General features: G+C 41.4%; 1 protein-coding gene across 2 annotated transcripts; it reads right to left on the reverse strand.

The window, feature by feature from the left end:
* Positions 1-58802: 58802 nt before the first annotated feature.
* PRKD1 (protein kinase D1) lies at positions 58803-337494 on the reverse strand. Of its 2 annotated transcripts, XM_074955788.1 has the most exons (20): positions 337268-337494; positions 336372-336569; positions 184076-184214; positions 139812-139943; positions 135330-135490; positions 128587-128610; positions 99042-99252; positions 97129-97206; positions 92983-93187; positions 92202-92325; positions 91220-91297; positions 89647-89926; positions 88260-88312; positions 86322-86394; positions 84434-84540; positions 83002-83163; positions 81809-81907; positions 79453-79720; positions 62420-62505; positions 58803-59751 (listed from the first exon to the last, which is right to left on the reverse strand). In XM_074955788.1, the coding sequence occupies exons 1-20, from the start codon at positions 337283-337285 to the stop codon at positions 59533-59535; spliced, it is 2715 nt and encodes a 904-aa protein (XP_074811889.1). In that variant the 5' UTR covers positions 337286-337494; the 3' UTR covers positions 58803-59532. The 2 variants fall into 2 exon arrangements, with proteins under 2 accessions (XP_074811889.1, XP_074811890.1); XM_074955789.1 differs by lacking the exon at positions 128587-128610.
* Positions 337495-576716: the final 239222 nt, after the last annotated feature.

Below are 576716 nucleotides of genomic sequence, written 5' to 3' on the forward strand. Positions count from 1 at the left end.
AAGTAATATTCAATTTCTAATGGGAAGAGATGCTGTTTTATAATTACAGCATACAAATGTCGTTATTCCAGACAACATGCCTCCTCCTTTATAGCGTTTTAAGAACTGTACAAGCCACTTTTAAGTTACCAAACCTGGGACCTCTTGTACAAAACTGTGCCATCACATCAGCATGTAAGTGCACTCTGCATAAAAAGGTTGGAGATTGATTTAGGCCACACTGCGGAGTCAACCCCAGGCTGAGAGTAGCTTTATTCTCTGCTTGTTTTCTCAGATTTTTATTCATTTGCAACGAAGGAGTGTGGTGCTTTTTTGAAAATGATTCTCTTGATGAGGTCCCTGATTGTAAAGTACTTTCAAACTGGGAACCTTACAACCTTTGTTGCTGAGGGAATAACTTTTACATAAAAAAAAAAAAATTGTCAGCCTGCCTTCCACCACAAAAAACCTCCTCATTATTCTTCATGTGCATCAAAAGTTATTTTCCACACCATACCGTTCACAGGAATCTGGCACAAAAGTAGATCAATCCCAGTGTAACCACAGGATGGCAGCCATAATACTACCTTGCACTAGCAACAGTTTTTATAAACAGAGGTTAAGCTTTAATCTCAGACATCCCAGTCTCTGCATGCACCTATTGGCTTTTCTGTCCCATTTGCCTCTCCTCCCATGCTCAAAATGCACACAGGTGCACACACACTAGATCCATAACAGTGAAAGTCATATGATAAATTGCAGAGTCACATGATAAATTAATATATTTTCCACCTTTGACTCAAGACCTTGCTAAACTATACTTTGTATTAAGAGCCTCTCCATAAGATGTTTCTCTTCAAAAGTTCTTCTCCAAAGTATCCTTGAGTATAGTCTGTGTTTGTGCTTAACTAACCATATGACTTCAACCCTCTTGATTGGCTACTGTCCAACATTAGCCCACTTGACTTGTTTTCACATTCTCTCTCAGGGTGAGAGCAATTTCCTGCTGTCATGAAAATTGGAATTTTTTTCTCATCACAATTTGGAATTGGCCTCTCCTGTACCCTACTTACTCTTCCTTATATATGGTGACCTTGACAGCCAGATCTCCAAATCAAAGGCAAATTACTAGTAAAAAAAAAAAAAAAAAGAGAGAGAGAGAGAGAGAGAGAGAAATGCTTAACATTTTTGCATGAGTTTTGGCAATATTTAGCACCTGAGTGTTAGAGGAAGTGAGAATTCAAATTGTCAGCACTTAGCACTTTCATTCATATTCACTAATCTCAGGAAATTATGTCTTGAGAAACCAGCACATATTTAAAACTAAAGCAGCCAATTTGAAAAACAATCTGCATTACATCATTTTTTCAGTATTCAAATTAGAGATTGATTATTTTTCTTGTTTGCATTAGGCTGGGGATCATATCTCTCCAGTGCCCAGAGCAGATTGTCTAATAGCTTATTGCTGCTTCGGTTGCAGTATCCCAGGACAGAATCTCTCACAGCTTATTTGCAAAAGACATTACCAGGATCTGTCAAATCTGGATGTGAGATTATGTTGTACATTGTAAATTACAACAGCAGATGTTCTTGTAAAAAGTTGTGGTTTCTTTAAGTGATCATAGTTGATGCAACTCTGAGTCACTGTGGTCAGAGCCAAAGTTGATGACAGGCTGATTTAATGGTGCACTTTTTAACCAACAACTTGAAGAGATTAGGAGGTTGTGAGAAAGATATCAAGGGAGGTTAAGGGATTAATTTCAAAGGTCGTTTTAAATTAACAACTAATGGGTGGCTTTCTTTGATAATTCTTTTATAGCTGGGTGCAGCTGGATGGAAAAAATCAACCACAAAGGGAACTTTATTCTTTAGTGTTAAATTTGGCCTTTTTTGAGCAGAGGATTTCTGAGTACCCAAGGAGCCTGCTAATTTGTCTCTGTAAAGTGTGAAGTGGACATTTCTTGATTAACAAATTGATTAGTTAAGTTCTTTCAACTTTTTCTTCATCCTTACAAAATACATTGAAAGCTCAGACCAGTAGCTAGCAAGACCAGCGTGCATGTTTGGGATGACAAGACTGACAATGTAAATACAAGTGCATATCCATCATTTCAGCAGTTGTATTGAAGACAGTAAGAAGTATATTGGAGCAGCTTCCTAGCAAAGCTGTAACATAAAATACGTAACAAATATGTAACAAAAAATTGTTATATGTGCAAGAAAAGTTCAGTGAAAAAATATTGCTGGATGTAAGCCATGAAAAGAAAGACATTGTGTGACTGAAGCAGTCTCTGCATCATTGTTGTATTATTCGCAAAAAGAAAAGGAGGACTTGTGGCACCTTAGAGACTAACCAATTTATTTGAGCATAAGCTTTCGTGAGCTACAGCTTTGAGCTCACGAAAGCTTATGCTCAAATAAATTGGTTAGTCGCTAAGGTGCCACAAGTCCTCCTTTTCTTTTTGCGAATACAGACTAACACGGCTGTTACTCTGAAACCTGTTGTATTATTGATTCCAATAATGTCTGTGTACCATTTTCAATGGAAATGTTGGCATTGAAGGTCATTGGTTGGACCTAGGTTGTTTACACCAGTTCCGTTCAGACCAGTAAGGAGTCAAATGGAATTGCTACCTGCAAGATTGTAATTGTACATCAGCGTGCCAACCTATTGTTATGAACTTTAATTTTGGAAGAGAGGTTCACCTTGGTTTCAGGGATGTGTCTTTTGCTGTCCCCATGAAAATTTGCCCAAATTTGGCCAAGTTTATAAGTCTTTGAAAAATCTCAGTTTGCACATGTTCAGGAGAGACTTATTAAAGTTTAGCAGCTAAATTCTCTGAAGATTCCATGTATACTGAGAGCATGCTGCACCCTGGGGATGCAGAGGCTGTGCTGGACTATCTCTGAAATTGTTCCTCCTAACTGCTGTGGCACCAGGCACTGGAACAGAGAGCAGGGAGCTTGTGTCACCTGTGCTCTCAATGCTTCTCTTTCTAGCCACCAGGAGGCATGGAGGAGGAGGAAGAGGACATGGCTTAAATCAAATGCAGCGGGGTGAGGAATGGGAGTAGAGGAAGATGGGTTTGCAGGAGCCAGAGGATGGGGAGGAACAGAGTGGGAAGGGGATAGAAAACAATGGTGTGAGGTGGACAAGAGCAGAGGGAAAATGAGGAAACCGTTTTGATGGAAAATGCATTTTCTGCAAAAAAAAAAAATTGAGTTTCCATCATGGTACATTATGGAGATATAGTGCGAGCAGTTAGGCCAATGCAGACACTTTTGATGTCCCACTTGTATTGGTTGCTCCTCCTCTCTTTAGAAACTACCATTGCAGGAGAGCTAATGTAAAAAAACTATATTTTAGGCTGAATTCCTCTTGTCATATCTCCATCCCCCATCATGTGCCCGTCCCCCATTCACACTGTCCTTATTGACACTACAGGCCAAATCTGAAACATGGACAGGTATGTCTACAAGCTTGAGGATGTGGGCAGATGTCAGATAAATGTAGTGTTTTACTAGCAATAAACTGTATAGCAAGGAAGCAGAACCATAAAAAGAACAGCTTTATTTGATTTACTAAGGATTTGTCTTAACTGCAAAGTTAACTTAAGTCAGAACTCACGTGTTGGGCTCCTGACTTGAGTCCTGTCCATGCACCAAAAACCCTTATCTCAAGTGTGGTGGTGCTTTTTAACATGAATTGGCTAGCTCATCAGGTGGTGGAGGCTACAGGTCGAGTTAGCATAACTCTAGACCAAATGGAGCCCCAGGTGAGGAGCATCTTTGGTGCCCCCCCCTCCATTTGTTAAACTTTGTAATACCTTATTTTTTATTGAATTTGTAGCCCATTTCATGACTTTGATGCACAATTTGCGTACATGATATATCCCTGTCATATAAGATGACAAATTTACACGCTAGAATATGTAAATCTGTATTTATTCATGATAACAACAAAAACAGCACCCCGAGCCCGTGCTTGAGTCACTTGCCCCTAAATCCTCCCGAGTGGGGACACAGGATAGCTCCAAGTGAGTGCCGCTAGTCATCCAATGCCTTCCCTCATTTCTCCCCATCTGCCTTGGAAGGACAAAGAAGTTCTCCCACAATGCACTGGGAAAGAATTTATAAAGCATCTCAGCTTAGTGCAGGGCTAAGAACCATGGAATGTGCTCCCAGAATTCCTAATGACGACTGTGAGTGAGTTCAGTGCCAGTGTGGACACAACAGCTCAATTGTTTCCTGGAACAGTCACTCTTACTTGAGCTAGGTTAACTTGAGAGGAGTAACTCATGTTAACTTTGCAGTGAAGAAACACCCTGAGAGTACACTCTGACTCTGCTGTTCGTCTCCATGTCACTTGCAAGAGCAACAATCTGAGCCTACATTCCTGAACTTTTAGCCTCTAGTCTCAGAATAGTAGAGTGCACCTTCCCTAGGGAAAAAAAGATATGTTCTTGGCTCATGTTAGCTAACACGTGGTAAAATCCTTGTGGAAACAATACAGTTTATCGTTTTCCCAGGAGCTACACAGGCTGCGATAAAGGCAGTGTGGGAACACTAGGGTTTACTTCAACCTGCTAACTCTTGTTAAAATAACAAACTGCCTTGTCATCACAGGATTTTACCTCCTGTTAGTTACCATGTATTAGCTAACACAAGTATTTCTCCTAGTGAAGACAAGACCCATGTGTCCTTCGTGAACCTGATCCTCTTCATCCAGTTCCACTCATCTTATTTCAATGCTGTTGGCAAATCTCAGAGATATTATCATGAGTCTCACAATATTTGGTGTTTTTCTTGAAGCCACAGCTCTTGTAGTCTCTGCTTTCATTTTTAAAAAAGCATTCATGGTTCTGGAGAAAAGCTTGAGATTGTGAACCCTAAATGCTCAAAAACCATAAAGAGAACCCAAATTTTATTATTTTTCAAAATCTATAAAATCATAACATTTTAAGCCAGTCTCAAGAGTTTTAGCTTCCTGATGTATAGTGTTTGAACATTCTAGCAATACTGTTAAACAGATGAACAGTTATCCAGTTCAAGCCTCACAAATGCTCCTTTTCACTTGTAAATACGGGGTTTGATGTACTCAAGAAATGCATAGGTTTTTGAAGGTGCTTCCATTTTGTCTTCATGTTAAAAACTTGGCCTGGTGTGTGTCTAATCCCAGCTCCTTACCCAAACAGACATCACTGTCCAATAACTAGGGACCCCTTCCTCATCTGCAGAGTGGTGTCTAAGAAGTCCAAAGCACAGAACTGTCAGACCATCTTGAGAAAAGCTGTATTTGTTCAAGCTGTGGTTTTGTGGGCTCCTCTTTTCTATTGTCTCATTACAGAACATTACATTTCTGGTGTACTTGCACAGAGTGAGAACATCCATTAGAGAGGACAGATTTCTTTTTTACATGGTATAAACCCTCATGCTTCAGACTATAACCCAACCATTTACTGACAAGAGTTATGAAGAAACTTCCCATTTGGAAACTAATCCATACTTTGTTACAGGATTTCTTGTAACTTCCACTGAAGCATCTGATATTGGCCACGGTCAGACAAATACTGCACAAGACGAATTAGTGGTCTGAACCACTATGGCAACTGCTACCTTCACTTCTAATGATTCTTATTGCCTCATACCATATAGTCCCCCACTGTGAACATTGTCCCATAATTAACACATAAAATAACAAGAGTGTAAGATAGCAACTGGTAATGGGTTTTCCTAATCATAGATTTTTTACAAAGAAGATGCTAACAGATCATATAGAAGATTTAGAGTCCTATAGGACAAGAAATGAGCAATCGGTCAGATAGAATATAAATTTTAGCTCAGTCCTAGCAATCAGCTTCAGATATTCAATACTGCTTTGAGGAATGTACTAGCACCTTGGTCAGTCTCTAGTAACATGTGATGCTACAGCATATGTTTTGTTTAGAAACAGTAACTCTACTTTGATTTGGATTTAAAGCTCTGCCTAGTCCTGACATAATCCTAGCTTTAGGCTTTGTTGAACCAGCCAGTGTTTATTATGAAACTGTCATCTCAATTCCAGTAATCTAATTGTTCATTGCTGGTCATTACCTCTCCACTAATACACTGACCAGTATAAGGGGTGGGTGGGGGAAAACATTAACTACTAAGTTTCTTAATTAATTTGTTTTCTTTACATCATGCCATTTTGTGGGAATGATTGTAAAGGTTGTATTTGTGTTTCTGTTTTCAACCTCTCTCATCAGTTGTTTGCAACTATGCTAGAAAGATTCTCTCGTGGCTGGAGCCCAGCAGATTGGTGTTCAGCCTGAGAGGAAGAGTATTTTTTTAAAACTTTGAAAATATTTATCGATTCATGTTTTAATTAGCAGAAAAAACAACATTTTGTTTATTTTCAGAGCATTTTCCCCTCACATTTAAAGGGCAAATTCTACCCGCTCTGTGTTCCACTTGCATAAAGGTGACATTTTCATGGATGTTTGCTTGGCAAAAGGCAGAAGAATGTACTTGGTATCCTGCCCTTGCTTTTTGGAAGATCTAGAATTGGCAGCTCTGGCTGTGCGTGGGGGGGGTCTCTCTCTACATTTTGCTACCCACATCAAATATGCTAATTTTTAACCCATATTTTGTGCTCTTTTGCATCTCTGCTTTATAGGTGTTTTTCCTATGATGTGCTTTGTTCAGACTTTTAAATACAGAACAAGCCTATTTGTTATTTCATTGCCTGCAGTACCATTGACAATTTTATTAATTTTGTACAGTGTTATCCAATGAACAGTCAACATTATGTTACAACTTCAGGGTCCAAAAACCTAGATCTACTGAGCATAAAACTTGGGGAATCTAGGGAAAATGTTTGGAATAAATAAACGTTTAAATGAGATTGCACCCCGGTCATATGGTGTTGATCCAACATTATTCAACTTGTTTCTAGAAAAGACTCTCCTACCAATGGCACTAGTAATAGAGATGCATACATTTGATATCAAATACTGGTAGAACTTACAAAATTATTACCATTGCAGTCTGAAGGTGCTGGAGGTATTTGTTGTCTGTCATTAGTGCTTCAAGCATCTAACACTAGCTGCACTAACTTGCAGGAGAACTGAGGAAAACGATCATAAAAGGTTTTGTTTTCGACAAAAATTGCCTGTTTTCCAATTTGTGAAACTTCTGTTAATTTAGACATTTCAGAGTGATTTGTAAAAATTTTATTTTTTGTGATCTGGATCTTTGCAGAAACTTGGGGGAAAACGTACCATCACGCCAAGATTTCCACTTGGGGTTTTGTTTCAAACTTCAGGACAAGCTAAATGGGCTAGCGGACCTAAGAGGCTGAGAATTCTGTTACCACCTCTGCCACTGGCTGCCATAATAATACTTCATACCTGTATATAGAACCGTACAAATGTTATTCCAGTGATACGTAGCATTATCCACATTCTACCAGTGGGGGAACTGAGGCACACAGAACATATAGGATATGCTCAATGTAACACAACCATGTGACTCTCTGTTCAGAGACTGTAAGCCAGAACAATAAGCCACTGTGTTACCTCTCTGCCTCAGTGAGGGAGGGCTTTGCTGGAACTTAAGACTGTGTGTCAGCTCCCTGCCACACCGATCCGTCCGCCTCACCAGCAAACTCCAGGAGACGCTGCCAGTCTAGCTAGACCTTGCCTTGCAAATAATATTCAGTCAACCCCAGTTCCTGAGTTCCCCAGAGCTGTCTCTCAGCAGCGTTCAGTCCCTCTTAGTGGACACTCACAGAAACTATTAAGTTTGCTGCCTCCGTAGAGACAGTACACACACCAGCCTGCAAGGTGTGCTGAGGACTCACTCTTTAGTTCAATATAATAGCACTGAGATGGTTTATAGTAAAATTAAGAATAAGTTGATTAATACCGAATAGAGATTTAAGTGATGGTAAGAAGAGAAAGAGAGACAGGTATGATTACAAACAAAATAAAACATGCTTTCTATGTCTAAAGCTTAATTTTAGCAAGTTATAATCGTTGCCTAAGCAGTTTTCTCACTTATATCAAGTTATCAGAATTTCTAGCCCTCCAGACCAGAGGAACCAACATTCACAGAATCGGGGGTGCCGACTCCTTTGTTCCCTAAATGATGGATAATTAAGCATGTCTTTTTCCTCCCCTTATATTTTCCAAAGTCCATTATCTTTGCCTCAAGAGTCAGGAAGACTTCCTGGGCATGCAGACTCTGTCCCCCAGTGTGCTCACTAAGCTGTTTCCACCCTTGCTTGTTAGCTTGATTGCCTTGTTTACCATAAATGTACTTTATTTGTCCTCTGCCTGTAAACAAGCTGGTCAGACAGGTAAAGTCACATTCCTTTATGTAGGACAGGCTTGATTTATGCACTGCCTCCCAAACACATTTTAAGAACATATTTCCAGCACACATACTTAACTCTTTACATACAACCTGTGCATACATCACACAATGACATTCCTGACCAACGCATTATCAGTTTACACGTGAAACCTTACAAGATACCTTTGGATACATATTATGAGGCAGTGCTAGCCCACTGGTAGCCCTAAGCAGAAATATTTTGGGGGGCCCTCCCACACACCACATTATAAAAAGTGAATAGGGAGCCCCCTTGAGCTGCTCGGGGCTCTAAGCAATTGTTTAGTCTGCTTATGCCTAACACCAGCTCTGATTATGACAACTGCATGTTGGGGGTAGTGAGTGTGTCAAGCCTGATGAGCAGCAGTATAGTGGGCCATCAGTGGGCACGGAGGATCTCTTAGGGTCACAAGCCAGTCAGTAACAGAATCAAAGTTAGGGTCCTAGGTGCCTAAAGTTAGGCTCCAAAATGCCATATTTATGCTTGTAAATAAAGGGCCAAATTGTCAACACTGCTGAGTACCCAAACAGCACCGACTGACTTCCATGGTTGCTACATGGTGCTCAGCACTTTTGAAAATAAGGCCATTTATTTACAAGCCAAAATATGGACTTTTTGGAGCCTGATTTTTTAAAATTAGGCAACTAATTTTGGCTCTAATGTACGAAATTACAGTGCGCCGCAGATGAGACACGCAATCTCACTGTGTCTCTATTTCTCCATCTGTAAAATGGGCTAGTGAGCTCTACTATTGACAAAATCTTAAAATATACGTAATTTACACTGCCCACAGCCACAATTACATAACTATCATTAGCTGTATTTAAAGTATTGGTGTTAAACCACAGTGTTATAATGGCCTTTATTTTATAACACAGCAGTAGAAATTAAACTCTAAACTTCCTAAAATATTGATTTTAGCACAAACTTCTACTGATCCAAAAAGACATTAAGATTTACATCCACTCTGTTTTTCAATTTGTCCTTACCGTGTTTCTCTTCAGTCATTGTTGGTCTTTATATCTTGTCTGGGGGGGTGACTAATTTGAAGTCTCCAGGTCCCCTCATGCCTTAAGAGTATTCTTGGCTCCTTGGTACACAGCTACTCCAACAGTTGAGTAGCTATGGATGATGGATCATCAAACAGGAGATCCATTCATTTCAGAGGCACTTAAACAGTTTCTTGGGGTTCCTGCAAAACCCATGAGATTCCTGTTTTCTTGTCTCCTGGGATGTGCAGACCCTTCTCGTCACAATAAATTAATAATGTTGAAATTTAAATTGTCCTGCAGAGGCAGTCTTCAGAGTTGGCAGCCCACTGAGATGAATGAGAGGAGAGGCTCTCTGACAGGCTCTCTGTCTTCAGCACTCTCAGCACAGCCTTGGGATGTACTCCGTTCACATTTGGAAAGTTCTCTTTTCAACCACTGTGTCTAGAAATGTATTAATTATTTTGGGTTTGTTCAGTATTTTGGCCCCAAACCTTAGATTCTGCAGATGTTTATGAACTTCATGCCAGGTGGGTAGGATGCGCTCCTTTGACCCTCTGCATTCAACACTTCTTACAAATGAATTTACATGATAGACTCCAGGTGGAAAGGGAGCTGTACCATGGCATAGCTATGTTGCATATATATATATGTGGACTAATATATGAAGGGGGACACGCATTCAAGGAATTATATTAACTTCTAAATCCAATATGTAAAACAAACTAATAATATAATATATTTATGTACGTAGAATGTTTTCCCATCCCCTTTGGGAGCATAACTGCTACAGAAGAGCATATAATCTATACTAATAACAGCCTTTTTAACACAAAGCATTCTATAACATATTTCGATGAAAACTCAGAATGGCTTTGAAGGGCTTGTCAATATCTGATTCACAGGGATGTATCATCATTGATGTGAGATTTTCCCACTCATCAGGAGAAGAGCATCATATGTACTTTCCAACATAAATAGCTATGACTGGAGAACCCAAAGTGTTCAGAGAGTCACAGTTTAGTTTATAACCTCTCAGATTCTGACCTTTCAATACAACCAATACCACCCACACACACCCTGAACTTCTTACTAAGGGCTTCCCTATAGGGAAACATAATGTGTGGCAAGCAAGGGTGTAAATCTACAGTACATTATTGCTATGCACTAAGAGGCCATACGGATCCTTGGATCTCTTTCAAAGCACACTACAGAACTGTTAATGCACTGCAGCAAAGACCACATGGCCACTTAGTGAAGGGCGGGCTAGAGTCCTGTAGATTTACACTCAGGCCTGCCCTGCACTAAGTGGCCATATAGACAAGTCCTCAGTCTTCAGCTCCTACATCTTCCTTCCCCTTGATTCTCCAGTAAGCCCCTCCTTCCTTCCCCTATTAAATTGTTGGGGGAAAAGAATTCAAGGTCTCAGGGAAGGAAGGACAACAGTGAGGCTCTACCTCTGGGGCAACCTGACACACTGCACTACTCACAAAGTGGGGAAATCAAATCAGAGTAAGATGCATTTATTTTAATCTCATTTCTCTGCATTACCAACTCTCATCATTTTATCAGAGGTCTTGTGCTTTTCTGTGTATTTCTTAAAGTTCTCTCTCCTGGACACGTTTGATTAAATAAGAATCTCAGCTTTCTGTTTCAAAAATGTACATTTCTAGCCCTTGTAGTTGTGGGGTAACACTCGATGTAAACCTGAGTGCACTCTACAGGTTCAAAAACTAGAACAAAAATAAAATAACCTCAAATTACATTTTTTTTTAAAATCTCCTGATTTTTAAGCCAATCTGATGATTTTGGGGGGCTATAAATACTTTCAGTTGGCAATACTGTTTCTTTGTGCCATAGCTACGCCATGGTACACCTCCCTTTCCACAGGTGAAAAGGGCTGAATGGTGGAGCAACGGGGGCAGAAGGCTGTTATGTTTAGTGGGTGCTGCTGGGAACACAAGACAGACAGAAGCAGCTGAGCACAGATCACAGAATACCTCCTCCCAAACTCTCTAGCTGCCCAAGGGACGGGACAGGACAGGCAAGAGTCACTCCTGCTCCACTGACAGATTTATGGCCCAACATCTCATGACTCCTGAGGGCTACACATTTGGATTTGGGAGATTTCCAGTTTTCCAGTGGGATACACAGACCTTGCCTCTATAACCTTGGATGGTCCTGAAATGTCAGCCTTCAGAACTGAGATATCTTAAGCTATTTTTGTCATTTTTAGAGGCTTAGAGTCTTAAAAATATTAGTTCATCATTATTTTCTTCTGCCCCTCACTTGAACATGTGGAATTTGAACAGCCTGGATTTACCAGTGAAAATTACAAACAAACAAAAAAATCCGCCAAATTAAACACCAAATATGCCCTAAAACACTTTTGAAAATACTTATTCTGCAGCAACTGACAGAATACATGCTCATATGGTGGGGCACAGTGCTAAAAGCATGAGTTTGGGATGACCTGTATAGCTCTCTCATTTTGTCAAGAAGCATGGCCATGGGAATAAAGCCTTTTAACCAAGCCATCACGTGTTCTCTCTACATAAGTTATATAAAATACTAGTATTAAAATCCATTCATCAATCTCTAATAAGAATATCTGAAATACAGATCCAAATGATGACATCTTAGAGGATCAGACTGAGCACAGACTTGCATGTAGACTTCACAGAGGGAATTATCTATACCTGGGTTCTCAACTGTAGTTCACAGAGGTCTTCTAGGGGGGTCAACTTATCTAGATCAGTGTTTCTCAAGCTGCGGGTTGCAACCCCCTGGGGGGTTGTGGGACAGGTTGGGGGGGGTCACAAGTGGAGGGCTGGCATTAGGGGGAGGCAAGCAGGGCAATTACCTGGGGCCCCATGCCACAGGGGGCCCCACAAAAAAGTTAAGTTACATGCTTCAGCCCTGGGCGGCAGGGCTTGGGCTTCAGGGGTACAGTAGTCTGGAAGGGTTGAAAACCACTGATCTATACAACCAATTCCTTTAATCTTGGAAAGAAAATTTTAGTTTTAACACGGAATGATATCTGTTGTTTATAATTCAGCTTCAGAGCAAATGTTTGATTTCATATAGTAGGTCCAAAGTGGAAAATAATATGGTGTGCGTTGTTCTCTACCAGTGGTGCAATTGCACTTTCATTGAATTGGATTAACAGGTGCAATATAGCTGTTTCCTTTGTGTATGCTATTCATGGTTCTGGGCTGAACTACAAAGCTGTGGATAGTCTGGTATGTAGCTACTTTGCAGAAAGACTCTCCCCATGTATCTGAGACCACCTGAACCTTCAGGATTAAATGGGAGGAGCAGGGCATTCTCAATGAAGAGTCCTCAGTTCTGGAACTTATTCCACACAGCACTCTGCAAGAAGCTGATTCTGCTGAATTTCAGGACATACTGCATATATTTATTCAGGTTTTGTCCAAGAAGATATATGGAATAGAGGCTGATATCTGAGATATTGGAAGGGGATTGTGTCCTTTAATTGGCATTGTATCACTTTATGAATTTGTGATGCAGTTGATGTGTTTGTTTTTTTATTGTTCTTCTGCTTTGAGTTTCTGATCAGCACTGTATATAAATGAAAAATCATTCATTCAACGGAACTAGATCTTCACATGCTTGAAGTAATGTCTACATCAGTCCACAAGATATGCAAGAGCAGATTTGAAGGTTTACTGTTCACTGTTCCACACTCACTGGCAATGGACTCCTGAAGAGTGACTGTGCATTAAACAAAACCACAAAACACTTGGGTTGTGTGGGCAAGATTTTGAACTATATCAATAGGGTTGGTTATTGTAAGCATTGGATTATAAATGAAAATGATCATTTGTTTTTGCAATAGCCAAAATATAAGTTTTTCAAAAGAAAAGAAAAAGAAAATTCATCTTATCCTGATACCAAGGAAAAGCATGTTTTGATTGGCAGTTTGCATTATATATATCCAGCAAAAAAGAGTTCACCCTTAAATGTTTTATTACCAAAGTCAATTTCTGCTTTTTTTTTTTCCAGATAAAAGCAGTTACATGTATGATAAAGCTGCACAATGGGCAATATTAAAATGAGCACCCATATTTGCTAAAATAATATTCTTGGCCCCAATCCTGCAATCTGTTCTGTATGGGCATACCCCACTTCTGGCACAAAGTCCTATTAACTTCAATTGGGCTCTACCTATGTGGAACAGCAGGCAGAACCAGGGCCCCTACTTCACCTAATATTTAGATTTTTTTCACTCAGCTGCACAGATGTTGCTTTTTTCCTACTTTTCCGTTTTTGCCTATTGCTTTATTTTAAAAATACTGCAATAATTTAGCATTTACTGCTCTAATTATCCAGTTTAGAATCATGTCACTATGGTAGATTTCAGCAATATGCTTTAGAAGAGTTTTTAGTTCACTTTCCCAGGTATCATCCTGTTGAAATATTTGCAATCCATGCTGCTGAACACTTTTCTGTATTGTGCACCAATGTTCTGTATACCTTCCCTCAAAAGAAATTTCACCTGATGTGCAAGACATTTCTAACAATGCTGCTGGATTCTTACCCCATTGGGAACTCAAACAACTTTGATCAGAGTCTTTTAACTGTTATATAAATATATTTTTATGGACTTAGCCCTACTATTTTGCATCATGTTAGCTTGCACTACCTGATTGCTAATAATTTCTCCAAACTTTTTGTTATTTTATTAGACCATTTATGATTATATTCCTTGAGAGGCTGATATTTAAGAATATTAATTAGCTTGTCTATCGGCACAGAAGTTGAAATCATTTTTTTTAATTTGTTTTATTTTAACTGCAACAGTCCTAAAAAAAATTATGAGCTTTTCTCCCTTCAAATTTTAGATAAATTAATGCTGACAGAGTATGGATACAAATGTTTATTTTCTCTAAATTTGTTTTCTCTTTTCATTACCTTCTTTTCAATGTTTTGTGACAAAGTAAGTTTGAAATACCTACAATGTACAATAGAAAGAAAATAATCATTTCAGAATAGCCAGTATAACCATTGGTCAGCATCTCTATTTTGAAATGTAGCATTAATTTAAGTCAAAACATGCTTGTGTGTCCCCTTCTCTCCTCCTTTTCTTTTTTGTAAAGCAGCATTTTAAATTTTCATATCAATATAATGCAATTTGGGATGTTTCTCAGTGTTTCTACAGAAAGTATAGAAAGAAGTCTAGAGTTAGTCCATAAATGCCCTCTCGTGACGGTCTGCAGAAATGCAAGTCTTTTTACCTTTGATTTTACACTTGCTCCATACCGAGCACAGCAGTTCAGCCAAAGGATGCCGAAATCCTCAAAGAAAATAAATAAATGGTAACTTTAAGGATCAAAGATTTATTTTAGTTGGGCTCCCTCTGAGTACTTTTTTTTGGGGAGGTAGAGGGCCTGAGATTTTAGGGTAAGCATCCAACTCTTGGCATTAGCCAACACTTACTAGCTCTCATGGCCCTAAAAAGCCTACTATGAGACATATATGTTAGGTACCTTTTTCAAAGAAAAACTTTACACCAGTATAGTACATTACAGTATATCTGGGTGCTGTCCAAAAGATAGAAAACAATTAAAATAAAGATGGGGCCAATAGTTCAAAGGGCTGTTTTCTGTATTGATGATATAGAAAACTAAAAAGTTGGCCAAAAAACAAACAAGCCAAACCTCCCAGACCATATGAAATATAAAAATGGTTAGAACAAAGGCCAAAATAGACCATTTGGACTGCAATTAACCTTGCACTGCAACTTTAAAAAAGCTACAACGATTGCGATGGAATAGGGCCTATTTTAACATCTTCTGCGTAAACGGGAAAATGAATATGCATTTGAAAAAAGTAGTTAGTTCTTTGAGTTGTAACAGAATTTCATTTCATTATCGTCACAGAGTATAGAATTGTCTAATTATATTCTATTTGTTGGGCGGTTCTCTTACCTGATCTGTTAGGTTTTATTAACTGGTGAAATTATCTCGCTATGACACATACCTCACCCATTCTTGGATTTGCTCCCTGGTTCCTGGAATTTTGAAATTGAAATTTGTGGATAATAAAACCATTTTCCCTGCCTCTGATTATAAGAGGAGTTGAAAAATCTCCACCTCAGATACACTCTTTTCTGCTCCCTAGATTTGTTTGTGTAGTTAGGGATTTTCCTTAGAATAGTCCCTCTGGTGGACATATTCGGGGATGAATTTCCCTAGAGGAGGGTCCTTAAGCAAGAACACCCTACTCCAGCCTGATCTAGTGAAGCCTCAGAACAGAGAGCAAGAACAATACAGCCTACCTTGTGGAGTGAGACATTAGCTCTACAGTACACGGGGTCTAGAAAATTAAGAGCTTTACGTAACAAATTCTTTGGAATCATAGAATATTAGGGTTGGAAGAGACCTCAGGAGGTCATCTAGTCCAATCCCCTGCTCAAAGCATGGAATTGAATCTGATGGTTTACTGACAACCAGTGTAGGCTCCTGGCTAAATTCCCACTAAAGTCAATGGGAAACTTCAGTGGGAGCTGGATCAGGCCTTAGGATCACGGAGGCATTACTAATTTTCCTCAATTTTATACTGAGGAGCAAATGTAAAGCTGCATTTTGCATCATCCAGCTCCATTTCAACCCAAGCAAATTTGCAATATTTTACTCTTAACATAGAATACCATCATCTAATATGTCATGAATATCACTCTAATATATAGAAAAAGGAAACCTGGAGTTCCCCTCCTTCCACCTGACTATTTCTTTATGAGTATATTGAACATGTATTCCAAGGCACTAAAACAACACCAACTGTATACAGGATTAAAGTAAGGCAGTCTAAAGGTGTCCAAAACCATTTCAGACAGTCCAGTGACTGGTAATTTAGGAATTATATAGGTCCACTTATTCTGCATTCAGCAATAAACACACACAGCATTTGTGATGGACTTCACTGAACTAACCAACACAAAACACTATGAATATTTTCTATTTATTTACACACCTCCCCTCTTGCAATTCTTTTTGGACACTTGGCCAAAAGGGGAATAGTGTACTCATCTTTTTCTATGAGCTTAACAAGAAATTCCCATCTTATATAGCACTCCAGTAATTTACGTTTCTCTGTCTAGAAAGAAATAGCACCCTACAGATGCATCAGTCACTGATTTAATTCACTACATTATTGCAAGTATATCATTAAACAAAGAAAAGATGCATATTATGCTGTTTATCTACTGGAACATTATGTCTGGGTAAAGATCTTAACAACAAAGCTACGTCAACAATATTTATCGTATTAAAAAACCCAGTTTGCTTTGCACTGCTATGTGCTAATATGCCATATCCTTAAGTTACAAGAGGATTTTCTGTATTGTTCAGGTGATGGTCATTATACCACCTATAGAAAAGCAGCCCTTTTCCCCATCCTAATTTGAACACTGAGTGCAAAGGAGACTAGTGAAACACCAGTGCTCCATTAACACACACAGTAAAAGTAGCTATCACGTCTGAGTACAAATGAGCCCATAGATCGTTTGGGTCCTATCTCACCAGTTTAGAGGATGGCAGAATTACCCCAAAAGACTCAATCTGACTTTACACTGACAGTAAAAAAAAAAAAAAGAAAATATTACCATGGTAAGCATGCCCCCAACTTTCTTATACTGAGAAGTGTGAAGATGTCTGTTCTCAGCGTTGACAAAATATTATGTTCTCTTCAGGAGTTTCCACACCATCTAGTGTTGTTTACTGATATTTATTTATATATATTTTTAAATGACTCAATCTGCTAATTATGCACATAGCTGGCCTGTGTAGCCACGAGTTCCTAGAGCTGTCAACCCTTTTCTTCCCTCCCTCAGTTTGCTACATCCACTTGTTGCATCTTATCTTGAATTAGATTATACATTTTTTCCAGCAGGGGCAGTTTCTTCCTATGTCTCCTATTTCCCTGCAATTGCAGGGGCCTCTAGCACTGGTGCATCTCAGTCCCTCCTATTCTTTTCCTGTGGCACATAATAGTCTAGTCCAGTATTTCCCAAACTTGGGATGCTGCTTGTTCAGGGAAAGCCCCTGGCGGGCCGGGCCAGTTTGTTTACCTGCCGCGTCCTCAAGTTCGGCCAATCGTGGCTCCCACAGGCCATGGTTCGCCACTGCAGGCCAATGGGGGCTGCAGGAAGCGGCAGCCAGTATGTCCCTCAGCCTGAGCCGCTTCCCGCAGCCCCCATTGGTCTACAGCGGCGAACCGCGGGACACAGCGGGAGCCGCGATTGGCCGAACCTGGGGACACAGCAGATAAACAAATTGGCCCAGCCCACCAGGGCTTTCCCTGGTGTCCCAAGTTTGGGAAACACTGGTGTAGTCTCCTGTGAGCTGTGATACTGTGGTCTAATTCCAGTTGTTGTGTTTAGTATGCGGGCACTGAGTGGTGTTGATGGCCTGTGACACACAGGAGGTCAGACTAGATGATCTAGGGATTTCTTCTGGCCTTAAATTCTAGGACTCTATACAGTGCCTACCTTGCTGGGCCCTGATCCTGACTGAGGCCTCTGGGTGCAATATATTATAACAGTTTTGTCATAAGGGATCAAAATGTTGCATCCAAATTAGGCTTGTGCCTTTGGAAATGCTCAGTAGCTATATTTTCATTCAGAATGTACCCTCAGTGTTGCTGCTGGCATTGTTAGAGACACAGGGACCCTGCTTAGCATGACCACCATACTTTTGTAAAGACAAAAGTACAATGCTTCCTAGGTTATACAACTGCCTGTTCCATCTAATTTCCATATCAAAAGATACAGCTCACGGGGGGGATAGGAGAATGTATTACAAGTTGTTAGGCTATGCTTTCTACCACTGCAGAAGATTCATCCCAACTACCACTTAAATCGAAATAAACTTCTGGATATGGTTGTCACATCAGCATAAAATGCTGTGTTCCAGATAGGACTAGCTCTACTGTGCTACATGCCATTGTGGATATATCTGCAAGACATGTCACAAGGCAGATGTTTTACCCTGACATAGGCTGGAGAACAACATCCATTAAAAAATTCTGCATCAGACTTAAGCAGCTTTAGCCTTTCCAATGCGTCCTCTTTTATTTCTAGTTGTCAGCCATCATCCCACAGGGGGGAGGGATATCTCAGTGGTTTGAGCATTGGCCTGCTAACCCCAGTGTTGTGAGTTCAATCCTTTAGGGGGCCATTTAGGGATCTGGGGCAAAAATTGGGGAATGGTCCTGCTTTGAGCAGGGGGTTGGACTAGATGACCTCCTGAGGTCCCTTCCAACCCTGATAGTCTATGATCGCCTATCATTCAATGACAGAGATTCAGACTGAAAACCACCCAATACTAGTTGTAACTCAAGGCAGACATTTTTTCAAGTACCAAAAATGGATCATGCACTTTTCAAGGTTTGAAACTATCTTTAGGTTAGTCCCTCCATACTAGTGCTTCCATCTAGCCTAACCTGCAGAAGCAAGTAAGTCAATGAGATACAATTATATATGCTCCTGTCATGATGCATGTGCGAGATGGAGGTATGCTAGCTGGGGCCCAGACTGGAGCAAAGCACCTTGAATTATAAGTTGTACATACACACTTTCCCAGGAATAGAGAGCTTAGCTATTATGTGATACATCCCTATTTTTCAACTACTAGGAGGGTTGAGTTGTCCATTTACATTTCACCACCTGCTTGGTACCCACAGAAAAAAAGGTCAAATATTTCAATCTTTGTTCCTCTCTAAATTTCCCCAAGCATTTTATAAGAAGGTTCTCTCTTTTTTCCACTGTCTCTGTGCAGATGTGGTGAAAAATCAGTACAGTTTATTTTATACTCATGCTAGTAAATATTAACTATGAATATATAGCACTCAGGTGTTAGCAGAAGCATATAATATGGTGTCCAACTCTGAAATGTTTGACAAGCTGTTAATACAGAACCATTAAAAGTGTGTATTCTTACTGAACTGTAGAGGCACTGAACAGTTAATGTACTTATAAACCAGTCTGCAAAGTTCTAGGCCCACTCACTGCATTCTGAACTCGTTTGAAAGTCACATTGATACCAGTAGGTTTCAGAGTAATTCGCAAAAAGAAAAGGAGGACTTGTGGCACCTTAGAGACTAACCAATTTATTTGAGCATAAGCTTTCGTGAGCTACAGCTCACTTCATCGGATGCATACTGTGGAAAATACAGAAGATGTTTTTATACACACCAAACTGAATTAGGCATTTAACCTAATGAGACCCACGGGCCTAGATTTCCAAAGTGACTAATGATATTTGGTACCTATTTTGGTTACCCATCTTAAGGTGGGTTTCTGAAAATCATGTCCCTTTAAAGGTGTATCAAGTTAGGCACCTAAAAATTGAAGTACCCAAAATCAATAGTCACTTTTGAAAAAAATATTGATTTTGAGCTTTCAGTTTTGTAGCTTTTCCTTGTAAACATATAGTGCAACATAGTTATAAGGAGTGAAAAAAACCTCCAAGTTTATGGTTTCTCTTGAAACAATGGCCAAGAAGTTATCATGATATCATTAATAAAGGCTGCATTCATACTATTTAGGATTTCACTTATCTACACACAATGGAATTCTCTTTCTATTAATGAGCTGCTTATTATATTACCTGGTTTGCAATTCACATTTAAGCCTAAAAGTATAAAATGTTTATTCTTACTAAGAAAATGATGGACAAAATACTTGAATTCAATTAAAAAAAAAAAAGCTTTCTGATAGCTGAATCATCTTGATTTCACAAGCCCACCATCTACTTACTCCATAAGTGTCTTGAAATTGAATTTTGAGTGCTAAATATACATGGGGAGGGGTAAGATCATTTTGATTTGAAATCATATTTTGCCCCCATGGGACCTGATTATATCTATTTTTGTTAACTTATGCAATCCATAAGAATGGCGACACAGGGTCAAACCAATGGTTCATCTAACCGACTATCCTGTCTTCTGACAGTGACTAGTGTCAGATGCATCAGAGGGAATGAACAGAATATGGCAATTTCAAGCGATCCAGCCCGTTGTCTAGTCCCAGCTTCTGACAGTTGGAGGTTTAGGGACACCCAGAGCATGGATTTGCATCCCTGACCATTGACGGACTTACCTAATTTTCTTTTGAACCCAGTAATGTTTTTGGCCTTCATGACATCCTATGGCAATGAGTTCCACAGGCAGACTGTTTGTTCTGTGACAAAGTACTTCTTTTTGTTTGTTTTAAACCTGCTGCCTATTAATTTCATCAGGTGAGCCCTAGTTCTTGTGTTACATGTAGGGATAAATTACAATTCCTTATTCACTTTTCTCCATACAATTCATGATTTCATAGACCTTTATCATATCCCCCTTTAGTCATCTCTTTCATAAGATGAACAGTGCCAGTCTTTTTACTCTCTCCTCCTATGAAAGCTGTTCCATACTCCTAACCATTTTGTTGCCCTTCGCTGTACCTTTTCCAATTCTAATATATCTTTTTTAAGCTGGGGTGACCAGCACTGCACACAGTACTTAACATGTGGACATACAATGGATTTATATAGTGGCGTTATGATATTTTCTGTTTTTATTATCTATCCTTTTCGTAATAGTTCCTAACATTGTTTGCTTTTTTGACTGATGCTGCATAACGAGCAGAAGTTTTCAGAGAATTATCCATGATGACGCCATGATCTCTTTCTTTAGCCAATTTAGACTCCCATCATTTTGTATGTATAGTTGGGATTATTTTTTCCAATTGAATTATTTTGCATTTATCAACAATGAATTTCATCTGCCATTTTGTTGCCCAATCATCCTGTTTCGTGAGATCCCTTTGTAACTCTTCGCAGTCAGCTTTAGACTTAACAATCTTGTTTAATTTTGTATTGCCCACAAAAAAAGATAATACAGAACTATGCGAGGAAAGCTACTGAAACATCTCAAGATATTAATGACATCAGAAAAAAACTGATTGTTGATTACATGGTCAGCAAAGGATATTACCAGAACTCCTTGATCAGACTATAAATCGATATTTCTTTGCTTACTCAAATTCTCTCGTTCACATTTACACATATCTTCACGTTATGGGCTTGATTCTCCTTTCAATTACACTGATTTTATACTATGTAAACCCATTTACTTCAGTGGAGTTACTTTTCATTTACACTAGTAAAAGAGGAAAATCAGGCCTTATACATAATGTATGGGTCAAATGTAGATGAAAATGCACCATAATGTTATATATCCCTAAATTCTACAAGCTTTTTTCTTTCTTAGTTTTCCTTCTTACATTAAAAATGGTCTTTTAAAAGCAAGTGTTCCACATAAATATGTGATCTTTCCCAGTGTGACATAGGCTTCTAACATGTGATTTTATTTAACAAGCTAACTTAAAGACCTCAATTTCAATAGCTAAAATATGTTTTAAATTTTAGTTTGGGGTTTTTTTAAATCAAACTTTAGAAATTAGCAAAAATGTGTGAGCGGCAGGGGGGATTTAAGGCCTTTCAGAAGAATATGTACTTCCCATACAGAAACATACCTGCATTACTACATCTTACAAGAATTGCCCCCCCTTTTGTCATAATAAGGAAGATAATTTAATTGATTGCCTATAGTATGCAAGACCCACCCACTGTTATTTACTGTATTCATTCATCTTTGATTTACATACAGATACAGCTAAGGATATTAGAGTACCTAAGTGGAGAAATCTGAACTCCATTTTATAATGACAAAGTAATTTTTCATTATTGGAATGCCTGCAATTGAAAGAGGTCTTTTCCCCAAGGTTTACAGCTTTATTTTTACTCATCAGTAAATGCTCCCTGGAGCAGCAATGGCTCACATATATTAAGGATGGTCTCAATTGATATTTTAAAAAGGTCTTTTTATGTTGCATTTTTCAGAAGGTAATCTGGCTTGTTATACTGTATGACCAAGTCATGATGTATTGCACCTTTTGTAGAATGCCTTCAGTTGTCCAAGCATCCATAAACATCTTTGACAAACCATAAAATAAAGGGTGGGGTAGAGGGTGTGCATGCAAGACCAGTTATAAGAGTAAATGTGTATTTCATGATAGAGATACCTGAAATACTATGTTCTTTATTTTGGTATGGTTGGTGTGCATCACACATGTAAAATGTTTGTTGCTAAGAATGTGTGTCTACAGGAGTGGAACGCCCTGAGGATGAGTAGAGCTGATATCCTTTCCTGCAGGTGCAGACTCCAAAGGCAAGTTCCTAACCCTAACCCCCCGCCCCCTAACTCCCTTTTCCTTATCGTGCCTTTGGATGGTCTCAATTCACAGTAAGTATCACTTGTGCATATAGTGGACTATATTTATTTAGCTAGACACGTAACTAGTTCTTTTCAGTGAATAAAACCAAAATACACTCATTTGAGGGAATGGAGTGGTTTAATTAAATATTTTAGGAGTGTTAGAATACTAAGAAACATTTGGAAGAACAGATAAAACTAGATAAATGTTTAGCCTTGTTATGAGTAACACACTAGCATACGATTAGGTTTACAATGGTTGTAATTTAACAAAACTGTTGTATGAAATATTTTGCTTAATGTTCATTAAAAACTGCTAATGCACTTATGTTTTTCATGGACTAAATTTTTTTTACACGTTATTAGTAGAATACAAATATGCAAAAAAGCAAACAGTTTGGAGTTAAAATGGGGAAAGAAATTTTACACCAATCTTGTCTTTAACTTGTATGGGGAAATTTTTTTTTTAACCACAAATTCTGTATTTTAATGATATTATCCCAACACTATTTTTTAAACTCATTTTGTCACTGTTTTGTAACAGAAACACTGTAAATATTATAGATGTGGTAAACTATTATACTTGTTTTCTTATAAATGAAATGATCTGTGCCAACACTGACAAAATGAATTAATGTGTTACTAAGGCAACAGTCACATTATATGCTTTCTCTTTCACAGTATGCGGTAGAGCATATGGTTTACTCTTAATGGAACACTAGCTTCTCATTAACATACCAGTACCAATGTCAGAACTTACAAACCAGCATAACAGGAAAATGGGAAAAACTTATAAATTAGACCCTTTCAGTACTATTGAGAAGGAAATGACTGATGTTCTAAGGTACAATATTTAGCTAAAGCAGTGCCCTTTTCTGCACCTTCCTTTTCCAAAAAAAAAAAACAAACAACTTTTTTCTCGTTACAAATACAAATATAAATATTGAAGTGCAAGTAATTTTTTTTACCTTGCTTAAAAATAATTGGCACTCTCGATAACTCTTTTTTTAAAATGGCATTTCTGTGCCTCCCCCCCCCCGTAGGTTTTAAATAGCTGTTTTTTTCCCTATAACTTCTCAATACTAAGCAAAATTCTGAATATAAAAGCCAAAAATTGCTTCTCCCACACGCAAAGGCAAATGATGTAGAGCCACCAAGTGGTTGTGTCATCATTTGCGGGAAAGGACTAAAGATAGTATTTGTTGAATATCCAGACCTGCCTGACGGTTACTGCTATATTACAACCAAGTTATTATACCTGAAATAAATATGATTTAGTTGGGGATTGGTCCTGCTTGGAGCAGGGGGTTGACTAGATGACCTCCTGAGGTCCCTTCCAACCCTGATATACTATGATTCTGAATTTGCCTAATTAAGCATTGTCTTATTTATTTATTTATTTAAATGTATGCTTTACTAACAGTTTGGCTGGATCTGTGACAGAAGAGCAGACCAGTAACATGTTTTAAGAATTGCCATATTGGGTCAGACCTATGTCCATCTAGCCTGGCATTCTGTCTTCCAACAGTGGAAGGTGCCAGATGCTTCAGCAGGAATGAACACAACAGGGCAATTTATCAAATGATCCATCCCCTGTTATCCACTCCCAGCTTCTGGCATTTGGAGGTTTAGGGCCATCCAGATCATAGGGTTGCATTCCTGACCATCTTGGTTAATAGCCATTGATGGGGCTATCCTCCCTTTCAGAAGGAATTGTTGAAAATGTATTTATTCTCTGCTTGACTAAGGGAATAGAGTTCATCTTCTGAGAGTGAGTGAATATGACAACATTTCAAAAACACAAGAAACTGAAATTCTATTATCTTTTTCCAATCTCAGTGCCCATATTAACTGTATTTTCCTATAAATGATAGAGCACAACATAGTGGAAAATTACTGAAATAAATGCAAATATTCTCAGCACTGCTGGGCTTGCAACAATTTCACCTTCATGCCACCACCACTAGCTTTAGGCCCCATCAACGCTGCAACAGTGATACAGACAGGGGATCTGGTCAAAATATGGTTATCCACTGATCCAATTACAACATGGTTAAAATTGTTAAAGCCTTGGACACTCCAGGTTTTTAACCCAGTTACAGGGGCACAGTTACTAAAGTACTAAATTTAACTGTATTGGGATTGGATTAATGCGCAAGTGTGCTCTAAACTGGTCCCAGATAGTTATAGTTGTAGTGTGGATGCGGGTTTCTTGTCACAGTGGACACACCAAGGTAGATTTGACTCTTATTTGATTTCAAAACAGGTCAGAGACCATAACCTGCTTATATGATCAAGTGCATTTTATTTATTTGTTTTTGCATGGTATCTGAAAAAGACAACTAAATAATGTGAGCACACAAACAATTTCATCTCCAAAGACTTCCAGATATAGTCCAAAAAACAAACACACACACACACACACACACACACACACACCTTATTTCTCTCAAGTGGAGAGAAGATGGTACATATTAATGTGTTGAGATTGTTATCATGGGCCAGACTGTAATATCTTTACTCACAGTCAGTAGCGTCTTATTCCAGAAGTTGTGCTATCGCACCACTGAAATTAGGTTGCAAGGCACTATTCTACATGACTAAGGTTACCGCAATCTTGACCTATGTGAGGTCTGAGCAATTCTGTAAGTTTGCTAAGTTTATAAATTTATGTTCAATATTATTGTTTTTTAAATTTTGACATGTTTAGAACTTGAGATAGCTGCTGATCAAAAGAATATATTGTTAAAGGTCAATACATTTACAGTTCAGACACTTACCAACCTATAAATCAAACTAACATGCAATATATAATTAGCATAGAAACAGAGTTTGTATTTCCAGTTCAGCTTCAATAATTAGCCTACAGAGGATTACATTTTTCCCTGTTCACTCTCCGCTGATTAAATTGAAAGGTTTACCCTTGGTCTCCCACTATTCTTCTGATTCTTGTTTATTCTGCATCCGATTCTTAGTCTGTTTCCAACAAATTGTGAGAGATTTCTGCAACCGGGAGTTAAAGAATTTGCAATCCAACTTTAAGAAGTCAATCTGTGCCCCTGCATATTTTTAGCACAGATTGACAGTACCCTACCCTAAAGTAGCTTGAAAGACAGAATGCAAACATTGGAAGTGCTTACAATGAAGATCACCAAAGTCAAAAAAGACAAGAGCTGTTCACACCCAGGTGTGTGCACGTATATACAAGAATAAATAAACACAGTAAGGCATGCTTCATTTGTGGAAACCTATTCTTTCAATTAAAGGAAACCACCATGAAAATGAGTAATCATCAGACTGGTCGATCTTTTCTCTTTTCCCAAGCTTATCACAAAGCTGCAATTTACAATTTTCCTCACCCCAACCAACATACCTAGGCTATCTAAACAGCTATGTTCCATAAGTGGCAATTCAACTGTAATAATGCAAACTGTTAATGCAATCAGTTCTACACCGTAACTCAACAATGAATTCAATCCCAGGTCGTGTGCAGTTTTTCTAAGTGGAGTCAATAAACTTTCAGTAGTTTACAGGATATATTTATTCAGATTCTCACCTCCACTGCAGAGCCTGAAAAAAATGGCATGTTATATCACTGGTCTTTCCAGATCAGCCTTTCTGCAATAAAAGCACAAATCTCTACTCTTCACCTCTTGCACCTACATACTATTGAAAACACATTCAGCTGAAGCCAACTCTTGCCTTTCAATAAAAGTAAAAACACAGAATGATGTCTATTATATAGATGCAGACGATGTCCTTGTAAAATGTCATTTGATCTGGTCACTACCTCACTGAACTGCACTAGATGTCTGCAGGCAGAGATCAGAATTTGTAAAGAAAGCCAATTACATTACAATACAGTAGAAGGTAATAAACTTCTAATGATGTTACTGACTCAAAAGAGATAATTAAAATGTGAATCTATCCGATCCCAGCTTCTGTCAGCTTTATGTAGCCAGCATACTGACAATATCCTTGTTTTGTTTAGGGCAAGGAACTCTGTTGTGTAACAATAAAATGAGAGCAATTTTTTAAAAGTAGATGTTTGGCTTAAAACTATGAGCAAGTCGAAACACTGTTGCAACCATGTTGGAGCTCATACTACCCAGGACCCTGCAACAATGGTTGTTTTCCCTTGGGGGCATTATTTGTGTGTGTTTCTATTCGTGTCCAGGATTAAACCTTTTCATGGGTTTCATGCGATTCTAAGACACTCCTTTCAACACAGAGAGAAAAATTAATTAGAAAGCAAAGGAAGAGAGCTTGCTTATCATTTGATCAGGTCATTGACATAAGTGCTCCACGCTTAAAAAAAAAAAAAACACCAAAAGCTCCCTGGTACACCTGCTCTTCAGGTCTCATCAATTTTATCTGAGTAAAGTCAGTGCTTTTAAGCTTGTCCACTAAAGAGGTCGCAATTGCAATTGGGAGGGGGGAGAGAAAGAAGTGTTGCGAGCTCTTTATCTTGATCTGACTGTTTGTTTTTGCAGTGATGTATGTAATGAAACAAAGAGGGTTTAATCGTGTCAAACAAAAGCCTTTTGATACCCAGAGGGATCTCATTTACTCTGCTCCAGTTCTTTCTTGTTTCAGGTTGCAACCTCTTCCTCTTCGCCGATCCACCAGGCTGAGTTTCTTACCTGGGGCTTAAAATTGCGAGGTGTGAAGCTCTTCTTTTGTTTTGACAGGTGCTCTTTGCTAAACATCAGCCTAGCATTGGTGGTGCTAATACACAGAAGAAAAAACTTCTACATATGCTAATGGCAGTAGTTACCAAACTTCTGACTTTAATGAGTTTTATTAGCTTACTTCACTTTTAGTTCTTAGGATAAAGTGGTGAAAACAAATTGTGCTGATAGGAAGGGAGTGTGAACGTTTGTTGCTTGTCAGGCGTGTGCAGGAATAGCTCCCAATTCTATATATATATATATAAAGCCGTGCTCTTTGTGGAATAAAGGCGCGTGCACAGCAAACACTTCAGCTCCTTTTATAACGCTGCCGGACGCCTTGTCTGCAATGGTAAAGAGAATGCCTGGAACATTTCAAGTGTTCCGCCACTTCGCTTGCAAAGTCCTTGGGGCAGAGATGATCTTTTCGTTATACGACGGTGCCTCGCACACTGGGGCCTTGCTCCTTAATTGGTGGCCTCTAGGGGCCACCGCAACACGAATAATGAATAGCAGCACTCGGCATTTTTTGCAAGCGAGCAAATCAGGCAATGCGTCGTTTAGCTGGAAGTCCATAGGGTAGCAAATACATTTTTTTTCCCCTTTGTAATTTGTGGACACACAAGAAGGTAGAAGCTGCTCTGAGATACCCAGCCTGTTCTGGGAAGCAGCGATAATGGGCAAATGAGAGTTTGAAATTTGCTACTCTGAAATTTACCACTGCTCTACCTTCTAAATTTGATAGGCACACGCCACAAGTTGCTTTGCGGGCTATCTAGGTAAGATTAGGAAAGGGTCCAGGTATACTTTAATTCAGCCCCTCAAGTCTTTATTTCCTCTTCCACGCTTACACAGTCTTTTCCTCTCCTTCCTTCCTTCTTCATTCATTCACGCTGGGATCGATTCCCTACCTCACCTGGGAGTCTTAATTAGCACCTCCTTTACTGCACAGCTGATCTGTCCCATTGACCTGCCTACAACACAGGACATTATTTCTCATAGCAAAATAAATAAATACCCCCCCCCCCCCAGCTAGTTGGCCACCACTACTTCAGATTTGTTTCCTCCTTTTTAACTAACACCTTTTCACTAATGAGGACTTTCCTCCTAAGACACCGATAAATATACAGTTTGACAAGTAAATCAGAAAGATCTTTTCCTTTTTTGACAGTTAAATAATGTGGAGCTGACGCAGATTTTGATCTCTTGTCGTTTTGCAGGAAAGTTAAAGCGCTCCAACTGCAATTACAAGGCTTAAAGAGAGAGAGAGAAGTTAGAGGGAGGGGGTAAGAAAAGGAACACATCGACTGCAGCAGTGAGCAAATGTCTTTCACACACTCACACCCATACACACAATGTCTTTTGGCAAAGTGCAGTTACAATTTATTTCCCTATTCTGGGGAAATAAATCCAGCATCTGAAGGACAATTCTCTAATGGTTTGATTTCCGTTTTTAATGCTTTGCTCTACATTTCCACAGGAGAGAAAAAGCAGAGCTGTGGGACCCTGCAACACAGGTGGACCTGACCTTTGTTTGGTTTTGTTTAAAGATATCCAGATTTTGAAATCTCTGGAGTCTGTGATTTCCACACTGGCAGGGAGATGAGATGGAATGGAATGGATAATTTAAAAGGTTTATTCTGTCTCTAGACTGACTCTATTCTAGGAGCAAGCTTTAGAGTCAACAAGCACCTCATTTGCCCCACCTGTGAAATGTTGGCTACAAAAGGTGCATCCTACCAGCCCATTCTTCTCTTTCTGCTACGAGAGAGCATTTCCTCCTCAAGCCACATATTTCTCATTTGTGAAGACCTACCTAACCTCATGGCTTCGCTCCTGAGTAATCCAGTCATCCCAAGAAAACCTTTATACCTCAGTCAAAAACCATCGCAGACAAGAGGATCCCAAAGCACTTTACAGTACAGCTGTAATTTCAACTTTTCAAAATTTCAACTCTTTGTCAAAAAACAAACCCAAAATGTTTTGGTCAAAAGCCAAAATGTGTTAGTTTTAGAGTTTTTGGTTTTTTGATAAAAAGTCAAAGTCTTCCAGGACAGCAGCCACTGTCGATAAACATTTTCATTTAGTTGAAGAAAAAAACAAACAAAGTTTTGACAGAAAATTTTTGACCAGCCCTACTTCACAGCACTCTGCAGGTGGCACTATTGAAATGCAGCTCTCCACAGGATAAGGACAACAACCAACGACATTGTGAAATTGGGAGAGGAGAAGCTTTACCCCTTTACACCTTACCTCTTGCTTGAAGCGCAGTGGGATCTTTAATGAAGAGTTGACAGGAGCTTGGCTCATCCTAAAGATCCACAGCTGGTAACCATCATACTACTTGACTTACATACTTTGGAAGACTGAAGGGCCAAGTCATTCCTGCTGAGATTTTACCTCTCTGGTTCCAGAGAGCCTAGAATCTACAGCTTTCTAACACTAAACAGCTTGTCACAGTGGAGAGAGAGGGAAGGAGCATGACAAGTCTTCCACAGCTGGCATTAATTCTATTATTTATAGGTTATTATATATGATCGCCATAGGTGTTCATGCGAGAGACAAGGTGGGTGAGGTAATATCTTCTAATGGACCAATTTCTGTTAGTGGATGAGACAAGCTCTCAAGCTATACAGAGTTCTTCATCTGGTCATGACACTTCACAGATGGAAGAAAGGCCCCTGGATCTAGGAGTTTGCAGTCTTGATTAGAGGTTACATGAAACACACACCAGGAGAGGGATGTCATGTATATTGATTTACCTGGAGGAAGACAGAAGAAACTTACCTGGACTTACTGCATGACTTTACTGCATGACTTTTCAATAAGTGTCTAGAGTACAGTGAGACCTGCACTAAGGACTGCTTCCATTAAACATTTCCTGTCTTAAGTGTTCTGGTTTGTTCCATCTCTATGCATCTGGCCTTTAGCATGGTCACTACATCAAGTTTCTGTCAGGTGCTGAAGTGACATATTAAATCAGATAGGCAAGTCACAGGAGTAAGGGATTACAGAAAAACCATCGAATACTAAACATAACAGACATCACTAGATTCCTCTGAGTTTACATTGTTGGACTCGTGCCCTGACAAACTGGCCAATTCCAACAGGCTGCAGCACATGTGGGTGCAAGGACCCCAGGCTAGGGGTTCCCAGAGGGAAGTAAAGAGTTAGAGCCTGGTCGTCTTCTCTGCCTAGAGTTTTGAAGCCACCCAATGCCAAGACAACCCAGTCTCCCACCAACCAGCGGTGAGACGAAGGTATGAGCAGTGCAGTAGTGTCAGAGGTAAGGGGATGTTTGAAGTTTGTGGGATGGGCAGGGGGAGGTATCAGTGTATTTTGGAGGACTAGATGATCATAATAGTCCCTTCTGATCTTAAAAATCTATGAATTTATGACCCCCTACTCACTGCTCCCTTTCCACTCCCCAACTCCTATTGTCTCTGAATGGAGATTTATTCTGCGTTCTCTTTAGCTCCAGTTCTATTGCTTCCCCCAGCTGGGGAATTCCTCTGTGCTGCATCCCTGACAAGCTGCTGCCCTAACTAGCCAGCCCTTGTCCCTTCAAACTTCTTCTTTTCTCTATCCTAAACTCAGTCTCAACCCCCCAACCAATGTACCCCTATTCCTCTCCAGCCAACCTGCCTGCAACACCCCATCTAGCTAATCTTTAATTATAGAAGTTGCCATTGTTTTGTACAATTTTAGTTGTAAGCAAGTGGTTGAAAGGGAGGCAAATAAACTGGGTCCACAACAAGCCTATTTGCATTTGAACTTGCTCTGCCAAGGGAAGCTAATCCCAAAGGCCCTGGCCTTCACCTAACAATGTCCTGCCACCCATCTCGGTCTGTTCAACTGAGGCAAGTAACAGTAGGAACCTCTCTGCCAATCTTCACAGTTGAGAAGAGGTACAGTGTATGACACAATCTGTCAAATGAGTAGGTCTAAGACCATCCAGGGCTGTAAATGTAATCATCAGGACATTGAATTGCCCACAGAAATGAATGAAAAGCCTGTGTAGAGGCTCTGCGCTCAGAGGTCACCACCCTGGAGGCAGGCCGCTGTATTCTGCGCTAGCCACGGCTGTTGACAAATGGAGCCCCAAGTAGAGAAAATTACAGCACTCAAACCAGGGCAGGTGAGGCTGCTAGTTGCAAGGACTATGTCAGGTTAGAAAGGCTGGGACATCATCTGTCTTTTTCAGAACAAGTGTAATATGGACCATGCAATGGTCAGCCTCACCTTTGTCACCTTCTGGCTTGACTGCAGTAACACACGCACACACATTCTGTGTCCTCTGAGCCCATCACAAAGTCAGAATGTCAGACTACTTTTTCTTCCTTTTACTCAGCCATCTAAAAGCTCAGTATGAACCTAATGGGCAAGAGGAATCCTGGGCCTGGATATTTTAAGCATGTTTGCCAGAGTTTGACTACCTTGTGAACAGCTTACTGAAGTTCTTGTAAAAACCTATTTTTTAACTGATATCTGGTTGCACTTGCAGAAGATGAAAGATTTATCTGTAGGGCTGCGACAGGTGAGAAACGTGAATTTAACAACAGATCACTAACGCAGGTTGGGTTGTTCATTTGTTTTTTCGGTAGGAAGGGATAGAGGAGAGAGAGATAAAGCTGTTAACACTAAATCTATATAATGAGTCCTCTAAACCAAAATACCTGACATTTAGCTTCATGGAGGGTGGTAAAGCAAAATATATGAGACCATCTACCATGAATCACAAGGAAGTATCTTACAGTCCAAGTATATTCCCAGCCTCAACGGCTGTTTTGATTCATGATAGGCACTATGGCCCGGTTTATTTAAAAATACCAAGCAGGGATGGAGTATTCAAACATTAGTTACTTCACCATAAGGATTCAAAACTGAATGGCTCTTGAACTGAAATGAAACACATGGCAAATATTTCACTTCCTCTCACACCTGGGGCCCAATCCTGCATATGCTTTGTACACAGAACTCCTGCTGACTCAAAGTCAATGCGTGAAATCCTGACCTTATTTACAGTCAGCAGAAGTTTTGATCTTAACTTGCTGATTTCACCCACTGGGTGTTCTGCTCACAGGGGTTCAGTACTTACAGTCACAGGACCATTATGTTTCAATTCTTGGTCATTTCATCTGAAAAAAGATCCTTCTAAATAAAACTAGAATGTTTTTAATAACATTTATTGAGGTTGATTCCAGTGTCTCCAAATAATGCAGTTTTTCCAAGCTCCTCTTCTAAACTGAATCCCTGCATTTTATTCTTACACCTTTAATTGCAGTTAGTCTATTTCACATAATCAATTCTTGAGGATTTAGAAACACTTATTCTGGCAATACAGGGTCAGCCTATCCAGGTTAACATGGAACAAAAGGATAAGGAAATTAGGAAATGCATTTTCAGTCAAGTTTTGCAAATTAGAATTTGCTAATCTGAAATGAAAAGACCATTGAGTGATTTTGTTGATTCTTTTTCAGCATTTTACATGCTGATGCAGGGCTTGAACTGAAAACCCAAACATAGCACAAGTGGTCCTTTTGACATCACTGGGACCACTCACCTGTAAGGACTGCTCAGATGAATGATTTGCCATTTCAGGCCCACACCGAACACCTGGGATTGCCAATGCATTCAGACATACAGATGGCTGCAAAGAGCTTATGTGTGGCTCTCAAATTATTTTGTTAATGGTGCCATCTCCTGGTGGCAATTTGCTTAACTCATTTTGCCCCCTGAAACCTTGTTAAATGTTTACACATTTATTTTAGAACTACAACAACATAGAAGGGAGATAAATTAAAAAAAACTAATTGACATTGGTAAGGCATTTGTAAACAGAAAGGCAGTTTATTAAATAATACCTTATTTAATAAAGTTTTAGAAAATAATTTATAAGATGTATGTTTATTTGGTTCTTTTTGGAAAAGTAATTTTTTTCCATTGCAGATTTTTCCAGAAATTCTTCACTGATTACTTTTATATTTAATAAATATTGGACATAAATGTAACTGCTGTTCATAGACAGAGATGGCTCCAGCTATAATCCCAGATTCCAAATCCCCAAATTTTGAGGAAATTAACATTTGGACCCAAATTTTGCAGCTTGGGCTCATATCTAATCACAAGCCAGAGGCAATGCTCGACACATGAACACAGGAACTGCATACTGGAACAGCTCAATGGTTCATCTAATCCAGTGGTTTTCAACCTTTTCTCATTTGCAGACCCCTAAAATATTTTGAATGGAGGAGCAGACCCCTTTAATATCATAGGCATTGTCTATGGCTCTCCAGGGGTCTGCGGGCCACAGGTTGGAAACAACTAATCTAATCCAAAGGGTATCTTGGCCCAAAATTTTAAAAGGGACCAGTGATTTTCCATACCTCAAATTTTTGGGTGCCCAATCTGAGAACTTTATAGGGGCCTGATATTCAGAAGTGCTGAGCACCAGCCCTATAAAATCAGGCCCTTAAGATGTCTCAAGTTAGGCCCCTTTAGTTGAGGCACACACTTTTGAAAATCCCTGACTCTAACAGTAGGCAATGTCACACACCTGAAAGGAAGGAAATGTCTACGTAGTACACCTCATTCAGCAGTATTAGACTATGTGAGGGAATGACTTCCTGAAAGTAACTGGTGACCTTACCCCCAATGCATAAAGGTTAGTAGCATTGACTTGTTAGTAGCCTGGTCTTGTGGTTAAGGCATTGCAACATGGACTATGGAGATCTATGTTCTGATTCTACCTTAAACTTCTGTTGAAACCTTGGGCAAGTCACTTAATCTGTCTGTGACTCAGTTCCTTGTACCATCCCTAGTAAAATGGGGAAAATAACATTTTCTCCCTCTTGAGGGAGTTGTGAGGATAAACATTTGCAAGGTTTTCAGGTACTACAAAACTCAGAAAGCCACTAAATAACATTTTAACTAGAGCTGGTTGGGATTTTTCTGACAATTTTATTTTAGATGCAGAATCGTCAAAACTGAAACCTTTCACAAGGTTTCTGTCTTCAACAAAACTTTCATCAGGAAGGTTTCTCAGGTCTATGATAGAATCACTAGTCAAAAGCAGAAAAAAACTACCCCTTTAGCCTGGTGCTTAGAACCTTCACTGAGGATGTGAAACACCCAGATTGAAGTCCCCTTTTTGAAATCAGTCTGAGCAGGGATTTGAACTGGGTCCCATATATATATATATATATATATATATATATATATATATATATATATATATATATAATGTGTGTCCTCATCACAGTCTATTGGCTATCACAGGGGCAGCTAATCTAATTTTTTTTCCTAAAATTTTTTTTTCAAATGGTCTTGATGTCATCCCACTTCAGAATGAGAAAAATTCCAAAAATCACAACATTTTTCACAGGATGGGAAAAACATTTCCTTCCCATCTCTATTTCTAACTCGTGTAAATGGGATGCTATTCCTTCATATATACTGTACGGGCTGGATTCTGCCCTTGGTTTCACAGATGAAATTCCCACTGAAGCCAGAGCTGGACCTATATGTCTAATTCTTGACGTATTTTTACTAAGCTAATTACCACACTTCTTTCCTGTAGCAGTCCATTCCACAGGCTAATTACACACTAATTCATTATTTTTCTGTGATTCTCTATAGTGGATTTTTCCATTTGTAAAAATGATAGAGACTAATAGCACAACCTGGAGTCATGTCTAGGGTAGACCAGCTTCTCAATAAAAACTGTACTATGGAGCCAAAGTCCTTTTGGACTTGCCATTGCAAGCTGGGATAATAATACTGTAATGGGCTACGACAAGTGTGTGGTTTGAGAGAGACATTGGGTGGAGGGGGATAGATATGGAAACAAAATGTTCTTTTGATAGGTGGATTTGCCTATCTCCAGCTCTAGGGAAGACTGGTACTACTATATAAGGGCTCTGGCTGCATTCAAGTTTGTCAGACTTTTTTTGACACCGTAATAATGCCTAAATAGCCCTGATGTTACACTCTCTTACCATAGACAGGACCTTTCATATTAAGGGTTCTCAAAGTGCTGTACAAATTTTACCGGCTGATATATAAACTATACACTGATCTACACATGAACTGTACGTTGATTGCTTCATCCACTACTGAATTGCAGCTACCCATGATGTGAGGTGTGCCAATTTAACAGTACTCTGCTTTACTACACAACCTATGCACCACTTTCAAATGAAGAACATAATTAATCCTTCACCTCTGAATCATTTGTGGGTAAAAACCAGTTCCCCCAAAAAACACTTACTTAATTGTGAGCTAAGGCAGACTGATGTATCCCCTCCCCCCGTCCCCCGCCCCAGAAATTGAATGTATACTTCATATTAACTGTTTCACTGCCAGTCATCCACTGTGGCATCTGGGTTGCAGGGGTGCTGGACCTATGGGTGCTGGAGGTGCGGCAACACCCCCTTGGTTTGAAGTCGTTTTCATCATATACACGGTTTACCGTTTTGTTCAACAGCTTTCAGCACCCCCACTATAAAAATTGCTCCAACACCACTGCTGGGTTGTGGTAGCACCCCTTCTTTCATTGTAGTCACAATGGTACATTAGGTAAACCCAACACAATGGGCAACATTGAAGGTGCATTTTCCCCATCCCAATATCATTGGTACTTTAAGCAATATGAAAGGAATGTAGCTCCATAGGGGAGCCCCTTGGGTATTATTACATTATAGCTTTTGTTTTTAGCAACACATTTTCAGGTATCCTCCTGAGGGGAAATACATTGACTTTAAGTATGTTGTTTTTGCTAACAGTAAAAGGGATTTTTTTATTTTGGGGAGTTAATTTTTTATTTGTTTAAAAATATAAAAGAGGAGCAGTTACTACAAAACATTGTAACTTGACTTCATCCAAACCATTCCAGGAATTATATTTATCTGATTAAACACCCAACCTGTTATTAGGAATCTCACTATTATCCCCTTTTTAGTGGGGGTTTTCTTTGCCATTATAAAGCAAAGGAAATTAATAAATATTGCTTACTACAACAATTCTTAGCAATTGTATAGAGGTATTTCACCCATAGTTATTTTCCAAACTGAAGTAGAGATTAAGGCCCAGATCCACGAAGAGATTTAGGTGTTCTGATGCTGAGTGTCGCAAGGCCTAACTTTAGGTGCCTAGAACAATCACAGAAACAACACTACCAAAATGCCTGAGTTAGGTGCCAGGCTCCTATACAATCAAAGGGGATAGATAGGTGCCTTAGAATGCAATCCACAAAGCCAGCACACTGGGGAAGCTACCTAAGCTAGCCAATGGGAGATGCCAGTGACTACTCCCAAGGATAGGCACCTAAATCCAGGTTGCAGGGAGGTGCCTATCTCTGCTAACAAAGCACCAACTAGGGGAAGATAGCATTTCTCCGCCTAATGCAGGGCCAATCCAGTAGGAATGCTCAGAGGCCATTTAACTCCACACAAATTAGGCCGGGGGAGGGTGCTCTTGTAACATTTAGCCCAGAGGTTAAGGTACTCACCTGGGATGTGGAGCTCAAGTCCCCCCTCTGCCTGATGAAGAGAAGGGATTTGAACAGAGAGCTGCCACCTCTCAAGTGGGCATGCTAATCACTGGTCTATAGAGTCATTCTGACTCTCTCTGACCCAGTTAATATTCAATTATGTACTTAAAGTGAAACAACTTCAATAGGAGAGGTTGAGGGAGACTCATATCAGAAAATCCCACAGTCCAGTGGTAGGGCTCTCTCGGGGAATGGCAGATCCCTGTTCATAATTCCTTCTCCTTATCAGGCAGTGGGGGAGACTTGAGCTGGTGGTCTCTTCCCACATCCTACGTGAGTACCCTAACCACTAAAGTGGTTAAAGTTAATAAGGTTAAAGTTTATAAGGAAGCATTTCCTCCTCCACTGTTTTGTGGGGAGTTAGGTGACCTCTGAGCACACCTACCAGATTGGGCCCCCACAGCAGTTAGGCAAAGATGTGCCTGTCTTCTGGGTCTTAGGTGGGAGATAGGCATCTGGCTGCCCAAGGTGAAAGAACAGGGAATATGCCCAGGAACAGAAACATAGGTGCCTAGGGAACTTTTCCCACACAAACTTAGATGCTAAGCGAGTTCAGGCACCGACAGGGTTTGGCAGCAGCCAAGTGGGAGTTTTGTGAATCACAGTGGTAACTAGCTACCGGGGTTAGGCACTTAAATACCTTTGTGGTTGGAGGCCTAAGGGAGTCTCAGGCTCACAAAAATCAAGGCAATGATAGAGCCTGGATTAGAGGTTTTTTGTCTCACAATCCAGTGTGTTGCCCACTCCATCACACTGCCTCACACTTCAACAGTAAGATAATGGCACAGGCAAGTAAGTTGATAGCCTCTTTTTCTAGTTTACATCACTCTGTCCTTTAGGGACTTTGCAGGGATCTGAGATAAGTATGAAACATTTTTATATCCCATAAACTGCAATAATTAACCATAAGAATTCCAAGCACACCACATATAGCATAAATGCATACTCCACAGCACCTCTCTACATGTATTGGAGGACATAGCCAGAGCCTCCACACTGGTCAAACTTCTCATGTAGGAAGAAACAATGGACTGCGTACACTACTCCTCTTCACCTCAGTTCCTGCAGTACTGGCTGCATGTTGGGCCTGAAGAATCCACCCTTTCGTCCTATGGGTTTTGAATCGGTTTCCTGAGTGCACAAGCATGTTTATTTGGGCTTTGCATTTCCCCCCCAGTATTTGGTCCTAAGTCACAAATCCTGCTCCACAAGCAAAGCACAGATACCTGCATGAAGTAAACTGAACATATAAAAACATAATTTCCCCCTGCTCTTTTCAGTTATAGTAACCCTCATTGCTGCTTGTAACTAGAGTAAGAATGAAATCTTCAGGCAAAAATGTGATTTCAATTTGACTATGCAACTTCTAGCAGGTGTAAGATTTGGGTCCAGGACCTGCCCTGGACCTGCAAATAACTCCATGCAGATGGACATCTTTGCCCCACACTGAAATTATGGGTCTCTGTATGTCAATCTGTAGTTTATTACAGGATCTGGGCTCTAGTCACTGAAATAGCATATTAAAGGGTCTATTTTCAATGTACAGTTACAAATGTCTTCAAAACTAATAAAATTGTATTTAAACTTCTTCCTAAATTTCCTTACCACAAAAACACCTCATTCTAATTTAAGAATGTGATCTGAACTATGAGATCAGACCACTGTGCATGAATTCCAGTACCCTGTCTCCAGGACTGGCCATAACTTTACACACCAGAGTGAAAAGGATATACAATTTGATGTCAGCATACTTAGTCTGAGCCAGAACAAAAATCAGACAAGTAGACTGTTCACAGATAAAACATGCATCTCAAGACTTGATATTTTAGTTTCTGTTGTGGCCTGTTAAATTTCAGAAGAGTCGCCCGACATAGAACCAAATTGTACCATGAGGTAGAAACATGCATTCTGCAACAGCAAGATTTCCAGAATGAGCATCGGACACAAGAGGGATGATCTGCCACACGCTACTCTCAGTTTAGCTCAGACACTGGAATTGTCATGAGTGATGGCTGGAAAAGTAGCAAATGAGTCGAAAACCCAGTGGATTATCTGCTTGCGTTCATAGACTTTAAGGCCAGAAGGGATTATTCAGTCATCTAAACTGACTTCCTGTATCTCACAAGCCATTAAAATTCACCCAGTTACCCCTATATTGAGTCCAATAACTTGTTTTTGACTAAAGCTTCTGTATTACATTGTAGCAGGTACATTAAAGACAGTGTCAATAGGAAATGTGCAGAAGGATGAACACAACACAAGACAGACATTTGGGAAGATTAGGAGATTCTCAGAATACAGCACAGTTAGTCTGAGCATCTCCATAACGTGCCACAAAAGGTACAGGTACAGTTGTCACCATTAAAAAGTCAACATTTTCAACACTTAATCACACAGTATTGTCTGAGATTACCACAGTTTCCACCCTTCACTTAGGGTTGGAAATAACGAATAGTTGACAAATATTTATCTTTAATGGCACCTGCTGCATGAAGGAAACCATCTCAGCTGTGGACAGGACACCATCTTGGAGGAACTAAATTAGCTGGCATTTGAGAAGCATGCACAGCTCCTGAATGTAGATTGATCCCACTCACAAACAAGGATAGGCATGAATTCCACCTGCTGAAAGCTTTGCTGCGGTGAATTCCACCTCACATGCTGTACATGGTAAGCTGTTTATTCTTCTGTGAAGTACAGAAATTAATGCTGAGTAGATTCCTCTCTGCATTTGTGCAGAAGCAATGCCTTATAGGTTGATGGGTAGTGGCTCACCCCACTTTTATCCTTCTCCCAGCATGTCTCTTTTTAACATTGCATCTGTGTCACAGGCTAATGACTGAAGCAAATCAATCCTGCATTGTCATTTGCCTCCTTTGTCCATGTGTTTGTTTCCATGCTTCCCTACTTCTGTTTAAAATATAGCTACACAGCACCTTCACATTCACAACTGTAAGAATTTGCCATCACCACAGAAACAAAGGGGAAACATAACAAGAACTTGAGAATACTTACCAGCTAGAGCGAGAGAAAGGTGCAGCAAACATCCAGTCTCAAAATGACCACTTTAGGGTTGCAGCTTCTTGGCTCTGCCAAATTTAAAGGGCCAGCACCAGAAAGACATTCTGGAAACTGTTCTTGTAAAAGAGCACACCTAAACTGACAAGGGTTAGTAGGAACCAATCAATCACACAGGAAGATAGTCCTAGCGATCTTTCTGTGTCCCATGTAGTTCTGATTTATTGAGATACTGGTTGAGATGGTTGTGAGAAAATCAACCACAAAGGGCAGATGCTGGTCATGGTGTTTGAGGCATTACTGGAAAGTGCTCTGATGAAGTTGCTACAAGAACCTACAAAGAAATTTATTTAAGTGATGGAGAAAGTTTTATGAAAGGGAATATTGCACCATAAAATCTGAAAGCAACAGAGTATCTACAGCATAGTACTAGTACCATGCAGTCTTTAAAAAAAGTACTTTATCTGGATCAGTGGTTCTCAACCTGCGACCCACTCAGCAGAGAACTGTGACCCATGTGACATCCTCAGGGAGTATTTAATGCGACCCACATAACACATTATGGGGTGCATATGCAGCCCACAATGGTAAATAGGTTGAGAATCACTGATCTAGATATAAAAAAAGTAACTTAACAAAGCTTTTCAACAAACCGAAGGCTAATAACACTTAACATTTTACATATGTGTGAACTTCAAAAACAACGTGGTCCTCTGTGGGGAATGTGAGTACTATCCCCCATCTACAAACAGAGAAACTGAGACAGAGAGGTCAAATAACTTTGCCAAGTTTACACAGTGAGCCAGTGGCATCACCAGGATTAGAATACAGCACAGGCTTCATTATAACTGATACTACGGTTTTTTTCTTTGAACACCTGTTTAGAAAAGCTATCAAGGTGTTGCTGATATTTAAACTCTTTAAAGACCTTTATACAAATGAAGTTTTTCATAAGTGCTTGGCACGGCATGTTAATTAAGCAATTACATGGTTTATCTCACAGTGTATGCATGTGAGCTATCCTGGATTTTGTGTGCTGCTATGTTTTTATTGGCAAGAAGTGTTTGTGGACAATAAAAGCATTGTTGTAAATAATGTTCTAATCTGCAACTATTTTTAAATTGCTCTGCAGCCATCTGTCTGAAGACAGAGGTTTGCAGTAGAGCAACTTGAGCTCTGCTACCTAGAAGGCTGCTGGTAAGAGTCATGTATGGATCCCGTTTCTATATTTCAATATGTTAGGCCTTTGTTAAGGAAATCCAAGTGGGTGCCTTAAATATACAGCAATTATCAGTATAGCATAATATAAATAGCAGTGATAGCTGAGAAAGACACATTCTTTCCAAAATTAGTCAGTGAGAAAAGTCAGCCATAGCTCTTTTTTCACATTACTACACTTATTAAAATCAAAACATGGGCACAATATCTATAGTTGTGTGTGTGTGAGGTGATAACTGTAACATGCAGAGGCATTTCTGGTTAGTTCATCTGAAGACTCCTCAATTCAAGACCTAGCACACACTGTATGTCTCGGTTAACACCTTCATGCAAATATCCAAAACAGCCACAAGGTGGCAAGGTACACAAATACACCAAAGAAACGTATTTCTCCTGTAAGCAAAAAAGGACAACTTGTATTATTTGTTAGCAATAGTGATTATAAGACCAGATGCACCATCTTCAATTTCCCAGAAGAAAGGTACTTTGTCGAATATAATAGTTAATACGAAAAGTGTGCTTAGGGTTGGAATGCAATGATTACTAATGATTCTTACTGGTCGTTCCCTGTGCTCAAGTAAAAGCTTATTCATCCTCCATCCCCATTCATACTATTTGGGCCCATTGCTCAGCTAACATGAATCTGACAGTATCACCTCTAGGGACTGGATGGTTCAGGGGATTGGAAATGAGCTGTAGAGCTTTTTGCCTTTGATCACTGATTTTGAATCCAGTTCAGGGTGGTAGCTGTCAATTGTTTGGCCCAGATGAGATGGACTTGGTGATTTCAGCCCGGTGAACAATTGTGCACATTGTGGAATGATGACAGCTACTTGGCAAAGCAGTCTGCAGTCAAAGAAAAGAGGCTAAGGCCTTTTCTGGATGCAAGTTGTACTGCTTTAGCTATACCCAGTGAAGTTAAAGCAATAGGAACCCCTGGATCAACACGGCTATACTGGAATAAAAGTGCTTATGCCTAGCTATTCCTGCCTGAGAAGGGGACTAAGCTATACTGGTGTAAGACATGTTTATACTGGTATAACTGTGTCCACAGTATCACCATAATTATATCAATAAAAATTCGCGCACACACCAGCCAACATGGTTATACTGGCACAAAAACTGTGTGTAAAATGGATACAGAATGAAATGGGCATGGAGATTATCTAGGGGTAGTCCTTTTGCTTGAAGACTGAAACAGTTTGGTGCGGAATCTTATGTGACTGCTGCCTGGTTTGTGCCTTCTCTGTGGATTTCAATCTTCAGAGCTTGTGAATCTGGCACCTTTTACCAGCACAAATCAAGAGATTTTGTGAACCCTGTGGCACTTTTGCTGGCAAGTCTTGGAAACAAACAATCCCTGCAACTTCTCTTAAAAGTTTGTCAAATTCAAAGAAAACATCCAGCTTCTGATTATTCCCTACTTCACCCTCACAACCAATCCTGGCACTTTCCCATAAAAGAGTTCTTCACAGGGTCTTTGTGCTTTGTGTGTGATTGGCCTGCAAGGAGTAGAGAAGTTCTCCAACATTTTAACCTTTTCTTGATTCCAAGTCTGTGCTTAATCCACTAGACCACAGTGCGCCCAATCAAACCACTTAATCTCTGTGTCTCTTTCCCATATCTATAAATGGGGATAAAATATATAAATATAATGGGAATTTGGCTGTGAGTACTGTAAATCCTGCATAGTTTTGGATTTTGCCTATGGTAAGTACAATTAGTTACACATTAGTATAAAAAGTTAGACATTTTTAAGTAAGCAGGTCCAGAAAAATTTGCATTCAAGAGTTTTAAAAGAGCTGGCTGATGAGTTTGCTGGACTATTAATATTGCTTTTCAATAAGTCTCGGAGCACTGGGGAAGTTCCAGAAGACTGGAAGAAAGCTAATGTTGTGCTAATTTTTTTAAAAGGGTAAATTGGATGACATGGGTAATTGTAGGTCTGTCAGTCTGACATCGATCCCAGGAAAGATAATGGAATGGCTGATAAGAATTAAAGGAGAGTAACAGAGTTAATGCAAATCAACATGGGTTTATGGAAAATAGACTCTGTCAAAATAACTTGATATCTTTTTTTGATGAGATTACAAGTTGCTTGATAATGGTATTAGTGTAGACTTCTCTAAGGTGTTAAACATGGTACTACATTGTTATCAAGCAGGTGTGTTTTCAATGGAGTACCACAGGGATCAGTTCTTGGCTCTGTGCTATTTAACATTTTTATCAATGACATGGAGGAAAATAAAAAAATCATCACTGATAATGTTCGCAGCTAACCCAAAACTTGGGGGAGCGGTAAATAATGAAAAGGACAGATCACTGATTCAGAAGCAATCTGGATCACTTGGTAAACTGGGTACAAGCAAACAATATATGATTTAATATGGCTAAATGTAAATGTGTACATCTAGGAACAAAGACCATAGGCCATAATTACGGGACTCCATTCTGGGAAGCAGTGACTCGGAAAAGTTTTGGGGGTCTTGATGGATACTTAGATGAACATGTGTGACACTGTGGCTAAAACAGCTAATGTGATCCAGGGGTGCATAAACAGGGGAATCTCAAGTAGACATAGAGAGGTTATTTTACCTCTTTATTTGGCACTATTAGACCCACTGCTGGAATACTGCATCCAGTCCTGGTGTCCACAATTCAACAAAGATGATGATAAATTGGAAAATAAAGTATTAGAAAATATGGCTTAGAGTGATAGAAGGAAGTTTCTGAATCAATTTAGTTTAACAAAGAGAAGGTTAAGGGATGTCTTGATTACAGTCTGTAATTATCTACATGGGGACAGTGAATTAGAGCGACTGCCCCGGGCCCTGCACTTTGGGGTGCCCCGCAGGTCGGTCCGATTGACTAGCGTTGCATGGGCGGAAGGTGAACTGCTGGCTGAGAGAGGCTACCCCCAGCCACCCCCTTCCACCCGAAGAAGAGCGCGCTGGAAGGGCGAGCACGCGGTGGTGCCACTACACCCGCCCCAGCCCCGGAGCGCCAGGAGGGAGAACGCATGGCACCGCCGCAGCCTCCCCAGCCCTGGGAAGGCGGGCAGCATGGCCCCAGCCCCCTGGAGCCCAGCAGCACCACCGAAGTGGGGCCCTGGGGGTGCAGAGTGTGGGCGGGGCCATGCCTGGCTGTTTGCGTAGGCACCGCCTCCCCATCCTCCCCTACCTGCCCCCAGCACGGGTCGGTCCTGGAAGTAACATCACTTCTGCCCCAGGCTCCGCACCCTCCTCGGGACGGCCCTGTACATGGGGACCAAATATTTGATAATGGGCTCTTCAATCTAGCAGAGAAAACTATAACAGGATCCAATGGCTGGAAGTTGAAGCTAGATAAATTCTGACTGGAAACAAGGCGTATATTTTTTGACAGTGAAGGCAATTAACCATTGAAACTGTTTACCGATGGTCGTGGTAGATTCTCCATCATGAACAATTTTTAAATCAAGATTGGATGTCTTTCTGAAAGATCTGCTCTAGGAATTATTTTGGGGAAGTTCTATGGCCTGCGTTATACAGGATGTCATACTAGATGATCACAATGGTCCCTTTTGGCCCTGGAATCTATACCTCCACTTTACAGATGGGAAAACTGAGCTACAGAAAGGTTAAGGCTCAGATCCTCAGAAGGTATTTAGATGAGTAACTCCCATTAAAATCAATGGTGCATAAATACCTTTGAGGCTGTGAGCCTAAGTGACTTGCGGGGGGAGTACTAAAATGGGAGGCAGAACACCTGTGTGCCAATACAATTTCTGAAGCTGATTTGCTATGTGTCCTTGAGCAAGTAGTTTAACGTCTTTCATCCTCATGTTACCCCACGTGTAAAGGGGAATAGTGATATGTGCCTAATCAATGAGACCTGACTAATATTTGTAAATTGCTGTATAAGTACATAGTTTTATAAAGGCCTGTAAGTGGCAGAGATGGGTATAGAATTCAGGAGGTCTGGTCTTCCAGCCCTGGGTTCATTCCATGTAAGTTTGGAGACCTCCTTCCATAACCATATCTCTTCTTGAAAGGAAGTTTTTCTTTGATTTCATTGAAGTGTTGTAAATTGAAATTCAGCAACAGACGTCAAAACAATTTTTCCCCAATGAATATTTCCCCCAGATTTTAGCATTGAATTAAAGACTTTAAGTTCAATGGTCTTAATATTTTGGGTCTAGTTGATAATATGTTTTGAATGTTTAGTGAGAACTTTCTTTCTATCATCTAACTATATACATTTTGAAGTGGGAGAAAGGCTCTTTTCAGGCCTCTGTGAATGAGGACACTGACAGGACTCAGCATAGTCACTTTTGAACCCATCTCGTTCCCTGGACCTTTTATTTACAAGACTGTCCTTCAGGATTCAGTTAAAGCTTTGCTAAATCCAGGAATGTAAGGCAAGGGCTGAATGACCAGTCCATCATTCCCCTACAGAAGGGTTCAGTTATCATAGTTCTATCAGTTTGCCTCATTTTGCTCATTACTATTTTTTTTCAGACATGCAAATACATAATGTGAAACAAAGATTCACGCTAACCTTTTCACCCCCATCGTCCATTTTCAGAGGGAATTTAGGCACCTAAGTCTCATGTAAAGTAAATGAGATTTAAGCTCCTAAATCCCAGATCCTCAACCATATTTAGGCTCGTAATTCCCATTGAAATCAATGAGAATTAGGCACCTAAATACCTTAAGCCCAGCTCCACAAAGATACTGAGGTGCCTAGCCCCCAAATTTCGGCTCCTAGTCCCAAATTTAGGTTCCACTGCAATCCACAAACCTCCCACTCAATTGCCACCTACCCCTGTAGATGCCTAAACTCACTTGGTGCCTAAATCTTTGCAGTAAAAATTCCCTTTGTGCATAAGTTTCTGTCCCAGGCATGCACACTGCTGCCTCACTCTAGGCACCCAGATGACTATCTCCCTTCGAAGCCCATGTCTATCTCAGTAGGTGTGCTTAGAGGCCTCCCACTGGATCACGTCCTATTCAAATTCTGGCCAGAAAAGCAGGTACTGACTATCTTTATAATGTTTAGCGCAGTGGTTAGAGCACTTACCTGGGATGTGGGTAGACCTGAGTTTAATTCCACCTTCTGCCAGTGGGGAAAGAAAACAGGGGTCTTCTACTTTTCAGAGTCATGTGCTTACCCCTGAGCTATAGGCTATGATGGTGTGGGGCTTCCTCAGTCTGTCCTTTTGAAATTGTTCCATGGTGTTTAAATACTTACAGTCACTGGGCAAGAGAGAGATGGCACAAGTGCAAACGATTATGCAGGCTGGTGGTTAAGGCACCCATCTGGCAGGGGGAGACCCAGCATCCAGTCCCCCTGCTCAACAATTATTTAATGCAAAGTGGAACAGCTACAACATGGGAGACTGAGGAAGCTCAGCGCAGAATAGCTGATAGCTCACTAGTTAGACTGTGCTTCTGAAAGGCAGGAAACTCCTGTTCAAATCTTTTCTCCCCATCTCCACTGCTTGGGAAGGGGGTGGAATTGAACCTGTTTCTCCCACACTGAAGGTGAACTCATACATCCCTCACTGTTGAGGCGCAGCACTCCAGCCCATGTCCCGCATCCACTCTGGGGGCCTATATCCCCTCTCCCCTCCTTGCTGACCATGTGGGCCCATCCCCACCCACTACACAGGCCCATTACCCATCCATCCCATGGGCCCATCCCTCCCATATGTCACTTGATGGCCCATTCCATGCCCCCCCCTTCTAAACCCAGACACATCCCCCCTCCCACCCTGCATCCCCATCAGAAGCCACTCCACACTCCTTGCAGGGTCAGTGTTGGCCCCCTCTGCTGGGAGGAGGGAAAGAAAGGGGTCCAGGAGGCTGACGAGCACAAGTGAGGGTACAAGTCTCAGCCAGATGGTATGTGGCCCTGGGCCTGGCCTACTCCTTTGAGCAGGCTCCCTGCAAGGAAGATCTGGCTGCTATGATCCTGCCTTCATGCATCACCTCCGCCCTGCAGGTAAAGCCCAGAGAGGGTCCCTCAGTGGGACAGAGCTGTTTGCATAACAGCTAAGCAGGAGTCCTTCCGCACACCCATGACTGAGCCCAGTGGGGGCCTGTGGGGCTGGCTGGGTTACTGTGGAGTTTGCAAGACAGGGCTGGGACACTTGTCCAGGGTGCCCTACCATGGTGCCAGGCTGGTGTGGGGGAGGGATGAGAATGTGGAATGGTTATATAACTGGGGATGGGGTCAGCATTAGGGGAGGTTCATGTTAAGGTGGGCAGGGGATGGAGTGAGCGTATGGGACAGTAGTGTAGCAGAGGGGTGTGGTGGGGGGGGCAGGGCAGTGTCACAGGTTGGCTGGCCTCTGCTGGCAGTCAGGCTCTCAGCCTACCTCTGTTGCTCTGCTGAAGAGACTAAGCCAGCCCAGACCCAGTTGGGGATAATGGATTGCCTAAGTAGCTGGCAATACTTAATTAGTTACGGTGCACGTGGGCCTTATGAAGGGTTATATGGGCTCAGGTAGTAGAAAACACTGGGAGGAAGTATCTGGAGGTAAGAACACCTCAGGGGAGCTGGCTAGGAAGAAGCTACTCCTGGGGTACTCCAGAGGTTTCTGGGGAGAGGAATAGTCCCCAGAACACAGAGATTGAAAGCTTTTAAGGAGAGGGTTTCTCATGGGGAGCCTGGTGAGGGAGCTCACCATGAAAGGAAACCAAGGAAGGGTGTTCCTAGATGGGAGAGTCTCTGTGAGGGAAGAACTAGGAACGCAAAGTCTCAGCAAAACCTAGTCCTAATGGAAGGACTTCACCAAGTAGCAACAGGCATCCCAGATCAAAGGAACTAAATGCTGTTAAGTGAAAGGGTTGTCATGGTTTGCCCTTTGTGGTGATCTTGACCCAAAAGGAGAGACCCTTTTCCAACTGATGACAAGAGATCCTGACTCCAGAAGAGAGTTCTGGGTCAAGTAGACCTCAATGGTAAGGGACCTGGCCATAATTGGCACAGATGGACTAAAATTAACTCACCACCTTCTTGCTCCAGTTAAAACACTGGAGTGAAGGCCGATTTGTGTAATGCTGCACCGTAGGGATAAATAAACTCTTCCCCTGAAGGGGCACTGTTCAATATACATATGTCTCATGGGACTTATTGAAAGCCCACTAGGGGACACTAAGTTGGAGATATAGTTGTGGTGCTGTACCGGGGTGCCAGGGGTGAGGTCTCCCATTACAGTTGTCCACGGGGAAAGGCTGGCATCACAGATGGAGTGGGGTGAGTGTGGTGGCGTTGCATACTCAAAGGAGGGCCTTGTGGGGGCGCTATACTATTGTTGCTATGCTGTGCCTGCTGTTTCAGGATGGTGCTGGGGAGGGGCATAAGGCCAGGAACTGCCTTTCCAGCTTCCATGTTGCCCACTTTCTTGGGATGGGTGTGGGCCCCAACATGGGGATGGGAGCCAACAGCCAGGTCAGGCCTACCCTGCATATGATGCCTGGCCTGGCATTTACAGGCTGAGCAGCCCTGCTGCCTATAAGGGGAGCGTTCTCCCCCAGGCCTTGTCTGTGCTGGCTGTTGTTTATTCATTCTCATAACACAAGAACTAGGAGTCACCAAATGAAATTAATAGGCAGCAGGGTTTAACACAAACAAAAGGAAGTATTTCTTCATACAATGCAGTCAGTCTGTGGAATTCTTTGCCAGAGGATGTTGTGAACGTGAAAACTATAACAGGGTTCAAAGACGAATTAGATAAATTCATGGAGGATAGGTCCATCAGTGGCTGTTAGCCAGGATGGGCAGGGATGGTGTCCCTAGCCTCTGTTTGCCAGAAGCTGGGAATGGGTGACAGGGGATGGATCACTTGATGATTACCTGTTCTGTTCATTCCCTCTGGGGCACCTGGTATTGGCCACTGTTGGCAGACAGGAAATTGGGCTAGATGGACCTTTGGTCTGACCCAGTAGCCTAAATCTCGTTTTTAAAAAATACTTAGGACATTTATAGGACATGCCCCTCCCCCCCCTTTTTAAAGTGAAACTTAGGCTTCTAGGCACTTTTGGAAATGGGATTCACGCATTTGGAAAACTGACTCATACTAAATTACACTCTGTAAGTGTAGCTGTGTTATTCCTCTGACAAAATAGGTTTTAGGCTTAAATTATATCATTAGGACTCAGATTTAGGTTACAGGGCTACAGCTGGAAGGAGGTTTTGACTGCTATACAGGGTCACTGGTTTCAGTTCCATATCACCAATATTGTACTGACTGCAGGGCAGACAAAGTAAAGTGGTGTCTCCATTGAAGGTGACCTCAGCTCAGATAGCACAGTGACTTTCACCCTCTCACCAAACCAGAATAATTAGACTGTTTTACATGTGGAATGAAGGAAACCATTTGGCCAAGGTCTTAGGGATATTGGGTCCATGTAACTTCAGATTCTGTGACATGTAGCTTGGTCTGCACCAGTGCTACAGAAGGCTGGAATGGAGTTTCCTGCCATGGAATGTGGAGGGATATAGATCTCTGCTCTACAGCTGCTACATGGCAATCATCTCCCCACAAACCTCACTGTAGGCCAGACCCGGTGGATGTTTCATTTAAAAAGATTGAAGCTGAATTCAGGTTAAGTTGAACAAGCAGATCTCTGTTAAATCCCATGCCACTACTCTGTTCATGTGGCTCAGTTGCTTCCAATCTAACTACCCATATTCTCTGTTTGATTGGTGACCCCTCACTACAGCCTCTCCAGAGTACCTGGGTCCCTCTGTCTCTAGTTCCATTAATCGTGATACAATACAGATGGTTTGTGCTAGTGTAATGCTGATAGACCCTGGTTCTTGGTGGGTGGGGTTGAATCTGGGACCTCTGAAGGTTAGTATATGAGCCTCTACTCCATGAGCTAAAAGCCACCTGGCTTTTAACCAAGGTTATAGCAGACTCATCAATCTTTAGATCAGGGGTCTCAAAGTCCCGGCCCACGGGCCATCTGCAGCCCGAGAACCTCCCCACTGCGGCCTGCAGAGAAGGGATGCATGCAGACACGCTGCCAGCAATGTCTGCTGCAGGCACCACCCCCCGCAGCTCCCATTGGCTGGGGGAGAGGAACAGAGATACCATCACTAGTCGCCGGGCAGAGTCAGCCATGGAGGCAGCGTCACTTTTTTCCACGATGAATATAAACAAGTCAAAATACTGAACACAACTATCTGATGCACCCCTTGCTGCAATCCTGAAGGTTTCAATTGCTCAGTCACTGAGGCCAAACATCAACAAACTGACAGCACTGAAGCGTTGCCAGATGTCTGGCCAACACTAAAAGCTCTCTGGCAGGCGAAGAATTGTATAAAGTTGTATGACAGTTTTATTACTTCTAAGAAATTTGAAATAAAACATACAATAGAAACGTTTTCTTTTCTGAACACCATCTTCAGTGACATTATTGGCCCGCTGGGAGGATTTGAGGACTGGCACTGGCCCTAAGGTAAATTGAGTTTGAAACCCCTGCTCTAATGGTCTAGGTGCCAGTAGAGGGGGAGCAGAGCACCATACCAAGCAGGCATGGGCTACACCAGTCCTCCACCACTGGTTGAATTTCTACTCTAATACTTACAACAGTCTGCACTATGCTGTGTAAACAGTAGGCTTGCATGTAACTGTAGCTGAAAACCCTCAGTGAACAATAGATTCCCCCCAGTACTTGTTTGTTCTGCCACTGTCGGTTTCATATACAAAATCCAATATTTTTTCCTGTATAGACGTTAGTGGTCACTCTAATATACATTATTTAAGTCTACACAGCATGTCACTTGTTTGTTTGTTGTTAGCACTAAATTTGCTCCTGCATTCATCTGTGAGTATATCTTAAAAACTCCCCTATGAATTAGCATAAATCCAGCAGCTGATGTTTTTGAACAAAGCAAGGCTGAAATATAGAGACATTTGTACTTCCTGAATACCTGCAACAGCTTTGCAAATTGGTTCAGCTATGAGAGTGCTGGTGGAAAAGTAAGGGGAAGGAACAGGAGAGTTAAAGGAAGCTCAGGAGTTTGGGTGACCCATGGTGCTCCTGATAATCTGTAGGAAGATGGAAGTGAAGTGGAAATAGCCAAGGGAGAAAAAAGGATCAGGAATAGCTGTGGGCAGAAAACAATATAAGAAAGAAGAGACCAAAGGAAGAGAGGCTGCACCTAGGCAAGAGACAAAGGCCTTGACCCTGAGGTGCACTTTGGATTGCTCCATAATGGAATCTCACTTACAGAGGCTTAGGTAGCATGGAGGGGCTCTGTATGGAAAAGGTAATACCACCAATGGATTCCCCACAAGGGTTGATATTCACACATAGCATTAGCCATCCTCTTAGATGCATGGCAGCCCTCTCCTCACTGCACAAACAGGAAGCCCTGGCCCCATGGAGGACCTGCCTCAGGACTAAGGACATTGTGCTAGGAAACTGCCTTCTATTTCCCTTCCCTGCAATTAGGGGTAGATGGGTGGTCGGAGAATCTGTGGAGGATGATGACACAGCCCAAATTTGCTTCAGCACATTTTGATGCTGGTGTTTTTAAAGGAGCAAGGTTTAGTTCCATGTAGACTGTCAGGCTTTGGGGGTGAGGAATATGTGAATTAAGCTGTCTGGCTGAATTGCAAACAGCTCACATTTCACAGGGTAACATTTTTGAGCAGCAACAGGGAAAATTTCAGTATATTATGTTGGCTAATGGCAGATTCTCTTATGAAAAGCAATAAATATTTGAACAAGAAGTTTCTTAAAATATTTGGCAAGCACCAGAGCTCATATAAAGAGGCATGGGAAAAAAAGCATCATTTGCTCCTAGTAATAAAACAATTCCCTTGTCATATCCTCAGGTTTGGTAGCAAGTCTGAAAGACAATCTCTTATGAAAATGATATATTTATACTCCTGGTTCAGCTGTATTTTCAAACACTTCATCATCCATTGTACATGAGAGGAAAATACAAAGGTCCTGTAGTTAGCAAGCTCTTAATTTATGCTATACTGTTTTGGCAAGAGTCACCAGATGGCACTGTTACTCATCGTCTTACAAGTTCCCTGTCTTAGTGCATGAGCACTGTTCAGTCTTTGAAGAAGTGCTCTGTTGTTGTTTTCTGATGTTTCTTTTTAGGAAGCTTTTGCAAGCTGCAAGGCAGTTTTCTCTCTGCCTTAATCTCTCTAAATGAGAGTCAATTCTGGGGGCAGAGTTGCACCTTGGGAATTGGCTATTGGTGCTGAAGTTGAGATTTATGAAAGCGGGGTTTACCTTTGTGCTGTTTGTGACCATCTTTGTTCAAGGACTGGTGTACATGGTGTAAATAAACAAGTTGCACTACAAAAATTCCCTTCCTCTCACTGATTTCTCTTTCAAGAAGAACCTGGCCTCCACAGTCTCAATGTCTGTTATGCATCAGAGGCGAGACATACAATGAAGTAACTTGGGCTAGATCATCACTCACTATGAACCTTTATGATTCCAGTCTGAACAATGTCTATAGGACACTGATTAAGGGAAACTGAGAACAATTATCTCAAACTAATTTAATGGGCCTGACTCCCAGCTTTACTAAACAATACTGTAGATTTCTTAATGATAAATCCACTGCCACTGTGCTGTTAAGTGGATTTGCTTTTAAATATATATTATTTTACCTATGTCAAAGGCTTGAGGTTCACAGTGTCCTTCGGTTATATAAGTTGCCAGCATTGCTAGGCAGAAATCTCTTTTCCATAATGAACAGGAACAACTTCTCAAAAGAATTCCCACTTCATAATTCATTTTATGAAACCTATTTACCACAGAAAAATTTAGGTTCAACTTCTCTTAAAAAATCAGTCTTTTTAATCCAACCCAGATTTATAGCTTTACCCACTTGCCAATCGCTGCTGCTCTTCAACTACTTCACAGCACACATTCCAGACAGGTTGGGGAGAGAACAGAGATAAAAAGGAAGATAGGAGAACATACTCTTTCCTTGTGAAAACTAGAGGAGGTGAGGATACTTAGCAGATGGGAAAGATGCTGCAGCAAGTGGCAACATTGGTCATCAAAATAGTCTTTTTATTTGTCTGGCAAAAATTAAAGGGCCAGTCCCCAAAAAGATATGCTGAGGGACAACAGTTCTTGTGAGAAGATAACTCCACCATGGGAAGTGTTAGTAGACACCAGGCATCTACTTAAAAAGTTGCTACAGGTCCCTACAATACACAAAGGGCAAGAAAAAAATACACAGGGGGAATAAAATCAAATGTACAAATATAAAATAAGGAATAACTGGCTAGGCACTAGTATTGCTGACAAGGATCTGGGGATATAGTGGATCACAAAATTGTGATGCAGCTGTCAAAAAGGCTAATATGTTGGTGTATATTAACAGGAACATTGTATGTAAGACAGGGGAGGTAACTGTCCTGCTGTACTCAGAAGGGGTGAGGTCTCAAATGGAGTACTGTGTCCAGTTTTGGACACCATATTTTAAGAAAGATGTGGATAAACTGAAGAGAATCCAGAGGAGAGAAGCAAAAATGGTAAAAGGTTTAGAAAAGCATTACCTATGAGGAAAGGTTAAAAAAATAGGGCATGTTTAGTTCTGAGAACAGAAGACTGAGGAGGGATATATAATATGTTGTCAAGTATGTTAAGGGCTGATGTAAAGAGGACTGTGAGCAATTGTTCTCCATGTCCACTAAAGGTAGGACAAAAAGCAATGGGCTTAATCTGCAACAAAGGTGATTTAGGTTAGTTCAAAAGTTTTTCCTGATTTCTGTAAGAATAATTAAGATCTGGAATAGACTTCCAAGGGAGCCTGTGAGAACAGGTTAAAGAAACACTTATCAGGGATGGCCTAGGCACATTTAGTCCTACTTCAGTATAGAGGGCTGGACTAGATGACCTTAAAGTCCCTTCCAGCCCTACATGTCTATACTCAGCTCATGTGATTTACAAGATGAAGACAGCGACATGGTCTTTCATAAAGTTCTTCACTTGAACATTAAAGTTTACAGCTGAGATAAGGTTTAGCGTGGGAATGAATGAGGAGCAATAGCCCAAGATGCAAAATGTTTCAGCCCCAGAGTCTTTTAGACTGGTTTAAATTAAATTTGTCACAAAGATTGTCTTGCAAACTGTTTGTCATTTGGTGTGATAGAACCCTTATTTATGTTTCCTCTCAACTATAGCTTTTCATGGGAGTGGGGGAGGTTTACAAATAGGGATTTCTTCCATAAATGGTCACAGGACAAACTCCAGGATAGTACTTCATAGTTGAAGTTTCAGATATACAGACACAAGATTTAATTTAGTGGATTATCTGGTGATTCGGTGACTAAAAGGGAGAACCTGAGCATTTCTATTTTATTTCAGAATAGTTGAGCTGATCCTGTAAGTATTGTGGAACTCCAACTGGAGTAAATGGCAGCTGTACCTGTAAATAACTTTCAGAATCAAACATACCATTCAAAATACTACTTTTGGCACCACTCTTGCAATATGATGCATGCAGTCCCCTTGAAGTCAATGGAGATCTGCAGGGATGCACCCACATAGGTTAGATTGCAAGAGTTTTGTGCATGAAACAACGTGAAGTGGATAAAAATGTCTTAGGGCTGGTCTACACTGAAATGTTACCTCAGTGTAGTTATGTCTCTCAGGGTGTGAAAAATTCAAACTCCTTAAAAACTGAGGGCTTGTCTCCATTTACTGGGGGATCGACGCACGGCAATCAATTCACTGGGGGTCAATTTAGTGGGTCTAGTGAAGACCTGCTAAACTGACCACCAATCACTCTCCTGTCGACTCCGGTACTCCACTGGAACAAGAAGCACAAGGTAAGTCAACGGGAGAGTTTCTCCCGTCGACCCAGCCCTGTGTAGACACCGCAATAAGTCGACCTAAGGTACGTCAACTCCAGTTACCTGTATAACGTAGCTGGAGTTGCGTAACTTAGGTCGATTTAGCTCCATAGTGTAGACCGCCCCTGAGTTAGCCAACCTAATCCCTGGTGTAGACAGTGGTGGGTTGATGGAAGAATTTCTTCCATTGACCTAGCTACTGCCTATCAGGGAGGTGGAGTGCCTATAGTGACGGGAGAACCCTTCCCCTTGCTGTAGTGTCTACACTGAAGCACTATAGTGGCTTCACTCCATCTGTACGGCTAAAAAATGTCCTTGAAAGTGATTTTTATAACAGGAATAAAATAACCTCATCGCTCCTGTTTTATTCTCTTGACCATCCTTTTTCTTCAATTACCTCACTAAAACTTTAACATTCAGTGTGCTTATTTTAATCTAATTTTGGCCTTCTCCTGGCAGCAGTTAGCGAACTCCTTTTACTTTGCTCCTTCCTTCTCCACCCACACTTAAGGAAAGTGGTCTGCAAAGATTCCCCCTGTCTACCAGAGTGCATATTAAGCCATGCACCAGCTACCCCATTTCTGCTGAGGTTTGGGTGTGGCCCATCAGATGTGCAATATGTTTGGTAGCATTGTCACATTCCTCCAATTCTAGTGGCAACTCCTCCCTACAACAGGATTGCAAGCCCTAAACATTCAAAATCACAAGTCAATTTCTCCAAAAATGGGATTGGCTTAAAAATCATGAAACAAACTAGTAAATGCTGCGTTCTTTTTATTACCCCACTGGCTTGAATGTTATAGGGGGTCACATTTTTAAATTTCAAGTATGGGGGCTAGAAACTTATGGGTGTTTTAAAAATGAAAGCTGAGATGATTCCCACCAAATAACCTGATTCCTGGAGCTGAGGCTTTAAGAGAAACACACCAGATCTCATGCAAGCTGGCCAAACCAGAAATTTCCCCAGTTGATTAAAATGAATGGCCCATAGTTGGAATGATTATGGCTTGCAAACTGCTAATCTTTCCCTGAGGGAGCCTGCCTCTAGGTTTCTTTTCACTTGTTCTTCTGTCGGGAGATGTGGGAAGGGCAAGCAAGTAGGCATATGTGAAGGGGAACTAGGGGAAGGAGTCAGTGGTGCCGCTGGGTCCAGGAGGCAGGGAGCTGCTGACAAACTGGAGCTCTCCACCTTTCTCCCCTCCAGGTTGTAGAGAAAAGCTACAAGGCCAGAGATGCTAGTTGTTATATGGAAGGAAACAAGGAAAAGAGAAGGAGGAGAATACACACCAGTCTCAGAAGATTGGAACCTCAGCTCCTGGGCCTGTCTCAGCCACACTATGCCCAGCTGCAAGCATGCTATATGGGTGTGGCTTTAATTTGATTATATTATGCCTCTCTAAGTGCACTTACACAAACGTAATATTGCACAGAAAAGAGAAATATCAAATTTCAATAGCGCCACTAGCAACTCTTGTGACATACAGAAAAAATCCTGCACGAAAATCCTGAATGAATAGACAGACTGTGTAATGTGTTCTGAAAGTCAACAAATCTGGCACAATAGAGTCCAAATTTCTTGACTTTCAGGCAAAGCCTTTTTATTTACTGAAAGTTTTCTTGAGGGGGATAGATGAAACTGGGAGGGTACTTTGAGTTTTAGGGGGATCGGTTTTTCCTTTTGGGGGCAGTAGAGGTTTTTGGGGTTTTAAGGTTAATTTTCATAAATTTTCTTTTATATCACAAAGAGAACTGAAAATAATTTGCTCCTTTTGACAATACTCTGACCCCATTTTTCCCCTCACCCAGCCAACAGGTTACAAATGTCCAATGCAGGCCTCACACATGAAATATTCCAATATCTGAAAATCCAAACATCTCTTGCAAATTGGTGTATTGTGATTTTAATATTCATTTTTAACTTCCATCAATAAACAAGAGATATAGATAAACTTTGCACTTTTACTGCGACTAACTAACAGGACAAATTAAATTAAATTATAATTACACAAAATATACTGAACAAAACCTACTTTTTAAAATAACATTTTCGTAGCTTAAGAGTTTCTAAGTTCCTTATGTTTTAAAAACTGGATTATCCTGAAGAGCATTATAGTAAAAGGTGCTTGGATTGTCATCCGTTCATTGAAGAATTTGAGATCAAAACAAGTAAAAGTAAGTTAATAAGCAGCAAATAATGTCTGTGGGAGAAAGTGTTTCTTTTTGCTTTGTGCTTTGTTGAAGATTTCTGTTAACTGGTCCAATCACCCTATGTAAAAAGCTATGGATGGGGCTCTTGGCATGGACAACTTTGCAAAGAATCCCTTGTGGAGATTGCTTGTTTGAGTAGAGACCCTATTCCTCCACATTGGCTCTGTCTCCTAGTGGCCTTTCCCTGGCAATACCACTGCCCATTGTGGCTAGGGATGCCAACTTTCTAATCACACAAAACTGAACACCCCTCTCCTGCCTCTTCTCAGAGGCCCCGCCCATGTCCTGCCCCTTCTGATGCCCCCCCCTTTGCTCCCTCCCTCCTTTGTTCACTCTTCCCCACCCTCACTCACTTTCACTGGGCTGGGGCAGGGGTTTGGGGTACAGGAATCATAGAATATCAGGGTTGGAAGGGACCTCAGGAGGTCATCTAGTCCAACCCCCTGCTCAAAGCAGGACCAATCCCCAATTAAATCATCCCAGCCAGGGCTTTGTCAAGCCTGACCTTAAAAAAAGAGGAGGAGGTATGGTTTCTGGGCTGGGGGTGCAGGATCTGGAGTGGGGCTGGGAATGAGAGGTTTGGGGTGAAGGAGGGGGCTCCAGGCTGGGGCAGTGGGTTGGGGCGGGCTCCCACTGGGGGTGGGGCCGGGGATGAGGGGTTTGGGATACAGGAGGGGGTGGGGTTCCAGCAATGCTTATTGGGGCTCTGAGGAAGTGGCCGCCAGGTCCCTGCAGCTTCTAGGCGCATGGGTGGCGGGCGGCTCTGCGCGCTGCCTTCGCACCCACAGGTACCCGCTCTCCGCAACTCCCATTGGTTGCAGTTCCTGGCCAATGGGAGCTGGAGAGCCGGTACTTGGGGTGAGGGCAGTGTGCAGAGCTTCCCTGCCACCCCAGTGCCTAGGGGCTGCAGAGACCTGGCATCAGCTTCCGGGAGCCCTGCAGAGCTAGGGAAGGCAGGGAGCCTTCCTTAGTCCCAGGCTCTTGCTGCAACGCCCATGGGAATTTTAATGGCCCGGTCAGCAGTGCCGACTGGAGCTGCCAGGTTCCCTTTTTGACTGGGAGTTCTGATTGAAAACTGGATGCCTAGCAACCTTAACAGTGGCCTATAAGGCAACTGAATTGAAAGGAAGTGCGGCCGTATTACTTTTCTGGATAATTTCCAACAGCCATAGGGGAGAGGATATGAATCCTGAAGCTCACATATGTTAACTACCCTGTGAGCGCTAATCGAAGGAGTCAAACTCAAAAGGAAAACAAACATCTCCATGTAACTAAGAGTGTTTCTTCCTCAATCTACTGATGCTGAGAAAGACCCCATTCCTGTGCTCACTGAAGTCAAAGCTCCCACTAACTTAACTGGTGCAAAAATCAGGCTCCAAAAAGCATGTTCCAAATCAGACTGCACTCAGTATATTAAATCATCCAAGTGTTCATAGAGATAGCCAGGTCTTAAGGGGAAAGTAATTTTTAACTATACAACTCATCCTTGCTCTGCAGATGGCACATTCCTGCTCCCTTATGGAAGGGCTCCTTCAGTGGTTCCATATCACTCACTTCCACAGGCTGAAAGAATAATCTGAAAGATGCTCTAGTCCCAACCAAGCCAGGAAAAGCAACTCAGGATAACTTAAAAAGAATCACCATCAAACAGATCTATTTCAACAAGACTTTTTATTGAAAACATACACAAAGGCAACGTGTTTTTCAGCTTCTGAATGTACATGTTAGAGCAGAATGTTTTAAGAAAAGGGGAAATAGAACTGACGTGTACTGCAGTTTACATTACTAAGGCATTTAGGCTTTAGAGCAGGTTGCACCGCATGTGTGTGTGCTTGTGTCTATATAAATACACATACACAGATGGCGCATCTGACTTGAAACTGTACAGTATATGAAATTTGTTATATTCATGCTTTTTTTTGTATCTTTATCTTAATATATTTTTTCCATAGCAAATAAACACTTTATCGAAATGGTAGAAGTTGTTCACAGAACAGCAGTAATAATCTACTCTTCAAGAGTTTGCTTACACTTCAATACTAATGGTGCACACACAACAGAGATTGGTATGGAAAGGTTCTCTCTTACCAATATGAGGCTCAAGTAAGAAAGACACTAGTTTGCAAAGGCACAGCGGAGACAGGTTTTAATGCATTTAATACACGAATTATTCACAATAACAAGTTTAGTGTGTCTGGGAACTTTTGTTAATACAACACAGTTGGTCACACAAAATAAAAATGCGTCTGTTGATTTGTCTTGGCAACTCGGATGCATCAACAGTGATAACAGTATAACAGCTTTGTTCCCATCTGACAGAAAATAATGGCAGTTCTGCAAGGCAAATGTTAAACCTGACAGTATGTATTTATTAATTCCACAGTGTTTTGACAGATGATAGGGGATGCACCTTAAAGGACGCTGACACGCTCACTAAGGGCTTTCATCTCTGCTTCCTCTGGCTCAGTATTTTCATTGTGGTTAGCACTTGGATTGATAAGATGTGCTGGATACTGCAAATCATGCTCTCCTGCATACTGTTCCCATCGTGAGTCATCGCTTTCATGGGTGATGTAGCGTTCTCCAATTTTACATTCAAGCTCCCTTAAATCTAACCAGGTTTGATAGTCCTGCATGAAAAACCAAAAAGAGTAGTATTAGTTTGAGTATTTGTAAAAATAAGTAATCTCTCTCCCAGTAGTGTGAGATGTACCATTCAGTTTTGCTGTCTAAATGCTTTCTTCTTACATTGTTCCTTCTGACCAGAATAACTACTCTAGCATGAAATTAGCCTGCATTGATGGTTATCAATTTTTTTCCATATGATTGTTTAGTAAATTCACTTGATTAGACTGTGTGATAATACACTGTATTACTGGAGTAGTACAAAGATGTCCCAGAAGGCTCTATTATGCCTTACATGGGCTGTAAGGGGCTCTTATATCATTTGAATAAAACTGCAATGGGGAAAAAAAAGCACAGATAGCAAATCAGATTGATGCCCCTTCCCACCAGGTATATAATGCAGGGGGACTAAACCAAGATCTTTCCTTGCCCCACCCAGTTTATATTCTCACATATCACATCAAATGTATGACAGACAAGGCAGTTTCATAATCTCAACGTATTGGTGACAAAATCAGGGGTCAGCTTGGACAGGAGGCTCTGATTTTTCAAATCCTACGCAAGCATCAATTTGTTCGGGTAAAAATACACGCTTGCCTAGGATTCCAAAGTAGCCTTGAAGTTATTTGCACAGTCCATTTTACAGGTAAAAAGGGGGTATAGGGCATTAAACTTGGATCCGAGCCCTTGCTTCAATTCCAAACTCAGCCACAGATTTCTTGTGACTTGGGGAAATTTAATTAATCTACCTTGTGCCAGGGCTGTCCCTAGGGGTGTGTGGGGCCCAGGGCAGAAGTGACGAATCCGTCACTTCCGGGACTGACCGCACCGGCCAATTGTTTGGGCCCACAGGGCCAGCCAAAGCGTGGGGCCCAGAGCAGTTGCTCTGATTAGCCGTACCCTCAGGACAGTTCTGCTTCTGCCTCCATTCCCCATCTGTAAAATGGGAATCTCTATGTCAATAGGGGTAGTATAAAGGAGAAAAATCCATTAATTATTGGGAGGTGATCAAATAATATGGTAAGGAGGGAAATGTAAGTACCTAGTTTAACAGACATTGGGAATTTTATTAAATTTGTTAAAACAGGAAATGTAGTCAGTCTGCTCTGCAGCCTAGAGAGAAATGGCAACAAATGCTAGTGGGCTGGGGCAAACATCCCAAAATATAATATTTAATTCAGAAACTGAGTTTTATAGCTGCTTCCTAATGGAGATGTTGATATTTGAGAGAGAGATGCACAAGGGTGGAAGAGGCTCTATTACCAATGTGAATATCTTTTCATAAGAGAGCAAAAAGAGTAATTCATGACCAATTAAAAGGAAAATGTGGTGTGGAAAAATTACATAGCCTGTAAAACAACTGAACAATATGAAAGATTCAGTAATCATTAATAGCAGTGCCTTAAAGGCTTGCTACAAACCAAGGCCTCCACATTCATTGTTGTGATTTATTTTGGTTTCTCACTCAAACAGGAGCTAAAATAGTTCATAAATACCTAGTCCCTGGCAATAGGAGAAGATAGACAGAAATATTCCTGTCAGTACACTTCGTATCTGTGGGAGGTGATTAAATATCACAATCGTGGGGGCTGTAGAAGAAGCTACTTATCTCTGAGCCTTTTACAGAATGAGGGAGAAAAGTACATATCTCCAAATAGTTAGGGGCAAATGCTTCTATGACCCCAGGATTCTCACTGCCTCATGACTACAAATGATAACTTTGAAACTAAAGCCTACATACCAGTACAATCTAGGAGCTCCTAATATACATGCCAGTACTTCAGGGTCATGAGCAACACAATTAGCTCCCTCACACCCCACTCTTACAGCTTGTTCCTGTGAGGTGATGAACATTCTCAACTTCTTTTGCAGGCACCTCTCTGAATGCCTGTTGACTTCAGTGGAAGATTAAGGACTTTCTATACCTTGCGGAATCAGGCCCTGAATGGTAAACCTGTCTGATAGGGGACCCAACGCACACCCACTGCCTGCATCCATTCAGTTTTCTGTACTTTACCCTGCAACAGATTTTGGCTGCTTCCAACTTAAGTCTCAACTGCCTGGAAGACAGTTCCACTGGATAGTAAAGCCTAAGACTCAGTGTGAGAAACTGGTACTGTTGGACATAAAGTTTAGGAATAGCTTTAACACTTGCAAAATTTCCTTTCATTAAATATGATAATAATGCTGTATTCTCCTTGAAGACACAGTAGAACCTTGCTAATTCACACTGATGCATGGGAGACCTGCTGCCAGTTAATTAGCTGTGTAAATAAGCAAATTAGGACCTGATCCAAAGGACGCTGAAGTGAATGTCTTTCTATCAACTATAATGGGTTTAAGATCAGGATTTTTTAAAAAAAAAAAAAGATTCTACAGCACAAAATGTATGTTGTTCAGTTAGTTTGACAAGCTTAGTTTTTTATGGCATTTCATAGTACACAAGTGTATTGTAAAGTAGCATATTTTGTAAAAGTAATGAAGTCTTAGTAATATGAAACTTTGCTATCTTAAAAATAAATAATATCCTGTGCACAGGGAAAAGTCTGCTTGGAACTGAGGAAAATTATCAGGGTTTATAGCTTCTACTCTGTTTAAAGACCAAAATATGTTCATGTTTAGAATCTAAATATGGATACAGAAAGGGGGAAAAAGCATGAAGTGCAGCTTTACCTGTAACCATGGATGGCTTAGAGTCTTGTCCACACTGTAGCGCTTCCTCATTTTCACTTGCAGCAAATTATTTATGAGATCAATAGCTGAAAAAAATAATTTCAGAACATATCACACTGAAATATAAAAATGTATGGCAGGAAGGGGTTCACAGGTCTCGGATAATGAGTTTCGGCCGGTCTGACCAATTCAATGTGGTTATAATCTGTATCCAAAAGGTGTCATGTAATATGTCATTGGAAAACTAATAACTCATGATCATTAATATTCTTGTGGGATGTGTGTATTAAGAGTTATGGATCTATTCTGGAATGATGACTAAAATGTGTTTAAGCCAGGCATATCAAAAAGGAGTTGGTAATCAGGTCTGCCCTAGACAAAGGAATTTACTGTGTATTTACTTCTATGACCTGCCTGGTTATCAAAGACAATGAAGATCCATTTACATATAAAGTAAACAATGCTAAAAAGCATGGAGCAAGGGGCAGATGTGGGGGGGGACGGGACAGATTCCAGTAGGGAAGAGAAACTATATCTAGGCTGTAAAGACGGGGGGTCTGAACGTCTAGTAATAAGCAACTGAATCGACTGATTGTATACAATATTACTGTATTATAAATGTTTGTCAAATGAGGTGTTTATGAAAGCTTATAATACACTAGTGATTAACAGCATTGTAAAATATATATATTAACACTATATAAGGAATTTTGGATACTCATTGATATAAGGCTGTACTGTCTGTCTCCAAACCAAACGGGAAACAGGTCTCTGCCAGAAAGGAGTGAACATGATAGCTATTTACCTATCTTCCATGTACATTTTAGCATGGTGTAATCGAACACTGGAAGCCCAATTTACATACGGGGGGGGGGGAAGCCCACAGGAAGGGAAAAACAGCATGAGGTCACTCTGCCTCTTGAAACAAGGTAATTGAACTTTGGAAGATACAAGCAAGGGCAGAAGCCATCTTTGATATCCATCGCTATACAGACACAAAGGAACAAGGCTCTTGCAAGCTTAGAAAGGTGGGTCCTTCAAGCAAGGGTTGGGGAGTTGAAGTCTCTGGGAACTGAGTATAGGTGAGAAATGTGCTTAGGAAAAGATTTTTCACCTAGGAAGACACCATCTTGTACTTCTCAGAAAGGCCCTGACTACGGGAAAGTCAGCCATGACTTGAAAGAAGGAAGATTTGGTGAGCAAAACCACATAGAACAAAGCCTGTATCTTGCTAGATTAAGTTTTACACTCTTGGATTCATGTCCTCACTTTTATTTGCTTGTAATCCTTTCTAACTTTATTCCTTTCAGTTGGATCACTTAACCTATGTCCTATTGTTAATTGTTTGCCCCTTCCTGCCATACATTTGTTACTACAAACCAACTCAGAGATGTGTTTGAAGGGAAGAATGTATTTCCCCCAGTTAAGTTAATAAGCTGCAATGTGCTTTTGTCTCTTTAAAGAAGTAACAAACCTTTTTATTTCCCTGAGTTGTCCAGGAGAGGGCTGGACACTTCAGGACACATGGTTTTGTGGAAATTTGGTACTAGGAGTGTGTCGAGGTCACCTTGCTGGTTGTAACCAAACCTGGTGAAAGCCAGCATGGGGCTGTAGACAGGCTGCTGGGGTCAGAGCTGCTGAACCAGGAGTTGTTTAGCACACAGACACTAAGGGTTTGACCTGAATACTTGTGGGCTGGCTGTGAGTGTCCTAGGCTGAAAGCTACAGCAGCAAAGCACTGAAAGGCACCCAGGGTTGTAGGGCAAGTGGTGACACCTTCCCCCCCGCCCACTGGTCTGAATTGAACCTCGAAGCATGGCACCATGTTGGCTATTACTTATTACCTTATTATTTTCTAGGCGCTTACAAACTGATTTAATGGTCTATAATTTCCTGGGTCCTCTTTGTTCCCCTTTTTAAAGATAGGTGCTATGTTTGCCCTTCTGCCCTTGTATGGGACCTCACCTAGGAGTTCTCAAAGATGATAATGCATTTTTTTCAACCTCAGTATGAGTTTTTTAAAAAGGGCAATTCAAACAACGGAAAGAATTCTGAAAACAGACCTAATATCTGTGTTGATTGAATTGCATTATTAAAGTATTGGAGATTCACAAAGTCACACTTTGGCTATCCCTCGGTGTGAGGATGATGTCTGCCAAAGGGGTTCATTAGTGGATTTTTAAGTGGCTGAGGAGCCCAATTCATGCCCTACAGATTTTCCCACAGGAGTGACAGGTGGAATCTTGGAGGAGACATAGTTGTTGGCTGGACTGTTGTGCCCTTTCTTTCCTCCTTTGTTGCTTCTCTGTCTCATGAATATGTCTGTTCTCCTCAAAGTGAGCTGTGGCTTGGTGGATGGTGTGGTACCACTGTGTTGTGTTGTTCACCGAGTCCTCCCAGTTTGTTGGGTTGATGCCTCCTTTTTTAAGATGTACTTTCAGTATGTCTTTGTAACGCTTCCGCTGCCCTCCGTGAGCCCTTCTTCCTTGACTTAACTGAGAGAAGAGTACTTGCTTTGGGAGGCAAGTGCCAGGCATACACGTACACAGTGGCAAGCCCAGCAGAGTTGGTGTTTCTTGACTTGAACTTTTATACTACTGATGTTGGCTGCAGAGAGAATGAATCATAGAATCATAGAATATCAGGGTTGGAAGGGACCTCAGGAGGTCATCTAGTCCAACCCCCTGCTCAAAGCAGGACCAATCCCCAACTAAATCATGCTGATGTTAGTGCGTTGGTCTTCTCAGCTGAGAATCCTCCTGAGTCCTGACGCAGTGCTGTTGGAACCACTCCAGCTGCTTGAGATGTTGTCTCTAGGCTACCCAGGTCTCAGACCCACAGAAGGGTGGGGATGAAAACTGCTTTGTAAACCAAGATCTTGGTGCCTGTTTGCAGATCCCTATAATTGAAGACTCATTTAAGCAGTTTTCCAAAGGATGTGCTGGCACAGTGGATCCTATATTCAATTTCTGTGTCAAGCCTGGCTGTGTGGGAGAGGTGGCTGCCAAGGTATGGAAAATGATCCACATTTTCCAGGGGTTCTCCGCTCATGGTGATTTGTGGAGTACGAAGAGTATTTGTGCAGGTGAGGGCTGGATAGAGTACCTTGTTTTTCCCAATGTTGAGAGAGACACCCAGGCTGTGATAGGCATCTGCAAAAATATTTAGGGTACTTTACAGGTCGGCGTGTGTGAGAATGACGCAGTCACCTGCATAATGAAGGTCAGTGATGCCAATTCTTGTGATCTGAGATTTTGTTTGGCGATGTCAGAGATTGAGTATCATATGGATGGCCAAATCCTCAATCCCAATTCCATCAGGAAGGTGGTCTCGGAGGAGAATCAGGATCACAGCAAGGTAAATGAGAAAAGTGTTGGAGCAATGACACAGCCCTGCTTGACACCAGTGCTAATGATGAATGGTTTGGTCTCTGAAACATTGCATGGAATGGTGGCAGTCTTTCCATCATAGAGTAGTCTGATGATGGAAATGAATTTCTGTGGACAGTCAAACCTACATAGCACCTTCCATAGGGCATCACGATTAATGGAGTCAAAGACCTTGGTTATATCGATGAATGCCATGAATAGTTCCTGGTGTTGCTCTCTGCACTTCTCCTGAATCTGTCGTGCTATGGAGATCATGTCAGTTGTGCCTTGGGATGGCCTGAAGCCACACTGTGATTTGAGGAGGAGTTTTTGGCAAGGGGGAGAAGGCAGTTTAGTAGGATCCGGGCAAGGATCTTCCCTGCGATGGAGAGGAGAGCAATACCTCTGTAGTTCCCACACAAAGATATGTCCCCTTTCTTGAATATTGTAACAATGCTGGCATTCTTAAAGTCAGGTGGAATTTCTTCACAGGTCCAGATTTTGTCGAGGAGTTGTTTAAGTTTGTGCTGGAGCATTGTTCCACCAGCTTTAAAAACCTCAGCTGGGATGCCGCATGAGCCTGGTGTCTTGTGATTTTTTTCTGTCTGGGTGATGGCACGCCAGACTTCCTCAAAAGATGGGGGATCAAGAAGGTGTTCCTTTGCCAAGTGTTGTGAAATAGACTTGGTGTCTTCAGAGACTGTGGATCTGCGATTTAGTAGGCTCTCAAAATGTTCCTTCCAGTGTTATTTAATTGCTGCATTGTCCTTGAGGAGGGTAGAGCCATCCTGGGAACGTAAAGGGGTTGGGCCTTAGGAGCTTGGCCCATTTATAGCTTTTGTTGCTTGAAAGAAGCTTCTAATGTCATCCTGGTCTACGAAACCCTGGATCTCAGAGGCCTTCTCTTGCTACCACTTATTTTTGATGTCACGTAGCCACCTTCGGACTTCGTCTTTGAGCAGGTGACAAGCCTCATGTTTTCATGGTTAGAGGAATAATTTTGCCAGTTACAGAATGCAGTTCTTTTCTGTTGAATTAATGCTAGGATTTCCTGGTTGTTTTAGTCAAACCAGTCTTGGTGCCCATGAGTGGAATATCCTATTGTTTCAGCACATGCACCGTCAATGGTATTTTTAAGTTGATTCCAGTGCTCTTGAGTGTCAGTGATGTTATCAGACAAGTTAGAGAGTTTCTCAGACAGATGGTGCTGGAACATCTTGCAGCTGGCTTGGTCCGGAAGTGCTTTGCTGTTGTACTGCTTTCGCTTAGTCTTGGGGTGTTTGCAGTGTGGTGGAACTGCAGGTACAGGATTGATCTTACTAACCAATGGTCTGTCCACCAGTGATCTGTACCTCTCATGGCTCATGTTATATGGACATCAGTGTAATCTCAAGTTCTGATTATCACATAGTCAAGGAGGTGCCAGTGTTTGGAGTGAGGATGTTTCCAGGTGGTCTTAAATTTGTTACTCTGCCTACATTTGTTACTCTAGTATTTGTGATGAGCAGGTCATTCTCCACACATTTGCTGAGGAGGAGAATACCATTGGGGTTTACATTTCCCACCCCTTCTTTGCCTGTTGTGCCGCTCCAGAGTTCGGAGTCCCATCCAGCTCTGGCACTGAAATCTCCCAGAAGGATGAGTTTGTCTGCCTTAGGTGTGGCTGTGAGGACTGCATCAAGAGCACTATACAACTGCTTCTTGTTGTCTTCCTCATCAAGTGCTGGGGCATATGCATCAATGACTGTGGCATATTGGTTGTTGCTGAGCTTGAGCTGAAGTATCATGAGACAATCATTGAGCCCAATGGGAAGCTCCAAAAGCTGACTGGTGATTGTATTTTTGATGGCAAAGCCAATCCTATTAATGTGTCGCTCTTCAGGTGGCTTTCCTTTCCAAAAGAAGCTGTAGCCACTTCCATTCTTTCAATTGGCCCTCATCGGTTCAGCAGGTCTCACTAAGAGTTGCAATGTCAATTTTGAGTCTTGCCAGTTCTCTGGCAATTATGGCAGTTGTTCTTTCTAGGCATTCACTGTGCAGAGAGTCCATAAGGGTGCAGACATTCCAGGTGGCAAAATTCATTGTCTTATCTCTTGTTTCAGCCACGGAGTTCAGTGATCCCACTGGACGGGGCCATCCAGTTGGAAGAGTGTGAGACAGCCTCTGTTTGGGGCAACTTTTCTATCCCCCTCCTATTTGGAGTGCGCAGAGGGGATCCTAAAAAAACCTGCTCAGTCACAGCTGCTGCTGCCGAAATGCACTTCTGTCTCATCCAAGCAAAAGACGACTGTCACACGGCTGCCCCCTGCATGCAAATTTATGACTAAAGACTCCCAGAGATCACTGCTCCTGTCTTCACTGCCACTCGTCCGTCGCTGCAGGGCTTTGTGCGAGCCCTTTAACGTGGGGAAACTGGTGCGCAGGCATTGACCACACGAGACTTGACAGGAGGAAAACCCTGACCCAGGGGCAAGGAGAACCAAGACAGCCAGGGGCCTCCTTCCTGCTGCAGCCCTTATTTGCCTTCACAGCCACAGAGTACTAAAGGTCCTCTAGATGCGCCTCATCCATTGTTGGGGTTTTGTGAAGTTCGGACCGCGGTTAGTCAGGAGCCTCACCTCAGACCTGCTTGCCAAGGGGGACCCTACAAGGAATATGAACGCTCCGCATGATGTAGCTCTGAGGGTCTTTTGCCCACACAAACCTCTACATCACAACAAGGTCGCGGTCCATCAGAGAGGATACACTTGGAGACTGATTGGTTTTTTTAAACCAGTTTCTAAAAACATCAGACATCAGACTCAAACACTATGGATTGCAAACATTTTAATAGCTCTAGAAAGCCTGGTTAAATTACTTTTACAATATTATACAAAAATGATTAAAAATAGAAGGTTAAGACTAACAATGGCTGTAAGTCTTCTACTACTGGACTGCTGGCCAGGAGAGGCTTCCTTATAGCAGGCTAGGTGAAAGTGCTATGATGATTACATTGCTGCTTCTCCAAACTTCCTTACAGCACAGCACATTACTACCTGCTGCAGGTTATTCCCTTCTACTAAGTGCAGTATAAGGGCTTGTCCACACTTGAAATGCTACAGTGGCACACCTGCAGCACTTCAATGTGACACAAAATGAAGTTACTTACCCATAACTGGAGGTTCTTCGAGATGTGTGGTCCCTATCTGTATTCCACTGAGGGTTATGCAGATATACCATGTGCTTGGAGCCAGAGCTTTTGAAAATAGTACTGTTTGGTGGTCTGCACATGTTCCCTGTGAGAAAGGGGGAAGAGGGTCACCAGTGTCTCCAATTCCTTCTCTACCACAGATCTGTTGGATCCGCAGCAGAGGGGATAGAGGGGGTGGTGGTGTTGGAACACAGATAGGGACCACACATCTCAAATAACCTCCAGTTATAGGTAAGCAACTTCGTTTTCTTCTTCGAGTGATGGTCCCTATTGTATTCCACTAAGGGTGAGTAACAAGAATTACCTATGTGGGCAGGATGGTGCGAGGAGACTGTGGAACTGAAGATTGCTGCTCCAAATGAAGTATCCGTCACAGAATCATGCACTCGAGCGCAGTGTGTGGAAAGGTAGGTACCGAACTTGCATATGTCTGCAAGGGGCATGTTGTGGAGTGCAGCTATAGTTGATGCTTGCACTCTCATAGAATGGGCCCGAATCCCTTCAGGTGGAGCTTGCCCCAATAACTGGGAGCAGCATGTAATGCACCCTAAAATCCACTTGGAGATTCTCTGGGTGGAAATGGCTTACCCTTTGACCCTCTCCACAATGGCTACAAAAAGCTGAAGAGATTTCCTAAATGACTTTGTCCACTCTCAGAGGTCAGTGGTATCCATTCCACTGGAGGAGCCAGTACCAGGAACTGCATCTGTCTAGAGACCAACAGCTCCTGAGACGCTGGCAGAACTGGAGTAGGCAGAGTCGCAGGATCCGTGATTGGTGCCGGCGGATCTGGTGACCAGTGCGGCCGTTTCTTGGTCTTATGAGACTTGGAACATGTAGCTCCTTTGTGGCCAGAACTCATGGATAGTGCTGAATCCTTCTTAGACTTGGAAGATGACTCACTGCCATGCTTATGCACATGCTTCCTTGGTTCATGGCTAGGCCCCAACATGGGGTCCTTAGCACTGGTATCGGAGGAGCCTGATGGAGGTCCCGCAGTAGGGGGAGCGCTCTTTGCCTGTGCAGGCTGATGTACGGGGGCGGGGGGCGGTTCCCTGGTCAGGCTTCAAGACCAGTCCCATGGCAGTCTCCATAAGGCGGTTCCTGAGGTGTAGAGTCCGGTTCTCTTGAGCACAGATAGGAAAGGACAGTCAGATACTGCACCTGGATGCGAAGTGGGCTGCCCCCAAGCAGTACAAACAGCAATGGTGCTCGTTGCTGATGGAAATTGGGCGAGGGCAGGAAACACAGGTTTTGAACCCCAGCATCTTTGGCATAATCTAGTATCCAGGTCCAGATACTAGAGGGGGAAAGTTTGGTGGAAACACTGCCAAAGCAGCATCACCAGTGCTAAATCTAGTATGAAAGGAAATTTCAAACAAACAAAAAAACCAGAACAAAATAATAAATCTAAACTGCAAACAGTACTAAGGATATTTTTGTAAAATTTTGGAAAGTGTATCACAAGGACAATAGGAGAGTAAAAGCTCTGACTCGCTCCATCCAGCAGGAGGAAGGAACTGGAGACGCCAGCAGCCCACTTCCCCCTTTATTGCCTCAGGCAAAACCACAGGTGGCACAAGGTACATGCACAGACCATCAAACAGTACAGCTTTCAAAAGCTCTGGCTCTGGGTCCATGGCACACAGCCCTTGGTGGAATACAATAGGGACCATCACTCCAATAAGAATTTACACAGATGGGAGGGCTCTCCTTTTGGTGTAGGTAATCCACCTCCCTGAGAGGCAGTAGCTAGGTTGGCCGAAGAATTCTTTTGTCAACCTAACACTGTCTATGTGAGGGGTTACTTTGGCTTAAGTACACTACTTAGGGGGGTTGGATTTTTCACACACCTGAGCAATGTAGCTGAGTCAAACTAACTTTTTGTGTAGACCAGGACTAAGTGCTAGCCAGCTATGGCGCTTAATGGGTCCCATTACCTACAGACCTTGCCTCAGGCTTGGTCCACACTTCAACGTAGCTATGTCAACCTAACTTTTGCCAGGGAGTGAAAAATCCACCAACATAGCTAACCCCCAGCGTGGACTCAGTTTTGTCGATGGAAGAAAGCTCCCACTGACATATCCAATTTAATTTGGAAAGGTGGTGTTCCTGCCTCTATTGACAGAAAACACCCTTCTTGTGGTGTAGACTACATCTACACTATGGGGTTATGTTGGTGTAACTTCCCTTTACTTCCCTTCACTTTCAAGGACCTCCACAGCATATACTCACCCTACCTTTCATCTTTCATGGGCTATGAAGATGCCTGCCTTAACTTTGCCAATTTTGCCAGTCTTGATTGCCCTTTTCCTTTCCCTTTTCCAAACACTTGCTTGGTTTCTACCATGCTACCCCTCCAATGCATGGAAGGAGCCCTCTGTAAATATCCACAAAGCCACCTTATTGCCTCCTTCAAATCCTTACTTAAAACTCTCCTTTGCTATCATGCCTACAAAAACTCAACAATGATTAGGCAGGTAGTGTGCTCTAACCTCTGCTTATCATGCTAACCAGCATCATCACGCTGTTTACTTGTGCTTCCTGTCTGTTGAATCCACCTTATCGTACACTTAGGGCTTGTCTACCCTACCGCTTAAGTCAATGTAACTGATGTCACTCAGGGGTGTGAAAAAGCCGACATTGCTTCCGCCTCTTGTTGAAGTGGAGTAATTATGCCAATGGGAGCACTCTCTGTGGTCAGGAATAATCTTTAGGTTAAGTGTTTTTGTACAATGTGTAACACAATGGGGGGTTGATCCTTGACTGAAATCTCTAGTCGCCACCACAATACAAGTAATAAAAGATAGTCATAAGGGGGGAAAACAGCAAGAAATGTAAAGACACTGAAGCAGCAAGTGTGACCTTTTTTACTTCTCTGATTTTCCTCTGGTTGTGGTCTAATACCCCATCTGTTTTACTTTGAATTTGACAATCTAAACACAAACAACAGTCCGAACAATAAGTAGTGTTTAGTAAATCACATGTCCATTCTAGTCATTGTTCCTTGGAACAAACAAGCCTGTTATCAGCATTTTTGCAGTCTGCTCTTTTGGCTTGCTTTCTGGCCCTGGTGACTAGATCAGTAACCACAACAGCATTCTGAAATGTAACCGAAGGGTTACACTTTTCCATTCATTCTGCACAGAGTGATGTCAAATATTGTGTGTGTGTAGTCCATCTATGAAATGGGGACAATGATATTTCTATATTCCTCTGTAAGGCACTCTGAAATCAAGGGTCACAAATGCTATGAAACAGAAAGGTGATATTATTATATAATGCTGGTTTATGTATTGAGATTTTCAAAATCAGAAATGCCCCCTTGAAAGCTCTAGTCACTTTTTCATATATCAGTTAAAAGTTTAAAACAACTTAAAACAAGAAAAGCAAGTACTGACACTTTCTAAAGCCAAAAAGAAGAAAAGGAAAGTCCCAACAAAGCCACACAATACTCTCCAGCACACTATATTATTATTACTGCCATGTTTGTGTCTGGTTCTGCCCACCTTAACATATTACTCAATAAAATGTAAACTGACATTTTGGAAAACAAATAGCCTTCAGAATTATATTTACAGCATCCTTTTGAAAATGTACACATTACAAAATTTCCTAAGAACGCACACAGTACAATATTGACCAAAAAATCCAATCTACAAGTTTTATTGCTTTGTATCATTAGCTGTTTTATAAACCTGCTGTAATTGTAACTCAAGTTATGTCTTTAGGAATATAAAATTGTTAACTAAACATAGTAACATAAGGTGGGGTGGGCAAGAAGCTGGTAGATTATATGAAAGAACTGTTACGTTCTAACGGGCTTCCAAAACTGAACAATTCTCTCCAGAAACTTGGTAAACAATTCTAACGTAAGGTGCTTTACCACCAAGCGGCTGCATTTTCTCCACCTCTGATTTTGTGTATTGTAATAATAACCTGTCTTCATGAAAAGTATCTTTCAAAAAGCTAAGTATATATATTAGTCTTAGGGTTTGCCTACTCTTGAAATTTGTTGTGGGTGAACTCAAATTATTTCATGTTAAAGTGCCCTGTGTCCACAAACAAAGGTGGTGGTTTGGTTCATTATTTATTTATGTAGGCAAATCACACATTAACTTCACTTTGGAAGATGGCTGCTGTTCAATGCCTTTAAATTCTGGCGTATAACGGAAGTAATCTGGGGTACTGTGGTGATGTAATTTCTTTGGTAATCTTGTACAAAAACAGATTTAATAATGCCATTCAACATCTCATCTTGCTATCTACTGGCAACCTTTTGTTTATATCTTCTGTCTTCAATTACTGGCAAGCCAGACTCAGATGATCTCTGAATTGCTCCAGGTTTCATTCGACAAGGTGCAGGTTTAATTCAGGTTTATCTTGGGAATTTTACTAGCTACAGAATGCACTTGGTTATACCACAGAATTCTCTTCTAGCTATGGATCTCCATTGGACCTGGAAGCCATTTTCAATGATCTCCTTACTTAGTTCCAACTTGAACCTCTCAGACCCTAAATTAATATGACCTAAAAAGGCTTCTCACCTGACCATAGACTACAAGAACTAACTTCTTTGGGTCAATTAAGGGTATGTCTACAATGTAAACAAACAACAATAAACAAACCCTGCAACAGTAAGTCTCAGGCTTGTGCACAAATGTTCTCCGGTGCTAAAAATAGGTGTGTAGGCATTTCTGCTCAGGCTAGAGCTTAGGCTCTGAAACCGACCTCCTCTGCCAGGCTTCAGAGCCAGAACTCTAGTCCAAGCAGGAACACCTACCAGGTTAGTTTTAGCACTGCAGTGCGAGCATGAGTCTGTAGACTTGGGCCCTGAAACGCACAGCTGCAACCTTTTTTTGGGAGGAGAGGGGGCCACTGTAGACATACCCTAAGAAAGTAAATATACCCTCAGGTCTCTCCCCCTTTGTCCAAGAAAACATTTTATCCAGCATGTTTTCATTGTCTCTGCAGTGTTTGTTCAGGTGCACAGGCATATACTGTACCATGTCAGAAGGCAGTGCATGCTTCATTAGGCTATATGATTTTCTTACATCATGCACTTATCCTAGTCCCAAGATTTCTAATCTAAACTCCATCAGGTACCTTCAGAGCTGCTGAAATTTGTATTTTTTAAAAAATGTTCTTTAATAATTTCTTCACAAAAAGTTCCTTTTTTATGTGTTGAAAGTAATTAACTTTTTCAATGTCACAACCATTTTCATAACATTTTAATAAAAATAAAATATATTAATGATGATAATAATGAAAATTTTTAAAAAATTAAAAATGAGTCTGAATATTTCAAAATAACAGAAACCCCTCAGACAGGTTTTTATTTTTTGTCCAGCTATAGTATGTTTCACCTATCACTGTAGTATCGAGAATATAATCAAGACAAGAATTGCCCCCAAAATGGATAGCATGCATTGTTTTTTGAACATACTGAAGTTAATGGGTAGTGTTTAGATTTGAGAGTTTTGTTTAGTCCATTTTAGAGATAAAATTCAGCTTGCAAAATTTGGAGTTGCATTCAGATTCCAATTCCCTGCCTGAATTCCAACAAATTCAGGTTGTTATGACTGGGGATTTTGGTTCAGTTCATCTCCAGAACAGGCTAACTGATCAAACAATTAAGTAACTGTAAATATATAAAACAACCACAATGTGTAAGCAATTTTTAAAATAAATGATCTTTAGAATTAATTGTTAAAATGTATGGTAGTTTCCTGCCCCCCCTTTTATATATGACAAGCTCAGACTCTCCATTCTGCAGCATTATATCTGATGACTCTCCTAACTAAAGCTTCAGAGTAGCAGCCGTGTTAGTCTGTATTCGCAAAAAGAAAAGGAGTACTTATGGCACCTTAGAGACTAACAAATTTATTTGAGCATAAGCTCACTTCATCAGATGCATTCAGTGGAAAATACAGTGGGGAGATTTATATACACAGAGAACATGAAACAAAGGTTGTTACCATACACACTGTAACGAGAGTGATCACTTAAGGTGAGCTATTACCAGCAGGAGAGCGGGGGCGGGGCGGGGGAACATTTTGTCGTCATAATCAAGGTGGGCCATTTCCAGCAGTTGACAAGAACATCTGAGGAACGGTGGGGAGGGGGGAATAAACATGGGGAAATAGTTTTACTTTGTCTAACGACCCATCCACTGCCAGTCTCTATGCAAGCCTAAGTTAATTGTATCCAGTTTGCAAATTAATTCCAGTTCAGCAGTCTTTCATTGGAGTCTGTTTTTGAAGTTTTTTATTGAAGAATTGCCACTTTTAGGTCTGTAATCGAGTGACCAAAGAGACTGTCGTCCTTCAGGATAGGTTGCAGATCCTAGCCATCACCTTCAGCTCCCAACTAAAACCTCTCCAATGCATCATCAAGGATCTACAACCTATCCTGAAGGACGACGCATCACTCTCACAGATCTTGGGAGACAGGCCAGTCCTTGCTTACAGACAGCCCCCCAACCTGAAGCAAATACTCACCAGCAACCACACACCATGCAACAGAACCACTAACCCAGGAACCTATCCTTGCAACAAAGTCCATTGCCAACTGTGTCCACATATCTATTCACCATCATAGGGCCTAATCACATCAGCCACATTATCAGAGACTCGTTCACCTGCACATATACCAATGTGCTATATGCCATCATGTGTGAGCAATGCCCCTCTGCCATGTACATTGGCCAAACTGGACAGTCTCTACGTAAAAGAATAAATGGACACAAATCAGACGTCAAGAATTATAACATTCAAAAACCAGTCGGAGAACACTTCAATCTCTCTGGTCACTCGATTAGAGACCTGAAAGTGACAATTCTTCAACAAAGAAACTTCAAAAACAGACTCCAACGAGAGACTGCTGAATTGGAATTAATTTGCAAACTGGATACAATTAACTTAGGCTTGAATAGAGACGGGGAGTGGATGTGTCATTACACAAAGTAAAACTATTTCCCCATGTTTATTCCCTCCCCTCCACCCCCCCGTTCCTCTGACGTTCTTATCAACTTCTGGAAATGGCCCACCTTGATTATCACTACAAAAGGTTCCTCCCCCACCCAGCTCTCCTGCTGGTAATAGCTCACTTTAAGAAGGCCAATGGCATTTTGGGATGTATAAGTAGGGGCATTGCCAGCAGATCGAGGGACGTGATCGTTCCCCTCTATTCGACATTGGTGAGGCCTCATCTGGAGTACTGTGTCCACTTTTGGGCCCCACACTACAAGAAGGATGTGGAAAAATTGGAAAGAGTCCAGCGGAGGGCAACAAAAATGATTAGGGGACTGGAACACATGACTTACGAGGAGAGGCTGAGGGAACTGGGATTGTTTAGTCTACGGAAGAGAAGAATGAGGGGGGATTTGATAGCTACTTTCAACTACCTGAAAGGGGGTTCCAAAGAGGATGGATCTAGACTGTTCTCAGTGGTAGCTGATAACAGAACAAGGAGTAATGGTCTCACGTTGCAGTGGGGGAGGTTTAGGTTGGATATTAGGAAAAACTTTTTCACTAGGAGGGTGGTGAAACACTGGAGTGTGTTACCTAGGGAGGTGGTGGAATCTCCTTCCTTAGATATTTTTAAGGTCAGGCTTGACAAAGCCCTGGCTGGGATGATTTAGTTGGGGATTGGTCCTGCTTTGAGCAGGGGGTTGGACTAGATGACCTCCTGAGGTCCCTTCCAACCCTGATATTCTATGATTCTATGATCACTCTCGTTACAGTGTGTATGGTAACACCCTTTGTTTCATGTTCTCTATGTATATAAATCTCCCCACTGTATTTTCCACTGAATGCATCCGATGAAGTGAGCTGTAGCTCACGAAAGCTTATGTTCAAATAAATTTGTTCGTCTCTAGGGTGCCACAAGTACTCCTTTTCTTCTAACTAAAGCTGTGACTCTGGAAATGGTAGAGATAACAGCATAGCAGGTGGGTTTTCCATAGATGCTTCTACAGAATCTTCAGCTGTGAATGTAGAGATTGATCTTCTGTCTGTTGTAGTAGGGACTTGTAGGAGACAATTTCCTGCTGCCTCTTCTGTGTTGATTGCCGTCTGCTTACCTCTCTAATGCCAGGTAAAGCATCCTGCACAACACTCAGATTCAATCAGAATGCATAATATAAAAAGTTGTGGAGGTTTTTGGTGGTTTTCTGTGTGTACTTTTCTAGAATTACAGCATTTTTAACTCTTTTTTCAGTTGATCTTATCAAACTTTATTCTGCCACTGTAAATACAATATCAGACATAACTCATTCATTTACCTAGCACCTTTCATCCAAGAGTCTCAAAGCACTCGATAAACAATTAATTAGGCCTAAAAGCACTTCTATGAGGGAGGTATTATTATATATGTTTTAAATGTGTCAGTGGTGGCACAGAGAAGTTAGTTAATTTGCCCAAAGTCACATAATGAATCAGAGACAGCAATAAAAGCTAGAACTCCTGATTCCAAGTCTCTGTTTAACAACTAGAGGAACACTCCCCAGGATATTTTAAATTCTACTCCTTTAACTCTCCCTTGTATATATTGTCATATATAGTTAAATTAGGATTCTATTATTTCTATTGATTTTTTTTTGTTTTGCTTAAACATTCATCAAAGAAGTTTAGAAAAAGAAATATTTTTGGATGTGGGGGTTGAGAGAGAAATAAGATAGAACAACTAATGTTTAAAAATGGAAACTCAACTTGGCTGAGGAAATCCATTACACACAAACACTCTGTGGTGAAGTCATGCAGCCATCACCTGAAGGCAGCTAGTTTCAGTCAGCCCTGTTTGGTTAGGCCTGGTTCAGAGACTTCACTAGTCTTGGTTGATGATCTCCCTAGAGACATCCAAGGTCAGTTATCCATATTGATTCTTTTATATTTAACAGCAGTCTTTGATACCATTTACTAGTGCTTTAGTTCCCAGTGCCACACTTCTACTTGCTAAGCTTTTCCCTCCACAGTCTCTCCTGTGGTGCTGTTTTCATGTTCTGCTTCTGAAAACCAATCTGTTTGTGACTCCCTCTGCTCTGTAATTGTTTAATTCCCCCTTTACCTCACTTACAGAGGGGGTGGCATGATACATAAGCAATCTGTAGATGAGAAGTGGGTTGTAAAGATAGGTGGGGATGGAAGAGGAGGATGTGCAGAGGCAGGTAGGTGCAGCATCAGGGAGACAGAGCAACCTCAAATCAGGGAAAGTGACCATTTCACACAAACAGCCGAGAGCAGTCTCCAGTTGCATTTATGGTTCGGCAGCAGTGGCATGTGGCCCCCAGAAGCTGATTCTAGCTAGGGGAGTAAGCAGTATTTAGCCTACAGAGGCATGATACCTGGAGGTATGGTCACGACCTATCCAGCTTTTCCCAGGATCATCCTTTTTTTGAGGCGATTGTCCCAGGAAATCTGTAAGTCTTCCTGGGACAATAAAAATTCCAGTTTTTGTCAGTTGCGTAATATACCATTCACCACAAATTTGATCAAAGCTGAAGCCATGGAAGGGAGGGTTAAGGAGCTCAATCCGAAAGGGGAAGGGTCACTTTGTGCCTAGCCCTGACAGCCCATGCTTCCAACAGAAATGCAAATACGGTTGCCTCCCCTTGCCCCAATGCCTTAGCCTGGCTGCACAATCCTGCTCCCCCTATCCAGGTGGCAGCTGCTGGCTATCTCGACTCTGACCATTCCCACAGCATAACCACAACACCTCCAACTTAAGAACTGGGCTTGGCCAGGCCAATAGAGGGAGAAGGAGCCTGACTTATTGAGAAAGCAGAGACCACACAGGAAAGGCTCCATGATGGATGTTCTGGTTTTTTGTACTTCAGAGGTGGCAACCCTACTTGGAGGAACTATGAGCAGTGAGAGCAACAGATAAGGCAAGAAAAGAATGCACTCCAACTTGCTGCTCACACACCCAGCAGCTCTAAAACGTCCTTCCTGCCTGAACTTAGGTTGTCCAAGGGTCAGAAGTCGCTCCAGTTTCTCCAATACAACATGTAGCTCAGCATGCTCTTTTAATCCTTATAGTGCCTGAAGAATTAAGGAACATGCACATAACTGTGCCCCTAACTCAAGGCCCTCTTGCCCAGCCTTTGTCTAACACTGCACCACCCCCACCCCTCGTCCCCCCCACCACCACACTATTTCACCACAGGGCAGACAGTGCAGGAGGTACAGAAAATTGAATCCTGTGGAGACTCAAGAAAAATTCTCATTGCATCACACTATTATTTCCATAACAAAAAGCTCTGCACTGAGAACACAAAAGTTCATTGTAATTTAACAATGTTCCTCACAGCAGAAGGCCTAACAGGAGTGATGTTCTAAAAAGTCTGAATGATACTTGATTTGTTTTGTAATTTTAATCTCTTTTTGTCACTTGTCAAATGGAGATAAACCCAATATAAGGCACTATAGTTATACTGTATAGGCATGCAGATTCTAGAATCAAAAACGGGATGTTACCTTCATGAGAGATTTCCTTCCAGGGATTTGGTGGGTACATGAAAGCAGCATTCTGGATTTGGTCATGAATGTCTTCATCTTCATTGAATGGAAATGTACCACTAAGGCTCACATAAATAATGACACCCACAGACCACATATCCAAAGACCTATTATAGCCTTTGTTTCTCAGCACTTCTGGAGCAAGGTAGGCTGGTGTGCCCACTACTGAGCGCCTGAATGACTTCTCTCCAATGATTCGGGCAAAGCCAAAGTCACAAAGTTTTACCTGTTTGAACAAAGTGTTATAGTAAAATCAACAGAAATAACATTTTAATTTTGTTTTACTCTCTGCCTACTTCAGATTCTTTTGTAATTCATTGCTGGAGCTCAGGGGTGAGCTGTCTTTGTCCTGTCTCTCCATAGGCACCTCTTTCAAGTAGCAGGCCTATTCATGCACTTCTCTCAGAGAGGAATCACACAATTCAACCCACTGTTAGCCTTGATCAACAGTTTCTCATCTGTGCTTTCCTCAGCAGGCTCAAGGAACTGTGACCAGTTGGTACATGCAGTGACACCAGATAGGTTGTTCAAAAAAAACCCAAAAAAGTATTTATTTATCCATAAGAACATAACAAGGAGAGAGAAAAGGATTAAAACAACAAAAGCCTAAATACATAAATGCTAAGCCTAACATTTCCTTCAGTTAGATAGGCCAGATATAGTCTTGGTATTTCCCTGCTCTCCTGAGGACCAAGCTACAGTCTGCTCTTCTGCAGACCCATGTCTCCCTGTCTCTTCAGAGGCTCAGCTTTTAATCACTCTCAAGCTCCTTGTTTAAGAGTTCCCATCTGAAAGTCCCTGGGTGTTTCAAAATGGGATCACACCCCAGGGGCCCAGTCAGATTCCCAATTCCACATTACTGTAAGCAAACTTCAAAGGAATTATAACCTCCACTATCCATTTCAGTACCAGCAACTGGGGATATCTACAGCCATTTACTTTGTTTCCTGCCAACTAAAGCTAACTAAGACTGATTTGACCCTTAGATACCCTTTATCCTGAATTGCTATGACCACCAGACCCACAGATGTCTCTCTCTATATAAAAAGTTCATGAAATTAATACAGATATTTCCCACGTTCTTCACAATCATGGACCTAATTTTCAGACAGATAGGTGTGTGATTATTGTGGCTATGTGTGCAAATGACCAATTAGCATGGCCAAAACTATCCATTTGCATGTGTAAAACACCTGAATTGCATTCTAATATTGTACAATTAGATATCTAGTTGTTTGCAAGTTTCTGCACACAAAGTGACATGGCTGATTTTTTTGAAAATCAGGTCAAATATTATTGCAAAAAAACAAAACAAAACAAACCCTAAAGCCCAAGATTTTCATAAGTAACTTGTGATTTTGGATGTATCTAGTTGGGTACCCATCAACAGATGCACCCAAAATCACCGGTCACTTTTGAAAATCCTGGTCCATACAAATAACCATAGCTAAAGCAACAATTTAGTAATGGGTATTTTTAGTAAAAGTCATGGACAGGTCAAGGGCAATACATAAAAATTCATGGGTTATGACCTGTCCATGACTTTTACTAAAAACACCCATTACCAAATCTTAAGGGGCTTGCTGCTGGGGGGCACCGGGGCTGCTGCTGGGGGAGGGGGGAAGAGGGACATCTGGAGGAGCCGCTTCTGGGGGAAAAGACAGGGGGTTGTTGCTGGGGAGGGTGGGGGTGTCTGGCGAGCTGGTGCTGGGGGACAGTCGCCCTGGGGGGATGGGTGTATTTGGGGGGGCAGGGCCAGCCATGGCACCAGCTGCCAGGGGCTGTTGGCAGCTGCTGCACCGGCCACCCAGGCACTCCTGCCAGGGGCCACTGGCAGCGGCTGCACTGGCCGTCCGGGAACCGCTGCCGGGGGCTGCTTGCAGAGGCTACACTGGTCACCTGGGGACTGCGGCTCAGGCAGTCCCTGGGGCCAGCCACACCAGCTGCTGCTCAGGTGGTCCCCAGAGCTAGCTGCCTGGGTATGCCTGAGCAGCGGTCAGCGCGGCTGGGACTGGGGCCACTCCAGCAGCGGACGGTGCAGGTGGCTGTGCGGCCGTCGGAGCAGCTGGCTGCAGAGCCGCTCCAACAGTGGCTGTCCCTGGGGCCACCTGAGCAGCTGGCACCAGAGCCAGCTGCTTGGGTGGCTCTAGGGTCAGCCACACTGGCTCCCGCAGAAGTCACGGAAAGTCATGGAATCAGTGACTTCTGCGACCTCCATGACAAACATGGAGCCCTAACGATAGCTAATATGATCTAACGTTGGGGCTTCTTAATATACATTGATGTTTATATAGAGAGAGTATGTTCTACTTGCCTGTGGGAAAGGATCGGCTGATGCTAGCAGTACATTTTCTGGCTTGAGATCACAATGAACAATATTTTTAAAGTGAAGATGCCTCAAGGCAACAAGGATCTATGAAGAAATACATAATCATTAACATTCAGTTTAGAATTTCATTCTCTCTATTTATTTTTAATTTCAATAGGATTCTGACAGCAATTACAATAAACAGAGGATCATTGGTTACACTTCAGTGTTTCTTAGAGAAATACACAATCAAATAGAAATATAAATTTTACTAAACTTTCAAAAAATGGAATTGCTAAAAAATTCTATTATCATCACTGGCTATTATTTATAGAGTGCCTGAAAGTGTTCTAAATGCTTTACGACATGAAATAAGATAGCTTCTTGTCCCAAACAGTTTACATTCTAAATGAACACACAATTCACAAATTTTCACAAAATTCCTTTCCTTCAGTTCTGGAGTCCTACTTTCCCCCCTGTGAAATTTTGGGACTCCAAAAATGGTTCATGGTTTTGCTTGCAAAGCTCTGCTGTTCAAGCTCTACATTTTATACTTTTCAAAATGTGCATTCAAAGTTTTCACAGCATAGGAGCCTTTTGGGGGGGGGGGGGGAAGGAGAATTATAGCTTGTGGAAAGAAGATAGGGAGGCACACCTGGATCCACAGAGGGACTTAGGCATTACAGTGGTAAGCATGCCTTTAGCCCAGTGGTTAGGGTGCTCAACTGGTACATGGGAGACACTAGTTCAATTCCCCTCTCTGTCTGTTGAGTACAAGGGATTTGAACAGGTGAGTGCCCTAATAACTGCAGTAAAGAGAGTCCTTCTCATTCTGTCTCTGACTCAATTAATATTTAATTACAGCGGAACAGCTTCAACAAGAGAGGCAGAGAGCCCTGTATCACAATATACCGTAGTCCAGTGGTTAGAATGTTCACCTGAGTGGCAGGGAACCTCTATTCAAATCTCCCCCCACCCTAACTGCCTTGTGTGGATATTAGGCATATTGAGAGCATGCCTACTGGATCGGGCCCTGTGGGGATGATAGGCAGGGCATATGAAGGTATCAGCACAGGCCTTAATAATATAATACCAGGTTTAAAAAAATTACTGGTGTAAATTATGACAACAGAAAATGTAGCAAATAATTATAACACTTGATGTTAAATACCTTTCTGGCTCTATAATTAGGTTCTTACCTGGGTAATTAAAAACTTTGTTATTCGTTCTGGCAATCTGCCTTTTTCACTTGACAAGATCATCTCCAACATGTCTCCATGGAGCTTTTCCATAACAACGAACACTCTTTCCGGTGTCTCAAACATACACTCCAGATTTACTACTCCAGGATGATGAAGGTTCTGTTAAAGATAAATACAGCAATTGAATCAAATGAGTTTTTCCCAGTACTGTAGTGAGCTCTATTTCTATATAGCTGTTCAGACTTCAGGTCCCATATACCCTGGCCACCAGTCCAGGCTCAAATGGTTTAAACAGTTTTGTCTGGTAAGTATGGGCCAAGCATAAAAGTTGTAGACACTGTTTTCTTGGTTTTAGTAGCAACATCAGCAAGGGCAAATTTAAAACCAGTTCAGCAAACATGGTATTTTTCCCAGTGTGCATGAGGCTTCAAAATTACAAATTTTTTTTCCTAATATTTAGTATCATAAGGGTTACAAGTAAAATATCTTTGAGTTCCATACAGATTGCACCATTTTATTAAAAATAGAGAGTTGAACATTTTAGGCATAATTTCAAGATCTACAATTTTTTCTCACACATATGTGCAAACTTTCAACTCACATTTTATGACCATAAAATGGTAATTAGGTTTTAATTAATGCCCCATCACGCACATATTAGTTTCTATGGTAGCCTATCAGAACATATGGTCTATAAGCCCATTTCATATTATTTTAAAACCAACTGTGGTATAATTTTAAAACCCATTGCTCTACGTAGTGAACCAACAGATAAGACAGTATTTCTGTGAAAAAGTTTTTAAGATTTTGAATGGTAATTTAGAAGGGCCTGTTTAAAAGAAAACGTATAGCATCTTCTAGGGCATGCAATGTGCAGAAGACCAATGCTGCAACAGCTCAATCTGTCCTATGGGGAGGAGACCTCCAGTGCAGAAGGGTAAAACTAAAAACAAAACCAAATAATCAAAAAGCTAGCTCTGTGCCTGGGAGTTGTGAAGCTTTTACTGATGGTGTTCTGTGAGCCAGAAAAAACAAATGACTTTACGATTCCAAGTGCAGACATTTATCTATTGGGATCAGATGACAGAGGTACAGTTACTACTCATCAATAAAAAGCACATTGACTGGCCAGCTCACAATAATAAACATCTGCAGCATTTAATTATATCCCAGTAAATTTTTTCTGTGCTCTTTATATGGATGCTGATTAGCCAAGCCAATAATATTTTGGGAAGAAGAATTATTTAAAGCAGTTGTTTTCAAATCTTTCTCAAAAAGAAGCATCACTTAACACATTTAAAATCTTTATCCAGGACTTCACTACACCATTCAAATGAAATTAGCTATCACCCAGATTGGATCATGAATTTTACATCACGATAAGTGAAGTTAAAACAGTAAATAAATGGTAATAAAATAAAAAAAATACCTGTAAAATTGCAACCTCATTACGAAGTTGGCTTTCTTGTTTAGTTGGAAATCTTAGTTTGTCAATGATTTTAATTGCAACATCTCTTCCTGTTTTGCGATGTTTTCCTGCACGTTATTAAAAAATACACCAATTAGCATGATAAGAGATGATAAGCATTTGATTTTTTAGATCTCATCTTCACAGTATTTTATAAGGGCAAAAATCAAGCATTTTCAAGAGAAGGCTTGCAATGAGTAGACTTGTATAAGGCATTAGAGGTTTTCTTTTGTTTTTTTTTTTTTAAGCAAATGAGCATTTCTTATGTTAAATAAATCATCATTTGACAAAGCTGTTCAAACACGATATTAATTTGGGCTATACTCAAGAAAAAAGAAAAGAACCTTAATAATTCAACCATATGATTTTCAGACTACGGGCTCAAAGCTGCAAGATTCTGAACACTATGACCCCAACCCAGCAAAGCATTTGAGTAGTCGCATTGAAACTACTCACATGCTTAAATGCTTTAATGGATCATCACCTTGCAGGATTAACTTCTGAGTATTTTACATGTGATTCACAAATAGAATCTTATTATCTCAAAAATATGAACACACTTCATTGAAAATCATTCCAAATTAGCTAATGTGCACATTGTTTATTTCTCACAGTGCTAAATCCAAATGAGGTAATTTTTTGATAAAGTCTGAAAGATAAAGAGGAAATACAATTTTAAGAAATTGATCCAGCTCCATTCCTAAGCATGAACCTATATCACCGCATTTACGATTAAGTTGCCCTATACTAAAAACTCCCTTTTCTTTCTCTCCGTCGACATGACATTCAGGCCATTACTAGAACCAACTTTCTGATTATGTCTTAATGTCTGTTTTCCAGAGGAAAAGTCATACTGTAATATGTTTGTGACACAGTGTTTCTATTTTCTTCTTGCTTGACAAAAACAATTATTTCCCCACCCTTCTCATATTAGTTTAAATGAAAATAATTTCCCATACTATGCAGTTGCAGTAGCAGCTCCTTATTTAATTGTTATAGTCTAATGAAAGGATTTTGTAAAAATAGCAATGACACAGTATGAAGCATTCACATTTTACAAGCAAAAAGGTTATTTTCCCCCTCTGACAGCCCTGTGAACTCAAGTCAGAATCTTAAAGTCAAGCTATGTTCTTTCTGGCTTATACACTATTGCCAGAAAAAGATTCTGCAATTCAAATTCAGTGAACAAATTCTATTCATGATTTGCAAGCCAGAAAAGAATCCTATTTACTCTCCTCTAGCTACATTCGCTCAGCAGTGCTGACAAAAGTAAAACACAATAAAAACTTACATTTGTCATTAAGGTCAGCAGATATGACTGAATAAAAACAGGGAATTTGAGTAAACACATTCTGATTTTACATAAAAAACAGTACTTTCCATCTAAAATTCGGCATGTTTTGTCTCTTGCCAGAGGATTTTTTCCCCAAAAGTTGAAGTGGATCAGAAGAATCATTCATGAGATATGTGACTTTTAAAAAAATAGTATTTCTCTTTCGAAAAAGGCATGATTTTTTTTTGTGTTCCATCTCATTCAAGAGACTTGTGTCTATGAACTTCAGGTTTACTGTGTTCACTAAGCCTTATGGAGAATTTGTGTGTAATATCTGTCCTGGGTAAAGAAATGAAGCTGCCAATTACAAGCAGAATCAAAATAAAGTAACATTGTCAAATAAAGCTAAATAAAATATGTTTAGTTTCTTAGTATGAAACATGTTAAACAGACAGCTACTTTCCTGAATGTTACAGATTCATTTAAAAATCCAAATATCCTGAATGTTTAGGAAATGTTACCTGGCATCAAGACTTGTTTTTTTATATTAAAAACATATTAAACAATTGGTCCTACCTCCATAAACAATTCCAAATTGTCCCGATCCCAGCACTTCATCTGGGAAGATTTGGTATACTGTACTAATATCCTGTTGGTATGAATATAATGCATATTAAGCACTGAGATATGAAAATAAAGTCTTCTTTTGAAATATTTTTCAAATGGGAACTACCATATTTTTAGAATATCACATTTTAATGACACGTTAGAATAATGGAGAGTCTTGGGGCATCCAGATGGATTTTCTAAAGCAAACAACTAACTGTGATGGCAGCGGGGAGTGCAGTAACCGTAAACTAGACAATATTGGCCCCTCAGTTTTTATGAGTGGGTACAGGTGCAGAATTTAGAGGCTCCTTTTTTACTTTTTCCAAGCCCACAGCCAGAGAGATTCGTGTCAACAAGTTGTGAGTCTGAGAAAACCTAATAACTTTGGGCTTCAAATTCTTTAAACTTCCCCAGCTGAAAGATGTGCAAAAAGAAAAGAGCTTCCCTCAATATTAGGGTATTCAGTGAACTCCCTCTATCAATTCCTGGTGCCTAATTGCAGGGTAGAGTAAGAGGCTTGTTAAGACAGTTGGCAGATTCACCACCTGGGGCAGACCAAATAAAGTGCAAATGCTCAAGTTTAGTTCCACATCCCTATCTTCAGGACCGTTATTTAATAAACAGAAGATGAAGAAAGGTTCAAAATGATATAAAACTCTTTTAACAGAGCGCGTTTATGTTTTCTGCAGCTGGACAGAGGGAGGTAGCCCTTTCCCGGCTAAAATGGAGAGATCTACAGTAGGGCCTCCATGATCTTGGGTCTCTCTGGTCTGTGACCCCTGCCTAAACATATGTCTACACTGCAGTCATGAAGTATAGACATACCTGAGCTAGCTTTAATCTGGTAACTTGGGTACCAGAGCAGTGAAGCCACAGTACTACAGACTTCAGTGTGGCTACTCCCCAAGTAAATACCCAGAGTTCCAGGCAAGCTTGTTTTGCCTGCGCTGCTGCAACTTTACTAAATCTAGCTCGAGTATGTCTACATTATACCCTTAGAGTCAGGAAGCCTGCAGGTCACATAGTTGTTCCTTGTCATGTGCCCTGTTGACTACAGTTCCCAGTTTTAAAGGGATCAATGGCTGTAACCGGTGCACTGAGATGTGCACCCATGAGCCACAGATCCAGACCCTGGTACAGCTCCATTCTTGGGAAGATGTGCAGTGCAGGATGCCTACTCTTTCTTTGGCAACAGGAAAATGTATATTTACTAAATATAATAGGGTGCTGGTCAGAAGGCCCTGAGCCAGGCCTCTGTTAACCCAGCTCCAATTAAGAAGGATTAATTGGGGCTGGCTGAGTATGCCACACCTAATTGGTGAAAGAGGAGCAACTGCAGGCCTTATTAGCCAGGGGGCTATATAAAAGCTGGCAGGAGGGAAGTCAAAGGAAAGGGAGGAGCCACAGGCTGTGTATCTCTGCTGGCTGGAGAAGCTAGCTGTCCCCCAGGTTGCTGGTTTACAACTGTCTGTAATAGAAGGTGGTGGGAGCTGACACTTAATAAAAGAAGCACTGGTGATTGCATGTGGAGGAGGTCTTTGACTGATTTGTGCGAGGGCAAGCGAAGGCCTTGTTACACTAAGATTTGAGACTATGCTCTTAGGTGTATATTTTGCAGTGCTTCTACAAACACCACCTATGCAGGCCAATTTTACCTGGTTTGCCTTTAATAATCAGCATACTGCAACAAGAGTTAACTAAGCTACCAAAATGTAATTCTTCTGTCTGAAGGAAAGAGTACTGCACGGGAGATTTCCTTAAGACCTAATTGTATTTCTGCAAAATATCACCAAGTGAAAAATAGCTGATGAGCAATTCTCTCAAATACTCTTCTTACCAAAACAGATCAGTTTCTTCAGAAGCGTTATCATAGGGGTCTAGCACAAGCACTCAGAGAACACTCACCACATTTTCTTGAATCTGGCAGTTTGATACCGAAATACTGATGGAGATATCCCCTGGGGAAAAAAGGGAAATAAATACTCTAGATAGTTGTACTTTTAGTTTTAACATCTACTAGACGTCTCTTCTTATTACATTACATTATATTAATACCTGCTGACAATCCACAAAGACTGTATATAGTCCACATTTACACGATTTGAGCAATTTGGCTTCCACTTCCTTTTGGATGTGATTCCAGAGTCTGAGAAAATTTCATTATTTAAATCTTTCTTTGAACAATTTCGTGCTACTACTACTGCTTATCACCTCTTCATCACTTTAAACAATTCCATTCTATCCTTGGAATTTACACCCTTCAAATATAATATTTCAGTATGTAAATGTCATTGCATGTGGGGCAAATTATTACTATTTATTATTGGTTTATGGTGTTACCCTTATTACCCATGGTGCTTTCGAGACCTTCAAGAGAGGACAGTCAGACAAAGCCTATATATTGTCTTAAGTGGCTTGAGGTTGAGTTTTCCGTTTCTAAAGGTTAGAGCCCAACCACCTGAAGACAAAGAACCCTATTTTATTCTATATTGGTTCTTATAACACACTTACCACAACAGTATCTGAGCACCTCCCAATAGTCTATTAAGCAACATGACTAATCTCGGTCATATGTGGCTCATTCTCTCTCTCAGCCTCTGCAGTGTGCAGTGGAATGCTTTAGTTTTGTGGTGTTTTATTTTTGTGAGACAGGGTTCAAAACGTACATTGTGCTCTGTGTTTACATTCGAGAGGGCAGGTCAAAGAACCTCACACCTTGAGTGGAAGGTGGTGTGGACTGTGACAGTCTTTAGTTGTTGTAGGAGTTCATTCCACAGTCTTGGACCAGCCCTTGAGAAAGCAATGTCTCCTGAGCAGTTGAGCTTTATTTACCCTTATGATAGAAAGTTCCATTATGCCTAAGGAGTGGAGTTGTGAGCAACATCTTCATCCCAGACTTTAGGCAATCTTTTAGCTATGCTGAGCCCAGGCCATTGAACACCTTGAAAACAAGGACTGAGACCTTGAACTTAACCCTAAAATGTATGGGAAGCCAGTGAAGACAGACACTACTTTAGGACAAGCTCTAAAGTTTCTTGTACATTATTCGCTTGCTAATAAATTTGTATATTGAATATTCATAGACTCATGCAAAACTTCGCCCAAAATGTTCCAGTGAGAAACTACCAACAGCTTAAAATATATGCATGGCCAGTTCCTCCGCAGGAGTACATGGGAGGAGCCTTGTTGACTTCAGTGGAACTATCCTTATTTACACCAATGGAAGATCTAATCCATATATATTTTAATCCACTGCCTTTATGTAAAGATGGAACTGGGTAAATCAACTTACTGTGCAGGCTGGGACCTGATCCAACCGATGCCCCTTTGGGAATGACAGGCATCAGAGCATGCTGAATTGCCATCTCCCACATTCTCGCAACATCCAGACCAATGCCACTGGTGAGAACACTATTATTCAGTGGTACACTTGAGAGGTTTTCTAGGTTTTCTCCAACATAATAAACAATATTTGCTGTGGTTATTTCAAAGCAATGGGGATTGGCTTCTTGCGACAGTAAAGAAAAGTTTTTTGCAGGTTCCAGGGACAAAATTTCAGATAATGGAATTTCCTGAGGAGAAAAGATATTTACTTTTTTCATTCAGATCTATCAACATGCTGTCAAATAAGACTAAAACATAGACCACATTTAATTTCATTGTGGTATTAGCTGTGATATTTAACCAGGTGTAACTAAAAGCAATGTGTTTTTATGAACTAATGTAGAGGCTAACCTTGTAACTTGGACTTTACAATGCACAATTCTGTTTGGGAGGCCACTGCAAGTGGTCCTTTGCAAGACTAAGTAGTGCTTTTAAATTATAATTATGAATTTATCACAGAGATTAAGTGGGCAATGTCAGGCAGGGATGAGTAGGGCTGCTCCATACATAAGCAGACCTCCATTAGAAAAATAATTGCTACCTTTCTTATAGGTGCTGGAACTAGGGATGTGCAGGATGTTACAGCACCCCCTGGCTTGAAGTGGTTTCCATCATATACAAGGTTTACAAATTGGTTCAATGACTCTTAACACCCCCATTATAGCCATATAACACCCATTATACATAACACCCATTATACAAATTGTTCCAGAACCCCTGACCTTTCTTGCCACAAGTAAGGTATACATGAAGGAGAATTCAGCTGTTTTGAAGTGAGAGAGAAGACACAAATTAAGGCCCCATTCACAACACATAAGCCTGTGTTTAATGACCTTTAACTTCAATGGAACCCATTTAAAGTTAAGCACATGCTTAAGTGCTTTCTTGAATCAGGGCCCAAAAGGTCAAAGATGACAGCAAAAACTTTAAAATGTTCTTTATTATTTAATATTTATATTGCCATAATGCCCAAAGGCTTCAACTACCTTTGTAACAAGGGATACCTGAGAACAAAAGCCATACCTATTGAAGTCTAAATCAGAACACTAATTGCCCAATGGACAAAATTAAAACATCTCCCTCCATATACATAGTAATTTAGATGGGTTTTATATTATGAATGATGGGAGCATTAGAAAATGAACCCTCTGTTCACAGATATGTCCTAAATGGGTTTTTCCAACAAAGTCTGAATCTCTCACCAACAGTAAAAATATTATCACTTTGACAGCATGAGTATTATGCTGGCCATTGTAACATTAAATTCTACTGTTTTTTGGTTGTGACAGGCAAGGTAAAGGTAAATGTATTCAGGTTCAACAATTAAAACAAATATTGAACAGTGTAGTTCAAAGAATTACCACTAGTGTAGTACAAATAATTATTAACTAACTCAGCTATGCACTCCAATTCTTGATGATTATATGTCAGTATGCGAAAAGATTGAAAAGCCCTGCATAAATAACAGAAGCCATCTTTACCTTGTAATATTTGCTTCCAGTATCATTTTGAAAGAGTGTAATGCATTTGCTGTCTAGCCTCCAATAGTGTCGTTTCCGCTATAATAAAAATAATAATTTCTTTACAGCTTTTTTAAAGTAAATGAACAAGATATAGTTATTAAAATTCACTTTTGCAAAAGTTTTATTTAACTCTACAGTGGTTAGGTGAAGGGATACACTCTGACTGATAAAAAAAATAATTTGTATTAAATGATTTGCAGGAGGACTCTGTATTTGTCTGGGGAGTAGTCTTGGATTCAGAGAGGTGCCTTTTTCTGTCCCCTTGAAAATCTGTTCAGATCCATTCAATCTGCATAATGCTCAATAGAGTTTGCCACAGGTTTGCTGCTAAAATTACTCAACATTCCATCTGCACTGAGCATGATCCCTAGTGTTTCACTTCAGCATGCCAACAAAACCCAACTTCTTATCCTTGATTCAACAGTTTTGAAGGAAAATAACCTTTTCCCCCCTCCAAGTTTTCCATGTCCCTCTTAGTAGCCATGGATGTTCTTGTATCAGATAGTATAACTTTTAGTTTTACAAAAGCCCTGACTCTCCTCTATGTCTAGCTAAGAAATGACAGTCACAAGTTAAAGCTATTTTTCAGAACATCTCAGATAATAGAGATATATTGATTTTGTTTTCTTAGATTTTTTTTTCAAATTTCTTCATATTCTGCTTGCTACAGTAAATCTGACACCTTTAGATTTGTTTTGTGCTCTAATTAATTCTCTCCTGGAGGAGTGAATATTTGTTACATGTGCTTCAGGCTTTGAGTAGTAGACCTGAGCTATAAAATAGTTACAACTTTAGGCCCCGATCCTGCAAACGCTGAGTAGCTTTGAAGTCAATGGTACTATTTTTGTGAACAAAGTGTGTAAGTTATTTGCAGGATCAGGTCCTTCAGTATTATAAATTATATGCAGTAAGAGAGGTCTTTGTTAACATTCTTTCTTACCAGTGTGTCCTTGCTGGTATAGTGAACCATCCATCCCTCCTTCATTACTGTGCTACTTTTCCTTTTTGTGTGCTTGACAGATTGCACCACTCTCATTAGTGGAATATTGTTGCTTGTTGAAGGGCTTAAAAATCAATAACAGCTTCTTACAAATTAGACAATTTTAGACAAAACAGAAGAAAATCCTTTCAAAGCATGACATAGTATGTCATGGGTCCACATTTACTGTTACTAGCTGATTTGCCAGTGTGTGTGTTGGGGGGTATACCATCTCCCATTTTCAGTGACTACCCAAGAGGAGGAATCTGATGAGTCCATTACTGGTCCAGATTTTGAGAAACAAGCACACAACTAAATGCGCTACATCATTTTTCATCCCCATTGGAGAGGTGTGTACTTACATCTCAAGAGGGGGTGGGAGAACCATTCAGCTGAAACCACAAATATTCTAATACTACTTTTAGAAAATAGCAGGAAAAAAGTAAAAATCAAAGTCTATTGCATGCTAAAAAAAGAATATTCTTGTTTTATTTCATAACCAAACAGACCTAGGATGCTTGTTTTCTTTTCAATTTGCTGCTGCTTTATCTACAAGACAGTTATATATAGTCCTCTTTCAAACCCCTTATAAAACTATCCAGTGAAGCAGCTGCAAGAGTTATTTGAGACTCCATTCTGTTTAGGAATCAAAATATCTGCAGATTTTTCAAGCTTTTGACTTAGTTATAGACATAGTAGGTGCAGTAAGATATGGTGGTAAAGGTTGTGCTACCCGGCTCACCTGATCATTCTGTTAGAATCATCATGGTCTGGGTCGGGATCTTGCATTTCCCCATTGTCACTGTGGCATCCTGTCATTGCCATCTCAGAATCATGAGCCATAGACTCGTCCATGTCATCCATAAGACCACTATTTCTTTCACTGTCATTGTCATCACTTCCCTCTTCCATGACCACATCTGACTCAGCACCAGGACTAAGCAAATCTGGAATATGGTTTTCAGAATTATATAAAAATAGCAGGGATAAGTCAAATCAAAATCATGGACTTAGGGAAAGTTCAGGTCCACATCTGATCACTACAGCCTCTAGGCCCATCTCTGCCACAAAAGTAAGCTTATTACACTGACCAAGTATGAAGTTTAACTAGTTATTGGTAATCACTATCCAGAACCAAAAACCTGTCAAAATGCAATACTTTCAGAAAGAAAATGTGAAACATGATCTTCTATTAAAACTGCCAAAGTCAAAGCAGGCATTTTTAATCTATCCGCCTTTGTTCAAACTCTCTATACTCATGGGCATTCAGCCTCTATAATTCTTGGCAGATTTTCTATGCAGCTTGAATGATTTGCACCATGCCTAATAGTTGTTGGCAGTCCACAGGTGCAGACTGATGTGTGGTTAGGTTGGAGAGCAGGAATTTCAAACCTAGCAATTTCCTGTTATGTGACCATAAGCTATTAAAATAAACTCCCGAGGTAATTATTTACCATAGCACTATATATATAAATAAAAGGAAAATACCACCCCCTTTTCACCACTTTTCCCCCCTTTGCATAGAAGTTACAAAGAATGGCATGTTAATGCATAATATTGAACAGAAGGTGCCCATGTTTAACATGAAAATAGTAGATTGATCTCAACAGTTCCATTATAAAACAGCATTGCAAAATGGATGCATCTCAGGATGGATGTGGAGTTGCTAGAGGTGAAACAAAGACAGGGATAGGTGAAACCAGGGCCAAATTCACCAGTGATTAGGTTCCCCCTCCTTTCAAGTATTAAGATGAGGCACAGACTGCATCTCCTTAGTGGCTGCTAAAACTAGACTCAATCTCTAGCTGGAGCCAGTTTGATTCTGTAACGGTATGTGGTCCTTCAGCAGTAATTTAAATTTCATATTGTGTTTATATTTGTTTCTCCTAACATGGTGTTGAACTTTCTTCTTCACTTCAAGGTATGAGTTGCCTAAGTGAGATTAGAAGAAAAAATAACATGTACTATATACAATATACCTATATATCTTTAGTTCAAGCAAATTATTTTGGCCTATTTTAACCCTGATGCTACACAGGCTATGATTCAACCACCCAAAACCTTTAGTGCTGACAGGTAGGAAAGACAGCATTAGATTTTCTGGGGTATTCCCTTTCAGTTGTTAGCACTGTAGTTGTTCCCACTCAGCTAGCCATGTATAGAAATCTGAGACAGGGAAATACCATCTGGAAGACTCTGAGCATTCTCCATGACCCACTCATTCTATCTATGGGGAAGGTTCTTCTCAAATGTCAGGTAATAAAAATAAAGTCAGTCTGACAGTAAAGGATGCCCAATGAAGAAAGAGAACATGAAAGCTTTTGCTGTCAATCAACTTCACACAGATGGCAAGAGGTTGGCGGGGAAGAGAGAGGAGGAAAGGTCCCTCTGGCAGACGATTAGGTACGTTAACCACTCAACTCAGAGGCAATAGTTTAATACAGTTTGGATTCTAATCATTTATATGTGGCGGTGCAAGGAACATATTATACGCCATCTTTGGCAGATGTAATCATATGGCCATGGATGATACATTAGGGTCTGGGGCTCTATTTTTTCCCCAACACTTAAACATTTTTAATCTTTATGTATAATAAACCCAAAAGTGGTTAAAAATAATCTCTTACATTTAGTGTTCAATTTGTTTATTAATTAAATCATACTTTGAATTTCATAGCTCCAGACTTCAATTGCTGTTCTGGGGGAGAAGCATCACAGAGCAGATGGGCAGAATTACATTTTTTTATTTTATTTATGTATTTAGATTTAAAGTATTAGAAAGACACCTATCCAAGGCTCTGGTTAAACAAATACAATGCAATACTAGGATGAAACTTCCTGTTGTAGTGGGGCCCTACATTCCTGCATCTAGGATGCAGCACACAGAGTCCCAGTGCTGGGTGTGGACAGGTGATGGAGAACTTACTAGGTACTGGGGGAAAGGAACATTAAGCAGATATAGAGGGACAGGAGCTGCAGATGGCTGAGCCCTGCTTCTGAAGAGCTGTACGTGGGGAAGGAAGAACTGGCTTCCTGTCAGCACCTTCTAAACACTGTCTGCCTCCTTCCCCAGCAGCAGCTTCAGACAAGCTTGCCTCGCTCTATCGTTTCCACAGAGATAGCACCACGTGCCTGTCATCGGCTTGGCACCAGACACACATGTAGGAGGGAAGTCAGTGAAAGCAGCATGGTACTTTTCCAAAGGGAAAGGCTGGAGTGACTGGGAAATGGACTGCAGCTGTCAGCAAGGGAAGCAGGTGGTTTCAGGCAGTGATTAAGGAGCAACTAAGGGAGTGCCTTGGTTATTCATCCCAGCTCTTGAACAACAGCACCTGTTTCACTGTCTGCCTGTGGCTCAACTCCTTCACACCCACACTTCTTCTTAGCACTGCCCTATGTACCCCCAGCCAGACAGCAATGCGACTCAAGGACTCTCTCTGACCCCACGTAGCTCTGTGCTCATAGGTATTTGCACCGTCAAAATAGAAGTTGGGTTGGAAAAGCTGCATAGATTAATTTTTTAAAACCAGCTGGAAGTTCTCTATAGAGAAGAATCAATAACACCATCAATAAAATGAACATATGAACAATTTACAGCATATTTTTGACCCTTGGATTTGAAAATTATGCTGTGTTCTTCCTTACTTGGGCATCATCTCCAGTTATCCTGACTGAACAGAGGTATACTACAGGAGTGGTTATGGTGAACTGAGGTATACATCTTGTCCAAGATTTTTAAAAATGACCAGAAATTTTGGATGCCCACTTAATAGGGGTCTGACTATAGAAATTGTTGAGCATTGACTTCCTGAAAAATCAAGCCCCTAATAAGTTGTCTCAAGTTGGGCACTCAAAATCACTAGCCATTTTTGAAAACCTTCACCTTCATTTTCACCCTTTCCGACTGGCAATGAACACTGAAAATTCTCATTTTTATAGTCAGTTTTCCTTAGTTTAACAACACTTTATTCAACATTTATTTAAAAATAAAAAATCTTTATTTTACTCTCAATATCTGTTTAATGAAGCACAGAATTAAAAAAAGGTTTAACAGAGGAAATTGTTTAATAAAAACCTTGTGCGTACTTTATTTAAGTTATGAAGAGTTCAAGCTGACAACTTAAAATACTGCAACATGCATTAGGAAATGTAACACTTGACCACATTTTTTCTTCCCTTATCTCATGGAAAGTGACATTTTCAAAGTAATCAGCAACTAATCTAAAACCACCCTCTTTTCCTCCAGTGCCGTCTGTCAAGCCTACCCCTACATTCCTGCGCTTGACACAAAACTGACACCACATGCAGGGGAAAGTGGGCAGATTTTCAAGCTTTCATTTCTGGCAGGCAGTTAATGTAATGAATATCATGCTAACAGGAAGGGGTAGAATTTTTTCTTGGAGGGCCTTCCCAGTTCTTTCAGATATACATTTCTGCTCAGGAAGATTATCCTATAGTAAACACATGTTCCTTCCCAGACTAAAATACAATTTAGTTTTTGTCTCCGATAGGTAAGTGCTCTCTTTTATTGCCTAGGGGTTTGGAAGTTTTTTGGCAGCCACTGACTCCCCACAAAATGTACACTACTGACAGCCCACACTCAGTGAAACATTTTATGGTCATAGCCTGCTGTCTGTTCTGCCAATATGGTACAGCTGTGCCTACCTACAGGTGCTAAATATCTTGGAGAACCCCTTTTGATGAAGATGAAATATGAACCACCAGTGGGTTTCCTCCCACACTTCATCTTCAATACATAAACAGAAATATTATAAAGCAAAAGCTATGCTAAGGCAATGGGAAAAAACTCCTCCTGAAAACTGCTTTACAAAACTCCTCCTTCCTTTAATTGTTAGTTTAAACATAAACAGTCATTAAGACAACATACCTCCATTAATGGCTACTTCACCAAGGCAGTTATTTGGCACTTTAGGTGAACAGCGCTTGTGACAATTGAACCTACAATCTGATTATTAAAAAAAAAAAATTATTTTGTTGATTTCCTTTTTCACTGATACAATTACAGTTCTACACATAAAAGTTACCATCTCTGTCATTTGATTAATGTGAAGTTAACCTGAGGTGGCCAGAGAATGCTATGCTGGCCACATGCCAGCTGCCAATGCAACTCACAGGATACACACTCGAAGTTTTCCTGGGGTGTTTGGGCGAAGTGTTAGTTATGGCAATCTGGGTGGGGGCATGTTCAGAATGGAGGTGAAGTCCTAGCCTTATCCACGCAAAGACCCCAGGGCTTGGTTTAAAGACCTTTATTTGTCCTTCCAGGGAGCAAACTGCAGATCAGGCTGCAGTCTGATTAGTTGGTGCTACAGAATGGGGCACTATCTCCAATTCTGAAGACTGATATTGAGAATAAGGGAAATCTACCTAGGGTTTTAGAGAACAATATGACTATTCTTTACAATGGTACATCATTGTGTATGGTATTTCTAGGACATATTTAAGTGTTTGGTTGTTTCAGTAATTTTTCTCTTTGTTGTGATACTTTTAAACTTGGCTCCATTTGTCTTGTCTATTTTTTGCACATTTGTATATACAGTAGAACCTCAGAGTTATGAACTGACCGGTCAACCAACCATACACCTCATTTTGAACCAGAGATACATAATCAGGCAGCAGCAGCAGAGAGAAAAAAAAAGTAAATACAGTACAGTACTGTGTTAAATGTTTTTACACTGATTTAAGTCAGTTTACACCCACATCTTTAGTTAAACTGGTATAACTTTGACTTTAGACAAGGCCCTAGTCTAAGGCTTTGTCTATGCTGGCACTTTCATCATTAAAACTTTTGTCGCTGTGGGGTATGAAAAAAAACAGCCCTGAATGATAAGTTTTAATGACAAAAAGGGCCAGTGTGGACAGCGCTTCGTCGATGGGAGCCGTGCTCCTGGCAATGAAGCTACAGTCCCTCGTTGGGGGGTGGTTTTATTTTGTTGCCGGGAGAGCTCTCTCTCGGCAACAAAGAACAGCAACACTGCTTACCTTACAACAGCATGGCTGCAGCAGCATAGCTGTGCCATTGTAAGGTGCAGTGTAGACACAGCCTTAAACAGTTGCTTTCTAAGTATACTACTCAACACTACAAGAGGGACTTAACTGTGTATAATTTAAACACAAAAAGGTTGTCTTCACTAAGATAAAAGTGAAATGTTTGTTTTTCTAGCAGAGACAAGACCACTATATTAATATGTGCCAGCTCATCAAGTTGAACTACTAGCCTAGGCTTCAATTTGACCAGCTAACACGTACTAACATGCTACTTTCCTTGTCTACATTAGAATTTTAAAACACATTAGTCAAAATATGTTAGCTAACGTCTTATAAAATCCACATCCTTTTATCATAATCAAGACAAATCCTTAGGCCCTTAACTTTAAGCATGAATCTTTGCAACACTGAGGCCTTAAAGACACTTCAGATAGCTGTTGCTGTCACTAATCAATAAGGGATTATGATCATCACAACCAAAATATAAGCATGACTGTAACACTACATGGTAAATATTTTGAACTGTTATTATTGATGTTTCACATATTCAATTCTTATGCACCTGAATGGGTTCTTCCGCTTGATTCTTGTAAATTGTTAACACACAAAACTATTAAAATAATTCAGTGAATCAAGTAAAGGATAGCCATATTGATGTTTTATACAAATTATAAATTACTGTACACACAATTATTAATACATTAGATTACAGCCTGAAAAGAATAGTATTATTAAAATTTCTGTGGTCTTCACTTGTAATCTTGCAATTAGCACATTGTTGATCACGCTTACCTTTACACTGCAAGCCCTGTCTAAAAAGCCCTTTGAGAAGCTTCTTACAGTACTGGCAAACTGTTGGGCGTGTGTAGGAGTGGATGACGAAAGTGTGAGGCACTTTAACCTTGGAAAGTAAAATCTTGTCTAGTTGAATAGGTCGTCCAATGTAGGACTGTGAATTTGACCTCTTCTCTCGCCCAGTGAATGATTCAGATGGTGTCTTTTGCTGTAAATACAGACAGAAGAAGCATTTTATACATATCTAGGTTAGTCACTGATTTTTAAAGACTGTAAGGTTCAGCCCACTTGCTCCAAAATTAAAAAGTCTTTAATCTTAAAATGTAATTATATATAGCTAAGGAAAAATCAAATATTACCCTAAAATTCATACCTAAAGAAATCCATGACTTTGGGAAAACATCTGGATTTAAAGTAAATTATGCTAAATCTTAAATGCCAGCTACAATTTTGCCAGACTCTGAGAAGTTGTTCCTACAGAAAACATTTAGGTACAAACAGGAAATGAATTGTATACGATACCTGGGAATTCAGATCTCAAACACCCTAGAAGAGCTCAATGATTTCAATGTCAAATCACTACAGCAAATGAAAAAAGATCTGGAGTGCTAAGGGAAGTATGCAATTTTGTGGCTGGGAAGAACAGCCACAGTCAAAATGAACATTTTGCCAAGGATTTCTCTCTTGTTTCAAAATCTTCCTGTAATCACCCCAGATAAAATTCCAGCAGGAATATAGAGGATGATGTTAGAATGTATATGGAATAAGAAAAGACCAAGAGTGAGTGCAGCTATTTGCAGAGGCACATTAAACAGGGTGAGCTAGCTGTTCCAAATATTCTGTGATACTACGAAGCCAGCCAGCTCAAAGCAGTAAGAGTGTGTGTGCATGTGTAACTGCAGCAGTGTAAATTTCATTATGCTACCGTGGATTAATAACGAAAATCACACCCTCCAGAAATATATACACATCCTTTAAAAAAGGCTACTCTGTGGGTTTGGGATAGAACTAGAAATAAAAGAAGTTATTTTCTTTCACCAATGACACCCATTGCACACAATCCAGATCTTAACTCTTATCACAACTCAGAAAGTTTTGAAGACCAGGAAAGGCATGGAACACATATTGCTGTCCAGCTATTCAGCAAAGAAACTTTAAAAATTTATTTAGAGAACAAAAACTTTAACTAGTCCACTCTCCCTTGGTACCAGTACTTTCAAGTTAGGCATTATGGGTCTCAAATTTCTAGAAAAGCTGTTTTCTACAGAAAAATAAACTCTAATAGAAGCAATGGTGTCTGACCAATTAGGAAAACATCAAAATAACACCTAATTTTTTTCAATCTTTGCCAACAACTTTCCTAGCAGTCTGGGGAAAAGACATGATTAGACAAATTACCCCAGAGAACAAGGGTTTGATTTGGAAATGAGGAACAGCAACCTCAGTGTGTAGCACAATAAAAGACAATTTCTTTAAGATACTGTTTCAATGGTATCTCCCACCAGTCATGTTTTCATATATATAAGAGAATATATGCATATATGGTGGACATACTCAGTCATTAAAGAGTACTGGGGTGTAATCTGTAACCAAACATCACAAATTATTGGCTATTTATTACTAGGGCTGTCAATTAATTGCAGTTAAGTCATGCGACTAACTCAAAAAAATTAATTGCGATTAATCAATCACACTGTTTAACAATAGAATCCAGATTGAAATTTATTAAATATTTTTCAACGTTTTTCTACATTTTCAAATATATTGACTTCAATTACAACACAGAATACAAAGTGTACAGTGCTCACTTTATATTATTTTTATTACAAATATTTGTACTGTAAAAATAAAAAATACTATTTCTTTTGTTTATCAATTCACCTCACACAAGTACTGTAGCGCACTCTCTATTGTGAAAGTGCAACGTACAAATGTAGATTTTTTTTGTTACATAACTGCACTCAAAAACAAAATTTCAAACCTCAGAGCCTACAAGTCCATTCAGTCCTACTTCTTGGTCAGCCAACTGCTAAGACAAACAAGTTTGTTTACATTTACTGGAGATTATATTGCCTGCTTCTTATTTACAATGTCACCTGAAAGTGAGAACAAGTGTTCATTGGCATGGCACTTTTGTAGCCAGCCTTGCAAGTTATTTACGTGCCAGATATGCTAAACATTCATATACCCCTTCATGCTTCGGCCACCATTCCAAAGGACACGCTTCCATGCTGATGTCACTCGTTAAAAAAATAATGCATTAATTAAATTTTTGACTGAACTCCTTGGAGGAGAATTGTATGCCTCCTGCTCTGTTTTACTTGCATTCTGCCATATATTTCATGTTATAATAATCTTGGATGATGACCCAGCACATGTTGTTCATTTTAAGAACAATTTCACTGTAGATTTGACAAAACACAAAGAAGGTACCAATGTGAGGTTTCTAAGAATATATACAGCACTTGACCCAAGGTTTAAGAATCTGAAGTGCCTTCCAAAATCTGAGAGGGATGACATGTGGAGCATGCATTAACATGTCTTAAAAGAGCAACGCTCCGATGTGGAAACTACAGAACCCGAACCACCAAAAAACAAACAAACAAACAAACAAAAAAACACCCCACAATCTTCTGCTGGTGGCATTGGACTCAAATAATGAAAATGAACACGCATTGGTCTGCACTGTTTTGAATCATTATCGAGCAGAACCCATCATCAGCATAGATGCACATCCTCTGGAATGGTGGTTGAAACATGAAGGGACATATGAATCTTTAGCACATCTGCCACGTAAATATCTTGCAACACTGGCTACGACAGTGCCATGCGAATGCCTGTTCTCACTTTCAGGTGACACTGTAAACAAGAAATGGGCAGCCTTATCTCCTGCAAATGTAAACAAACTTGTTTGTCTGAGCGATTGGCTGAACAAGAAGTAGGACTGAGTGGACTTGTAGGTGCTAAAGTTTTACACTGTTTTATTTTTGAATGCAGTTTTTTTTGCGTAATTCTACATTTGTAAGTTCAACTTTCATGATAAAGAGGTTGTAATGGGGGACTTGAAATATACCATTTCTTTTGTTTTTTTACAGTGCAAGTATTTGTAATAAAAATAAATATAAAGTGAGCACTACACATTTTCTATTCTGTGTTGTAATTTAAATCAATATATTTGAAAATGTAGAAAACATCTAAAAATATTTAATAAATTTCAGTTGGGATTCTATTGTTAAAATAAAAATGTGGCTTTAAAATAAAATAAATAAAATAGGTTAGTAAAATGTATAGTAATCATGCTGCCCTACCCATATCTGAGCCCACTTTCCAAAAATTAGAATGGTATTGAACACTATCTTTCCCAAAGCTTGAAGCATATATTTCATGATAAGAGCTGGTTAAAAATTTGGTCAAAGCCCTATTTTTCAATTACAACTGGCTTTTTGGCCAAAATGAAACCAGTTTATGGAAAATGTACATTAAATGTTTCCGCAAAAACATTTTGGCTCTTTAGCAAGAAATCATAATCCAAAAAAAAATTCAGTAACATTTTCAGAGTTCAGTAATTTTTTTTTGAAACCTAAAACTGCTTTGAAAACCTGTTTTAGTGAAAAACTGCTAAGAAAAAAAAATGCAGAAAGCGAAAAAGAAAAAACAAGATTTTAAATCTATTTTTTTAGAATTTTTCCATCAAAAACTAATTGCCATTTTTCAATTAGCTCTATTTATCAACCTTCATATTATCAAACCAGTCACTCTCAAATGATTCCTGAGGGGCTAGAATGGCAGCCCATAGAAAAATCTGAACAAAAAGATGTAGCCTATATTCTCACTAAATGTATTTAAATGTTTATATGGTAGGATCACATTTCACAGCAAAAGGTCTGACATGGAGAATTGCCCCAACCACTGCTTACATTAACTTCTTCCTATGACAGGACAGACAGCTGAAGCATATCTACAGTTACCAGTTAGAGCAGAGCAGTAGAAGTTGGGTCTAACTAATTAGGGCTAGGGTCATTTAAGGCTTAGCAGATAGTAACAAGCACTTTGATGACACCTGGAAATGAATGGCAGGTAATAGAGTACAGACCAAAGGTGCCATGCCCTAGCAAGCTGCCCTACCTAAAAGACAGGCAGTTGTACACTGTACTAACTAAAGCCTCAAAATGGCCTTGAAAGTTACCTTCAGATTTAGGTTGTTGTAATTGTCTATCCTCAAAATAACAATAATAATACAGTCTGCTATAGCAATGTCTGTATCTGAGAGGACTATATGCAATCTCCTGGCCAGCAAAAGATGAAAGTACTTTCTGCATCTTGCTATCTGAGAATCCAGGTGCACAGAGGAGTCTGCAACACCTTGAGCTAGAAAGCTCCAATAGGAGAGGGGCAGCTGAGCAGTTGTCTGTTTTGCCAATGTTTTCCCTACTGTGTGTCTTCAATACAGATCTCCCTGCCAAAAAGCATCACATCCCTCCAAAAGCTAGCTAGCTTCCTGTAGGAAGGCGGTGTGGTTCCCCGGTGCCCTGGAGGGGGACGAGCTCCACTGGACACCACAGTGGGCAGAGCCAGAGCACTCCAAGCCCGCCCCTAAGAGGGTCAGAGGCTGGACAGGAAGTATAGGAGCCCAACCTCAGTGCTCACTCAGGAGGCAGCTGCCGGAGAGGCCAGATGCCTCTGGCCCAGCTCCCCCTGGGGAGACTACAACAACCAGTGGCGGACCTAGAGACTGGCCCGATCGGCCAGTACTCAACACAGGTCAGTGTGTGGGAGAGTTGCGGAGCCTACCCCGTGCCAGCTACCCAGAAGAGTCGCCGAGCCTACCCTGTGCCAGCCCCCGTGAGGATCCCTAGCAGCCAAAGGCCCGCTGCTGTGTCAGTGGGGATCATGGCCGCAACACACTGACATGGGTTCCGGCTGTGCTGCAGCCAGACTTGGGTCAGCTGCCCCCGGGCTACTTCCCAACTCCCCCTCTGGAGGTACCTGAGTCAAGGTGAAGTCTGGGTGAGCTATTTACCTGTGTTTGTTCAGCCCCTGCCTGAGGACCTGAGCTGTGACTCTTTGCTGCCCCGCCCTGACCCAGGGTCTGGGCTTATTAATTGCTAATTGTTCCCTGTGTTTGCTCAGCCCCCTGCTGGATGGCTTGAGCCAGGACTCCTATGGCCCAACCAATTCCCCAAGGGGCCGTGCAAGGACTAAAGGAGGCGGTGTGGTTCCCAGCTGTTCTGGAAAGGGATGAAGCCCGACAAACCCTCTCTACACTTCCATGCTGTGAGCAGCATTCATTTCTCTTTGCACTGTTGAGAAATCTGCTTGTTTCCCAGTTTAGAGCTGCTGATTGCTAGATCCATCCCTTTAGCAGGCCATGATCCCCAAATTCATCTGGAACCTCAACTGTACCTTGTTCGTGCAATGCACCCTTTTCAGATCAGGGAAATGTATACAATATATGCACTGTTCCCCTTCTTTCCTAATTTATGACTCAGCTACACATGACCACCATACACTTGCTCCAATTCATGGAGTATAGCAGAGAGAGACATTTGATCCTTCCAGTACAGACAGAAATCATTAAGTTCTATCCTATGGGACTGCAAAGTTTTACAGTGCAGTTACAGTACACGCTCTGCTATTAACCCTTCCCTTCCTTACCTTTAGGAATGCACATAAGGAAGCAGCTCTACATATAAAAAACAGGTGACAGTTTAGAGTTATATTTATTTATACTTTTCAGTCAATAGTGTGACTCACTTAACATTTCCCAGAAAGTTTCAAGTTACAAAAAAATATGGAGAGAACATACAAGCTGTAATTTTAGAGACCAGAGGTCAGAACTGTAACACTGGCAGACCAGGTGCCAGCTCCAGCAAAGGCCCTTAGGTCCCAACTGAACACTGATAAATACATAGCTGGAAATTCCCTGACTGGCTCACCTGTGTGTTAGTATTGTTAAAATAGGTACTAGAGTTCTAAAAATATGTTTAGTGTTTAGACTTCATGAAGTGCTTGTAAATTGCTGCATGCATTAATCTCACTTATAGTATTTGTACCCTATGTTACAAGGTACTATTGAAGTGTTTGTTCTGTAATTGTAAATCAGACAGAGAAACATTAACAAGTGTGAAATACTAGTCTCTAATAGGAGGTGTTATCTCCTGCCCAACAAAGGCACATCAGTAGAGCCCTGCACTGATACAAAAATGTGGATCTGCATCCAATCGGCATCTGCCAGTATTAATCCACGAGCTGTCTTTTACCTGTATCCGCACCAGCAAGCTGTCTCACAAGGGCTAGCAATTGGGGCGGGGAGAAGGGAGCGAGTGGTGGGGTGGGGTCTTGCAGGGAAGATGCAGCGCAAGGGTATGAACTGGGGGTGAGGGGCAGCACAGGGGCAGGGTCTCAAGGAGATGGCACGGAGGGGGGGACTGGGAGGAAGGGGCATCATGTGCTACTCCTGGGGACTTGTGAGCGACAGCATGCAGCAGTAGTGCATGTTGCATCACGGTGGTGTGAAGGGGTGGAACGCTGGGGCCCCGCCCGCTTCAATCCCCATCACCGGGGGTGGGCCCTGCTGCCTAGGAGCTGGCAGGCTAGGCCTGGGAGTGGGAGCACAGGCAGTGTTGCCAGGCCATGGTGGGGATGCTGGTGCTGCCAGGGGGCCTGAGCTGCTGGACAGGAAGTGGAACGGCGAGCGGGTGCGGGACAATCCCAATTCTGACCTGCCTCCCAATCCCAGTCACTGGCTGCTGGCTGGCAGCCCTGAGCACGCTGTGCTCCCCGGGCTGCCAAAGCTGGATGCCCACCGGCCAGGCGCCGCTGGTCAGTAGAGCCCTGCGCAGTTGTATCTGCATCCAATCCACTATCCGCAAAAATGGTCTGTGGATATCTGCATCCCATGTGCAGATCTGAAGCAGATATACATGGATTTGCAGGGCTCTATCCATCAACATTCGACTTTGCTGATTGCTCTTCCTCCACAACGAAGAGATGTGCAAGTGAATTCCTCCCATTAGCTGATCTGGCTGCTCAGAGAATAAGATTAAAAAACCCCCAAAAGAAACAACTGTCTCTCTATGCTGCTTGGACATTCAAGGGTAAGGTTTTCCACGCATAAGCAAAAGATTCCCAGTGTTAGCCTGGGTTGCCTTAAGGGACATATAGAGCAAGGGTGGCCAAACTGTGGCTTGTGAGCCACATGTGGCTCTTTTCCAGTTAAAGTGTGGCTCTGGAGCTCCCCCCGCATACATCTCCTCCCATTCTCCTCCTATCAGACTGGCAGTGGTGGAGAGAGCTCAGGAACTCTGCCTTGCAGCAGGGTTGTGGGGTAAGGGCTTATGCCCAGAAGGGTGTGCCTGCCAGGGCTTGGGGCTTCAGAAAGAGTGGGGCTGAAGCCCCAAGCCCTGCAGGTGCCTCCTCTGGGGCAGAAGCCCTGAACCCCAGCAGGTGTGCACTGGCTCTCAAACTTCTAAAGATTGTTATATGCAACTCAGAGGGTCATAAATTTGGACACCCCGATGTCAAGCTTATTCCCAGTGTTAGCCTGGGTTGCCTTAAGGGACATATAGAGCAAGGGTGGCCAAACTGTGGTTTGTGAGCTTGCTTATTATAAAAGCTTCTATTACCTTTTGAAACTTAAGACTAACTCATTTTTGTACGTATGTTTACCTGCTTTAACCTTGTAAAGTAACTCTTATTTTCTTTTCCTAATTGTCTTTGCTATGAAATCTAAAGTGCAATTGACCTGGGGTAAGTGACTGGTCCTTTAGGACTGGAAGTAACCTGAATATTGTTGTGATTTTCGGTGTGAGAAACCATCAACCCAAGGAGACAGTCAGTGACTCCATGGTTAGGCTGTTATAGTGTTTGAGGAGTTTATATTTGGTACTTGGTCGGTGAAATCCAAGTATAGATATCAGTCAATTTGGGGTTTGTGCCGAGGCTGGTACTCACCATCTTGAGCCACTGTAGGACAGCTTGACAAGAACATTAAAAGCCAACTGGATAAAAATCAAATATTTTTGGTTTCTTCAAGGCTGGCCTTACCATGAGGTGAACTGAGGCAACCGCCTCAGGTGCTAGACTGGGCGGGGGTGCCACTAGGACCCAGAGTGTAGAAAATTGTGTCTGCTGCATATGTATTCTCTCTGCTCTAGATGCACAGAGATGGTGGAGTGCTGTGCTGGAGGAAGGAGGGCACAAGAGACATAACAGGCAGGTAGGCGAAAAGGTGAGAGGGAATAACAGAAAGCAGCAGGAGCTGCCGGGAGAGAGGAGGAGGAGCCTCTTATGTACCTCTCTAGCACCCTCAGGAGCCTGGACTGATTAACACCAGCTTCTCAGGGAGCTTCCTGTTTCCTGCTGCTTCCCTGAACCCACTTGAGGAGAACAGGCAGTCAACTTAACTAGTAAGAGTCAGTTAGACCCTTAAGACGCTGATATCTTCCCTCACTCAGGCCTTGCTACCAGACTGCTTATTTGTCCCCTTCAATTGAGTAAGAGCCACTATAGCTGGCGCAGAACAGCAATCATGAGTGAAAGAAGAAAACACCCCTCTGGGGCAGCATTCAGAAAAAAAGCAAAGGAAGATTTTCTATCTAAGCAGGAAGGAGCTCTCCTGAGATACATAGACAAAAATGTTCATGGTGAGCCTTCCGGCCCCAGTGAGGATGTGAGTGGTGAGGAGGTGCCTGATCTTCCAGTTAGTCAGAGTTCAGGTGACCTGGCAGCTACTGCAGCATCCATATCGCCATCTCAAATGCATGTAACCATGCACATTCTTGAAGAAAAGTGTAGATCAGAGAAGAGTGTGGTGGAGGTGCAAGAAACAGCTGCTGCTGAGTTTAGTTCCTTAAGTCTAGATGATCCAGGACTGTGGACCCACTTGAGCAGCAGCCTGAGAGACTTCCTTGTACTGCATGGGCCACAGCAAGTGAAAAACTTCACGTTCCCCAAAGACAATGAAAATAGAAGTTTCCATCCAACACATTACTGGCGTGAACTCCCCAATGGTGACAAAGTGGAGAGGCCATGGCTCATGTACTCAAACCCAGAATGCTGCATACTGTTTTTGTTGCAAACTCTTCCAGTCTAATGTTCCAGCCACATTGGGTTCTATAGGAACAAAGGACTGGAAAAATCTGGCTAGAAATCTGGCATGTCATGAGAAGGCAGCAAATCACCAGAGAGCATTCCATAGGTGGAAAGAGCTTGAGATGAGACTAAGGTTAAAGGCCACCATAGATGATCAGCATCAAGAGAAGATTGCATCAGAGTCTCTTTACTGGCAAAATGTTCTGGAAAGGCTGATAAGCATTCTGACAATGGCAGCTACCCAAAACCTAGCACTGTGTGGCACTTCAGATCAGCTGTGTTGTGCCAAACAATGGAAACTTTCTTAACATTGTGGAGCTGATGCCTGAGTTTGATGCTCTAGGAGCATCTAAGAAGAGTCACCACCCAAGAAATGTACACACACCACTACCTTGGAAAAACCCTTCAAAATGAAATCATAGTTACTGCCAAAAAAAGTCAAAGAGAGGGTTGTGGCAGATCTGAAGTCAGCAAGATATTACTCTGTTGTTCTGGACTGCACACCTGACATCAGCCATATGGAACAAATGACTTTAATGGTACGTTTTGTAACAACAACAGAACCTAGTGAAAATGTCCCTGCAATAGTGACTGTCAGATAGCATTTTCTAGAATTTATTGACATTGATGATACTACAGGAGCTGGTATGACAAATGTGCTTCTTAAAAAACTGGAAGATACGGGAATTGCGATAGCCAACGTGAGAAGTCAGGGCTACGGTAATGATGCCAAGATGAGAGGAAAGAGCAGAGGAGTGCAGACAAGGATCTGAGAGTTAAACCCTCGAGCTTTTTTTGTCCCATGCAGTTCTCATTCATTGAACTTGGTGGTCAGTGATGCAGCATCAGCTTCTAGTGAGGCTGCTGAATTTTTTAATGTAATTCAAAGCATCTGTGTATTTTTCTCTGCATCAAGTGAATGGCAAATTTTGAAGCAACATCTGGGAACATCCTCTGACACTGAAACCACTGAGTGCCACATGATGGGAAAGTCGAGTGGAGGTGATAAAGCTTAACACACACCAAATTGGGAAGATACATGATGCCATAGTTGCCATTATGGAGGACAATGCTATGACAGGAACTGTTCATGGGAGAACAGTGGCAGAGGGAAATGGAATCACCAGAAACATACATAATTTCAAATTTCTGTGTGGCTTAGTGTTGTGGCATGATAGACTGTTTGAAATAAATATAAGCAAGAGACTTCAAGGTGTTTACCTTGATATATCTGGAGCAATGGAATGACTGGACAAAGCAAAGCCAGACCTACAGTCTTACCGGTCAGATGAGGGATTTCAAAACATTCTGAAGAGTGCACGGAAGTTGGTAGAGGAACATCACACTGAAGCTATTTTCCCACCCATTCAAGAATACAAGAGTCCCCGAAGAAGACATTTTCATTACGAGGCATGGGATAATCCCGTAAGAGACCCCAAACAACAATTCAAAGCTGAATTCTTTAACCAGGTGCTAGATTGTGCAATACAGCCAGTTGAACATTTCATGCAGTTCAAGGAACACAGCAGTATATTTCGGATGTTGTATGATATTCCAAAACCCCTCATTATACCTGAAGAAGACCTACGTCGGCAATGCAGGGCACTAGAGACACTGACACATGACATGCGCAATATTGATGCGAGTGATTTAGGTGATGAACTGAAAGCCCTTTCAAGATGCATTTCAGCAGGATCAACTCCAAAGGCTGTTCTGGAATATATGTGCACAAATAAGATGACCACCCTCTTTTCAGATGCTTTTGTTGCTCTGTGCATACTTCTAATACTTTCTGTAATAGTTGCCAGTGGAGAACACAGCTTCTCCAAGCTGAAATTAATAAAAACACATCTACGCTCCACAATGACACAGAGGCTGGTCAGCCTTGCAACCATCTCAATAGAGCATGAGCTGGCCCAGACTGTGGACCTTCAGGAAGCAGTTCAAATCTTTGCAACCAGGAACGCCACGGAAAGCACCACTTTGATTATTCAAACAGATAAAAATGCCAGTGTTTACTATGCAGACAAGAAAAGTTACATTTTGCTGTTCAGATGTTTGAAAATTAAGTGTTACTTAAAATTTTTGAACAAGGCATTTTAAGTTGTTAATTCTCCTTTATTGGGGTAGGTAGCAGAGCAGTACCATGAGAAGAGGAGAATATGAAGAAGGCAGAATTGAGACCTTTCAAAGTTTTGACCCAAGCGAGGGGGCATGGAGGCACCATTTGAGCTCCCCGCCTCAGGTGCCAAAATGTTGTGGGCCAGCCCTGGGTTTCTTTACCAGAGCTGACATTTCCAGTGCAAAAGAAACAATTTATTCTGTCAGATACTTCAATAAAAAAAGGCCATACATTTTAAAATTTAAGAGCCTTTTTAAAATTTGTACATTTAAAAAAAGTGCTTTTTTCAACCAGTCTCTTAAGCTGTATTTCTGCAAGGACATTTAGTAATTTGTGGACTGTATGTGAAACTTCCTGTGACTGAAACAAAGTGAAAACCTTTCTTCAGCCAACACCTCCCATTTTGGTTTATAGATCCATTTTCCAAGGAATTTTGTAGGTTTCTCTTAAAGTACTTGCACTTAATGGGTCTGTAAAAACCACCGGGCTAAGCAACAGCTTAAAGCTAGAACAGAGTAAATAGGATTGTGTCAACCTAAGTGAAGTCATGATGAACTATCACTTTTTTACAAGCCCAGTTATGAAATGCTGGCCCTCCACAGCCACAGCAAGTCCTTTGGCAGGGGAATCCGTCTGGTTCTGCAGCACAAGGAAATGTGGGAGCACAGTGTGTGCACATGCTGTGAATGGCAGAGAGCCCCGCTCCACACAAGTTCTCTACGTGGCACAATTCAGGAGGAATGGGCAAGTCAGAGGATGGGTTAGAGATTTTGCTGCTACATGGATCCCCTGGCCCTCACCTCTCCCTTGGGGTATAAAGGGCAAGCCGAGGATACTTTAGCCATTATGCCTCAATAACATCCTCCCAAGCATCTGCCCATTCCCAGGCCCAGATACTGAGCTCTGGATTTGCCCTTTTGCTCACACAGGACACAATCAATGATACACGTGCCACACTGCGTTTTAATCTGAGCACTTTCTACTTTTGAAGAAACTAATCCTTGAAAGGGTTGCCTTATTTTTTAACCTATTGTCTGCAGAGCATTTTTCACAATGCCCTACTGTCTGACTTGGTCTTGAAAAGTGGACATTTTGGATCCTTTCACATGCAGTGACATGGTTGGTTTTTTTTATTATTATTATTATATTTAAATTGGAAGGGACAAATGGAAAGGTTTAAGTATGGTGGAAAGGGAATAGCAACATTCAGAAACATTCAGTTTGCTTTCATTTATTATATTATAGGCACAAACTAGAGTTCCAATTTACAAGTCTTGTCACTAGAACTACATACTGAAAGCCTTATTCTGTTCTTTTGAATTTGTCTTGCATATGCTCATCTATTGTCACCTAGCTTTGTTATGTCCCTCTGGAGTCCCTCATAACCCAGTCTTGTCTTGATTAAGATAAATAAACTTTATCATCTGTAAATTTTGCCACCTCAATCTTCATCTCCCTTTTTCAAAACAATGTATATAATAAACAACACAGATGCCTTGAGACACCCAAATATTAACTATCTAAAAAACAACCATTTATTCCTAATTCTGGTTCTCTCTACTAGAAACTTTAGAACTTCTAATCTGACACACAATTTTATCTTTTGCCCTGTGATTCAGTTTCTTGAACAGCCTCTTGTGAGGGACTATGGCAAAGGTGTTTTGAAAGTCCAAATATGTTACATCTAGTTACCTTTTTACCCAGTTTTTTTCAAAACTTGCTCAAAAATTCTAGCAGACTGTGCTTGCACAGTATTCCTTTAATGTGAGTCGGCATGGCTTCCATTAAAGGGGTGAAACTCCAAGAAACAGTTGAATTTTGTTGGAACTAAATTGCATAATTTTAATGAGAACAAAGAGGAAGAAATTCTACCACCATTTACATTTCTAAAAACAAAGAACTGGGTCCAATGGATCTTTCAAACAATTAAGATCCATCAACTGTGTTTTCCTCCATTTTTTTGGTCATCTCAAATTTCTCTCTCAGCTTTGAGGTAGGGAAGCAGCTTTCCTCAGTATATTCCTCTAGCTGTCTAAGGGGCTGGGAGTTGAGGGTGAGTCAGCACTTATGGGGATCTGACCACTCTGAAGAGTTGCTGGCAGGTGAGAGGGAGCATCAAGGTCACTTTGGGGTTTTTGAAGTGGGCCCAGGAGATATGCTGGGCTAGAAGGAAGGGTCCCTTCTTGGGGGATGCGGCTACCAGTGATGCTACAAAAATACTCATTGTCTCCTCCTTTCTATCAGGGATTTTAAATGTTCCTTCAGAAGAGCCTGTTTCTACAGTTGGAGCTGATTGCTTTTCTCTGACACAATTTCAGGTCTCCTGAAGGAAAGGAAGGGGAACTATTTTTGATAGTGGTAACATCTTATGTCTTCTCAAAATCATTGCCAAAGCTAGAATCCTATCCAGTGAGCATCTACTTCTTTAGTTGATATGTTTAGTTTGGTAGAGATACAAATTATTTTTTCCTGGTAGTCAGCCAGATTACTGACTCAGCAAGTCTGGAAGCTTCCCAGGAAATGATTGCTTAACTAGATTACATTATGGAAACTAGAACAGCCAGCACTGCTCCAAACACTGAACAGTCTAGTATAACAATTTCCCAGCAAGGTATGATACTTTTAACAGGTCAAAATATTGTATTTCAAATGTCTTTTGTAAACACAAAGAAGTATATGCAGTTATTTAACTACATGGATGTTAAACTGAGCCAGTGAAATTGATCCAACAAAGAGACTTGAAAACTCACGAGCCAGATCATGACTTAAATCAGGAGATTTAAAACAAACCAACCAACACAACATGGCTTGTTTACACTTTTGAAAATTCAACTCCCTAATGGTGTGAGAGGAAGTGCTACTCTTTCTGTGCTGAATGTAAAGAGGGACACTCCACAGATAACTTGTTTCTACCCTCTGCCCCTGGCATTCTGTCCCCTCACTACTCTTCCTACATCTTGAAAAGAGGTTGTTCTTGCTTAGTTGCCTCCAGTCTGTGCAATTTGCGGGCTTCACTAAAGTGGCTGAAATGCATCTGTTAGTTTATACAGACACAGGATGCAGCCACTATACTAAAAAATGCCGGTTTGTGCAGGAAGGAGACAGCTGGGCCTGTAAGAAGCTGCTAACCCAAGGGAAGAAGATCCATGAGAGGAGGGAGATACAGTTGCCAACTTTCTAATCACACAAACCCAAACACCTTTGCCCTGAGCGCTTCCCCTGGTCCCGCCCCTTCTCTGAAGTCCTGTCCCCGCTCACTCCATCCCCCCTCCCTCCATCGCTTGCTCTCCCCCACCCTCACTCATTTCCCCCCGGCTGGGGCAGGGGGATTGGAGTGCAGGAGGGGGTGTAGGCTCTGGGAGGGAGTTTAGGGCTGGAACAGGGGGTTTTATTGCGGGCGGGGGGCAAGGGGTGCAGGCTCCGCCAGGTGACACTTACCTTGAGCTGCTTCTGGAAGCGACCAGCATGTCCGGCTCCTAGACTCAGGGGCGGCCAGGCAGCTCTGCGCGCTGCCCAGGGCTGCAGGCACTGTCCCGAGCCAATAGGAGCTGCAGAGTCCGTGCTTGGGGTGGGGGAAGCGCTCAGAGACCCCCTTGGATGCCCCTGTGCCTAGGAGCCAGAGAGAGATGACTGTCCCTTCTGGGAGCCGAGTGGAGACAGGGCAGTTTGGGAACCTGCCTTAGCCCCGCTGTGCCGCCAGACTTTTAGTGGCCTATTAAAATCGCCCAGATTTGTTTCAGAAGCTTCGGGAAGTTCGAGGCCGATTCCGGGAGACTTACGGCCAATCTGGGAGGGTTGGCAACCCTAGAGGGAGATGGTATTACTCCCAACATTCCTTTTTTGCCTGCTCTCTTCCCTGATAGTCTTGTCCTGTCTGAAACCCCTTCACTGCGACATAAAACAAGCAAAGAGGAGTTGATACCCTACCAATGGACTGACTCAGTTGCTCTCTCTGCCTGGGTGAGAATGACCTCTATCCCACACTCCCCAGACCCTTAAAGGAATGGAACTTTAGGAAGGGACAGAGAAGACAACTTTGGAGCAGAATAAGCTGGCTCAATAGGTGGAAAACTGGCCTCTTGGGGCCAAACACAGAAACTACACCCTAAAACCAACAGATCAGACTAGCCTAAAATTTACAAAAAGCCATTCGCTGCTTGAGTAATTGTAAGAGGCTTTAAAAAAAATTCCTACAAATATACCCTGGAATTCTTGATAAATGTCACATGAGTTGACAATCTTCTATTAGAAGAAATAGTTTGATTTCAATATCTTTGTTTGTGCCATGTTAATAAATTAAACAAAGGACCAAACTCTCCTCTTATTTACATGTATACAAGCAGGGTCAAGTCAACTTTCACCAGAAATAATTTCATGCTACACATTTACACTCTTCCATTAATAACTTTTTCAAAACCAACCACAGAGACTCCATTGCTTTGGGGTTTTTTACTACTTTTGCAGGACAAAATTTAAGCAAATGTGTGAAATATAAAATGTACATGAAATTATTCCTGCGCACTAAAGCACTCTGTTGGCAAAGAGCATGCTGGGGACTGCAGATACTGAGGGGCTCATACAGAAACATGTTTGTTTCCACTCACTGCAGTCCCTGAATATTGTTGCAGGAATTTCTGGCTTGGTTTGTGTTTGCACTTCTATATTGTGCTTTGTAACTAATAAGGCTGCATTTAAAAAAAAAAAGAAAGAAAAAAGGTGTGGCAGGTCAGTTGTGCACACTGTACTAAGATTATAAATGAACATAAAAATCATACACCTTCTCCAAGCAGTATTAAAGGCTGACAAAGGGAAGTGATTAGCATATTGTCATATATAGGGGCTTCACTAAAAAGCAGTTGTAGAGATACGACAGGTTTCGGAAGTAGTCCCCGTTTTTAAAACAGGGAACACAAGAAGTGATAATACCTCTATCTAGGGCTAAGTGTACCCCCCAACACCTGTTTTTCTTCAAACAATTCAAACAAACCTGCCAGATACAAGAGCAATAGGTACCATGTTTTATAAGGCAGGATTGAGCCATAATGTATTCAACAGTTTTGCAAATTTAGTATGTACTTTAAAAAAAACACACATATGCATGAACGCACGCACGCACGTGCACGTTGGTGTGTGAGAAAAACCCAGATCTGTAAGTAATATTCTGTTTGTGAACCTATAAAGGATTAGCGATTACAACAGGAAACTGACAGCCAGGACTCCATGGGTTCTTTTTCTGGTTCTGCCACCGATGCACTGTACAGCCTTGGGTAAGTCACTTAATTCCTCTGTGCCTCAGTAGCCCTATGTGATGAGGGCATTATGACACTTATTGCTAATAAAGTTCTTTAAGATCCTTAAATGAAAGTGTTCATAAAATATGCTATGAGGGACAATCTTGCATTAGATGACTAAATAAATTTTTTCTATCACTAACTGCTGATGATTCTTTAATTTGCAAAGTGTTATAATTAAATATTGGCTTGAAATCCTGGTCCCATTGAGGTCAATGGGAAAAACTCGTATTGACTTCAATGGGGCCAGGATTTCACCCTTGGTCTCCAAGTAAGAGACTGTGAAGATGTGAGTTATCATGTTCCATGCATCTACTTCAACCTTTTCTGTAAAAAGTGCCAAGTTAGATTCCCACTAAAGTCAAAGGGAATCTTTCCATCCACTTGAGTGGGAGTTGGATCAGACTTAAATCCAAACTGCAGAGGCAGGTCCTGTGGTACAGAAGACAAATGTCTCAACAGTAGATTTAGTATTAGGATTGGACATAAGCAGACTAAATGGAGATTTAAAAAAAAATACCCAATATTTAAAGAAAGAAGATAAACAATAGTTCATTCTTGAGATATATGGAGGAGGCAACATTTCTGTGCTAACAAAGCTAAACCAAATACGTGGTATGCCATCACTCTGTTCTCTTAAATCTATTTGGAAAGTTGGATACTAATTTTTTTTCTGTTTAATGCTGATCTGCTTTTACTTCTTTCAGAATAGGGCAGGTTCTCAACTTTTTTCACACTGTGAACCCAATTTACAACAGGAAAGAGAAATTCAGGACAATTTCTCATCTCGCCATAAAGAGAGAGACAGTAGTTGCAAATCCACTGGACTTGTTCACAACCTTAGACACAATCCATTTTCATCACCATTGCAGATGCAACCCTATCTTGAAGCAATGCATGCAGTAGCGAAGGAAAAGACATGGAGTAAGGTTTCAGTTCTACAAGCTGGAAAGAAAGAAGTCTTAGCCAACAATTCTTTGTGACAGTTGTGGTGATGGGGAATATAAGAACCTATACAGATAGAATTAACCAAGGGAGGATCAACCCCAGGCAATAGTCTATATTCTCCAGAAGATACCCTTTCAGGTTATGATTCAATTACATAACACACTTGAATTACTGACTAAAATCCCTTATAGAGAATTAGAATTTTTTTTAACCCAGCTTTTTGTGATCCTCTGGAAAAGTTTTTACTTCGCACATGGCTTCTATTATCATATTTCAGCAAGTGTGGAACTTAACTTTGATACAATTTTCTCTTTTCTCTCCTATTTACTCAGGCTTTTAGCAAAGGTTGACTATGGAATCAATTTAATACAGTAACTCCTCTTTTAACACTGTAGTTATGTTCCTGAAAAATGCTACTTTAAGTGAAATGATGTTAAGTAAATCCAATTTCCCCATAAGAATTAATGTAAATGGGGGGTGGGGAGGGTTAGGTTCAAGGGAAATTTTTTTTATGTGTGTGTGTGTGTGTATACACACACACACACACACACACAGTATAAGTTTTAAAGAAAAAAATTTAATACTGTATACAATGATGATTGTGAAGCTTGGTTGAGGTGCTGAAGTCAGAGGGTGGAAGAGGGTTAGATATTTCCCAGGGAATGCCTTAATGCTAAATGATGAACTAGCACTCAGCTGAGCCCTCAAGGGTTAACACATTGTTAATATAGCCTCACACTCTACAAGGCAGCACGAATTGAGGGAAGGGAGACAGCATGGCAGAGAGAGACACACAGTGGGTGTTTGAGAGAAAGAGAGATGCGCATTACCCCTTTAAGTACGCTGACTCTAAGTACATTGCCTTTTAAAGTAGATCAGCAAGTTGAGACAGCAGCTGCTGCCAGCAAGCTCCCTCCGTCCTATCGTGTCCCCCCCGCCCTGTGGAGATGGGGGAGCACCCCCTACTACCCCCGCACAGCAAGCAGGAGGCTCCCAGGAGCAGTTCCAAGGCAGAGGGCAGGAGCAGCACGGGGAGTGGGGGGAGGGACAGCTGAACTGCCCCCCAGTTGATAGCCTGCTGGGTGGCTACTGCACAGGGAACATAGGGGAGCTGATGGGGGGGCTGCCAGTCCACCCTGGTACCAAGCCCCCACCAGCTAGCTCCAACAGGCTGCTCTTTCTGCAAGCAGTGGACACAGCAGGCAGCTGCCCAACAACATTATCAGGGAGCATTGTGCAACTTTAAATGAGCATGTTCTCTAACTGATCAGCAGTGTAACAACGAAACAACATTAACCAGAAGACATTAAGTGAGGAGTTATTGTACCTGATAGGTTTCAGAGTAGCAGCCGTGTTAGTCTGTATTTGCAAAAAGAAAAGGAGTACTTGTGGCACCTTAGAGACTAACAAATTTATTTGAGCATAAGCTTTCGTGAGCTACAGCTCACTTCATCGGATGCATTCAGTGGAAAATACAGTGGGGAGATTTATATACACAGAGAACATGAAACAATGGGTGTTATAATACACACTGTAATGAGAGTGATCACTTAAGATGAGCTAATACCAGCAGGAGAGTGGGGGGAGAAAATCTTTTGTAGTGATTTTCTTTTTTTGTACCTGATACATACCATAATATGTACCCTACACCTTAAAGGGGATGGACTTTATCATATAGGTCTTCTCTAACTCTACCTATGATGACCCTTTAATATAGGTAACAAAAATAGTCATATGAAGACATAAAATTTTAGCTTAAAAACTTTTTTGATTTAAAGTTATTGATGACACCTTAAATGTTTTACAATTATTTAGTTTATATTTTGTGTTAGAGAATTTGTCTCATGTAGCAAATGTGACAGATTTAAATAAAAATTTACCCTCTAATTCAGTTTGAATCACCATGTTCATTAAATAAATTATTTAGCATTAAGGATTGTCATTCATTAATGGGTGCACTGCTTTTCATATTTATTCAAGAGCAATAAAAATACATTCCTTTCTAAGCTAAAATGTACCATACTGTAATTCATATCACTAATGCGCATATAAAGCAGTCTTGTATTCTGGTACTGTAGCAAAGCGAGACTCATCAGTGCAGCACCTCCTGCTGGTTGTCTTGGGAATTAGCTCTTTTCCAGCACATGGAGCACCCTCTGCAGGCCGGTGTCTTGCCTGCCACTGGCCCCATGTCCCTCCCAGACTCCAATGCCCTTTACCTCAGGGTTCTGCCCCAGCAGTACCCCCACACTCTGGGTCTCTCCTCCCAGGGCAACCCCCAACCTTCTAAACTCACTTTGCCTCAGTAGCTACTGCCAGTCATCATCTAGCCCCCACTCACTGGGGCAGTCTGTAATGGCCACTCATCATTGGCAAGGGGTTAGGACCTGCTGCCTTTGCCTAACCCCGGGCTGTACCCCTGCAGACCCAATACCTCTGTAGGCCTTCAACAAGGCCTGCAGCATGGGGTTTTACCAGGCTGGAGCTGCTGAGCTCCCTTGCCCTATTTCCTAGCACTGCTCCAGTTCAGGTACCTTCCTCTCAGGCAACTAGCCCTTCTCCCTTCAGGGCTGGAGAGAGACTCCTCTGTCTCCTGGCCCCACAGCCTTTTTATCAGGGCCAGCTGGGCCCTGACTGGCATGGCCCCAGCTGTGGCTGCTTCCCCAATCAGCCTGGCTTGGCTGCTTTTCACCCCTGTTCTCCAGGAATGGGGCAGCCGCCCCACTACAGGTACCTTATGGCATTTTGGCTTTTATGAATTAAAAGTAATTAAATGAGTCATTTTATAGGAAAGCAGACAGTAAAAGATTAGATTTTTTATTTTAAAACCACAAAGCTTGTTTTAATTAAAAAATGACTCAGTACAAATAAGGGAAATAACAGAACATTGTAGCATTATATTCTCACAGAGCTTGTGCCAAAACAATTTGTAGAGTAACTAAATGTTAGCTTCATACTGTGTCTCAATCTATTTTAACAACGTAAATGGTCATGAAACCTGAAAAAGTTCCCATATTTACCCTAAGATGTACTATATTTTTCTGTATTATCCCACCTACATGTCAACATTTTGTTACATCTTTAAACAGAACAAGAATAGCCAGAGTAGTAAAACTAAATCCAGGCAGGTTTAGCTGGAACGGCATCGAGTTATGCATAGAGTCTTTAATGCCAAATCTCCCCAAAGTTTTCTCAGCTGGAGTTGAACATTTTAATTGAGACAATATGCAAAACAAGAAAACTGCTATGTGCAATTTCTTTGCTTTCCTGTATCACGTTGCTATATTATTTTACAGTCATGTCAACTGGCTGATTCTCATTTATACATAACCACTATGGAAGCGTAAAGTATCGCCCTTACTTTGGCTATGTCTGTACTGCAATTATGGGGTTTGACTGTAGCTTGGGTAGACCTAGCAGAGCTAGCTTTAATCTAGCTGGATCCCAGAGCAGTGATGCTTTAGCAGCACACACATCAGCATGGGTTGTACAAGCCCGCTCAAAACCTTGGGTAATTACTTGTGGGGCTAGCCTTCACTGAAGCGCATGCTGCCAGAACTTCACTGCTAGTATGTAGAGCTTCACTGCTAGATTAAAGCTAGCCTGGTTATGTCTACTCAAGGCTATATCACACCTGATGATTATGTCTACATGGTTATGTCTACATCACATCCCATGATTGCAGTACAGAGATATCACATGAGGCTCCTTTGCACTACCAGAGCACAGTAAAATGGCCTTAGGGAAGGAGGAAGATCTCAATATTAATGCAAAAGTGATACTAATAAAATTATTATAACTTATTTTATTAGGTTGTTACTTGTTTTGCCTCTGTGTTGAATATTAAGACATAGCTACAAGTATGTTATCTATAAGATGCTTGAAAATATAACAATACATATTATATTTAGCTAGTTATGTTACAAAATGTTAACGCTAATCAAAGAAATTCCAGAAGGTTTCTGCTTCTATCTCCTAAGAACAAGCAAATGTCAGGAAGATAAACCCTCCCTAATCCTTTATGGCCCTTAAAAGTGACTCAGAAAAGTTGCATTTTAAACTTTACCATGCTTTAACTTTATATTATTTTCTTTGTGATATGTTTAAAAGATTAATTGGTTATTAAAATTTGAGCTTTGTGCAAAATATTTAATAGACATTTAATTGCTATAACAAACAAATTGTAACTCTAAGAAGCTTGCGTTAAAAAGACAAACCAAGTAAAACACTCATGTCTTAGGAAAAGACCTAATTGTAAAAAGAAAGGTAGAATGTGTTGTCAGAACAATAAATCTAGGAGTAAAGTGAGCCCTGCCAAACCCACTTTTAAACCTTTTAAAACGTCAGGAAAAGTATAAGTAGTTGGAAATGTTGCAAAACTTTTATGTACTTCTTAAATGTGTAAATGGCACACACTTTTGTGAAATGCTTACTCAAGAGGAAGCCAACCCCAGGAAAACCTCCTCAGACTTCAACATGGATTGGTGAGACAGTTAACTAACAGTTAATTAAGACATGGCACAAAGGGATTAGATTTAAACTCTTGTAATGATTTTACTGGGATATGAAATTGCTGCTGCAACTTAAAAAACTAACAGTTTATTAATCACCAAATAGTTAAACCAGGTATTCCTGGAGAGAAGACGGGGCAAACATTGGTAAATAGAGAAATAATTGGATTTAATTGTATTTAAGCTTCTTAATATTTATAATTGGCCTGTCTCAATACACCACATTGTATGGCTTATTCTAAGTAACTGATTTAAATATTTTCTTCAATTTCATACTTGTAGTTAAGATTACTGACTTTGCCCAACAGTAAACTAGTTATAAAAAACCAACAGGATCTTCCTGCCCTTAAACAAATTCTTTTGCCCAACAATAAACAGTTTTAAGTTTCTAATAAGATACTAAGAATGGATTCACAATAATTTGGGAGAAATAATAGACCTTGGTCTCAAATTACCCAGAGACAAGTGCCTCACCAAAGGCAGGTTCACTCTCAAGGAAGTAATCTGTGTTAAAAGCTCTCCACAGAGAGACATACAAAACAGATTGTAATGGAAGTAAGAAATTTATCATTTGTGTTCTGTCATTTGTGTGGTTTGTTTAATGTTTTTTTTCTTTCTTTAATAATAAATTAGCTATGGTTAATGATTGTAATTATTTTCCTTAGTCTCAATTATGGCATCCCCTGAGGTGTGTAAATGACCCCTTTGACTAAATAGTGGGAGTCACACCCCTGAGATGGCAGTAAGAGAAACAATTTGTAAGAGTTGGCCTACCACTTCTTTCTATAAACAAAATATTTTTAGTAATTTTTAAAATAAAATTACTTGACTTCCAACAATTTAAATATACCCCTTTCAACCCAAAGAGAATCAAATCCTACTATAGGTAATGTATGGCATCTACACAGTGCACTACCATTATTGTCTGACGCTTACTTTGAAATGTGCTTTCTATATCTTAACGTATTTCAATTTCTTTTAAGTGCAACCTTAACTCTGAATTTCCTGGGTTTGTCATGCCTGTTTGGGCAACAATTAGAGTGTTTGTTTATTTATTACTCTCAAGTTACTGATATAAACTCTCAACCCTAGCTTCCAGTTTAACTCTTTTATGTCTGGGAACTATTTGAAAAATATTCAAAAATGTATATATAAATACTAAACAAGAGACCCAAAGAGACTGCTACCATTTGATATCTATAATGAGTTGAAGAGATGTAGACTCAACCTTAAATCATATTTTTATGTTTAACAATTACAGCCAGATTCACTTTGAGCTTTGCACTGCTCTACAACAGCACAAAGTAGCCAAAGAGTACAGAAAGTACTGATGAATTTGGCTCTTACTTTGCAACTGACTTCTTGGTTTAGTTGTTTTGGGATATATATTTTACATTTTAATTTTTTTAAAAAATGTCTAGGCAAACTTACCAAGTAAACTTTTAGGATAAGAAACTCTGGAATTTGACTGTCATAGTTGTAAAGATATAGATTTTTTTTTTTTAATTTATTTTGTGAATTTCTATCAAAGCCAAAAGGCAGACAGGGCAGGAGCGGCACAGAGGGGGAAGGAATGTAGGGGGAATGTGGAAGGATGACAGGGAGAAGGGGCAGAGAACTGGAATATGAAGCCAACTGAAATCTCCATCCTCCAAGGGAGGGGTTCACTTTATCCATTAGGAGTCCCATTCTAATTAACCTGATCCTGTCCACTGGAGCAGGATTTTCCAATAATGAAAAACACAGGAGCTAGCATGTAGACACCAAACCCTTAAAAGCAGTGACAGATGGAGCCTAGTATTCTACCAATGAGCCCTTGATACATATGTACAATCCTCCTCATTCAGCTTATGAATTTCAACCAAGAGAACTGCAACACACAAATTAGCTAGAAAGAAAGGAATGATTGGTTGAGTTACCGCTAATATCACAATAGTGACCTGATCTATTTATCTGACCCATCTAGGGTCTAGATAATAATAATAATTAATAATAATAATAATAATTAGATAAAATAATCATTAGCTTAGTTGCAACTTAAAGTTTTTCAAATGTAGCAAAACCACAACATTTGAAGGCATTTTAACTAATAATTCAGAATGGTCTGTTATATTCAGTTAAGATCATTCATGCCAAAACAAGTGAGATAACAATACTAAATTTCTTAAATGCCCAACTTTCATGTTATAGCAGTCTCAGATGATAACCCAGCACATGTTGTTCATTTTAAGAACACTTTCACTGCAGATTTGACAAAACACAAAGAAGGTACCCATGTGAGATTTCTAAAGATAGCTACAGCACTCGAACCAAGGTTTAAGAATCTGAAGTGCCTTCCAAAATCTGAGAGGGACGAGGTGTGGAGCATGCTTTCAGATGTCTGAAAAGAGCAACACTCCAATGCGGAAACTATAGAATCCAAACCACCAAAAAAGAAACTCAGCCTTCTGCTGGTGACTCTGACTCAGATAATGAAAATGAACATGTTGGTCTGCACTGCTTTGGATTGTTATCGAGCAGAACCCGTCATCAGCATAGATGCATATCCCCTGGAATGGTGGTTGAAGCATGAAGGGACATATGAATCTTTAGCGCATCTGGCATGTAAAAATCTTGTGACACGGGCTACAAAAGTGCTATGCAAATGCCTGTTCTCACTTTCAGGTGACATTTTAAACAAGAAGTGGGCAGCATTATCTCCTGCAAATGTAAACTAACTTGTTTGTCTGAGTGATTGGCTGAACAAGAAGTAGGACTGAGTGGACTTGCAGGGTCTAAAATTTTACATTGTTTTATTTTTGAATGCAGTTTTTTTTACATAATTCTATATTTGTAAGTTCAACTTTCTTACTTGTGTTAGGTGAATTGAAAAATACTATTTCTTTTGTTTTTTTACAGTGCAAAACCTTGTAATCAAAAATAAATATAAAGTAAGCACTGTACACTTTGTATTGTGTTGTAATTGAAATCAATTTATTTGAAAATGTAGAAAAATCCAAAAATATTTAAATAAATGGTATTCTATCATTGTTTAGCAGTGCGATTAATCGCAATTAATTTTTTTAATCGCTTGACAGCCCTTATTTTAACTCAAACTAAGTAACAGATTAATCAGTTAATTGCCAGTTAGTTAATTCTATACTCCAAGAGCATGTGTTGTAAAACTGGGATGTATACACTATATTAATCTATAAAGAGGATGAATGAGAGAGAGCTTTCTTTGACAGGGTAACAAGTCTTGTAGATGGGGGGGAAGCAGTAGATGTGGTATATCTTGACTTTAGTAAGGCTTTTGATACGGTCTCACAAAACCTTCTCATAAACAAAATAGGGAAATAAAACCTAGATAGAGCTACTATACGGTGGATGTATACTGGTTGGAAACCATTCCCAGAGAATAGTTATCAGTGGTTCACAGTCATGCTGGAAGGGCATAATGAGTAGGGTCCCACAGGGATCAGTTCTGGGTCTGGTTCTGTTCAATATCTTCATCAATGATTTAGATAAAAGCACAGAGAGGACACTTATAAAGTTTGGAGATGATAACAAGCTGGGGATGGATGGATTTGTAAGTCCTTTGGAGGATAGGATTACAATTCAAAATGATCTGGAAAAACTGGAGAAATGGTCTGAAGAAAATAGGATGAAATTCAAAAAGGACAAATGCAAAGTACCCTGCTTAGGAAGGAACGATCAAATCTGCACACATACGAAACTGGAAATGACTGCCTAGGATGGAGTACTGCGGAAAGGTATCTGGGGGTCATAGTGGATCACAAGCTAAATATGAGTCAACAGTGTACACTGTTTCAAAAAAAGCAAACATAATTCTGGGATGTATTAGCAAGAGTGTTGTAAGCAAGACACGAGAAGTAATTCTTCTGCTCTACTCCATGCTGATTAGGCCTCAACTAGAGTATTGTGTCCAGTTCTGGGAGCCACATTTCAGGAAAGAAGTGGACAAACTGGAGAAAGTCCAGAGAAGAGCAACAAAAATGATTAAAAGTCTAGAAAACATGACATATGAGGGAAGATTGAAAAAGGTTTGTTTAGTCTGGAGAAGAGAAGACTGAGAGGGGACATAATTTTCAAATACATAAAAGGTTGTTACAAGGAGGAGAGAAGTAAATTGTTCCCCTTAACCTCTGAGGATAGGACAAGAAGCAATGGGCTTAAATGGCAGAATGGGCGGTTTAAGTTAGAAAGTTTTTCCTAATGTCCAAACCATCAGGGATGGTCTAGATAATACTTAGTCTGGTCATGAGTGCAGGGGACTGGACTAGATGACCTCTCAAGGACTCTTCCAGTCCTACAATTCTATTAACCCCCACTTAAAGTAAAAAAACCCTGAATTCAGCCTTATCTATGGAATCACAACAAATGCCTCCATAATTAATCTGTTTTAACAACTGTACCTGCCTCTTATGAAGCAACGGACAAAACTTATCAGCATTTTAGAAACATATCCAAAACCAACATTCTAATATGTACACTATTATCCTCTATTTTATATAACAATATATTTGAATGTGCAAATTCAAATATAACAATATATTTGAATGTGCAAATTCAAAAATACTGTTTTTACCAAGGAAATGGTTAGCTTAGTTTGTCTTCCCAAAAGTGAAATCTATTTCTCATCTTGTTTCAAAAGCATTTTAAAATGCTAAACATGCAGTATAATTATGGCCTGTGTGTAAATCATGAAGGGCACAGGAATCGTGAAAATGCCCCCAAACCGTGAACTTTTAAATATTATTTTTAAAAGGAAAATGTCTACAATGCAGTCTTTAATACAAAAAATTACCTTAGCTAGTCAATTTCGAGTCAGAATGAATTTTACAAGTAACTTTAGTCAATTTTGTGACAGATATGGCAATTTCCTGTAATTCCTTGGACCAAACTTACTGAATTAAGTTAAACCTTCCTGAATTAAGTTTAAGTATCTTAGGAGTTCACTGTGTTAAAAATGCAAATGTTTATGTATTATTGTGGGATTGTATATAACATCTCGTGGGGTGAAGGAAAGAGACATGAGTAATGTAAACCCTGGGAAGTGTTATAAGCTTCAGAGGACTATTTGAAACAATGTGTCAGACAAGAATGAACTTTTAAAGTTAAGTGGGTTTCCCAGGAAATCTCTAGGGCAAGGTGTGTGCAAATGTACCTCCTCCAGTTATGCAAGAAATCAGCTTTTTGAAGCTCTGCCTTGAGATGGGTCCTTGTCTGCTTATCACCTGGTTCATGAAAACAAGATCAGAGGCCAAACCATATAAAGGAGTGACTGACAGATTCACAAGTGTTCTTGTGCTGAGCAAAAGCTGTTATGAACTTGTAACCACAGGAAAACCCCTGTGTGGGGCTTGAAGGACTGACTCCTACCAGAGACTTTGCTGAAGTTGGGGGGTGATCTCTGGTAAGCTTATTAGCATGAGTGTAGGTTCTTTTATTGTTTTAATGTTTTCTCTGTAATGCTTTCATCTTAAGAATAAATGCTCGGAAAGAGCAGTGTGGTAAGTTATAAGTGTGTGCAATTATGCTGTTTATAGCCTCTGAAGAGAAAGCAAAGCAGTCTGCTTAGGCAGTTTGACTTGCTGGGGAACTCACAGTGTAGGCAGGGAATTGTCTAGCCTAGAAAAAACTCCAGTCAGGAAGGAGAGAGATGCGGGTCTCCACCTAAGAGAGGCGACAACTGAGGAGCCGGAAGTCTGAGAGCAGGTGCCTTGGGTGGCCCTCACAGGGGGAATACTGGTGCAGTTGCCCTGCAAAGTGACAAACTTCAAGGACTAAATGTTACTTGTAAAATTCATTCTGTCCTTGAAATTGACTAAATTTACTTGTAAAATTCACTCCATGTGAACTCTGTGAAATTTAATACTTTGCCATTTACACAGTCATGAATTTTCTAAACAAATAAATCGTGATTTACATAGACTACCAAGTATAATCCCTAATTGCTTGCATTTCAACTATTGCACACATCTATAATAAAGATGATGCTATGCATTACAAAAACATTTCCCTATGTATCCATTTGCATCATACTACTCTGTGGGTGAATACTTTTGGGGTTAATTGGTTGTAGTACATGCTATAGAATTAAAAAAAACAGATTTTTTTTTTTTTCAGACAGAGACATGGTTTCTAATAGACTGGCCTACCAGTCTTGATATAATCTTCAGCTGAGCATTTTAATACACTCTGTATGCCTCTTAATCAATAATTCTTTCTTTCCTACCAACAATGAGGAAGTTTTCAAAGCCTGCTCTTCCTCCATGGGTGCATCTCAGACAGAGGTTACAAAGGGAAAGATGCCAAATTTTCACCATTTCAAATACTTTGGCAGTGTACAACATTAAACAAACTTCTCTGGGTTTCAACATGGATTTTTCCAGAGATGGTATGTTTGACATGCAGTCTCCATTACAAAAATAGAAATATGTTCTCCTTATGAAAATTACGATTTATATACTCTTCTATTATATTACATAGGGCTTTAGTGTTTATTGTTACTGAGTTTTTTCCAGATGAAGTCTGTGCACTGCAGAAGTAAAACCATTTTTTAAAACACTGCCAGCCCTGAAAATTCCCAGATATCTGAAAGTGAAGCTGGGTTTTCCTTACCATACATCATCACTGGTAATAAAGATTCTACAGTCCAAATCATGTGTTCATTTATGCTTGAATGACCTCATAAACAATAAAGGTGCCAATTTTACATCACCTCTTTTCATAGCAGAACCAAATTTAAGAGTTAAAGGCTGTTTAGTTGTATGTTTAATTAGTTGTATTTGTTTACTATAAATATAACAAAGAACAAGCAGTAAGCTTTGAACTTCCTAACTCTGGTGGATGTACATTTTGTAATATGAATGTACTTTTTAATTGTGTGGCTGGTCATTCTCTCTCTCAAGGACAAATCAAAACTTTGGAACTAAACACCTCTGAATTTTGAAGAACATGACATACAAATCTGAATTAATCCATGTGTCTTAATACTAACATCAGGGATATAAAATAAAAGATGCTGAACTTCTAACACATCTGCTCTTAAAAAGAAAAGGAGTACTTGTGGCACCTTAGAGACAAACAAATTTATTTGAGCATAAGCTTTCGTGAGCTACAGCTCACTTCATCGAATGCATGCAGTGGAAAATACAGTGGGGAGATTTAATATACACAGAGAACATGAAACAATGGGTGTTACCGTAGACACTGTAACAAGAGTGATCAGGTAAGGTGAGCTGAGTTACCAGCAGGAGAGAAAAAAACCCTTTTGTAGTGATAATCAAGGTGGGCCATTTCCAGCAGTTGACAAGAACTCTTGTTGCAGTGTGTATGGTAACACCCATTGTTTCATGTTCTCTACATACATAAAATCTCCCCACTGTATTTTCCACTGCATGCATCCGATGAAGTGAGCTGTAGCTCACGAAAGCTTATGCTCAAATCAATTTGTTAGTCTCTAAGATGCCACAAGTACTCCTTTTCTTTTTGCAGATACAGACTAACACGGCTGCTACTCTGACATCTGTTCTTGATATTATGAGAGACAATGTAGTAAATTTAGTACATACCTCATAGCCAGGGCTGAAAGGAGACTGAGACAGCAAGTTGGAAAGAGGAAAAAGCAGAACAAAGTAGAAAAAAAAAGAAAAGAAAACAATGTTACTTTTGAAGGAAGTATGAATATTTTATCATTTTACATTGAGGGGCTACTATGCAGTAGAACATAAAAATTGATTAGGTATTCAGATAGAGCTACTAGATTATGTAACCTACTCTTTGATCTTCAGATTATTAAAATTTCTGTTGAATAAGCAGCATACTATTACGAAGTTGAGAATGAAAAAAAAATCACTGTCAAAACTTTAGAATTATGGATGGAGCTAGATTTTTTTAAAAACATCCTTTAAATGTAGACCCATAATCAATTATGAGCTCAAATGAAATAATTTAGATGCTTTACTGGATGATTTATGTATGCAGATGATATTTATGCTCATAAAGTGGAAAGTTAAAGTTTTCTCAGAGATCCATAAACAAATATACATTTACAGCACTATAAACAAGTTTCAAGTGTGGTGGTACAAGGAAAATTAAAACATCATTCTGGCATTTCATGATTATTGTCTCTCAAAGACTTCCTTGTCAATTACGCATGTTGAAAGTAAAGAGATTTTTTTTGCCCAACTGCCTGCCCTCCAAACCAATGGCTTGTCTACACTGCCTTGTAGTTTGAACTACAAGGGCATGAATAGCAGTGCACACCAAAGTGCTGAATTGTAACTGCCCTGTGTGGACGCTGAGGGCACAAACTAAAAGGTTCATAGTTTGCGTTAATGTGGTCCTCTTCAAACAGGACGATATTAATGCAAACTAGGAACCTTTTAATACATGCATGCAGTGTCCATACAGGGGAGTTACAGAGCAGCACTTTGGTGCGCATTGTTATTCTTGCCCCTGTAGTCTGAACAGAGGGCAGGGTAGACATAGTGTAATCTTAAGTGTCTCAAACTAAAGCTGGGTTCTTTCTGGTTCATACAAAAGTCTGACTTCATAACTTTGTGAACAATTCTGGCTTTGGTACATTTCCAGGAACAGACTCTAACTTACTCACTGTCAGCTGTGTTGGGTCTGCAGGGTAAACCAGAGTAAAAAGTAGTTAACATTTCTTTTAGTCACTAAAGCAAGCAGAATTGACTCTGAACACACCCAAAAAATCAGCTCAGTAAGAAAGCTGTCACACTCTTTTATAGAGACTAACAAGAGGAGGAAGAGCTGGAGGGAAGGCTTATGAGAAATGTATTAGATTCAGTGTGTCTGCACACCCACAGTGGATAGAGAGAGCAGAATTAGAGGCAAGGTTGAATGTTCTGTGAAAACATGGCTTCTTAATACAGCATCTTCACATTTTCTTTAAAACTGCAGTCATCATTTTGCACATACAAGTTTTATGCATGCATTTTTAATGCTTAAATCCGGGCACACAAAAATGAGACTTTTTATATCTCTATTAGATATCTAGCTACCTGATTTTTTTTGTGTTCAAATGATTCAACTTATTATTTTTAGTGCCCATAAATGTTCTATGCCCATAGAACAGAGCAAACAGAGAGAAAAAAAAAACCATGGTGCCTGTCTTGTAGCATCTTACAATGACATCTAAGATGCAACAAAACAAGAATAGTGAAGAAACAAATGAGGGGGACAGACTGGAAGGAGAAAGGTTACATAGAAGTTACAGCACGAGGTTAGTCGTTCGACTGAATATGGTGATGATGATGATGAATTTTAAGTTCCCTGGGACAGGGACGATGTCTTCCTTTTGTATGTACAGCACCTAATGCAATTGGACCCTGTCCAAATTAAGACTAGATCCTTGCAACCTGTCTCAAAACCAATGGATCTGGGTCAGGCTGGATCTGAAAACCACCTAACTCCTCTCAGGCTTGGGTCAGGTGAGGTCATCTCTGATCACTTCCTCCTGTCCACGGAATTGATGTAGCGGTGGCTGTGTGTGTCCGGCACCACCTTAAAGAGATCTGTGTGCACTGTGGAGTGAGTGTGCTGACAAGTTGTAGTGTCTCTCACTTGGCAGCATGCACGGTGCAGCGAGGCAATGGCAGCCCGCAGGAGCAGGTCACACAGCCACTGCTGCACGAACCCCATGGACACGAGGCAGCCAGAGATGAATCATGGGCCTAAGTTTGCAGGAAACCCTCACCAAGCTGAGTGCTAAGGACGAGATGGCAATGCTGACACAAGTTTGTGGGGAAGTGTCAGGTTTGGGACAGGCTTGGACTGAAAGTGACTAGAATGCTCAGGTTGGGTTCAGGTTGGCTAAGTTTGGTCTGACTCTGGATTGACCAAAGCAGATCTTTAGTTGGGGCATTTAACTGCTATCACAATATAAATTACAACAAAAAATTGGCTTTAAGTGACCACTGCAGAAAGAGAGTCCGAAGGAGGGATTAGAATGAAGAGAGCTACATAAGAACATAAGAATGGCACCTACTGGGTCAGACAAAAAGTCCATCTAGCCCAGTATACTGTCTTCCGACAGTGGCCAGTGCCAGGTGCCCCACAGGGAATGAACAGAACAGGTAATCATCAAGTGATCCCTCTCCTGTCGTTCATTCCCAGCTTCTGGCAAACAGAGGCTAGGGACACCATTCCTGTCCATCCTGGCTAGTAGCCATTGATGGACCTGTCCTCCATGAATTTATCTAGTCTTTTTTGAACCCTGTTATGGTTTTGGCCTTCAAAACATCCTCTGGCAAAGAGTTCCACAGGTTAACTGTGCATTGGGTGAAGAAATACTTCCTTTTGTTTGTTTTAAACCTGCTGCCTATTAATTTCATTTGGTGACCCCTAGTTCTTGTGTTATGAGAAGTAGTAAACAACACTTCCTTATCTACTTTCTCTACACCAGTCATGATTTTATAGACCTCAAGCATATCTCCCCATCGTGTCTCTTTTCCAAGCTGAAAAGTCCCAGTCTTATTAATCTCTCCTCAAACTGAAGCCATTCCATACCCCTAATCGTTTTGTTGCCCTTTTCTGAACCTTGTCCAATTCCAATATATCTTTTTTGAGATGGGGCGATCACATCTGCACACAGTATTCAAGATGTGGGCGTACCATGGATTTATATAAAGGCAACACAATATTTTCTGTCCTATTTTCTGTCCTATTCTTAATTATTCCCAGACTTCTGTTGGGTTTTTTGACTGCCGCTGCACATTGAATGGATGTTTTCAGAGAACTATCCACAATGACTCTAAGATCTCTTTCTTGAGTGGTAACAGCTAATTTAGACCCCATCATTTTATATGTATAGTTGAAATTATGCTTTCCAATGTGCATTTATCAACACTGAATTTCATCTGCCATTGTATTGCCCAGTCATCCAGTTTTGAGAGATCCTTTTGTAGCTCTTCTCAGTCTGCCTGGGTCTTAACTGTCATTAGTAATTTTGTATCATCTGCAAATTTTGCCACCTTACTGTTTACTCCTTTTTCCAGATCATTTGTGAATATGTTGAATAGGACTGGTCCCAGAACAGACCCCTAGGGGACACCACTATTTATTGGCGAGGGACCTTGTCAAAGGCTTTCTGAAAATCTAAGTACACTATATCCACTGGATCCCCTTGGTCCACATGCTTGTTGACCCTCTCAAAGAATTCTAGTAGATTGGTGAGGCATGATTTCCCCTTACTAAAACCATGGTGATACTTCCTCAATAAATTATGTTCATCTATATGTCTGACAATATTGTTCTTTATTATAGTTTCAACCAGTTTGCCTGGTACTGAAGTCAGGCATACAGGCCCGTAATTGCCAGGATCACCTCTGGAGCCCTTTTTAAAAATTGGCGTCACATTAGCTATCCTCCAGTCATCTGGTACAGAAGCTGATTTAAATGATAGGTTACAGACTACAGTTAGTAGTTCTGCAATTTCTCATTTGAGTTCCTTCAGAACTCTTGGATGAAACCAAATATGTATACAAAACAAGCATGAGAAAAAACTATTCTTGCAAAAACAATGGGTACAATTTTAGAGGTCACTTTTGAGAATTTGGCCCTAAATGAGGAGCATTTTCTTCATGCAAATTTTTACCTCTGGAAGAAAAGAAAAATCAGAAAGTTACCTATTTAATTTTTCAAGGTTTAAGCATTTGACCTGCTACTTGTTAAAGGTTTTTATTTTATCCATCTATATGTAATTGTAAACCATAATTTGGTAGGAAAATGATAGCATGGTACAAATTAATGATCTGTAAAGAAAAGAAATGTTACTAATATATACGCATTGCCACTCATTATGAATCCTACTATATTTCTTCATATTAAAATTCAGTGTAACAATCTGGATTTTTTTAAAGTAAGATTTTTTTAAAAAATGACATTTAATAAAGGTGTTTAAATAATTCAAGGAACATGTGTCCAACAACAGACAGGCAGGCCTTTAGTCACAGTATTAGAAGTCTAACAAACTTAAGTTTTCAAATTGAGCTGTACAGCTAACAGAGCATGTATATAGAGAGGCCTGAACCAAAGCCCCCGAACACCCCTAAACTTTACAAAGTGTATCAATAGGATTGTTCAGCATTCTACAGCACAGATTATCTATTTAATGTTCCAGAAAGGTGATTTAATGACAGTTCTGAAAGCCGAAGTCCAGTATGCTCAGAACGCATACCATAACGGCAGCCTTGAGACCCTCAACTAAGACACCCAATTACTATATGTAGGTCACCAACCAGACATTAGATGATCATCTGAATCATTACTTAACTGGGCTGGATACAGACAAATGGCCTAAATGACAAAGGCTCCATATTCTGTCACCAATCCTCTGACCCATCCTCCTCCCAAAATTATTTGTAATGATTATTTTTTAGGAACAGCAAATTCTCAAGATGTAATCATGCATCAAAGGAAGTAAAAAAAAAATGTCTTACACTTTCCATAAATGTTATTCAAAATTCAGCCTAGGGTTACATAATAATCAAATATTAATATTTATATATTGTTCCTGAGAAGCATCTTATCCTTTTTAATCCAATGTGTCTTTTTTGGCAGTACTCAGTCCTGCAGCAATTTTAAGCTGTTTAAAATTTACATAAAGTGGCAGCCCCCCTTTTTAACCACAGTTCTGGAAACAATCTAAAATAGTGTCACATTGCCTCTTAATTCCATTTTTATCAATATTTTAATGACATTAGTAAGTGTGCATTTCTAAAATAAACCTTGAAAAGCACAATGTGCAACTTTTTGTTGTTCTACTAAATATTTTAAGTAGGTTTTTATTTTAAAAATGTATGTATTCATAATGTGCACCTGAATTTCTAAGTAGGTTTATTATAATTAGTGGCATCTGTAGATAATTGGGGTTCATGGATGGTGTTGCATGTAACACTAGGCCTATGTTGTTTGAATAACACTCTTGTCGTATATCAAGTTCAATAAGTGTAACATTTTAATTAGAAACAAAACAAGACAATGATTATTCTCATATGCTTATAAATTCTTTCCTCTTTTTTGAATTAAAATGTTTTTAAACTTTCATTTACTATTAGATTCATTTCTGTGTGCACACTGCAGCTTTTTTAGCTATTAAAATATATTAATTATGGCAGTGTGTATCCCTCTCCATGACAAAAAATATATAGTAACCTAACTTGTTCTAGGTTTCAGAGTAGCCCAACTGTTCCTCACACGTTCTTGTCAACTGCTGGAAATGGCCCACCTTGATTATCACTACAAAAGGTTTCCCCTCCTCCCACCCTGCTCTCCTGCTGGTAATAGCTCACCCTACCTGATCACTCTAGTTACAGTGTGTATGGTTAACACCCATTGTTTCATGTTCTCCATGTATATAAAATCTCCCCACTGTATTTTCCACTGCATGCATCCGATGAAGTGAGCTGTAGCTCACGAAAGCTTATCCTCAAATAAATTCGTTAGTCTCTAAGGTGCCACAAGTCCTTCTTTTTGCAGATACAGACTAACACAGCTGGTACTCTGAAACCCGTGATTAGTAAAGCGCTCTAATTGTCCCATGTAGACCCTGCTGGCACATTAATGTCAATGTGCATGAGAGTGTGCCAGAAGGAGCTATATGGGACAGTTAGAGTGCAGCATATTAGAGTCCTTGATAAATCACACCCCAGTACTTTGCTTTTCTAAAACAAGATGCACATGTAATCATCACCAAATACAAAAGGATGATTTGCAGAGCAAACTATTCCGAGTACTAGTCAAAGTGCTGTTTGTTCTGTAGGAATCATTGTGGTTCATGCACTACACAGATGAAAAATGTCTGAACACACACATACACACACACACACACACAAAACCAAGAGCAGAAGTTATTCAGATATTTAATGAGCCCCAATTTCAAGTGTTCTCCTAAGGCCATTTTTCGCTGTACCACAAATCAATACATATGCAGCTTTGACATGAAAGATTTTTTTTCAATTATGCAGTAAACATATTTGTCATATCAATTCTAATTTATATGGGCCAATTCTACAACCAGACCCTCAAATACCATAATCCTTCAAAATGGATTATTATTTACTGTGTTAGGGTTATGATGGAAGCAGAGTTTGACAAATATGCATTCATATGCTGAGACAGGGTCCTTCCTGTTGTGTTAAGGTGCTCTTTTTTACAACAAGGTAAAATTTGTGTGGTAAATTTACATACCCTTCTCTCACTGTGTCTAGTAGGAAGAACAAATCCCAAAACGTTAAAGTTCATTTGTTTTGGCAACTCTTATTATTTTAGTAATTAGATAATTGCATACCAGAAGGGCCTCATCTGGGGTGGTAGGTGAGAGTTCTGCAGATACTGTCCGAATAGTGCTGAGTCCCGTTAAGGAAACATTTGAGAGTCGTCTTTTACGTACACCGCTGCAGTTGTTAGGGATTTTAAATGCACACCTCTTATGGTAGTTTAGACCACATCCTGAAAAGGAAAACATGAAGCCTTCCTATTAAAGATTATTTCAAAATAAAGTAGAAATGTATTTTTATATTGAACAAAAATGCCACCCTAATTTTCTCTGAAGCTATTGGTATTCAGCATTACTATTTTGCTTTAAGTTTTGCTAGTTTAAAAAGGTGTTAAGGCAAATCTTAATGGCCTATAGATAATTCAATAAACTTCCAAAACTTACCACCATGACCAAACCTCAGTCTTAGTCCCTCATTTGCCAAGAATCTATGAGCAGAAGGCACTACTGTGGCTGTACACTTAGTACATGGGAGGTACGGAAAAAAGATTTAATTTCATGTCAGTCATTGGCAACATTCCAACAGGAGCTGAGCACAGATGCTCTGGGTAAAATGAGAATGATCACAGCAAATATCTATACTCTGATCTCTTACCAGTATTGCTCAAGAGCAACTTTAGTGAAGTCAAAAGAATTACACTGGTATAACATCAGAGAAAAGAATTAGGCACAGGGTGTGAGAAATTTACAGGACAGAAAAGCCTTTCCTCAGATGAAGATTAGGCATGGACAACCCGTCCGTGACGCCTCCTGGGGGTACAGAGTGAGGCTTCCACCTGTCTTTAGGGTGAGGAAGCCTTGCCTGTACCTTTCGTGGGTCAGCTTCCTGACTCCACCGGCACAGACAACACAAGCCCTCCCCGCTTAACATACGGAGGCTCTGCCCAGCCACTACTCCACTGGACGCTCTTAGCATTCAAAGATTCACTGCTCCCAAAGGAACAGTACACCCCAGCTTACCACATACACCTCAGATCACAGCTCCACTTAACACAGGGCCCTTAGATAAGTTTATAGAACAAATGATTAAACTTTTATTTAACAAAGTATAGAGATTCGAGAGATAATAAGTAGAAATATTGGAAACAAATGGTTACATACAAAATAAAATCATAACACTCATTCTATAGCCTAGACTTAACTAACAAGTTACTGTCATGTCTTATAGGGCAGAGCTCACCCAAAATCCATCCCACGTATTACAGCCAGGCTTGGCTGGGATCTTCCATTCGAGAGACAAGCTAAATTGTCAGCTTTCCTCCACAGTGTAAAAGATTCAGGGTGTCTCCCTGTACCCTCAATTATACTCCCATAACCATTATCTTTACTCATAAGCAGGACCCTCTCTGATGGTTGTTGTTTTCCTGTGTGCCTTTTTCTTGTCAATTTTACAATCTCTTGATTAGCATATGGCTCAGACTGTAGCTAGGCCTCCATTGTGAAGCGGACAACACTCAATACACACATTACCAGCCAGAGAGTCATAAAAGTGTCTCTTCCTTCCTACCTGACAGGAGCTGATCTGCCCTAACTAACATACCTTAAGAACATAATTTTCAGTACAGATACATAATTCCTTAAACATTATCCGTACATATATTTCGCAATGATTACGATGACCAGTGGACTCTTGGCTCTTGGTAGAGAGCTCATATGCCACCTTTTGGTAAACTTAATATGCATACATCTGACCTTGGGGATGCCTGTAAAACTCTATGCACCCTTTGCCACCAAAAGGTTCCTGGGTCACACCCTCCTCTGGGCCTAAATTCTGGATTTATAGTATGATAAGACCTCATGATGAAGAGAGCCTAGGCTGGCACTTGGTGGTGTGAGGGGAGGAAAATTTGAAATTGGAGACAGCAGTACCAGATTATGGCTAAATAAAGACAGGAGAAAGTGAAAGCTGACAAAAAAGTTTCATGTTCTTTGTTGATTTCTATCCAGTTCAATCCCAATGAACCCAGTGGCATTCTAGAGGATGCCAGTCAATATAAGATTTTGGACCCATGAGATTTTAAAAAGTTATTATTATTATTAACAAACAACTAATATCAAACACTAAGGCTATGTCTACACTACAAATTACTTTGGTATAAATTATGTTGTTCAAGGGTGTGAATAATCCATACCCCTGAGCAATGTAAGTTATACCAACCTAAGTGCCATTGTAGACAGCGCTATGTCAGTGAGAGAGCTTCTCCTGCCAACATAGCTACTGCCCCTCATGGAGGCAGGAGTTATGAAGCCGACAGGAGAGCTCTCTCCCATCAGCTTAGAGCATTTTCACCAAACGTGCTGCAGCTGGGCCTCTGTAAATTATGTAGTGTAAACACAGCCTGTAACTAAACACATAAAAGTGATCAATAGTAGTAAATCTAGTTATCTTTGCACTTCAACAGTACAATATTTTGCAGCCAACAGTATTACTATTTGTCTGTGAATGACATGGGATATACATTTTTTTCCCCTTTAAAAGAAGCCTGGATATCTTGAAGAGTAAGGACTGCAAATGTACTCATAAAATAGCTGGACTTTCCAAAGCAGCAGACATTCAGAAAGTTTACTGTGTTGTCCCAAGAAAGGTTCCCTAGATTCAGAGGCATTCAGCTACCATTTGTTCATTTATTCTAGGCCAGGAGGAGAAAGATCATCATCACTATACTTGTTACTTTAGTCATACTAAGCATCTTGTTTTGAATTCCCACAATATTTTTATTCCATTATTAGCTTTACTCCAGAAATTGCTATATTTATTTTCTTGATGTCCTTTTTCTGTCATCTCAATTCATCAATGAGTTAGATCAGAAAACCATACAAAATTACTCTTTATTTAAACACAATATCTTTTTTAAAAGGGAAGAGAGTAGATCCCATTTCCCCAGCAGAATAATGGCTTACGCCTTTTGAACTCCTCCTCCTAAATAATCTACTCTGGTAATTATAAACATTTAAATGTGCAAATTCAGAGGGGAGTGAGATTAATCAGAAAAGGACTCTGTTCAACAATGAATATACTTCTAGGCAAATTCACATGTCTTTCTGACTTTCTGCCAGCATATCCATCCCAACCACACCCAGAGTACAAATCATAAGACTCCACTAAGCCTGATGGCTTTGCATTACTTAATGTTAGGGAAGATAATGGAGATGCCACAAACAATTTTTAAAAAAGATTCAGGGCCTAAAACTGGATAAGACAATGAGAAAAACAAATTTATTTTTCATTTTTAAAAAATTCTCCTTAATGGCTGGAGTATAGAATCATAGAATATCTGGGTTGGAAGAGACCTCAGGAGGTCATCTAGTCCAACCCCCTGCTCAAAGCAGGACCGATCCCCAATTAAACCATCCCAGCCAGGGCTTTGTCAAGCCTGACCTTAAAAACTTCTAAGGAAGGAGATTCCACCACCTCCCTAGGTAACGCATTCCAGTGTTTCACCCCCCTGCTGGTGGTGGAGTAACCCTGATCAGTGTAGCCCCTGCTGAAAACAATGAGTCATGCCTCTCAACCTGCCTACGTTCAAATATGCAGTGTTTGCCAAATACCCAAAATGAAGAAAACAAACAAAAATAAATTCATGGAGGAAAATTAACATGTGGGATTCATTTTTTAGTGCAAAAAATTCTGACTATAATCTTAGTTACATATTCTTAATTTTAATGTAAATAATATTTAATAGCAAAAAGGGAATGAACACCAAATTAATGTGGAACATAGGAAACTTTGGGTCTACATTGTGCAATTGTCTCTTGAAATGAAAGCCATCCAATAGGTATGCAATGAATTTTGTGCTCTTTTTCATACACACACAACTCCTAGTAATTTTAACTGAGGGTGCATTTACATATTGACTAGTGAAATGGTAGTGGATTTACTTGACATAGGAGCATAGGAGATAGCATAGGAGATAGCACAAACCATGAAAATATTTACTTTCAAATCTTTATACGAATTCCATCATTAATATCTTTGCCTTTATTTGCTGGGAATATTTAAATAAGGAAGCATTCTCTGTCACATGGCAGAATTTCTATTTGCTCATCAAAAGCCTTGTCTATATAAAAAAGTTGCATTGTTACTGCTTATACCACCATAATTAAACCAATTTAACTAAACCAACTGTGTGTTCACACTCTTGTGCTTGCACCAGTACAGCCATATTGAATTAGAAAGCATGCGTGAAATCCTGGATCCATGGAAATCAAACTCCCATTGATTTCAGTGAAGCCAGGATTTTACTCCATATATTCACACAGCACTGTGCTGCACTGATTGTACTGCTTTGCTGTCTCAGTAAGTACTCTGAAGTACCTTGGATTAGCTCCAGCCTCACTATATTTTGACCAGTTTCCACAATGCATTATGGGATGTCCCTTGGAGACCAGAAGTATAGTTCTGGTGCCCATACTATTTTGAAATTCTGTCAAGCACAGAAGTGGCATGCTTGACTCCAGTCTCTGACTCAGATTGGAAAGCCAATGCTAACTTACCTTCACATTTAAGTCCCTGACGCACAAGACCCCACAGCATTTCTCCACAGTGGTCACAGAAAGCTGGTGCTCGGTATGAATGAACAAACAGAGCATGGGGACGGATCTGAAAGTCTTCAAATGTGGCAGAAGCTGTAAAAACAAAAACATATAAAAGATAAAGCTAATTAATACCATAACAAATCTGTATCATTACATGATATTTTATTGTAATAGGTAATTTGATATTTCTTTTTTTTCAGATATTATTGAAATATAATCATTGTTATCTTGAGTTTCTCTCTTGTGGTCATTATTGTAAATGGAATTATTCTTTATTCGTGCAAAATTTAATTTATAGAAAGAGAAGTATGAATTCGCAATTGCTTGTAAATATAATATCCTATTCCAAGGATAAAATGCTAGTAACTATCAGCCATACCAAAATGAATGTTAGAAAAATGTAAAAGTGTGCTTCCAAGTTTTTTTGCCACTACTTCAGATGTAAACTAAAGTTGCAGCAAACTTTTATACTTTCCTTTCTAACTTTTGTACTGCTTAGAATAATACTGATCTCTTACCAGAGCTATCATATACACAACTATTAAAATGTGTGTATTTATGAAATCTTTGTTCATAATATCTATTGTACTCATGTCCAAGCCTGTCATTTACATTACTTTATAATCCTTCATTTTTATAGTATATTCTAATGTACTGACCAAGGATTTTTTTAAGTTTATTTTTAAATTGTTTTAAATGTTGTCATCAGAATTTAAAGGTGTGATTATTTGTCACTTTTTCATAATGGTTGTATGAGGTAGTTGCTACATTCGTCCAGATTTATTAAGACTCTCTTTGAGGCAATGTGATAAATAACATATTGGTAATCTAGAATGAGTATTATCTGTTTTCTAGCAAAGGCATAAAGAATGATTACTGCATTAAACCTCTGCCATAAATTAGCAAAGGATTCAACCAAATTTCAAGACATTTTTCTAAGCACTATTTTATAAGATTGCATCATTATGTGAAAATAGACAGAAGCTAAGATACATTGCATGGGAGCATGTAGCTGCAAGTCTTTATCAAACACGGAAAATGAAAGTGGATCAAGAAGGGCCACTGATGCAGACCATTTCTTAACAGGAAGCATGTTACCATTTGCCTAATCAAATGTTAAAAAAACAAAAGCAGTTACTAACCTTTCCATAACTGTTGTTCTTCAAGATGTGTTGCACGTGTCCATTCCAATGTAGGTGTGTGTGCGCCTTGCCCAGTGCTGATACATCTGTGACAAGGGACAGCGACGGATGGGGCCATGAGAACGGAACGCCCATGCAAACCACCAGCGGGTCCAGCCACCAACCAAGGGAGATGAGAACCGGGGTGAGGAACCCTGAGGATTGTGTTCATATGGTGGTGTTTCGTTGAGTACACCAAAGCCAGCCATGCCTGGAGACGTCTAAGTCAAAGTCTCGCGTACTGAACTATGTAAGTACATGAGGTCATTTGACCCAAGAGCCTCAGGCAACTCCGTGCTGTTATAATCAGGCATTCCTTGAGGTGCTCTATAAGCATCATGATTGCCTGAATCTGCCCTTCTGGGAGAAAGGCTCTGGCTTGGTCAGAGTTGAGCACCACTTCAATGGACTCTATCCTTTGTACTGGGGAAAGGGTAGATTTCTACATATTCATTAGTAGGCCTAGGTCCCAGAAGGTTGACTGGATGAGATGTATGCTGGACTCCATCTGAGCCCTAGTCCAGCCTCTGACCAGCCAGTCGCCAAGGTAAGGGTAAACCTGAACCCCTTGCCTCCTTAGGGAGACTGCTACGACCACCATGTGCTTTGTAAACACTCATGGTGCTGCCGATAGGCAGAACAGGAGAACTGTGAAGTGGCAGTGCATGTGATTCACAACAAACCTGAGGAACCTTCTGTCCCCCTGAAATATCAAAATGTGAAAATAAGCATCTCTCAAATCAAGGCTGATGTACCAGTCCCCTCTATCTAGGAAAGGGATGATGGAAGACAATGAGACCATGTGGAACATTACCTTCTTGAGGTAACTGTTGGGCTGCCACAGGTCCAGGATAGGTCTGAAACTTCCCTTGGCTTTCAGGATTAGAAAATAATGGGAGTAGAACCCTCAATCACTTAAATTCTATAGAACTTCTTCCAAGGCTCCCACCTGTAAGAGCAACTGCACTTCTTGGGCTAGAAGTGGCTCATGAGAAGTGTCCCTGAAGAGGGATGGGAAGGGGGATGGGAAGGGCAGAAGAAAATTGAATTGGAGGGTATATCCCACTTCTATTGTGCTTAGTACCCAAGGGTCTGTAATAATACGGGACCATGCCTGAAGGAAGTGGAACAAGTGGTCCGCAAAGAAAGTGCAGGTTGGATCCAAAGTCTCTGTGGCTGGTACACTGTCCCCATGAGTCCCATCAAAAGGCCTGCTTAGAGTGCCTGGAATGTCTTGGGGAAGCAGGCATTGATGACGAGAACGACTGGGGTGGAGGTCTCTGCTTGAAGTCTCTGCTCCTCTTCCTCTGTGACTCCTTCTTGGCCGGTGGAAGGAAGAACCAGAAGGAAGGCTGGGGCATAAAATCCTTTCTCATAGATGCTGGGGTGTATAAGATCAGGAACTCCAGAGCAGCCCTGGAATCCTTGAGGCCATGGAGCTTAAAGTCTGTCTGCTCTGAAAAGAGCAAAGTGCCCTCAAAGAGAAGATCCTGGAGGGTCTGTTGGACTTCATGTGGGAAGCCTGAGGATTGGAGCCAGGAACTTCTATGCGTAACCACTGTGGAGGCCATGAACCTGGCTGCTGAAACTGCAGCTTCCAGGGTCCCTTGCAGGGAAGCCCTTGCTAAAGACTTCCCCTCCTCCACCAAAGAGGAGAACTTGTGTCTGGCCTCTTGGCCCATCAAGTCCTTAAACTTTAACAAGGAGTCCCAAATGTTAAAGTCATAACCTGCTTGTTAGTTCGTGATCCTGAGCTGCAAACCCCCAGTTGAGTAGGCCTTCCTCCCAAACAGGTCTAGCTTCTTAGAGTCTTTTGACTTAGGGGCCACTCATGGTAAACCCTGTTGCTCTCATTAATTGGAAGCTGAGACCACCAAGGATTCTGGGAGGGGATAAGTAAGTAAAAATTCATATCCCTTAGCCAGGACAAAGTTCTTCTTTTTGGCCTTTTGGCTGTGAGAGGTAGGGATGCTGGGGTTTGCCTTTTACTGGGTCCCTGATGGCCTTGTTGAGGGAAAGGGCCACTCTTGTCAGGCCTGCTGCATCCAAGATGTTCAACAAAGAGGGGAGGATTCCTTAACCTCCTCCATCTGGATGCCCAGGTTTTGGGCCACTCTCTTAAGAACATCCTTATAGTTGTCATGGGAAGGTGCTATGTCAGCTCCTGCCACAGGCCTCGTCAGGAGAAGAGGAGGAGGAATCCTGCACCAGCCAGCAGCACTGGTCTTTGCGTTTGGCACCGGGCAGGTCATGTGGTTTTAGCTCCTGGTAGTGAGTACTGGTCTGGTACTGGAGCCTGGATCAGGCTCTGCTCGAAGAGGCGGCGGTACTCTTCCCTCAGAGGCCATCGAGTAGGAGCATCTCGATCGAGAACCCTGTGTAAGGGGAAATGCCCATGGGTTCCAGAAGGGCCACTGTATCGGCACCTGCCACTATCCAGGAGGCCAAGCAACTGACAGAATGCCTGGCCCAGGTCCACCACAGGGTAGTACCAACTTGCATGCCAGGGCCGGTTGCTGTGGGAGATATATGACTCCGATGATGAGGAATCGCTGTCTGGAGAACAGGGAGGAGCAGTTCCCACTAGTTCCAGTGACCAGTACCAAGGCAGGGAAGACCAGGACTGAGACATCATGACCAGCTCCCCTTTAGATGATACCGAGGGCCTTGGTACCGAGCTATAGCCAGTAGCTTTTCTGCCTGCTGACACCGACACCATTGGCTCTTGTACCACTGGCGACACCAGCACCGACAGCAGGAGCAGGTCTCTAGCTGCAGCCAAAGTCTCTAGCGTGTATGGTACCACCGAAGTGCTGGTACTGTGCTGCCCCTCCAGTGCTGACGGATTGATCAGTGCCAGGCTCAATGGCACCTGCAATGTGGCTGGAGTGAATGGCACTGCCTGAGTTGCTGGAGATGCAGAATGGCCCTGCAGAGATCGCACTCCGCTGTGGTCTCCATGTCTGGCTAGGAGTCGGGGAACATCTTCTTCTGTTTCTTCCTCAGCACGAGAGATGGTGAACGGTGCCAAGGTTCTCAGATGGCAACAGGAGCGCCATGCCTCGGCACTGGTAGCAAAGGAAACTCTGCTAAAACAGAGAAACTAAGTCTAACAACTACAAAAGAAAAGTTAGCTAACTATGAATAAAACTATGTACAACAAAGTAGGAAACAAAGTCCGCTGAGGAAGATTTGTAAGAACAAGGACAGAGAAGTTCCAGCGACTGTCCTGGGTGGCAAGAAGGAACTAAGGGAGCATGGAAACACCAATGCCCTATATACCGTTGCTATGGACGTGTGGCACCAGCAGGCACAGAGCTGACCCGGTGGATATCTCTGAGGGAAAAATTTACGGTGGCTGTACTCGGAACACACACACACCTATATTGGAATGGAGATGTGCAATCACTCAAGAATAGGAAGTTTCACAGAAAGGTCATAAATTGGCCTGCACTCGTTGAAGTAAATTTCAAATCCTCTTGGGACAGGTGCAACAATTCCAACTGTTGGAACAGCTACGATAGTTAGAATAATCATTTTAGGATTGGCTTAAACTGAAGAATAGGCAGCTACAGTATATAAAGACATTTTGGTTCCAAATCATCAGTGTTCAAATGTTTGATTTGAATCAAAGATTTATTTGGCCTCATTACAAGAGTGGGAGTGAAACTGACAATCTGAAGGATCGGGAACAGGCTTTAAAGCGTACTACAGGGAGATAAGCCAGGGCCTTAGCAAAGACGATATATCCCTGGAGGTGTGAACAAAGTGGTGTATTTATATTTTAATCATGCAGCTGAAGTTACAAAAATGTCTTTTAAAGCTGTGTTTGAGTTTGTGCCACAGTACTAATCTGTGAATAATTTTATTGATCAGATATTGCATTCATGGCCATTACATAAAACAGATAGACAAGATATGACAATCCTTAAAGCCTCAGTTTAAGACAGGATTTAAACATATGATTAAATCAGCCCTGGTTCAGAACAGAATTTAAGCATGTGCTTAAATCCCATGGATGTGAACAGGCTTGAGCACATGCTTAGATGCTGTCCTGAATAGGAATACTTTCAGGAACTGGGGCCTAAGTAATACATCACACGATATCATGCTAATTTTTTATGGTTCAATCCAAATAAACTCTTGAGACCCAACCACTGTTGGGCCCATTCCCAGTCCTTTCACATTACTGGAGAGAGAACTGAAATACCAATCAAGGGGAGGTTTTGCAGTAGTTATAGAGCTGATTATAATAAAGGCCAGCTGTAAAGTCAGTTCTGTCTCTGTATGAGGTTGCACCACTTAGGAAAGACATTTCTAAGAATTTCTACAGAGAAATAGTGTTAGCTCTGTCTAATCACACCAGCTTTTAGACTTGGGAATTTGTATCACAGATCTTCATCACATCAAATCAAAAATGGGATCAAATGACTCACTACTATGGAATTAAACAAATCCTTTTCCACTTTACGCAACCCAAATCACCTAAAAATTCACTCCAGTCAAAAAGCCTTTATGAATAGGTCGTCATTTGTTTTGTATGGAGTTTCCTAATAGACTATGTAAAAATGATTTAATATTCCAGGCGTAATAATTGCATCCTTCCTATAGACAGTCCAATAGATTACGACATCCTGATTCAGAATTAAAATAGTTTTGAATTATTTAACATGGGCTGCAGACAAACAATATACATATATTCAGATGCATTTCAGTCAACCAAGGTTTAGATCACCTAAGAAAAACAACTGCGGGGAGTTATTGCTCTAGGGTTTTTCAGAATAAAGCGGTCAACTCCATTGTTAAGTCAATGCTGGCCTTGGGGTATCCATAAACAAAAATAATCAAAATAGATTTTACATTATTTAGCAGACTCCTTCAAGAGTTTACTTTGGCTTGGACTGAACATGAATTGGCATCTACACATCCAAAGTAAGGAACTGATCCTGAGATGTGTTCCATGCTGGCAACTCCCATTGACATCAGTGTGAGTTATTCTCAGGGCTTGATCCCACAGTGCATATTTTAGGTTCTAAATTCAACTATTTTAGGGAAACAAGCTCTGTGTTCATAGGAATAATCTTTAAATGTTTGTGTTGCCTGAAACTTTCAGTGAAATCTATGCCTGGTTTGATGGCCAGTGAGATATTACACTGGTCAAAGTAAATTTGCCTTCTGTGTCATCAGCCAGAACACATAAGTAAATCAAAACTAATGTATATTGTCTATTGGGTTTGGACCTGAAACTGTTACATAATCTAGTTGCCATATTCCAGTGGTTATTTCTGTAGATGTAATATAGGCAGTTGAAAATGCAACAGCATTTTTGTTAACATATTAGTAATCAAATTACTTATTAAATGGAGAATTATGATTAACAAAAATGACTTAGGCTCCAGTTCAGCAAAACATTTAAGAATGTGCTAAGGTCCATCCCTATTCATTAAAATACATAAGCGCATGCTTAATTTAAAGCACCTCCTTAAGTCCAACTGAAGTCAATGGGAATTGAACATGTATCTAAAGTTAAACACATGCTTAAGTGCTTTGCTGAGCAGGGATGGACTGCTAAATTGCAGGGCTTAGTGAGAAATTTTTGTCTAGGCTCATTTGTGAATGATATATTAGATAGCAGATGCAATGCAGAAAAGGCACAGCATAGACTTTGAACAATGCAATAACTTTTATTTATCACAGAATCATAGAATATTAGGGTTGGAAGAGACCTCAAGAGGTCATCTAGTCCAATCCCCTGCTCAAAGCAGGAAAAACACCAACTAAATCATCCCAGCCAGGGCTTTGTCAAGCCGGGCCTTAAAAACCTCTAAGGATGGAAATTCCACCACCTCCCTAGGTAACCCATTCCAGTGCTTCACCACCCTCCTAGTGAAAAAGTGTTTCCTAATATCCAACCTAGACCTCCCCACTGCAACTTGAAACCATTGCTCCTTGTTCTGTCATCTGCCATCACTGAGAACAGCCTAGCTCCATCCCCTTTGGAACCCCCCTTCAGGTAGCTGAAAGCAGCTATCAAATCCCCCCTCACTCTTCTCTTCTGAGGACTAAATAACCCCAGTTCCCTCAGCCTCTCCTCATAACTCATGTGCCACAGCCTCCTAATCATTTTCGTTGCCCTCCGCTGGACTCTCTCCAATTTGTCCAAATCCCTTCTGTAGTGGGGGGACCAAAACTGGACACAATACTCCAGGTGTGGCCTCACCAGTGCCGAATAGAGGGGAATAATCACTTCCCTCCAAGGCCGGCCCACAACATTTTGGCACCTGAGGCAGGGAGCTCAAATGATGCCCTCATGCCCTCTCACTTGGGCCAAAACTTTGAAAGGTTTCAATTCTGCCTTCTTCCTGTTCTACTCCTCTCATGGTACTGCTCTGCTAGGTAGCAGAGAGAATACATATGCACCAGCAGAAGACACAATTTTCTACACTTTGGGTCCCAGTGTCACCTCCCCACAGTCTGGCACCTGAGGCGGCCCCCTCAGTTCGCCTCATGGTAAGGCCAGCCCTGCTTCCCTCAATCTGCTGGCAATGCTCCTACTAATACAACCCAATATGCCATTGGCCTTCTAAGTTTGATAAGTTAACGGAAGAAAAATTCATTTTTAGTTATACCCAAAATTAGCTATTGATTTAAAAGAATTGAAGATTGTGACTGAAGTGAATCTGAAATTTAATTTTTCCATAAGTAGTTTTGCTACTGCTGCATTCAGTCCCACCTGCAATGGATAAACTGATGACAAGTTTTGGTTGCTCAGTGCATCCTCTCATTTTGTTTTTGTTTGTCAGTATTATCCTCGCTTTCTCCCAGGCTGACTCAAGTGGTAAAGAAAGAATTGACATCCCTTCTACTAAAGCTGTAATTGATCCAGCTGGGGTCCCTGCAGATTAATTGACAGGTCATCATGGCTCATGCACTCAGCATAAAAATTGAGCTTTCTACCATTTACATAGTGATGGCCTACTCTATTTGTTGTTTAATTCAGACTGCAAGCAGAATATTAAACAGAACAATTTTATCTATAATAAAGTTAAATGCAAAACATTATGTTAATGCAGCATTAAGTGTTCAGAATTCAAATAAAAATAGTCAGGAAAAACAAAAATGTAAGCAGCAGTGAACTTGGTCTTGCTGCATGCCTGCAGTATTTTCTATTCACCCAGTTCTCTAGTGAAGACACATTTATCATTCTGCAAGCTAGTTTCAGTAAGGTTTAGTCATGATCCAAGATCATGTTTTATGATGACCTCATTTTCCAGTGAAGAAAAGCCCAAAAGGAGCAGGATTTTATTAGGTCTTCCTTAAATTATAATAACTGTTCAAAAATGATTTTTCACTTGCTTGTAACTTTTTAAATTATTATATATACACTTGCAGACACACACACACGTAGTAAAGGCTTAACATGGACTATTTACGTTCTAAGTTTCAACTTTCAGATTCCTCACTGTGTGCCTGTATGTAAAAATAAAAGCTGGCTGGCAGTCAGAACAGAAAAAAAATATTTAGGCTGAGTGCCTCAATACCTAAATACCTTTAAAAATATGAGTCATTAACTCATAGTTAAGGATACGATTTAGTCACAGAGGTAATGGATTCTGTGACTTTACAGGACATCCGTGACTTCTTTGGCTTCAGCTGTTAGTGGCTGGAGCCAGGGCTGTGTGCTCCCCACCACCTCGTTGGGCTGGCCCCACCTACCTCCTCCCCCCACATGGCTGTGCCGGGGCTGGGCTCCCTCCAATGGTCGTGGCTGCCAGTCCCCACTCCATAGAGCTCCAGCTATCATTCCTCCCCGCCCCACTTATTTTTTAGTAAAAGTCACAGAGAGGCAACGGGCTTCCGTGAATTTCTGTTTATTGCCCACATCTTGTCCGTGACTTTTACTAAAAGTAACCATGACAAAATCTTAAGCTTGTTCATAGTAGTAAATGCTATGCTTGGTAATGTTGCGGGATTCAGTTCATAATGGGCTATTATTTAACTCAGAACTCATTTGTTGCCATCTATTCAAACATCCCTAAGAAATTCTAAGTCATACTAAACCATGGACATTATAACAAAAAGAACTTTGGGAAGGATTCATTCATCCAGTCATAATGATTAATGAATTTACGCTTTTCTTTCATTATAGAAAAGCAGAGGGAGACATTTTGTTCTTCATTGATATGACCTTTTGGCAACCAGTGCAAGGCAAGTCCTTAGTTTGTATAAATTGTCAGAGCTCTGTTTACACTAGCTGAGGATCTGATCCTGGATTTCTGAACTGGAATGGGGCTTATACTAAGCTTAACTTTTATGTTTGGGGCCCAATCATCTCATTCAATGGAAATTGTGACTTCCCTGGAAATTAAATGTACACAGCTGATAGATTGACTGGGCCACTGTTTTGTTCTCTGAATGGAAAAGGAGAATTGATTTATACCCATTTTGTTTCTTTAAAGTTAATTTGTCCTGGTTCCTATCTAAAATAATTTATTAGCAATATGTACCATTTTAATACAAATAAATCTATACTGAGATAAGGAAACTCAGATGGGGAAAACCTTTGTCTACTATGTATTCTTGACATTTATGTAAACACCTGTGAACTGTGTAAAATTTAGTTACAAGGAAATTCCACAATGAAATTAATATCCTTATTTATCCACCACAGCTTTCTGCTACTGAGGCATAAGCAATAAAATCTAGATGGTTAAATAATTCAAAAATATTTGCTCAATATATACATACATTCTTAATTTGAGAGGAAAAATATTAATATTCATGAGTAGCCAATATATATGACTCATCTTTAACTTCTGTATTTCTAAAGTTCAATTTTAATAGTCTTCTGTTAATTTTAGAATGATTAGACAGTTTTAAAAATACAACCAATAAAGCAGAACAGACTTTGCATTCATTTGAAATCCAAACACACATCCTTTCATTATGAATTTACCTGTTTTATACCCAAGGGGAAAATCAGCCTTAGCTTAGTTTATATATTCAGTCTCTGCTAATCATAAAATTGCACATAATCATTTAGCACAGGAAAACAAAGTGAGTACTGTAATTAAAGTTCATTGAAGATATGGATCCAAAATGGACATTGACTAGTCATATTAAAGAATTCAAATGACTGACAGTAAAGCAATAGCTTATAATATCTTACTCTGTTATAATCAGTCTGATTTGGATTAAAATCATATGGTGGACAAATTCACTAAACACAATGCCTCCATTACATTTATACTTGTTTCTCTCTGATTTACTATATTTACAGTCCATTGGAGAATATTGAAACAGTTGTGCCCAGGCCAAAAATTAGGCCTGAATAAAGACTGGGAATGGCTGGGTCAATACAAAAAATAATTTTCCCTCTGTTGATACTCACCCCGTCTTGTCAACTATTGGGAATGGGCCACATCCACCCTAACTGAATTGGCCTCATTAGCACTGACCCCCCCCACCCCACTCGGTAAGGCAACTCCCATTTGTTCATGTGCTGTGTATTTATACCTGCCTACTGTATTTTCCACTCCATGCATCTGATGAAGTGGGTTCTAGCCCACGAAAGCTTATGCCCAAGTAAGTTTGTTAGTCTCTAAGGTGCCACAAGGACTCCTCATTGTTTTCACATAGGGACTACCACTTGAAGAAAAACTATGCTGTCTATGGTTTGAGAGGGGTAGCCGTGTTAGTCTGTATCAGCAAAAACAATGAGGAGTCCCTGTGGCACCTTAGACACTAACAAATTTATTTGGGCATAAGCTTTTGTGGGCTAGCTTATGCCCAAACATATTTGTTAGTCTCTAAGGTGCGACAAGGACTCCTCGTTGTTTATGCTGTCTATGAACTCATGAATTATCTGGATATTTATTGTTTTTACTCATGGATGTGTAGATTACACATCAACATCAGTCTTAGACTCTAAAGCCTCAGTTCAGGAAAACACTTAAGCATGTGATTAAGTCACACTGAAGTCAATGGGACGTAATCATTTCTTCCAGTACTCTCCTGAATAGAGATGCTCTCCTGTATCACGGTGCCAGGCCAGGACACATTAAGGCACAGGCAACCTTGGCACATGCCCAAGGCCCAATTAGTGGGGGGGGACCCAATCTGACTGGCACTGCAACCCTGTGCAGCAGATTGCAATTCTACTCGCTGAGATTTGCACCCCCCTTTCTCCCTGTCACGATGGAGGGGCGAGCAGTGGTGGGGCAGCCAGAGTGGCTTCTCCTCTCTGCTGCCTTGGGGCCAGCTACTGCTCCAGTATCTGAACCAGACCAACCAGAGCTTCACCACCATCATCCAGGAGATGGAAAGGAATGGTGGTGAGTGTCGACACACAGGGTAGATGACAGGGGCGGTGGGAAGCCCTGTGGGGGTAGACATGAGGGAGTTAATAGGGCAGTGTCTGTGCAGTAGGAGCCAGTCACTGACTGAGCTGGATAGGAGTGGGCTAGCTAAGCAATATCCTTATATGTTTACTAAGGGCCCAGTGATGGGTTAATCGAGCCCTGGTCCCAGGCCTCAAATTCTTTGCACAGGACTATGAGACCCAGAGAGAAACAAACATGACAGTATACCACTGTGCTCTCCCAATTCCTGACTCAGCTGGGACCCAGCATAATCATTTAGGTTAGATAAGACTGAGGAAATTCAGAGGGACCTACCAATGCTAAGTGAATGGGCAACATGATAGCAAATGAAATGCAGCTGACTAAAAGAAAATAATGTAAATTTGAACTAGTCATACTTATTTGAAAGATATTGCTAGGCTCCAAATTAACTGTAATAATTCAGGAAAAAATAAAACCTGGGAATCATTGTGTACAGCTTAATGTAAAATCTGTGCTCAATGAGTAGTGCTGGTCAAGAAAACAAAATGCTGAGGGTGAAATCCTGACTCCACTGAAGTCCATGGGAGTTTTGCCATTGGCTTCAATGGGACCAGGATTTCATGCAGGATATATAAACAGATAAGATTGAAAAAATACTGAAAACATGATAATGCCATTATATAAATCAGTAGTGTGTCCTCACTTGTAATACTGTGTTTAGTTCTGGGCACTCTACCTGAAAAGAAGATACAATAGAAAAAGAAGAAATTCAGAGATGGGAAATAAATTCCTGGAGGCATGGAAGAGACTTCAATATGAGGAGAGGTTGAAAAGATTGGGATGGTTTAGTTTAGGGAGGAAATGAGTAAGAGGGAACACAATAAATGTGCGCAAAATAAAGTGCAGTACAGAGACATTAGAGCAAGTGCTCCTATTTACCTTCTCTCATAACACAAGTACAGTACAAGAGGAAAGACAGTGAAATTAAAATGCAATGAGCTTAATACTGATAAAAGGAAATACTTTTTAAAAATACAATTTATGAGTAATCTGTGGAACACACTGCAACAAAATATCTCTGAGGTTAAGAGCTTGGTAGAATTCAAATATGGATACAAATGTTGTAAAAATAATGGTAATAGCTACAGTTTTTTTGTTAGTTTTTGTTTTGGCATATGTGCTCATACTTCAGGGTGCAGGAAAGGTTATTCTTTATTTGCCTGTCATGAGGCATTTTTTGCCTTTCTCTGAATCATCCAATATGGATGGATATATCCTGTGCAATACAAGGAAATATCCTGTTAAAGACAGCATACTAGGGCATAAGACAGAATCTACCACAACTGTTTGGTCTAATCCACTTCATCAAGTAATAGAAGGGATATGAAGGTGGGTCCAACAGAGTGCTGTGTCCAGGAGCGGCCCTAGTCATTTTGCTGGATAGGGCAGAAAAGATTTTCAGAGACCACCCACCACATCCCACCCTGCCTGCTGCCTCCACAAGAAGCCAAGCAAATAAAAGGCCAGCCAATCAACTGGCCAATCAGAGAGTGGAGAGAAAGCGAAAGCTGAGCCACACAGTGGAATGGCACCTCCTGGAATTTGGTGTCCAGGGCGACCGCCCTGCTTGCCTACCCCTAGAACCACGCCTGGCTGGGGTCAGTTGCAGCTGCTGGAGGTGAAAGGAAAGGTCACTAATGGGATGCAAGGCAACAAAGGGTTCTGCAGGAGTCTGGTGAGACAAAGGCGAATCCTATGCATGCTGCACAATCTGTGATTTCATAACCAAGGAAGCACTAGACTATTTCAGCTGCAGTCACAACCAAAAAATCAGGAGGAAAAAGAGAAGATTTAACTAAATTTCTCTGAGCCTCAAAAAAAGAAATTATGTTGGATTCATTTTTAGGGATGACCAAATGTTTTGGCAGGTTTCTGATTTTAACTAAACCAATTAGCCCATCCATAAAAATAACCGTGCTATTGCTAATACCTTGTCATTATATATAATGCATTTCATCAGAGGCCCTCAAAGTACTGTACAAAGACAGAAGCCACATACGATGCAGTATATCCACATCCATGTTTTATATAAAGCTGGGGGCGGGAGGGGGCGAAGGCTAAATATCTCATTTGAAATTCTAATAGAGGGACACAAAATGTATTTATAATTTCACAAAAATGTGTTTGTATTCATATGGACCTTTGTTTTCTGTGATTAATTCTTTTTGCATTATAAAATAAGCACTTGATGTGGATCCAACATGCTAATCTGACAATAGTGCCATAGTTAAAGGGCAAATATGTAATGAAATATCCCTTTAAAAAAAATAGAGGACAGCATGTATCATGAGTTCTGAGTTTGGCTCAGGACTTCAAAGCCTTCCCTTCTAATGAGATAGGGTCATTTAAAGAGTAGGCTGCTGAATTACAGTACTTGAATAATCTATTGGGCTATTATTTCTGAAAGAGATTTCTTATAGTAGATCAAAATGATCATACACAAAACACTTCAAAACAGAGAGACTGATGTATATCATACTAGACAGAAGTCAAAAAGAAAAAAGAAAAAATGAAAGATGGTGTGCTTGAGCCTGGCAAAAAATAAGATGTGGATTAAGCAAACCTTGGGTGCAGCAGACAGTTTGTCTACTGCATAATCAGAAATAAAAATATGGAGCTAATTACAGCTACTTTGGAAATAGAGAGACATTACATTAAACACTAATTGAAATGGAACTCACTCTTCAACCCGACCATCCTTTTCCGAACCTACTGTAAAATATATTGCCAAAATCATATCATATATATAAATACTCGTTCTTCCTCTGTCCATATAGAAATCAAAGTTCAAAGTTATCAGTGTTAACTGATGTAACTTTAAAAATGTCTACTTTGCTGAAACTTTAATCTTAAAAATATTAATTGAATAATTTTATTATTGAGTACCCCATTAACCCCAGACCACTCAGGCGCTGCTTGATACACTTTCAAACAGAGTACAGCTAAAAAATCCAGCAACATAAAAACAGACAAAATATTTTAAAAGTCTATGACTTCATTCCTAAAACATAAAAAAAGATAGCCTTCCATCTTCTTCTATCTACAAAGTGATCTGTAAGTGGTTATAATTGAAAAGTAGTGTTTCAAGGTTTTGTGTTTTGTTTTTTTTAAATGCGTGGAAATGAGCTAAAGGAGAATGAAATCTACAATATAAGGCAGTTCCAGCATCTGTCAGCTTGAAGTGCAACAACGAACCCCCCCAAAAGTGAGTAGTGCTGACACCTACCAGAATGAGGCTCAATATTTTTCAAACAAATCTACATTAATAAGGCAAATAAAAGCATGGTATGCATATTTGCAAAATATCAAAACATTAACCTCCCACCAACGGGAATATTTTACTCTCTAAGCAACCACACCATCTTCTGGTTGACTCCTCTATTCTAGAGATAGCTGCGGCAATCACTATGGGGTGGGATCTAGACTCATCTACAACTTCCTTTAGTAATGGAAGGAACAGCTCATACTGTTTTGTATCAAAATCTTAAGGTCTGGTACTACCAAGGAAGCCAGATGGCTAAATTATTAACCCATTGCATACCCCAGAGTACCATGTTTTACCAATTCCAAAGGAAGGACAAATCAATGACTTCCACCTATCCAGGATGCAACTGGTGTCAAGGAACACTGAAGCTGCAAAAACAACTACCTTCTTAACTACTTGCACTAAAAATGGAAGACTAGTGACAGGGAAATAACTGGGAAGCACACAGAAAAGTTTGGGGTTTTTCTGAAGTGAGGAGGGAGTGATCCTCTACATATGTGAAGATGGTCTGCACCCTTCCTTAACAAAATGAGTCACCAATAAGCCTGTTAGCAATGGCCCCACAACCACCTCACTGATTTAAAGAAGTTAGGATGGACAGGAGACAGAAATGCAGTTAAGTTTCAGTAAACCCAGGAAACCACTGACATTTCTGTACCCAGTCAGAAACAGACAGTCTGTCAGGATCCCAAGGTTCATACACATTCACAAAACAGAGGAAAACTTGCCTGGAGGCATTCTATCTTTCCCACAGATAACACAGCAAACTTCTTGTGATGATCAACTGAAAGGACTACTAATGGGGAGAAGCAGTCTGGTTAATCGGACTACACTAGCCAAAAGAGTTTAGGTGGGTAGTTCTTGACACAGTCGTGGGTGAGGACAAATAAAGTATCTATCTCCAACACAGCTTCTCTGTTCACCCACATGAAATCCTTGTATAAAAGAATGGAAACCAGCAATCTCCCCAACAGTACTTCAATCTACAACTAACATGCTCCAATTCCTGTGTATGACCGCTAAACAACAACAAGGCACAGAAGACAACCAGTACACAGCAAAGGACCAAGGACTCCCCTCAATGACCAATAGCTGTTGATATGGCTACCTAGCTGATGGGGTAGTCCAAATACAGTATAGGTAAGCCCCTTAATTTTCAGTTTAAACCAATTTTTACCAAAATATTCCTGGGTTTTATAAAAAGTATTATTCCATTTTTTCTGATTTTCACCCTATTTTTGTATCATTCAAATGTATAAAAAATAACTTGTTTTGTTAGGAAAATACAATATATTGCATGAGATCTATGTATTATGATAATATATTAGTCTGTGAGTCTATGTAAAGCTGCCTGTTGAAGTAAGGCTATGTATTAGTCCAGAAGATCCAAACAATAAACAAACAAACACGTAAGCAAGCTCTGAAGTGCATGAATATCTGAACGTACTGATGAATCTCACACCCACCATGTACACATTTCAAGCTGTTAGCAGATAACGGTTTAAAGATCTGACACACTAAAATGGGAAGAAAACGAAAATCTGTATCAGAATATGTTTCAGAACACAGCGAAGTATTCAAAAGTTTTAAAAAAAGAAAAAAAACAGGAGAAAAGGATGAAGCTGAGTGTATGTGCACTGCAAATGGTGTGGCCCAATTATTAAATGTAAATATTTACTGGTTAATAGCTCTACATCTACAACAGTAATCTGTTTATTCATATGAAAAGTTTTATTTGGGGATTAGAGATATATTGTTTTCTTAAACTCAGAGGTGGCATTGTGTTTTGAGTTCTATTTTAGTTCTGTAGCAAACCACACTAATGAACCAAATTCAAAGCATTAATCTACTGAATACTTTTCCCCTCTGTCTTTCTGTCCACCAAAATAAATCCCGATATTTACCTAGAAAATTATTAATAGTTTTTTACACTGATTTTCACCTGGTTTTTTTTTGGTGGTGATAAATACTGATAAATTCCCAGGAAAAATTAAATAAAATAAAAACTGAAAACAAATGGCCCCAAGTATAGGTCAGGACACTGCCGAGAGCCATAGAATTCATTCAGAGAATTCTCCATGGGCAGCCATGGTGGCTAATTTGCAAGAGTAGTATAGGCTGTATGAAGAAATACAGTAGGATGTCATAACATGCAATAGGGTGGATTCTGAGCACTCTAAATAATCAGCATACCTAAAGACAAGGTAAGCCATGTGGCAAGTCCTGAGGGAATTTTCCTCCATGTTCCAAGTCGCCCTTGCTTCCAGAAAGACATAGTGAATCAGCAGTACATTATAATTTAAACATATTTTCAGGACAAAGATAAAATGCAGTATTGCAAAGCCCAGGTGACTTATCAATGAGCATTGCAAATTAGGATTTTCATGTTGCAATAATCTTACAATAGTATGTAGCTCAATGTATTTTAGAGTGTAATAATGAAAAGAAAGGTATAATATAATGTGCAATATATATTTGTTTACATAAGATGATATATGTGCATTATTGACAAACAGTCTGTATTTATTTTGGGATAGAACAAGAAACTCTTCCAGTAACATTAAAGAAAAATATCCTCAAAGTAAGTTATCAACAAATTTTACAAGTAAACTCTTACAGTTGCTGTAGGACTTAGATGCAATAAAGTGACAGTATGAGTGGGACAAGTGCTAATATAAAGCAGTGTAAAATTTATAACAAGAGAGAATTTTGAAAATCTGTGCTTAATTAGACAGCTATCCTGGAAAAAATATTTTCTGACCAATTACATTTTCTTTTATGACTTTTTCATTTTTATTTTTATTTTTTTGGTTGAAATTGAACTATGACTCAGTTACTTCTCTCCCCTGTTTATCCTTGAATATAATTTGGAACATTGATTCCCCAGTTTGTCTACTATAAACTGAATCTTTTCATTATTTTAAGTGTTCATATAAATGCCCATCTTGCATTTACAAAGTTGGCGCAAACAACTGCTTTACAAAGTAACTTAGTGCAGAGTAACTTAGCAATGCAGCTGCTTTACCACTACCTTGAATTATTTTGTCAAAGTTACTGAATAATTATTTGATTACTTCTTATCCAATTTGTTTTCAGACCTCAGAACATTTCACTAACATAGTAAATATGTGAAATTTTACATAGAGGTGAATTAAGGCAACAAGAACTTTAATGACTAAGTCTTTGCATTGAACCAGGTTTCCAAGTCCCAGTCTTTTGGTCAACATAGAACATTGTAATCCACACATTCATGATATCTAAGCTTGATAACTGCAGCTCAGATTTAGGAATCAAACCACATACACTAAGAAATATCAAATTAGTACGAATCAAAGTAGCCCTTCTGCTTAGCACACAGGACACTAATACATCCTCTCTCTGTACTGGCTCCCCAATTAATAAAGTTCACAATATCTATACCTCTTTATCAGTGATCATGAACTTCCATCAATATCTATATTCCCTTAGAACTGTGGAAGAGCTGACCCAAATGAGAAGGACTGGGAATGCAGGAGACATAGGACACTGGACTAGACTATGGAACTCATTTCTGCAAGTGATAAGACCTCACCACTATCAAAACTAAGTATCTAATTCCATACTCCAATTTAGCATTCCTCCAATAAGTGTTTTCTACATCTAGGCATATCTCATCAGATCAGTTCTCAACTGCTGCAGGGGCCTCGGGCATTGGTATACCTCGGTCTCTCATATTCTCTGCCTCTGGCACATAATAGTTTAGTCTCCAGAAAGCTGTAATACTTTGGTCTAATCCAGGTTATTAGGCTCATTACAGGGGTAACTGGGTGGGGTTTAGTGGCCTATGTTGTGCAGGAGGTCAGACTAGATATACTGGGGTCCCTTCTGGCCTTAAACTCTATGGCCATGTCTACACCACAGGTGACACAGTGGCACAGCTACTGTGCTGGAGTTATGGCACTGTAGCGTTGTAGCGCAGATGTTTCCTACAGAGACAGACGGTGTTTTTTGTCTCTGTAAGGACTCCAACTCCCCAAGCGACAGAACCTAGTTCAACAGAAGCATTCCTCTGTCAACCAAGCTACGTCTTCTTTGGGGGTGGGGGGCAAGGAGGTTAGGTCAGCAGAGCTACTGTGCTCAGGGATCTTTTGCATCCCTGAGTGCCGTAGCTATCTCAATCTAACTTTTAAGTGGAGACCAGACCTATGACCTATTTAAGTTATTAACAAGAGACACACAAAACACCCACAAACCAAACCCTAATGAACTAATCAAGTTAATTCTCCTAAGGCATGCAAAGGAAAAGGCAAGATATTGTTATTTATATTTTAAATATTTAGAAAACATGATGGAGGATCTGACAGACAGATAGAAACACATAAAGACCAAAATAACAAACCCTGATTTCACCAATATCTTGTGGGAGGAAGGGAGATGAGATTGGAGATGAGGGATTTTTGCAAAATTTCAAATATTGTAAATATTTGATGCAGCTTTTACTCATGAAATAGCAATGAAATAAAAATGGTAGCACCTTATCTTTTCCAGAATTAGAATGCAAGAAAAAATGTTTTTTTAAAAGGTTACATATTTGGAGTTCCCCTCATGAAAATTCCCCATCATACAACAACTTCCCCTACAAATAAAAGTCCCATTTTTTCCAAAATGTAGTGCAAAGTTTCAGAATGCAAACTGACATTACTTATAATTACCTACTCTTTTAGCTTTAAACTGACTCATAAGAGCTTGACATGAGTAAGAAATGATTAGAGTTCAAACAGGCTTGTTTAAAAACGTCAGGAGAATTCTGCTCCTCGTAAAGAAAGATTCCACTTTCCCTCTTACAAGCTACATATGCACATTTTTGTGCTTATTTTCACACTTCTCTGTTGCTGAAATAATCATTAAGAACCAAACAATACACAAAATCATCTACTCAAGAATAACTGGCACTGCCTATATTTTTGCAATAGTAGTTCAAGCAAAGTTGACATGTTAAGTGATTCCCTATTGACATCAGGCATCATTTTCCAGTGTATAATGATGATGCCAGCTAAACTTGCAGTCTTGGGGTTATGACTAGAATGAGGCTGATGGTGCTGGTGGAATGCCTTCTAACCTTCCTTCCTTTCCTCCTCCCACTCCCCTCCAACAACTCTTCCTGCCGTGGAAAAAGAAACACTGCTAGAAGCAGAACAAAGCAGAAGGGGTGCAGAGGAAAAAAGACATCTGCATCCACAAGGTAGCAACAATGGCAGCTCATAGTAGTCATGGAAGAGACATTAAACATAACCAACAAAGTGAGCTGTAGCTCACGAAAGCTTATGCTCAAATAAATTGGTTAGTCTCTAAGGTGCCACAAGTACTCCTTTTCTTTTAACAACACTGTTGAGTCCCTGATGCTCCAGACATACAGGCATCTACTTTATAAAACACAAATCTTGTGAAAGACCAATTATACATTTCACCTAGTGAGGGGTGAGGGGAACACATAGTGACAAAGGAGTAAAGAACAAATCAACGTCACTTCCTGCTTCAATGCCTTCTATGTGCTGAAAATGCTTTGGAGTGGTTTTAAGGACAAGAAGTGCAACTTATGCATCTTACTCACAGTAATGGTCAGATATTCAATTTTATGAACTCTTTGATTTGATGAACTTCTCCATCCACACAATAAGGGCTCTTGGGACACAACACTGTAATACTCTATTTGGAAAGGGGGGCCAGAATTAACATTCGTAGCAGTTTTCAGAGTAGCAGCCGTGTTAGTCTGTATCTGCAAAAAGAACAGGAGCACTTGTGGCACCTTAGAGACTAACCAATTTATTAGAGCATAAGCTTTCGTGGGCTACAGCCCACTTCATTGGCAGCAGTGTACCACTCCATCAAGTATTAAAATATGACATTTATGGTAACTTCACAGATTTTATACAGGTTTCAGAGTAGCAGCCGTGTTAGTCTGTATTCGCAAAAAGAAAAGGAGTACTTGTGGCACCTAAGAGACTAACAGATTTATTTGAGCATAAGCTTTCGTGAGCTACAGCTCACTTCATCAGATAGATTTTATACAGTTTGATATATTTTCCTATATCAGAGAAAAGTCACATATAAAATATATTTTGAGCTTCGTTTGTCTTGCACTCCAATAGGATGTCACAAATTTAGGGATTACATGATGGATCTTCTATGTAAAGTTGACAATGAAATAAAAACAATTTCTGAACAAAAGTAATGGACCAAATCCTTGCTTTTCCCTCAGCAAGGGAAAGCAGAGATGCTACCATGAGATTCTCCTGCTCTAGGAAGTCTGTCAGTCCAGGCATGATTCCTTACAACAGACTGGCAGAGTGCACTCTGTAGATCCTGACTAGGTGGTATGATCCAGATTCTGCTTTCCAAGGAGTGTAAAAAGTGCATGATTGGAGCTTTTGATAAGCAGACACATTACAATTGAACACTTGCTGCAAATCATCTTTTCTGTTCTATATATGCTTTTCTGTGAACAAAGTATAGAAACTTACAATATGTATGTGGTTTTGTGGCTTAAAAACAGTTTTAATAAAATCCGTATTTTTCATCCTTTAAATAATATAGTTCCAACTACAGATGTCGGCAGAGCCATCATATTCCACCTGGCTAGACAAAATTCTTACCAATTCTTACACCTTATTCATCTCCTATGCCAGCAAGAACAAAAGTCAGAAGGATTCAAAAGCAACGCCCTCTCAGCGAGTCTGGGCAGAATCAGGGTTCAGACTGAACCGGTAACATGGCAGTATGGAATGCCACCACTTCTCTAAGTGGGAATCTTGTTATACTGAATCTCAGCTTTTATTTAAAATTAAGTAACTCTAGCTGTTATGGTTGTGCAGAAAACCTAAGAAATGTGATCCAAATGTAACTGATGCAGAGATGTGTATGTGAGTCTGCAGAGAGCCTTGAGCAATAGGTCTGAGAGTTGTGTTCTGTTCCATTCATCTCAGTGATAGGTTAAATTAGGTGCCCAGTGATCATGATTTAAGTGTCAAAATTGCTTACTATTTCATTCCTCAGGTAAGAAATGAGAGGGAGAATCACAGATCTGCACAATTTACTGTGAGTGATGTTACAAATAGGAGGCATTTAGGAGAAATCACTTTTTAAAGTTCATTCAAGTCAGAGTACAGCCCATGGGCATATCAAGACCCACACCAAGGGGAGCCAAGTTCAAGGACCCCAGTGGATCTCAGACAGCATGTACAATTTTATTTTTAACATCTGCACAACATATTGTGAGAAATCTTATTTTGACAACTCACAACTGTAGAGCTTATGTTGTGGGTGGAGCTTGGAAGAGAACCACCACCTTTTATTCCCCCGTTAGAGCAGATATTTCTGAATCATATCAGAAGCTGTCAGGACTCCTCCTATTTTGAGAGCACATTCTGTAAGACTATTTCCACATCTTCAGCAGAGAGGAAGCAGAGTTATGAGGAGATCTTCATTGATTCCGCTCAAGTGTTGGAGGCCCGTGTTCTGGGGCTAAAGCCTCGGTCTTTAATTTATTATCCATGCTGGGGGCAGAAGGGATATCACATATGTGCAGTTATGGGTTCACCTCCACACTTAAGGTATTTTAAATCATAACCACTGTCAGCCCTCATATGTAAAATCTAGAACTAAATGAAATTTTTAGTTCAAAAATACATTTGCCAAAACATGCTATTTTGGGGCAACTGAAACTATTCACTTATTAGAGTTAAATTCAGTGAATAGTTTTGGCTGATTAAAAATAAAGAAAAAAATTCCAAAAAGTCAAAACAGTTTGTTTTTCAACATTTTTAAATAAACCATTTTGACATTTTGTTTTGAAACGATTTTGAAACACTGTTTTAAAACAAGGTTTGAAACAGTTTGTTCAACCTGAATGAAACTGTTTCAGTGATAAAAACAAATAAAAAAAATTCAGTTTGGTTTTAAATGAACTGAATTTATATGTATGTTTGTTCACTGAACTGAAAAATCAAGTATTTGCTCAGTTCTAGTAAAATCCTTTTCTTTTTCCCTGCTCCATGCACTACTTTTTCTTTTCCATTTTCCCAAGCTTTTAGTATTGTGGTAGTTTCATCGTGTGCCTTTGTAATGTATTTCAGATTACTGTACAGTGCTCTGAGCACATTTGTGTGGGAGGGATGAGAGAATTTCCGAAAGATACTGTTTATTTTTCTTATTGAATGATAACCTACGTTGCTGATGCAGCACACTAAACATCAGTCCACCTCATTGCCCAGTTAACATCAATACTGCCACCATAACAGAATTATCCTGTTTGCAATGTTGCTCTTTCCTTTAGCTACGCATTTCCTACATCCTATTTCTTTAAAATGACAGAAAATATTAGAAAATAGAAGAATAAAAGTCTTGTGTTGTGGTGCATGCAGAAGCAAGGAGCTACGAGAGGTACATGGTGCTACAAAAGACTTAAGAGCAAAATTAAGTCAACTTAAGTTACATTGACATACAGCCACCACAGTAACTGAATCGGTTTGACACATTCACATTAGCTCCTTCTATTGGCAGTGCGCGTCCTCATCAGGTGCGCTTGCACTGATTTAACTGTTAGTGTGGGGCATTGTGGAGCACTGATAGCCAGGGCCCCGCCATCCAGCTTCAGCTCTCAGCCTCGGGCGGCAGGGCTCCAGCTATCAGGGTCTCACAGCCGGAACAGTCTGATGTAGCAACTGACACTACACTAACACTGCGTCAACCTAACTACATGGACCTAAGTGCTACAGCTCTCGCAGGGGTGGAGTTATTAAGTCAGGGTGGTGGGCGACTTCCATTGGTGGGAGCAACATTGTAGTGTAGATGCTTACAGAGTTAGGTCAACATAAGCTGCTCTACATCAACCTAACTCTGTAGTGCAGACCAGGCCTCAGTAGTGACCTGGATCTGCTCCAGAAGTCACCTCTAATGAGCTCACTGAGCCTGACTGTATATCATTAACTCTAAAAGTGCTACCACCATGGCACAGGATTTAAGCAAAATATATTTGGATTCAAAAAGTTTAAACCAATCTGAAAATCTGTTTGTTTGAACTCTCATTCTATTGCTCTGGTATGAACGTCTGGGAATTAGTAAGCAGTCCAAACCCAGAAGTGAGGGAGATAGAGACAATATGAAACGAGGGAAATCAAAGGAGAACCTGCAGATCGCAAGACCCGTGAACCAAATTCAATTGTAGAAGAGGATGCGACATTCACCTGAAATAGTGTAAGCTAAAGAAATGCAGAGAAGACCAGGATGCAGTTCTACAAATCCAAAATGGATTCTACTAATTCAGAATAAGGCACTTTTATTCCAGAATAAGCATCCCCACATGGAGTTAATCAGGAAAAGTTAATCAGCAACAGCTATTCTGGAATAATTCTGTATGTAGACAAGCCTAACTCTATTAGCTGGTAGCAGCAGTTGTTGTTTGTGGACCAGCCACTAGAAAGGGACATGACACATTTAGCCAGTGTGTTACACATACACAACCTTTATATTCTGTCAAAATCCTTTTATGCAACATAGCAAAACAGACAAACACAGGGGTCTGAAATATACTAATAATGACCATTACTACTTGTTAAACTCTGCATATTATACAGCGGATGATGTGGCTCATTACATTTCTGATCATATTAAATTTTCCGTATTGTACTGTACATCTTAGATCTAGAACAAACTTGTTAAAATTATAGTATTTGAATACTTCCAATACATTTTTCCTAAAATGGAATTACATGTTTAAGAAATGATAAATAGCTTATTCTAAACCATAAATTTTCCTAGGTGACTTACTAGAGTTTTTAAAATTATGTAATGTAAACCCCAGAGAACAAAAAAAGAAAGACTCATATATTTCTATTGCCTTAAATTGTACGGCACATAAATACAATAGTAAGCACAGGGGGAAAACATGTTTAATTATTGGTTATCAAGTCCTTAAAAAGACCTTGCAATGGAGCAAACTGCTACATACGTGGGATGATACACAGTGCTGGGATTTGACAACTAATTGCACTTGCAAGTCCACTTTTTCTGCACTGACTAATATTGATGTGTATGATGATAATTAAGTGCAAAGGATTAGGATAGCTTCGGACATAAGATATCAAGGCCTCAGGGGGAGGTTAACAATAGGTCACACTGCTGGCACACAACGAAACAATAGTGCTATGCACTATGTCTGCTCAAAAATATTTGTCATGTTTTATTTTGAACCTATTGTTCTTTGGAATGCATACTTTTGTTAATATTTGTAATGTAAGTTAGAAACAACTAACATTTACTTAGGAAAAACCTATTAATAGGTTATACAAACAAGCAGCATGGTTCTTTGGCTTTTACCAGTTGTCGAACTCTAAAGATATATCTTTTGTTGTCACTAAAAGCTGATAGTCAACATGGAGAAGATTACATGTTAAAAAAAATGCATTTGAGACATAAATATGTATTTTCAGGATATATTCAAAACATTATTAGCTGTAGATGGAGCAAAGTATACTTATGACCCTGTGTATTATCCAACCCAGTGATCCTAAGTTCTGCAACAATGCCTACACTTCGTGATGCACCAGTGATGAATTTTGGAGTGAACTGAAACTATGTCAACCATATATATGTTAGATAATTACAGCTATTGTTTTATTCATTATTCTTTATTCTAAGATCAACCCATAGTGTTTGAATACTTTTCTGATCATTTTATATTGCTGCAAAAACTCTCAACGATCCTGTGTGGGCTTCTTCCCCACCCAGGACAGTTCCTCACCATGATACCTGATTATTACTCTGTGATAGCCCCCTCTGCTGGAGCTAGGAGCATGCCATTGATCAGCACTTTTGTACCCAAGAGAACACAGATCCCAGAAGTCTTTCTCCCTCGATCAGACTGAACCCAGAGTACAGAGCAAATGAACCCAGTGACATACTTCTCATTGTGGTCCTCCCGTCTACTTCATGGTTAAGCTATTAAACAGTATGGCTGCTTCCTGCAGTAACTTCCATCTATGGTCTACCAGTGTTGTCAACTGCCCTATTGCTTTCTTGGAGACAGAGAATGTGGACGTACATTTGCTCAAGTATATTTCCACTTGGCTGACAAGTTTGGTTTATCACAGAAGGGATCAAACAGTGAGCTGTTGTTGGCATGCTATGATGCCCCATCCCAGACTTAAGCTTGTAGTCACTTTCAGGAAGATGTGTGGGGGAGTGGATTCACTTCTGAAATTCAGATCAAATCTGAGAATCTCAATGAATAGTTGCACCAGTTGAGAAAATCATATGAGGGTGTTGTGCACGATAGCCCAATTCTTTTCTGGAAATGGGTAATTTTACAGTAGATTCAACTGGTCTGTGTCTTCTATCAGGGTCCAATTGTTAGAGTCTTGGAGTTATTTGCTCCCATAGTGGGACTTAGGGGTCTTAACAGCTTAGAGCTATTGATCAGGGTTCATAAGTGGCATCTTTCCAAATATATTAAGGTATGCAGCAGTTATGGGTAGAAACTAAATTTAAAATAGCTGATACCAGTGCCTTATGGAAAACTGAAGTTAAAATTAAAAATTAACACATTAAATTAAAATTTAATAAAAAAATAACTTAAACACACTTTTTGTACCAATAGAGATATTGGTTCAGAAATTTGTGCAATTGCCCTTCCCCCCAAGTTATGCTGGCAAAAGGAATGTATATCAGTATAGCTTACTGAAATAAGCTACACAAATACAAGCACCTTTATACAAGTATAACGGCACCCACACTAAAGGGTTGTAATGATTTAACTATATCTGTTCTTAAACTGGCTTAGTTAAATCAATACAGAAACCAGCCCTAACATCATGAATTAGAGATTACTGACATGTAAGCGCCTTAGCTCAGAATAAATGCAATACATGAAAATTCCTTAGCATAGTTTAAGATCCTACACATCCCCCACAGGAATGTAACCATGTTCTTGAGAAAAAGAGACTTCTAGTATAGTTCTTAAGTAGGGAATGAGTTGGCAACATTCTCCAATGCTTGGGAACTCTGTAAGGCATGTTCTTTTGTCTTTAGAAAGGAGAAATAGCTAAGCAATCAGCCAGCATGTGCACATTAAAAGAGAGAATGCACAATAGTTTCTGGTTTCAAGCAAGTGATTTTCTGATTTCAGTAGGATCATTGGTTAAGGAATTATTACTACAATATTTTTAGAGGCACCCTTTAGGACTATATATATATGTACACACACACCGAGTATACGTTTTAAACAAACAATTTAATACTGTACACAGCAATGATGATTGTGAAGCTTGGTTGAGGTGGTGAAGTCAGAGGGTGGGATATTTTCCAGGGAATGCCTAACTGCTAAATGATGAACTAGCAATTGGCTGAGCCCTCAGGGGTTAACTCATTGTTAATGTAGCCTCAAACTCTACAAGGCAGCAGGAATGGAGGGAGGGGAGACAGCATGGCAGACAGAGACACACACACACTCTGTGTGTGTGTGTGTGTGTGAGTGAGAGAGAGAGAGATGCGCATTTCCCCTTTAAGTACGCTGACCCACTCAAGTACACTGCCTTGTTAAGTTAATCAGCAAGCTGAGACCACAGCTGCTGCCAGGAAGCTCCCTCCATCCTGAGCCCTGTCGTGTGTCCCCCTGTTCTATGGAGATGGGGTAAGTGGGGTGCAGGAGCAAGAGGGAGGGGGACACCCTGACATTAGCCCTCCTCTTCTCCCCCACACACCCCACAGCAAGCAGGAGGCTCGGAGAGCAGCTCCAAGGCAGAGGGCAGGAGCAGCGCACGGCAGTGAGGGGAGGGACAGCTGAACTGCCAGCAGTTGATAGCCTGCTGGGTGGCTGCTGCACAGGGAACTTAGGGGAGTGGGGAGCTGATAGGGGGGCTGCCGGTCCACCCTAGTTCCAAGCCCCCACCAGCTCGCTGCAACGGGCTGCTCTTCCTGCAAGCAGTGGACAAAGCAGGCAGCTGCCAAACGACGTTATAAGGGAGCACTGCGCAACTTTAAATGACCATGTTCCCTAATTGATCAGCAATGTAACAACGAAACAACGTTAACCGGGACGACTTTAAGTGAGGAGTTACTGTACTCCAGTTGAGGCTTCACCAGTGCTGAGTAGTGTGGAACAATTACCTCCCAAGTCTTACTCCTATTAATACTCACAGAGTGATATTTGCCTTTTTCACAACAGCACCACATTGTTAACTCATTCAATTTGTGATCCAATATAACTTCCAAATCCTCTTCTGCAGTACTGCTGCCTAACCAGCTATTCCCCATTTTGTATGTATGCATCTGATTTTTCCTTCATAAGTGACGTAGTACTTTGCACTTGTCTTTAATGAATTTTATCTTACTGATTTCATACCAATCCTCCAATTTATCCAAATGCTTGCTATCCCTCCCTTGGTGTCATCCATAATTTTTTGTATGCATACTCTCTACTCCATCATCCCAATTGTTAATGAAAATATTGAACTGTACTGCAGCCAGGACACACTCTTGAGGGACACCATTTGATATGTCTTCACAGTTTGATAACTGAATTCTACTCCTTCACCGCTCATCTACTTGCTCAGTGACCCTGTCAAAAAAGAAAAATTAGATTGCAATATATAATCTCTTCTTTGTGTATTATGTGTGTGGCTGGTAGCACCACCCATTATTAAGGATACCCAACACTTCCCATTATAAAACCCTGTAGTCAGTTGCTTTTAAATTTGCCAAACTTTAACCATTTGGACTAATTTTTTACCTGACAAGTATCTGCCTCAAGCTGATTTTGGGGGTGTGGGGAAGAGAACTTTCAGGGGAAATGGTTTAGCCATTTCAAAGAATGAGGCTAGTTACAAATACATTGTTTTGCTGTGTTAAAAAATTCTGACACCATTTTCTATGAAAAGCTCTAGCACCATTCTGCCTGGAAGCAAAGACTTAAATTTTATTAGGGGGGTGGCCTTTGTTTCAGGGATGACCCTTTTGCTATTCCCATGAAAATCTGCCCAAATTTGGCCACATTATTAGCCTCTGGGGAAAAAACTGCATTTTTGCAGATGCTCAGTAAAGCCTCAGATTCCCCCACCCCGCCCCCAAAATTCTGTCTCCACTGATTATGCTCCTGCCGGGAGTTGAGCAGGACTGTCCATGTGATCACAGCTCTGGGCGGTTGCAAGGTGTGCTGAGCCTGGGCAGCTGAACTGATAGCAGCAAGACTGTCTTTCCTGTGCTCTTAAACTTCCTGCAGGGACCAGGTAGTGTGGAGGGGGAAGCTGTGTGATTCAAATGCAGAGGGGACAAGAACTGGACCTCTATAGGGATAGGAGGAATAGATTGGGAGAAGGGGCTGGGGGGTGCGGGGACTGGGTCTGATAGCTAGGGAGGAAACTGACTGACTGGGTTAGGAAACTGGGACTAGGAGGTGGGGATACTAAAACTGGACATGGAAACCTAGAAGGAAGATTGGGACTGGGATCCACTGGGGAGAGAGAACTGGGGGAGGGAAGAAAAGGAAGACATATCAGAGGAAAAGCCAAGAGTGAAGGGAACTGGGATTGGCAGGGCAAGGAGATGGGGACTGGGATGAAAAGCCAGGAGTGAGAACGAGACAGAACAAGGAAAAGGACAGGTTAGAGGAAATAAGGCAGAAGAGGGAGAGGGGTCACACTTGGGGGAAATGAGCAGAGGAGTCTGTGCCCACCAGAGAACACTCCTCTCTACAGCCTGGAATGGAAACCAAGATTCCCGGGTCCTGCCATTCATCTGTTGTCAGCAAATATCTATGAAACCCATTGGCAAAGCATCCCATCCACATCTTGTGCTGCTCCACATAGAGGATGACAACCAACTCCTGCTATCAGTTATTCCATTAGCTCAAGTGACAGAGGTCTGTATGGTAGCTCTAAAGGTTCTAACCCTACAGATGACCTATATGGGTATCAATATGATGCCATATGATGGAATTTCGGTTCACTTTTTAATAAACACACAAAAATGTTAAGAGAATATTAATAATGTTGCAAAGTCAAGAACTCAGAACTTAGGAAATGCCAGAAATAAGATTGCCTTTGCAACCTTAATTCAGTCCCCTTGTCCATATGCACAGCTGTTGTTTAATTAAATGATTGCATAGTACTTTTTCCCTAGGATCACTGCATCATTCAGTGCAAACAATGGACCACTCTGAGGATGAATCAGGGTTGTGTAGTGAAGGAGGCTGTTGTATTTATGACCCCTGCCTCATTTGTTGCAGAAGTTGGAAGGTGTGCAGTGAATGAGGCAGGGGATTGCAGGAAGAAAAGGGATGATTTCACTCCTGGTTATGGCAGCTGGATTCAGCCCTGGAGAACTGGATTCTATCCCTGCCTCTGCCACAGAGCTCCTGTGGATGTTGGGTAAGTAACTTAAACAAAACTTTTCACAAATGGTCATTAATTGTGTATTCCTCATTTTCTGGGTGTTCAAGCTGGGGTCTAATTTGCAGAACTGCTGAGCACTCAGAGCTGCAACTGAAAACAATGGGAACTGCGCTTTGAACATATAAAGTACTATATAACTTTAAGTACGCTGAAAAATCAGGTCATAGGCATCTGAATTTGGGCACCCAAAATCAGTGGATACTTTTGACCTAAATCTCTCTGAACCTCAGCACCCCCTCTGTAAAATATGGATAATAGAATCATAGAATATCAGGGGTGGAAGGGACCTCCGGAGGTCATCTAGTCCAACCCCCTGCTCAAATAAGACCAATCCCCAACTAAATCATCCCAGCCAGGGCTTTGTCAAGCCTGACCTTAAAAACGTCTAAGGAAGGAGATTCCACCACCTCCCTAGGTAACGCATTCCAGTGCTTCAGCACCCTCCTAGTGAAAAAGTTTTTCCTAATATCCAACCTAAATCTCCCCCACTGCAACTTGAGACCATTACTCCTTGTCTTGACATCTGCTATCCCTGAGAATAGTCTAGATCCATCCTCTTTGGATCCACCTTTCAGGTAGTTGAAAGCAGCTATCAAATCCCCCCTCATTCTTCTCTTCTGTAGACTAAACAATCCCGGTTCCCTCAGCCTCTCCTCGTAGATAATGCTCCCATTGTAGAGTTCATCTCCATTCCAATTACCCTGGACCTCTTTCAGCACCAAGCAGACGCTGACATCCCGAGCTGTCTTGCTATACTCCTCACAGTATCCCCTGCTCAGATTAGCTCTCCGGCAGACCATTAAATGGTGCATTGTCCAAAGAGAGGCTTTTATTTACTTAGCAGCTGAAGGCTGAAGCGCTTAAGGCACAATATGAGTGCTGGTGGGAGTTGTCCAGCGTACCCTTCCCATGGCTCTATTAAAGGAGTGTTTACCCTGTTGGCTCTTGGTGAGTAAATGGATCTAGGTGCTCAATCCAGTACGCCCTGCAATTTATATAAATGAGAGTTTGAAAGCAGAAACAGAAAATAAAAGCCTGTTGTGTCCTTTGCTACATATGGGCCCGAATCCGTACTCCTTACTCAGGCAAAACTACCTGTTGGTTGCAAGATGAGTGTCTTAGCTTGTCTATCAATCTATCCTCATTGCTGTAGCATCTGAGCTCCCTGCTGTCATGAATACATCTCTCTTGACAAGAGCCCTGCGATGTATTAGTTCCATGTTACAGATGGGGGACTGAGGCACAGAGAATCATAGAATCATAGAATATCAGGGTTGGAAGGGACCTCAGGAGGTCATCCAGTCCAACCCCCTGCTCAAAGCAGGACCGATCCCCAATTAAATCATCCCAGCCAGGGCTTTGTCAAGCCTGACCTTAAAAACTTCTAAGGAAGGAGATTCTACCACCTCCCTAGGTAACGCATTCCAGTGTTTCACCACCCTCCTAGTGAAAAAGTTTTTCCTAATATCCAACCTAAACCTCCCCCACTGCAACTTGAGACCATTACTCCTTGTCCTGTCACCTTCTACCACTGAGAATAGTCTAGAACCATGCTCTTTGGAACCACCTCTCAAGGTAGTTGAAAGCAGCTATCAAATCCCCCCTCATTCTTCTCTTCTGCAGACTAAACAATCCCAGTTCCCTCAGCCTCTCCTCATAAGTCATGTGTTCCAGATCCCTAATCATTTAATACTATCCCCTTACCTCACAGAGGTGTTATGAAGATAAATTAATTTAATGTTTGTGAAGGACTTAGCTATTATGGTGATGAGCATCATAGAAAAGCCCTTGAGAAAATTAATAATTCTGTCTGCAGCACACAGTTTCAATAGTGTGCAGTAAATAAGCCCTGGGACCACGTATTAAACAATCAGGAGAAAACAAAATATTGAATAGCTGCCCATTAAGTGAGCACCATCCACTCGGTGCACTGAATGAGGCAGGGAAAACACAGTATGTAATCGTGTAATTAAAGACTGTATCATAATGCATACACACACAGGGGCTGAATTAAGACTGCACAAGCAACCTTAATCCTGGCATTTCCTAACTTTTGAGTGTTTAACTTTGCAGCCTTAATAATGTTTTTGTTTTTAACTTAGTTTGTGTAACAGACTTAAACCATAGACTTTAATGCCAGAAGGGACCACCATGAACTTCTAATCTGACCTCCTGCACATTGCAGGCCACAGAACCTTACCTACCCACTCCTGCAACAGGCCCATAACTTCTGGTTGAGTTACTGTAGTCCTCAAATCTTAAATTAAAGGCTTCAAATTAGAGAATCCACCATTTACTTTAGTTCAAACCAGAAAGTGACCTGGGCCCCATGCTAAAATGCAAATGGTGGCATTTTCTGGCCAGTTCAGTGTGGACTATGAATTTTCACATCATATCACATTAGCTCAGATAACTAGAAGGCATGGTGTCCACAGATGTGCAGCATGATATTTGTCACTACTATACTGTCATTAATATTGTAAGCATACTGAATATGCATTTTTTCCTTGTTCAGGTTCTTCCTCTATAAATCATACTGGCACATTAAGTGCATATGGCTGAGTATCACTTAATGTTTCTAACTACTGTGAAGGAGCCTGTTAGGCAGTGTTCTTTCATATGACCTAATATGACAATCAGACATAAAAATGGTACTGAAAGAAAACTCAATTACATTTGCCAGCACTAAAGACAAATTCTCTTGAAGCTTTGCAAAGAATACCTGATAGACTATGAGTCATTTCCCTTCCAAATTGGGGGAGAGGGATAAGGATTTCTTTTTTAAAATGTCTCACATTTTACTCTCATTATATTAAGAATCCAATATGCAATGGTAGCTGTATTTCTCCAAAGGCAGAATTGAGACAATCAAATTTTTTATGGTGTATCAGCACTGACGTAAGATTTTATATTTTAGGTAAATCACACTTTAATACTTTTTTCCATTTCTTTTGATGTGATTATTCTTACAATTTGCCCAGCAGATATATTTTTAACTTTTTAAAAAGATTAAGTTTTAATGTATTCCCTGTTTGACATAACAAAATTTTAAAACTCCTACAGCTTTCTACTTTTTTTGATATTATCTAAGAACCCTGTAATTTTACATGCCAGAAAAGACAGAACACCTAAGAATAAATGCCTATTCAAATTTATAGAACAGCATTCAAAGATGCATTATGTTTCTCTAGAGGAACTAAAGGTCAGAATGTATGAGAAGACAAAAATGTTTTTCAAATAAACCCACTGAAATGTTTTTCTGATTACCCATCCTACTGCAAAATTGTCTTAAAACTGTTATCAGTATTCATACGGGACATGTCAAAGTGTAGATATTTCAAACAGAAAACTATCTGATAGATTTGAGTATTTGAAAATATAAAATGAGTCTAGGCAATAAAAAAGTGATATTTTAAATAAATACATTTTTTGTCTCCTGATTATTTGGATTCCTTTCATCTGTGCTCGGCATTTAGGATATTTAAGCGGTGTGTGCAAGTTCACTGAGATGTCATTTTTACATGAAGAAAGAAAAGTACAGATCAGTTAGAGAAGTTCTGTATAGCAAAATTCTGAAATTCCCTGAAGGAGCGCTGACGAGTGTGTCAGGCATAAAATGAAGGATAAAGACCATTTCTCGATAAGAGCTAGCTTATAACACAACTCCATTTGTCAAAAATTCCCATTGCTTTTTATTAAGAGTGGAATTCATGGATCATCAGGACCCTTTGGCCACCAATGGTTTAAAGATATCTTTTTGGTGGTTTGTTCTGGTACCTATGTAGACCAAGCATATGATAGAGAAGCTGGGGCTTGGGAAACATGGTAGTTTATGTGAAGATCCTTCTTACAAAGTGGTCTACAGAATTAAAAAGTTGGAGAACTATTATCCTAGGAAGTTCATCTTCCTTCCCATCTTAGAGCTCTTGGGAGAGTTGAGGGAAGGAGGAGAGTTAGACTGCCAGAATCCCAAATGTGTGTCAACGAGTGTTTTGAGTTGAAGGAAGTTTCTGGTTTTACACAGTCTGTCTTAGTCCACCACATCAGAACAGTCTAAGAGAGCCCAAAGGCTATTGCATCACATCTGCCTAAGAAACATAATAAAATGAGAGAAAAGGGTGATAAGAATGCTAAGAAATATGAGAACAGACGTGAGGAGAGATTTTTTAAGTTTGATAAATTTATGCCTCACTTAACAGGCCCACCTAGAGCTTGTGAATCATGTGTTTTTGCCCTCAACTCAATCCCACCTCACACACTCTTGTGCTACAATAATTGCCAGAAGACCAAGAGATAACACATGTTGCTCCTTACTAGAGGTACATGTTGCTCCTTACTAGAGCAGCAAAAGTTGGCCCAGCTACACATACTCAGGCCTGTTCTGTGGGCCTGGCCAGCAGGATTCACACAGAAGAGGATGCATGTGCCATCAAACCTGCTCACTTTTATTTATCTGTCCATCAACAGCAGAATTTAAAAATAGCAAATAAAACTGAAAATATTTTCAGCCTCTGAAAAACTAAAGCATTAAACATGTAAATGAAAAATAGCCTCCTTTTTAGTATCAATAGTGCCTCACAACCTGTCATGGCCCACAACCTTGTAAACTGGAGGGAAGGGAAAGGAAGGGAGAGAAAGTATAAACAGTCCATCATCCCATGGAGAAGCCTATGATAGACTCCCCTCCTTCCTGATCCGTCCAAAAACACTCAGAACTGCTGAAAGCATTCTAAAGCATGTTTTCTTTACTAGTTGCATTTATCTAATAAGGTAACTTTTCACATCCATTGTATGAAATAGTTATTCACATGTTTTCAAGCCAAGTCCTAATTTAAATTGTAATTATTAAGGTTTGTGGAAAATACTAAACTGCCACAGAGATAAAAGCTACAAAACAAAAAGCCTGAAGCAAATTTTAATTACTAATAACCAATATACGGTATGTATAGCCATTGGGTGAAGCCATTTATTGATTTTCAAATTTTGTTGCCATTTAAACTGTTCCTGATAAATCTTTAAAAGACTGGCCTATATTCAGATTCAGGAGCCAGTTAATGGTTGGCACCATTTGCATGTTACAATAGTTTTCTCCATCAAGTGGAAAATTAGAACCCAACCAGTTGCCACTGAGGTCATTTTGCCATTGTTTTCAAGAGAGCAGAAACAGGTACCCTATGCTGACCGTCAGACATGAATGCTGAAAATAGGTATGAACTATATATTGGAGGCATTATTTTCAAAAGTGTTAAGCATTTGCCTAACTCTGGTTTCTCTAAAGTGAGGCCAGCATTGAGAGCTGTTAAAAATACCTCCTTGGAAGCCTTGCTAACATTACAGCCATAAAAAATGTAAAAAAGTATATACTATACTACATATACATGTGTATTTACACACAGAGACAGGAAAATTAACACTAATTTTAAGGTTTCATAAACCAGAGGCTCCCAAACTACAGACTTCAGAGCACTTGCTGGTAGTCATTGGATTGCTGGCTGGTGAGTATGGTGCTGGCAACATCTTCCTGGCTTCCAGAAGACCTCTAAAAGCAGCTGAAAGAAAGGGAGGCACTACTGCTACATAGGACAAGAAAATGAAACAGGATCCATTGTCACAGACCAGAACTGCCAAGAACTGGAGATGAATGAAGTTTGATTCACATAAATAAATGCATTATATGTGAAACACACACAACATGTAAAATGGGCCCTAGCTCACATCCTTAAACATCCTTAGTTTAAACTTCAGTGGGAGTTTTCTAGCTAAGGAATAAGTAGGTTGAGCCCTATTTACAAGTAAAACTGAGAAATGATGGAAGAAAATAGTAACACAATGAAAGCAAGCAAAATGAAGAAATAATTGAGAAAACTGATCTTCTCTTCAGAGTACTAAATCTTTCATAAAATATTCACACTTTTTTCTTGGAGCACAGAGTCCCCCAGGTTCAAGTCATGGATCTCTCTCTATGATTAAGCCTGAGGAGAATACATATAATCCTCCAGGCACTACAACAACATAAATGTTTAATAATAATAGAGACCTCAAACAGATTGGGGCCTCAGAATGCAAGGCACTGTACAACAATATAGAAATGCAGGTGTAGTAGGAAGAGAGCCTGAGACATAAGCCCTTGTATCAAAGGCCTGGTATGAGGCCTGAACTAAAGTAGTGGTCAAGCCTTGCTAATATAAAGCAAAAGTTAGCAAGAGACAGGCTGTGAGCTCACAGAACCTGCAAGAACAGGGCTGATATTGCAAAAACACACACAGTCCTAAGAAAGGCTAGGCAAAAGATACTCACACAAACACATTCCAGAAAGATGGTACCAGAACACCTCCCACCCTCAAAGATAACAAGAACACACTGACCACTCCTAAAGATAAGGTCAGGGTGACAGTGTGATGGATAGAGATGTTTTGATCAAACCAACACGTACAAGGTAATGGGTGGTAACAACCCACGTCAGGGGGGAAATACGTAACTTGTTTGTATTGGGGTACAAAATGAAGTCTCAGAGGGAGTGTCTTTGGCTGGCCCAGGGTATAATGGAACGTCCCGCCATTAACTAAGCCAGTCCATTCCAACAGACATACATGTGTTAGTGTACCTGTAACCATTGAGCTAGGACATTAGGACCGCGCTTCATTGACAATAAACCTGACCAAGTTCCTTTGGGGGAAAAAAAGAGAGAGAGAGAGAAGCGATTTATATTTTCACAGGTTATGATGCCAACCTGGATATGGAGACTGGGTGTAGTGGTCATGATCCAAAAGGCAAAAGGATTGTCAGATACCAAGAATATAAATCAGTCACATCCCATGGCCAGAAACCTATTGATGCAGATTCCAAGTAACTCTGCTGCGCTGGCTGCTGCAGGCCAAACCTGTCCGGCCGGAATGGTTTTAAAATTGGTGTGTGAAACAGAAGGGAAACGAGAAGAGGAACACATCCTTAGAGAATCACCTGTGGCTATACAGATTGTCTGGGCGTGAGTATGGGAGTCATAATCCAGGCACAGCATATTCCCACAAAACAATTTAGTAAAACCAAATGATGAATTGAAAAAGAACTGACTTTAACCAAAGAGACACAGAGACAGTATAATGGTTGTTGGAAGGTGGATGAGGAGGTTAACTGTGAACAATTTATTACCCTTGCTGTATCCCCTAATACCGGTTCTAGTAATATACTTGAGAGGCATCCACTGACCATGAATCCACACAGATTAAGGAACAAAAAACAGAAACACCAGAAAAGACACGAGTCTTATTAACCACACAACAAATAATGGACTACCACTTGGTGGGCCTGGTAGGGGATAACCTAGCTTTTCCATACAACATTCAATCATACAAAAGGAAAGAGCAGAGGTATTGATTTATTGGTTCAGAGCAGGTGACACAGTAATTGGTTATATCAAAGGAATTGTTAAAACGTATGGGTTATGGTCAAATAGAATCACCTTTGTTAACCTGGAGGATAGGTGGAGTGCCTCCATTTATATAAAGAACATTTAGCTAGAAGATAAGGGTATATACACAGGAACTTGGACAATGGCCTCAGAAATTAGGAAATGCATTTATCATGTACAGGTATGTGAAGGAGCCTGTCCAGCTCAGACTCCCACCCTACCCCCAACCACTCACGTCACTACTGACACTATCTCATCAATGGAATGTCCAAACCTACAACCTTGGCCCGCATCAGGACTCTTCCTGAACCCTACCACAGAGTATGTGGTAGAGAATATGGGATGGATATATATGCCAATAAAACTAAATTTTGCTAGTATGACCATGCCAATACAATGTCCACAACAATACAAAATTGGTTCAATTCCAAAATAGAAATTGAATTTCAATTTCTGAAGGGTTTTCAAAATCCCTTACTAAAACAGCAAAGGAGAAAGAAGAGAGGTCTTGTGGGCACTGTATTGGGAGGTTCAGGTCTTGGCATGTCCATATGGAATTCAGCAGATATCGAAAATCGCAATCTAAAAATAAACAGCATTGTTAATGGGATAGGTAAGGCAGTCAAAACAGGAGGAGGCATTAGCAGTCTATTGCTGGATCAACGTGCAATTACCATTGACAACATACATTCAATTGCTCAAGGGTTCAGCCACCTGAATTCTACTATTTTGTCAATTATTAACAGCATGGAAAAGAATGATGTTTCACTGGCAGTTGTCTGTGTGGCCTCTGTGACAGAGTAATTGAAATGATCAAACAAAGTTTATTACAATTACAAAACTGGCCACAAGTACTAGACCGCACAGCCATTTTAAAACAAATACAGGAGCAAGGAGTAAATAATATTGCTCCTGTGTTTCTGCAATTTGCTAAATTTGATAAGGTTTCAAGTTTAGATCATGATGACAGCAAAAGTCTTCACATCATGATGGCCATCCCAAGGTGGATGCAAGATCCAGTCAAGGCGTTCTGGGCCAACAGTGTGGGAACTTTGGTAAATAATACTTATGTACAGCATTATCCCACTGTGCTCCTAGTAACTAAAACTGGCTTGAAAATTAATCAGGCTTGTTGCACAAAATATAATGGATGGTGGCTATGTGAACAATTGATACCAATAACACAAAAAGAGGCTGGGCTCAATTGGTACAAAAAGAATTAGCCAATCAGATGGTACAAATACAAGATGTGGTATATGCTTTGGGATATTCCAATTTTTCCATACATGGAACAATTTGTCCTGGAATCAATACAGGATTTTGTGTGGAAGTCACTAGCACAATTCAGATTGGAACCTATGCCTTTTGGCCAACAAGTAGCGTCAGCACTGCCACTGAAATTACTACTCCTCCTGGAAACCTACAAGATTTATTAATTGAATTGTTTCCCCCAGTGGAGCAATTACAATTGGATATACATGATTTGGTGGTAAGAACCAAGGAAGACTTAATATCCATAGCTCATCTTTCCAACAACAAACAGAAGAAGTAGAAAGTGTGCAAAGAGAGGTGGAAACTCCTTGATGGGAAATTCCAAAGGATGTTAGTCTATATCCAATAATCAGGACACTTACAGTAATATTGATGGAAATACAAGCCATAACATTAATTGCTCTGATTGCTACATGCAACGTCAACTATCCATATTATTCATATATTATCATTTATCAGAAGTTATATAGGAAATATATCTGGTATTTATCTATTCAAGGATCATGTATATATATATGCTCATATATACACCTATACTGCTCTATAAGGTATAAGCACAATACACTTATAATCCTGACCAAAGCTCTTCTCATCCACCAAAGCCCTTCTCATTGATCACCAATTAAATAAATATAAAGGCCTCCTCATGCCACCCAAAAGTTATCAAAGAACAACTCTAGACCCCACAGATTAGTTATGGTCCCGGGCCTAACATTCCTAGGTCCACCATAAGGGACTGAAAATAATTGGAAAATGAAATCTGTCCATCAGTCGTACGAGCGAATGTGCAGACTACGGGACAGATGGGGCATGAAGTATGGATGGTAAAGTAAGGTGACCACATAACAGTGTTTATCCTACTGGATCATCTTCAGTCAATGCATTATGCTTTTCCGGGACGATGGGTAAACATCCTCCCCATAAAAAAGACAAAAAGTGGGGGGAATGTAGTAGGAAGAGAGCCTGAGACATAAGCCCTTGTATCAAAGGCCTGGTATGATCGTGTGATGGAGAGAGATGTTTTGATCAAATCACCACGTATAAGGTAATGGACGGTAACAACCCACAACAGGGGGCAATATATAACTTATTTGTATCGGGGTATAAAATGAAGTTTCAGAGGAAGTGTCTTTGGCTAACCTAGGGGATAACGGAAAGTCCCACCATTAACTAAGCCAGTCCATTCCAACGGGCATACATGTGTTAGTTTAACTGTAACCATTGAACTAGGACATTGGGACCGTGCTTCGTTGACAATAAACCTGACCAAGTGCCTTCGCTATGAACCGAGTTTGGGGTTATTGAGCAATTCGATCAAGGTCCACTGTGCCAATTATCTGCACAGAGCTGGGACAGCACACAAAGAACACACACAAGCAGCCAACATCTAACAACAGCCAGGTATATTAATTTACATAAATTATGTATTTAAAAAACAAAGATCTTATCGCTCACTTCTCATGCAATATCACATTGCAGATGCCAGAGTGGCTGTGGGTTTTGCATATTCATTTGAGATCTAGCAGTTTTCACAGTTCAGTCTCTCAGAGCATAAGAATGCCAAACTTCTTCACTGGCCTACTAAGAGATTCTAAACATTCTCAATTTTCTATTTTAATTTTGTTTCCAATCAGGATACACTGTGCAGTTACACTGTTCAATGCATTCCCTGCACTTGTAAAGGGGAAACATTCAATTGTTTAAATTACCTAGAATTCATATGTGACTAACAAATGTAATTAACTGAGATCAATCTTAGTGCTAACGCTGGTCATAAGCAAAACTAGATAAAACCATAAACCTGATCAATATTGTCAGGAACTGTAGAGCAGAGTTCTTGTGGGGGGTATATAATAGGGCACTACAGGGGTTTTGCTTAACTGAAATTTTTGTTTAGTTGGACACAGAAGAGGACATCTCTATATGACATCAGCTGTCAGTCTCAAAATCCCAGGCCTTGGGCCAGCAGAATCTCAGTAAATGAGGGGTGGGAGGTGTGTGGCAAACTGGGAAAGAAAAAAAGAGTGTCTGACCAAGCCTAGGGGCTGTTTACTTTCATACAACAAGCCTGCTGCTGATTTAACTCATATAACTGGCATAAATATCGTGGAGTTATTTATATTTGCACACACTCATGCACAGACATTAGGTTCCACCAGTGATGTAAGGGCATGAATGCCTTAATACTTTCATTTTTCCCCCAGTAGTACAGTTCTCCTTTACTGCCTTAAAGCTCTATATCAGGTGTTACTTTTGAAGATTTAAACAGCTGCTTTTCTAATTTTGGCAAACTGAAAAGCATTTTATGTGGTCTGCATTTCAAAAGAGAATAAGTTACACACCAAATAAAAGACTAAGTGCTGGTTGACTGTAGCATTATTACTGATTTACTGAACTGTAGCGATTACGTACTGTAGCAAATATGGCACAGAAAACAGGGATAGCTGGCATCTTTTCAAAATGAGTAATCTGCTTCCTGATATGGAAAATATGAATGCCCTCTTGCTGACTTACAGGAATGCTTTGGATCTTGACTTCTTTACTGTATAGCAGGGGTCGGCAACCTTTTAGAAGTGGTGTGCCGAGTCTTCATTTATTCACTTTAATTTAAGGTTTCGCGTGCCAATAATACATTTTAACGTTTTTTAGAAGGTCTCACTCTACAAGTCTATATATTATATAACTAAACTATTGTCATATGTAAACAAGGTTTTCAAAATGTTTAAGAAGCTTCATTTAAAATTAAATTAAAATGCTGATCTTACACCGCCGGCCCACTCAGCCCGTTGCCGGCCTGGGGTTCCGTTCACCTAGGCCGGCAGCGGGCTGAGCGGGGCCTGCGGCTGAGACCCCGGCTGGCAAGGGGCCAGGAGCCAGAACCCCAGACCGGCAATGGGCTGAGAGGGGCCGGTGGCCGGGACCCCAGACCGGCAGTGGGCTGAGCGACTCAGCTGCTGCCACTCAGTCTGCTGCCGGTCTGGGGTTCCATCCGCCGGCTCCTGCCAGCCAGGGTCCCGGCTGCCGGCCCCGCTCAGCCCGCTGCCGGTCTGGGGTCCCGGCCCTGTCCACACAGAGTAGGTACCTACCTTCTCCCTGGTTCTAGCCATTCTCTTCCTCTCTCTCTGCACTGAGATGAGGGTGGGAGTGTGCTGAGACCAGGGCTGGGGGTGAAGGAGCAGGTTGAGGTGCAGGGTCTGGCCAGGAACTAGAATGAGGGAGGGGGCTCAGGGTTGGGGCAGGAGGTTTGGGTGTGGAGCGCTTACCTGGGCAGCTCCCACTTGGTGTGAGGGGTGCAGGTGGGAATGTGGGGTGTGTGTGTGTGCAGGAGCTCCCATTTGGTGCTCAGGGCAGGGGGCTGAGGGTGTGTGAGAAGGGTGCAGGAGTCAGGGCAGGGGGCTGGGTATGTGTGGGGGATGCCGGAGTCCGGGCTGGGGTGTGTGGGGGGCACAGGGGTGAGGGCAGAGGGCTGGGGTGTGAGGAGGGTTCAGGGGTCAGGGCAGAGGGCTGGTGATTTGTGAGGGGGTGCAGGGGTCAGGGCAGGGGGCTGGGGTATGTGTAAGGGGGTGCAGGGGTCAGGGCAGAGGGCTGGGGAGTGGGGAGGGTTCAGGGGTCAGGGCTGGGGGGGGTGTGAGGGGGTGCAGGAGTCAGGGCAGAGGGCTGGGGGTGTGGGCTGGGGTAGTGGAGGTGCTCCCAGCCCCCTGCTCTGAGCGGCTCACGACAGGGGGCTGGAGGGGATATGCCCTGATTCCACCCCCCTCCCCAAGGTCCCCGGAGCAGAGAGCGTGCTGCGGTTCCGCTTTTCCCTTTCCCCCTCTGTAGCAAGGGCCGTCAGCTGATTGGCTGCAGGGAGGGAGAGGAGGAGGGGCAGGAACCCAGCACGCTGGGGGAAAAGAGGCAGGGGAGGGGGAAGCTTGCCTGCCCTGCAAGGAGAGAGCGGTGGGCAGGGGACAGAAAAGAGCGCGCCGGGCCGGGCAGGAATTTTAATGGCACACTGCTGTCTGCCAGGGTCCGGCAGACAGCAGCGTGCCATTAAAAATTGGCTCACATGCCGTCTTTGGCACGCGTACCATAGGTTGCCGACCCCTGCTGTATAGCCTTCATCTTTGCCTTCTTGAGCAAAGGGTATAGTAAATGGACCTTCTCTCATGCAATAGCCTTATGGGAATGCTATGGTAAAGAGAACAAAATATTCTCTGTCCACCAGCAAAGAAATGCCATCGGACTGGTTTTCTAAGTCTCATAACCTCAGGCTAAGTGAGTGTGCAACACCCATTCTATATGTTTTGAAGCATAACCTGAAAATAAAGAGGACTAGGAATCGGGGCTTGCAGGAACAATTTCTGTATAGCAAACAGGAGTGAGAATCCAAGAAAGTGAGTACAAATGTTGAGACAATTAGGAGATGGAACAAAGAAAGGTGCATATTTATTTATTTAAATTTATAATATCTGTCAGCATGCATGCTTGCTTTTTCTTAATAATTTAAGAATATCAGAATTTATCAAATTCACTAGCTGTACAACATGCTCTCTCATTTTTCGTGATGGTTTTAAACCTCAGCCTTCTTTTCCCTACCATTTTGTTTGCTAGTTATCTTCTTTTTCTGTCCCTGCCTAATTTACATTTCAAGTTCTTCGAGGCTGGGTCTATACTGTTTTAAAATCCATACAATGCCAAACAAAAGTATAGTCCTACATAAATCTGTATTACTGATAAGTAATAATAATAATGGTTTGTGCCATTGGTGTATATTTGATCCACTAAAACATTAAACAATTGCTACAAATGTTATATATCTCATTTTAAGCTAATTTTAATGTAAATGCATGCTAAATTTCATGTATTTTTTTATTTGCTATGTTTTGGTTTTACCCTATTCCACAGAAGACTTTTATCCTCCCACATCAGCTTTTTTCCTTATTGTATACTGCATGTTATTACTATTCACCTATGTTAGAGATAATTTCATCCTTTATTTTTAACATTATGTTGCTGCTTTATCAGAAATTATGGCAAAATCAGGCTGTTAGAGAACATGCAGTGTGATGGGGGAGGGGGAAAAGGCATACCACAAAAACATTCATTGAGGGCTAATTTCTGTCCTCAGTTATGTACACAACTTCAAATTGTTGTACACATATATTTGAGGGCAGATTTTAGCTAAGCATTTAATCCATGAAACAAACTAAGATACCTAGCCAACACCAAAATATTGTAGGTGTTCACAATTACAAAACATGATAACAAGCCTCAAGAAAACATACACTTTACCTGACAAGACAACCTCAATTAGGTCTCCTTCTTGGATATCAGTAGCTGATTTCACCAGCTGGAGAATGTTTTCAGAGGTAGGATCATGGCGAAAAAGTAGAATTTTATCATACATTCCATAGAAACCACATTCAGGAAACTGCAAATACACAACCATGAATATTTATTATAATATAAAATACAGATGTGTAAAATATAATTAACACAACTAACACTTATTTTTGATAATGACCTGTCCCCAGATTTACATATGACAAAGCTACACATTTACATAGATGGTTTTTTTAGCTGATGGACCATTTCTTATCCAACAGCTACCCAAGTATGAGGCTTATTACCCATACCAATACTATGATGTGCGTGTTACAAATACTTCAGTAGTTAGATCACCTTCAGGCTCTGGAGCTGTCTCCCCCTACCCCCTATGTAGGCTCTTTTATACTTCCTTCCCTTGCAACAACTGCTACAGAACTTTCTTACAGATTTCCAGCCTACCCTTAATGCTATTGCTAATACCAGTATTTAGATCAAGTAGAAAAAGATGCCCCTGGAGTTCAACTCAAGTCACCTTCATGATATTTCTCATCTCCATGTAAATGGGAATCCTGAAATATTCTAAAAGCAGAGCCCTTTGCATATCCGTGCCATGAGTTGCAGCAGTACAGAGCCATACCTTTCTCACTCCATATATTGTTTCCTTCAGAAACCTCAAATTAATATCACCCAGTCCTGAGGCTGTCCCACAGCAAAGCCCTGGGGAGGAAGACAGATGGGGGCAAACTCCATACTGTTTACCATGTGGCATTTTCTTGGAACCATCCCTTCTGCTTGGAGGGGTATGAGGGTTGCATTCCATTCTGTCATCCCACTACTTCTATTCCATTCTAGGCATGAGAGTAGGTACTCTTCCCTCCTTTCAATTCAGGATGGGGCTTCATTCAAATCTCATTGGAAGAAGCTACTGGGAGAGAGGCTGATTCAGCCTATCTCCAAGCCAGCCTCATCCACTTTGTTCAAAAATAAGAGCTCAATTTTTCTGGCAGCAAAAGATGGCTACTGTCTTCCTGGAGAGTGAGAGTTTGCAGTGCTGTGCTGTACCTCTAAGAGTTTCTGCCACTGGAGGTCTCGAGAGATTATGGCCCTTTACATTCTTCTTAGTATAGCCTCCTGTTACTGCAATCCATAGAGGAGTGTCAAGGTGAGTAAATCCAAGTCACACCTGGTACCTCATTCCTTTTTTAATACATATTTTATCTTTGGTCCATGCATATCTGTGTCTACACCCTAGATCAAAGTCTGCTCCTCAGTTGCACCTGAGAAAGCATATTACCTTCAAAAGGCTCAAATGAACCCAAAATTCAACTTTGTGGGTTAAATTCAACACTTGGCTATGCCAGTGTAGATCTGGAGTCACTTCACTGAAGTATTTGGAATGACTCAGGATCAACACAAGCATAAATAAGAGCTGAATTTGACCCCATTCTTCATCTGCTGCTTTTGACTTGCTCTGTTTCCAATGGCCTGAATAAAATAATAAAAAGGCAGGTTTTTGAGGCTCACAAATAGACCAATATAAAAGCATCACCTACAATTTTATTTTCAGGGCAGGGAGAGTGACAGGTTCTGTCTACCTAGATATCCGAATCACCATTTCCAGATCTTAATTTTAATTTTTTAAAATAAAAACAACCTACCTGCCCAACTCTAACTCCCACTTGATTCTGGGATCCAAAGCTGCCTCCTATTACCTCATAGGAAATGCCATCTTCTGTTGGAGTAATGTCAGTGTTTCAAACACTTTAGATAATTTAAGTTACTCATTACTTGAAGTTCTCCTAAGAAAATACTAGGCACTTGGTGTCTGATCCTACATCTTAATATGTGAATGGCAAAGTTCACAATGAGTTCAATAGTGCAGCATCATATCTTATGTACAAAGATAAGGACAGCAAGGAACTTTTCCTGAAAAGTACTTAACAGATCATATACGTAACTAAGGACTTGTAGTGCAGTAGTGAATACACTGGCGCTGCTGCATCAATGCAGCTGTGCCGATGTAGCCTGTCTGGTGAAGATGCACTATGTCAACGGGAGAGCAATCTCCCATCGACGTAATTACTCTCTCAATGAGAGGGGGAAGCTATGTCGGCAGGAAAGCGTCTCCCGCCGACATAGCACATTGTAGACACTGCTTTAAGTCAATGTAAGTTACGTTGTTCAGTAGGGCTCAAACCCCTAAGCAACGTAACTTACATCGATTTAGGTGGTAGTGTAGAGAAACCCGAAGCCATTTTTGATTTTTCCCCTAATCCTATAAAATTAAATACTCCGAATTCATAAACCTCTAATTTCAACATATGAATACCTGGGTCAAAAAATTTGAAAATAACTGCAGATTTTGGGTGCCTCCATTTTTGGCTGTCCAATGTATGAATTTTCTGATGGTGGGTACTCAGCACATTCTGAAAATCAGGCCTGTACCTGAGCTTCTCAGGCAGAGTCTCGGTTCAGGCTCTATGAAGGTCTTGTTATATAAAGCCAGTTGCTTACCGAATAAAGCAGAGTTTGTGCAAGCACCCTAAGCACCGAGTGACCACTGAACATCACATGGCCCCTTTAAGGCCTTTCAGGTTGGCACCCAAGAACAGAGAAACACAAAATCACCAGGTCACTATTGAAAATCTTGGCCTGGATGTTTAAATTTAGAAACGTAACACACTAGAAACCAAACGGCATTGTTATGCATTCATCTCAGCTATTAAAAAGCTCTTCTTAATTTGACTCATCTTCAAACATATCTTTTTAACATTTTTTTAAATAGTTTAAATCTAGTACCAACAGTGTGAAAAAGTACAACGTGGGTAAAAAAGCCATACAGTACTACTTCATTAGGCCAATGTTTCTGATTTTTTTTCTTCCTCCCAGACCTAACTGCATGATACATCTGGTCTAAAAACTACTGAATATAATGAGATCAATAACATACTGGTTACATAAGGTGAAAACGTCTACAACTCAGTTAATTTCTTATTTTCCACAGATGATTCAAACTTGTTCACAAATACATTACAACCAGCAGGAATAACAACATGCTCTTCAGGGCACAACCATCTTTTTGTTCTATGGACAGCACCTAACAACGAGGTCCTGCTCCTTCACTAGGCTCTCAGGTGATGGAGTACTACAATCACTACTATGAATAATAAAATCATGCAATTATTTTCATATAATTAATTGAAGAGCAGGGCTACTGATTCAACTTTTAAATAAGAATGTGCATCTAACTTAAGAATAGCAACTAATCACAAGGACAATATGTAGCTGCTTGTATCCTTAATATTCCATCCAATTGTTTTTCAGACAAAGCCCTTCTTGATTCACCAACAAGAACTCCTATTGCATTTGCTGGGCCCTTTAGAAAAGGCGTCAGTGTGATGCAGTGGAGGACATGGAGGTCACCATGACAGCAGAGTTTCAGACACTGTTTAGTTGTCATGGCAGCAGAACCCAAGGCTTTTTTTCAGATTAAATACTTATTTATGGGACAAAACAAATGTATGCACATCAGCTTTTGATTTAACAGGAAAAAAAACAGGCTGATGATCTTTCAACTATCACACCTTTAGAACAGAAACCCTGCATATGAGATTTTCAAAAACTGTTTTAAATAATATTTCAAAGGCAAAATGATCTACTGCACTGCAGGACTTGTAATAACTGAAAGAACACACTGAAAAAAATAAACATGGGAAACAATGTTCCCTAATTTGGTAATAATCATCCATTTTATGTAAAGGTGTTTGAATTTTGAAATCTGACAACCCCCATTAAGCTAAACAGGCTTTCAGAAAAGCTCAAAGCCTGTAAACTCAGCTTGAGTTTATTACAAGATCAGTGATGTTTTTTCAGAGTCTTTGTTGTTGTCAGCACAAACATCTCAGAGAAGTGATTTCAAATCTCTCCCAGTTTTAAGGAGCCAAACTTGTAATTTTGAAAATATAGCCACCCATGTCTGAATTTAATATCAAAGTTTCAATTCTACATCAGCAAATGAACTCAAGGTTATGAGGGATTGACAATACTGTTGAATTTCATGGTAAATACAAGGATATCCAGTCAGTGGTGCTGGAACAATTTTTATAGTAGGGGTGCTGACGGCAGAAACGATGTATTTGGGTTGTTGTTACTACTTCAAGCCGGGGGTGCAGCAGCACTCCAACACTCTGAGTTCCAGCACCTATGTACCCGGCACTGATCTTTACAGTAGGTTGTGGACTAGTATCTTTTAATAGTTTAATTTAATAGTGAATTTAAAGTTCAGCATTACTCACATGTACTACAAGAAACAAAGGACTAAATCAATAGAGAAGGTCTAACTAAAATGACTATGAACTATGGCTGAATTTTAGCTGAAGGTTTTCTTTTTTTATGTATGTAATTTGAGTAGATCTACAATTTCCATACCATTAATTTATGGCACATAACAAACTGTAACTGACATGAGAGAGACTCCTAGATATTAAGGTCAGAAGGGACCATTATGATCATCTAGTCTTACCTCCTGCACAATACAGGCCACAGAATCTCACCCACCCACTCCTGCAATAAACCTCTCACCTATGCCTGAGCTATTGAAGTCCTCAAATCATGGTTTAAAGACTTCAAGATGCAGAGAATCCTCCAGCAAGTGATCCATGCCCCATGCTACAGAGGAAGGTGAAAAAGCACCAGGGCCTCTTCCAATCTGCCCTGCAGGAAAATTCCTTCCCGACCCCAAATATGGCAATCAGCTGAACCCTGAGCATGTGGGCAAGATTCACCAGTCAGATACCCAGGAAAGAATTCTCTGTAGTAACTCAGATTCCACCCCATCTAACATCCCCATCACAAGCCATTGGGCCTATTTACCATGAATAGTTAAAGATCAAACATTGGCATGTGTGTGAACAGACCTGTGCCTTTGCTCAGCAACCAGTGGTAAGAACTGGGCAACTGGGGGGGGGGGGGGGGGAGAGAATTGGCACAGAATTCTACCACCAGTACTTTCTATCTCAATCTTATTGGGCTTAAGCAATGGGAATAAAATCATCCCGTCTCCAGTAAACACAAGCTAACCAAGCTACGTGAATGAATGAGCAACAGGATGGACAACAAAACTCAATTTTGACAAATGCAATGTAATGCACACAGGAAGAAATAATTTAATTTAGAACCCATCTAAGTGTGTATTTAACTGTAAACACTCATGAAAAAAGACTTGGGCATCAATATAAACAACTTAACACAGTTGTCAAAAAAGCAAACCAATTGTAAGGATGTGTAGAGAATGGGATGGAAAATAATACAGAAAATGATTACAAATGCCATTATATAAATCAACAGTATGCAATCTCCTGGAATATTGTGTTCGGTACTGATCACCCTCTCTCAATTAAAAAGCAGGAGAAATGAGAGTGAATAGAAATGCATCCAAAAAAGATCAGAGACATGAAAATACTGTCATTTGAAGAGATATTTAATAGATTAGGACTGTTTCATTTAGAGAGGCGATTAATAAAAGGGGACATGATTCAGGTCTAAAACCTAAGTCAGATGCTCTTTTTGACCCCCTCTCATACAAAAATTAGGGGAATGTCCATGAAATGGAAAGGCAGCAACTTAAAACTGATAAAAGGAAATACCTTTCTGGAGGAAACCCCCCACTCAGTGCCTACTTAACTTGTGGAACTCACTGCCACAAGATATTATTTGAGGACAAAACCTTAGTAGGAATCAAACACTAGATGTTTACATGGGAAAAAACATCCACCATTATGGTAGGTAAGATAAATTGATAAAGTGACACAAGCCCTCATACTTCAAGAATAGATAAACTACTAACTGCCTACAGTTGGGAAGAAGCTTCCATAGTGAGCTGTAGCTCACGAAAGCTTATGCTCAAATTTGTTAGTCTCTAAGGTGCCACAAGTACTCCTTTTCTTTTTGCAGACTAACACTGCTGCTACTCTGAAACCAGTTTATTCCATAGTTGTCTCTCATGGGAAATTTTGCACATTCAGTTATTCACCCTAGCTCTAAAAATAGTTATATAATACCACTATAACTGAAGTATCCCAATGTATAAGTATCCTCTGCTGGCTTGACATTCTCTGGGGAAAAGAGCATTTTCCCTGGAAAAAGGTAAGGAACTACTCTCAGAGAAACACTGACATCACTGATGCCTACATGCCAAAAACACTGTTAAGTTTAGCTCCATTTGAAAAAGGAAATAATATTAACAAAAGAAATGTTAATTTCATGTTACTTAAAAGATAAACAATGTAGGCAGGTGGAAAACATACTCGAATAACTAACAAAATGTTTCCATTAAGCAGAAGTATTTCATTAATCTATACTTCCCTGTGGCTTACTATTACTGTGTACTTTGGATTCAATATTAGTGTAAGGAAAGAAATTCCCTCCTCTTCATAATTAGAGTAGAGGGAGGGAAGAGAGTTTTAAGTTTCAAAAGTATTGAAAATCAACTTCTAAATATACTGTAACTACAGTAACTGTCACCAAGACTTTCAATGTGGGCAACATCTAAGTAAGCATCCAAGATTCCTAGGAGCTCTATTTTTACACAGGGTTGTTTATAATCTTCATCAGTCAGGGAAAGAAGAATCTTGGAGGCTTTTTTATTTTATTTTATTTTATTTTTTTTTGCATGACCCCAAAGATAAATAAAAATACTTTAGGTATCTAAATGTTAAGGCACATTTAAAATATTAAGGACCAAAAATCACACCTAGGATAAGCAAAAGCAAGCTTAAAGAAGTGGTACCTGCTTATTTCTTAAGGTCTGATTTTGTCCCCAAATTTCTTGAAGGTGACAAATTATTCAAGCTACCTCTGAGAACTTTTTCTCGTTCAGCACTGACGTATCTCAGGCCTTGAAAGAAATGGTTACTTTATCTTTTTAGCAAATCTGATCTACATCACGCTGATGTAGGAAAGAATCACTTTTCTAGAATAGAAGTCGGTCTGAAATGGAACTGCAAGTGGAAAGTTTAAGAGACTGGTCTTGAAATCTGCCATACTCCCCACAGTGTATTAGTTAGCTCCGGGTATTCACTTTTGGTAAACCCCAGCAACTGTACAATGATCTAACTAGCCCTCTGGAAATTCCCAGACTCTGTTGATAATGGGTCCCTGTCACGGGATAGGTACACCCCATCATGAGGTGTCCGATCAAAAGAAAGGGAAAGGCTGTACTGCAGCCGGGTTAGGTCCTATGCTGGTGGTATAAAACGTGGTAGTATGGCCTAGTGACCAGAGTCAAAAGGTCAGCCCTTCCACACAGCTGTGTGGCCCAATGGTGGGAGTCAATAGAGCAGCCCTTCCTCACAGGGCTGCATGGACCAATGACAGGAGTCAGAGTGGCCCTTCTTCATAGGGCTGCATGGCCCAATGGCAGGAGTCAGAGTGGCCCTTCTTCATAGGGCTGCATGGCCCAATGGCAGGAGTCAGAGTGGCCCTTTTTCATAGGGCTGCATGGCCCAATGGCAGGAGTCAGAGTGGCCCTTTTTCATAGGGCTGCATGGCCCAATGGCAGGAGTCAATAGAGCAGCCCTTCCACACTGGGCTGCATGGCCCAATGGCTGGAGTCAATAAAGCTGCCCACCTCCATGGGGCTGTGTTGGCCTATTGTCTCGCTGGGGAAGTGGGGCGCCACGTAGGGGTGTGTGGCACCTGGGATACGGGACTTGGGCCCTCCCTGCTCCTCTGAGTCCCAGCCTAGGGCCTAGGCAGTGGTCAGGGTGCTGAGTCAGCGGCAATCCTCCTGAAACATGGTGACCTGTTCCCTGGTTCTCCAACCAGAGCAATGTCTAAATCCCCTGCGCTGCTTCCTACCCTGTCTTCCTTGGTGGTGGTACACGGTTCCCCGGTCTCTGGAGGCCTCAGCCGGTGCAGCTCCCGATGGTTTGGTCCCTTCTCTGGGTTCCACAGGCAGCCTGGAATCTGTCTGGGGCTCAGCGCGCCTTGGCTCTGTGGTCAGGGCCTGCAGCCAGAAGAGAGCCTGCAGTCTGCATTCTTCCCCTTCAGCAGCCTGCCAGACTGAGCTGGGCTGTTTCCTTTTATACCTTGCCTCCAGGCTAGGCATGCCTACCAGAGGCAGAGAGGTATAGCCTCCTCAGCCTGCAATGCACAGTTAATACTTTCTGGGCCAGTGCGGAGTAGGTACACTCTGTCACAGTCCCATGTGGAGCCTGGGAGGAGTATTGTGAAAACTCCTTAGGCTCGCTGTCCGACCTCTCACTTGACAGAGGGGTGTAGCATGATTGCAAGTCTATGCTCCGTGCCTGGCAAAGGCTCAGTGCCGTAACCTCAGTACCAAGGGGCAGAGAGTCAGGTGCCTACATCATGCCCAGGTTACCACCCTGATGGAATTCCACTGGTACCAGTTGCTCCAGTGTTGATGTCAGGGGAGATGGAGACCTCGTCTATACCAGTCTCTCTGATACCGAGAGGGCTAATATTGCTGGCGGTAGCAATGTCAACTTGCATACCGGGAGCATTTTCCTAGGGCGTTTGCTCTTCTCTCTTGGTACCGAAGATTCAGAGACCGTGCCCAAAGGGTCTGTGGGCCTGTCAGAAGTACCGGACACCAATGGGCACCATGAGGCATGGGTGCCAAATTGGGGTCTTGGTGCCAGCGATGCCAAGGATACCGAGATTGCTTTTGGCTCTCCCTGGGCTCGCTGAGGGGACTTCCTGCTCTCTTTTTTGACATGTAAGAAGGGTCCCCAGTCTGTTTCTTCAACCCACTATCCTTCAAAGTTTAAGGTTGAGGGGAAGACTTATACCCGCCAGAAAGCTGGGGTCGGAGAGCTGCCTCCACTAAGATTTTTTTTTTTTTTTTTTTTTTTTTGGCGAAGCTCTCCTTGCAGGATCTCAGCCAGAGCTGTTGGCACCCAGAACACTTCAGCTTGGTGTGGCCTTTGCCAAAGCAGTGGATGAACTGTGAGTGCGGCACTACTTGAAGCCCGGAAAGCCAGGCATACCCTTGTCCAGGAGCATCCCCCCACACTGGGAGTTGACAAAAGAATGTAGTCCCTTTTTTTTTTTTTTTTAAGGCAAATAGTAGAATGAAAAAAGAAACAAAAGAGGTCTTCAAAGGAAGCTAAAAGTTAGCAAATGTAAGAGAGTTAACAATCCATGAACAGACAGCTAAAGATCCGTCTCTAGCTGGGGCAATCGAGAAGGAACTGAGGATGGTTAGCCCACACGCACTGACTAGCCTCATGGCGCAGCACAAGGAGAGAAAGCGCATGTGAGGGCCTAGTGGACACTGCTACCAAAGTTCTCCAATCAGCAGCACAGAGACACAGACACACCTACAGTGGAGCACCAACAGGGGACACTACTTGACGAAGAATGTAATATTCCCCTTCATACCATGAAATTTGAATAATCCAGTGTTTCATTAATAGATGAAAGGAGCAACTATTTAATGAGAAATTAATGCGCATATAATTCTTATTAGAGACATTTAAAAGGGTTTCTTACATAGGAAATCTAATCTTTAAAATGTTCACACAAATCAATTATAGGTGGCAATAATTAATGGGAAGCCCTCTACTTGTTGTGTAAAAACATATTATCCTGTATTATATCCTGACAGATTATTGCTTAGTGAAAGCTATTAGTAAATCTCAGAAGGCATGCTCAAATTATTCACACAAGAATAATTAGGTGTGTGGATTTACAACTGAAAACACACTTCACACTATCTGTCTCACACCATGAACAAAACTGTCAGTATAGCAAAGAGAAGTTTTTGCTTCATAATAAATCTGTGGGTTTTATTCATTACCTTAATGAACTAGAGGCAAGGGACACAAGGAAAATTTCTGACAGAAATTAGTAAACAACAAACTAAAGTCTTCTGTACACACAAGTTGCACTGCTTTCATTATACTGCTAGAGTTAAAATGGCACAACCCTAATAGCGAGGATACAGCTACACCAATATGTTTTATTTCTGTATGAGAAGGTACAGTGGAAACTGAGAGTTACGAACACCAGAGTTAAAAACTCACCAGTTAACCAACCACCTGCCTCATTTGGAACCGGAAGCACTCAATCAGGCAGCAGAGACCAAAAAAAAAAAAAAAAAAAAAAGCAAATACTGTACAGTACTGTGTTTAAACAAACTACTAAAAAAAAGGGAAAGTTTTTAAAAAAAAATGGGAAAGTAAGGAAACTGTTTCTGTGCTTGTTTCATTTAAATTAAGTTAGCTAAAAGCAGTATTTTTCTTCTGCATAGTAAAGGCTCAAAGCTGTATTAAGTCAATATTCAGTTGTAAACTTCTGAAAGAACAACCATAACTTTTTGTTCAGAGTTATGAAAATTTCAGAGTAATGAACAACCTTGATTCCCAAGGTGTTCATAACTGTAGCACCTTTATATCAGCTTAACTGCACCCACCTGAGGGTTGTACTGGTATAACAATTTTGGCAAAAAAATCACAACCCTAACCAACATAGTTATATTGATATAACAGCTATGCATAGATCAGCCAAAGGCTCTGATCCTGAAATTTACAGTGCATTCGAGGGATTTCCTGAAGCCCCATTGACTTCACTATCCAGTAGTCCCACTGAAGTCAATGGGACCATTTAGGTGAGGCACATACGTAAGGGTCAGCAGGATCAGGGCCTACAGTCCTCTGCCTGCAGTGGGATTTATTCAGGTGAATACTTTTATACTGGAGCAGATGCAAATGACTGCACACAACTAAGGTAGGGCAGGGTTTGTCTGGCCTTACCCAGGAAGGGCAGCTCTGCTTTGTGGTGTGGGGAGGGGAGGAAGGAAGTCAGAGACTGCTGTAAAAAAGGTGCTCGGTGGTCAGCTTTGCAGCAATGACTCGCTGCTCTATGCACATTCCTGGGGCGGGGGGGGGGGCGGGGAGGTAAAGGGACGAAACCTGGGTGGGGGGAAGTCTTTGTTCCACACAGCAAGGAAGCGAGCACCTATCCTTCCTCCCCTAGTGGAGGCCAATGGCAGGCTGAGTTAGGACCTGCTGTGGGCATTGCGCTAGTTGCCCTTTTTAAAGGAGAGCTGGGAAGGAATTTTTCCCGCACCACCAGAATTGGCTTTGGTGGAGTGTGGTTTTTTCGCCTTCCCCACAGCGGGTGTGAGTCAGGACCTTTTCTGGTGAGAAGAAAAGGTGGTAGGCCATATGTCGCAACTTATTTTGTAAGGTTGGGCAGATGTTCAGTGCAGGTACTCCATAGGGAAGGCAGCCAGTGACCAGATAAATGGCCTGGTAAAGGACTTAAAGGAGGTACTGACTAAAGGAACAGAAGGGGGCTGGGGACTCCTCTGATTGGTACAGCAGGGAGCCAACCCCCTCCCCATTCTCATAGCCCTCCTTAACCCTCTTACAAGGGTGGTGGATGGTAAGGTCCAAGCCATGGGTCGGCTGGGGGACCTGGATGGACATTGTATCCTTGGAAATGCTAAACAGCCCCTCAGAGAGAACATGACTTGTTGGGTAAAGTCCTGCACATCTGTGGATATCCACAAAAATGGTCTGCAGATTGCAGAGTGGATTCGGATACAAATTTTGTATCTGCGCAGGGCTCTATGGATGGGACTTCAAGGAATGATATGCTATTCACTAGTCTGCAAAATCTGGAAAGATGCTACCTTATGTTACCACCACTCAAGGGTCTCCTTAGCATAGAACAGAGGGATAGGTGATGTTGCGTGCCAGCTCCATCTCAGCAGTATTTGTAGAAACCAAAGTGACAGGGATCAGTTGAAAATTTTCCCAATACCTCTAACACACTTAAAGAAATTCACCTGAAGACTTCCCTCATTGGCTGGAAGACAGGCAACTATGCAAATTCTGGGTTCTGTGCCAGAGTCAGTCAAAATAACATCAAATTGTATATGGATCATTTCGTGAAAGGATTTTCATTGGATCTTTAATGACCCAAAATATTTACCTGTTGGTTCATGAAGCACCTTTATGAGGATAATCACTGAACTCAGTACAATTCCTACTGAGATAAGTACAAGTGAAATTATGCCAAGCTGAGCTAACAAACTAAGGGTGAAATCCTGGCCCCACTGAAGTCAGTGGCTAAACAACTATTGACTTCAATGGTGACAGGGTTTTACCCCCCAAAATGCATCTCACATGCTGACCCTCTGAGGTATTCCAGGTGGAAACACACTGGTGAGGCAATGCAAGAAATCTTATACTGCTGCTGGCCATGCTATACCTATTCTGCAGATAAACACTTGCAGGACTGTCCAGCAAATAATGGAGAAGTAGGAATCTAACTCTGAAGCATCAGTTATAGCCCTGTCCTGGATATTTGGATCAACCTACTTGACAGACCAATGATCTAATTGGGTATGGCAATTCATGTTTTCCTACATAGAAGGCTTTAGTTTCCATTGCTGTGAGCCAGGTGAATTTGAGGAGCACCGCATTTCACTTGATATTTAAAACAAAAACAAACAAAACAAAACTTCACACCCAAGCTATCTAAAATTGTACATGGTATCCTTTTAATAGTTTCTTGCAGCTCAAGGACTCAAAGACAAACTATTGGGGAAAAATGGTTGATAACTATTAATACTTTGGGATTCCAACATTATTCCAATCAGTCAGTTGGTGTATTTTATTACTGTACACACAGAACTTTTAAATTTTGGTATACCTAGTAATTACCACTGTTGTATGATTATACCTATTTCCAACATGAATTGGAAACTTCTTTCAATGGCTTGTATTCATCACATCTGAAATGATATGGATGAGTAAGAATATTCAATTTTCCCTTTCCGCTTTATTAAAATTTTCATAGAGCTTAATCAAAAGGAAAAGGAAAGATGGAATTTTTTTAATGTAAGCAGTAAGTACACCTTTTCTTTACCAGGCGGTTTTAAAATAATTAGTTGAGTGTTGTAAAAGACTTGTATTTCTCAATGAAGAACTGTTGGAGGGAAAATAATTTTCTATCACATAAAGTAATTTCCCTGACAGATCTAGAAAAGCAGCTCCTTAAGTTTTGATGTTTCTGAGGGATTATTTTCCCCCTACTACTTCTACTTTAAATATGACAATTTATTTAATCAATTAAGATTTTAAACCAATAATATGGCAATATTTGTTAGGTTCTTGATCTTTTAAAATTATTGTATTGATGCTGCAACTAACCATCCATTTGTGGTATTATAGCATTTACTATAATGCTCAAGTTGTTATGAAAAGAGTAAGAATAAATGTCACCTGAGTGCCCAAAGTGCAAAACAGTATCAAGAAATATGAAGGGGTATTTTCAGAAGCAAAAAAGGAACATTAGAACTACCGCTGTTTCTTTCCTTTTTATCCTCAAATCTTTTTTGTTCTTTCCCCCACATTCATCTCACCTTATATTTTATTCTATTTAGCACTATATTTATTTCTCTCTTCTCTTCTAGCTGTTCAATTCTATCTGTTATGGTCTACCTTTTTTGTTGCAAGAAAACACAATAGAAAACTCAAATGCTGAAACACTTGAGCTTTGTCCAAAGACTATAACACAACCAATATAAAGACTTCCATTGACCTTGATGTGCACCACATTGTCCTTTATCTGCAGAGTCAGCTGCAGAACTAAATGGATGGAGACTGTATCTAGTCAAAAAGAAAAGGAGTACTTGTGGCACCTTAGGCATCCGATGAAGTGAGCTGTAGCTCACGAAAGCTTATGCTCAAATAAATTTGTTAGTCTCTAAGGTGCCACAAGTACTCCTTTTTGTGAATACAGACTAACACGGCTGCTACTCTGAAACCTGTGTCTAGTCAGTTTCCCACTGTAGGTGTAGTTAACGTGTGAACTGTTCCTATAATCTGAGTCCTGGGTCGAATATTGGCTTGTTCCTTTACCCTTGTAAGGAATAGTGGACAAGCCCATGATTGTTGCTGCTGGTATAGACTGTCCCTGAACACACAGGCTTGTCTACACAGTTTTTTAACACCAATTTTACTAAACTGTTTTTTATTTTCCTACTGATTTAAATTGGTGCAAAATATGTGTGTAGACAAGGCCTTAGCATGGATCACATAAGCAGGAGACACCCTAGCAGGAACTTTTTTGGAATCCTTTCTTAGGCATGACAGAAGACTAACAATCCAACAGGACTTCAGGGTAAACATTGTCTTATAGCATCTGGATAAGGCAAATCACACTGAAAGTTTGCTGATATTTAAAAAACTTTTAAAAAACCAACAACATAAAACACATCTCACTGAACCAACAATTAACTTAAGGTGATTAAAACTTCTGAATCAACTATATTTACCAAAACACCATGTTCTCCTTAAGCTTTCTTAAAATACAAATGGTCTTTATTTTTAGAACTCAGGATTTCCTTTCCCTACAGAGATTATAACACAGAAAATTTATGACACTAAAAAGTGGATAGCAGATTTGGCAAGGAGCCCTATTAACAAGTCTTTAGTTCTCGCTTGTATACAACAGCCACCGTTAATGTACTACCTCACAAACATTAAAAAGTGATATACTGAAAAGACTTATCTACAGAACCCAAGGCATAATGAAAATATTTATCCTTCCTTTGTAATAATGAAAATGTTGAAAAACTTCACAGCTTTGTTATATCATGTAAATATCTGAACCAGTATATTATTACAAAAAATTGTTTCGAATACAGCAATATGCTACTGCAGAATGATGCATTCCAGCAGTTTAGATAGCCTGGCCTAGGGATGAGGCCACTGGACTAGCTGGTAATAGGAGGAGACAGCCTCAGGGCAGGCAGTGGCACCTACAGTATGTGCATTTAGAAAGTCCCATCTGGTTCTAGAATATTACAGGCGTAGCAATAACACTTCAATTTAAGAATAGGGAATCACTCTGAAACGTATTATCTCTACACCCAAAAGGAATTTTTAAGTGCACCCACTATATTTGCCTGACCTCAGCAGCCAAGTGGCAGAGGGAGTAGCTGCCTCTTCCTCCTCCTTCCCTGCCAGTCATCTCTCACCTCAACAGGAAAGAAAAGTCAGTATTTAGAAGCCTGAAGCAGCACATGCTGTCCTGCCCAGCTATGATGATATTCAGGCTTGCCTAGTGCACATTGTATTAATCTCCAAGGCAGTTTTAGGCCAAGCCCATCTAGCAGAGGAACAGACAAAGACTGCAAGACGAGGAAAGAACACAGGGTATTTGGAGAAGAGATGGGAAGGAGAAGCAGTAGCAGAGGAGATCTAATGAGAATGCAAGGAAGCAGAACAGACAAAAAGGGGGAAGAGGCATAGAAGGGAAGAGGAGGCCCACAAAATATGACTAGAAAAGAGGCAAAGTAGAGAGAGCTACATGAATGAGAGAAGGAAAGGAGACTTAAAAGGGTCAGAAGAGAGTATGACAAGGGTGAGAAGGATCTGAGTTGGAGGAACGAGATCATGAAGGATCTCATGATAGGGAAGGGGGATCAATTTATTGATCTGGGCTAGGGGGCTAGATAGGGGAGTCCTGGTGGCTGAGTGAAGAAAAAGATGCTAAGCATGGGAGAAGTGACAATTCTCACATACTCTCACAACTTGTAAGATTGGCCTTATGTTAAGATCTGGGTGATAGTTCAAGACACTTTGTAATGTAGATACACAGGGCAATACCAGCACTGATCCCACTTTTACTGAAGCAAATTCTTCCAGTGAAAAGACAGTGGAAGTTTGATATGTAATGTAATGAGTAAGTCAAACAGAGAAGACCCATGATCATTTGGAGCCCTCCAAACATGAACTAAGCTACCGTACTAAATACTGTGATAGGTGACAGCATTACATGCTTTTTCCTTTTATCATTAGGACGTCTTCTATATTTCCAAATACAGGCAGCTTACATATTTATTATAAAACCCATTGCTCTTTTCCTCAGTCTTTTACCGAACATCTTTATTCTACTCCCTCCCACATCTCTACTCAACCAAAATTATATATCTATACCAATAACACATAGCTGACCATAAAGCAGGGAGACTTTAACAGTCAGTATGTTTTCTCAAGTGAGCTCTCAAAAGGGGAGGAAAAGAACATTGTTACACAGCCCAAGTGATATTCATTTAAGTCAAAAAATACAAAGGAAATATTTTACACTACTTGCCCAAGTATTGTTTTAGTACTTAATAAATCTGATTTCTTCATGTAACATCCAATCTGAAGATGAACAAGTGAGTAGTTCACCCCTGCACACTGACCTTACCTGGCTGCAAACTACTTCCTTTTTTTTCAGTTGCCATCTATGGGATAACCAACAACTACAGAGAAGTACAGCTGAGCTCCTGAACAGAAAAGTCTATTTGTGTCCATTCGTTATTGTGTCTCTTTGACAGCCTGACCTCCTTGTGACCTTCTCGTGTGCCTCACTCAAGCTCTAAGAGAACACAAGCAGTTCCTTTTGACCAACCCTAAGCTAGACAGAGTCACTTCCTCTTAACAAACTTGGTCCTTTTGTTACTATACATGGAACAGATGTGTATCTGTTTCCCTTTTAACACAATAATCACGATGCTTGCTGCCTAACATAGTGGGTGTCCATTTTCAAAAAAGGAGACAGAGCCAACTGTGGCAACTATCGAGGCATTGCCCTCCTCTCCAACACTTGGAAGATTCTTGCTAGAATCCTACTGAATTGCCTGCTCCCTCTTGCAGAGGAATTACTTCCGGAGTCCCAGTGCAGCTTCTGACCATCACGAGGCACCACCAACATGATTTTTGTAGCCAGACAGATCTAGGAAAAATGTCCACAACAACACCAGGAGCTGTATATGGCCTTTATCCATCTGACCAAAGTCTTCAGCCCTATCAACCATGAGTCTCTGTGGAAAATCATGTCAAAGTTTGGCTGCCCAAGCAAATTTATCACCATTGTAAGACTCCTCCATGACCAGATGACTGCCTCCATCCTGTGCAGTGGCTCTACCTCTGAGCCCTTTGTCATCCGAACTGGTGTGAACAAGGTTGTGTACTGGCACCACCCTTTTCTCCATTTTCTTACCACTATGAAAACATTAACCCAAGACCATCTACCACAGGGCATTGGCATCCAATATCAGACTGACGGCAACCTCTTCAACCTTTCTCGTCTCCATGCCAGAACTAAAGTAATATCAGCAACAGTAACCGAACTCCAGTAGGCAGATGATTGTGCTGTTGTTGCACACTCAAAGGAGGATCTACAAACAGCCCTTAATTGCTTCTCTGAAGCTTACAAAAGCCTGGTCAATCATCAGACCTAGCAAGGAAGATCTACACTGACAAAAAAGAACTGGAAAATGTAGAATACTCTGCCTATCTTGGCAGCCGTCTCTCACAGAGGGAAGACATATAGTTGTCGAGATTCAGCACAGAATCCACTGTGCCAGCCTTGCCTTTGGCAGACTGTCTCACCAGACGTTCAGCAACCATAACATCAGAACACACATTAGACTTTTAGTCTATAAGGCGGTGATAATCCCAACACGCCTCTACGGCTGTGAGAGTTGGGTGACCTAGAGAAAACATCTGAAAAACCTGCAACACCAGCATGAGCACTTTCTTTGAAAGATCCTCAACATAAAGTGGGAGGATCATCGCACTAATGTCCGTGTCCTTACAGAGGGCAACATCTTCAGTTGAGCCCCTGGTTATCCAGCACCAGCAGAGGTGGAGCGGGCACTGTGTGTGCATGCCTGATGTATATTTACAAGAACAACTGCTGTATGCCCAACTCACAAAAGGGAAAAGGAAACGCGGAGGCCAAAAGAAACGCTTTAAAGATATCCTCAAGATTAACATCAAGAGATGTGGCATCGACACCACACACTGGGAGAGAGTTGCCCCGGAAAGGGATAACTGGCAAAGACTTGTCAGAGAGTGAATGTCCAGTTTTGAAGAAAATCGCCTTGCCATGGTTGCAGAAAAACACCAGAAGAGACAGGAAAGACAATTGTCACACAGCAATCGTGGCACAACCCTGACTTCCAACACCACCTGCAACATCTGCCAACAAGCCTGTGGGTCAAGCATCGGACTCCTCAGGCACCAAAGGACCCATAAAAAAAATAAAACCTGTGAAAGAGATCATCCTCTATCTCGAGGGATTACCAATGATGAGTGGATGTGCACTCCCTTCACTCAAGGCTCAAGTATGCAGCCTCTTTAACACTCCCTGCTCCTGCAAGGGAAAGAAAGCAAGAGACTGGGGCTGTTGACTAAAATGGGTTCTCCTGAATGGCATGACAGAGCACTATTTCTAAGAATGACTCTTTTTAACTGATGGGAATTGGGTAGTATGGATGACAAATCTGCCACACATCAAACAATGTGATTCCAAATGCTCTCTCAAAATCACTAATTTGGCAGACAGTAGAAACTGAAGTAGGATAAGAACACTGATTTTGTGGCTCCTAACAACATATTAAGATAAACTGTGCTGGTTGATTTGAAGAAGTCTGAAGGGAATTAAACCCAAATAAATTTGTAGTCTTGCCCTATTTCATGCAAATTATAAAGAAAAAGAGAGATTGCTTTCCTCCTCAACAAGGACACACTGAACAAAATTAATGTCTCTTTCTGAGCCACTACATATCTCTCAATATTTTAGGTGGCTAAAGTGCGACAGGTCCTGCTCCTGGTGCGGGGAAGGCCCGGGGGGAGATGTTACAGAGCAGGCCTGCCTCTCCACTCACCCCACAGTGGTGCCCCCTGCAGCTCTCGTCCTGTGGGGTTGGCTGGGCTTGTTCACCACCCCCACCCCTGCACAAAGGGTTGCAGCACTATTCAGGTTTGGGCTGGCCCCCTGAGCAGCACTGTGACCATGTCCACTAGAGGCCAAACTGCAACACGCAGAGTGGGGAGCCAACTCCAGCCAGTCCTGCGGGACTGGAGCCACTTCAACCGGGCCAGGAAATTTAGGGGGTCAAAGCGGGCAGTTACACAAAACCCGGGACTCTTGGGAAGTATGCCACTATCTGAAACCAGCACTCAATGTATGAAGTTCTGACTACAGTAGAACCCCAGAGTTATGAACACCTCAGGAATAGAGGTTTATTGTAACGCTAAAATGTTCATAACTCTGAACAAAATATTATGGTTGTTCTTTCAAAAGTTTACAGCTGAACATTGACTTAATACAACTTTGAAGTTTTACTATGCAGAAGAAACATACTGCTTTAAACCATATTAGTTTAAATGAAACAAGCACAGAAACATTTTCCTTACCCTGTCACACCTTTTTTTTTTTAAAACTTTCCCCTTCGTTTTTTTAGTAGTTTACCTTTAACATAGTACTGTACAGTATTTTCTTTTTTCGGGGGTGACTCTGCTGCTGCCTGATTGTGTACTTCCTGTTCCAAATGAGGTCTGTGGTTGACTGGTCAGTTCATAAGTCTGGTGTTCATAATGCTGAGGTTCTACTGTACTTAAACTAAAAGTTGGGGGGCTGGGGAGGATTGTAGGCTTGTTTCTAAATTGTAAGCCATTCTTTTGTTATGGAGTATCAATAAATTGCACCAACTGAATAAAAAACAACAGATGAGTGCATTTGTGATTAAGGAAACAAACAAACCAAAAAATACCCCAATAAATTCCTGAAAATACAAATTTACAAGTGTCTACATGAAATGAGACAACTGATACCTCCTAGAAATCTTTGGAAAACATTCAGTTTTGTAAGCATTATTCCAGTTGCACCAAAAAGTATCTTTAATGATTATGCCTTTATTTGCACCAGCTATTTGTTCCCTATCAGACATCCTAACTAAGACCCAATCCTGCAATCTTATCTGTGTGGACAAACCCCATCTACTCTGACTTCAATGGGACTCCATTTGGATCAGACTGCTGAATTAGTGCCTAGGTTCATACGTGAAACCAGAGTGGAGCTTCAATCTTTTTTCCTCCTGCTTTAGAATGAAGCTCAGGCAGGACACAAAAACAACTGCTGGCTCTCTTGTTCATTGTAGTTCTATTACCCAGCTTTCTAAAATGCCAGTGAAGTGGAAGATAAGCAGCACGATTCCACTCTGATTTCACTCTTCTCCTCGAATGATTATTTCACCTTGCCCTGCCTAATGTACATAGTCAAAGCTGGAACTGAGTTCAAAAATGGAGGAGGAAAATTCCTGTATGTCAAACTTTAAAAGGATCTTGGTAACTCGCTGCTCCCATCAGCTTCTGCCAGAGCAGGGGGCACAGAAGATCAGAGCGAAAGGAATGGCCCAGCATTCCAAGGCAGTCACACCCCATTAGTAGGATTGTTGGGGGTGGGTTGGAAGGTGAAAACAGCTCTGATCAGAGGGTGGTAAGAAAGGATGATAGGCAGTCACCGTAATCTTTAATGAATAATATTTTACTCTTCTATAGGACCTTCAATTGAAAATTTATAAAATAAGCATCGTAACACCCCTATAAACTGAAAAAATTAAAATGCCTAGAAAGTTATTTTTTCTCAACTCCTTCCTTTCCCTTTCTTCTTCTCTTTCACAGCCCCCTTTTAATTTTAAATGTGCTGCAGTATCAGACACATCAGGATTTAAGCAACCTTCTAATTTTTCCACCAGGAAACTCAACATTAAGTATTGAATTTCAGGTTGATTTGACTCCAATCGGAATATTTGTTCTTTGAAACTAACCCCAAAGGTTTAGTTTTGAATCAGTGAAAAAGCATTAAATTGTGTTTCCCTAAAGGCAAGGCACTAATGGGAGCAATGTTCCACCTCCCATTCTCTCCTATGAGCTGCAGTCCCTGAAGGACTACATTTCCCATAAATCAGTGCACTCATTTTTGTGTGAGAAAGCTGCAGGGTGCACAATGTAAGCTACATGACTGGCTATGTGATGGAGCTGTAGTCCAGCCATGGAGCTGTCCCATATGAGAGACTGGGGGCCTGAACTACAACTGCCTCAGGCAATGTGACATAGGGAAATACAGTTTTTGAAATTGCTCCAAAGGAAGTAAAAAGAAAAGGAGGACTTGTGGCACCTTAGAGACTAACAAATTTATTTGAGCATAAGCTCACTTCATCGGACGCATTCAGTGGAAAATACAATGGGGAGATTTATATACACAGAGAACATGAAACAATGGGTGTTACCATACACATTGTAAGGAGAGTGATCAGGTAAGGTGAGCTATTACCTGCAGGAGAGCCGGGGGCTGGGGGGGGGGGGGAAGAGAACCTTTTGTCGTGATAATCAAGGTGGGCCATTTCCAGCAGTTGACAAGAACGTCTGAGGAACAGTGCGGGGGGGGGCCACAAACATGGGGAAATAGTTTTACTTTGTGTAATGACCCATCCACTCCCAGTCTTTATCCAAGCCTAAGTTAATTGTATCCAGTTTGCAAATTAATTCCAATTCAGCAGTCTCTCGTTGGAGTCTGTTTTTGAAGTTTTCTTGTTGAAGAATTGCCACTTTTAGGTGTGTAATCGAGTGACCAAAGAGATTGAAGTGTTCTCCGACTGATTTTTGAATGTTATAATTCTTGACGTCTGATTTGTGTCCATTTACTCTTTTACGTAGAGACTGTCCAGTTTGGCCAATGTACATGGCAGAGGGGCATTGCTGGCACATGATGGCATATATCACATTGGTAGATGTGCAGGTGAAGGAGCCTCTGATAGTGTGGCTGATGTGAATAGGCCCTATGATGGTGTCCCCTGAATAGATATGTGGACACAGTTGGCAACAGGCTTTGTTGCAAGGCTAGGTTCCTGGGTTAGTGGTTCTGTTGTGTGGTATGTGGTTGCTGCTGAGTATTTGCTTCAGTATTCACCATCATAGGGCCTAATCACATCAGAGGAAAAAGTACGATGATATGAATATATCATATGATGAAACGCTTTCCATTCCAACAATGAGTCAGGAGTATGTTAAACAGAAGCTACTAAAGTTAGACATTTTAAGATGAGTACGGCCAAATAACTAGCATTCTAGAGTTTTAAAATTTCTGGCATAGGAACTTGATGGACTGGGATGTTCCAGAAAACTGAAAGAAAGCTAATGTTATCCTAATATTTAAAAAGAGTTATAGGCCTGTCAGCCTGAAATCGATCCAGTCAAAATAATAGAACAGCTGATATGGGATTCAATTAAAAAATAATTAAAGGGAGGTAATATAATTAATGCCAATCAATGTGGTTTTATGGAAAATAGATCCTGCCAAACTAATGATATCTTCTTTTGATGAGATTACAAATTGGTTGATAAAGGTATAGCATTCATATAATATACATAGACTTCTGTAAGGTGTTTGATTTAGTATTGCAAGACATTTTGATTAAAAAATTAGACCAGTATAAAATTAACTTAGTTGCATGCAGTGTTGTAGCCGTGTTGGTCCCAGAATATTAGAGAGACAAGATGAGAGAGGTAATATCTTTTATTGGACCAACTTCTGTTGGTGAGAGACACATGCTTTCAAGCTACAAAAAGCTCTTCTTCAGGTCTATATTGTCTCCATAAAATTAACATGGCACACATTAAATGGATTAAAAGCTGATAGGTCTCAAAATGTAACTGTAAAGAGGGAATCCTCATCTAATCAGTGGGTTTTTAGTGGGACCCACAGCAATTGGTGCTCGGCCCTATGCTATTTAACATTTTTATCAACGACGTAGAGGAAAACATAAAATCATCATTGATAAAGTTTGAAGAGGTTACAAAGACTGGAGGAGTGATAATTAATGAAAAGGACAGGTTATTAAAACAGAAAGATTTGGATCACTTGGCAAACTGGGCACAAACAAACAATATGCAACTCAATACAGCCAAATGTAAGGTCATAAACCTAGGATCAAAGTATGCAGGCCATACTTACATAATGGGGGGACTTGATCCTGGGAATCTGTGGCTCCAGAAAAGACTTGGAGATCGTTGTAGACAATCAGCTGAACATAAGTTTCCAGGGCGATGCTGTGGCTAAAAGGGCTAATGTGATTTGTGGATGTATAAACAGGGGAATATCAAGTATGAATAGAGATGTTATAGCATCTCTGTATTTGGCATAGGCAAAACTACTACTGGAAAACTGTGTGCAGTTCTGGCGGCCACAATTAAAATACAATGTTGATAAATGGGATGGGGTTCAGAGAAGAACCTCGAGAATGATTAAAGAATTTGAAGACATGACCTACAGTGAAAGAATTGCGGAGCATAATATATTTAACTTCTCAAGAAGATTAAGGGGTCACGTGATCACAGTTTGCAAGTACCTACATTGCAAACAGAAATTTGATAATAGAGGGCTCTTGAATCTAGCAGACAATGGTATAACAAGATCTAATGGCTGAAAACTGAACCTAGACAAAATCAGACACAAAACAAAGCAAAAACATTTTCAGTGAGAACAATTTATCAAGGGTTGTGGTGGATTCTCATTATTGACAATTTATAAATCCAATCTTGGAAAAAAAAATTTCTAAAAGATGTGCTCTAGTTCAAACAGGAATTAATTAAGGAAGTTCTATGGCCTGTGTTATGCATAAAGTCTGACTAGATGATCGCTACAGTTCCTTCTGACCTTAAAATATGTGAGTCTACAAAGATATACACCACAATTTGTGGTGATAGTAGTTTTGGAGACAAGGGGGCAAGGCAGGGGAATCCGCTTGGGCTCAGTGAAAACTGCAGAGAATCTGCTTCTCCTCAAAGACACAAGAGAAAACTATTCTTATTATTCTGGTGATGTATTCTGTTGATGCTGAAATTGTGACTTGGCATTTTACAAGAAAGCAAAGTCAATGGCTTTCCATTGATTAAACCGGGCTTATTGTCAGTTGTTTACATTCAATTCTTTGTTTTCAAAGTATTATAAGCAACAGCTCTACAGTAAGCCTTCTGGAATGTACAGACATACCTACATATCTGTGTTCAATAGAAGCCATTATATTCAGTTAGAGGTCAAGAACAATAGGACAGTGCATGTGTAAAGCATGTTTCTTCAATTCAATGTTCCCTTTAAAAGATCACATTCATACTACATTTTTTCAGACGACCTAAAATTCCCCCTCTAGGTTCAACTAGATAAGTTTTCCCCCTTTTTCTATTCTGAATTATTGTATAGAAATGCTCTACATTATTAAATAGTTGCTACATTTCACGAGAGAGATTTCTGCATCTTAGTGGTGGGTGAATACATGCCCACCCCCAATCACTCAGCACTGACAGATTATTTGACAATTTAATTTCAGTCAGGCCTATCTGCCTCAAGAATATTTTTAAACAGTTTAAAAGTCAAGATAGAAGCTGTCTTAGGTTTTAACCCATCTGTGAGGTGGTTCTCAGAAATGATTTCTTCCAGAGGTGAAAGGAACCATACCATCACCCTTGAACCCTTGCACTGACTTCCTGTCTCATTTGTCTTCAACTGAATTACTCTCACTTTCCAAGCTTTGCAAAACTGTTTCCAACTATATCTCATCTGCCCTCATTGTTAGGCAAACTTGCAGTTGGACCGGGCTGCTCACTCAACTGTACTGATTCGTCCCTCAAGCAGAATTTGTAGTGACTCATCCCTCAGGCATGCTGCAGCAGCCTAACCCTGGGCAGGGTTTGGGTCAGATGACCCCCAGGCACAGATATTTCACTGTTACCATCAGAGCCACAAATTAATCTGTGCAACAGCACCACTTGTCTAGGTATCCTCCTGCTGCCTTGCAGTGTTACAGATTCCCTATGCTTGCATCCTGCCCTTGATCCTATCTCTTTTCCTGCCCCAGACTTGCCCAAGCCTTGTTCCAGCCTGCTTCAGCCTTTTCCATGCCATATTCTGAACCTGCTCCAAAGCTGTTCTTGACCCGTTCCAGCGCTGCACCCACCTTCTTTTCCCCAGACCCTTACTGACTCCAACCCGGCGTTGACAGTCGGACTGCTTCTGGTCTCAGACTACGATCCTGATTTGGCTTGTCTATGGACTCTGACCCCAATTCTGACCCATGGCCTGTTCCCAGACCCTGGTTTCAGCACTACCCTCAGCTCAGTCCCAACACTACATCCAGTTTCAACCCTTAGTACAGTTCTCAACCACCGCTCCAACCACCAGGCCTGACCACCTAGATCCCAGAGGCTGAACATGTGCTCTGCCAGTTTCGTGTCCTTTTGTCACCCTCTTGCTCTCAAATCCTACAAGTGACTGCATCTTCTCTCATGCCACCGTCTAGGGCTAGAATAATCCTCCCTAATCCTGTCCCTGATTCAATAAAGCACTTAAGTATGCGCTTCAGCCCCAATTATTTTCAATGGGATTTTAGCAAATGGTTAAAGTTAAGCAAATGTTTAAGTGCTTTGGTGAATAGGGATGGCTTCATTCAGTTCCTAAGTGCTTTGATCCAGGGCTGACTCCTGTTCTCTTGTCAGACATGGCTCCCTCAAATAATATATGAAAAAAAATTCTGATCATTTTTAACCCACTTTATACAAGTATAAATGACAACACCACATACAAAGCAATGAAAATTTAAACCTGACATTTCTAAAAATCATATACACAACTTAAAAAGAAATTATTCTAAAAATGTGCACACAACATAACAAAGGCCCCGCTATTCTGTTATTCTAGAACTTTAGAATTTGTCATAAAATTAATCTTACTGCAAATTTATGATCCATAATTTAAGCTTGCATTTAAAAAAAAAAGTCTGTCATTGTAAAGGTAACCTTGAAACCAAGAATAGAGTGTAAACCAATGCAGCAATTCCCCCCTAATTTGCATGAAGCTTGAACAACAACTCTGAGAAATATGTACTGCCACGCTGGCTATTCATCTCCATGGTGGATAACAAAATCTTTGACAATATCAATATCAACAGTTATTATCAATGTTGGTAATTTTATCAGAAATATCAACCTAATTTTCATGTTCCAGAATTCCTAAGTAAACAATGCACACACCATTGTACCAACTGCATTATTCATTTCTATCTTTAATTCAATAGAAAACATCCATTTTTAATTAATTTTTTAATTTATCGGAAGTTGCTTCAGTATTTTCAAAATTTCCACCAGAGTACTGTGCAATTTATGTCCAGCTTCCCAATATCAATATCTCTCATGATTTTTACTGTTGTAACTCTTGTCTACCCCTTACATTCCCCTCCTCTATACTCTTTGTTCATCATCCATGCTATGCTGTATCTAACCGCTCTAAGCCCCTCAAAACAAGGATTGTTCTTTATTTGTATCTAAAGTGCCATGAACTTCTAGAGACTGATAGAAGAAGAAAAAGAAAAAAGAAAGAAACAGTACCTATAAAATAAATATATATATGTCACACACACATATATACAGTGGTCATTTGGTATGAAGAAGAAACATTTCACTTTACAAAAATCAAAAGATCAAGGAAGGGGTGCATTTTTGAAAATGCTGCATTTCTCCCTCCACCCCTTTACTTTAATCTACTTATACATGGTTTAGAGTTATACAAACAAACTAGAAAGCAAATCAAGGCAGCAAGGCATATATTTAGTTGTTATGTTTTTCATCCACTGGGTCCGATCCGGTGAGTTGCTGAGTGATTGCTGTGGGAGTTGAGGTCAATCATCTACTAAAAGAGAAAACAGACAGTTTGCTGGAACATTAATCACCAGCACTATTTTCTCCAGCTGTCAACTTACTAAGATCACTAATAGTATCCTTTGGCAATGACTGATCTGAATGAGACTCCTGTTGAGATGAGTGTGCTTCGTTCAAATATAGACCTAGATCCTGTGAGATCCTATATGCTATTTGATGCTGATGAGCACCTCTTGTGAGATACTACTTACTTCCCAAGTGTCCTCATTAACTTCATTTATTACTCTCTTATGTAATAATAATGAGTGATTTATAATATTAAAGAATTCCATAAAAGAATATCTGATGTCTACATAACAGTAAGCCAAAGGGTGGCATGTGAAGTCTTTACAAAAGCGTGTTTGGGCTTACTTCTTTGTTAGAAAAAAGATTCAAGTAATTATTTGTAGGGGCTGTTATCCTAAAAGGAGTGAAAGGGATGCCTTTATTGACATGAATTTGAATCTCAAAAATTTATAGTAGAGACTAGTCTGTTTCCCTGTTGTTCTGAAACATGTAGTTTCTTTACATCAATCACAACTCTGTATTTTTAGGTGATCAAAGAGGTGCTGTCTATTTATAGAATGCTTTGCTGGGGGGGGAGGAGTGTCTTGGAAATAATGTCAATATCACAAGCTGTCAGACACATATTTCTTTAGAAGCAAGAAGAATGCCATCACAAGCAGTATGTTCAAGGAGAAGAATGAGCTTTTTGAGCTGTATCTTCTTAGGTACTCTTATCCAGAATAGGAAAGCTGTGTTTGTGACAGGCATCACTGCAGCTCACAGATCTACTACTGCAGATACTTTTTTCCAAGTTCTGCTCAATGCATAAGTCTACTGGATCTTTGAGACGCGAACAGACCCCGGTTGTCGGCGGGCGGCATCAAACCGGGGATTTCTGGAATTAGTGCATGAGCCTCTACTGCAAGAGCTGAAAGCCAACCTAGCTGTTAACTAAGGCCGTAGAGCAGACTCATTCTATCTCTCTAAGTAGTCTTGGTGTCACTAGATGGGACAAACACCACACCCAGGAGGTGTGTGGGTTACACCAGCACCATCCCCTTACTTGTCTCTACTAAGATATGACATGGATGCATCTGCCATAGGGGCTGAAGTAAATGTATCCACTTTATTGTTTCAGATTCCAGTGGTGTTTATGATAAATTCAACTAAATAGTTTCTCACCTTTGGATTGGTGAGTGGGGTATGACAGCATGATTTTCAATGGTAAAAAAATAAATAACTTGAGTGCAATGTTCCAGTATACTGCCTAGAAGTGCCAGAATATCCATGTGTATAATACCAAATGCCTCATTCATATTCTAAATAACAATAACCAAGAAAAATACAGTTGGTTGTGTTACCTTGGATTCAATTTAAGCAAATGTACTTTCACAAGCATGTGTTGATTGTTAATTGCTATGCTTCCTCAACAAGGTAAACAAGCACTTGAGAGTGCTCTAGATTGGATTTAGCGCACCCACAGACCAAGTCAACATGCCAGCATTCTCTGCAGGGTAAAAGGAGCAAGGCCATGAGTTTCAGAAGCAGTCTGGTGAGTGTTCTTATGCAAGTTGTTAAAGCTATGAACCCCACCCCCTACCCCCCCACACAAAATCACCTCCAAAAAACAGACTTGGCTGGCTCAGGTTAGTCTGTGACTATGCTAGCTTTATGTAATATACCAGCCAGCACAAATTGCTATGAACTAAAACAGCATTTCTCAAACTGAGAGTACTCCAGGGTGTCCATGGGCCCCCTGATCAACTCCTCCCCAACCCTTCCTCAACTCCTCTCCCTCCCTCCCAGCACCTCCTGCACGCTGGGGAACAGCTCAGGGAATGGGGTGGAATCACATCTGGGCTGATCAACTACTCCCCCTCCCACCCAGTGCCTCCTGCATGCCAAGAAACAGCTGTTCAGTGGTGTTCAGGAGGTTCTGGGAGATGAGGGATGGGGCATGATCGGGGGAGGGCACAGAAAGAGGTGGGGAAGAGGAGGGGAAGGGGTGGAGTGGGGATGGGAAGAGATGGGGCAGGGTGGGGCCTTGGGGGAAGGCATGGAGTGGGGGCGGGGCTTGGGGCTGAGCAGGGGGTCTGGGGGTCCATGAAAAATTTAAAATCAAAATGGGGGTCCTTGAGTTGCTAAAGTTTGAGAACCACTGCACAAAAAGCTTTTAAAAATTCAAAGGCAAGAATCAAAGACTTTGACTATTGATTAACAAGGTACGTGCAAACAAAAACTATTCTTTATAATCAGATTCCTTTTCCTGCCTAAATTTATTTATGGACATCAGAATCACATCCCCTGCCATTTATGCACAGAGGAGAAAGCTTTTATTTATTCACAAATTACCTGAGAAGCTGACATAATGAGAAAGAAAATAAGTAAGTAAAGGACATTTTGAAGTTAAATAAAATATTACAGTTTGCAGTTTCAGTGGGACTCTAATCTATGCATGCACAAAATTGGTGTGGATTTTGTCTCTACCAGCAGGTGCACACACAAATTTTGTATGAGCTTGCAATGATGCCTGTTGGTTTCATATAATTTTGCCCTCTCTGGCCACAGGTACTTCTTCGGCACATCACTTCATGACTAGAGATTATCGCTTAACTGAACCATGACACATACAGTATGTTACACTCAACTCTGAATTACCAGCCTCTCTGTAGAGAGCATAGATAATCTTCTCCTTCAAAAAGCTATTATCTTACTCAATATGACAGTCAGAACATGCTAAGATTAGAGGGACAAAAGTGTGTCACTATTCCTGATACCGCAGAGAATACAAAATTAAAAAAAAAGAAAAAAGAAAAAGGGATTTTAAACGTTGGCCACTTGAAAGTATTCGTCAGGCTGTTTTAGAAAGTTTCTCTGTAACTGTTCTGTATAGTTTAAAAGAAAAGAAGTACTTGTGGCACCTTAGAGACTAACCAATTTATTTGCGCATAAGCTTTCGTGAGCTACAGCTCACTTCATCGGATGCATACTGTGGAAAATACAGAAGATGTTTGTTTTTATACACACAAATCATGAAAAAATGGGTGTTTATCACTACAAAAGGTTTTCTAGTTTAAGTTACACAAGAAAGATAAGAAAAAGTACATTGATACTTTAGAGCTCCCAGAATCTATGTGCTGTTCCTTCTGCCTTTGTCAGAGCCACTTCAGCAGCAGACTTGCCTGTCTTTTGTTAAATCAATCCTCCAAAATATAGGCAAACTCTTTTTTGGTCTTAGGTTGTTACAGCCAAAAAAGGGTGGGAGAGTAACCACACTGTAGTAGCTGCTCCAGAAAAAGTTATGGCTGCGGAGACACTGAGCTGTATTCCCACGGCCTTTCCAAATGTTGCAAAGACCAAAGATTCCATGCTAACCCCAACCCAAAACTATCACTCAGTGCCTTGCACGAAGGCAGACAAAGGCTTGGTGAGGAGAGGAGTTAATTTCACCTCTAATGTCCACAGAATTAAAAAGCAATCTGATTTTGAACAAAACCTGATCAAACTATATTTATGAAAAAGCTGCAAGAAAAAAGAATTAAGCTATGCAGAGAGAGTTTCAAATAGTAGCAGAAGTCATCACATTGGTATTAAAAAAAAAAAATCTGCAAATTATTGCTCCTGCCAAAACTGGAAAAAGTTCCTTTTGGCTAAACTAAAATATGCATAAATATACAGGAGTAGCAAAAGACCATTTTTCCTTGTAAGAGCACTATAATTTTATCTAAATGGTAGCTGTTCCTTCTGAACAGAATGGTACTTGTAAGAGACATCCAACCCTATGCTTTAAATACAGCAGTCATCTCTAGAATGCTGGCTTTAAGAAATCTTCAAAATAATAAAAAGCAAATTAGCTGAAAAATCACAAACTACATTTTGTACAAAACACACACTCATCAGGAAAATAATTCACCGTTAAAAAAACCCCAAAACTTCAGATCTTCTCAAAAAATAATAGAAGTCACTATTCCATACAGTGCCAAATATTCTAGCTTAAGGGACTAAATAACTCACCATCTGAGGTTATATTTCAGTCACTACATAAAAATGCCATTCCTAGAAGTCTGGGGAATAAATAAATAAAAATAAATATATCACAGTGATTATTCAAATGAAATCAGTGAGATGTTTAGGATTGTATTTTACCGCTACAACTTCTGGTGATCAATAATTCATGTAAACTGAAAATGCTGATCCTTTTATTTGCATTTGCATTTTATGGAGATATGGCACTGAGTCCATATGTATTAAACTGTGAAAGTACTCACCCCACTGGCCAGCGTATGGCTTTGGTGGGGCTCCGAGCAGTGAAGACATCCTCCAGGAGGAAATTCTTGGCCAGGAGCCACTGACACAGGTAATCCACACACCGACTCCTTTATTCCCATCTTCACCTCCACTGGGCAGGAGCACCTGCTTCACCCTTCTCCTCTCCCTTCTTTGTAGTGAATTGTTGTGGGAAGAGGGCGGGAGGGAGACGGAAGGGAGTCACCTGCTGTATCTGGCCCTGGGGCGTGTCCCACCCACCAGTGCTGCCATCGGGCAGTGGGGATGGTGCAGGGCTGATGGTGATGGTGGGAGAGGGTGTTGATACAGTTTGTTTCCTGGGTAGGGTAGCCACCTGGGGTAGCTCTGTTTCAGCCCTGCCTTTAACTAATAGATTCTGTATTTCCCATGCCCAAAGGGCTAGACTGATTGCCAGGTTTGGAGTCTGGAACACTGACAACATTGGCAAACTGCTCTTTGGATTTTTCTACCTTCCCCTCAGCATTCAAGAAGTCTGGTTTAGGGGGATTTAAATTACAATTATTTCAACTTTGGCAGGTTCCAGTCCAGTTGGTGCATGTGGAAGGGTCCAATTCAGGGCCCTAAAATCCTAAGCCATTGGTGCTGGACTCATATGGCATGGTGAGGAGGTATGCCTCTATGTCTGGACAGCTCATGGTTCCCATCATTCATCTCTCCTACTTCCAACGAGGAGGAGTCAGAGTCAGGACTCTGCGTTTCAGTCAGGTTTCCTTGGCAGACCTAATGGTGTAGAGGGTTCCTGGCCTTCACAACCACCTGCAAGTTTATAGTACATCCGGAGCCTGTGGCACCAGTTGAGATTCACAGTGGAGCCACTTTGCCACGTAGTTGGAGTGGTTTATCTCAGCTGGCCATTAGATGCTAGTAAAGATGCTGTCTATGCATTTAATCATATTACAGTGCCAGTGGCACAATGTTTCCAAATCCACATCAGTTACTTCTTTTACTCCTAAGAACCTGGAAAAACGTATGGGCTGTTTCCCCTCAATTTTTGGAGACAAAACTAAAATTTCTAACTATGCTTTTACCATGACTTGGTATAAGCAAGAATTAGCTAGGACAAGGACCCCTGTATACTGTCCTCAATGGCTACAAAGAACTGCAAACTCTAAAAAAATGAATGATCTAGAGAAACAGAAAAGTGGAAGACATTTCAGTGGTCTCATGGTGTGGGTCAACAAAAAACTAGAAAAATACCATAAATCTATAAAAAAGGCCAAACATCCATACGGGTCGAAGTACCACAAGACCTCCAGCACATGCTCTCCTATATCTGCCTCTGTGTACTATATAAACCACCTACAAACTGCCCCCCCCCCGCTATGACCAAGATTATATTTTATTAAATTATTAGATTGTTGTGGTTAAAAACACATTGGAAAGCTACAAGAGTTTGAAAGTCAAGAAAATAAGTTCCACAGTAACCTTAATTCTGAACTGTTATCAACATGCTTTTCTCATCAACAACAGTGACCTTACTGCCATCCACCATACCTCATCCATATTTCCAATACAGAACAAAGACTGTAATTTCCCATGTGGTAAATACAGATCTATAAAATACCAATTATAACCACATATGGACTAGAAACTCAAAAAAGAAACACCAACACATCATCTCTTTTATTCTCCATATTCAGCACCAGAAACAACAGTCTTCTACTCGCAATTACATTATGAATTAAATGGGTCAGTTGGCTACTCTCACCCACCAAACAGGGTTGTGGCTGAATACTTCCCATACAACAAAACACCCTCATTTTCCAACTGATCAGATAGTTCAGATGCCACACCACTGCACAGTTACACACTGAGATTCTTTCACGTTCAACAGCAGATGACAGTCTGGTTCACAGTATATAGCCAAGGAAAGATGTCAAATGTGGGCTCACGGCAGATCTTAACTTTGGTCTCATGACTTTCGAACTTTTTTCCCAGAACTACAATATTCTTAACTGAGTCTGTCTGTAATTCTATAATTTATGGATGGACAATTTTAAATGGCCCTTTTTTTTTCTTTTGCAATCATGGGCAATCGTTTTATTCAGGTGATATATTTAACAATTTTGCTGTAACATTATATATAGAGAGAGAGAGTAAAATCTCACTTTCTGTGAAGATCATACATAACTAGTATGCTATTTAAGCTATGGAATTAGTATTCGGAATCACTCCACTCACACAAAGCCTGAACATTTGAGTTCTATTATGTCAGGGAGGCAACACACACACACTCCTCCCTGACCTTTGAGTTAAAATAGTAGCCAAAGTCCTTCTCCACCATAAATACACTCCTATAGCAACTCCATTGTCCACCCCACTGTGTCCCTGCCCTCCATATTGAGGGGACTTGAATGGAGATCTTTCCTACACTTCACAGAGGCTGTGTAGGAGGCAGTCTTGTGCAATTGCTCAATTGGCTCTTTCGGGGAGGAGAGTGGAGGGTCTTGTGCAGACCCTGCACTCCAAGGATGAATTTAAACTTCAGTGATTAATGTACTTTATTGTATACAGTGCAACAATATATGAAAAAGCTGCACCTTTTATCAGTCACTAAGGTGAACAACCCCAGCAAATAACAGGGACAAAACATCCATTAAGAATTACATCAAAATAATTTTATTCTCCCTTAAGCTTCCTACTAAATAACAGAATCACTTTTTAAATTGACAGATATTTAGCTTTATGTATAAATCCTAGCATTCTATACATAATGCACTAACATTACCGTGTGTGCACTCTAAAATTGGACCATATGCAAAACTGAAAAGAAATTTAGTGGATAATCACTAATCTTACTAAAACAGTAATTCATTACTAATTTGTTAATCAGGGTTATCCTCTTACACATAGGTACATTAGACTACAACAGTACTGGAAAAATCTTTTGAACCAAATCAGTATGAAAGCTGAAATCAACTACCCCTTTAGGATCAATTTTCATCCATTCTATCCTACTGCTAATGTAAAGGAAGTATCACAGTGAAGCAAACCTTAATTGCTAATTTAATTGTAAATATTTTAAACAAATACGTTAAGTATTCTAGAAATGTCCAAAGATTTTTTTCCCCAACAGCTAGTATGTGTTGATAAAAAAAAATGACACCAGGTTCTCATCAATAATGACAGCACAACAAATCAAAGAAGAAAAGCTGAGAGTTCGAAAATAATTATTAGGTGATTATGTTTAATAGTTGTACCAGTGTAGGACTCTTTCATATCTATATTGGTGTTTTCTCTAGCACCTGTCCTCATAATGCCTAAATGCTGACATAATATCCATTTCAGCAGAGCTTAATATTAGTTTTAATAGTTTAAGAGAAATAACAATTTTTAACTCCAGATCTACAAGTGGACATTTAGAATCAAGAAGGATCTCATTATCAAGCCTGCTTTGAACAGATCTCCCACAATGATGCATAATCCAGAGATCTACAAATAAAAAGCTTGGTCTTAAGGTAGGGCTCTGAGAAAAAAGAACATTCAAGAGATCTTCAATGATCTGAAACTCAAAAAAGAGTCCTACAAAAAGTGGAAACTGTGTCACATTACAGAGGATGAAAATATGCAAATAACACAAGCATGCAGGGACAAAATTCAAACGGCCAAGGCACAAAACGAGATCAGACTAGCTAGCGACATAAAGGGTAACAAGAAAACAATCTACAAATACATTAGAAGCAAGAGGAAGACCAAGGACAGGGTAGGACAGAAGATGTGGAAATGGCAGAAGTATTAAATGACTTTTTTGTTTTAATTTTCACCAGAAAGATTAGTAGCGATCTAACATAGTGAATGTCAGTGAAAATGAGGTAGGATCAGAGACTAAAATAGGGAAAGAACAAGTGTCAAGGTTCCTCCCCCACTCTGAACTCTAGGGTACAGATGTGGGGGACCCTGCATGAAAACCTCCTAAGCTTACTTTCACCAGCTTAGGTTAAAACTTCCCCAAGGTACAAATTAATTTTATCCTTTGTCCCTGGATCTCCACTGCCACCACCAAACTCTAACTGGGTTTACTGGGAAACGTAGTTTGGACACGTCTTTCTCCCCAAAATCCTCCCAACCTTTGCACCCCACTTCCTGGGAAAGGTTTGGTAAAAATCCTCACCAATTTGCATAGGTGACCACAGACCCAAACCCTTGGATCTGAGAACAATGAAAAAGCATTCAGTTTTCTTACAAGAAGACTTTTAATAGAAGTAAAGAAATCCCCTCTGTAAAATCAGGATGGTAGATACCTTACAGGGTAATTAGATTCAAAACATAGAGAATCCCTCTAGGCAAAACCTTAAGTTACAAAAAAGACACACAGACAGGAATAGTCATTCTATTCAGCACAGTTCCTTTCTCAGCAATTTAAAGAAATCATAATCTAACACATACCTAGATAGATTACTTACTAAAAGTTCTAAGACTCCATTCCTGTTCTATCCCCAGCAAAAGCAGCATACAGACAGACACAGACCCTTTGTTTCTCTCCCTCCTCCCAGCTTTTGAAAGTATCTTGTCTCCTCATTGGTCATTTTGGTCAGGTGCCAACGAGGTTACCTTTAGCTTCTTAACCCTTTACAGGTGAGAGGATTTTTCCTCTGGCCAGGAGGGATTTTAAAGGGGTTTACCCTTCCCTTTATATTTATGACAACAAGTTAAAAATTACTCAGACAAGTTAGATGTCTTCAGGGCCTGATGAAATACATCCTAGAATACTCAAGGAGCTTACTGAGGAGGTATCTGAGCCATTAGCGTTCATCTTCAAAAAATCATGGAAGATGGGGGAGATTCCAGAGGACTGAAAAAATATAGTGCCCATCTATAAAAAGGGGAATAACGACAACCCTGAGAATTACAGACCAGTCAGTACCCATAAAGATAATGGAGCAAATAATCAAGTAATTTGCAAACACCTAAAAGATAATAAGGTGATAAGTAATAGTCAGCATGGATTCGTCAAGAACAAAACATGTCAAACCAACCTAATAGCTTTCTTGGACAGGGTAATAAGCCTCGTGGCTGGGGGGGAGTGATAGATGTGATATATCTTGACCTTACTAAGGCTTTTGATACTATCTCGCATAACCTTCCCATAAACAAACTACAAAAATACAACCTAGATGGAGCTACCATAAGGTGGATGCATAACTGGTTGGAAAAAAATTCCCAAAGAGTAGTTATCAATGGTTCACAGTCATACTGGAAGGGCACGGAGTGGAGTCCCACAGGGATTGGTTCTGGGTCTGGTTCTGTTCAATATCTTCATCAATGATTTAGATAATGGCATAGAAAGTACACTTAAAAGCTTGCAGACAATATCAAGCTGAGAGGGGTTGCAACTGTTTTGGAGGATAGGATTAAAATTCAAAATGATCTGGACAAACCGGAGAAATGGTGTGAAGTAAATAAGAAGAAATACAATAAGGACAAATGCAAAGTACTTCACTTAGGAAAGAACAATCAGTTGCACAAAATGGGAAATGACTGCCTAGGAAGGATTACTGCAGAAAGGGTCTGGGGATCATAGTAGATCACAAGTTAAATATGAGTCAACACTGTAAAACACTTGCAAAAAAAGTGAACATCATTCTGGGATGTATTAGCAGAACTAATTTGTTGTAATTTGACGTGTTGTAAGCAAGACACGAGAAATAATTATTTTGCTCTACTCTGCGCTGATTAGGCCTCAACTGGAGTACCAGGCACCATATTTAAGGAAAGATGTGGACAAATTGGAGAAAGTCCAAAGAAGAGCAACAAAAATGATTTAAGGTTTTGAGACCTATGCCTTGCTCTGTCTGTGTCCCCCCCCCCCATATTGCATGCCACCTCTCCTGGCCTTGTGGGCATGGCATTGTGATGAAGGCAGCCTATGCCCCCTCCGTTTCCACGGCTGGCTGCTCTGGCACGTGAGCCAGCTGCCCTCCCTTCTGGAGCCACATCAGCCCCTGGTGAGTGAAAGGTGTAACTGCAGCTTCCCTTCGCTTCCCCGTCAGAATAAATTCTTCTGCAGGGGGTGGGAGATATGCAGGGACACTCGTTCTTCATTTGCACAGTAGCACAGTATTCCCCCAGGCATATTACCTGTTTTGTCTTCTTTATTCTCTCTATTGTGGTAAGGAACAGCATGAAGCTGTTCGAGAAGACATTCAGGAAAATTTTATTAATACTGCACCATAAGTGAAGAACAATTGCCATCCCTTCTTCATATTGAACTACAGCCCAGAAATGGTGGAACTTAAATACTATTCATTTTGCATTTATTTTTACTGCTGTTCTAAAGACATTTGGCATCACCAGGAAAACAACAAACCTTGAAAGTGCTGTTTTACAGAATCCTCCCTATTCTTACCTCCTCTTAGAAAATTCATCCTCATTCTCAGACCAAGTTACCACAGCAACAAGTGAACTTCCACAAAGCAATGAATATAATCAATGTGCGGAAAAGATAGTCTATTGGGACAAACGTCTAACAACTTAGAATATCAGCAGGTACCAAAAGAGTATTTTGGAAAGGCAAGAATGATTTGACAGGAACTTTAGCTCAATGAGAAGATATTTTTTTCAAAGCACTAAAGTTCCCAGTGGGTATACTATACACTGTTAATCATGACATTAGTCAATATCAGTTACTCCCAGCAGAACACCAGCAATAGGTTTTAATAGGAATCTCTTCCAGAAAAAAATATACTTACAGTAACAATCAATATATGAAGTGATGATTTTATACACTGCAGTAATATGAATCCCTATATATTTGTAAACACACTCCAGGACAAGCAAAATACATTTAAATGTAGGACTATTGACAACATAACCTATTTTTCATTGGGGAAATTTATCACACTAGATAAAATGTAAATTCCATCTGGGATAAATTATGATTGCAATGTAAGAAAGAAACGAGATTTGCTATCCCCATTTACAACAGGAGTTACCTGTTTCATTTCCTCAAAATGCACTGACACGCTGACTTTATTAATAGTCTGTCATCATTGTAGGATCAACTAACTGGCCAGGTAAACACAGTTTATTCAGAGACAGAGGTCATTTTAGGAGCCTGCTAAATATGAAGTTATTACAATGTATCCTATTGATTTACTGGTAGACACTAATATACTGTTTTAAATATTTTTCTTTATCTTGTTTCATTGACAGTAGCAGGAACATGGAACTATAAAGAATATATACTTATGTATCACTTTACTTCAGGGGTTATGTCAGATTTAACTACTGCCAAACAGATGCTCATTTTTCTTAAAGAAAAAAAAGAGGGAAATTATAAACATTCATGGAAATTTTCCACAATGGACTTGTATAAGAAGGGTAGAATCAGGAAGGGGGGGAACATTTTATCATTTCACTCCCTAACCATCTTAATGAACATTTTCCCATTGTTTTGTTGAGTACTGAGGCATAAGAAGATCATAGGAACAGCGAAGACTTTGACACAGACATAGCTCTGGTGGGCAGTAACTGTGGCTCGATATTACAAAAGATATGCATTACTAAAATTAGCTTAAACCTTAGTATTAACAGTATCATTAACATAGAATTCTCCATCTGTAGATATGAAAGATCTAATCAAAGACAGGTAAACATCATTATCCAGTTTTACAGATGAGAAAACAGACCCAAAAGGAGGAAGTTAATGGTACAACCAGAAAGAGTACTCAGGTCTTCATTCACTGACTAGACCATACTGACTCCTTATCAGTAAACTCTAGTCATCATTTACTCCTTGGTCTGGGCCAGAGGCAGGGCAGCAACATGCTGCCCCTTAGTGAAGATTGAAAAGGCACAGTCTAGGCCTTGTTTTGTAAATACAGTTTGTGAATACAAAAAAGTGTACAAATATTTTGTTTCTATATATTGTGTTTCTATATACATTCCTACAAATTTTCTTGCCTGTCTCAATAAAATTCATCTAAGAGGCCTCAGATGAAATAGAGAAGCAGCTTAGTATCACAAAGCAATACAAAACAGCTTAAAGAGGAAGTTGCTTCTCTCAATATTGGAACACGGGTTTTTTAAGATGGTGACACAGGCTACAACACAATGTAAATAGATACTTCAAAATAGAAGAGAGTTATTTATTTTGCTGGTTTCCTTCACTTTCATTAGTTCACTTTCATGCAATTGTAAACATTAGCCAAGATACAAAATGTATTTTCTCTTTGTGTTTGTTTAATCCAACAAGAATATGTACTGAAACTATTTTTAATCACTTACCTTAATGAAAAAATGCAAGGGGAAATGATATTTCATTCAAGTACAGATGTGTTCTGTAGTTTAAAAATGTTAATGAAACCATCAGAATGATTCAGATTCTAAAGTGAAAGTAATAAAGTAGTAAAAAGAAAAAACATCCCACTCCAGTAGTGGTCTTGAATTATCTATTCTTTCTCAATATACACTATGCTGTTTGGCACATGGCTTGCACTAATTTTCAGATTATTTATGAGACATAATAATGGTCCCTTGCTAGAGATAATTACATACTGTCAGAAAGATCCTGCACCTGAGATCCAGGTTATTAAGCAATTAGCAATGGTCCCTTTGAACATTTCAATATGAATATCAAAAACTCTACACTTAAAAGAACGTAAACTCAGAACCCCTATCAACAAAGTACATTTTCAATCAATTCTCCTCAAAGTCAAAGAGACTGTACATTAAGAAATTACATACTGTAGAAGGGACAAAAGAGAGAACTTTTCTTGGCTAAAATACAGTAATGAAAAAATATTGTGCAAAATGTTAAGTCATTATAAATAGTTTTAATACATATTCATGTAGGCCTCTCCTCTTTAACAAACACAATGAGAAAATACATAAATATTCTTTGCATAAAACAATCATTAATTGAAGAGGTACTTAATTAGAGAGTCTGGAACAAATTTACATGAATTCTCATTATGAGTTAGATCACATTTATTTCAGCCCTCTTAACCACATATTCACTTTTATTTAGAGTTTGATCCTGCCCTCTGCTACGCTACAGCATGGAGATGAAGGAAAAGGTCACACAAGCAGAATACCACCTTAGAGCACCAGACATTGTCAGCTGGAATAGTGGTTTTTCCAATCACGAAAAAGCAAGTGCTAGCTGTCAGCACCACACAGAGAGAAGCAGAAAAATGCTTCCCAAGTTTTGTGTCTATGTAGGGTTTGATTCAACTTCTCTTCAGAATGTTCTTCAGCTACCATCTCTACTCCTGGTATTTAAAATAAGGAATCTAAGGGTACAAATTCTGATGGGTATACCTCCATTTTCACAAATTGCTTCCTCATCCAGCTTCTTTTCCCGGATTCATGCCGCAACAATTTTCTATTATCTCTCAGAATTTACTACTCCCTATTAAAAGGTTGTCATTAGAAATAGAGATTTACATCTACATAATAAAATCCCACTAATTCAGTCCACTAGGCAGAAGACATTGCAAATGAATGAATGTAACAGACAGATAAGTGCATGTGCCACTTTCCAGTTGTTGCATCACATACTTCCCCTCCCTGCAGCATAGAACCTCGTTAGTTAGCTCTTTTGGAAACTGCACACACAGCCCCATAAGTATTGTGCATTTTTGGCTTTGTAGTTATACAAAATGTAAATGAATAGGGGAAAGTTTCCTCTTTTCCACTGGTGTGTGTGGCCTTTTTTTTTTTTTTCCCCCCAAGCCCTACTCCACAGGAAAGACAGTTTATTTCAAATCTCAAAATGGAAACTTTGCAAGATATTTGCACCTACAACGGATGAAAGTTCACATCTCAATTCAGGTTTAAGAGGTAGGTTGTGACTAATGACCATATGAGCCATCTACAGCCAGAGTTACCTAAATGTGTTATCTCCCCACAAGAAAGATTCTTGTCCTTTCTCTGAGGCACCACCACATTCAGGTGACAATGACTAATTTTTCAGCATGGTGTTTGTCATGGCATTCACTTTATCAGAACTGTATGTTCCTCTCCAGTGGCTATTAATACAATTCAGTAGGGACAATGGATTGAACATAATACAGTATTGACACAAGGCTATTGCCATGACAATTCAACCTGCAGAAAGGAAAACAATGTCCTTGCACATCTAGGCCTACCTTGCTAACTAGGCAAAGGGAAAACAACATCCATTCAATTCTATACCTATAGTACTACGCATGATTAAAACATCTCTGAGTTTCCATCCTTATGCCTTCCACATACACACATATTAACCTGAATACAAACACGCTCCCAATTTATATTCTTAAACATAATAAGAAACTCAATTTGCAGTTAGATGGATGTATTCATATTCTTATTAGACACTTATATGGCAACTACAGTTGGGCCTACCCAACAAAAAAAGGTTTATTTTTTAACAGGTATTAATGAATGCTTGTTAACTAGTGTGTTAAATCCTAGCATGGACAAGGCAAGCTTTAAGTTTAACATGTGTTAGCTGGCCAAGGTAAACATTAGGCTTAACACTATTCAATCTACAACTGCTCTGTCTACACCAGGATTTTAATATGTTAGCTAACATGTTAAAATACACCTTTTTTTCCTAGTGAAGAGAAGGCTTTTATAAATGTATATAATTAACCCAGAAATTCCTTAACAATATATTTTTATTGATTGCATGAGTGGACTTTGGAAGGCCTAATATCTAGAATCTCTTAAAGCATTTACACTCAACATTATTTTACATTTCATTTCAAGTAACACACTGCCTGCACATGTTTATGTGAATTAGTTATAAAAATGGGTAGAGTCTGCAAATTTGTACTGCTTATCATTGCATAGTAAGTATTATCCCTTTGTTAAAAACTATTTATTCACTAAACTATACCAAGAACTCATCAGGACATAATTGTTTAATCTAGTATTGATCTCACTGTCATTACCCAAAGACATGGTATATGGCTGTGCACATAAGAATGCAAGTCATAAATTCTTTCTCTGGAGCATCCTAAATATCTTGCAGTGGGTGCAAGAGAAAAGGATAAAAAAATAAGAAGTAAATAGTGTATTATGATTCAGCTATCATACATACTCGCATGAAATGCACATAATTTGCTTCAAATAAAAAATTCTTAGTTTTTTGAGTATCCTACTGCTTTAAAATGTTCAGCATTAGTTAGTTTCAACAGTTGTGTCAGAATGTAATTACAACAGTGCTTGTGAACAGGCAGCAATCTCTGAAATGATTTTGTTAGGAACAAGAAAGGTTCTAAGAAATTAGCCTGATTTGTTTTTAATTGATCTCATTTGAGAATGATGACATGTCAAACTATTTCTAGGATGAGAAACTGTTCCTCCTGTTAGTGAAAATACCATTATCTTCTGATTCAAATGACTGCAAACAAAACAAAACATAACTGTTATTCAAAACACTACTATGAATAATGGATGTTAGTCTCCAAGGGATGATATTAAGAGACCTACAGGAGACAGGCATTAGAGTGTAGAGCTCTATGCAACTTCAAGTTATGTGGGAGGTTTTTTTGTTTGTTTTACTTAAGACACCAAAAGAAAACAGTGAGTATTTAATGCTTTTGTGTGTGTATGTACATGTACATACCCATACCCATACATACCTAAATACACACACACAGCCTACTTTTACGGCCTGTGACTAAAATATCTGACATTTATTGCACTGGAGTACTGACCTAGGTTCCTCAAATTCCCCACCATTGTCCAGTGGGGATAGCAAGCAAAAACATGGCAGTCATTTGGAACTGAGGAAGGAATACATTGAAGACAAGCAGGTGTGTGGTATATTTATCCCCACCACATATCTACTGACAGCCCCCACCATTCCATATAAATGGGGGTTGGGGGAGAGGGACTCCGCTAGTTTATCCAATATGTAAAATAAATACTTTGATCACAATTAAGGGGACAGGGTTGTGGGCATGCTTTCATCACTACATAAATCCCCTGCACTGATAGTTGGAGATTTGAGTGTTTTGCAGCATGATCTTGGGATCTGAGTAAGGGAACATCTTCACTGGCAATGTTAGAGCTCTCCCAGGGCTCTAAAAAACCACCTCCGTGAGGGGAATAGCTACCAGCACTGGGAGCACAACTCGGAAACTTGCAACGCTCAGGGGGGTGCTTTTTCACACCCCTGAGCGAGAAAGTTGCAACACTGTAAAGTACCAGTGTAGACAAGCCCTAAATCATTTAACCATTCTTTTCTTCAGCACTTGTTAACAGCAGATAGCTAGTCACCTGGTGCCAGCTCCTCCCTCATTGTTTTCAACTACAAAAATGTCATTAAAAGAAGTTAAATACACATAATTTCCCTAATAGTTCTCCTTTCCATGTACACAATTGCTGTAATTGCCCCCAGGACAATCAGCTGCAAGGCCATCCGCTTTCTGCTCCGCTCCCCCTCCAGGTGCAGACACTTCCAGGCAATATGGCTCCACTGCAGCCAACAGCTGCCCTCAGGAAACCTCTTCAAATAAGGAGAGAAAGGATTAACCACCATGAGGTGGCAGGTGGCAACATATAATAATAGCCAGAGCTACATACAGATATGGCTATTAATAAATATTATAATGAAAACACCCTCCCAGGCAAATAGTTATACTGGCTCTTACCCAGCACTTCTCATCTGTAAAACTCAAAGTGCCTTAAAAAGAAGGTCAGTATCATTATCCCTATTTTACAGATGAGGAACTTGAGGCTCAGGGAGGGGAAGTGACTTGCCCAAGATCACCCAGCAGGCCTGCAACAGATCCAGAAACTGAACCTAGGTCTCCTGAATCTCAACCCAGTGCAACTATCAGGTCCCCTAAGGACAGCGGTGGTGCTGATGGTTCTGGAGGCAGAAGCAGGAAACCAATTATTAAGGTCACTCTAGTTTTTACAACATTGTGGGGTCGGGTCGGGGGGGGGGGCGGGGGAGGATAGAGGCGAAAAAAGAATAAAGTTGCACTTAGTTTTACTACTAGTCTTTTCCCACAAAGAATTATATGAAAGAACTCAGTGCTTTATATAATGGGCTGGGCCCTAGTTACCTCACAGGCCTCTCTGTGTAATTAATTATACAGCTGCTGTGCCAAAATGAATTACCCAAACTAACACAAACCCTTAGTTGTAGTGGAGCCAGGTGTTAGGATGTTTTCAGTAAGGGGATTCTTAATGGTGGAATTAGTTTCCCCAGCCAGTTCACTAACTCACCGATTTGTGAACTTGAAATAACTGAGTCTTACTTTTTGAGTTGCAGGATTTGGGAGTGTCGGTGTCAGATTAGGTCCAAGAGCACTAAAATAGTCTGATTTATAAACAGAAATAAATAATTACTCTGAATCATACTATGTGAATTCTATACATTCTGAGCTGTACTATGCTAACCATATTATGTACTGTAAGTAAGGCCATACTTGAACTGCAGGATAAGTGTAAAATAATTGTGGCTGAGTTGCAGACAAGATCATGAAAAATCATGGAAAAGTATTAATTGTGGTAATTTGGAAAAGCCAGAGAAGACCTATTTGTATAAGAAAAAATTGCTGGAACTATAAACACTCAAGTATTATGTTATGCCTGATAATTATTTTGAGAACCAGATATTTTGCTATAACTATATTACAGTCATTAATGTGAGGGGCTGACATTGGGAGCCCCTGCTGCTCAGGGCTGACAGCCTGAGCCCCAGCCTCTATCAGCTCAGATAAATGGGGTTCTACAGTACTAATGGGGGGAAAGGATGTGTTGCAAACCTCAAACTGTGTGCTAAATTATGGACTGTGAAAAGTAAGCTAATTAAAATCAATATTGCGGTGGAAGCCTAATATTGTGGGATCTTCAATTTCTGCAATATCTCAAATTAAGTAGGGCTTTAACTGTAAGGAGATTAACTTTACTATGAAATAAACACATTGAATATGGCCACCCATAAACAGGATATTTATTATTGATTCTAAACTAACACTCTGAGTTGATTTTTTCTTTGAAATCTTTTCCTAGCACAATAAAATACTCAGAGAACAGATTCACATTACCTTATGGGGTAGGGAAAGTCAATCAAGGATTGTTGCAACCTTTAATCATATTCATATTTTCATATGCATAATGTAAAAATATTACAGAAGGACAAGAAAATAATGAGTCATGCTAGTACAGCGTTACAACTTATATGGTTGAAAAAGGAAAGTCTACATTCTGGTATTACATAAAATACTCTCTGTCTCTTCATCTGCTTATTGTTTTGTGATTTAGCATTTCTGACATAAGCAATTACACTTTATATATTTTCCAGCCCCATAATTCCAAATAAACAAGATTCACAATGCTGAAACCCTGTGCAGTTAATGAAAATATACCCCCAAATTCTTATTTGGTGTAACACAAATATACAGTCTTGTTGTTACTGTCCTATGAACACTACATTCACACACTAATTTACCAGAGGCAATGATTTTAAAAACATAAACTAAATTATTAATTCTACTTTCTAAAGCACATTTGTACTCTAACATCTCATCTATAGCAATATTGAATATTCAGACTCAAAGATATTATAGCCTATTACTTTAACTCCTAAACCACCAAAAGTGGCCCAAATTTCCACTCAATTCAAATGCTCTTATTATTTTTTTGTCTTGAATCACAATGCATTTTCTGTTTGCTTGTTTGGCTGGGGTTGGGTTGGGTTGGGTTTTGTGGTGGGGCGTCTGCCCCACGCTGGCAGAAGAGGGGTTAAGGCAGCCCGGGGAGGCTGTGTAGGAGGCAGCCAATTAGGAAAGAGCTTGTACAGACCTCCAATCGGGAGAAGGTTTAGAGAGACAGCCAATTAGGGCCAGGTTGGGCCATATAAGGAGGACTGATGAACAAAGTAGCTTCAGTCACTCCCTGGAGTTTGAGGAGGGAGGATTGGCTGTCTGCCCTGAAGGAGGTAAAAGAGCTATCACCATGGTCTAAGCAGTGCTGGGCATAGTCAGGGGAGCATGAGTGAGCTCCTGGTTGACTGCTGCCAGACTGAGGTCCTTATATAAGGGTGGAGAAGATGCCTGGGCTATGGGGAAGTGGCCCAGGGAAACAGATGGTGGGGGTTGGAGGTATGCAGCTTGGGACTACCCATCTCTCTCCCCTCACCCCCTTTATCCCCAGTTGCCACTGTTGCAGGTGGCTAGACCCTAGACTGTATCCTGCCAGTGAGGCAAGTGGCTGGACAGAGAACTGCTGCACACACACATACAGAGACACCTAGTAGGGCATAGCTGGAGGACTGTGTCCAGAAGAGGACACCACAGTCCTGAGAGCAACACGGGTCCTGATGGCAGAAGCAACGGTGGCGAGATGCCACTAAATGAAGGTGCACTGACAAACCAGAATTACTTCCGAGGATGGCCAGCAGCAGGAGGTGCCACAGTGGTGAGTCAAACCCCGTTACAGGTTTACTTATTTTGTTTGTGTTTTACAAAATCTTAAAAACATGAAATTACTGCCACCACTCTTGTACTATCTATCGCAGGGGTGGCCAACCTGAGCCTGAGAAGGAGCCAGAATTTAACAATATACGTTGCCAAAGAGCCACAGTAATATGTCAGCAGCCTCCCATCAGCTCCCGTGCCCACTCCCAGCACCCCCCACCCACCGGCAGCCCTGCCAATCGGTGCCTCCCCTTCCCTCCCCTTCCCTTCCCTCCCTCCCAATCAGCTGTTTCGTGGTCTGCCAGGGGCTCTGGTGGGGAGGGGCAGGAGCAAGGGCAAGGCAGGCTCAGAAGAGGGGGTGGGAAGGGGTGGAGTGGGGGCAGGGCCTGTGGCAGAGCCAGGGGTTGAGCAGAGAGCACCCCCCGGCACATTGGAAAGTTGGTGCCTGTAGCTCCATCCCCGGAGTTGGTGCCTATACAAGGAGCCGCATATTAACTTCTGAAGAGCCCCATGTGGTTCTGGAGCCACAGGTTGGCCACCCCTGATCTATCCTAACTTTGGTTTAGAAAACTTGGAACCATAGTTATTTACATGAAATGTTTGCTCAATTACTGATGTCCACAATCATCTCTATCACATGCTATTCCTGTCTGTAACGTCATTTATTAACAATCTCAATCTCAAAGCATATATACTGGTTTGTACGTCATCATTAGTAAACCTAGCTAATAAAATACTACAAAAACACCAGAAGCACAATATTTAAATTGCATGAAAGCGCTTAATAACAACTTGCTTAATTTTACCCTTTGTCTAGTCTTCAATCAAATTTCCTACCACGCCGCTACCTGGGGAAAATTGAAGTATGGGTGGGGAGCACTGTGAAAACACATTTGGGAGAGCAAGTTTTGGACTCTAATTTACATTAATTTACTTCAAGTTTTGCTTTAAAAAAGCATCAGTAGCTCGCATACTGTTTACACTTTTATCCTGCAATAAACTGATGAATTGCCATATACATTTCCCATTTCTAAACTGAACTCAAGGACATCATAGAATTTGATAAACTGCCTTGCCAGATTTTGTGTACACAAATCCATCTTCAGCTGATCCTTCAATAAACTACAGTGACTACAGGTTTCTGTTGACTTTTCCTTTCATCTTCTATACAGCTATGCCAATTCTACTATTGCTGCAGCTCTCATGACACTTTAACATTTTGGCAAATTGTAAATGCTGTCAACTAAGACAGTGCCTTCAATAAATTACACTAAATGACTCCATACAGACAATGGAATACCCACATTAACAATTGATGCTAAAGATCTTGGCAGTCCAAAAGTTTATACTTAAGGTTTAGCTGTTGCTGCTGAGGATGTAAAAACTCTAAGGCTACATACAAAATAGAGACTTGCTTGCATTTTCTTTTATTCCACATTTTTGTTATAGACAGCCTCCAGTGTTCCTTTCCCAGTATGTACAAGAAAGCCGGATTCAGTCTAAGAGAGCAGGGGCAGAAGATGGGGTGAGGGTATCACACAGAGCCAGAAGATCCTTTTCAGCTTGTTTTGGAGTTGGCTTGTTTTTAATATAAACCCAAAATGCACAGTTTACTTTTCAAGTTCATCATTCATTAGCAATTTAGTGATATTTTAGATTATGCTTGAAACCAGGTAAACTTTGCACCATTTCCAATTGCTGTGAAGGTTGGCTGTGACCAGCCTCCCTTGCTCTAACAGACATTTTTAACAAGAGGCACTGTAGCTTTTAATGCCTTCTATGCTCTAGGCAGCCCCATGTTAGTTCTTCAGTGAGTAAAACATATTAGGCCAGCTCCTTTCTTCCACCAAAAAGCTTCAGGCATGCACCTTCTGGAGGTAGATGGCGTGCCTGGCCCAACCACACTACCTGGATTTACCATTGCTATGCCCCTCTTCTAATACTGATGCTGAAAAATGCCCTAGAGTTCACTGGGATTAAGATTTCAACCTGCCTAATTTGCATGTACAAACATCATTTGTGCAGACTTAGTCTGATTCTGCTCTCACTTACATGGGTGTAAATTAGTAGTAACAACTGAAGCCACTGGTTTTAAGTTTAAAACTAGTGTAAGCAAGAGCAGAATCAGGCCCAAGTTCTGGCTACCACATATTAGGATTTGCAGTATTGTAGTCATGTTGGTCCCAGGATATTAAAGAAATAAGTTGGGCGAGGTAATATTGGTCCAATAAGAGAGATTATTTCACCCATCCTGTCTCACATATTAGGATTTACAGGCGAAAAACTGTATGACATGTTTGTCTGCCTCAAGAATGGCTTCCACCTGAACAATTTGACTTGCATATCTCAATGTTGTATAACTCGTGCGCTGAATACTGCTCGTTGCAAATGTAATAGCTAAATATGGTTGAAATGTGACTAAATTCCTTTATAGACGAAATACTTCATTGAAATGGTAGGACAGAGTTTATAAAAACCCAACAACAACAAGCCTTGTGATGGGGCATGAGGAGAGAGAGCGCGGATATGTGGGCCTCACAGACACTGCTACCAAAGTTCTCTGATCAGCAGCGTAGGGACATACGCACACCGACAGTGGAGCACCCATAGGGACGCTATGCGAAGAAGTCTAATATGGTGTAACTTACATACTGAGGGAATCAAGTTGGTGTAAATTACACCAGTTGAGACACAACTCTGAATTTGAGCAATGCCCTTTTCCTAAAGCTGAATGCCTAACAAAGGCCAGCCCCAATTTCTATGAAAAGGAGAATTTTCTGAGAGCACCTGATCTTCCATTTCTGTGACCATCTACAGCCGCAGTTATCATAAATATTATCTTCACTCCTCCTTATGCTCATCCCTCAAATGTCTGCTTGAACACAGATCCAGGGGGTGGGGGTGGGGGTGGGGGGGGGAATGAATAAAGTTGAACAAGCAGTTTCATTTCATAATGTAAAATGGTCAGAGTTAAATAGCAGTCAAATAAACCCATGAGTTTAGAAGGGTTAAAAGTAAGCCAGGGAAGAAAAAAGGGTAATTTTCTATTAAAGGTATGTTTAAAAACAAATGTATATTTGTTAGGGTTAGTAAAAGTTTTACTAAATTGTTACTCAATTATTACGCAGTCCAACAGGATGCTTATAACCATAAATCACACCTTCTACTGATGTCTACAATCATCAGTAACACGCTACTCCAGTCTGTAACATCATTTATTAACAAACTAAACTGTTTATAAATGGAACCTTAATATGAAGTGTAACCTAAAAGAGATGGTTTGCGTCAAACTAGTGGTTTTTTATCTCTCTCTCTATCTAGAGGTTAGAAAGGAGAGAGCACAAGCAAGTACATCAAAACTATGTTAAAAGAACATTAAAGCTGAGAAGTTGTGGATGCTAAAAAGTTAGGCAACTTTAATTCTGTCATTTTCTATGCTCAGCTATGTGTCTGTAACCACTGCTCTAACCACTGATCCACATTCCCCTCCCTGAACCAGGAACAAACAGACACTGGAAGTCCTAACAATCCCACCTGATCTTACGCCTTGATCACATACCCCTCCCAAAGCTGAGAACAGCACCCAGGACTCTTGCTGTCTCGCAAATAGTTCTGTAACCTATGGATAACAGTTATGTTGCCTCCCCGTCTAGTGGCTGACCCACACAGAAGATAACTCCTCTAACTGAAGTAGTGAAAGCTCTAAAGTAGAGATCTGAAGTTCTAGGAGGTCCAAAAACTGATTATGACAGAGCTGTCCTTATGCTATGCATAATTCCTGTTTTCCCGGGTTTTTTATTTTACATTTTAACTGATTTAAATAAATCAGTGAGGAAATATCCTTAAAAATCGATATTAGAGTGAAAAAAATATATAATCTGTCCATTATGGCATGATATCCAGCAAGACATGTTCCACATTTGGGTCATTTTTCACACATTTTGATCACTTATGGCACATTCTGGCAGGTTGGAAGATAGAGAGGCAGGGGCGGCTCTACCAATTTTGCCACCCCAAGCAGTCGCCGCCAAATTGCCGCTGTGGTGGGAAGAGCAGCAGAGCTGCTGCCGAATTGCCACCGCGGACACGAACTGCCACCCCATTCTAAATGCTGCCCCAAGCACCTGCTTGGAAAGCTGATTCCTGGAGCCGGCCCTGTAGAGAGGTATGATAGCAAAGGCTTTAGTGAAATCAGAGCCATCTTTCTTGAGAGCACTCTGTTGTTTCAGGCCCACTGGACATACTAGGAGATGGTGGTTGGTGGAGTTTACGAGGGGCACCCAACCAGCAGTGAATTTGTGACCATTTTTACTGAGAGTATGGGTAGCTTCAAACATAGTTAAGGAAAACAGAAGCATTATGGCTGACTTAGAACAATGCTTCCTCAGCTCTCGTCCCCTAATGCCCCTACTCTACTTGCGCTACATCGATGACGACATCTTCATCATCTGGACCCATAGAAAAGAAGCTCTTGAGGAATTCCACCATGATTTCAACAATTTTCATCCCACCATCAACCTCAGCCTGGACCAGTCCACACAAGAGATCCACTTCCTGGACACTACAGTGCTAATAAGCAATGGTCACATAATCACCACCCTATACCGGAAACCTGCTGACCGCTATACTTACCTACATGCCTCCAGCGTTCATCCAGATCACACCACACGATCCATTGTCTACAGCCAAACTCTAAGATACAACCACATTTGCTCCAACCCCTCAGACAGAGACAAACACCTACAAGATCTCTATCAAGCGTTCTTACAACTACAATACCCACCTGCTGAAGTGAAGAAACAGATTGACAGAGCCAGAAGAGTACCCAGAAGTTACCTACTACAGGACAGGCCCAACAAAGAAAATAACAGAACGCCACTAGCCATCACCTTCAGCCCCCAACTAAAACCTCTCCAGCGCATCATCAAGGATCTACAACCTATCCTGAAGGACAACCCATCACACTCTCAGATCTTGGGAGAAAGGCCAGTCCTTGCTTACAGACAGTCCCCCAATCTGAAGCAAATACTCACCAGCAACCACACACCACACAACAAAAACACTAATCCAGGAACCTATCCTTGCAACAAAGGCCGTTGCCAACTGTGTCCACATATCTATTCAGGAGACACCATCATAGGGCCTAATTACATCAGCCACACTATCAGAGGCTCGTTCACCTGCACATCTACCAATGTGATATATGCCATCATGTGCCAGCAATGCCCCTCCACCATGTACATTGGCCAAACCAGACAGTTTTGAATAAACTGTAAAAAATAAACAGACACAAATCAGACGTCAAGAATTATAACATTCAAAAACCAGTCGGAGAACACTTCAATCTCTTTGGTCACTCGATTACAGACCTAAAAGTGGCAATTCAACAAAAAAATCTTCAGAAACAGACTCCAACAAGAGACTGCTGAATTGGAATTAATTAGCAAACTGGATACAATTAACATAAGCTTGAATAAAGACTGGGAGTGGATGTGTCATTACACAAAGTAAAACTATTTTCTCCCCCCCCACCCCCCAGTACTGTTCCTCAGATGTTCTTGTCAACTGCTGGAAATGGCCCACCTTGATTATCACTACAAAAGGTTTTTTTTTCTCTCCTGCTGGTAATATTTCACCTTACCTGATCACTCTCCTTACAGTATGTACGGTAACACCCATTGTTTCATGTTCTCTGTGTATATAAAAATCTCCCTACTGTATTTTCCACTGCATGCATCCAACAGAGTGAGCTGTAGCTCACGAAAGCTTATGCTCAAATAAATGTTAGTCTCTAAGGTGCCACAAGTCCTCCTTTTATTTTAGCAGCCATTTTGAATAAGGAAAAAACTGGGAGTGATTATTTTTTACTATCATTAATAACTTTGCTTACGTACAACCTAGTCTCATTAAATTTACGTTCAGAGATAGCTAGCAATGAGTTCCAGCTATATGGAAAGCCAGCCATTTGCTCGCAAAAGGGTTATGAAGAAATGTTTTAGTATTGGAACATTTTTTTAAAAGTCCACTTCTTAATATATTTAACTGAAAATTCAATAATTACCCAGAGATTATGGGCTACAAATCGGGGGAAGACAGAGGAAGTGTAGTCCAGCAGCTAAATTCCCTATAAGCTGCACAGCAGCCTATTTAGCGCCACGCAGGCACTCAGGGAACCCGCCCAGGGACCTGCCACAGCTGGGGAGGGATGCCCCTTCCCCAGCCTCCAACCTGCCACAGCTGGGGTGCCCCTCCTTCACCCCCAACTCAGCCTGCGGCCTGGACCTGCCGGGGCGCCGCAGCTGGATCGGGCCCAGCTGTGGCCTAACCCCAGGTGTGGCCAGGGTGGCGCGCTGGCCCAGACCCATGCACAGATAGGGCAGCCCTCCCCCAACCTGGATCTGGTGGGGCTGGGGGAGAGACGTCTGTCCTGCAGCCCCAGAGCTTCCGCAGTGGGGAGAGGTGCCTCTCCCCGCCAGCCCAGGTGCTGCTGTGGGGAGAGAGGGCTGGGGGGAATCCTCTCCCCCCAACACAGCCCTGGAGCACCCTCCTGCACCCCAAGTCCCTCATCCCTGGCCCCATCCCAAAGCCTGAAACCCCAGCCGGAGCCCCCAACCCCTGTACTAAACCCTCTGCCCCAGCCCTGAGCACCTCATTCCTGGCCCCACCCCAGAGCCCGCACCCCCAGCCAGAGCCTTCACACCCCTGCACCCCAATCCCTGCCCCCGCCCTGAGGCCCTCATTCCCAGTCCCACCCCAGAGCCCGCACCCCAGCTGGAGCCCTCGCACCCCAGTCCCTTCCCACACACCAAACCCCTTGACCCCACCCCCACCACATGAATTTTGTTACATCACCTTCATATTGGTGCATGTATCTCACATCACCTCCATATTGGTGCACATAACAAAATACAGGGAACACTGTCCAGCAGTCAGGGCACCAGTCTAGGATTTGGGAAACCCTGGTTCAATTTCCTGCTGACTTCCTAAGTGCCTTGGGCAAGTCACTTAGTCTCTCTGTACTTCAGCTCCCCATCTGTAAAAAAAACAGTGATAACAATACTTCCATATCTCAGACAGCTGGTGCACGATAAATATTTTAAAAAGCATTTGAGAAGCATTTTGACGTTTAATGATTAAAAATGCTATATAAGGCCATATCTACACTACAAATTTTTGCCAACACAGGTTATTGTCAGCACAAAACCACCACAGTTGGTATATCACTTGTGCACTTGCATAATTGGCTTCTTGCATCACTCACCAGGAGGGCTTGTCGATTCACAGTGCAGTACAACATGGGCAGGTTTTCCAGTATGCAAGTCACCAGTGTCCAGCGCGCTGTCTTTTGGGAACTTTTGGCAATGCGTAGTGGGGCAGAAAGGAGTCAGACAGTGTGACTGGGCGCAAGAGGTCAACTTCCAAGCATTCATCTTTCTCCATCCCATAATGTCATTTATATCCCATAATTTTCATGGTTTTTCAAAGTCCCAGAAACCCATGTGGTCCTCCTTGCTCTCTGCCATTTCTGACAGAAGTATGAAGCCTGCACAACTCCGCGCTATTGTGACAAGCATTGCAACCACAGGACACGTGATACTTGGGAATTTGCAGAGCCACAAGAAAAAATGAATCAGCAGGGAACATGACAATTTTGTGGAGGATTGCTGTGGGACATAGCGAAAACCAGTGCAAGGTTCTTGGTGGCGTTCACAGAGCAGCTTCAGATGGTGGAGCACACTTCTGGAGCCAAGAAATGAGCACGGACTGGTGAGATCACATTGTAATTCAGGTTTGGGATGAGAAGCAGTGGCTGCAAAACTTTTGGATGTACAAGGCCACATTCCTAGATCTGTGTGCTGAGCTTGCCCCTAGCGCTCCAGGACAGGGACACCAGAATGAGAGCTGCACTGACAATGGAGAAGTGAGTGGTGATTGCAACTGTGGAAACTTGCAACATCAGATTGCTACCAGTCCGTGGGCAATTATTTTGGAGTTGGAAAATCCACTGTGGGGCCACTGTCATGTAAATATGGAGGGCCATTAATCATCTCCTGCTACACAGGACTTCCAGCAATGTGCAGTACGTAGTGGATGGATTTGCAGCAGTGGGGTTCCCGAACTGCGGCGGAGAGATACAAGGAACACACATCCCTATTTTGGCACCAGACAACCTTGCCACAGAAAGGGCTACTTTTCTATGGTTATACAAGAGTTGGTTGAACACCAGGGACACTTCACTGACATCAGTGCTGGCTGGTCAAGGAAGGTGAATGACGCTTGCATCTTTAAAAACACAGGACTGTTCAGAGAGCTACAAGCAAGGACTTTCTTTCCTGACCAGTGGATTAAAATGAGCGACGTTGAAATGCCAATACGCATCCTGCAAGGACGTCGCCTACCCTTTGCTCCTTGATGTCATGAAGCCAAACACCAGCCACCCCGACAGCACCAAGGAAAGATTCAACTACTGGCTCAGCAGATGCAGAATGACAATTGAATGTGCTCGTGGTAGATTGAAGGGATGCTGGCATTGCTTACTCACAAGATTGGATCTCAGTGGAAAAAACATACCAATGATAGCTGCCTGCTGTGTCATGCATAATATCTGTGAAGCAAAGGCAGAGAAGTTGTAGGCTGAATTTGAACAGCCAGACACAAGGGCTATTAAGAGCTCAACACAGAGCTATACATCTCCAGGAGACCTTGAAAGAGCACTTTAACAATGAGCCACAATAATGCATTGTAGTGTACTCTGCTCTACCTGGCCCAGCTGTTTCGGGGCCTGTTAGGAATTGTGTGATGCTTGATGTACATCTATGAACACAACACTGTCAATACACCTATTAATTTTGTAGTGCTTACTGTAGTGCTTACTGTACACTTATGATTATTACACTGTCACTGATCCTTATGAGTTGTCACACTGTACAGTAATAAGTGGGTGCTTTGAGCACTGCGAGGCGTTGTGCACCACATGTTGGAAACTAATAAAGAAGAATTATTTTCCAAACAGAACTTTATTGAGTAATGAAAACACTGCAAAAAAATTCTGTGCAAGTTAGAAGCAAATACATTCAACAGTTAATTTATGGAACAGAATTTAAGATGGGAAAAAAACATTTTAGCACCATTTTAGCAACTGAGACTCTCACAGGTCAGTGTATGTGAAGCTACCGTCCATGCATTTCCTGGGTGTGGAGTGGTAGGGATAGGGATGTGGCCTCCAATGCCACATGGAATGTTGAGGGGTCTGATGAACTGGGCTTGCAGGATCTCACTGAACATGTCATCCCACGTCCTCTTCTTTCTCTTCCTCATCTGGCTCAGGCATTCTGCACATGTTGAGGGGAAACCCCCCCAATGCCACAACAGCAGCAGCTATACATAAAAGACACAAGTGCAGTATAGTCACAACAGAAAGCAAAACTTAAGATTCAGAACCACCTTCCCTTACTCCCCTGAAGTTTTAAACAAGACAGGCTTATTGACACTTCTGCTTTGGAGTGCTTGTGCATGGCACCACTCACAACACCAGTCCTGTTGAATATGGCCTGCCAGGGAACGGGGAAATGACAAGGGATTGCTTGGTTACAAGAAACTATAAGTCTAAGGCAATGGCGTTGAATACTGACACCTTTTTCCACAGACGGTGATGATTTTAGTTGATATCTCACTCACGAGGGTGACAAAGGTACAGAGAGCACAGCTGCTGCTGGCATCTCAAAGCTGTCCAGGCCCGTATTCCCCCAGCCTGTTTGTGGCAATGATGTCTACCGAAATTAGAGCCAACTGACATGGGAAAGTGTTCTACCATGGATGAAGACATAAGGCTGCCATTCCTAGATACCTTCAGGAGAGGATTGCAGAGTTACTCCATGAAAGTTACATCAAGATCTCTCAGGAGGATTCATGGGACATCCTCATGTACATAAACGGCTCTGGATGTCCCCCTGTCCCTGACCTAACTCTACAGGGGACTGAAAAGCAGATGACACCTCTACCTCTCTTTGTTGCACTACTACCTCTTCCAGTCTGAGTAAATTAATGAAAAGTTCATAGCTATGTGCTGTTAAGTTGGGAGCACCATCAGTACATCACTGTAATGGCAAATACATTTGCACAGTTACCCGAGGTTCCTTTCCCAGCAACAGACTCTCTGTGCTCAACTGCTGGGACTGACTGGACTATGGTGAAGCTTCAGACAGGTCCTGGCTCACAGCATAGCTGGAGCCCCTGGTTCCATGTCCCCCATCTTCCCCCTCCTTCTCCTCATCCTTGCTGTTCACAGCAGGGGCCTGTGACTTGGGCTCCTTGAAGTGATCCACAGTGGTCTGCGGGGTAGTGGTGGTGGTTCTGACAAATATGGCATGCAGCTCTTGGTAAAAGCAGCAGGTCTGCAGCTCAGCACTGGATCCATTCTTGGCCTCCCTGACCTTTCAATATGCCTCCCGCAGTTCCTTTGCTTTCACAGAGCACTACTGCCAATCCCTATCATACCCCTTCTCCTGAATCCCCCAAACAATGTGCTCATAGATGTCGACATTTCTAAAGCTGGTCTGCAGCTGTGCCTGTACAGCCTCTTCTCCCCACAGGCGTGGGAGATCCAATATTTTCTGTCTGCTCCAAGCCAGAGCATGTCTCGAGCATGTACCCAGCATGGTCAGCTGGGCAGTTGCTCACAACAATGGAGAGCTGCTGGGTGTGCTTGTCAAGCTGGACAATTAGGAAAAAGAATTTCAAAAATTCACAGTTTTTAAAGGGGGAAGGGGCTTCCAGTCTCCATGACCTCCGTGGGACAGCTGATGAAGGACAGTTAGGATCTACACAGCTAAAGCGGTGTTTACGCTCACACTATGTTGACCAAGTACATCAGCCATGGCTCAGTGACATTCAGGGAGGTGGTGTTACTGCATCGGTATAACAGGGCACTTATATTGGTGGGAGACCAACTTAAATGTAGACACATGCACAACTAGGTCAAAGCAAGGTGGCTTACATCAACCTAACTTGTAGTGTAGACCAGGCGTAAGAGACAGGTATTTATTATTTATACAAAACAAAAAGGCTTGAATCCCAATGTTCAGGGAGAGACTCATCTCAGCTTTAAATAATGACAATAATAATAATGGCATTACTACATTTTTATAGTGTGTATACATTTTAAAACAAGGAATCTAGCAAGCAGGTTTAATTTAAAAAGAAGACGGGACCAAAAGCCAACTATTTCATATACAAAATCCCCCGCTTAAAATACAGTATCTGAAACACAAATGTACCCAGCTAAAACACAAAATACTAGTTTAAACAGACCACATCCAGGAAATTATTAATTGAAATTGAATCCCTCCACCCAGCAACAAAAAATGAAGACAAACAAGGCGTTTAAACCTTAAACATTTAGATTTCCCAACCCACAGCTACCAGCAATTTAATGCTATCAATTTAATGCTATCATTTAACCTCTTTACAGAAATGATACCTGTAATCAGTAACAGAGAATAGCAACAAGTTCTTAAAACCAACTCTGTGAACCTAATTCTTTCCATATTGTAAATTCTTTTTATATCATGATTAACTCGCTGTCTGGATCATCAGTGTTATCTGCTTCCCCAGTCACTATTGAAAGCGATCTGTTTTTCTGGCTGAATCATTTGAATAAATAATATCCAGTCATCTGACTGAAAGTATTCATTACACTCAAGCTGCAGAACATAATCAGCAGCAGCAGATCAAATTTAGTAGCTTCAGCAACAAAGATGATGGTATTATTCTCATCCTTTTTCTCTGAAATTGCAAGAATTTGATCTGGCATTGTTCATTGATGTCAACCTCATAACACGTTTACGTCACTCATTTAAAATATATCCACCTTAAAAAAAAAAGGGTTCAATCAACAATGGTATTTTACTATGATTTCAGCATCTTAACTACTTTTAGAAAATACTCTAGTGCTTCTGTTCAGACAATTGATGAGCTGGAGATAATCATCCAGTAAAACAAATAGGACCATATTTGCAAATAAGAACCCCATAATATGGAAAATACTTAGGTAAAAGCTTACTTTCTAGGAAGAAAGTCATGCAGGGATGTCAGAAAACTGAGAAAGATTTAGAAGCACATGTCAGTTGCTAGATAAGAGCAGGAGACTGTCCCTTCTTATCCTGGTTCAGTAGCCTCTGATATAATGCATTTGAAAAATCAACCATTTCCATTGTTAACTATACAATAATGTCTGTTTGTTGTTTTATCACAGTAGTCCATTCCTAACCGGAAACCACAAGTGTGTTTTCTCCATTGACTGTTTTAGTTCTTATAGACTAGTGGTGAGTAGTATGATGCCATCGTTTAAAATCTCTGTTCCCCACAAAGTGACATCCCAGCCTACTCTGCAAGCTTTCTGTTTAATCAGAACATGCACAGTTGGAAGTCAGTGCTCAAGGCACTTCAGTACTTGAATCATTCTATGTGCATTTTAAGTGAGTTATTTGCAGCAAGCAAACTCCCAGATGGTGGTCAAGTCCCAGATTTAACGGGTTTCTAACATTATCCTAAGCACACAATACAAAACAAAAATGTTTTTTCAATATTAGAGAAACAAGTGATTTAGAAAAAATAACAAAATTAACACTTCTAAAAATAGTATTCATATATGTGTTGAGGTCTATTGTAGTGGTCTTCTCTGGGTTTTCTGTCCAGCTGGCTGGTGCATTTACAATGGATGTGCATTGTCAGCCAAAAGAACCTCCCCTACGGTTGCCAGGCTTCCAGTTTTTGACCGGAGCACCCAGTTGAGACTGGGCCGGTAAAAGTCTGGTTGGCCACAGTGGCCAGCTCTGTGCAGCTCCCAGAAGTGGCTGGCATGTCCCTCTGGATCACAGGCGCAGGGGCACCCAGGGGGGTTCCAAGTGTGCTTCCCCTGCCTGCAGCGTAGGTGCCGCCCCAAGCGCTGGCTCTGCAGCTTCCATTGGCTGGGAACTGCAGGCAATGGGAGTTGCAGGGGCAGCACCTGTAGACAGGGGCAGCACACAGAGCCTCCTGGCTACCCCTGTGCCTAGCAGCCGGAGGAACATGCCAACAGCTTCCTGGAGCCACCTGAGATAAACACCACCTGGAGCCCACACCACATCCCAGAGCCTACACCCCCAGCTAGAGCCCTCATGCCCTACCACATCCCAACCCCAGCCTGGAGTCCTCACACATCCTGAACTCCTCATTTCTGGCCTGACCCTGGAGCCTGTACTCCCAGCCTAGAGCCCATACCCCTGTCCCAGTCCGGAGCCCCCTCCCACACTCCAAACCCCTCACCCCACCCCTCAGTCCAGAACACCCTCCTACACCCCAACCCCCTCATACCCAAACCCCTGCCCCGGCCCGGTGAAAATGAGCAAGGATGAGGGAGAGTAAGTGACAGAGGGAGGGGGATGGAGCGGAGGGCAGGGGTGGGGAAGGGGTGTTCGGTTTTCTGCAATCAGAAAGCTGGCAACCCTAATCTTCCCTCAAGAAAGTAAAGCTTGACTATTATGTAGTGAGCACAAATCTTGCATTATCTGTATGGCCAGCATCACTGTGCACTGCTGAGAGAATGCTAGATGGCTCAAGGAATAGTGAGCCTTCACTTCTAGGCCACCGGTTTGAAGTAACCCTGGTTGGAAGTGGTGGAAAATGTTCCCATATATGTTAAATTTTATCACTGATGTCTAGGATAACAGTTTCTTCCAAGCAGCAGACAAAAACAGAATACTAGCATTTTCAGTGATCTATGTAGGGGTCTAGCCTTCTCTTATCCTTCTGCTCAATATTTAGAAAGCAGTACCAAACAAAAAATAGATTAACATTATTATTCAGGAACTATTAATTCTGAACAGCTCAGTGACATTGTCTCACTGCTGTGAATGCCAAACCAGATACCCATACCCTACAGGACAGAAGTCTGGACAGGACCCTTCTCTCTTCCATACTAAAGCAGTTAAACATTTTACTGTAAGTGGGAGCATCATCTGACCACTGCTTGTAATGCATTTTTGAACAGGCAGCATCCGTGATGCCCGTGAGTTTGATCTATAATGTTTGGCAAAGATGTGAACAGAGCTCAGGCAGCAACCTTGCAAATCTTTACTAAAAAATGCATCTCCTCTTTCTATCCATGAACATTCCACTTAACGGGTAGAGTAAACTTGAAAGGATTCTGGTGCTTCCTTTCCCATTCCACGTAAATGTCTCTGATTGCCATCTCTAGTTGAATTTAAGGAACTAAATTTGGAGGCTTCTTGTGTTCTGTGTTTTGGGTTTGGCTAAACTTTGTTGTGGGTCAGGCATGGCTGCTGCATTCCATTCAGAATAAATGTAAAGAAGCCATTGTAATCAAGTGGCTGAAACAATTGCAGTAGCACCCAAAAACACATGCCCTTGGAGACACTTAATAGAAGCTGACTCATTTAAGACAAGGAGTTTAAAGTGCTGTGGCTAGGGCTTTGATTGGTGGAACTGGTGTGCATGTCTGTGTCCGAGGGAGAGAGACAGGACAAACAGGAAAAAGGTAGACTGGGGCTGCCTGAACAAGTGTACAGTCAACAACAAGCAGCACAGTGTATCACAGAAGCTAGAGATAGTGCTTCTGGGTCTGGTGCTGGCTAAAGGAATTTGGGACTATAGGCAAAAAAGCTAACCTCCTGTTTTTGATTCCTCCTGTGTTTGGAGAAGCAGGATTTTGTACATTCCTTGTAAATAAACAAATTGCATTAAAAAAAAAAGCAGACTCCGTTGTCAATTTCTACTCCAAACTGAAACACCCTTGGAGCCCTGAACTTTGACTAGCCAGGCAGATTGAAAAGGGGTAAAATCTCTTTAAATTCTGGTGAATGATGAAAGATTTAGACTGATATCCATTCTATGCATGTCTGTAGGGAACTAAGGACAACAAAGTAGCCTTCTCTAGGATTCTCAGATTTGGTGCAGAAAGTCCATAATGTCTTAAATTCAAGTGACAGGCTGATGATACCTTGGACCTAAATTCTGGAACAGTTGTCAAAAAGATCTTATCCTAATAGGGGAAATAAAAAAAAATCATATGGCCACTTGCAGCAAAGGCCTTGTAATTCCCTTACTCTTCTGACCAAAAGCACCTCTACTAGGACTCAAAGAATAAAAGTTCCAGGGAGGAGACATGAGAACATTCAGCACCAGTTTCAAGTTCTATGCAGGAACCAGGGGGAAAAGGGCCAGTCTTTGTTCATTAAGTGCTTTCAGGAATCTAGAAGCATCAAGGTTGAAGTCCACCCTCCATATCCACCTCCCACTCCTATCCCCACCTTCAACTTCATCCCTCTTGTGCTACCATTCCCAACTTCACACCCATCCCCATCCTTCCTCCATCCCCCTTCTCTTGCAGTCTCTGAAACACCCACTTCTTCTCTAAAAAGATGTCAGTCAGCCACAACCTCTTCATATCTGACTCCCTCCCCCAAAGATGTGAATCTCTTCCTCTGACACTGCCTCTCTAGGATGCCTCTCTTCTCCCATACTACGCGCTGGATCAGACTACAGTGAACATGCTGCGCTTCTCCTCTGCTCCCGCAACTTCCAACCCCTCTTTCTCCTCCCTTCCCACTCTTTCTCCTCTTTTGAACACCAGTGCATCTGACTCTTCTCTCCTCTCTCCCTCCATGTTTGCGGTCATATATCATCCATCCCATCAGCTTTCCTTTCTGATTTTTTTCACTCCCGGATCTCTCTTGTTCTCCTCACAATCTCCCACACCCATCCTCTGTGATTTCAACTTCTGCATGGATGACACATCTTACCCCTTAGCTGCAAATTTCCTTGCTCTCATCGTCACCTTTAAATTTGAGCTGCAGTCTCGGTTCAACTCTCCTATTCCCCTAAAGAGCCATTTATTTGACTTGATCTTCACCAAGCACTGCACTCTCTGCTCTCCTCCTCTAACTGCTCCACTTGCCCATAAAAACACATCCCATCCTGATCGACTAGCGCGTCTCCTTAACATCTCACTCATCTCTGGCTCTTTCCCTCAAAATACAAGTGCGGTTTAGTCTTTCCCATCCTAGAAAAAAACCCATTCTTGACCCCCACTTGAGTCTCCAACTACCTCCCCCATCTTCCTTTCATCTCTAAGCTTAACACAATGAACACATTGTTAATTGCTATCTGGAGTTCCTTCTCCAATTCCACTGTCGATCCTTTCCAGTGCAGCTTCCATTTCTTGCACTCCACTGAAACTACTCTTGCCAAAATCTCTAATGATGTTATCCTAGCTAAAGCTCAGAACTGATGATCCACTCTCCTCCTCAACCAGTCAGCCACCTTTGACACAGTCACCATGCTCTTGTACTTCCCTTGGCTTGACTCTGTCCTCTCCTGGGTCTCTTCAAGTGTGTCCTTTGGAGGACCCTTTCTCATACCTGCCCTTCAACTTTCTGTGAGGGTTCCACAGGTTTCTGTTCTTGGTCCCCTTCTCTTCTGTCCCTACACCTTATCTCTGAGCAATCTCATCTGCAAACACAAATTCAACTACCATCTTCATACTGTCGACTCATAGACGTGCCTCCTTCTGTCCAAACTAAAATCTCAGCCTGTCTTTCTGACATCTCCTCATGGATGTCTAGCCATCACCTGAAGCTCAACACGGAGCTTCATAAAACAGAGTTCATCTTTTCCCCCATCGCCAAACCCTCTCCACTACCTCTGTTCTCCATCACTGGGCAACACCACCATACTGCCTGTCACACAAGCCTGCTACCTGGGTGGGTGCCATCTAAAACTGAAACCTCTCTCTACATCCTCTCATTCAGGCTACATCTAAGTCTTGATGATTCTTTCTGCATAAGATCTTAAGATACAGCCTTTCCCATCCATCCACACAGAAAAACCTCTTGTCCAGGCTCTTATCACCTCACACCTCAATTACTGCAAATACCCTTCTCTCTGGCCTTTAAAATACAATCTTTCCCCATTCATACCCATTCAGAATGCTGCTGCAAAGATCATTTTGCTAGGACATTACTTCAACCAATTCGCCTCTCAGTGATGGGAAAGCTTATTGGTGGTGTCACCTAATAGTTAGGTCATTGTGTGTTTCTATTCACCCTGCATCTGACGTGTCCCGTTGGCAACGATCACCCCTGTGGCATCCAGCTTTTGGTGGGTGTCAACTCGGACGTCAGGTCACCAATTTATTGTGCCCCCTCTCCGGTCTAACAGAGTCCCAAGGACTATATAGGGTCCCATGCCCTTACAATAGAAAGGGACTTCCTTCTGTCTGTCTAGTGACCCCAGTGGATGGCCCATGCCTGACACTGAGTTTTCAGAGTCTCTACCCTCTCCTTATTTCTGAGGGAGGCAAGGGTGACGTAGGTGAAGATATTCGTCCTCTCTGTAACAAGGGTGGATGGTGGGAAAATCAGGGCCCTTCCACTCCACTGGGCCTGGCCTAAGGCCCTGTAAGAGGCACCAATGTCAAGTACCCAGAAGTACTTTGATGCTACCTCTGGGCCACTTCCTACCATCCACCTCCCTCACAAAAAGACTTAAAGTGGCTCACAACTGAGAATACCAAATTCAGGACAACCTGCTGGGGGAAAAGAGCAGACACACCCCAAAATTGGTGGTTATTCTTCTGAGATATACCAAACCAACAACAAAAGTAAACTTCTGTCTCACAACACTGGCTAACAAGAAGTCAGGAATGCTGCCTCCATGCTATTCCAGTCATGGATTCAACACCCAGACACTAGACTTAATGATAAGTGGTTATTTAAAACCAATTTCCTCAAACAAAAGGGTTCTTCTGATCCCAAAGGACCAGCCACACACCCAAGTCAATATTCAACTCCAATCTTACCCAGTAATCATGCTGTTGCCAATCCTTTATTATCTAAAGGTTTATTTCTAAAAAGAAATAAAGGTGAGTTAAAATTGGTTAAAGGAATCAAATACATACAATAATTGCAAAGTTCTTGGATCAGGCTTGTAGCAGTGATGGAATAAACTGCTGGCTTGTTAAGTCTCTGGTTGCTTTCAAATCATCATTGGGGTCTGGGAGGGAGCTTGGGGGTTGGGGTGCAAGGTGCAGGCTCCGGCTGGGAGGCGCTTACCACATGCGGCTCCCACTTGGCAATGCAGCAGAGCTCAGGGAAGCTGCCTGTCTGCCGTGACCCCACGCCGCTCCCAGAAGTGGCTGGCTGCTGGCACGTCTCTGCATGTGGCCCCTGGGGGGGAGTGCGGCAGTGGGTCTCCGTGCACTGTCCACACTGGCCCCGCAGCTCCCATTGGCCATGAACTGCCCCCAGGGGCCGCAGAGACCATCCAGCAGCTTCCGGGAGCAGCGTGTGGCCACCGCAGGCAGGAAGCCTGCCTGAGCCCATGCACCACAGGCTTTTAGCGGCCCAGAGATCACGATCAACTGGTCGAGGCTCCAGGATCAACCAATCGATCATGATCAATGAGTTGGTGACCACTTCTCTAGTTAGAATGTCCTCAGGAAAGTCCATTAAGTGTAGATAGGTATCTTCCATGGTCCAGTGTGAGTTAAGTGTTCTTTGATGGGCCATTCAACTTGAATAGTTCTTTAACAATGTGCTGGCTAAATACCTAGTGGATGTTACCCAGAAGCAAACTCATTTGAAATACAGGTATAGAGCCAATACTCATAACTTCAAATACAAAAATGATGTGTGCATACAAATAGGATAATCATATTCAGCAAATCATCTTTTTCAGAGATCCCTTACTTGACATACTTTGTATAAGATTTGTTGCGATTACATAATAGTGGTAAAAAGAAAAGGAGGACTTGTGGCACCTTAGAGACTAACCAATTTATTTGAGCATGAGCTTTCGTGAGCTACAGCTCACTTCATCGGATGCATACTGTGGAAATTGCAGAAGACATTATATACACAGACACCATGAAACAATACCTCCTCCCACCCCACTCTCCTGCTGGTAATAGCTTATCTAAATTGTTTCCATGGGTCCAGATGATGAAGATGTCATCAATATAGCGCAAGTAGAGTAGGGGCGTTAGGGGACGAGAGCTGAGGAGAGTGGGGTGGGAGGAGGTATTGTTTCATGGTGTCTGTGTATATAATGTCTTCTGCAATTTCCACAGTATGCATCCGATGAAGTGAGCTGTAGCTCACGAAAGCTCATGCTCAAATAAATTGGTTAGTCTCTAAGGTGCCACAAGTCCTCCTTTTCTTTTTGCAAATACAGACTAACACGGCTGTTACTCTGAAACCTATAATAGTGGTAGCAACAATGATCTACCTGGTCATGTTTTAATCCATATAATGTCACACAGCCCCATAAGGCTTTTCAGGCAGTCTCTTCCTCCCAGTGAAAAGCTCCTGTAATGCCCTTCTTCATGAGCTCTCAGGGTAGGTCTCCCTCCCTCCCCTGTCTGTCCTCTTCTGAGCCATCTGGCTCCCTTTCCAGCTCCACCTTCAGCTGGAGCAGGCTATGCAGCTGCGAAGGGGCAAAAGTTGCCTGGGCCCAGAGCTGCTCCTTAACCCCTTCAGTTCTAGTCTGGGGTCGATATACTCCATCACACCCTCCCACCTGGGAGATGCTCCCTGTAAACATATGCAAAGCTACCTTCTTATGAACCTCAAAACTCTTACTGTTATGTCTACCAAAAACATGTCAATAGTTAGTCAGCTGCTAGGCTGTGGTCTCAGCACATCAAGTTGACCAATTCTGTCTCACTGTTTCCTTATACTCCCCCATCTGTCTGTACCCAAGAACTGTCTCTTATCTTATCCTTAGATTGTAAGCCCTGTTGGGTAGGAACTGTCTCTTTTTTTTCCCCCTTTCCCCCCCAGTGTTTGTACAGCACCTAGCACAATGGGCTCTTGATCTGAGGTGCTATGGTAACAACAGTCACATGGACTCAATACACTTTAAACAAATTTAAGAAAAAATGCCATCTCAAGCCACAGAATGACTTTTTCAGCTTATTTAGTATTTTACTGGCTATGCTCTAAAGCAGTGCTTCTCAAGCTATCTGATGTGGGGGACTGGCAATTTTTTTTTTCCAGTGTGCGAGCAGACTGGCAGCTGATGGCTCGCGGACCGGCACCGGTCTGCAGACCACCACTTTGAGTAGCACTGCTCTAAAGTATGACTTTCAAATGTGAACAGAGGAAAGCCATTTTCATTGAATACACCGGACCCTTGCTAGAACATGGGATTTGGGATCCATGCGGGGACCGCATTAAAATTAATTGCAATTAGAGGAATTAAATTTGGGATCCATGGCTGCGACCACATTATATGTGAATTCGTGCTATATAGACACGCGTTCTAGCGAGGGTCTGGTGTACTGTCTAAGGCGGCAGCACAAGCCTTACTTCGGGCTGAACATTTTTATTACATGCTGAGTAAAATGGGACACCTTGCACCAGCTTGGAATGAACAGCCACTGTTTGGCTCCATGGTGCCACATAGGAACACACTCAATACCGTCTACTTTTATGCAGCTATCTTATAATAACCTAACAGCAGATGCATAACACATTTTACAATGTGTTCATTTGTAAGTACAGGTAGCCCCTATAACAAAGGCAAGGTCAGTATCTCCTTGGCTTGTGAGGCAGCCAATGCCAGCCATAAAAACTGCTTTCAGTCAGCTTTTACCTGTTTACTGAAGCTGTTAAAATTAGTTCTGGGTTTCTCACTAAAGAATCAGTGCAACTTACTCATTTGGCTAGAGGCAAATATGACTTACCTGAGAGTGGATAGAGCATTTAAGAAATACAGATACTACTTCAATCTGAAGAAACTTGATGAAGGAGTAATGTATGCATACATATAGCTATGAACTTAGTTTTCTTTAAACTGATTAAAGCAGCCAACCCAAGAGGATCTAGATCCTAGTTAATACTTGAAGTAGAAAAGGAGTTTAAATAACAGTTTGAAATTAGAAATAAAAATAAGTATTTTCAATAACAACTGTACATTGCTGACAGTGCAATACAGGGAATAGCCAGTACTGTATCTGCATTGTAATGACACACAATTCTTAAATTAAAGCAAAATAAGATCAGTGTTCTACCTGCCAGTCGGATAATCTGTCAGCTAAAACTCTCAAATCATGGACATCTAAAAACCAGAGAAGTTCTTCTTAAAACTTGACTAAGTTCATTTTTCTTCAAGATGTTCTAATCAGTTGTTGGAGATAAAAAATTGTTTCCATCCCAATGAAAATAAACACACATACAAGACAGGTAACCGATCTATATCTTCTCTGACAGAATTCACAAAAAGCTTTTTTGTTACAACAGTTTCGCGTAGACATTTGCTCTGTCTACTTCACTTTTAAATACATTTTAAATGAGCTAATTGAGACTACATAAATTTGCAAGTGCTGTTTCTTTTCCTCCAGCATTTATTCACAATTCAACTCTTAAAATAACGAATCTACTGCATTCTGGGGCGAGTGTGTGAATACAGTATTTAAAGCACATTGTTTGAGCATCTGGAAAGCTAAAAATCTCCTAACAGCCCATCCTCCTAAACATATTATTAGAGAATAAGTATTTTTTTATAGCTATCTTAATTTTACTAAATCTGTCAAACTGACCTGGAAAAGAATTTGCATCAATAAATTAAATCTAATGAAATTGTCCAATGTTTTAATCAATAATCACAAATTTCCTAAATAATTTATTAGATTGCCTCCAAGAGACTGAATTATGGCAAATGTTCTTTGTGGTTTTTGTATTAGATGCTGTTTTCCAAGTGTTTGAAATAACTCATTCCTAGTTATTAGCCCCATACCAAACATCAACCAGTTTGTGGCACTACAGTTTCCATAACAAGACATTATGGAAAAAAATTCATGGAAAAGTTTTTTATAATTGAATGCTTTATTCATTTTTAACACAAAAAATGGGCATTTAATATAGAAAGCTAGGATAGCCCACTGAAATACAGCTGAACAGGAAAACATTTTCTGGGAGTGCACAGAGACAAGACGACGATAGTTAAGTTTATTTAAATTTCCGCTAACTGGGATAGCCTCTTGAGATACACAACTCATTTTCATGAGGACATCAGGACCACAACAATCATCAAACGTAACTCCAACAGGAGTTATGCCCTAAATTGTATGAGTTTCCAGAATTTTAATGTTCTAACATATACTCTACAGAATAAGGAAGTGAGGTGAGAGAACAAAGCATCATATGTAAAATTGATTAGTGTGGTTGAAAAGGCATCCAGCCAGTTCGACAAATTATATTCGCGGAAATCAGTGCCCAGTGTACCAAAAACTGCTGTGTGACCTAACAGCTAGGGGGAAATGACCCTCTAAATATTTGAAGAGCTCATAATCATTCTACTTCCCACTTCCTCAAAACCCCAGGAACAAATTACCACAGAACCTTTCAAGAACATTCCTTTTTAAACACTACTTCATAACTAAATTGTACACTTCTTAGATAAGTATAAGGAAAGATTTATAGTAGTGAGAAAAGAAATATTAAAAATCTCTTCTGTAGATTTCAGTCACAATACTGTTTAAGGATAAAATCCAAGGTGTAATTTATTCTGTGTGAAGATTTAAGTCTTCAGTACCCCATTTGCTCACATGAAAATATACTTCTAGGACTTCAGTTCTTAATCTCTTAGAGTTCTCTAGTAATTACAAAAATGCAAGACAACAGTAACATGTTATGATTAAGTGTAAATACTTCAGGCAAAAGCTCCTTTTACATAGCTCAATGCTTGGTGAATTATATTTTCTAAAGAATATTAATGTAACTTTCTTCTCGGTACCCTAAAGCTATTCAAGCTACGAACACAAAACATTGCTTAAGTGATTATTACAGTATCTGTGGAAGGATTTGGGGAAGGGAAAAAAAAGGCGTTTTCTCACATTAGTTTGAAAACCTATTATTGGATGGTTCCTTATCCTTAGGATAGTGGACCGGGGAGGGCAGGGAAGGGCTTGACTAGAGCTGGGTGAAGTTTTTTAAACAAAACTTCTTTTTTCCACTGAAAGTCTACCAAATCATGTTACAAAGTGTTTTGGTCAAAAAAAAAATTAAACATTTCATTTTGACATTTTCAAAACAAAAGATTTTGACTTTAAATTAAATTGAAATTAAATTTGCATTGAAAAGTTTTTAAAACAAACAAAAAAATCCTCAAAACCACCCCCCACCCTTTTATTTATTTATTGGTGAACCAAAACAAATGAAACATTTTATGTTTCAGGATGACCCAAAACAACGGAAAAAAAAATTTTGGTTCAGCCGTCAAACTGAAAAATCAGTTCGTTGAACTGCTCTAAGCTTGACTCTTAATTTTTTTTTCTTCTCAGTCTTCCATTGAGAAATGAATACTGTGCGTGTGTGTATATATATATTATACAGTAAACCAGGGGTAGGCAACCTGCGGCACGCGAGCTGATGTCTGGAGGGCTCTGCATTTTAATTTAATTTTAAATGAAGCTTCTTAAACATTTTAAAAACCTTATTTACTTTATATACAACAATAGTTTAGTTATATATTAAAGACTTATAGAAAGAGACCTTCTAAAAACGTTAAAATGGATTACTGGCACGCGAAACCTTAAATTACAGTGAATAAATGAAGACTCGGCACACCACTTCTGAAAGGTTGCCAACCCCTGCAGTAAACTATTTCTTTTAAATGTCACAATATAAAACTTAAGAAACAAGCAAAATTGTCCATACTGAAATATGCAGAACAACTTGGGTTAAGGTTTAACTTACATTTAACAAATACATTACCCATCTATGCTTATTTTGGACCTGATCCAACAATCGTTGACTTCAATGGCAGATCCCTTAAACCTTGGCTTGTTTCTCAACAACTACACTTCTATTATAGAGAGGAAAAGACTGCTAGTAGTGCTAAGATACACTAGTGCATACTACAATAATTAAATTGAAATATTTGTTTCAGCCTAAATACATGACCCTAGTCACTTTCACTGAGCTCTTTCCAGAACTGCTGGGAATGTGCTACTGCACATGAACAAAAGCATGATCCAACTCTTTAGATTCTCTTTCTTACATTACTTCAGAAATACAGTCAGGATAAAGAAAAATAGGTTTTCTGCAATCCAACCTTCTATTTAAAGCCTTAAGACTATGTACTGAAGTATTTAAGCAAAATGAGAATACGTATTTGATCTGAGACAGCCATAGGGACTCAATTCCCTAGCTCTTCTGCATTAGCCCCGATACATTAAGACTTATTTTGGCAGATTTTAGAGTACAATTTCTATTGCATTAGGGTAGGAAAGGTGTTAATGGCAATATAACTTACATGCACATGAATTCATGATATCTTAACATTTTATAATGTGATCCTTCAGGATGTAAAATGACTTAACATAGTTTCATTTTCTCTTTATACAATCTCCAGGAACCCACAGTTAAAGTCTTAAAATTTCTGTGAAAACCTTAGCACAAATTAAAATAAACAGAAAAAAATATTACCTAAATTAAGTGTCACATTTCAAACCTTTTTCCTCAAACATAAAAGGCTTGACTTCAGAATACAAACTAAGGTCCCATTCCTGCAATCAGACCTATGCAATAAGACCCCTGGGACCTGCATGTATGCAAGCTTCAGGGTCTAATGATAAATTATATTTTTCTGGGTTCTCTGTTTTTATGCTCTCCAACAGAAGTTCACAACCTTTTACATATTGTAAGCCTATGCTGCAAGAGGAAAAATTTCAGACCATACTCCCATATAGCCATAAAGAAAGCTAGGTGGCTATGATTGCGAATCCCCTCATGCTCCAGAATTAAAACTGAAATATATATATATATGTATAAACCACCTTTTAAATAAAAGGAAAAAAGAAATATGTAGCTGGCTTGAGAACTTGTACAGTATCTCAAAGTCAATGATATTTACAAGGAGATAGGGAAGGCCAACCTATCTTCCAACCATGACCTTTACATCTTTCAACTCTGATTTAAATTGTACTCTAACCCAACTATAGCCGATTGATTCTCATTGGGGATCATGTACCTGAGCCATCTCCCACTGAAAGTAATGGAAAGTCTTTCACTTAATTCAATGAGCATTTTGTCAGAAGCTATGAAAGCAAATCTACACACACACTGCAGCCTATTAAAAATCCCATTATGTCAACACACTGGTGTGATTATACCTAATTTACATATATAACCTTGTCTCACATTGGACTAAATGTATGCAGTGTTGTAGCCATGTTGGTCCCAGGATATTAGAGAGACAAGTTGGGTGAAGTAATATCTTTTATTGGGCCAACTTTCTGTTGGTGAGAGACACAAGTTTTCGAGCTTACACAGAGCTCATCTTCAGGTGTGGGAGTACTTTTCCTAGACATGAAGAAGAGCTCTGTGTAAGCTCAAAAGCTTGTCTCTCTCACCAACAGAAGTTGGTCCAATAAAAGATACTACCTCATTGGACTAAATTGGCTGTTTCTAGAAAGCCGCAGTGCACATCAGGCCCTGGTTTTCATCTGATCCCTATACACAGGTCAACATGAAATAAGCTGGTCTCAGAATAGTGAGCTGGTAAAAGTGTCAATCACAAAAGCACCATGAAAACCGGAACAAGTTGTTACTCTTGTAAGCAGTGTCAGCAGAGGCTGAATCTGCCTTAAGGGTAAGAGTAGCGCAGTCCTAAGTACTTACCATTTCGCATTACTGTAGTATCTGAAAGTCTCCAAAATATTTATGGACTTATTCTCCCAACATATCTAAGAGAGAGAGAAGTATCATCCCTATTTTACACAATAAAATACTTCTGAGCGATTTAGTGACTTGCCCAAAGTCATCACAAAAGTCCATGGAAGAGATGAAAACTGAACCTGCATTTATGAGACCTAGTCTAATGCCTTAGTCAACAGGTGGTTCCTAGAGAATAGTTTAGACACACATTGGTGAGACAGTATTAGGAAGCTTGCACTACCCATGCTGTACCTGTTCCATATAGGGTCCACTCTCCAGAGCTGTCAGCACCTATCCTGACCACTAAAATCACTTAAAAATAAAAGTCAAGTGCACCAAGGCAAATATGTGTTTTACTAGTGATTGACAAAGACTTTACAAATATACTTAAGTATGCAAACTTTGGAGTAAAGTAATGTACTATGCATTGATGCTAGACAAAAAGCACAAATATTTCTGACATAACTTAATGAAAAGATCATTTGAAGTGGTCATTAACAACAGAATGAACAGGACATACTGTACAATTTTGATTATACTGAGTTGCTGATTCTGCAACACAATAAATGGATAGTATCATGCAAACAGAGAAAAATCCAAGTTGCTAATGATTCTGGTAAGGACAATAATTTACACACTGCCAAGGAAGCCGAATGGTTTTATGTATACTTTATTTTCTGGTTGGCCTGAAGTATAATTATATGAAACAGTGCTGCATCATTTACCTCATTTTTATTAAAACATACAAATGTCCTCATGATTAAGGAATCTGTTAAGAAGCTGTGAAATTAACATATTTACTTTCCACTGAGAACATTAATATGCAAATTAATGAATATCAAAAAAAAATAATGGATTTCACCTTTCTGTAATCAAACATTCTGGGAAAGACATTTTCCTTTAAAAGGAATACCACGCATGGATAAGGTTACCAACACCTTAGCAATGTAAGTGAAATAAATAAAACAACAAAGGAACAAAAATATGGCATTAAATACAAGGTTTTACCTAAACTCAACCCCTCTTTGGTTATGAGTTGTTTGCAAGTGACAATGTAAATAAACAGAATTTGGATTTTCTAAAGTGCCTTTAATTCTTAAGGTAACTCCCAAAGCACTTGATAAAATAATTTTAGATTTAGAACTAGAAGTCTGATGACTTTATAGGGAAACATTAGCATTTTTGCAAAAAGAAAAGGAGGACTTGTGGCACCTTAGAGACTAACAAATTTATTTGAGCATAAGCTTTCGTGAGCTACAGCTCACTTCATCGGATGCATTCAGTGGAAAATACAGTGGGGAGATTTATATACACAGAGAACATGAAACAATGGGTGTTACCATACACATTGTAATGAGAGTGATCAGGTAAGGTGAGCTATTACCAGCAGGAGAGCGGGGGGGCTGCTTTTCCACAATTTCAGCCCATGCATGTCGGCAGAAGCACTCTATGTAGAAGTCCAGTCTGTAGTTTCAGAAGGAGTCCACCCAGAATCCTTCTTTTTGTAGTCTTGGTAGAAAGGTCTCTGTGGGTTAGTATATTGTTCAGAGGTGTGTTGGAAATATTCCTTGAGTCGGAGACGTCGAAAATAGGATTCTAGGTCACCACCATCTCAGGGCCTCTCCTTCTGCCCCACCACAGTATCGAGTTCGTGGGGTTGGTGGGGCAGAAGGAGAGGCCCTGAGATAGGACAGATTCTTCTGCTGGGCTAAGAGTATAGTTGGACAGATTAACAATATTGCTGGGTGGGTTAAGGGAACCACTGTTGTGGCCCCTTGTGTCATGTAGTAGTTTAGATAGTTTAGTGTCCTTTTTCTTTTGTAGAGAAGCAAAGTGTGTGTTGTAAATGGCTTGTCTAGTTTTTGTAAAGTCTAGCCACGAGGAATTTGTGTGGAAGGTTGGTTTTTTATGAGAGTATCCAGTTTTGAGAGCTCATTCCTAATCCTTCCCTGTTTGCTGTAGAGGATGTTGATCAGGTGGTTCTGCAGTTTCTTTGAGAGCGTGTGGCACAAGCTGTCAGCATAGTCTGTGTGGTATGTAGATTGTAATGGATTTTTTACCTTCAGTCCTTTTGGTATGATGTCCATCTGTTTGCATTTGGAAAGGAAGATGATGTCTGTCTGTATCTGTATGAGTTTTTTCATGAAGTTGATAGATTTCAAATCAGCGGCACTGCTATGGGTACCTGCATGGCCCCACAGTATGCCAACATTTTTATGGCTGACTTAGAACAAAGCTTCCTCAGCTCTCGTCCCCTAATGCCCCTACTCTACTTGCGCTACATTGATGACGACATCTTCATCATCTGGACCCATGGAAAAGAAGCCCTTGAGGAATTCCACCATGATTTCAACAATTTCCATCCCACCATCAACCTCAGCCTGGACCAGTCCACACAAGAGATCCACTTCCTGGACACTACAGTGCTAATAAGCAATGGTCACATAATCACCATCCTATACTGGAAACCTGCTGACCGCTATGCCTACCTACATGCCTCCAGCTTTCATCCAGACCACACCACACGATCCATTGTCTACAGCCAAACTCTAAGATACAACCACATTTGCTCCAACCCCTCAGACAGAGACAAACACCTACAAGATATCTATCAAGCGTTCTTACAACTACAATACCCACCTGCTGAAGTGAAGAAACAGATTGACAGAGCCAGAAGAGTACCCAGAAGTTACCTACTACAGGACAGGCCCCAAAAAGAAAATAACAGAACGCTACTAGCCATCACCTTCAGCCCCCAACTAAAACCTCTCCAACGCATCATCAAGGATCTACAAACTATCCTGAAGGACGACCCATCACTCTCACAGATCTTGAGAGACAGGCCAGTCCTTGCTTACAGACAGTCCCCCAACCTGAAGCAAATACTCACCAGCAACCACACAACAGAACCACTAACCCAGGAACCTATCCTTGCAACAAAGCCCGTTGCCAACTGTGTCCACATATCTATTCAGGGGACATCATCATAGGGCCTAATCACATCAGACACACTATCAGAGGCTTGTTCACCTGCACATCTACCAATGTGATATATGCCATCATGTGCCAGCAACGCCCCTCTGCCATGTACATTGGCCAAACTGGACAGTCTCTACGTAAAAGAATAAATGGACACAAATCAGACATCAAGAATTATAACATTCAAAAACCAGTCGGAGAACACGTCAATCTCTTTGGTCACGTGATTACAGACCTAAAAGTGGCAATTCTTCAACAAAAAAACTTCAGAAACAAACTCCAACGAGAGACTGCTGAATGGAATTAATTAGCAAACTGGATACAATTAACTTAGGCTTGAATAAAGACTGGGAGTGGATGGGTCATTACACAAGTAATACTATTTCCCCATGTTTGTCCCCCCCCCAAAAAAAACTGTTCCTCAAACGTTCTTGTCAACTGCTGGAAATGGCCCACTTAGATTATCACTACAAAAGGTTTTTTCGCCCCCGCTCTCCTGCTGGTAATAGCTCACCTTACCTGATCACTCTCCTTACAGAGTGTATGGTAACACCCATTGTTTCATGTTCTCTGTGTATATAAATCTCCCCACTGTATTTTCCACTGAATGCATCCGATGAAGTGAGCTGTAGCTCACAAAAGCTTATGCTCAAATACATCTGTTAGTCTCTAAGGTGCCACAAGTGTGGGAAGAATTAGTAGGGGAAGCAAAAGTGGATGGGAATCTAGGAGGCAGTGACCATGAGTTGGTCGAGTTCAGGATCCTGACACAGGGAAGAAAGGTAAGCAGCAGAATACGGACCCTGGACTTCAGGAAAGCAGACTTCGACTCCCTCAGGGAACTGATGGGTAGGATCCCCTGGGGGAATAACATGACGGGGAAAGGAGTCCAGGAGAGCTGGCTGTATTTCAAAGAATCCCTATTGAGGTTACAGGGACAAACCATCCCGATGTGTCGAAAGAATAGTAAATATGGCAGGCGACCAGCTTGGCTTAACAGTGACATCCTTGCGGATCTTAACCATAGAAAAGAAGCTTACAAGAAGTGGAAGATTGGACAAATGACCAGGGAAGAGTATAAAATTGTTGCTCGGGCATGTAGGAATGAAATCAGGAGGGCCAAATCGCACCTGGAGCTGCAGCTAGCAAGAGATGTTAAGAGTAACAAGAAGGGTTTCTTCAGGTATGTTGGCAACAGGAAGAAAGCCAAGGAAAGTGTAGGCCCCTTACTGAATGAGGGAGGCAACCTAGTGACAGAGGATGTGGAAAAAGCTAATGTACTCAATGCTTTTTTTGCCTCTGTCTTCACTAACAAGGTCAGCTCCCAGACTGCTGCTCTGGGCAGCACAGCATGGGGAGGAGGTGACCAGCCCTCTGTGGAGAAAGAAGTGGTTAGGGACTATTTAGAAAACCTGGACATGCAGAAGTCCATGGGACCGGATGCGTTGCATCCGAGAGTGCTAACGGAGTTGGCGGCTGTGATTGCAGAGCCATTGGCCATTATCTTTGAAAACTCATGGCGATCAGGGGAAGTCCCGGACGACTGGAAAAAGGCTAATGTAGTGCCCATCTTTAAAAAAGGGAAGAAGGAGGATCCTGGGAACTACAGGCCAGTCAGCCTCACCTCAGTCCCCGGAAAAATCATGGAGCAGGTCCTCAAGGAATCAATCCTGAAGCACTTACACGAGACGAAAGTGATCAGGAACAGTCAGTATGGATTCACCAAGGGAAGGTCATGCCTGACTAATCTAATCGCCTTCTATGATGAGATTACTGGTTCTGTGGATGAAGGGAAAGCAGTGGATGTATTGTTTCTTGACTTTAGCAAAGCTTTTGACACGGTCTCCCACAGTATTCTTGTCAGCAAGTTAAAGAAGTATGGGCTGGATGAATGCACTATAAGGTGGGTAGAAAGTTGGCTAGATTGTCGGGCTCAACGGGTAGTGGTCAATGGCTCCATGTCTAGATGGCAGCCGGTATCAAGTGGAGTGCCCCAAGGGTCGGTCCTGGGGCCGGTTTTGTTCAATATCCTCATAAATGATCTGGAGGATGGTGTGGATTGCACTCTCAGCAAATTTGCGGATGATACTAAACTAGGAGGAGTGGTAGATACGGTGGCAGGTAGGGATAGGATACAGAGGGACCTAGACAAATTGGAGGATTGGGCCAAAAGAAATCTGATGAGGTTCAACAAGGATAAGTGCAGGGTCCTGCACTTAGGACGGAAGAATCCAATGCACTGCTACAGACTAGGGACCGAATGGCTAGGCAGCAGTTCTGCGGAAAAGGACCTGGGGTGACAGTGGACGAGAAGCTGGATATGAGTCAAGAGTATCCCCTTGTTGCCAAGAAGGCCAATGGCATTTTGGGATGTATAAGTAGGGGCATAGCCAGCAGATCAAGGGACGTGATTGTTCCCCTCTATTCGACATTGGTGAGGCCTCATCTGGAGTACTGTGTCCAGTTTTGCACCCCACACTACAAGAAGGATGTGGAAAAATTGGAGAGAGTCCAGCGAAGGGCAACAAAAATGATTAGGGGTCTGGAACACATGACTTATGAGGAGAGGCTGAGGGAACTGGGATTGTTTAGTCTGCGGAAGAGAAGAATGAGGGGGGATTTGATAGCTGCTTTCAACTACCTGAGAGGTGGTTCCAAAGAGGATGGTTCTAGACTATTCTCAGTGGTAGAAGATGACAGGACAAGGAGTAATGGTCTCAAGTTGCAGTGAGGGAGGTTTAGGTTGGATATTAGGAAAAACTTTTTCACTAGGAGCGTGGTGAAACACTGGAATGCGTTACCTAGGGAGGTGGTAGAATCTCCTTCCTTAGAAGTTTTTAAGGTCAGGCTTGACAAAGCCCTGGCTGGGATGATTTAATTTGGGGATTGGTCCTGCTTTGAGCAGGGGGTTGGACTAGATGACCTCCTGAGGTCCCTTCCAACCCTGATATTCTATGATTCTAAGTACTCCTTTTCTTTTTGCGGATACAGACTAACAGGGCTGCTACTCTGAAATTAGCATTTATGCATTCACCCGTTCTGTTTTTACTGGCAATAGGAATGCTGGCTCAGACTCAGGAGTTATCCCCATTCCATCTGAGATCTTTAACTTCCACCTCAACAGCTACCAGACAAAGAAGAGCAGAAGAATGCTGGGGGACAGCGTCTATATCAGATCAATGCACATACTCCCCAGCACAACTTTGAATTCCTAGGGGGTCAATAACGAGTATGAGACGAAGTCCTTTCCCGGGTACAGGAGATGAATCTGCTTCTAATAACCATACTGACACTGGAACTCTTTGGGAGCTATTGAAAATCCCTGGTAAGAGGGGGAGGAACACTTGACTGTACAAGTAAATACTCAAGCACAATTAACATCCAATGCAGGGGTGGACAAATTACGGCTCGCAGGCCGCATCTGGTCTGCAAGCCGTTTTAAGCCAGCCCCTGAGCTCCAGCTGGGGCACTGGATCAGGAACCGCATCGCTTGGCTCGGCTCGGCTCTAGCGCTCCAGCCGGGGCACCGGGTCGGAGGTCACACCATGTGGCTCCCGGAAGCAGCCACATGGCCCCGCTAAAGTGCTCTACCAGGGTCGGGGGCCACTCCACTGTCCGGAGAAGAGACATGACACTGCTTCAGGAAGCCGCTTGAGGTAAGTGCCGCTCGGAGCCTGAGCCTCTCCCCATGCCCCAACCCCTTGCCCCAGCCCTGATCCCCCTCCCACTCTCCAAACCCCTCGATACCAGCATGGAGCACCCTCCTGCACCTCAAACCTCTTATCCCCAGCCCCACCCCAGAGCCCGCACCCCCAGCCAGAACCTGACCCCTCCCCCGCCCTCCGAACCCCTCGGTCCCAGCCCAGAGCACCCTCCTACACCCCAAACTCCTCATCCCGAGCCCACACCCCCAACCAGAGCTCTCACCCCTCCCGCACCCCAACCCCAATTTTGTGAGCATTCATGGCCCACCATAGAATATCTATTTCCCGATGTGGCCCTCAGTCCAAAAAGTTTGCCCATCCCTGATCTAATGAGTGGCAACAGTGTTTGAAGAATAAAAATCAAAAGTTTAAAAAGGTGAATCGTAGGACTGGAAAGGACCTCGAGAGGTCCCAGTCCCCTGCAGTAGCTCTCAACCAGAGGTACAGGGCCTCCTGAGGGACCATGAGCAGGTTTCAGGGGCTCCACCAAGTAGGGCCAGCATCAGACTTGCTGGGGCCCAGGGCAGAAAGCTTAAGCCTCACCACATGGGGCTGAAGACCGGGGCTGAGCCCTACCACCCAGAACTAAAGCTGAAGCCTGGGCAATGTAGCTGTGGGGGCCCCAGACTATTGCCCTGCTTGCTACACCCTACACCAGGCCTGGTTTTTATATGCAGAAAACTAGTTATTGTGGCACAGGTGGGCCGTGGAGTTTTTATAGCATGTCGGGGCCTTCAAAAGAAAAAGGTTGAGAACCCGTTATAGACTATCCCTGACAGGTGAAGTTCTCATCCCGCTTTGAAGAGCGTCTACACACATCATACACACTCCAAATTTACCCCCTTCCTGAGGTTTGGCATTGTTGGTAACTCAGACAACAAATACACCTCTGCCTATACTTTCTATCTAAACCTGGCAACTACAAAGGTTTCTCCCCAGGGCTTCCTCTTCCCATTACCTAGTTATATCTGCCTCAGTTCAGCCACTCTCATATCCTTATTGAAGCTAGCAAGATCGACATGGAGGAGCTTGAATAATTATCCTGCATATGTGTGCAAGTTTCTAGAACCTGAGGCTAGGGAACCTCAGAAGAGTCTTTCATTAATAGAAGAACTGTGTGACACTCTGACCTCCAAGCAGCACTCTGGGCTGGAACCCCCCATACTACCCACTGTGATATTGTGTTTTGTACAAAGAATGCCTTGCAAGGGATCATTTTGTAAATTTTGATCTGTTGAACATTAATATCCTGTTGGATTGTATGTGTTATCATTATATGTGAAGTTATGAAGTATTTCTATGTGTGTCATAAGAACATAAGAATGGCCATACTGGATCAGACCAAAGGCCCATCTATCCCATTTTCCTGTCTTCTGACAGTGGCAAATGCCAGGTGCCCAGAGGGAATGAACTGAACAGATAATCAACTGATCCATCCCCTATTGCCCATTCCCATTCTGGCAAACAGAGGCTAGCCACTAGGGACCTATTGAGGGCTACTCCTTTGTTGTAACTGAAAGGTTTGTTGTGAGCAGGGCCGGCTCCAGGCACCAGCTTTCCAAGCAGGTGCTTGGGGCGGCATTCAGAATGGGGCGGCAGTCCGTGTCCCGCGGCGGCAATACGGCGGCAGCTCCGCTGCTCTTCCCGCCGCAGCGTCTTTTGGGCAGCAGCTCTGCCGCTCTTCCAGGCGTGGCAGCAACGCAGCGGCAGCAATTCGGTGGCGGCTGCTTGAGGTGGCAAAATTGGTAGAGCCGCCCCCCGTTGTGCGGGACTCCATCCCTGCCTATCCTAGCTAATATCCACTGATGGACCTATCCTCCATGAATTTATCTAATTCTTTTTTGAACCCTGTTATAGTCTTGGCCTTCACAACATCCTCTGGCAAAGAGTTCCACTAGTTGACTGTGCATTGTGTGAAGAAATACTTCCTTTCATTTGTTTTAAACCTGCTGTCTATTTCATTTGGTGACCCTTAGTTCTTGTGTTATGAGACAGAGTAAATAACACTTCCTTATTTACTTTCTCCACACCAGTCATGTTTTTATAGACCACTATCATAGCCTTCCCTCAGTCGTCTCTTTTACAAGCTGAAAGATTAATAAGATTGGGACTTCTCCTCATACGGAGGCCGTTCCATACCCTTAATCATTTTTTTTGCCCTTTTCTGAAACTTTTCCAATTCTAATATATCATCTTTTTTTGAGATGGGGCAACCATATCTGCACGCACTATTCAAGATGTGCTCGTATCACGGATTTATATAGAGGCAATATGATATTTTCTGTCTTATTATCTATCCCTTTCTTAATGATTCGCAACACTGTTAGCTTTTTTGACTGCCGCTGCACATTGAGTGGATGTTTTCAGAGAACTATCCACACTAACTCCAAGATCTTTTTCTTGAGTCGTAACAGCTAATTAAGCTGTCATTTTATATGTATTATAGTTGGGATTATGCTTTCCAATGTGCATTACTTTGACTGTATCAACATTTAATGTCATCTGCCTTTTTGCTGCCCAATCACCCAGTTTTGAGAGATCCTTTTGTAGCTCTTCACAGTCTGCCTGGCACTTAACTATCTTGAGTAGTTTTGTATCATTTGCAAATTTTGCCACCTCATTGTTTACCCCTTTTTCCAGATCATTTATGAATGTCACTGAAATATGTTGTGAGGTTAGGAACCCCCACAACAAACCTTTCAGTTACAACAAAGGAGTAGCCATCAGTAGCCAGAGAGCTTTTAATGGCACATCAACACCCATCAAGAAAAGAATCCACTACCCCAGGAACTCCTTAGAGAAGGCACATATGCAATGGAGACTGCTTGAACCAACGGGAACTGCCTGATCCCAATGTCACAGTAAGGATCTTTCCTTACTTGAAGAAAGTATAAAAGACAAGAAGTTACATCATCACTCCCCTTCACCCCCCAATCTCAATACCTGGAAGAAAAAGACTTTTAACTGGGGAGGAGTGGTCCCAGACTGGAAAGGGAGTCCAGTCTGTGTAATGAGGAACTGTAACCCGCTTGTACTGTCTATCAGGGTGAGAAAAGCTGTTTGATTCAACTCTTGCTTAGACTAAAATTTTAGAATTTAGAAAGCGTGTTTACTTTTTATTTTCTTAAGGTAACTATCTCTGACCTATATGGCTACCATTTATTATTAAGGCTAAGATTTAGTCATGGGTATTTTTAGTAAAAAGTCATGGACTGGTTGCAAGCAATAAACAAAAATTCATGGTCCGTGACCTGTCCATGACTTTTACTATAAATGCCCATGGTGACTAAATTTCTGTTCCTGGGGCCCCGCTGCTCTGGGGACCCCTGCTCCAGTGGCGGGGGCTGATGCCCTCAGTGGCCTGCTGCTCCAAGGCCCTTGGGGACCGCTCTTCCGACGGCCTCCGAGGCCACCCCTGGGACTGCCCCAGGAATCACTGCTCGGGCAGTTCCTGGGGCCACTCTCGGGACTGCTGCTCAGGAGCTCCCCGGGGCAGCCCAAGCAGCGGCCGGTGCAACTAGACCCAGGGCTGCTCCAGCGGCAGCCAGTGTGGCTAGCCACGGCAGCAGGCCCCGGGGTCAGCCACACCAGCTGCTGCAGCTGTGGAAGTCACAGAGGTTGCGGAAAGTCACAGAATCCATGACTTCTGTGACCTCCATGACAGAATCACAGTCTTACTTATAATTAAGGCTGGAGTTTGTCATGGAAGTCACAGTTTCCATGACCTCCATGACTTCTGCAGCAGCCGGTGCGCCTGGCTCAGGGGCAACTCAGGCAGTCATGCTGGGACAGTCTTGGGCCACCACACCCCCCACCCCAGTAACAGCAGAGATTGGGTTTGAGTGTGGGAGGGGGCTGGGGCATAGGATGGGGTGAGTCAGACTCTGGGTGGTGCTTACCTGGGGAGCTCCCCAGAAGCAGTGACATACCTCTCACTCAGCTGCTAGGTGGAGGTGTGGCCAGGCAGCTTTGCACACTGCCTCCGCCCAGAGTGCTGGCTTCACAGCTCCCACTGGCCATTTGCCCCCATCAGCCCCCTCCTTCCTCTGCACCAGCGGGGTCCCAGGTCATGCGCCTGTGCCCCCACCCCAAGTTTTAGTCGGGGTATATAGCAAAAGTCATGGACAGGTCACAGGCCATGAATTTTTGTTTACCGCCCGTGACCTGTCTGTGACTTTTACTAAAAATACCCATGACTAAAATGTAGCCTTAATTACAATCACTTAAAATCTATCTTTCTACAGTTAATAAAACTTATTTTAATGTTTTATCCTTACCCGTGAGTTTGTCTAAAGGGCTTGGGAAATCTCAGCTCAGGTTCCAAAGGCTAGTGAATGTCCACTTTCCTATGAAGAAATGGCAAACTAAGAACTGAACTTACACTGGTCAGTCTTCTGATCAGTGAACGATGGTACAGTCCTAGGGAGCAAGACTGGGGAGCAGTGGCAGATTAGCCACTGGGCCAACAGGGCCTGTGCCCAGGGGCCCTGGCCAATTGGAGGCTCCTGGAAAAATGGATGCCCCTGCGCCCTGACCCACTCCACCCAACCAGCATTCCTACCGGGGAGCGGGGTTAGGGCACAGGGGGCTTGCCCCACTCCCCGGCAGGAATGCAGGGCAGGCCGGGAAAGCCTCTGCATCCTGACACTGCTCCCTGGCAGGTGCACCCAGCAGGAGGGCGGGGCAAGTTCCTGCTCCCTGACCCTATTTCCCCAGCAGGAGCACGGTGGGGGAGGGTCGCAGGGGGTACTGCAGGCAAAAGGGGTGCAGAAGGCCCTCTACTTGCTCTGGCCCAGGGCCCCACAAAAGCTTAATCTGCCTCTGCTGGGGAACTGGGGGAAATTGGCTGGAGCCTCTCTATTATGGTTCATAAGTGGCAGGGAGATCATTCATGTAACAGAGTTGGGTGTGTCCCTGTATGTGATTGTCTGTGTAAGTGAGGTGCCGGTGAGAAGGTTGTAGCTTTACCTCAGCATCATACTGTGAGAGGCAACCCAGATTGATGGGTTTGGCGGTCCCATGGTCCAGGTTACACGTGGGGACCCCGTCACAACCTGACTCCTGTGATTTAGATTCACTACAAAAGACTAGGACCTGTCAATTATAAAAATGGAAGAGAGACTGCTTTCCAGAATAGGACTCTAATTTTGTAAAAATATTTATTATAGATTATTAAATGTGCTTGATTTTAACACAGTTATCCAATTATTGTACCTGCCTGCAGTGAGTATTTCATGAGTGAGATGCATGAATTGTGCCAGTGGTGCTCAAACTTCTCCAGTTACGCCCCCCTCCCGCTTACCAGTAACAATCTGTCCATGTTCCCCCCGCCCCCACCCGTTACTGCACAGTCAAGACTTCCTCAGAAGTGGAGCTTGGGGTGGAACTGGGGATGGGGGAGGAGCTGGGGCTAGAGGCAGAGCTGGTTGTGGGGAGAGAGCAGGGGCAGAGTGGGTCTGCGGCTGCAATCAGAGCTAGTCTGGAAGTGGAGAGGAAGCAAAGGCAGAGCTGAGCATGGAGTCACAGACGGACTGGGGGTGGAGAGGGAGTGGGGGCTGAACAGGGTTGGAGGTGGAGCTGGTCTGGAGGCAGAGCAGGGCTAGCAGCGTAGTGCTCCCTCTGGTCCTGGCCCTGCCACATGCCCGCCCCACACACACACTTTGAGAACCACTGCATTATACTATGATCCGGAAGCAAAAGAAGCCAACACAGGCTAGGATCAATGTGTGAAGAAAGCTTAGGAAGTTGCATATATGTGCAAAATCTAAGGGAGTCACAGGAAACTCTCTCTCCATTTTTTATTTTGTACTTCAACATTTAGCTACCAAAATCATAAGGATACCTATCAAAAATACCTAAAGACAGACATTCAACATCCAATTCACCATTGCCCGATATTTTGTGCAGTCATTTACATCAATGCACGAGTATAAAGTGTTACTAAATCAGAATGGAAGTGTTTTACACCCACTTTTCAACAGTGAATGTGGCCCTGTAGATGAACAAAAATACGAAGAGAAACAACAGTTTTGTGTGCAATGAACAAGCAAATAGTATTTCTGGGCACTCATATCACATATGTATTTATTTCAACACCAAGCCTATATATTTAAGTGATAAACCTAAGAACATCATCCCAAGTCCCTAACACACATACCATTTCCCCACTCTCCACTCATTTTTGACAAGCTAAAACTACTATTTCTCCTTGGATGGATTACTGAAAAAGACAGACACTGAACCCTCAAACACCAGCATCACTAGTTTTTGAAGATAAAATAAAAAGCAAATACTGTCTTTCAAACACTTGTTGCTTAACAATATGCTGCACATAGATAACAGGAATGGTGACATCAGCATAGATACAATTCATATACATATTGCAAATGCATTGATGAAAGAAGTGGGAACATAAAGATTCAGGTATAGAAGCTGGAGAAACAACAGACGAGGTCCACAGACATGCTTTCACGTTATAAACCCAGAAAAGAAAATTCATCCCATCTTCTTAGGAGGAAAAATGTTTAGAGATGTTACTATTCCTTGCTCTTTGAGACTCTTATAAATGACCATCTGGGGTCTGGTTCAAACTAAATGGGGGGAGGGAGGGAGAAATTCCATGGAAATACACAGTTCTTTTTTTCTATAAAAATCCTCCTCTAAATTCTATTTTAGCCAGTTTCACATATAAGAATAATATGGTAGCTAAAACAGATTTATTGTCTCTTTAAGGCCTACATTTATCTTTGATCTCCTATGGGGTCTCCAGCAGTAGTGTATTACTTTATTAGTCACCTATAAAGAACTTTGGCTGAACCAAAGATATATAATAAACATTTAAATGATCTAAAGGTATATCTAAACTCATAATAATAAAAATAATACCTAGCTCTTACATACGGATTTTCACTCAAATCTCAAAAGCAAATTAAAACAAAAGGTAAGGATCGTTATCCTTATCATATAGGTCAGAAATCAAAGCCAGAATGCTGTAGTGATTTGCCCACTTGCAGGTAAGTGGCAGAGCTGGGAATAAACTCAAAGACTCCTGACTCTCAGTCCAGCGTCCAATGGTGTCTCCTGTATAACAATTTAGTGTAAACATCATCAAAGGCCCTACGTTCATCATAAACTATGTTTTCCAAATGAAAACTGAGCACACCCTATAAAGTTTGGATGTCGTCAACACCACATCTCAGAGCCCTATTTATTGTCCCAGAAATTCTCTCAAAGTTACTACAGTATTATTTGGAGGTCTTCCACACTCATTCTTTATTAAACTTGCTGCTTGCTTCCTGGTTATACGCCCCCCCCCCCCCCCCAATCACACACACACACACAATTTACTACCTACCTATGTTAATTTGTTCTTTTCACTGTTACTATTATTGTATTATATGCTGCATCCTCGCCTATTGGCCACCGGAAGCCTACACTAGCTTGTATTTTTTTTTAAATGATGGGTTTTGCCTCGCATTTGTACCTTAACTGTGGCTAGTTATACAGTCTATAAAAATAAAGCATGCATTTTAAATATTCTGGTGTCCACTGGGGAAAGTGAACCTAGAAATATAAAATTCTAAAATATCTAATATCTTGCAATACAATTAACAACACAAAAAAGTTGTCAAGATGAAAGCAGCAGCAATGCCACTATAAAGTAAGAACAGGGATAAAGTTACGTTCTAAGATCACAGGATAGCAACATTCACAGTAGAGAGGAAAATGGCAAAAGTAATGGTATAATACTCTCCTCTGAATCCACTATCATCTGATCCATCAAGAAACACCTACAACAGCTGTGCAGTCACTCCCAGGAAGAGTGATTTGTTAAAGAGAGCATAGATCAAAGAACATAGAGGAGGAGTGGATATTTTTTTTTAAAGGTTATCACAGGCTATCAGCACCAATATTTCTTTAAAAAATTCTCCCAAACTCATAAAAATACACTTTGTTCTTTAGAAAACAGTGGGGAAAGAAAAATAAAGAACATACAATACATGACTTACCATATAAGCACAACTGTTTCTAAGTTGTGTTTTAACTTCGTTGTTTTTACTCACAGTATTATTGCAGCTGTGTTGGCCCCAGGACAAGGTGGGTGAGGTAATATATTTTACTGGACCAACTTCTGTTGGTGAAAGAGACAAGCTTTCAACCTTCACAAAGCTCTTCTTCTAGTCTGGAAAAGGTATTCACAGTGTCACAGCTACATACAAGGTGGGACTGATTGCTAACCATAAGGAGTTAACTTGTTGCAAGAAACCACTTAAAATGAGGTAGGCAATTAATACCTCTGTAGTCATAGGAAAAAGGAGAGTTAGCAGGTTACAGATTGTTGTTGTGAGCCATAAAACCAGTGCTTCTATTGAAACCGTGATTTTTAGTGTCTACCAGAGTTACAAATTTAAGCTCCCAGGCTCATCTTTCAACAGTGATGTGCAGGTTTCCTTTGAGGATAAGGACTGATAGATCAGATGTGAAGTGATCACTTTGCGAAAAGTGTCCATCCGCAGGTGATAGGTGTTTCTGTGTTTTTATCATTTTTCTGTGTGTGTTCATTTGTGAGCATAGTGAATGTCTGGTTTCACCCACATAGTTGTTGCTGGGACATTTGTTGACTGGATGAGATACACCACATGTTGTGATAGGCATGTGTAGGACCCATGGATCTTGAAAAGTGTGCTGTGAAAAGTATTGATCATCATAGCAGTGGAGATATGCCTGCAGGCTTTGCATATGTTGTTCTGGCAGGGTTTGGTACTACTTTGAGTTGGTGTATCCTGCTCTGTGGGAAGCTTGTTTCCGATGATGAGCATGGTGAGGTTGGGGGGTTGTTTGAAGGCCAGAAGAGGAGTTTCAGGAAAGATTTTTTTTCAGGATGTGATCCCCATCAAGTATTGGTTGTTACTGTTTGATGATACCCTAGACGGGTTCCAGTGTGGAGTGGTAGGTGACAACTAGGCGTGTGTGGACAGTGGGGATTCATTTTTTGTATTGAAGCAAGTTTTCTTGGGGTATTTGGGTGGCCCATTCCATGATGCAATCTACTTCTGATGGAGCGTCTTTGTTTGGGTGAAGGCAGTTGTAAGTGTTTTAAGGTATGTATCCCAGATTTTCTCCTTGGAGCATATTCTGTGGTAGCTGAGTGCTTGGCTGTAGATAACAGATTTTTTGGTGTGCCTGGAGTGGCTGCTGGATATGTGGAAGTATGTGTGGTGATCAGTGGATTTCTTGAATACAGTTGTCTTTAGGTTTCCCTTGCTGAAGCTGAAGAAGAGTTCTGAGAAGATAGGAAGCTTGTCTCTTGAACCAACAGACATTTGTTTCTTTGTTTAACAATAGGTAGTGATAATGCTTGGTCGAAATGACACTACATGCAATGTATTATTACTCACAGTTTTGTGTTCATTTTTCAGTGGAACACTACTTGTAGCCTTTTTTCCTCCCTTGTCTCCCCCATGCCCAAAGTCCTTTGCACTTATCTTTCTTTGAATAATATATTCATTTGTTGAGCATTGATAATATGCCTGGCATTCTATTCAACAAAGTAGAAACACAACCCTACTCCCAAGATTCTTAAAATCTAAGGAGGCCCTGATCCTTTAAGCTGCTCAAATTAGGTGTGCCACTGTACCCACACATAGTTCCACTGACTTTGATAAAAAGTTCACCAACACAGACCAGATTGCAGGATCAGGCCATTAGAATGCCAAGTGGCTGCTTCCGTAAGACATCTGTTTACTTGGTACACAGTTTGTTTTAAAAGCAGGTCTTTTTTGTATTCTCTGGTTCATCCTCCATATTAGCAACCTTAAACCTAATCAATATATTTGTTTGTTTCATTTATTTTCATGGTTTGTACAGTTTATGTAATTGCAGATCTAAAATATATATAATGGATTTTTTTCAAAGTTATTTTAGATCTCCAAATCATGCCCTCTAACCCAGCTTCTAGGACATCATGTGTAAAATTTATAATCTTTGTCTGAAGGCAGCAAAAAAAAAAATCAGACATACAATTATGAATTTAAAATGTGGGATTATATAAACATGCTTTGATTTAATTATTGAAGGCAGTTGAAAGAAATTCAAAACAATTTAGGTACTTGAAATTATAATACCCTCTTGCCAATCAGCCAAACTTTCTCCTCACAAAGAATTCCTCAACAGGCAAACATTGAGTCTAATTTCAAAGGTCACTTTAAAACATTGATGAGATATTTAATATATTTTCTAAGGGAGCATGTAAATGTACACAGTGGAAAAACTAATACCATTCCATTTCCAAATCTGAAGCAATTTCTTAATCATTTTCTGAAGTCCAGGCAGTGTTTTCAAAATGGTTTGTGTAATGTGACTATCATGTTTATAGTCTCTCTTTCTCTCCTCCACCTATTATTGCTCACACACACATTTATTAAATAGCTAACAACCAAAACAACCGGCAGCCTGTCTTTTTCAATCTGAGCATAGCTCTGTTGTGGTTTGGTCAGTGCTTGGAAAGCCCATGCCACTGGACTGACCCCAATCCAACCTTTTTATTTTTAGTTCCCAGATGTTTATTCCCATTTCCATTCTGTACTGTGCTCAAGCTTCACATTGAAAGGGGGCACTAAACTGTGACAAATGCTCCCCATCACATCCCCCAAAGCCTCAGCAGTGGGAGAGTTTTTGTCTGAGCCAGCAAGGGAAACACACCTTGGAGCCCCTTTTAAAGGATTCTCATCTCACCCCTTTTTGAGTGTGCAACATCCTCATGGGCTTGAGAGGGCAGCAACCTCGCAGTAACTGTGTGCCTGCTAGTATGGTGGTTGATTTATTGGATTAAAGGGTGTGGTGGAAGCTCATCGGCTCCTGGACAGCTGAGAGGAAGGTTTATACTCCCCTTCCCAGGCTGCACCCAGGAGTAATGAATCATGCCTGGCCCCAACACCATCAGCCCACTCCCTTGGGATTAGAGTAGGGCCAAGTTTCTTGGTCTTACTACAGACAAAATGCCAGTTACTTTCTGGGGCTGGCAGGGAATTTTTTCTTCACCATCAGACTGGGCTGGGTTGGAGAGTTTCCCCCCTTCCTCTCAGCAGCCCAGAGATTTGATGGGTAGGTTAGGACTGTAAACATTTTCATATTGTCAGAACTAGGCAGAGGTACGTGCTTAATAAATGTCCCGATTCCTGGACGAACAGGAAGCAAGATTAAGGGAAGGCCCCCCGCATAAAGAAGGTGGGGAAGGGATGGGATTCTAATGTCTGATATAGTAAGGAACCACCCCTTTTCCCCATTCCCTCTACCTTCATATGAGAAAAGGGCTGTTGGGAAGCCAACAACAGTGCTGGGCAATGTTAAGGGGTTGGAAATGTGCAGGGAGGACTGAAGGCATCCCTCCCCACATGGTAGGGATTGTGGAAGGATGATCTGCACATGAGTTATTGTCAGATAGCTTCCCAGGTGCATTAGTAAAGCTGCATCTTAGTTAAACCACATTCCCAGTCTCATGTCTTTCTTTCTGTGGTGCTGGGACAATTAGGAATGACTGTGTTGAGCCATGCCTGTCTGCTAAGAAATACTTCCAAAAGATGCAGTGGGTCTTGGGGAGCTTCTTGTCGCTGTGACTCCTGGACACTGTAGTTCAAAATTGTGACTGGAGCAGTCACTGTAGTGGGGACAGGGGCACTGCTCTACTGTTGCTGGAGGACTGTTTTAACAGACACAGGTAATGCATTGTCCACACTGGCATTGTGCCAGTGGAAGTATGTCAACTGAGGACTTGTGTCCTTTGTGGAAGAGTGTTATTCGGACAACAGAAAGGCTGGGTTTTGTCGGCTTACATCAAATTTAGATGTGGACATGTGCAAACCTATGGTGACAAAAGACAACTTCTGTTGCCAAAACTCTGTAGCATAGACCAGGTCTTAGGTATGTAAACATGCACATAATCTCTGCCGAGACCCTTGTTTGGGGCAGATGTGATCTTTCTATTTGTACAATTGCCTTCATTTTTCTTGGGTCCAGTTAACACAAAGTATGTATCCTACATAGCGAAACCCATTCAGCTAGATATAGCATGTGCCGTGTTCTCTTGAAGAGGCTTTTTTGTCTTTAGCAAATGTTATAGAACATTTCACTCTCTCATTGCATTTTTCTTCATTTTGTTCCCCCCAACTCAACAGAACACCAGAATTGCAAGCAACAATTACAAAGAGCTGGTTATAAGATTACAATATGGAGAGATGCAGCAACAACTTGTAGCCCACCCAGATTCTCCAAGATCCAGGACATGGTGCTTTGGTACATCTCAGGTGCTGAGGTAATCTTTAAAAGAAGTCGCCTTTATGCCTTGGCATAAAGAGAAGACGCTTTATGCCAACAGGAGAGCACTCTCCCATCAGCATAATAAAACCACCTCTGCAAGAAGCAGTAGCTATTTTGGCAGGAGAAGCTCTCCCACCGATATAGTGCTGTCCACACCGGTGCTTAAGTCGGTATAACATATGTCATTCCAGGGGGTGGCTTATTCACACCCCTGAGTGACATAAATTGTACCTAAGTAAGTGGTAGTGTAGACCTGGGCTTAAACATATATCTGCCAAAAGAAAACTGGGAGGCGCTAAGTTTCTTTACCAAGTTTGTCCTGCCAAGACCCTTGGCTTGCATCCAAAACTAAAAATACAGTGGTCCTCAAACTTTCCTTAAGCATTAAAAGCATGCCAAGCAAGTTACACACAGCACTGGAGGTTGAACACCAAGCCAATGACAGAGCAGGGCACAACATATAAATGCAGGTGGAGCCCCATGTCAAAGGCGCACAGTCATGCTAATAACTACTGTATGCAGAGCATGCAACACAGGCACATAGTAGGGAGTGTGCTGTCCCAGACACAAATTGTGCTGGCTGAGTAACTGGAGCAAGCTATACACAGAGAGGCACAGCTGTCAGCTGGCCCCAGATAACTGTTGCTGATAACCCAGCTGAGAGCCATAAATAAGCAGTGCTCTCCTGGTTGAACACGTGAAGAGCAAGACACACAAAGGCTCCAACAGAAGGCAGCAGTGTGAATAGGGCTTGACAAGTCATGATGCCAAATGTGGCTGTGTTACTCTCTTCAGTGAGTTCCAGAAACCCCACCCTCTCCTTACACATACAGCACTATTGCCGATTCCTGACGTGGGCAGGGGCATCTGCATCTGCAAGAGCAGCTCTCCCATCGATATAGTGCTGTCCACACCAGTGCTTAAGTCGGTATAACTTATGTCATTCCAGGGGGTGGCTTTCTAACCATAAGGGCATTTAAGTTCTTGAATAGGCTTCCAAGAGAAGTTGTGGAATCCCCATCACTGAAGGTTGTTAAGAACAGGTGAAAAACACCTGTCAGGGATGGTCTAGGTTTACTTGGTCCTGCCTCAGTGAAGTGGACTGGACAGGATAATCTCTTGAGGTCCCTTCCAGTCCTGCAATGCTATGATTGTATAATGAGACTAACATGCCCATGTTCTTACTGATTAAGCAGCTTATTTTAGGCAATAACAGGGCTATGTTTTTTCCTTCTCAGTTTTGACCCTTTCTTCTTGGTGAGAGGGATTCTGACAAGCTTGATTCCACTGTATTCAGCTAGTTAGGGCACAGCATGGAGTGCTCTCCTCCCATAAGCTATAGAACAGTGGTCAAGCCATGTTAGATATACATGGAAGCATCACTACAATAGATGCTCCAGGATACCGCAGCCATGTATTTGAAGGCAAGTGTAACCTTTAATTTAGATACAAAATTTAAAAATAAATATTCCAAAAACACTGAAAACTTCCCCTACAACTCTTGCTAAAACAAAAACACATGTACTACATGACCCAAGCTTACGCCTTGAGTCACTTCTATTAATACCTCTTATTCAGTCATGCTAACAAACTTAACCTTAGTTAATATGAAGCCTAAACTTTAGGTCTAAAGGACTGCTCCTTACTTTCATTTCAAAACATTTTTAATTAACGTAAGCAAACATAACCCTCATGGTCTACACAATGCAGAAAGGTTTTCAGAAAGCAGGGTTTTAGTCCTTGAGTTTTATGATTAAACTTATATTGCTTCCTTTTCTCTCAGATGTCTACCAGTACTTCCACATCTGGATGCCTCTCCTGAAGATTTGTTTACTGGTTTATAAATTTGCTGTGTTATGAATACAGAAATGTCTTTCACCCAGATTTGGGCCTTTAAGGTTGAGAGGTAACGTATGTCAAGGGATCAAGCAATCAAGATTTAGGGTTATTGTGAGTGTGTGTGTGGTTGGAGGTGGGGGTTAAAAAGCAAAACAAAAAACAATGCTTTTTTATAAAATTATAAAAGCAAACCAATTAATTGTACTGTATTAATGCCACTTGTGCCCTCCCTACTTTACCCCACCTCCCAAAAAAACAGTGATGGTGAGGAACAGGTACAGCATTTATTTTAATTTTTAAAAGAAAGATCATCATAATCCTTTGGTGATGTAGTTTTTTTTTTTTAAATCAAGTTGAAGAATGTCAGGAATGTCACACAGATTTTATGTGCCCCATGAGGCATGTGCTTTTTCAAACTACCTGCCCTTTACAGAAAGTACTTGCCTCAGGGGGATCTAAATAATAGGAACTTCAAGCCCTGCACATATATGCAAGAGTGACAGCACATTTAGTTGTCTACAGAAAGTAAAGTTAATTGTGCCATTAAATTCCAACTCACTGGATTGGAATGGTGACAAATGAACCTTATTTGAGATTATGGGGTTGATTTCAATTTGCTGTGCATTTCATTATCATTAGTTTAACAAGTTACCATATATAAAATGCATTTGGTTAAAATATTAGTACTTTCAAATTTGAATTATACAATATTTTTAAAGCAGAGATTTGGAGCAAATTAGAACCATTTCAGAAAATGAATCCGATTAATGCACAAAGAGTACAACTCACAAATGCCAATATGACTTAATAGCTGCAAGTCTTTTGATCTGGCAGCAATTTTCTTCTGGTATACTTTAAAAAAAATGAACAGGAAACATGGGAACAAAATTCCATCATGAAAGCAACTACAGTCATCTTAACTACTTGTTCAAATGCAGTTTGGTAGGCATGCTCTCAGAGACAGAGATTAAATTTAGATTTCAGAGTAGCAGCCGTGTTAGTCTGTATTCGTAAAAAGAAAAGGAGGACTTGTGGCACCTTAGAGTCTAACAAATTGGCACCTTAGAGACTAACAAATTTGTTAGTCTCTAGGGTGCCACAAGTACACTTTCTTTTTAGATTAAATTTAATGTTTCAAAACCTGGAGTAGCAACTGTATATAAACTTATTTTAGTATCTGTAACTAATGATAGGGGAAGTTGCAGGATGAAAGTAGAAAACTGTCAGTAAAATATATTGAGGGCAATTTTAGGTCAGTGCTCTACCATGTGTGTAATCTGGAAGCAGGCCCTTGCTGAACTCCCTGGGCAGATACCACACACCACTCAGTATGATGTGGTTACTGCAGCCGAGTGCCCAGCATCACTTCCTAGTGGCCACCCCTTGCCAGCTCCAGAGCTGGATTCCAGATGGAGCAATGTCCAATATTTTCCATCTAGAAAGCCTGGTCAGCCTGTCATGAGTTTTTGACGATAAATGGAATGCAGAAAATCCACATAACTTCTTAATATACAGTATATCCTGCACTCAATTATGTAGGCACAAACCACTCCAGGGCAGTTTTAGCCATACTCAAACCTCATGGCTTAAGGGGAGGTCTTCTGAGCCAGCAATTCCCTGCTCTGCAGGGAGAGTGCATTTCCAGCCGAATAGTTTGTTCATGATTTAAATCACTAGTCAGGAAGACTCGATTTAATCCTGGTTTTCTACATAAAAGTGCCTTCTTGTTGGTTGTTATAACCTTAATACATATTCTTCACAACTCGGAGATAGGTTTTAGAAGATACACACTACACATTTTTAAACAGTGATTTATTTTGAAAACTTTTCAGATTAGTTTTACAGCTATATCAGAAAATGAATAATTGTTTGGTTATTCCATTTACCAAAGGTAATTGAAGCAGATATTTATGAAGTCATTGGGAGGTGAACTATCTCCAATTCAACAGGTTAATCATTAATATTTGGAGGATTTTCTTGCCATGCTGTATAAGGAGGAGAATATCACCAGACAGAGGATTAAATCGTTTTATTTAACTAAAACAACAATGTTAAGTATTCTGGATTTTTTTCTTCAACAGCAAACACATAATATTTTAACAAAAAAGCATATGTCCCTCCCTTCTCACATTTATCTCCAGACTTCTTCTCCTTCTCCTATTCCGCCCCCAACAATCTTCTATTCATTTAACTTTTTGAAACTTTGCACTTTTAGAGAGAGGTAAGGGATTGACTCTGTGTACACAAATTTGCAGAGGAACAATAGAGTTGAGGTCTGTTATTTCTCACCTCTCTATATTTTTTATTTATTTAAAACATTTTTGCTGTTAACAAGCGTGTTATCTCTGGAGACACAAATCCACAGTTTAAGAACTGCAAAACTAAGCATCTCTGATGGTATCTTCTAGACTGAGCACTGAGTCCCACTGGGTAGATAGAATAAATAATAAAGGATAGATAGGTAAATAATCTATACAGAAGCCTGTGGAACCCCATAAGATTGGGTCCCTAATCCATGAACTATTGGAACTCATTTACAAAACTTTTCTTAAACATTACATGAATATATTGTCTCATACTATAGAATTAGAATTTATAATCCCTATTCCATGATGAGATATCTGAGCTATAATGTATCTTAATTAAAACTATCTTTAGATAGGTTTTTCCTCAAAAAGCATTTTATAAAAAAAAATCTGATTTAAATTTTAAAAATCTGATTAAAATAAATCATTGATTTTTATTCACCCTGGGTAAGACGGATGTGATGTTTTCTGGAGGGACCCAGGATTGTGAGGTACCTCGCTACCACCTGCCCTTAACGTGAAGAAGCCTTATCTGTGTCCGCTGTGGGTCAGCTCCCAAATACCACCAGCCTCTGGCAACACAAGCGCTATGTTCCAGGCCTCCGGCAGGCCCCACTTTCTCGTCACAAGTTAACAATAGACACGATGTAGCCCCGTGTTCTCAGAGTACCTCTCTGCAGTACCCAGCCCCTGCTTCACTGGACATTTACAGAATTCCCAGATCCTCTGTTCCCAAAGGAAGAGCACACCACAGCTTACCAGTTACACCACAGAACACAGCTTCGCTTCTCACACAGCACTCAGATTTGTTTATAGAGAAAGCAAGTTTAAGTTTATTTCACAATTAACAGAGATCCAAATGACAGCAAGAAGAAATGTTGGAAACAAAGGGTTGTATGTAAAGTAAAATCATAACACACAAACTAAAGCCTAAACTTAACAAACAAGACATGGTCACGTCACACAAAGCAGAAGCTCACCCCAAATCCTTCCAATATAACCATCTGGACTGAAAAATTTCCCTGCTAGATGTATGCCCCAAGCTGTATGTTTTGAACAAAAATTCAGCCAACCCTGTTCAGCCGTTCCTGAGAATGAGACTAGGAAAAAATGTTTGTTAGCCCATATTAAAACATTCAGGTAACCTTTTCTTTGAGAAGCTCTAGAGCCCCATGCTTTGGAGCAGGGTCTTGAAATTTGGCAGGGAGGGAGCGTTTGTGGCAGAGATGTGTTGTCAAGGCCGAATCCCCACTCTGTCGCTTCAAGTGCAGAAAGCGGGGGCCCGCAAGGATTCTAAAAATTAATACTGGCCACTCCAGGCTGGTATTAAACTCCCCAGGTTACAGCTTTTTTCTGACCTTGGTTTGGTAAATGCTGCCACCACCCAAATGCAACCCAGGAAGGAGCACTTGGGAATTCCTCCCTGTGGGGTACCCTCAAGCCCTTTCACACACACCCTCCTCCCCCAGGGAAGATCTGAGAAAGAAAACAAAGGAAATTAGCTGTTGCCACCAGCTAATCAAACAGCATATGCACAAACATCTTAGGACACCAAAAATCCAATCCTGTTCTTAAAAAAGGTAAATTTTATTAAAAACAAAAAGGAACAAAATACATCTAGAATTTAGGCTTTTGCTAGATTTTAAAAGAGCAATTCCAAAAAATTAAGCACCCAAAATAGCTTTCTTGGGGGTTCAACTTAAAGGTTACAAGCAAACAAAAGCATCTGGGGTTAGCACAGAGGAGATCCACAAGCCAAAATAAAGAAATAAACCTGATCGTGTCTATTTACACATTCTGTCCAATTATTTCTTCTAGGTATGGAAGATGAATTTTCATACCTGGTTCAAGCCTTACATAGCATTCCTGCTTATAGCATTGCTGCTCCATGTCTCCTTCTCCAGAGAACAACAGCCAAAGGGAAAGTTTGTTTTCCATTTTAAAAAGTTCTAGCCTCCCATTGGCTCTTTTGGTCAGGTGCCCACTCCTTTTCCTTTACCTGAGGAACTTTGTTAACCCTTTACAGGTAAAGCAAGCAGAGAACAGCTACAAAGAGGGATTTTACTGCTAACTGGGTGTCCATCAAAGGGAGCTACCACACACACACACACACACACACACACACACACACTTTATTTATCATATGTGCTTTGTGCTGTCCCAAATTGGCCAAATCAGTGTTCTTCCCTATTTTTGAAGTGGGGGCCACTTTGGCAAAAAACCTTCAGTGTGAGAGCCACATCAACTACTAAATTAACACATTGCTTATTACTCCTTAATGATGTAATGTTACAGAGCCACTTATGTAACTAAAATGATACTCCTTTTATAAAATAATAACCAGGAAAATATATGGAATTAAACAGGCACCTATGCGAGTAAGCTTTTAGAGAGCAGAATAATGCAAAATTTACTTTAAAAACTGGATGAGCGAAAGTGTGCCTGTTCCTCCTTGACTTTGTTCATGCAGTATTTGTAATCTGTCATTGCAATCCTAGTAAGGTAGTCCAAATGTTCATTGGTCAATTTGTTCCTCTGTTTTCTTTTCACAACATTCACTGCTGAAAATGTGGATCTGCAGGTATATGTACTGACAAAAAATGACAGCATTTTTTGCACGTTTCAGAGATGGGTATTGTGTATCAGGGACCGTGTTCCAGAAATGATAAACACCTGTCTTAAGTTCAGACTTCATGATGTCATTTGTCTGAAGTTCCACAATTTCACTCTCCAGTTTAGCACGGTCAAAACAAATGTCTGTGATAACTGGTAAGAGAGATGTCACTGATACATGGAAGGGTTCTCAATTAAATTTAAAAACTCCTTGTATTCCATTACGTCTTTGAATTGAGACTCAAATTCCACCCTCAATTCTCCCAACACTTGTACAAATGAATTGTAATTGAAGTGTTTAGGATTGCATTTTTGTTATTGGAATCAGCACACAGGATTTCCGCAGAAGCCAGAAAACACTCTTTAACAATCTCTGCGTCAGTAAATGCCTTTTTATGTCTTGCTAAAATCCACGCGATTTCAAAAGATGCCTCTGTCAAACATTCTGCAACAGACCTCGATCTCTGTATTATTTTTTGCTGGCCTTTTAGTGAAGCAGCAAGTTCTTCAATTTTACTTTTTCTTAGGTTACTTCCAGGTGGGTAATTTTCACTGAAATTTGCATGTGCTGTTGTGTAATGGCATTCTAAATTGCTGCGCTTAAAAGCGGAACATGTCTGCTGACAAATTAAAGAAACAGGCTTCATGCATGTTTCATTAAGCACAAAGAAAAACTCATCAGTCCACTTTTTCTTGAAACTTTTGGTTTTCATCTTCCAAAGCACATACCTTTCTCTTTTCTTTGGCTGGCTCTGGGAGGAGCCTCAGGGCTAGGGCAGAGGCTTGGGGTGCAGGAGAGGGTATGGGGGGCTGGCCCCAGGAGGCTGCAGGTTGCGTGGTGGAAGAGAAATGCTGGTCCAGCATAGCTGGGCCTGCTGTACTCATGCTACTCCTGGACTTAATGCTGCAGAGCTATTCAGAGCCTGCCCATTCAAGGGGTGGCACTTACTTTGGGCAGCCACGGCCCCACGCCACTCCTGGAAGGGACCAACATGTCCCTGAAGCCCCTGGGGGTGCACGTGGCTGTGCGCGCTACCCTCTCTGCAGGCACTGCCCCCACAACTGCCTTTGGCCACAGTTCCCTGTTTCCGGCCAACAGGAGCTGTGGGGGCAATGCTTGCAGGCAGGAGCAGCGCACGGAGACCTCTGCTCCCCACACCTCACGGGGCTGCAGAGGCATGCTGGCTGCTTCCCCAGCAGCGTGGGGCCGGGGCAGTCAGGAAGCCTGCCTTAGTGGCAGCCCCTGCTGCACCATCAGAGATTGCAGTTGACAGGGAGCTGCACTTAGGGTCGATGGGATCCACCACTGCTCGTGGGCCTTACAATGAAGAACACTGCTATAAATTGCCACACGTATAAGGTGCCACACACAGTTCTTCCTAGGCAAGTACATGTATTCTTAAGGTGAAGGCATTACAGAGAAAACATATTAAAAACAATAACAGCCTATGCATACTAATAGGCTTACCAGATATCACCTCAACCCCAGCAAGGGCTCTGGTAGGAATCAGTCCTTCAAATTCCCACACAGGGGTTTTAAATTCCTAACACCTTTTTTTTGCTCAGAACAAGAATGCCCATGAATCTGAGAGTCATTCCTTTATGCAGTTTGAGCCTTTGAGCTTGGGACCCTGGGAATAGGAAATTAGCAGACAATGGGTTTCTCCTGAGGGTGTAGCTTCAAAAGGTTGGGTGCAGAGATGGGTATATGTATTCCTCTCCTCCCAAGTATTTCCTATGAAACCCACTCAACTAAAAGTTTATTCTTGTCTGGCACATTGTTTAAAAGAGTACTCTGAAGCTCAGAACACTTCAGAGGGCTTATATTAGTCATGTTTCTCCCCCCCCCTCCAGAGAAATTACATAAAATCCCATAATAATACGTAATTATTTGCATTATTAACACACTGAACTGCTAATAAACTTAATGCAATAAGGTCTGTTCAATATACTGCAGAAAATTGCCATACCTGTCACATTGTCATTCCTCTGCTGTCATTAAATATCTGTGAAACCCACTGGCAAAGTGTCCCTCACCCACTAGTGCTGTTCCACATAGAGGACATCAACCTCCTACTGCTATCAGTTATTCTGTGATCTCAAGCAGCAGAAATCTATGCAGTCTAAAGGTTCCATATCTGACAATGGCTCATGGGGGTGTCAATATTATGAATTTCTGTTTTTTCAGTTTCCTTTTTTTAAAACCTAGGAAATTATATGCAGAAAGTTACATTTAAAAAAACATTATTAACTTTACAAAGTCAAGCACGCACTAGGTAAGTAATGTCAGAATTAAAGCTTTTTGTGTAAACTTAATTTGGCCCCCTTCTGTGTATGCATTATGATATAGTCTTTACTTACATGATCACATCCTATTTTTCCCAAGGGACGCCTGTCTCATTCAGTGCACAGAATGGGTGGTGCTCACTTAATTAGCAGCTGTTTAATATTTTGTTTTCTCCTCGTTGTTCAAGGAGGGGCCCAAGGCCATATGTATTGCACACACTTCAAACCCTGCAATGAAGGCAGAATTATTAAATTTCCTCAAGGCCCCTATGACTACCACTATCATATCCAAGTGCTTAAGAAATAAATTAATTTATTTTCACAAGGCTTCTCTAAAATGAAGGGATATTATTCCTATTTTACAGATGGAGAACTGAGGCACAGAGAAATTAAGGCCAAAGTATCCACTAATTTTGGGTGTCCAATTTGAGACACCCAAAACCTGATCTTTCAGAGTCTATTATATAATACTTCCTATGTTTTAAAGCACAGCTCTAATTGATTGCAGGTGCAGCTGTGAATGCTCGGCACTTCTGCAAATCAGACTCCAGGGTCTCAAGTCAGGCACCCAGAAAATGAAGAATGCACAAGTATAGACCACGTATGAAAAGTATGGCTTCAATGTTTTGCTTAGCATCACAAAGGAATACTATGGCAAAGCAGGGATAGAATCCAATTCCCCAGGACAGTATCCAGCTACATAACCATGAGATCATCCTGCAGTCCCCTGCCTCATTCACTATGTACCTTCCAACTTTTGCCACAAATAAAGCAGGGGTCCTACAAACAAGTCTCCTTCACTATACAATCCTGATTCATCCCCCAGAGTAAGTCTACCTTGTCTACTGAATGAGATGGTGGGGGGAGTACAAAATCATGTAATTAAAGACTGTATCGTAATTAATATGGACAAGGGGGATAAATAAAAATTACACGGGCAACCTGAATTCTGACTTTTCCTAACTTTTGAGTGCTTGACTTTGCAACCGTAATAAAGTTCTTTTAACATAATTTTGTGTGTAATTATTTATATATCTCAAAATCTCAGCACTATTATCCTTGGGTACCTCCTTTCTATTCCTTTGTTTGGCTAGGCCTACATTTAAAAGTTTTACCAGTATAACTATTTGGTTTGGATTTTTTTAAACCATAATAGTTATACTGGTTATAAATTTGTATAAATTATTCCTCTTTCCATACAGGAATATGCAATATTGGTTTAACTGCTATCACACTAGGACTGTATTGTTTTAACTATGCCAGCATAGTTAAAGCATTAAAACTTTCTAGTGTAGACAAGGCAATAATTTTAAAAATGTTTAAGCGGACAAATTATCTTTACCGGTAGGGCTACACACAAAAAAGGAAAATTGAACTGTTTACACCTTACTAGCCTACTTAACCCATGCATCTTAGGTTGACTATATTCTAGAAAATTTACTACAACCATGTTGACAACAATAACTATATTGACAAGCAGCAAAATTAGTTTTTCTTTTTGTACAACCCATCCCCATGAACTACATCTCCTTCCACCAACGATATCAAGACTATCAAAGCCCCAGTAGAAAACAAGACTATATAGAACAAATAAAAAATTATGATTATCCTGAAATTTACAAGACAAGGAACAATATTAGGACTAAGTAGAGACAGAACTGTTGCTTTTATAAATGAGCCATTTTTTCCAGTAACAATACAACCATAAAAATGTATCAAATTAGGGAAAGGTGGTTTTTTTTCCCTCCTGTTCTCCATCTAAGAAGGGCAAAACCAGTTTAAACAAAGTTTTGGTACAGGATTAATAGTGTTGTGGTTCTGAGGTACATGATTCACCATTAGGTATTATTGTTCCCTAGCAAGCTTTTTTGTTCATCTGGCTGTGTTAAGGAACCAGAAATGAGTGATGCTTTAGGTGTCACTTGTGCAGTTGCCCAGTTGACATGTGTCTATTGCTACCTAATCTATGAAATGCACCAAATAAAGATAGTTGTAGTATAAACAAAGGCAGAGCAATGTAGGTAGCCAATAAAGGCACAAACCCTTTGGACCTTTTCTATTGAAAAAGAACAAAACTTGAAACAAATCAGTGGAGTAAGGCCAAGTACCAGTAACCTGTCAGTGGTGAAAAATTGGATTACTGGGTTCTTTACAGGAAGTTTGGGAGTTGATTCCAGCACTGAGCCTTCTGAAGAACCTGCAGATGGAATGCATCCTCACAGCTGATTAATTTCTGCTACGAGCAGCTTCTACTCCTAGAGAGAACAGCAGTACTGGGCTCCTTGAAGAGGATCCTAAAGGTAAAAGGAGGGAAAGCACTAAATTCTCCATGAAGCAGATTTTTTTTGGTGGGGGGACAATCTGAAATACTTCCTAGAAATACTTAAAGAAGCACATATGCACAAATACATCATATGCTTTCATGGAAAAATTAGTGGAAAATAGTATAATGTTGGAAATCTGTTGTGGATTAAAAAATTCCCAGACTGGTCTTCTATGATCTGGAAGGTCAGATTTAAGTTCAATAAAGGACAGCTTTCTGTTCATTGGCAGTGTTTTATTCATCATCTGTTTTTCAGGACATCCTGGAGACTGCCCATGTCTTGAAAGAAATGTAGTAGACCTACTCTGATTACAAAAAGAGTTAAGAATTCTAACTGATTTATAATCAATGAAGGAATTGATTATGTTTAATGTAATTCTGGCTGGATGCTATTGTAGAGACTTAAAGGACCAAACCACAAAAAGGATAACAATTTTTATAATTTCAACTGCCAACTAAAAACAAAAATGTAGCACTTGCTAAATCAGCATGATCTGATTTCATTCTGTTAGGAAGAATGCCAATAACAATCAAAACACAACCTATATTGTAAGAAGAGGCTGGGCTGAAACTATGGGCAGCGATTTCTTGAACATATTTTAAGCATATTACTTCTGAGTTTAACTGTGTTTTTGTACATTTAATGAAACTGCATATTTAGGATAATCTAAGGGGAACAGAAAATTTCCATTACAAAAATGTGAAAAATGAGATTTTTTTGCTACTCAGAATTGCATTCTTGAGTCCTCCTGCTAAAACTGATTAAATTATTTGCTTTGGCTTTAATAATTTTTTACTTTGGTACAGAATGTTTTTCAAGGTTGGTTTTTGTTTTTTTTTTTTTAATAAGAATAAGACATGTTCATCCCCCAAATCTGGTTTTGAATTAGCCCTGGATGTTTCCCCAATAGAGAAACTGATCCTGTTCTCAATTGCAATAAGAAAAATTCCCATTTTACACATCTCCCTAGTGTTTTCTACTATGTTAACTATTCTTGTGGCATTAGCCATTGCTTACATGACTGAGACACACTTCAACCAGCCTCTTCTCTGCTTTCTTGATAACACACCTCCTTACTTCACTATTACCCAAAAAAATTCATGGTAATTTGTCATTTTATTTTTTTCCCCCCAACAGGGGAAAAGGAGAGAAAATGGGTGCAATCAAAACTGATTAGAACCCTAGTTCAGATTTCCTCTGCATTTCATGCAATCCATGAAACGAATAAGGCCCAAATTAGTTTCAACGCATGATGAGCAAAAACACTCCTCTTCAGCTACAGTTCTTTTTCACATGCATTCATGAATACCTAATATTTTAAAGTGCAATGCTAGAGTTGGAGACGATTACAACACGTTAGAGTTTTGTTAATAAGTGGTCACTAATATCAAAGCAAACGGCATGACAAGCAGTGCAAAATTTACATCCTACAACAACAACAACTGCGGGTGTCCAAAATATTGAGATGTATGGCTCGGTTTGCCTTGATAAAACATGGCACATTTGTATAGACATGCTAATCAATTTATCTCAAAACAGACTGAAAACCCATAACAAATTACTGCCACAATCCAACAATATTTGCCAATCTTAGACCATAGCAGCAGTGCAAACACTGAAAGCTCACATTCATAGCTCGAGATTAAAATATGTATAGTAGAACCTCACAAATACGAACACCTCGGAAATGGAGGTTATTCATAATTCTGCAATGTTTTTAATTCTGAACAAAATATTATGGTTGTTCTCTTAAAAGTTTACAACTGAACACTGACTTAATACAGCTTTGAAACTTTACTATGCAGAAGAAAAATGTTGTTTTTAACCATCTTAATTTAAATGAAACAAGCACAAAAACAGTTCCTTACCTTGTCACATCTTTTTTTTAAAACTTTCCATTTTTTTTTTAAATTTACTTTTAATACTCTACTATATTTCCTTTCCCCCCCTCCCCCACCCCCCATCTCTGCTGTGTGTAGTTGACCAGTCAGCTTGTAACTCTGGTGTCCAGAACTCTGGTGTTCTACTGCATCTCCTTTTCCACTGCTTTAACAACAAACTTCAGCCTACAAACCTTACTTAACTTTACTTAGCAATCCCTACATGGAATATTATTGATGGGTTAGAAGATGACACTTGAGCTCTTCCTGTGGCTAGGAAATTAACAGACTACAAAAACTGATTTAGTCTCCTGAATTATTATTTGTCTTTTCATCTACTATTCAGTTTAAGTATTTGGGGGTTTTTAAAGGTTTGGTAAATCCAACAATGCGTCTATAAAAATAAAAGAGCTATAAAAATTAATAAAATAAATAAAAAGACTGTAGCAAAACCCAAAAAACATGCAAAACTGACATGCTGCCAGGTTTAGTTACACACTGGAAACTCAGCCAAGTTTACTGAAAATCTGCTTAAGGTTTACAAAACCTTCCAGGAAACCTGAACCAATTTATGGCTTCCACACAAAACCAGGTGAGACAATCAACTATTTCAGGTGGGCCTGTCTTCTCATTCAAACCAAAAGCGAGCGAGCAGGTGAAAACTCATGTGACTCAATACAAAATAAAACATTCACATAATCTTTTGCAATATTAAATGGTTGCTTTTCATATAGCTTTTTAAAAGAGAACTTTCTCTGTAATCACTTAATTCCCCATGTTTCTCTTCAAATCAATACACTGTACCCAAGTACCAAATATTCCATTCAGTTTAAGGACTCTCTATTCCTGATCATCTGGAACTAAAAATATTTGTACTCATTGCAACGAAATCACATAATGCAGTACTGCTAGTTGTCTTCAGAAAAAGGTTTAATGAAACTAGGGTGAATGTAAACAGTAAAGCTCACTTTATATTTTTAAGTAGTAAGAGCAACTAACAACTTGATATATACTTAGATCAACTGCTACATTTGTTTTCTACTAAGAGTGTTCTGGAAGGTAAGTGAGCAGACTATACATCCAATTTTCATGTCTTTAAATGGGACCCTAACACAGTGAGAAGAAAAGAAAGTTCACAATGTAAGGCCTCCATTCTGCAAACAGAAATAAGTTTAACTTCCAGCTCCTGAACAGGCACAAGGTTAAAGAAATAAATGCTCATAGAACAGAGCCCTAAGATGCCTTCATGTTTTTTAAGTTTATTTTGTAGTAAACTGATTTACTCTATTTTCATAAAGGCATATCAAAAATTAAAATAAAATCCAGACTAGAGAATGAGCTGTGGGAGAAAGGAGGGGAAGTCACTTTTTAAAAAGTATGGCACTGTGTGCATTTCTGAACATTATACTGGCTTAAATCCTCTCCATTTACATGTTTGAATATTCTTCTCTTTAGATAAACAGATTACATGAAGATTTCTGTCTCCTTCCCCAGAAAAACTGTGATTAAGTTTCTTAAAGGAGCCCTTGGGCATTAATTCTGTAATTGACAGAGGCAAAGGTAGCTGAGGCACATTATTTTCCATCCACTGCATTCTGAAGCTACATTAAATAGGTTCTGGAGCTCTGCGCCATAAGTGATGCTGCAGGTCGGGAAGCAGAAACTGGAAAATAAATACAGGTCAAGAGTAGGAAAGCTATATTTACTTTTGCTTTTTTCACTGGCAGTGTGGGGAGGCACACACATCTGAAAAGGCAAATAATCCTTTACAAATGATGTTCCTGTTTTTGCAGCTTCTTGTTAAAGTTACCTCTTATAGCAATAATAGTGCAAGTCGGCACAAAGTTGACAAGACAGAGTACATCATAGTACATAAAGAGCAAATGTTTTTTTTTCCTAACAAAAAATCCAATCTACCAAAGCTGTTAAGGGGCTAACTACATTATACAACTTGTTTTAAATGTTTACATCAGAGAACTCACGGATGGCCCCTGGCTATTCTCGTACTTAACCAACATTAGTTGACCCAGGTTTAAAAACATAATTCAGATGCAAGTTATCATGATGGGCTCATTTTTTTGACATTTAGCCAGTTAGGGTAGTCTCAAAAAACAATGTACATTTTTTAGTGTGTGTTAGATTAATAGTGGGAAAAATGGCAGAAACAGGAATTTAACAACTCAAAGTTTCAACGTTTCAAGTTTCATTCTCAGTATATTTACTGAGAATACAAAGGCATCATGAATTCTTAAGGAATGCCAGCTGAGGTACAGAACAGTGAGAACTTTTGTGCTTTGAGAATACAGCCACATAAGAAGTCTCTGTGGATATTATTTAATATAGAAACAATTTACGCTATTTAATTTAACTTTAAAACAGCAGGTTTCTTTACACTTTGACAATAATAAAAATATTGTTCCTGAATAAAATTCAGAATTATATACAAAACAGAATCCTGAATCCAAACATCTCTTAACTTTGATATAGAGTTAAAACCTCAGGTAAACATTTTGAGGTTTAAATGTAAACTAAAATTACCTAGAATTTACTGTATGCGTGTTAGTGGTTTTGTGTCTCTCTCAGATTTTTCCTGTACATATAGATCTTAAATAAATTATGAAAAATTGTTAAAACAAACACTAGTATCACCCAAAGCACAATAAGCGGTTTTTCAACAGCAGTGCTTTCTACCTGTGTACTATAAACATGTACTGTGTTTACACTGTTTCCCACAAATCAAGCAGCAGCACTGAGCCTGGATTGCCAATTTCCAGTTCTGTAAATGAAATAATTGTTAATAAGAGCTGCCGTGTTTGAAGCTCCATGTGAAACTAATGATCTTATATATTGCTTTTTTTTTTTTTCCTGTTTGGCATATTCCCAGTTACCCAACCTGCCAGGGAACAAGTGTTTATAATATCTGAAATTGTTTCTGAAAGCATAAAACAAATAACCAAAAGCAATTTTCAGTCAGAAAATAGTAGTTTTCTGCTGTTCCAATTATTGGCACTCGAAGCAGTTTACAGGAGTACAACCACAGGTGGGGGTGGGGGTGGGACCTTCTTGCCACATCAGAGGTTTCACATTCAGTTAAATGTTTATCAAAGTCAACTGTAAGTCAAGATTACATGCTAAGTATTCAAGAGCTGCAAAAATTTCACTCTTATGTTTGCACACAAGTTCTATATTCTCTTTCTCTAATGAACATATCACTAAAAAAGCTAGGCTCTGGGGATAAGAAAGTCTGCAGCTGTAGATGCAGTCCCTTTACTGGATAGTGGGGCCTACCATCCTTATTTGGACACTTGGCCCTTAAAAACCTTTTCCAAATAGTGGAGAGACAAAGTGGGTGAGAGAATATCTTTTATTGAATCAACTTTTGTTGCTGAAAGAGAGAAGCTTTTGAGCTTACACAGAGTTCTTCTTCAGGTGTCAAATTTGCAAAGACCCCAGCACAAACAGTTGGGCGGGTGCCAAGCTGAATACCCCTGAGTTGATTACATTTTAAATAAATGAGTCAGCTAAATTTGGAGATACTCCCACAATCACACATTAACTCTGAAATCTCAGAAGCAACTCTGTGCATAGAGGTGCAATCATATTGGATAAGAGCTAGGCCCTGGGGATAAGAAAGTCTGCAGCTGTAGATGCAGTCCCTCCAGTTACATTTGGAAGTTGGGGTTCAAAAACTGTCATGCCTGCGTATCAAAAATGTTAAGGTCAGATCTAGAATCACAAATTAGAATTAGTCCCTGGCAATGTTCCCTCTAATTTTTGATAGGCCGTGTGCGCAAAAAATTTCTTCTGTGCAAATAGTTGTGCTTCTGTGCAAATTTTTGTGTGCATGGTGTTTTGCCGTGTGTGCAGGGTTTAGCATCTGTGTGCGCACACACACGCACACAGCTTAGAGGGAACAGTGGTCCCTGGGAAAGTAAGATATGTGCTGTCACTAGGGTTGCCAGGCATCCGGTTTCAACTGGAACGCTCGGTCAAAGAGGGACCCTGGTGGCGCCGGTCAGCACTGCTGACGGGCTGTTAGAAGTCCAATTCATGGCAAAGCAGGGCTACAGCAGGCTCCCTGCTGTCCTGGCTCTACACTGCTCCCAGAAGCGGCGAGCGTGTCCGGCCCCTAGGCGCAGCAGGGATGAACAGGCAAGCTCTGTGTGTTGTCCCGGCCCCAGCACCAGCTCCGCAGCTCCCACTGGCCGGGAACTGTGGCTAATGGGAGCTGCGAGGGCGGCGCCTGTGGGCAAAGGCACTTGCAACTTGCAGAGCCACCTGGCCATGCCTCCGCCTCGGAGCCGGACATGCCAACCGCTTCTGGGAGCAGCCCGGAGCCAGGGCAGGCAGGGAGCCTGTCTTAGCTGCACTGTGCCACCGACCAGAAGCTGCCTGAGGTAAATGCTGCCCAGTCAGAGCCCGCACCCCAAACCCCCTACCCTGGTCAGAACCCCCGCCCGCACCCTAACTCCTTCCCAGACCCTGCACCCCCACCTGTACCTCAACCCCCTGCCCCAGGTCAGAACTCCTTCCCAGACCCCGCACCCCAACCCCCTGCCCATCCCTGAGCTCCCTCCTGCACCCTAACTCCCCCCCAGACCTCACACCACCACCGTGCACCCTACCCTCTGCCCCAGTTCAGAACCCCCTCCCGCACCCTAACTCCCTCCCCACAACCTGCACTCCCACGTGCACCCCAACTCTCTGCCCCAGGTCAAAACCCCCTCCTGCACCCAAACTCTGTCCCGGAGCCTGCACCCTGCACCCTCTCCTGCACCCCAACCCCCTGCCCCAGTCCGGAGCCTGTTCCTGCACTCCAAACCCCTTCGCCTGAGCCCGGAGCCCCCCCTGCACACCAAACCCCTCATCCGCAGCCCCACCAGAGCCCACACCCCCAGCTGGAGCCCTCATCACCTCCCGTACCCCAACCCCCTGCCTCAGCCCAGTGAAGGATGGGGATAGTGAGCAATGGAAGGAGGGGGGCTGAAAGAAGGGGGTGGAGCCTCAGAGAATGGTCGGGGCAGGGCAGGGGTGGGACCTCCGGGAAGGGGTGTTCAGTTTTGTGCAGTTAGAAAGTTGGCAACCCTAGTCACGTTAGTCATGCTACTGCAGGTGAAATAATCTTGGTATGAAACTTCACAAATACATATTTAACAAAACAGAATATGTCTTGAAAGCAGCAGGGGTAACAGTGGGAAGACGGGTACTGCTTCTCTGAGAACCACTTTCTAATGTTTGGATCCATCCCCTAGACGGCTACAAAAGAAATTGATGGAAGTTCAAGTCTGGAAAGCAACTGTAATTTATTCAAGAACCGTAACAGCTTCGGTCTGTTTACAAAGGTCTTTTGGTCCTGTGCTTACTGAATTTAATGGCAAAATTCCCATTGCCTTCAAGGGTGTAGGATCAGGCCTAAACATAGATAAAAAGCAGTTCTCTTAAGTCTGCATATCTGTCACTCAGCAGGAATTTTTAATCTATTACGTTTCCTTCAACAAAACTCAGATTGGAGAGGATCAAAATAACGTATGACAATCAACTCTACCTGAACTTCAGCCTTTCCTTCACTGAGTCACCTGCAAAGAACTAGAATTTTTTGTCCCTTGGAACTACAGATCAAATTAATTGTGAAGCTATTTGATTTGTTCAGCATATGGCCAATTACCAAATGCTTATTTCTTCAACATTTGTTGGCAAGTTAAAAAGGGGCGGGGGGAGAAATATTCTACTCATCTATCCATGAAAAAGCTTGTAGCTGCAATCAAAGGAATTTGCATCTTTGGCAGTTGCAAGAAAAAGTCTCAACTTCTATATAAGCTGCAAACAAAGATTCCTGCTACCATGCAATTTTTTATATTTTTAAGAATCTGAAAATAACACTGTGTCATCTGTTAAGAGTCAAGAAGTGGCCTCAGACTTGCAAAGAGTAGTATAGTCACGGAGTCTTTCAGACAACGAAGCTTGCATTGATGAGCTACTTGGAGAATAAGACTGCCAAAATCTTCCTAGTCTGAGTGCTGCTGAAATTCCTGGATCTTTGTGGATGCAAGTTAAACAAATATAAGCCATTTGTAAACTGAAATAAAGTGTGTCCACACAGGCATTTGCACCAGTTTAACTAAAATATGTATTATAAAAAATTTAAGTTAAACTGAATCAGCTACTGTATATGTTTACAGGACATAGTCTGGGTATTACTGTATTCGTTTTAAATAGCCAAATAGCATGTTAATGTTTTGGTCCTATTGAGCTGACTTTGCCACCAAGAAAAATAAAAGCGAATAAACATAATTCAGAAATGTTGACTTGGACTTTCGTATCTAACACTTGAAATCAACCATCGGAAAAAGAAAAAAGAGTGGGTGATGCTGCTTATGCATAGTTTCTTTCATGATTAAAGGTGTGAGCTTTTTCATGAAAGGAAGGCATCATTTTCTCCATGAAAAAAGAAAATTTCCACCTCCATACTGTACTGTACATGTCTTCCTTTTCTTTCTATCTTTTCTTTGGAAGAACATTTCTATTTGACAGTTGCTATGGAGTAAATCAGTGTATACCAAGCAGTCAAAACAAAAGCATATTCATGTGGAAACTCATGCTGTTGAGATTTACGGATATTTTTGTGAGTTCATGTCTAGCCTGTTGCAAATCAAACTCCTCTCTACCCCACATATGCATTTAGTTAACAAGTGCCAACATATTATGGAGAAATCACTTCAGGAAGCAAATTAGGTCTTTTTTTTTTAAGCCAATTATACAGGCTCCAAACTCAGAGTTAGTTTTTAAGTAAATGTGGCAGTGTGTACGAACATGTTCAGCCCTTAGTAATTCTAAACTTGGGAAAAGACTTTTTGTCTTTCTGCTTATGATCAATTATATCATAAGTGGTGTTCTAGCCCAAGGGATGGCCAGATATTATCTCTTTGGTAAGTACCTTCTACAAGCACGTCCAACAGCCCACTTTCTCACAAAATTAATCATTCCATAAGTTGTATTCTCTCCAAGAGGATTTTCAAGAATTAAAAATGAAATGACATGAAAAGAAATAAAATAAAATGGTCTTTTATATAGGAAAGAAGATACAACTGTACAAGCACTAAAGAAACTACAGCATGAAGACACTTCAGTGACCCCTCAAAGTTGTTTTTCAGTTTTAATAACTGGGCTAAAACTGACCTACATTCATAAGTGCTAATGGACTCTGATGTAAGCATACAGTTGTCACTGTCAGGACACAAAGCTGCCCTGAGCAATGAAAACATGAACAACATGGAAATATGATCATGCCTATTTTTCTCCATCAAATAAAGTTTCTAGAAAGAAGATACAAATAATTCTGCTTTAGCTATAAAAATTTGGCTCTGTGAGCTCTTCTACACCATTGCAGATTTTAGAGGGAGCGTGCCAATAATTCAGCAGATGAAGACATAGACTGAAATCAACCAGAAACAGCTGGATTGTTCCTGCTTTCTCATTAGAACATTCACTGGCAGAGTAAAAGCAGAGTGTTCCATTAGCACTAATGGAAGGTCCTACATTTGAACTTTTGCTACTAATCACGGGGCAATAATGAGACTTTCCTGCAATGTCCTCTCTTCTTAGAGCTGTGCAACAAAAGCTACTATTTTAATATGTTACCATGTTAAGAAATACCTTGACTTCCACACAACCAGCAAATACAGAGTTGCTAGAGATTACATTATGATGAAGGGAAGGTAAACCATTCTCTTTGAGTAAACTGTACAATAATACCTAGCTCTCATATAACACTTTTAATCAGTAGATCTCAAAATACTTTATAAAGGAGCTCAGTAGAATTATCCCCATTTTACAGATGGGGGCTACAAGGCACAGGGATAGGTAGTGACTTCCCCAAGGTCACCCAGTAGACTAGCTGTAGAGTCAGGAATAAAACTTAGGTCTCCTGAATGCCAGTCCAGTGCTCTATCCGCTTGTGTCTTGGGAGGTTAAGATTCTGAAGACTACTTTAGTCAGAAAGTTGTAAAAAGAAGGCCCTGTTCATTCTATGGTTAAATAAAAGAAATTTCTAGAAGTCATCACATCTTAATTAGAAAAACAGGTCAGCCAGCAGCAAACAGAGAATACAAAGTATAAAGACAGGTCATCTGATGTGATGATTTTTAAAAGCACTAAAATTCCTGTAAATATCAGGAAACTAAGAATATGGCAGGATAGACAGACAAGATGGGTGAATTAGTATATTTTATTGGCCCAACTTCTATTGGTGAAAGAGACATGCTTTCGAACTTACACTGAGCTTTCTCTCTTTCATAGCAGAATTTGGTCCAATAAAAAATTATTACCTCATCCACTTTATCTCTCTAATATCATGCGACCAACAACGACACTGTAAATAAGGCAATATATCTATTTCCCCAGTATCTAGAGATTATAGACTTGTTATGTATGTCACTGCAATCTCTTGAAGGAACCTCCACGTGTGCTACCTTGAGGGATATAGGGAACTGCATTGCTGTTTGTATTGTTATTGACTAATGAGAATCCCCTCATTTAATTTTAGATATTTGCCATAGGAAAAACCATGTTTTCAAGACATCTGTTACATTAGGAAACTGGTTTTAAAACCTCTGAAAATGTTCACCAATAGCTTTGTATATGCTATGAAACTTGCTGTTGACAACTGAAACTAGCATGGATAGATCAAAATCATTTTCAGAACTGTTACAAAAGTTTTCTTGAATCCTAGCTCCACCCACAATAGTGCTCAAAGTTGTTTCTGTTCAAGTCAGGTTATTATGCCAGATCTATTACTGTGAAGCCTGCATGCCCTATTTATCCTGTTTAAATCATTTCAGCATCACTTCACGGGAGCTCACAGCTCACAACTTTTGCCTCCAATTGATCAATTTCCTAGTGTACACAGGCCTTACATAAATAATATCCAAACCCATACTTTGAGAGAAATTGAAAAAAATATGCTGAATTAAGAAGATCCTGCCTTCTAATTTAGTGCTAGGCAGCCATTCACGCACAGAATGTGTAAGAGATTGAAAGAGGAAAAAGCCACTACCACTGTTCCCTCTAAGCTGTGTGCGTGTGTGCACGCACACAGATCCTAAACCCCACACACACGGCAAAACACTGCGTGCACAAAAACTTGCACAGAAGCACAATAATTTGCACGGAAGAAATTTTTTGCACACATGGCCTGTCAAAAATTAGAGGGACCATTGGCCACTACATTTTTTGACTTGCTGTACTGAATGGCTAAACTCACAAAATTTTTGGAACTGAAGCAGGCACAGGAAGATTACTGAATCCTGAAGGAAAGGCAGAGCTACTGGTGTTTAAAATGGCAAATTAAGGAGAAAGTTCCCCAAAGCAGATGCAGCAAGCCACCACTGTATCTACATTCTGTGCAACAACTGCTGACATAGTTCTACTCATACAACATGAGCTTCATCAGCCAAGAAATCTAAGGTGGTATGAAGTAATATTCTTAGCTCCGTCCTCTGACTTCTTAAAGAGGATTATCTAACTATTTGCATATACTAGAACAACTTATGAAGGCAAAAAAATGACAAAGGATTATAAGAAATTCAAATTCACCATGTTTTACCTGCCACATGTTTGGAAGTATTACCGTAGGGTCTGCATTAATGTAGAAGAACAGGAGAATGTACCTGTTCTTACTTATTAACATCAATGAACTGACACTTTATAAGAAATGATTGGCATTAGGCATCAAGCATTTTTCTGGAAAGAAGCTTGCACACCTCCCAATGGCACATTTGGTAGCTGCAGATGGCACTTGAGAGCATAATTTTCCAGTAAGTGATGTGTCAAAATTGGAGCCCACAAATAACTTAAGTCTGATGTCAACTGTTTGCTGCATGCCAGTTCCATTATGCCATCTTCTTGAGATGGCTCACGTGTACTGTCCCCTGAAATACTGCAACTTAACTACCTGCAAGTGAAAGTACATTTGTGAAACAGCAACTACATGAAAATAAATGCAGGATTTTGCTGTGTGCAAAGCCTATTAGAGATGTTCAACTAGGCTGATAGGAGGATAGATCATGTAAGGATGATCTACTGGTTAGGGAGTTAGCCTGGGACTCTAAGACCCAGGTGCAAATCCTAGATGCGCCACAAACTACCTGCATGACCTCAGGGTACATCTACATAGTGGGTGATAAAACACCCACAGCCCTGAGTTTCAGAGCCTGGGTCAGCTAACTTAAGCTCACAGGGCTTGGACTGCGGGGCTAAAAATTGCAGTGTAGACATTCAAGCTCCAGCCCAAGCCTGAACATCTACACTGCAATTTTACAGCCTCACAGCCTGAGCCCTGAGGGCCTGAGTCTGCTGATCTGATCTTTTACTGCAGTATACACATACACTTACTCTCTTTGTCTTAATTCCCTTCTGTAAAATGGGGACAATAGAACTTCCTCACACAGGTGTTGCGAGGATAAATACTTTAAAGACTGTGAAGCACACAGATATTACAGTTGGGGGGGGGGGTGGTCTATAAATACCCATGATAGTCATGTTGCCTACATACATATTTGGATAGCTTGATATCAGGCCTCTGAATATGGTACTCTGTGACCCTTCTTCACATTAAGTAATGTTACACGCCCGTCCCAAAAAGGATGTAGATGAAAAAAAGCCCAAAGAAGGGGAATAAAAATGATTAAGGCATGTATATGAGGAGAGATTGAACAGATGAGGGCTTTTTAGTTTAGAGAAGTGACAAGTAAGAGATAAGATGACATGAGATAACAGGAGTAAACAAACAAGGAAAATGTATAGTAAAGATAAATTGGGCATTCCTACTTACTCTCCCTCATAATAGAAGATCAAGAGGAGACAGGACCTTGAAAGGGTATTAAGACTAGAGAGCTATGGGCACTGTGGGTTAAAACTTATCCACTGTGGGGGTAAATCCACAAGAAGGCAGTTGCTACATGGTTTTAATATGAACAAATATATATGAAAATATTTATTACAAACAGGTCTAAGAGAAATTCAAAACCAACAGGAAAGAGTATTTAGAACAAAACTGTTTAAAAAAAATCAGCTAATAAGGTACAGTACCCATAATGGCAATTATCTTTGTCAGGGCCCCGCTGATGTGTGGAATTGGAGGGAACACGTACATCAGGCTCTCTGACCACAACAGGAGGAAGGCATCGGAAAGGGAGTCCTTGCTCAGACCCTGTCGAGAACAAAACTGGTGGCATTTCCTGTTCTGTCTCGTAGTGAACAAGTCCACTTGGGGAATTCTCCACCTTTGGAAGATCATGCAGGCTACCTCCGTATGGAGCGACCACTCGTGGTGAGAGGAGAAGTCCCTGCTGAGCTGGTCTGCCAGGGAAGGTGTCAAGCTTCCAGGTGGATTTTGTGGCTGATGCAGAAGTTCCACAGATGGAGCGCCTCCTGACAGAGTGCACTCCCCCACCCCCGTTGTTTGCTGATGTAAACATAGAGACTGTGTTGTCCGTCAGGACTCGTACCACCATGCCCGGCAGGTGGGGAAAGAAGATTCTGCGTGCCAGCTGGACTGCTCGGAGCTCTTTGACGTTTATGTGTAACCGCGCCTCGTCCAGGGACCACAACTCGTGTCTGAAGGTTGCTGAGATGTGCCCCCCAGCCGAGGTCCGAGGCGTCTGACACCAACTCGATGGAGTAAGGAAGGTTGTTGAACGGAACCCCTTCCAGGACTGTCCTGCGGTCGGTCCACCATCTCAGTGAGGTAAGTATCGCCTGGGGAATGGTAACGATCTTCTCCAGGGGTCTCTGGACTGGGAATAGACTGTCACCAGCCACTGTTGCAGGGGCCGCATCCGGAGCCTGGCATGGTGGACCACGTAAGTGCATGCTGCCATGTGGCCCAGCAGGCACAGACAGACCCTGGCTATAGTCAGAGGGAACGCGGAGACTTCCGCTATGAGGTTCACCAATGTGTAGAACCTTTCCAGCGGCAGGAATGCCCTGGCGCAGGTAGAGTCAAGGACCGCTCCGATGAACTCTCTCCTCTGCACTGGCACTAACGTAGACTTTTTGTCGTTCACCAGTAAGGCCCAGAGAGTGGCACGTGGCTGGAAGCACTGCAACATCCCTTCAGACTTGAGACCTGGAGCCACCCTTGATGAGCCAGTCGTCAAGGTTCGGGTAAATCTGGATACCCTAGTGCCTGAGGTAAGCTACCACCATCAACATGCACTTGGTAAACACCCCCAGTGCTGTCGCCAGGCTGAACGGGAGGACTGTAAACTGTTAGTGGTGGGGCCCCACCGTAAACCAGAGGAAGCATCTGTGTCCTTGAAAGAAAACTATGTGGAAGTACGCATCCTTCAAGTCGAGGACAGCATATCAGTCTCCCGGATCCATGGAGGGGATAATAGAAGCCAGAGAGACCTTGCGGAACTTTAGCTTCTGTAGGTACTTGTTTGAGGTCTTGCAGAACCAGGATGGGCCGCAGACCGCCCTTGGCCTTTGGGATTAAAAAGTACCAGAAATAGAACTCCTAGTTCCTGTACTCAAGAGGAACTTCTTCCACCGCACCCCACTGTAGTAACCCCTTTACCTCCTGCATGAGGAGACTCTCGTGACAGGGGTCCCTGAAAAGGGACGGGGAAAGCGGGTCTGAAGCGGGGGGTAGAAAAGAATTGGAGGGTATAACCCAGTTTCACTGTGCTGAATACTCAGTGGTCTGAAGTTATAGCAGTCCAAGCTGGGAGGAAAGGGGAAAGGCAGTCGGAGAACACTGGGAAAGATGGATCTGGGCAATAGTCTGGTAGGTCGCCCTCGGGCACACCCTCAAAACAACCATTTGGCTCCCTGATTATTACGGGTCAAGCCTTACTGGGCAGAGGGTGGAGGTGGGTGGCTCGGGTGGCGCTTGTAACCCTTTGCTCATTTTGGGGCTGGTCCTGCCGAGGCTGGCTCCCCTGGCCCTGAGACTGCTGCGGTTTGAACTGCTTATGCGCCGGGGCTGGGATGTAGAGACCCTGGGTTTTCAGGGTGGTGCGGAAGTCCTTGAGGCCATGCAACTTGTTGTCTGTTTGCCCCACAGATAGGGCCCCACCATCGAAGGGCAGGTCCTGCGATGACTGCTGGACCTCGGTGGACAACCCAGAGAAGAGCAGCCAAGAGATTTGTCGCATAGAGATAGCGGAAGCCATGGTGCTGGCTGCAGTTGTGCCCTCATCGAGATCACTCAGAACTCCTTCTTGGAAGCCTTGGGGAGCGACCCTTCGAACTTGGCCATAGCTTGCCACATATTGAAGTCATATCGGCCAAGGAGGGCTTGGTGGTTGGCTACTTTCAGCTGAACGTATAGACGAATATATACAAAGGAAGACGAATAACCTTTACATCTGAAAAGATCCAGCCTCCTCGAGTGTTTATTATTGGGGGTGGCCCTGGGTTGTCCCTGTCTCTCCTTGTGGTTAACCGCCTTGACCACAAGGGAGTTGGGGGCTGGATGGGAGTGTAGGTACTCGTTCCATCTGGTTGGCACGAAGTACTTATGTTAGGTCCTTTTAGAGATAGGGGCCAGGGAAAAGGGGGTCTGCCACAGGGCATTAGTGATTTTGGAGACCCCTTCATGAAGGGGTAGGGTCACCCTGGCAGGAACCGACTACCAGAGGACATCAAACAGAGAGTCTGAGGGCTCTTCCAATTCCTCTCCTTGAAGCCCCAGGTTAAAAGCAACCCACTTCAAAAGTTCCTGGTGTGCCTTGGTGTCATCCTGAGGAACTGGGTGAGGGAGCCCCATGACAGCCTCGTCTGGCGACAACAAGGATGATGCTGGTGCCATGGGAACCTCCACGTCTATTGGTGGTCTGGCAGCTTGCTCTCCAGGTCCTCCTGGACCTCCAAGGCTCCCAACACCATTCAGGCAGCCCGGGAAGGTTGGGTGAACCCCCAGGCCACTGCACTTGGGACCATGGAGCAGGTTTCAGTGCTGATAATGTAGTCAGTGCCAACAGTACTGGGGCTTGTCCTTGTACCAGGTCTTGTCCCGTCATCAGGAGCCGGAGCTACCAGCGGAGCGGTCAGTACCAGGCGACCAGGATTGGCCTGAGAGGTGGCTCTTGTCCAACCGGTGCCAGTCGCTGCGTCCCGAAGCCAACCTTTCCAAGAGAGATTGTCTTGGTCAGGCTCTCAGGGACCGACGGCATTCAGTGGATCTGCGTTGGATACCCGGTGATCCACACCTCATGCTACTCAACTGGTACCGGGATGTCGAACGGGACCAGGAGCTACTCTGGGCCGGTTGCCAGGAGGATCGTCCTGAGTAGGGCTATTTCCTTCTTGAAAACGGGCAATGACGGCCCTGCGATCGGCAGTCTCTGATGTCCAATCGGTCCCAGGATCAGTCCCAGGCCCTTGGAGATGGTCGGGGCCGGTCCCAGAGTTCTTGCCAGGTGCTGTGTGCCCGAGAGGGTCTGTGCCAATCCACCAGCAAGGTACGCCTCGATTCCCTCAATCGGTGCACCCAGTGTGGGGACCAAAGACGTCTCAGCTGAGCCTGCCTCTCTAGTCCTGAGGCGTGACGGCTTCGGGCAGGCAAGGGATGGTGGGAGGTCCCTCTTGGTGATGCCACTGAGGCGGGGAAACACGTATAGGTCCCAATGAGGGTTTTCCCAGAGACCAGGGTACCGCTGGAGCCAGTGTGGGTGGCACCAGGAGGGTCAGGATCTCCTGACCGCTTGAAGGGCTCCAGGTGACAATGGCACCTGAAGCTGGCCTGGGTCCACGCCGCTATTCGGGATCACAGGTGACGTATGGGATGGGCTGCACCGCTCGACATGAGCTGAGGCACAATTTCCCAATGGGGGCATTGAGCTGCCCTGCACGGGTCATGGCTCACCCCCAGCCGTCTCCTTTCCTTTACGGGAGGTAGGAGATCTTCCCCTCACAGTCTTTTTCAGCTTCTTCACTGGAGCTGTGAAGGCGGACCGGTGCCAGCTCGTGTACAGCGCTGGCAGAGCACTGTACACGGAGGCTGCGGTGCTCAGTGCAGAGTCGGACCACTGCTCCGGTGCTGGAGTGAGTGCCAACTCCATCAGGAGTGCATTCAGACCGATATCGCGCTCCTTCTTCTTACTAGGTTTGAAGGACTTGCAGATACGGCATTGGTCACTTATGTGCCCTTTGCCTAAGCATGTTAGGCAGCTGGTACGTGGATCACTGACGGGCACAGGCCATTTGCAGCAATCACAGGGCTTCAAGCCTGGGGACCAGGGCATGACCCGTCCCTTGGCTGAGTCCCATTCAGGACTAACGAAGAGTTAAGAACTACTACTAAGGGTAACTAAGAACTATTAACTATATACAACTATATTACAGGTTTTCAAAGGTTGCAAGAACTGAGAACGAAACAACGTTAGCCGAAGCAGCAGAAGTTCCAACAGTCACTGGAGGCAAGAAGGAACTGAGCGTGGGGGGAACCGGTAGTGCCCCTTATACCGCACCATGCGGGTGGCACTCCAGAGTGCCCCAGAGCATGTTCCCTATGGATACTGATAAGGGGAAAACTTCTAGCAGCGGTGCATGTGGCGAGCACACACACCTAATATGGAATGGACATGAGCAAGCACTCGAAAAAGAACTAGTTATTTTTATTGACTACTCAAAAAATTCATCCACAATAAGTCACTAACTTTTTTAAAAAATAAGTGACTGTTAGAAGCCCATATTTTGCAAATTGTCCCTAGCTTTACTCTGTGTATAAAATATCTGTGACAGGTTGGATCACAGAAATCCCCTTGGGGTTGCCAATTGGTGTGCCAAGACTACTTCTGCCCTTGCTTTCCCTGCCAGCTTGGGACTCCAGAGCCCTGCCTGGCTGTGCCAGACACGCCTGCTGGCTACAAACACAGACCCAGGTCTGAACCACATCCCACAAACTACAGGTTAACTGAAAGCAGCTTAAAAATTGTTCCTGTCTCTAACACTCAGATGCCCAACTCCCAATGGGGTCCAAACCGCAAATAAATCTGTTTTACCCTGTATAAAGCTTATACAGGGTAAACTCATAAATTGTTTGCCCTCTATAACATTGATAGAGAGATATGCACAGCTGGTTCCCCCCCCCCCCAATACTCTGGTTTAAATAAGTAAAAAGTGATTTTATTAAATTCAAAAAGTAGGATTTAAGTGGTTCCAAGTAATAGCAGACAGAACGAAGTGAATTACCAAGCAAAATAAAATAGAACACGCAAGTCTATGCCTAATACAGTAAGAAAACTGAATACAGATAAAACCTCACCCTCAGAGGTGTTCCAGTAAGCTTCCTTTTACAGACTAGTCTCCTTCTAGTCTGGATCCAGCAATCACTCACACCCCCTGTAGTTACTGTCCTTTGTTCCAGTTTCTTTCAGGTATCCTTTGGGGTGAAGAGGCTATCTCTTGAGCCAGCTGAAGAAAAAATGGAGGGATCTCCCAGGGGTTTAAATAGACTTTCTCTTGTGGGTGGACACCCTTCCCTCCCCCTGTGTAGAATCCAGCTACAAAATGGAGTTTTGAAGTCACATGGGCAAGTCACATGTCCATGCATGACTGAGTTCCTTACCAGCCAAGCCACATTCCTGGGAAAGCTCAGATGCAGATTGGCATCTCCAAGTTCATTGTTGGCTCCAGGGCTTCTTGATTGGGCACTTACTGAGAATAGTCTTTTCTCAGGAAGCTGACCAACGGCCTCACTGAGGCTATTTAAAATTAAACAAGTATACAGCCAATATTCATAACTTTGAGTACAAAAATGACACATGCATACAAATAGGATGAATATATTCAGTAGATCATAACCTTTGCAAACATATGTTACATGGCATCTGTAGCATAAAACGTATTCCATTTATGTCATATATACATTCATAAGCATATTTCCATAAAGCCTTATGGAGCACAACGTCACAATATCTACTTTACATATCAGTGACAAAAGCATTTGGGGACAAGAGGAAAGCAATCCAGCACTTCAGAAAATATACTTTGTATGTATGATTTTTGTTATTACGAGTACACGGAACATAGCTCCATGCACATGGATAACTTCTTTGGCCCATTTCCATTAACTGTCCCACACCTATTTCCCCCATCCCCCCACACATAAAACATACTATCCTCAGAACTCAATTTTTTAGTATATTTCACTGCAGAAACCCAATTACTTGATGACTGAAGTACTCATCTACTCATATTATTTTACAAAACACTGGTGCTGTAACAATATCTTGGCATGAAAGGATAGGAAGCAAAACTGGACCTTTAAGACTGAATATCCACTCACTGTCAGGAACTTTCCATAAAATTTGGGATGTTCTGTTTACTGTGTTGCAGTAAAAAATCTGCCAACATTTCCACTATAAAAATCCCATTTTCCAGGAAATTATTGTCAGGAAATTATTGTGAAAATACATTTTGGAAGGAAAGCCAGTATAAAATGTCTTAATTAAAAAAATGATTTTATTCCCAAATTTTAAAAACAGTTCTGCTAAGCTTTATGACTGAATTCAGAAATGTCCATCAACATATTGCTCACATGCCTGACACTTTTTCTCTGAATTTTAATATGTACAACAGACATAATACTAGGGCTGACAAGCAATTAAAAAATTAATCACAATTAATTGCGCAGTTAAAAAAATTAATCACGATTGTGTGATTTATTCGCACTGTTAAATAATAATAGAATACTTTTATTTAAAATTTTTTGGATATTTTCTACATTTTCAAATGTATTGATATCAATTATAACACAGAATACAAACTGTACAGTGATCACTTTACATTTATTTTTATTACAAGTATTTGCACTGTAAAAACACAAAAGAATTAGTATTTTTCAATTCAACTTATACAAGTATTGTACTGCAATCTCTTTATCATGAAAGTGCAAATTACAAATGTAGAATTATGTACAAAAAAACCTGCATTCAAAAATAAAACAATGTAAAATTTTAGCGCCTGCAAGTCCACTCAGTCCTACTTCTTGTTCAGCCAGTCGCTCAGACAAACAACTTTGTTTACATTTGCAGGAGATAATGCTTCCCGCTTCTTGTTTACCTGAAAGTGAGAACAGGTGTTCTCATGGCACTGTTGTAGCCAGCATCGCAAGATATTTATGTGCCAGATGTGCTAAAGATTCATACGTCCCTTCACGTTTCAACCACCGTTTCAGGGGACATGCGTCCAATGATGATGATGGGTTCTGCTCGATAACAATCCAAAGCAGTGCGGACTGATGCATGTTCACTTTCATTAATTGAGTCAGACGCCACCAGCAGAAGATCCATTTTTTTTTTTTTGGTGGTTCGGGTTCTGTACTTTCCGCATTGGAGTGTTCCTCTTCTAAAACTTCTGAAAGCATGCGCCACACCTCATCCCTCTCAGATTTTAGAAGGCACTTCAGATTCTCAAACCTTGGGTTGAGTGCTGTAGCTATCTTTACAAATCTCACATTGTAACCTTCCTTGCATTTTGTCAAATCTGCAGTGAAGGTATTCTTAAAATGAACAACATGTTCTGGGTCATCACCTGAGACTGCTATAACATGAGATATATGGCAGAATGCGGGTAAAACAGCAGGGGACATACAGTTCTCCCCCAAGAGTTCAGTCACAAATTTAATCAAACGCATTTTTTTTTTAACAAGCGTTATCTGCATGGAAGCCTGTCTTCTGGAATGGTGGCTGAAGCATGAAGGGGCATATGAATGTTTAGCATATCTGGCATGTAAATACCTTGCAATGCCAGCAACAAAGGTGCCATGTGAACGTCTATTCTCACTTTCAGGTGACATTGTAAATAAGAAGCGGGCAGCATTATCTCCTGTAAATGTAAACAAACTTGTTTGTCTTGGCGATTGGCTGAACAAGAAGTAGGACTGAGGGTCTTGTAGGCTCTGAAGTTTTACGTTGTTTTGTTTTTGAGTGCAGTTATGTAACAAAAAAAATCTACATTTCAGAGTTGCACCTTCACGACAAAGAGATTGCATTACAGTACTTGTATGAGGTGAATTGAAAAATACTACTTCTTTTGTTTATCATTTTTACAGTGCAAATCTTTGTAATAAAAACAACAAGCACTTTGATTTCATTACAACACAGAATACAATTCCTAATATACATCACAGAATATATGAAAATGTAGAAAAATATCCAAAATATTTAATAAATTTCAATTGGTATTCTATTGTTTACCAGAGCGATTAAAACTGCAATTAATTGCAATTAATTTTTTTAATCGCGATTAATTTTTTGAGTTAATCGCGTGAGTTAACTGCAATTAATCAACAGTCCTATATAATATCCATATGCAGTTGTTTTGGGGTACTGAATAGAAATAACAATTCACAAAATACATACATGGTTAATAAATGAGACACTTTAATAGATACATTACATATGTAATCTAAAAATGTTATAAGTATATTTGTATGAGAGATAGATATGCTCTCAGTCTTGTGGAATAAAACTTACTTTAGTATTCAGTTATTTTAAAACACAACTTTATTTTTAAATTTTACATCTTATCAAAAAAGTGTGGTGATCAGCAACTATAGGAGAGGACACAAATATATTGTAATACAGTTATAATTCCATTTAAGCAAAAAATTTCCCAGCAAACTATTAGCAATTAGTATGCATGAATGTGTACACACATGCAGAGAGGATGTCTTCTCAGAAAAAGAAAACAAGTTTTATAAGAAAGCAAATCTGCTAAAACAGTGTCACATTCACTTTCATGTAGTTCTGCAAAAATCTGCTATTTACACATAATGAGAATACATATTAAGGTTTCACATTTAAACGATACAAAATTACTCAAGATAGTTATATCCAAAGCAGACTGAGAAGTTTCAATGGGATCTCACAAAAGTCGGTGACTGGGCAACAAAATGGCAGATGAAATTCAATGCTGATAAATTCAAAGTAATGCACATTGGAAATCATAATCCCAACTATACATAAAAAATGATGGGGTCTAAATTAACCACTATCACTCAAGAAAGATCTTGGAATCGTTGCGGATAGTTCTCTGAAAACATCCACTCAACGTGCAGTGGCAGTCAAAAAAGCTGACAATGTTAGGAACCATTAGGAAAAGGACAGATAATAAGACAGAGAATATCATAATGCCACTATATAAATCCATGGGACGGCCACACCTTGAATACTGCATGCAGTGCTGGTCGCCCCATGTCAAAAAAAGAAATACTGGAGTTGAAAAAGGTACAGAGAAGGGCAACAAAAATGATTAAGGGTATGGGAACAGCTTCCATATCAAAACAGATTAAAAAACTGGGACTTTTCAGCTTGGAAAAGAGACAACGAAGAGGAGATTTGACAGAGGTCTATAAAATCTTGGGTGGAGAAAGTGAGTAAGGAAGTGTTATTTACCCCTTCACATAACAAAAGAACCAGGGATCACCCCATAAAATTAACAGGCAGCAGGTTCAAAACAAACGAAAGGAAGTACTTCTTCACACAACACACTGTCAGCATGTGGAACTCATTGTCAGGGGATGCTGTGATGGCCAAAACTATAAAGGGGTTCAAAAAAGAACACAATAAGTTCATGGAGCATAGGTCCATCAATGGCTATTAGCCAAGATGGTCACGGATGCAACCCCATGTTCTGAGTTTCCTTAAACTCTGGTTACCAGAAGCTGGGAGTGGACGACTGGGGATAAATCACTTGATGATTGCCTGTTCTTTTCATTCCCTCTGAAGCACCTGGCATTCACCACTGTCGGAACACAGAATTCTGGTCTAGATGGACCACTGGACTGACCCAGTATAGCCATTCTTATGTTTTTAGATACTGAACACATAAATCCATAATCAATTATATCCAACAAGTCATCCAGCATTAACCCCTCATCTTCAAAAATTCATCATTTAGTTATCCATGTTATTATAAAGGCTAAATTCAAGGAGATAGCACAAATCCATGTTAGCATGGGGCAGATGAAGACTCAATGACTTTGATGACAAAGAATGCATATGACTTTATCTCCCTCTAATAATAATTGTCAACCGAGCCATACAAAAAACAAATATAAAGTATTCCCTTGTAGCATTATCAGCCACCAGCAAGGAACTAAGGCCCCACTCCTGTAAACACTCTCAGACATAAATTTAAGCGAGTAGTACCACTGATTACTGGCACCCTGCTATGTTGGTATGTTTTGATTTCAATAGAGCTACTCACATACTTAAAATTTAATATTTAACCTTAAGTGTTTGGGCTTAAGAGAAAATTTAGTATAATGATCTAATAAGTCTTGCTTATTATGATGTTCATCTATGACTATATATAGTCTTATCTTCATTAAATTTTCTATTATGCTTCCTAAGGAGACATTACAAGGTTTTCTACACAGATAGCCTCCCCAAGAAAGGGAGCCAGAACGAACAACCAAAGCGATGTCTCAAGAACTGAATACCGGATGCAATATGTCAAGGTCCCAATATAGCAGGATGCCATGGAGAAGAACAAGAAAGATGAACTTCTTTATGTAAGACAGTCTTTGTCTAGAGATACTAGAAGAAACAGCTCATTAGTAGGGGAAATGGAATAGATATGTGAATGCCATGCCATGCTTCCTTAAATTACCTGTAACTACAAGCTATGACCATTATGGAGAGACTAACGCCAAGACCTTAATTTAGGATTTCTGGAGACAGCTTTGTTACAAAAAGACAGAGGATGCCAAATGAAGTGCAACCACTCAGCCTGGTTTAAAAAACAAAAAACAAAAAACAAAAAACCACAAACCCATGGGAACTCATTTTTTTATCCAGGATACAGAGAAAACCTTCAGCTGAGTCAAGTGACAATTTTTAATGAGCTGTTTTGAACAATATGACCCAAAAGTTAGAAAACAAGTAAATAAACTTACGCTTCACCCCAAGGGTTAGTATCTTGATAAATGACTCAATAACTAAAGAAATACCCAGGACAGGGGAAATGTAACAAGGATGTTGATTGTTACTACTTTTATTCGCTCTAGCAATAAAGTCACTTAGCTGTACAAATCTGAGTTCATATGAATATTACATGACCCAAAGGTGAAATCACAGAACACAAATAATAATCATAATAATAATAATCTTTCCACATCCGTAATTGTGTCTTATGCAACCCTTACTTCAACACCTGCAGTTTTTTAGGAGGTAGCTAGTTTTAGGCACATCTTGCATCATGAAGTAAATATTAAAAAAAAAGGATCGGGTTATTGCCCATTCAGAAGAGACAGACTATACAGAAGTTCAAAATTTCATGTAATTTTTTCTGAGCCCCCACAAAAAAGTAAAACACTCATATATAACGCAGACAAATAAAGCAGGCTTCTCTTCTCTTCTGTAAAAATCCCAATAAAAAGCCAGATCATGGAATAAGTTCTCTGTAAGGATCTGATCTAGCAAATTACATGCTTAACTCAAATGTGAATGATTTCAATAGGCAACACTGAACTCCCAACCTTTAAGTAATATTTTGGAAATCTATTTTAAAGATTTGCAATTTGGAATAATGAAAAACAGGATTCTCTTTGATTCATATGGGAAAGAGACTGTCCAGTTTAAATATTTCCATGGTCTGAGTGTAAGAGATATGTACATTTAAACTCTGACTTACAGAACTTGAAGTTTTTTCTTCAGAAGGTTTAAATATTGGTAAAACAACTTACTAGAAAGTGGCATAGAACATTATAATACCTTGGGGAATTAAAAAATGTCTTGCATTAAATAATATAAAAATAAGAAAGGGCTTTATAATTCTTCCCTATACTTACTTTTGCAGTTATGTAACATTGTCACAGAATAAAAATAACAGAAGACAAATTACTCAGTTAGAGACCATTTTAGTCCAAGCTTCTCAATGGAGAAGGATTAGAGGTACAATATATTTAAAAAAATCTTAGATACCTTGAATAATATTAACAAAAATATTAACAAAAATAGTTATAAAGTCCCTGGCCGCTGTAAAGGCCTCTTGGATGGATGGCACCGTGATCCCACTGGTGCCACAATGTCTCCCTGGAGTCAGTGGATGGTCCTGCACTGGACTCAGTGGAACATGAGAGCAGGGCGGAGTCGATGGTGCAGCTTGCGGAGCAGGGCTGGAGGAGTGGCACGATGCAGGTCGCACTCCACTGCGCTCCCCTTGCTTGTCCCTCCTCTGTACCAGGGAGCATCCCCTCTCAGAATGTTGTTTTTTGTGTTTCTTTCTCAGTACCAGTGAAGGGAAACGCTGCCAAGAAACCCTTGCAGTCAAAGGAGCACTTCACATCGAAGCCGAGATACTTGCTGCCGAGTCCAACCGGCTTGGCTACAACACCAGTCTGAGTGCAGCTTCCATCAGATAATCAAATAAATTGGTTAGTCTCTAAGGTGCCACAAGTCCTCCTTTTCTTTTTGCGAATACAGACTAACACGGCTGTTACTCTGAAAGCTTCCATCAGTATGACCCTTAGTCTAGCCTCCCTTTCCTTTTTCATATGAGGCTTGAACTCGCGGCAGATCTGGCAATGCTCTTGCACGTGAGCTTCCCCCAGACACTTCAGACAGTTGGAGTGCGGGTTGCTCACCAGCATGGGCTTGCTGCAGGAGGCACAGGTTTTGAAGTCAGGACACCCGGGCATGCCCAGCCCCAGTGGCAGAGGCTACCCCTTTAAGCTAAATGAGGGGATCTAACGATATACACTACTACTATATACACACTACTACTAGAGAATAACCTGAAGTAACTAAACTTGCGAAAGAAAAGAGGAAAAAACAGAACCAGTGATTGAACACCTTGCTGAAGCAAGAGACGTTGTTCCAGCAACAGTCACGGGTGGTAAGAAGGAACTGAGAGGGTGCAGGGCTGGCTGGGCCCTTTATATCTGCACATGAATGCACAGCACCAGGGTGCGCTAGAACCAGCCCAAGAGACACCACTGAGGGGAAAATCTCTGGTGACTGTGCCAACAGCACACACACTAACGTGGAATGGACATGAGCAAGAGGAAGAAACTTTGTTACAACCTTTTTTTTTTAATTGATATAGTTAGTAATAACTATGTACATTTTGTGATATTATTAACAGTACATATTATTCTTTACATTGCAAAAATTTATCTTATGAGATGACACTTCCAAATAACTATGTGACTAGACTGTCACTAGTATAATATTTTAATTGTCAAAACTGCAGCCACCATGAATTTGAGAATGGTTGTAGACTATGTCTCTGTGCCAGCCTCTAGTGGACGTATCTAATCCATTTCATGCCCCTTCCCCATTCACTGCAGGTATGAAGTCTTACACAGACCACATTCTGCACACTGCTGCTTGACCTTCTGTCAGGCACTTTCCTAGAACAACGCCACCTCAGCGCCATGTCTCTCATCTTAGCACATCCTCACCACCAAACCAAAATGGCCAAGTACAAAAAATGCCAACCACATATGAAAGAATGGCTTGAGCAACATGCAGCAGGCTCTGAACCCATGGCACTCCCCACTACGCATACAAACAGCAATCATCTGGAAGCAGGAGAAGTGCAAAGTTGTTCTCCTACTCCAGAGCTGCAATACGGCACAGATGGTCAGTCTTTGGAAAATGAGGAACTCATCCCCCACAAGCATCTGAAGACAATCTGGGACAGAAGAAGGTACTCCAGAGTTTAGAATAACCCCAGCTCATTAACAAATGCAGGAACCCAATGGACCCAGCCTTGAAATCAGACTTTTGCCTTATGGATGATGGGACTTCTTAGAGCCACCACTATTTTCCAAAAAAGCTGCTGTATTCTGTGCACAGTTGGCCAGTCTTGGTTCCCCCTCTTACAGCTGCCTTCTCCACCCCGATGTAATTTCAGTAGGTGCAGCAACCCACAGCTCTACACATCCATCTGCAACATAGCAGACTCAGAGAGGTGTGAACTGGCCCATTCATGTCAGTAAGATGCTCTCAGTTCAGTGACAACACCTCAAGGAAATTATTACAGCCTGAAGCAAACAGCATTCATGTCAGTGGGTGTTCCCATCCCCCTCAGGACAAAAGGCCATGTGATATGCAACAAGTTGTTCATTCTCAACTCCTCTCCCAGTGTAAGCAGTGCATGTCCCCAGTATATGTGTTCTTTGCTTTACATACAGTGAGACTGGGGGAGGGGGCGGAGGGAGTATACAGAGATAGGCTCAGATACCACAGAAGAGCAGGAGCAAGAGCAAGTCCACCAAATCCCAGCTCACATAAAGGGGGGGAATGGGAACAAATCCATTAGGGAGGGGAATGTGGGGCTGACAGGAACTCCTGACCCTATTTTCCCCAAGTCCCCCTTCTCTGTGCCCCACCCCTCTTCCACTCCTTATCATCTGACCCCCAATCCCTCTCCTACACCCCATCCTCCTCCCCCCATTCCTCCTTGCTATACCGAAACCCACCTCTATCTAGTTCCATGTTCTCTTTCACCCCAATAACTCTCCCCTCTTGTTTTGTTGTTAAAAAAAAAATAGTTCCTACGCCTTCTCAATGTGCTCATATTACAATTTCCCCAAATAAAAAAACCTTTTGATAGAGGCAGATTGGAGCAATAGGTTTTGTGCCCTGAGATGGGTTCAAACTGATAGTGTCTAGTATGATGCTTGGATTCAACGTTTCTTCAGAGCCACATAGGTCCTGTGATGTAAAGGTAGTTTTCCAGGTAGTTAGCCTCTTTCACTGCACATCCACAGTGTAATTCATTAGGCACGTTAATAAGCGTGAGGCTTAAACAGCTTGCAACACACAGAATTGGAGCAGCAAAATCTTGTTCAAATAAAGTTTTAACTTGATTTCCCGCAAAGGGCTGGTGGGTGCCATGCATTCTGTTCGGATAGCCCTTGAATGTCTGAGATTCTGGTGCAATGATCTGAGGCCTGGTTTTATCTGTATCTGTGCACAAAAATTGATTGCTTGAATTTGCCAGCTGTAAGAAAAGCTGTTTTTCCCCAATGTTGTATCTCAGGAACCCCTTGGTCAAATAGCCCCAAGTTTATATCAGTAACAGAACCCCGCACTCTTGTGAGGCACACCAAAGTTCAAGGCAATCCGAGTAGTTGTGTAGATTTTAGAGCACTTAAGAGTCGAGCTTTAAACAGAAAGCAGATCTTAACCTTAACTATAGCAGAGCTGTTGCTCTGATATAATATCCAAGTGTTGGGACAGAAGTGTGAGTAGTTCAAAAAATATTACTGGAATGACAATTATTAATTTCTCCCCCCAGGAGATAGTCTTAGGAACAGGCAGCGCCAAAATAGCAAATTCAAATAGATTATTATGAATAGAACCCATATTGGAATGACTGGTTATGCAGTATACAACATCAGATGGAAGTAAACCGTTGGACAATTTTCAAACCAAATTGAAGAAGAACTTTAAATGCTGTACATATCAATATGATCTACCTTCTAATGGCTGGGGATTTTTGAATGCATTTTCCTGGTCTGTTTTTGAAATGTTGGCAATTTATTAGTGTCACATTATAGATCATCACTTACTCTCTTCTTCTTCCATCCTGACCGCTCAGAGGAAGCAGCAGTTCTCTGGCTGCTGGGTTGTAGTAAGGGCAGGGAAAACTAACACTGTAAAGTCTTTGTACCACTGAACAAAAACAATCTCTGTAGAACAGGAGTTCTCAACCTTTTTCTTTCTGAGCCCTCCGCAACCTGCTATTAAAAACTCCACAGACCACCTGTGCCACAACAACTGTCTTTCTACATATATAAAAGCCAGGGCCAGCGTTAGGGAGTAGCAAGCAGAGCAATTGCCTGGGGCCCCTGCACAGGGGGCACTGCAAAGCTAAGTTGCTCAGACTTTGGCTTCAGGCCTGGGTGGTGGGGCTCAGTGCCCCGGGCTGCAGTTCCATGTGACGGGGCTTTGGCTTTCTGCCCTGGGCTCTAGCAAGTCTAATGGTGGTCATCCTTGGCGGACCCCCTGAAACCTGCTCGTGGCCTCCCAGGGAGCCCTGAACCCCTGGTTGAGAACCATTGCTGTAGGATGCAGCCTTAAATGGCACATTCCCTGCAGTCTGCTTCTGAAACACACCATTTTGCACAAAATGTTCCAAAGGGACAAAGAGTGAGTCATGAGGTGGGGGGGAGAATACGCATAATGACCACCTAGGCTCCCTATGTTTCCTCACTTCCAAAATTCCACTGACATCCTGCTCTAGTAACATGGGGCCCATTTAATACGCCCTTAAAATCAGCAAACCACAGAGATCTCCAGTGACCCCCCACCAACTGGTAAGGACTTTGAAACAAAAATCTCTTCAGAGTATAGAAAGAAGCCTGAAGAATTAAACAATGGTTTATTATACACATGAAAATTAACTTAAGAAGAAGAGATTTTTATTTCTAAAAAGAGAGGACATTTGGATTTTTTTTCAACATTTTGGTTAAAAAATACTTTCAGAACCTTCCTGGGGAAAACTGGCTTACTTGAGTCAAAGCATGATTTTTCCTACAGCATTTAAATTTGCATATTAATGTAATTACATGCTTAGACACAGACTCAGTGCACTACTCAGACATAAGAAAAAAAGAAAAAAACACCATCACAAAATTCCAATAATTCTGTACCCAAGCCTGCATGTCGAAGATCCTCTTCGTAAATACCTGTCATCTAAAGCAGTACATGGGAAGAAACACATCATCCTTTCATTTTTTAAAGAGATAAGAAAGATTTACTTATGTTGGCATATGGCTGTCATCATTTCAGCCAAAATTATCTATATGCTTAGGATCATGAGGCAAGCAAGAAAAGCATATGCCTCTGCTAAATATCTCCTACACAGCAACACACATGACAAATTATCAATACTAATCAAATTACATACCACAGAAACGTAACAGTTTATTGTCATCAGGGTTATTGTGTACTAAAAGAAAATTGTTATAACATAACAGAGAAGGACCCAATTTTAAGACTTACTGTGCAAGATAATTTTTGAACCAAGGATGCATTCAGGGAAAGCTACCTAGACCTTCAAGGCCAGAAATATATTCCCTTCATTATAAAAATATTTCACATACTGCACCATTTGCTCAAACAGCTGAGTAAACTTAAACAACAGTACTGTGTAGTAGGTGTTTGTTAAAAGACACAAACATAGTCCTCTGAAATTATGAAGGAGCTCTGTATATTGATAATAGAAAATCAATAAGCACCTTTCATACACAACACGCAAGTGCTTTTTCAAAAAGTTTTAAGCAGACAAGATCTGAATGTTAATTTTTTGAAAAATCTTAGTTAGCATTTTACTTACATTGTCAAGATTTACCCCAGAAATACTCATCTGAAGTACTAACTGTATAATATAAGACATGTATTAAATTAATAAATAAATAGCATCTTTATAAACACTACATATAAAATTAACAAAAATTTAAGAATCTGTGCATACAAATCCTACTGTTCTAGCTCTAAAAGTTAATTCTTAATTTTATTTAAATGATCAGGGTTAACAACTCACTATTAAAAATATGTAGTTTTTAAAGAGTGCTTTTCATCGGTAGATCTCATAGCCCTTTATAAAGGAGATCAGTAGTATTATCCCCATTTTACAGACGGAGAAACTGAGGCACAGGGTGGCAAAGTGACTTACCCAAGGCCACCAAGGATGTGAATTGCAGAAGCCCAGAAACCCAGTCTCCTGAGCCACAGTTCAGTGCCCTGTGCACTCGGTCAGGGGTTCTCAACCTTTGTCTTTCTGAGGCCCCCCACAACATGCTATAAAAACTCCATGGCCCACTTGTATCACAACAACTGTTTTTCTGCATATAAAAGCTAGGACTAGTGTTGGGGGTACAAGCAGGGCAACTGCCTGTGGCCCAATGCCACAGGGGGCCCCATGAAGCCAAGTTGCTCAATCTTCAGCTTCAGCTGGGTTGGCAGGGCTCAGGGCCCCAGGCTTCAGCCCCATGAGGTAGGGCTTTGGCTTTCTGCCCTGGGCCCCAGCAAGTCTAATGCCAGCCCTGCTTGGCGGACCTCCTTACACCTGCTCATGGCCCCCAGAGGACCCCAGACTCCTGGTTCAGAACCACTGCACTAGGTCACACTACCTCCCCTAAATTACAATATCCAGAAAGCCAGTAGGACAATATATTTCAATAGATTTTAGGATGAAATATTAATAAAATGTAAGCATTAATTATCCAATGCAGAGGATTATTCACTCAAACAAAACAGAAAAAATATTGTACATATACAGAAAAATTTAATTGTTTTCATGACACTGAGTTTACATACAGTAAACAAAGCTGCTGCAAGAAGGAAGTATAAAGATACAATTTGCTCTAACAAACTTTTACTTATTTTCAAATTCTTCCAAAACCACCAAGATTAACTCATTTACAAAGAGGAGTATAAGAGTTCTGAACACAAAGCTTGGGAACAAATAATAGGATTTATCCCTGGATTAGAAGAGATTCAGTAGGTCTTAATCTTTTCAGACATAGTTGTAATTCTCATCTACTGTAATGAATCTCATTCCTACACACTGACATGTAACTACAGAGTGACTGGTGCACTGCCATTAGTTATGGCTGCTAATCATTAATGTTTACGGTTAGCACAACCCTCAAACTACTTTGTAATGCAAGTTTGGCATAAAATTCAGCAGGGAGATTGCTATTTCTTTTCTAAATCTCCTAGTTCTGGTATTTGGTTATTACGTGAGTAAACTTAAGTCTGACTTCAACATTTTTTAAATCTCCTGTTTTATTCTGTATATACATTCACCATCTAGATGAAGGTGATATGCATGTGATAAACTATGCTCAGCATGCATCTTTGATCCCCTCAACTGCACTCTGCTCATTAACTCACCTCCCCAAAGACTACACCCAGTGTTCCAGATCACTCAGCAGCTTCATACAGGCATCGTTTAAAAACATATCAGCCTACCACAAAACTATTTTTCTTTCTTTCCCCATAAATTAGAATATTCATCCAAAATTTACAATGGGACATGATGGGAAACATTTAGATATAAGAGCATTCTTTTAAAAAATAATTTTTACCAATTATTTTCCATCTTGCTTTTTGCAATTATATCCAACTATCAAGCAAGCCACTTATCTTTTTTTCTGTACTTTCTCTTTCAATATTTTAAGTTGCCTTGTACACAGTATTATAGTAACTACTATAACAGAAGAATTATAGTAACTACTATAATAGAAGAGCTGCTTGACTGCATCATACTTAAGAATACAGCCTCTCTGGATATTGCCTCTTGGAGGAATGTTACTAAAAGGCAACATATACACTGCATGTAAATCCAACTATATCCTAACCAGAGCAGCCAGAGAGTACGACTGGAATGCAAATTCACAACACACAGCAAAACCCTTGGATCACCAAAGCCAAGAAACTATACACTCTACATGTGAGTTGTGCCTTGAGGATCCCAGAGAGATTCCAGCTTTGTCAGGTGGAGGGTGTTACTGCATTACTTTAAACAGAACAAAGTTTTGTAAATCATTATGCCAAAATCCACAAACTCAGGAGAAATACACAAAGCCACTGAAGGGTGGAATAGAAATCAGATCAACTAAACTATTTTAACACAAAATTGGAATATAATCCCAATAACCCTTGGTTCTGATTTGAGACACAACAGCTCTGTTACCAACCTTAGCCAGGTTATTCCCCAGCAAAAATCAAGTATTTTTGCCAGAGGAGGGAGGAGGGGATATTAGTAAGAGTATGATTGGAACTACAGCACTTGACTATGACATTAAAGTAAAAGCAGTAACTTTGTTTTCTGAATTCTGAAGTTTTCCATATCGGAGTACTCCTCTTCTTGGAAGTCATCTTGGGATAGCATGAAGATTAATGCATAACTCACCTAGCTAAAATACAGAAGAGGAATGGCAACGTGTTTTCAACAGAATAGTGCAAGTGTTCTTTTTTCCCCAGAACTGCTCATTTTGATAATCTTTTCTGCATTGTTGTTTCTCCAGTCATTACATACTATGTGTCATCCTCTATTATTTGCACAATTATGCTTTTAACTGCTGCAGCTAAGTTTGGACAAGGTTTGACAGTCGAAACACCGATAAATGAGAATTTCCCAATGTGCCTTTCATAACATTTCAACCAAAAATCTGGTAGGTAGGTTTAAGACAACGCTTTCTGCTAGAGTGATTTACCAATTTTGCTAAGACACAGGGGCATGCAGAGATTTCTAAAGAAATCAGAGCTGATGTTCTGTTAGATAAGAGAAATATCAGTTGCATTATGAAAAAATACATATGCCAGTGTTTTCAATCAAGAGATTTTGCCCCTTTTTTCCTTCAGACTGTTCTAAGTTTCACTACAGAGAATCTTCTTCCTCAGAAGTTGCTCTGTTCAGAACGGCAACCTCCCTAGTGGAAAAGGACATTGAGAAGACTGTACTAGTGACAGCCACACTCACATCATGCAAATGGCCACTGTGCACCTGTGCGTGTGATCATCCTGCTTGACACACTGGGGACTGACCGGCAACCTCCAGAGTTAAAAGAATGAGTTGTTACGGCTTGAGTTAAAGAGCTAAGGTGTAGGCAGGGGCCATAACAACTCAGATTCTCTGTGAGTCAGCACTCCGTGGGTCAGTAACACTCACTCACCAGTTGATTACCTAAACACGAAGAGAGACAATCCTGTATGTTTAATATTTTAGCATTACTTAACCAAGCAGTCTGAGTTTGTATGTGTGAAGATTTCTTTAGGGTGTGAGGATGTTGAGTTTCCTAAGATCTGGTGCACAATTTGAACATTCAGGAGACACTATTTTTAATGTCTTTAGGACTGGACCAAGTGGCCATCCCAGTCACAGCTGCATCTTCCCTGTAATTTGGAAATTGATGTGATTATTGTGGAAACTGTTCCTAAAGATGCAAATAGTTTCATTTTTAAGACAAAACCTATTTAAAATCTTAAAAAGAGGAAAAACGGAACATATTTTAAAACTACATGCACATATTAAAGAGGGAATGTGCACTTTAAAAAGGAACAAGAGTGACGTGAATACAGGAATGGGATTTGGGAATGCTAAAATTACTGTCCCAATTTACAAACGGCAGTATATTGTATGTCATGTATTTAAAATTACACTTGCACAAGCTATAGAGAGTCAGCCACTAACAGAAAGGCCTCTAAATGCAGGCACACACAAAGGAGGGGCTCACGTCCAAGTAAGTGGCAGAACATTCATGTTACTTACTTTTGTTAAGTACTATAGTTTAATACACTCAGCAGTGAACTGTCCTTAGTGACCTTTCACAACTCCTGGGCTTCAGTGACGGCAGCACATGCACAGTCAGCAGCCCACAACCATTAACCGTGTAACAGACCAGCGGCATGTTGTCAGAAGATGATGCATTTTGCTTGGTGCAAGTGGTGCAAGTTTTCCTCTCATCCAAAAGTGAGGAAGCACACAAAATTGCAAGGAACCAAACAGATGGTGCAGAGATTCAGGGAAACAGCAAACGCAGATGAGAAATGAAAGTAAAACAACAAAGAAAAAAGAAGTACTACTGTATAAATTAAAATTCATACTTAAGTGAAGTATACATATGGAACTGTGCAAACTTTCAACACGATTCGTGGCAGATAGCAATTTGAAACAGAACTAGAGGTCATGGAAGTAATGCTTCCTAATCTTTAGGAAAGCTTCTCCAGCAGAAAAAAAAAACTAGAAGAGGATTTAAACCACATGAGGATTTACCACATGAGGACCTGCATTAGTCAACTGTGCATATACATCATACAAAAAACCTGTTCTCACAAAGTGGTAAAGCACAACAAACATGTCCTGTTCATGGCCACATGTGACAATGAAACTGGGTTCACGCTGCACACATGAGCAGAGCAACAAAGCCACCTCAAAGGAAAGGGTACAAATCTCTGGCTGAAACAGACAGTTTGCACTCCTTGGAGAGACAGAATCATGGAATGACAATACTCATGCAGCTACCCCACCAGAAGCTTGATATTCAACTATCTATACAAGGAATATACGTATAAAATTTAAGCTTGATGCTGAGACTGGAGCAAATATTTTATCAGAACATACCTTAAGGCAGATTCTGGGTTCAGTCAAAACAAGAAGGCTCTTATTCAAAGAGCCTATACAGATGCTCCAGAATAGAACCTGTAGCACAAGTCATTCTCACAGCAGCAACAGCCAAGGGAAAAAAAATCAGATTCTGACTCTTCATTATTACACTACTACTAGACAAAGAAGTTTTCACTGAGCTCAGCCGAGTATGAAGAATGGGAACAAAACACACTAAGGCCCCATTTTCAAAGAAGCATTAGTTGTACAATACCCAAATGTCTTTCAGGGACTATTACAGTTGCCTGGAACACAACATACATTAGAAACTCAGAGTTACGAACACCAGAGTTACAAACTGACCAGTCAACTGCACACCTCATTTGGAAAAGAAGTACACAATCAGGCAGCAGCAGAGACCAAAACAAGCAACTACAGTACATTACTGTATTAAACGTAAACTACTTAAAAAAATAAAGGGAAAGCAGCATTTTTCTTCTGCATAGTAAAGTTTCAAAGCTGTATAAAGTCAATGTTCAGCTGTAGACTTTTGAAAGAACCACCATAATGTTTTGTTCAGAGTTACGAACATTTCAGAGAGTTAAGAACAACCTCCATTCCTGAGGTGTTTGTAACTCTGCAGTTCTACTGTATACACTAAACCATCAGTTACCCTGCAATACAAAGATGCAAAAATATAACATCTTCTGAGTCTGATAGACTCAAAGTTATACTAAGATTTTGGAAATGGTGGGTGTAATAGCTAAAGTAAACACACCTACACTTTGGGTCAAACAACTGGGGTCGGGAGGGAAATTAATTTAAAATATACAAGCAATCTCTGAACAGTTAAAAATTATGTTCAAGAACTTAGAGGACGGATGAGTCCCAGCTGACTGAAGAAGGGCAAACAGAGTACCCATCTTTAAAAAAGGGAACAAAGAGGCCCTGGAGAACGATAGACCACTCAGCCTAACTGGAAAGATACTGGAATAAATTAAACAATCAGTTTGGAGAGACACAAGGTGGGTAAGGTGATCTCTTTTATTGAACTAACTTCTGTTGGTGAAAGAGACAAGCTTTCAAGCTACACAAAGCACTTCTTCAGGTTTCTCTAATTACCTTGGAACCAACACAGCTACAACAACATTGCAATCCGTTTGTAAGCACCTAGAGGACAAGAGGATATAAGTAATAGCCAACCTGGATTTGTCAAGAACAAATCATGACAAACCAACCTAATTTTCTTCTTTGACCGGGTCATTGGCCTAGTGGATAGGGGGAAGTTGTAGACATGACACTGATTATAGTAAGGCTTTTGACGCAGTCCCACATAACATTCTCATAGCAAACTAGGGAGATGTGGTCTAGATGAAATTAATACAAGGTGGTGCAAAAGTGTTGAAAGACCATATTCGAAGAGTAATCAGTGGTTCAATGTCAACCTGGGAAGACATATCTCGTAGGATTCCACAAGAATCAGTCCAACATCTGGTACTATCCAATGTTTTCACTAATGGCTTGGGTAAAGGACTGGGGAGTATGCTTATAAAATTTGTGGATGACACCAAGTTGGGAGGGGTGGGAAGCACTTTGGAGGACAGGATTAGAATTCAAAATGCCCTTGACACACTGAAGAATTGATCTGAATTCAAAAAGATGAAATTCAAAAAAGACAAGTGCAAAGTAGTACACTTAGGAAGGAAAATAGTGCATCATAAATTGAATATGCGCCAACAATGTGACGCAGTTGCAGAAAAGGCTAATATCATTCTGGGATGTATTAACAGGAGTGTCGGATGTATGACATAGGAGGTTATTATCCCACTCTAGTCAACTCTGATGAGGCCTCAACTGGAGTATTATGTTCATTTATGGGCACTACACTTTAAGAAAGATGTGTGACAGTCTGTACGCTTATGTTCACCCCTTTTACAAAACTATGATAAATTTTGTACAAAGATGCCTTGTGAGGTATCATTTGAAACTCATAATTTGCTGATCATTATTATCCTGGCAAAATATGTGTGGCAACACTGTATGTAAAGTTATAAGATTCTACTATATAACATTACTGAGATATGTTTCAAGTTTGGAAAAGCAGACACAAACCAGTTCCTCAAAGACAAAAGGCAAACTGATGCTTCACCCAGGTGTCAACAAAATCAAATGGACTATCACCTGGTTAAGTGCCCATGCTTCGGCAGGAAAAAAGGAGTGAGAGAAATCTACACTTTGGCAAAGAAACAGCTTGAGATTCCGGTGCCCCAGGTCTTCTGTCTCCTGAACCTCAGCTGGAGAGGATTCTCAAAGTATGAAAATGTGGAACAGATACCCCAAGTTACTCTTCCCTTTCTCTCTACTCACAGCAATACCAACACCTGAAAGGCAAGGAAATTAATACTGAACTGGGGGAGGAGTCCCGGCTGAAAGGATTCCAGCTAGTAAGACTGCTAGAGCACGTGGTGAGAGAAGCCTTTGCTTCAAATTTATTTAGCTTGTTAAATTAGATATTAAGATATTAACTTTATCTTTTATTTTCTTGTAACTAATTCTGATTTTTATGTCTCATTACTTGTAATCACTTCAAATCTATCTTTCTGTAGTTAATAAACTTTGTTTTATTGTTTTATCTAAACCAGTGTGTGTTTGGATTGAAGTGTTTGGAAAACTTCATTTGGGATAACAAGAATTGTGCATATAATTTTCTATTAATGAAATGATGGACTTTATATAAGCTTGGATTGCCCAGGAGGGTGCTGAGCAGTGTAAGATGCACATTTCTGTGGGAAAGTCTAGGACTGGGAGTTTGTTGTGTTGCCCTCCAGTGTAATTCATGACTACAGCACTCCTACAATATAGCTGGCAGAGCTTTACATGCTGGAAGCTGTGTGTGAGCTGACCAGGAGTGGTTACTCTCAGAGCAAAGCAGTGTAAAAGGCACCCCAGTTTGCAGAATTGAGGGGACACAGCTGTCCATCAGTCCAGATTGTACCCTGGGGAATGTCATAATGTGGAAGAACTTGAAAGCATCCAAAGGAGAACTACAGCAATGATAAAAGGTTTAGAAAACATGACCCTATGAGGAAAAGTTAAAAAATAGGTATGTTTAGTCTTGAAAAAAAGAAAACTGAAAGGGACCTGATAACAGTCTTCAAACCCTTAGGCTGTTATAAAGAGATCAGTTATCAATTGTTCTCCACTGAAGGTAGGACAAGTAGTAATCAGTTGAACCTGCAGCAAAGAAGATTTAGTTTAGATATTAGGAAAAACTTTCTAACTTTAAGGATAATTAAGCATTGGAACAGGGTTCCAAAGGAGGTTGTGGAATGCCTTTCATTTGAGGTTTAAGAAACAAGTTAGACAAACATCTGTCAGGGATGGTCTAGGTGTATTTGATCCTTCCCCAGAATGTGGGGCAGAAATAGATGACTTCTTGAGATTCCTTCCAGCCCTATATTTGTGTGATTCTATACCCGGATCCTCCAGATCTTAATAAGGCCAATATATGTCCAGTGTTTAAACTAGGTGGCAAAAAAATGACATTAGAGGTTGCTCACAATATGTGACAACAAGTAACTTAACATTCTGTGATGAACATTCCTTCCATCTTTACTGCATTTTTGCTAAGATTTTTCAGAATTATTGATTTTTCAAAGTAACACAGAAACATATTAGAAGTCATGCAAGAAAACATATCCAGTATCATTCACAATTTAGAGGACATGAGGTCAAATGATCATACTCTCATAAAAACCAGGAAGGATCACATAGCCTAATATTCCAGTCTTTCACTCTTAAGCTTAACTTCATCTTTCTCCTCTCCCTCCCCCCACACTTACCCATTAATTTTTTTCCTTCTCCAAAAATAAATCTAGAAGTCACTTGCTCATCTATTAAGTGAGTACAAAGTCACCTCAGCTGCCGCTTTTCCAGCAAGTGCAAGCACAACACCCTTAATCTTCTTTTTTAAATTAGGCTCTTCAAACATTTTTATTGTTCTACAATGCACTGCCTTCAAGGAAATAACTTCCCTCATATGGTTCAATGACCACTATTGCATACAGTTCCACAGATGGGAGTCTAACCAATGTCTCATATAGTGAGAGTTTTACAATCCATCACACCACCAATAAAATCTTGTATACTGTTTGTCTTTATAGTGATTGCCCCTTAGTTCCATTATTTTCCACAATAACCCCCAGATCTTTTTCTATCTGCTGGATGATAGGTTCCTTATCCCCAGTATATAACAATTATCATAAACCTTTCTACATTTAATTGCATTTAGCATCAAATGAGCAAGTCTCCTAAGTAATGCCAGTCTTTTTTAATCTGGTTGCATTGCCCCTCATTATATACTCTAGCTCCAACTTCATCATCATATGGAAACTGTAGGCAAAATTCTCTGTGAAGTTCTCCTCCATAGTCTGGATCCCTTTAATATTAAGAATGTGGAATTCCCAGCAAGGTCAATGGGATTTCAGTAAAGGAAACAGCCATAGAACAAGCAAAAGAAGTCTGCATTGAGATTTGAAATTTTGTTCTCAAATTAACTCACACTGAAATAATTATTATTAGGGCTGTCGATCAATCAGTTAACTCACACAATTAACTAAAAAAAAAAGATTAAAAAAATTAATTGTCATTAATCACTGTTTTAATTGCATTATTAAACAACAGAATACCAATTGAAATTTATTAAATATTTTTGGAAGTTTTTCTACATTTTCAAATATATTGATTTCAATTACAACACAGAATACAAAGTCTACACTGCTCACTTTATATTGTTTTTATTACAAATATCTGCACTGTAAAAATGATAAACAAAAGAAACAGTATTTTTCAATTCACCTCATACAAGTACTGTAGTGCAATCTGTATCGTGAAAGTGCAACCTACAAATATAGATTATTTATGTTACATAACTGCACTCAAAAACGAAACAATGGAAAACTTTACAGCCTACAAGTCCACTCAGTCCTAATTCTCGTTCAGCCACTCGCTAAGACAAACACGTTTGTTTACATTTACAGGAGATAATAGGGCCAACTTCTTATTTACAATGTCACCAGAAAGCGAAAACAGGCATTTGCATGGGACTTTTGTAGCCTGCATTGCGAAGTATTTACGTGCCAGATATGCTAAACATTCGTATGCCCCTTCATATTTCGGCCACCATTCCAGACAACATGCTTCCTGCTGATGATGCTTGTTAAAAAAATAATGCATTAATTAAATTTGTGACTGAACTCCTTGGGGGAGAATTGTATGTTTCCAGCTCTATTTTACCCACATTCTGCCATATATTTCATGTTATAGTAGTCTCGGATGATGACTCAGCACATGTTCATTTTAAGAACACTTTCGCTGCAAATTTGACAAAACGCAAAGAAGGTACAATGTGAGATTTCTAAAGATAGCTACAGCATTCAACCCAAAATCTGAAAGGGACAAGGTGTAGAGCATGCTTTCAGAAGTCTTAGAAGAGCAACACTCCAATGCGGAAATTACAAAACCCAAACCACCAAAAAAAGAAAATCAACCTTATGATAGTGGCATCTGACTCAGAGGATAAAAATGAACATATGCCACTCTGCACTGCTTTGCATTGTTATCATGCAGAACCTGTCATCAGCATGGATGCCTGTCCTCTGGAATGGTGGTTGAAGCATGACGGGACATATTTATTGCAACACTGGCTACAACAGTTCCATGATAACACCTGTTCTCACTTTCAGGTGACACTGTGAACAAGAAGTGGGCAACCTTATCTCCTCCAAATGCAAACAAACTTGTTTGTCTGAGCAATTGGCTGAACAAGAAATAAAACTGAGTGGACTTGTAGGCTCTAAAGTTTTACATTGTTTTATTTTTGAATGCAGGTATTTTTTGTACATAATTCTACATTTGTAAGTTCAACTTTCATGATAAAGAGATTGCACTACAGTACTTGTATTAGGTGAATTGAAAAATACTATTTCTTTTGTTTTATACAGTGCAAATATTTGTAATCAAAAATAAATATAAAGCAGGCAATGTACACTTTGTATTCTGTGTTATAATTTAAATCAATATATTTGAAAATGTAGAAAACATCCAAAAATATTTAAATTAAAAGGTATTCTGTTATTGTTTAACAGTGTGATTAATCGTGATTAATTTTTTTAATCGCTTGACAGCCCTAATTATTATATATAAATGTACAGAGTTACTAAAACAACCACTTGGAATATTCCATTTGTAACCCCTTTCAAGCCTGCAACAGTTTCAATGGTTCTGCTGATAAACCTACTCAATCTATTACCTCATTCTACCTCTCATTCCATGACTCTCCTTTTTGTAGCCTTTAATCTCTAATATGGAACCATGTCAAATGCTTTCAGAAGATATAACTATGCTATACCCACCAAATTTCCATTGCGTATCATGGCACGGATACAACTACCCCACCACAAAAGTTACTTACCCCACTATTTCCTTTGCCTAATCCAAACTGACTCCTGTTAATCTAACTGGTTTTTTCCAGTTGTTCCCTCACCACATTCCTTAAAATAATTTCCTCAAAAAGCTACTGTTACATATATTGGCTTATAGTTTCTGGGTTTGCCTTTGGATCTTTTTTTTTTACTAGATCTTAACACTTTCAAATCTTTAGAAATCTCTCAAAGCTACTAAAAAAACTTTTAAAGACCAATTAAAAAAGGATCATATTTATCTGCTTAATTCAAAACTTATCTGGATCTTGTTCTTTGTATACTTCAAATCTATCCAATCATTTTATAATCAACTCTGTTATTTGTAAACTACTTGTAATGTTATTTACCTGCAATAATATCGTTATACTATATACTGAAGCTCTACCTATGTTGCTCTTGGAAAAATGATCCATGACTCAGATACATCTCCACTTTCTTCTTCTGTATCAGATAAGTACACTGTTGATTTGTCTCTAAAAAGAATATTTCCTATTTGAAATTATATATGTAGTTAAGTTTTAATTAGGTATCTATTTTGTATGAGAAAAAAAGGTCCTATATGTGATGGAGTACTTCATGAAGCAGGGGGAAAAAAAGGCTACCTAGGTTTTTTATTCAGGAGGTACACAGAAGGGAGAGAGAGATTCTGAATGAAAGGCTCAAGTTAGATCAGAAAGTTCATTGAGAGTGTCACAATTTCAGGATAACTGTACCTGTAGTCTCCTCCATGGTCGCGTGAAGGCACCCACTTAAAGGTTTCCAGCTCCTAGTTATCACCTCGGGTGGGTGGAGACCTACATCTCCTTCTTTTCTGACCAGGGGTTTTAAGGCTGCAGAGCTCTCTGCCCTACACTGCAATATCCCCAGCAAACCAGTCTGCCTAAAAGGCAGCATGGGCTTTGTTTTCTCTCTGGGCTATGATCAGTGTATTACTAGGGTTGCCAACTTTCTAATTGCACAAAACTGAACACCCTTGCCCCGCCACTAGCCCCCACCCCACCCCTTCTGCAAGGCCCCGCCCCCTGCTCACTCCATCCCCCCTCTCTCCATTGCTCGCCTTCCCCCACCCGCACTCACTTTCACCAGGCTGGGGCATGAGGTTGGGGTGTGGGAGGGTGTGAGGACTCTGGCTGGGGGCACAGGCTCTGGAGTGGGTCTGGGGATGAGGGGGTTTGGGGTGCGGGAGGGGGCTCAGGGCTGGGGCAGGGAGTTGGGGTGCGGGCTCCAGCTGGGTGGCACTTACCTCAGGCAGCTCCCGGAAGTGTCCTGGATGTCCGGCTCGTAGGCAGAGAGGCCAAAGGCTCTGAATGCTGCCAGCACCTATAGGCGCCTCCCCCACAGCTCCCATTGGCCACGGTACCCGACCAATGGAAGCTGCAAAGCTGGCGCTCAGGGTGGGGGCAGCATGCAGAGCCCCCATGGCCACCCCTGCGCCTAGGAGCCGGACATGCCGGCCACTTCTGGGAGCCTCACGGAGCCGGGCAGGCAAGGAGCCTGCCTTAGCCCTACTGGGCCACTGACCGGACTTTTAGCAGCCTGGTCAGCACTGCTGACTGGAGCCGCCAAGGTCCCTTTTCGATTGTTCCAGTCGAAAACCAGACACCTGGCAACCCTATGTATTGCCAGCAGTTAAATTATCACACAGCTACTTCCAATCTAGCACCTTTATTCTTAAAATAAAAACATTACAGAGAAAGCATATAAAAACAATAAATGAACCTATATGCATGCTAAAAAGCTTACCAAAGACCACCTCAAACTCCAACAAAAGACTCTGATAGATGTCAGTCTTTTACACCCCAAAATTGTGTTTTCCCCGTGATTAAAAGTTCAAATTAAATCCTTAGATCAGGAACCAGAATGAAGTTTGGGCAGATCATCCATATCTTTATACAGCCCGGGTCTTTGATCTTGCCTTCCATAATAGGCAATGAGCAGGCAGTTGGCCTCTCCTCAAGGCATAGCTTCAAAAGGCTCGGTTTTTGCATAATCAGAGATGTGGAATTTGCATTAGCTATTCCCCTGGAATTCCCCAGGAAATCCACTTACTATCCTAGAAAGTTCATACTTATCTGGCACAATTCAATATAGTCTCTAGAACTCTTTTACATGTTCCAGGTCTCACGTCTGTCACATCTTGCCCCTAGGGAAATTACATACAATCCCAGCCCACCTTAATACAATAAGGCCTTCCAAGGATATTGCAGGAAATTGTCATACCTGTCACACTGGGGATTCAATGCTTTGTTACCTGTCTGCCTCTGTTTAAAGGTCCCAGAGAATATGGATGTGTAGGTGAGTGGAATATCCATTCCTTCTTCTATAGGACAAGATAAGAGGTGTAGGTACATCCTAATGCAGAGGTTCCCAAAGCGTGGGGCGTGCCCCCCTAGGGGGGCATGGAGGACCCTCTGAGGGGAGCAGGGGGCCTAGGCCAGCTCCCCCAGGGTTGGGGAAGGAGCACTACCCAGCCCTTCCCCGCCCCCAGCTGTGCTCCGGTCCACCCTCCAGCCATGTCCCCAGCCTCAGCAACTGGCCGTGACTCTGAGGCTGGTGGCAAGGCTGGGAGTGGAGCCGTACCTGTCCATGGGCCCGGCTGCCAGCCTCCACCACAGCCTGGCTGTGGCTCTGCTCCGGCCCTTGCCCCCAGCAGGCCCCAGACTCACCCACAGTTGTGGCCCTAGCCTCAGCCCCCTTACCCAGTCCACGTTCCCCCAACCCACCCTCCGCCCCTAGCCATGGCCCCGCTCCCAGCTTGGGGGGTTGGGGGGTTGCAGACAGGGGTAAGGGGCGGCATGACCCTCAGAAGTTGGGGACCACTGCCCTAATGTGTAGCAAACATAGGCATCCCTCACGCTTGCATGCTTAGTGGAAGGCTATGAGTTTTGTTCACAGAGGGGAAAATCCTCTTGATTCTGAGTATATATCCTTCACTGCAATTAAAAGAGAAGGCAAAGAAGCAATTCTCTGTCTGTCTCTCTACTAACCTCACTTCCTTAACTCCCACCCCTAGGAAGGGATTTATTTGACTACTATCAAACTCTTCTTTACTTTAGGATGGTTTATGCACAGTGGAACAAAAAAACCCTGTGTGTTTTCTGGGGCTGTTTGAAAACCCTTGTAGACAAGGGAAAGCACTTTTTAATATTAAATTTTTCCTTAGATAAAAGCACCTTTTCCCCATTCGGGTCATTGATTAGAGAATGGTGGCAAACAATGTTAAGGACATATTAGGTGTTCCTGACCAAAGACAGCCAGGAAGACCGTAAGCAGGTAACTTTCTGCAGCTAATTATGTTTATCATATGTCCATGAGAGGTGGGGTACCTGGGTGCAGGAACTCTTGAGAAGTGTCCAGGTCCAGTCTGTTACTACTCCGATGCCTGTTGCTAACAGCAAATGTCTACATCAAAGTGTATATGGGTGCATTATTCTGGCTGCAATACATCTCTACCTTTGTTTTATTTTGTTTCTATTTTTCTGTTACTAAATGGTCTGTTTGTAAAATTACAACATTCTTTATTGTGGAAATTCAGTAATACTGCAAAGTTGTAACTGATTATATTTATAAGGCTCTGTGAATAAAGTTGTATGCCATACAAAGGCCAAAATCTGTCTCGCCTCACTTTTTAACAACAGACACAAATTAACCCTTCTGTAGCATTAGCTGTACCCATATTCTGGCCAGTTGAGGGCTCACATATATCACTGACACAGATTACTCACTCATCCCAGAAGCGATCCAATATGAGACAGTGCAGTAAACACACAAGGCACACATCATGACTGCTGAGCTCTCTGGAATGTTCATCCACAGCCCAACACATGAGCTTGAGGAATGTCAACTCTGTGGGCCTGGGAAGAAACAAGACTGGGTCCCAATAGTTGCGCCCATCAGTCTACTGCTGCCTATAGCATCCACAGGGAAAAATGATGAGCCAGCCAGTGTTTGATGCTAAAATATTAATGGTTATCTCTCATAAAAATCCACATCTTCATGTCAGAGAACTAAATAATGTATTCACTTGAGGACTGAAAGCTTGCAAAATGACACAATAACTTCTATGACTACCCCACCAATAAGCTGCATTTTTATTTGCAATAATATATGAATTGTCTCAATCAAAGAAGCTCAGTACAACAGCACACTACCACAAGACATTAGATACTAACAGAAACAAATAATTTCAGATAATTAGAAAACTTGTATAAAATTTAGCTTTTTCCCCCCCATTGTATTTATCAGAATGTGGCACAAAATAAGAGATTCTTACTTTCTTAATGACTGCCAAAACATTAAGAAAAAATGTAGAAGAAAATTGTGAAGATATTTCCTGACTGGGTAGATTAGAACAACTAAGAAGTATAGTCTTGCTGCATTTTGCTACATGCTTTCCCGTAAACCTCAGCCTGAAGAAGCATTCTGTTGTGTTCAGCTAAACCCCAAAAGGACAATAATTCAAGTTCTGTGTCTACAGACAACAAAACTTTAATTTTCCAATATTTTCTCAGTCTTATGGAGGAGATATTCTAAAAGTCAAGTAGTGACATTTTCTGGTAATTCTCACTCCTCTTCAACTGTATCACCACTTTGACAATTTTACTCCACCTCAGATGAAGAACAAATAACCCAACGTGAACAATCCTGAAGAATTTTGTTTTAGCAGTTCTAGCTATGAACCACATACATTCAAGGGGATTCAATTTAGTCAGCTTCAGAGCAGTTCTTAACAGATTCAGAGATGTCTGAGTTCATGCTGCCAACTGACATGTAACATTGCACCCTGCTGAGATAGTGTTGCTAAAAGGTCAACATGTTCCCCCCTCCATATAACTATCTCAGGATGATACTCATGCAATAGCGCTTTTTGTGGCCAACACAGAACAATACACTTTTGACAACAATCTTTTTCCTTCCCTTCACTACCCATGCCATTCACATTATTAGTTGCTAATGCAACCATATTCTCTTACAAAGTCAAAACACCTTAATCTTTATATTTCAGATACTATCATTACTCACATATACATGAACACAATCCCATGTTCATGTATATGTGGGCCTGATCCTACATGCATGTGCTTAATTTCATGCACTGTGAGAGGTTTCATTTACTTTAATAGTGCTACTTACATTGCATAAAGTTAAACGCATCAATCTTTACAGGATCGGGGCAAAGGCACCAGTGTTGCAGTGAGACCCAACACAAGTGAACCTCTGCATTCATGCAATGCTCAGTGAGATTCTGTACAGGCACAGGGGTCTGTCTGCATAGACTTTCCTGCAGGATTGTGGCCTAATCTAGGGGAGACATATGTGAGCAACCCTATAGCTAGAGTGAGTTTATGATCACCATAAAAGAGGGAGAGCAGAGTTTCACAGTCTAATATGGCAACCAAAAATGAATAATTAAATTAATTTAAATTTTATCTCCTGGATCCCAGTCTAATGCCTCATGGTACAAATTTGGAACAGATTACATAAATCATAGTACTTGCCTGGTAGGTAGTAGGTACCTACTTTACAGGCACAAAAGTACTTGAGAACAGTGTGATGTTTCAGTACAACAGTCACTTCCATGAATTTCCCTTCTTAACCTTGACAAGCAAGTTACAATTTCCTGTAATATGAAAAGTAAGGAAATGCTTAAAATTTAAACAAGTTACAGTTCTAGGCTGTTCCAAAAATAACAAGCATGTGGTAAGGTAACAGGAAAACATACTCTTAATAAAAAACAAACCTTCTTTCAAGCTCTTGAGCATAAAATAGTTCAGAATAAAAATATACAGAAAATAAGGAGTTGAGGGGACACTTACTCCATAAAAGGTTGAATTGTTCTTTGTTAGTTTTTCATTTCTTTTTTAATTGAAAGAATCTCAGAATTCTTGTATAATCAACTGCAAGATGTTGACACTGTAGTAACTGCTGCTAGTGTTCTTTCAACAGGTATACAGCCATCAGCTTCATATATTTGTACACTAACTTTATGATAACAGAAGACATTTAATTTAGACATACATAATGAAATAATCTACCCAATAGCTCGAGATGCTTGTGCAATCTTTTAAAAGACAAAAACTAAGGCCTCAATCCTACATATACTTACAACAAAGAATAACTTTGCTCATACAAATAATATTGTGTATAATGAGACTACTCATGCGAATAAATTTGTGCCATGTAGGTGTTTGTAGGGTGGGAAAATTCCCACAGTACAAAGAATTTATAAATTACTCTTTACCAGAAAGATGTAAGCCACTAGCAACAATACTACCTTTCTTCAACAATTCCCCTTCCTCAGGCTATTCTCTCCCCACAAAGCCTGGAAAAACAGATGACCTTTGCAGCATCTCCTGAAGAACAACAAACTGGGGCTCTGACAGATCTTGGGAATGAGAGAGATCCACATTTGAGGACACTACAAAGAAAAATTCCTCAATGTCTATTTCTTTTTCAAATGAAGTTATAAGTTACGGTGACAAAATATAACTGTTTAAGATTTTTATGCCAGTTCTTACTAAAAACTGTATATCAGACATGAGAACCAATTTATTTAAATTAGTAGTCTTTCTTTAGGCAACATAATACTGTTGTGAAATAATGTTGCAGACACAAAATACCACACATTGGGATAATTCAAAGAGATTAAATAAATATGCTAGTCTGGAAACAAAACTATGAACAATGGATGCAATGAGCTAGGTATGTTTCCATTATTTCCCGTACAATAAGTTATGAATGGTCGAATGGATAAAAGCACTTTCAAAGCTGGATAGAAGCAGATTGCTTTGAAAATAAACACTGTAATATTAAACTAAAGGGTATGTTTTCCATATTGAATTTAATTAAATAAGTGTGCATATCAAAACAAATAACCTCTCCTTAAAATGCGTTTTTGAAGTAGTTATTTAAAAATCTAAGCTGACATGTTCAAACTATTTTGAAACCATGGTTATTAAATACACTGTAATAAACAAAATGGAAAAGTTCACCATATTTAAGGAAACTTTGTAAGATTTACACCAAGACTTAAAGTGAGACCATCAACTTAAAAATACACACACAGCCCTGCCTGAAATTATTTTACCTATTATACCTGAGATCATTATAATGAAAAAATTAGAGAGAAATGGTTTCCTTACTCTTTCAGTTTATTCTGGGTATCTGACAACACCATGTCTCATAATTTTCACTGTTTTTCCCTCTATAGTCAGAGTCACCTGTTTGTGTGGGTCTTTCACACTCCAACAGAAGAGAGAGAAAAATATTATTTTGAAAATGTGTGATTGCCAATTTAGGTGGGTTTACCAATGAGGGAGGTGGAGGGAGCTAAGGCAAATGTAACACCTGAAACTAGTTTTAAGTCATTTTGTGAAGTTTACTAGATTTCAAGTTGAATAATAATTATACCAGAATTCCAGATGAAAAGCAAACCAAGGAAATCTGTGTCCGCTTTACAAAGTTTGTCACTTTTCATAACTTCCTGGGACAAAGATTTCTGCTCAGCATTCTAACAGGAATTCAGCTAGTCACTGGTTCTACAACTACAAAGCTCAGAAGGGCTGTTGACAGGGAGTGATTCAATTAGCCTCATTTTACACAGAGGTCACCTGCCAATTCCCAAGGCTGAAATTCAGCACCAGCTCACTCCAGCGACCCCCCTCTCCCACACATACCTTTTATTGCACAGACTGGCGCCTGCCACTTATCACTTCCGTTTTCACCCAGCTCAATTTGTCCCCAAAATGCTTTTTAAAAGCCAAGTGTTTCATAAGGCAAAAGAGCTTGTTTAGCCTGTTGGCAGCGTTTGATGGGGAAGTAGGGCAATAGATCTGAGGTTTACCCTCCCTATCATGTTACCGCCCAGCTGCAGAAAAATCGCCCCCTGTCCTCTAGAGACGCCAGCTGTCCCACATTAAAGTGTCACACAATACATAACAAGTGTGTCAGCTCGCAAGGTTAAACCCTGCATCAAATGGCACAGAGCGCAAGGGGACAGAGGGCGCCTGCATTGCTGGACATGGCCTGCCTGGGAAGGAGAGCAAGTGAAACGCTGCCCGCTGACTTGGTTCCCGGTTTGTAAAGTGGAAAGTTTCCTCCGCCACCGAGGCTGCTGGAGGGAGTTATGGTGCCAGCCCCTAGGAGCCCCCACCAGCTTCCTCCCCACCCCATCCCTCCAAAGCGCACTGATGGAGGGGAGGCTTGTAAACCGGGCCCTGCCCGCATGGCAACTGAGCCATAAGAACAGCAAGCCAGCCGGCCCGGCCGGCGTCCCGAGCGAGACTTGCACAACGAGTGCACTGGGCCAGCCGGGGAGAACAGGGCCAGCGGAAGTCTCGCGCCGCGATCGCTGTCTTCACCCCGGAGCCGAGTCCCCCGGGCGGCGGGGGACCAGCTGGGCAGCAGGGAATTTCCGAAGGCGCCGGAGGGCGCGAGCTGGGAGCGGTGCAGAGTTTGGGGCGGGAGCTCTGCCTCTGGGTCCCCTCTTACCTTTTGGTCCACGATGGAGCAAGCCATTTCCCGGACGTGCGCCAGGCTGAAATCCCCCGAGGAGTCCTGCAGCAGCAGCACGGGCTCCCGGCTCAGCCCGATCTGGAGGTGAAAGGAGATGCCGCCGCCGGGAGCAGCCCCCGCCGCCGGCTGCAAAGGGCTGGGCGGCCGGATCACCGGAGGGGCGCTCATGGAAAACTTCCCGCAGGAGCAGGAGCAGCAGCAGGGGTGGCGAGAGAGGGGCGGGGAGGAGAGAGGCAGAGAGACACAGCAGCGTGAAAAGTTGGTGGGAGCCCCAGGCGCGGTGCAGATGCCCCCGCCGAGTGCCAGGGAAGCCCCGGCGCCGCTCCCGGGTGAAAATGGCGGGGGGCGGGGGAGGAATCGGATGCAGACAGGAAAAGGCGGCGAGACGCCCACAGCGAGGGGGGAGCCCAGCCCAGCCGAGGTGCCGCCGCCGCCGCTGCTGGCTCTGGCTGCGGACTGAAGGCGGCGGTCAGCGCGCCGCACGCTGCGAGCCCGGGGGGAGGGAGGAGGCGGCGCAGCCATGAGCCACCACACGGCGGCCGCCGGAGCAGCAGCCGGCCCGGCTCCCAAGTGTCCGGAGAGGGGTGAGGTGCCCGCCTCCCTCTAGCCGCCAGCCAGGGATCTCACCCCCGCCCTTGGACCGTTTCGTTTCTCCCTTCAAGACAGCTAAGCCCCAACCCCACCGCACGGCGCCAAGTTCTTCGCTTCCCGCTTCTCTCCCGGGACACCTGGGGTCCGCACCTCCCGCCTCACCCTAGGCTTTCTTCTCCCCGCCCTCAGCCTCCTCCCGGCGCTCCCCGCCCCGAGCCGACTCCCTCCAGGCGGGAGAGCGCCTGTCTGGTCCACGAGCATCCCTGGACCGGGCGCAGTACCTTCAAAGCCGCCTTCATCCTGGCCGCTGCCCTGCTCCCGCTGCTGCCCGGAGGGCAGAGGCTACGACACCTGGAAGCAGAGCGCGAAGAAAGTCCGGGAAGCTTGGGGATTGCTCTGTGGCAGCGGAGCGAGCTCTCCCGGGCTGGGGGGACCGCAAGCGTTGGCTTGCGAGGGCGGGGAGATTTGCATGAAAGTAGGAGCTCAACCCTGTCACCAGCTCCTACCGACTGTCGCACGCGTTCCCTTCCAGCGGAGCCATTCCCCCCAGGAGCCAGTCACATACTGGCGGGGGAGGGAGGTGGTGAATGGCACCGCGGGAGGGGAGCTGGCTGTTCCCTGCTATTTGCTCAGGGTGCTCCTCCACGGTGATTTATTTGTAGGGGAGAGGGGGAATCCATCCCATCCTCTTCCCGAAAATAACTTCCGCTCTAGGGAACGTACAGTCTGCGTTTTCAGTTGCTAAGTGGGAACTCTCTGACACAAAGATCAGGCAGCCTTTCTAACTTTAAAGCACAATGCACGTGGCATCTGTTTGCATATGCCTCCATACAGTAAGGCCAATGGCAGGTGACACTTAACCTAAGCTATTAGCACTGAACTCCCCTTGGAAATGAACTTTGGGAGTGAACTTTGAATAGCCTGAATACCAAATCAGTGTCTCTTAATTATTCGTATGGCATCTAGGCATGACGGTGATGAGTGTAATAACATGCGTTTAATAAGCAGAGCTCGTCAAACATTTTCAAAACTTTTTTTTCTAAACAAATTCTCAACATTTACGTTCCGTTTTTAATTGGATGTGTTGTTAGGGCACTGTTTACCTGGGTCTGCAGTTTAAAGAACTGGGTTTTATTTCCACCTAGGAATTTTTCACATACACACAGAACACTGCTGCTTGTTGCTTGTAAATTCTTCTGAATCATTATAATCCTTGCCAGATTTTCTTCAAATTATTTCCATTTTTATTTCTGTCTTCTACATAATACCATGCATGGCTATCTTATCATGTTTATCAGTCACTTTACAGGTCACAAATATTTCTTCTTGCATTTAAAGGCTAAGATTTGTATTTTAGTTTTAAATTAGCATTTCCAAACATATTCTTCTATTTTGGCTTTACTGCTGCAAATACACATAGTGCTTCTGCTATGTCTACAATGTTTCCTTTTATTAGATATGTTACATACATATGAGTTGCTCTTCCATCTTTGTACACCAATTATCCTGGTTACATCATTATGAGAAATAGTGTTAATGTTTTATAACAGTTCCTGCTGTCTTATTTTATTGTCCTCCTATCCAGTATGTGACCACTTTTGAAAAAGACAGTTTATTTGCAGTCTCTTTATAGCCACCCAAAACTAGCATTGAGTACAGGAAAACTATAGCCAAAAGTCCTTTCATTTTGGAAAGTCGCTATATCAGTTGCCTAGAAACTGTCCATCCTTGAATCTTTTTGATCCATCAAGTTCTAGTGATATCACAAATCCTTGATACTTGTTTTACAGTAGCGCCTAGAGGCCTCAATATCATATCTGGGTTAGCTGCTTCAAACACTATCCAGCGATTCCACTTTTAAAATCATATGTGATAGCAAACCCAACACCTTCCCAAGCAGTTTCCTGGTCCCTACTAATTCTTCCTGCTTCAGAGCTGCACTTTCATAGAAGCCAGGCATTTCTGGTGCTAACCCTTTTAATTTGGCAGAGCAAAGCACCTGTAGTCCTTGTGTGGCTATTTGGCAAATGACAGCTGCCCAGTATATCTTGCTCTCTTCTAGCTGGCAGGAACCTGTTTCTGCAGAGGTTTTAAAAACAAAAAAATCCTACTTCTGCCCCTGTGCCAAGGAGTAACAGATGGCCGGGGCCTTGCAGGACAGCTTCCCAGTGGAGGAGAATTCAGTAAGGCAAAGTGAGGTTATTTTATTTAGATGTATTTAGACATATACACCAGTCCTAGAACAGAGATGGTCACAAACAGCAAGCAGGTAATACTTTCAGAAATATCATCTTAATACCTCAGTCCCAAGGATCATCTCATCCTCAAGAATTTACTCCAGTCACAGATCAAGACAGAGAATGAACTGCTGCTCAAACAGTCCTTGACCCAAAACTTAGCATAACAAAATTAACACCACCATACAGCATATCTTCCCAAAACTGAATATTTTGCTCACACTCTAACGGTGCATCTGCCTTTATGGCAGAGTGCAGAGTACATACACTGCACACCTCACTAGCACAGGTATAAATAGCAGCGTAGACAATGAGGCATAGCTTTGGTGACTAGGGTGCCCTACACACCAGAACCCCTTGCGTTTGCACTGTACACAGCTCCCTACATGTCCAAGGAGTGCCTTCCATGTCTACACTGCTATATAGCAGGGTAGTGTCCTCCTGTCTCCCCACTGCCAGAGACTTTTCCCCACCACAATGAAATGCTGTGGCAGAAGGGAGCTGCCAGAGACTTTCCCTGCCATGTGTAGATATGCATCACAGTGAAAAGCATGGACACAGCATGTAGCTACACGTGTAGTGTCTTTATTCTTCTACACCCCTAAGTGTAAACAGCCTTAGAAAAAGAATTTGGACAATTATGTATAACATTGCCACCTGGTGACACCAGACATATATTGTTGAAGAAATGACACATTTTCATAGGACTGTTTTGCTAAACAGCAGTGGAACACTCTTATCTGTTCAACATGTGTATCCAATTATGCAAGGGCTCTTTTCTCGTCCCCAGAGCAATGTATAGTGCATCAACTGTGTTGAGGAAAATTCAATGGCAAGAGCATCTCATTTCCCATTGCTTAAGCCAGGGGCAGATTGTTTCTTTACTTTGTTCTTCCCCCAGGGTTTTTAATAGGATGAGATGGAAGGCTGCTAGATCATGTTTTTCTTCCACCCCACATATATGTGATCAGGGAAATAGGGATTTCCTCTCCCTTCTTTCCCTGAGTGGGATGGATCTCTTATATGCATTGACTGGCTGGGAGGGAAATGATTTAACATAATTCCTTTGCTATTCTTCCTGTCAATTCAATTTTTGCCTCTGCTGAGCTGTAAAGATTGTTCTGTACAGAACAGTAGCCCAGTGTGGAGAAGGAAACTGACAAGACAAAGCTGGAGACAACAGCAGCAGCTTATCCTTGAACATTAACCTCCTCCACCTACAACAGAACAAAAGTTGGGAGTGACAAAAATGCTGTAATCACATCCACTAAAATGACTTCCATGCTTGCATTACTACTACTGGCTTTGTTCTGTTTTTCAAGCCTCCACTCTTCTCAGTCTAGCTATTTAAAGTGTATAGCTCATGAAAAAGAAACATCTAAAATCCCTAACATCTTTGTCTATCATGACAAGATGATGTACTTTCATTGCCACTTTTCTTTGGATGATAACATAGTTCCATGCCCAAATGAGCTTAAATTACAAGGCCCTGATCCTTCTGTACTGAAATCAAAAGTAGTTTAACCACGGATTTCAATGGAATGGAATAGAGTTGATAATGTCTAGCTTGGGACACTGCAAACTAGGCCCCCTTTATTCTTTTTTACCCTATTGCTCTGTGCTCCCTGCTATGCACATCTTCATGCAATGTCCTGCCTGAGTGACCAAGCAACAGGTTCAACTGCCACCTTGCAATGTTGAGGATCCCTTGTGGGCTAGTTTCTGCTTTACCCTGGTTCTGTGGCCTGCTGGCAATATCGGTTGGTGGCTTCTCCATGGAGCTGTGAGCACAGGTGCTTGGGTGTTAGGGTTCACTGAAATCATTGACACCTGCACCTTTTCTGGCAAGAGGGAGAACCTGGTTCTTAACTATGTGCAATGTGCCAGCTTGCACCCCCTCTTCCACCTGCTCCAGCACTTTTTATTGAGGTTCAGACTGCATCTTTTCCTTGCACTTGTTCCTCTACTCACTTCCCATCTGTGGCCCCACAAAATACAAAGACTTCCTCAGCAACCTCCTCCTAGTATTAAACCAGTGGCTATCCATCAGCCCAGGAGAAAGAAGCTGGATAGGGTGGGGAGTTCTCTGCAACACTGGGTCCTTTTTCTGGTCCTTTCTCAGTTCACACCTATGGGCAGGAGGGAGGATCTACTGCTTTCTTGTACTCCTCAGACAATGGGCATTGTTTGCGGTTCTCTGCTCAGTGTCTCCCACTGGATCCATGTTTTGACCCTATGACCTAAAACCTCATCCATGGTTTTTCTTTTTTTGTTCCCCCATAATTTGTTCATTTCTTGGTTCTGCAGCCCTTCCCTCACCTGAGGGCTGGTTCTTTTGCTGCTTTAGTAGGCAGAGCATTCCACCATCATTACAGCATAATCAGCTGGCTAGGGGTATGAGCAAACTGTCAATACAATAAAACTCCATACAGTTTCAAAGATGTCTGACATGAACAACAGAAATTTGTTATAGAAGATTAGGTTCCATGGAGAAGTGAAGAATACAAGATGTGAAATTCCTTTGAATATGTTCCTAGTATCACACTTTCCAATTAAACTGTAATGTGGGGGGGGGGGGTATTTAAATATCTGAATCTTGCATGAGGACAGAACAAAAACTTTGGAACAATTTGAAAATCAATTATGGCATAAATATTCAAAATGGATGTATAATTTTTTGCAACTGCTGTGATTCTGAAAATGTGCTATGCCTAGCTACAGGCACCTAAATTGCTTCTGTTTCCAGGATTATTTATTTCCAGAATCATTGCAGCCACTGAAAATTTTACTGCTTCTAACTTGTCAAAAGCCCCCATTTTAATTGGAAGCAGTCATGTCTTATGTAATAATCTTAACCATGCAGTGTATTGTGGATTTTAACTTACAGCTTTCACAGAGATGTCTGGAAATCTTCACTACTCTGTTTTTATTTGATACTTGCCAGTAATGATAAACACTATATTTCAGATAGACTGACAACACCTCCTACTTCCCATTACAAGGTCCTGTTTTCAGTTGCTTATACCTTTACCAAACTTTAATTGCACTACAGTTTTTCATGCCAGGTGTCTGCCTCAGGCTGAATTTAAAAAAAAAATTGGGTACCCAGGCAGCATGGAGGAGGCAGCTACCTGATTCAAATGCAGAGGGGACAAAAGTTAGACGGGGGGTGCGAGAAGTAAATTGGGACAAGGACTGAAACTGGAACTACTGGAGGAGAGACTGGCACTGGTTATGAAAGAAGACTGGTAACTGGAGGAGGAAGGAGAAGGCATGACTAGTTAGACAGGGACTGGGATCCAGTGGGAAAAAATGGGGCAGCCAGTTGTCTGGAAGAGGGGAAACACTGAGATTGGACATGGAGCTAGGAGGAGGAGAGACTGAGGGTATGTCTACACTACAAAATTAGGTCAAATTTATAGAAGTTGATTTTTTAGAAAGCGATTTTATACAGTCAATCGTGTGTGTCCTCACTAAGCCCCACTAAGCGCATTAAATCAGCGGAGTGCGTCCACAGTACTGAGACTAGCGTCGACTTTCGGAGTGTTGCATATGGGTAGCTATCCTACAGTTCCTGTAGTCTCTGCTGCCCATTGGAATTCTGGGTTAAGCTCCCAATGACTGATGGGGCAATAACATTGTTGTGGGTGGTTTTGGGTACATGTCGTCAGTCACCCCTCCCTCCGTGAAAGCAACGGCAGACAATCGTTTCGTGCCTTTTTTCCGTGCGGGCGCCATACTGCTTTCAGCAGATGGTGCAGTAGGACTGCTAACCATCGTCATCCACCGCTTCCACTGCAACTCTGCTCTCCTGCTCTCCTGGTGCTATGAATCCACCTCGCAGGTCCTCTACATGACCGTCGTCATCCACCGCTTCCGCCGCAACTCTGCTCGGCTGCTCTTGTCTCGCCATACCACAACAAGCATGCAGCCCCCTCAGCAGTTGTGTCATCGGCAGCAGATGGTGCAGTAGGTCTGCAAAACTGTTCATCCAACCACCGCTTCCCCTGCAACTCTGCTCTCCTGCAGACACCATACCACGACAAGCATGGAGCCCACTCAGATCACCGCGGCAGTTATGAGCATTGTAAACACCTCGCACATTATCATGCAGTATATGCAGAACCAGAACCTAAAAAACCAGGGCAGGAGGCGACAGCAGCACAGTGACAAGAGTGATGAGGACATGGACACAGACTTCTCTCAAAGCACGGGCACTGGCAATTTGGCCATCCTGGTGGCAATGGGGCAGGCTTATGCCATGGAACGCTGATTCTGGGCCCGGGAAACAAGCACAGACTGATGGGACTGCATAGTGTTGCAGGTCTGGGATGATTCCCAGTGGCTGCAAAACTTTCGCATGCGTAAGGGCACTTTCATGGAACTTTGTGACTTGCTTTCCCCTGCCCTGAAGCGCAAGAATACCAAGATGAGAGCAGCCCCCACAGTTGAGAAGCAAGTGGCAATAGCCCTGTGGAAGCTTGCAACGCCAGACAGCTACCGGTCAGTCAGGAATCAGTTTGGAGTGGACAAATCTACTGTGGGGGCTGCTGTGATGCAAGTAGCCAACGCAATCAAAGATCTGCTGATATCAAGGGTAGTGACCCTGGGAAACATGCAGGTCATAGTGGATGGCTTGCTGCAATGGGATTCCCTAACTGTGGTGGGGCCATAGACGGAACCCATATCCCTATCTTGGGACCAGAGCACCAAGGCAGCCAGTACATAAACCGCAAGGGGTACTTTTCAATGGTGCTGCAAGCACTGGTGGATCACAAGGGGCATTTCACCAACATCAACGTGGGATGGCCGGGAAAGGTACATGATGCTTGCATCTTCAGGAACTCTGGTCTGTCTGAACAGCTGCAGCAAGGGACTTACTTTCCAGACCAGAAAATAACCATTGGGGATGTTGAAATGCCTATAGTTATCCTTGGGGACCCAGCCTACCCCTTAATGCCATGGCTCATGAAGCCGTACACAGGCAGCCTGGACAGTAGTCAGGAGCTGTTCAACTATAGGCTGAGCAAGTGCAGAATGGTGGTAGAATGTGTCTTTGGACGTTTAAAAGCGCGCTTGACAGTTTACTGACTCGCTTAGACCTCAGTGAAACCAATATTCCCATTGTTATTACTGCTTGCTGTGTGCTCCACAATCTCTGTGAGAGTAAGGGGGAGACATTTATGGCGGGGTGGGAGGTTGAGGCAAATCACCTGACCGCTGGTTACATGCAGCCAGACACCAGGGCGGTTAGAAGAGCACAGCAGGGTGCACTGCGCATCAGAGAAGCTTTGAAAACCAGTTTCATGACTGACGAGGCTACGGTATGACAGTTCTTTTTGTTTCCCCTTGATGAAAACCACCCCCTTGGTTCACTTTACTTTCCTGTAAGCCAACGTCCCTCCCCTCCCCCCTTCAATCACCGTTTGGAGAGGCAATAAAGTCATTGTTGTTTCAAATTCATGCATTCTTTAGTAATTCATCACACAAATAGGGGGATAACTGCCAAGGGGTGGGGAAGGAGGAAAGCACTGGGTGGGATGGGGGAGGAGGGAAGGACAAGGCCACACTGCACTTCACTTCAAAACTTGTTGAATGCCAGCCTTCTGTTGCTTGGGCAGTCCTCTGGGGTGCAGTGGTTGGGTGCCTGGAGGCCCCCCGCCCACGTTCTTGGGTGTCTGGGTGAGGAGGCTATGGAACTTGGGGAGGAGGGCGGTTGGTTACACAGGGGCTGCAGTGGAGGTCTGTGCCTTTCCTGCACCTCAACCATATGCCAGAGCATATCAGTTTGATCCTCCAGTAGCCTCAGCATTGTATCCTGCCTCCTCTCATCACGCTGCCGCCACCTCTCCTGTTGCTCCAGCCATCTATCCTCTCGCGCGTCCCTCCTGTCCTCGCGTTCATTTTGTGCTTTCCTGGACTCTGACATTGTCTGCCTCCACACATTCTGCTGGTCTCTGTCAGTGTGGGAAGACAGCATGAGGTCAGAGAACATTTCATCACGAGTGCGTTTTTTCACCTTCTTATCTTCACTAGCCTCTGGCACGGAGATGCTAGTGGCAGCGTTGAAACATTTGCAGCTGTGGGAGGAAAAAAAGGGAGAGTAAAACTGAAAAAGACACATTGGCCATTTAAAAGGAGGGGTTGATGTTTTTGCTTTAACGTGCAGCACAAACCCAACTAAACCTCCCCCCACACGCCCAGTTCTCTGGGATGATCGCTTCATCCCTCCCCACACCACATGGCTAATAGTGGGAATGATTTCTTTTCAGCCACAGGCAAACAGCCCAGCAGGAACAGCCACCTCTGAATGTCCCCTTAATAAAATTCCCCTATTTCAACCAGGTGACCATGAATGATATCACTCTCCTGAGGATAACACAGAGAGAAAAAGAACGGATGTTGCTTGAATGCCAGCAAACACCAGGACCACATGCTGCTATGCTTTCTTATGCAATGATTCCAGACTACGTGCTACTGGTCTGCCGTGGTAAAGTGTCCTACCATGGAGGACGCAATAAGGCTGCCCTCCCCAGAAACCTTTTGTAAAGGCTTTGGGAGTACCTCCAGGAAAGCTTCATTGACATATCCCTGGAGGATTTCTCCTCCATCCCCAGACATGTTAACAGACTTTTCCAGTAGCTGTACTGGCCACGAATGCATTCCAAGTCATCAGGGCAAATTAATCATTAAACATACTTGCTTATAAACCATGTATTATATTTACAAAGGTACACTCACCAGAGGTACCTTCTCTATCTTCAAGGTCCGGGAGCCTGGGTTGGGAGGGTATTGGATCCAGGGTGATAAACAGTTCCTGGCTGTCAGGGAGAACAGTTTCTCCACTTCCTGGTGTGTGCTATCTTCAACCTCCCCCTCCTCATCACCTTCCTCATCCCCAAAATTCTCATCCCTGTTGCGTGAGACTCCCTTGCAGGAGTCCACATATAGATGTGGGATAGTTGTAGGGGCACCCCCTAGAATTGCATGCAGCTCATCATAGAAGCGGCATGTCTGGGGCTCTGACCCCGATCAGGTGTTTGCCTCTTTGGTTTTTTGGTACGCTTGCCTGAGCTCCTTAAGTTTCACATGGCACTGCTGCGGGTCCCTGTTATAGCCTCTGTCCTTCATGCTCTTGGAGATTTTTTCAAATATTTTGGCATTTCGTCTTTTGGAATGGAGTTCTGATAGCACGGATTCGTCTCCCCATACAGCGATCAGATCCAGTACCTCCCGTTCAGTCCATGCTGGAGCTCTTTTGCGATTCTGGGACTCCATGGTCACCTCTGCTGATCAGCTTGCCGTGCTGGCCAAACAGGAAATGAAATTCAAAAGTTCGCGGGGCTTTTCCTGTCTACCTGGTCAGTGCATATGAGTTGAGAGTGCTGTCCAGAGCGGTCACAATGGAGCACTCTGGGATAGCTCCCGGAGGCCAATACCGTCAAATTGCATCCACGCTACCCCAAATTCGACCCAGCGATGTCGATTTCAGTGCTAATCCCCTCGTCGTGGAGGAGTACAGAAATCGATTTTAAGAGCCCATTAAGTCGACATTATGGCTTTGTTGTGTGGATGGGTGCGGGGTTAAATTCATGTAACACTGCTAAATTTGACCTAAACTCGTAGTGTAGACCAGGGCTGAGACTGCCTGCACAGGGAGACTGAGTGGAGTACGCAGTGGAGAGGAAGGGGGCAGGAGGAGAAGAGACAGATCTGAAAAGGAGCTGAAGTAGAGGTTGAAGGAACAGCCCAGGAAGGGAGACTGGGCCTGGTAGCTAGTGGGATTGGGACTTGGACAGTGAGCCTGGAGAGGGAGTGGCTGGGAAAGGAGATTGTGACTGGGATCAGAAGCCTGAGAAGTGGAGACTAGGACTAGGTAGACTAGGAGAATGGGACTGTGACAAAGATTCAGGAGTTGGGTAGAGACAGGAGTGGGACTGGGACAGGCTGGAGGGAATGAGGGAGAAGAGGGCAAGCTTAGGGGTGTTATGGTGCAGGTTGGGGGTCTCCTAGCAAGCATGTCTTTGATCAATGGATTATTACAAACTTTGTTGAAGCTGATGGCATGCCAGCTGACTTCCATTCAGGCTCACAGGCAGCTATGACCTTTGCTCTGTGAAAGACTTTTGGGGTGCTGCATTCCTGGCTACAACAATTCAGAAAGCGCAACAGCCAGTATTGGTGATTGGGCCAAACTGAGAGATCAATTCATTGTGGAAGTTATCTAGACCAGGAGACTAAGACCACGTCTTCCCTAGCATTTATCTCAGAAAAACTTTTGTTGCTCGGGGTGTGAAAAAGCACCCCCTTGAGCGACATAAGTTTTGCTGGCGTAAGTGCTTGTGTACACAGTGCTATGTCAGCAGGAGATGCTCTCCTACCGACTTAGCTACTACTGCTTGTTGAGCTGGTTTTATTATGTCAAGTTGGTTTTATAATGTGTTTAATCCTGCATCTTGGCAAGGAGTTAGACTAGATGACCCTTGTGGTCCCTTCTAACCCTATGTTTCTATGATTCTATGAATTTGTTTACTGTTGCTTTAGTAGGACTTTTGCACCCTGTCACAAATATTTTTTTATTTTATATCATCTTTGGTGTGGTAATTTGACACATTCCTCAGGACAGACAAAACACCTTCCTCCTCCTCTTGTATTTGGACATCATTCCTACTAGGGTCTCCTGCTTTCCATGCTCAAATAACTGGAAAAGCAGGCCTTGTGTGATGTTCAGAAACTACAGTAATAGGGGACATTTTAGTAACCTAAATAGAAGTGTTGTCTCAGATGGGGACAAAGGACCTTTGTGAATGAACTCACTCCTATTTAGAAGGGGGAAACAGAGGTTATCTGTGGACAACTTGAGCCAGGGGCTTCAGGGGAGACCAACTTTAAACTAGACAGGAAGGACTGGTATTTAATATTTGTGTTAAACTGAATGAACTTTAAAACTCCCTTCTGACAAAATTCTGAGAGCTGTACCACCTGTGCAGTGCTTCTTGCCTTTGAAGAAAAGTTTGACAAATTCCCTATTTTCTCAGAAGTCATCCCTTCACTCATTCTGTAGCTGGGCCATGAGCCTGAGAGTTTAGTAGATCCAACATCACTTTCTTTCATTTTAGGAGTAATGATTTATAAATGAGAAACAGATTAATCCAAGAGTAAGATTTGTGATGGAGGGAGTGCGATGGGGTATGGCAACCAGGGGTTAAGAAGATGTTCTGGGGTCAGCCAGCCATGCCACACTACACCTGTAAGAGATGCACAAACTGGAGGAGTTGTTAAAAGGGAGCAGAACAGCTCACTTATGGGAAGACTAGGGAAGAGAAAAGATTGCTACCTTGCAGCTCCTGAGAAAAGAGCTGAGAGAAGACAGACTCTCTTTCCCTCAACAACAGGGCCGGCCCACAACATTTTGGCACCTGAGGCAGGGAGCTCAAATGATGCCCCCATGCCCCCTCGCTTGGCCCAAATCTTTGAAAAGTCTCCATTCTGCCGTCTTCCTGTTCTACTCCTCTCATGGTACTGCTCTGCTACCTACCCCAGTAAAGGAGAATTAACAACTTAAAATGACATGTTCAAAAATTTTAAGTAACACTTAATCTTCAAACGTCTGAACAGCAAATGTAACTTTTCTTGTCTGCATAGTAAACACTGGCATATTCATCTGTTTGAATAATCAAAGTAGTGCTTTCTGTGCCTTCTTGTTTGCAAAGATTTGAACTGCTTCCTGAAGGTCCACAGTCTGGGCCAGCTCATGCTCTTTTGAGATGGTTGCAAGGCTGACCAGCCTCTCCTGTGTCATTGTGGAGAGTAGATGTATTTTTATTAATTTCAGCATGGAGAAGCTGTGTTCTCCACTGGCAACTGTTACAGGAAGTGTCAGAAGTATGCGCAGAGCAATAAAAGCATTTGGAAAGAGGGTGGTTATCTTATTTGTGCACATATATTCCAGAACAGCTTTTGGAGTTGATCCTGCTGAAATGCATCTTGAAAGGGCTTTTAGTTCATCACCTAAATCAAACGCATCAATATCGCACATGTCATCATGTGTCAACACTGACTCTAATGCCCTGCATTGCTGGCATCGGTCTTCTTCAGGTATAGTGAGGAGTTTTGGAATATCATACAACATCCGAAATATACTGCAGTGTTCCATAAGCTGCATGAAACGTTCTTCAACTGACTGTATTGAACAATCTAGCACCTGGTTGAAGAATTCAACTTTGAATTGTTGTTTGGGGTCTCTTACGGGATTATCCCGTGCCTTGTAATGAAAATGTCTTCTTCGGGGACTCTTGTATTCTTGAATGGGTGGGAAAATAGCTTCAGTGTGACGTTCCTCTGCCAACTTCTGTGCACTCTTCAGAATGTTTTGAAATCCCTCATCTGACTGGTAAGACTGTAGGTATGACTTTGCTTTGTCCAGTTGTTCCATTGCTCCAGATATATCAAGGTCAACACCTAGGAGTCTCTTGCTTACAACATTTATTTCAAACAGTATGTCATGCCACAACACTAAGCCACACAGAAATTTGAAGTTATGTATATTTCTGGTGATTCCATTTCCCTCTGCCACTGTTCTCCCATGAACAGTTCCTGTCATAGCATTGTCCTCCATAATGGCAACTATGGCATCATCTATCTTCCCAGTTTGGTGTTTGATAGGCTTTATTGCCTCTACTTGACTTTCTCATCATGTGGCACTCAGTGTCAGAGAGGATGTTCCCAGATGTTGCTTCAAAATTTGCCATTGATGAGTTGATGCAGAGAAAAATACATAGATGATTTGAATTACATTAAAAAATTCAGCAGCCTCACTAGAAGCTGATGCTGCAACACTGACCACCAAGTTCAATGAATGAGAACTGCATGGGACAAAAAAAGCTCGAGGGTTTAACTCTCAGATCCGTGTCTGCACTCCTCTGTTCTTTCCTCTCATGTTGGCACCATTATCATAGCCCTGACCTCTCATGTCAGCTATCGCAGTTCCCGTATCTTCCAGCTTTTTAAGAAGCACATTTGTCATACCAGCTCCTGTAGTATCATCAATGTCAATAAATTCTAGAAAATGCTATCTGACAGTCACTATTGCAGGGACATTTTCACTAGGTTCTGTTGTTGTTACAAAACGCACCATTAAAGTCATTTGTTCTGTATGGCTGCTGTCAGGTGTGCAGTCCAGAACAACAGAGTAATATCTTGCTGACTTCAGATCTGCCACAACCTTCTCTTTGACTTTTTTTGCCAGTAAATGTATGATCTCATTTTGAATTGTTTTTCCAAGGTAGTGGTGTGTGTACATTTCTTGGGTGGTGACTCTTCTTAGATGCTCCTAGAGTACAACATCAAACTCAGGCATCAGCTCCACAATGTTAAGGAAGTTTCCATTGTTTGGCACATACCGCTGATCTGAAGTGCCACGCTGTGCTAGGTTGATGAATCTTCATCGGATGAATGCATCTGATGAAGTGAGCTGTAGCTCACGAAAGCTTATGCTCAAATAAATTGGTTAGTCTCTAAGGTGTCACAAGTACTCCTTTTCTTTTTGCGAATACAGACTAACACAGATGTTACTCTGAAACCTGTGCTAGGTTTTGGGTAGCAAGCATTCTGACAATGGCAATGAACTTTTTCAGAACATTTTGCCAGTAAAGAGACTCTGATGCAATCTTCTCTTGATGCTGATCATCTATGGTGGCCTTTAACCTTAGTCTCATCTCAAGCTCTTTCCACCTATGGAATGCTCTCTGGTGATTTGCTGCCTTCTCATGGCATGCCACAGTGTCTAGCCAGATTTTTCCAATCCTTTGTTCCTGTAGAACCCAATGTGGCTGGAACATTAGACTGGAAGAGTTTGCAACAAAAACAGTATGCAGCATTCTGGGTTTTTGAGTATATAAGCCATGGCCTCTCCACTTTGTCACTATTGGGGAGTTCACGCCAGTAATGTGTTGGATGGAAACTTCTATTTTCATTGTCTTTGGGGAACATGAAGTTTTTCACTTGCTGTGGCCCATGCAGTACAAGGAAGTCCCTCAGGCTACTGCTCAAGTGGGTCCACAGTCCTGGATCATCTAGACTTAAGGAATTAAACTCAGCAGCAGCTGTTTCTTGCGCCTCCACCACACTCTTCTCTGATCTACACTTTTCTTCAGGAATGTGCATGGTTACATCCATTTGAGGTGGAGATATGGATGCTGCAGTAGCTGCCAGGTCACCTGCACTCTGACTAACTGGGAGATCAGGCACCTCCTCACCACTCACATCCTCACTGGGGCCGGAAGGCTCACCGTGAACATTTGTGTCTGTAAAAAGAAAAGGAGTACTTGTGGCACCTTAGAGACTAACAAATTTATTTGAGCATAAGCTTTCGTGAGCTACAGCTCACTTCATCGGATGCATTCAGGAGAGCTCCTTCCTGCTTAGATAGAAGAGCTTCCTTTGCTTTCTTTCTTTTTCTGAATGCTGCCCCAGAGGGGTGTTTTCTTCTTTCACTCATGACTGCTGTTCTGTGCCAGCTATAGTGGCTCTCAATACTCAATTGAAGGGGAAAAATAAGCAGGCTGGTAACAGGGCATGAGTCAGGGAAGATATCAGCGTCTTAAGGGCTTAACTGGCTTCTACTACTTCAGTTGACTGCCTGTTCTCCTCAAGTGGGTTCAGGGAAGCCGCAGGAAACAGGAACCTCCCTGAGAAGCTGGTGTTAATCAGCCCAGGCTCCTGGGGGTGCTAGAGCGGTACATAAGAGACTCCTCCTCCTCTCTCCCTGCAGCTTCTGCTGCTTTCTGTTATTCCCTCTCAGCTTTTCTCCTGCCTGCCTGTTATGTCTCTTGTGCCCTCCTTCCTCCAGCACAGCACTCCACCATCTCTGTGCATCTAGAGCAGAGAGAATACGTATGCACCAGCAGCAGACACAATTTTCTACACTCTGGGTCCTAGTGCCCCCCCCATGTGAGCGAGACGGCAAAAGACGAGGGCACATGGGTGAACTAAGCTAATTACCAGGACAGCCAGCAGGAGGCGCCACAGCGGTGAGTCGAACCCCATCACACACATCCTTGGAACATCTTTCTCTCTGGGAAACTACTATATTTGTAATACATTTGTTATAATATATAACTTTGTAATATATTTATTTTATTGCTTGTATAGACTTTAGTATATAGGGGCCAATGAAGATTAATATAAAATATCTTGCAGAGTAAGGTTAAAATATTGAAATAAATTTGGACTCATTAATCTGCTTTTTATAAAGATAAATCACGAGAACTGTGATGTGTTCATATTTGTTTGCAAATATGTATCCTCCATGTGACCCATCCTATTGAAAACACTTGGTTTGCTTATGAGCAGCTTTCTTAAAATCTACACATTATACAGATTTGCATAAACTACTTAATGAGTTTTTATTAATGTATACATTTGGGGGGGAAGTATGTGTTCATGGGCAATTCATGAACAGAAAGAGGAAAAAATTAATTAGTAAATTACTAATTTTAAAGTTTAATACATCCCCTGCTTTGCATGAGATAAAGATCATTGCTTCATGTGGTGCAGTGCTTCTTTAAAATAGACCAGTTATCTACTTCTGTCAAAGTAACTTTTGGGTGATATTAGATATCGGCTGAAATGAGGATAGTTGATTTGATGCACTCAAATATTAGAGGTGCCCTGACATTGTTGGGTGTATGTCATTCTCACTGGTTATATGTCACTGATGGTGTAGCACTAAACAGTCAGTGTTGCCTAAAAGTGTGCTATTTCAGGCTGATACCTGCCGTACTGAAGGCTATGGCTTCTTTCCTATGGCTAGTGCAGAGCATCAACTACAATTTCACATGAAAGAGGTCGAGCCAACCGGCTACATCACAAATAGCAGAATGTATTAGTCATGCCTCCTTCATATTTATAAATTGGGCACTAGATGCTGATATGTATGATGGTATGTCATGGGGAGCCCTACCCATTGGATGTATGGTTAAGGATACTAGACGTAGGGCTCCCTGACTTAGGGTTAGGGTTCCTACAGGAAGGGTTCCCCACCCTAGGGTTAGGGATCCTACAGGTAGGCCACTTGGAGTACGGGTTAGGGTTCCTATGTGTAGGGATGCCCCCCTAGGGTTAGGGTTCCTTTGGGTCAGCCACTTAGAATTAGCGTTAGGGTTCCTATGGGTACGCCACTTGGATTTAGGGTTAGGGTTCCTATTGGTAGGTCTCCCTGCCTTAGAGTTAGGGTTCCTATGGGTATGCCACTTGGAGTTCGGGTTAGAGTTCATATGGGGAGGACTCCCTGCCCTAGTGTTATGGTTCCATTGGGCAGGGCTCCCGGCCCTACAGTTAGGGTTCTGACGGGTAGGCCTCCCCAACATAGGCTTAGGGTTCTTATGGGTAAGCAACTTGGATTTAGGGTTAGGGTTCCTATTGGTAGGTCTCCCTGCCTTAGAGTTAGGGTTCCTATGGGTATGTCACTTGGAGTTCGGGTTAGAGTTCATATGGGGAGGACTCCCTGCCCTAGTGTTATGGTTCCATTGGGCAGGGCTCCCGGCCCTACAGTTAGGGTTCTGACGGGTAGGCCTCCCCAACATAGGCTTAGGGTTCTTATGGGTAAGCAACTTGGATTTAGGGTTACAGTGCCTCTGGGTAGTGCTCCCCGACCTAGGATCAGTGTTTCTATGGATAGGCCACTTGGATTTAGGATTAGGGTTCCTAAGTTAGGGCTCTCCACCCTATAGCGTTCCTATGGATAGGCCTCCCAGCCCTAGAGTTAGGATTCCTATGGGTAGGCCACTTGGAGTTAGCGTTAGGGTTCCTATGGGAAGGGCTGCCTGCCCTAGGTTTCATGTTCCTATGGGCAGGCCACTTGGCATTAGGGGTCCTATGGGAAGGTCTCTTCGCCATTCCACTACAGTTCCTATGGGAAGGCCATTTGGAGTTAGGGTTAGGGTTCCTATGAATAGGCCACTTGGAATTAGTGTTAGGGTTCTTATAGGTAGGACACTTGCAGTTAGGGTTAGGGTTCCTATGGGTATGGCTCCTCGCCCTATGCTTATGGTTCCTGTCGGTAGGCCACTTGGTGTTAGGATTAGAGTTCATATGGGCAGGGCTCCCAACCCTATTGTTAGGGTTCTGATGGTTAGGTATCCCCTCCCTAGGGCTGGGTTCCTATGGATAGGCCTCCCCAACCTAGGGTTAGGGTTTCTATGAGTAGGCCACTTAGATTTAGGGTTAGGGCTCCTATGGGAAGGACTTCCCACCCTAGGATTTGGGCTCCTGTGGGTAGGCCACTTGAATTTAGGGTTAGGGTTCCTATGGATAGGGTTCCACGCTATAGAGTTAGGATTCTTATGAGTAGGTAACTTGGCATGAATGTTAGAGTTCCTATGTGTCGGCTCCCCACTCTAGTGTTAGGGTTCCTATCAGTAGGTGATTTGGAGTTAGGAATGGGTACCACTGCGTGGGGTTCACTGGGTGTGGCTCCCGTTGCTTTAGGGTTGCTATGGGGAAGCCACTTTGATTTAGGGTCAGGGTTCATATGGATAGGGCTTCACACCCGACTGTTAGGGTTCCTATGGGTAGGGCTCCCCACCATATGATCAGGGTTCCTATGGGTAGGACACTTGGATTTAGGGTTAGGATTCTTATGGGTGGGCCACTTGCAGTTAGGGTTTGTATGGGTAGCCCACTTTTAGGGTTAGGGTTCCTGTGGGAAGGGCTCCCCGCCCTAGTGTTATGGTTCCTATGGGTAAGCCATTTGGAATTAGCATCAAGGTTCCTATGGGTAGGCCACTTGGAATTAGCGTTAGGGTTTCTATGGTTAGGGCTTGCTGCCATTCGGTTAGGGTTCATATGGGTAGGCCACATGGAGTTAGAGTTTGGATTCCTCTGGATAGGGCTCCCTGCCCTAGTGTTAGGGTTCCTTTGGGTAGGGCTACCTGTGCAAGGGTTAGGGTTCCTATAGGTAGGACATTTGAAGTTAGAGTTAGGATTCTTATGTGAGGCCTCTTGGAGTTAGGGTTAGGGTTTCTATGGCTAGGGTTCCACGCCCTAGGGTTAGGGTCCTGTATTTAGGGCTACACGCCCTACGATTAGGGTTTGTATGGGTAGGCCACTTCTGTTTAGGTTTAGGGTACCCATGGTTTGGTCTCCCTAACCTAGGTTGAGGGTTGCTATGTGTAGGGCTCCCTGCCCGCTTAATAGGGTTCTTCTGAGTAGGCCACTTAGGGTGAGTGTTAAGGTTTCTATGAGTAGGCTCCCCACCTTAGGGTTATGGTTCCTATTGGTAGGGAACTTTCAGTTGGAGTTCGGGTTCCTATGGATAGGGCTATGGTTAGGGTTTCTATGGGTAGGGCTCCCTAAGCTAGGGTTAGATTTCCTCCAAGTGGCCTACCCATAGGAATTGTAACCCTAGCTATGGGAGCCCTACCCGTAGGAACCCTAACCCTAGGGCAGGGAGCCCTTCTCATGGGAACCCTAACTCTATCCTAAAGTGGCCTAGCCATAGTAATCCTAACCCCAGGGTGGGGAGCCCCACGCATAGGAACCATAACCTTTGGCAGGGAGCCCTACCCCTAGGTACCCTAACCCTCACACAGGAAGCCATATCCACAGGGACCCTAACCCTACAGCGTGGTCTGCTACCCATAGAATCTTCACCCTAGAGTGGGGAACTGTACATGTAGGAAACCTAACCCTAACTCCAAGTGTTCTAGCCATAGAAATATTAACCCTAGGGCAGGGAGCCCTACCCACAACAATGTAAAACATAACTCCAAATGGCCTACCCATATGAATCCTTACATTTGGGAGGGGATCTCTACCCAAAGGAATCCTAAACGTAACTTCATGTGGCCTACCCACAGGAACCCTAAATCTAACTCCAGGGGGCCCATCCATACCAACCCTAATCTTAACTTCAAGTGGACTACACATAGGAACACTAACTCCAGTTGACCTACCCATAGAAACCCTAAACCTAGGGTAGGGTCCCTTACCCACAGGAACCCAAACTCTACGGTGGGGAGCCCTAACCACAGGAACTCTAACCCTACCTCCAAATGGCCTACCCATAGGAACCCTAACCCTATCTTGGGGAACCCTACCCATAGGAATCCTAACCTATGGCGGGGAGCCCTAACCATAAGAATCTAACCCTAGGGCAGGGAGCCCTACCCATAATCATCACTATCCCTAACTCCAAGTGGCTTACCCATAGGAACTGTAACCCTAGGACATGGAGTCCTACCCAAAAGAACCCTAACCCTAACTCCAATGGCTTTCCCATAGCAATCCTAACTCTAACCGTGGGGCACGGAATGCCACCCATGGGAGCTCTCACCCATATTCCAAATTGCCTTCCCATAGAAACCTTAGCCTTAGGGCAGGAAGACCTACACATAGGAACCCTAACCCTAGCGCAGGACGCCCTACCCATAGGAACCCTAACCCTGACTCCAAGTGGCTCACCTATACCAACCCTAATCCTAACTCCAAGTGGCCTACTCATACAAACTCTAACCCTAATTTTAATTGGCCTACCCATAGGAATTCTAATCCTTGGTCGGGGAGCCCTATGCATAGGAACCCTGAACCTAACTCTACGTAGCCTTCCCATAGCAACCCTAACCCTGGGGCATGGAGTGCTACCCAAAGGAACTGTAACCCTAACTCCAAGAGGCCTACTCTTTGAAATCTGAACCCTTCAGATGGGAACCCTACCCATATGAACCCAAAACCTAACTTCAAATGGACTACCCATAGGAACCCTAACCCTACCACAGGAAGCCCTATGCATAGGGATCCTAACCATACTGCGGGGACCCCTACCCATAGGAATCCTAACCCTAGAGTAGAGAGCTGTGCATATAGGAACCCTAACCCTAACTCCAAGAGTCCTACCCATAGGAACCCTAACCCTAACTCCAGGTGGCCCACCCATACCAACCTTAATCCTAACTCCAAGTGGCCTACGCATATGAACCCTAACCCTAATTCTAATTGCCAAATCCATAGCATCCCTAATCCTAGGTCTGGGAGCCCTACATATAGAAACCATAACCCTAGGGCAGGGGAGCCTTATGCATAAGAACCCTAATCCTAAACCTGGAAGCACTACCCTTTGTAACCCTAACCCTAACTCCAAGAGGCCTACCCATAGGAACTCTAGGGCGGGAAGCAATACCCATAGGAACTCTGACCCTGACACTAAGTGGCGTACCCACAAGAATCTTAACCCTAGGGCAGGGAGGCCTATGCATAGAAAGCCTAATCCAACTGGCCTACCCATAGGAACCCTAATCTTAAATTGAAGTGGCCTACCCAGAGGAACCCTAAACCTAGGCCGTGGAGTCCTACCCATAGGAACCCAAACCCTAACTCCAAATGGCCTACCCATAGGGATCCTAATCCTAACTCCAACTGGCTTAACCATAGGAACCCTAACCATAGCACAGGGAAACATACCCATGGGTACCCTAACTGTAGGGCAGGGAGCCTTACCCTTTGGTACTCTATCCCTAACTCCACATGGCCTACCCATGGCTTACCCTCCACATGGCCTACCCTATGCCTAAGTCAGGGAGCCCTACCCATAAGAAACCTAACCCTAACTCCAAGTGGCCTTGGTAATCATGGAAGATGAGAATGTTGTGGAGTTTCACTCCAAGGTATGTTGGGGTTTAATCAAATTGGAAGTGGGAGTGGAAGATGGCAGCCTTCACACGTCCCACTCTTTTAAGTGAGAATTCTCAATGAATGCCATGAACTCGGTGACAGAACGTCGCTGAGTGATTCCCAGTCATCAGAGCAACTACTCCTCCTACTGAAGGCACTGAAAATGAAGCACCCATTTTACTTTGGAGTAAAGAACCATATGATTTGTCCAGAACTTTCTGAACACCATTCTCAGACCATTTCTAAATAGCCTATTCAATATCATGTACCCATGCTGACAAATTCCCTACTTCTTATATTGTACCATATCACAATACAGACTCGTGAATGTCACTGTAATCCTGTCCTAGAGAATGGTGGGCTAAAGTGACCTGCAGTTTCTAAGTATTACAGGCAGACTTAATAATAGTAGTTGTTTCTTCCTCAAAAATGATTATGGGATTCTAACAATTCAGCTGCAGTATATTCTCAGCAAGCAGTTAGTATATACAGTACATTTTCAGATTTTTCTTTTTAATATGGTACATAGTGATTCAGTTAGTGTATATATATTTTACTGAAAACAATTAGATTGTACCATATTTTAGTTGAAAGCAGATTGGAACATAACAGATCTTGAAAACATTATAAAGCATATTTGTATATATTTATTTATTAATACATATAAACACAGCCTATGTGCAAACTTTGTTCATCTACACTCTATGGTACTCATTCAGACTCCCCTTTCGCTCCTTTTAAGGCTACAAATCTGATTTGCATGTAGTTAAAAAGGTTTACAACTGTATTTAGAGTTATAACTTGATACTGGGATGATTATATAATTATTTGAATCAATTGTTTGGGGCATATGTTGAGAATGACTGAAAGAATCCCTCTGAACACTACTCACAGAGGGAAAACTTACGGGACTTAATACTGTACAGGCTATGCAAAGAGTGGCCCACAATAGATAGCAATGGTGGAGCTGTGTTTGTGCCGTAAGTGACATTTATGGTGTGTGAAAGATTCAGATTTATAGATGTAAGGAAGTGATCTAAGGAAACAGTCACTGCCCTGTAATTCTATCACTTTGTACAAATATCTCTGGTTAGTGCCAATGAGCTCCTGCCTATTCCACATAAAATGATGTAAAGATTCAATAAAGGACCAGAGTCCTGGTGCCGGGGATTAGAACATTGCAAGTACAATGCAAGTTCAGTTCCTGGCTGAGGTAGAGTTAATTTATGCATGTTTTTGACATTTGGGAGCTGGTGGAATGTATTGTTCTACTATCCCTATGCTCCCACACAGTCTGGGGGAAGAGGTGTCAGCTGCTAACAACCCATCAGCAATAGTCAGCTATTATTCTTAGGCTACCACTTATGTCAGTATAACTTATGTTGCTCAGGGGTGCGAATAAACCATCCCACCCCCAACCGACATAAGTTACACCAACATAAGCGCTGGTGTGGAGAACATTATGGCAGCAGGAGAGCTTCTCCCACCGACATAGCTACCGCCGCTTGTTAGAGGTAGATTAATTGTTGACAGGAGAGCTCTCTCCTATCAGCTTAGAGAAGCTACACTAAAGAGCTTGCAGTGGTATCGGTGAAGTTGTGCTGCTGTAAGCTCTCTAGTGTAGACATAGCCTAACCTTACTAGTTTTAAGCACTGAGAAACAAACTGATAATGAGCCAGATGTCTCTGGAATGGCCATTAACCTTCTATGGTACCACACATATCAGATCATAGAAGAGTGGCAGGCTTTATGACACTGCACAAGGATGCAGGGTTCCCCTATTGACCTGCTGTTATCAGGTGAACAAATTCTGCTGACCCAATGGCTATCTATTGACAAGGAAAATGAAGTGTGTTTACCAAATGAATTTTTTAGTTGGACCAACTTCTGTAGGTGAGAGATTAATTTTCAATCTTACACAGAGCTCTTCAGGTCTCGGAAAACTCCAGACCTAAAGAACAGCTCCCTGTAAGACTGAAAGCTTGTCTCTCTCTCTCCAACAGAAGTTGGTCCAAAAATAAAATATTACTTCACCCACAGTGTCTCTATTGTCCTGCGACCATCATGGTTACAACATTACAATTACTAACTATGTTAGCTAAAGTACTTAATATGTTTTTGAACATCCTTAGCACCTTAGACAAAGGCAGGGGTGTTTAAAAAGGTGTTAGTTGGTTGTGATCAATCCTTAGTTTCAGGTAAGTGTGCAGGAATCATTTTAATTAACACATTTTTTCAACACCATTTGCACCTAGTGTAGGCCAACATGTGTTGGTAAACAAACAAACAAAAAAAACTTCTCAGCTGGTCCTGCTCAGCCCTTGGTGTTCAGCTAGGGCTGTAGGATTGACCACAATCCAGCTCATCAACATTTGCTTATGGCTGCAATAGCTCCTATGCCTTCTTGTTCCCAGCTCTGTTCCTGCCCTGTATCACTCCAGGCAACCTGGTCATGACCCTTGGCTTCAATTCATGACATCTGACTTTGGCTTTTATCCTGGGCTCTGGCATCTGGGCTCTGACTCAGGTTCTTATGCTTAGCTCTTGTGTGTGCCCTCTGATTTCAGCCATGATCCTTGGCTCCAATTTCTGACTCCTGCTCTAACTATTAGACAGGACAGCCCGCATCCTGGTGGATGTTCCTAGACCTTCAGGTAAAATCATGATACTTGGAATACTCACACCAAATGTTAACTAGAATCCTGGTGTGCTCTTCCAGCTAGCTAGCACCATATTAGGCTGCTGTTTGGAAAAACGGGACTGACACAGCTGTGCAGAAACTGAAGCAGGCTGTGTGAGAAATGAACATTTAAATAGATTCAGACTAAGGTCAGAAGGGACTATCATAATCATCTAATCTGACCTCCCACATCTTGTAGGCCACAGAATCTCACCCACCCATTCCTGTAATAGACCCATAATCTCTGGTTGAGTTCCTGAAGTCCTCAAATCATGGTTTAAAGACTTCCACTTACAGTGACTCCCTCATTTACACTAGTTTAAACCTGCAAATGACCCATGACCCATGATGTAGCAAAAGGTGAAAAACCCTCAGGGTCTCTGCCAATCTGAATGTAGGGAAATTCCTTCCTGAATCCACATATGGCGATTGGTTGGACCCTGAGCATGTCAGCAAGACCCACCAGCCAGACACCTGGGAAAAACTTCTCTGTAATAATTCAGAGCCCTCCTCATCCAGTGTCCCATCACAGCCTGCTGGAGATATTTGCTGCTAGCCATCACAGACTGGCTACATGTCATTATAGGCAGTCCCATCATACAATCTCCACCATAAAACAAAACAAAAACAAACAAAAAACACACCAAGCTCAGTCTTGAAACCAGTTAGGTTTTTTTTGCCTTTATTACTCCCCTTGGAAGACTGTTACAGAACTTCACTTCTCTGCCAGATAGCTTCCAGAAATACAAGGTGGGTGAGGTAATATCTTCTACTGGACCAAATAAATACAAGGTGGGACAGATTGTAAACTGCTTATGCTTAAAATGTTGCAAGAAACCACCTACAATGAAGTGGGAAATTAACATCTCTGTAGTTATAGGACAAAAGAGGGTTAGTAGGTTACAAATTGTAGTTATGAGTCATAAAACTAGTGTATCTGCTGAGACCATGATTTTTAGTGTCTAGCAGAGTTAGGAATTTAAGCTCCCAGGCTTGTCTTTTGAAGGTATTTTGCAGGGTTTTTTTTCAGAGGACAAGAAAGCTTCCACTACACAGAGGGCAAGTAGGAAGTGCATAGGAAGAAGGGAAGGAAGATACAAGTTCAGGGAACTGTGGGACTCGCAGTGGAACCCAGGTACCTGCACATTTGCAACTCTGCAAAGTAGGTGGGGGTGGGGAGGTCAGGTCACAGCTCAATACCCGCTCTGCTCCATACCCCCTGATGAGCACACCAGCTCCGGTACTGTACATGCCTAGGAAAGCTGGAGGGCGTTGAGTGTGGATTAAAGGGATCTGAGCAGAGGTGAATGGCACAGCACGCAGGAAGCCTGCAACATAGACATACACTATGAGTTGTTCCATATACTCCATGCAAATAAGTAAAGTATTCATTCTTACAGATTGAATCATGTTTATTTAGGATCGCCTCACTGGCTAAACACACACTAGAATCAAAGCTCTCATTCCTGTACGGAGCAAATACAACAGCAATACAAAATAATTTGTTACTGAATACTGCTCACGGAAATAAAAACAAAGTGAATGAACCTTGAATAATGTTTTCATTTAATTCACACTTCAAATTTAAGAGCAGAAAATGAGGTGGTATTTTCCTTATTCAAATATGGGTAAGCCCTCTGCCAGATGCCAATAGGAGTGTCAAGGTTCCTCCCCCACTCTGAACTCTAGGGTACAGATGTGGGGACCTGCATGAAAAACCTCCTAAGCTTATCTTTACCAGCTTAGGTCAAAACTTCCCCAAGGTACAAAATATTCCACCCTTTTGTCCTTGGATTGGCCGCTACCACCACCAAACAAATACTGGTTACTGGGGAAGAGCTGTTTGGACACGTCTTTCCCCCCAAAATACTTCCCAAAAACCTTGCACCCTACTTCCTGGACAAGGTTTGGTAAAAAGCCTCACCAATTTGCCTAGGTGACTACAGACCCAGACCCTTGGATCTTAAGAACAATGAACAATCCTCCCAACACTTGCACCCTCCCTTTCCTGGGAAATGTTGGATAAAAAGCCTCACCAATTTGCATAGGTGACCACAGACCCAAACCCCTGGATCTGAGAACAATGAAAAAGCATTCAGTTTTCTTACAAGAAGACTTTTAATAAAAATAGAAGTAATTAGAAATAAGAAATCCCCCCTGTAAAATCAGGATGGTAAATACCTTACAGGGTAATTAGATTCAAAACATAGAGAACCCCTCTAGGCAAAAACCTTAAGTTACAAAAAAAGATACACAGACAGAAATAGTTATTCTATTCAGCACAATTCTTTTCTCAGCCATTTAAAGAAATCATAATCTAACACATACCTAGCTAGATTACTTACTAAAAGTTCTAAGGCTTCATTCCTGGTCTATCTCCGGCAAAGACAAAATGTAGACAGACACACAAACCCTTTGTTTCTCTCCCTCCTACCAGCTTTTGAAAGTATCTTGTCTCCTCATTGGTCATTTTGGTCAGGTGCCAGCGAGGTTACCTTTAGCTTCTTAACCCTTTACAGGTGAGAGGAGATTTCCTCTGGCCAGGAGGGATTTTAAAGGGGTTTACCCTTCCCTTTCTATTTATGACAAGGAGCAACAAGATTCATAGATTCCAAGACCATTGTGATCATCTAGTCTGACTTCTGTATAACTCAGGCCACAAAGCACTGCCCCAAAATAATTCCTACAACATTTTTTAAAATCAATATTGGATATTTTTTCTTATTGTCAGTGATGGAGAATCCGTCATGACCCTTAACAAAATTGTTCCAATAACTCATTGTTAAAAATTTACACTGTTTACTGTCTGAACTTTTCTAGCTTCATCTTCCAGTCATTAGATCATGACTAGATTGCAGAGCCCATTATTAAATATTTGTTCCCCATGTAGGTACTTAGACCCAGTAATCAAGTCACCCCTTAACCTCCTCTTTGTTAGGCTGAAAGACTTCAATCTACTTAGCTTATCACCATAAGACATGTTTAATCATTGTTGTGGCTCTTCTCTGAACCATCTCCAATTTACCAATATTCTTCTTGAATTGTGGGCACCAGAACTGGATTCAGTACTCCAGCAGTAGTCACACCAGTGCCAAATATAGAGGTATAATAATCTCTCTACTCCTACTCAAGATTCCCCTGTTTATGCATCTCAGGATCACATTAGCTCTTTTGGCCACAGCATCACACTGGGCGCTCGTGTTCAGCTGATTATCCACTACAACCCCCAAACCTTTTTCAGAGTCACCCCACTTCCCAGGACAGTGTCCTCCAGACTGTAAGCACGGCCTATGTTCCTCAGTGTATATATTTAGCCACCTTAAAGCACATATTGTTTGCTTGCACCCACTTTATTAAGTGACTGGTTTCAGAGTGGTAGCCGTATTAGTCTGTATCAGCAAAAAAACCGAGGAGTACTTGTGGCACCTTAGAGACTAACAAATTTATTTGGGCATAAGCTTTCATGGGTTAAAACCCACTTCATCGGATGCATGCAGTGGAAAATACAGTAGGAAGATATATATACACAGAGAACATGAAAAAATGGGTGTTGCCATACCAACTGTAACGAGACCAATTAATTAAGGTGGGCTATTATCAGCAGGATCAAAAAACAACCCTTTGTAGTGATAATCAGGATGGCCCATTTCAAACAGTTAACAAGAAGGTGTGAGTAACAGTAGGGGGGAAAATTAGCATGGGGAAATAGTTTTTACTTTGTGTAATGACCATCGACTCCCAGTCTTTATTCAAAGCTAATTTAATGGTGTCCAGTTTGCAAATTAATTCCAATTCTGCAGTTTCTCATTGAAGTCTGTTTTTGAAGTTTTTTTGTTGGAGAATTGTGACTTTTAGATCTGAAATTGAGTGATCAGAGAGGTAGAAGTGTTCTCCGACTGGTTTTTGAATGTTATAATTCTTGATGTCTGATTTGTGTCCATTTATTCTTTTGCGTAGAGATTGTCCGATTTGTCCAATGTACATGGCAGAGGGGCATTGCTGGCACATGATGGCATATATCACATTGGTAGATGTGCACTGGAGAGGTTTAAGTTGGGGGCTGAAGGTGATGGCTAGTGATGTTCTGTTACTTTCTTTGTTGGGCCTGTCCTGGAGTAGGTGACTTCTGGGTATTCTTCAGGCTCTGTCAATCTGTTTCTTCACTTCAGCAGGTGCATACTGTAGTTTTAAGAACGCTTGATCTTAAACACCTACAAGATCTCTATCAAGCGTTCTTAAAACTACAATACCCCCCTGTTAATTATGGTGCATATGTCACAATTTCAGGGTTAGCTGCACCTTTAATGCCATACCCCCAGCCTCATTCAATGCTTCCACTTCATTTTGATTTCCCCACAAGTTCTGACTAGAGTCCAGCACTTCTGGGTCATCTTTCTCCAGAGGCTACAGCAGCATATACCAGTTACCAACCAACTTTCACAATGCAAACTACAATTATTCTTAGGGTAAAAGTGTCACAGAGAAAACATTAAAAAAATAATAAATGGTCTTAGAGGCATACTAAAAGCTTACCTGTGGTCACCCTCCCACTCCATACTCTAACAGGATTCTGATAGGTATCAGTTTTTCAAACCCCCGAGTTGACCTCGTAACCAGGAGAGCAGACTAAGGCTAGTTGCTGAACTGCAATCAAAGATGACTCAGGGAAAGGAAATGATTACCTCATTCTCCTTTTTGGTGGTTTTATCAACTTCATCCTGTCTCCAAGAACAGAGTCTTGACTCCTGATCTCCCCTGTGAAGATTAAGTTTCCTGGGAATTAAAGGGTTGGACAAATGCATTTAAGACAAATACTTTTGTGAAGCTGAACCTACTTTGGAAAGGAACTGTTACTAAGAAATAAAGGAAAAGGTGCTGAGGTTGTAATGCACCAAGGAAGTTTTGACTTTACTTGCTGACAAGCTGCTCAGATACTTATGAGCACAAAACATCCTCTACTGCCCTGTCCCAAATGCAGTAATTTTGCACCAGTTTAAAGTATGTGTACAGCTCTACTAATTTAGAATGGTAGCAATAATTACACAGGCTATAAGCTATAATACAAGAGATTATCTTTGAATGTAAGGAAAACATGGAAGACTATAGATTTTCCTTGAGAAGCTCTAACATTAAGGTCTTCACTACAGAGAATGAGAACAGATGTAAGGGAAGGAGAGGAAGCATATTTCCCTAGGTTCTCCACTATATTTGCCCCTACACAGATAGCTCTTTTTTATATGGTGGTTTTGAGTTATTGCTATGAATCTTAATTCGTTTGTTTTCTGAAAGGGGAGAAAAATGCATTTAAAAAGATACCCCTGGAATTGGGGTACCACTGATACCCCTGGAATTGATACCCCTGGAATTGGGGTACCACTGAGCCCTCTGACTCACCAGTCTGGGCTCCCTTTCACACTGATGCTGTGACAAGCTGCAGACCTGCTCCCGGTTCTTCTCTTCCACCAGCATACACACAGGTAGGGACACACCCAGCTGCAGTTACATGCAGGCTGACTAGCCACTGCATGAACCAACAATAGAGATGCTACAGCCAAAATAACCACCAGCTTCCCAGCCTAGGACCCCAGAGCTGTATCATCCTGCCCTGGTCAAAACCCTGACCAGTGTGAATTTATTATCCAGTTCACCTCTCGCTGAATGTAGAGAGGAAATGCAACAGCCCCTGCCCCTTGAGCTTAGATTCCCAAACACTTCACTCCAAACTTACTGATTTTAAATTATTATAAGTGATAGCAAACAGATCAAAGCAGATTATTTAGGGTATGTCTACACTACGAAATTAGGTCGAATTTATAGAATTTGGTTTTTTAGAAATTGTTTTTCTATAGTCGATTGTGTGTGTCCCCACACAAAATGCTCTAAGTACATTAAGTGCATTAACTCGGCGAAGTGCTTCCACAGTACCAAGGATAGCATCGACTTCTGGAGTGTTGCACTGTGGGTAGCTATCCCACAGTTCCTGCAGTCTCCACCGCCCATTGGAATTCTGGGTTGAGATCCCAATGCCTGATGGGGCAAAAACATTGTCGCGGGTGGTTCTGGGTACATGTCCTCAGGCCCTACCTTCCTCCCTCCCTCCGTGAAAGCAACGGCAGACAATTGTTTCGCGCCTTTTTTCCTAAGTTACCAAGTTACCAGACGCCATACCACAGCAAGCATGGAGCCCTCTCAGCTCACTGTCACCCTACATCTCCTGGGTGCTGGCAGACATGATTCTGCATTGCTACACAGCAGCTCATTGCCTTGTGGCAGCAGACGGTGCAATAGGCCTGATAACCATCGTCATCATGTCCAAGGTGCTCCTGGCCACCTTGGTAAGGTCGGTCAGGAGCGCCTGGGCAGACATGGGCGCAGGGACTGAAATAGGAGTGACTCGACCAGGTCATTCTCTTTAGTTCTGCCGGCAGTCCTATTGCACCATCTTCTGGCGAGCAGCTGTGAGATGAGGATGGCTAGTAGTCCTAATGCACCATCTTCTGCCGAGCAGGCAGGAGATGAGGATGGCTAGCAGTCCTACTGCACCGTATGCTGCCAGCCAAAGATGTAAAAGACAGATGGAGTGGATCAAAACAAGAAATAGACCAGATTTGTTTTGTATTCATTTGCTCCCCCCTCCCTCTGTGAAATCAATGGCCAACAATCGTTTCAGTGAGGTCTGTCATGGGCACCTTGAAAAGTTTAATGGAGATTCAGTCCTGCCTGAAGTACCAGGGGGAGGGATAGCTCAGTGGGTTGAGCATTCGCCTGCTAAACCCAGGATTTTGAGCTCAATCCTGGAGGGGGCCATTCTGTGTGACAGTTGTTTTTTTTTCTCTTTGATGTAAAGCCACCCCCTTTGTTGATTTTAATTCCCCATAAGCCAACCCTGTAACCCATGTTGTCAGTCGCCCCTCCCTTCATTAGAGCAACGGCAGACAATCGTTCCACGCCTTTTTTCTGTGCAGACGCCATACCACAGCAAGGATGGAGCCTGCTCAGATCACTTTGGCAATTAGGAGCACATTGAACACCACGCGCATAATTCAGCAGTATATGCAGCACCAGAACCTGGCAAAGTGAAACTGGTTGAGTAGGCGACATCAGCGCGGTGACAAGAGTGATGAGGACATGGACACAGACTTCTCTCAAAGCACAGGCCCTGGCAATGTGGGCATCATAGTGGCAATGGGACAGGTTCCTGTGGTGGAAAGCCGATTCTTGGCCCAGGAAAAAAGCACAGACTGGTGGGACTGCACAGTGTTGCAGGTTTGGGATGATTCCCAGTGGCTGCGAAACTTTCGCATGCATAAGGGCACTTTCATGGAACTTTGTGACTTGCTTTCCCCTGCCTTGAAGCGCATGAATACCAAGATGAGAGCAGCCCTCACAGTTGAGAAGCAAGTGGCAATAGCCCTGTGGAAGCTTGTAACACCAGACAGCTACCCGTCAGTCAGGAATCAATTTGGAGTGGGCAAATCTACTGTGGGGGGCTGCTGTGATGCAGTTAGCCAACGCAACCAAAGATCTGCTGATATCAAGGGTAGTGACCCTGGGAAATGTGCAGGTCATAGTGGATGGCTTGCTGCAATGGGATTCCCTAACTGTGGTGGGGCCATAGACGGAACGCATATCCCTATCTTGGGACCAGAGCACCAAGGCAGCCAATACATAAATCGAAAGGGGTACTTTTCAATGGTGCTGCAAGCACTGGTGGATCACAAGGGGCGTTTCACCAACGTCAACGTGGGATGGCCGGGAAAGGTACATGATGCTTGCATCTTCAGGAACTCTGGTCTGTCTGAACAGCTGCAGCAAGGGACTTACTTTCCAGACCAGAAAATAACCATTGGGGATGTTGAAATGCCTATAGTTATCCTTGGGGACCCAGCCTACCCCTTAATGCTATGGCTTATGAAGCCATACACAGGCACCCTGGATAGTAGTCAGGAGCTGTTCAACTATAGGCTGAGCAAGTGCAGAATGGTGGTAGAATATGTCTTTGGACGTTTAAAAGCACGCTGGCGCAGTTTACTGACTCGCTTAGACCTCAGCGAAACCAATATTCCCATTGTTATTACTGCTTGCTGTGTGCTCCACAATCTCTGTGAGAGTAAGGGGGAGACATTTATGTCGGGGTGGGAGGTTGAGGCAAATCACCTGGCCACTGGTTACATGCAGCCAGACACCAGGGCGGTTAGAAGAGCACAGCAGGGTGCATGCGCATCAGAGAAGCTTTGAAAACCAGTTTCATGACTGCCCAGGCTACGGTGTGACAGTTCTTTTTGTTTCACCTTGATGAAAACCACCCCCTTGGTTCACTTTACTTCCCTGTAAGCCAACGTCCCTCCCCTCCCCCCTTCAATCACCGTTTGCAGAGGCAATAAAGTCATTGTTGTTTCAAATTCATGCATTCTTTAGTAATTCATCACACAAATAGGGGGATAACTGCCAAGGGGTGGGGAAGGAAGGAAGCACCGGGTGGGATGGGGGAGGAGGGAAGGACAAGGCCACACTGCACTTCACTTCAAAACTTATTGAATGCCAGCCTTCTGTTGCTTGGGCAGTCCTCTGGGGTGCAGTGGTTGGGTGCCCGGAGGGCCCCCCCCACGTTCTTGGGTGTCTGGGTGAGGAGGCTATGGAACTTGGGGAGGAGGGAAGTTGGTTACACAGGGGCTGTAGCAGCGGTCTGTGCTCCAGCTGCCTTTCCTGCAGCTCAACCATACGCTGGAGCATATTAGTTTGATCCTCCAGCAGCCTCAGCATTGAATCCTGCCTCCTCTCATCACACTGCCACCACCTCTCAGCTTCAGCCCTCTCTTCAGCCCACCACCTCTCCTCCCGGTCATTTTGTGGTTTCCTGCACTCTGACATTGTCTGCCTCCATGCATTCGTCTGTGCTCTGTCAGTGTGGGAAGACAGCATGAGGTCAGAGAACATTTCATCGCGAGTGCATTTTTTTCCACCTTCTAATGTTCACTAGCCTCTGGGAAGGAGAAGATCCTGTGATCCTTGAAACACATGCATCTGGTGGAGGGGAAAAAAAGGGACCGTGGTATTTAAAAAGACACGTTTTATAGAACAAAGGGTACACTCTTTCACGGTAAACCTTGCTGTTAACATTACATACATAGCACATGTGCTTCCGTTACAAGGTCGCATTTTGCCTCCCCACACCACATGGCTAACCCCTCCTCCCTTCCCCCTCCCCGTGGCTAACAGAGGGGAACATTTCTGTTCAGCCACAGGCAAACAGCCCAGCAGGAACAGGCACCTCTGAGTGTCCCCTTAAGAAAAGCACCCTATTTCAATTAGGTGACCATGAATTATATCACTCTCCTGAGGATAACACAGAGATATAAAGAATGGATGTTGTTTGAATGCCAGCAAACATACGCTGCAATACTTTCTTATGCAATGATTCCCGACTACGTGCTACTGGTCTGGTGTGGTAAATTGTCCTACCATGGTGGATGGAATAAGGCTGCCCTCCCCAGAAACCTTTTGCAAAGGCTTTGGGAGTTCATCCAGGAGAGCTTTGTGCAGATGTCCCTGGAGGATTTCCGTTCCATCCCCAGACACATTAACAGACTTTTCCAGTAGCTGTACTGGCCACGAATGCCAGGGCAAATTAATCATTAAACACGCTTGCTTTTAAACCATGTATACTATTTAAAAAGGTACACTCACCAGAGGTCCCTTCTCCGCCTTCAGGGTCCGGGAGCCTGCCATGGGTGGGTTCAGGGGGTACTGGGTCCAGGTCCAGGGTGAGAAACAGTTCCTGGCTGTCAGGAAAACCAGCTTCTCTGCGTGCTTGCTGTGAGCTATCTACAATCATCATCATCTTCCTCATTCCCCTAACCTGCTTCCGTGTTGCCTCCCTCTCCATTGAAGGAGTCAAAGCACATGGTTGGGGTAGTGGTGGCTGAACCCCCTAAAATGGCATGCAGCTCATCATAGAAGCGACATGTTTGGGGCTCTGACCCGGAGCGGCCGTTTGCCTCTCTGGTTTTCTGGTAGCCTTGCCTCAGTTCCTTAAGTTTCACGCGGCACTGCTTCGGGTCCCTGTTATGGCCTCTGTCCTTCATGCCCTCAGAGATTTTGACAAATGTTTTGGCATTTCAAAAACTGGAACGGAGTTCTGATAGCACAGATTTGTCTCCCCATACAGCGATCAGATCCCGTACCTCCCATTCGGTCCATGCTGGAGCTCTTTTGTGATTCTGGGACTCCATCATGGTCACCTCTGCTGATGAGCTCTGCACTCATCTGCAGCTTGCCACACTGGCCAAACAGGAAATAAGATTCAAAAGTTCATGGGCCTTTTCCTGTCTACCTTGCCAGTGCATCTGAGTTGAGAGTGCTGTCCAGAACGGTCACCATGGAGCACTCCGGGATAGCTCCCGGAGGCCAATACTGTCTAATTGCGTCCACAGTACCCCAAATTCGACCTGGTAAGGCTGATTTCAGCGCTAATCCCCTTGTCGGGGGTGGAGTAAAGAAATCGATTTTAAGAGCCCTTTAAGTCGAAAAAAAGGGCTTCGTCATGTGAACGGGTGCAGGGTTAAATCAATTTAACGCTGCTAAATTCGACCTCAACTCCTAGTGTAGACCAGGGCTGTGTAAACAAAACCACAAACTAAGCCTAAGATACTAGAAAGATAGGGTATGAATTAGCAAATTCTCACCCTGGCTGATGATAGAAGCAGGCTTGCAGATTCTTAAGGGACAAGCTGCACTCGCTTTGCAGCATGGGATCCCCTCCCCCATTCCAAGTTTTTTCTTTCGGATCTTCTCTCAGGTGTGGAGATGTGAGGGAGTGAAGAACAACCAATACTATCACTCCTGGCCTTATATAGCTTTAGCATATTGAGGGAATCCTTTGTTCCAAACTCAGTTCCCAGACCACTTGTGGAAAAACACAGGCACTGCAAAATGGAGACCAGAGTCATGTGGCCTGGTCACATGCCCTTGCAGAGTCAAAGCAGCCATTATTTACAGGCTGGTCCAAACGTCCACAGGAAAGTTAAGCTATTCCACAACCCATTGTCTTTGTTGATGAGCCATTAACACTGTCTGTCTTCTTCTTTGTTGTACCGGAAAGGCTGGCTGTGGGTCTTTTCCAGAATAATCCCATTTGAAATACAGATCCATAGTCAATATTTTAACTTCACATACAAAAATGATACATGCATACAAATAGGATAATCATATTCACCAAATCATAACTTTTTCAATGACACCTTACATGACCTATCTTGTACAAACTGTATCATAATTATGCTATAATAATATCATAATATCACTATGAATAATATGAGGTGCAGTGTCACATTGGGTTTCAAAGAAATGCCACTATATTGAAAAGGGGTTAGTCTGTCCTGGAACAAGTAAAGATAATTTTTATTATAATTATTATGACCACACAGTGCTCTATGACTTCATGTGATGTAACTACATAACACATCCTTGTGAATAGCTTCAGACTTCCTGCTACCAACATTTTTCTTTGTCCTTTTGCTACTGCATTATTTCTGAGCTGTACCTATGGTCGAGCAATAGTCTAAGTCTCAATTTTCAGATACTTCTAAAAGCAGGAGAAATGTCCACTGACCTGATATTTTTCACAATTATTTCAAACTCCAATCTTTGCCAGGGATGAAATTTTATTTGGCCACTCTTGAGGTATTAGAGCATCTTTCTATGTTGGGTAGTTGTAGGGCCCCCTTTACCATGGTATCTGGGCACCTCACAATCTTGAATGTATTTACCCTCAGAACATCCCTGTGAGGTAGGGAAGTTCTATTATACCCGTGTTAACAGAGGAGGAAGTGAGTCACCAAGGGTTATATAGGCACTTAACTCCCATTTGTTTCAATGACAGTTAGGCACATGTGTACCTTTGTGAATCCCACCCCAAGATACTAAGGCCCAGATCCACAAAGGGGCTTAGACATTGTGATACTAAACATTGCAACTCCTAACTTTTAGGTTCCTTGAAAATCAGTGGTGTCACACTGTCTGGAGTTGTTCATGACTATGAATGCCAACCTCAGGGCACGCTGTAAAAAAGCAGACACCGCAAACTAGTAGTATGTTCTATAATTAGATTTCACCAGTAAATGTGAACTCCTGGATCACTGTAACAGTCTTACCATGGAGTCACAGACAGTCCCCTTAAGCTTTCCAGTCTATCTTGTCACTCAGGCAAGCTGGACTTAGGCCTGGTCTACACTGGGGGTGGGGATCGATCTAAGATACGCAACTTCAGCTACTAGAATAGCGTAGCTGAAGTCGATGTATCTTAGATCGACTTAGAATCACTTACTTCGCATCCTCGCGGCGCGGGATCGACGGCCACTGCTCCCCCGTTGACTCCACTTCCGCCTCTTGCAGTGGTGGAGTTCCAGAGTGATCGGGGATCGATTTATCGCATCTACACTAGACGAGATAAATCGATCCACAATAGATCGATCACTACCCGCCAATCCGGCGGGTAGTGTAGATGTGACCGTGACAAATGGTCATTTACACCAAAGATCAGAAAATATTCAGGTTGTTCCCAGCCCCAAGAGACCAGTCACTTAGTACAGAGCAATTTGTATCTTAGATCTCACACCAAAACCAACACTGGTAGCCAGTCCTATGGTAAATTAGTTACAAATTTATTAGCTAGGAAAAATAAATGAGAGAGTTATTTACAGTTAAAACAGGCAATACATATGCACAAATGAGTTCAGTCTAAGGTTCCACAAGGTGATAGAGATGTCGTAATCTGTCAGCATTGATTGTCTTTTCAGGCCTTACCTCAGATCTACCCTGGGGATCTCTGCTTTTTGTTTCTTAATTCAAGCTCCTATAAGAGTCCAAACAGCAAAGAGATGAAAAATCTTCATGTCAACTATTTTTATTTCCCTCTTCCAGCATTCTAACCAATGGGACGAGGCCTTGGTACTTCTCCGTGGGTGGACAGAGCAATTGACAAAGCTTTTGTTCTACAATGACCCACTTAATTTTGATAGCCTTTCATAGACTCTCTCTAAACACATCTTTACAAGTCTAACACCTACCTTGAACAATATTAACACATAGGTGAGCTGGACTGGTTTCCAGCTATGAATTTGTCAGTGCTCAGCTGATGGCTACAGACTTGGCAAGAGCTGGCACTTGGTTTACCAGTGTCACAAGTAGAATCAACAAAGCATGTGTTAAGTACAATCCATGGGAAGAGAAGGACAATCCACAAAAGCCAGCATGCTAGGTGGGAGCCATCTAAACTAGCCAAAAGGAGATGCTGACCAGACAGGTGTGCCCTAAGCTCTGTTCCTCTCACAGTGTTTGACACCTAAGTCCAGGCTTCTTGGAGGCACCTATCTCTGCTTGGGATCCACAACTAGAAACCCCTCTTTTGGAGTCATGTGGCCTAGATGCCTACACTGTTTCTTATGAGATCAGCTTAGTTGCCTGTTTAACTCTACACAAAATAGTCAAGGGGAGGAGGAAGGAAACTCCCTTCTAACCACTAGGCTAAAGGTTATGATACTCATGTGGGATGTGGGAGAGCCTGGTTTATTCCCTCCTTCTGCTGAGGAGGAGAAGTGAGAGACACCTGCTCAAATCCTCTCTCAGGTGAATGCCTTAACCACTGGGCTACACATTCCTTCTCTTTGCTTTAATTAATTAATACAAAGTGGATCTGCTTCAATAGCAGAGACAGACAGAGACACACCCATAGTCCAGCGATAAAGGCACTCAGAAGAAAGGTGGGGAATCCCTATTCAAATTCCTTCTGCTTATCATGCAAAGGGGGAAATTGAACTGGGATCTCCCATATCCAGGTGAGTACCCTACCCTAATCGGTAGGCTAAAGGTTATAAGAAAGGCCTCCTCCTTTCTCCCTCTAGCTAGTGTGTAGCATGCTAAGCACACACATCCCAGAGTGAGCCCTAGAGGCAAGATGGGGGTAGGGAGAGTATGACAGGTTCGGTCACAGAGATCCCTTGAGACTGTCACCTGATGTGCTGAAATTACCTCTGAGCCTGTTTTCCCTGCCAGCCTGGGACTTCCAGAACCCTGCCTTGTTGAGCCAGACACACTAGCCTGCTGCAACACAGACCCAGGATCTGAGCCACACCCGCAAAGCTGCAGGCTTTAAGTGAAAACAGCTCTGCAGGTTACCTGACTCCAGCAGCCAGACACCCAGCTCCCAATGGGATCCAAACCCCAAATAAGTCCATTTTACTCTGTATAAAGCTTATACAGGGTAAACTCATAAATTGCCCACCCTCTATAACACTGATAGAGAGAGATGCACAGCTGTTTGCTCCCCCAGGTATTAATCACTTACTCTGGGCTCATTAATAAACAAAAGTGTTTTTATTTAGTATAAAAAGTAGGATTTAAGTGGTTCCAAGTAATAACAGACAGAACAAAGTAAGCTACCAAGCAAAATAAAACAAAAACACGCAAGTCTAAGCCTAATACTTTAAGAAACTGATTACAGGTAATATCTCACCCCCAGAGATGTTCCAATAAGCTTCTTTCACAGACTAGACTCCTTCCTAGTCTGGGCCCAATCCTTTCCCCTGGTACAGTCCTTGTTAGTTCCAGCAGACATCTTAGGTGTTAACAAGGGGTTTTCTCATGACTGGTCTCCTTTGTTCTGCTCCACCCCCTTTTATAGCTTTGGCACAAGATGGGAATCTTTTGTCTCTCTGGGTCCCTACCCCTCCTTCTAAATGGAAAAGTACCAGATTTAAGATGGATTTCAGCATACGGTGACATGGTCACCTGTCCCTGTGAGACCTCATTCTTCATTACCCACAGGTTGGCCCACACATACACAGGAAGGCTTGCAGGTAAATAAACCATTTACAAAAAATTGTCCTAGTCAATGGGAGCCATCAAGATTCTAAACCACCATTAATGGCCCACATTTTACATAATTACAAAAGGACCTCAGAGTTATACTTCATATTTCTAGCTTCAGATACAAGGATGATACACACATACAAATCGGATGAACACACTCAGTCAATTATAAGCTTTGTAATGATACCTTACACGAGACCTTTTGCATAAAGCATATTCTAGTTACATTATATTCACATTCATAAGCATATTTTCATAAAGCGCATGGAGTGCTACATCACAGGGAGGTATGTCTATCTTCTTCACCTGGTTTGAGGATTATGCTCAGGTTTAGGCATGAGATGTATGCTTGAGGCAGTGCTGCATATACTCAAAGGAAGAAACTTTGGTACCTAGAGAAAGTTTACAGCAGAAATGTAGGTGCTAGGTGAGTTTCGGCATACAGCATGAGCAGGGGTTTTGTGGTTCACCATAGTACATCTGTGATTTAAGTGCCTAAATCCCTTTGTAGATCTAGGCCTAACTGACTTGCTCAATCTCACACAGGGAATTGAACCCAGAGTGGTACAGTCCCCGACTAACAGCCTAACTGCTGCACCATACTTCCTATGTGGAGAAAAGTGTGTACTTACCATTTAAGGAATTTTTTTGTTTTGTTTTGTATGTGTGCGTGGATGGATAATCCCAACTGCTTCTTCAAATTTAGACTCAAGAGTGCTCATATCAATGTGGTGAGGCCATTACAAATACTTAGACAGCCATGTTCTCAATCTTCAATAAATCTGCCAAATTTGAAGAAATTTTATCTATGAATAAATTTCTAAGTATTAGAAAAGCCAGACCACGCATGTGACTTTTTTCCTCCCCTTTCTTCATGCACTGAGATGTGCACATCCCAATAGATGTAGCACAGAGCAGGCTTTTATCTGAAAATCTTCATATTAAAATCAGGGATGGTACAGTTAGGCATTTCCTGCTAGGTCCATATTAATTGGACTCAGAGGATCATGAGAAAATTGGCCTTTATAACTCTGACCTAACTTAGGTGATTGAGTCTAGGCCAGTGGTTCTCAAACTTTTGTACTGGTGACCCCTTTCACACAGAAAGCCTCTGAATGCAACCCCCCTTATAAATTAAAAAACACTTTTTTATATATTTAACACCATTATAAATGCTCGAGGGAAAGCGGGGTTTGGGATGGAGGCTGAGAGCTCACGACTCCCCGTGTAATAACCTCGCGACCCCCTGAGGGGTCCCGACCCTCAGTTTGAGAACCCCTGGTCTAGGCAATAAAGTTCATTTCTCCTGTGAGAACTCCTGTGTCACAACTTTTCCATTATGAAATAGTTTCATCTATGCATCCTTGCTAGCTGTTCCTCAGCATAAACTTCTTGTTCAATGTCAATTGGAATAGGCAAACACATTCAGTTTAAGTTTCATGGACACAGAGCCCCATAGTCCAGGAACATGCTACACCTGCAGAGTGAGCGAAGATAAACTTGATTGGTCTAGAACTGGACTGAGAGATACTTTGGGGTTACGTGGAGGTAAGAATGGAGGCAAGTGGTCAGGCAGCTTTTCTGCTATTTTCTTTCTACATACAGCCTTCAGATTTAAATTTGATAAGCATGCCACACTTTGGGGAATTTCAATCTGGGATTCGTAAGCAACGCCTATTAGCATATTTAAATAAATACTTCAGTTCATTCAACTGAATCTGTGGTTGCTAGATCACATACACGCTTTCAAATGCAAAAGCATCTGTTTTGTTTTTTTTAACCCAAAAGCAATACAGTGCAAAATGCTGTGTTACATTTAGTGCAAATATTTACTTTAATGCAAGATGACGGTTGAACTGTATGCAGAAGTCAGGAAATTTAAATGTATGTTTCCCACAGCAACTGTCATTCAGCTCCATTGCACAGACAGAAGTTCTACAGTGTTATACAGTAACAAGATATTACATCTGTGCAAAGGGTCTCAGTGCCTGTTGCTGTGAGAACCATAATTGTGAAGTTCTTGACTCTTGTGTATTTAAATCTTCAGATTTTACATTGGATTAACTTAAATCTTTATCTTTACTATAATGGAACAGATATGAACTATAAATCCTGCAGTCAACACTCAAAGTGCCTCATGAGAAACTTAGATTACCATTCATTATGATAGATGGTCAACACTTCTGCCAGAACTCTTTGTCAAGAAGTTTATTCTGTTGGAGACAGAGTTCTGCTGTTGTACATACAGTGTTTCATAAGGGAAAAAAGCTGTGACTGCTTTTCTTATTCATTTGAAGAATAGCACCCTGCATGTTTGGCAGAAAAGGAATCCCATGATATCAGTCAAGACTCCCCTACATATTTGTCTTAAAATAATGGAGAGCAGTTCTATTAATATTTTGCAAATTATTTTTTTGAAGTGTTAACTGGATATACCCTATTGCTCCTGCTTTTGACTTGACAATAGTCCTTTCACTGGTTTTAAGGGCTTTTTTGTTTGTTTGTTTGGTTTTTTTTTTTTTTTCATTTTATTAAGACTTGGCATTTGTTCAAAGCACTAAATTAATGTTAATTAATATAAGTTGGCAAGCAGTGCCAAGAATATTTCATAAATTTTATTTTTTGTAGTGACTTCCCCCATACCCATGCCGATTATGTTTCCTTTTCACAAACATTCAAGTGATCTGGTTTTAGTGACACAAATATACGCTGAAAATGAATTTCAAGGTCAAATTTGACATTTACATGCCAAAATATTTGTGCCGGAAATGATGATGCATTCATACAATTAGGGAATAAAAACAACATCATGTGGGTTATCTGACCAATCACAATTAAACAGGAAGCTTAAATTGCAAGTACAAAGAGCTATTTGTGATCAATAGTTTAAAAACAATTAGCTAAAATTCACTCAGAAATTTGCAGTAAGAAATACATATAAGGAAATTGTGATCTGCTTATAGATATTCCGTGGTCACATGGAGGCTTCCTATAAAAAGTAGAGTTTTTGCCTCAACTTGTGCTTCTCAACAAGTAAGTACTGATGGCTGTGATATATTGCAATCATTCTTTATTTGAAAATAGGAGTTTTCATTTAAGTAAATATCTAAAATCTTCATCAGTGACTGTACAGTATGGCTGAAACTTAGCATCTGTTTGTACAGTTTTAATTTGGGTAAAAATTAACTCTCAGAAGCCTACTTTGTCCCTGTGAGCAGCTGGACCTTGTCTACTTTAATGTATACATTGCAAAGACAATGCGGTAGGCTGCTCAGGGATGCATTAATGCGATTGTTTGTTCTACTTTAAATGTAATTGCTTTCAGGAAACAGTTAATTTACAGAGAACTAACCACTAGAAGATATACAGAGTGAGTTAACTACAAAATCTGCTGGGTGCCCTGATTAACAGTTGCCTGTTTGGCCTGCTTTGTCCCTAAATCCTTATTGTAATAGGATAGTTTTACTTTATGGGAGGTGATGGCTAGGAATTAAGGCCTGGTCTACACAAGGAAAATAAGTTGGTTTAATTACATGGCTCATGGGTGTGAAAAATCCAACCCCCTGAGTAACACCGTTGAACTGAACTAACCTAATGCCCGGTGTAGACAGCACTAGGTCAATGGTTGAATTCTCCTGTCAACCTAGCTACCGCCTCTCGGAGAGACCCTCTCCCGTTGGTGTAGGTCACGTCTTCACTGAAGTGCTGCAGTGGCGCACCTGCACTGTTGCAGCATTTTAAGCATAGACAAGCCCTCAGAGAAATAAAATAAAGGAAAGCCAGTTGCAGATCCTTATCAATGGTATGTGCCTGCTCTCAGCCACAGGAAGAATTTGGGCCATAAACTATGTCTTTATTCTAACTCTCTTTATCATGCTCTTGCCCGCTCTTCTTTCCTGGGAAAAAAATCTCTTTAAACTCATACTTGTTTCCTTTCAATTACACAAATATCATAAGATTTAAACATTACCCGTACCTGTGGTTATTTAATAATTCTCTTTTTAGTCTAATTTCCTTTAACCAATAATCAAAATAATTGGTACTGGAATTATTTCCCATGGCATTAACACATTCTAAATGCATATGAAGTTCCCAATCCAAATTCAAATGTTAACATTTAATGCCTAGTAACACTTACAAATACACTGCTGTGGGGGAGTGGATGGGTGTGTGTGTGTGCGTGAAGTCATAAGAACTTTCAATTTTTCTTCTAAACCTTTGTGGCGTATTTATGTAGCAGTCATTACTCTAGCAAAACTCCTTTTAACCTCGGGGCCTTGTTTCTGTATTTCCCCAGCCACAGCATTCAGCCTAATTGCGAAATTATCCTCTAGAATTTCAGCTTTCATTGGGGGGAGGGGGAACATCTAGCCCTCATGGTGGCAAAAGTAGACTTGACAATATGACCTGAATGTCAGCTGGCAAAGTGATATCTCCCTGACTACACTCAGCTTGAAACAATAGGTCTGAAGTGTGAACTGCCCCATCACAATGGGTTATTAACACTGAAATGTAAAGGTAACATCAACAGTTTTTACTATTTGCTGATTATTTTATCAGAAACATCCAGTTGGACACATTCCCAAACTATCTCCCTCCTTAGGACCCTACTGCGTGCACAGGTCTGTGCTAGCAGACCTTATTACAGGATCAGGCCAGGGCCTCGGTTAAGATCCGACACAGCCACTGGATGTAGCAGAAGGTGGAGAGATTGGAGAGTGGAGGTGAGGGCCACCCTAAGGGAAACTCAAGTTTACATAGATTAGCTATATTCAAAGTTTGCAGGTTGGAATTTATTTGTTTCTCTTTTAGTCAGAGCATGCCAGTGGAGATAGGATCTACATTTCTAATGTAAACACATTTTTTTAAAAATGCTCCCTTAAGGTAATAATATGTTACAGAAGCAAGAATTCAAGATGTCTTTTTTGTTAATTCCCCCTTTCTCCCCCAGGAGAAAAAGAATCAGACTCTGCTGTTCCCAGACCCTTCCTATCAGGAGCATCTACTTCGTGGGGGTGGTTTTTCCTTACATGGGATGGGGTAGTCAAGCCAATGCATGTTCCACAAAAGGGTCAGCTACATTCCATCTCCCCATGAATGTTTTTCTAGGCTGCTTCTATGGTGATGGATTCATCCTCATGTAGTGATTGAGTCAAATGTCCTTTCCATTACATAGTTATCTAAAAATGCACATATTCCTCTCTTCATCCTAATATCAAAAACCGCTTCCCTCTGCCTCAAAAACTAGAGAATCTTTTCCATGTGATTAACATTGGTTCTCAATTCCCTAAGTTTCAATTTTTGTCATCCATTGCTCTCTTTCATTACCATCACTTCTTTAACCTTAAGGAAATACCCTGCACTTACAATCTCAGGTCACTAGAATGTGAGGAAAATTATTCTCACACTTTTTCTTGTCTCTTAAGAGTCTGGAGTTAATTACATGTCACCCTTTTGACTAATGATGTTAGTGCCAGATTGGTTAATTAGATTCCAGGGAACTAAGCCTATTGCATATCCAGCAGGTTTTTCTCTTTCTCAGGGTTTTTCTCTAGGCTCCATAAACTGAATTATCTTTTTAGTGCAGTCTTAAAATTTGTCAGACTCTATACCACAAGAGTTTGTTTCTTGTTTCTCATGCATCTCATAGTCAGTGCTTTGGTTCCTCATGCCCTTAATAGTCAATTAATCATTTTACTAATTTGTGTTGGCTTGGTGAGAAATGTCTTCAGTGATTCATGGAGATTCCTGAAGCTTTGAAAGTCTTCGCAGTTTTTGCAAACTGTCATGCTTGTTAAAATTCCTTGTCAAATCCCACAAGTGTTTTATTTTAGCCATGTGTCTTGCCACAATGCTTCAGTAAGTCCACTTCTTTGTAGAGTGCCTTATTCTTGTCCTTCCCATTTCCAATCCAATTGTGATGCAAGTGCACTGATGAATGTGTGTGGCAAGTCCTTCTCTATGCCAATCTGCAGAATCATAGAATCATAGGACTGGAAGGGACCTTGAGAGGTCATCTAGTCCAGTCCCCTGCACTCATGGCAGGACTAGGTATTATCTAGACCATTCCTGACAGGTGTTTGTCTAACCTGCTCTTAAAAATCTCCAGTGATGGAGATTCCACAACCTCCTTAGGCAATTGATTCCAGTGCTTAACTACCCCAACAGTTAGGAAGTTTTTCCTAATGTCCAACTTAAACCTCCCTTGCTGCAATTTAAGCACATTGCTTCTTGTCCTAGCCTCAGAAATTATCGAGAACAATTTTTCTCCCTCCTCCTTGTAACAACCTTTTATATACTTGAAAACTGTTATCATATCCCCTCTGTCTTCTCTGCTCTAGACTAAACAAACCCAGTTTTTTCAATCTTCCCTCATAGGTCATGTTTTGTAGACCTTTAATTATTTTTGTTGCTCTTCTCTGGACTTTCTCCAATTTCTCCACATCTTTTCTGAATTGTGGCACCCAGAACTAGACACAATATCCAATTGTGGCCTAGTCAGCGTGGAGTAGAGTGGAAGAACTATTTCTTGTGTCTTACTTACAACACTCCTGCTAATACATCCCAGAATGATGTTTGCTTTTTTTGCAACAGTGTTACACTGTTGACTCACATTTAGCTTATGGTCCACTATGCTCCCCAGATCCCTTTCCGCGGTACTCATTCCTAGGCAGTCATTTCACATTTTGTGTTTGTGCAATTGATTGTTCCTTCCTAAATGGAGTACTTTGCATTTGTCCATATTGAATTGCATCCTATTTACTTCAGACCATTTCTCCAGTTTATCCAGATCATTTTTAATTTTAATCATATCCTCCAAAGCACTTGCAACCCCTCCCAGCTTGGTATAATTTGCAAACTTTATAAGTGTACTCTCTATACCATTATCTAAATCATTGATATGATTAGAAGATATGATTTGTTACAGCCAGCAGGTATGGAAACTTGACTTGTTAGTGCAAGCTAGAGGAGCTCATGCTTTTAGCTCCCTGGTTCAGTCCTTGGAGTGTTGGTCAAGAGGAGACTGTCACACAAGCATAACTGTAAAACCTGTTTCACTTCTTGCTCTCAACTTTGGTGCTTCACATATTTCCTTCTCTTCTCTCAAACCTCAGTTTTCTATCCCATTTACTTGAGTGAAGAATACAACACATGATTCTAAAAGTTAGCTTAAGGACTTAAAACTTACCTGATCTGGTTAGGTTTTCTTCCCTACAGAACACTTTTGTATTGGAAAATGTTTAGTTAAAAACAAAACATTTCACCGGGATGTGTCAATTTCAACAACTTACTAAAGAGCAAATTTCAAAATGATTAAAACTGAAATGAAGCATTTTGTTTCAACTTTCTCATTTCCTTTTCTTTTGATTTTTCTTGATTCATTTCATTCCAACTCTATCATTTTGTTTCTACTTTTAATTTAAAGTTTTAAACTTAAAATCTAACCTATTTATATACATTATAATTATGATATCTAATATTTATATACACTTTAACGTAAGATTTTGACATTATTTAAATATTTCATTAAGATCTTTTTGATGTTTTCAAAACAAAATATTTCAGATACACAGTAAATTTTTATTTTTTCATCATGATTTGGGGCAAAAGGAAATTCTGAAATATTGGAATTTCCCAAGGGATGGAAATTCAGCTTTCTGACCAACTCTCATGCTTACTCCTTTGTTTCACAGTCCTGATGTCTTTCTCTCTCATTCTATAGATTCACAACAAATTTGGCTTCCAGAGGCCCTTCTCTTTTGGTTTCAGCTCAACTAAGGAAGTTATGACCCTTTATTCCCACTATTCTGCCATGGTTACAGGGTGAGCAGTGCATTATTCCGCGCCCCCCCCCCTCCCTCCGCAGTCCCTCAGGTGGTTGGTTCTTCTTATCTCTGGATGGAACCCTTAAGTTCTACCTCTCTCAGATTGGCTCCTGAGGTTGCAGTCCCCTGTTTCTAACACATCAGGCCCATCTGCTCTTGGTTCCTGCAAGACATTTCTTTGCAGGTGCCTGTGACCAGCAGCTAATTAAAGTGACTCCAAACAGCTCCTTCCAAGCAGCTGATTGTCCATTCATCCAAAAATAGACAGCAAGCAGGAGTAAAAATCAGCAAAGCTCATCACCTCTCTGAAAACTAAGGTGAACTGAGATGCCATAAATGCATTCAGCAGAGCCCCCGTCTTAGTTTCATAGCCCTGCTCTAGGCTCTGCCTATTTCTAGGCCAGGATAGGCAGACTCTACCTCTGCAGTTTCCCTTTGGCAGCATCTCTCTGAGCAGCAGCTCCCTGCTCACCACTCGCCTTGTTCCTCTGATCTTAAGCTCCGGCCTTGTAAAAGTGGGCCTGTTAACCTGGCTGGCAACAGGCAGGTAGGTATTTCCCAGTGACTGGCTCACCTACTGTTCTCTTAAGGACCTTTGGTATTTTCCCTGGACATCCCTTATCTCAATCATTGTTTCCTTTCCTGAAAGTTCCTCCTCTTACAGCCTTTTTTGATTTAACGCCATGCAGTTAGCCAGAAGAATATCAAGCAGATAAACTGAGGCATATGTAACCCCTCTTTCCTTCCCAGGTGACATAGGAGCAGCAACACTCACCTGTGTGGCAAGACATCTGATGTAGTCAACAGTAAAGGAGATTCTGAATATCCCAGTGGTGATGCTGGATAGGTATGAATCCTCTATTCACCGTTCTGCTGCAGTCCTTTTACTTGTAAAGTAAATTAATCTCGGCTGTGCCTCCAACTTGGTGGGCCCTGAGGTAATCTATGCAATAGGTTTAACCTCAAAGTATCAATTGTAAACTCCATACAAACAATATACTCTTATATAAGACATAATAAATCTTTACTTAAGAATTTAGAAAAACAGGATATAACAGATTGAGGTTAATGAAAATGTTACTGCCATTTTAAGTCTGTAGGGGGCCCTTCAATAAATCAATTAATAATTAATCAATTAATACATACAGTTTATAGTAGTAAATGAAACTTACCCAACTTACTTTTACACAACCACCAGTTATCCCACCCCGAGTGTGGACTCTGCTTAATATCAGAGTTCTAGGAAGGATTCGGACCCACTCAGTAGTCCACCTGGATCTCTTGGTGTAGGCAGGGAACACTGCTACACATAATTCCCCTCCTCCAAGTAGTAATCCTGTGCGAAATGCAGAGTCTAATGGAGTTGTCAATGCCGCCTGCCAAAAAGAAGAGATTGTGCAGTTCTTAAGAAGTTTCCTACAAGAGACCAGACCCCTTTTGAAGCTAACATATGCAGCTGGAGTAACCAATGAGGTATCCATACTTACTGCACATTGTGGTGTGACTGTGTCACATGGGTCTAAAAACCTGGAGAGCCTCTAAAGATAGGGACAAGTGTTTTTCATGGTGGTGCTCACTTCAGGCTTCTTCTAGTGAGTCTATACCTGTGGTGGACAACCTGCAGCCCATCAGGGTAATCCGCTGGCAGGCCACCAGACAGTTTGTTTACATTTGCCTGAGGCCCGTGCTGCTTCCTGCAACTTCCATTGGCCGGGAACGGTGAACCGTGGCCACTGGGAGCTGCGGGAGGCCATACAAATGTAAACAAACTGGTGGCCTGCAAGCGGATTACCCTGGTGGGCTCCAGGTTGCCCACCACTGGCCGATACTTTATCCTGCATTGAATGTTACCACAGATAGCAATAAGAAGTAAGAGTTTATAGAATATGTTGTTAACTAATAGTTGTTTTTTTTCCTTTCTTGTTCTGGTTCCTTAATGGGGACACTCTTTCTGGTGTGGCGAGAGTGTAGGCACCCTTTATTAGAGAGGGTCTCTGAACTTAACTGGGAGTGTTCTGGTCAGCAAATTCCTGAATGCTGCAATCCAGCCTTGGAGACTACAACTCCCATGATACACTGAGGAAGAGAGACAGGGGACAGGAGAGAGAGACTTCCACTTTCAGGGCTGAGGAGAGTCTCATTGTGGATGCAGAGGCAGTATATGGTGGGCTCTATTTTTTGTGGGGAGCTAAGATCCTGGTCAGGGGACAGGAAATCACCTTGGGGAACTCTGTCCAAGGCAGAGCTGCTGCTAAGCTGCTATTAGAAAGCCAGAAGCTGCTGCTGAGAAACTGCTGGGGCTTTGACCAAGCAAGGAGCCAAACATGCGACTGCTGGGCTACATTGAGCCAGGTGTAAGCATGGGAATGGTCCTACTATCGTGGGGAATCTCCCTGGCTTGTATACTACCCTGGTGGAATCAGATGGCAAAAATACTCAAGTCCCTGCCCCAATTCCCTGTAGCTGGCTGCCTGCCTGCCTAATCTTGAGGACTCCTCTTTCTCTCTCCTGTGCAGTGGAGTCCTCACAATCTTATAAGACTGGGCCCAGGATTGTGGTGTGGCTGTGTCACATGGGTCTAAAAACCTGGAAAGCCTCTAAAGATGGGGACAAGTGTTTTTCATGGTGGTGCTCATCTCAGGCTTCTTCTAGTGGGCCTATAGTTTACCCTGCATTTAATGTTACCATAGATAGCAATAAGAAGTAATGGTTTATGTATTATGTTGTTTTGTTTTTCTTTCTTGTTCTGGTTCCTTAATGAGGACATTAAGGATTTTGTCACAGCTCATGCAGAACAGAGGCTAGGGTGTCCCTACTCTGGTGCATTCTCTCCTCACCAGCCACTACCCTGACCCCGATCACTAGACTGAGTTTAAACCACATACAATTTATTAAACAGCAACTGTAAAAAAATATGGGAAAAATCAAAACGGTTAAAGGACCAAGGAACCCTGTACTGGGAGCACAGGGAACAATATAAACAATAGTCTCTGGAACTAAAGAAAATTCACAGGCTATTCCTTACACATCCCAGGCCTCCTTCCCAGGACCTGGAATGTGTACTGCAGTGATACCACAGGTCAGACACCTGCTCTGGTGGTGTCTACATATCCTAGGGCTCTATGTAGCAGGACCCTTCTCCTCAGTATTTGGCCCTCCCATGAGGTTTGCATCCCCCCTCTCCAGGTCCAGCCTTCAAGGCCCTCTTGTCTAGCGCTGTCTCCCTCCATTGGGTCCTCTCTGCCCAGGATCCCCACCTCGCTTTCTAGTTGCTCATCACACTCGACTCCAGCTTATTTGCAGCATGGCAGACCTGGCTCTGGTCCCATGGTTCCCCACTGGAGCTCGGCCCTGGCTTGCTGTTGGCATGGCTGGTCTCTGCTGCTCCATCTCCCCTGGTTCTGGGCTGCTGCTCTGGCTCTGGGCTCCTGCACTTTTCCTGGCTCTTCCCTGGCTGCCCCAGCTTACATGGAGGAAGGGCCATGAGCTCTTGATTCTCTTATCACCCTTCCTGGCCTGTCAATCTGTCTGGCTTGGAGTGCTGGCATCTCCCCATTGGTCCTAGGGACCTGTCAGTCTCAGGATACTGACTTCTCTTCGGCCCTTCCCTTTTCTTCTGGTATTGGGAGAAGGCCAATCAAAAAAAAAAACTCCAATAAGTTTCAGTAGGGGGCCAACAGGGCAAAGGCTGTTGTGATCAGAACTGATTGAGGTTGGCATGCAATGAAGGCAGTGTGAGTAACCACTACTTTTGTTGTTTGGGAAAGTGCTTTCCAGGGAAGGGGGATAGGGAAGAGACTTTAAGAGGTTTTCCTGAGTCTGAGAAGAGATCTTATTGTCTAATCAGGATCTAGGGGTACTGACCTCTGGCTCTAACTTCCCCCATCTTCAGTGGGGTTGTGCAGCTTGGAATGATCCCAACTCAGAATCACTCTGCCCCTTGTTGCCTTGAACTACTTTACTAGATCAACAGAGTGAGCTGTCCCTGCCTACAAGATGTTCAAGCATGCCAATGCAAGTGTCTGGAAACATCTTTCACAAGTAAAAGAGGGGAGCCTCAGGCTTTAAAGGTTTTTTTAGCTGAACTTTCAAGTTGGTGTGGTTCAAGTGACAATATAACAGACTCAGGAGGCATATCTGAGGGTCCAGAGTCCAAACATATATATGTGACACTATGCCTCATATTCTTCATAGAAATATTGTTATGATTATAGCGTTATAGCATATATCTAAAATGTATTTTATGCAAGATGGGTCACGTGAGATCATTGGAAAGGTTATGATTTACTGAATATGATTATCGTATTTATATGCATGTATCATTTCTGTATCTGAAGTTAGGAATATTGACTAATTACAAGTGGGGAACACCCACTAGACAGAATGCAATCAGTCTGGATGGGCCATTAGGAAGAACAATAGATTCTAATCTCCCACCTTTCTGAGCTTTCCTGGGATGCCACAAACAACCTCTGACTCATGGCTGCTTTGACACTGCAGGGTCATGTGATCACATCACCTGGTACTGGACTCCATGATAGAATACCAGTATTTTTCCATTGGGGTGGGGAGAAACACACTGAAAAAACAAAGGGTTCCCGCCATATGTAAAACCTATTTAAGATCAGGGAGTGACTTAATCAGGGGTCAGTCTTCACTGAATCCCAGCCCAGGATGACTGTTAGAAATACCTAAGAAATAAAGACAAATGACGGGAGAAGAACTGAGCCCAGGCTGGGAAGGTGTCTGGCCTGTGAAAGAAATACCTTGAGTTTTAAGCTGCAGGCAAGATAAGTTTGTCTTCAAGAACCTCTGCAATCTGCAATAAAGCAACATTTAGGGTAAGAAATTGCTACTTGTAAGCAGTTCCTTAAGTGTATTAAGCTTAGTTTGGGTATTTGTTTCATTTGCTAGGTAATCTGCTTTGATTTGTTTGCTAACCCTTGTAATCACTGAAAATCTGTGTTTTGTAGCTAATAAACTTGTTTTTCTTTTCTCTAAAACCAGTTTGTGGAATTCATAACTGGGGGAGGGAAAGCTGTTCATATGTTATGCAAACGTTATGAGCTTGCGCTGTACCGTTCTCTGTGCAGCATAAGCCAATACAATTTTGGATTTACACTCCAGAGGGGGTGTGCACTTGAGTGCTGGGCAGTTCCTTAGCTGAGGTTTCCCATGCAGAGCTGATCTTAGCAGCTGTGTTTTTCTGCAGCTGGGTGTGTCCCTACCTGTGTGTGTGCTGGAGGAGGCTTGAGGGCCTGGCTCAGTAGGACAGTGTAAGGGAGCCCAGGCTGGTGGAACAGGCAGGCTCAGTGATACCCTGGTGGGGAGGGGGGTGGCAACCTGTCGCAATATAGTCAGGGTAAACCTCCTCAGAATAAGTCTCTGATGGAGAATCAAGTATATCCATCAGAGTAATAGGGCCAGGAACAGGATTAGTGCCATCTACATCAGAAGAGAAACTCTCAGGAATCAGGACTGTCCTCTGGCAAGATGATTTGGCAACAGGGTAGGCTCAATAACCAATGGAGCATCCATTATGACATATTGTCCTAGAGGAAGTAAATGGTTTTGGTGTAAGGTCTTTAATAAGCTGCCATTCTTTTCAGGCTTTAGTTGGTAGATAGGTTGCCAGGTATTTGAATTTTCATAACATAGGGCTGTGAAACCCAGCTGTTTGCAAATTTATGTTTTCTGGGGAGCCAAAGATTCCTGATAAGAACATGATCACCCATGTACAGATCACAGTATTGTACATTCTGGTTGTAACAGTCTTTATTACCCCATTTCATTTTATCAGCTGCAGACTGAGCAAGTTGATAAGCAGCATGCACATCTTTTTAAAATTAATTACATACTGGATGTAAGACTGGTGGGAAGACCCTTCCACAATTCCCAACACCTGATAATAGCATCCTCAGTGTATATGGGCACCTTACCCTGCCAGTGAAGTGTCCATATCTACCATGCATCATGGTGTGGCTGTGTTACATGGCTCTAAAACACCTGCAAAGTCTGATTGGGGAGGATGAAATTTCATATACCTGACATTTTTGGGAAATTTTTAGCCACCATGATTCAGCCATTTCTGAACAAGACTAGGGAAAAATATGTTTTGCCCATGTTAAAACAATTCTTGAGACCTTTTCTTTGAAATGGTTTAGTGCCCCCATGCTTTGGAGCAGGGAGTGTATCTTGGCAGAAGGGTGGCCTTAGTGGCAGGGATGTACTTTTTGCTGTTCCTGTGTAATTTACCCAAATTTGGTCAAGTGATAAGTCTTTGAAAAAAATCACAGTTTGCACAGGCTCATTAGAAACTTGTTTAAATTTTAGCAGCTAAATCTCTAAGATTCCCTCTTCACTGATCACGCTCAAGCCCCTCAGTGCTCACCAGACTGTGCATGCACCATCCCCACAGAACAAATAAGCATGCTCCTTCCCCTGTAATGGTTGCTCCTAGCAGCTCCAGACCCACCAGAGTGGGACTGGGCACCAGAAATGAGACCAGGGAGCCTGTTTCTCGTGCATGCTTAATGACCACCTACTGCTGGCACGCAGGTGATGTGGAGGAGGAAGTTGTCTGATTCAAATACAGAGGGGACAAAAGCCTGAACAGAAGAGAAGGAAAAGAGTAAACTGGGACAAGGAATGTGGTGAAATTGGGACTTGAGGTGGGAGATAAAGTGTGACTGACAGTTGTAGAAGTGAAGACTGGGACTATTTGGGAAAGGAGACTGGGAGCTGTGAGGAGACTGGGAGTGGCTGGCAATGAGCTTGGAACCCAAGGGAGAGGGCAGGCTGGAACCGGTTGAGTTGGGAAGGGAATGGGAGCCTGGTCAGGGAGGGGAGATTGGAACTGGCTGGCAAGGAGTCTGGGGGCCAGCAGGAAGGAAGTTTGGGACAGGTTGGGTGGGGAGGCTGGGATTTGGAGCTGGTGGGGAATAGAGGGTGGGAGTGAGAGTCAGCTGGCTGGGAAAGAATACTGAGATCAGTTAAGGAGTTGGTGGAACTGGAGAGACTGGGAAGACTGACAGTGAACCACGGTAGGGGAAGAGCTTTGACAAGGAAATAGGGTGTAGGTGAATTACTGGGACTGGCTGGAGAAAGAGACTGGGCCAAGGAGCCAGAGAGGAGGTGGGGGTGGGAGATTGAGTCTGGATGAACAACTTCAATGAATTGAAGTGAGCAGTATGCATCTTCTATTTATAGTTACCTGGCTTGGAACCTGAAGCGGGGTGCTGGAACATGGGGGGCCATGGTGCCATGGCCCCCCCCACTTTTTACCAGCCATAAAGGTGAGTGGGGAGCAGGGGGGCAGAGAAGAGAGAGTGGGGAAGGGGTAGCATGAGGGGGTTTGGGCACCAGTGGCCCCCATTTTTAGGAAACTTCTGCCACCCCTGAGTCCTAAAGTAGTGGCTGCGCCTGGGTTCCCCAACCAGTGAAGTGGTGTAAACCCTGAGGAGGGGACAAGGCTTGTTCAGAAGCCTCAGTGAAAGGCTGAATATAAAGGGCCCAGAGCTGAGGCTGAAGACTTCGGTGAGGGCAGATAGACAGTTCTGTTGGACTGTTGCTGGACAGGGTTCATTTTGACTGTGTGACCCAACTGGAGGACTGAGCCCCTGATGACTAGCCAAGTGAGGCTGATAATCTACTGGGGGTAGTGGAGTGGGAAAAGGACTACAGAACAGCATGCAGCAGCTCGATGTGCTCAAGAGGTGAGTGCGCCTCTTAGAACCACAAACTGTTTTTTTCACAGCCTCCCTGCCTCACTCAGTGCACCGGATGGGCCTACTCTAGGGATGAATCAATGTTGTATGGTGAAGGAGGGCTGTAGTCTGTAGAACACCAGTTTCATTTGTTGCAGACATACGGAGGTATGTAGGGAATAAGGCAGGGGGTTACTGAAAGAGAAAGGATTGTCTCATGGTTAAAGACCCTGAGTGCAGCCCTGTCTTAAAAAGTTGGGGGCAATGGCCCTTTGCCCTCTCCCCACCCATCTTGGGTGCCCATGGCCATGTCCCCCTAGAAAGTCCCCCCCCCCCTTTTGAGAACCTATACCTTAAGTAAATCACTTAAACCAACTTTTCAGCGATGGTCACTAACTGCATACCCAGATAACGAGAAACTCAATTTGAGACCCTGGGGCCTGACTTGCAGATATGCTGAATGTGCACAGCTTCAACTGAAGTGAATGGGAGCTGTGCTTTAAACATATAAAGTGCTATAAAAGAGCAAGGTATTATTATATAATGCTAACTACTCTGAAAAGTTAGGTCCTAGGTGTGTCAGGTTGGGCACTGAAAGCTTGCCTTTACTCTCTGTCTCAGTTCTCCTTCTGTAATATGGGGATAATACCACCACACCTCCCCTGTGAGGTAAGGAGATACACTAATGCTTGTGAAGCATGCAGACACTGTAGTGATGAGAACCACAGGAAAAACCTGTGAGGAAATGAATAATACTATTTTCAGAGCAGGATTTGAGTAGTGTGCAGTCAACAAGGTATGGAGCCACACACTTAACAATGAAGATAAAATAAAATAGCTGCAGATTAACTGAGCACCTTCCATCCACTGAATGATGCAGGAAAAAATAGTGGGGGAAAAAATAGTACGTGATTATGTAATCAAAGGCTGTATCATAATGCATATGCACAAGGGAATTACATTAATGGTGTACAAACAGTCTTAGTTCTGGCATTCCTCACTCTTGACTGATCAACTCTTCAAACCTTAATATTTTAATGTAATTTTTGTAAATATGTGTAAATATATAATGTGGTATTTGTGTATACACAAACAAACCTGGTGCTAAAAGTTTGGGCCTTTATATGTTAGTCTGTGTTGGAGTTAGATTAGTCAGTCTTCACAGCTCCTTTCCCCATGCCCCAGTGCAATTATATATAAATGGCAGATTATTAAACAAAAATTGTTGCAAACTGATATTCAAAAATTCTCATCCTAAACTTATCTTTTAAAATCAGATGTGCCTTTATTCAAAATGGGATTGACCTAAAGCCCAGCTCCATTGATGGGAGTCTTTCTAATGACTTCAATAAGCTTTCTATTAAGCCCTCAGCATTTTTAACAACTTCATCACTTCTGTTTTTCAATTTTTAATAATTACACCTCAAACTTTCTCTGGTAAAGATATAATTCTTTTGCTACAGCTGTCTGTATAGCATATTAAATGTAAAGCGACACCTTTTTAGAGATGGCAGAGTTATAAACAAGACTTATTCTTAGATTAAAGCATACGGTATTTACAAAATATAAGTAAATTAAGAATTTTGTTAGGTTTAAAAGTTTGAAGTACTGTACCTGCCATCTACTGGAAATATAAAGAACGTGCATTTAATCAGCATTGTCAGTCTTTCAACCACTAGTCTGATATGGCTGGGGTAATATCACTGCAGCTTGACGAATTTTTTTTCTTTATGAAAACTGTTTTGAGTTAGCTTAATTTTGAGCCATGTGACTTCTTTCATTACTCTGCCAAAGAACAATCCTACAATGTAACTCCTAATTTCTTTCTTACCACTTCGTAACAAATTAAACCTGTTTTATTAACAAAACTTTCCTAGCTTTTTCAGTGCAACCCTTTGTACAATCAGAAAGTCATAATTACCAAATATAGGATAATATGTTAAAAAAAGCCCTCTTACATAATCATGGGTCTCCCACCTTTACTTACAAAAGATGCCACTCATAGAGGGAGAATGAGCCATTAATAGGCAGATCAGATGTGGTCTGCAGAATGTAATTCATTTTCAGTCACTAGTTTGTTCCCATCTGGGGAAAAATACCATGTATTTTACCAAAATGCACACTGTAGCTAAGCCAGTTGATTTTACAGTATGTACATGACCTCTCCACCTCTCCTTGACCTCTCCAGTTCTGGTAACATAGACCATAGTAATTCATTTACAGCCTGGCCAGGAAGGCTGATAGAAAGCCTGACAAAGAGTAGGTCACAACAAACTGACCCAGTCCATCAATTTTAGGCAGCACCTGAATTTTGGGCAGTATGTCTTGGAGGATTTGATTTAGTTTATTAAACAAGACTTGGCTGCAGAGAAATGCAATTTTCTGATTTTGTTAGCAATATAATGGGAGCTCCTTATGTTCCATACAATCCAATTAAAAACAATTATTTTGAGGTCTGTAAATCCAAAATGGGCAAATTTTAGCTACCTATTATGTGTATGTTTTGTGTGTGGAAGAAAGTGTCCTGGGCAACGGAAGATGAAACTTTTGCCTTCTATTTGAATCATATCTATATTAATGTAGTGGTGGAAATCTACAGGTATATCCAGATTCTGGAATGCTCAGTTTAAGACAGCAGTTCACTGACTTTATTAGAAGTCTTGTTTTAGAATTTACCATCACTTTAGAAAATTCATTATTTTAAATAAAGTAGTGTGCACATTGTTGCATTCTACTTACTGGATACTTTTTCCCCATCCCTCCTAAAAACTTCTGTAATGTTGTCGTTGGAGTACAATAGTTATTCCGTTTCAGTCTCAAATGATGCGTGTGTAATGGTTTACAAACTATTTACAAACAGAGCATCACTGCAATACAGCTGTCTTGTGCTGGAGGGAGGCAGACTGCTAGTCCATAGCACAAGAGGAAACTTTGGCCAAGGAGGAAGCAATGTACCTGTTCCTAAGTGCCATGAGAAGCTTAATGTCCATGCAGAATAGACATGTGCTCAGTCTTTGTCCTCCTCTGAAAGACTCTATTACCTTTCATACCCCTGAGTGATGTAGTTATACTGACATAGCTCTGTAATGTAGACCTGGCCTAAGAAATGGCCCATTGAGGATACAAACTTTAATTAGCTTCTTTTCAAAGGTTTAACTAACCATCTCAGATAGTGCATTGCAGATACAAGTCTGCCCAGCCAATAAATACAGTGGTTTCTGATCGGTTATACACCTTGTTTGTTGATGAAAGTAGTTTCACCTGGTCAGGTAGAACAATTTTTTTTTAAGCTGAATTGTACCTCCTTGCCCCATTTTGGCCAGTCTGTCACAGATCACTGATAGCAGTTCTTGAATACACTTTACATTTACATGTATACACTTTTTTTACAATTAACATACACTCATACATCTTTATTATCCCAGGCATACACACATACTCACTACTACTATACTACATTACGCTATACTCTTCTATAATTAAAGCTGGAAGGCTTACTCTGTACGTTGATTCTGCTGAGCTGTTTGCTGTTGCTGCTTGTTGTTTTCTCCACCACTGTCCGCTTTGCTCATCTACAGATCCTTGTGGCCAGGTCAGCTATCTGCCCGCTCTTTCTTCTCTCTCTTTTTCTCTGCTTCTGACTCCTGGCTTCTTTCTCAACCCTCTTAATCACCTGCCTTTTATACTGTGCTTGTGATCAGTTCTTTTCTACTATCTATTTTTAGTCTCAGGATTTCATTGGGTATCTGCTCATCCTATTTTTATCCTTCTACCATTGTCCATCACTTCCGTGACCATTATCTGTCCATCATTGTTTACTATTTTCACACCAATTAGCCTACAGTTCACTTGTTTACACTCTATTATGTGACATTTGGCCTACTTTTGCACTGCACATGCTCAGTACCAAACATTCCTAAATGTATGCCAACATTATCTCAGTTTTTGAATGCATGCCAACATTACAAACATTTCACATGTGCTCACTGCCATTGTTTACCTCAGTTATGATTACCTCATCTGACCGTTCACCTACCATCAGTGGTGAAATACCATGTGACCTGCAGCTTTCAATGGTGGAGTGATTATTGCTTCTTCAAAATGGAAGCTAGGGAAACAAAATGGAGTCTGGGAAATTTCTCTGGTACGAGTCCAATAAAAGAGACTACTTCACCCACCTTATCTTTCTATTAACAGTCATGTTCATTCTATCAACCAATCCCTCAAATAAATTCAGTAACATTAAGTTTTAATTTGCTTTAGAAAGATGAAGGACTGAATCAACCTCATGAGGAGTGGAATATTCCAGAAAATCTCTGCATTACAGACATAAACTTAGACCACTAAGCCATCTCCTACCCCACACTGCCCTTTTGGCTACCGTGCAATAGTTATCAGGGAAATGCTTTCCTGTTGGAAGTAAAATATTTGCATAATTCATTAGGCTCCAGGAGAGGGTAGCTAGGACTCTTTGCACATAATTATTGACTATCTGTGGTGTGAGCCATTTCTTTAACTCTACTGGAGGAAGCCTGGCAGTGGAACTAGGTCTTAGGCAAAAACACTACAATGAAGAGTGCATTGAGAGAGCTTCACTTCACTGGTGTACTGTTTTCCTTAAGTTTCTTCGGTGTTAGAAGAAAGTGATTATTTCTATGCTTCATCATCATGACGGGTAGGTTAATAGTTATGAAAACTACTTCTAATTAAATAGTAAAACTTGTTGTCTGAAGCAAACAAAAGGAAATCATGTGAGGTATCACAAATATAGCAAACCAAGGTGGGATTTAGCTGTTTGAAGTCTAGATAATCTTTGTTCCTAGTAGCTGGTGTGCAATTAGAATTCAGCAGCCTCTTGAAAGTCTGATCAAGTAAAGCTGATAAACTAGGTTTTCTGAATAGTCCTGAGTAACTTTCCCCCAGAAACGACAATAAACAGTCCATAAAACAATATGGGTTTCTTCTGAGTGAAAGGGTCTCTTCATAAATGAGTTTCTTTCTGGAGTTCCTTTTCTTATGCAGCATGTCTAAAAGCACTTTATACTTAATGAATTAAATGGTGTTAATACATGGTGTAACCATCAAGTAGCTCATGCACTGCCTTGGACGCTAGAATTTTATTGCTGAAAAAGGGAATTTTGGCCAGATTACCAGAGTGTTCTCCTGCTCACTTAAATAAACAGAAAACAGTACCCTTTTCTGTACACATCTGAAGTCTCTGCAAAATAAAAAAGGAGGGCCTTTATTCCAGTAGTTCCTTTAAACACAGGAAATAAAAACCTGAAATCTGACCTTTCCAATGATGTTACAATTTGTCTACTTGGAAGCAGTATACATTTTCTGGGGAATATGGTAACACCATTTCAGGTTTTCTGGAATGTTTGGAAAGCCTCAGATCAAACTGCTCTGAGCCTGGCCTATGAGTTCAGCAGTGCATGACTCCTTTTCTGCTTTTGAGGTGTTGAGGCATAAAAATAAGGCAGCTTGATGTCAAACAAAAGGAAAAATAAATATGGAAATACCCAAGGCCTATAAAATGCAGTGATTGAAATGGTCTTCTCTCTAAATTGGTAAGGCACTCAGCTATCACAGTGAGTGACAGATTTAAAGAATTTGCTGTTGTGTACTAAAGGCAGATTTTTGGCTGTACTGCCATGGCCTATGGGTAAGGCCCTTTGTTTTCAGGCTTTATCTTTAAAAATCCCCAGGAATTTACCAGTTTATTACCAAAAAAAAAAAAAAACACCTGTTGAAAATCAGTGCAAAAGTTAATTTAGTTTTTTGGGTAAATATCACTTTATTGAAAGGTTTAAAAAAAACCCTTAAGTTCTGAAGCATAGCTGGATACAGAAGAGGTGGAGGAGACAGTGTACTATCCTACCTGTCATGATGATGAAGCATAGAAATTGTCACTCTCTTCTATGAAGAAGAAACATAAGGGAAACAGTACAGCCATGAAGCTCCTCTCTCTCATTGCATGCTTCATTTTCAGAAGAGGTTGAGGAGGCAGTGTGAGGAGATGTGCATTCTAGGGGTGCCAACTTTCTAATTGCACAAAACCAAGTGCCCCTGCCCCACCCCTTCTCTGAGGCCCCGCCCCCACTCGCTCCATTACTCGCTCTCCCCCACCTTCACTCACCTGCTGGGGCAGGAGGTTGGAGTGTGGCAGAGGGGTGAGGACTCCGGCTGGGGGTGTGGGCTGTGGGGTGGGGCCAGGGATTAGGGGTTTGGGATGCAGGAGACGGGTCCGGGCTGGGGCAGGAGGTTGGGGTGTGGGTAGGGGCATGGGGTATGGTCTGGGGGTGTGGGCTCTGGGGTGGGGCCAGAAATGAGGGGTTCAGGGTGCAGGAGAAGGCTCCCAGCTGGGGCAGGGGGTTGGGGTGTGCAGCGCTGTGTGTGGGCTCCGGCTGGGGATGTGGAATCTGGGATGGGGCTGGGGTTTAGGGTGCAGGAGGGGGCTCCGGGCTGTGGCAATGGGACCTGCAGGGTTGGCAAGGGAGGCTCCACGCACTCTCCCTGCACCAGAACAGTGGATCTCAACCTTTCCAGACTACCTTTCAGGAGTCTGATTTGTCTTGCATGCCCCTCAAGTTTCACCTCACTTAAAAAACTACTTGTTTACAAAATCAAAATTAAAAATACAAAAGTGTCACAGGACACTATTACTGAAAAATTACTTACTTTACCATATAATTATAAAATAAATCAACTGGAATATAAATATTATCCTTACATTTCAGCATATAGTATAGAGAGCAGTATAAACAAGTCATTGTCTGTATGAAATTTTAGTTTGTACTGATTTTGCAAGTGTTTTTTATGTAGCCTCTTTTAAAACTAGGCAAATATCTAGATGAGTTGACGTACCCCCGGAAGACCTCTGTGTACCCCCAGGGATACGCATATCTGTTTGCAAACCAGAACACATTGGTTTCTAAGAGCCCTGTAGACTGGAGGTTGGAGCCAGTAGCTGTGATACCACAATGCTTTATTAAGCTACCTTTAGTGGCAGGCTACAAGGCATTTTGACCCCTCACTATCCATGAAAGTTGAACCATTATTAAAACACATCTGACATAGCAAAAGAAAACAGGAAAATACCAGCCAGATACTCTTGTTTTGAATGCATGATTTGTTTGGCTGTGGGAGATTATTCAGTCCATAAATTAGTAAAAAGAAGTTCAATTTAATTTCAATTAATAATTCATTTAAGTTACCTAATAATGTAGATCACTTGCTACTTTAAGCAAATATTACAAAAAACCCCATAATTTTCTCTCAAAGTTGCATCTGGATTACTAGAATACAATTGTCTCCTTAGAACTGCTCTCAGACAAAGATGCAAGTTTTTCAGCTTCATTTCGTCTAAAATAGGTGACACTCCACCTCTACAATTTATTATATGTCTGGAGGTAATGTAGACGGTCAGCATCTGTGCTACACACGATCTCTTAGAGAGAATCTCCCAAACAGAATGAAAAGATCATTAATAGCCCAGATTTCAATCTTCTCTACACAGCTCAGGTAACAGTAAATGAGTAATTTGCTGTTCTAGCTTTACGAAGCTCACATCTAATGGCTGCTAGGGACAGGATAATGGTATCTTAGTGATTACACCAGGCTTTTCTAACCACTTTCAAGGCCTTTGCTTTCAGTTCTACCATAATGAAAAGACAGCCCTGAAAATGGGTCAGCTCTTTATTAAAAGTGCAGTGTACATCTAGGCAAAATGAACTTGCTGCTCAGATTTATCTTTCAGCAGATTAATATGCTGTTTGTAGTACAGTAGATATGATTCAATGACTTTGGCTTTGGTTAATTCCATGAGTGTCCAGAAACTTTGATTTAAAACTTCTTTTGATAAAATAATGATTCATAAATACTTTTAGTGGTGGTGAAAGGTGGTGGTTTAGTTTCACTAAACAGTAGTCCTGCTGACCTGCTATGCTTCATTCTTATGGCTAGAGAGACCAACTTGACGGGGTAAAAGGATATGTTACTCGCCACATCCATCCAAAACTTGGCCTCTCTGCCATGTCTAATAAGTATTGCCAATGAGATGTGTGCGCTAAACCGCACCCTTCTCTTTGAGTTTGGGGCCTGTCTCTCTAATGATCCATAAACTGGGGAAAGATAGGCATTGTGCTGCCTAACTGCAGGACCTGATCTGAGGCTGACTAACTCCCCACCCAACTTGGGGCACGGGGGAGGAGGAGGAAGACAATGATCTCCCTTATAACATTTAGCCCAGTGGTTAGGATACTCGCCTGGGGTTGAGACTCCCAAATTCAGGTCCCCCCCACGGCTTGATGAGAAAGATTTGAACAAGGATTTGCCACCTCTTAGGTGAGTGGCCTAACCATTAGGCTATAGTCATTTTAACTTTCTCTGGCCCAATTAAATATTATTCAGTTAAAGTGGAACTTTAATAGGAGAGTTTGAGGGAGACCCACATCAGAATATCCCATAATCCAGTGTTAGGGCACTCTCCTGAGAGGTGAGTAGTCCTAAATAGCTATCAAAATATGTAACCTAGTATACAATACTCCTAGGGGAATTGTGTGTCACTACGCATGGACAGAATACATGTCCCCCATAGAATCTATTTTTCCTCTGCAGAAAATACATTCTTCTGGAGAGTATCAGAAGGATAGCTGTGTTAGTCTGGATTTGTAAAAGTGGCAAAGAGTCCTGTGGCACCTTATAGACTAACAGACATATTGGAGCATAAGCTTTCCTGGGTGAATATCCACTTCATCGGATATGCTCCAGTACATCTGTTAGTCTATAAGGTGCCACAGGACTCTTTGCCAATTTTTCTGGAGAGGTGCTGAAGTGACAACTTTTTTCCACTAGGGGCTGCTGTGGCACCAGAACAGAGGGCAGCTGCTCCTGAGATCAGGAGCAGCCAGCCAGGGAGAGGGAAGAGAAGAGGCTGCATTCCTTACAGTGCCTTGCTGTGTGTGTGTGTGGGGGGGGGGGAATAGACAGCATGGGGGCACATGGGGCTGCTGAGGGCTCACAGACTGGAATTCAGAAGGGCTAGTACGGAGACAGACTGGGGTGGGTGCTGAATGGAAGTGGGGGTACAGGAACACATGGGGACAGGAAGGAGGGGTGCAGGGCCACATGGAGATGAGGGTAGATGTTCCTGACTGAATGAGAGAGGTTAGGGGTCAGCCAGGGTCTGCATGGGGGAGGATCGCCAACTCTAACAATCCCCCCCCCACAAAAAAACCCTGTTCCATACTTCTCCCACCCACACCCAACTACCCTCCAGGTTCACTCCCAGGCGTCTGCCCCGCAATTAGTTCTCTCTCTCTCTCAGCTCCTCCATTACCCCTCCCCCAAGCCTTTCCACTGCTTCTGTGGGGTGAGTGCAATACATTTGAACTACACATTCTGTATTAATATGCCTAGTAAGGAATCTATTTGTCGAAAAACATTTCATGAACATTTTTTGTTGTCTGTATCGTTAGACATACTTGTTGACAGATATTTTGAAATAAATTACCAAAATAATTGAAACTGGTGTGATTATATTGTATTATTTTCACAAAATATGCAGAATTTTAAAATATTGTGCACAGAATTTTTAATGCTTTGGCACAGAATTCCCCTAAGAGTAATATAATGCTGTACCTTCAATCTACAGCATTTTATTTATGATCACATTCATAGTGCACTCTATTAAAATATTATTGACAAAAGGTTACCAGCCTTGGGGCTCCCAACCATATGGTTAAACCCTAAGACTACTGTGCTTATCATATGTGCTTAAATACCATGGTGTTAGAGCATGCAGCATACTTTAAACTGAAGAGCTGTTACAGCTCTATGTATGCGATACAGACTTTAGAAAATAGCATTTATTTTTTGTTTGTAAATAATTGTGTACAATACCCTGATGCAGATTGTGAAGAATTCTAGCCAAAGCAGATGCCACATGGTTGAAGAACCACAACGAGTACAATTGCCTAGAATGCTGCAAAATGAAATTTCTTGAGACAGGAAGAAATCACATCCTGAAGAAACAAGAAATGCCCTTAGATATTGTTCCCCTGACATCGTTATCTGAAGGGTCACTACTTTATGATTATTCTGTAAATACTGCAAATGAAAACCTTTATTTTTGTAGCACTAAGCACAGTGTTAATGCTTAAAAACAACATGGTATTTTTCATTGTGGCATATCCAGCTATTTTATGTGATTTCTTAATCTGAGTTTGGATGAATACGTCTATCCCCTTCTTACTATTTTCATTTTCCCATTGTGCTGAGGCAATATACCAACTCCTTCTGTTAAGCTGCATTGTTACAGTACATTTTTGATTATTATTTATTACTCTCCAAATGTTTACAAATAACAGTGTAAGTCCTGAACACATTCCATACCCAATCTTTTTCTATAATAGAAATAGTTGCAGCTTCTCTTAGGAAAAGTATACATGGAAAAGCTTTTGGTGTAAGACAATTTAGCACTTTAAATAACACTCTGGCAGAACTAGACAATAGAATGCCACTAAGGCAAAATAAACATCTCCATAATATGTTTACCCTATGACATTTGTGGAAGCAGTACTATCCTTTAATGTACAATAGTAAAACAAACCTCACTCATCCCCACATATCTATAAATGGAAACAACTCCAGATGGCTTAAGCATGGAAGACGATGACTTTTTTATATTGGCTAACTGGTAAACACAATTTTTATACCAGGAATGTATGTACTGAAGGAACTGCAACATTGATCTTAGGTTAACTTTAGGACTGGTATAAATGTTCAGCTTCATACAATAATATGTTTGGAAAGAAAACACTGACATTTTTCAGTAATGTTCAAAAGTAATGTTACAACCCTAACACAGGTTGGTGTTCTGGACCTCCCTCTGTGCTCTCCCACAAGTGTTTCTATTTTCAGACCACCCACTGTGCCTGGAATGACTCTCCTATTCTACTCTGCCAAGCCACAACCCTTGTTTTCGTTCAGTGCCAGGTCACCCACTGCCATGGAAATAGCTGTGGTACATAGCCTGGTGGGCAAAAACTACAAGGATCTGCAGGAAGCTCAGAGCCTTCAATGCAAATGTCTCAGCTTTCTCTAGGGAACTGGGTATCACTCTTCCACCACCTTCTCCAGACACACAGTCCCTTACAAGGGCTTTTTCTGGCTATGGTTGTCCCTAGAGCCTCTCTTAAATGAGGATCCCCAAACTTGAAGAGGCTCAGTAGAAAAGGGTAATATAGCCTATATTGTAATAATTTTCATAGTAAGGTATGAATAACAGGATGGGGGAAACTGGTGAGTTTCTATAGAGGTGCTTCCTTAACCTAGCATACAGAGGTACTAGAGGATGCTCAAAGTATGGGCTGGAGAAGCTGAAGGGATGTAATGCCAAGGAAGCAGAGTAAAACCAGTGGCTGACCAAAGGCATCTGCATCATTGTAAATCACAGCACCATGTTTAGTGATGTCAACATGCAGAAGGTGAAATCAGATGGGGATCTGGACACAAACAGCTGCTAAACCTGGTGTATGTATTATGAATGTAAAGAATAAATACAGTTACACAAGTAATTGCTCTATGACACACTGAATATCAAGCTATTTTATTGTGACCCTACGTTCTACGTATAAATTTGCAACAACAAAAAAGATGTGAAAAGGTGCTTCCCAGAGACTAGGAGCTACATAAAATAATGCTTAGTTTGCCATTCATATTCTGGAGTGCCGGCGATTACAATGGAAAGTTACAGTGTGAATACATTGTATAAAGCACCTAGAAAATTGGTCTTTTTGCTTGTTTTTTTTTCTCCATCTGACATTTCATGGTAAGAAAAAAATACATAAAAGCAAGAGTTTACATGACATTTTACGTTTCTCTTAATTCAATTTTAAACCTCGTAGGAACTGTTTCACTTTTAATTATGGTTAGCACGTCTCCACACTGTCTTTTTTTTCCTTCCCACATGACTTTTCAACTCTTGAGGCACCATAGGTAGATATGCATCTACTTTAAAGAGAAATCTCTCTAGTGTTAGAGTATAGACTGTAAGTGACAACAACAAACCTACTGAACATAGCACTACCTTCAAAATTGCATTTGTAGCGTTAAAGAAAATAACCACAGATTCAGTCAGCGTGAGAATTTCAGTTGTTAATACATTACATTTAGGCCATCAAAGTATGAAAATCAAATATAAACCAAATGTCCTCAACTTTGCACACTGCTTCCACTTAATATGAAATCTACTCTGGCAAATAAGGATTCTTTATAGGATCACTTATTAAGGAATCACCTAGCTCCTTTCAGAGTTCTGAACAGAAACATACAGACTTTCTCTTCACTAGAGAAACAGGCGGTGGTCTTAATGCATATTAACACAACGTTGCTAATGTAATGCTAGTGAAGACAAGGCAGTTATAGTTTTTTTTCATAAATTCTAAGGCCAGAAGGGACCATTATGTTAATCGAGTCTGAACCCCTCTAATACATGCTGTAGAACTTCCTCAAAATAATTCCTGGAGCATATTTTTTTTTTAGAAAAACATCCAATCTTGATTTAAAAATTGTCAGTGATGGAGAATCCACCACAACCCTTGGTAAATTGTTCCCATAGTTAATTTTAAAATTATGCCTGATTTCTATTCTGAATTTGTATAGCTTGAACTTCCAGCCATTAGATCACGCCATACCTTTCTCTGCTAGACTGAAAAGCCCATTATTAAATACTTGTTCCCCATATAGTTACTTAGGCCATGTGAGCTTACAGCAGTACAGTGGGAGAGCTCTCCAGGTGACATAATTAAACCATCCCCAACGAGCAGAGGTAGCTATGTCAGCAGGAGAGTGTCTCTAACTGACATAGCGCTGTCCACACTGGTGCTTCTGTTGATGTAACTTGTGTTGCTCCAGAGGGTGTTTTTTCACACCCTTTAGCCACATAAGTTATACTGACAAAAGTGCTAGTGTATACATAACCTTAGCCTGTACTCAAGTCACCCCTTAACCTTCTCTTTAGTTAGTTAAATAGATAGTGATTGAGCTCCTGGAGTCTAAGACATATTTTCTAATTCTTTAATCATTCCTATGGCTCTTCTCTGAACCCCCTCCAATTTATCAACATCCTTCTTGAGTTGTGGGCACCAGAACTGGACACAGTATTCCAGCAGCGGTCACACCAGTGCCAAATAAAGAGGTGCAATAGCCTTTCTACTCCTACTCAAAATTGGAGAGCTGGCTGTATTTTAAAGAAGCCATATTGAGGATGCAGGAATAAACCATCCTGATGTGCAGAAAGAATGGCACATATGGCAGGCAACCAGTGTGGCTTAACAGAGAAATCTTCAGTGAGTTTATACACAGAAAGGAAGCTTACAAGAAGTGGAAACTTGTACAGATGACTAGGGAGGAGTATAAAAATATTGCTCGAGCATGCAGGGGTATAATCAGGAAAGCCACAGCACAACTGGAGTTGCAGCTAGGGTAACAAGAAGGGTTTCTACAGATATGTTAGCAACAAGAAGAAGGTCAGGGAAAGTGTGGGACCCTTACTGAATGGGGGAGGAAACCTAGGGACAAATGATGTGGAAAAAGCTGAAGTATTCAATGCTTTTTTTGCCTCAGTCTTCACAGACAAGGTCAGCTCCCAGACTGCTGCACTGGGCAGCACAGTATGGGAAGGAGCTGAGCAGCGCTTGCAGGTAAAAGAACAGATTAAGTACTATTTAGCAAAGCTGGACATGCACAAGTCCATGGGTCCAGATCTAATGCATCCAAGGATGCTGAGGGAGTTGGCTGATGTGACTGCAGAGCCATTGGCCATTATCTTTGAAAACTTGTGGTGATCAGGGGAGGTCCCGGACGATTGGAAGAAGGCAAATATAGTGCCCATCTTTAAAAAAGGGAAGAAGGAAAACCCGGGGAACTACAGACTGGTCAGCCTCACCTCAATCCCTGGAAAAATCATGGAGCAGGTCCTCAAGGAAACCATTTTGAAGCACTTGGAAGAGAGGAAGGTGGTCAGGAACAGTCAACGTGGATTCACCAAGGGCAAGCATGCCTGACCAACCTAATTGCCTTCTATGATGAGATAACTGGCTTTGTGGATATGAGCAAAGCAGTGGACGTGATATATCTTGACTTTAGCAAAGCCCTTGATATGGTCTTCTACAGTATTCTCACCAGCAAGTTAAAGAAGTATGGATTGGCTGAATGGACTATAAGATGGATGGAAAGCTGGCTAGATCGTCGGGCTCATCGGAGAGTGATCAATGGCTCCATGTCTAGCTGGCAGACAGTATCAAGCGGAGTGCCCCAGGGGTCTGTCCTGAGGCTGGTTTTGTTCAACATCTTCATTAATGATCTGGATGATGGGATGGATTGCACCATCAGCAAGTTCGCGGATGACACTAAGCTGGGGGGAGAGATAGATATGCTGGAGGGTAGGGATAGGATACAGAGGGACCTAGACAAATTGGAGGATTAGGCCAAAAGAAATCTGATGAGGTCCGATGAGGACAAGTGCAGAGTTCTGCACTGAGGACAAAAGAATCCCATGCACTGCTACAGGTTGGGGACTGACTGGCCAAGCAGCAGTTCTGCAGAAAAACGCCTAGGGATTACAGTGGATGAGAAGCTGGATATGAGTCAACAGTGTGCCCTTGTTGCCAAGAAGGCTAATGGTATATTGGGCTGCATTAATAGGAACATTGCCAGAAGATCAAGGGAAGTGATTATTCCCCTCTATTCGGCACTGGTGAGGCCACACCTGGAGTATTGCATCCAGTTTTGGGGCCCCCACTACAGAAAGGATCTGGACAAATTGGAGAGAGTCGAGCAGAGGGCAACAAAAATGATTAGGGGGCTGGGGCACATGACTTATGAGGAGAAGCTGAGGGAACTGGACTTATTTAGTCTGCAGAAGAGAAGAGTGAGGGGGGATTTGATAGCTGCTTTCAACTACCTGAAGGAGGGGTTCCAAAGAGGATGGAGCTCGGCTGTTCTCAGTGGTGGCAGATGACAGAACAAGGAGCAATGGTCTCAAGTTGCAGTGGGGGAGGTCTAGGTTGGATATTAGGAAAAACTATTTCACTAGGAGGGTGGTGAAGTGCTGAAATGGGTTACCTAGGGAGGTGGTAGAATCTCCATCCTTAGAAGTTTTTAAGGCACAGCTTGACAAAGCCCTGGCTGGGATGATTTAGTTGGTGTTGGTCCTGCTTTGAGCATGGGGTTGGACTAGATGACCTCCTGATGTCTCTGTCAGCCCTAATATTCTATGATTCTATGCCCTGTTTAAGCATCCCAGGGTTGCATTAACTCTTTTGGCTACAAGAAAAAAGAAAAGGAGTACTTGTGGCACCTTAGAGACTAACCAGTTTATTTGAGCATGAGCTTTCGTGAGCTACAGCTCACTTCATCAGATGCATAGCATATTGTGGAAACTGCAGAAGACATTATATACACACAGAGACCATGAAACAAAACTTCCTCCCACCCCACTGTCCTGCTCGTAACAGCTTATCTAAAGTGATCATCAAGGAGGGCCATTTCCAGCACAAATCCAGGTTTTCTCACCCTTCCCCCCCCCGCCCCCCACAGACACACATACAAACTCACTCTCCTGCTGGTAATAGCCCATCCCTCTTTGAAACCTCTCTTTATAATGCGCATGATAATCAAGGTGGGTCATTTCCAGCACTAATCCAGGTTTTCTCACCACCCCCCCCCACACCCCTCCAAAAACCACACACACAAACTCACTCTCCTGCTGGCAATAGCTCATCTTACAATGTGCACAGCAATAATCCAAGTTTAACCAGAACGTCTTGGGGGGGGGGGGGTTGTAGGAAAAAAACAAGGGGAGATAGGCTACCTTGCATAATGACTTAGCCACTCCCAGTCTCTATTCAAGCCCAAGTTAATAGTATCCAATTTGCAAATGAATTCCAATTCAGCAGTTTCTCGCTGGAGTCTGGATTTGAAGTTTTTTTGCTTTAAGATAGCGACCCTCATGTCTGTGATTGCGTGACCAGAGAGATTGAAGTGTTCTCCGACTGGTTTATGAATGTTATAATTCTTAACATCTGATTTGTGTCCATTTATTCTTTTACGTAGAGACTGTCCAGTTTGACCAATGTACATGGCAGAGGGGCATTGCTGGCACATGATGGCATATATCACATTGGTGGATGTGCAGGTATAAAGAGAGGTTTCAAAGAGGGATGGGCTATTACCAGCAGGAGAGTGAGTTTGTATGTGTGTCTGTGGGGGGGGGGGGTGAGAAAACCTGGATTTGTGCTGGAAATGGCCCTCCTTGATGATCACTTTAGATAAGCTGTTACGAGCAGGACAGTGGGGTGGGAGGAAGTTTTGTTTCATGGTCTCTGTGTGTATATAATGTCTTCTGCAGTTTCCACAATATGCTATGCATCCGATGAAGTGAGCTGTAGCTCACGAAAGCTCATGCTCAAATAAACTGGTTAGTCTCTAAGGTGCCACAAGTACTCCTTTTCTTTTTTCTTTTTACGAATACAGACTAACACGGCTGTTACTCTGAAACCTGTCTTTTGGCTACGTCGTCACACAGGAAACTCATGTTCAGCTGACTATCTTGGGAAGCAGTGTCCCTGGAAAAAAATGTAGGGGTCATGGTGGATAGAGTCCCCTAGCCTGTAAGTATGGCTTAGATTCTTTGTTCCCTTAATCTGAGTTACTAGCTCCCCTCTAGTATTTACCTGGACCTGCTTTCACACATTTAAAAACTACAAACGGCCTTGAAATCACTAAAATGATACCCAGTGTTAACTAACATGTAATAAGAGCTTCAGCCTAGGGGTCTAGTTTGAGGGGTTTTTGTGTGTCTGTGTTGTGGTTTAAAAAAGAAAAAAAGAAAAAAAAAAGCCTTGTACCCATCATAACCGATTCTGCTAGTTCTATCTCAGTAATAATCACTTGAGTGTCTTAGTGAAACTTGTTAATTCAGACTCTTAACAGCACAGGATTTCCTAATCTCATCTCCTTTTCTCTTACTGAGTCATCTCATGCTGTCATTACTTTCCTTTAAAAGCCCCACTGCTTTACGTTCTCATTTTTCATATTATGGAATGAAGAACTTCAGGCAGTAGACCTCATTAACACTCACACCAACACTACAATTTGTTTTTCTTCCACTTTTTCCATAGAGTCTTTGTATTTTACTAGTTATGTAATAGCATTGTTAAACCCCAGGGTACATTGCTGTGTCTTAGCCAAAATGCTTTATTCAACTTCATGCAATAGACAAGCGTTCAACAGTGGTGTATCCTTCAATCGTCCTACAAAAATCAATACATCCCTCTGATCACCAAAACTGATTCTTTACAAGCAAAGTAGAATTTCTTGTTAGAGTTCTTGGGGCTTTTTGGTTCAAGTAATGTCAATCAGTTTTAAATATAAAGAAAAGGAGTACTTGTGGCACCTTAGAGACTAACCAATTTATTTGAGCATAAGCTTTCGTGAGCTACAGCTCACTTCATCGGATGCATACTGTGGAAACTGCAGAACACATTATGACATTATTAATTAATTATTTATTAATTAATTATTATTAGTTAATGTCTTCTGCAGTTTCCACAGTATGCATCCGATGAAGTGAGCTGTAGCTCACGAAAGCTCATGCTCAAATAAATTGGTTAGTCTCTAAGGTGCCACAAGTACTCCTTTTCTTTTTGCGAATACAGACTAACACGGCTGTTACTCTGAAACCAGTTTTAAATATGCAAGCAATCTAGGAGCAAAGCTTTGTTATTCTGAAGTAAGGAGATATATTTCCCATCAGTGTAGCCTTTTATAATGAATGGCAAGTTTCTTTTTATGAATTAACCAAGGTAAAGACTATGATAGCAGCCCAGGAATGAATTTACAAATCTCTTGTGTATCGGTTAGCAAGGGCTTTTTAATTTTACACTATATCCAGGCTGAAGAGCAATGGACTAAGGACTTGGGGAAAACAAAACCCTAAGCCACCAGTCAAATGTACAGAAATACAATGTCCCAACTTGGTGGAGCATAGAATCACAATGTGTCAAGTAATATGTTAATGTGAGATCTTTGAAGTACAACTAGATACAGAGACTGCAGAGAGACAATCTTAGTATTGGACTAACTTCTGCTGGTGAAAGGTATAAGCTTTGAAGCTACACCGAGCTCATCTTTAGGTCTGGGGAAGGAGAGAGAGAGACCTGGGACGATCACTGCTACAACAACACTGCAGACTTAAACTGCAAATAGATTACATATGCATAAGCCCAAAAATGAGACATATAATTCAATCATTTGCTTAACAAATGGAATGAGTGAAAGAGGAGCAAATAAATAAACCAGTTTAATTTTACAGAATCGTTATTCTGTTTTTTTGTACTGATGACAACGTTTAATAAAAGCAACTAATGATTCTTAACACAACTAAGCAAAATTAATCAAGCTAAGTTGCTGAAAGCATCTAGTCTTATAAGACCTTTTAGTAAATGTATAATCATATGGAAGTTCAGTTATAAATCATAGTCTGCAAACACTCATGAATACATTTTATCATACTTTCTCCCCCTGAAGTTATATGCTCTTTGTGAAGTAGTGCAAGTTGTAAATTCTTATGGCTCATCATATAATATGGCTAACACATCAGGAATTACAAAGTGAATTCAGGCTGGTTTACAAGAGAATTTCCTGAGATAATCTTTTATATGTGGTGAACTAGGTCACAACCCCTGGGTCAAATGTCATTGTGAATTATAATAATTGCAATTTATGATAAAGACTTGAATAAGTCTTGAAACCTGTCAGTACATATCATGAAGTGGAAATAAATTACAGCTTGTCATAAACAACAGATTTCAGTTAGGAGCTTCCTTTTCACTCTGACTGCATCAGACCTTCATCCACCCAGCAATTAACTTTATTCACATTAATATTCAGCAGTGTTGACAAGACTGACACAGTAAATCTGGGTTTGTATAAAAGTAAAGACAGATTGATGTAGAGTCATTATATTGTCTGGTGATTCATCATTGAGCAGTAGATCTTGATAAATGGAGAACAAAGCTATTGACTCTGCTGTTGACTTATTGTGCCAAAAAGGGACTCTAAGTTTCTATTTTTCCTCTATACACAAATTTTTGTTTGGAAATAAACAGTAATTTTTGTTTAAAGGCTTACTAGAAGTGACACCAGTACAGTGATATAGTTCTGTTCTATTATTTTAGCACAAAAGTTCCCTGTGGCTATCTCTTGAAAGACTGAATAATTATTGTACAATGTAATCTTAAATAAAGTCAATCACTGCATTTGAAATGCTGTATTTACTGCCTTGTGAGGAAAAGTGTGTTTGCCACTATATACACTAGCTCTTGATTATGTAATGGCCACACAAAGAAAAGGAAAACAATTTCCATAATAAATGAAAGGGGGGCAAAAGTATTAAAAATCAACATTTGGTCTGTTCCTTCTTTGCAATATCACCTAAGGTGGAGCAAAGTTAGCCACAAGAGAATACAGGTTTCCCAAAGTTTAAAAGATGCATCACAGATGTTTCTGGAGATGTAACAATTATTCCTTTTTATGTTTATAATGGTTACTAAAACAAGCTACCACACACTTCTGCTTTTACAATCTTGTGGATTCATTACTGCATGTATAAAGGATTGAGTTACTTTAAATAAGTGCAGCCATGCCCTTTCCCTTAATAACGTTCTGCTTTTCTGTGCAGCTCAAAGAGTGCTTAATTTAATTAAAATGTATGGCAAAAGGCATTAAGCAAAAAGTGCCTACCTCTGAAGTAGAGAAAGGAGATGTACAGGGATCTCTCTACCAATTACTGTAATGCACTAACTTCTGTGTGATGTGGCAATTAGGTAGTGTTGCCACGGGCTCTCCCAACAGTTTAAAACGGGGTGGGGGGGGGGGAGAAACAAATCCTATCTAATTGCAACTGTAGATGAAAATCAGGCAGACAGAGCCTGAATTTCTGTTGCATAATGTCGTCTTTACATCACTTCAACAGAATGGGTGGATCTGGCCACTGGAGAATTCACCCAATGCAAGGGGAATTGCTCACTGGTGTGGAGCAGTTACACTGGATCTACAACATGCCCTCCCAGTCCCTAGAGTAGTGGGCACATTCAGGGGAGGGGATCATGGCTGGAGCATTATTGTGCTCTAGTCGTTTCCCTGATGTCAAAATGATTCCTTGGAGCCAGAGGTAGCTGAGTGCAAGTTAGAGCAGCCTCAAAGCTGCTGTAACTGATGCCTGCAGCTGGCTAGCCAGCGAATAGGGCAATGATTAAGGTTCCTAAAAGCCATGTTTATCACCACTCCCTTCTGTTCCTGTGGGAACAGGAGAGGGAATCAAGTTCAGGGTGTAATTATTTGAGAGAGAATTTTGACTAACACCTCTACATTTGAGAAAAGTGCCATGAGATCTTTAATAATCACAAGAAGCCCCACAAAATCCTGGCTTTGTCTCTTAAAGACCTGCATGCATAGAACTAAGAGGATGGCAGGACATTAGCCATGAAAAAACAAAATGTTTCAGTACCACAAGGTTATAGCTGTATACTTTGAATTTGCTGTAACTCTCCAAAATGTGTATTTCTCTTGCTATGTTAGTCAGCTGACATTTATTCAGCTATTAAAATCTCCTCTTTCTCAGCTCCAAAGAGGATTGTCTAGGATTTAGACAATATGCAATAAGGCATAAGTGCCTACAAAGGAATCTGGTTTGGAAGACTTCATCACTAACAAAGAGATCTGAAAAATCACCAACCACCAAGTAGCTTTCAGAATCAGAATGAAACACTGGAATATATTTGGGGCATGTACTCTGGATGCCAACACAGATTCCTATATGAAACTGTCAAGTGGAAATCAACTGGTGTGAGGAAATAAGGGTTCTCTTGGGTGCCCTCAAGAAGAACCCTTAGCAGGAAGGGCAGAATAGTCAGTCTCAACATCATAGAGCAAAGGGAAGCAGCAGCAAATGACAGAGGAATGGAAGAAATTTAATTCCATCCTGTGCACCAACATTGGAGCAGGAAGGATGTAAATGTATGTAATAAGGGCATAAACAGGGGTGGAGGGAAGACAAATTAACAGAGGAGAATTGTTTCAGTAGTCACAGGTAGTTGTCAAAAAGAAAAGGAGTACTTGTGGCACCTTAGAGACTAACAAATTTATTTGAGCATAAGCTTTCGTGAGCTACAGCTCACTTCATCGGATGCATTCAGTGGAAAATACAGTGAGGAGATTTATATACACAGAGAAAATGAAACAATGGGTGTTACCATACACACTGTAAGGAGAGTGATCACTTAAGATGAGCTAATACCAGCAGGAGAGCGGGGGTGGGGGGGAGGAGGGAGAAAACCTTTTGTAGTGATAATCAAGGTGGACCATTTCCACAGTTTACAAGAACGTCTGAGGAACAGTGTGTGGGAGGGGGGGAATAAACATGGGGGAATAGTTTTACTTTGTGTAATGACCCATCCACTCCCCGTCTCTATTCAAGCCTAAGTTAATTGTATCCAGTTTGCAAATTAATTCCAATTCAGCAGTCTCTCGTTGGAGTCTGTTTTTGAAGTTTTTTGGTTGAAGAATTGTCACTTTCAGGTCTCTAATCGAGTGACCACAGAGATTGAAGTGTTCTCCGACTGGTTTTTGAATGTTATAATTCTTGACGTCTGATTTGTGTCCATTTATTCTTTTACATAGAGACAGTCTAGTTTGACCAATGTACATGGCAGAGGGGCATTGCTGGCACATGATGGCATATATCACATTGGTGGATGTGCAGGTGAACGAGCCTCTGATAGCGTGGCTGATGTGATTAGGCCCTACGATGGTGTCCCCTGAATAGATATGTGGACACAGTTGGCAACGGCCTTTGTTGCAAGGATAGGTTCCTGGGTTAGTGTTTTTGTTGTGTGGTGTGTGGTTGCTGGTGAGTATTTGCTTCAGGTTGGGGGGCTGTCTGTAAGTAAGGACTGGCCTGTCTCCCAAGATCTGTGAGAGTGATGGATCGTCCTTCAGGATAGGTTGTAGATCCTTGATGATGCATTGGAGAGGTTTTAGTTGGGGGCTGAAGGTGATGGCTAGTGGCGTTCTGTTATTTTCTTTGTTGGGCCTGTCCTGTAGTAGGTGACTTCTGGGTACTCTTCTGGCTCTGTCAATCTGTTTCTTCACTTCAGCAGGTGGGTATTGTAGTTGTAAGAATGCTTGATAGAGCTCTTGTAAGTGTTTTGTCTCTGTCTGAGGGGTTGAAGCAAATGTGGTTGTATCGTAGAGCTTGGCTGTAGACAATGGATCGTGTGGTGTGATCTGGGTGAAAGCTGGAGGCATGTAGGTAGGAATAGTGGTCTGTAGGTTTCCGGTATAGGGTGGTCAGCCAAACCAGTGCCAGATGGTAGTGAGTGGTGTGTATCAAGGCAGAGAGAGAGAGAGAGAGAGAGAGAGAGAGAGAGTGGTGATTTTCCGAAGTTTAACAGGGAGCCCTTATCATGGATGGGGTAGCATGTGAGAAAGGTGGTGCTGGACAAGAGGAGACATAGGTGAAGCTGGACATCTTTGGTGAAGTGAACACAGGGTTGAAAACACCAAGAATTTAGATTTGAAAAGTAGGACAGACTATATGCGGGAAGGGGAGAGCCTTAAAGATGGAGAGAAACTTGTGCATCATGCAGTGGATAAGGAAAAAAAGATATCCAAATAGGGGTATGTGGCAGTCAGAATAACAGGCCCAGAAGAGGAGTCTAGCAGCAGAAGCAGTTTTGAATAGACATGAAAGGTGCAAGGTTGGAGGCATCAATGCCAGAGCGGAGGAGATAAGGTCCTAGACAAGAATTATGGTAGTCTGTAGAGATACAAATAGACCTTTGAGATGTTATAGAGGTAGAAATGGTAAGACTTAGGCATGGCTTGGATGTGTAAGTCAAATCAAAGATGACACCCTAAATATAGGCCTGTGTGGCCAGAATGCTTGTGGACTATGGTGAAAGAGAAGAATCCGTTAAATATTTAGGAAATTTTGCAGGAGTAATGACAGGTTTCAGAGTAGCAGCCGTGTTAGTCTGTATTCGCAAAAAGAAAAGGAGGACTTGTGGCACCTTAGAGACTAACAAATTTATTTGAGCATAAGCTTTCATGAGCTACAGCTCACTTCATTGGATGCATCAGCTGTAGCTCAAGAAAGCTTATGCTCAAATAAATTTGTTAGTCTCTAAGGTGCCACAAGTCCTCCTTTTCTTGTTTCATTTTACTGTTTCTGTTCAGTTCCTATCTGTCCTTTATCAACTTCTATCTTCTCCTCTTTACTGCGATATAGAGTATTCCCTTTAATAAGTCCTCCCCTAAGGGATGGGTCTCTCCAAACTGTAAGCTCTTCATCTGCACCTGTTGACTTTGCCTCCATCCCTTAGCTTAAACTCCTCTATGACCTTTTAAATTTTACATGCCAGCAATCTGGTTCTGGTTCTGATTATGTTTAGTTAGAGCCCATCCTTCCTGAATAGGCTCCTCCTTTCCCAAAAGGTTTCCCAATATCTACTAAACCTAAATCTCTCCTCTGAGTACCATTGCCTCATGTGTGCAGTGAAACCCTGCTATTCCGCCTGTCTAGCTGGCCCTGCATGTATAACTGAAGCATTTCAGAGAATGCTATTATGGAGGTCCTGGACTTTAATCTATCTTACCTAGTAGCCTAAATTTGGCTTCCAGTACCTTTCTCCTACTTTTTCCTTTGTCATTGGTACCTCCATATACTATGACCACCAGCTCCTCCACATCACATAAGATATTTTGAGAGGTTTGTGACCTTTGTACCTGGCAGGCAATTCACCATGTGACTGACCCAGTCATCACAAAACAAACTATCTATGTTTCTAATAATCAAATCCCCCATTACTGTTTTCTGTGTCTTCCTAATGAGAGTGGTCCCCGCCCATGGAGGGGTATCCTCAGTGTGAGAGGATACCATGACATCATCTGGAAGAAGTGTCCCCACTATGGGATCACTTTTCCTCCTGTAAAGCTTGATGTTCTCCTTCCCGAGACTTTCATCCTCAACAGCACAGAGGCTGTCAGGGTGTGTGTGGGGGCGGAGGAGCAGGCCCACAGTATTAAGTCCCAGAAAGTCTAGTCTATGTACCTCTCCGTATCCCTGAGCTCCTCCAGTTCAGTCACTCTGGTCTCAAGAGCCCACACTCAGTCTTTGTGCGTTGCTTGCACCAAATGCATGCATACGCCACCTGCTCACAAGGCAGGTAATCATACACGCTTCATTCAGTGCAATACACTGGACAACCCACACTCTTCTGCTGGACTTGATCTCTACTGTATTATAATAAACTAAGTTCATCGCAATCAACTATAGACAATATAAAGACCTTTACCTGAACCAGATCTAACGGTTGTTTAAGCTGAATATTACTAAGCCGTGTGAGTTTATGCATATACCTGTTTTGTTTTTCAATCTTTCTAATTGGAATATGGCTGAATTTAGTTATTGCATAAAAGAAAATGTATCATTGCATGCTACTTTGTTAATTGATATATCATCTTATCAAGAAGGTGCACAGGACCTAATAGCTGGACAAGATGACATTGCTAAACGCTTTAACCAAACAGAAATAAAAATTAATTAAATAATGAGTTGATCAAAGAAAACAGTGAAAAGACAAAGGAAAATCATGAAGGTAGAGAAACTATGAACTACGAATGGGAGTTGTGTGTTAACTACTGTAACCAGTTCATTAGGGAATATTGAAAAGAGGAAATTGCTTATCACTAATAAAATCAGGCAATTGGCTAATAAAATCTGGCAATTAGCTAAATGGTATTGTCCTCCATGTATAACTAGCTGTTGTAAATTGGCAACGTCCTAAATCATGTAGGCAAATTCAATTTAGCACAATTTGTAATTTAGGGTCAGTGACACTGCATCCTAATCAAGGTACATGTTGTTCAAAACAATTCATGCTCACTGTCGGGTTCCATGCATATTTCTTGTACACAGCAATATGTAATAAGGTGGCTACTATCCACTCAGTAGGTTACCTAAAAAACAGCATTTACAAGGAACATCTGGATCTGTCTTGGCTACTGATGGCTACTCAGCAGTGAAAACTTGGAGGGCCTTGTTCTGTTAAGGGCTCTCAGTAGTGGTTTTGTAGCAGATGTAGTGGTTTTTGACATTGTGACTCCATGATGGCCTGGAGTAGTACTATGAGGCAGATGGTAGTGGTTCCAGTCTTTTGCACTACAGAGTTTATCATGTTGCAGTGACCAGGGTGACACAAATTTTTACAATTAGTTACTAAACAATACTGTCCATTCATATTATATTAATGTATGGGAACCTTGTTTGTAATGCCGCTGCTCCAAATGTCTATTTTACTCATGTATGTAACATCATGGGTCACACTATACAAATGCCTATTCCAGTTGAAGGAGTTATAGTGGTAATTGTATTAATTATGTATTGCCACTTAGGCAGTTTATTAAAATAGTCTAAATCTCACAGAAATGATCTTTTACCTCTGCTTTATATATCAATATGGCAAAGGTGCCACCCTGATTTAATAATAATTGTGGTGCCAAGTGGGGGATTGTTAGCCAATGTATATGTTATATGTATTTCTTATACCACAACAATATGTGTTAAGTGTGTGGTATGAATATTTTATGTATGAATGTTGGGCAAGTTATACCAAATGAATTCTATTGTTTTTCCCCCACAGTGCTGTTAACTCCCGTTCACTGGTATATCCTACAATCCCTTGGAACAATACAATTCAATATTTGGCATAAGTGGATAGGAAAACGGTCAAAGGCAAAATATGCTAATATTTTTACCCAGTACAAGCTGGGGTGGTACCTTCACGGACCAGTACCTGGAATGCTAGTATCCAAAACAAAGATAAGAAAGGTACAGAATGACAAGTTATGGAACTGATACAAACTGGTAGGTTAGATCTTAGAAAGCATTTTATATGTCACCTAACTCGTTAGCAACCATCCTATAAATACAAATGGTTTAAGGGGTGGATCTTTGAAGCACAGCTACAGTATAAGATTAGCTTGCTGTGAGATAAGAATTGCTTCCCATAAGGAGGGGTATGTATGTCTCCCTTTCATATTGTACTACTTTGTCTTCGACAATAAATTGGCTCAGTTTGGTTATTTGGTTTCTTGAACATTTTCATCATGAACCACAGGTGTAGTCAAACAACTGGCTATACAATTTATTCAGTACTACACTGTGGGGACTATAGTGGCATAGCTATGGCAATGTACTTGTGCAGGCATAACCCTGTAGTGTAAAAAGCCTTCAGTGATTGAAGGGGGTTTTCCCTCACCAAAGGAACACTACCTTTCCAAGTGATAGTAGCTAGGTCAACAAAAGCATTCTTCCATCTACCTCGCTGTATCTACACTGGGGCTAAGATCAGTGTAGCTTCAGTGCTGTGAAGGGTGGACATCTCAGACCCCTGAGTGCCATAGTGATGTTGTCAATCTAAGGCCATGTCTACACTACGAAAGTACTCCAATTTTACAGAAGTCGATTTTTGGGAACAGATTGTATAAAGTCAAGTGCATGCGTCCACACTAAGCACATTAATTCGGCAGTGTGCATCCACAGTACCGTGGCAAGTGTCGACATTCCGAGCGGTGCACTGTGGGTAGCTATCCCACAGTTCCCGCAGTCCCCACTGCCAATTGGAATTCTGGACTGAGCGCCCAATGCCTGATGGGATCAAAAATTTCTTGCAGGTGGTTATGGGTAAATGTCGTCAGTCAACCCTCCCTCCCTCCATAAAAGCAACGGCAGACAATCATTTCGAGCCCTTTTCCCTGGATTGCCCTAGCAGACGCCATAGCCTGGCAAGCATGGAGCCCGTTCAGCTCACCGCAGCAGTTATGACCATTGTAAATACCTCACGCATTATCATGCAGTTTATGCAGAACCAGCACCTGAAAAACCAGGCAAGGAGGCGACGTCAGCGCAGTGATGAGGACATGAACACAGATTTCTCTAAAACTGCGGTCCCCGGCAATTTGGAGATCATGGTGTTACTGCGGCAGGCTCATGCCGTGGAACGCCAATTCTGGGCTCAGGAAACAAGCACAGAGTGATGGGACCTCACAGTGTTGCAGGTTTGGGATGATTCCCAGTGGTCCCGAAACATTCACATGCATAAGGGCACTTTCATGGAACTTTGTGACTTGCTTTCCCCTGCCCTGAAGCGCAAGAATACCAAAATGAGAGCAGCCCTCACAGTTCACAAGCGAGTGGCAATAGCCCTGTGGAAGCTTGCAACACCAGACAGCTACCAGTCAGTCAGGAATCAATTTGGAGTGGGCAAATCTACTCTGGGGGTTGCTGTGATGCAAGTAGCCAACGCAATCATTGAGCTGCTGCTATCAAAGGTAGTGACTCTGGGAAATGTGCAGGTCATACTAGATGGCTTTGCTGTAATGGGATTCCCTAACTGTGGTGGAGCTATAGACGGAACCCATATCCCTATCTTGGGACCGAACCACCAGGGCAGGCAGTACATAAACCGCAAGGGGTACTTTTCAATGCTGCTGCAAGCACTGGTGGATCACAAGGGGCGTTTCACCGACATCAGCGTGGGATGGCCAGGAAAGGTACATGATACTCGCGTCTTCAGGAACTCTGGTCTGTCTGAACAGTTGCAGGAAGGGACTTACTTTCCAGACCAGAAAATAACCATTGGGGATGTTGAAATGCCTATAATTATCCTTGGGGACCCAGCCTACCTCTTAATGCCATGGCTCATGAAGCCATACACAGGCACCCTGGACAGTAGTCAGGAGCTGTTCAACTTCAAAACTTGTTGAAAGCCAGTCTTCTGTTGCTTGGGCTGTCCACTGGGGTGAAGTGGTTGGGTTGCCCGGAGCCTCTCTTCCCCACTCCCTGCATTCTTGGACGTCTGGGTGAGGAGGCTATGGAACTTGGGGAGGAGGGAGGGCGGTTAAACAGGGGCTGCAGTGGCAGTCTGTGATCCTGCTGCCGTTCATGTACCTCCACCAGATGCCAGAGCATGTCCATTTGATCCCGCAGTAGCCCCAGCATTGCCTCATGCCTCCTCTGATCTTCCTGCCACCACCTCTCCTCATGTTCATTGGCCACTTTCCTGTACTCTGCTGTTGTGTCCCTCCACACATTCTGCTGAGCTCTGTCAGTGCCGGACGACTGCATGAGCTCAGAGAACATTTCATCGCGCGTGCGTTTTTTTCGCCGCCTTATCTGAGATAGCCTTTGGGATGGAGGAGGGAGGCTTGAAACATTTGCAGCTGCTGGAGGGAAAAAAAGGGAGTGAAGTATTTAAAAAGATACAATTTACAGAACAATGGCTATACGCTTTCATGGTGAACAACACTATTCACATTACGTAGCACACTTGATTTTGGTACAAGTTCGCATTTTGCATCTTATATTGAGTGCCTGCAGCTTTGGTGTTAGAGATCACACACACACAGTGCCAGGCAAGAGAATTCGGCTTGCAGGCGGCCATGGTAAGCCATAGTCTTTCGGCTTCTGCAACATTCATAACAGCAGCGCCTTACTCTCCCATACCAAGCAAAGCACGTTGAGTTGGCCATTTAGTGCTGCGGTTTTCCTGCAGCAGCAGAAACCAAACTAACCCCCCCCACCCCATCCAATTCTCTGGGATGATTGCTTTACCCCTCACCCCATCGCGTGGCTGGTATCAGGGAAGATCCCTGCTAGCCAAACGCGAACAGCTCAGTGCCAATGCCCCCCGCTCCCACTGCATGGCTAACTGCGGGGAGGATTTCTTTTCAGCCACAGGCAAACAGCCCAGTAGGAATGGCCACCTCTGAATTTCCCCTTAATTAAATTCCCCTATTTCAACCAGGTTACCATGAATGATATCACTCTCCTGAGGATAACACAGAGAGATAAAGAACAGATGTTGCTTGAATGCCAGCAAACACCGGGACCATACACTGCCAGGCTTTGTCATGCAATGATACCAGATTACTTGCTACTAGCATGGCGTGGTAAAGTGTCCTACCGTGGAGGACGGAATAAGGCTGCTCTCCCCAGAAACCTTCCACAAAGGCTTTTAGAGTACCTCCAGGAGAGCTTCATGGAGATGTCCCTGGAGGATTTCCATTCCATCCCCAGACACGATAGCAGACTTTTCTAGTAGCTCTACTGGCCACAAATGCATCCCAAGTCCTCAGGGATACTTAATCATTAAAAAACGCTTGCTTTTATAACATGTATTATATTTAAAAAGGTACACTCACCAGAGGTCCCTTCTCCGGCTTGGTTGGGTTGGGAGGGTATTTCAGTCAGGGTGATAAAAAGATCCTGGCTGTCTGGGAGAATGGTGTGCTGTGTGCTCTCCTCAGGCTCGTCCTCCTCCTCCTCATCTTCCCCATCCACAAAATCCTCAGGCATGGCAGAGAGTACCCCATCATCGGAGTCCATGGACAGGGCTGGGGTAGTTGTGGTGGCCCCCCCCCAGAATTGCATGTAGCTCAGCGTAGAAGCAGCATGTCTGGGGCTCTGTCCCGGAGTGTCCGTTTGATTCTTTGGTTTTTCTGGTATGCTTGTCTAAGCTCCTTAAGTTTCATGCAGCACTGTGTTGCATCCCTGCTGTAGCCTGTGTCCCTCATGTCCTCGGAGATTTTTTGAAATGTTTTGGCATTTTGTCTTTTGGAACGTAGTTCTGATAGCACGGATTCCTCTCCCCACACAGCGATCAGATCCAGTACTTCCCGTTTGGTCCATGCTAGAGCTCTTTTTCGATTCTGGGACTGCATGGTCACCTGAGCTGATGAGCTCGCCTGGCCAAACAGGAAATGAGATTCAAAAGTTCCCAGGGCTTTTCCTGTACACCTGGCCAGTGCATCCGAGTTCAGAGTGCTGTCCAGTGCTGCTAAATCTGACATAAACTCGTAGTGTAGACCAGGCCTTAAGTGCCTTAACATGTGCCTGCAACAGACCTGAAGCAGTGATGGAGAACAACTATCAAAAACTTGGCAGATCTAGAACAGCATGTTTAAACTATATAAAATGCAGGTATAGTGTCTCCTGTGTGCACAGAGCTTCTGTTTGTTCCACACAGACTCTTTTTGAGTGCTTAATGTAAAGGAGCACTTCTTGTTGAGCTTATTTCCCTTCCATGCCAAAGCACCACGTCTCAGAACATTGACTTACACCTTTTCTATAATTTATAAGCTTTACACGAGAGAATTCTGCTGTAAGGAGCAAATTTTCAAACTGTACTCTGAACCTGGGCCTGCATACTTGCTTGTTTATCCTTTTTTGGGCAAACAAATCATGGTGGTACTTGTAAATAGGAATTACTCTCACAAATCAGGTAAATATATAACAGCTATGACTTCCATGAGTAATCGTGAATTACGTACAGTACTGCTGGGGGAATTCTTTACTAAAAACTTAAAAATTATGTGTACAATATTTTGAAATTCTGCATATTTTGTCAAAATAACACACTATAATCACACCAGTTTCAATTATTTTGGTAATTTATTTCAAAATACCTGTCAGCAAGTATGTCTGTAACAATACAGACAACAAAAAAGATTCCTTATTCGATATATTAATACAGAACTTTGAGTAATAATAAATTTAATTACAATACAGAGTCAATTTCCAGCATCCCTCAGAAGCAGTGTACAGGCTTGGGAGTCAGGCATAATGGCGGAGTGGAGGAAGAGGGACGTAATTGCTGGGAAAGAGCCTGGAAGTGGACTGGAGGGAGTTGGGTGTGAGTGGAAGAAGTATGGAACTGATTTTTTTTGTGGGGGAGGAATTGTTAGGGAGATGGGGAGTCTCCCCCATGCAGAGCCTGGCTGACCCTTAGCCTCTCTCATTCAATTAGACATATCTATCCCTGTCTCCGTGTGTCCCTGAACTCCCACTTCCCATTCAGCCAGGCACAGCTTCCCCTGTCCCCATGTGACCCTGCATCCCTACTCCCATTCAGTTCCTGGCTCAGTGTTGTCACCCCACTAGCTCCTGTGCCCCTGACCCAGCCTGTCTTCCCCCACCAGCCCTTCTGAATTCCAATCTGTGTGACCCCTCCGCAGCAGCCCCATGTGTCCCATTCTGTGTCCCCATATCCTGTGCCTCCTCACCTGCCCTGTGGCAAGGTGCTGTGAGGAAAGCAGATTCTGCCCTCTCCTTCTCCGCAGTTGGCTGCTCCAGCCTATGAGCCAGCTATCCTCTCTTCTGGTATCATATCAGACCCTGGGTGGTGAAAGATGTAACTGCAGCTTCCCTGTGCCTCTCCATCAGAATCAGTTATTCTGCAAAAGGGGAAAAAATCTGTGGGGGACATTAATTCTGTGCTTGCACTGTGGTGCAGAATTCCCCCAGGAGTAGTACAGGCTCAACTCAGTAGCCAAAATGTAGTGGCCATTCTGGAAAATCTGGCACAGCAGACATTTAATCCTCCTTTTAAAGGGAAGTTAGAGGTAAGGCAGAGCGCTATCAAAATGCCACTTATTTAATCAGTTTAGATCATGCCATCCATTAATTGTGGGTGGAACTATAAAAATTAAACCAATCGTGCTTGCTAATACTTGGCCCAAATACAGTCTCTACCACTTGCACCCATGGACAAATGAGCTCTGTAGCTACAGGCCAAAATTAAGAAAAGGCCTGAGTTAATGAAAGTCATTTGAACTGCATCTGAAAAACCCCTAAATGTTTTCTCTCAATGGGTGAATAGGGCAATGGATATTTTTCCTGCCTCCTCCCTCCATCACAGTCCTTTAAGAATTTTATGGACTTTAATTAAATGTCTAAAAATATGTGAAGATTTTGGGAGCATTTATTAGAAGAATTTAATGATGGTTTCATTTTTTATGGCAATCTTATAACAGCAGATTAAGATTGTGCAAGACATGGACCGTAGGAAATAGCTATATCACATTAATTATATTTTTAATGAATATAAAACCAGGGAAAATAAGTCAGGGTAAAATAAGTGTAAGCAGAATCAGGATGAGCTCCACCCTGACATCTGGTGGTGAGTTGTGGCAAGTTGTGGAAAAGAACTTCAGGGGCTGATCTCATTTGCATAGGCACACCCATCCTGCCTAGCATGAGCCCATAGCTGCCCAAATGGTCGCTTTGGCTGCTGTGGGATCCCCAGTTTCTCTATTATTGGGGCAGGAAGAATAAATTGTAATTATCCTGATTATGTGAATCAAGGACAGTGGAACTGTACTTGGCCTTTTGTTATGATGGAGGGACTCGCCATCAACTAAGTAGCACTCCCTAGGCAAGGGACATGGGTTCCAAAACTCAGTGAATTGAGGGAGGCTGGGGATAGGTGCTAATGCTTGGTGGTATGGGGGCTTCCTGGTGAGGGCTTTATATGCTAATTGCATGTCCTCCTTTTTCCACTGTGGAATATCAGAGCTAATTTTGATTCCATTAGGAGTCTAGTTATAGACTGCTGAGCTGAATTCACTTTGGGCTAATGGTGTACTAGCACTGAGGCTCCCCTACTACAGGCTGAAATCACAAAAGAGCTAAACTTACTAAAAGCTGAAATCGCTGTGTGTTGTGTTAAGTAGCTGGGGAGCCTGATGATATATTGCAGAGCAGTTTGCGGGACAGCTAGCAGAGCAGAGCGGCTCTTGGAGCAAAGTAGAGTGGCTGGTGGAGTGGAGCAGTTTGTGGGATGGCTGGAGCAGCTCATGGGGCGTGGCTGGCAGAGAGGAGCGATTTGTGGGACAGCTGGTGGAGCGGAGAGGAGCCCCATGGAGAGGTGGGGCAATTGGCTTTGGATCACGTAAGGTGCCCCTTAACCCTCTCCCCCATCTCCACCCAGGTTGGGAGGTAAAATTCTGCAGATAAACTTTTGAGCTCTGGTGCTGCACTGACCAGGGACAGAGACTTTTGGGTTGTTGGACTTTTGGGACTTTGGGTGACTTTGGGTTGCTGGACTCAAGAACCAAAGGGAAAGGACATGCCCCAAATTGCTTGGGGTGGGTTTTTTTGCTCATGGGTTGTGTTATGAATCCTGTTGGTGGTGTTTCCCCAACATAATGCCACATTGTTTCTCTCTGTTATTAAAAGGCTTTTGCTACACTCAGACTCTGTGCTTGCGAGAGGGGAAGTATTGCCTCTTAGAGGCGCCCAGCGGGAGTGGTATATATTTGTCCCAGGTCACTGGGTGGGGGCTTGAGCCGGTTTTGCATTGTGTATTGGAATGGAACCCCTAGATACTGAACCCGGCCCTTGTTGCTGCCAACTCTGATGGGCAGAAGGGTTACAAAAGAGTATTTGACGCTGCATGACTCTGTTATGCAAGATGTGCTCTGTGATGGTTAGAACTTCAGGTTACTATGGTCCTCCTGTTTCTTCCAACCTGCACTGTTTTGTAAAGGTGATGTTGGTGTTGCATGTGAGTATGTTTGTTTAGTGAAATTAGAGAGAGACATTGGGATGGAATGCAGGCACTTATTTGATAGTGTTTCACTCTAAATTTGATCTGGGTTTGTGTTAAATTGTATCCCTGAATCAAATAATATATCAAAATGCAGCTTGTTTTTTGAATGTAGAACTGACTGAGTTACTTTTTGCAGTGTTGTCCAGTGAGCTGTGATTCTCATGTGATCAAGTGCATTTCTACTTATTCACATGGATATTATATGAATGTTTACACTACACCCATCTCAAGGCTTGCTTTAGTCAGTTGGAAACTGTTGCTGTACAAATGTAATACTTAGCAATGTTGCTTGTACTAGTGGTCAGGCAGTAGAACTGATGCATAACAATGGAGACTCCAGTCCTCTGCTGCAGTATATCTACTCACTTATGCAGCATTAAAGGTAGCACAGTACATTTGAAAAATACATTGTGGGGAACAGATAATTTTGTACTGGCTGTAAGAACTTACAGTGATCAGTGCCATGAACTGCTGTTTGCAAACTATGTTGATGATCCTCCTTTGGTGCAATAGTTATGCCATCTTGTGATGATATTTGTCATCTCAATGACTGTGTGTTGCCCTAAGAAGATCCATCATGGGCTTAAGTGTTCCTGTCGTACACCAAAAGGTGTTGCAACTAACCATAAGCCATAGTTGTGAATGTTGTAGTGTTAACCTTGTCTGGGTGATTTTGGTGTTACATTGCAGGAGGCGGACTGCTGACAACGGATATTACTGCTCTTTAAATCAAGTAAATGTTGTAAAATTATGATGGGTACCCCTCAAAAGACTCAGTGGCTCACTTCAATTTGGAAGAGCTCCCAAATGCTTAGTACCTTTATCTTAACTACTCTATATTTGCAAAACTGGATTGCAACTTTTTAAGAATAACAATTCCTGTACAATTTTAGCACTTACATCTCTGGTTTCAGTTGAAATGCAGGAATAAGGGGCATACAAAACAGCTTTCCATATGTCTAATATCATTCAAGGTAGATCCCAAATTGATATCACCTTATTTATTTTTAGGGAGGGTTTTACCCAGGACTTTCACTGTTTCTCTACAGATCAAGGGCCTTTTATAATCTATTAAAGTATCCAGCATGTTTTACCCACTTAATTGGGAATTTTGTCTTTTGTATGACATCAGTACAGTGTTGTAGAGAGCTTTCTTATAATGCTACTGAGAGAGACAAGGTGGGGAAAGTAGTATCTTTTATTGGACCAATGTCTGTTTGGTGAAAGAGACAAGTTTTAGAGTTCCACAAAGCTCTTCTTCAGAAGGTTACTGTGATACACAGGAAATATTGTACAGCTGTAATACTGGCTTCCAATGGAAAGTGGCAAGTCTCTTTTCAAAATCTTGTAGTGGACTTTGCAGGCTCTTGCAGATTTATTGATTCTAATGAGTCTAATAAAATGTGAACAAATTCTCTGAGGTCTTTCATAGTAATAGAGATATTTATGTATATTATATATTGTGTCTGTACATTACAGGTGTTTGTAACATGGTAGTATGGGATAAGACCTTTGTCAGCATGAGGTTGTGAAAGTGACATCAATTAAGAGTGCTGAAGCCAGGAATGAGTCCAGTCAGCCCAGTTAAACATTCATAAAACCTTTTATTCCATGGTATGCCATTACGTTTTCTGTAATATATGTGGACATTTACAGAATATACATTTTAAGAACCTCTAGAATTTTTTGAAAAAATAGTGGGCCTCTATTTTTGTATGCCTTCACCGGTAAGGTGAGTATTTGAGTTTCCATGAATGCTACAGTATGGGGCTCAGAGGAAGCCATAGAAACCTATATTGAGATCCTATATTAGCATTTTACACATCAGAGACTTCAAAGTGGTGACTTTTTAATCTCAGGATTGGACCTTGTAGAACTCAGTCCCCATGAGAAACTAGGCTTGTTACCTTTCTAAGTGGTATAAAGCTTCCCTTTTTAGATAGGTAGAACAATGAAATAACTAGACACACACAAGGCATCTTCTTAAGCATGCATTTCTCTGGTAGACATACAGATGAAAAATACCAGCATCGTAAGGGTTAAATTAAGATGTCTCTTGCTTTCCTCTTACATAATTCATGCACCAAACATCAAAATGTCTCCATGTGAAATTGTTCACAGGCATATCTTTTGTGTCATGTTATGGATCCCACAATATCTTGATAAGGCTCTTGCGGGGAGATTTGAGTTTCCTTGTTACCTAGGTAATAGAGGCTATGTTTCCATCTTGCTTTTATCCATGAGCCAAAAGGTATAGGTAGGGAGTCTTGGCAAGCATTCTTGGAGAGAGACTGGCTGATCAGGGGGTGTTGGAATCTCTGATGAATAGTTCTCTGTAGCTCTGTATCCCACCCTTGCATCTACCACCCCCCCCCCCCCCGACACACACTCTTAGTATGCTCGATGATCATCAGGAAACCTTTTGCCGGCACGCAGGCTGCTGGTGCATAAGGATGTAATCTACAAGAAAGAATGAAGAGAATTTAATAAAATAAGAAAAATGTGCTGTAGTAGAGGTTTCCACCATGATCTGCTACTTTTCTATTATTTAATGTATTTTGTTGTACACAACATAATGGCAGTTTGTCCTAACCTTAAAGCATCCAGCCCTGCTAATGAAAGCTGTAGCCTAAACAACACTATTTCGGGGTTCTCCGGCATAACAATGAAAACTGATTTTATTCTTCAGAAAAAAAATTTAATTAGACCAGTAGTGGATAATAATTATAGTATCGAGCTCAAAAGAAAAGCCAACAGTTGATTAATTTAAGGAGGGCAAAGTAACCAATAAAATTGGAATGCCTTTTAATACTTACCTTTATTTTATACACTGTCATCCAACTCAACCCAGTCAGAAGGCAATATTTAGTATGGAAAACACAGTACGTATTTAATTATTTCACTTCTTCCATAAACAAGTTTTAATTGGAATCTAAAAACAGCAAGGGACAAAAGATCAGTTCATTAGGGACTAACTAACTGAAAAGGGCAGATAAAAACCTTTTGTCTGATACAGATGTACCTCCCGAGCACCATCGGTGAACACCAGGCAGCACACTAATCACAAAGCAAGAGGTGTTCTCATTAATAGACTTACCAGGTCACCACAAGCTTTGAAGGTACTGATCATCAATTATTGCACTAATTGTTTGTTCTGTCTGCATGTCTCAGGCTAAAAGGCAAGAGTCACTGAAGCAAAAAAGAGACAAATAATTGCTACCTCAGTGGCAGTTGGTTTTTAGTATCTTATTATTTATGATTTGTTTTGCTGTGCATGTGTGACTTTAAGATGACTGTATTCATGCATACTCCAAGAAGCATACTGTGTAACACGTGTGAAAGCATCATGCATATTATTCAGCAAGTCCAGGCACCAAAACTGCTTCTCAAAGCTGTGCCAGCATCTTTGTCTTCTTTTTGTAAAGAATACCCAAAATGCTCACATTAGAGCTTGAAGGTCTGCCTGTTTTGTTTTGAATTTCAAGTGTTTAGCAATATTTTGCTCCTAAATATGCTTGCTATCTGAATGAGTACTTCTTATTAAAAGTCTTAGAAAGTGGTTTTAAAGCCACCCATGCCTTTTTTTTACACCCTTTCCAGTGTCTATCTTTAAGTCATGAATAATGATATGGTCTTGGTGACAGAATGGAGTTCCAGTGAAGGACTTTTCATTATCTGGAGTGGGGAAAGGGAAGAATTTACATGGGATTTAGAATATTTACATCAGTTCCCATACAAGAGGCTACATACATCTCTGAGAGTACTAAGGGAAATCCTTTATTCTGTCCAGTGTTCAGATTCCTTTCCCCAAGTTAGCTATTGCCCCACTGTCAGAGCTTCAGACTTGTGTGTATGCAACAGCAGCATAGTTGTCTTTCTGTAAAAACAATGTGTTGGCAGCAAACTTAGAGGCATAGTCCTCAGGATTGGTAAAAACATGGAGACACAGACTTGAAGGTGACATGGTGACAGAACCTGCACTCCTGATAGAACACTTTGAAACCATACGCAGAAACAAAGTTCCCTAGTTGTAGCAATGATGCTTAATGAGTGAGTTGAGAAAGGAAACAAATAATGCTGAGTTGTAGGGTCATAGTCAAGATGGTCATTTTTCATAAGCTTATGTAGCTCACACTCTTCTTACTCCCCCACAGAGATGTATACAAAACAATGAGCTAAAATCAGTGATATTATAGCAGATGGATATTCATAGAAGCATTAAGGCAGACCTCAGAGTTGGAAAAAAATGAAATGTTGCAGTGAGAACAGGAGAGAGGTGATGGTTGCTCGGGCTGGCCAATGGAGAGAGAACAGAGAGCACAGGAGTGGACTGGCAAACATTGGGTTGCTGGGTAGGGAAAATCAAGGAGTCTGTCTGAGAGGAAAGTCATTTTCAGAGGGAATGGGTGAGGGTGGTGGTATGAACGGGTAAATTCCTGAAGTCTTTAGTCAGAGGACTGAACAAAAACTGTCAGGCAAACTTCCACTGAAATCATCAAGGGAGTTTGCCTGAGAGAGGACTGAGTAAAGACCTTGGGCTTTGGCCCATTGTCCTCTGTGGAATGGTTTAGGGACCTGTTGGTCCTTAATCAATAAAACATGCTGTACTGTTTGTTTCCCTGTATTTTTAAAAATCCTCTCATTTGACTCTGAAAACTTATCCTGGCTACTCTTACTGATTTTTACAAAATATAGGCCAAACAGGGTAAGCCTGGGGCATATACCCTATCAAAAAGCCTCCAAGTAAGATTTCCCCTCCCCCATGGTAGGTTGTAAGGCAGATCAAGGAATTTGAAGGAATGGGGTCAGGGGAAAGTACTTTCCTAAACAATTGTAAAGGAGGAACATGATCACAAAAATGTTAGTGAGTTTGCTTCCTGTTTAATCTTAATCTACCTGTGTAGATATTTCATGTGTTTCCTAGATCCACTCCATTGTTTCTCCCTCTCTTCACCCTTACTCCTAGACTCAGGATAAAATACACATCTCTCTTAGAGGTTTGGGGTAGGGATGTTCATGTATAAAAGAAGTTACTGTAATTTTCACACTGATCCTTGCTTAAAGAGCATCCAGGAACCAGAATTCCTATCTTATTCTTACGGTATTTATGTCCAAGTGCCTGAAGGCAAATACTCCTGACAGTAAACGTAATTCTTACTTGTATTGCTTTTCTCTTGCAAAAGGCAATTTCTTCCTAACAGTTTTGCACTGCATTATGTATTTCTCATGGAAATGTCAAATCAATAAATGCAAAAGTGGCACCTTAAGGTTTTTCTGTTACATTGTTATATCCCAATTAAAATTTTAACTCAAATCTAGGATTCAGATTCAGTAACTAGGTTCTTTGAACACAACCTGACCAAGGAAATGCTAAGTCTATGGAGATATTGTTTATCCTAAATCATATATTTAAAAAAACACATTCATAAAATGACACTCAGTTTTCACGTGCTCTGTAGAGACTTGTTAGACTTTACCAGCTATCTGTTTAGAAGATTGTCTGCATTAATTATGCTCCAACCCAGCGCTGCAGGTCTGAATGGGACTTTCTCTGCTACTGCTCTGCCCAGAAGCCAGGGGCCACAGGACTGCCACGCACTGAAACTGATGGCTGGGTGGCTGTCTCTTCTGTGCACTCAGTGCTCTCACTGTGGGTGCCCAAGTAACAAGGAGGAGATGGAGGAAACAGCCTGAGTGGGATGGAGAGGGCTGAGGAGTCTGGCCAGGTGGAATGACAAGGAAGGAAACTGGGATGAAGAGTCTGAGGGGTAGACTGAGACTGGAACCAAGGTGGGGAAGAATGTGATTGGTCAAGGAGATGAGGTGGTGGATTGGAGAATAGAGCAAGGGTGTGAAGATGAGTACAACACAGAGTCATGGGGGGCAGGACTGAGACTCGGGCAAGGAGCTAAGTGGGGTGGGTGGGAGACTAGAGCAAGAACAGGCTGAAGGAGATTGGGCCAGCAGTGACCAGGCTTGCAGGGACAAGGGCAAAATGATCTGTAACCACTGGAGAACACAGCCCACCCCCACTATCTAGAACAGATCCCAGGATTCTTGAGTCTCACCGTTCAATGAGCAGGATTCCCAGTTCTCAATCCATACAGCAGCATTGTCTTCATTGCTCTACTAGGCCAACACCATTTGCTTTCTAATTCACTTCTGTAACAATAATAGACAAGGAAAGAAAATATGCCAAAATGGCAAAACAGTATTTAAATAACCTGACCATGGGATGGTGCTCCAAGGAGGAGGAGTGGTAGGCAGAGACGGGCTCCACCTAACAAAGAGAGGGAAGAGCATCTTTGTAAGCAGGCTGGCTAACCTAGTGAGGAAGGCTTTAAACTAGGTTCACTGGGGGAAGGAGACCAAAGCCCTGAGGTAAGTGGGGAAGTGGGATAATGGGAGGAAGCAAGAGCAGGAGAGCACAAGAGGGGAGGGCTCCTGCCTCATACTGAGAAAGCGGGATGATCAGCAAGTTATCTTAAGTGCCTATACACAAATGCAAGAAGCCTGGGAAACAAGCAGGGAGAACTGGAAGTCCTGGCACAGTCAAGGAATTATGATGTCACTGGAATAACAGAGACTTGGTGGGATAACTCACATGACCGGAGTACTGTCATGGATGGATATAAACTGTTCAGGAAGGACAGGCAGGGCAGAAAAGGTGGGGGAGCTGCATTGTATGTAAAAGAGCAGTATGACTGCTCAGAGCTCTGATATGAAACTGCAGAAAACCTGAGAGTCTCTGGATTAAGATTAGAAGTGTGAGAAACAAGGGTGATGTCGTGGTGGGAGTCTGCTATAGACCACCAGACCAGGGGGATGAGGTGGACGAGGCTTTCTTCTGGCAACTAACAGAAGTTACTAGATCGCAGGCCCTGGTTCTCATGGGAGACTTCAACCACCCTGATATCTGCAGGGAGAGCAATACAGTGGTGCACAGACAATCCAAGAAGTTTTTGGAAAGTGGAGGGGACAATTTCCTCGTGCAAGTGCTGGAGGAACCAATGAGGGGCAGACCTCTTCTTGACCTGCTGCTCACAAACCAGAAAGAATTAATAGTGGAAGCAAAAGTGGATGGGAACCTGGGAGGCAGTGACCATGAGATGGTCGAGTTCAGGATCCTGACACAAGGAAGAAAGGAGAGCAGCAGAATATGGACCCTGGACTTCAGAAAAGCAGACTTTGACTCCCTGAGGGAACTGATGAGCAGGATCACCTGGGAGAATAACATGAGGGGGAAAGGAGTCCAGGAGAGCTGGCTGTATTTTAAAGAATCCTTATTGAGGTTACAGGGACAAACCATCCCGATGTGTAGAAAGAATAGTAAATATGGCAGGCGACCAGCTTGGCTTAACAGTGAAATCCTTGCTGATCTTAAACACAGAAAAGAAGCTTACAAGAAGTGGAAGATTGGACAAATGACCAGGGAGGAGTATAAAAATATTGCTCGGGCATGCAGGAGTGAAATCAGGAAGGCCAAATCACACCTGGAGTTGCAGCTAGCAAGAGATCTTAAGAGTAACAAGAAGGGTTTCTTCAGGTATGTTAGCAACAAGAAGAAAGTGGATAAGCGTGGGCCCCTTACTGAATGAGGGAGGCACCCTAGTGACAGAGGATGTGGGAAAAGCTAATGTACTCAATGCTTTTTTTGCCTCTGTCTTCACGAACAAGGTCAGCTCCCAGACTACTGCACTGGGCAGCACAGCATGGGGAAGAGGTGACCAGCCCTCTGTGGAGAAAGAAGTGGTTCGGGACTATTTCGAAAAGCTGGACGAGCACAAGTCCCTGGGGTCGGATGTGCTGCAACCGAGAGTGCTAATGGAGTTGGTGGATGTGATTGCAGAGCTGCTGGCCATTATCTTTGAAAACTCATGGCGATCAGGGGAGGTCCCGGATGACTAGAAAAAGGCTAATGCTGTGCCCATCTTTAATAAAGGGAAGGAGGAGGATCCGGGGAACTACAGGCCAGACAGCCTCACCTCAGTCCCTGGAAAAATCATGGAGCAGGTCCTCAAGAAATCAATTCTGAAGCACTTAGAGGAGAGGAAAGTGATCAGGAACAGTTAGCATGGATTCACCAAGGGCAAGTCATGCCTGACTAATCTAATTGCCTTCTAGGACAAGATAACTGGCTCTGTGGATGAAGGGAAAGCAGTGGAAGTGTTGTTCCTTGACTTCAACAAAGCTTTTGATACGGTCTCCCACAGTATTCTTGCCAGCAAGTTAAAGATGTACAGGCTGGATGAATGGACTATAAGGTGGATAGAAAGCTGGCTAGATTGTCAGGCTCAAAGGGTAGTGATCAACGGCTCCATGTCTAGTTGGCAGCTGGTCCTGGGGCCAGTTTTTTTAATATCTTCATTAGTGATCTGGAGGATGGCGTGGACTGCACCCTCAGCAAGTTTGTAGATGACACTAAACTGGGAGGAGTGGTAGATATGCTGGAGGGTAGGGATAGGATACAGAGGGACCTAGACAAATTAGAGGATTGGGCCAAAAGAAATCTGATGAGGTTCAACAAGGACAAGTGCAGAGTCCTGCACTTAGGATGGAAGAATCCCATGCACCACTACAGACTAGGGACCGAATGGCTCGGCAGCAGTTTTGCAGAAAAGGACCTAGGGGTTACAGTGGATGCGAAGCTGGATATGAGTCAACAGTGTGCCCTTGTTGCCAAGAAGGCTAACGGCATTTTGGGATGTATAAGTAGGGGCATTGCCAGCAGATCAAGGGACGTGATCGTTCCCCTCTATTCGAAATTGGTGAGGCCTCATCTGGAGTACTGTGTCCAGTTTTGGGCCCCACACCACAAGAAGGATGTGGAAAAATTGAAGAGAGTCCAGCAGAGGGCAACAAAAATGATTAGGGGACTGGAACACATGACTTATGAGGAGAGGTTGAGGGAACTGGGATTGTTTAGTCTGCAGAAGAGAAGAATGAGGGGGGATTTGATAGCTGCTTTCAACTACCTGAAAGGGGGTTCCAAAGAGGATGGATCTAGACTGTTCTCAGTGGTAGCAGATGACAGAACAAGGAGTAATAGTCGCAAGTTGCAGTGGGGGAGGTTTAGGTTGGATATTAGGAAAAACTTTTTCACTAGGAGGGTGGTGAAACACTGGAATGCGTTACCTAGGGAAGTTGTGGAATCTCCTTCCTTTGAGGTTTTTAAGGTCAGGCTTGACAAAGCCCTGTCTGGGATGATTTAGTTGGGGATTGGTCCTGCTTTAGTTGGGGATTGGTCCTTCTGAGGTCCCTTCCAACCCTGATAGTCTATGATTCTAACATAGAATATGGGGAGAGGGAGAGCAGGCACACAGAAATCGGAGGCTTTGTATTTCCATTTCCTTTTATCTGCTTCTTCTGAAGATGTTACTTAATCAATTTTAAGGATATGCCAGGGCATGAAGCATGAAATTCCCAAGTTATTGCCTGGTCACAACTTTACAGAACACAAGAGCTCTTCAGTAAATACAGATTTTTGCAAACTGTAAATCATCTGTAAGCCACTACTGTTCTTGTAATTACAGCAAGAAGCTGTGCTCATTAGCTGTTCTCATCTGGCTCACTGCACGAGCTAAATAGTCCGTAAATGAGCCAGCAATTACTGCTGTATTACCCCTACCACATCTTCTCATATCAAAATATCTGCACCAAATGTTGCTTCTGTTGGTATTATCAGGTTAGGAATTTCATAATCATATTGCTGCAGGTAATTGGGAGATGATTGGGGTGGGTGGGAGATATGAAAATAGAATCTACAACTAAGAGCATTTGGTTGGCTATCAGGAAGTAGGTTACACATCACAATGACCATTTCTGAATCCAGAGAGCCACATGGGTATACAAATACTGTTCTTAATTTAAAAAAAATCTGCCTTCCTCTCCATCCTGACTCTCCCCCCTCTCCCATCCTTGCTATAATAGTAAGATTCATTAATATTAGACATAGAAAAGGTGAATGGGAGGTTTTTAGAAGCTTCTGATTTAGTGGTATAGGTAGGAGAAGCTGGTCTTGGAGCAGTTAAGATGCTTTTGAACTTAGTTGATTGTTGGAATAATGGAGTAAACCCAGTAGGAACTGGTGACCTTAGTGTTAGTCCAGCAGCCACTCTAGTGAAGTTTGTTTTAGGGTCCATACACTTTTGTGTGTGTGTGTATTCTGTACCACAGACCCATGAATTTTCAGAATCTGCCTGCTGACACTATCACTGTTGAGCATTTTGAAACACCAACATTTCATCCTGGCTACCAGGGTTTCATCTTGTCCTTGTCACCCCTCCCTCACATAATCAGGAATTTGCATGATTTGAGGTATACTCTTCTGACTTGATTTTGTTCTAATACGTAAAGTGGCTGTATCTAACATTTGCAATATATCAATCATTAACAATACATACTCGAATAATAGGGGTATAGCACAGACCTAAATTTTCATTTGATACAGCAGCCATTCTTTTTAATGTGAAATATTCAACACATTATAATGATCATTAAGTTATATATGTGTGTATATATAATTTTAACTAAATATTGCAGTAGATCAGCTGGTAGTGCATCTGGATCCAAAGCACTTTTCCACACACATGCCTGAAGATGTGCTCATTTTACTTTTTCTATAAATGTTTCAGTTGGTAGTGGTAAGGAGCTGACCATTAGTGTTGTGGTAATTTTGCCAATTTTCTCTTCCCACAACTTCTGCCATGCTTCCAACATGGTGGCAATATTTGGTGGCTATACTCAGCTGACTCTCAGTCTGGGCTTGGCCATTGTCTCTTTAAGTCTCTTGCTTTTGATGTAGGGACTGGGGCATGTATGACTATGCCTAATGGTTAGAGCCACGAGCATGGAATCAGAGCCGGGGTCAGAGCCAGGTGCCCAGCCAAAGGTGACAGCTGGAGATAGAATCAGGAATCAAGCCAGCAGTCAAAGCCAGAGTCAGTTTCTGAAGTAGGGCAGAGAAACAGTGACCTGGAGCAAGGCAGGAACAGAGGAGTGGGATAAGGAGGAATAGAACCAAGAACAGGCAGGGCTCAGGAGTCAAGCAAGTAAGCAGGATCCATAGTAGCAGCCAGCCAAGGATTCACCTAGTTGGTCATACAATTTCCTATGCCTCTTTCTGGTTTAAGTAGAGTTTCCCAGCCAATTGGTTGGATGAAAGTCTCCCCCAATCAGGAGCTTCATGAATGGGGCTCTTTGCAAGCTAGACCTTCACTATCCCTTTTCTTCAGTGGCTCAGGTGAGTTGCAGGATGGCAGCTGTGGTCTGAGCATACCTAGGGTCCTGGGTTCAAGGCCTGTGATTCCTCATGTCATTCCCTCCCTGTCAGCACCAGCTGGGTTGTAGTAAATGAAGTTTTCCAGGATGGTTTTTGTGTAAGACATTTACCAGGTTAAGAGAGCAGACATTCTCTGCCAGTTTCCAGTAGTGCTCTTCAGGGTCATAGCCTTCCCAATCCACAAGATACCAGAGTCTACTCTGTCTGATTCTGACATCAAGGATCTCATGGAAGATATACTATACTCATTATGGTCTTGAATGTGTATTGGTACAGGGTCTGGTGGTTGGGAGTGGTGAGGGAATGGGTCCTGAATGTCGGGCTTCAGGAGTGATATACGGAAAACTAGGTTATTTGGAGAGAATGGGGTAAGTTGAGTAAAAAGGTGACTGGGTTATTTTACTGGCAAACTCAGTAGCGGCTAAGGAACAGGTAGACCAATTTACAAAATAGGCTGTTTGTGTGTAGGGTTTTTTGTCAAGAGCCTTCTGGCCTCCTGTCATCAATGGTCCATATATTGTTTGTAACTCTTCTTGGCACTCTCCAGGTGAACTTTTAGTTCATCTTGGTTTTGAGTATCTGTTGTAGCCCGTCCAGGGCTGCTGGGTTGTGAAAAGTTGTAAGTAGCTCTGGGTAGAACTGAAGGTGGAAACCATAGTTCAGAAAACAAAACACAAGGGGCTTTGCATTGTAGACATGAATCCTGTATTATTGTATGCAAACTCCGCCTGAGGTATCAGCAAGGACCAATCATTCTTCTGGAAGTTTATGCAGCATCAAAGATCCTGGAGCAGTATCTGGTTGGTTCTCTCCACATAACTGTTTGTCTGAAGGTAGATTGCTGCATCAAAGCTTGAAGAGTTTCAGAGTAGCAGCTGTGTTAGTCTGTATTCGCAAAAAGAAAAGGAGTACTTGTGGCACCTTAGAGACTAACCAATTTATTTACAGTCCAATAGGCAGTCCAGGTATAGCGTCTGTTCAAGTCCTTCAATGCATTTACCAGAGTATTCCAACAAATTATTTGGAAAATCTCCATCTTACTGCTTATACTATCCCTGTTCAAAGTTTAAGCAGACTAGAGATGAAAGGACCAGGCCCAGGGCTTTCCTTTATAGCTTTTCTAGCAGGCTAACCAGCCTCCTCACAGAAATTGTCAAAGCAGGGTCTTTCCCTGAGAAAGAATAGGTGATGCAGATCTTTGCTTTGAAGCTAATCATCTCTTTCCTATGCATACATAGGTGAACTAGTTACATAAGGCAATTAGCCTGTACTTCATTATAGCATAGATAGTTAAGCTGACGACAATGTAGATAATATTATTTCCTGTAGTATCTTACATCTTTGATCTAAAGGTTAACATGACACAGTCACATACATAATTAAAAATACAGACTAACAGGGATACAGACTAACATGGCTGCTACTCTGAAACCATACGTAATTAAGACATGAAAGGGAATTAGCATCTACAAGCTAATTTGGTGTCATTGTTAAACTTCTAACAGGATATAGGTAAACACAGACAAATACACTTCCCATCTACCCTTTGATTCTTATCAATACAAAATGAATGAGTTGGGGATTGTTAGCCTAATTAACATTTCTTTGATACCCATACATAAGTAGATCATCTTGATTACAATTGTAATGTCTCCTGTTAAGTTGTTATGGGTCATACACAGTTTGGCTGATCTGCCAGGGTCACACATAGGGTTGCCCATTTTGATTGGACGTATTCCTGGAGATTTAATCACATAGCATAATGTTTAATTAAAAATTAATCTTTAATTCGTGGAGACTCCAGGCCAATCCTGTAGGGTTGCCAACCCTACAAGTGCTTCTTTCTTCCAGTACACAGGCACAATCAGATGGTAAACATGTTGGTCTGAAGTACAATATCCAAATAGGAGCTACCAATTAAAATGACAAAGGTGGTACACTACATACATTTGAATTTTATATGTGCTATACTGTCTTAAACCTTGCGAACTGCTGTTACAGAGCAACTAGATCAGTGGTGGGTAACCTGTGGGAGCTGCGGGAAGTGGCGTGGGCTGTAGGGAACGTGCTGGCCGCCCCTTCCCACAGCCCCCATTGGCCAAGAATGGTGGACTGCAGCCACTGGGAGCTGCGGGTGGCCGTGCCTGCGGACGGTCAATGTAAACACTATCTCGCGGCCCGCCAGCAGATTACCCTGAAGGGCCGCATGCAGCCTGTGGGCTGCAGGTTGCCCACCACTTAACTAGGCCCAAGGCCAGCACCTTTCTTTTCCCATTAACCCAGCTCAGTCAGGAGAGCCACAATACTTTACATTTATACTACTGAGCCCTATCTCTAATGTACCAGAGACTGGGGAGCCAGGAGCTTCAATGAAATGGAGTGGGGGAGCAGTCTCGTTGCTCAGAGTAGAACAGAGGCTGCCCAGAATCCTGGATTGGCTGGGACAATTCCAGGTTTTCAAACCGATTCCAGGGTACTGCTGTCCTGGCCAGTGTCCCCGGCATCAGGAGACAGCAGCTTCTATCCTACCTGCAGCTCAGTGTTATTTTAACTCTTCTAAGGCCAGGCAACCAGGAAGAAGGGACCAACAGGAAAGGATTGTAGAGCAGTAGACTCACTGCTAGAGCACCTCCTCATGTTTGAGTGTGGTGTAGTAGTCTCTGTCCTCTATTGCCCCTGCCAGATGATTGCTCTGGCCCTGCAGTGTTCTCTCTTTCCTTAACTCGGCCCTCCAGCCAGGTCATAATTTAGTCCACCCCTTCCAGGGCAACAAATTAAAAAATCCAAATGTCCTTACAAAATAGTTTTTGACCCTAACTCTGGGCCCTGTTGTCTTCGTCCCCCTTCTCCCACACCTCTCTGTCATCCTTGGCCCCTTCTCTGGCCTCCCACCACCTCACTAGTTTCTAGCTCAGGGACCTTATAAGTAGCAGCCAAGGTCTGCTCCTTCAGACTCCTTAGTGCTGCCTCCCTGGACTTCTTCCTACTGTAACCTGTCAGCAAGACTTCTCCCGCACAATCTCTCTAGATTCACCTTACTTCCAGGACCAGGACTGTCAGGGCTCCCCCTGGAATCCTCCATTAAATCCCAGACCAAAAATACAAATATAACCCTACTTGGTCTTGACCATACATCCTTCTTGCATTTCCCTGCACAGTTCCTCAGCTGAGCACCTCCCAAGTCTCTCTCCCTGGAAAGTCTGCTTCCTGCCCTTCTTTCAGGGCATGTCACCAGAGCCTGCTCCAACATGGTGGTTGCTGTATATCTCTCCTCGCATTTTTTACTTCAGGAGAGGATCCCAGAGCCAACTCTCCATCTTGGACTTCTCCTTACACCCTCTCTATTTCCAGTGTGTGACTGCAGAGTTCTTCCTTCTGTCTCTGCAGCCTTCTTCTTTTTCTTCTCTTTTTTTTTATGGCAAAGCAGACTCACCTGCTGAGTCTCTGACCACCAAGCACTGGGCACCACAGATAAATCAAGAATTAAAGTCTTTCACCTTTCCCAGTATTCTCAAAGAATTGCAATATTGTTTTTTCATAAGACCCCATTTTTCTGATGCTCTTACTAGGTGTTACAGCAAAAATGTTGATACTTTAAAGCCTCTGTTTTTCACATAAGTACCCCATTTTGATGGTACACTCTCTGCACTCCCAAAGGAGATGATCAGCTGTTTACTGGATCTTGCACATCCCCCATTGTCCATCTTTATGCTTGTTTATTAAAAATGAATTACTATTTAAGCCAAAATGGCCTGTTAACATTCTAAACCAAGCCACTTTGCTCCTTCTCTCAGGGCCTTGGAGTATGTCAGCATTTTTGACTCTGCTCTGAGCTTCCTCTGTTTATAGTCTTCTCCCAGCCCCACCACAGCTAGACTTCATCATCAGTTAAGCCTGGCTCCCTTCCAAATGCAGCTAGGTGGCATAATTGCCCTCATGCACCTATCCTCCTTTGGCTGGGAGGAAGTTGATGGTGGAGAAGTCTGGGCTCTGCAGCCAGGCACCTGGCTGCTGGTACTACACCTCCTGTTCTTCAGGTGGTGTTAGTGCCACAGCATGGCTCAAGTGCTGCCTAGAAGGAGCTGAGAGAAGGGGGCTGGAGAAAGCCCAAGGGACCTGGAGGTGAGGTGGTGAGAATGGTGCAGCTCTTATAGGGGTGCAGCCATTGTTTAGAACAGGCGAGTACAGTAGGGAACCTGGAGTGATTGGTGGTTCTGTCGGGGGGATCTTTGGGCTCCCCCAGGGGATGCAGCAGTTGGGGAGGGATCTGGAGAGCAAAGGAGAGCAGGATGCTAGCACAGCAGTTGCTGGAATGGGGGAGTGACAGGTAAAACCTTTTGCAAGGATTGAGAGTGTCCCCGGGGAGCTGAGCAGCTACATGGAGCTCCACTAACAACTGGTAAGGGACTAGAAGTAATAGCAGATATGGCAGGAACATTAGAAGTAGCTGAAGAGACTGCAATTCTGCAGATAGCCACAAAGGACAGTGAACTGGTCACTGCAAGTAATCCACATGAGATTGCCAAATGGAGGACCGGGGGGAACCCAGTGGCAAAGCTGTAGCATGTACTGGAGGCTGTGGGAACTGCTGATGGGGAAGGGGGCAACTGCTGGCTGACACTGGGAGAGGGCAGCAACAGCTACCAGTGGACATACCCCAGGAAGAAGAAAAGGAGAGACTGGTTCCACAACTGGACTGGTGGGGATGCTGGTGGTGTGTACAGCTGGCGGTGTCACAGGGACTGCTGACCAGAGGAAGATGATACGGAGTCAGCCACTTGGGGTAGCAGAGCCACTGGGGCAAGAACTAGGTGAGGAGGGGTTGACAAGAGGGTACACACAGCTGTTGCTATTATGGGGCTGGTGGGACAAGATATTGGAGGGCAAGGGTAGGGTAGTCTCACTCTTGACACTGCCAGTAAAGGCTCCTGAGGCTGTTATGGGGTGTGTGAAGCTCAGGAAGAGGGAAGGGAGAGGCTGGTGAGGTTTTTCCCTGGAATGCTGGTGGGCCTGAGGAGCAAGGGAGTGCTCTGGTGGCCTCTTCTTTGCGAGCCCAGGAGTTGGACACCAGCAGAGAGATTAGAGAAATGGCGTGGGGAGGCAATGTGGTACTGTGTCTGAGAGGGAACTGCTCCTCAGGATAGTGCTGCTTTGTCCCCCCTCTCTTTCTCCTCCTCCTCAAGGGGAGATGGGTATGGTAGAGAGTGTAAAGTGGCCTGAGACAACCAAGGGGAGAATCAGACAAGGAAGGAGAGGAAAGGAGACATGGAGGAAGTGGTCAGATCCTGCTGTCCTGCATTGCAGACCAGAATCACCAGAAAGGGGGGCCAAACAACTGCGGATGTTGACAGGGAGTGCAGTGCTCTCAGCTGGCCTGGGCACAGCAAAGTCTTTGCCTGAACCAGAACCCCAACAGCCATGGAAAGAGTAGAACCTATCAGCTGCACAGTCGCCCAGGAAGAAGAAACCAGTGCCTTCTGGTTTACACACTGGGCAAGTGCTGGCTGGCAAACAACCTTTCGGTTCTTATGCTGTTCCTGTGGGTGGCAATGTGAGAGGAGGACATGGTCTAGGAAGTGTGGTGTTTGGGATTGCATCAGACAATGGGGAGTCAGGGGATGGGACTGGGGTGAATGAAGGGGAGCCATAGGGTGGAAATGGGTGGAGAAATATCTAGGGCAATTACACTACCCAGCTGTGTCACCCCAGGCCTGAGAAGGATGTATTGGAGAACACTCTCTGATTTTGAGGGGTATGCAGTTCTCTGCAGTAGATCTGTTAGCAGTGATCTAGCTGTCTGGGTCTGATTTGTGCTTTCGGAAAAATGAGCTAGTGGAAATGTTTTGGAGAACATATTCAAGGGTGTGCAAGGAGAAGAGAAGTGGGAGCAATAGTGGTGGGAACTGTGTGTGGCATAGGGAGCACAGGAGGATTCATGGAGAGTAGAACTTTAAGGGACTTTTTTTCTTTCTTCAGATAAAGTAGAGGTCTGGACTTGAGTTTGATGGAGAGTTTTATTTTACAAATTTTAGGCTACACATTCTCTGGCTATTCCTTATGAGAATAAAATAACATAAACATTACCAGAATTTTCTCCCAGCCTTCTGGGAGCTCCCAGACCCCCAGTTTATCTGGACAACTGTCTGTAACAAAATTACAACACCTTAACCTTTTTTAAAATTGGGGATAAAGGAAGTAGAAACAAAATCAAGTCTTAAAAACATTAAGGTAATTGGTGTTTCCACCAATATTTTTACATTGTATTTTCAAAAGCAATATATCATTGCAATTAGGCGATCCTATATTGTGCCTGGCCATTAGGGATAGGTAGATAGGCCGGTATTTGGATTTGGTGGCAGGAGAATTCTGCTATTTAGAATTCATGTACTGTCCAACATAGATAAGATGACCCCAAAACACTACCAGACTCCAACACTCTCTGCCCTTATTTGCATCAGACTCCAGCCAGCCCTTTGCTCTGGGCACCAACAGCTTTCATCCAGGTTTCTGTGGTTGTTGTACAATGGTGTCCAGGATGTCCTTCAGGCAGTAGCTGGGATGCTCTTTACTGTTTTGAATGGGGGTTGGTCAGGACTCCTTCATCCCAGAAAACTCCGCTGGGACTTGGGAGGCATTAGTCCTCTTCCTGGCATAAGACTGAAGATGGGGAAGCAGATATCCAAAGCCCCAAGAATGTTCCTAGGGAGAGAACTACCTAAGAACACCCATTGCTTCAGGTAAAGAGGGTCCCAGGGTCCCTTTGTAAGAGAGAGTTGCTGTGATCCAGGAAGTTATGCAAAGACAGGATTGAAAGGTGGTAGAATCTCCTTCCTTAGAGGTTTTTAAGGTCAGGCTTGACAAAGCCCTGGCTGGGATGATTTAACTGGGAATTGGTCCTGCTTCGAGCAGGGGGTTGGACTAGATGACCTTCTGGGGTCCCTTCCAACCCTGATATTCTATGATTCTATGATTCTATGAAAGCATTTATCTTTCTGAATTTAATAACCTAGTAACCTGCAAACCCACTTGTTGACTTTTTAAATGAGTGCATTACAAAATCAAAATGAGGCTAATGTATTATGTATAATTTTAAATGCTCTTTGTTACTTTGGATTTCTGCTTTCCTGTTACATACAGTGGGCTGTATTAAACAGCATGTTTTGCATCTGAACTAGCCTGTTGCTATCCAAATCAACAAAAAGGCCAACTATAATCCAGTAAATTGCACATTTGTCTGTTCTTCCGATTTAGCCACCATTTTTTTCCCTCACTCTTTGTTAATTAATGTCCAATTTTAATAGATAAAAGGAGAAGAAACTGGTGTGGGTGGTTGTCCTTTTTTGCTATAAAACATGGCAATAAATTCAAAGGAAAAGGGATAAAATAAAAAGGTCATAGCTCTGATGTTTCATATAGTTTCTGTTGATCCATTAGCTGCACAGTGACTGGGAGATTTAACATCACCTTTATCTCTCATTTGCCAGCAACTCTGCAATTATTCCAGGTGCTGCGGTGGAAATGACTGTCTCAAATTTTATAGGAATAATCAGTGTACAAATGCTGGCAGGGTGCAACCTTTGATCCAGGCTTCAGGTGCAGCACTAAGTGCAGATGGAAACACTTCATTTGCTTTTTAAAAGGGATTTTAAAACTTGGATAAACTAAATATTAGTTCTGGTTAGAGCTTTATACAGGATGTTTTACCCCATATCTTCTCTTTAAAAAAGGCAGAATTAAAATGTGGGTTTTTTTTAGTTTCCAAAGACATTAACAGCCAAACAAAATGTTGTTGATGCTGTTATCTAGGTTCTTTCACCACAGTAGTACCTCCTATAACTTGGAAGTGAGGCTTTTCACAGTAGTAAAGGGTGTAAAATTAGTTTAATTTTATTCAGAGAAGTGTCCTGACTGATGTGTGTGGCTTCCCCCCGCCCAGTAAAAGAATTAGTAGGACTAATATGGTATGGGTTGAGAGAACAAAGAGCACGCTGAGTCTCATCTAAACATGAGCATTTCTTAAAGGCTTTATCACTGTTCCATGAGGCTTTCGAGTCATTTAAAAAAAATAAAATAAAGTGATCACACAAATAGTTTAAATTATAAACCTACTTTTAAATTACAAACCTATTTTAAAAAACTTCTTTATAACAACTTCAATGTAGGGCAGAAAACCCAATACCATGACCAGGTCTATTGATTAGTTCATATGCATAAATTGTTCTCCTTAATCGCTGAGGACAGGACAAATGGGCTTAAATTACAGCAAGAGAGTTTTAGTTTTAGACATTAGGGAAAAATTCCTAACTGTAAGAGTAATTAAGCAATGGAAGAAATTACTTAGGGAGGTTGCAGAACATCCATCATTGGAGGTTTTTAAGAACAGTTTCAACAAACACCTGTCAGGGATGGTCTAAGATAATACTTAGTCCTGCCTCAGTGCACGGGACTGGACTAGATGACCTACCAACGTCCCTTCCTGTCCTAGATTTCTATGATTAATCCCAGTCAGTTGTGAGTCTCTAGGAAATATTCTGAGTTCACAATTGCTTAAACAACATTTAAGGTAACTTGAGACCAAACAAATGTGAGCAATCTGTCTTTAAATCTTCCACCAATTCAGTGAGCTCAGATGACAGATCAGAGCTATGTGACATACCATACTGTAAGACATGTATTACAATACCTGATTTATTTAGGTTCTGATATGACCCCTATCGCCATAATATTTGGGTGCTTTCCAATATCATGAAGAATACAAATAACATTTCACTCTCTCTTCCTTTCAGTTAGTGAGGTCTGGCCTTAGTTTATAAAATCATAGAATTGAAGGACTGGAAGGAACCTCAAGAGGTTGTCTAGTCCAGTCCCCTGCACTCATGGCAGAAGTAAATATCTAGACCATTCCTGACTAGTAAGTCCACTTCTTTTGTGGAATGCCTTATTCTTGTCCTTCCCATTTTCAATCCAGTTGTGATGCAAGTGCACTGATGAATGTGTAGCAAGTCCTTCTCTATGCCAATCTGCAGAATCATAGGACTGGAAAGGACCTTGAAGGGCCATGTAGTCCAGTTTCCTGCACTCATGGCAGGACTAGGTATTATCTAGGCCATACCTGACAGGTGTTTAGAGATTTTTAAGAGTAGGTAAGACAATGATGCAGATTCCATAACCTCCCTAGGCAATTTTATTCCAGTGCTTAACCACCCTGATAGGAAATTTTTCCTAATGTCCAATCTAAACTGCCCTTGCTGCAATTTAACCCTACTGCTTCTTATCCTAGCCTCAGAGGTTAAGGAGAACAATTTTTCTCCCTCCTCCTTGTAACAACCTTTTATATACTTGAAAACTGTTATCATGGCCCCCTTCTCTTCTCTTCTCCAGACTAAATAAACCCAATTTTTTCAATCTTCCCTCATAGGTCATGTTCTCCAGAGCTTTATTCATTTTTATTGCTCTTCTCTCGACTTTCTCCAGTTTCTCCACACTTTTCCTGAAATGTGGTGTCCAGAACTGGACCCAGTACTCCTGTTGAAGCCTAATCAGCGTGGATTAGAGCAGAAGAATTACTACTTGTGTCTTGTTTACAACACTCAGCAGGAGTATACATCCCAGAACAATATTTGCCTTTTTTTTTTTTTGCAGCAGTGTTACACTGTTGACCCATATTTAGCTTGTGATCCACTGTGACCCCCCAGATCCCTTTCTGCAGAACTCCTTCCTAGGCAGTCATTTCCCACTTTGTATTTGTGCAACGGATTGCTCCTTCCTAAGTGGAGTACTTTGCATTTGTCCTTATTGAATTTCATTCCATTTTCTTCAGACCATTTCTCCAGTTTGTCCAGATCATTTTGAATTTTAATCCTATCCTCCAAAGCATTTGTAACCCGTCCAAGCTTGGTATTGTCTACAAACTTTATAAGTGTATTCACTATGTCATTATCTGAATCATTGATGAAATATTGAACAGAACTGGACCCAGAACTGGACCCACTTGATATGCCCTTCCAGCTTGACTGTGAACCACTGATAACTCTCTCTGGGAACGGTTTTACAACCAGTTATGCACTCACCTTATAGTAGCTCCATCTAGATTGTATTTCCCTAGTTTGTTTATGAGACGGTCATGCAAGACAGTATCAAAAGGCTCACTGAAGTCAAGATATGCCACATCTACCACTTCCCCCATCCACATGACTTGTTACCCCATCAAAGAAAGCTATTAGGTTGGTTTGACAAGATTTATACTTGACAAATCCATGCTGATTGTTACTTATCACCTTATTATCTTCTAAGTGTTTGCAAATTGTTTGCTTAATTCTTTGCTCCATTATCTTTCTGGGTACTGAAGTTAAGCTAACTGGTCTGTAATTCCCCAGGTTGTCCTTATTTCTGTTTTTATAGATGGGCACTATATTTGCCCTTTTCCAGTCCTCTGTCGTCTCTCTCCCATCTTCCATGACTTTTCAAAGATAATTGCTAATGGCTCAGCTATCTCCTCTGTCAGCTCCTTGAGTATTCTAGGATGTATTTCATCAGGCCCATGTGACTTGAAGACATCTAACTTGTCATTTTAAACTTTTTTTCTTTCCCTATTTTAGCCTCTGATCCTACCTCATTTTCACTGGCATTCACTATGTTAGATGTCCAATTGCTACTAACCTTTTTGGTGAAACAAAAAAGTCATTTAGCACCTCTGCCATTTCCACATCTTCTGTTATTGTTTTTCCCCCCTTGTTGAATAATGGGCCTACCCTATCCTTGGTCTTCCGCTTGCTTCTAATGTATTTGTAGAATGTTTTCTTGTCACCCTTTATGTCTCTAGCTAGTATAATCTTGTTTTGTGCCTTGGCCTTTCTAATATTGTCCCTACATACTTGTAATATTTGTTTATATTCATCCTTTGTAATTTGACCTAGTTTCCACTTCTTGTAGGACTTTTTTTTTTTTTTAAGTTTTAGATCATTGAAGATCTCCTGGTTAAGCCAGGGTGGTCTCTTGCCATACTTCCTATCTTTCCCACACAGTGGGATAGTTACTCTTATGCCCTTAATAATGTCTCTTTGAAAAACTGCCAACTGTCTTTGACGTGCTTCTCATGGGATCTTACCTACCAACTCCCTGAGTTTGCTTAAGTCTGCCTTCTTGAAATCCATTGTCTTTATTGTGCTCTTTTCCCTCCTACCATTCCTTAGAATCATGAACTCTGTCATTTCATGATCACTTTCACCCAAGCAGCCTTCCACTTTCAAATTCTCAACCAGTTCTTCCCTATTTGTCAAAATCAAATCTAGCACAGCCTCCCCCCCATAGCTTTCTCCACCTTCTGAAATAATAAAAAAAAGTCTCAGATTCCAAAAACTTATTGGATAATCTGTGCCCTACTGTGCTATTTTCCCAATAGATGTCTGGGTAGTTGAAGTCCCACATCACCACGAAGTCCTGTGTTTTGGATGACTTTTGTTAGTTGTATTTGGGGGAAAAAAAAAGCTTCAACCACCTCTTCTTCCTGGTTTTGTGGTGTGCAGTAGACCTCTACCATGACATCACCGTTGTTTTTTACCCCTTTTATCCTTACCCCGAGACTTTCCACAAGTCTGTCTCTTATTTCCATCTCAACCTCATTTGAGGTGTATACATTTTTAATATATAAGTAGGGCCCTACCAAATTCATGGCCATGAAAAATGCATCACAGACCGTGAAATCAGGGCTCCCCTGTGAAATCTTATGTGCTTCTTCCCTATACAATCCAGATTTAATGGGTGAGATCAGCGTTTCTCAAATTGGGGGTCCTGACCCAAAAGTTGCAGGTGGCTCACAAAGTTATTTAAGGGGGGTTGTGGTATTGATATCCTTACTTCCTGCGAGCAGCAGAGCAGAAGTAAGGGTGGCAATACCATACCATGCCACCCTTACTTCTGCACTGCTGCCTTGAGAGCTGGGTGACTGGAAAGTGGCTGCTGCTGATCGAGGGCCATACTATGCCATCTTTACCTCTGTGCTGCTGCTGGCGGCAGCTCTGCCTTCAGATTTGGGTTCCTGGCCAACAGCCGCTGTTCCCCAGCTGCCCAGCTTTGAAGGCAGCAGCCCCTGCCAGCAGCAGCACAGAAGTAAGGGTAGCAGTACTGCATCCCCCTCACAATAACCTTGTGACCCCCCCGACTCCTTTTTGGGTCATGACCCCTACAATTACAACACCATGAAATTTCAGATTTAAATAGCTGAAATAATGACACTTACGATTTTTTTAATCCTATGACCATGAAATTGACCAAAATGGACTGTGAATGTGGTAGGGCCCTATGTGTAAGCCAACACCACCTCCCTTTTTTTCACTGCCTGTCCTTCGTGAACAAGCTGTACCCTTCTATACCAATATTTCAGTCATGTGTATGGTTGTTTTCTTTTTTTGTGTGTGTGTGACAGTTTGGAATCTGCCTGTGTCTTATGAATTCCAGTTTGATTTTTATGAACTTTCTGAATGTTTATACCCTTATTGTTTCATTGTATCCTTCTGTACTAGGGGCAGGGGATGCTTAGGCAATATTCTGTATAAATTTATTACATTCTCCTTCTTACTTCTTGGAAGAAGTACAGGCCAGACTTCGTCTTTTCAAGACTTTTAAGCATTATATATAATTAAACCTCAGTCTGTTGTGTGTAAAAGCCCGATAAATAGATGCGAATAGTTCCTAGTCAGTTTCACAGAGAGAGAGAGTACCATACAGTTTGTTTTATTTAAAAAAACATTCAGTGCACACAGAAAACTTTGTAAAGAATAGAAAACATTGTAAATAATATTTGAAATACTATGAATAACTTTAAACAAAAGCTTTTAGACAGTAAATCTACTGGTATTCCTTTTACAGACTTCCCCCTTTTGTTTGTTACAAAATATTTAAATATGAGGTCTCAGCATAACATTATCTATACTTTAGCACATACATCAAAACACATTCCCCTCTGATCTTCTTTCAGAGATGATTTCTCAGTCTTTATGGTGTGACCATTGTATATACTGTGTGTCAGAGGGACTCTATGGAGCTTGAGAAATGCTCTCAAGGCATATCTACACTGCATTTTGGAATGAGCCTGCCTGTGTTGGCAGACTCGGGTTAGCAGGCCTTATGCTAGTATGGAGAAACTAAATGAATTCTTTGCAGCGATCTTCACAGCTGAGGATGATAGTGAGATTCCCAAACCTGAGCCATTCTTTTTAGATGACAAATCTGAAGGATTGTCCCAGATTTAGATATCATTAGAAGAGGTTTTGGAACAAATTGATAAGCTAAATAGTAATAAGTCACCAGGACCAGATCATATTCACCCAAGAGTTTTGAAAGAATTCAGATATGAAATCTCTGAACTACTAACTGTAGTATGTAACTATCATTAAAATCAGCATCTGTACCAGATTACTGGAGGATAGTTAATGTTTTGATGCCAATTTTTTAAAAAGGCTCCAGAGGTGATCCCAGCAATTACAGGCCGGCAAGCCTAACTTCAGTACCGAGCAAACATGATTTGCTGGGGAAGAGTCAACATGGTTTTAGTAAAGGGAAATGAGGGGGTCAAGAGGCATGTGGACAAAGGTGAGCCAGTGGATATAGTGTACTTAGATTTTTAGAAAGCCTTTGACAAGGTCCCTCATCAAATGCTCTTAAGCAAAATAAGCTGTCTTGGGATAAGAGGTAAAGTTCTCTCATGGATCAGTAACTAGTTAAAAGACAGGGAACAAAGGGTAGGAATAAACGGTCAATTTTCAGAATGGAGCGAGGTATATAGTGTGGTCCCAGGGGATCTGTACTCAAACCAATACAGTTCAACATATTCATAAATGATCTGGAAAACAAGGTAAACAGTTAGGTGGCAAAATTTGCAGATGATATAAAACTACTCAAGATAGTTAAGGCCAAAGCAGACTGTGAAGAGTTACAAAGAGTTATAAAAAGTTGCAAAACTGGGTGACTGGACAACAAAATGGCAGCTGAAATTCAATGTTGATAAATGTAAAGTAATTCAAATTGTAAAACATAATCCCAACTCTACATATAGAATGATGGGGGCTAAATTAGCTGTTACCACTCAAGAAAGAGAGATTGGAGTCATTGTAGATAGTTCTCTGAAAACAGCCACTCAATGTGCAGCGGCAGTGAAAAAAGCTAAGAGAATGGTAGGAATCATCAAGAAATGGATAGATAATAATACTGAGAATATCATGTTGCCTCTATACAAATCCATGGTACATCCACATCTTGGATACTGTGTGCAGATGTGGTCGCCCCATGTCAAAAAAGATATACTGGAACCTGAAAATGTTCAGAAAAGGGCAACAAAAATGATTAGGGGTATGGGACAGCTTCTATATGAGGAGAAATTAAAAAGACTGGGACTTTTCAGCTTGGAAAAGAGACGACTAAGGGGAGGATATGATAGAGGTCCATAAAATCATGACTGGTGTGAAGAAAGTAAATAAGGAGGTGTTATTTACTCCTCATAACACAAGAACTTGGGGGTCACCAAATGAAATTAATAGGCATCAGGTTTAAAACAAACAAAAGGAAGTATTTCTTCACACAACATACAGTCAACCCATGGAACTCCTTGGCAGAGGATGTTGTGAAGGCGAAGACTATAACAGGGTTCAAAAAAGAACTGGATAAATTTATGGAGGATATGTCAATCAATGGCTATTAGCCAGGATGGTCAGAGATGGTGTCCCTAGGCTCAGTTTTGCCAGAAACTGGGAATGGGTGACAGAGGATGGATCACTTGATGATTACCAGTTCTGTTCATTCCCTCTGAAGCACCTGGCATTGGTCACTGTCAGAAGACAGGTTATTGGGCTAGATGGACCTTTGGTCTGACCAATAAGCCCACCCCCCTCCCTAGGCTTCAGAGCCCAAGCTCCAGCCCAATATGCAACTTCAAAGCTCTTTCTAGACCACTATTTTTAAAGTGCTAGACCAAGTCTGCTGACCCAAGTTTGAGGCTTGTTCCAAAATGCTCGGTCCTTTCAAACCCTTCAGGATTTCTCAACAAACAAACAGTCCGGGGATTTCCACAGCTAGCAGCTTTCCAGCCCTCAGGTTAATGACTAACTGGTTCTCTCAGCTGATGGAGAAACACAGCTGTAGCCTGTGTCCCAAGTGGTACAGGTATTGGGGGACCTAGCCCTCACAGTAGACACAATTTTTGGTTCTCTGTCAATCAGCTGCTGCTTCCAAAAGGCTGTTAAACTCTTCTATTTATAGCCTTCCCCGCAGCTGCCCCTTTACTCTCTGATTGGGTCAGCTCAGAAGTACATAATAATGGCCATAAAGAATCAGACCTAGTGGTCCATCTAGCCCAGTATCCTGTCTTCTGACAGTGGCTGGTGCCAGATGCTTCAGAAGGCATGAACAGAACAAGACAATTTATCAAGTGATCCATCCCCTGTCATCCAATCTCAGCTTCCGGTGGTCAGAGGTTTAGGGACACCCAGAGCACAGGGTTGCATCCATGACCATCTTGGCTAATAGCCATTGATGGACCTATCCTACATGAACTTATCAAATTCTTTTTTGAACTTAGTTATACTTCTGGTCTTCACAAAATCCCCTGGCAATGAGTTCCACAGGTTGACTGTTCATTGTGTAAAGAAGTACTCAGAGGGTGACTAGTGTATGGCCTGGCATATGGATTGCCCACAATGAAAACTTCCTGTAAGCCCTCAGAGCAGCTACTGAGCATGTCTGGTAACTAATGCACCCTGTTCTGGAAGTTTCTGAATCTTTCTAACTGAGTTGCCCTGCTCTGCTCTCTTCACATGTTCTGAGTCAGAGTATCCAACTAAGATCTCATCTACACAGCTCCATAGCCTGACCTACAGGGGGGTAAACTGTAGAGCACTCTAAAGTGTTGCACTCTAACTGCCCTCTGTAGAGCCTACTGTCAAAAATGAAAAATTTCAGAGTGGTAGCCCTGTTAGTCTGTATCAGAAGAAACAACAAGGAGTCCTTGTGGCATCTTAGAGACTAACAAATTTATTTATGCCCAGATAAATTTGTTAGTCTGTAAGGTGCCACAAGGACTTCTCATTGTTTTTACAAATGAAAAGGTACCTAATTTGTATGAACATAATCCTCACTAATATAAACTAAGTATCTTTTAGTTCCTGCCAGCAGGGTCTACACTTATCAATCCACATGGGGAAGTTAGAACACAGCACTTTAGAGTACTTTACAATTTACATTCCTGTGGTCTGGACTGTGGCATTGTGTAGAGAAGCCCTGAGATGCATGCCTCCTTCTCACTGCTGCTTTCCCCCTCCCCAGAAGAAACAAAGTGAAAAGCTGCAAGTATAATATAAAACATGTGAGTTACCCTTGTACCATCCATCTTGTGTTAAGGGGAGGAGATCTGGCATCTGGGTGTCTGTCCATGAATGGTACAGACATTAAGGACCACCACCAACTGAATAAACTTGCCCTAGCAGGACAGTGAAAACTATTGGCCAAAGCTTATTGACGTGCTAATGTCTCTTATCTGTGGTAGTGAAGACAGATGGCTGGAATCCACAAACCATAAAGCATTGGAGAATGAAAAAAAAACAACCACCAAATGCTGGGGAAGGTTTCACCTTTGGGGATTGACACAAAGAAGTTAAAATGACATTCTCTCTCTGTCAAAGGGAGATAAGAAAAAGAGGACTGGGCAGGAGGAGAAGGGGTACAGAAGAATCCTCAATTCCCTGAAAGGCAACTAAGACCCAAAAGGACTCTTAGGAAGGATGAAGAAACTGAGACAGGTTCTTACATACAGGTGTTATTTTTCTATAGCTCTGTATATCTCTTGTGCTTTCTCTCTGAGTAATGTGTGTGTGTGTGGTTTTGAAATTCATTTGCAGAACATATGTCCCCTTTTCTTAATTGTCAGAAAGTCCCTAAAGGGTGAAACAGTAATCCAGAGCATGCACGAGAGCGAGCCAGGGACATGGTGCTTTCGTATGGATATTGATCTCAAAGATCCAAAGAGTTAAAGGTGTTTATAAACTCTCTCACTGTCCAACATTAAAAGTGTATTGATTAAACACAAGAAAGGGCAACAAAATAAAACAGGCATTTATATTGAAACTGTGGTTGAGTGATTATGCAAAACAAATTTAGTCAGACTTTATCAAATTCTTTCTCCTTTTGGAGTCAAAATATCAGTCTCTTATTTTCAGAGCAACCTTTGTTGAAAATAAGGTTAATTTTACTCTCAGTTCTGATGTGAAAGGCATTCACTCATCCTATTCTTAACAAACAGACAGACACAAGATGGACAGGCAGAATAGAGAAAATGGGTGAAATATGGCTTTTGTCAATGTTTATGGACCAGTGGTTTGTTAGGAATGGATGTGTTGGCTGGCAAGTTGATCATCACACCTGCTGCTTGGACCCTGGTTAGTTATGATTTCCTCAGGGCCGTTATCTGTTTGGATTCTTTCTCCCTAGAAAAGGCAGGTTTGGATGGATGCAATATGATTGACTTTCCAATTGGATAAAAAGCCAAGAGAATGAGACAAAATGGGAAGAAAGAAACAGTAGGGCAGAAATTTTAACACAACAAGGGAAGGGAATACAATACAGGATATTACGTGCCTTTTGCGGTGCTGATAATTAGATATCCCCAATGGTGGGCTTGACGAGTGGATGTCATGATAATGTAATGACTTTCAGCACGCACAGGTGAAAGTTCCTTAAACAAGAGCAAGGCCAGTGAACCTCCCTCTCAGGAAGAAAAAGTCCTTTTAGTTGAGTCAAGATGAGTTGCAGCGCTGGTAGGTTGGGGGATGAACTGGGGGAAGACAAGACAAGATGACCTGGGATTCAGGGTGGGGTGGGAGGTGAAAAGACAGAGCTGAAGTGAACTGAATTGTTAATGTTTTTTTCAAGGTCTTTTTAAGAAAACCCCAAAAGGGTGAAAGTGGGCAGCATAGTTCATCCTTCTTATTATTTTGTTCATCAACTAGGGCTAATATTCACCACGCCAATTTTGGTCTATTAACTTCTGTTTCCAGATCTTCTGTTTTTACGAAGTATAATTTCAACAGTTTTTGGATTATATCAATATGGCCTTTCTGGTTTAGACTAATCCAGTTTTTTTTGTCTGGTTCTCTTGCACTTGCTACAACATTCAACATCTCAAGAAAAAAAAAAAGCTTAGCCTACTTTTGATGGTTATTGTAGCATCTTATGAACTTTCACATACTTTTTTACATTTGAACTCGCAATAGTTGTCAAATTCATTCTGTGCAGACTCTGAAATGCAACACTTGCTATTTGCATGGAAGTGAATTTTCTTTAAAAAAAAAAATAGTGATTTACACAGGGCTGTACCTATAAGCAGAGTGAAAACAGCCCACACAGTTGGGAACCTTGTATTTACTATATTGTGTGTAGATATGAGTAGTGTGTGAAATTAACCATGATGCAACCTGGTTGCAACCTGGTTACAAACTGGGTAGATAATACCTTTTGAGACCATGTATGTCATACTTGTGTGCTTTGAAAATTTCCACAACAGTACCAAAACCAAATATTGCTGCTAGAAATCTCTACTAATAAGCCCTAAGCTGTAAGAAGTTATCGACAATGACAAAAGGCTGCTAATTATTCATTCTTGCATTCATTACAGGTCCCAATGAAAGCAAAGTTCAGTGGGAGAAGTAAAAGGAACCTGAGGTGTCATTTCAAAAACGCTTGGAAAGGTTACGGAAGTAGAAAATCAAGCTAGTGTTGATGAGGAGACAGTTTAAAGCTGCTTGTTAGCATATGCTGAATGCCGCAGTGTGTGTTCAGAGGTCACATCATTAATTAAATATACAGTATAAGTGCCAAAACAGATGAAACCAAGTCAGCTTCAGGTTTTCTACACTCAGAGGGATGATCGGATTACTGTTGGTTGAATTAAACATGTCAGAATAATGACATTGTTTAATGAAATGACTTTACCTTGTCAGTTTGATTTGTGTGTGCAGTGGCTAAACTCAGTCATTTGGATCAAATTCAAATGCTCTCTCTTGTTCCTCTTATGGGCAGCGGGCATGGAATAGCACTGGAGTCTTTCAGTGTACTCATCTCACAGCAGCCCCGTGAAACATCAGGTGTGTTTGGTTAGTACATTTCATATCTATGTTATACTGTATATTTAGGTTCTCAACTGCTCATCTAAATATTAAATCTCTTAAATAAAATTGAAGAAAAGTACAACCCGCCCCCTCTGTGCATGAGCAGGCGTACAAACCTCCCCTCTTTTTTCTTCCCTTTCAGCAGCAAGAGCACAAAGGGAAGGAGAATCTTTCTCTCACCCCTCCAACAGACTGGCAATCTCCTGAACAAACCCTACAGAATCAAGATGAATGTTACTGAATTAAGTTAAACTTATGGAATTAGGGTTAATAACTTTAGGGTACATTGTATTAAAAATTCAGTTGGGTATGTGTTATTGTGGCACTGTATGTACCTTCTCTAGTAGGGGGCGATGCTAATGTACTTCGAAGCTGCTACTCTCCCCCTCTTCCCTCCCCCCCGCCCCCCGAAGAGATACATATATTCTGGTTCATACTGGATTCTCTAGAGACCAACAGACAAAGAAAAGGCTTTTGGATAAATAGCCTGAGTCTAAACAGATCCAGGGTCGTCTTCCTGATTCAGCAACAGACAGGACCTCTGGTCCACAGAGGTCCCCCTGTCCCTAGGGAAGGATTGGAAGGACTGGGTCTACTGAGGCCCCATAAACTGGGTGCTTGTTCTGAGCTAAAGCTGTGATGAACTGTAGGTAACCCCGAGGACTCCCTTAGGATGGTGGTTAAAAGACTGCTCCTGCCAGAGCCCATGTTATGGTTGGAGTCCACGGAAAGCGTATTCGCATGTGTGTAGGTTCTATTATTGTTTTTAAATGTGTTTTCTCTGTAGCGCTTTTTACCTGAAGAATAAAGTAAACTTGCTTAGGAAGACTGACCAATACTAAAGAAACCTTCACTCACTGCTAGAAACCGTTTAAACCATTGTCTAACCTCCTTTGTCTGAGGAATCAAAATGGCAAGCTAGCGAAAAAACAATTGCAAACAGTCATTTGTCAGCTGTGAGTGTGATGAATCTCTGTGTCATGAATCAGGCCAGGCATGGTACAGAGTCTGCACTTACTGCTCTTGTGAATGATCTCCTCTTGTCCATAGAGAAGGGAAATACCTCCATAATTATTTTTCTAGACTCCTGTGTGGCGTTTGATACCTATGATCATCAAATGCTCCTGGTCCATCCCCACGAACCTGCCAAGATGAGTGGGAATTGTCCCAAAGTGCTCAGTTTCTTTTTCTTAGACCAAACCCAGAGTATTGTTATGGGCAACTGTTCATCCTCCTCCAAAGCTCTGACTTTCAGTGTCCTACAGGGCTCAGTCCTCTTTCCCTTTCTTATTCAATGTCTTTATAAAGTTGTTGCGGGAGCTGGCGAGAGAACACAGGCGGACATGGCAGCAGCAAGCAGACAGTAGCCAGCTGCATGGTTCTTTGTCAGACATAAACAGCACCAGCTCCCAGCTTGTTTGGTGCTCAGCTGAATTCAGCAATAACTGGCTGAAGAATAACTGGCTAGCCCTGAACCTGGTAAGACTGAGGTCTTGTCTATGTGGGGTGTTCACCCTGATTTCAGCCACTGTGACAGCTGCACAAGTGCAAACCGCTAATGAAGACAGACAATGAGGGCATGAGCTGTAACTTGCATTGGTGCACTTGCCCTTGATTCAGCAGGGTTAAGCTCCACCAATGCAAATTATGACTTATAGCAGCTTGACTGCTTATCCTAGGGCTTTCCACTGATGGCTGACCATTGATGTCTGAAATCCCCAGTATGTGCAGGCCCTGGATTGATGCTGGTAGGGAAATCAAAGTACTTTTGAATAACTTGTATCAATAATATCTCCACACTGTTGAGGGCATCTGCCCTCACTGTTAAGTTAACCCTTGACCCTGTGCCTTTGGGTCCTTGTGGACTTTTCAGTTGGACTGGATGCAGGAAAACCTCCCTACTTCAGTCTGTAATTAACTAGAAGATTGAACTCCATGCTATTAGATTGGCAGATCAGACTACTATGATATTTGGTTTTCATGACCTCTAAGCTTGATTATTCATTTTCCTATATCTAGAAATGAAGCCAAGCATCCATAAAAAGCTACAGTTGGTACAAAACATAAAAGCCCATCTGCTTAGCAATGCAGGTCAGCATGAACACATCACTGTAGTCTGCCACTCTTGCCATGTTCTTCCTATTGAATATCACATCCAGTTCAAGCTATCTGTCCTAATATACACAGCTTTCTGAGGATGGATCCTACCTGCTTGAGAGATCACCTTTCCCTCTGTGGCTGTGACATCCCACTGGACCAATTGCATTGTTCACAGGACCCATGCGTGGAGGAGATTAGGGAACTCTCTCCCAAAAGAGGTAATGACCATGCACCTCATTGCTTTCAGAACAAATTGCAAAACTTATTTCTCAATGTAGCTTTCCCTCAGTAGCTTTACTTAGACAAACTCTAAACTAACCCACCTAATTTTCAAACAGGCTGGTAAGGAAGAAAGAGTTAAAAAGAATAGAAAGAACTACAACAGATTACAGTGCTGGAGGAGCCACAAAAGTACCTAAATCCAGAGAGATGTGGCAGGGTGTATACCTCACAGTGGCAGAGAGTTAACTGGAGCCAGAAAACAGTTAGTGCACCCAGTTGTACCTAGAGGGTGGACTGGGCCCAATTTAGGATTAGGCTCAGCTGGGGAGGAGCTGGGTGTTTGTATTAAGGATGAGTCCCACCTGAGAGGAGTGGGGTGACAATTAGTAAAGGAAGGACATTAGGTTAGGAGAAGGGAGGCATAGGGGAGAGTAGGCTTGGTCCTTCTGAGAAGGGAGCTGTGGTAAAGGGCTTGGAGAGACACTGAGAAGTAATAGGAGTGGAGTAAGCTCTTGTGGTGAGCCTTGGCGAAAGGGTAAGGCCCCTGAGAGAGGCAGTCTGTGGGTTGGATGTCTGCAGGAAAGAGACACAGACACACACAGAGTATTGGGAGAAGCAGACAGGATCTGTGCCTCCAGGGAGACTGCCCTAGGAGGCAGTGCTTGATACAAGAGCAGGAAAGAACTCTGCAGAGCCCAGGAAGAGGTGAAGTCTCTGGAGGAGTGAGGCCAGGAAAGGACTGAAGAAAAGGGGCTAGACATAGGCTGAGGTAGTGACTAGCCTGGGAAGGCATCAAGGAGAGTGAGAAAACAGATCTTAGCTGCTTGCTATGGGATTTCTGGACTGGAACTCTGAGATGTGGATGAACTCTGAAAAGGGCCTGGATTCCCCTACTACCTACTGAGGAAGGTGCCAGAAAGTCCTCTCATATAAAGGGTGGCAGGATCATTGAGCTCAGATTTGGGACAAAGACCTGGGTCAGGTCATTGAACTACTGCTTTGTGGGCCTCTGATATACCAGAAGGAATGGGAATGACTGAACATGACCTGACCAGAGGGTTGAGTCGTGAGAAGAAGCAGAACACTGCAGAACTGGAACAGCTGTTGGCAGGGGATGCTGCAGGAGGACAGCCTGCTACACCCATGAGAGAGTGTACTAGCTGGTAAGTCTCTCTTACACAAAAAAACTTATCCTCTTGTAGATTTGGATATTTTGGCAAAAGACATTGAATGTGTAACCCACCAAATGAAACTGATTGATTCACAACTTGAATTGAGTGGATAGTGGAAGGGGGGAAAAAACTTTGAAGTGTTTAGTGAATTCAGAATTGATTTGAAGATATTCATACTCCTTTTTATTCGCTTTTCATCAATATCCATGCAAGTAAAATTCTGTTCATACAAATATTTAAAGAAAAAACCTGGGCCTATAGATGAATGAAATTCATTTTGTGAGAAACCTAAACTTCTGTTGGGTATAACTAGTGTAGTAGCCATCCTAAAACTTGATCCCAGTGCAGGAGATGAGTAGATGGTAGTGGCGAGAGGATGAAGAAAGAGAAGGGCAATTGATAAGGAGGGGAAAAAAAGAAAAAGCTGAGAGGTAGGCCCATGCATTACTTCGTTGAGCCCCCTTCAGAGATTACAGGAGATGATCTCTGCCACCTCTATGAAAGACAAATGCCAAACTGCTGATAAATGAGTGCTGATGAGTGGGGCCTGTGGATTCATCTCCCTAAGGGGAGGATCCTCATATTAACAGTGGGATCATTCAGGACAGGGAAAACTGCCTCCATTTCAGGAAAACTCGGGCATGAGGGAAGATAGCTGGGAGTGCCCTGTATGCAATCCTTTTTTTGCGTGTGTATGTGTATCTGTAGAATGGAGTAGCTCCTGCTCTGGCTGCTGTTCTCTCTTCCTGACTACCAGGTCAGATTGGTTGAAACTTTCTCATTGCAACTGGCTTTTTTTGTGGACAGAAAATTAGTGTTTTGATTGAACAAAATTTTTCATGATAAGTGTCTGTTTTCTGCAGAAGGTTTTGACTTTTCTTAAACCAACAAAACTGACCATTTCAGCCGAAAAAGTTCTATTCAAAAAGTTCTGTTCGTGGTATTTCATGGGTGTTGTCGTTCAGCTGCCTCGCTTCTCCTGTATGAGCTGGGGAACCCCACTGAACTGAATCTTCAATGATGCACCACAGTCCCTTCAGCCAGAGGAGAGACCATGGCACATAATAGGAGATGAAGTCCAGCTGGTAAGAAGATAATGGAGCCATGAGGCACAACAGTGACATTTCCAAATCAGACTTGAAAGTTTTCTGCCAAAAATGGTCAGGTTTGGCCCAAAATGTGGGGGGTGCGTGTGTGTTGGTTTTTTTGTCAAAAATATTCAAAGTTCCATATGGGAGGTGGGGAGTTTTCCAACTAACTCTGCCTCCAGCACAGATCCTCTACCCACATCCTTGCTTTTGAGAAGGTGAGAGGGCAACAGTAGTAAATAGCTGTAAAGGAAAAGATCAAAATTCTAGGGAAGTAGAGAAGAAAAATTAAGGTGAGGGAACACTTTAGCTGAAAAACTCAGGAATAATATGAATGATGGACAAGGTGTGCAACACTGTTTACTTCATATAATTTCAAAGAGCTAATAATTGATTCCAACATTACAGTTAAAGAAATCTAATTGTTTCAGCCTTTGTACTTCTCCAGTCAACTTGCTGAGGGGCCTAGAGGTTATTCTTTCAGGGTCCTGTAAAGCAGAACGTCCAAAGAGATGCGTGAGAGATGGTTCCAGTGTCCAAAATGTCTTTGGTTTTCCACTTCTGAGTAGTGAGGACTAATTTTCCCAAACACGTACCAGAATCCCTTCCCACTGCTGGTGTGTTGTGGATGTATGTACACACTACTGGTGCTTTGCTAAGAAAGGGAGGAGCAATCCGAGGACAAAGGGAAGCTCTGACCAGTCTAAAGACCATCAGTGGAAGACCACACCAGCATAGGGCTGTTGGCAATGGGGGAAGCTGCTAACACAATCCCAGCATCCAACAGAGGGCTCTGTGAGCATGTAGGGGTAGGAGTCTTTCTGTCATGCCACTGCCATCCCAGCAGAAGACTGCATGTCCTGGAGTGTAACTGCAGATCTATTTGAAGTCAGCTGGTAGGACAACTTGACCTAAAAAATATGCAATTTGATCTCTCAGACAGAATGACGCCATTTGCCCTTGGGCATACAAAGGTGGGACATTAGAACCGCTCATACCAAGAATGATTGCCTGATTAATGACTACATGTATTTTTTACTTGAATGATGCTGCACTGAATTGAAAAAGGCATTCTGTGCTAGTCACAAAGGGGGCAAGGAGTGCAAACACTGTACAAAAGGAACACCCCCAACATCTAGCAGAGTTAGAACACTAAGATAGGATGCATTTTGAAGAGGGGCATTAACAGAGACTTACATCTGCAATAAATGTCAGCAGAGGTCTGTATAACTCTTGTGCAGTGTGCTGATGGTGCACAACTACTATAATTACTGTCCCTGTAACTTTAACCAAAGCTACAGAACAGACAGGCCCAGCTCTTCTTTCACAGAGACAACACTACACAGCAAGTATAGTCAAACTATTTATTACAGCTGGCAAGGTCAGTGATATTGCTGGGGAATGGAAAAATGTGGATTAGCTGGAGAAGTCAGATATTTTTCTGCTCACATGAAATATGGGTAGGCCAGTCCAGGGAGGAGACTCAAAGGGATTTATGAACTAACCTTCATTCTCTTTGGGCTGAGGGGGACTTGGTATGCTGTGGACTGCTGCAGTCCTGAGTGAATTAGGATCACTCCCCCTATATAGGGGCCCCTGCTGACTGAGTCTGAAGACAGCAATCAGAGTTTCTCAGTCCTGTCCTGGCCAGAGAATTCAGCTAGAATGAGGGACCTGGGAATGAGGGACCTGGGTAGTGAGAGGCTTAAAAGGTGTCACAATTTAAAAGGATTCTCAAGACCCCTTTTAATCTAGCTTACTCCCAAAGACACCTCACTGGCAAAGAGAGCATCCCTGAGTAGATCAGTGTGACAAAGAAACAGGGCAGCACTACACTCTACAGGATACTTCTGGGAGCTTGTGTGTCAGAGAAACATGCTTTGGAATTCATTTTTGCAAAGATCTTTAAGTACTTTCCATTCCATGTCTGTCTCCAAGTACTGTTAACTTCAAGCATTAAGTCAAAATGTCAAGCAAAGTGCTTATTGTAAAATGAGAGATCTGAAGACTGCCAGGGAATGCAGAGAAACATGACCAACTAACTGAAATGTTCAGTTTACCCAACTAAGAGTATTCACTGCTAGCATCACAATTAATACTGGAGATGTTGGCTCATAGTCTGGTGCCCTGACATGTCTGACAGCTACCCTTGCTGGAAGGACTCTGGCTAAGTGTACAATGCTTTGACTTGGAAACCTAAAAGAAAACTCCTCATAGTGAGAATAATCAAATAAAAAACCAGTTAAGTCATTTAATGTAAAGACACTACATGCTTTGCTAGTCAACAAAGTGAACAAAGACCAAAAGTACTTTGAAGTACGAAACTCAAAGAGCATTCTCTGTTGGATATTGAGATTGGGAAGATGCACGGATTTTGTGCCAGTTTGATCATAAGCAAAGTGCTTATTTCTAATACATAAGTGAAGCCATAATACGAGAGAGCTAAACTTTTTTCATAAATGAATCAAATATACTAGTTTATGTATATCAGGGTCTAGCTTCTATCATCTCCTCTCCAAACTTCCTCCCCACCCCAAAAAAGTTTGCACGCCATCCAGAGATAGCTGCACTGAAATACAACCACTTCTAGGGTAGGGGGAGACAACCACCAAGCCCATGGCACAATAGCGTGGGAGATGGGAAATTTTAATCCAAGACTTTAGTGCAAATGAGGTCTTTAATGTCTATAGAAAGCAGAGTGAATCCCAGTTGAAGCTGCATCCAAAAAATCCCCACTCAGCATAAACTGCATTTAATTCAATCTACTGGGAGGATGAAGGGCTGAGTTAACTCTGCCAAAATTAAACAGATTCTTTTATACTAAGTGGCCACATCTGGGAATCTTTTAATATTTTGTTCATTGCCTGGACTTTGTTCTGAGTTTAACTTCTTTTGAAGTCTGTGTATGTAACTGAGACCATAACTAATGTTTAAATGTTAACATAAAGTGTGTAATATTGTACTCTGTTAACTGAGAAATAATGACCAGGAGAGCATTTCCTGGCAGCTAACGATTGATTGGAGGAGTGAGGGCCCTTGAATTCAGGTTAGGTCCTTTACCCCCAGCAGATCATTAATTTCCAGGAAACTAAAACTATTAACTGAAAATATTAAAAATGGTAATATGACTTTTAATGTAATACAAAGGTGAAAAGTTCATCTTAGTGGGCATGCAGTTACTATTGTCTTCCTAGCACTTAATGGTCGGAGGCTTGAGCCTAGTACCACAGAAGTCGACCCTCATTGCCTAGTGTGGGAGTAGGGTTTGACAACAGTACATAAAACATCAGGAAAGCAGGCCTTTATTCACAGTATCCTTTTAGGAATAGAATAAATAATGGTGGCAGAAGACAACAATGGGGACTGATCAATCTGTTGCACCCGTTTGCTGTTCAACTAATTTAAGCTGGAGTGCTGTTTCTGAGGTAGTATCTGGAGTGAAATTTGAGGGTTGTAAATAATATATAGTGAGGAAAGAGAAAATCCTTTGAGAGGCAATTTTGCTTGATAGCCCAAGTTTGATGGCATGGGAGCTAGGATTTGTGTGGATGCCTGAGGGAGCCCAGGATGATAGAAATGGAACAAGAAACAAACTACACATGTCCTAAGACTGCAGTCTCCAGTTTGAGAATATGGCTTGTGTTGGTGTTCTGTTGTAACTTGCATGTAAACACATGCACTTCGTGACCAGATCTGTCTCATCTTTAACCTTGTCCCACATAACCTGCTATGGGAGGAAAAATCTCCACCACTAATTTAACCGTGAAAAAAGTGACATAGTGACATAGTCCTTCCCCTTCATTTAATTCTATTAACTAGTATTTATGTAACAGTTCAGGAATGTAGCGGATCAGGTAAGCAGTGTCCTGTGTTAATTTTGTAGTAAGATTTTCATGTTTAATCATCCTCTTAGTTGGTTTTGTGACTATTTTTCACGTAAATACAGTACACTCCCCATACAAGAAATGTTCTGATGGGTGTGGTATAAAAATGCTGATGGCTCAATATTTTGTGTATGCTGTGCAAATTTATGGGTGACAATTCCATCAGGGAGTGCGGGCATGAAATGTGATAAAAATTCTTATTCCCTGTACCTACTAAAGCAGAAAAAAGTACCAGAATGTGACAAATAGGAGAAGCGGCAATAGTTAATTATCATGACACACAGCCCATCTGTAATTAATCCTTTTTCTTTAGCAGGATTCTGCAACTGTAGCATAAAAAAACAGGTCAGATGATGCTTTAATTAAGGCTATACAGTGTTGTTGCTTCTACAGCAACAAGAACTGTTTTTGTCTATAGGTGTGTGTGAAACACTACAAATATTTTCTTAACATCTTTACACAGTGCTGTTTAAGCATCTTTTTGTTAGCATTGTGTCTGTTCTGTCGGCAAGCTGGTAGAATTCAGGAGTCTTTCCCTTCTTCTTACACCCATCCTAGAAGCCACTAAAACAATCTCATTGCCATGACAATTATGGGATAGGAGAAGGCATATCTCTGGAAATAAAGGCCACAGATATGGCAATCTGTGGTAAGTCTCACATTAATATGCTTTTGACATATGCTAGTAGTGCAATAAACTCACAGTGTCATTCACTAAACATGTATTCGCTATGTCAAGATTACTTAATTCCATAAAACTATGCTATGTAATCTTGTTAGGACTGACTGTTAAGCACTGGTATATGTTGTGGGTTTAGACACAGTTATTAATAAACCTATTTTTTACAAAGCAATTATGCTTCAGAACAAAACAGCAAGACCCTGAAAGAGAGAGGATGGAAATCACTGCCTCCTTTTACTTCTGTGTGATGGGAAGGATCTCTTTTTCCTTCCCACTAGTTACTGCATGTCTGCTCTGCTCACTCCAAAAGACCAGTTCTCTGACCTTTTTGTACCTTTTCTCCAGGAGCAGGAATGATCTGGAGTGCTCCAAACAGAGCAATTTCTTCAGTTCAAGCACTCCCCTATATACAGTAAATGGGAAGATAATAAGCATGTAGTCCAATAAGTAGGCCAAACAGGTATACCACACACAAGACCTTGGGCCCAGCCAAAGCAGATGAGGTAAGCCTGAGGCCTTTCTGTTTCAATTTGTCACTAAAGCAGGACAGCCCACCATATGCATTACATGGCAGTCTAGGATTTGCTACCAGCATTGGTAATGACTGCAGTGCTGCCAACAACCATGATTTGAGTGTGAGTCCCATGATATCTGGTGGTTTTTCTTAAGGTCTCAGATCCTGGAGGAATGAGGAATCTCAGCTTTCATATTTTAAAAAAGTACGTTTCTACCCCTCATGGTTTCAGGGAAGGGCTTTGAAAATGTAACCCAAGTGCAACCTAAATGGCTCAGAAAAAGAAACCTTGATGTAGTATGTCTTAAAATTATGAGAATTTTTAAAGAAATGTTCTATCTTTTTGTGGCCTGACACATGATTTTTGAATGCTTGGGGTTGGCCATACTGTGACTAGCTTGGTCACTATTCTACAGCAAGTCTGCATGTTAGCGTGGAGTCTTTTCCATGATCTAAGATTACTCTGGCTTGTTCTTGTGATCTTTGGTTTTTTTAAGATGTCTCAAACTTCTGATATCTGGTTTTGAACTCATGAAATTTCCCGTTATTTAGAATGCCACTATTGCCCATTACTGTCAATGGGGCTAAAGGGATAGACTGCCCTTAGCGACCATGGATGGCATTTTGTAACTCTCTTAGAGGGCAAAAGTGAGACTTTAAATGCGCACCACCTTCCATTGTTTCTAATAGTGCTGAAGCTAGCATGGTATCAAAGAAAATGCCCCCTCCATCATACATGGGCCAGGCAGGGGACAAGGGAAGGTGAAGGGACAGAAAATGCAACTGAGGTGGGACACAGGTAGCAGGAAGAGAGGTTGGGAGGCCAAGGAAGTGACATGGTGGGGGTAAAGAGAATGTGAAGGGGGGAAGAGAAAGGGGTGGGGAATGTGGAGAGAATTTTGGAGAGCAGCAAGAAGGGAATGTGCAGACAGCATAGGAATTTGGGGGCAGTGTAGAAGACAGATCGAAACACTGCACTTTGTCATTTTTTAAAAATCAGACTTTCAAGCCAATATTGTAATATTTTGGGCATTTGATTCAGATTTTTTTTAAATGTTAGGGTTGGCAATAGTTACCTGGTCATACTGAAGCCCTAAAAGTCTGATCATGAAATTCTCTTAAATGTTGTCTCTTGTTTTCTCTTTCAGAGACATTTGAGCCATTTTTACTCAGTTCTTTGCAAGTCTTGGGCTTAAACATATTTGACTAGTAAGTAATGAGCATGGGCTCTCCCATACATGCAGGAGAGTTGGTTGTCTAGAGGAGTAAAGTATCCGAAGTAGCAAGACATTCAGTAACTGTGTACTGACTGCACATTACTGAGGTGAATACTTCCTTATTGGCCTAAATTGGCAAAATCCCTAAGACTGACCCTGTGTGGAAATTGCGATGAAAAATGGTATGTAACTGAGTGACATGGTGCTACAGTGTTTTCCCTGCTGCATTTTATTGGAGAGCCTTAGAATGTTCTTATGCTAAGTGATGTTTTAAGTGAAAGTGAATGCATGAAACATTGTTTATAAACATTCTCCCCTTTAATTTTCAGCACTGTAATCCTCTGTTTTTCTATGTATTATTCTTATTTGTCTTAAAGCTAAATAATATTTGAACTATTGATCTAAATTTAATGTTGGTTCAGGTCACCAAAGATAACTGCGTTTTTTCATATTCTGTTTTTGACTTTAAAAATATACTGATGAAAAACGTAGCAACTTTATGTTCAATTCTTTGGCTGTGATTAATAGAGCATGCTTAAACTTTCTGGTGGTTCCCCTTAGTTTTAGCTAACAACCAAAATGTTGAGTAATAATACACTTTGAGAATTAAAATTAAACCAGACCTTCATATTAGGGTTGTGAGCAGTTTTGCGCACAGTTGAATCAATTTTATCTGGTCTCGTTGTTTAACCCACATTAGGTTACCAGCATTCTGACAAGAAGTGAATCTCTGGAATATTGTGCTATCTGTACCGTGCCTTGTCAATGCACAGACCTCATGCTGTTGTCAAACAAAAGACGCATTACAGGTCTTTCTGTATAACACGGCATAGCCTGTCTCACACCAGAGTTTAAGACAGTACAGACACAGTTGCAGTTAAAACTGACATGTTGAATTTGTTTATATTATTTGCTGTTCTGTTTATAATGAAAACCAACAGAATGGCAGCTGGTCAACTTATTGTCTTATGGGTTATGCCTTTGTCTAACAGTAAAAATTTATTATATTGGCTTTGGAGTAACTTAAGGCTTTATCCCGGGGGGGCAAACTTTTTGGCCCAAGGGCCACATCAGGGTGCAAAACTGTATGGAGGGATGGGTAGGGAAGGCTGTGCACATGTCCCGAAACAGCCTGGCCCCCGCCCCCTATCTGACCCCTCCCCCTGACTGCCCCCCTCAGAACCCTCCCATCCAACCCCCCCCCTTTCCCCCTGACCGCCCCCTCCCAGGACCCTGCCCCCTATCTAATCCCCTGACTGCCCCCAGGGACCCCTGGCCCCCTTACCATTCTGCTCAGAGCAGCATGTCTGGCAGCCATGCCCCCCGGCCAGAGCTAGACACACCGCTTCTTTCTCCAGCTGGTAGAAAGACTAACATATTATGCTACATAGTCAGGAATGTGCTGTACAGACAACATAGATGAAATTATTTTTATAGCAGGGAATACATTGTCAGTTGGTACTGTTATTTCATCTATTTGCTCGCTGATGTTTCCCCATTTCAGTATTCTTCTGTTGGCTTTCAGTAGCAACTCAGCTAGTAAATGCTGAATTTCAAAGCCATGTTTCTGGTTGCGTAATGTTTTTGCTGCATCAGCATGAGCTTTCTGAAGTAAATGGTATTTTAGATTGAAAACTGGACTATCTTTTTTTTTTTCTTTTTTTACTAAATTACCCCCTTAGCTTCCGCTTCTGGACAAGATTTACATGTTACCTGGATGCAAATTACAGGAAAAAATGTAGTTTTTCCCAGTTTCAAGAAGCCCATTCCTAGGATATTGGTTGCTTTGGTTTTCTGCAGTTAAATCCTCATTAAATTATTTTCTGTGACATGTTGGCATCTGTACTCCTAACTTATGCTTGGACATGGTATTGTTTGAACAGGGAACCCGTCTCACTCTGCTGCAACTGACAGCAACCCATGAGCTATAAGTGTAGTAGAAGTTGTGAGCAGCATGTTTTTCATGCAGGCCATGCACAATAAGATGTGGATGCCCAGGCCCGCATTCATCTACTTTGGGGCTGCTGAAAGAGGGGGTGCAGTCATTGAGGGGGCTTGCTGGGCTCAGGGCCATTGACTACCCTGCTCCATATGCCCCCACTCCCGCCCCATGGGATTAAGCCAAACCCAGCCAAGCCCTGGAGAAGGGAGGGTACAGGCAAGGATGGGGACCTATATGACAGGATCTCATCCAAGGGGGCCAAACACTTTCACCACAAGGAGCCACTGTGTGTCGCAGCCGCCACTCTGCAGAGGCTGAGATTTCGCCCTTGAGGGGAGAGATTCTAGTGCCTCTGATCAACATCCTACCTAGCCACTTCTGCCCCATGATGCCTACCTCCCTTCCTGAGATTGTACCTGCCCCTTCTTCCTTGGCTGATGACATACCCAGGCACTACCATCACCCTTGGAACCTGCTTCCCTGTCTGACACCATGCCCAGTCATCTCCACTCCCAGCATCTATTCCTCTGGCTGACACTGGCCAACCCACCAGATCCATGAGCAGCCCCATCAGGATGAGGACGATCAAGTTCTCACCTACCTTAGAAATCCAGAACTTCTGGTATAGGGTGGTGCAGATTGTGGGGAGAGCATGGGAGCCTGACCACCACTGGGGGTGGGGGCAAAGCCTACTGCCATAAGGGTGGCATCTTCCCTGCCTACCCCCCAGGAAATCTGGGGGTGTTGTGGAGGCAGGCTCAATCCCACAACATGACCTCTCTCCCACAGTGCAGGGATGTGCAGACAGTGCAGGGATGGGGATGGCTCAGATGAACGGATGGACAATGTGGCTGGGTCCCCGCTGCCTCAGTGGAGTGCAACAGGTGCCCCTCCTCCCACAGAATCTCTTTGAAGCAATCCAGTCACTCCCTCAATTGACCATTGACAGTCAGGGAGTGGGGGAAAATTGTAAACAGGAAGTTTGGGTGGGACAGTTTGAGACCTGTGTGGTATAAGAAAAACTGTTGTCCAATCATGCATGCACATGGTTTACAGGAAATGGTGGAAGTGGGGTTGGTGATTAAGTAGTTCTTTTCTGTCTAGCAGTTTGCCGACATCAGAACTGGAAGGCATACATTCCAGACTCAAGGAGACATACCCACGCTAGTTCTTATCGAGCTAGTGTGGTAAAAATAGAAGTGCAGCTACAGCGACTTGAGCCATGAAAGGGGCTAGCCACCCTGAATACATACCTGTTGTTTTGAATGGGATCAGACTTGAGATCACTAGCCCCTCTTGCTGCTTATGCCACTGCTGCTACACTTATATTTTTAGTGTGTTTGCTTGATCAGAGCTGTATGCGTATGTTTTCCCTGAGCCAGAATTTACATATTCTAGTCCTAGTGTAGACAGACATACCCTGAGTCAGTTCTGAACTCATGACTCATCCATTAAAAATCCTATGGCACTTTTTTTTAAGAGACTGAAAGTCAATGGGACTTGTGCTCTTGAAAACCTTCCTTGGATTAATGTATTTTCAGTCAAATTTTAAGTTGGTTACCTAAAGCTCCCCTACAATGTTAATTAGGGCTTGTCTACATGGTGAAATAGTGTAATCAATCTATTGCTATTGTAGAATAAGCTATTCTGTTCCCTTTTTCCTGTGTTAGACAAGTCCTTAGCTATGTCTGTTACAACCCTTTCCTGGTGACTGTCCACTGGGGGGATTCAGCTTTTTATACAGTTGGGTCCTATGTGCTTTTCAAGCCAGCTGGGTATGGGCAAAGTACAGCCACTGTCTGTAGTTCTGGCCACTGAAACACATTTCCAAACTCTGTCTGGCCCCCTTCCTTGGGATATGGGACTCAGAAGTCCAACTGCTTTAGGCCCTGAAACCAGTGCTGAACCTCCCAAATCTCTTCAGTGACTTATGCATACTTCACCTTTTGTGGATGCTCTCTGGTTCACAGTTCAACTCTCCAGGGACACATTGGCAGGTAAACTAAAACACCCGCTTAGCAAAGGAACTTCTTAAACAGACTCACTTTATTCTTAGAGGGCATGTGAGTTACAGATCTAGGCAAAACAATAAGCACCTGAATGCAATTTCCCCTTTCAGTCCTCATCACTGTTGAGAACACTTAAGTTATTGTTAGTGGGCTTGGGGAAGGCAAAACCCCTTTTGTCCTCCCAGCTCTGTCTTAGAGAGCATGTTTCTCTTAGACAACATATCACAGCATGCTTTTTTCCCCTCCTCTTCTGGGTTTTCCCATGCTCCACCCCTGTGTGGGATTCCTGGCAGAGAGTGGGTAATTCTGTGGTGATGTCCATAGCAACCTCATTGTTCTACCAAGGTAGAACAAGTCCACACTGACTCCATCATGGCCCTATTTCAACCTCCTAGAAAGTCTGTTTTCTGCTGCAAAATGGAAGTTTTAATTCACATTTAAGGTTACACTCATAAATGCGATTCACACAACAAAAAGGAATTCATAAGTTGACAGTCATAGTCCCCAATCTGTCACAATGGTATTCTTCACTTGTCCTCAGACAGTTGTGAAGAATTGCTGTGTACTATGAAATCACATTCTTTTGGGGCGCCACCTTTTTTTTTTTCCCTTTTCTTAAAAGGCTAGTCATACTGTTGACGCGCCCATCTGTCTGTCTGCGTTTGGATCATGCTTTGGCCTCACTTCAGTTAGAATGAAACTATTTCTAACCAGAAAAGTGTCAGCTGGGTGTGATGCTGGCTGGCCAGGTGCCAGCTCTTGCCCAGGTTCCCATGTCACAACCTGCCACTGACACATACATTGCTGGAATCTGTCTGGCTCACGTGTAGGTTAATAAGGATAAAATAGATATTAGAATTATAAGAAGGTCTTTAGACTCTATTGAATGTTTGTGAATTGCTGCCTGTATTGATCCTACTTACGTCTCCGTTCCGTACTGTAATGTAATATTTGAGTGGTTGTGTTGAGTCCCTGTGACAGTACGTATCGCCACAGGAGAGAGATCTTAATAAATATGAAGAGCTACTCTTCTACCAAAATTATGACCCATCAAAAGAGGAGAGACCCACTGATACCAGTTGGGCTGTGACTGGATCTTGCAACTGGAGACTCCCTACGTCCGGATTGAGAAACCATCCACAAAGTGCCTAAAGATTCCTATTATTGTTCTGATCTCCTCCCCATGAAAATGAGCCATGCAAGTAGACTCCTCCCATCAGTTGTTTTGCAGCTTAGAGCACATGGCAGGAGGTGGATAAAACCCCCGGAACTAAGGGTGTCTCTGCTGCTTGGACTCTGGGGAAGGCAATGTTTCTAGATACAAGTAGGAGATCCCAAACTACTTAGCTGGGTTTAGCCCTAAAGGACAAATAGATCTTGCTGATTATTGAAACCTATATTACCTTTTGAAACTTAAAACTGTAATTCATTCTTACATCTGTTTGCTTTAACTTTGTAAATAGCTCTCATTTCCTTTTTCTATTTAATAAATCTTCAAATAGTTTGCTGTAGGATTGGCTACAAGCATTGCCCTTGGTGTGAAAGCTAAGGTGCAATTGACCTGGGCTATGTGACTGGTCCGTTGGACTAGGCATAACCTGACTATTGCTGTGATTGATTTTTTATTTATTTATTTTATTTTTGTTTTGGGGGTCATCTACAACAGAGATACTTAGCTGAGTGGCAAGACTGACCAGAGTATCTAAGGGGATTATCTGCGACTCTATTCAAGGCTTTTACTGTGCCTGAGGACTTTGCATTTGGTACAGTTGGCTGGTGAAATTTAAGTCTAGAACTCACAACCAATTTGGGGTTTGTGACCTGGTTTTTAACAGTCTGCCCTGAGGTTGGTACTCATGCACTTGTGTCGCTGTTGGGAGTGCCACATGGGCACAGCTGCAACTGGGACTAATTGGATCAGTCTACAACTGTCCTATGAGTTAGTATAACTTTTGCTTTTTTTTTTTTTTTAAGTATTCCTGTCACTTTCCAATATCTCAAAGCCATGGTACCTGAATTTGTAAAGTTGTTTGTAATATTACCAGTATAGTGATGGTTTAGTGCCACAGAACTTTCATTTAGTTTCATAACTGCGACAAAAGATTGTAGGGAGATGACTGGGAAAGTGACAGGTTGGTTAACTACTTCAGACTCCTATTTAAGATCTGGAGCATTACTGGGATACAGGTAAACCTTCACCCTATAGAGAAGAGTCTCCAAAGACTTCTGAAAACCAGATCCTCTTCTGGATAATGAAACCCCTGTGTCCTTCTTTAACCTTACCATGTAGTGTTATAGGTATAGCTTTTCAAAATATTCTTCCATGCTGTGCTAATAAGTGTCAACACTGCTAACTATTTAACTGAACTCAAATATGTCTGATACTGTATTCCCCCATTGACATGAACAGGGCAGTTCACATCTCAGAGCTGTCACGTCAGGCTCTCTGCAAATTCAGGAAGACTATGTTAACCATGATAACATGAGCTGAGTGTTTCTTCACAGCCATAACAGTTAGACTTTTATTTTTTCAAAAAAATGAAAGCCAAGATTCTGATGAGTGACTGAAGGGCCTGTCCATGTCTTCCCTCCTCTCCTTCCCCACGACTGATCCTCCAATGAGTCTGTCACAGCCCTTTAAAGGGGGCACACCAAAAACTTTGAGAAATGCTTCTAGAAGTGTTCACTGAATGGCCTCTTGTTCCACAGAAACTTTGCATCATGTTGCAAGCATGGCAGAAAACATTAGTTGTCCCTGAATGTGCACTGCATGTGGACCTTCAGGAATGAGGGCAAAGTGTCCAGATCTCCTCTTTACCTGGCCCCATTAAACGAGTTCATAGTACATCTACTTTATTAAGGCAAGTGTATGCTTAGCCAAAAGGCATTGATTTAGCTGCGATGAAATCCAGATTCAGGGAACAAATTTTCCTTTAATTGGGGTAATTAAAAATTCATTGAAGGCTAAAACAAAGACTAACTTTCCACTAAAGCTGATAATGTTAAACAGTTACCTATTAGACCTGCCCTCAGCTTGGAGAATTCTTACAGGAAACAAAAATTCTTAAACCAAATGTATACACATTAAAGGGAGAATAAACATCACTCGTATTAACTTTAATGAGTATTATGCACACACACCAAGGGCAAAAATACATAAATTTATTTTTGTTGTGAAACTAACAACCCTCTTCTTCCCCCGCCTCCTTCCCCCCACCAAACATATACACACAAAATAGGATTCCTACAATCAACTGAATTTTAAATAAGAAATCATCTTTTCCTAGAACTATGGCTATTTCTGGCAGAAAGGAATATACTAGGGGAAAATGTACTTATGAATGCTTTTTTCCCCCTTCAAGGTAACCAGTTACTATTTTAAAATAGGGTCATTTTGTAGACACAACTTCAAGTGAAACTTTCACATACTGTGCATCTTGCCCAGAGACATGGAAGGAGAAAGCTTGATGTCCCTGACACCTGCTCATCTGGAAAGATGTGAAAAGCTTCTGTTTCAGTGTAGGGCTTCACAATACAATGACGAAAATGGAATCAGAAAATGCAACCAGGCACAAAAGCTGAGACTTTTTTTTTTTTAAACCACCGTATTTTAAATTTGTGGATTTCTTCCTCACCAACTTCTCCTTCCCCTTCTTAACTTCCATCTCCGCAAAGTTTGCGATACCATGTTCCCCTAGTGTCAGAGAAGAGCAAGAGGGATGAAGTCAAATCTGTGTCCCTTCACTATGTTTGTTTAAACTTGGGAGTTAGGAAAGAGAACTTCCTGGGACTTCATCTTTGTGGTAATTCCATAAGTGAGGAAAGAGCAGAACTCAAAAGTAGGGCTAAATTCCACTTGGCTTTATGTGGGTGTGTTGGGAGGTGGGATTGGTGAACTGTGCAGAAGCTAGGTAGAATCGGTCCCACCTCCCAACGCACCTATTCCAGCCAGTTCCACAAACTAACATTCCAAGGTAACTCACCCAATTGTACTGTTCAGCCCCAAATAGGTATGGCCAGCTCGCTTGGAAGTGGATTACTGGATTCCCGCTGTCTGTGGGTATCTTTCAGCAGGCACTGTAAGTAGAGCATGTTGCCTTTTTTGGACTAGTCATAAGCAGTGCCTCTCTTCTCTCCCCCCACTCCCTCCCCCCCACATTCTGCTCTGAACAGGTTAAATGATTTGGGAAACCTTGTCGTCACTGCTACAGGTCCACTTCCTTCACCCATTCCTCTGCCAACAAAACAAGAATTCAGCATTTAGATAAGGTCCATTTGCAGTGGCCATGTCTTTCATTGAGCACGCAGATGGTACTCAAACAAATCAATCATAATGAAATAGAAAATCTCAACCTAGAGTTTAACCAGTGGGGATGTAATTTATGAAAGGAAGTGTAGGCAAAGAGATCAAAAGTTAATAACCCTAAATAGGTTACAGCTAGGTAGACAGCATAGTATAACTAATGAAAACTAACTTATTTTGTAAGGAAGAGACACATCTGACAAGTTTTGAACTAAGAATGGTAGAAAGAAGAGAGCCCTAGAGAGTAGTTTTTTTTTGTTTTGTTTTTTGTCTCTCTCTCTGCTAGCACATAAACAAAATACTGGAGATTATTATAGGAATAATTTTTATAAATGTTTAAATCTATAGGTAACGTCATGTTACCATGTTGTACTCTGATAAGATGAACAGAAACTGACAGGAACCAAGAATCGGTTGTCTCTACCCTCCAAACTGAAATATAGCTTTAAACACTGCCAGTTGTTTGCAAGTCCCATCTTCCCCTAAAGCGATGAATGAAGATGCAAAAATATTAAAGATGTTACAATAAGTATGGCTGAAAACTGTTTGTTTGCTTCATTTGAACCAGTTTTGCATGTTTTCAACTAGATTTTGTGGGCTGGCTTTAGGTTCCAATACTGTATGCTGCTGCTTAGACCTTTTTGCAGAATCTTATCAGATGCTTTCCTTCCACCATGAGTGCCTCATACAGGTACATTTTGATCTGGCTGACTTTCTGCTGATACACAGCTGGCTCACTAACACATTGACCCTGTCCACAAGTTAAAAAAGAACCGTGTTAGCACCAGCCTTGTTTAAACTGTTTCTTTGACCAAGGTAGCGGGGGGAGGAGGGCTAGTAGTTCTGAGCACTGTTCTAAAACCAGTGTTCTCTCTAGCACAATCCAGCTAGTGGGGTTAGCATAGTTTTAAAAAAAAAATCCTCTGGTCATGCAAAAATGCTGGTAGACAAGGAAACCATGCTGAACCTTGGTAGCAACAATCATGGTTTTTTCACCTACCTCATTCTGCTTTGTGGGTGTAACATCTTTCCAGAATTGCAGCCAAAACATAGTGACCTTTCAAGGAGCTGCTGCCAGAATAAAGCTCCAAGGACTGCTGTCTGTTTGGCCAGTGCATAAGGGAGGTAGAGGGGGAAAACAGCAAGGCTCTCTTAAGAGGAGGTCAGTGGGAAGGGAAGCTGTCAGGTTTTCACTCTTGTCGGAGGAACTTCTAGCTACCACTGGTAATCAAGTTACTGAAGCACCTTGTAACGGGAACAATAGGGGGAGGCAACCAATTATCTACCCAGGGAAATAGAAGATATCAGAGGCCACGTTTCTTAATCATGAGCAGATGTGATAAATGACCAAAAACACAGGGATGCTGGGGGATGAGGAAAAACACTGAGTGGGAAGGAAACTTGAGGTGTAAGAGGAGGAGAGAGTCTGAACCCCCAGAGACTTGGTGGTATAGCTGCTAAATTTTATGCAGCTCCATACTTCTATAAAAATGATCTATTTTGCATTTTGAAAATTTGCATATAACTGTAAACTTTAGTTCAAATGTGGTCCCTGCCCCTCCAGTCTAGTTGGCATCCCCTGATACCAAAGAATGCTTATGGGGGTAGGGGGTGGTCTTTCTCAGATGCACATACCCCAAGATGTAGACCGGACATCAGCCTCAGGGCTGTTTGATACTTGACAAGTCCCAATGTGGTGATCACTAATTAAAAGTATCTTGGTTTTATTTCTTTGAACACTTTACTTTTTTAAAAATAACATCATTTTGTACGGGTTGTTGAACTGTATCTTTCTTGTCTCTCTAGGCTAGAACCTACAGTTTGTAGAACATTGCATCTACACTTTAGATAGTGTTACCTATACAGTTACACTGTATAACTGCATGGTGCTGAATCAGCTATTTGGACCAAACTTCTCACATTTCCATTCAAATTCATTTCCAGCACAACCAGGGTGGGGGTGGGGGAGGGGAATATTGTTTATTGGACCAACCGTCTGTTGGGGGGGAGGAGAGAGAGCGAGAGAGAAGCTTTGGAGCCACACAAATCTCAAGAAGAGCTCGGAGTGGCTTCTCTCTCTCCCCAACAGACGTTTGGTCCAATAAACAATATTACCTCACCCACTTGTAGCTGTCAGTCCCAGGATATTAGATAACATTGCATTTCCACGGTAAGACATATTAAAGAAGTGAGGTTCCCTGTACTATGAAATAATTACCTATTAAATATTAATAGCCACGAGCATTGCACCAACAATGTTACACCAGTAACTTGAGCCAATATTGTCATAAAAAATACCGTCGTTTTGGAAGGTCAGTAGGGAATATAGTAATTGCACTCTTGAGAAAATTTTAAAAATTCATGAAGCAGTCCTTCCTAAAAACTAGCGCTAGCTCTTACATGCTGAGGTCTTTCAACCATAGATCTTGAAGTGCATTATCAAGGAGGAAGGCATCCTCATCCCCATTAGACAGATGGGAGACACTGAAGCACAGAGATACTGTAACTTGTCCAAGGTCACCCAGCAGGACAGTGGCAGAGCCAGAAATAGAACCCAGGTTTTGAGAGTCTGGTCCAGTGCCTTTTCCTCTGAGGCATTATTTCTTCTTAAATTGTCCCACTGAATCTACATGTGATTGTGTCCCCCCCCCCCACACACACACACACAAAACCACAATAACCTCACTTCCACTGGTCTTGGACAGTCCCTAAATTACCCTGAAACATACATGCATCTTTCCCCGAACAACTATGGCCAATTCTCTCACATGTATGTACTGTAATCCCCCTTTGCTGTGGGGAAGGGAAATTTGTTGGCCCCACAAACATACACTGTAGTTCCATTTGTTACAGTTAGTCCCTTCACATATGCTTGTTTAGGTTTAGCTGCTTCCTACACTCCATTAAGAATGCACATACTGTAATGCCACAGGTGAGCTTTGTGTCCATACATAAATATGCATATACATGCTGTAATGCCACTAATTCATTTTAGCTGGTCCTTTCCTTCCACCCCATAGGTATACGTGCTGTCATGTTACTGGTTAGGTTTAGCTGTCCCCATATAGAATCGTAGGATTGGAAGGGACCTCAAAAGGTGGTCTAGTCCCTTCCCCTGCATCATGGCAGGACTCAGTATTATCTAGACCATCGTTGACAGGTGTTTGTCTAACCTGCTCTTTAAAAATATCCAATGATGGAGATTTCACAACATCCCTAGGCAATTTATTCTGGTGGTTAACCACCCTGACAGTTAGAAAAATTTTCCTAATGTCCAACCTAAACTTCCCTTGCTGCGATTTAAGCCCATTGCTTCTTGTCCTATCCTCAGAGGTTAAGGAGAACAATTTTTCTCCCTCCTCCTTGTAACAACCTTTTAAGTACTTGAAAACTCTTATCATATCCCCTCTCCATCTTCTCTTCTCCAGACTAAACAAACCCAATTTTTTCCATCTTCCCTCATAGGTCATGTTTTCTAGACCTTTATTCATTTTTGTTGCTTTTCTCTGGATTTCCTCCGATTTGTTCACATCTTTCCTGAAATGTGGCATCCAGAACTAGACACTATACTCCAGTAGAGGCCATATCACTGCAGAGTAGAGCAGAAGAATTACTACTTGTGTCTTGCTTACAACACTCCTACCAATATATCCCAGAATGATGTTTGCTTTTTTTCCCCCAACAGTGTTACACCATTGACTCATTTAGCTTGTGATCCACTGTGACCCTCCTATCCCTTTCTGCAGTACTCCTTCTCAGGCAGTCATTTCTCACTTTGTATGTGTGCAACTGATTGTTCTTTCCTAAGTGGAGTACTTTGCATTTGTCTTTATTGAATTTCATCCTGTTTACTTCAGGCCATTTCTCCAGTTTGTCCAGATCATTTTGAATTTTAATCCTATCCTCCAAAGCACTTACAACCCCACCAGCTTGGTATCATCTGCAAACTTTAAGTGTACTTTCTATGCCGTTATTTAGATCAAGGAGGAAGATATTGAACAGAACTGGACCCAGAACTGATCCCTGCAGGATCCCACTTGATATGTCCTTCCAGCTTGACTGTGAACCACTGATAACTACTCTCTGGAAACAGTTTTCCAACCAGTTATGCACCCATCCTTTAGTATGCTCCATCTAGGTTGTATTTCCCTAGTTTGTTTATGAGAAGGTCATATGGACAGTATCAGAAGTCTTACTGAAGTCAAGATACACCACATCTACCACTTTTCCCCTATCCACAAGGCTTGTTACGCTGTCAAAGAAAGCTATCAGGTTGGTTTGATATGCTTTGTTCTTGACAAATCCATGGGGACTGTTACTTATTATCTTCTAGGTGTTTTACAAATTGATTGCTCAGTTATTTGCTCCATTATCTTTCTGAGTACTGAAGTTAAGCTGACTGGTCTGTAATTCCCCGAATTGTCTTTATTCCCCTTTTTATAGATTGGCACTATATTTGCCTTTTCCAGTTCTCTGGAATCTGAAAAGTCATGGAAGACAGGACAAAGATAATCACTAATGGCTCAGATATATCCTCAGCCAGCTCCTTGAGTATTCTAGGATGTATTTAATCAGGCCCTGGTGATTTGAAGAGATATAACTTATAACTTTTAATGTATTCTTTCCCTATTTTAGCCTTAGATCCTACCTAATTTTCACTAGCATTTGCACATATGTACCACATGCCACTGGTTCTACTGGGCTGCACTCCCATCCCATACATGGTCTGATTTACCTTCTCTCCACACCCACATACATTGTAAAGCCAGTGGTTAAGTATATTTTATCCCTCCCCCACCCCCTCCCAAGGGTACCATAACTCTCTTGGGGGTGGGAAATCCAATTAAAAATAGTGTGAACACCAAAACTTCCATAATTTGTCTGTTTTTATTCAAACAGTCAAATGTTGCATTTAGAACAATACAAGTGCAGAGAGCCACTAAAATAATGAGTTAAATAACTTCTGAATGAACATTACAGCTGGTTGAACAACAAAAATACATATTCATGAACAAGATGTGAATGCAAGGCTCTGTTCTGATGGCATTTGCAAACCACTGAAGTAAACCATGTCACTTGAATAACCAGTTGGAAGCTTGAAATCCAAATGGCAAAATTAAGTACTTTGTGAATACTCCTTAGACTGCCAATTACTCATTTGTAATGAATTTATTCCCCAAAACTGGGATGGACTTTTAATGTTTCATGAAGGAAAAATAACTATTTAGGTTCTTGTACTCCATGCATCATTGTGGTATCTGGGCTCTTTCTAACAATGAATAAAGCAACATGAGTAATATCTGCCATGTCAAGTTCACTGAGTTAAGTACTTGCAAAATATGTATCCACGAGCTCTGAAGAAAATAACAAACAGTTTATATAGTAAATATTGTGGCGTTCCAATAAATCCCTGAATGACAATCCACTTCCAGTGGTGTCACTGCCTGATTCAACCTTGCTTGTTTTATACTTTTCTGTACTGATAAATGGCAACATGAAACGATCACTTTAAAAATCCCAAAACCTACAGCCATCAACTTACATGAACTGTACAAAAGTCATACTTTGCAACTAACATTCCCTCTAGATACCAATCAGGTTTGAATGCCCATCCATCTAAGCTGGTATTGAAAAAGCAGTCTGGCGCTGTATTTATTAGCAACCTTTTCCCCCTTATGTTTAATTTATTGTTACATTTTTTTTAAATATACAAGCAGTTATGCCAGTTTTAAACACACAACCACAGGTAGGGTTTTAGCTGTCAAAATTCCAGAGGCTTGCCCTGGTACTGAGTTGAATTTATGTCCTGTGCTGACATCTAGTGGTAATTCAACAACACAGGAATACTTGTATTTTATTCCATAAATTCAGTCAAAGGCTCCGGGCTCTAAAGCTGAAGCAGTAAACAGTACTTTAATGGATAAAGTGATGCTTTGTAGAATATCTTCCCTGGAGAAAACGCCTTAAATTTGTATTTTTCAAAGTTAATATCTTAGCTGCTGTATGTAGATGGACAAAATTTTGGCCTTTTACTCTTGAGGTTGTAGGTGTAGTGGTAGAGAAATAATGCGGTCTAAGAAACAAAATCTGTTTCCAGGCTTTATTTAAGCATACATTTCACAGAGAGATTGTTAAAGCCTAGTCTCAAACTTCCTTTCTCTGATTTTTCTCCCCACTTCTTAAAGTGCATCCCTTCCCTACACATAATCCTTAGGAACAAAATCTGGTGCCTATTGCATTGTAACAACAAAGTGAGGCAGTTCATAATGCAATAGTAGAGTTTTAGTCTTTTAAATGAATTTGGTTAGCATAAACATTTCCCCCAATGCAACTTGTATTTAAAGCTATATAAATGTAAGAAAGTTAAATGAATCAGGTAGTTTTAAGTCCATTTTTCTGTTGCTCATCAGCCGAAAATCATTTTGTCTGGGTCTCTCATTCACTGATCATCAAGCAGGAGGGATTGATTGGCTCCCATACCCCCTCTGCACCGGGAGAAGATGCAAAATGGATGGTCTTTTCAAAGCAGCTGAAGCTATACAAATAGGCTTCACAAATCACTGTTCCTAATATAGAGAAGATCTACCCGATTCTCCTCCCTGATCCATCCTCTGTTGGTAATGCAGAGTTTCCACATGAAAACCAACTCTCTCAAGATGGTTTAAAACATGCATGCTACAATAACGCACACCAGGCTCAGCAAAGCATAATGACAATTCTTCCCTTTCCCCTCACAGAGAAAAGCCCCTCCCTATCAGGCACCATAATCTCTGGCAAGTAGCATAATATAAGGAATATTGTGGCAACTGCAGATATATCCCAGTTTTGTCTCAGTGTATCCTCAAAGAGCTGTATTTCTCTAGAGATCTTTTGATATTAAGCATCCTTGAGATGCAACATATGTTAAATCTGAAGATACTTATTTTGCTTCATGAATGTTGCACTGCATAATGGCAAGTGTTTAATTTTTATAAACTGCTCCAGTTACAGACACTTTCCTATGAGAGGCATACTCTGAAACTGCAGTGCAAATAGCTGAGCACAGTTAAGTAATCTTTGTACCTTAAGAGGGCTCTATTCAGTGGTTAATCTTTCCCCTCCTCTGCAGTCTGGAAAACCTGGATACTAACTCAGCATCCACCTGGCTCACTAAGAAATTAGCTGGCCCACAGGAGCCCCAAGTGTTTGTGATCAGCATATTCCAGTCCATGGAATATCCAAGGAACTGAAGATATTCAGTGAGATCCTCCCATAAATCAGCAACTCTACTTCCATGAGGCTTTTAAGTCTTCTTTGACTACTTGAATATGTTCATGGCATTGGTGCCAGAGAGTTTTCCACAGAGGTACCCATAGGGGTGGCCCAACCCCCAGGCAAGGTCCTCATGCTCTGAAGCGAGTATGTAAAGGAAGCAGCTGCCCTGCCCCTCCTTCAGTACCATCAGTGGTTGGTGGTCAGACAGTTTTTGTGATCCTGTGAACAAAACCTTAGTACTACCACGTAATTGTACTTTTCTGCTTCATACTTTAAAATCTTAATTTTATTTTCATTTTATTTGAGAATTTTAGCTTTAGCTGTTTTTCCTAATCAGGATGGACTCCAGGCCCTACCTAGTACCAGGGGAGCACATGCCCAGGTCTCCTGGGTTCACTGTGCCCAGGCTGCAGAAAACCTATATTTATAGGTGACCCTCATGTGCACTGTCTCAAGTGCTTAGGTGATGGTCACATTAGAGAGTGGTACTCCATTTGTCATGGTTTCAAGACCAGGACAAGACACTGAAGGAGTAATATCTGTTACATCCTCATGGAGGCTACCCATAGACAAGTGTCAGAACACCCTTAGTCATCCAAGGAAAGTACTTCAGTGCTCCTCCAGCTTTGCCCACTGAATGGAGCCACAGAACATCGCTGTCGCCAGGACTATGTGCTTTGAGGGCTAGGACTTCAGAACAGTTCAGGCCTCAGAAACGCAGGCTGATAACAGGCTCTTTGAAGTCCAAAGTGCAGGATTCCTCTACTGAAGGTCAGTCTGGTACCAATGGTAGAGTCCGCCCTTCAGCTTGTTGCTCCTCGGTACTGGCTCATACAGACAGATCTGAGCAATTGACGCCGGTGCCCTCCCTGGGATCATTGACTGGCTACCTCTTCAGCTACAATGCTGAAGTCATCTCTGATTACTTCAGGATAGCATCCTATGTCTATTCAAACTATGCCAGACACCTACGCCATGGCCAGGTGATTGTGCCTGTCAGTACTGCTGTCAATCTTGCTTCAGCTGAAGACCCTTGTCCAGGCCTGGTGCAGCTGCTGAGATTGTCAGCTCCAGACCACTGTAGTCTGAGACCACCAGCTCTGGGCTTAGAATTGCCTCTTGTCTCCTCTTCAAGGCCAGTGCCAGTGTCTCTGCTTTGCATGTTACCAGTAGTGAGGAATCTGACTTCCCCAAGTACCATGTCCATGATGCAAATAGTGATCTCAGTTACTGAGGACCCTTCCTGGTACCGCACTGCCCTGATTCCCAGAGTACTCAGTCTTCATTGGACTCTGAGGTGAGCTCTCATCAGTCTTGATACTGAGAGTCCAAGATTTCATTCCTGTCTCCCACTCATAGAGGCATGAGTCTGAGTAGATTTCAGCCAGGGATTGGGATGCTTGAGCCGGACATGTCTGAGGCCTGGTACCATTCCACCTATGGCCAAATGAACAGAATGGAAGTACCAGGTTCTGTCCCAGGAGTTTGAACAGTTTTATTTATATCCCACACCTGGCTCTTTTTAGTTGTGGCTGCAGTGAATGAGAGAAGCTGGCAGGGCAGGGCTAAAGCTACCCCCAAGAACAAAGGTGTCAAAAAGTTTGGCTTTTTTGGTAGAAAAATGTATTCTGTAGCGAGTTTACAACTTCTCATTGCCAGTCACAACCCTAGTGTCAAGATTAGGGCTGTCAAGTGATTTAAAAAAATATATTGTAATTAATCGCACTGTTAAACAATAATAGAATACTATTTATTTACATATTTTTGGATGTTTTCTACATTTTCAAATATACAGATCTCAATTACAACACAGAATGCAAAGTGTACAGTGCTCACTTTATATTTTTGATTACAAGTATTTGCACTGTAAAAAAACCAAAAGAAATTGTATTTTTCAATTCACCTAGTGCAAGTACTGTCGTGCAATCTCTTTACCATGGAAGTTGAACTTACAAATGTAGAATTATATATAAAAAAACTGCATTCAAAAATAAAACAATGTACAATTTTAGACCCTGCAAGTCCACTCAGTCCTACTTCTTGTTCAGCCAATCGCTCAGACAAACAAGTTAGTTTACATTTGCAGGAGATAATGCTGCCCGCTTCTTGTTTAAAATGTCACCTGAAAGTGAGAACAGGCATTTGCATAGCATTTTTGTAGCCAGTGTCACAAGATTTTTACATGCCAGATGCGCTGAAGATTCATATGTTCCTTCATACTTCAACAATCATTCCAGGGGACGTGTGTTCATGCTGATGAAGTATTCTGCTTGATAACAACCCAAAGCAGTGTGGACTGATGCATGTTCATTTTCATCATCTGAGTCAGATGCCACTAGTAGAAGGCTGATTTTCTTTTTTGGTGGCTTGGGTTCTGTAGTTTCCACCTCAGAGTGTTACTCTTTTAAGACTTCTGAAAACATGCTCCACACTTCGTTCCTCTCAGATTTCAGAAGGCACTTCATATTCTTAAACCTTGGGTTGAGTGCTGTAACTATCTTTAGAAATCGCACATTGGTACCTTTATTTGCATTTTATCAAATCTGCAGTGAAAGTGCTCTTAAAATTAACAACATGTGTTGGGTCCTCATCCGAGACTTCTATAACATGAAATATATGGGAGAATGCGGGTAAAACAGAGCAAGGGCCATGCAATTCTCCCCGAAGAAGTTTGGTCACAAATTTAATTAATGCGTTATTTTTTTAATGAGCGTCATCCCCATGGAAGCATGTCCTCTGGAATGGTGGCCAAGACATGAAGGGGCATAAGACTCTTTAGCGCATCTGGCACATAAATACCGTGTAATGCTGGCTACAAAAGTGCCATGCAAATGCCTCGTCTCACTTTCTGGTGACATTGTAAATAAGAGGCAGCATTATCTCCTGTAAATGTAAACCAACTTGTTTGTCTTAGCGATTGGCTGAACAAGAAGTAGGACTGAGTGGACTCGTAGGCTTGAAGTTTGACATTGTTTTGTTTTTGAGTGACGTTATGTAACAAAAAATCTACATTTGTAACTTGTACTTTCACGGCAGAGATTGCGCTACAGTACTTGTATGAGGTGAATTGAAAAATATTATTTCTTTTATCATTTTTACAGTGCAAATGTTTAAAAAAATATACACTTTGATTTCAATTACAACACAGAATACAATATATATGAAAATGTAGAAAAACATCCAAAATATTTAATACATTGGTATTCTGTTGTTTAATAGTGTAATTAAAACTGCAATTAATTGCGATTAATTTTTTTGAGTTAATTGCATGAGTTAACTGCGATTAATCGACAGCCCTAGTCAACATATCATTTTTGCACGCGGAAGACACTAGCTCAGTTTGTAAGCAAGTTGCTAGAGGGTTCCAAAGAGCAATTCCAGTCACTCATTGCTGAGGGCCACCTCCTCTCTATCAGCTAAGGGCTTCTTTGGACACAGCTGATTCTGTAGCCAGGGTTATGGCAGTGACTATTCACTGTTCCTGTTGGTTTCAGTCCTCAGGGATTACTGTGGAGGTGCAAAAGACAACTGAGGACTTCCCTTTTGAGGGAACTGCCTTTTTCTCATCCAAAACAGATGAGACTTTGCACACGCTAATACATCTGAGAGCAGTCTTGTAGTCTTTGGGACTCCCCGCTCCAGAGACCAAGATGACAAAATACCATCCTCAGTACTAGCGCAGGCAGCAATGTTACCATTCCGTCAGGCAACCAACCTAAGAGAAAGCAAAGATCACACTTCCTTGGTCTCTTCACTTTGGCATCCACAGGCCTCAAAACAGCCCATTTGACTCTTATGTCCATAACAGCATTGCACTTGACTTGGATCTCACTGGTTCTTCCCTACTTTTCTGGGACAGGTTATCCTGTTTCATCACCTCAGACAAGTTGGGACTAAGCATGGGTGGAATTGGGGTAATAACCTCTGTTTTCTTTTTCTCCCACCTCCTTATCAAGTCCCTCTTCAGGGACCCCCCACAAGTCTGTGCTAAAACAAGTGCAGACTCTACATTGTTTGGGAGCCATAGAAGAGGTGTTCCTTCTTCTTTGGGGCAGGGGGAGTTTATTCCTGATACCTTCTAATACCCAAGGCCAAAGAAGGTCTCGGACCCATCCTAAATCTTTGGAACTTGAACAAATATATCAAGAAAAAATTGGTGTGCTTTCACTGGCTAGAATTACCTCTTCCCTAGATCTGGGAGATAATGCGCTCAACTTACAGGATGCCTACTTCCATGAGGCAAACCATCTTGGCCACAGGAAGTTCTTAAGGCTTTTCATAGGAGATGACCATTACCAATTCTGTCATCAGCACTAAGGATCTTTACCAATGCATGTCAGTAGTGACCACCTATCTCTGCAAGAGAGACATCTACAGGTATCCTTACCTGGATGACTGCTTAGTTCAGGGTCATTCCAGGCACCAGCCACAGGCTGCTGTTCATCGAATGCTATGTCTGTTCAACATCTTGGGCCTGAAATTAAACAAAGAAGTCAACGTTATCATCTTTGCAAAGGATCTAATTAGTTGGGGCTGCCTCAATTTGAGGTCTGCCAGAGAACTCCTGCCTCTTTCCAGGTTTCAGACTCTGGGGGACCTCTGTATCATCCCCGATCATCTTCAGATCACTATGAGGAATTTCCTGAGGCTCCTGTGTTTTATATGGTTGCGTGGTAATATGTGACCCCTCTTAACAGGCTGCACCTCAGGAAAGGACAGGCATGGCTCAAGTTGGTCTATTGTCTACATGGTGAAACTGATGACAAGCTGACATGCATCCTGGACTGGTGGATGAGGCAAGACAATGCAGGCCAGGTAATATTCTTCTTTCCCCACTCTCCTGTCCATGATTCTGGTAACAGGTGCCTGGTAACAGCCATGGACTGGGAAGCACACCTCGGTGACCTTTAGGGTCAGGGTTTGTATACTGCCCAAGAGATGAGGCTTCCCATAAACATTATTGAGCTGCACATAATATTTTGTGTGTCAGGAGTTCCTGCCTCATATTCAGGGCAAGACTGTCCAGGTTCTCACCGACAACACCGCTGTGGTGTTTTATGTGAACAAGTAAGGGAGCACTACGTTAGACAGCCTGTTGGAAGGCAGTTAAGTTGTGGAACTGGTGCATTGGTGCTTATTCATTCTCAAGGAGTCTCATTTTCCAGGAGTTCAGAATTGCCTGGTGGATTCTCTGAGCAGATCCTTCAACTTGGCTACTAATGGTCTTTCAACATGAACATTCTCACTTGGGTGTTCCACATAGGAGATTGCCATTGATGGATCTGCTTGTGAATTGACAGAATAGGAAGTGTCCTCAGTTTTGTTCCTGGGTGGTCACAGGCCCAGACCAACATCCTGTTTCTATGGGACAAGGACCTGCTCTTTGCACACCCACCAGTACCCCTGAGTCCCAGGATCATGCTCAAGTAAGATAATGGCAGAACGATCCTTATAGTGCCAGCCTGGTTCACACAGTTTTGGCATTCAGACCTCTGCACACTGTTTACTGTTACAAGGTCTCTGGCTATTGTAACACAGAACCATGGTTGTGTGCTGCACATGAATCCTCAAATGTTGCTTGTGATGGCATGGTTAATGAGTGGTTGAATGCAGAGAAGGCATGTTGCTCAGTGGAGGTCCAAAACGTTCTCCTTAACAGCAAAAATCTTTCCACAAGAGCTACTTACCTGAGTAAATGGAAGTGTTTCTCTATCTGGATGGCCGTAATGTGTCCAGACAATTCTGGACTATCTTTGGCACCTTAAGGACTCGGATCTAGCCCTCAGCTCCATTAAAGTGCATTTGATGGCCACCCTATTAGTGAACTGAATGCATTGGTCACTGATCTGCCATACACAGTACCCAAAAGGATGTGGTTACTCTTAGATGACACCCTAAGCCTCTCATAGAGGTGGTAGACTGATTCAGGAGGAAATCAGATATCTATCTGCCAGCCTTCTTCCCAAAGCTGCGTACTCACAAGGATGAGCAAAGGCTCCAGACCCTCAGCATTCATTGAGGATTGGCTTTTTACCTAGATGGGACAAAGCCCTTTCGAATTTCTTGGCAGGTCTGTGCTTCTTACACAGATCATGTGAGAGCTCAGTGAATCACAACTCAGACTCTCAGAATGGATTACCAGCTGCATTGCAATGTGTTATACTACCAAAAAGGTAATACCTCCTGACAAACTCTCAGCATGCTCAACCAGAGAACATATGAGTTCTGCAGCATTTGTGGCACACGACCCCATTATGGACACTTGCAGGGCAATGACATGGTTTTCCATTCATACATTTATCAGACACTATGTATTGTCTGCTGCATCAAGGGAAGATGAAATGTAGGCAAAGCAGCCCTACAGTCCATCTTCCAATGAGACTCTGAGCCCATCTGCCTGGCATAACAGCTTGGGAGTTGCTTACAGTGTAATGGACGTATGCAAGCACTCTGAAAGAAGAAATGGTTACTTGCCTACTTGTAACTATATTCTTCAAGATATGTTGCATATGTCCATTACATGAGCCACCCTCCTTTCTCAACACATCAGTCTACCATCAACTTCTGGTGCAAAGAAACTGAAGGAGGGGACAGGACTGGGTAGCACCCCCCGCATACACCTCCCCCCCCTTATACTTTCACTTTGAAGCAAGGGGAGCTTGCCTGGGGACGAGGCTGCCTCTACAGGTACCTCTAAGGAAAACTCTTGAGTACTGTTGCATGGGACACGCACACCCCTACAGTATAATGGACACATGCAACACATCTCAAACAAGAGTTAGGAGAAGGTGAGTAAGAGTACGGAGAGCATAGGATTGCATCCCTGACCATCTTGGCTAATAGCCATTGATGGGCATACCCTCCATTAACTAATTCTTTTTTTAATCCAGTTATACATTTGGACTTCACAACATCCCTGGCAATGAGTTCCACAGGCTGTCTTGTGTTGTGTGAAGAAGTACTTCCTTATGTTTATTGTAAACCTGCTGCCTATTAATTTCATTGGGTGACTCCTATGTTATGTGAAGGAGTAAATAACATTTCCCTTTTAACATTATCACCATACCATTCATGATTTTATAAACCTCATTCATCTCCTTTCTAAGATGAAATGTCCCAGGCTTTTTAATCTCTCTCATATGGAATCTGTTCCATACCCCTAATAATTTGTTGCCCTTCTCTGTACCTTTTCCAATTCTAATATATCTTTTTTGACATGGGGCAACCAGAACTGCACGCAGTATTCAAGGTGCAGGTATACCATTGATTCATACACTGACATTACGATATTTTCTGTTTTATCTATCCCTTTACTAATGGTACCCTTACATTTTGTTAGTTTGTTGGCTGCCACTGCATGTTGACCAGATGTTTTCCAAGAACTATCCTCAGTTACTTCAAGATCTTTCTTGAGTGGCAATAGCCTGTAATTGTCAGGATCACCTCTGGAGCCTTTTTAAAAAATCAGCATTACATTAGCTGTGCTCCAGTAATTTCATACAGAAGCTGACTAGAGAGTAACTATGTTTTCCTAGTTACACAAAACTTGTCAATCATAAATGAATGAGACCATGTAAAGAAAGAAGTTGGAGGGGAAGTGAGTGTGCTGGACTTACTGGTGCTGGTCCTGAACAGGAATTTTTTTTTCAATATGACTTGAAGATATCAGTGGATTTTTCCCTCTCCACTGTGGGACCATAGGCCCTCTAACTTCTTCTTCTTCTTCTTTTAAACTCATGTTGAATGCCTCTTAGCTCTGAACATGTAATGTTAGTGGAAAGAGAACTTCACTCTAAATACTCTCCTTATGAATCTATGATGACAGTGTATGTTTAGTTTAAATCATGAATATTAATTATATACTGATCAAGCATTAATTTATTTACCATTTGAAAAATTATAAAGCAAGAAGTCCCATAAGCATTATATTTGGAATGGAATCTCAAATCAGATTAATTTGAAGATTTGGCATCTGTGACAAACACACGTCTTCCAGTCCTCTCAAGGGAGTACATACAGACTTATTGAACAGGTGCCTTAATGCTGCTTTTCCATTAGAGAGATTCTAGAAGGATGCTGTCGAATACCTTATTCCAGGGTAACTTTTGTTTTTAACTCTGCTTGATATAATTTTTAAGAACAATGAAAACATTGATTAGGTTTTGCAATTCTTAAATTTTGTATATGTAATCAGAATCTGAATGAACTATCCCCTGACAGCTAGTTTGGGAAGGGGAAAGACTTCAGGAGCAAACTGTATTTACATGAACACACCTACTCTGTGTAGGTATCTAGCAGACAGGAGTTATGTAGCTCCAAGTGATCAGCTTTGGTTGGTGTTGGGTTACAAATCACTTTAATATTGAATGCAGGGGTAATGAAATGATATCTTCATTGTATGACTAAAGGGGAGCAGAACTGTGCTGAGCTTGTCCCAATTGAGGGGTCACCCTCAGCTGAAAGGAACTCACTAAGCCAGGGACTTGAATGCCAGGCCCCTGTAAAAGTAAGGGGGGGTGGGGACAGGTGTTCAGGTAGTACGTGTGGATTCTACCCAAGGGTCCCCAGTCTGGTTTAACCTGTTCCTCCCCACTGTTCAAAGACAGAGCTAAATAGGCTTCATTAAGAGCTTTTTATTACGTTAAAGTGCTCAAATGAGAGCTGAAAGGACTTGTGGTGGGGCAGTGTTTCTGCCCAGTCTGCAAAGAGCTGAAAATCACTAAGAGACTGATGTGCAGTGGTCACATTAGAGAGGCAGGTGGCAGCAGAAGGTGACTGACAGCTAGCGAACGAGTGGCGGGTGAGGCGGCAAGCAGAATGAGCTGCTGGTGGGGAGGCCAGCGGAGAGGAGCAAGCAAAGTGCCTTCTTCCCCAGGTGGGAGATGCATCTGTGTGAGTTCACCTCTGAACCCTGGGCCCTAACAAACCAAGGACAACCACTGTGAGTGGGGTATGGTGAGGGAGCAGAGAGGGGCATAGAAAAGGAACTGTTGGCTGTAGAACTCAAATGAGGCAGAAGGCACTGCTCCACACACTGTGGGGTGGGTGTCTTGCTCATAGTTTTATGATTATGAATCCTGCTTGTGATATTTTCCCTAATAAATGTCAAGTGACTTCCCTCCTTTCACTAAAAGTTTCTTTTCTACACTCAGACTCTGTGCTTGTGAGTGGGGAAGTATTGCCTCTCAGAGGCGCCCAGGGGTGGTGTGTAATTTTCCCAGGTTACTGGGTGGGGGCTCGAACCAGTTCTGTGTTGTATTGTTGAAAAGGAACATGTAGATATTAAACTCGCCCCTTGTTGCTGCTTGCTTCACCTGGCAGAAGGGTTACATTTAGAGTTCAATTTTCCTTGTACATACAGAATCACAGATGATTTCAAAGAGATCGATGAGACAGCCAATCAATTTCTCAGTCATGGAAGATATGTAGGAATTTTCCCTGCAAAACACTTTCTAGTCTCAGTCCAGATCAGTGTTTAAAAATCTCTTGTGATGGCACTTCCACCAATTCCCAAGAGAGATTATTCCACAGCCTACTACATCTCATTATCAGGGAACTTTTCCTGATGTTGAGCCTAAATTTTCACATTCTCCTTTTCATTCTATTAATCCTATATGTATTCCTATGGACTATACCACACTAAGGAATGAATAGTGGCCTAGCTAGCATGATGCTAAAGGTAATACTCCTGTGCCCACTACCAGCATCACAGGTAGCAGCTTGGGAAGCAGGTCCAGCAAAGCTGCTACATCCTCTCCTCTGCAGGTGAGAAGCATGGAGCAGAATAGGGATGAAACTGGGCCCATTGAACAGGCTAGCTACATTGGTGAAGTGGGGATATACAGGTATTCACAGGGTGCAGTTTACTCCCTAGAGCAGCAGAGAAACTACTGGACTGGTCCTGGGGTTCACCATAATGTTCCCCCTGGGGGCTATCTTTTTGTTCCATATTTATACAGCAGCTAGCACAATGGGGTCCTGGTCCATGACTGAGGCTCCTAGGTACTATTGAAATACACATTAATAATAATAATCATGCTATGCTTGAACCCCAAATCAATCTTTTCCTTCCTTGGCATTCACATCTTTCATGGACCCAATCGACTGATTTTTATTAGCTTCTTTTCTTGTTTAAAAAAATAATCAGTGTATGTTAGTTCTGGGAACGAAGCTCCCACAGCTGTATGGATGGGTACATTATTGGTAGCGATTGTTATTTATTCATTATTGCTTAAGTTCCTGTAACAGAGTAGATTTTATTAAATAAAGTAGAGATTTTGATTAGCTGGATGGCATTTGTACTGGATAGTTGTAAGATAAAATGATTGGCTTGAACTGCTTAACACAGCATCTCTTTACATCTGCTAAGAAAGATGCTGGCTGTATTTTAAAGAATCCTTATTGAGGTTACAGGGACAAACCATCCCGATGTGTAGAAAGATAGTAAATATGGCAGGTGACCAGCTTGGCTTAACAGTGAAATCCTTGCTGATCTTGAACACAAAAAAGAAGCTTACAAGAAGTGGAAGATTGGACAAATGACCAGGGAAGAGTACAAAAATATTGCTCGGGGACGCAGGAGTGAAATCAGGAAGGCCAAATCACACCTGGAGTTGCAGCTAGCAAGAGATGTTAAGAGTAACAAGAAGGGTTTCTTCAGGTATGTTAGCAACAAGAAGAAAGTCAAGGAAAGTGTGGGCCCCTTACTGAATGAGGAAAGCAACCTAGTGACAGAGGATGTGGGAAAAGCTAATGTACTCAATGCTTTTTTTGCCTCTGTCTTCACCAACAAGGTCAGCTCCCAGACTACTGCACTGGGCAGCACAGCATGGGGCGGAGGTGACCAGCCCTCTGTAGAGAAAGAAGTGGTTCGGGACTATTTAGAAAAGCTGGACGAGCACAAGTCCATGGGGCCGGATGCGCTGCATCCGAGAGTACTAAAGGAGTTGGCGGATGTGATTGCAGAGCCATTGGCCATTATCTTTGAAAACTCATGGTGATCCGGGGAAGTCCTGGACGACTGGAAAAAAGGCTAATGTAGTGCCCATCTTTAAAAAAGGGAAGAAGGAGGATCCTGGGAACTACAGGCCAGTCAGCCTCACCTCAGTCCCTGGAAAAATCATGGAGCAGGTCCTCAAGAAATCAATTCTGAAGCACTTAGAGGAGAGGAAAGTGATCAGGAACAGTCAGCATGGATTCACCAAGGGCAAGTCATGCCTGACTAATCTAATTGCCTTCTGTGACGAGATAATTGGCTCTGTGGATGAAGGGAAAGTGGTGGACGTGTTGTTCCTTGACTTTAGCAAAGCTTTTGACACGGTCTCCCACAGTATTCTTGCCAGCAAGTTAAAGAAGAATGGGCTGGATGAATGGACTATAAGGTGGATAGAAAGTTGGCTAGATTGTCGGGCTCAACGGGTAGTGATCAATGGCTCCATGTCTAGTTGGCAGCCGGTATCAAGTGGAGTGCCCCAAGGCTTGGTCCTGGGGCCGGTTTTGTTCAATATCTTCATAAATGATCTGGAGGATGGTGTGGATTGCACCCTCAGCAAGTTTGCAGATGACACTAAACTGGGAGGAGAGGTAGATATGCTGGAGGGTAGGGATAGGATACAGAGGGACCTAGACAAATTAGAGGATTGGGCCAAAAGAAATCTGATGAGGGTCAACAAGGACAAGTGCAGAGTCTTGGGGCAGATAACGGCAGAATGGCTGATGGATGTTGCAGAAAATAGTGGGGAGGGGCATGGAGGAGGGTGTGACCAAAAGCATCCCCTGCATTCGTATACCAACCACTCTTGTAGTAATTTTTGTACAAAATATGCCTTGTGAGGTATTCTTTGAAAACTAACAACTTGCTGGTCAATAATATCATGGTGACATATATGTAGCAACATAATATGTACAGTTATGAATTCCACCTGTATGATATGATTAGAACATGTTCAAAACCAAACATTCCTGCCGAGGCAAAAGTTGTTAAACAGGCCTATCTTAAAGGAATATGTATTTATCTCAATTTACATGTAAGTAGTAAACAGAGTCTCCAGGACAGCAGGGGGAGGAGATGACAGGAAACTGAACAATTTGGATTTCAGCAAACACGTGGGGGAAGAAAGAGCACGCACCCTTCTTCACCACCAGGCTCCATGTTGCCGCCTTCTGTGTGTGGATAAGTTTTACTTTTAGAAGAAATCTTCAGAAGAAAGGGGCAGAAAACCCCAGGTTATCTCTTTCACCTAAGATGACAAAGGCACGAGCACCTTTGTGCCTCAAGGAAAGATCCTGACTGAGGAGAGGGTCAGTCACCATCTTGCTGGAAGACTGTGGCTTAGGCCATCTTAAACAAAGCCTTGAACTAAAACTTGCTAGATTAAGTTTTACACTTTTAGATGTGTATTTTCATTTTTATTTGCTGGTAACCATTTCTAACTTTCTCTTATACCTCAATTCTGTTAAAATATGATGTTCTCTTGTTAATAAACTTGCTTTATTTTTAAATCTAAACTGATTCAGTGTTATGTGTAAACTGAACCGTTTGGTAACTCCAGTTAAAGTAGCAAACTGTTGAATATTGACTCATTCCAGAGGCAACAAATCTTAATATCTCTCTGCTTATTCCAGGTCAGGGCCGGACACTTCAGAACACAGATTTTTGGGAAAATTTGTGGCTGGGAGAGCATGGGGTCACCATACCAGTTGTTAACCAAGGCTGGTGCAAACCAGTGGAAAACTCTGATATTGTAGGCAGGTTCCAGGATCCAAAGCATTGGACCAGCGCTGTTCTATACATAGGATGCATGCTTATTGCTGACTGTAGACATCCCAGGCAAAGAACCACAGTGGCAAAGCATTGTGAAGTAACTTAGGATTACTCTTCACTGGTCTGGATTGCACCCCCAGAATGAGACAGAGGGTCATGAAATAAGGACAGAAGACTGAGGCATAAGGGACATGGCAAGGTGCAGGGGGATGCCCAAGGCTGGGAAGGAACAAAAGAAAGGTCCAAAGGACAGGAGGAGGCAGAAGGAGGTACACTCTATCCACTGTTTAAAATGTTCTACATACAGATTTTAAAAACATTTAATGTAAACTGCAACAATAAGTTTCAGTAGAGCCCAGCTAGCACTTAACTAACTTTCTTTAGAAATGTTCTGCACATTTTAAAAAATGTCTAGAAAATATGTCAGTGTCTGGAAAGAAACGTTTAATGGACCTAGCCAGTTCCTCACTGCCATAAAATCTTTGACCTTGCCACCTGACTTAAACCAGATGCCAAACTTGTTCTTGCAAAAATATATACCCAGGTCAAAATGACAAAATTACTAGGAGATCATAAAATCCCATTTCTTAGTCAAGAATTTCCAGTATAAAATATGACATGCATATAAAGAATTTTTTTCCGCTTGTTGGCAATTTTGGAGGCGGGGGGAAGTGGTTTCAGATCACTTTGGAAATAAACCATTTTTTTTAAGTTTAAAGTGTCAAACTATTTTGACGACTCTTGGATTTTTCTTTTACATGAACAATTTGTTGAAATCGACATTAATTGGCTTTGGCGTTGCCAAATCTGCATTGTAACAAAAAAAAAGTTTCAGATGAAAAATTGTGCCCATATATTCTCTTACTCACTACAAAAAAAAAAGTTGTATTCAACAAAATATAGTTAAACAAACTTGAAAGGCTACATACTTGCATAAACATACATCACCATAATATGTTGAAGTGCTCAGCATTTGAAACCAATTAGTGGTTTTTCAGTTTTTAAAAATAGTGCAGTTATTCAAACTAGTCCAATTTTATATAGATGTTTGTTCCCAAGCAGTGAACAAAAATGTAAGAGGAATGTGTCTCAACAAGAATTCAGAGGTAAGGTGTTGTCCAACTTATTGAGGTTTTGGTGGGGTTATATTTGCTTTCTTATCTTAATGGACAGTGAGGACCATATGTTCTTAAGCTAAAACTGATTGTTCACAAAACCCATATCTGGATGCAGAAAATGGATGCATTCTTACTTGCACATGAAAAATCAGAATCTGGGCTTGAAATTTTGGCCATAACAGTCCATTAACTAATGCTTACTTATAAAACACACAGGAGTCAATGTGCCATCCATTTGAATAGCAAATTATTTCTTTTCAATGCTATTAAACCAGTACCAAAATTAGTCAAAATGAAGAGACTTTATGTGAAGTGTTTCCTACATACTCTGTGTTGAAAGAATTTATTGAGGTGAGTTTTGCCCATGAGTGTAGGCAGATAGAAAGTAAAGAACCAAAAATTCCCAGAAGATAGTCAGTGTGGGACATCAAAAAGAAATTGGCAAAGAAGCTCTGCCTCACATGTACAGTCCTATCCAGAAAAGCGTTTAAACACATACTTTAAGCATGTGGGTAGTCCTGCTGAAATCAGTGAGACCAGTCCACGTGCTTAAATATGAGCACATGCTTACATCCTTTGCTGGATTTGGATCTATGGGCTCTGTGAACTACAGAAAAATTACTTTGTGATCATTGTGTGCCCTTGACTTCAGAGTATTCCCGATATTTGAAGGCCATAACTCTTCTCCCATAAACTTGAGATGGTATCCCAAAGCAGATGGACATAGCAGAAACACTTATCATTTGTAATTTTTGGAGTTAGAGGAACACATCACTATATTTAGGAAAAATAATGTACGAGAACTTGCAGTGTAATTGAAAACCATGGGAAATGCACAACACTGATAAATGAGTTCAGTATGAAGAAATTTAGGTTTGGCTTCTTAGCTTCTCCACTTTAAGCATTATGTGCCATTTGGCCTTTTGAAACACACTTTACCAGGAGAGAGCTCTTCCATCTATGCCACTGGGCCTAGACAAGAGTGGAGTGCTCCGGTTTCATAACCCTCTTGCTTACAAACATCTTTAATGAGTTTAATGAAGTTATCTGTATGTTTTTCTCTTCAGAGAGGAAACTGCATGAACATCCCAGTCAGAGTCAAATTCTTTATTAAAATAAGGTATATTAAAAATCAGAGAAAAGAATTTAAATCAAAATAAACAGGGTCTTAACAAAACTAGATGTATAGTGTTCAAAAGTGATCTAAATTTAAATTACAGTAAACCATTTAACAACTCATGTCTTTCTTGGAGAACAAACTCTAGAATCTGACTTTTCTGTCAGTAACCTAGCATCTCACCTTTCCAAAAGTGGTTCAGACAAAGTCTGTGCATATCCCTCCTGCCCCTTCCTATTGTTTAATAAACTTTGTTTTAGGATTCATCAGCATATCCTGGAAGCTCAGTTTTTCCTACTTCAAGGTAGTTCACCCAGGTCTGGAGAAAGCCTGATCCAACTATCAGTAGAATTGTTTGATTGATGGCTGTGCTACTGTGCTTTAATAACCATATTCATTTCTTTGAAGACCCATTCCATAGGCCTGAAGAAAAGTGTGACCTACAGTCTCCAGCCTAAGTGAGAGGGTGTTTTCCCTTAGAGTAGATTATTAGAAGGCAGTACACAATATAACAAATATTTTGACAACCATACAGATATAAATGATACCAAATTACCACCCAGGCAAATTTGAAGTGTTTTTCAGTTTTAGAGTATGCCTAGCTCTGTATGGGTGTGTAAGGGATGGGAGAGCCTAATACCAACTTTGGCACTGGGCTCCCTACTCAAGCAATCCTACTCACTCTGCCACATAAAGCTGGCATGGGGTAAGAAAAGTGAGTGCTGTACCCTATAAAAGGGCTTGTTAAGAGGGGTTACAGATGCCTACCCTCAAATAGTGTTCCCAGAAACATTGGACCAAATTCAGATGTCACTCAAAGGGTATTTAAGCTGGTGTGATTCGCACTTTGTTCCATCCATCTCAACATGGAAGCTATACCCTGTTCAGATACTGTACCACAGCAATGGATGTGATATAAGAACTTGTAAAGGATGGAATCCTTTAACTTAAACCTTCTGGCCATTTCACGTAGTTGCTTTTCCTGCCATATCCCTCTTTCCACTCCACTGGTGTGTAAGATATAACTGGCTTAAGACTCCCTTGGACATGTTTAGCTCTGGTCTGCACTAGAAACTTTTGCCCGTATAGTAATATTGCTCGGGGTATGATTTGTTAATTGCATTTTTATACCAGCAGAAGTCCTAGCCTAGATGCAGTTATACTGGAAAAAACATGCTTTTGCCTGTATAACTTATTTTGTTCAGGGAACTGGCATAAACCATCAAAAGCGTTCTTAAAAGCTGGTATAAGCTGTGTCTATGCTTAGGCCATGTCTACACTATGCGCTGGATCGGTGGGTAGTGATCGATCTATCGGGGATTGATTTATCGAGTCTAGTGTAGATGCAATAAATCGATTCCGATTGCTCTGCCGTAAACTCCGGAACTCCACCACGGCGAGAGGCGGAAGTGGAATCGACGGGGGAGCGGCGGCCATCGATCCCGCGCCGCGAGGACGCGAAGTAGGTGATTCTAAGTCGATCTAAGATATGTCGACTTCAGCTACGCTATTTTCATAGCTGAAGTTGTGTATCTTAGATCGATTCCCCTCCACCCAGTGTAGACCAGGCCTAAGAGGATTTGCTTGCAAACCCTTTCTAGTGTAGATGAGGCCTTAGACTCAGTGGGCCAGTTATTAAATTTTCCTTGGCAAAGCATCACCTTTGGGAGCTACAATGGGGAGCACCAGTGCCTGGGTCCAATTACCTGGGTCCAGGTGCTGCAGGATGTGTCAGTCTAATAGGGTTCTAGACTGAGACCTGCTGTTTCTTCCCCTCTCAGGGTCCCAGGTGAAACAAACAAAACAGTCAGCAAATGAGCTTAAATAAAAGCATAAAGGAAAAGGAAGAAAATCTTAAGGCAGCTGCAGTCAGGGTCTTGATGCCTCTTACTTCAAAGGGCCATGGAATTTTTACAGTCAGCTCCTGAGTTCACTGGGTCTCTGGTACAAATCTCAGTCTCTTTCCCTTTCTTAGCCCAGGGGATCTGTGTTCTCCGTTCTGCAAGGACAGAGGCTCTGTTGGTAGCTGGAACTACAACAATCTGTTCCCTTCCCAAGGTTGCCCCACATCTGAGTAGAATTCCCTCCTTTTAACTCCTCCTCCAGTCTTGGCATGATTTGCAGAGGGGTGGGGCCACACTCGCCCAAAGCAGCTCCTTAACTCCTTCCCCTGGGGGTGGGGTTGTATACCACCATCACAGGGCCAAAATCACAAGTGATGTGTAAGAGACAATCTGACTCATCTAGATTGATATAACTTCCCCTAATGGGGTAAAAAAAAAATTTGAAAATTAGAACTCAATCTATTGCAGCCTAATCTCATTTGAGTATAAATCATTGTCCTTGCCTGATATACAATGGAGGTCTGTCAAGTCTAAGTCAGGGTTAACTATCATGTTTCCACTAACCTTGTCCTAACTTCAACCTTTTCCCTAGTGTAGTATTGGGTTAACACCTTTTAGCTGTTCTAGGTCTACCCTGGCTGGTAAATCATGCTAAATGGTATTAACCTGCATGTAGACTAGGGGAAAGTCAGAGGTAGGTAAAACATGTTTTCTAATTCTGACCTAACCTTGACCTTTTTTCCAGTCTAGACAAATCCTAGGAATGTTGTCTAATGTGCCGCCTTCTCCCAGTGCAAAGTGTGTAAGTAACCTGCATAGGAAAAATATTGGATTTATGCCCATATAAGGCATTTTTGTATAAAGAGGGCCAGAGTGGTTAGGGATGCGTGTTGGATGGGGTTTAGAGGTTTGGAGGTTTTTTTACACACACCTCTTATATTTCTCATCTTATGAATATCACTTCTGGTCTTCCTTATTTTCGCTGGAGGGCTCCTTTGCAAGACCTCCTTTGCTGGGAGGTCTCTCTCAGGGCTCAGTCCTACAAACTGAGTACTCTAGCAAAGAACTTAAGCAGATGCTTAAAAGTAAGCATATAAGTAGTCCCAGTGAATTCAGTTGAACTATTTGTGTGCTAAAAGTTAAGCACATGCTTAAGTGTTTCATTGCATTAGGCTAGAGAGCTCACTGCCTTGCAGGATCAAGGACTCATTCTTTAGTTGAAGAGATGGGAATGTGAATCTTTAACAAAAAGAGCTTTTCTCCCAGTTGTTTACTAGGTATTTAAAATAGCTAAGTGCTAACAGAACCACACACAAAGCCAGGAGCTTTAAACAATTTGCAAACAAATCGCCTCCCTGCACAATCACTTACTTGGTATCTATGATATCCTAAATCTGTCAGTATTCTAATTGTCCATAGTTTCCTGGAAAAAAGGTAGACAAGACCTAAATTTCTAATATAAAAAATAAGCAGGGAGTTAAAAAACACAACACAATTATTTTTTCTTTAGCAGGGCCACCTTTAAGTTACAATCTTACTCTTTATTCCTTTTTCTCCTTAAACACCAGATCTATTTTTTTATGTAGTACTTCTGGATGGTAATTTTTTCTCCAAGTGCCTTGAATATATTCATAATAACTGGAGCTAGTTTAGTAGTTGCAGTACTAATATGAAGTAAGTAATGAAAAGAACAATTCATTTCTTATTCTACTGCTTTAAATACAAATTAACAAAAAAAACCCACTAATCTTTTTTATAGAAGATACATGTGTAGAGTAATGTGTAGAGTACTTAAAAGCAATAAAAGAAATAACCTAAGAAAATTAAGCAAAATGAATTTGCAATTAGTTTCAGAAATTGTGATAAAGGCATTTTGAAAGCAAAGAGTAAAATGTAACTTTGTTCAATATAAATTGAAATTGCCTTTTGTGCTTAATATAGTTCACTTATAATTAGCCAATGATTTTGTTCTGGCTTGAAACAAAGTTCCATCTTGCGATTACTATGTACTGTGTACACAGAACTTTTATCAAGAAAGGCTAGTGCTTCAGGGTTTGCTTTGACAGCCTTTATCATAGCTTTATAGAAATGAAGAAGTGAAAGAACACAGCTGCTCTTAACAATGGAGCATGTTCAACATTAGACCAAAAACACTTTAGATATTGCAAAATATTGCACAATATATTTATAGCTCTATGTTTTTGAAATTCATGCTGATGCTGCTCTGCTCCAGCTTCTTGGAACAATCTGTCCCTTAATGATGGAGTTAGTGTTCACTCTGGGAAATTACGGTTTTTTAAACTGATGGCAGTAGGGCTGGTTTCAGAACTAGAGCACTTTCTAAGTCACTTTGAGAGATCCCAAGAAATTGCACTGCAGACCTTATGACAAATTTTACAATGTCTTGCTAGTCATCAGGGCTTACCACTGCAGGTGTCAACCAGTCTTAGATTCTTTGAACTGGCCTACTTATTGTGACCGTATAAACACTTTGCCCTTTTTTCTGGCTCATTCAGCTAGTGCAGATGTCTTCTTAAGTATCAGAGGGGTAGCCATGTTAGTCTGTATCCACAAAAACAACAAGGAGTCTGGTGGCACCTTAAAGAGTAACAGATTTATTTGGGCATAAGCTTTCGTGGGTAAAAACCGCACTTCAGATGCATGGAGAGTTGTTTTTGTTGTTGTGTTAGTTATCTTGGAGTATCAGCTGTTTAATTAGCTGAAAGACAACGTGAGTGGGAATTTAAAAAAAAGTTTTAAACGGAGAAAGGCCAAGAATTGTAGTTGGCTTTCAACTTTTATTTGTAAAACTCTCTCTGTGGTGTGCTCTCCCATCAGCATCATTATTCCACCTCTTCAAGAAACATAAGCTATGTTTCCTGCTGACATAGTAACAGTGTGGACAGCACAAAACTTGTGTTGCTCAGGGGGGAGAGTTTTTCACACATAAGTTAGATCGACTTAACCAGTAGTGTAGACCTGCCCTAAGACAATAGCTGCACATCCTCAAATCTAGGTAAAATATATTTGTGGCTATCCCTATAGTCTAAGCAAATTAATTACAGAAGGGCTTAATAGGTAGCTAATGGTATTGCTAGGAGGTCTACTAAAGCACTGTTTTAATACCACTTTCCTTTCATTTACAATACTATGTGGTTTAACTCTTTATTGCATATTGCCACTACACAATTCAGAAGACTCAGCACAGTTTCAAAAATCCTTACTAATAAATCTCTCACATCGCACAATAAATTTGTAATAGCACAATACTCTAAAATTTGATAACAAGCTTTCCCAAGCCCTTGGTAGGAAACCTTATTTTAAAGGGAAAATTATTGATGTACAGTAACAGGAACTTCATTTTAACACGATATTCATATCTACAATGAGCAAGGTTCTTACAAAAAGACTTAGCCTTCAAGCACATACTTTGGGAACATATGTTGCTTATTAACTGAACCGCTTTAAAGAATGTTTATGTACTAACTGGTTTTTAAAAATACATCAATTGCTAAAGGTAGAGAGGTTTCAGAGTAGCAGCCGTGTTAGTCTGTATCCCAAAAAGAAAAGGAGGACTTGTGGCACCTTAGAGACTAACACATTTATTTGAGCATAAGCTTTCATGAGCTACAGCTCAGAGCCGTAATGTTCATGATCAATTTGCAGGGCACACTCGCTGTCAGTTAGTTTGAGATAGAGAGTCATATTATGGTCTCTGGTGGAGACTTTATATTTGTCCTTTCTTTCTTTGTTGTTTCCTTCAATCTAAAATAAGTTATTTGTTCTGAAAGTACTTTTGCCTCTTGTCTATGGGAAAACATTAGAAGCCAAATGGTATTTACATATAAGCTTTTGTTTTGTCTTTTTATTAAAGTTTGATGCCATTTACACATATAAAGCACATAAAAACCCTCTAAAACCTGGGTGATGTAAACATTTGAGTCTACTTCTGCCTTCAGGATAATACTAAATACTTCTGTCCTTACAAGCAATACTTTTCTGGATCTACAAGTGTGAGCCTCCACAGCATATGCTAAAGGACTAACTCCATTCCTCTGGAGGCAGGAGTGTGCCCATGTCACTTCAGTGTGAATAGGAAAGGAGAGATGGGAATTCCTGCATCGTAAGAATAAAGAGGGTTTCAACGTCATACAGATACTCATGAGAAATGGTTACCAGGACTCTGGATGGAACATGAAACCAGAACAAGGGTCCTCTTACTTGGTCATCTTTGGACATATGCTTAGTGGTAATAGGCTTTCTGTAGATAGGGCTGCCTGCACAATACTGCCATGATTATAGAGACACACAATACTTATTTAAAAAAAAAAGAAAGAAGATAACTAAAATGAAGGAAAATAATTTGTCATTTTTCTGTCTCTTCTGGTCTATGGCATGGTCTGAGGGAGTAAAGATGTTTATTTAGAAGCCATGGTTCAGTTCCTAGACTCATTGCTTAAGTAAGAGATTATAGTTACACATACTGCTATACAGTGGAAATCTGAAGTATGGTAGGTACTTCTTGTGGTGGTTGGAAAATATAGCAAGAAACTGTATCTACAATCTACCACAAAGGTACAGCATGGCATGGCATCTTAATAAACTAGATTAAGAAAAAATCAACCTGGCATACATTAAAAGGACTAAAAATTGGTTAAATAGGTGTCAGTGTAATTATAAATGGGGAATCATCATTTAGTGCATATGTGTCTAGTAGATGGGTTCTTGACTCTGCACTATTTAATTATTTTAATCATGACTTGGAAAAAATATAAAATCATTATTGGTAAAGTTTGCAGATGACCCAAAGATTGGTGTGTGGGAGTGAGGGGGGTAAATAATGAAAAGGATAGGTTATTAAAACAGAGATCTAGATCACTTGGTAAGCTGGGTGTTGGCATACAATATCCATTTCAATATGGACAAATGTAAGATCATATATGTAGGAACAAAGAATGGAGGCTATATTTTCGGGATATCCTGGCAAACAGTGATTCTGAAAAAGACTTGGAGTTTATGGTGGCTAAAAAGCTGAATATGAGCTTCCAGTGCAACATTGTGACCAAAAAGGTGTGATCCTTTGATGCATAAACAGGGGAGTATCAAGAAGGAGTAGAGAGGTTATATTACCTCTGTATTTGGCATGTGTGTGACTGCTACTGGAATACTCTGTCCAGGTCTGATGTCCACGCTTCAAGAAGGATGTTGAAAAATTGAAGAGGGTTCAGAGAAGAGCCACAAGAATGATTAAATGATACCTGCCTTTTTAGTAATAGACTCAAGAAGCAAAATCTGTTTAGCTCAACAAACAGAAGGTTAAAGGGTGACTTGATCACAGTCTATGAGTAGCTACAAGGGGGACAGAAATTTGATAATAGAGGGTTCTTCAATCTAGCAGACAAAGTTTAACAAAAACCAATGACTGGAAGCGAAAGCTAGGCAAATAAAGACTAGAAAAAGGCACACATTTTTAAGGGCGGGGGAATGAATCATTGGAACAAGGTACTGTAGAATGAGGTGGATTCTTCATCACTGGAAATTGTAAAATCAAGATTGGATGTTTTTTGTAAAATATATTGTCTAGTTCAAGCACAGCTATTGGACTTGAAGCCGGATTAATAAAGGGAAATCCTATAGCTTGCGTTATACAGGAGCTCATTCAAAATAATCACAATGGTTCCTGCTGGCCTTTAAAATATATGAATCTGCAGATATAAAAAATTTCTATAGTAGGGATCCATTTAGAGCTGGTCAAAGAATGTAAATGAGAACAAAATCTTTAAGGAAAAACAAAGACGGAAATTTTCAAAGTTTCTTTTCTCATTCTTCAACAAGCTCTAGATCTATTGTAGTGAACTTATACTGATATGTTCCATCTGAAATACAGTTTCATTCAGTGGTTTTCAACCTTTTTTCATTTGCAGACCCCTAAAAAATTTCAAATGGAGGTGCAGACCCCTTTGGAAATCTTAGACATAGTCTGTTGACCCCGCCCCCCACCCCCGGGTCCATGGACCACAGGTTGGACTAAGCCAGCGCTTTTCAATGTTTATAAACACTCGCAAGTACTCTAGCTACTAGTGAATAGGTCACCCTAATTTTATGGTGATCTGAAACATTTCCCTTCTAGAAAGCAGTCCCGTATCCTTGAGAATAGATAAATAATTTCATCTAGTTGGCACTGCCAGACATTGAAATGTAATTTATATAGGTTCCCTTTTTGTATAGCCCGATGGAAATGATGATATTGAAGGTGGAGACTCACACTGGTTTGCAAATGGAGTAGTAGTTCATTGCATCCAGTCAGTTCCTTTATCAGAATGCAAGCAGGATCATCAAAGTTCCACTCACATCAGTGACTGTTGTGGCAGATTTATTATAGTTGTATTTATTTTTGTTATTTAAAACTTGCATTATGGTAGCATCTAGAGGCACTAGTCACATAAGAGAATAAGAATGGCCATAATGTGTCAGACCAGTTGTCCATCTACCCCAGCATCCTGTCTTCTGACAGTGATTGGTGCCAGATGTTTCAGAGGGAGTGAACAGAAAAGGGCAATTTAACGAGTGATCCATCCATCATGTGAAGAAGTGTTTCCTTATGTTTTGTTTTAAACCTGCTGCCTATTAATTTCATAGTGATGGACCCATCACTCTCACAGATCTTGGGAGACAGGCCAGTCCTTGCCTACAGACAGCCCCCCAACCTGAAGCAAATAATCACCAGCAACCACATACCACACAACAGAACCACTAACCCAGGAACCTATCCTTGCAACAAAGCCCGTTGCCAACTGTGCCCACATATCTATTCAGGGGACACCATCATAGGGCCTAATCACATCAGCCACGCTATCAGAGGCTCGTTCACCTGCATATCCACCAATGTGATATATGCCATCATGTGCCAGCAATGCCCCTCTGCCATGTACATTGGTCAAACTGGACAGTCTCTATGTAAAAGAATAAATGGACACAAATCAGACGTCAAGAATTATAACATTCAAAAACCAGTCAGAGAACACTTCAGTCTCTTTGGTCACTCGATTACAGACCTAAAAGTGGCAATACTTCAACAAAAAAACTTCATAAACAGACTCCAGCGAGAGACTGCTGAATTGGAATTAATTTGCAAACTGGATACAATTAACTTAGGCTTGAATAGAGACAGGGAATGGATGGGTCATTACACAAAGTAAAACTATTTCCCCATGTTTATTCCCCCCCCTACTGTTCCTCAGACGTTCTTGTCAACTGCTGGAAATGGCCCACCTTGATTATCTTAAGTGATCACTCTCCTTACAGTGTGTATGATAACACCCATTGTTTCATGTTCTCTGTGTATATAAATCTTCCCACTGTATTTTCCACTGAATGCATCCGATGAAGTGAGCTTTAGCTCACGAAAGCTTACGCTCAAATAAATTTGTTAGTCTCTAAGGTGCCACAAGTACTCCTTTTCTCTCTCCTTGTGGGTTCCAGAACTAGCTGCTCCAAGAAGCAGTCATTAATGGTGTCTAGAAAATTTATATCTGCATCTCATCTTGATGTGACATGTACCCAGTCAATATGGGGACAGTTGAAATCCCCCATTATTATTGTGTGTGTTCTGTTTTTGTAGCCTCTCTAATCTCCCTGAGCATTTCACAATCACCATCAAGATGCTGGTCAGGTGGTTGGTAGTATAGTTCTACTGCTACACTCTCATATTATCCAAGCATAGAATTTCTGTCCTTTCTGTGGTACTGTCTGATTTACTTAAAATTTTTACGTTATTTGACTCTACTTTCTTTCACAAAATGCTACTCCCCCACCAGCATGACCTATTCTCTCATTCCTATATATATTGTACCCTGGTATTACTACGTCCCATTGATTATCATCATTTCACCAAGTTTCTGTGATGCCTATTATATTGATATCCTCATTTAATACCAGGCACTTGAGTTGACCTATCTTAGTATTTAGACTTCTAGCATTTCTTTACAAGCACTTGTACAATTTGTGACTTTTTAGTTGCCTCCATGTGATATAATTGAATGGAACTCTTTTTCGTTTGAATGTTTCTTTTCAGTTCCCAACTGTCTTTTATCAACTTCTGTCCCTTCCTCTTTACTAGGAAACAGAGAATCCCTGTTAATAGAGCCTCCTCTATGGGACGTCTCTGTCCAAACCATGTGCTCCTTTGTACTTGTTGGCTTTCCCCAGCCTTTAGTTTAAAAACGCCTCTGTGACATTTTTAATTTTACATGTCAGCAATTTGGTTTCATTTTAGTTTAGGTGGAGCCCATCCTTTCTCTATAGGCTTCTCCTTTCGCAAAAGGTTCCCCAGTTCCTGATCAACCTAAATCCCTCCTCCAGACACCATCATCTCACACATGTACGGAGACCCTGCAATTCTGCTTGTCTAACTGACCCTGAGCATGTAACTGGAGGTATTTCAGAGAATGCTACCATGAAGATCCTGGATTTTAATCTCTTCCAGAAAATTTTTAATTACTGTCACAAATAGTTTAATGTAGAGTCTCTAGACATACCAAATGTGAAGGGAAGAATGGAAAATAAAGTTTGGAAACTGATCTCAGAAATATTTCTCTTTTTTGGTTTCAAGCAGAAGGGTGCAACAGTAAACACTAATCAAAGAATACTCTTGGTTAAACAAGTAATCAAGAGAAAACTGTATTAATCAGAACTTTACTTTTAAATATAAACATGTGACTGCAATGTTTGGTATGAAAGCCTGAAAAACAGTACTTATCTCCTTACTTATTAACGTCTTCCATCACTATGCTAATAAGATCACTTCTTTTACCTTGCCCAGGAAAAGAATCAACTCAGCTGTTGAGACCTGGGTGTGAGCAGTAAAAGGTATTAAATAGGAAAAGGAATGAAAAATGAATATTCTACACTTTGGGGTTCTGTCTGTGGCTTGGTTGAACATAAGACAATAATATTCAATTCACAGCTAAAGTATATGTTGCAAGAACAATTTGGTAAAAGTGGCAATTTGTTTACTCTGTATACAGTGTGTGGTTGGTTTGTTTACTTAATATAATGTGTGTTGTTTTTACTTGGAATTGTACCTAGCCATACGAGTTAGTTTGATATGCATGCTTAACTGTGTTAGCTCATCATGTGTATTAAAGTTCAGCAGGACAAAATATGCACAATGCTTCTGTTGGCTTTCATTTTTGCTTTAGCCCAGACAGTACACTGATCTGGATTTAATGGCAATGTTTCAACTAGGTATAGTATTCCCCATTTAGAGATTCAAAATTAGAGCCCTACACATCTTCATGTTTGACTTGCCAGTAATAATGTTGTTGTTCTGCATAAGAATGTGCATCATTTACTCTGATTGTGGGAATAAGTAAGATGAATTATTTTCCCTGACTGATTTTAGAAATAAAGGATTTTTTTCTTTTTTACTTCTCACTGAACAAAACACATTGTATAATAATGTAGGCTGATGATAAAATTGGGAATGATTGCCTATCTGTCCTGAAGGGTTCTCGTATGGTCAGTTTCTCCATTAATCATATGCATCCTTCTCCAGCTCAGGTATATATAAAATATTGCACTGGATACTGAAATCTTGAAACTGCATTTTTTCCCAGTATCCATGGGGGCTTGAACCATTTAGTGGAGATCGAGCAAAACTGAGAAGAAGCACGTGGTGGGCACCATGAGGAACTGGTCTGATACCAGCAGAGGGATTCATTTCATATGAGACAGGATGCACAGACTCCAAGTGCGGTTTGACATGGATAATGTTAATGGATGAAATCTTGGCTCCATTGGAATCATTTGGAATTGTACCACTGGCTTCGATGAGGCCAGGATTTCACCAAAGCCCTTTCCCTGAACTGAGGGATATCAGGAGTATGCCTGAAATTTCTACATTTTATGATTAATGATATCATGTCCTAAATATGAAGTGAGGAATCCCCGTGGAAATGTGAGTGAGTTAGAAGCTAATTACTGAGGAAGTCTGCCCCTTTGCTGAGCATTAGGAGCAAGAAGACAGGAGATTTATTAAATAACTGGGGAGACTGTTTTAACAAAAAATAACAATGAATCTATAAAAGCTACTATTTGTTTTCTGGTCTGAAAATAGGATCAAAGAGAAATATCAGACTGTTGGTTTTTTCCTTTCTCCACTGATATGGAACTAGCTAATCTGTAATGGTGCATTAATGTAACTTTGGCTGCTTATGAAGAAAAACTCTATCAGTACCCTTTTAGACTTTTATTAATCCAGCAGTTCTTCAGTGAAGATTTTCAATTTTGGCTTGCCTAAATTCGGCTGGAAAAAATAGGAAAGAGAATTTTTGAACTGTGACTATAGTGAAATGCAACACTGGAGCAGCAGAAGTGATTGGTAAAGTTGGCATGCAAAGAAAATTGCAGCATTCTCCATCATTCACCAGAAAGTGTTATTACAAGTGCATATGTTAAAATATCACAAAGTCGAACACGTATATGCATTTCCTCTATTTTTATAACAGGTATGTCTGCCATTACAGCGTGACTTGTGATTTTGCAGGTCATGATGTACTGACCAACGGTGACTGGAAGATATTGTTTCCAGATGATGGGCAATGGCACGTCACTGTGATCCTCAGGAACATACTCATGTTACCTCGTATTGATATAAGAGAGAGAATCAAAACTGTAGTCTGAAAATAGAAATGCTGAGTATTTTCAGAATGTTAGAAATCTTATGTTATGTTATACGGTAATCAAATTGTCAGGGTTGCATTAACTTGTATGTAAAATTGTTTACCATATACTTCTTATATAAAGTAGTATGTGAAATATCTGTTTTGTTGTCCCACCATCAGTAGGAAAAGTCATGTTAAATTCAAAACATCAGTACATCTTATTAATTACCCAAAGGAATCTTAGTGGTACTCTATTTAATCCACGAACAGTGGTCAGGTATAGGACCAAAGTGATAACTGCTTTATAAATGATGATAAATTAAATAGATTTTGAAATTGTCTCATGGAACAGGTAGTTTTTTAAGGACAGAATTAGTAAAATGTTTAAAATTGTCATTTGAAAATTAGGCCCGGTTCTCCCACATTGAAACAAGTGAAACAAAGAGAGGCGGATTTAAATACATTCTAAGACCACTTTGTTGCTGATGCATTTTTTTCAATAACTAAAGAAAAAAACTGAGGAGAGAGAAACATTTAGGCCAAACCCATTTTCCAAATCAAAGTTATGGAGGGAAGGTGGGTGGAGGGGGGACGAACTATGAAGAGGCTAATGCATTTCCATAGCAATACAGTGACAAATAGTAATGGCACAATTATCAGGAGAGACCACAGAGCCATTAATGCATTTTGCCACAAGCTTTTGAAACATGAATTGTTCTGCTCTGTGTGTCCTAGCCCTTCACGTGTTCTCAGTGGGAATCTGTGTATCCATCACAAGATCAAGTATATGGCCTTCACCATTCTATGCAGATAGTCAGTTTGGTTGCTGAGATGTTTTGTTTGTGTATTTTGATTTCTAAAGATTCATTCATCTAAAAATCAAGATGAGCACACAAACATCACAAAAATACACTAAAATCCAATAGGACTACTGCCTATACAACTTCCCCTTCCTAATATTCTCTTTCCTCTTCATGCTCACTCACACTCGCCAAACTCCTGGAAAATAAGTGGACTTTGCAAGGTGACTTGAAGGCCAACAAATTAGGGCTCTGTTGGGGCAAGGAAGAAGAAAATTCCAGAGTTGAGAACCTCGCTGAAAATTCCTTGCTGGAAGACACCTCCAGCAAGGTGGAATCTTGGATTTTTATGGTAGCTCATGCTTTTCAGCTGCACTGAACTGCTGCTTTTTAAAATGAGAAGAGTCAGTCTCTAAAATAGCTGAGATTCAAACCTTTTATTAATTAATTCAAAACCAGTGCCTTGGTTTGCACCTGGAAACTAATACAAAACCAGTGCAAACATTGGTGGAACCCAAGTGTAATATGCTCCCACTGGGACTCTCAACTAAGCAAGTGGACAGCCTCATTCTGCTCTGGTTTGAGTAGTCTTGAAGTGTGGCTCCTTGGAAAGCACATTGCACTAATCCAGTATGGAGGGGACTAATATATAGAGTTTCAAAGAGTTGCATACATACTGGAAGTGGTTGAAGCCCCTCATACTCAAGCACTGAGGAGGGGGGAAAGCATTCTTGAACACCGCTAATACCTAGAAATCCAGAAACAGTCAATATTGTCTTTCTTGAGTGACTTTAATGTGTGGAAGTGAACGACTAATGACCACTAACCGTAGTAGAAATCCAGGCATAATATGGGCAGGTACTCTGTGTGCTTTTCACCAAAGCTGAATGCAATCTCCAATCTACCAGCAGTATCTTTGTTACTTCAGTGTCTCACTACCCTCACTCGGATTTGCATTTTTGCAAACTATGTGGTAAAACTCAGTTTCACTTTGATATGAGTGAGGTTTTCAACTATGGCCAAAAAGTTCAACAATTTCACACCCTAAACAAAACACTAAATGATGTTACCAAGAAATACCCTGCAGTTTGCTATGAAGAAGATCTTTGAAATATTTAACCAGCATAAATAAATGTTTACAGAAACTGAAGCCAATGGGGCTATGTGTATGAAGTTAAGCATGTGCATGTTTGCAGGAATGAGGTTCTGTATTTGTTTTTCCATTGTTAAAATGGCAACAGTTATGCTCTCTCCAGAATTTTGGGTCCTGAAAATAAGGGTCATAAATATTATTGTCTCCCACTGTTATTAAGTAGGAAGGAAGAAGAGAATTGTTTCATTTCTCCAAGGTATGGGAAAGGTGAATGTGGCATCTGTAATCTGTAGTTCTATAGTTTGTATACAACATCCAAATTCTGCCTCTGTGTATATGTTGTGCTCCTAGGTCCTTAATATTACAGACCTAAGGTGATTTTCTTTTGACTTAATCATTCTACCTGCTCTGTTTTGCATGATCCCCTGAAATTATAGCTCAAATGCTAGCACCAAATATAGTTAAATATGCTCAAACATATTTATTCAAAGATCCCTAGTTGCTGATAATTTTTTCCAAGCTTAGTCTCTGGGTGTATGTATTTTGGAAAGTCTGAGCAAAAAACTGATTCAACTGTCTTTGAGGAGAAAAGAATTATGATAATAATTTCCCCCAGAGAGAGAGAGAGAAAGTGTGTGTGTGTGTGTGATATAAAAATTCTTGTATTTTTTTTAGTGTCAAAGTGGTTAGTAAAGAAAGTTGAAATTTGACATGGGAAGAAAAGTACCTTCATGCGTTCTGGTGAATATTGGCATTGATTTGGCAGAATTATGAGTTGTTTGAGAACCAGGCTGCCACACATACAATGATGATGATACATTTTAACACAGTTCCAGACAAAACTGGATTGTATTAAAATTATTGCCTGTATAGTAAGAAATGTCAGAACCTTGTTCATTGAATGAATCAAGGTTCTGTAACAGGATGAGCACCTCTTTACGCACCAATCTATAATGTGTAAAAAAAAAAAAAAAAAAAAAAAAAAAAAAAAGCTGCGTGATCATCAGAGGCTTGAATTTGAGGAACATATGCTGGAGGTCTCATGCTGCCAATCCTAAAACATCCTTGGAATTTCTACATATTATAGATGGAATTCCCTAACTCAAGAATTGTGGCAGCCAACATGGGAGAATTTTTATTAGACCTTGTCTTAACAGATAAAGAGGAATTAATCACAGAACTAAAAAATAATGGTAGGTTAGGTGCAAGCAATCATAACTTGATCATATTTATAAGGTGCAAACCACAATAAACTCCAGATCAATAATATATATGTACCTGGTGCTTTACTAGCACCCAAGTATATATATTATTCACAAACCTAAAAATAATTATAAGCCAAATCAGTTAGGAGGAAAAAATTACCCAGAAAAATGAGAGAGATAATTGTGTATCACTTAAGAATAACTTACTAGATGCCCTAAAAGCCACAGGAAGTAGGCCAAACTGGTTAAAAAAAATGGCCTGGTTTAGAGGAGCAGTGAAGGCAATAATAAAAAAAGTAACAAATAGAAGAAAGGGGAAATTGATAGTAATGAGTATAAATCAGAAGTTAGCAACTGTAGAAAATTGATAAGGAAAGCCGAGGAACATAGGGAAATATCTTATTGTCCTTAACTCTGCTAGCAATAAGAGTTTTTTAAATAGATTAGGAATAGAAAGAATCCTGACAATGACATTGGACCATTACTAGCGGCGTCTCCCAGGGATTCGTTCTTGGCTCTATGCTATTTAATATTTTTATCAGTGACCTGGAAGAGAACAAAATTATCACTGATAAAGTTCACAGATGACACCCCCCCTCAAAAAATTGGGGGAGTGGTAAGTAACGAAGAGGGCAGCTCACTGATTCAGAGTGATCTGGAACATTTGGTAAAGTGGGCTCAGGAAAGCAATATGCATTTTAGTACAGCTAAATGTATACATCTAGGAACAAAGAATGTAGGCCATACTTACAGGATGGGGGGCTCTATTCTGGGAAGCAGTGACTGAAGAAGATTTGTGGGTTGTGCTGGATAATAAGTTGAACATGAGTTCCAAGTGTGATGCTGTGGCCTAAAGAGTAATGCGATCCTCGGATGCATAAATAGGGGAATCTTGAGTAGGAGTAGAGAGGCTATATTACCTCTACATTTGACACTGGTGTGACTGCTGCTCAAATACTGTGTCCAGTTCTTGTGTCCACAGCTCAAGAAGGATGTTGATAAATTGGAGAGGACTCAAAGAAAAACCACAAGGATGATTAAAGCATTGGAAAACATGCTTTATAGTGATAGACTCCGAGTGTTCAATCTACTTAACTTAACAAAGAGAAGGTTAACGGTCACTTGATTACAATCTACAAGTATCTCCATGGGGAACAAATAAGAACATAAGAATGGTCATACTGGGTCAGACCAAAGGTCCATCTAGCCCAGTATCCTGTCTTCTGACAGTGGCCAATGCCAGGTGCCCCAGAGGGAATAAACAGAACAAGTAATCATCAAGTGATCCACCCCTGTTGCCCATTCCCAGCTTCTGGCAAGCAGAAGCTAGGGACACCATCCCTGCCCATCCTGGCTAATAGCCATTGATGGACCTATCCTCCGTGAATTTATCCAGTTCTTTTTTGAACCCTGTTATAGTTTTGGCCTTCACAACATTCTCTGGCAAGGAGTTCCACAGGTTGATATTTAATAATAGGCTCTGCAATCTAACTGAGAAAAGTATAATGCAATCCACTGGCTAGAAGTTGAAGCTGAACAAATTTAGTCTGGAAATAAAGCATATAGTTTTATGGAAATTGTAATTAACCAGTGGAATAATTTACCAAGGATTCTCCATAACTGTGGTGGATTCTCCATAACAGAAAATTTTTAACTCAAGTTTGGATGTTTTTCTAAAATATATGCTGTATGAATTATTTTGGGGAAGTTCTGTGGCCTCTGTTTTATACGAGGTCTGACTTAATGATCACAATGGCCCCTTCTGGCCTTGGGAAGTATTTTTTCACACAACGCACAGTCTGTCCTAACAACCTTTTTATTCTTAAACCATTTATTATGCTCCCTGAAATAATTATAGACTTTATTCATAGTCTGCTTCTTTCAATGTATTTTTGAACTTTTATTAACTTTTTTCTCTTAACATGGCACAATTCTGCAGTCTATATAGCAAAACTTTCACTGAAATCCATATTATTTTTGCAGAGTAAGATTTGCAGAATTAGTCCCCAGATTTAAAATGGGGAAATCCTCATTTGCTTAATTTTGCAAGACCCCTTGTTTAAAAATACCTAAATAGTGATAGCAGTTCGTAAAGAACGCTTTATGGATTCACCATACATCACATCATACACCTTCTTGCATGCCTTTTTTTTCCACCTGCTGCTGTGGTGTGTACTTCTGGCCTGTGAGTAAAACACACAGAAAATTCTGTGATTAAAAATTAGCCTTGTAAAATCTTGTTTACCTGTTTAAACTCCATTGGTGCAAATCCATGTTTGCAGTTTTTTCTATTAGGTTTTTTCACTAGCATAGCTAGACTGTAATAAGGACAAATCCCCAGTGTAGCAAAGGCCTGATATTCACTCTTGAAGACATCTCCATCCTATAGGAGGTATTCATTCACTGACAATGAAATGAAGGACTTCACATACTGGTGTGTATAAAATTCAGAATGGAGTGTAAATGGCCAGACCAGGAAGGGACTGTTAAGAATGTGCTATTAGGTTATGCTTGGTCTTTTACTATTAGAGGTTGGATAGGTACTTTAATGTTCAAAAGTTTAAAAACTTTTCTAAGCCAGCTGGAAAATTTCTTATTCAAGTATCTCATTATCTAGAGGCAATTTTGTACTTACTGTCATGAAGGTTTATGAAATCTCTAATCTTGTCACTACACTGGGTAGCGTTTAAGACTGTAGGTGGTTTAAAATAAAAGAATATATAAGTGGAGGTGAGGAATGCCAAAATTGTGAAGATTTGGGGTAGAGAGAGGTTGGTAAATAGTCCTCACTCCTAACCCATTCTCCCTTTTGCTTAGATTCTTCATCCAGTACGCACAGCCGAAAGAAAGAGGGGGGGAAATTGTAAGTCTTCATGTATAATTTTTGTTGTTATATCTAAAGTGATAGTTGAGGGCTAAGAGCTGAAACAATATTTTATGAAAGTATCATGTTGAAGTTTTTGCAGGTTTCAAAATATTTAAATATGTAAATTTCAATGAAGAGATGTTCAGATTTTTTGATAGCCTAATGATTTTAAGCATCTCATTTCTAGTCAAACACTGACAAAAGATGTTCAGATTGCAGTGTGAGATGGTTTCTATGGTTACAGTTGTTTCCTAGCATTTTAGTGACATCTTTTGTGAGCATTGGCTGCTTCACATATTTGTCACTAATGTATGTGTAGAACTATAGTTAATAGCCTTGGGCGGACAAATTTTTTTTCTCTGAATGGCTGTATTGTTTTTTAGCAGCATTTTTCAATAAGGTGACAATGCAGTAGAATACTAATGGTATGTATGGTATTTTAAGATGTCAAGTTTTCAATAAAATGATAATGAAAATTTTGCATTTCATTTAATAGTTAAATATTCATGAATTTTCACAGCATGATCAAGTGAGTGAAAAATAAAGAAACCATATAATGCATAATACTAAACATCATAAATTAGTTCTTTTCATAGACTATTGAAGACTGTTTAATATATGGCTCTTTATAGATTTAAACCAGTCTCTGATAAATTGAAGGTATATTAAAATGAAACCACTTTAAATGAATTTAACACATTTCAACACAGCATGTTTACAATGGAAAGGAAAAACACACATTACAAACAACATATACTGTATGTATACAAAAATTATGATCAAAGGGGGGGGAGATTATGAAAGTTGTTTGCTAGAGGAGGGGCTGAACAAGTGATACTATTCAGATTTGAAGAACAGTCTTATTCAGAGGTTAGATCCTATTTGGATATATTCAAATTTAGGCAAATTTATTTAAAAAATAGGGTTAAAATGTGACTTGTGATGGGCTGGGGAACAAGGGGAGCTGCAACATAGTTTGTATAGAATATTGCCTCCAATTTCTTAGCATAAAAAAGGTCCAATTTTACTTCCAGTGTAGTCAGTGGGAGTTCTGCTATTGACTTTAATAGGAGCAGTATCACGTCCTCTCGTGTTCTAGGTGTCTCCATCAGCAGTAATATCCATGATAGAAGACATTACATACGTAGTTTTCTCCAGCTGAATGTGCACTCACTATAGTGCTCTTTGCATTCAGTATTAATGGTCTAGCTCATTCCTGAGAGTCAGTATCTGTACTCAGCTGCTACTAAAGTCAGTATTATTTCATTTTTGTCGATTGGGGCAATATCATTCAACTTCACATTTTGAAAATGTATATGTTAAATGCACTATACCACAGCAGCTCTGCAAAAGGTTGGAGCAGAGCCAAACGTTACTTAGGGGAGGGCTCTCTGTGTGCTGTACTCTGTGTGGCTGTTGTGGCTATTCCAGACTGTGTAGGAGTATGTACTGTCTACTCCTCAGTTGTTGCCAGCTGGTGGGGCATACTTTTTGAGTGGTCTCCGATTCTTTGATTTATTTATTTATTTTCCACACCTGAGAGCCTAGTGTATTTCAAGATATTTTCTGTACAAACCTCTGCCTTTAAAACTAGGCATAAATAACCACAATGAGGTGCAAAATTAAATCTCCCAGACACCCTGCCTAAGCATCTCTGTGCTTGAGCGTGCTCCAGGGCAGCAAAAAAAGTGCCTATTTTGCCCACCTGCTACATCAGTTGGGCTGGGTTCTGATATCAGTTACACTAGTGTAAATCTGGAACAAGCCCAGTCAAGTCAGTGGAGTTTCAACTACAGCTTTACAACAGGGTAAAACGAAAGCCAAAGTTAGCACATACCCAGTGGATGTTGAGTATCTGTTCTATGTTGAGAGACTGGTGGTGGTGGCGGCACCGCATGCACCTGACATTTAGAAAAGGTCTAGTGTTATGAAAGACCCAACTATCACCGCCCATAGCTCCTGCGCTCACTTCCATGACCTAGTCAAGATAGCCAAAGAGCAAGTAGTTACAAATAGTACAAGCTTCTGGCAGCATGAGGTCTGTACTAAGCTCCGTCCCAGCCACCAGTTGTCTGCAACTGAACTTGATGCCCTGAGCAGCAACTGTGGCCTCTGGCTACAAGGAGAGTCACCGGGATAGTATGATAGGCATCCTGTTATACTGGTGTAAGTATGGGACTGAGGAAAAGCACCTCCTGCATTCTCATCCTGACTCTGGCTTTCTGGTCTTTGGCAAATCATTTCATTTTTCTGCTTATAGTTTTTTGGACATTTGTTGAGAGTCTCTCTTTATTTTTTTAATACTATTTGTTAACATAGGTAATTGAAATAAGGCTTTGACCAAGCATCCGATCTGAATGATAGAACTATCAAAAAGTCCCTTAATAATTTGCCTCCAACAACAACTAATTCAAGTTTAGCAATAACCATCACCATTATATGTGTCCATCACCATCATCCATCATCCATCACCATTATATGTGTCCACTTGAGTGCATAAAAACTTGAAATAAGAGAATATTCATGTTCAGTACATGTACTTAGGGTTGGCTGTTTATATTGTCTTCTCTATAATAGGTGTATCAGTGTACCAGCATAAACAAGGGGAGCATTATCAAGGCAAATTGAGACTAATGTATGGTCTCTTATGCATTTCTGGGTTGATGACCAGACCTGCTAATCTCTGCCAAAAGTGGATTTGGAATGCAACTTAAGGCAGCGTACATCAGAAGAAGGAAAGGCCCACTCTGCCTGCCTCAGCTCAGGTGCATGTTACAAAAATCATTCCTTCACTAGCTAGATTTCAGCATTGTGTGTCATTTCTATTTCCCATGTTATGTGCAAAAGGGCTAGTGGACTGGCTACACAGCATTCAACAAATAACCAATATGCAGCTGGGTGATAAATAGAATTTGCATAAAGTTTGGCTGACTGCATGTGTTTATATTTCAATTAAGATTTTCATTAGCCTCCCCTAATAAGAATCCACTGCTATAATTCTTGACGTCTGATTTATAAATGGACAAAATCAGACGTCAAGAATTATAACATTCAAAAACCAATCGGAGAACACTTCAAGCTCTTTGGTCACTCGATTACAGACCTAAAAGTGGCAATTCTTTCAACAAAAAAACTTCAAAAACAGACTCCAACGAGAGACTGCTGAATTGGAATTAATTTGCAAACTGGATACAATTAACTTAGGCTTGAATAAAGACTGGGAGTGGATGTGTCATTACACAAAGTAAAACTATTTCCCTGCCCCCCTACTGTTCCTCACACATTCTTGTCAACTGCTAGAAATGGCCCACCTTGATTATCACTACAGAAGGTTCACCCCCCCTCCCCCCCCCCCCGCTCTCCTGCTGGTAATAGCTCACCTTACCTGATCACTCTTGTTACAGTCTGTATGGTAACACCCATTGTTTCATGTTCTCTGTGTATATAAAATCTCCCCACTGTATTTTCCACTACGTGCATCCGATGAAGTGAGCTGTAGCTCACAAAAGCTTATGCTCAAATAAATTTGTTAGTCTCTAAGGTGCCACAAGTACTCCTTTTCTTTTTGTGGATATTTTTAAAGATTATGGAAGGCAATGACCTATTACAATAGATAACCTCCTGCAGCTAGCAATGGTGATATATCTCTCTGCCCAGGATTGTCCCTTTATGGTGTTGTGTATTTATAAGTATTTGGACCAGTCTACCTTTGAATAATTCCAGCAACATGAATTAACTCAAATGATTAATACTACAGCTGATAAATACAACAAGCATGTATAATGAAACAGGTAATAAAACTGTGTTAGTGAGTACATGGGGAATATCAGATTTTGAGGGGGAGTGGCACTCTGTCAAAAATTCCATTACCTGTTTCCAAGTAACTGATAACTTGGAAGAAAATTATCTTAAATCCCTATGGATAAATGACCTAACTCAGAAAGCACAATATGGGGTATTAGATGGTGTCTGCTACAGACCACCAAATCACACTAGGGAAAAGAATGAGCACCTCCTTACTCACTTACCTATAATGTGTCGGGAAAAGGCTGCATAACCATGGAGGTCTGCACCTTGAGTGACATATGCTGGAAATCTCTCACTGCCACTCCTAAAACATCCTTGGAATTTTTAAACTTTACAGATGACAATTCCCTAACTCAAAAAACACAGGGGAATTCTTTACTAGACCTTGTCTTAACAGATAAAGAAGAACTGATCACAGAACTAAAAATTAATGATAGCTTAGGTATACGTGATAATGACTTGATTATATTTATAATGTGCAAACAGAATAAAGTCCAGACCAGAAATATATATACCTGGTGTTTTTAATAGGGCCAATTTCACAAAGCTAAAAACAACTATGAGCTAAATCAGTTCTAATGAAGAATTTAATCAGAAAAATCTGAATTATAATTGAGAATCGTTTAAGAATAATTTACTAGACGCCCAAAAAGCCACAATCGAGGAAGAAGGCGGTGCTGTTTTTGTTTTTATTGTTTTTTTTAAAAGCCTGGTTTAGAGGAGAAGTGAAGGCAGCTATAAATTTTAAAAAATGACAAATAGAAGAAAGGGGAAGTTAATAGTAATGAATATAAATCAGAAGTTAGGAATGATAGAATACTAATAAGAAAAGCACTCCTACAAAAAGAGAAATCTATGGCCAGCAGAGTTAAGGACAATAAGGAGTTTCTTAAACTGAATAGAAACAGAAAGTATTCTGACTAGTTGGAAATTGTAGAATATCAATAAAATGCAGAAAAGGCAGAGGTTTCTGTTCTGTAAATGAGGGAAAACAGATGATATCTCATCATACGATGACTCTCTTTTCATTTTGCTCGTATCTCTAGAAGATGTTAAACAGAAGCTACTACAGTTAGACATTTTTAAATCAGCAGGTCCAGATAACTTGCGTCAAAGAGTTTTAAAAGAGCTGACTGAGGAGCTTGCTGGACCATTACAGTAGATATTCAATGTGTCTTTGAAATTCCAGAAGACTGGAAGAAAGCTAATATAGACCCAATTTTTAAAAAGGGCTCATCAGATGACTTGGGTAATTATAAGTCTGTCAGCCTGAACTTGTTCCTTGGCAAGATAAAGAAGTAACTGAAATGGGACTCAGTTAATAAAGAATTAAAAAGACAGTAATGTACTTAATGCCAATCAACATGGGTTTATGAAAAATAGATCCTGTCAAACTAACCTGATATATTTTTTGATGAGATTACAAGTTTGGTTATTAAAAGTAACAGTGTTGATATAACTCAAATGCCATAGACTTCTCTAAGGCATTTGAGTTAGTACTGCGCAACATTTTGATTAAAAAACTAGAATATAAAATTAACATGGCACACATTAAGCGGATTAAAAACAGTCTAACTCATAGCTTTCAAAATGTAATTGATTCCACATTTACAATCAGGTGTGTTTCCAGTGGGGTCCCCTTAGGTGTCCATTCTTGGTCCTACGCTATTTATTAATGATCTGGAAGAAAACATGAATCATCACTGATAAAATTTGCAGATGACAAAAAATTTGGGGGAGTGGTAAATAATGAAGTGGACAGTTAACTGATTCAAAGTGATCTGGATCGTTTGGTAAAATGGGTGCAAGGAAACAATATGCATTTTAATGCTGCTAAATGTATACATCTAGGAAAAAGAATATAGGTCATACTTACAGGTTGGGGGACTTGATTCTGGGAAGCAGTGACTCTGAAGAAGATTTGGCAGTCATGTTGAATAATCAGCTGAATGTGAACTCCCAGGATCACATTAATTCTTTAGACCACATTGGGTATTTCCACACAGTAACTAGACACCCTCAGCTGGCCCATGACAGCTGACTCAAGCTTGTGGGGCTCAGGCTGTGGGGCTGTTTCATTGCTATGTAGACTTCTGGGCTCAGGCTGGAGCCCAAGCTCTGGGACCCTTCCACCGCACATGCTCCTAGACCCTGGGCTGCAGCTTAAGGCCAAACGACTACACAGCAGTGAAACAGCCCAACCGCCTAAGCCCCACGAGCTTGAGTCGGATGTCTAGTTGCTGTGTAAAGATATCCACTATGGCTTAAAGAACTAATGTGATCCTGAGATGCATAAGCAGGGGAATCTTGAATAGGAATAGAGAGGTTATTTTACCTTTATATTTGTCACAATGTGACTGCTGCTAGAATACTTTGTCCAGTTCTGATGTCTACAACTCAAGAAGGATGTTAATAAATTGGAGAGGGCTCAGAGAAGAGCCGTGAGAATGACTAAAGGATTAGAAAACCTGCCTTTTAGGTTTTGAATTCCTTGAATTCCTTGAGTCTATCTATTTAGCTTGACAAAGAGATGGTTAAGGGGTGACTTGATTACAGTCTACAAGTATCTACACAGGGAATAAATATTTAATAATGGGCTCTTCAATTTACTAAAGAAAGGTAGAACACAAGCCAATGGCTAGAAGTTGAAGCCAGACAAATACAAACTTCTTAATGTTGAGAGTTCATAGAATCATAGAATCATAGAATATCAGGGTTGGAAGGGACCCCAGAAGGTCATCTAGTCCAACCCCCTGCTCGAAGCAGGACCAATTCCCAGTTAAATCATCCCAGCCAGGGCTTTGTCAAGCCTGACCTTAAAAACCTCTAAGGAAGGAGATTCTACCACCTCCCTAGGTAACGCATTCCAGTGTTTCACCACCCTCTTAGTGAAAAAGTTTTTCCTAATATCCAATCTAAACCTCCCCCATTGCAACTTGAGACCATTACTCCTCGTTCTGTCATCTGCTACCATTGAGAACAGTCTAGAGCCATCCTCTTTGGAACCCCCTTTCAGGTAGTTGAAAGCAGCTATCAAATCCCCCATCATTCTTCTCTTCTGCAGACTAAACAATCCCAGCTCCCTCAGCCTCTCCTCATAAGTCATGTGCTCTAGACCCCTAATCATTTTTGTTGCCCTTCGCTGGACTCTCTCCAATTTATCCACATCCTTCTTGTAGTGTGGGGCCCAAAACTGGACACAGTACTCCAGATGAGGCCTCACCAGTGTCGAATAGAGGGGAACGATCACGTCCCTCGATCTGCTGGCTATGCCCCTACTTATACTTCCCAAAATGCCATTGGCCTTCTTGGCAACAAGGGCACACTGTTGACTCATATCCAGCTTCTCGTCCACTGTCACCCCTAGGTCCTTTTCCGCAGAACTGCTGCCTAGCCATTCGGTCCCTAGTCTGTAGCGGTGCATTGGATTCTTCCATCCTAAGTGCAGGACCCTGCACTTATCCTTATTGAACCTCATCAGATTTCTTTTGGCCCAATCCTCCAATTTGTCTAGGTCCTTCTGTATCCTATCCCTCCCCTCCAGCGTATCTACCACTCCTCCCAGTTTAGTATCATCTGCAAATTTGCTGAGAGTGCAATCCACACCATCCTCCAGATCATTTATGAAGATATTGAACAAAACCGGCCCCAGGACCGACCCCTGGGGCACTCCACTTGACACCGGCTGCCAACTAGACATGGAGCCATTTATCACTACCCGTTGAGCCCGACAATCTAGCCAGCTTTCTACCCACCTTATTGTCAAATGTGTCCCCATAGCAGGCTGTTATTCACAGAAGGCTGGGCATAGGTGGTGGTCTGGGGAACCAAATGGTCTGCCAGACAAAGTTCAGAATCAGGCAAACTGAAGAAAACTTGTAGTAAAGTGCAAACTAAAGAAAATAGCCCCTTCCTGAGACTTCTTCCTCACAAGCAATCCTGCTGGGAATCCCATACTCTTCCCTGAGACCTAATATTTGAAAAGTTCAAACAAGACCGGTGGAATTTCCCTCTTTTGGAGAGGCTGCCAGCTCTCCAGCTCACTGCACTATGTCTCCTCTTACCAGGGAAGCAGGCTGTTTATATCCTTTCCTCCTATCCTAGCATGCTCTGCAGAGGGAGGCTGAAAAATTCTAACAGTTCTGGGACTGCACTCTACAGGATTCCTTCTGGCTGAGAGAAGAGGAGCCTTGAGTCTCCCATATTTCAAGTTTCCAGTCACAGGCCTAGATGTAGTCAGCAGCCTGGGTTTCCCTGAAACCACAAACTACCACCTGAGGACTACTTCCTTGCTCTTTTTCCTTTTTCTATGGCTCTGTTTGCATTACAGATGGATGAAATTATTCGTATAAAACGTTTTGGAAAAAAAAAAGTTAAATGCAAATTTGGTGACAAAAGCGTAATGGTTTCTTTCAATGTTTTCAGAATAAATGTTTTGATTTTTGGTTAGTTCCTTTAATTTTAGTTTAAAAAAAATTTAAAATGTTTTAAAGTGATCAAATTGAAACAAAATGTTTCATTTGACCCAAAGTAAAAAACTTTAAAAAAAATCCGTCCTCAAAATTTAGATTTTCAGTTCAACCTGAAACATGTATGTTTGTTTTTCAGAATTGCCAGCAAATCAAAAAATCAGTTACTCTCCCAACTCTAGTTTGAATTACAACCCTGGAACAAAGTCATATGCCCCCTCCTCCCAAATTTCCCTGTTCATCCTTGAAGTGCTTGTATATTCCATTAAAATCCAGTTTTATTGACAGTAATGCTATGTCAAAAACTTTTAGAAATATGAGCCAAAGCATCTAGAGAGGCAAAATAGATGCCAAGTGTTTTCAGATCCATCATAGAATATTAACACTGACAGAAGTGGGAAAAACCTGCCCCTCCTATCCCTACTTTCATAGGGCAAGTAGTAGAGAAGGCATCATGCTGTTACCTACTGACCCCTAAATATGCTAAAGATCAAAGCAACTGTTTTAAACGCTGTCTAAAAATTAAACCCACCTACTGTGTGTGTGACCTTAATAAATCAGACAAACTGGCAGCTTCTGCAGTTAGTGAGTACTTGAGCTACAGCGTAGATTTCTTAATTACAGTATGAAGTGTTGGTTCCCAGAGGTTTGGGCAAAGACTGCATGAAGCCTGAAAGAAAATGCCAGCAGAATCTTGCATGGTCACTATGCTATGAAACCACCTTATGTGTAAAATAATAAAAATGAATGTCATATTAGATGATTACTCCTCAGTTCCATGTCTCTTCATGTCTAATGTGTTTTAGTTGTGCATTTATTTGTACAATAGAACCTCAGAGTTACGAACACCTCGGGAATGGAGGCTGTTCATAATTCTGAACAAAACATTATGGTTGTTCGTTCAAAAGTTTACAACTGAACACTGACTTAATACAGCTTTGAAACTTTACTATAGAGAAGAAAAATACTGCTCCCCCCCCCTTTTTTTTTTTAGTAGTTTACATTTAACACAGTACAGCGCTGTATTTGTGGGGGAGGAAGGTTTTGGTTTTTTTGTTTTGTTTTCTTTGTCTCTCCTGCTGCCTGACTGTGTACTTCTGGTTCTAAATGAGGAGTTTGGTTACTGGTCAGTTCGTAATTCTGAGGTTCTACTGAACAAAAGTGACATTTTTTAAGGACAGCAAGAAATCTCTCGGGAGCAGTTTCCAAGATGGCATTAGTGCCTCTTCCTGTTGGTAACTTTGATATCTGATTTTTTTTATCATTGGTCATTTTCTTTAAAAAAAAAAAATTAGTGCTGGAGATTGGCCTTATTGAAAGAGCTGTTAGAGAGCTCAAGAATTATGTGATGATACATGCTTGAAAAAGAACATGTGGTACTGTCTGGGAGTATGCTCAGTATTTAAAAAAAGATTAGCCAGCCTATTGAAAAATCATAACATCTTTTCAAGAGCACAAGGAATACTGTACCAGATGTCCTGCAACTTTTGCCTCTATTTGGGATGATTATCATCTCCTTTGGTCGTGCCATCCATGGAGTAGTCCCTACTATTGCCATCTCTTTGATGGATAGATATAAAGCCTACAAGAGAGGATGGATATGTTCAGAGTGCTCCAGCCGTGGCTTGAAATGAAATGACATCCAGACTCCAAAATTATTACAGGCCATGAATGCCACATGTGTAACTGCCACCTGACAGGATCTGTGCTGCTTTCTCTTGATTATGTGCACTGCCTTAAAACAGACAGACAAATAAACTTAGATCTTAATCCACTGCTATCTAAAAGTGCAGATTCTTGCACGTCCCATGAAGAAGATTCGTGGAGGATACCTTTGTTGTGCCAAATGTTAACTTTCACAGTGAAAGCATTGTATGGGACTCCCACAGAATAGCATGCCTCCCACCCATTTAATTTGTTTGATGCCTGTAAACTATGCTTATCTAGAACTTCAGTGTCCTGTTGTTACCACTGCCTGAAACAACTTGAATATAACTATATTACCAATATCATATTACCTAGAAATTAGTAACAGATCTGGACCAGTGTATACCCCTTATATTCATTTTCAATTGCTTGGAGTAAGCAAACAAGTATATGTGGTTTTGTTTAGGCTAAATATGAGGGGTTTTTTGTTTCTCCTCATTATTCAAACTGGATTTGGAGTGATTTTTGTGCCCATGAAAGTGAAAATTAGCACTTTCTGGAGCCAAGCATAGTGCAGGCAGGCACCATTTCAGCTTCATGCCAAAGCATCTCAATCCTGAGTTGCATTATCCCTGTTATTTTGGTCCCAGGCTTCTCAAAAAGAAGCCATGCCAAATGTGTGGTGGTTTTGTGATATGAACAGTTGGGGATTAGAATGACATCATTTTCACTTTTGATAGGGTTTGAATCCAGATTCAGAGGCGAAAAGCTGGTGCCAAAACACATCATCTCCCTGTGTACCACCTCATGAGATAATGTCCCTTTCAGGGCCATCTGTACCATTACCACAACCTTTTTGCGGCAGATGCAGCAGCATTAGCCCTGCTGCTCTCAGAGGTTGCCTCTCACAAGTGGAAAGATGGTTTTGTGATGAACAGGTTATGCTGGGACTCAGGAGACCTGGATTCAATTCCTGGCTCTACCACAGACTTGGAGGGGCAGGCCATGTAAGTACTTAGGTAGATGCATTGTAGTCTGAGAAGCGTAAAGGGGATGGCATTACCAACTAGCTATATTGTTGAAGCATGATGCCCTCCAGTGAAGCAGTGCTTGACCCAAGCTGCTGATGCTGTCAAGGAAAGAAGCTGCTGCTATTGTTTCCTTGGCACCATCGCTCATTTGAGAATTACTAGCCCATGCCTCTTCTTAATTCTAAGCAATCCAATTTGATACCACAAACTTTAGTATGGTCCCCATTATAGTGCTGTGCAAGCACTTGTATACAGTTATTGTCCAGGTAGTGTTCTTAGAGTGTATTGTAGTTTACAGCACTGTTCCTAAAGGGGTAGGCATGATCATGAGTCAGGAATCTCAGGAGCAGGCCTCGAGCTTGTAAATCATTTTGAATTCTACAGAATCTGAAGTATTTTTATTATTGCTTCATCCATTATCTTGCATTACACCTCTCCCGATGGCAGTCTGGGAAAACATCTGCCCTCACATTGTTTAATTCCTGTGAAGTAATGAAGAGGAAAAAATCACTCCCCCTCCCACAATTTATTTAAAACAGGCATTTTGTTGTTGCTGAGAGGTGGGTAGAAAATTTATTAAATGTGTCAGGTTTTTGTATGGTGCAAAATGCAATCAAATATACTATTTTTAAAATTCAGAAACCTGAAGTTGCTGTTGCAAGCATACATTTAAAATGATTCTGTGGATATTGTTGGATCTGCAGATGACATTTGATCATATAGAGGCAGTGTCCAGGAATGCTTTTGTCTATCTGTGCCTTACTGGGAAACAGCAACTTTCTGAGGACTTTGCTACTCAGATCCATGGATTTGTCCCTCGAAGTCTTGATTACTACAATGCACTGTACATGGGGCTTACCTTAAGTCAACCCAAAAATGTTAACTGATACGTCGGTGACACCCTGCTTTCAAAGCAGTCTGATCACCAGGTGTGCATGACATCAGTGCCTCTGTATCTGACTTGACTGTTTGTTTTCAGGTGAAATTTAAGATGTTGGTCTTGACCTGTAAAGCCCTAAGTGGTCTGGGACTTTCCTACTTGAGAGACCACCTCTTTCCCAGTGCGCTGCTGCCACAGTTACACTGAGTGTAGGTTCTCAAGCTGGTCTTCCCTCCATTTAAAAGAGAGAGAGACTGGTGATAGGGTGTTTTTTCATGGTGGACCCTCAGCTTTGGAATCTACTACTAATGGGAACTACTAGACCTCCCCAAACACACACAGAAAGCCTGTGACAGAACCAGGAACTGGATTTCCTAGTCCACCCAGGTTAGGTTTAAAGGACTCTAAGGAGGCATACAGTGTTTTTCACTGTGCCATACTTACTCTGCAGGTTAGCACAGGAATTCAGTCTGCTGGGCTGTTAGTGTCACATTCCTGTGAGAATAGATTTCTTTAAAACTGTCCCAGGAAACCAGGCAGGGGAGCATTGGCAATCTGGTTAAGCAGAAGCTCTACAGTGAAGCTGAAAGGGGAAGACAGAGTAGGTCTATGTACTGGAAGAAAGAAAGTATTTATATGAGTCCTTATCATGGCCACATATCAATTCTCAAGCACTACCTTAAATGAAAAAAATTAAATATAGAAAAATATTGTTTTTGTACTACATATATTCTAATGCTCATTTTTCTCTGCCTTCTCACACTTTTCTGATCATCTTTACATCTCTTCCAGGGCTGAAGAGTTTGAATGGCTTTTGTTACCACCATGCTAGCTTAAAAATACCCTGACGTACACTGGACCGTGCAATTCAATTCTTCTACTCTTCCCCTTGGTGGCTCTCGTCTTAAAGCAGGCTTTACCCATGACTAGAAGCTTATAGGTCCCAGCTGCTTTTAGTCTTTTGATTTGTTTGTTTGTGGCATGATAAGATCAGCTGACTTCTAATTTAGAAATCTGTTTAGAGTGACTTTCCGTCTCTCCCTTGCTATCGCTAAGGTTTGTGTTCATGCCTTTCCTTCATTCTCTTCAATTAATACACTCCTTCTGATAGGATTCTGACCTCCAATTCAAGTAAGGTTACACTGGTTGATAATCAAAATGTGTATGAGCTTCAAGATGCTCTTCTGGACTTAAAAAATTTCCCTTTGTGAATCTTAGAAGAAACTGATATCCCCTTATGATAGCTGAAGTCATTTTAAGCTGGACTGCTTGTCTCAACACCACCTTAAATTGCCAATGTGTGGCTACTAATTCAGCCATTTAGCATCTTTTCTCTCTTAAAACTCCCTGCACAGGAATGTCAGAGAGTCTGTCACTATCATTCTTTAAATCAAAACTAAAGACACTTCCTGCCACACATGAGCTTCACGCTACTGGCTGACTGTAATATTAAACTATTCTATTTATTCTGTAAAGAGTGCCTTGTTATGTTTCAGCATGGCATGAGGTACTATATAAGCTGAAGTAGATAAAATAAATGGGGTTTTTAAATACATTTTTATTACAGGGTTTTTTTCTTGGAATTAACTGGAATGTGGTTGCCGTATTAGGTGCGAACATTGGCATTTCTGCCCCAGGGTACACAGGGCACTGAAGATGTGTATTTTTTGTTTTCTACCCCACCTGCCTGATACATTAAGCAGCACAAATGTGGTTAAAGCTGTTGCAGTTTCAAGACTGGGGATTGTATACTGGGAGTTTTGTATGATAAGTGAAAAAAACAAGAAAATCTCACTCAGATCTCTGTGGTGTCTCTCAGAACTACACTATTTGTGCTTCAGTCACGGTGTGAATACTTTCAAGATTTTTTTTGTCAGATAGTAGAAGAAATCTATATTATAATAGCACAGCATTTTTAAGACTTCACTCCTTAAGCAAGTTTTCCTTTTTGTACTTTGCATGGACAAGGTATGACATTTTTCATTTGTATAGCTGAGTGTTTTCCAAAGTGGGGTAAGCATTCTTATCCTATTTTAACTGAGGCCCAAGGTCATATAATGAGTCATTAACAGAGTGGGAAATCCTGGCTACACTGAAGTCAAGGGGAGTTTTGCCAGTGACTTCAAAGGAGCCAAAATTTCAATTCAGCTGTCTTGTAATATCAGTAGTGCATATTTAATCCTCCTTTATATCTATTTTGTGTTTCCAGAGATTACTGATTACTTTATATTGAGGGATTAATGGTATCCAAAACTGTGGTTTATGAAGAGCACTGGCTGGTGGGCCATGAAGAAATGGCTGGTCACACGGCCCAGTCTCTCTTCATTATTTCCAACTGCTACACTGAACTGAAGGGCTAAAAATATGTCTGTATCTCCAAATATTTTTATCTGCACAAGCAATTGCTAGTTGCCACATCAGTGTTGTAAAAAAATTAATAAAGAGGAGTTCTGCATGATCACAAATGGGCGGGGAGGTGATCTACAAAACACTCGATTAGGGTCTCTTTCAGGATTGAGATCTTTTTTGCAAATGCTACTGTTCTAAATACAGATCCTGGAAATCTTGCAAAGGATTTTTTTGGACCCCTGTCCTCCTGCTTTGTCAAGAAGAGTGCTATCCAATATAAAATACCCTACTTCCAAAAGAAACACTCCCATATGCAAGTATAAAATTAAATAGCCATGAATATTTGTGCTGGCACTCTAAAATCTGCTTTCTTTAACATGTATGGGAGTAAATCTCAATCACTTACATGTTCACAGAAGGCTTACCCAAAAGGAACACAAACAGAGCCAAAACAAATTCATTTTTTAATTCGCATGACTACTCAGAAACATTCATTTGTGGTATTTTCCCAGCTCTACTTACTTGGTTTGGATAGAACTGTGAACATTAAAGGAAGCATCGATCAGGGTAATGAGCCATTTTCTAGCCCTTCTCCACATAATTGATTAAGTTATGGTATAAATCTACCATGCCCCCATGAGGCATGCATTTCCAGAATTCATTACTAATTTAGCTTCTTTGATTTCTGGATCTTTTGTTTCTTTTTCTAACACTTCTCTACAGGAATCTGACATTGCTATAGCCTGTGTTTGTGTCTAGCCAATAACTTGAATTTGTTTTTAAAAAATGCATAAGCTCTGCTATGCCTATTTAATTTTAGTTTTTCAAAATGTGCACTGTTTTGACCCTACAACATTCAAATTCAAGAGCATCTGTTAGTGAGTACATAGGAAAGTCACACTTTGGGAGCTACCAGCTTTGACTGTGTTCCTTTGAAGAACCTGCCTTTCATTTTCCATCAGTCTCAGATTCTACAAGATGAATTAGTTCATCCACGCTGGGGAAAACCAATGTAAATTTACACTAGGCCAGATTCTGCTCTGCTCCTCCACTGTAAATCCAGAGTTACTCCACTGGACTACAGTGTTGTGATTTTTTTTCTCTTGTGTGTTTTAGGGCAGCACCTATTTGGATGGGGCTTTGATAGTATGCCTGTAGGAAACCTTGTTTTTTCTCCGCTTTTTAACTGTGTGATACTAAAGGACACCATCAAGCTAAACAGAGTTTGAACTTTGAAACCAAATATTTTACAATTCAAAAATAACCTCCTGGCTGCATGAAACTTAAATCTGTTTCCTTAAAGACCTTTTTATTCTTCATCATGTAGATACACCAAGTTTGTTGTTGTAGCATTGCTCGTGACTTTGCTACTACTGCTGGCAACTGGTTTTTAAGTGGGGGAGAAGCATTTAATTACTTAGAGAAATAGATAAATAATTGCATGGACTTTAAAAGCATATAGGTAAAGGAAAGAGTTGGCCAAATTTTGGTTCTATCAACCGTCACCATAAAATATTAGGATCCAATTTTGTGAGGTGCTGAGGGCTTACTGAGAGGTGGTCAATGAGAGTTTAGAGTGCTTAAGATCCTTCTAGTCTGGGTCCTGCAATCACTCATCCCCCCCTGTAGTTACTGTCCTTTGTTCCAGTTTCTTTCAGGATCTTTGTGGGGTGGAGAGGCTGTCTCTTTAGCCAGCTGAAGACAAAATGGAGGGGTCTCCCAGGGGTTTAAATAGACTCTCTCTTGTGGGTGGAGACCATCTCCTCTCTCCTATGCAAAGACCAGTTCTAAAATGGAGTTTTGGAGTCATCTGGGCAAGTCAAATGTCCATGCATGACTGAGTTCCTTACCAGCCAAGCCACATTCCTGGGAAAGCTCAGATATGGATTTGCATCTCCAAGTTCATTATTGGCTTACAGGCTTCTTGATTGGGCACTTACTGAGAATAGTTTCTTCTCAGGAAGCTGACCAACTGCTTCACTAAAACCTACTTAGAATCAGACAAGTATACGGCCAATCTTCATAACTTCGAATACAAAAATGATACATGCATACACCCCAGCCCAGTGACAGTGAGTGAGCGTGGGGGAGAGTGAGACACCAAGGGAAGGGGAATGTAGCGAATGGGGGGCAGGACCTTGGGGAAGGGGTGGGGCTAGGGTATTTGGTTTTGTGCGTTAAAAAGTTCTATATCCGGGGTGCTGGAATTAGGAGTGCTGGGGGTGCAGGAGCACCCCCTGGGGTTGAAGTGGTTTCAATCATATACAGGGTATGCAGTTTTGTTCAATGGCTTTCAGCACTCTCACTATAAAAATTGTTCCAACGCCATTGGTGTCATCCTTACACAGGTCCTCTGGCAGTCTAGATCATATGTTTAATCATCTACCTGATACTGTGATGTAAGGCTAACACTGATTTACTATAATTATAAATAAGAAAAAGCACATTTTCAATCCTGAATCCAGCCCAGCAGGAACCTTTCCATAAAGTGATACTACTATTATAGACGAGCAGAAATGCATTAAATACTTTCCTCAAGATTCAGGTAGCAGTGGATATTGCACTTTATAGCAAAACAGACTCCAGAGTGCTTTCTGACAGCATTTTAAAAATATTCTAGGGCACTCTACTGTAGAAAAAGTAATGAAAGTGCTCCATCCATGTCTTTATTATAATGGATCACTGATGAGACTTAGTGACTCATACGGAACCACATATTCTTATTACATTTTTAGTGTGTACTCCTTTGTTCAGTGTACATGTATTAAATGAAAAAATATAATTTTCAGATTTTAAATTGATACTTTATCAAGATTTCTTTAAAAACTGGGTGTCTAAAATAGGCGCTTATGTCCACGTGTAACTTTAGACACCTTTAAAAAAAAAACACACATTTTTGCCATTTATCATTACAGCATAAGAACTGTAAGGCAAAATTCTTATTTCATACTTCGATTGGTTAACTTTTCAAATATCACTTTCTACACACAGAATTGAATAGGTATAGAAATTAGGAATGTGGGCCCAAAATGAATAAGGTGTTTAACCTGACACATTAGAAGGGCTTGATTTTTAAGAAAGCAGCTGCTCAGGACCATCTCAAAATCAGGCCCCTTTACCTTATGCTGAGCAACACAAAATGGAGTCACCCTGAGTTACTAATCACTTTCGAAAATGTAGGCCTAAGTATATATTCATGTTTTTACCTGGGGTTTAAATATTAAATTACTTACATAAGGTGGTTTATATTATGTAGGTACCGGTTATGACTGCGTTAAGATGGATTTCTGTTTTGCACAAAAACAAGGAATCAATGTCTTTGTTACATATGAAAAAAGATGAGGGTGTATCCTCCAAATGTACAGGATTTAATCTTTCAGTACAGAATGAATTTTCTGAGAATTTACAAGTAAATCGGTTAATTAATTTTAGTTCAATTTCATTAAAAAACTGGATCCTTTAAGAAATTTAGTATGTGTCATTCTTTCCTTTGTCCCAAATGATGATAATGGAACAACAGATTTTTCAAACTTCCATATAGTTAAAATTAATTGAAACCTTGTGCATAAGATATCATTGAAGAAATTATTTTGTAATTAAGCTAAGTTATTAATGATTGTTGATATATCTAAATGTTATAACTATACAGGCTCTGGACCAGGCTAATCTTAAGTGGAATCCATGTGATATCAAAAGTTACTTAGTCAACCACCACCCTTCTTCTAGAACTGACTTGCTTACAACAATTCTTTTGGTTGCTCTGACTCAGTGATATGAAGGAACTCTTAACACATACGTTCAGTCTATCATAATAGACTGCTTGGCCCAACTGTTGATGCTTTAAAATGTTCTGTGGCTGTATACTAGCTTTGGCATTGGTGCACTTGAAAGGCTCTCCATGGCACTGCCCTGCCCTGCAATCAATAGGGGAGCAACTTTTGAAAAACTGCAGGGAAAGGATAAGGATGCAGCACTTACTGTAGCATGTGTAGAGGGAGGCTGACCGGAGAGAACAATCATGGTTAGGTGGGCCTTCCACTCCCTGTTGGGGGTCTGCTGCCTTGCCATTGGCTGGAGGTAGGAGAATGGGAGAACTGATGGGCTTTCATGGGGACTCCTTTGCCCCCACCCCACTGTAGTTTATCCGTGCTGTCTTGGCTCCACTGCACATTAAGGTAGCATTGCTAGGGGAGCCCATAAAGCACACAGACATTTACACTTAAAAGAAATCCAAACATTAAGGTATAGAAATGCACAGTTAAGGCACCAAATACCTTAATTCTGCTCTGTAGTGACACCATGAGAAGAGAAAATATGTCTTTAAAATTCAGTTATATCTAATCTGGGACTACAAACACTAAAATGCCTTAATCGGAACTGTGCGTTTTAGCATATCACTACTGCAGGGCAGAGTTAAGTTTGTTTGGGTGCCTTAACAATGCTTTTTCATATCCTCATATTTTTGGATTTCTTTTCAGTGAAACCTTAACTCTCAGGTTCTTGGGTTTGGACTGCTTGGTTTTCAAATAATTACATCTCTAATGTTTTACCCTCAGATTACTGATATGTACTCTTAACCTTAACTGAATTTTAACAACTTTTTTTTTCCTCTTGGAATATGAATTTGTTATAGTACATCACGCCCTATATAACTCCCTTGATCACTGACAACTTTGCTCAAGGAATATAGAAAAATATGCATTTATTCTTTTCCTCAGGTGCTATAAAAGTAATGACAGACTGAAAAGATGACATTTGTTCCTTTCTCAAGGAACTCTGATTTAATCAGAAGACATAGCAAAAGGACACAGGCAAGTAAGGTAGTGAAAGAAGAGGGACATCATCTTTTGGGCAGTGCTTTTCCTGGAGTGAGTGAGAAATAAAAGAAATAAAAGACTTATAGGGTTTTTTAAAAAAAAATATAAATGAATGGATTATGTTACAGTAAACTTATTCAGTACATCAGATATTTTGACACATTTACATTCCTTGTGTATTCTGTCCACGTGAACATCAATTAAGACTAGAACAATATTTTAGAAGCTCGGTATATGTACATTTCTTCTCCAGTGCTGAAAAGGAGTTTTAAAAGAAGTCCATGCTAAATTTAATTCAAGAAGTTGGAAGTATAGTTTTCCTCTCATATGTAATCATCCTTCTGCCTATACAAGCAAAATTTCTTCTTAGACATCCCACTTAATATCTTTACTTTTGCTACAGATAAAGCAGCAGTTACTCTAGGAAAACGTACAACAGTTAGACAAGCAAAATGGCTGGAAACTAAAGATTTATCATAGGGGAAAATACTGTGGGTTTCTGTCTGTCGTAAGTACTAGGGTAGACAAATGTAGGCGATACCAAATTAAAAAAAATCCAACTGCATTGTTAATTTTATTTGGTTAAATTTGGAAATGATGAATAAAGTCAGAATAATGAGATCAGTATTTAACAGAGGCTGCTTTGTGGACCATGCTATATAGTCTCTGCCCATGTCCATGAGAGAACTTAACACTGTTCACTGTGTAAACAAATTTAAAAAAATACATTACACCTTTAACTTTTGATATGAAGAATTTATCTACATTAGACAGCATATATTGCAAACAGTAATGTATCCAACACTTACTTTCTACAAAATTGCCCCTTCTTACCTAAATCTCACCAAGATCTTTGGAATAAAACATGCTTCAAGTTGCTAGGCCAAAGCACTCTTTAGACCCAGCATTATAAGAATTTCAAATTCCCCAAGTCTCAGAAGAGGTTTCTCCAGTTTTCTTCTAATTGGGCAGTAAAAGTCTCCTTTGTTTACTAATTTACAAAATGTGAAGGGGAAAGGATCATTTGTGAGTCCTTTAGCGATAGGAGACAAACTGATGTTTCAAGAAACTGAGCACTTTTGGCTTCTGTTAAAGTCAATAGAGAGAGTAGGAATTGAACTGAATTCAATGGAGCTTAAGATGCTTAGCATCTTGTGGCATCATACTCATAATGGAAAACTGGTTATCATAACTCTGAAGAGGCTTCCCCTCCTGAATAATACAATACAACAGTTTCTTTCATCTATTCCATCTCAGGGAATAGGGGGAGGGGCAGAATTGTTTTGTTTTTTCTCTCCTAGTACCATATTACATGGGGGAAATCTAAAAACTACCTGACTGTCTTGTGTTTAATGTGCAGTAACACAGGAAAACGAGTAAATTAAACATTTTTAAACTGCTTCACCACAACAAGTCTCAATGATCATGTGTTCCAAATAATGAAATGCAAATATATTTCCTTTATCTCAAGTATTGCATTGGTAGTGCAGACTATGTACAAAATTCTAATCGACCATCTAGATTGATTGTTAATGTCTATCAGTAATAGCTGCTCATTTAATTCTCTCTACAGAGTAACTAAACACACTTATTTCTTTCTAGTAAACATTAGTTTTTGCTTATTGTTTTATACACCTATAGTAAGAAAAGAGCTTTTGAGCATACCTTATCATAAAGGCAAGTCAAAGACTTTTAACTTGTTGTCAATGTCAGTGCTTCTTGACGACCGGTGAGAGAAGGCAATAATGCTACTTTTCATACACTGTCCTTTCCAGCATGTGCATCACTTCTATAAATGTTTCTAAATTTACCAAGCTGAGTGACTAATTTAGTTTCTTCTGTGCCCTTTGGCATATTATGTCATGCTCAGATAACTGCAGTACAATGGAACCTGGAATTACTCATGTCTATCGTGTAGATCTTCTGCTAGTCATGGTTTATCATATTCCATTTTTAATTCTTTTAAAAAATAAGTGTGAATGGAAATATTATGGAATTTGCAGTAATTGTCAGTGAATCATCTGTTGATATCTACATCTAAACAACAGCTGTACTATGAATGTTTGTTATTTGTGTTATGGTAGAAGTTCGAGACTGTAGCTCACGAAAGCTCATGCTCAAATAAATTGGTTAGTCTCTAAGGTGCCACAAGTACTCCTTTTCTTTTTGCGAATACAGACTAACACGGCTGTTACTCTGAAACAACTTAGATCAGTGACCCATTGTGCTAGGCACTCTACAACCAGACAATCTGTGCCCCGAACAATTTACAATCCATGTAGACAGGGTAAAGAGAGTGTGAGGGAGAAGGGATCTAACATGCAAATAGAATGAACTGTGTGATGATTTGCAAACATTGTGTTCATTCAACAACTTTTAAAAAACATTTTTGGAGGAGTTTATCTTAGGAGGGAATTGGTTAAGAGAAAATATAAAGGAAGGGAAGGGAACACTGAAAAGGAGTGATGGGGATAGTGCAGGGGAGGAGGAGGAGAGGAAGGAGAAAAGCATGAGGCAATAGTATTTTGGCTGAAGTAAAAGAGTGAGAGGAGTTAGGAGCCAATCAGCAGAGGGAAAAGAACATTCAGAGTAAAAAACTTGCTCACCTTGACAGAAAAAGGTTATGAAGAATTTGTAATCCATAGTCAAGGTCAAAGTTAGCTTTTGAAGAAGTTTTGTTCTTATTCTTCCTAATCAGTCATTTTGTCTCCTGAACGGACAGCAACATTCTGGAAAGATTCACCAATAATACATTGTATTAGTCAATAGGTCACAGCAGGGTCTATTAAAGAGGTCACAGTGGGAAAGACAACTGAGAGTGGGCATAACAAAATGTCCTTTTATTTACAAGAAGCATAACTGTAATACACAATTTCAATGTTGAGATACAGTGTGTCTAAGAGATTGCTGATTCTTTCATGAAAGCTTTGAGTGATTCCAGAGGTCTGGGGCCTCTTGCTTTCGGTAATTATTCTTCACTAACAAGGAAAAGTGATTATTATTTCTCGGAATACTAGCACATTACTTACCCTGCCAGTGTTTCTAGTCCAGACCACTAAAGTTCACAATTGTTAATCAGATGATAAAAGGTAGAACAATTTATTTTTCATTCACTTGCTGTGTCATAGCCACATCTCAGACATAATCTAGTGAAGGCCTACAATTTAGAAGCAAGGGGTTTTCTTTCTGAGAACACTGATGAGATATAAAGAAAACAAAGGTGATAAACAGAAATAAAAATGAAGGAAATTATTTGTATAATTTGGGAGCCACTCTATACTAGGTCATTTTGAAAACCATATCACATACTATACAAGTAGCAATCTTTTCTCTCTATCCATCAGGACAGACAGGCACATAACAGGCTGACCAATTTATTATAAACAGGCCTTTTTATACTAGACTGATTGCGGAGATGTTACTTTAGCTGAGAATGCTGCAGATGACATTAAAATACAGCTAAAATGCCAGATACACTAGCTGATTTGTCAGGGTTTTATTCATGCTGAATGTTACATACCTTTCAGAGTATGGAAACCCACAGGTGGCCATCGAATAGGATTGAGCAGTCTGTTCAGTCTATTCAGATGACATATGGCTAGGACATGGAAATGAATTTGGCCCAGTTCTGCAAGGGTCTTTCTCAGACTGCCAAAGGGGTGTGTAAATGCCCCTGTAATGCCAATTTTCAGAGTAGCAGCCGTGTTAGTCTGTATTCGCGAAAAGAAAAGGAGTACTTGTGGCACCTTAGAGACTAACAAATTTATTTGAGCATAAGCTTTCGTGAGCTACAGCTCACTTCATCAGATGAAGTGAAATTGGTTAGTAAATTGGTTAGTCTCTAAGGTGCCACAAGTACTCCTTTTCTTTTTGTAATGCCAATGTTTACCACATTTCTTAACTAAAAACTCTTCTCTTGTGGTTGAGGAAGCTGTTTTTCTTAGTGAAAGTTAATCCACCTCTTAACTGGATTAACTCTTATTCATTCATCTCAGCACACTCCTGTTTGCCTTTCTAAGTACATATATACTCCCTTCTCTCACCAGTGCAGTATCAGAGTACATCACAAAAATTAATGAATTTATCTGCACATCCTTGTTTAATGAAGCATCATAATCTGAGGATTAATGACATGCGCAAGGTCCAATGCTGTCATACTGTGGGAATTGAGCCCACTGCCCAGGTCTGTTGAGTCATAGTCCAAAGCCATGACCATTCTTCCCTCTTCATGGAAGAGCAGATCTGCAAATGTTGCAGCCTTAGCACCTCAGGGTGAGGCCCCAATAATTCTTATGAACTAAGTCATCCCTGGTCTGGGCTTGCTTTTTAAATCTCAAAGTGCAAAAGCATCAATATATTGTGCTTATTATTTAGTAGGTGGCACTCTTCCCTCTAATTCAATATTGATTTGACTCCTTGCTCTCACGTGTTACTAGCAGTCATTGTGATACTGGAGGTGCCTTCATGTGCATGAGATCTAAAACAGAGGCTCGGACCTCTTATGGTCATTAAATATCCCATGGTGCTTTTTACAAGAGTAACTATATTGGCCCTGTGCTAATTAGAATGCTTCCTACCTCACATTCTCTTTATAGAGTCTACTGTTCTTTTAAGCTTTCAGTCCTAAATTGTTGTGTAGTAGTGCTGAGCACTTTTTGAAATAAAGGACTTTTCACATTTAGCGTCTGTATATATTGGTGGGTAAAGTCGCCCCGTTATAGTTTGCATGTATGCTCTTTTGCTGAGTTTCTAAAGCAATTTGAGATCCTTCTGAATAGATATTTTTGTTTTGTTTCTAACTTTTCACTTTTGAATCTTGTCCTAAAGAAATTAATCTGTATTCTGAACTCACACCCGTTCATATACTCAGGCCCTTTAAAGGGGGTATGGCACTCACTTTCCGATTGTATGACCTTAGCTATAAGACATAGATGCCAAGCAACTGTGAGGTAAGATGGACATAATAGAATTCTTAACACTACTAGTGTCATCTGTTCTATAGAAAATCCATCCTTGATGTTGGCATTGGCATGATACAGATTCATAAGATGCAGGTTCTATCATAGTAGGTGCCTTGAAATCCAGCAAAAGACCACTTGGGGTGTCAAAATGTGTATTTATAGGAAGCACTGATTGCAGGTATCCCATGTGAAAGCCAGCCCATGGCAGACTGTGGTATCAGGGACCAACAACAGGCACAAAGTGATTTCAACAGTGAGCAGGGCACAGACTATGGAAGGTGAGGTGACAAAAACCACCAATATTCATCTGAGAAATCTGATATTTTTATGAATATGCTAAAATGGTATGCAACACAAATTTGTCATTTTGTAGGGTGAATATTGCATTTTTATTGTTACACACACAAAATGAGGTTACTTTGTCACAAACCAGATTTTTTTTGACAGCATCACTGGCAGTGAGAATTTCATTGCCTATTAATGGCACCTGCCCCCGCAAAAGCAAACAGTTTAAAGTGCCACAACCCAAATTGGTCATTACCAGGATATTTCATGTGTTGCCCTGTCATGTAGAGGAGGAACCCATGGACTTGAATAATGTTCTTCATGATAAACAGTCTTTGTTTGTACAGTCAAAGTCAAGTGTACAAATGGATTATCTGATTCCTCATCACAGTCAGCATAGAGCTAGACGTAGAATAGCACAGCAGGGTGCGACCATCATTTCAACAGATGATGCGATCCTAATCCATAACTAGTATGTGTGATTGTCTTTTGTTAAATCACTGCAGTATTGGTGTCCGTAAGCCCTGAAAGCCTACTCACTCCCTAGTTCTCTCCCCCACGCACATCAAATGATGTCAGTGCTCTCTTGATTAGGCTCAGTTGAGTCCAGTCTTACATCATCATTGATGGATACGTTCCAGGCAAGGACATGTGGGGAGATGCAGAGTCTTGCTGTGTGGTAGTCGGGAAGGTGTTACTAATGTCTGGAGTTTGAGCTCTTCTGGAATGCTGAGAAAAACAGTCTTTTGGCTCTTGTGTTAGAATTAAGCAATATGGCAGCTAGCTCATGGTACAAAGATATCATGGCCAAAACTACAGAAACTGAGCACTTTGTTAATTAATACATGCTGAAACATTGGACGATGATAAAATATATGCAGTAAAAAAATCTGCTACCTACTGTAACATTTAAAATGAGTTTTCATTTGAATTCAGAGTTTTGAATGTACTCTGACAATGCTATTCATCATTTCTGTGGTTAGTTTAACATACAATACTCACTTGATGTCATCTGCTGACTATTGCACTCTAAAATGTCTTGTTGAAATAAAATTTTAATCCAACTTTTATCATGTTCAATTTCAGTTTCATCAAATGTCTGCAGTATAATGTCTAAAATTCTGAAATAGCCTGGAAAGAACAAAATTAATCTATTGTGTAGCTTTGGTATTAGGATATTGATTGCAAATGATTAAAGGAAATTAGATTCTGGTAGTTTTCTATATCATTCGATACTATGTTGAGAAAATGTGCTTTCACAGGGTGCATGAATCACCTGGGAAAGGACACTATTTACTAATATTTTCATTTTTGTGTTAGTTTTACATTGTTAGACTGTGAACAATTAATATTTTTTCAGATTTTGAATGCATTTATAGGTTTTCTCCTTGCTCACTGTTTTAAAGAGGTTTGTGAGAAAGTAATACATGTTTAGGTATATTACAGTAAAGCACAATTAGCAGGTACAGCTAATTTTTTATTTTGTCCATATTTGCAAGAAAATCAAAATGGGTATGACATCAGAAGTGCTTAGTGTACCCATAATTATGGCAGATTCCAAGGGCTATCAGCAGTTCAGCAACTGTAAACATTTTTATTGAAGAAGGGGAAAAGACAAAGAAGTCTACTTTTTTTCCCAGGCTTTTCTTCATTCCTTTCCAAAGAGCTGGCACTTCCACACTGAAGAAAGTATCTGTAACAGTCTCACCACAAACATCTCTCTCTGAATGTAACCAGAACTACTACTATATTGATCAGAAATATCTTTCTAGTCTTCTGGAGACACAGAAGGGAAATGAAAGCTGTTTGTAATGTAAAAGATCAGCTATTGCTTTCCTTTATTTAGGCTGCTCGAAATGTTTTTACTATCACAAAAATTTGATACGCAGTTTTAAAAAAATAAAAAAGGGCATGTTTATCCAGCCTCATCGTTCTCATTCCCATTTCTGTGCCTCCCAAGATATTTCCAGCAGCTACATCAAGTTGTCCGTTTCTAAGCTGAGTGTCTGCTTCTAGGCGGCTGAGGCATGAAGTATTATGTCACTGGTAAAAGCAAAGCATAGCGCAAGCTCTCCATTGTAATTGCTGCTGACTATTGCTGGGTTTCCATTTTAGACAGAGTTTTGCCTGAGAAATGACTGCAGGATTGGTTCCTGTTGTATAATATAGTAAATCTAGGTCATAGATGCCCAGAGGCTTTAAAGTTCAGTCCAACTCCTATTGAAAACCTCTTGCTGGCTTCACTGGGAGTTGGAGCAGAGCCTCAATGCCTCTAAAAGAATTAGTTTATATAGGCCCAGAGCTGTGAAGTTCCAATTCAGATTTGGATCTAAGCTTTTCCAGACCTGGGAATATTCAGGATAAAAGAATTGATTCAGGTGCATCTCTAATTTTATTTATTTCTGAAAGTTAAACTTTTGCAAAATATAGTTCTGAACTTATGTTTATTTTAAATACTGTATTATGACTGCAGTTCAGTAAATTCTGGAAAACAGAATTGCCAGTTATTTACTTATGAATTGTGGGCCTAAAATTCAGCTATCACGCTATTAAAATATTTTTTTTAAAAAATTGATTTTTTTACATTTTATTTTAGCTCTTTTAAAATGCACATGGCTCAATACTTGCTGCCACAATTTGCTGGCAAATAGACAGGCATATTCATTGCTCACTATATTTTATATGTTAGCTATAACCAAAGCACCAAATATAAGTTCTGTTGGAGGGAAAGGACAATCTTTTTTGTTCTCTGTACAGCACCTAGCACAATGGCACTAAAAATCTCATAATAATGCTGCTATGCATGTGGGTGTGGATGTGGATCATGTTGCACTCTAGTGACTGGCCCACTGAGATGACAAGGGACCTACTTCTACATCTGTTAATAAAGAAGTTGTCCTTTACCTCAAGTAGTAGAGACTTGTATTTTTGCAGTGCAGATAAAGGAACTGATTTCTAAACCTGGTTCCTCCTTGTGTATGTGTGATTTACATTGTAACTGTCTGTTTCTGCAGAACATGGACATGTTTCTCTAGGTGCTATAAAATATTTTTTAAATGCATTCAGAGCCCCACACTACCTCAAAGAGTTCTACCTTTCATAATAACCAACTGAACAAAAAAAAAAAAAACAACCCATGCAGCTCATGAAACTCTGATGGACAGTCGGAGGAGCAAGGTTCAAGGACAGGGCATTCTCAGTAAAAGTCCCTACTGCCAACGTGGGATGACAAATTCCAGGTGCTGATGGGCAAAACTTCTCCTTGCCCACAATGGACGTAATCTATTTCAGTGTTACATAGGGAATGAAATGGTCTCTTAACCAGATCTCCAATAATGGAGAGTTTTAAACACTAACACCTTGAATTGCACCTGGAACTAAATAGGTAGCTAATGCAGCATGAAGAGCACAGCTGCTAGCTGCTCAATTTGACCCACCCCTCTCTGAAGGCAGGTAACTATATTATGCACCAGCTGTAGCTTCTGTATGCTTCTCATAGGCTTTCCCCAAGAAACATGCATCAGAGTTATTGAGCCTGGAGGTTGCGTATCTCCATGGCCTGGCTGTTTTCTCCAGCAGAGCTTAAAAATGTTCTATTATTGAAAGAGTTAAAAAAATCCCCTTGGAAAAGCTAATTATTACATGCAGATACTTCTTTGTGTGATCAAGGAGGGGACAATTTAATAGGCTCTGTAATACAACCAAGAACAAAATTGCTTTAAAGGAAGTCTCTTGTTGAGTGACAACTCTGTTGCCTGAGCCAATTAGGTCCCAATAAAGAGTGTTGAATTGGCTCCTGCTTTCTCATTAATTATGTTCTGTCACAGACATGGGGCTTGATTTAGCAATTTTGTATTACATTAAGATACTGAAAGGAATGGAACAAATGGCTCACTCTGATAATAGGCATTCTGTACACGGTGTGACATTTACTATCCAGCTGTCCATAAGGCAGCCTAGCACTTCAGTTCAGGGGTTTATTTGTCATTGCTTCAAAGGGACACTCAGCTTTTCACAAAAAAGAAACAGAGAGGCTAATAGATAGGACAAAATGTACTGCTGATATGCTTTATTAGAGATAGGATGCTAGGGTTTTGCTAACAAGCTCATCCGTTGGGACTAAGCCGAGTTTGCTGTCAATCATCCTACACACAAAAGCACACTAGTTAACAAGGAGAAATGAATTACAGACACTTATTCCTGCCTGTAGGATCACAAATACACCAATCTGTGAAAGAGGCACAAACTCACGAGACAAACTACATATTTGTCAATAACCTCCTAGAAAGAACCCTAGTAATTCTTTGAAGACCTTTGATTTAGTTTCCCTCTAAAATACGTGTATAGGAAATGTTTTAGTTACCATGACATTTTTCCTTTGTTACTTGTACAAATTTTCATCACATTAAAAACAGAAAACTGAGGAGGTCTTCAAATGTTGTAGTAGGTATATACACTGCTTTTTATACCAAGCCACAGGGGCTGCCGCTGTTGTAATATTCATTAAGAGCAACAGAAAATTAAATCTTTAAACTTTAGGTTCAAGCCTTCATCCATCCATGTGGAGAGCATAATCTAAATCCTGGTTTATATCTTATATGATAATTAAAGTAGCAGGATTTTTTTAAACTATGTTCTTTATTCCACTTGTGTGTGTGTGTGTGTACACACACACACACACACACACACACGGAATAAAGAGTGTGTGTGTGTACACATGCAAGAGGAGATCTGATCCTATGGGGGGTTTGCCTGTGTTGAGTTTGCAAGTTCAGACCCAGTGCATATAAGGGTGTATACAAATAGGTATGAATGAGCATGAATGTGTGTGAATATAATGGTTTCAACTATTTTGAAAAAAGATACTATCCTCATCCTATCAATATATCAGCATTTATAATGTATTATGTCCACAGCCACTGTGTAAATAGTTCTTTAAACCTATACATAACACTTGTTCATTCAGAACTAATAGCTCTTACAAGTATGGGACTCATCTTGCAAATCTTTAATTGCATGTACAAAGGCTTTCAAGATCAGGCCTTAGATATGCAGTGAGCAAAGAAAGACTGGAGGCTGATGTCACTACAGGGACAGAGTTAAGGTTGTTTTGTCATTGTGTAGATAGTGCAGCATATGGGGAATGTTAATAGTGTGTGATGTTTGGTGTCGGATGTATGCCTAACCTTAGTAGTGATTTCCATAGTTTTTAATATTTGGGGTTTCAAATTTAAACTGTAATTTTACAAAGTTGTTTGGAATACCACTTCTAAACCTTAACTCTCAGCCAACCAATTTGTTGTTTGGTAATATTTATATAGTCAATATTTTTGTGGCATCTATAGATAGATTTCCCCATTCCTTCAAATCATTAAAATTCTTCATCTTTTCAATGAGGTAAAATAGGTTACCTTCTGGAGGTAGAAAAGAGGGGAATGTTGAGGCCAGGGACCTGGATAGATTCATAGATCTCAAGGCCAGAAGGAACCATTGTGATTATCTGGTCTGACCTCCTGCATAATGCAGTCCAGAGAACTTCCCCAAAATAATTCCTGCAACATATCTTTTAGAACAATATCTAATCTTGATTTAAAAAAAGGTAAGTGGGAGAATCCACAACCCTGGGTAAATTGTTCCAAATGTTAATTACTCACAATTAAAAACGTATGCTTTATTCCCAGTCTAAATGTGTCTAACTTCAACTTCCGGCTGTTGGATCATGTTATACTTTTCTATGCTAGATTGAAGATCCCATTATCAAATACTTGTTCCCCATGTAGGTACTTATAGACTGTGATCAAGTCACCCCTTAACCTTTGCTCTATTAACCTAAATAGAATTATGGAGCTCAATCTACCACAATAAGGTAGGTTTTCTAACCATTTAGTCATTCATAGAATCATAGAATACCAGGGTTGGAAGGGACCTCAGGAGGTCATCTAGTCCAACCCCCTGCTCAAAGCAGGACCAATCCCCAATTAAATCATCCCAGCCAGGGCTTTGTCAAGCCTGACCTTAAAAACTTCTAAGGAAGGAGATTCTACCACCTCCCTAGGTAACACATTCCAGTGTTTCACCACCCTCTTGGTGAAAAAGTTTTTCCTAATATCCAACCTAAACCTCCCCCACTGCAACTTGAGACCATTACTCCTTGTCCTGTCCTCTTCTACCACTGAGAATAGTCTAGAACCATCCTCTCTGGAACCACCTCTCAGGTAGTTGAAAGTAGCTATCAAATCCCCCCTCATTCTTCTCTTCTGCAGACTGAACAATCCCAGTTCCCTCAGCCTCTCCTCATAAGTCATATGTTCCAGACCCCTAATCATTTTTGTTGCCCTTCGCTGGACTCTCTCCAATTTCTCCACATCCTTCTTGTAGTGTGGGGCCCAAAACTGGACACAGTACTCCAGATGAGGCCTCACCAATGTCGAATAGAGGGGAATGATCACGTCCCTCGATCTGCTCGCTATGCCCCTACTTATACATCCCAAAATGCCATTGGCCTTCTTGGCAACAAGGGCACACTGCTGACTCATATCCAGCTTCTCGTCCACTGTAACCCCTAGGTCCTTTTCCTCAGAACTGCTGCCTAGCCATTCAGTCCCTAGTCTGTAGCGGTGCATTGGGTTCTTCCGTCCTAAGTGCAAGACCCTGCACTTATCCTTATTGAACCTCATCAGATTTCTTTTGGCCCAATCCTCCAATTTGTCTAGGTCCCTCTGTATCCTATCCCTGCCCTCCAGCATATCTACCACTCCTCCTAGTTTAGGATCATCCGCAAATTTGCTGAGGGTGCAATCCACACCATCCTCCAGATCATTTATGAAGATATTGAACAAAACCGGCCCCAATCCGACCCTGGGGCACTCCACTTGACACCAGCTGCCAACTAGACATGGAGCCATTGATCACTACCCGTTGAGCCCGACAATCTAGCCAACTTCCTACCCACCTTATAGTGCATTCATCCAGCCCATACTTCTTTAACTTGCTGACAAGAATACTGTGGGAGACCGCGTCAAAAGCTTTGCTAAAGTCAAGAAACAATACATCCACTGCTTTCCCTTCATCCACAGAACCAGTAATCTCATCATAGAAGGCGATTAGATTAGTCAGGCATGACCTTCCCTTGGTGAATCCATGCTGACTGTTCCTGATCACTTTCCTCTCATGTAAGTGCTTCAGGATTGATTCTTTGAGGACCTGCTCCACGATTTTTCCGGGGACTGAGGTGAGGCTGACTGGCCTGTAGTTCCCAGGATTCTCCTTCTTCCCTTTTTTAAAGATTGGCACTACATTAGCCTTTTTCCAGTCATCCGGGACTTCCCCCGTTCGCCACGAGTTTTCAAAGATAATGGCCAATGGCTTTGCAATCACAGCCGCCAATTCTTTTAGCACTCTCGGATGCAACTCATCCGGCCCCATGGACTTGTGCACGTCCAGCTTTTCTAAATAGTCCCTAACCACCTCTTTCTCCATTCTTGTGGCTCTTCTTTGAATCCTGTCCAATATATCAACATCCTTCTTGAATTGTGGGCACCAGAACTGGGAATAGTATTCCAGTAGAAATCACACCAGTGCCAAATACAGAGGTAAAATAACTTCTCTACTCCTATTCGAGAGATCCAAGGATCACATTAGCACTTATGGCCACAACATTGCACTGGGAGTTCATGTGAACTGGTTATCCACCAACCCCAACCCAATCTTCTTCACAGTCATTCCTTCCAAGGATAGAGTCCCCTATCATGTAAGTATGGCCTATTTTGTTTATTCCTAGATATATGGATATGCATTACATTTAGCCGTATTAAAACACATATAATTTGCTTGCACCTAGTTTACCAAGCAATCCAGATGCCTGTATCAGTCATCTGTCTTCTTCAATATTTTGCACAAAAATTGAAGGGGTGTTATCTGCAAACTTTTTCAGTGTTGATTTTATATTTCCTTCCAGATCATTGATAAAAATGTTGGCTAGCATAGAGCCAGAATCAATCCCTGCAGGACCCCATTTCTTAGCATATGCACAAAAATGTGCCTCAAGTGGCACATGACCCGGATTCATCACTGAATTTGGTCTGCTGCTTGGATCATTAGCTTCCCCGTCTTAGGCTGGGAACTGACAGGGAGTGCAATGTGAATGCTGATCCATGCCCCCCAGAACTTCACTTGAAACACATCCATCTGATTATTCCCTGTTTAAAATTATATTTTGAAACCTATCAGCCAGATTTTAATGCATTTAATGTGTGCCATGTTAATTTTATTTTAATTTTTTTAATCAAAATGCCAGGCAGTATTAAGTCAATGCCTGACAGAAGTCTATTTTGTAAACATTATTACCTTTATCAACCAAATGTGTAATCTCAAAAAAGATATCAGGTCAGTTTGCCAGAATCTATTTTCCTAAACCCATTTTATTAGCATGAATTACATTATCCTCCTTTAATTCTTTATTAATTGATTCCCATATCAGCCAATCCATTATCTTGCCAGGGATTGATTTTAGACTGATAGGCCCTTCTCTGTCCCTTCTCTCAGTCTGGTCATCAGTGATGCAGTCTTCTCTGCAGCTGCTGAATGCAACAGCGTTCCTGTATCTGTTCACCTCACAAGTTCTGTGACACCATTTCTAATCCCAGCTGAAAATTCCTGCCTATATCCTCATTTCTGTTTCTGTGGATGTTAATAGCAATTCTGCAGAATGTTTTTCCAGGGATAAAATCTGTTTAAAAAGGCAAGTAGGATAAGGCTCCAGTCCTGCTTTTATGCAATCAGTGGCAAAGATCTGCCAGACTTTAATGGGAATAGGATTGGTATTGTATTGCGGTGCAAGATACTGGCATTCTTTAGGGGAACATTGCTAGGTGTTTGCAGGAAATAACGGGTACACATCTCTGGAAAGACACTGAACTAAAATGTGTCTTAGTTATATCAACTCTGAGGTTACTGGGACGAGGTGCAGCATTGTCACTAAGCTGGAGCACCAGCAGCAGGTGGTCCAGCCATTTTGTAGTACAGGCAGAATACTCAGGAATGCTGTTAAGAGACTATTCCTTAGTTTTCTGGCTCATGGTTACAAATGGTGATACTCTGGGCAGGGGTCAGTATCCACTAAAATCTATTAATAATTATTATCCTTTACTCCTAGAGGCTCTCTGAGGACACTACAGGTCCCCCCCCCCGTCCCCCCCCCAAAAAACAACAACAACAACAACAACAACAACATTGTCTTCATCCATGGCCTGTTCAGAAATCAAGGTGATCCACCACCTGAAGCCTGTGTGTTTTATTGTCAGTGACTAGTGGGCATGGATTACTCTGTCTGGTCAGTAGTCTCCCATGTTTAAGAAAGATAAATTCAAACTGGAACAGATGCAGAGAAGGGCTATTAGGATGACCTGAGGAATGGAAAACCTACCTTCTGAGAGGAGACTCAAAGAGTTTGGCTTGGTTAACCTAACCAAAAGAAGGCTGAAGGGAGATATGATTGCTCTCTACAAATACATCAGAGGGATAAATATCAGGGAATGAGAAGAGTTATTTAAGTTAAGCACCAATGTGGACACAAGAGCAAATGGATGTTAACTGGCCAGCAACAAGTTTAGGCTGAAATTAGACAAAGGTTTCTAACTATCAGAAGAGTGAAGTTCTGGAACAGCCTTCCAAGGGGAGAGTAGAAGGGAAAAAAAAAACACTAACTTCAAGACTGAGGTTGATAAATTTATGGAGGGGATGGTATGATAAGACTGCCTTCAATGGCACATAGCCGATCTGTCAGCTTGCAGAAAATATCTCCAATGGCTGATGATGGGGAAGGCTCTGAGGGAGGGCTCTAGATGGTGAGGGCTCTGAGTTATTACAGAGAATTCTTTCCCATGTCTCTGGCTGGTAGATCTTGTCCACATGACCACAAGCTGGCTCCTACGTAGTATGTGGAGGTGTGGTTCCCGGCCAATGGGAGCTGCAGGGGTGGCGCCTGTGGACGGGGCAGCATGCAGAGCTGCCTGGCTGTGCCTCAGAGCCGGCAGAGGGACATGCTTCCAGGAGCTGCTTGTGATAAGTGCCAACCAGAGTCTGCATCCCTGAGCCCCCCCTGTACCCCAATCTCCTGCCTCAGCCCTGATCCCCCTCCCACCCTCTGAACCTCTTGATCCCAGCCCAGACCCCCCTCTTCTACCCCAAGCCCTGCACCCCTAGCCAAAGCGCTCACCCCCCCCTGTACCCCAATAGCCTGCCCCATCCCTGATCCCCCTCCTGCCCTCTGAATCCCTCGGTCCCAGCCTGGAGCCCCCTCCTGCACCCCAGAGCCCGTACCCTAAACTCCTAATTTCTGGTCCCACCCCAGAGCCTGTACCCCCAGCCGGAGCCCTCACCCCCTCCTGCACCCCTACCCTCAATTTTGTGAGCATTCATGGCCTCCCATACAATTTCCATACCCCGACGTGGCCCTCAGGCCAAAAAGTTTGCCCACCCCTGCTTTAAGTCATGATTTGAGGACTCCAGTAACTCAGCCAGAGGTTAGGAGTCTATTACAGGAGTGGGTGAGTGAGGTTCTGTGGCCTGCAATGTGCAGGAGGTCAAATTAGATGATCGTGATGGTTCTTCTGGTCTTAAAGTCTGACTCTATGAGTAGCATTCCAAATGTCCTTATGACACACAGAGTCAGTGTCCTCCTTCATGTTGTTTAGATGTCTTTTCTTTCTCCTCTAAGACTGACCCTCAGGGATAATTGTGATGTATTACCTGTGTGCAGATCTTATTACTGTTGATGTGGCAGGATGCCCACCACTTCTTGTTTGAAATCTAAATATTTTTCCTACTTACACTGGGGTTACATCCCATTGTACTATTTCTTCTGTGCTAGTTTCTGGGTGTTTTTAGTGACTACTTCAGGCTTCTGTTTCGTTCAAGAAGCTTGTTAGATGATGGCTCCAAGGTATTTGTCCTTCTGCCCATAAATCTGGGAATCCTAATAAAAGCATTGTGTAATGTGTTGTGATATTCTAACAAAACTAAATAGGGGTCCTTTGGCTCTGCCAGGCCTTGTTGTGTTTGTTTTGTATCAAGTACTTTGCTATTTCTACTAACTACCTAATTTGACTGCATACTTAAGGCTTGATGTATGTGGCTTGAACTGATATATCAAATACTAATTTCTGCAATCAGTCACACTTGAATTGTGGGCCTCTGCTATTAATTGTCTGGAATCCCATGAGTGAACTGATTTATAATGTGATGTTACATTTTTATTCTATATATTGCACAACAGCTCAATTTAAAAAAGAATCAAGTAGTAATCCAATAGTAAGAGGTAGTCTTTCCTGTTTAATTCAGAAACCTTTGCACCAACATTGGGTCAAGGGCAATCAGGAATTTCATGTGGTTCTTTCACATTTAAATTTCCTTTATTTATTTCAGATTTAACACTCATATATTTATCATTGATGGTAGTAATCAGGCCTGGCCAGAATAAGAGATCTCGGGGTCTATTCTTACATTTCCAAGTGCTTCTAAAGTCCTTAATGAGGTATTTGAGAAACCCACCTTTCCTGCCCCTCGTAGGTAACTGAGGTGGGCCAGGATGATCCACCTTTGCTTTCTGGCCTGAGGTTCTGTCTGAATTGAATGAGGGGCAGGGCATTCTCAGTGTAGAGACCAAATATGGATTCCCCTGCCTGGCTGCCAAAAATCCGTGGGTGGATGCCTAAGACCTTATAAAGTTATACTGGTATAAGCTAAGGTGTGAATTTAAACTGATAAAGTTATATGGGTATATCTCCCTATGTGGGCACTTCTTCTGATATAAGCATGTGTGTGTTTATTTTATTTTAAACTTGTTTCTCTGGAAGGGGTTTACGATAAAAAAATCCATTCTTATTATGGAATAAGAGTGCCACATGGAGAGTTCTGCTGGTATAACTATAGTGGTTTTACTATACTGATCTAATGATGTATATAACAACTTTCTGGGTTGTCACTGTCTTGTGTCACTCTGAAGCCTAGAATGTCTTGAGTCAGTGTGAAGTGATGGCAACAGTCACATGGTTTTTGTTTAGAATATCACAAGGTTCAATAATCACCAGGATTTGTTGTCTGTTACCTCCAGTTTAAGTTCTCAGCAATTTGGACTTTACAAATTACTCCTATGAGGTTTACTGCTACAAGGCATCTTCAACAAGGCATATCTAAGCCATGCCAAGCATCCTAGATCTCCCTGGTACCAGAGAGAACTCGGCAATCATCTTACTCTACAGCTAATTGCATGTAACAGTTTCATTGTTTGTGTGAGGCAGACTTCACAGAGGGTGGATTACTTGGCCCAAAGCCACACCCATGCAACAGCACAGACTTTCAGCTCCCAGTACTGGTATAAGTGGTAAAACTTTCCCAGATAGACCGACCCTAAGGCTTAGTGCAAAGATTTCTTGGGTTGGGGATCAGTTCAACTTGGACCATTTTGCCACCCTTTTCCCACCAATCTGTTTATTGGGACTGCTTTTTACCCAGTTTGAATGCTGTTCTCCGCTGAGTCCAGTTTAATTTATTTAATATTTGATTTATATGTGAGGCCTGTCATTTAAAGACACTTGCAAAATTAATGATCTAGATATATAAAGTGTTAAAAAATACAGCTCACCCTATCTTTCATGGAATACTTGAGTAACAGACAGAAGCTGTCTTGGAATTTGCTCTGCAGGACTGTAGGATGGAAGTTAAATGGAGTCCAGGACCCTCTATTGAAAGTATCCTGCCCTGTTCCTCAGAAATTCATATCTAGAAACCCTCAGCTTAAGCATCGTGATTGATCTCACCTGTCATGGCAAAGTACAAGGGAGAGGAGGCCTCTACATTTTTCTGGACCTGAACCGGAAAGGGCTTTATAGATCAAAAATCAACATCTTCAACTGGATCTGGAAACTGGAAGTCAGCGCCGCCTTTAGATAACTCAAGATATATAAAATATTAAGTTTCTGTTAGTAGATTCGTTGCCTGCCAGCCAAAGTTTCCAAGTGGCCTTTAATTGTAACTTCATGTTTAGTCCATTGCAGTAATCCAGTCTGGAGGTGACAATGGGATAGATAACTGTGGTCAGGTGCACACCTTATTATAGTCTTCTAGTCAGATAGTGGGGGGAAAAAAAAGCAATCTTGGCAGCACTGCACTCTAGCCTGCCAGAAGCAACTAGAGAACTGTAAGACCCCTACTGTGTTAGCCAAAGTTAAACATGGGTGAGCACATGCCCTCTCTTCCATTCTAGTGGTTCCCATAGCACACAAGCATTACCTCGGTCTTATCTGGGTAGAGCTTCAAGCAGCTAGTTCTTGTCTATGTGGCAAGTCAAAGACTGGGAAAGCAAAGTGAACAACATACCGTCTATCTTGGCTGCAACATAATGCTTCTCATGAGTATCTTTAGTATACATTGTCAGTATACAATACATTACAAGCTGAAGATGGGCCCAACCTGCAGAGGTCTGATTCAGATCTCAAACCTACCAAAAGCTAGCCATGTACTGATGCTGGTTTTGGGTTGGTCCATTCTGTGGCAGGTCTCAAAGATATTTATTTCTTAAGCACAAAAATTTATAGTTTGTGAACTGATTCAGAGAACCAGAGCGGATTGTATATCTTCTTAAAAACTAAATAGCTAAATAATGAGCTTCCAAATAATTTTTAAATAACTATTTAGATACTGATTCATACAAGTTATTTCCACACATGTAGCAAGCTGCTATTTCCTTTGTGTGAGTTTTGATGAATGATTCAAAATGATGAGTCAAAAAAAGACAAAAGTTCAAGATTTATATAATCACAAGATAGGTACAAAGCAGCCCATTTGAAATGACTGAAGTGCCAAAGGATCGTAGTTATTTAAAGAAATGAATGAAAGTAGGTCTGCATTCTCTAGATTAACACAGTACATGCACAAGGGGGCTTGCTGAGTTACAGAACCATCACAAAGCAGCAGGCCAAGTATAGAGAGTGTTGTGATGTATTTAATAAAAATCATGCAAGTCACAGAAAAAAAGAGAAAAGAGGAAAATATTTTCTTTAGCTGTTTCAGGCCAAGAAATATAGGTTTGAGGAGAGTGTGTGTGTGTGTGTGTGTGTGTGATTTCCCTGCCTCCTCTCCACAAAACAATCACTGATAGATAACATGAAGCTATTTGACCTTGTCTAAAATGCTGGTATTATAGAAGTGTTATAGTTAGTGTTATGACAGATGAAAGTAAACCAAGTTTAGCAATCAAAACGATGTGTCATAAAGCCCTAATACACACAAATATTATGCCCAATGCCCAATAATTTATTCTTGGCTAGTTTAAACATTGTCACAAAACACTTAGTTTTCTGAGTATGGGGGGGGGGGTGTTAAAGTTTTGTCTCTGATGTTCTCCTCTAATTTCTTCAAAGTTTTATTTTAAAATAGTTCGGACAACGGAAGGTCACCATATCAAAAAACCTATAGAGGCACCAGTCCAACAGAGTCCCAGCTATTTGTAAATGTTGCCCAAGAATATAAGATCTAATGCCAACAGAGATCCATGTTGTGTTTGATCTCCAAACTGCTCAGAAGAATTAGGCATAATGCCAACTCTCATCCTTCCTATAGGGGAGCTTTATTTAGTCATTGCATTCCAGCCCCCATATAGTTCTTTGTATCTTATGACAACTCTTCAGATGAACATGCATATCCAGATCAGAGCCTAAACAAAATATTCAGACTAAAATCACGTTTACAAACATCTTAACCTGCGATAAATACAGCATATCCTCCTTTTGCAAATGAATTAGGAAGGATGAGTAAAATGTTCAAAAGCTCCTTAGTTGCTGTTTGTACATGTTCCCCAATGTGTGTGCACAGAACGGCCCCAGGCTGGGGAAAACAACCACTTGTTACCCCACCTAGTGGTTACTCCTAAATTCTCTGATCAGCTGTCAGATTCCAACCACCACTGAATCTTTGGTTCCCATCATTCCATCTGCTTCTCACAGGGCTCAGTGATAATTGAGCCTTGCAAAGTTCTGAACAAAAAAAAAGATCTCCCAACCAGGCTTGTAGTTGTTTCCATCTTTTCACACTGCCTTTAAAAGGTTTGAGTGACACATTCAGTGACAATCCTGGAAGCTGATTAGACAAGAATTATGAGATGTGGTATGGCACTTAGATACCAGAGGGCACCTGAGAAAAACTGATACTACTTGCCCTGATTAGTAGTATTTTATAAATATTGCTGAGGAGTTTGTGAATATCTATGAAGGCTAAATTAATTATCAGTCCTCTGTTTTTGATGTGGTTCTGTGGACACAGATATTGCAACAAAAGCAAGCTCCTCCTTCCCCCCAGAATTTGCCTCTAGTGCAGACTTTGCTGTGGACATTTGTTCCTCTGCTCTGCCTGCATCTCACAAGGCTGGGCTGGAAAAAATTACACCGACCACCACTTTTTCTCTGCCTACATTGAGAATTAGGCAGGACAAACAGTGTTTGGTCCAATTCTGCTAGCATTAGCTGTCTGGCCACCCAATCTTTGCTAGTGGAGAATAAGCTTTTGAAACCTGCCCATTCCCAACTCCCCCACTGACCACATAGGAGGAACAAGAAAAGAATGGTCCTCCTGCCAATAAGAAAAAGTCCCTATAAATCTCCCCAGAACACCAGATATTCCCCTCTCAAGAACCATGAAGATGATAAAATCCCAGTACCCAGGAAGAGGGGCCAAAAATTTCATCAAAGCACTGGGATTTTTACCAACATTACATTTTTTTTGACAAGTTTTAATTTGGGGTGGTAAGAATGGCCTGGGAAAAGATTCAGTTGTGGTTTTTACTGAATTATACCTCACCATATCAACTGTTATTCATCTCCTTTTAAAAAACGAAGTTTCTATTGAATTACACTTCTCCATGAAGTCTACACAGCCATAGAGATTTCAGTTTAATTTAAATTCATTTAAATACTTTTGGGGTTTTAGCTAAATCTATAAAAGCAGGTAAATTCTTCTGACAGACTGCCACTCTGTCCTCCTACAGTTGCAGCTCCAATAAGTATGAATGATCACCACCCCACTAAAGAGTAAGGCCCAACCCTGCTGAGCCTTCTATGCTTGCTTCACTTTATGCAATTGATTTCAAGGGGCCTATTAATGTGCATAAGGTTAAGCATGTGTGTAACTCTTCGTAGGAAGATTCATAGGAAAAAGGTATCTCCAGGTAGTTTTGCAGAGTAGTGTCCTTAATACAACTTCCATTACTCTTCCTTTGTGGAATGAAGATGTTATGTGGCTCAACTTATGTATGGAATGGGGTTTTTTTGTTTTGGGTTTGTTTTTTGAGATCACACCAAGCACAGGGAAAAAAAACCTTCTGCCTTTTAAATGGTTTTAATGTTTTTATAGGCAACTCCTACTGATATTATCAAGAAAGAAAAATGAAAACTTAGTTACCCACAGTTTTCACCAAAACTTGTGGTGATGAGTGAGTTGGGATAACTCATTAATACTTGAAGTGTGTGCATCATGTATACAATAACCACAGCTAATACTTTGAAAAAAGACCATTCTTTTGACAGAAAACATGAGGGTGTGACCCTTACCTTGCTGACTTTAGCCAAATTCTACATTTGTTGATATAACTGTTAAAATAGTAGAGTTTAGGAGAATGAAAATGGTGAGCATTTTACATACTTATATGACCCCCATTAACATAGTATCTGAGTTTGTCACAAACTTTAGTGTTTATCCTCACAATATCCCTGTGAGGTGGGGAAGTGCTCTCATCCCCATTTCACAGGGGGGGCACTGAGAAACAGACTAGAGGCCAGACTTTTGAACATATTTCGGTGTCCAACTCCCATTGAAATTGATGTAAGCTAGGCACCTGCCTTTAAAACCCTGGCCCTAAGTGACTTACCCAAGATCACACAGGAAATCTGTGGTGGAGCAGGAAATGGAAGCCAACTCCCGCACATCCTATACCGTAACCACTGGACTAGCCTTCTCTTCCTAAGCAACACTCTTAAAGGATTCACAATAGTAAAGATTTAAAATAAAAACAGAACAATACACTTTTTGTACAGGATATAAACATTCATGCTTCAAAGCATAAACCAAGCTCTAATTAATGGGGTGAGGAAGGAACTTTCCCAGTTAGCAGGATATTCTGTAACTACCTACTGCAGTTCTTTCTTGAACCTTCCTCTGAAGCAGGAACAGGTCTGAACGGGTATGGAAATTCCTATGTTCACCCTTGTCAAATCTCCTCAGTAACATCAGTTCCTGGACTAGGCACTACCCTAAACTGAAACATTTTTTGCACGTAGAAATCAAGTTTAAAATTTTCAAAAGTGTCTGGTGATTTGGGGTATTTCTATATTTTAGTTGCCCCAGTGGAGACACCTCAATGGACCTGAGCATCCATGACTCCCATTGACTTCAGCTGGACTTGTGGATACTCCGCACTTCTGAAAATCAAGCCTTAGGCATCTCAAACTGGGCATGAAAAAACAGAAGCACCAAAAATCATTGGTCAGCTCTAGAAATAACTTAGGGCACACATGAAGTATATTGTCAATGTGTTTTGGTGCATGGGAAACTTCAATTCAGAGCTATGACTAGTTGTTTTTATAATTTTTCTTTCCATTCTTTTTTCCTCTGTTCAAGTTCAAACTATGAAAAAGGAAATAAGTAATAATTTGGGCTATGAGGGGGAATCAAAAGGCGCCACCATGGTTTTTGGTTCCTCTTTTTTAAAAATGAATGATACAATTTGTGTCATGACAGGTTTAGAGGTACAGTAATTGCTTTAGAAAATAGTCTAGGCTAACTTACCCGTATGGCTGCTGATAAGTTCCTAATGAAACTGTCCCATTAAATCTGGGCTGGTTTCTCCTACCATATAGTACGTTTAATCATAATGGTTCATGAAAACTGAGTGTGGGTAAGTGAATGGGCCACTTCAACTGTTAGTCTGATGGTTGTGGAGATGGAAATGAAGCCACATTAACACCGATAAAAATGTCATTAATGTTAACTACTGCAATATACCCTGAGTCCTCAGTCATTGATTTCAAGTAGCTACTGCCTGATTGCTACATAGCTGATACTTGAGCTGTAGTTGAAATTTTTTGCATGCAAATAAGCATTGTCGCAAACTCATTAGTATTGCATTTTCTCAGCTGCTAGTTGCGAGACCGATTTTTTGTCATCAATTCAGACACTACAGAATTGAGCTGACGGGATACACTAGTGTAACAGTGGGATAGCAGTGTGTCCAAGCCAGCCATGCTGTTTCAGTTGCAATTCAGCCTTTCTGGCAGCCCAGTGATATTATGGGAGAAAAGGTCAAACTCCCATCGTTCCTTGGAGAATCTCTGAGAAGTCAGCAGATCCTGGCACCATTTCCTAGTCCTTTTCTCAAAATGGAAGCCAGGATAAATGCTCTGCACTTGCTTACTCTGAAAGAAAGGTTGCTGCCGGAGTTCTTGAAAAGCACTAGCAAGATGGCTGCAGTGAGTCAATGGAGGGAGTTCAGGCAATAGCTGTGGGGAGCCAGAAACCTCTAGTCAATGGAGTTTTTGTTGCCAACAGTCATGCCCCTAGGATAGCTGGGTCTGTGCAATACTTGTCAGTGATGCTCCCCAGGTAGAGCATGACTTTTGATTCCAAACAATCACTGGGGAAACCGAGTTGTTCTCATGACCTGGGTTGGGAATAGTAGCTTTATAACTTTAGAAGGGGAAGATGACATTTCTGTACCTCTGTGGTGAGTTTGCACTGACATTGCAGTGCCAAAACACCAGGATGATAGCACCTCTGCCCATAGAAAAGAGTTGCAATTTCTCTGTGGACACTAGATCGTTTGTTATCTGAGCAACAGTTTATGGGTGGGAAGTCCCTGGTGGGTGCTATTGTCAGAGATGTGCACAGTAATGCATACTTTGATTAACTTGAACACACGCTCCTACAACAATGTACCAGAGATCACTGAGCAGTTTAAACAGTTGAGGTACCTGACCAAGCACAAGCCCTTTGTTAAGGCATAAGAATAGCTATTCTGGGTCAGACCAATGGTCCATCTACCCCAACAGTGGCCGGTACCAGAAGTTCCAGAGGGAATGAACAGAATAGGGCAATCATCCAGTGATCCATTCCCTGTTATCCAGTCCCAGCTTCTGGCAGTCAGAGATTTAGGGACACCGAGAGCATGAGGTTGCATCCCTGACCAGCTTGGCTAATAGCCATTGATGCACCTGTCATCCATGAATTTATAGAATTCTGTTTTGAACACAGTTATACTTTTGACCTTCACAACATCCCTGGCAACGACTTCCAAAGGTTGTCTGTGCTGTGTGAAGTACTTCCTTCTGTTTATTTTAAACCTGCTGCCTATTAATTTCATGATCCCTGGTTCTTATGTTATGTGAAGAGATAAATAACTTTTATTCGCTTTCTCCATACCATTTGTAATTTTATAGACATCTATCATGTCACCCCTTAGTCGTTTCTTTTCTAAGCTGAATAGTCCCAGTCTTTCATTTCTCCTCACATGGAAGCTGTTCCATACCACTAATAATTTTTGTTGCCCTTCTCGGTCCCTTTTTCCAATTCTAATATATCTTTTTTTTGAGATGGGGTGACCAGATCTGCATGCAGTATTCAAGGTGTGGGATTTATAGAGTGACATTATGTTTTCTGTCATATTATCTATCTGTTTCTTAATGGTCCCTAACATTCCGTTAGCTTTTCCAACTGCCGCTGCACATTGAGCAGATGTTTTCTGAGAACTATCCATGATGAATCCAAGACCTTTCTTCTGAGTAATAGTTAATTTAGATCCCATCATTTTGTATGGATAGTTGGGATGATGTTTTCCAATGCACATTACTTTGCATTTATCAAAACTGAATTTCATCTGCCATTTTGTTGCCCAATCACCCAGTTTTGTGAGATCCTTTGCAACTCTTTGCAGTCAGCTTTGGACTTAACTATCTTGAGTAATTGTGTATTGTCTGCAAACTTTGCCACCTCACTGTTTACCCCATTTTCCAGGTCATTTATGAATGTGTTGAACAGCACTTGTCCCAGTAGAGATCCTTGGGGGACCCAGCTATTTACCTCTCTCCAGTCTGAAAACTAGCCATTTATTCCTACCCTTCCCCCTCATCCCCCCCCCCCCAATATATTTTAACTAGTTACCAATACATGAGACCTTCCCTCTTATCCCATGACTGCTTACGAGCCTTTGGTGAGGGACCTTGTCAAAGGCTTTCTGAAAGTCCAAGTACACTATATCTGCTGGATTATATTTGTCCACATGCTTGTTAATCCACTCATAGAATTCTCATTGATTGGAGAAATAGGATATCCCTTTACAAAAGCCATGTGACTCTTCCCCAATGTGCTGTGTTCATCTGTCTGATAATTCTGTTCTATACTATTGTTTTAACCAATTTGCCTGGTACTAAAGTTATGTTTACCAGTCTGCAATTGCCAGGATCACCTTTGGAGCCTTTAAGAAAAAAAAATCTGTGTTACATTAGCTTTCCTCCAGTCGTCTGGTACAGAGGCTGATTTAAGCAATAGTTTACATACCACTGTAAATAGTTCTGCAATTTCATCTTTGAGTTCTTTTGGAACTCTTGGATGAATATCATCTGGTCCTGATGACTTATTACTGTTTGATTTATCAGTTTGTTCCAAAACCGCTTCTACTGACACCTCTATCTGGGACAGCTCCTCAGGTTTATCACCTAAAATGAACGGCTTAAGTGTGGGAATCTTCCTCGTGTCTTCTGCAGTAAAGACCAATGAAAATAATTCATTTAGTTTCTTCTCAATTACTTTGTCTTCCTTGAGTGCTTCCTTAGAACCTTGATCATCCAGTGGCCCCACTGATTGTGTGGTAGGCTACCTGCTTTTGATATAACCCATGACCACTTTTGACTACCTGTTCCACCCCAGTAAGTCCAACACTACTGTCTCAGTCCTGGCTGAGCTCCCCTTGGTAGATGCTCACCAGGTTGCTGTGTTTGGACCCACGTTCTGGATACATGTTCCTCTAAGCTCTCTTGGGCCCGGTCAGACTCCAGCCAGGGTCTCTGGCTCTGGCTTCCCAGACATTTTTTTGTATGGTGCCACTTCTAGGGAATGGGGTCCCTTAGTGAAGTTTCCCTGGTCCCCAGAATCAATTCTTACCTCCCCAAGACACCATAGTTGCTCAAGCATACCCTCCTCAGAACTCCATCCCCATGGGTACTCCATTTTTTAATTCAACCCTTCAGGAGACATGATCGTTGATGCAAGTAATGCACAGACTCTGCACAGGAATTTCTAAACCAAATGCATGTTACTCAGACAAATCACAAGAGATATACAGATCTAGGTAAAAAACTGCATAAAAAACCCTTCTTGATGGTTTTCACTACTCCAAGAGCCTTTTGGGTTTTGGTCAGTCCTTTTGGTGTCCCAAGACCCTCCTTCCTCCCTCCTCCTCAGATTTTCCTTTTTTGTCTGGCAGGTAAGAGAGCAGAGCTTGTCCTTTTATAACTTCCTGTCCCTTCTGACATGTAACCCTCCTGGTCAGACTCAAAGCCCCGCCCCCCATCAGGTGATCTGTTGCTTGGTTACTGGCCACCTTAAGCCAAACAGGAAAAACTGGGTTACTGCCATTTTGGCCACACTCTTTAGCATACCCATTGTATTACCAGGGCAACGTCATTCAGAGTAAATGACCTTAAATTCCTCATAATTGTTAGCCCTGTGTCAACACCTCTTGGAATTTCAGTCCAATATGGAGGCAGAAAGATAACTAGGAAGGCACAGAACAGTCTCCCAATCAAAATGGTGCTCATAGTACAAAATGGAGTTTGTAGTTTGATGTAGATACATAAACACATACTAAACCACCACAAGTACACTAACAGAAAGGAGTAATGCTCAGTGATGACACATTTTAGTTTCATTGTAGAAGGCTCCTGAATGTGCACATGGGTGTCCAAGCTAGAATTTCAAACAAACTTAATATTGCAAGAGCAGGTGGAAGGGGACTTTCTTACTTTTCTCTCAATTTACTGAGTAAGCACTGCGGGGCACGGATTCTCACTTACAGTATTTCTAAAGGCCCTATCTTGATTGGCCCAATTAGGCATAACCATTATACAATAAATCTATTTCTTTTAATTTTTATGGTAAGGGAGTTTATGGACCAGGGTGGTATCACTGCATTTGTAGGTCAATAACTATTGACAGAGGCTGCTATGAAGGGCCTTTATGTGGTGGTGGGGTTTCCTATACTTTTCTTAAGTTTTATTAATGATTCCTTTTAGTTAGGAGGAAGATGTAAGGATTTTTCAGGACCACCAACCAGGACCACAGGTTACCTTACGTACCTAACAAAGCAGACGTTCACTGCTTGTTCACCACTGCTAACTCAGAGTTCAAATCCAAGGAACAGGTTTATTTCAGCATAGGTACAGAATGCCACACCCCAGTGATCAATTGGAAGGCAACAAGCCAATGAATTGGCTATACATACACAAACTAAGGCAAAGACTTAAGTCTCAGTATACTTAAGTCTCACCCAAGATGACACCCTATTTTTATCAACATCCTCTCCTCGGATTCTTTATAGAAGAACAATTAGTAATGTTTATGACCAAATAATGAAATTCAGTATTGCACACTAGATTATATAATATGTATCTCCCTATTAACAGTAACAAAGCTATTCATCTTATTGACAGGGACTTTCCTTGTTTATTCTTATCATGTTAGGCAGGTCACAATAACCTCTTCTTTGTCCTGTAACCAGATTAGGGCTATTCCAAAAACTGAACAGGATATTTAGTAAGCCAAGAAGGCTTTGTTTGCACTCCTTCCCAAAAGGGTTATTCAAAGGGCTTACTGACCACATTAAGCTAAACCAACATTTATATTGCTTATATATTACTAACTATTGTATAATATATATGAACCATTAAATACATTTAGACCCTTACCGTCTTACATGAGGTAAGCTCACCTAATCACCGTTTCACTTCCTTGTAGTAGAGAATTTATGAAGGAGTTAACTGAGTATTAGAGAACAATTTTATTGTGCAAATTAAACAGATGTTTTTGCAAGGCTCTACTTGTATATACTCCAAATAACCTGGGCTGGGCTGCAGTATCACACCAGGTAATATAGTTACAAAAATAAGGGTGATAAAGATTGAACATTTGAAGTTCATAAAGTGACGCTCATTGGAATTCTTATTTAAAGTAAAAATATAATAACCTCTCCAATATAATCATGAGTGGAAGTGGGTGAACCAGCTCAGGTAAAATAAAAACACCTAGTTGACCAGGTCTCATTCAGTAGATGGAACTATTCCTTCTGAGTTAGAATTCAGCAAATCAATGGGACTTTTGGTCCTAAATCCCTTAGGTGCTTTTGAAAAAAGTCTCTCCTTAGAGGTCAATTGTTCTAGTACAAGCCCAGCCCTGAACTACTTGACTAGAGAGCTAGTGATTCTAGTAATAGGTGGCATGGTTATGTTACACACTTATGAACTTATTCAAACTTCAATAAAGGTTCAGATTTAAACTTGGTGTCATCTTTTGATAATATATCTAGTAAGCTCTTATTTTAGCTGAACTTGTTCACACATTTCTAACCACTGAATATTTTGGGGTGGTTTTTAATGATCCTGATGGATTGCAAAATATTCTGATGTGATTTATTTCAGTTTGGGTACATCACCACAAAGGTCAGAATTCTTACTCAAACCATATCCAAGCATTCTCCTTTCCTCCCTCTACCCCTACCACTTTCCATAACCCAGTCTTGTCCAAAATAGCCACATCCTGCTTAACTGGGGGTCTTTTGTGATTTTTTTTGGTGAATATCCTTTAGACTGAACAGATATTTCTAAAGTTCCACTACCCTGTTGCTGAAAAATAAAAATAACTACAGATTTCAAATGTACATTATACTGCTTTGTGTTTTTGCTGTTCAGAGAAAGTACTAACCCTATTTCTAAAGGAGTGTTGAGATAATTGATTTTAATGGAAAACAGATGAGGAGGCAAATGAAACCGTGAGATGTTTGCTTGTTTAATTCAACAAACAGGGGGAGTCAATATTTACCTAATAGAGAAGGAGAAGATTGCTAAGGAAAAGGATTTTATCATCAAGATTCTAAAGGAGTGACAAACTATAGAGCTATAAAAACATCCCTGAATAAATATTTCACAGCATCTCTGTAACACAGATAAAAGAATGTATCACTTCTAATAAAAAGTGTTGGATTTGTGTTTACCCTGATTAAGTGTAGCCTGCTGCTTTAGTCTGTAGGAAGAGACAGACCTGCTCACATTTTAAGCTCCTACAGAGATGCTATTTATAAAGAAATCCAGAGTATTAGTATCTTTCAATCTGAAGACATTTGAAGTTAGAATATTTTTTAAAGAAAACAAATGCTCATGAAAAATGTAGTTCTAAAGAGTGAAGTCCTCAGCTTATTCACAGCATACGTATAGCACAGGCAGTGAAAGCTTTCCCAAAAATCAAGTGGGTAGTTGTGAATGTCTTAATCCTTTCTGAGGGGACCACCTCTGAGGGGACTATGAGGAGTCAGTTTATTTGCTGACAGACTTATTACAGCCCAAAGGGCGACAGCTGTCATGATGATTTATTTTGTGAGATGGACACCTCTTTAATAGGAACTGGACGGATACCACCAACACACTTTACACAGACCTCTGAACAGCCATCAGGCAGCAGTGACTTTCAGTCATCACTAGAGTTGGGTAAACAGTTTACAGTGAAATCCAGAAAGATTTATACTGGCATCCAGAACTCAAATTGAATCGAAACCTTTTCCTCAAGTTCCAAATAATTGTAAAGAAGAAAAAGCTCATGTAATAGAGCCAGACTCACCCCACAGTACCTCCCACTGGTTGTCCTTGGGACTAGCTTGTCAGCCTCAGGAGCGCCCTCTGCTGTCTGGTGATCCACCTTACCACTGGCCCCAGTCTCTCCCTGGACCTGGTGCCTCCTCCTACTGGGGTTCTGCTTCCTGGCAGTAAACCCCAACAATCCCTGAGGGTCTTCCCTCCCCAGGGAACCCCCACCTCACCTCACCTCAGTCTTGGCTACCTCCAGTCATCGCTTAGCCCTGCTCCCTGGGGCAGACTGCAGTGTATCAGCCACTCATCACAGGCAAGGGAGTTTGGACTTGCTGCCTCTGTCTACCCATGGGCTGCCCCCTTGCAATCCCAGTACCTAATAGGCCCTAATCTAGGCCTCGCAGCCTGGGGGTTTCCAGGCCAGAGCTCCCCTGGCCTTCCCTACTCCACTCTCAGTACTCCCTCAGGTCCCTGCAACCAGGCCCTTCCCTCTCTGAACGCAGCAAGAGATTGGCTAAGCTTCAGCCTAGCAGCCCCTTTATAGGCCCAGCTGCGGCCATTTCCCCAATCAGCCTAGCTTTTCTTGCCCTCAGCCCTCGCCGGGGAACCCCTACCCCACTACAGTCCACTTTTTGGTTTCAGTCCATAACAGAAGGAGGCATCAAAATACCATCAGAGACAACCCAGTTCTCAAATTTGGGTACTTAAAATAAGGCACCCAGTTCTACATATGGATGCTCAGGTAGGCACTTGGGAACCTAAAATGTTGCAAATATTTGATTATCTAACTATATTAATGATGCTCTAACTTAGTTGTCCAGGTTTGAAAAATGGTGAACGCCATAACCTACTTTTAAAGATTATGCCCTAAGTGACAGATTTTCAAAGCAAAGGGAAATTGCCTGCAACGCACCCAGAATTTGTGCATGTAATCTCTTATATGCACATTTAATTGTATGTAAATTTCACTTCTGGTTGCAGGTATGCTGGATGTACATGCAATTTGTGTATGGAAATATGGGTTTTGCAAGTAGAACAGATGTGAGCAGGTGCCTGTGGGAGTAAGGTTTTGGTTTTGCTGTCTCACCAGGGTGTTAATTTTTTTTCAGTTTAGAGTTCACACTCCTTTTCTATACAGTGAAGGCTCAACAATTGAATTAAAATGAACTGAGCAGCTGTAGGGGTTTCATGTACTGGCAATTGCTGTTATACTTATTTTTGCAGGGGATACTGCTGCCAATCCCTTTAACCACATTCTACCTCCTTTCGGAGTCTAAGTATGTGATCATGTAATTAAAGACTGTATCATAACACAGGTGCACAAGGGGGCTGAATTATGATTGCACAGGCAACCTTAATTCTGGCACTTCCTAATTTTGAGAATTTGACTTTGCAACTTAATAATCTTCCAATATAATTTTTTGCAGGTAATTTCCTAGGTTTTTAAAACAGCAAACTGAAAAAAACAGAAATTCCATCATGTGGTATCATAGACTGTCACCCACATCAGGGTTTATCAGGGGGTCTAAACCTTTAAAACCACCGCACAGACCTCTGCCACTTGAACTAACAAAGTACTGATAGAAATAATAGGTTATCATCCTCTACATGGATCAGCACTAGAAAGGGTTAAGAGACATGTTTTTTCCATTGGATTTCATAGATATTTGCTGACAGCAGAGGGAGGAATGGGGAGACTTGAGAATCTTGGGTTCCATTCCATGCTCTAGAGGGGAGTGTGCTTTAATGGTCACAGACTCTTCTACCCATTTCTCCAAGCCTGACTCCTCCTGCCCCAGCCCTCCAAACTGTTCCTGTCCCTGTCCTGTCTCTTCCATACCCTGGCTCTATTGCCCAGTTCCATTCTCCTTGCCTACCCATTCCTAGTCTCCACTCCTCAAGATTCTCATTTTAGTCCCAGTCTTCTTACCCACCCAGTCTTAGGATCCCCTTCCAAGCTCACTGTACAAGTCCCAATCTCCTCTTCCCAGTATCTTCCCCCCCCCACATCCAGTCCCAGTCTCCTTACCTAGTCAGTCCTAATTCCCTCCTCCTTCCCCAGCTTCTTGTCCCCAGTACTTAATTTACTACTTGTGTGTAATATATAAACTAGGTGAATGTATTTCACCTATATATGTATATATGAGTTTAGCATTAAATACATCAGCTTTTTATTTTTCTTGTGAAAATTTCCCTCGGACATGGATATCAAAAAATCTTGGTGGTTGTTAGGATATAGATATTCAGGCCTGTCTGTAAAGGCTTATACTCTAAGCCCTGGTCTACACTAGGACTTTAGGTCGAATTTAGCAGCATTAAATCGATGTAAACCTGCGCCCGTCCACACGATGAAGCCCTTTATTTCGACTTAAAGGGCTCTTAAAATCGATTTCCTTACTCCACCCCTGACAAGTGGATTAGCACTTAAATCGGCCTTGCCGGGTCGAATTTGGGGTACTGTGGACACAATTCGATGGTATTGGCCTCCGGGAGCTATCCCAGAGTGCTCCATTGTGACCGCTCTGGACAGCACTCTCAACTCAGATGCACTGGCCAGGTAGACAGGAAAAGAACCGCGAACTTTTGAATCTCATTTCCTGTTTGGCCAGCGTGGCAAGCTGCAGGTGACCATGCAGAGCTCATCAGCAGAGGTGACCATGATGGAGTCTCAGAATCGCAAAAGAGCTCCAGCATGGACCGAACGGGAGGTACGGGATCTGATCGCTGTATGGGGAGAGGAATCCGTGCTATCAGAACTCCGTTCCAGTTTTTGAAATGCCAAAACCTTTGTCAAGATCTCCCAGGGCATGAAGGACAGAGGCCATAACAGGGACCCGAAGCAGTGCCGCATGAAACTGAAGGAGCTGAGGCAAGCCTACCAGAAAACCAGAGAGGCGAACGGCCGCTCCGGGTCAGAGCCCCAAACATGCCGCTTCTGTGATGAGCTGCATGCCATTTTAGGGGGTTCAGCCACCACTACCCCAGCCGTGTTGTTTGACTCCTTCAATGGAGATGGAGGCAATACGGAAGCAGGTTTTGGGGACGAAGAAGATGATGATGATGACGAGGTTGTAGATAGCTCACAGCAAGCAAGCGGAGAAACCGGTTTTCCCGACAGCCAGGAACTGTTTCTCACCCTGGACCTGGAGCCAGTACCCCCTGAACCCACCCAAGGCTGCCTCCTGGACCCAGCAGGCGGAGAAGGGACCTCCGGTGAGTGTACCTTTTAAAATACTATACATGGTTTAAAAGCAAGCATGTGAAAGGATTACTTTGCCCTGGCATTCGCCGCTCTCCTGGATATACTCCCAAAGCCTTTGCAAAAGGTTTCTGGGGAGGGCAGACTTATTGCGTCCTTCATGGTAGGACACTTTACCACTCCAGGCCAGTAACACGTACTCGGGAATCATTGTACAACAAAGCATTGCAGTGTATGTTTGCTGGCGTTCAAGCAACATCCGTTCGTGTGTTATCCTCAGGAGAGTGAGATATAATCCATGGTCACCTGGTTGAAATAGGGTGCTTTTCTTCAGGGGACACTCAGAGGAGCCCATTCCTGCTGGGCTGTTTGCCTGCGGCTGAACAGAAATGTTCCCCGCTGTTAGCCACAGGGAGGGGGGAGGGTTGAGGGGGTAGCCACGCGGTGGGGGGAGGCAAAATGCGACCTTGTAACGACAGCACATGTGCTATGTATGTAATGTTAACAGCAAGGTTTACCCTGAAAGAGTGTAGCCAGTGTTTTATAAAATGTGTCTTTTTAAATACCGCTGTCCCTTTTCTTTTCTCCACCAGCTGCATGTGTTTCAATGATCACAGGATCTTCTCCTTCCCAGAGGCTAGTGAAGATTAGAAAGAAAAAAAAACGCACTCGAGATGACATGTTCTCCGAGCTCATGCTGTCCTCCCACACTGACAGAGCACAGACGAATGCGTGGAGGCAAATAATGTCAGACTGCAGGAAAGCACAAAATGACCAGGAGGAGAGGTGGCGGGCTGAAGAGAGTAAGTGGCGGGCTGAAGAGAGTAAGTGGCGGGCTAAAGAGAGGGCTGAAGCTCGAATGTGGCAGCAGCGTGATGAGAGGAGGCAGGATTCAATGCTGAGGCTGCTGGAGGACCAAACCAGTATGCTCCAGTGTATGGTTGAGCTGCAGCAAAGGCAGCTGGAGCACAGACTGCCACTACAGCCCCTGTGTAACCAACCGCCCTCCTCCCCAAGTTCCATAGCCTCCACACCCAGACTCCCAAGAACGCGGTGGGGTGGCCACCGGCCAACCAGCCACTCCACCACAGAGGATTGCCCAAAAAAAAGAAGGCTGTCATTCAATAAATTTTAAAGTTGTAAACTTTTAAAGTGCTGTGTGGCATTTTCCTTCCCTCCTCCACCACCCCTCCTGGGCTACCTTGGTAGTCATCCCCCTATTTGTGTGATGAATGAATAAAGAATGCATGAATGTGAAGCAACAATGACTTTATTGCCTCTGCAAGAGGTGATCAAAGGGAGGAGGGGAGGGTGGTTAGCTTACAAGGAAGTAGAGTGAACCAAGGGGCGGGGGGTTTCATCAAGGAGAAACAAACAGAACTTTCACACCGTAGCCTGGCCAGTCATGAAACTGGTTTTCAAAGCCTCTCTGATGCGTACCGCACCGTCCTGTGCTCTTCTAACCGCCCTGGTGTCTGGCTGCGCGTAACCAGCAGCCAGGCGATTTGCGTCAACCTCCCACCCCGCCATAAACGTCTCCCCCTTACTCTCACAGATATTGTGGAGCACACAGCAAGCAGTAATAACAGTGGGAATATTGGTTTCGCTGAGGTCTAAGCGAGTCAGTAAACTGCGCCAGCGCGCCTTTAAACGTCCAAATGCACATTCTACCACCATTCTGCACTTGCTCAACCTGTAGTTGAACAGCTCCTGACTGCTGTCCAGGCTGCCTGTGTACGGCTTCATGAGCCATGGCATTAAGGGGTAGGCTGGGTCCCCAAGGATACATATAGGCATTTCAACATCACCAACAGTTATTTTCTGGTCTGGGAATAAAGTCCCTTCTTGAAGCTTTTGAAACAGACCAGAGTTCCTGAAGATGCGAGCGTCATGTACCTTTCCCAGCCATCCCACGTTGATGTTGGTGAAACGTCCCTTGTGATCCACCAGAGCTTGCAGCACTATTGAAAAGTACCCCTTGCGGTTTATGTACTCGCCGGCTTGGTGCTCCGGTGCCAAGATAGGGATATGGGTTCCGTCTATGGCCCCACCACAGTTAGGGAATCCCATTGCAGCAAAGCCATCCACTATGACCTGCACATTTCCCAGGGTCACTACCCTTGATATCAGCAGATCTTTGATTGCGTGGGCTACTTGCATCACAGCAGCCCCCACAGTAGATTTGCCCACTCCAAATTGATTCCCAACTGACCGGTAGCTGTCTGGCGTTGCAAGCTTCCACAGGGCTATCGCCACTCGCTTCTCAACTGTGAGGGCTGCTCTCATCTTGGTATTCATGCGCTTCAGGGCAGGGGAAAGCAAGTCACAAAGTTCCATGAAAGTGCCCTTACGCATGCGAAAGTTTCGCAGCCACTGGGAATCGTCCCAGACCTGCAACACTATGCGGTCCCACCAGTCTGTACTTGTTTCCCGAGCCCAGAATCGGCGTTCCACAGCATGAACCTGCCCCATTAGCACCATTATGCATGCATTGGCAGGGCCCATGCTTTCAGAGAAATCTGTGTCCATGTCCTGATCACTCACGTGACCGCGCTGACGTCGCCTCCTCGCCCGGTAGCGCTTTGCCAGGTTCTGGTGCTGCATATACTGCTGGATAATGCGTGTGGTGTTTAATGTGCTCCTAATTGCCAAAGTGAGCTGAGCGGACTCCATGCTTGCCTTGGTATGGCGTCCGCACAGAAAAAAGGCGCGGAATGATTGTCTGCCGTTGCTCTGACGGAGGGAGGGGCGACTGACGACACGGCTTACAGGGTTGGCTTCAGGAGGCTAAAATCCACAAAGGGGGTGGCTTTACATCAAGGAGTAGTTCAGGCAGGACTTCACGGAGGGTTCCAATAAGAAATGGTGCACCTAAGTTATTGTTCTTATTGGAACAAGGAGGTTAGCCTGGCCTCTGATTGATACATGGCTAGATCTACCTCGCAGCACCTTCTCTGTGAGTGACTGCAGTGTGACCTAGAGGAATGAGTCCCCTAGACAGGGGAGGAGGCAAATGAGTACAAAACAAATCTGGTCTATTTCTTGTTTTGATCCACTCCATCTATCTTTTACATCTTTGGCTGGCAGCAGACGGTGCAGAAGGACTGCAAGCCATCCACATCTCATGGCTGCTCGGCAGAAGATGGTACAGTACGACTGCTAGCCATCCTCATCTCTTGCCTGCCTGGCAGAAGATGGCACAGTACGATTGCTAGCCATCGTCATCTCTTGCCTGCCCGGCAGAAGATGGTACAGTACGATTGCTAGCCATCGTCATCTCTTGCCTGCCCGGCAGAAGATGGTACAATACGATTGCTAGCCATCGTCATCTCTTGCCTGCCCGGCAGAAGATGGTACAATACGACTGCTAGCAATCCGTATTGCCTGCCTGCTCACCATTAGACGGTTCAATACGACTGACTGCAGGACTAAAGAGAATGACCTGGTCAAGTCACCAAAAATTTAGTCTCTGCGCCCATGTCTGCCCAGGCGCTCCCAGCCGACGTGGCCAGGAGCACCTCGGACATGACGAGGACGGCTATCAGTCATACTGCACCGTCTGCTGCCAGAAGGCAATGGGTTGCTGCTACTGTGTAGCAATGCCGTACCGCGTCTGCCAGCACCCAGGAGACATACGGTGACGGTTACCTGAGCGGGCTCCATGCTTGCGGTGGTATGGCGTCCGCACAGGTAACTCAGGAAAAAAGGCGCGAAACGATTGTCTGCCCTTGCCTTCACAGAGGGAGGGAGGGAACGGGGGCCGGACAATATGTACCCAGAACCACCCGCGACAATGTTTTAGCCCAATCAGAGTGCTCCATTGGGCTGCTCTGGACAGCACTCTCAACTCAGATGCACGATTGTTTGCCGTTGCTCTGACGCAGGGAGGGGCGACTGAGGACACGGCTTACAGGGTTGACTTCACAGAGGGTTCCAATAAGAAATGGTGCACCTAAGTTATTGTTCTTATTGGAACAAGGAGGTTAGCCTGGCCTCTGATTGATACATGGCTAGATCTACCTCGCTGCACCTTCTCTGTGCGTGACTGCAGTGTGACCTAGAGGAATGAGTCCCCTAGATAGGGGAGAAGGCAAATGAGTACAAAACAAATCTGGTCTATTTCTTGTTTTGATCCACTCCATCTATCTTTTACATCTTTGGCTGGCAGCAGACGGTGCAGAAGGACATATTGCCTGCCTGCTCACCATAAGACGGTTCAATAGGACTGACTGCCGGACTAAAGAGAATGACCTGGTCAAGTCACTAAAAATTTAGTCCTTGCGCCCATGTCTGCCCAGGCGCTCCTGATCGACCTCACACAGGCAACCAGGAGTACCTCGGACATGACGAGGACGGCTACCAGTCGTATTGTACCGTCTGCTGCCACAAGGCAATGGGTTGCTGCTACTGTGTAGCAATGCCGTACCGCGTCTGCCAGCACCCAGGAGACATACGGTGACGGTTACCTGAGCGGGCTCCATGCTTGCGGTGGTATGGCGTCCGCACAGGTAACTCAGGAAAAAAGGCGCGAAACAATTGTCTGCCCTTGCTTTCACGGAGGGAGGGAGGGAAGGGGGGGACTGACGATATGTACCCAGAACCACCCGCGACAATGTTTCAGCCCCATCAGGCATTGGGATCTCAACCCAGAATTCCAATGGGCAGTGGAGACTGTGGGATAGCTACCCACAGTGCAACGCTCCGGAAGTCGACTCTAGCCTTGGTACTGTGGAAGCACTCCGCCGAGTTAATGCACTTAATGCACTTCTGTGGGGACACACACACTCGAATATATAAAACCGATTTCTAAAAAACCGACTTCTATAAATTCGACCTTATTCCGTAGTGTAGACATACCCTAAGAATTTAGGTGTATTCTTATCACTTGGCTAGTTAGAGGTATAAAAGAGAGAATCAAAATCACTGTCTGCCAGTGTAAGGTCCTTCTCTTACTGTGACAGTCTGTTTTTAGGCTAAGATCTTTGGCTAAGCAACAGAGGCAGCCATAAGCTGGGAAGCGACTGGTCACATCCTCACATTCCAAACTAGTCACATTGAAAGAAGGTGCTATTGGGCTGTTAGGAATACACTCCTGTCCTGATAATGCCTGTCACCTCCAGAGAAAGAGAAGTGCCTAGAAAATGTAAAAGGAAACTTAGTTTGATAGCATCCTGTCTGGCAAGAACTCACTTATCAATAGCTGGGATGTGAAATCCTCACTTCTGTATTGTTTTGTCATTATAGTTCCCACTTTGCTATTGTTTGTCTGTATAATCTCTGTCTGGTTCTGTGATTGTTTCTGTCTGCTGTATAATTAATTTTGCTGGGTGTAAACTAATTAAGGTGGTGGGATATAATTGGTTACATAATCATGTTACAATACGTTAGGATTGGTTAGTTAAATTTCAGGAAAATGATTGGTTAAGGTATAGCTAAGCAGAACTCAAGTTTTACTATATAGTCTGCAGTCAATCAAAAAGTGAGTGGGTGGGTGTGTGGGGGGGATGGGAACAGGGAATGGGGGTGGGGAAATGGGAATCCTGTTTAGTTAAAGGGGGAAATGGGAACAGGGAATGGGGGTGGGGAAATTGGAATCATGTTTGGCTAAGGGCAGGAATGGGAACAGGGACACAGGTGTAAGGCTCTGTGGTGTCAGAGCTGGGAAGGGGGACACTGAGGAAGGAAACTGGAATCATGCTTACTGGAAGTTCACCCCAATAAACATCAAATTGTTTGCACCTTTGGACTTTGGGTATTGTTGCTCTCTGTTCATGCGAGAAGGATCAGGGAAGTAAGTGGGTGACGGAATAAGCCCCCTAATAGTGGTTTCCCCAATATAAGCTTTGCCAGAAGCTGTTGGGTAATCATGTGTAATTACCAACCACTGTAAATGTTAGCAAGTTGAATCATTCTTCTAAGTAGTTTTCCTTGTCCTTAGTGCAAATTGCAATTATTGGATGGAGACCACTTCACAATTTTAATCTGTCATGTTAAATATCTTTATTTTTGTAACTCATTTTGATAGCTAATTTTCATGAGAATGTAAGTGTTAATTGAAGAAAAAAGACCATATTTAAGAAGGTTATCAAAAGATAATCACACCCTGGGGCATTAGAAGGCATGAGGTGTAGCCAAGTATTTCTGTACCTCAAGAGATGCGATTATTACATGAGAACCATACTGCTACGTTCTTTTTTAGATATCTGACACACCAAATTGCTGAATACTAATTCAGGTAGCTGGTATGCAGCATCATGGCATCTCACTTGTGCTCATCATGTTAAATCTTGTCACATTTTGTTATGTTGTTTGTCATCATAACGTAGTTTGCTATGACACATTCAATAACATGACATAATTCAGTGTAACTTGACAAATCACACATTTGTTGTACAAAATGTTAGTTTAGGAGATGAGTTTCTCATCACACTATATATTTGACCACATGCTACGGACAGCAATCTCTGCACTCTATAATGGGAACTCTATCTTTTGGTTCCTGTTCACCTAGACTGATTGTCCGCTATAAGCTCTAGTTGCTACATACGTTAATAAAAATTCTCCATAGCCTTTACTGGTCTTGTTACACTTGTATATTTATTAAGATGCTCATCATATTTCCATTAGGTGACCAAGCCTCGCCACCTGTGCCAGGCTATCTCACAGCCTCTAATGTATGGTCTGCTACCAGATGACCCACTTTCCTAGATCGACTTGATACCTGATACTCAACAGCAAGCATCATAGTATCTCTGTGTTCTTGCTGGCAAATTTGTACTTAAGACATTTTCAGAATAAATCAAACACACCAGGAGCAGAACCAGACAGGAATATAACAATTATTTAAGCACCAAGTCAGTTATTTTAAAAAAAGGTATTAACAGGTTGACTATCACTAGGTACTTGACCTTACCTACCATGTTCTAGTACACATAACAGCGATTAGGATACAATAATATTTATAAAAAGTGAAGCCACATACATTAATATGTTATAATAATGTGGTGACCAAATTCAGGCTGACTCCTTCATATATAAATATACAGGAAAAGAGGTGTCTGAGAAGAAGGTAAATGTTGCAGTCTGATCACAGTATACCACAAACCCGCAGAGCCTACATGCAGGCTTCCATGGTGGAAATTGCAAATGGGACATCCTGGAATGAAGTCTGGGCTCGGGGAATGAGTTCAATATTTATTAACATGGATTTATGGATTTAAAAGGAGATCCAGTAGAAATAATCGAGGAAATGCTGACCCAGATAGTGCACATATGCACCCCAGAATACCTACCCCATTACTTCATAAGGTAGAAAGTGAGTTAAAGAGACTGGAAAAGAATGGCATAATTGTGAAACTCTGTGGGACACTTGCATGGTGTTTATTGATGGCACCTGTTATAAAGAAAAATGGGAAAATATGAATGTGTGAATCTGAAAAGACCTAATGAAGTAGTAAAGAGAGAAAAATATATTCCCCCAATTCTTGAAGATTTCCTCCCTAAAGTGGCAGGAGCTTCTGTATTCTCCAAGCTAGATTCCTCAAGTGGTTCTGGTAAATTCCTTTAGCCAAAGAGAGTGCTAAACTGGCTACATTCACTGCACCATCTGGGAGATTTTGCTTTCAAAGTTTACCTCTCAGGAATATAAGTGCTTCTGAAATTTTCCAAAGAAAGATGGTAGAGCTGCTATAGAATATATATGGGCTTGTTGTTTTGATGGACAACATTTTAACGTACAGGTCATCAATGGCAAACATGACAAAACCCTCAATTAAGTTCTGAGCTTAATCAGTGAGGCTGGACTCAAGCTAAATAAAGACTGAATTTTTGGGACAGATAATAAACAAAGTTGGAATTAGTCCTAGCCCTGAGAAAGTAAAAGCAATTAGAAAATTAAATGCATCAACAAATGTACCAGAACTGCAATGAATACTGGCAATTATATATTGTCTGCAAGACCTTTCTACGGTGAATTTCTACCACTGAATTAACTATTAAGGTTGAATACGCCCTATCTCTGGGTATCTCAGCTGCTCCATTTTAAAAAATCAACAGTGTAAATAAACTGTCAGTGGTCAGCGCTGTTACCAATAGCGATAGCCCTGGTGGTGTATTGTTGCAGCTACATGGGTCAGAGCAGAAGCCAGTTGTATTGTGCTCTTGTACACTTATAGAAGCAGAAAAACAATATGCACAGATTGAAAAGGAGTGCCTGGCAAGTGTACGAGCATGTGAGAATTTCTACAGATACCTGTGTCAGTTGGGTCCCTTTTAAACTGATAACTGACGATAAACCTCTTTGTAATCCTCATCAAGAGAAAATAAGTTTATCAGGCACCACCGATATGACAGCATCTTTTGATTAGGCTAATGTTATTTAATCAATTGTTTACATATATTCCTGACAAAAATCTGTAATAGCAGACACACTGTCATTGAGCTCAGCTTTGCACCCAAAACACCTGTGTGCTAAAGAAAGATGTAAAGGTTTACATGGATGCTTACAGGTCAGTATCTGGTAAGAGATTATACCTGCTACAAAAAAGCAATCTTGGCAGATAAACTAAGAAGAAGTTTTTTTAGTTACATTCAGGCAGGATGTCTCAGATGTCTAAAGAACACTATGACTGTACTTTGCTTTGGACAATTAAATAAATCCAAATGGACTAATGATTAAAGGTAATTGCATTGTCATCCCAAGTGTTCGAGAGGAGAATTCTAGACCTCATCCATAAAGGACATTGAGGACTAGCCAAATGCCATGAACAGCACAACCAGTCAGTGTGGTGGCCTGGAATCAGCAAGGAGATGAAAAATAAAGTGTCTTCATATGAACATTGCAGAACTATCCAACCCAACGCTAAGAGCGTCCACTAACAACATCTCTACCAAACTGACCCTGGAAGAGACTAGCAGATGATATATGCAAATTCAGAGGACATCATTACCTAGTTGTAGTGAATTATTTTTAGAGATATATTGAAATAGTATATTTTAAAGATACATGTTGCCGTTTTATCGAGAATCATAGAAATTAAAGAGCACATTCTCCAGTTTTGGTATTCCAGAACAAATACTGACAGACCACACGTCGCCATAGCTGAATTTAAGTAACTCCAAACAAAATATCATTTTAAACACATCACCAGCAGCCCACATTAATCGCAAGCAAACAGAGAGGCTGAGAGGGCTATACAGCCAGCCAAGAAAATACTGAAGCAGAAAGATCCACTCCTTCTTTTGCTGAGTTACAGATCAACAATGTTAGTAATTACCGGCTATGGCCCAGCCCAGCTCCTAAGGGGAAAGCAACTCAGGACTTTTGTTCTGATCCTGAAAAGAATCTAGCCCTGGAATGGCCAGATCCAAGAAGAGCAGCCAAATCATACCAAAAAGAGCTTATGAACACTTCTATAACCAACATCACTCAGTTAGCGAACTGCCTGATCTGGAACCTGACTGTGTCTAACTGGATGGTTGAAAAGGATGGAGAACTCTAGCAGTTGTAAAGAAAAGGAATGCATCAACCTGATCATACACTATTGAGACAGTCAGTGGGGAGTTCAACCAAAACCATCCACATCTTCAGTTTGTTCCA

Source organism: Natator depressus, chromosome 6, assembly GCF_965152275.1.
Source record: "Natator depressus isolate rNatDep1 chromosome 6, rNatDep2.hap1, whole genome shotgun sequence".
Taxonomy (NCBI): Eukaryota; Metazoa; Chordata; order Testudines; family Cheloniidae; genus Natator; species Natator depressus.

What these genes read in the sequence shown, in the direction of transcription:
- PRKD1 (XM_074955788.1), bottom strand. An exon ending in AATTGAGGTTGTCTTGTCAG is followed by an intron (nt 139,944 to 184,075) that starts GTAAAGTGTATG and finishes TTGTTTTTACAG; the next exon opens with CTTCTGCCACATTTGAAGAC. An exon ending in ATTTGGAATTGTTTATGGAG is followed by an intron (nt 84,541 to 86,321) that starts GTAGGACCAATT and finishes AATAACGTGCAG; the next exon opens with GAAAACATCGCAAAACAGGA.